This window comes from Anolis sagrei, chromosome 3, assembly GCF_037176765.1.
Source record: "Anolis sagrei isolate rAnoSag1 chromosome 3, rAnoSag1.mat, whole genome shotgun sequence".
Taxonomy (NCBI): Eukaryota; Metazoa; Chordata; class Lepidosauria; order Squamata; family Dactyloidae; genus Anolis; species Anolis sagrei.
Genome location: NC_090023.1, coordinates 92,067,868 through 92,641,407, shown reverse-complemented (window position 1 = coordinate 92,641,407; position 573,540 = coordinate 92,067,868). Strand labels below are relative to the sequence as shown.

Sequence of the window (573,540 nt, the reverse complement as noted above, 5' to 3'; positions counted from 1 at the left end):
TCCTTTGCTCCCTGTCCTACCAGAAAACTCCTCTCCTTTCAAAGACTGCAGTGGTTAGGTTGCTGTGCGTTTTCCGGGCTGCATGGCCATGTTCCTGAAGCATTCTCTCCTGATGTTTCGCCTGCATCTATGTCAGGCATCCTCAGAAGTTGTGAGGTCTGTTGGAAACTAGACAAGTGGGGTTCATCTATCTGTGGAATAATGTCCAGGGTGGGAGAAAGAACTCTTGTCTGCTGGAGGCAAGTGTGAATGTTGCAATTGACCACCTTGATTAGCATTGAATGGCCTGGATGTTTCAAGCTGAGGCTTCTTACTGCCTGGGGAATCCTTTGTTGGGAGGCGATTAGCTGGCCCTGATTGTTTCTTGTCTGGAATTCCTCTGTTTTATATAAACCTCACTTGCCTAGTTTCCAACAGACCCTTCAACCTCTGAGGAGGCCTGCCATAGATGTGGGCGAAACGTTGGGAGAGAATGCTTCTGAAACATAGTCATCCTGCCTGGAAACACACAGCTATCCAGCCGCTGTTTAAATGTTTCCAAGGAAGGAGTTTCCACCACACTGATGCAGAGAGTTTCACTGTTGAACAGCTCTTCTCGTCAGGAAGTTCTTCCTCATGTTCAGGTGGAATCTCCTTTCCTGTAAACTCGTCCTAGTTTCAAAGGCAGCCGAAAACAAGCCTGCTCCCTCTTCCTTATGAGACACCCAGTCACATATTTACACAAGCCTCATCGGGCTTAGCTTCCCAACCTTGGCTCCCTTTGGTTGCCCGTCCCTGGGCACAGTCTAATTCCAGGTGAGGTCTGACCAAAGCAGAATATGACTTCTCTCGATCTGCCTCCATGGCTTTCGGGGTTCCGAAATGCGACATTCAGATGGAGGGGGAGACACGCCGAGGAATTGGGGAAGGGACCTGTCAACTGGCCCTCGCTGCCGGGGAGGGTTTGTTGGGCGTGGCATACAACTATCTGCCTCGACAGAGAAAAGGCTGAGCAAGGGATGGCTTCAGGCGGGATCCTGGCCACGCCCCCTCGTGTTGCGCAATGGGGGGGGGGCGCGTGCTCTCCCTTCGCGTGTCAGGTTGGCCTCCCCGGTTGGGACTCATGGCGCGCAGGTTGGACAGGGCAGAACTCTGTTCAGAGGGTTCTGAATAGGTCATTAACTCGTTCAGGGTGCATTTAAGGACAGTGTAGAGCAGGCATGGGCAAACTTGGGCCCTCCAGGTGTTTTGGACTTCAACTCCCACCATTCCTCACAGCCGCTTATGCGGCTGAGGAGGAAAAGGAAAGGGCCTGAGGCTGTGAGGAATGGTGGGAGTTGAAGTCCAAAACACCTGGAGGGCCCAAGTTTGCCCATACCTGGGGTAGAGCCATATAATCCAGTTCAAAGCAGATTCTCTGATTTAAAATCTGGCTTCTATGGCAGTGTAGACCTGAAGGTTGGCAGTTCGAATCTGTGGGTCGGGTGAGCTCTCACTGTTAGCCCCAGCTCCTGCCAACCTAGCAGTTCAACAACGTACAAATGTGAGTAAATTAATAGGTTACACCTCAGCAAAATCCCCTGGGCAAACCCTTATGCCAGCAGGAATGAAGGTCGGAGGTTCGAATCCTCTGTCATCTCCAACTCCACAAGGATGGTTAAACATCAAAACATCCGGACATCCTCTGGGCAATGTCCTTGCAGACAGCCAATTTTCTCACACCAGAAGCGACTTGCAGTTTCTCAAGTTGCTCCTGACAAGAAAGGCAAACAGACGCTCCAAGCAATCATGCTAGCCATGTGACCAGGAGGTGCCTATGGACAATGCCGGCTTCTCGGCTTGGAAATGGAGATGAGCATCTCCCTCAGAGCCAGAGTTGAGCACCACCTCCAGAAGCCGGAGATGGAAATGGATGTCTTTGCCTTTGCCTTTGCCTTTGTAAATTTCTGTCTCATTGTATCAAGGCATTTGATGTTTGCTTTGTGTTGTATAAGGGAAAGGTTTTCCCCTGACATTAAGTCCAGTCATGCCCGACTCTGGGGGTTGGTGCTCATCTCCATTTCTAAGCTGAAGAGCCAGTGTTGTCCCTAGACACCTCCAAGGTCATGTGGCCAGCATGACTTGATAGTGTGCTGTTACCTTCCCACCATAGCAGTACTTATTTATTTACTCACATTTGCATGTTTTCGAATGGTTAGGTTGGCAGAAGCTGGGGCTAACAGTGGGAGCTCACCTCATTCCCTGGATTTGAACCTGTAATCTTTCGGTCAGCAAGTTCAGCAGCTTAGTGCTTTAACCCACTGTGCTACTGGGGGCTCCTTGTGTTTGTATATATACTGTAATCAACTCAGAGTCCCCTTGGGGGGATAGGGAGGAATATAAACAAAGTTCTTCCTCTTGTTGTTGTTGTTGTTGTTGTTAGAGCTGTACTTTTATAAGGTTTTGAGCCTTTTCTGCCAAAGAGTACTGGTGCCTTGTCAAACTTGAACTCCCAGGATTCCATAGCATTGAGCCTTTGTAGTTAAAGAGGTATCAAACTGCATCAGTTCTACTGTGTAGATCTTCTAGATCAGTGGTTCTCAACCTGGGGTCCCCAGATGTTTTTGGCCTTCAACTCCCAGAAATCCTAACAGCTGATAAACTGGCTGAGATTTCTGGGAGTTGTAGGCCAAAAGCATCTGGGGACCCCAGGTTGAGAACCACTGTTCTAGATGCACCCATGGATGACTACTAGCTAAGATAGTGACACTTATGCTTTCTGATGGTTCGTTGTAGGTAAGCTTTGTTTCGTGTCCTGAGGAGAGGCGGGTAAGAAATGAAATTATTATTATTATTAATGCACAGATTTTTAAACATTCTGTATAACATTACCTCAAAGCTATGTATATATGGCACAGAAATAAATTTCAGCTTTAAAGTTGGGTCCCAGAATTTCAAAATTTGAAAAAAATCCAAGTATTGTTTTTGACAAGAGATACTCAACCTGGAACTTGGAATGTAATACATTGTTTAGTTTATCAGGAGCAAAATTATCCCTCGGTTGCATTTGTGTTTTTTTCTTTTCATACAGTAATGCCCAATTTTGAAAGTGAAGCTTACCAGGAAGGCACGTTTGCCTAGAAATAAACCCACACTTACACACACACCAAACCAGATGTGTTCTGTGTGTGTGTGTGTCTGTGAGAGAGGGGGGGGGGAGAGGCTCTTCCATGCTAAAACATGATTCCCCAGGCAGCAATCAGCCAGGCTTTGAAGCTGCAAGGCCATTAAATGCTAATCAAGGTGACCAATTGCAACATCCACACTTGCTTCAATCAGATAAAAGTTCTTTCTCCCACCCTGGCTATTCCCTTGCCTAGTTTCCAATAGAATCCTCAATCTCTGAGGATGCCTGCCATAGATGTGGGTGAATCGTCAGGAGAGAATGCTTTTGGAACACGGCCATAAACCCACAGCAACCCAATGCACCTGGTTGACTTTCTTTCTTTCTTTCTTTTTTAAATTCAGATTTTAAAAAGAAATTTCTGGTATTCAAAATGTAGGTTTGGTGTGTTGTAGCTAAGTTATCATTCAAAACAAAACAAAATGTAGTGAAAAATCTACATTTTGCTACATTGTACACTAAAGCCTATGCAAAATAGATCTGTTGAATCTATCGTGCTTAACCAGGGTTATTGGTTGGGGTTTTTTTGCCTTTGCAAGTGGCAAAGTTTACTTTAAAAGAAAATGCATTTGTTCCGTACATCTATTTTTATTTTTTTGTAAACTTCTTTTTAAGACGTGAACACAACTGTTTCATGGTTAGTTATATTCACTCCAACATATGATACATATCAAATCCCTTGACACATTCCCTTCCTATTATGGGCTGCTTATAAATCCTGGGGCAGGCATTCTTCTGTGTAGGCTCTGTTGGATACTTTCCTTCCCTTGCTTACAACTACTGTATATGCAGTTAACTGACACGAACCAAGTCCAGAAATGTGCAGCATGCTTTCCCACTCCACTGAAATGAATGGGTAATATTCTTAAAAGGGGGGTAATTAAGAAATATATATTAATATAAACATCTTCACAGTAGGACTCTTTTCTCCTGACACAGGTCCAAACTGCTTGTGTAACGCTACTCATTGCAACGGAAATCCCACATGCCTTAGTCAAGTGTCTTCAAGTTCTACTCCTGAACTACTTGATATGTTGATAGATTTGGTTGATATGTCAATACATTTAAGCATTGTGTTGTTGGAGGCTTTCATGGCCAGAATCACTGAGTTGCTGTGAGTTTTCCGGGCTGTATGGCCATGTTCCAGAACCATTCTCTCCTGATGTTTTGCCCACATCTACGGCAGACATTCTCAGAGGTGGTGCGGTCTGTTGGAAACTAGGCAAGTGAGGTGTATAGAACTATGGAATGTCCAGGGTGGGAGAAAGAACTCTTCTCTGTTTGAGGCAAGTGTGAATGTTGCAATTGGCCACCTGGATTAGCTTTGAATGGCCTTGCAGCTTCAAAGCCTGGCTAGTTGCTGCCTGGGGGAATCCTTTGTTGGGAGGTGTTAACTGGCCCTGATTCTGGAATTCCCATTTTGTGAGTGTTCCTCTTTATTTACTGTCCTGATTTTAGAGATTTTAAATACTGGTAGCCAGATTTTGTTCATTTGCATGGTTTCCACCCTTTTGTTGAAATTGTTCACATGCTTGTGGACTTCAGTGGCTTCTCTGTGTAGTCTGACATGGTGGTTGTTAGAGTGGTCCAGCATTTCTGTGTTCTCAAATAATACACTGTGTCCAGGTTGGTTCATCAAATGCTCTGCTATGGCTGACTTCTCTGGTTGAATTAGTCTGGGGTGCTTTTTATGTTTCTTGATTCGTGTTTGGGCGCTGTGCTTGGTGGTCCCTATGTAGACTTGTCCACAGCTGCATGGTATACAGTAGACTCCTGCAGAAGTGAGAGGATTCCTCTTGTCCTTTGCTGAACATAGCATTTGGTGGATTTTCTTAGAGGGTCTGTAGATAGTTTGTATATTATGTTTCCTCATCAGCTTTCCTATGCGGTCAGTGGTTCCCTTGAGGTGTGGTAAGAACACTTTTTCTCTGAGTGGACCTTTGGCTTTACTCTTGTAGCATATTCTTGGTCTTGCAACTCTTCTGATGTCTGTTGTGGAGTATCCATTGGCCTGTAGAGCCAATTGCAACATTCACACTTGCTTCCAACAGACAAGAGTTCTTTCTCCCATCCTGGACATTCCACAGATATATAAACCCCACTTGTCCAGTTTCCAACAGACTTCTCAACTTCTGAGTCACACTTGTGAAGGGGGTAGGACTGAGAGCAGGGCCTCTCCAGCAGATCTTAAACCTCTAGTTGGCTCATAAAGGGAGATACATTCGGACAGATATGTTGGACCAGAACAGTTTAGGGCTTAATAGGCCAAAGCTAGCACTTTGAATTGAGCCTGGTAGCAAACTGGCAACCAGTGGAGCTGGCATAACAGGGGGGTTGACGAGCACCCACAGCTTTTGGTATCATGGAACCAAACACTAGCAGATACTAATGGTGCACTGTATGGCACCCTAGAACTATGTAACAAATTTGAAAAATGTTCTGTTCCTGGTTTGAAAGTATTATTTCCTATTTAATTGTGCGGTATTTACTTTGAAAATGCTCATTAAACTCCAGAAACTTCATTTTTGTGATTGCCACAAATTAAGTTGAATTGGTTAATTTAAAAACTATAGCAAAATGTGAAGGATGTCCCGTACAAACAAAGTTTTGCCGTTTAGTAAACATTTTCATGTTTTTATGATAGCACAAATTAGGAAGTGACATTCATAACCCAGGAACAAAAAATTGTGTTTCATTGTATAATTCAACTTAAACTGTCATGGCACACACTATTGAAGTTTGGTGAGGTACTTGAGAAAATTATCCCTGGCAGATAATTCTAAACATCCCTCTCTGCTTCATCTGTGGTTGACATTAGAAAAGAATGTGAAAACTCTCCAGTGGAGCAAAGGAGTGGGGATCACAGATTGTAACTCATTTCTTTGTTGGATGATAGGGCTTAACATCTGATCATTAGAAGCCATGTATTGGTGAGAGTGCCCTCACCCAATGAAGTGAAGTCGGCAGCTTTCCAAAGGAGAAGGCCATTTCGCCAGAGAAGTTTGTTAAGTTCCACTGACATTTCTCTTTGCTCATGTCTGCCTTGTATTTAATTTTCCCAGTTAAATTGTTTTCTGTGTTTGTTTACAATGACTACCACCCAGAGAATTTTAGTTTTGAAATGGCATACAAATATAGCAAATAATGATGTGTTGGAAAGAGGCTGGAGAACATTCAGCTCTTTCTAAGATGTCTGGTTTTGAAAGAACAGGAAGTGATCCTTCCCATGAGGATTTCTGGTTGCAAAAGCCTTTGCTGACAAGTCAGGAGGCCCCTAGTCTCAGTGGTCTTTTTGGTACTCAAAGATATAACTATGTTAGTCTGGAATATCAGTATGCAAAAGGATCTTATATCATCTTAGAGACCAACTGAGGAAGCCAAAGCTTGTACTACCAGCTTTGTTTTTTTTTTTCCGTTTCTAAAGTGCTACAACATCCCTTTATGTATTGGTCTCTTTAGTGTGCTGATAACCCATTCAGCACAAAACTATGTTTGGCACTGGTAAAGATAAACAATTATTGTCATCCAGATGATGTTGAACTACACCTCCCATCATTCCTCACCATAGCTTGTGCTGCCTACAGCAGGTGGGAGCCATCATCTCAAGAACATTTCTGTGGCATGTACTTCTCTTGTGGGGTATCTACATCTTTCATCACTACAGGAAGTTGTCCAATACCAGGTGCTGGGAGCAGACCCAAATGTAAGAGTATTGCCCCCAATCTTTTTCACTTCCTACCACCCCTCTCTGCCTTTTGGCAGATTGGAAAGGCTTGGGAGTAGTCTTGGTGCTCCCTTCTTCCCCAGCCCTTAGCTGCACACCCCCAGGAAAAGTGTAAAGAGTACATAAGGAACTTCCACTCCCAGTGTTTGGTTTGGGATTTGTTGGTGGGTTTTTGTTTTTGCAAAGCATTTAAAGCAAAAATACATGTTAAGATAAAGGCAATTTATAAAAAGTTGTGCTTAATTAAACTGTCCATTTTATGTGGGAGGTCCATTGAGACCTTAATCCAGATTTCAGGCCAGATTGACCTTTTGGGCTGAAAATTGCTCCTTCTGGCTGCAATTGCCCTGCGATGTGATATTTGCAGTAAATGGTATCATAGGGAAGTTATGAGGAGGATGTGGAAAATCTGCTACAGAAAGCAAACTGGATTTTCAGCAGGAACTCTGGCTCAGATTGGGAGCAGTTATTTGGGGAATGAGGAGGGCTCTCAAGGGGAAGCACTTAAAAGAATGATACTCGGTGACCTAGGAAGGCAGTGATTCCTTCCAGATTCCCCTCCAAGAGACAGGGATACCAGGGTGATAACTGGAAGATATGACAACTCTGATCCCTAAGTGGGAAGAGGGCTACTGCTAGGGAAGGAGACGTACCTAGATAAGAGAAAAGCAATTTGCCCACAATGGAAAAGAGAGACATAAATAACTGTAATGTACATGTTAATGTAGTGATTCTTAACTTCTAGATACTTTTTGATCTAAACTCATTGGAGCATCAGCCAGCATAGCTAATCGTCAGCTATTCTAGAAGCTAAAGTCCAAAGCAACCATAGCAATACTACTCTCTAGGAGTGGGGTTTACAGGCTCATTGCTCGCCCACCCCATGTGCCAGGGAATGGCACCATATTTCTACCCGTACCATTTTGGGTAGCATTCATTTAGATCAGTTCTTCCTAAGCTGTTTGATGCTAGGCAACAGTGAGAAGATTTCAGCTTGAATTAGGAAGAAAATCACTTTATCTTTATTTTTCCTGACCTATAACTGAAATCTAGGATCTCCTTCACTTATGAATGTATGTAATATAATACAGTAGGTATTCATTTCATATTACATTACAATTGCTACATATCTCAAAGAATGCTTAACCTTATTTATTTTGGAATTATTGTAGTTGTTAGACCTGACACTAGATCACACATGATCATAGTCTGGCTGTGTACAAAATATTGTGCAACATTCCATTTTTGAGTTTCATAAAAAGATCTGCTACTACATTTTGAGAAAGAGGTGCATTGATTTCACTTGACAGTCAAAGGGGTTCGTGGAACAAAACAGATTAAGAACCCCTTATATAGAAGATTAGGAAAGTTGTATCCTAGTATGATGGGGCAGGTATCATACACTACAATTGTTTCCTTTCTGAAAGCTGCGCAGGGAACAACAGAAGACAATAGGAGACTAGCAGGGGCCTATGAACCCCACTTTGAATAACAATAATCTAGAGCAGGGTTATTTGATCTTTTCCCACTTGTGACCCCTTTTCACCAATAATTTTTTATGGAACCCCAGGTATACCTGTAAATATAAAAGTGAAAATATGCATCCTCAAAGGCTCCTACATGGCTAGATGAATCTGGACTAAGCTTGGTACACATACTCTTAATTTTCTAGCTTCAAATACTTGTGAGTTTGGTATGTATACCAAGTTTAGTTCAGGAGACTTTGTGGTACAAACATACATACATGTATTCATAGATAGATAGATAGATAGATAGATAGATAGATAGATAGATAGATAGATAGATAGATGGAAGTAAACTGGGATTGTGGCGCAGCTGGCTGAGTGTCAGCTGCATTAAGATCACACTGACCAGAAGGTCATGAGTTCAAAGCCAGCCCGGCTCGGAGTGAGTGTCCGGCCAATTGTGTAGCTTGTTGTCGACCTTTGCAACCCAAAAGACAGTTGCATCTGTCAAGTAGGAAAATTAGGTACCACCTATGTGTGGGGAGGCTAATTAATTAATTTATGAGGCGATAAAAAGACTCCAGCAAAAAGCACTCCAGCAAAGCATGCGGGGAATGCGGAAGTACTTCATCAGTGTTGCAGATGGACAATGAAAGCGACAGCTCCCCTGGCGGCCAGAAAAAGTTAAATAGCCTCTGTGTATGTCTATATGTTGTATGTCTAATTGGCATTGAATGTTTACCATATATGTGTACACTGTAATCCGCCCTGAGTCCCCTGCGGGGTGAGAAGGGCGGAATATAAATGCTGTAAATAAATAAATAAATAAATAATTTTCATACTACTGGGATGTATGTGCTTGCTTGTTTTTACATGAAGAATTAAATATTGACTGATTATTTGATATTACAGGACATATAGCATTTTCAGTATTTTTTATGCCATGCTGGCATGCTTGGTTGGCAGCTGGAGCATTTGGAAAATGTACTTGCTAATTGGTTCAAGTAAAAAATCTAAAATAGCCACTAGATGGAAAGTTACACAATTTTTTCACAACACTTGAATTTGGTTTGGGGACTTTATATGGTGTTGGGACCCACAGTTTAAGAAGCTATGAAGATTCCTATCTTCAAGAAGGGGAAAAAAGACAACCCAAACAATTACCACCTGGTCAGCCACACATCAATACCAAGATTCTGGAAAAGACAATTAAGGAAGTGGTCTCCAAACACTTAGAAATGAATGATATCATCGCTAATTGTCAACATGGATTTGAACATCATCAGCAAATATTTTCTGGGGTTGGGAATCAGATCCAAAAACTAAATGCTTCTCACGTAGTATCCCAGTCCAATCCTTGGGTTCTCCATGATGCTGTGTTTAGGTGATTACTGGTTTTCTGGCTTTTTATCCATTTAAAATGGTTATAATGCCCCACTCAGTATTACTGGCAATAATAATGTTTAGCTAGTATATGTTGATATTTTGTTCCTATTCTATGCCCTATGCAGCACTGGGGAGTAGCCTCAAAATAACTTTTCTGAAACTGAATGTTGCCCTCATTCAGAAGGAGGCTCTCAAACATGTGCCAGACATTTGTGTGTCTTGTACAGAATTTCTGGTAGTGTACAATTCAGGGAAAACAGCTTTAGATAGTTATTCAGTCACTCCACTTCCTGTGGAGTGACTGAATACTATGAAGATAACCAGGCAGCTGCTGTTTCATGATTATGGGACACATAGCAATGATTGTATGCAGGATCAGATACAGTTTAGCTGACTATGACTTCCTTTTAACTGTTATAACAGAAAGAATTTATCATAATTTTATATATTTTATATATATATAAAATATAAATATTTATTAATATAAATATAAATCTAATATAAATATAAATAAATATAAATATATAAATATACAAATATATAAATATATAAATGTATATATTTTTCCTGCCTGAGAGTTAGGCTTTTTAAGGTGTAGGACTTGCAGCTGCAACCCATTTCTTTAAAAAATATCCATCCAGTTCTGTTTGTTTCATAACAAAACTAGCAATGCAAGCCTGTCAATGGTGGCTGTTACTTTAGTAGCATCCCCTGAGCCAGTGTTGTTCTAATGCAGTGGTTCTCAACCTGTGGGTCCCCAGATGTTTTTGCCTCCAACTCCCAGAAATCTTAACAGCTGGTAAATTCGCTGGGATTTCTGGGAGTTGTAGGCCAAAACACCTGGAGACCCACAGGTTGAAAACCACGGTTCTAATGGGACAACACACAAGCTTATGTTTTTGCACAATTGGCATAGTCTGTTCACCACACCATAGTTGCTTGTTACTAGAGAAGCCTACAGGAGTGACCTTTAGGCTTTTTTCCTTGTAAATGCATTCTGCTCTTACACAAAAGCACAAATGCTTTGGAGATAGCTATGTTGATCTATTATAGAACAATAAATAATAGAACAATATAATAGCTTGTCCTAATAAAACAACATATCTTTTGAAAGCCAATAGATTTTTGCTAGCTCAAGAGGAGAGTTGGCTATTATCTAGGGATTGGTCTAGTGTGGCTTCAGATTTCTAAGTAGGTGTCAATAAGGTAATAAAGATATGTAGCATGAGGTCAGCTCTTCAGTGAAGCCAAGAGATGTGCAACCTTCCAGACAATTTCTAGCATCACTAGCTAGCATAGCCAAATGTGAGGAATGCTGTGAGTTGCAACTCAACCACTATATGCCTGCATAATTCCCATTGTTCCTCTAAAATTTTGCTTCTTAATCTGTAGGTCCCTCCTTGGGAATGGGTGGGCACCTTTGGTATGTTCAGGGACCAATTTGGTAAACTGCCAATGCATTACACACACACGCGTGCACACACACACACGCACACACAGCATTAAAAATCTTTAGCAAACTGGAAGAAGCCATTCAAATATGTGTTTTTTCCCCCCAATGTTGAATGAAACTGTAATTCCTTTTATAATATCCAGGAAATATTGGTTAGCCAATTACACTGCATTATCCATGGTTTTCAAATAACTGTTTATGATTGTTCTGAGTACCTCCAAGTCTAATATAAGCAGGTGGCATTCTCTCATTTTCCCTGCAACATAATTGATTATTTGTCTCCAAAGGTTTAGCATCTTTTGTTTACTAGTTTCATCAAATACCATAGAATGTGCTGCAGAAATTAATCTTTCCAATGGTTTCTGTTCAACTTGTGGAAATGAGGATGATGCTGAAATAATAGAATTCCATAGTAACTGACAGGACCCAAGGGCTATATACTCCTTGGGAGGATTCCAGATAGGTCTATTATTACTGATCTTCCAGCGAGATAAAGATTTGTTTTCACAGATGTACTTTTCAGCAACCCATTGACGTTCGTTGTTGTTGGAAAGAGAAAATTAAAAACACTGAATACAGAAAAAGTGCCAGATGTAACATGACTTAAAGAATGGCAAGCCCTGTGTTGGACCTCTTTGGCAGCATGTAGCCGATGAGGCCAAGGCTAAATTAAAGAGATTTTTATTTTGGTGGGATGGAGTGGGGGCTATTTAGGGCTAGCTGACACTGAAGTTTGTTTCTAAAAAATGAAGTTATCCCAGCGGGACACAACGACCCTGACTCAACCTCACACTAGGGAAATCAGAGTTTATTTTTTTACACATGCTCTATAATTATGTATTACTACTATTAGTAAATTTCAGCACAGAAATGAGTATTTCTTGGGTTCTCCAGAATGCTTACGGCATTATTTTCTTTTGAAGAATATTGAGGAGAGGAGAAACAGTATCTTGTCACAAAAAGCAATAAAATAAAATAAATCTCTGGGGCTGAAATCTAAACTGGTTTGACTAATTGTTAGATTGTTTCTGGGTTTGTTTGTTTTTTTCCAACCTTGTACTAGAAAAAGGTAACATGTCACAAAGATGTGTCACAAAAATCTCCCCACAGTCATCCCACTGCAGTGTGTACAGAGTTTAGATAAATCCAGAATATATCTAAATGTTAAGACTCTGACATAGTCCAATGACCTCCAGATGGTCCACACATATAATACTCAATCATATTGATTTTTTCAAAGTTTTCTTTGCTGATCAAATTCAGTTGTGGAGGCTTTTGGCTGAGACCCTAAAGAGCTGTTGCAATTCAGAGATTATTTTGTACTATGGACAAAAAAGCAGCTTAATAAAAATGGCTTCCTGTATTCCTAACAGACAAACAAAATGTAAGGTCAGTACTTGGAATTTGACTTTTGAAAGGAACTTTACCTATTTTCTGACCACACAGCACAACATTTCTTGTCACATTTGTTACTATACTATTAGAAGACACAGGGAAATGCTCTGTTTCTTTGAAGTGCCCAGTTCAGATCTCACTCCTTACAAATTTTCAAGAAAAAGAAAAAGCTTCAGGGGAGGCCCTACTTTCAGTTCCACCTCCTTCGCAAGCTCAGCTGGTGGGGATGAGAGACAGGGCCTTTTCAGTGGTGGCCCCTCAGCTCTGGGACTCCCTCCCCAGTGAAATCAGGTCAGCCCCTCCCTCCTGGCCTTTAGAAAGAAACTTAAAACCTGGCTGTGGAACCAAGCATTCAGAGAGCAGCACAGTGCAATAGGCAGCTGAAATGTGATTGGAATGGCTAATGGATTACGATTTTGAGTCTTTGTACTTTTAACAGTTTATTTAGTGTACTGATTGTTATGGTTTTATTATTTTTATTGATTTAAATATATAATGTATATTGTATTTGTATGTTTATGTTTATTGTGACATTGAGTTATTGCCAATTTGGAAGCCACTCTAAGCCCCCTTCGAGATTGAGATAGAGCGGGTTAAAATGCAATAAATAAATAAATAAATAAGAAAGAAAGAAAGAAAGAAAGAAAGAAAGAAAGAAAACATAACAAAAATTACTTCCTAATTGTAGCACGAGACAGACTCACATATAACCCTTTCATAGCTCATCCTATTGTTAAAAATGAATCAGTATATGCACCCAAAAATGAATAGCAGACCTTTGTTCTATAACGCTGGTGGGAAAACATCCATGAACAGGATTAGACTCTGAGGAAGTAGTGCTGCGTGGTCAGAAATCAGAGGAAGGTGCATCAATAATTTTAAATATGCAAATAATATAGTACTATTAACAGAAAATATCAACATGTTGGAATGATTGCTGAAGAAAGGCAGATTTAAAAAGGAACGGTTCAAAGGCAGGTTTTCTATTGAACATTAAGAAAATAATTAAGACAAAATATTTACATTACTTTGAAGCAAATTATTAAGACATTGGCATTTCCCACATCTTGGTCAAGTCATTAATCAGAATAGAAACTGCAGTCAAGAAATCAAAAGATTAGGACTTGGAAAGGCAACTATGAAGGAACTAGACAAGGAATCTAATCCCATGAGCAGGGGTAAAGTCTGACTACTCCAACCAGAGAAATCAGCCATAGCAGAGCACCTGATGAACCAACCTGGACACAGCATTTTATTTGAGAACACAAAAATGCTGGACCACTCTCACAACCACCATGTCAGACTACACAGAGAAGCCATTGAAATCCACAAACATGTGGACAATTTCAACAGAAAGGAAGAAACCATGAAAATGAACAAAATCTGGCTACCAGTATTAAAAAAATTCTAAAATTAAAACAGCAGAGAGAAAAACAGGCAGGGACATCTAAGCACCTTTCATTAAGAGTTTGCTCCAGGCACAGTCAGCCCATTGTATGCTAATCAAGGTGGTCAGTTGAAAAGATTCACACCTAGCCCAACTTACAAAAGCCTTTTGTCTCACCCTGGTCAGTCCACAGATATATAAACCCCTTTTTTCCCAGCTCCAGCAGACCTCTGAGGAAGCCTGCCATAGATGCAGGCGAAACGTCAGGAGAAATGCCTCTAGAACATGGCCATATAGCCCGAAAAAACCCACAAGAACTGAGTGATTCTGGCCATGAAAGCCTTCGACAATACATAAAACTTGACTCTTTCAGCTAGGCATCAGAAAAGGAAATATCACTACTAAAAGTTTCACATATTAACATTAGTTTGTTGTTGTTCTTAACTAATACCAAGTGGTTTAGAGTTATGATGATGCCTAGCAAAAAGCACTTTTATACATTTCAGTTCCTCCTGGTCCCCTGTTAAAAGTAATTCTCTTTTTCCCTTCTTCTCCTCTCATAAGAAAACAATGCTTGAAACATGAACTGTGAAGGTTTCATATTAAAAAATAAACCCATTTCCCTCAGAAATAAATCCACAGCCCATGATAATAGGTTAAATATAAATTGTGCAAGTTTTAAAAAGCATATATGATATCATATGTATTCACACATGTGTGTGTTTGTCGATATGTTTAATAGTTTAGTAGGACCTTCAGAGCTTGGAAATTCAGGAACAGTTTCCAGCATCCCACAGCCTGTGTTGGCTAAAACCTGACCCAAGTTCAAAAGAGTAACTTTTCCCAGCATTAATAGCTCTTAGTAAGCAAAGACAGGAGGGGCCTGGGATATTCTAAGTGAAACTAAAGCAGACTGTCATCTGGAAGTTCTCACTCTTAACCTTTGCTTGGAAACATGAATGATGAGGAAAGAAGGAATGAGGCAAGAACTTAAGTCGGGGTCAGATATACCAATAAGGCGCAAAAATTATACAAAGTTAGGTTCTAACTACATGTCACATTAATAGTTTTGATTTGCAGCCATGCTCTATGTCCATCCCCACCCATGTGTTTAAACCGCAGCAAATTCCCATCAAGATAACAGTTCACAGATACAAGAGGATTAACTCTTCCCTTTCCTGCTGCAATCCTTGGGAAAGCATCACACTCTCATGTTCCAGATGAAATGGTCACAAACACACATACACAAAATCAGAGCAACAACCTGGTGTGACTACAAACTGTGGTATCAATATATAATTAGGCCCGTAATCCAGTTGGTTAATTTAAATCTATTTAGTGAAGAAAGCTGACAACAGATCAATTCTAAAAAAAAAAAAAAGCTGTGTGGCATGACATTTCCTTTAAAATTAATGTTGTTGTTGTTGTTGTTGTTGTTGTTGTGTGTTTTCATTATGACCCTAAGGTGAACCTATCACTTACTTGTCCAAAGTCACGCTGTGATTTTCCATGACCCAGCAGGGAATCCAACTCTGGCCTTCAGAGTTGTTGTCCAATGCTCAAACCACTACACCATTTCTGACTATTCCAACAGCTAGTCCTTTTACATGAAACATTGCATGCAAATACAGAATTTTACTTTCAGTTAAAATGGCCACAGGCAAAATGATAAAGAAAAGTTAATGAGTTAGGAAATATTACTAAAGCTTATAGCACCAATATCTGATGAAGGAATTTATACATGTGCTTCATTTTTCCCACTGAAATGTATGAGAGTTAAAATAAATATTTTACCTTGCAACATAGTAAAAATATTTGTCCAGTTTGTTATAGATACATATGACCTATCTTGTCATCCAATGACCACACAGTAGTCTCAATTTAAAGTTTTTATGAAATAAATTTTTATACATTTTTTCCAAGTGGAACTTTTCAAAGTATCACTATCTACACCTACTTGAGCAAACAAAAACTATTATTCTGTTTCCTCATAGATGATCATAGAATCATAGAATCATAGAATCATAGAATCAAAGAGTTGGAAGAGACCTCATGGGCCATCCAGTCCAACCCCCTGCCAAGAAGCAGGAATATTGCATTCAAATCACCCCTGACAGATGGCCATCCAGCCTCTGTTCAAAACCTTCCAAAGAAGGAGCTTCCACCACACTCCGGGGCAGAGAGTACCACTGCTGAACGGCTCTCACAGTCAGGAAGTTCTTCCTCATGTTCAGATGGAATCTCCTCTCTTGTAGTTTGAAGCCATTGTTCCGCGTCCTAGTCTCCGGGAAAGCAGAAAACAAGCTTGCTCCCTCCTCCCTGTGGCTTCCTCTCACATATTTATACATAGCTATCATATCCCCTCTCAGCCTTCTCTTCTTCAGGCTAAACATGCCCAGCTCCTTAAGCCGCTCCTCATAGGGCTTGTTCTCCAGACCTTTCACCATTCTAGTCGCTCTCCTCTGGACACATTCCAGCTTGTCAATATCTCTCTTGAGTTGTGGTGCCCAGAACTGGACACAATATTCCAGGTGTGGTCTAACCAAAGCAGAATAGAGGGGTAGCATTACTTCCCTAGATCTAGACACTATGCTCCTATTGATGCAGGCCAAAATCCCATTGGCTTTTTTTGCCGCCACATGACATTGTTGGCTCATGTTTAACTTGTTGTCCACGAGGACTCCAAGATCTTTTTCACACGTACTGCTCTCGAGCCAGGCATCCCCCATTCTGTATCTTTGCATTTCGTTTTTCCTGCCAAAGTGGAGTACCTTGCATTTGTCACTGTTGAACTTCATTTTGTTAGTTTTGGCCCATCTCTCTAATCTGTCAAGATCGTTTTGAATCCTGCTCCTGTCCTCTGGAGTATTGGCTATCCCTCCCAATTTGGTGTCATCTGCAAACTTGATGATCCTGCCTTCTAACCCTTCATCTAAGTCATTAATGAAGATGTTGAACAGGACCAGGCCCAGGACGGAACCCTGCGGCACTCCGCTCGTCACTTCTTTCCAGGATGAAGAGGAAGCATTGGTGAGCACCCTCTGGGTTCGTCCATTTAACCAATTACAGATCCACCTCACCGTAGTTTTGCCTAGCCCACATTGGACTAGTTTCCTTGCCAGGAGGTCATGGGGGACCTTGTCGAAAGCCTTACTGAAATCCAGGTACGCTACATCCACGGCATTCCCCGTATCTACCCCGCTTGTAACTCTATCGAAAAAAGAGATCAGATTAGTCTGGCATTACTTGTTTTTGATAAATCCATGTTGACTATTAGCAATGGCCGCATTTGTTTCTAAGTGTTTGCAGACCACTTCCTTAACAATCTTTTCCAGAATCTTGCCTGGTATTGACGTGAGGCTGACCGGACGGTAGTTGTTTGGGTCATCCTTTTTTCCCTTCTTGAAGATTGGGACCACATTGGCCCTCCTCCAATCTGCTGGAACTTCTCCTGTTCTCCAAGAACTCTCAAAGATGGTTGCCAATGGTTCCGAAATGACTTCCGCTAGTTCCTTCAATACTCTTAGGTGTAGTTGATCTGGCCCTGGGGACTTGAACTCATTTAGAGCAGCCAGGTATTCCTGTACGACTTGTTTCCCAATTTGGAGTTGGATGTCCTCAAATCCCTCATCCACTCCGTCTTGCTGAGGTTGAAGATAACTTTCTTTTTGTGAGAAGATTGAGGCAAAGAAGGTATTTAGTAGTTCTGCCTTTTCCCTATCCCCTGTCAGCATTGCCCCATCTTCTCCTCGAAGAGGCCCTATCGCCTCCTTGCTTTTCCTTTTTCTACTGACATAAGAAAAGAATCCCTTTTTATTGTTTTTAATGTCCCTGGCAAGCCTGAGCTCGTTTTGTGCTTTAGCCTTGCGGACCTTTTCCCTACAGGTGTTGGCTATTTGTTTGAATTCTTCTTTGGTGATTTCTCCCTTTTTCCAGTTCTTGTGCATGTCTCTTTTGTGTCTCAGCACAGTTAGAAGTTCTTTGGACATCCATTCTGGCTTCTTTGCACTTGTCCTATTTTTTCTTTTTGTTGGCACGGTTTGCAACTGCGCCTTGAGTATTTCACTCTTGAGAAACTCCCATCCATCCGTAACTCCCTTGTCTTTTAGTATCTGTGTCCACGGAATGCTGCTCAGTGTTTCCTTCATTTTTTGGAAATCAGCTCTCCTAAAGTCCAAAATGCGGGTTTGACTTGTCTTAGTTTCGGCCTTTCTTTGTACCTCAAATTGCAGGAGCACATGTTCACTTGCCCCTAAGGATCCTACCACTTCAACCACATCGATCAGGTCCTCCGCATTTGTTAGGATGAGATCAAGAGTAGCCAATCCCCTTGTTGCCTCTTCTACCTTCTGGACCATGAAATTGTCTGCAAGGCAAGCAAGGAATTTGTTGGACTTTGTACTCTTGGCCGCATTTGTTTTCCAGCAAATATCGGGATAGTTGAAATCGCCCATGACTACTACATCTCTTCTCTGTGCCTGTTTGGTCAAATGTTGGCAGAAGACTTCATCAAGTTCTTCCTCCTGGCTTGGAGGTCTGTAGTAGACTCCTACAACAAGATCTTTTTGAGTCCCAGTTCCCTTGATTCTTATCCAGATGCTTTCAAGCTGGTTTCTCGGATTGCTGTCATGCACTTCTTCTGCAGCATAAGAGTTTTTGACATATAAGGCTAGTCCGCCTCCTCTCCCCTTTGTTCGGTTTCTGTGATAGAGGTTATAGCCCTCGATGTCTACATTCCAGCGATAGGAGTCATCCCACCAGGTTTCAGTGATACCTATGATATCATATTTGTGGTGTTGTGCTAAAAGTTGGAGTTCGTCATGTTTATTTCCCATGCTCTGTGCATTAGTGTAAAGACATGTGAGCCCTTGAGATCTTCCCCTGAGCTGTTTAATTGGGATGATTGTGCTTTCGGTACTTGGTCCTTTTTGTGTTTGTGCAGCCCTCCGTTTAGCCTTCTGGCGGTTCCCTGACATTGTGGGTAAAGTAGTGTCCGTAAGGCTGTTGTCCCCCTCCCCCAGTGGGCCTAGTTTAAAGTGCGCCTAATGAGGTTTGTGAGTCTGTGAGCAAAAAGGTGTTTTCCTACTTGTGTGAGATGCACCCCATCCCTTGCCAGTAGGCCATCCTCCTGGAAAAGCAGGCCATGGTCAAGGAAGCCAAAGCGTTCCTCCTGAGACCATTTTCTAAGCCAGTTATTGACTTGTACTATTTTTCTGGCCCTTGTAGGACCGTGTTTTATGACTGGGAGGAGGGATGAAAAGACCACCTGTACATTACATTGCTTTAGCTTTGTTCCTAGAGCTCGAAAATCATTTGTGATCTTTTGAAAAGTATGCCTAGCAGTATCATTGGTTCCTACATGAATCAACATGAGGGGAGGACGGTGATGGGGTTTGAGGAGCCTGGTGAGCCTCTGAGTGATATGGTGTACTTTTGCCCCCGTTAGGCAGCATATTTCTCGAGCCATCCCATCCGGTCTGGAAATGACGGCTTCCGTTCCTCTAAGGAGGGAGTCGCCTACTACCAAGACCTGTTTACTTTCAGGATTGGCAGGGCCCCTTTTGCGTGCCTCCTGCCATTTCAGCACTTTTAACCCTTGTACCCCAGTGCGCCGGCCGAACCAGTTTTTAATAATGTTTTGATGTACTGCCATTGTCGTTATTTTGTTTACTGTTTGATTTGCTTAGCTATTGTGGTGCTATGTTATTTTGCTTATTGTTGATTTGCTTTGTTATTGTGATGCTATGTTCTCTATTGTATTGTGTTTTGAGGCTTCGGCCTGTGTAAGCCGCATCGAATCCTCCGGGAGATGCTAGCGGGGTACAAATAAAGTTAATAATAATAATAATAATAATAATAATAATAATAATAATAATAATAGTGTGTAGGTCCCCAGAAAAGTGATCCTGTTGTTGTGAATTGTGTAGGTGTAAAGTGTTGTCCTCCTCCTCGACATCCCCAGTGCATTCATCAAGGACAATCCATTGAAATTGATGATGATGATGATGATGATGATGAGTGACTTCAGGTAATTTCTTATTTATGGTGACCTTAAGATGAAGTTATCACAGTGGTTTCTTGGCAAAATTTGTTCAGAGAAGCTTAGCTTTTGCCTTACTCTGAGGCTGAGACTCCATCTACACTGTCATATAAAATCCAGATTATCTGCTTTGAACTGAATTGTATGGCAGAGTGGAAGGGGCCTGACAGGATGTGATTTATCCAAGATCACCCAGTGGATTTCCATGTTTGAGTAAGGATTTGAACCCTGGAATCCAGAGTCTTAGTCCAGTGCTAAAATCACTGAAGACCTAGGGATTTAAACATGACTAAATCCCAAGAGGAACTGGGATATTTGACGCATGGGAGCTTTCAATGGAGGGGCCTAAGCATGCCCCTCAGGTTAATCTAGGGGGTCACTGGGGTCTGGAAGAGGAGGATGGGGGTGTCACCCCACTCCTTCAGGCTGCAGGAGCCCGAAGAACCAGGATCGCTGTGGAGATGACCACCAGGTTTGCAGAAGTGGTCCCAGGAGTCAATCCCCACAGGACCCACACCTGGAAAAATCTGAACCTTACATTAAGGTCCAGATCTTTCCAGATGTTTAATTAATTTAGACTAAACTGGGAAATCTCAGTTTATTCTGGATTAATTCAGGTTTACCTGAAGTGTCATATGTCACAGATTGTGGGTTAAAGGTCAATCTGTCTGTATCTACACTGCTATATAATCCAAATTATCAAAACAGATCATCCACATCATCTACTTTGAACTGGATTATATGAGTATACACTGCCATATAATCCAGTTCAAAGCAGATAATCTATGATCAGATCCTGGAATACAGGGCAGTGTATATTCAGACGGAAAGGGGCCTTAGAGCCGTATCTAATGAAAAATGTAGAAATTTGAGAATTGATACTTTTGCTCATAACTAATTAACTGAGTTGCAAGCCAAAATTAATTAAGCAAAAGGGAAAACATCCACTCATGAGAAAGAAAACAAGAGCATGTGGATTGCTTTAATGGTACTATTCTGGCCCCTTGATGGACTGTCACCTTGTCGTGGTGAGGGGGCTTGCGTGTTCTGATGAACCTGTAGGCACAACAACTGGAGTTGTGCACTCCCAGGAGTGGCCACGGGTTCCAGACCAAGCACAGTCCGAAGATCCAAAGACCTCAATGGCGGAGCAGGTGGAGGATAACATGGTACATGTTACAACGGCTGTGAAGGTGGAGGAAGGCTGCAACAGATTGAGAAGCCACGGTCATTGTGTTAAACTACATCACCAGTGGAACCTCACTCTGTGAAGACTGTGTGTTGATCAGTTGTGCACTGACCTCCACACATTAAAAAAACCCACGCACAGGCGTCTTCCAAAGAAAATAAAAAAACAACAAACAAAGTCAACATCGACGCCAAAATACAACACTGCCTGAGCTCTGCAAGTGCAGCATTTTCCCAAATGAAGCAGAGAGTGTTTGAGGACCGGGACATCCGTAGAGATACCAAGGTGCTTGTCTATAAAGCTATTGTCCTCCCAACCCTGCTATATGCCTGTGAGACATGGACTGTCTACAGACGTCACATGCAACTCCTGGAACAATTCCATCAGCGCTGCCTCCGGAAAATCCTGCAAATCTCCTGGGAAGACAAGCGGACAAACGTCAGTGTGCTGGAAGAAGCAAAGACCACCAGCACTGAAGCGATGGTCCTCCAACATCAACTCCGCTGGGCCGGCCACGTTGTCCGGATGCCTGACCACCATCTCCCAAAGCAGTTGCTCTACTCTGAACTTAAAAACAGAAAACGGAATGTTGGTGGACAGGAAAAGAGATTTAAAAATGGCCTCAAAGCCAACCTTAAAAACTCCATAGACACTGAGAACTGGGAAGCCCTGGCCCTTGAGCGCTCCAGCTGGAGGTCATCTGTGACCAGCAGTGCTGCAGAATTCGAGGAGGCACGAGTGGAGGGTGAAAGAGAGAAACGTGCCAGGAGGAAGGCGCGTCAAGCCAACCCCGACCAGGACTGCCTTCCACCTGGAAACCAATGCCCACAGAGCAAGAATAGGGCTCCATAGCCACATGCGGACCCACAAGGAATCCCATAATGGAAGACCATCTTACTTGTCCAACGAGGGATCGCCTAAGTAAGTAAGTAAGTAAGTAACTATTCTGGCCATTCAGATCTTTGGATTTTAGACATTCAACAAATGTAATATCATCATTACATTTGTAACCAGTCAGTTATCTGGATCTGGTCTGGCCACACATATCAGCATGGCTGCTGAACAGGTAACTCTACAAACCAGGAATAGTCAACTGTGCTTTAATGACATCTAGACAACTTCTACTACAGACATTACATATATGTATAAAATGGTATGAGAGAGGTTAAGATATTACAGAATTTGAAATATAACTCTTTCTTAGGTAGAGAATCGAACCATAATGGGTAAGTAAAGTACAGTCATATGGTTGGTAAAAAGCTTCTGCTTTTATTCTTGGTAACATTGGATAGTTTAATATTTGATCTCTGTGCCTCTTCAATTGTCAGTTGCAGATGATGTGACTAAACACTTTGCCCTAATAAATTCAATCAAATTTCATAGTTAATTAAGCTCATTTCTCATGTTTAATTAAAACCCGGGGGGAAGAAAATTCAGAATAATTGCCTGCTTTTTATCTGCAATTGTCTTCATATCTTTCAATTGCAAAATTAAATTATACATGAATAATTATGTCCCATTAAAGCACAACTTCGTATAATAGTAACACCAATTGTAATTTTGATTCTTTATCACTTATATGAAGTTTGAAAAAATCTTCTGCAAAGATTACCCTAAATAGCAATTATCTATTTACAGATGAGCCTGTAATGTATTGAGAAAACAATTGAACTAAATGTTGCTGGACTGAACCTCTCATGATTCCTCCCCGTTGGCTATTCTTTGCATTGCAGACCAACAACTGGAGAGATGCATGATTCCCACTCCTGGTCTACATGCAGTAAATGTATCCAATTTTGAAACTGACTGTGTCAACAAAGTTGACACAAATTCCTGTTAAAGATGCTAATAAATATTTCTCGAAATTGATTTAGACAATAGGATGAAATAAAATTTAGGTGTTTGATTACACTATTTAACATGAGGTTTCTCCTGCATTATAAATATCCTTTCTTAATTGGTTCTACCATAAAAACATGGAAAAAGTGTATTAAAGTGCAAAACTTTGTTTTTGTGGGCCATCCCGTAGCACATTTTGCTATACTTTTTCAATGAATATCTTATCATGTCTCAACCAATTCAACATAGTTTGTAACAGGCACAAAAATGAAGTTTCTGGAGTATAACAACTAGTTTCAAAGTACATAACCACAATTAAACAGGAATAACACTTTCAAACCAGGACTAGATTCCCCCCCCCCATTTTTTTTGTTATATAGTGTTATCTATGCCTATATATGTTTGGATATATTCCATACTTGTCTACAGGCAAATGGACAGTACATGCACACATTCATTAGGATGTAGATTTTTGGCAATATCCTTGCTTGCAAGTATAATTGCTGTAGTTCTCCTCCTTCTATAGTCCCCCCCCCCCCCCCCGCAAATATTTCTCTCCACATTATTTCTCTGCAGGGCTTCACTGTTCAACTACTGGTAATCATTCCACAATTGCTCTATAATTCTTGGTTTTCCAGGTATCACGGAACTAATTTTTCAGCCAGGAAATAAAGAATGCTGATTATCCTATCTATCTATAGTATACAAATACACATTGTATGTATGCACACACAGAGATAAGACCCCCGCATCCACAGAAGATACATTCCCAGCTAAACAGTGGTTCCATGAAACCGTAGAAACCATTAAACCGTAGAAATCATTAAATTGCCTCTTCTGGTCCTAGCATACCATAGAGTAATACTGGAGGACCTAGAGATTCCTAGAAAACTATTCCCCTCTAAAGATTTGTTAGGTGATCTAACACAACTCTGTGGTAATTTCTGGTGAAAGAATACCATAGAATTGCCCGGAGGACCAAGATCATTTCTCCACAGGCATGGAGAAGTGGAACCATTGATACAGGCTCTGAAGTTATGGGTGTCTAATGATATTCACACACTATATATATGTATCTTTTGTGTTAATACATAATGACCAAAGTTAATTACTCAAAAGGGTATTGTTCCATTATCCAGGTGGAGGCCACTAGGGGGTGCTAAAGAGAGAAAGATAATAAATTTTCTGCAGGTGGAGCGTGGCTTGAAGGAGTAAAACTATTTCTCCTTGTTTTTCTGCCCCCCCCCCCCCAATGCCCCTGTTGTGGAAACAATCCTTGTTTATGATATAGGAGGATGAATAACCGGTAAAAACAGGGGAAATAGTTTTCCTCTTTCAAATCCCCCTTTAGTAAAATGGACTATCCTCCTCTCTCTAGAGCCCCCTAGTGGCCTTCGTCCAGAGTACCCTCAAAAGATATACAGTGTGTGCATGCACGTATGTACACATATGTGTGCATGTGCATATAGATGTATACATACACCCATGAACAGGCCTGTAGCGAGGGGGGGTAGGGGTTCAACCCCCCCCCCTGAAATTTTTCAGGTTAAAAAAAAACACCTGGTTTACTCATGAATTTTAACTGGTTAAACAAATCCCCATGCTAAGTCTATGAGACGCAAAAAACTAAGAGTCCCTCCAGAACTGCAAGCACTATCATCATCATCATCTTTAATTATTTATTAATCGCCCTCCATCCGAGATGCTCCAGGCGATTTACATAGCAGAAATTATACAAAATAAAACACATACATAGAAATATTAAAATTAACATGGGTCAAATGCTCTAGTAAAAAGCCAGGTCTTAAGTGCTAGGATAAAATGCCCTGAGTCACACGTGGCTCTCAAATAGGGAGGCAAGGAATTCCATAAGGCAGGGGCAGAAATAGAGAAGGCCCTGCGTCTGGTGCTTTCCAAGTGCACTTCTCTAGGACCCGGCATATAGAGCAAATCGCGTTGGGTTGGTCGTGGCGACCTCCGATGATGGTAGAAGGAGAGACGGTCTCTAAGATACAATGGATCCTGGCCACTATCTCAAGCAAATATTGACAATTTATTCACACTGTCATTACTTGCAGCAATAGCCGATGTAGCAAAACAACCAAGTTGGGGTGGGCGTGTTGAATGCTCTCATTAAGGAGGCCAGACTTGGTGGAGGTGGTTGACAGGGGTGGAGCTGCAGACTATTGAAGGCTGCTCTGCCCCCTGCTGTGCTCTTTGCTTCAGCATGAGCTAGGAGGCAGGTTTCAACTCCCACCCCTGAATTTTTCAACCCCCCCCCCGAAATTTTCAAAACTCCTCCCCCCCCCCGAAATTTTCAACCTTCCCCCCAAAAAATTCTAGCTACGGCCCTGCCCATGAATATCAAAATCATGGATTGACAATTCTTTTGACTAGTATGTCAATTTCTCAAGATAATGTTTATCCTCAAGGACAAGACAATTTATGAATAGTTATGCTTCACTAGCATAGGACTGCAGCATTAATGCATCCTTAAAATTAAAATTCATCCCATTTCCTCTTTGCTTCTTCAGCTCCTTCTATGTTGCGAGGGTAAGTCTAAGAATAGAAACTAATTTCACTCTATTTATAGTACTATCTTTAGTATCTCTTTTGGTGGTCCAACTTGGAACCAGTTTTTGTGTTTCCAAGTTGTTTTGGCTCAGTACAAAATCATTGTTATTCGGCACGTAACTTGAAAATGACCCTATGCGCATATATTTATAACTAAACCATTGCACGTGCAGGGCTTTCTTGCCAAAATGCTTTGCAAAACTAGCAAAACAATTTAATCAAAACACAGCAAACTTAGCATGTTGCACATGCAGTGTAAAGGTAGAACTGTTCTCATACTTACCTTGTAGTTTTATCATTCATGATACAAATTATTAAGGCCTTCCCATTTTCTTTTCAGCCATGAAAAGCCTTGGAAGAGTTCAGCTATAGCACAGATGATATAATCAGAGGAACCAGAAATGCTCTCAGATAATTTGGTGCCTGGAGCAAAAGATCCACATTCTGTTCTAAGTAATGCTTAAAGAAGAGTAATACTGTAAAGTGGTTAGAATATTGAACTAGCAACCAGGAGAGCTGCACTGAAAACTCAACACAACAATAAAGCTCCTTAAGTAACCTAAGTATACAAGATGAATTTGGACATGTCCTGTTTTCAGGACTCATCTATGAAGGAATTTAAACCTGAACCCAGCCTCTTCTACACTGCTATTAATTAATTAATTTATTTATTTATTTATTAATTTATTTATTTATTTATTTATTTATTGTGTCAGAAGCAAATTGAGAATACAGTTATAATGTATAGAAAAACCATAAAGAAAGTTAAAAACTTGTAAAAACCAGAAGCTGGTCACTTCGAGTGCCTCTGGTGTCACTGTAAGAAGGTTCTCCATTGTGCATGTGGCAGGGCATTTTAGGAAGTGGCCCGTGGTTTACTTTTCTCCACACCTGCAAATCATGGACTCTATTTTGTAGCCCCATTTCTTAAGGCTAGTTCTGAATCTTGTAATGCCAGAGTGCAGTCTGTTTAGTGCCTTCCGAGTCACCCAGTCTTCTCTGTGCCCAAGGGGTTGTTTCTCATCTGGTATCAGCCACTGACTGAGCTTCTGGGATTTAACCTGCCACTTTTGGTCTCTCACTTGCTGAGGTGTTCCTGCAAGTATCTCTGTAGATCTTAGCAAGCTGTTTCTTGATTTAAGGCATTGGCTTGCTGGCTGATAACTGAACAAAGGATGGGCCATATAAAATTCAGATTATCTGCTTTGAACTGGCAGTGCAGACTCATATAACCCAGTTCAAAGCAGATAATGTGGATTGTCTGCTTTGTAGCAATACCTGCCTGCAGCCAATACCTTGATCAAGCACCCTGTCCTGTCTTGCCCTTTTACCCACTCAGTGGTTAAAGGAAAGCGAACAGAATTCCCCTGTCCTGCCTCTGACTAGGTATTGGAAATAACAGAAGGGGTTTCCCTGCATACTGCTGGACTTCTCTGCTGGGAGTGGTAGTGGCAGTGGAATGGGGAAGGGACACTCAAGGCTATCTCCTAAGATGATAGCAAGAATTTACCCCCAAGCAATATAATTCCCAAATGGGAGGGCAAAGGGCACAATGGGGACACTCCCCAGATATTTCCAATCCAATGACTGGAGATAACATTGTTAGGGCTAGCAATGCAAGAAAGCCTTTCCAAGCATTGTTAGGTGTGCTTTGGGAAAAGTAATAAGTATCAGGATTTGTAAATTACACAGCATTTCTTTAAGTGATAACAGGATCAGTGTCTCAGGCTTAACCGTAGGTGTCATTGTAATTGGGGTGTGGTGGCTAGTGATGAGATTATAGTATATAGCTTGTAGTAACCCTGTGTTTGTAGGATGAGGATAATAATCAGGGATGTGGGTGCCATGTTGGAGGATTGTACAGAGAGAGTTTGTACATAATATGCTTATACTGCTGCAACTAAAGAGAAAAACCTTCTTTTTGGAAAGAACAACTTTGTTTGCATGTTGTTGTTCCTGGAGAAGACCACTACAACTACCTGAAGGTACCTGGAGCTAATAGAGTCCTTTCTGCTGTAACAGGGAATTTTATGACTGTATAGAACCTCTGACAGGGAGGCCACAGTCTGTGAACCAGACAGACCAAGATAGGCAAAGCTAAAGGAATACTCTTTTTCTGGTCTAAAGCCTTCTTGAGCTCAAAGAATTAGTCCCAACATACTTTGTTTCCTGCTATAACAAACTAAATTGGCAACCAACTGGCACAGAAAAATATTTACCTTATCTTGCCTCCTGACTGTGATCTGGGATCATACATAGACTTTCACTGTCCGTTAGCTCCAGACAGCTGTGATTTAGGAAAGAAAGGGCTGTTTGATATGTGGGCAAGTCAATATACGTGAGCAATATTTGTATAGGCTTGGAGCTTGATGGGTGTTACAGATATGGAAAACATGTATGCTGGGGGTTTTTTTTTTAATGTTGTGGTCTTAAAAGTAATGTTCCCCCAACTTTTGTTGTTTCTGCTTATACTTCAAGGCCAGGCACACACTAGTTACTATATTTGGAACTAGGGAAGATTTCTAGCTCAGGTCACAAGGGAGGTAGATTTGTTGCCTGGCCTGTTTGTTCTGTTTTTTACTTTGCTCTGCTGTGTGTGCATTGGCTTGCCACATATCTTCTTAGATGCTTGAAATCCAACAAATCCATTTATGTTTATTTCTCTACTACATATACACTTGCAAAGCAGAACCCTGTTGCATTGCATGCTACGTAAGGTGCTATTATTTCCCTTTATATTTGTCTTATTCTTTACTATGTGAACAACAGTATTCAACTCAAAGCTTTCACTGGAATGTTCACACAGCAAGCAGTTCCATGTGCATAAAGTAACCCATAAACCCAGTTTTGTTGTCTACTGATGTACAGGTAGCCCCCAAGTTACAAACATCCAACCTACAAATGACTCATAGTTACAAATGGCAGTGAGACAACAGGAAGTGAGATAAATCTACCTCCATGAAGGGAAATTAACTCCTGGAAGAGTTAACATGGGAAAAGGTGCCTCAACTGAAGCTTTATCACTAATCCTTGTTTCCACAACAAACCATTTTTTTCAAAATCCAATTATTACAGGGACAGAAAATGTGATGAAATCTTTTGAACAGGGGTATAGACAGAAAAATACAGGAGTGTTAAACCTTCCCTATGCTATCCAAAGCTAAAAAAATATCATTTTTTTGCTGGAGTTACACTTTAAAAATGTACCTGTTCCAACTTGCATACAAATTCAACTTAAGAACCAACCTACAGAACCTATCCTGTTTGTAACTTGGGGACTGCCTGTAAATGAAATATTCACAGAGAAAAAGTGAATAGCATAATGAAAATTGGGAGCTAGGTCCCCACATACGTTTGTTCACATTCTTGTTTAAAGCATCATACACTTTTAAACACCAACTGGATTCTTCTTTCAGATGTCTTCCAGGGTGCAAATTGCTTTCTGACTGTTCAGATAATCTGCTTGATCATGAGTGAAGATGTATATTTTCACTGTCACCACACATACTGGAGTTCTGCAGTCTTCTGCCATCTTTGGACTAGAACTAAACACTAGGCCTGGGTAACAACGGAAAAATTTGTTTCTAAAATCGATTCGTTTTTTGGGGTTTTTTGCGTTTCGATATTTAAAAGAATTCCGAAATTTTCCTTTTAAAAAGTTTGATATTTACGAAATTTCGTTAATATTAACGAATCAATTCGTTAAAATGGCGGACGCGGTTGCGCAACGTGAAAATAATAGTTTTAAATAATAGTTTTAACCTCGGAGAAGGAAAGAGGGGGGAAAGAGAGAGAGAGGAGGGGTGAGATCTCTATTCTGGTTTGACAATGCTTCTCAATAATAATAATAATAATAATAATAACAAACCACTTTCTGCCTTCGTGCTTGTAAGGCACAGTTAAAACACTACTGAAAGATGGCCATCCATTCTTAATAATAATAATAATAATAATAAATATAATAAATATAATAAATATAATAGTTTTAACCTGGAGAAGGAAAGAGGGGGGAAAGAGAGAGAGAGGAGGGGTGAGATCTCTATTCTGGTTTGACAATGCTTCTCAATAATAATAATAATAATAATAATAACAAACCACTTTCTGCCTTCGTGCATGTAAGGCACAGTCAAAGCACTACTGAAAGATGGCCATCCATTCTTAATAATAATAATAATAAATATAATAAATATAATAGTTTTAACCTGGAGAAGGAAAGAGGGGGGAAAGAGAGAGAGAGGAGGGGTGAGATCTCTATTCTGGTTTGACAATGCTTCCCAATAATAATAATAATAATAATAATAATAATAATAACAAACCACTTTCTGCCTTCGTGCTTGTAAGGCACAGTCAAAGCACTACTGAAAGATGGCCATCCATTCTTAATAATAATAATAATAATAATAATAATAATAATAATAATAAATATAATAGTTTTAACCTGGAGAAGGAAAGAGGGGGGGAAAGAGAGAGAGGAGGGGTGAGATCTCTATTCTGGTTTGACAATGCTTCTCAATAATAATAATAATAATAATAACAAACCACTTTCTGCCTTCGTGCTTGTAAGGCACAGTCAAAGCACTACTGAAAGATGGCCATCCATTCTTAATAATAATAATAATAATAATAATAATAATAATAAATATAATAGTTTTAACCTGGAGAAGGAAAGAGGGGGGGAAAGAGAGAGAGGAGGGGTGAGATCTCTATTCTGGTTTGACAATGCTTCTCAATAATAATAATAATAATAATAACAAACCACTTTCTGCCTTCGTGCTTGTAAGGCACAGTCAAAGCACTACTGAAAGATGGCCATCCATTCTTAATAATAATAATAATAATAAATATAATAAATATAATAGTTTTAACCTGGAGAAGGAAAGAGGGGGGAAAGAGAGAGAGAGGAGGGGTGAGATCTCTATTCTGGTTTGACAATGCTTCTCAATAATAATAATAATAATAATAATAACAAACCACTTTCTGCCTTCGTGCATGTAAGGCACAGTCAAAGCACTACTGAAAGATGGCCATCCATTTTTAATAATAATAATAATAATAATAATAATAAATATAATAAATATAATAGTTTTAACCTGGAGAAGGAAAGAGGGGGGAAAGAGAGAGAGAGGAGGGGTGAGATCTCTATTCTGGTTTGACAATGCTTCTCAATAATAATAATAATAATAATAATAATAACAAACCACTTTCTGCCTTCGTGCTTGTAAGGCACAGTCAAAGCACTACTGAAAGATGGCCATCCATTCTTAATAATAATAATAATAAATATAATAAATATAATAGTTTTAACCTGGAGAAGGAAAGAGGGGGGAAAGAGAGAGAGAGGAGGGGTGAGATCTCTATTCTGGTTTGACAATGCTTCTCAATAATAATAATAATAATAATAATAATAACAAACCACTTTCTGCCTTCGTGCTTGTAAGGCACAGTCAAAGCACTACTGAAAGATGGCCATCCATTCTTAATAATAATAATAATAATAATAATAATAATAATAATAAATATAATAAATATAATAGTTTTAACCTGGAGAAGGAAAGAGGGGGGAAAGAGAGAGAGGAGGGGTGAGATCTCTATTCTGGTTTGACAATGCTTCTCAATAATAATAATAATAATAATAACAAACCACTTTCTGCCTACGTGCATGTAAGGCACAGTCAAAGCACTACTGAAAGATGGCCATCCATTTTTAATAATAATAATAATAATAATAATAATAATAATAAATGTAATAAATATAATAGTTTTAACCTGGAGAAGGAAAGAGGGGGGAAAGAGAGAGAGAGGAGGGGTGAGATCTCTATTCTGGTTTGACAATGCTTCTCAATAATAATAATAATAATAATAATAATAACAAACCACTTTCTGCCTTCGTGCTTGTAAGGCACAGTCAAAGCACTACTGAAAGATGGCCATCCATTCTTAATAATAATAATAATAAATATAAATATAATAAATATAATCGTTTTAACCTGGAGAAGGAAAGAGGTTAGGCAGGCAACAGGCAGGTCTCTGAGTGCTGCACTGCTGTGTCTCTTTGCCCAATGCACGCAGGCCAGAGTGAGGAACGAGGTGAGGTGACGACAGGAGGAGAGGAGAATTTGATCCACTTAAGCAGAGGCCAGGGACCCGGAAGTGGGGTAAATGCCGACCGCTTGCAACCAGGGAGAGGGGAGGGAAACAACTATAAAACTTGCACCAGACATATGGAAATAATAACGAAACAATTACAAAACAATTACGAAATAGCTTTAAAAATTCGTTTCATTTTTTAGTTGCTCCTGAATGGTTTGTTATCGCTTCCTTATCAAGAAAAATAACGAATTATTAACGAATTACGAAATTAACAAACGAAACCGCCCAGCCCTACTAAACACAACTTCCAGACCTTGTACACAGACTTTTCACCCTCCTTTCCCTTTTGTTGTGTTCTATTCCTTTCCTTTCCCTACTACCTCTCTTCCTTTCTCCTCTTTACAGTTTGCTGTCTTCCCTGGTGAAAGAGTTCAAGTAACTCCAAAGATTGTAGCACAGTTCGTGCATATAAATAATAAAATATTAATTAACTGCACAGTTACCAATTAAATAATTGTGTGGCTTGTTTGGCAGATAAAATTAAACTGGAATAAAACATCTTGCATACATCTGTGGAGTTCTGGGGGCTTTGGACTTCAATACCCATCAGCCCCAAACAGCATGGTCAGAGGTTAAGAATGTTATGAGTTGTAGTTCAAAACATCTGCAGAGCACAAGCTCTGGAAAGCAGCAATAAATCCTGGCATATAGTTTAAGTGTCTGGAAACAGAAACGCTCAGATAAATATTTGTATATTTAGTGCGGCTTTGAAAAAACAGTTCAACTTCTATTGCAAAGCGACTTTCTTTTCATTGCCAGGTTTTAAAAGCAGCTTGCAATGTCTTGTAATCATGTCAAAGCCATGGCTAGAGAGCTGGTGTAATATACTTCTTGCCAATGTTGCAGTGCTATTATGTAGCAATAGTCTACTTTTCAACCCTTTCCAGTTAAGAACAACACCACGGTGTCTTGAAAGTGAGGCAATGGTGAGGATAAAGGGAAGGAGTTGCAGCTCTGCTACAATTGGTTTTGTACCATTATGGTATTCAGTTAGGGTATTAGTGTTAGCTTGCTCACTTCCACTTGTGAATTCTATTCCCAATACAACTATTAGATTGTTGTTGTGTGCACCTTCAAGTTGTTTCAGACTTATGTTTACTCAAAGGTTTTAACCTGTCATAAGTGGGTTAAAGCACTGAGCTGCTGAACTTGTTGATCGAAAGGTCGCAGGTTCGATTCCGGGGAGCGGCATGAGCTTCCGCTGTCAGCCCTAGCTTCTGCCAACCTAGCAGTTTGAAAACATGCAAATGTGAGTAGATCAATAGGTACCGCTCCGGCGAGAAGGTAACGGCACTCCATGCAGTCATGCCGGCCACATGACCTTGGAGGTGTCTACGGACAACGCTGGCTCTTCGGCTTAGAAATGGAGATGAGCACCACAGCCCAGAGTCAGACATGATTGGACTTAATGTCAGGGGACTACCTTTACCTTTACCTAAGGTTTTGTTGGCAACATTTTCAAACAGAGGTGTCTTCTGCAAACTATGAGGATGAGAGGATATGACTTGTCAATGGTCACTCAGTGGGTCTCTATGGCTGAGCAAAGATCTGAACCCCGATCTAGAGTCCCAACTCTCAAACCACTGCGCCTCACTGACTAGATAAATAAATTTAAAGGAGTATTTTTTTTGTTTAAAGATGAGCAAAAATGGGAGTCATCAAATAAATTGATGTAGATGCCCTTTTACTCAGACCATATCTAAAATATTTCTGTTAATTACCTTTAAGACTGTCCTTAGACTGACTCCCCTGTCCTTGCATCTGCCTTATTTCATCACTATCTCACAGCTTTTCCTCAATTCCTCCATCTCTATTTCCCTAAAGTTCCTTGTCCTGCAATGTAAAAGTGGTGTCTTTGTTCCCTGTTCTCTTGATGCTAGCTTACATCTCTCTTGCATACAATCAAGTTTTCAGTTCTCTCTTTTCTATTCCTTTAGCAAAATCAAGTTTCTCTACAAAGCCTTTGTCTTAAACTTTGAATTCTTTTGCCCAGCTGTGATCAGGTTCAAACACACGTAACTGCATCCATTCATATTTTCCCCATACCTCTTCTCTTTTTCATTTGTCTTCTTCATAATCACTTGTAGACTGTAAATCCCCTTGGATCAAAATATTTCTTCCAACAACTACAAGAAGAAGAATGTGGTAAAGTAATATATCCATTAATTATGGTTTATACTATAGTAACCATTACAGTTATTAAGTTCTACCATATCCACATTGCACAATTATAGCACTTTGGTAACACTTTAGCTGCCATGTGCTATAGAATCATAAGATTTGTAGTTTGATGAGGTACTAAAGAGTTATCTGCTATATGCTAGATTAGTGCAGTAGATCACTGCTTATGAAATTGGGTCCCGACTCCAAATGCTACTTCCTTAGCTCAGTGTCCTGAAAAATTTGGCAACAGCAAAAGTTTTCTGAAGGTCACCTAGTGGCTGTTTTAAACATTTACATGAATCTGTTAGTACAGTGTTTACAGCTGAAGATGCTTCAGTTGTACTTCACCAAAGGAAAATTAGCCTGCTTTAGTAAGTTTGTCAAATTTTTCAGGACCCCGAGCCTTGCAAATACTGATTTGTTACAAGTAAATGTTGGATTTTTTATATACCCCAATACCCGGAGTTGCCTAAAAATTTCTCAGGCCAAAAGGGGGTCCCAAATGAAAAAGTTTAAGAAGCCCTGTAGTAGACTGCTCTGAGTATGCAGTAGACTACAAATCCCATGATTCTACATGACCAAGCCATGGCAATTAAAGTGGTATCAAACTACTATCATTGTGCAATGTGAGTTAACCATGCTCTACTACTTTTGCCTTTCAATAGGAATATAATACTGAAATAACAATTGGAGCTATTTACAATGTAGATCTGCAGTATCCCTCAGTTTGTAACATCTGCTATCTGAGTAAAGTTGTTACAGAGACTGGACTGAAAGCTAGCAACCCTAAGTGAGTGTTACTTCAACCCCACTTGGTTATTGATTACAACATTTTATGACTTGAGAGTCATTGCCTGCCAAACTGATGTGCTATGCCTACAATGTGATAATGTCTACTGCTCATGTCCCACACACCATTTAAAATATGAATGATAATGGAATAAAGGGGATTATAGCCAGTTCTTAAGAGCTGGAATACACATTGCGTCTGCCTAGAACATACTCTCATTGCAAAAGAACACATCTATTGCCTCTCACAACAGGAAACATATTTCGACTGTTATCTGAGCTGGTATTAGTTACTTTCATATTGCTACAACGAAATCTGCTTAACCTGATTTTAAAATGAGAAATTTTGTTGAATAAACAATGCTTTCTTTCTTTTACCCGTACAATGTTTTCTAGAACAGGATATAGTCCAACAAAACTTTTGTTTTACTCCTTTTTAAAAAGGCAGACTGTTTTACGTGCTATGAAAACATGTCAAAATAGATTATCATTTTAAAACATACACTAATTAACTGTTATGGTTCACACACATTATAGGCAGGAGAGCACAGTTTTGGAATGACTATACCCCCTGGGAAAAAGGCAGGAAGATGGAAACAAAACAAGCAAGAGAGGTCTGAAATGGTGAATTTGTTGATGCCAATAGTGGAAACTGGGATACAGTAACTGACCTCAGCTTGTAGACATACAGATGTTATTGGGAGACAATGCATTTGCCAAAATTAGAAATCTCAAGTCTAGTCTGTGAGTATGTGTGTTCCATCTGATATTCACATCAACTGCCCATATTTCAGCTTACAGCTATCTCTATTATAAAATAAACCAATCTAGTAAAGGGAGTCATGACATTTTTTTACTAGGAAGACAACTGTCGAGGTTACATTTTATTGTATTGCTGATGCCTTTTTGTCATTGTGAATTATGGATGGCTGCCTGTTTTTAATTTATTAATACCCGTCATTCCACCAAATGAAAAAAAGTTCTCAAAATAGCCGACAAAGAGGACTAAAACAGACTTAATGAGAAAGCCTTTAAAATGGTCACAATAAGCAATAAGAGATTGCTGCTTGCCAATTTGGAATCTTAAATGGAAAAAAAGTTGAATTTAAAATGTCTTTAAATAACAAGTTGGTATTAGATAGGTTATTTCGTTCTTTAATTTTACTCTATATTTGTATGGTTATCCGAGCTTCCTCCCTCTCACTGCTGAAGCCACAGTGAAATATATGAAGAATATGAAGCTGCAAAAGAATAAGCAGCAGAAGGTATAGCTAAGGCTTAAATTGTCTGGGGATGGGAATTGTCTTGGATACTTATCAAATTACTGGATACATCCGCCTCACATTTGTTTTCCCCCCAAGCATTCTTGTTCCCTCCACCCCCAATTTGGGACAATCCAAGAGACCAGGCATTGTGCTGTGGAAAACTGGGTGCTTTTCAAAGCGAGCAGGGTGGAACCCAGATTTGACATAGGGGAGAACCATTTGCTGAGCCACCAAATGTAACAACAGCAAAGCTGAGTAGGCAAGTAGTCACACAATTCTTTGTCCTGGTAAATTCTGTTTTAAATAAACCATGAGTAATTGGTCGGGTGTTAAACAAGAATGAAGATTCAAACTGATGGGTGGAACTGTGGGTGAGGTTGTCCCAACATTTTCAACAAATGGGAGTTTACTTTAGTAAGGAAGCACTTCATTTCATTGTGTGTGCCAACTATGCCTGTTTCTTGAGAAACCAGATCTAGCCATGGTGGTACATGTCTGTCTGGATTACTGTAGCACACTCTACATGGGGCGGCTTCTAAAGAATGCTTGGTTCAGAAACCTGCAGCCAGGTCGCTCACTGGGGGTGGCTACAGGGAGCAGACAACCCCACTGTTGCAGCAGCTCCACTGGCTGCCAGTCCATTTCCAGGCACAATTTAAAGTGCTGGTTATGACTTTTAAAGCCCTAGATGGTTCAGGTCCAGGCTACTTGGCTGACCACATCCCATGTATGAACCTGCCCAGCCCCTGAGATCTTCAGGAGAGGCCCCTCTCTTGTCCCATCTCCATCTCAAACTGGGTTGGTGGGAAGGAGAGAACTGCCTTTCTCAGTGGCTGCCCCTGTACTCTGGAACTCCCTGTCCAGGGAAGCCAGAATGGCTCCCTTCTTGCTGTCCTTCCAACAGCAGGCTAAAACCTTTTTATTTAGACAGGCTTTTAAAAATGAAGGTGTTTAAAATCAATTCAGGGAGTGCTGCGGTTTTTAACTTTGAATTTGTTTCAATGATTGTTAACCGGGGATTTTAAAATATTATTTATATTTAATCCTGTTTGAATGTTCGTATATTTGTATATTTCTAAATGGCTGATACTTTTATGTTCAGCTGCCTTGAGCCCCCTTCAGGGGAGATAAAGCAGAGTATTTATTATCATCATCATCATCATCATCATCATCATCTTTATTTATTTCTACCCTTCCCTGCTATTTATGGTAAATAGATATTAAATATTAAATTAGATATTAAATTAGTGCATTTTTGATTTGTTGTTATGCTAACATGACAAAACGTTGAGTTATTCAGACTTCTGAATAACTCCAAAATCCAAAATCATTCACATGGGTAGCTAAGACCATTTCTGTGTTCTCAAATTTATATATCCAGGTTGGTCATCAGGTGCACTGTTAGAGCTGACTTCTCTGGTTGAAGTAGTCTGCAGTGCCTTTCATGTTCCTTGATTCGTTTGGGCGCTGTGCTTGGTGGTCCCTATGTAGACTTGTCCACAGCTGCATGGTATACGGTAGACTCCTGCAGAGGTGAGATCCCTCTTGTCCTTTGCTGAATGTAACATTTGTTGGATTTTCTTCGTGGGTCTGTAGATAGTTTGTAGGTTGTGTTTCCTTATCAGCTTCCCTATGTGGTCAGTGATTCCCTTGATGTATGGCAAGAATACTTTTCCTTCGACAATACATTGTTAGGGCAAATATAGTCAGTGATGGATAGAGGTTACTGACTCTCTTTGATAGGGTAGATATTCTGAAATATCTTACGATACTGATCAACGAAAAACTATTCAAGTTACTTTTACAAGTGGCCAGTAACAACCAGAGGAGGTTCATAATATTAAAAGACCTGAATATTCACAGAACTCTATAAAAAATAAAATAAAGCAATCATTATTGGCCCAGGACATAGTGAATCTGCACATATGACCAGGCACTGCACACTAATTCAAACCAGACAGACTCAAAAGGTTTTAAAAAGTCTCAGAGTTAGCTTGGCGAATCAGAACTTTCATTTGCCCTTTCTTAACAGTAAACAATGGGAATAAAAATACCTGAAGATAACATATGCATTGTGTATATAAAGATATAACACCAACAATGAAAGGAACAAATAAAATGAAAACTCCTTGTATTGTTGAAGGCTTTCATGGCTGGAATCACTGGGTTGTTGTAGAACATGGCCATATAGCCCGAAAAACCTACAAAAACCAGAAAACTCCTTGCCAGCTCACATTGTGAGACAATCCAAATGTATTGCATCTCCTGAAATGCTAACTGAAATTTATGCTACATTCTTACATCAGTACCAAAACTATGTGTAGCTGAAAATAACTGCCCTCAATTGCTATAAAAAGATACCTCAGGTTGGGGAAAATGATGCATTTCGTCTGAAACAACGCAATATATGAATGTCAGTGAACAAGTGTCTGGGAAAAGGCTTGGCAAATGGCATGCCATTTGCAAAGCAGTCCAATTAGTATTGAACATGCTATTAAATTTGTGTGTGTCTGTGTATTATCTATGAATAATAAGCAATGGAAAACTTTCAGCAATGATTTAGTCACAGCAGGTCATAAAGCTGAGGAACATGCTTTTCAATATTGATAAAATGCACAGCTGCCTAACACTTAGAGGCCTTGAAAGAGAAAGAATATTATCATCAGTGTATTTCAACTGGTAGAGGACTATATTGAACACAGTAAAGCATATGGTTGATCAGACATTTGTTTCTGTGCCTGCCTTTGCTGCACATAATAGTTAACCTTTCCATGTATACTGAATACTGAGCACAAAGTGTTTTGATTTTGATGCCTCTTAAAATGCTGCTAGATGCCTCCCATCCGCCTCCAGTTTTCCTTTTCATGCTGAAACAGATTAACACTGTTATCAACTTGCGCATGCGTGTGTGTGTGTATAAGTCTAGTGCCTCTCCCAGTGTGTAACAGGTTATTTCTAAACTAGTCAATACCCTAGCACTGCATCTGGAGCTTATAATTTTTCCAGTCTGTAACTTTGACGTTGTTGCTCTTGGATATTTTGATTCTCTTTTGGAATTTTTGCTATCTTAAGCAAGTGCATAATTTCACTTCCTCAGATTGACTCTAGATCCATAATGGAGAAAATGTGGATTTCAGAAACTTGGTCCAGATTTCTTCTTTCAATAAAATAACATTTTGATAGCCTAGATAACCAGATGTATCTTAAAATGGTTCTCTCCCCTTCTCTTTTGAATCAAATACAAAGAAAACAGTGGCAGCAACAAAAAGTCACCTGTGCAAGAGTGCTTACTAGAGTATTACTCGTTTCTAAACTCTGCTTTTCTCTTGTTTTTATTTCCTAAATTCTTCTGTCATATGTGCTACAGCCAGCTTCCAGTTTCTTTCAAAAACTTCATGGCTTTCAAGTTTAGGAATGTTGGCCACCTGTGTGTAATCCTAAAATTTATTCCTCCAATTTTTAATGCTTAGTGTTCTTTCACCTTTCCAATCTTTGGGAATTGTTATGTGTGCAGCTGCGCAAATTCCTCTTTCCGGCTGCTGTATTTTGTCTCTGAATTACCCTAATAGGCACATCCCTAGATTTTTAATTTTTTTTGTTGTGGATCATTTTATTTATTTCCTTAATATTTTTTTCCAATAAGCATGCAATAATTCGCAAAACCACCACACATGGAAGAAGGTCCCTTTCTTTATTTTACACCTCGAACAGAATCCTGATTGTAAATTATCTATTTTAGCTAGGAGAGCTGGGATTGTACAGCACCTGTAGAACATTTTAAATAAATTGTCTCTAATTGAAACCACTACTGTAAATTTGAAACCTTTGTTCCACAAGTATTCCCAATTATCACATGTAATAATTATATAGGCCAGAAAATAAAGTGCATATTTATGAAATTAATCACAGCTTGGATTTATACAGTAGGCACCAGCATGGCAGGCAAGTGACCCCAAAGGGAAGTGGATTTCAAGAGGGCAACTGTAAAGGCACCAGCAAGGTGAAGAGAAATAACTAGAAATCTGCTTGTGCAGATGTCGCACACCTATCTTGTGAATTTCTAAAATCTGCAATAACCGAACCTGTCAGGACATCGGCTGGGGGGGGGGGGGTATTTGCTGGGGCTGACAGCTCTGTGTTTGGATTTGCTTTCTGGTAGCATGCTTTTAAACCCACTTCTTTGTCCTGCATTATGAGGTTGTCTGGAAGAGCCTTAAGAGCAATCCTCACATTGGCGAGTGGTACTGACTGCCACTGACTCGTTTGCATCTTATTGAAGTTTGTTCTAAAACCAGAATCTGAATTAGGTGCTGGTTTGCTGAATAATGGCATTTAATAATCCTCTGTTCGTGTTTATAGACTCTGCATGGTATACAAATATCCACAAGGTGGGTTTTAAATTCAGGGGAAAAGATAAACAGTATTTCAGATCTTCACAATAATATCTACCTACTTTCATTTCTATAAAGATGAGAAAGCTTAATTTTGTGTTTTTTCAAGTAGCTATAACTTACCAAAACAGTCATCTTGCTTTTTATAAGGGTAAAGAAATAATCACAGAAAAACAAAAAAGCTGCTTCTGAGAAGTTAGGGCATTTCCCCTTTCCTAAACAGAAAACCTGAAGAGACTGTTATTCATTTTCAACAGTTTCATTGCTCCAGTAACCCATTCAGTTAGTCTGACCTCCAGCATTACAAAATAAATATTTCACGTTATTTTTTTTTAAAAAAACAAAAACAAAAGTACGGGTAGGTTATCAGGCCATCTAGTGGACAAGTAGGAAAACTGCCTTCTGTACTAGAAATTGCAAATTTGAATTCAGGAGTGATTTATCTTTGAATTGTTGTACCAATGATTTATCTATCTCGTGTATTATATTGTCATAGCAATGGATAGACAGAACTGTCTGGACTGTCTAAAAAAGAAAACAGATATTTCACCTAGGAAGATAGCACATGATGAAATAAATGGTTCAGAACTATGGATGTACAGCAGGCACCATGGAAACCTCCCAATCTGGCATCAGTCATGTCAGTTCTACATACCTGCTACTTCCAGCCTGCTAGCCTTTCAGATGAGCCAAGAACTATGTTGTAATGACACAGAGTGCATCTATTCTAGAATTAATGCAGTTTGACGATTTTCTAACAGCCCTGACTCAACACTATGGGATTCTCGGATTGTGGATTGGTGAACCACCAGCACTCTTTGTAGAGGCCAAAGACTTTGTAAAATAACAATTCTCATGATTCTAGAGCACTTATTCTCTGCCAAAGAGTGTCTCACCAAACTAAAGATTCTATGGCCCCATAGCATTGAGACATGGCTGTTAAAGTGGTGTCACAATGCATTAATTCTATAATGTAGATGCAGTCCTGGTCAATAATGGCCCAAGTCAGTCAGGCTGCAATGCTAAGCATACTTTCCTAGGATGAATGAATCCATAAGAGAACTAGTTTTTGCAAGAAACAGATTTATGATTGCTCCATAAAGTTCACACTTCTGCAGTAGTGACAAAAGTTACTCCAGCTGCTTTTAAATTATTGTATTGTTGGTTTTTATTCTTGTTTCACACACACACACACACATACATTGTGGTTTTAAACAATATTTTACGGTTTTCTTAACTCAGCTTGAGGCATGAAGAAAGGTATGCTTTCCATGTTTAAATGAATCAATGGTTACACTTTTAACAATGCAAGTATTTTCAAAGATGTAAATGAACTAATTCTCCCAAATAGTTTTTCTGACAGATTTGGCAACATTTCCATTTGGAAACTAATTCAGAAAAGCTATGCCACCTCTTCAACTACAGAAAAAGCATTTGCACCAATAATTAATTCCCAAATTATCCCAGGGTGCATCCATATTATAGAATTAATGCAGTCTGACACCACCTTCACTTCCATGGCCCAACAATACTACCGACAGTGGTGGTCAGACTGCATTAATTTAGATGCACCCCCAGTCTGCAAAGACAGGGGTCTTCATGGAATGCAGCTATGGGGGGGGGGGCGTTCACCTCCAAACAACGTATCCCCCCCCCATGAATTTTTCCATCAGATCCCTACTTCCCAAATTTCTAGAACTGCAGAGAGGGCAATGCGCAGCATGGGAAGATGCATTGTTCTCACCTAGAATGTTTGTATTTTAAAAATTCATATTCCTATGGTAGCTTTGCCTGCCCCTTTTCTTTGGATGCTTAAACTGTATTTCAAAATGCTCAATTGAGGTTTTAAGCTACTGCGCTGCTAGATATTTGGGGACTGAAGAAACATTTCATGGGATTCTAATGGGAAGAGGGGTTGGGAAGTGGGGTGTCCCAATTTTCCATATATAAAATAGATTTTAAAATAACCCATGTATGTTTGCTTAGTCAGTTTTTCCTTAGTGCTGAAAAAGCTGGCTTTTACAGAATTAAATTCAAGTTATAATAATAATAATAATAATAATAATAATACTTCATTTCTAGACTGCCCACTCTCCCGAAAGGGACTTAGGGAGGTTTACATACAGAGACAGGGAAACATTCTATGGCTTACAAAGTACAAACTACATCAGAAATAATACAAGATAATGAACAATAACAATAGTTAACTTATAACAAAAAATTAAATATTGAAATGGGAATTAGGTAGCAATAAACCAATTAGACAATAAAACTAAGACATAAATGTACATTAAACATATATAATTAAAAGCAGTTAAAATAAATTGCATTTGATATGGCTAACAGATGTTTATTAAAAATATATCATAGCCATCATACAGTGCAAATGGTTCACAGTGTTCAGGTGCTTCTCCTCTCCATACATTAAGGTGCATAAGTTGCTACTGACATCTTCCACTTGAACTCAGTTGACCTGTAAATTCAAATATCTGCTCAGCCCATGAACTACTGAACTTTGATTTGTGTCTTTTATCCCAGTAATTTTTTTTGTTTGGCTGGGTTTTTTCTTTACCCATAGTAAAGAAAGAAACCCAAGAAAAGTTCCAAAGTTGTCATAAGTTGACAAATGTGTTTAGGTAAAAGTCAGCTGTCTGTTATAAGAATGTATCACTTCGTGTCATTTGAAATGGGAACAGCATGTGCATTTTGGTAAATGAGTTTAAAAGATTGATTTCTTTCCCTGTCTTTTCTTTATACATTATATCAAATCGAACCAAAACAAAAAGATCATGTTCAGGGAGTTTTCCAGAAACCAACAGCATTATTTCTTTTGCTGATTTTTTCCTGGTCCTTAAAGTAATCTGAGTTTTGACTTTTTATTCAAGTTTGAGGTAGTTTCCCAACAGAAGATATTGTCCTGATTCTCAGAGGACAAAAACACTGCTGATTCTCACTCATGAATTTCTTTGGAATGGTTCCAGTAGATTTATGTAATGACCAAGCTTGTTGTGGAAGCAGGAACATTTTCCACAGAGATGGAAGAAATAGCCAGGTAGAAGAAACAATGGAAATCTAAACAAAGTATTGAAGTTAAAGCAGAGGATATCGGAGGTACTAAAAGATGGCAGGTGCTTATTACATGAAAAATAAAAGGATGGAAATGTAATGAAGGAAATGTAGACCTATTAAATTTCCCAGAAGAAAAATGAGTATCATAATCAAGAGAGCTGTTGTTTCGTAGTTTAAAACAGAAAAATATCAGACTCTAGGTTTATCAACAAATGATAACCAGCATCCGTTGATTTTTTCGACTGGTCTCACGAACGCCTCTTATAGTGCTGAGGCAACAGGGATGTTGGGAGGGAAGAGGCTGACTACCCATGAAAGATTACTACTACCACATCAGCTCTAGATGATTAAATATGGTTTTTTGTGGGCAAGCAGATGGTGACTAGTGGATCAGAAACTAGAGCAGAAACAATATTCTGTATCAGAAACTAGAGTTGAGGTAGTCTATCCAATGCAATTTTCTGAATCAGCACTCCAAATAACCAAACCAAATCTAAAGTTGACCAAAAACTTGATTCATAATCCTTTTGGTAATAACGTTGGAGAGTGGTCCCTGTTCAAGGGTCCCTGGTCAAAAAAAGCTTGGCAATCACGGATTTGGGCAGTAGTCAGGTTCATTGATTGAGGTTTATTTCAATCCAGACATTGCACATGATAGATCTGGCATTTATTCTCCTTCAGGAAAGGCCTGTTTCCACAGGAAAGTTTTCACTTCATTTCTGAACGATAGCAGGGAGGGAGCCATTCTTTAGGGAGTTCCAGAGCCGCAGGGCCACCACCCAAAAAGGCCCTCTCTCTTGTTCCCACCAATTGCATTTGGGACAATGGTGAGATCAAGAGTAGGGCCACTCCTGATCACCTCAGACCTCATGTGGGTTCATAGGAGGAGATGCGGCAGTTAAGTAGGCTGAGCACGAACAGTTTAAGGCTCTATAGGCTAATGCCTGCACCTTGAGAATTGCAGCAAGAAACAAATGGTAGCCAGTGCAATTGTTTTAAGGGGGGCAGGGGTAGTTTGAACCCTGTGAGCAATCTGGCTGCTGATTTTGGAACCAGCTGAAGTTTCCGAACACTCCCTGTAGTCATACCTGAGGGGTGAGGTTTTGTATAAATTTCATTTGTATAAATATAATTAATAACTATAAAATTGCAAACCTGAGGGGACTCATTTGATATTCTTTCACTTGCATAAATATAATGAATAAAAATACAATAATTGTTACATTGTAAACCTGAGGGAAGAGAACTGTTTTGTTTCTGGGTTGCTGTGAGTTTTCCGGGCTATATGACCATGTTCCAGAAGCATTCTTTCCTGACGTCTTGCCCACATCTAGGGCAGGCATCCTCAGTGATTGTGAGGTCTGTTGGAAACTAGGCAAATGAGGTTTATATATCTATGGAATATCAAGTGGGGCAACTGGCCACCTTGATTAGCACTGAATAGCCTTGCAGCTTCAAAGCCTTGGCTGCTTCCTGCCTGGGGGAATCCTTTGTTGGGAGGAGCTGTTAGTTTATTTATTTATTTAGTTGGCCTTGATTGATTCCTGTCTGGAGTTCCCGTTTTTTGAGTGTTGCTAATCAAGGTGGCCAATTGCATTCACACCTGCGTCAAGCAGACAAGAGTGTTTTTCCCCACCTGGGACATTATTCCACAGATATATAAACCCCACTTGTCTCCAACAGACCTCACAACTTCTGAGGATGCCAGTCATGGATGTGGGCAAAACGTCAGGTGAAAATGCTTCTGGAACATGGCCACACAGCCTGGAAAACTTTGCCATTCTGCCTCTTAAGTTTCCAAGGAAGGAGCTTCCACCACACTCTGAGGCAGAGAGTTCCACTGATGAACAGCTCTCATAGTCAGGAAGTTCTTCCTCATGTTCAGGTGGAATCTCCTTTTCTGTAAACTCGTCCTAGATTCAAGGGAAGCAGAAAACAAGTCTGCTCCCTCTTCTTTATGACAGCCTGTCACATATTTACACAAAACCTTCCAACATTAGATCACTTTGGTTGCCCCACTTGTCTATTTTCGAACAGACCTCACAACCTCTGAGGATGCCATAGATGTAGGCGAAATGTCAGGAGAGAATGCTTCAGCAACCCAGTGATTCCGGCCATGAAAGCCTTCGACAATGTATTTTGTTATTTATCTATTTTTTACTTGCATAAATAGAACTATTCAATTGTACAACCTGGGGGAAGGGAACAGCCTTGCTAACTCTTCGGCTTGCCTATAGAAATATCTCTAATAATGCTGGTAACCCTCGTGAGGCCTGCCTTCCACTCCCTCGGAGGCGGGCCTGGGCTTCTGCGTGGGCCTGCCTGCCTGCTTGCGTGAGCGCGCCTCCTTCCTTCCTCCCTTCCCTCCTTCCTTGGGCAGAGGCGGAGCCGGCGGGTCCCGCGTCGCGCCGTGCCCGGGCGTGGCCGCCTCCTTCGCTTTCGCCATGATGAACAAATGACCTCGCGGGGAATGAAATTTAAATTCCACAGAGGAGAGAGAGTGCTCTGCTTCGAGCCGGACCCCACCAAGGCCAAGGTGCTTTATGATGCCAAGGTGGGTGAGGAAGGCCGACCCACCCAACCAGACTGGGCCGCGCGAGCGAGGGAGGGAGGGAGGGGGCGCGCGCACTCCCTTCTGCTCGCTGGTTGGTTGGCTGCTAAAGAGCCTCGCGCCGCCCGCTCGTGCCCCTCCCTCCGTGCCCCTCCCTCCGTGCTCACCTCTTCTTCGCCAACTGCCGTTAGCGGAAGCGGCCTTCTTCCGGCGCTGAACTTCCGGTTATTGCCTCTTTCCCTCTCTCCCTTGTAGGCGAACGCGGATGTTTGCCTTTATGGTGGCCCTGCAGTCTTTGAAAGGGTTTTAAGGGTTGGCCGTCTTCTTTCATTCCTTTCCCATCCCTTCCTTTTCCCGTTCCAGACTTCTGGGTCTTTGGGAGGGGAACTATTTTATTAAGGATATTATTGTTTTGTTGTCGTTACAACCGAGGTGGCGGTGTCTCTGTTCTTTAGGACGAAAACAGTTCCCCAGGGCCCCCTTCCACATTGTCCGCTTTGAACTGGGGGGCCTTGATATCCCAGAATATCAAGACAGAAAACCCCACATTATCTGAGTGTGGACTCAGATAACCCCAGTTCAAAGCCGATATTGTGGGATTTTCTGCCTTGATATTCTGGGATATAGGGCTGTGTGGAAGGGCCCTGGGTTACATGGCAGTGTGGACTCAGGGCCCTTCCACACAGCCCTATATCCCAGAATATCAAGGCAGAAAACCCCACATTATCTGAGTGTGGACACAGATAACTCAGTTCAAAGCCGATATTGTGGGATTTTCTGCCTTGATATTCTGGGATATAGGGCTGTGTGGAAGGGCCTTGGATTACATGGCAGTGTGGACTCAGGGCCCTTCCACAAAGCCATATAACCCACAATATCGAGGCAGAAAACCCCACATTATCTGAGTGTGGACATAGATAACTCAGTTCAAAGCCGATATTGTAGGATTTTCTGCTTTGACATTCTGGGATATAGGGCTGTGTGGAAGGGCCCTGGGTTATATGGCAGTGGGGACTCAGGGCCCTTCCACGCAGCCCTATATCTCAGAATATCAAGGCAGAAAACCTCACATTATCTGAATGTGGACACAGATAACTCAGTTCAAAGCCGATATTGCGGGATTTTCTGCCTTGATATTCTGGGATATAGGCCTGTGTGGAAGGGCCCTGGGTTATATGGAAGTATGGACTCAGGGCCCTTCCACAATACTATATCTCAGAATATCAAGCCAGAAAAACCCACAATATCTGCTTTGAACTGGGTTATCTAAGGGCTTTTCCAGATGGATCCTTTATCCCAGGATCTGATCCCAGGTTTTTTATTTATCCCAGGTTATCTGACAGTGCGGACTCATATAATTGGATACTGGGATATAGGGCCTGTCTGGAAAGGCACAGAGTCTCCCTGCCATATATTCCAGTTCAAAGCAGAAAATTGTGGGATTTTATTCAGCTGTGTAGAAGGGGACTCAACTCAGTTCAAAGCAGATATTATGGATTAACGGTTATCTGCCATGATATCCAGTGAGGTAGCGGTGCCTCTGTTTTTCGGGAAGAAAACAGTACTCCAGAGCCCCTTCCACACAGTGCAGGAAATCCCACGTTATCGTCTTTGAACTGGGATATATGGCTGTGTGGACTCAGATAACCAACTTCAAAGCAGATATTGTGGATTATCCGCTATTGATATCCTGGGTTATATGGCTGTGTGGAACGGCCCCAGGTCGAATGTCCATTATCCTGAAATCCTCCAAATCTGTCCACACGTCTAACGGAGATTGCTCTCCTATATTTTAATCCACACAAACGTAGTTTCATGCGCAAAATTACAAAAAATGTTGCATGAAATTCCTTTCAGGTTGTGCATTTAGAGTTGGCGTCTCCCCTCCAAGATAATCTCATTTTGTATGTATATTCAAAAACAGGTGTGAAAAAAAAATCTGAAACACTTCTGGTCCCAAGCATTTCAGATAAGGGATACTCTATATAGCAGAGCTTTTTAAACATTTCACATTCATGACATGAGTCGTGTAACATGTTTTGATACAGTAATTTAGTTTTACTAGCAAACTGGAAGTTCAACTAACCTCTTATAAAAAATATGGACATACATAAATTGTAATGGGGACATAACATTTCTCATGCTAAGCCTTTCATTTATATATTTTTAAAATATATGATTTGTAAGATATTGCCTTCCACACAGCTGAATAAAATCCCACATTTTCTACTTTGAATTGGAATCTATGTCAGTGTGGACTTAGATAACCCAGTTCAAAGCAGATACTGTGAGATTTTCTGACTTGATATTCTGAGTTATATGGCTGTGTCGAAAGGCCCTGAGAGGCTTATTGTTATGTTTGCTTGACACACCTACATAGTCCAGCTGAGACACAGTTTGGAAAGCTCTGCTGAATAATGGCAACTATGTTTGACACTTTTGGGATGTGAAGGAGGAGACAGAAGAATGGGAGCCAAACAGGCAACATATATCCTTCTAATATTATTATTTGATGGATATCTAGAATTATCTGTGCCTTACCTTTAAAGGTAATGTTACATTGTGATAGGTGCATATGGATTATAATTTGGTACATGGGGCTAGGGAGAGTTTTTCCCGTGGCAGACACATAACTGACACAAATGAAAAACAAAACCAGCATTGGTGGGATGTGCATATTTGGTTTGAACATTTGTAAGGTCCTGCCCCAATATGTTTAAAATACAAGTTGTTTCTTATGGAAATGAAGTGGTTCACTTTTTCTCTGAGAAAGAATAATATGGTTTGAGTATCCCTTACTTCCTTAATCAAAATACATGGTACCATGGTAACAAAATTAATGTACATTGAACCATCAGAAAACAAATGTGCCACTGTCTCAGCCACCCATGTATATTTTGGGTTTTGGAATTCTGGATAAGGGATGTTCAAGCTATATGTGTAGTACTTCTTAAACTATCTGGTGTAGAGGGCCACCAGATTGTTTTTCACAGTGTCCAGTAGCAGCACAGTATGTACACCACTTTAATACAGCAGTTTATTTCCTGGAAACATGATGTGGACTACCAGTTTTAGTAGTACTGATTCAGAAAATCTGGGTGTGCCAGGGATTGGTGAAGTGTCATGGCTACACCTTCCCCCTTGGTATTAGTAAAAACCTGACATGTGTCAGGTAAATGCTAGCAGATGGCATGTATTTGTCATTTTCAAGTGTTGTGGGGAATTTTTGACAGCCTCCGAATTTCATGATTAGGACAAATGTGACAAGAACTTCCTCCTACTTCATAAGACACAATAGTACACCATGTAATAAGTTAGACCTCTTTTACACTGCCATATAACATCCAGATTATCTGCTTTGAACTAGATTATATGGCAGTGTAGACTCATTAAATCCAGAGCAAAGCAGAGAATGTGGATGCTTTGATAATTTAGATTATATCGCAGCGTAGAAGGGCCGTAGTTATCACTGGGAATATATTTACATGCTGGAACTAGCTTAATCTGCAGATCAGACTATTTTTAAAGTTACAAGAGTTGGTCAGGTGCTTTCATTTTTTGGTTCTCTGACAACTCCAATGACAATTTTGAAAGGCTTGTGATAAGTAAAGAGCCTCCCTCAAACATAATGTGTACTTTAAAGACAGCCACAGAACAACCTGCTACACATCCTTAAACACATTATCAGCCACCAAATATTTTGCTTCTAAATGTATTTAAAAAGAAGCAAATTCCAACGCTCCACCCAGTAGTATGTTAGTGATATGACAATTTTTTGTTTTTAAAAGTGTAGTACTGCCTATGTACTGTCCCATTTCTTTTCTAAAACATAAATACCACTTCTTCCAAATACAGAACTGCTCAAACCAAATATATTGATTAAAAAATAAAATTATTTTTATTACAAGCAGTATATGGTGCAAATGTAATAATTAGATAATTTTGAGTATTTATAGGATGAAACGTTTACCAAATCATGTACTATATAAATGTCTGATTTCAGGTTGTTGACATTATTATTGGAAAGGATGATAAAGGAAGAAAGATTCCAGAATATCTGATCCATTTTAATGGTTGGAACAGAAGGTGAGAACACATGTGCACATTGCACATAGTAATTCTTTTCATTCATGAAAATACTTTCAAAATGTGAAACATCCACATTCAGAGTGTGGAGTCTATGCACCTGTGATATCTGTGACCACAAGGCAGCAATTTTATATATCCACCTTAAATATAACTGTTATATTTATCACCCCAAATCTCCCACCTTTCAATTTTAGAGGATGGGTTCTAATATTTTGAGACAGAGACCAAGCTACTTATCTCAGCATCATCTGTAATTCTATACCCCTCTATCATCTTTGTCTTCACTTGCTTTTCCCTCTGAACTGAACAGTTCTCAAATGGTGTAATGTGTCATCAAAGAAGAGTTGCTTCAGACTTAACATGCTTTATTTTTTGTGGGTGTGTTTTTTTTAATACTTAGCTGGGACAGATGGGCAGCTGAAGATCATGTTCTTCGTGACACTGATGAGAACCGCAGATTACAGCGTAAATTGGCAAGGAAAGCAGTAGCTCGCATGTAAGGCTCAAATATCTCCATTGTAATAAATGATACTATTTGAAATACAAACTTAATGTACAAAACTAACTCAATCAATTATTAGCCTCCATTAAATACAGTTTTGAATAGTAGGTTAATGTTCATCCATAGTTAGAATTAGTAATTGAATTCAGGTTGATTATTGTTTTGATCTATAATTGTATCTTCTCTGTTAAAAGAAATTTATTGTACATACTGAGGTCCCTTCCAGACAGGCCCTATATCTCAGGATATGATCCCAGATTTTCTGCTTTAACCTGGATTATATGAGTCTGTATCACCAGATAATCTGGGATAAACAGAAAACCTGGGATCAGATCCTGGGATATAGAGCCGGTCTGGAAGGGCCCTCAGACATTTCCCTTTGTCTGCTGAACTTTTAGAATCTAGTGTCCCTATTATCATAAAATAGCCCAGGCCATATGTTGCCTTTGTAATGAAGGAAATGAATGGGAGTCCATGTTTGGAATTCTAGAAATAGGAGAGAGGTAGGCCTTATAATAGCTATTAGAACAATAATGGTGAATTAGAATTTCCGATAACTTCCCCCTTGCTCTTGTAAAAAGAGACACTGCTATCCTTTTCTAATCCTTTTTTATTTTGTTAGGTACAAATACTTTTAAAAGAATATTATGTTTGCTTGAAAACAGCCATCTTTGTCTTATTAGATGGGATTTTGTTTGATCCGTGATGAATAACATTTTAAAAAGATAGCTGCTTAGTTAGAATAGGTTGCAATCCTTGATCATGAGGCAAGCCAATAGTTTCTGAGACATATGGGAAATAGTTATTGGCCTGAACTATCCAAATGAGAATGAAGCCATGGTTTCCAAACCTGATGTCCAAAACTGTCACAAAGAAGAGCATGCTCATCTTGGTTATGTTTGAACCCCAGCAGCTGCTGGGTTCCTCTTATCTCAAGATTCAGGTTGCCATTGTTTTGACCACAAGGGTGAGAAGAGCTGTGATACTTTAAATATATAACAAAAGAATCTGTGGTTCACTAGTTTTGGCTTATTTGTGTATTCCTTCTCATGCTGTATTTTAATTAATTTAAGGAAGGATTTAAAAGCATTTAAAAAGATAGTAAGATTAATGTTGAACTTTGAAAAAATATTTTAGGAGAAGAAAAGGAAAGAAGGGGCGTCGGAGGTTGCCTGGTGTTGATTCTGTATTGAAAATCCTCCCCGCTGAAGAAAATGAGAAGACCAGTGTGAAGTGTAAGTTGTTCCTTACTTCACGTGCGTGGTGTGTTTGGGTATCAGAATGAGCCAGGATCCCACAGTGGTTGTATCTCCCCTTCAAACCTGGACTGCTTCTTCTCTCTACAAGTCTCAGAAACTAACTTTAAACACACCTTAGATTATTTATTGGGCTTGTAGGAATTAAAATAATCCATTGGGTTGCTGTAAGTTTTTCGGGCTGTATGACCATGTTCCAGAAGAATTCTCTCCTGACGTGTCTGCATTTATGGCAGGCATCCTCAGAGGTTGTGAGCCTTCAACAATACAATTTATATTTTAGAAGGCTAACTATTGCAGAATAGATTGAACACCTCAATATTCATTATTTATCATTGTTATTGGCAAGTATTAAGTATTGTATTTTATTTTTAGATGCTACCAGTTTTAGCTTATTCCATAGTTCATGTCTTCGATCAGTGAAGTCAGTAAGTGTGTGTTAGATGTCAAAAGTAACTCATTTTTTCTTCTACAGCTGTAAGTAGTAGTTCTTCTTCTGATGGCAGTGATGAAGACACAGATGAAGAAATAAGGAGTGAAGAAAGTGATACTGATTCGAAGACAGAAATGGTATGTTCATTCAAACTATTTTGACCCTCTTGGTGAAAAACAACTTCCTTCAAACAGTTATCAATCATTTCTGAGTACAAAGGGTGGATATACAGGGTTAGTCAAAATGCATAGGCCAATAAGCCATACAATTGAATGGCTTATTGGCCTATGCATTTTGACTAACCCTGTATTATAGATTTTCGTTCTAAATGTGAGGAACCTCCAGCCTGGTAAACTTGTGATGTTAATCTTATTGCAAGTTTTGGATTGGATACACTATAAAGCATGCCTATAGTAGACTAAATGGGACCAGTGAGAATGTAGTATTTTAATTTCTAAGTCGTAGTCTGATCTCAGTAGTCTAACATAAACCAAATCTGAATTCAACCCATTGTAAATTATTCGAAACAAATATTAACAAACTGTTATCATTACATGTGTATATTGATGTTATAGATGGAATGTTTGCCATTTGTCTGTGTTTGCCCTGCATTCAGGGACATAGGGTAGAATACAAATTAGGTGGTTGTTGTTGTTATTATTATTATTATTATTATTATTATTACAGAATACTTTCGTACACGAATATTCTGTTCTGTATAACATCATCTCGTAATACATGAGAAGAATGTAATTTTGTACATTTTTCTTGTAGAAAGACGAGCAAGAGACTCATACCAAAAGGGACATGGAAGAAAGAGCAATAAATATAGAAATTCCTGATATATTAAAAAAGAAGCTTGAAGAAGATTGTTACTATATTAACCGAAGAAAGAGGGTATGAATGACTTATATGAATGAAAATAGGTAGAAACATCTATGCTAAATTTTTGTATGCAGAAAAGAACACTCTAGTGTGATCATCTGCATGTCGACTCAAAAATAAGCACAATTGCATCCGTGGGTTTTGCTCCCAAGTAAGTCTCTGTAGGATTGCAGCTTTAGTTTTTACTAGAGGCAGAATACAAACTAGTGAAATAGTTCTAGATTGAAAATACATAGCTTGTTTCTTCTTTTGGTAATCAGTCAGGATACTTAAAGAATAAAAATAGTACATTATGAATAATCCTTGACCACTTTCCTCTTGGACAACATAGAAGAAAATAGAATGTAAAAAGTAGATTACTACATGGTCTTGTTTCTTGTAAGTAAGTTTGTTTTGCTGAGTCACATTATTTTTAGAGAAGTCATTTCTGAGGCAGAAGCTGCATAAATCAGAAATGGCCCAGCTATTTCATCATTGTATAGTTGGGAGCACACGTGAAGTGAACATTAAATAATGTAATGTGGTAGCTAGGTTTTGTGGGACATACTAGACTTGGAAACCAGACTCACTGAAAGTGAAACAGTGTACTTGTTCAACAAATAAGTGCAGTGAGCAATTGTTAACTGGGAAATGGGCCTTTTCATGTTTATTGTATTGTCTGCATGGCCTATAGTGCTTTCTATTTTTCCCCAATAGCATTCATTTTGTACAGTGTCCCCCTATAATATGCATAATAATGTGCATTGGTTGGAAATACATGTATTTTCCTATGGTAGTCAATATATGTACAGAATGACAGACATAAAAGGGATAGGTAGGTGAATGTCATATAGAATGTGTGCAAGACTCTATTTGTGAAATACAACCCTTCCGTTTAAAGTAAAATGAGTTTAAGAACAGGGAAGTCTATGATGTGCATTAGGTAGCTGCTGTCTACTGCTCCTCAAACAGTTGACTGGATTTCTGGTGCCTAACCTATTTTTATGTTGTTTTTTTTGCGTAAGCTTAAAACGTGTGTGTGAAAATATTGGTATTAAAAACAAAGAGCAGTCAGAAAATGAGTTTGGGTGATATTGCATAAAATCACTTCTTTAATTTGATACCTGATTGATTCTTTTATATAGCTGGTGAAACTGCCATGTCAGACAAACATAATAACCATTTTGGAATCCTATGTGAAGCATTTTGCCATTAATGCAGCTTTTTCAGCCAATGAAAGATCACGGCATCACCAAATGGCGTCACACACCAACGTGAATGTTCACTACATCCCGCCAGAAAAGAAGTAAGCTAGCGCTATTTCAGTTTTGTGCTTCTACAGCGACCATTTCAAATGAATGGCTAAATTTCCAAAGCAGCACATATTCACTTGCTGTTAATGAGCTTATAATTAGCCACTTGCCTATGATGATAAATACAAAGGTTAACTAATGCACTGTAGCAAATTTGTTGAGTAGTGAGATTATGGCTTTTTAGTTATCAGAAGAGCTATTAATAACTGCCTTGTTTAGTTTTTGAACAGGGAAAAGTCAGCTATTACAATTAAATTCTTCATTTGGATTATGACCTTGTCTTGGATGAAAGCCAGTGATCCAGCAGTTTATTGACGGAGTTTGGGGAATAAAAGCTTTTCCCACTCCCCCCGATGTATAGCTGCCTTTCAATACTGTTTAAGAATTCAATTATCATTTTATGTAACTAAGCACAAAGATTATTTTCACCTTGAGGAGAGGTGAGGAAACAGAAATGTGTTTAGTTGGATTGTAGAGGATTTAAACCCTCCCTGTATTATTTTGATTTGAAGGGATGTGTTAATGTGAAGGGTGGGAATGTTCTGGATTTTTATTAAGTGCAGCAGTAGTTTCAAATAGCATGAACCTTTTATAAGCACCCTAATTTCAGAACCACCACCAACAAAAACATGCACAAGATACAGTTGCATTTCTAAGACATGCCCCATTTTTACAAATGTTTATATAGGGGGAAAAGTGCATCTTACAATTGAAGAAATGCAGTAGTTCACAGAACTTTATTTTTATGATTCCTGGACTCCAGACCTTGAGATACCGTGTTCTTGGCAGATATTTTTCTCTTCAGAGTGTTTAGTTTGTCTTAGTTTCTGCTTGCATCCGTATCACTTCAGTATGTTTCTCCCTTTCCCCAATTAGATCTGTGATCATGTTATTGGTTTTTGTCTGTTATTCGTTTCCTTTGCATTGGGGATGGGGTTTTCCGAAGATCATACCATTATCATACAAAACCCACTTTTCATTGAATTCAGTCTTGATGATGATGACATTTAGCAGAGTCTATCAAAATTGTGGGTGCTTATTCATTTGAACAGCCAAATCCCATTAAATTTTGCACTATTTTGTAGAATAGTGTACACTGACTGTACAGAGCTGTTAAAACAGAATAACCTGTTTAGTTCTCCAAAAAGGAAATAAATCATCTACCTTGTAGAATACTATTAGTTAATTATAGAAAATATTTAATCATTTGTTTTACATCCTTATTTTTCTAGTGTTGAATTATGTAAAGAAATGGTGGATGGACTAAGAATAACTTTTGACTTCACACTTCCATTGATTCTATTGTATCCTTATGAACAAGCACAGTTTAAGAAGGTGACATCTTCCAAATATTTTCTTCCCATCAAAGAGAATGTAGCAAATTCCAACAGGTGGGTTTGGTGTTTTTAAAATACCTTCTCTTGAGCATATTTTCAATCATGTGCAAGGTTTTTAATCTTTAGGCTGAAACTTTGTTGTGCAATTATTCCTTTGGTGTCAAACATTCAGGCTAAGAAAAACTAGAAGGTAAAAAATTTGCTTTTTAAAAACTTGCATAATTAAGATTTTAATGTGGGTGCATGCACAATTCATAAATAAGTAACTTTTTACACATGTACAAGTTAACAAAGCCTCTGACTAAGAAGCTCCTTTTTACAAAGCCTTTTTTTTCACATCCAACCTTACTTTTCTCCATCTGCTCAATTTAGCTGGACATTTTGTTTTTGCCATGGACAGTATGATGAAAGAGAGCGGGAGAAACATAGACCTTTGTGTTGCATTGCAGAGCATTTCAGCAGAAAATAATGCAGTAAAACTAACCCCATTATAGCTACATGTTCTATAACAGGCAAAATAAATAGCAGTTGCTTCAATAATTTTACTGAGCACAACTGAGAAGGTCAGAAAGGAGCCTTTCTTACCAGTTATTCCCATGATAGATGAGTATGTTTGGCCCCCATGCTGTTTAACATACACACAAAATTGCTGGGAGAGGTTATCCGGAACTTTGGAGTATGGTGCCACCCATATGCAGATGACATCCAACTCTAGTTGTCCTGACCCTAAGCCAGTGCCTGTCATCATTAATGGTCTGGATGAGGGCAAGCAAATTGAAATTCAATCCAGGCAAGACAGAGGTACTCCTGGTCATTTTGAAGACAGATCAGGTAATAGAGATCCAGCCAATGCTGGATGAGGTCATGCTCCCCCTAAAGACACAGGCCCTTAGTTTGGGGGTCCTCCTGGACCCAGCACTGAACCTGAAGACCCAGGTGTCAGAGGTGGCCAGGAGGGCCTTTTGTGCATCAACTGCACCCATTCCTTGAGGAGACAGATCTGGCCACAGTGGTACATGCCTTACTTACATTCCATCTGGATTACTGTAATGCGCTCTACGTGGGGCTGCCTCTGAAGAGTGCTCGGAAACTTCACCTGGCCCAAAGATCTGCAGCCAGTTTGTTCACTGGGGCTGGTTACAGGGAGTAGACAACCCCCCATTGCAGCAGCTACACTAGCTGCCATTCCATTTCCGGGCACAATTCAAAGTGCTGGTTATGATCTTTAAAGCCCTAGACAGTACAGGTCCAGACTATTTGGCTACTACATCCCATTGTACAAACCTGAGATCTTCAGGAGAGGCCCTTCTCTCAGTCCTACCTCCATCTCAAGCTTGGTTGGTGGGAATGAGAGAGTTGGGTCTTCTCTTTCAGTGGCTATCCATCGACTCTGGAACTCCCTGCCCAGGGAAGCCAGAATGGCCCCCTTCCTGCTGTCCTTCTGATGCCAGGCTGTCCTTATTCAGGCACACTTTTAAAGAAGAAGGTTTTTAAGATCTAGTTAGGGGGTACTGTGGTTTTTAATTTTGAATATGTTTTAATAGATTTTAACTGATTTTTAAATACTGTTTATATTTAATTCTGTTTTAATGTTTGCATAATTGTATATTTTAAATTGCATACTAATGCCTTTATGTTAATCCACTTTGAGTCTCCTTCGGGAGAGTTAAAGTGGGGTATAAATATAACAATAACAACAACAAAAATGATAAGATAACACAAGAGTTGTGAAAAAAAAAAGAATCCTGGGATGTATTTTGGAAAAACTTTCAAATGGCATCTAGAAAATTCAAAATGTTTTAGTTTGCTTATGTAAGGCTCACTTGATGTGACTGTTTCTCTTCACATGTACCTATTGCTGATTTTGAATATAGCATTAGCTGGGTTATGTTGACCTACTCTCTTTTTGTGATGTGGGACCTATTCTTTTCATGCTATTTCTTCCTTTGGTACCATTTTTTTTTTGTTGAAGTAATGTGCGGGAACACACCCAGTTAATTAACTGAGGTACACCTGTATTACTCTCATACACTTCTTTCTTTTTGCCCTTCAGAAATCAAGAAGAGCTTTCCCCAAGCCCCCCTCTTCTGAATCCATCAACTCCACAGTCCACAGATAGTCTGCCTATGACAGTAGAACCTGTAACGCCTAAACGGCGAAAAACCGAGCCTGAAATACTGCATTCTCTAAGACGATCTACTCGTCACACATCCAACAGTGATAGATTGTCAGAAAGTAGTGCTTCTCCACAACCAAAACGACGGAATATTGATGCTCCTGCTTCAATGCCAAAATTGTTTTTGCATCTTGAAAAGAGTAGGTTGGGGTTAGGGGAAGGAGAAGATCTCTTTACAGGAAGGGGCAGATTATTTTTGTGAGCATTTCCCTGTTGGTCGTTTTTTAAAGAAATTGCATTAAGTGCAATGGCTTTTGGCTGTCCAATTCACTTTGTATATCACTGATGGAATAAGGGTAGGTTCTTGGGTGCCTAATCCCCCCCCCCCCCAAAAAAAAAGATAATAGCTATTTTTGAGCCTGAATGCATTCAGTTCAAACCTTCACTCATCAGCATTCCTTGCCCAAACAGATTTTTTAAATTGAGAACTGGAAGAGAAATAGGCTGGATCTCAATTTAAACCATGTGTGGAGTATATCAGCTGAAACTGATTACTTATCCTGTGGATTTCATTGTTAAATATAATTAAGTCTGCATCAGTCCCCATGTGGATTGTTTTTCATAGACTTTTGTTGTCTTTTAAGAAATCAAAATCAGCCACAAAATCTTAAAACATGTTTCTGGCTCTGTTGTGGCATCCCCTTCGTGTTTCCCTGCTTACATGTGTCAGCAGTAGAAAAGGAAGAGACTGTGGCAAGGCAACAACATAGTGATATTATAGCATTTTGTTTTATTAAATATCAGGAGAAATAGGGCTGCCTTTTTGGGCGGCAGCCAGACATCCTTGGTTATAGCTAATTCCAACTTAATTGCTTTGTAGAAGTACTTGGAAAGGAGCAGTGCTAGTCTTCAAACTGTATGGTAGGCAGCAAAACTAAAAACACTTGATAGTAGGTTGAATATGCTATATTGTACTGGGGAAGCATGTGCATATGAAGAGTTTTTCATTCCATGGGCATTGATATTATGGAGAATGAACATTGCGGAAAGGAGGTCACATAATAACTAAGATAGCAATTCTAAATATTTTTAAATAAACCAAAGGGCATGCTCTGCCCACTGCTCTGCTTTAATTTTATCAAATTATGTTATTTAAATATTACATAGTTGGAAAATGTGCTCTTTGTGAAGTTGCACTGTATTGTCATACAGTCTGCCATCCTAAATTGTTTCTAGAGTGTTTTCTTATTAACTACCTATTTTAAATGTGAAACTATTGTTATGGTTGACTATATCAGCAGTACACCTTGTTAATTTGTAGTTGTCTTCCTGATAGCACTGGCGTTGTTACCAGGAGAGCAGGTCTCACTAGGTGGCCCCGTTAGAAGTGTCTATAATGGTGTTTTTTTTTTTACAATTTTTTCAGCAGAAATCTATTATTTTTTTATAAATATAACCATAACATTTTTTCGTAAACAGTACAGGGAATTCCCCAAGTTACAAACACCTGACTTAAAAATGACTCAGTTAAGAACTGGGCACAGACAATATGAAGTGAGAGAAATTTACCTCTAGGAAGGGAATTTCATGCCTGTAAAAGAGTTCTAATGGAGAAAAAATGTTTCCACTGAACAATCCTTGTTTCCACAACAAGCCATTTTTTCCCCAAAATTCAGTTATCACAGGGACAGAAAGTGAAGTGCAATCTTCTGGACAGGGGCACAGACAGCAAAACAAACACCATAGGGGTATTAACCCTTCCCTGTGCTATCCAAACATTTTTGGCTAGAGTTACACTTCCAAAAGTACTTCTTCTTACTTACATACCAATTCAACTTAAGAACAAATATACAGAACCTGTTATGTTCATAACTTGGGGACTGTCTGTATGTACTTTTGAACCTTCTAATACACATGTGCTGAGCAGTTAATATTGCCCTTTTGCAGTGATGTTTTGAATCACATTGCTTTGTCTCTATGCATTACCAGCATGAACTGTTGTTTCCATTACTGCTGGTCTTTTATGGTCGCTGATTTTGTAATTAGATTTAGCGAAGTTTCATTTATGAATCACATTAGTACAAAACAAATTACTAAGAACTCTGAATAGTCTGGTATAGGAAAAAATCCCTGGGGTTGAAACCATGAGTTACTGCACCGAGTGACACCAACTCTAGTGATGCCACTACCTAATATGACTCTCAAGTGTATACATTTCATTTTACATCACTGTGAGAAGAAAGGATTGACATGTGTTTGAACATACTTTCTTTATTGACCACCTGATAGATGTCTGAAATAACTTAGGGGTTCCATTTTGTGATGTAGGATTTACCTGCTCTCTATAGAGAATAACTGTAAATGTCCAAATGGACTTGATGGTTACAGGCAGAGAAAAACTTTTCATAGCTGAGTAACAGGTCCTAGGCACAGTATATCAGTTAATATAATCCATTCATACTTTTTCTTTTGTAGAAACCCCTGTCCATAGTGGATCTTCATCGCCTATTACATTGACTCCTAGTAGAGAGGGTAGTGCAGTGTTCGCCGGCTTTGAGGGAAGACGGAACAATGAATTAAATGAGGTAAACTCTTGTAGTCGAAAAAAGTGGTATCCAGAGAGCTGTAAAGTTAGTTTTGGGAACAAAATATGTTTTTTAGATTCTGAAAATATCAGTCTCTCCCCCTCGTTGCATGACGCACTGCTGTTAGGAGCTATGGCAGAATATCAAGCCTTTTGAAGTGGAATGGAGGCTTGCCTATGTATCTTATGAGCTTCAGAAGCTGTTTTAGTCTTTGCTAAGATATGTAGAAGATAGCTGGAAATATTTAATAAGATTTCTAAGACAAATACATTACAGAACTGTTTGGCATCTTGCCTAGACAATCAGGTAACAATTTTGTTCCCATTTTATGTGATAAAAGTTGATTCTTCAGACTTTTTTCTGGACTATAGATAAATAAGAAGTGGAGATGAATTTTGGCTGGTCTTGTTTTATTGTGCTATATTAAATAACAAGCACTATGACATCACTTTAATGAGAACATGTAATGCAGCTGGTTTTTAGGTCAACAATCACCTATCTTAATTTTGAGGAATTCTATTTCATATTCAAAGCTGTTTTGAATTCTGAATGCATGTAGATCATGTAACCATTTCATAGTCTTTTAAGCATGAGCTCTGGAAATTGCTCTGGTTGAAAAGTGAAATAAATTGATGTAAGACTAATCTGGTTAACTATATAATTCCCAATAAAATATTGGCTGAATTTGTAACACGCTCTTAAATTGTTGCTATATTGTGTTATCTATAGGTTTTATCATGGAAACTTATGCCAGAAAATTATCCCCCCGAGGATCAGCCTCCACCACCTTCTTACATTTATGGGTCTCAGCATTTACTACGGATGTTTGGTAAATATAGTTTTGTTTTTGAACACTTAAAATGCCCTCCTTTGTGTTACCTCATGCAGTATGTTTGGTGTGTGCTCACTTGGAAGTAAATTGTTTAGTTTTTAACGTGTAAAGTGATGTGGATGATGATGGTTTTGCTTACGACTTAGTTGTGAGCCCTCCAACCTGAAACTGTGTGCTGTTGCCTGCAATAAACAAGACAAATAGTTGCTAATTCCAGTCCTTTATTGACTACGCAAAAACACAATGAAAATCGGGAGAGTGGGTAAGCCTGCCTCACCTCAGCATGACCAAAAAACAAAACAATGGCATAGATTTGTGCCATCAAAATGGAAATCATAAGAAAAGTGGAAACTAGTGAAAGGTGTTTGTCCATATATTTGGCAGAGAGATCGCAAAGAAGAAAAGGTGTTTAACTGTAACTATTTCTCTGAAACCTGTTAACTCATATAACACTCACATTTGTGTGAATTCACAGATAATCATTCAGAGAACCACAGTTACAGGTAAACTTTTTTTTAATACCTTTTCCTAAAGATGGTCACAATTCTGTCTATTTTGTGTTAATGTAAACAATTACTTTTTATAGCAAGGAAAGAAAACTACAAAATGCACTTTTTTTTTCTTTTACAGTAAAGCTCCCAGAAATACTTGGAAAGATGAGCTTTTCTGACAAAAACTTAAAAGTACTAGTAAAACATTTTGAATTGTTTCTAAGGTAAGATCATTGAAAACTTAACAAACCTATATACTAAAGTACGTAATCAATCTTACCAGTGTGAATTTACTATCAGTTCTATGTCATATGCACATGATATAGAACTGATATCTTATATAAAGTTAGTACTCTGCTATTGTTGTGTACCTTCAAGTTGTGAGTTTTCTTGGCAAAGTATATTCAAAGTATCTGTTCCTCTGAGGCTGAGAGAATGGGCCTTGACTAAGCTACCTGTTGAGTTTTCATGGCTAAGCAGTGATTTGGCCCTTCATTTCTGGAGCTGCTGTACAGTGCTAAAACCGTTACATCATGCTGGCTGTTTCCAGTACTTTGTAGTGCCTAAATCTTCCCAAATCTTAAACATCTAGACTTAACATTCACTAAACAATTTCTCATTCATTGCAGCATTCTCACAGTTGGCATGCAAGATTAATATTCATCATGTACGATTTCAAATTAGTCATTCTGTGGAATGTCATCATGGTAAAAGGAGTGATTTTGATTAGTCTTCTAATTGGAGTTTGCAATCCTGTGAGTAGGAAGCACTGATGAGGTGTAATTTAACATGCAGTAATAATGTATGAACACTAGTCTGTACTGGTGAGCAGTTAATGATGTGTCAGTGAATGAACTCCTTTGCGTTCAGATTTTTGAGGACTATATAATGGATTTATGTGAGGAAAAACTTATTTAATCATAAATTTGGAAATTAAAGTAGTTTCCTCAACATTCAAATGCAAGATGAGATGCATTTTTTAAGAAATGTATTTGTATTGTTTTTAAGGAGTGCTGCTTTTAAAGATACTTCAGTAGTTTCTAACAGGGACAGAACACTAGTAACATAGCCTTCAGAAGGTCTATTTTGAAGTAAGTCTTATTAAATTAAATGCAAACTAGTTCTATGTGTGTGCAGCCAAAATGGAATTTGAACATTCATCTTTTTCAGCTTTTGGTACATATTTTCTTTTCTTTTTCAGGTTCTTAGCAGAATACCATGATGACTTTTTCCCAGAAATTGCTTACGTCGCAGCCTGCGAGGCCTACTACAGCACAAAGAATCCACACGCCATCTATTGAAATTGTGGGTGCAGTAAATTGTACATATTCTGTGGTTGCTTCTTTATTGCTCTGCTTCAAGATCAGGAGGCGTTGAAATGTATCACTTCACCAGCATTGTCATTCATTTGACAAAAGAAAACCAGATTTCATTTCAGAGAGTGCTGACATTGCTTTCCAGTGCTACACATCCTTCACTGTTAAACAAAGTACTGCACTGTCTTCTGATGCATAGAACTGTGTACGAATAAAGTAAAAGGAATTAGGTGCATTAGAAACAGACTTCATGAGAAATAACCATCCAGTGTTCCACTTTAACATGAGCTTTTTCTTCAACATGGACTCCCAGCACATTGCCTGTATCTATTGCAGGAGTGGCATTCTACAAGTTCTCATTTGGGATTCATACTTCATTACATAAAGCTATTGTGACAAATGGATTTTCACAGAAGAATTAGCAACTGGTGTTTTAGTAAGGTTTCAGCTTCAGGATTCCTTGTGGGAAGGGTGACCTAGTGTTGGTTTGCTTTTTCCCACAGTAGGTGTGTGTTTAGCAGTGTCTGAATAGGATTTGACTGTTAATTCATCTCTTACGTGATTCCAATTGCTTTGGAGGGTTTTGAAAGCAATTGTTTAGAACAGGATGTACTTGTTGGCTTGAGAATGTCAAAATGAACATTCTTTGCCAAAAATGTAGCAAGAGGTCTCAGCACAAACAAATGACTGTTTACTGAACTGATGAGATATAGATTACCTTTTATTTGGGCTGGTTTGGGCTACTTTGTGTGTAGAAGTATAGACATAAGTATGCCTACTGTTTTAGTTAATACCATGGTAGCTCTGATGTGTAAATTAAATAACTTATAGTTATGTACTTTTGTGGCGGTAAAATAATTTGATTAATACAAGGATTGCTTTAAAATACTTGGTATATGAGCATGAACAACAACACTGTTACTTACATACATTGATCCCATAGTAGCATTAATCCCCTTCCCTTTTTTAATAGGGCATCTAATGGTCATCTCAGCCTATAAATGAAACAATTAATTTATATGCTGTTGAAGGCTTTCATGGCCGGAATTACTGGGTTGCTGTGAGTTTTCCGGGCTATATGGCCATGTTCCAGAAGCATTCTCAGGAGAGCCCGGAATAGAGCCCAGAAAACTCACAGCAACCCAATTAATTTATACAGAAACACCAGAATACTTAATTTCATAGAAATTCATTTTTATAGTAGTTCTGATTGGATTACAATTTAATGTTAAAATCTATCCTCCCCTCACCACAGTGAAACTTTCACTTTTAAAATTCACAGTCCATAGTAGGAGTTCAACTAACAACTGTTTTAGAGGCTGGGGGGAGGGCCTTCAAGAGTTGCCCCATGTCCACTCTTAGTATATATATCTTTATAAGTGTCACAGGACTTGTGAACATATGGAGAAAAATATCTCAGTTGCGGCTCACACGAGTGGCCATAGTAGTGTATCTTTAGGGGTTGAGTATCAAGAGAGAAATATGGGAGTCCATTATATAGTACGGCAAGTCCCTTGTATTAGTAGATTTTACATATTTGGTACTAACTCTGGGAGTGAATACATTGCTTCAATCATTTTTTTTCTGACCACAGTTTCTAAAACCATTTAGAATTGGTCTTAGATTTGAAGCTTCGAAATGAGTTGTTAACTTAGGTATAAAATACCAATTTGTGCAGAATGGTTAAATATTTATAAGTTACTTAATATAGTAGAATAAGGATGAATCCTAATTCTTAAATTCTTCAGTTGTATTTCAACACATTTTGTGTCATGTACTGTTTTGTTCCATTCAAACAATGCATAGAAATAAAAAGGGCTGGTAGTTGCACTGAAACATTTTTGTATGAATGAATTGTAAATAAAGCTGGCATGTTTGGAACAGTTTTTTCTGTGTAGTTTTGTGCATTGTAATATCCAAACTGTACACCCAATTGAGTACATCCCTAAAAGTCAGGTCCACCCATTATTAAAATGAGTGATGACTTGTCACCTGCTCAGACTCAGAATGCATGTCATCATGACCACAGTGGAAGTTTATACCTATCCGGAGGGAAACCTTACTGAAATAACATTTACAATTGTATAGATTTCTACTTAATTCATTTCCAGGGGAGTAGCATTGTCTGTTGCAGCAACTGATAGTGGTGTAACACAATAAGGATTTTAATGAATTACTTTGGTATACCTTTATTCTGCACAATAAGTAATGAAAACTTTTATACAGTGAATTTGCATGAAAAGCTGTCATTTATTTCTGTCATTTTATTTATTTATTTACAATATTTGTCCCCTGCCCTTCTCAGCCCTGAGGGGGGACTTAGAGTGGCTTTACACATCGACAATAATTCAGTGCCATAAAACCTACAATTAAATAAACATTTATGTTAAAAACACAGATTTAAAACATTAAATAATTACATCAAATTAAAATCACGTCCAAGATCGTAGACCAGAGCCAATCCAGTTGTCATTGCACAGTTTCTACATTCATTTATTGCATTGCAATTACTCTCCTAAAGCTTGGTCTCGTAGCCATGTTTTAACTTTCTTCCTGAAAGCAAAGAGGGAAGGAGCTGATTGAATATCACCGGGGAGGGAGTTTCATAGCCAAGAGGCCACCACTGAGAAAGCCCTGTCCCACGTCCCCACCAACCGCACCTACGAAGAAGGTGGAACCAAGAGCAGGGCCTCCCCAGACAATCTTAACCTCCTAGATGGTTCCTAGAAAGAGATACGTCCAGACAGGTAAACAGGGCCAGAACCTTTTAGAGCTTTATAGGATAAAGCCGGCACTTTGAATTGTGCTCAGTTGCAGATTGGCAGCCAGTGGAGCTAAAGTAACAGGGGAGTTGTCATCTATTTCTCCCATTTATAAATTAATTCTTCTGATATATATGTTACCATGATGTTTCAGAAGTGCAGAATGGCTTTAGGGGGTTAAAATATGAACAGACAGCAGGACAACAGCTATTATTAACTGAACAATTAGGGGTCAGCAGACAATAACATAGTAAATGTATTAATAATAATGTAAACCTAAATAGTCTTGTAGTTTGAGTAAAAGTATTAAGGCAAATTAAAAATGAAATTTCAAGAACCCATAGCTCCAAATATACCGGTATAAACAGAGGAAAACAACTTTTTGCCTTCAAGGTGTTTTGGACTAGAAAACCCTTGATTCCTAACCATTGTGGGTGTTAATATAGACATATTGAATATCAAGAGGGCATGAGGCTGCTTGCTTTCGCGTGGAAGGAAAGGAAGGAAGGAAAATTATGTAAAATATTTTTTTAAATTAGAGGAAAAGTTATAAGAAAAAGGGGAAAACAAAGTTTAATAGTACAGATTACTACTATTATAACAAGATGTTATTTTCTTCTGGATGAGGAAGTGTGGAGACTAGCTAATAGAAGCCTCTAGAACAGTGGTTCTCAGCCTTCCTAATGCCATGACCCCTTAATACAGTCCCCCATGTTGTGGTGACCCCCAACCATAACATTGTTTTTCTTGCTACTTCATAACAGTCATTTTACTACTGTTATAAATCATAATGTAAATTATGGACCAAACCAGGCAGAAATACCCAATGCACCCACATGTAAATGCTAGTGGGGTTGGGGGAGAATTGATGTTGTCATTTGGGAGTTGTAATTGCTGGGATTTATAGTTCACCTACAATCAAAGAGCATTCTAAACTCCACCAGCGATGGATTTGAACCTAATTTGCCACACAGAACCAACGGAAACACTGGAAGAGTTTGGTGGGTATTGACCTTGAGTTTGGGAATTGTAGTTCACCTATATCCAGAGAGCACTGTGGACTCACGCAATGTTGGATCTGGACCAAATTTGGCACAAATAATATATGCAAATGTGGAGCCTGGGGAAAATAGACCTTGACTTTTGGGAGTTGTAGTTGCTGGGATTTATAGTTCATTACAATCAAAGAACATTCTGAACTCCACCAACGATCGAATTGGCTCAAACTTCCCATATGGAATCCCCATGACCATCAGAAAATAGTGTTTTCTGGTGGTCTTTGGCGACCCCTCTGACACCCCTTCGCGACCCTCTCAGGGGTCCCGACCCCCAGGTTGAGAAACACTGCTCTAGAATAAGCAAATTACTTGCACAGACAAATTTGCCACACAGAACCAACGGAAACACTGGAAGAGTTTGGTGGGTATTGACCTTGAGTTTGGGAATTGTAGTTCACCTATATCCAGAGAGCACTGTGGACTCACGCAATGTTGGATCTGGACCAAATTTGGCACAAATAATATATGCAAATGTGGAGCCTGGGGAAAATAGACCTTGACTTTTGGGAGTTGTAGTTGCTGGGATTTATAGTTCATTACAATCAAAGAACATTCTGAACTCCACCAACGATCGAATTGGCTCAAACTTCCCATATGGAATCCCCATGACCATCAGAAAATAGTGTTTTCTGGTGGTCTTTGGCGACCCCTCTGACACCCCTTCGCGACCCTCTCAGGGGTCCCGACCCCCAGGTTGAGAAACACTGCTCTAGAATAAGCAAATTACTTGCACAGACAAACAATTCACCCAAAAGAACTAGCCCAACTTATCAGTAGATCAAAGTACTGTACCTTAATTTTTACCAAAAATGTTACCATCTCTGAATGGAATGGCAAAAGTCAAGAACTTAGTCCATTCTGGGAGAACCTAAAAGAAGGGCTGACCCCCCCCCCCTTTTCTTGGAAAAAGCAATTGATAATTTAACTGGGTTTTTCAATTCAGTATTCCAGAAAATATTTAGCTTTTGCCAACAACTTGATTACTTGAATCAAGCCAATTCAAGACAAACAGATGGCACAAATATTAGTTAATGGGGAGTTAATAAAACTATGTGAGATACAAAAAGGTATCTCACTCTCACTTATTTTGCTTTTTTTTTGTTTTGGAAGCTTTCTATAGCACTAAAAGAATATCAAAGATTTAATCAATTTCACTTTCTCAAAGATACACATATGCACATTGAAAACAGCAACTGTGGTCTGTCCATTTGGCACACGATGCCTGTTTGCTGACAAGAATATTTATTATTTATTTATTTACGACATTTATATGCCACCCTTCTCACCCCGAAGGGGATTCAGAGCAGCTTACAAGATATATATACATACAATATATTATATTATTAGCATATAGTACAATATCAGTATTATATATTACTATATTGTACTATACCATTATATTGTAATATTATTAGTAATATTGCATGTAATATAAAATATATAATTATAATATCATTATTAGTATTAGTATTATATTGTATTACACTATAATATTATAAATATATGTATATATATTATATTATTAGCATAGCACAGGAGACAAGGTGGAACTGTCTTCTGACCCCCTCTCTCTCCACTCTGGCCCAGAGCAGCAGTTGGTGCTGGGTGGAGGGGTCCCTAACTGATGACATAGGTCAGTTGGCAAGGGTTGAAGTAGCAGTGATGGGATTTAAAAAGAAATTTGCCCTTAAAAAAAAAAGAACTCTTTACCCATTAGGCAGCTGCAGGTGAGCCCGGCAGGTATACCCTTAAGCTAAGGAATGCACCACACCTTCTTCATTGCAAAGAAGATTGCATTTTATCTTTGTGATAACAACTATATCAAATGCATCCTAAAGTAAAGGTAAAAGTTTCCCCTGACATTAAGTCTAGTCATGTCCGACTTGGGTGTACGTGTGTGCTCATCTCCATTTCTTAAGCTGAAGATCCAGTGATGTCCATAGTCACCTCCAAGGTCATGTGCCCAGCTTAACTGCATGGAGCACTGTTATCTTCCCACAGAAATGGTACCTACTGATCTACTCACATTTGCATGTTTTCAAACTGCTAGGTCGGCAGAAGCTGGGGCTAACAGCAGGAGCTCACCCCACTCCCCGGATTTGAACCGCCAACCTTTCGGTCAGCAAGTTCAGCCGCTCAGCTTTTTAGCCTGCTACGCACCCGGGGGGCCCATAAATGCATCTTATTCTCTTACAAATCAATTGTCACCCTTTTGAACTTATGTTAAATAGTAGAAAACATATTATAAACAAGAATGTATTCCTCCTCCTGAGCAAAGATATATACACTGCAGTTCTGTGCTGTGTACTGAAATCTCCGTGTATGTTGTGAGACCCCTGAGGCTCTACCAAAGTCAGGGCACTGAAGAGCTACACTTAAAGATGGTGCTTAGAGTTTGATACAATTATCACAGAAAGACAAAAAATAAATAAATATGAAGATGCTGTAAAAATGAGTCATGGATAAATTATTTATCACACTGGTGATCTGTATGTCCATTAACAGCTAAAGGCTTTTTAAAAATAGAAATTACTCAAACTAACAGTCTTAGAGGAATTTTGTATCTCTAGAAGTAAATCTGTAGTCCCAGAAAGATCTCTGCAGTTGTATTAAAAAGTGTAGCTGCCTGTTATCCACAACCTTAAGAGTTTTTCTAGAATGCTAATAGTCTCCAAGTTTAGATGATTTAGTGGGGAAGTTGTGGTCCTTCAATTCCCCTTTGTCACAATACTTCATCAACATCTTGAGGGCCGCAAGTTTTCCAATAGCAGACATTCCAATAGTTGTCTGACTGAAGTGTTTGAACAGACAATGTAATAATCCAATATACCTAGGCTTTTAGTATTTTGTGTAGTCTGCTGTTACCGTCGTTGTCATCAAGTGTTATTATCTGGCTCTTTTCAGTATCCTCCTCGAGGCAGGGCACAACACAGTGAAAATACATAGATAAAGCATAAGACTATTAAAATACATATAATAAAATATACAGAGATCTAACACATTAAAATCATGCATATCAATAACATGTACCTTTTAAATTTCATAGTTTAAAATTGACTGGTTAGGCCTACATCACATAATCACCAACTTTCACTCTAGCTTTGGAAAACTGACTTTGCCCTCATTGCATTGCAAAAGGTAAACAAATTCCTTTCGTGCACTTTTTGCTGTTATTTAATGTCTTGCCATTCTTTTTCTTTATTAAGAATTTAGAATTAAAGTCTTTAGAAAAACTTTCTCCTCAGTTTGTAACATTTTGCAAGCACTTTTCAGAAAGCCCCAAGTTCCTAACCAATTTAATAAATTAATATTTTTTAAAAATGTTGCTCAACCTGAGCCACAAAGGTAAAGCCCGTGGCAAGGGGAGACTTTAAGGCCAACGTGAAAGAGGCTAGATGAGGCTTTGAGGGGATAGGATGATTCAAGACTTCTCGCTATATGTGACAAGGGGTGGAGGCACCTATAAATAGTAGAGGTGTGTGTGGTACCCATTTCTTCCGTTTCATCCGTTCTTTCATTCCTTTTGTTTCGAGTGGGAGCAAAAAATGGGAACCCTTCCCCTGGAATGAAAATAACCTCAGAATGAAAGAAAGTGAGAAGAGGTTGTTGCCTGCCTTTCAGCTGATGTGGTACTCCTCACACAACCTATGGAGAATTGCTCTCCGAGCCCTGCCTGTTGGGTCAATTGGAGAAGAAGAATGCTATCTGCCTCGCCTGCTGCCTACCTCAACTTACCTGCAGCCTCTCGTCTCTGCTGCAGATCGAGGGGAAAGCATCATAGGAGGAGTGGTATCTAACGTAACTCTGATGCTTTTAATCCACATTGTAATGAAGGATATAAGAACAAACCATGCCATTGCCAAAAATGATGGGAAGGGGAGGGGAATTCCCCCCATTGCTGCCAGTTAAAGAAAAAATGAAATGGTGGGGCTGAGCACTGAGTGTGTGTGATGTGTGGAGTATCTTTGACATCTGGCAGGAAGGAATGGTGCCCTGCTCTGCCTCCCTCCTCCTGCTGCTTCTGGAGAAGTTAGAGGGTGGGGCAGTGGGAGGAAAGAGGGAATGTTTTTAAGATTTCATTTATAGAAAGAAAAAAACATCCCTAAAAATCAAGGGATGACCCAAATGTTATAAATACTGGTGGGCTAAAAGTGGTAGATGTGCCCTCCACTTGTGCCAATTTTCACCCCTCTAGCTCTAAATCTGAGGGTAAGGGAAGCCCGGGAAAGCCCAACCATAGTGGCCAATGGGTTGAAAATTTTAATTTTTTTCAGATGACGAACAAAAACGCCCATTCAGAAAGGTGCCCATTTTCAGGAGGTGCTTGAAAACTAAAACAGGGGCCTTATGAAACAAACAGAGATAGTGATTCTATACATATGCACAAGTCTAATAAATAGGCTCTGCCCCTCACAATGCCCTTTTTTTCAACTTGCATAAAGGTGGTAAAAGCATTGGCTGTTGCCTGAAGTAACAGGATTGTTGTCGTTCATTCATTCTGTCGCTTCCGACTCTTTGTGACCTCATGGACCAGCCCACGCCAGAGCTCCCTGTTGACCGTCACCACCCCCAGCTCCTTCAAAGTCAAGCCAGTCACTTCAAGGATACCATCCATCCATCTTGTCCTTGGTCAGCCCCTTTTCCTTTTTCCTTCCATTTTCCCCAGCATAATTGTCTTCTCTGAGCCTTCATGTCTTCTCATTATGTAGTAATAACAGGATTAACTGAGGAAAATTCAGCCCAGTTTGGGTCTTTCCTCCTTTTAATCCTTCACCTGTCATTTAGCCTTTAATCCTTCACCTGTCACCCTCCTCTCTACCTAGAGACCTTTTGGGGGAGGGGGGGAGGAGGCGGATTTCATTCCACATGTCCCTTTTGTTTTACTTATCTATTTGTATCCCGACCTTCTCACTCACTCAGGAGACTCAGGGCAGCCCAGTTGTTCAGTTACCTGGGGTACTGGGGGTGAGGTGGCAGTAACCTCACCCCCAGTGCAATAGCACATTGGTTGAAAAAGTAATTTCATTTAATAACATATATGTTTGGATAAATGGATAGTAAAAGATTAAATTCTGAGGTCTACAGTACTGACAGCCAACTAAGAGAGAAACAAACAGAAAATAGGACAATTTGGACAGACTGGGCACAGCTGGAAATATACATCTGGGCTACAAATAAAGAATTGCCAAATAATGAAACCCAGGAAGAGAGCCAGAAAGCTGGTTGTTCTTTGTCCTTTCCAGGCACAATAAAATAATTGGAAAAGATAATGTCAATAAAAGCCTTGTGAACTCTATAAATAGAGAGAAAGCACCACAAGTCAAGGCTGGTCTGTACTTAACTGAGTGTGAAGCTGTTGACTGCATACAGTCTCTACAACTGAATACAATTGAAATAGTATTTTGGATTAAAAGCAAATATAAAATTACGTTTGTATGAAACACAGGACTTTTTCTTTGTTTTTTTGCTTTTTTGTTGTCTTAGGAAGAATACTGCATGTAAAACAATGATCAGAAAGTGAGAAATCAAGTTTTAATCTTTCGTGTATACAGGCAGTCCTCAAGTTACGAACAAGATGAGTTCTTTAGGATTGTTCTCACGTTGAATTTGTTTGTACAGGTATATTTTAAAGTCTAAATCCTTTCATTCTCATTTATCTATTTATCTATCTTTGGATAACATAGGGAAAGGTTAATGCTCCTGTAGTTTTTTTTGTTTTTGTTTTTTGTTTTTGCGGTTTGTGCCCCTGTTCAGAATATTTCACCCCACTTTCTGTCCTTGTGATAATTGGATTTTTAAAAAATTGGCTCGTTGTGGAAGAGTCATCTTTCCCCTATGATAACTCCTTCAGGAGTGAGTTCCCTTTCCTAGGGGTAGATTTCTCTCACTTCATATTGTCTCATCCCCGTTCTTAACTGTGGTCATTTGTAAGTCAAATGTTTGTAACTCGAGGACTGCCTGCATATGTATTTTGGGTTTATAACTAATAGATATATAAATCTTGATGGATAAAGCTGTTGTTGTTTAACTTCTGGTGAACTAGAGTGAACTCCAGAAGGGAAAACATTGCTTCAGTCTTTCACAGAAAAGGAACTGGGGTGAGAACCACATCTATTTTAATGTTTATTTTTACATTTGGTCTCTGCTTGCCAAGGTACCTGTGTGTTTTGCCTAAGGTTGGAGAAAAAAATCAAAGTAACAAATGGATTTAATGTTCGTGAAAGAGGAATAATCTGATATTGCTATATCTCCACTGTTCTTGGGGTAACCAAGCAACCTGTACGTCAACTGCTAGAACCAAAGAACTAGCCTTTCCCACCTCCTTTGAACATCTGTTTGTTTAAAAATTTTGTCGGTTGTAGAGATAGGGAGATCTCAAAAGCTTGCTTGCAATTTTGTTCATGTTGGACATTCCTAATTAAAATATTGCCTGAGCATTTGGGTTTTCTTATGGATCAACACAGTTTGATTTTGTTTATGCAATAGTTAAGTAGCTTGTAGTGTTAAACATGACTCACAGGAGTTGGAAGGAAAAGAAGTGGAAGTCATGTCAGATCCCTATTATATAATATATTGCAATGAAATGGGACCAGTGATTAGTGATGGGATCAATAATTTCAGTAGAATGAGGCTAAAGGATGGATGTTCCATTTTAATTTACACCTCTTCCAGTTTCTGTTTCAGGCATCAATGCAAATTTGATTCTTCTTTTTTTAAAAAAAATGGAAGAAGACCTAATTCTTTCCCAGATCCTCAAGCTATTAAATACCCCCCCCCCCCGCCGCCCTTGTAGGACAGCTCTGTGCCATCATCAACAATTAATCTAAGCAATTACTACATCATAATGTAGTAAACCTTGCTCCAAAGCACTGTTGCATCATCAGTGAGGGCAATCCAGGAAGAGGACAGCCTCCAGCAATGGTAAGAAGTCTTTCTCTGCATTTTTGGGAGGAAACAGGGTGAGGGGAGGCTTGGGAGACTGTGCCCATGCCCAGCTGTGCCTAACCAGCACCGGCAAGGCTGGGGCATTTGGTCAGCCCTACCACCAATGAGGCAGAGTTTAGCACCCACGTGTAGCCACAATTGGACTCATTTCTGTGTGGGTTCAAACCACATTATTATTAAAAAAATTATTTACTATATTTATATACTGCCTTTCTCACCCCGGGGGGGGGGGGGGGGTCAAGGCGGTTTACAGCATACTAATGGCAAAAATTCAATGTCAACATACATTTACAAAAATTCATCATAACTGAACACTAACATAAAACTATAAATTAAAATAATCAATGTATCATCGTGTGGTTGTGTAGAAGCACCTTAAGGCCAGATGTAATTGAGACATTTCTCAATCATGGCCCCAAATCCTTGGAACTCTCTTCCAATTTATATATGCTCTGTACCTTCAAAACTGGCATTTGGACAGAGCTGGAAAATTTTCTTTTTCAAGCTTGACTTTGATTGATTCTGACTGTTGGCAGAACACCTTTGTAAGTAATTTCTTGGCATCTTTTGTAACGTGACAAATGCATTTAATCTGTACTTTGTTTCTCACTGCTTCAACACATAGCTTTAGGAGGGATAGCTCCTGAAATACTTTAAATAAGAAACTGCAAGGCTAGATAGTTAGCCTGACGGGGCCCATTCAATACAGGTTTAATAGCTATGATTCCACATTCTTTCAAAGATGAAAAAAAAAATCCCTTGAGATATCTTTCTATATTACAACCTTTTATCTTTCCATATGTTCAATTTCAAAGAAAAATAATAATAAAAAGAAGATATCATGACTGAGAGCTATATGAAAAAGATACTATATGGCAGTAGTCAATAATATTATATTAAACTATAACACCAATGGAGGAAAGCAATAGTTGGATTCACTCGCATCCAACCTTCTGTTATAATAACTAAGCTGGAAGCCCTAGAATGATTTTAAATTTGCAGCAGTAGTGTAGACATATTTTTTTTTGTAAAAGTAGGCAATAGCTGAGTTATATGGTTCACTAAGAATTAGATCAGGTCCTAAGGCATCAGCATCATCTTTTGTTATGCTATCTCAGCTGTGCCTAATGTTGCTGAAGCCATATCCTGTCCATCTGGCTAGCATAAGGAATTATTTTGCATGGGGGGATGGAGAGGAGATAAGTAGCTTGAATATTGCTCTGAAAAATAGTTTTGCTCTCATTCTCTGTCTGTGTTTTATATGGTAAATGGAGAATTAAAATGTCTAAAAGTGATGGGATGGTTCCATTTTTTCAACCACTGGTGGGAGAATCTCTTGGAAGAAATTCTGTACAGAAAGGATCATGCAATAATCTTATTTTTCCCACCCTTGGCACCCAATGATGATGGTTTTTCCAACTCTTCAGAGCAAATGACTGCACTGGGGAGAGGAAACCAACCTTCAGCCTAAAAATCAAGTATACTTTGATAAATGCCCCATTTTTTCATGTCAGGAGCGACTTGAGAAACTGCAAGTTGCTTCTGGTGTGAGAGAATTGGCTGTCTGCAAGGACGTTGCCCAGGGGACGCCCAAATGTTTTGATGTTTTTCCATTCTTGTTGGAGGCTTCTCTCATGTCCCCGCATGGGGAGCTAGAGCTGACAGAGGGAGCTCATCCTGAATCAGATGGCTTCTTTGGCCAGAAGCCGTTCTCTTCATGGGAGATTTTGGCTTAACAATTATTGGATTTGGCTTTATAATTATTGTTTGAGCTAACCAGCAAAAAACTTCTCCATGGTACTCAATTTTATTACTCCACTTAGCTTCTGCCCCTCCAACAATATTCCATAGATGCTGAGCATGTCTAGTCCTCACTGGGATTTTTCTCACCTGCTTCTTTTTTCCCTCTGCCATTTTGTATGCAATAAAGACAAGGATTCAGAAATATAATATCTGGAAAGATACTGTAATTTATGGAGTAAAATAGGACTGGTTAGCAGAAAGCACCATGATAAAGTCACCCCAGTGCTCTATCATACTACACAATTATGTTATTTTACCGATTTAACTGCCATGCCTAGAACCTATGGAGTTTGGGGAGGAGTACTTTGTAATTGTAAGCCAAGGAGTGCTGCTACGAAAACATACAGATGTACAGAAATATACATCACAATATAATTTGTATAGGTCCATGTATTATTTTGCATGGGGGGACATTAGGGGACAAAGATGCCCAAACAGGTGTGTCAGTAAAAATTTCACTGGCAACAAAACAGTAGGGAAGAGACCCCCAGTGAGTCGATAGGCAGGTCTCGAAGTATTTATTGTGCTATGGGAGTATAGGATTGTAGAGTTCTACCTTCCAGTAAATACAGAAGAAAAATGAAAAACTGAGGACTCGCTGAGTACAAAGGTACATATTAGAGATGTGATGAGAAAAAATGGATTAAAACAGGAACAGCATGAGATGTTAAATAAATCAGAAGTAAAGGATGAGTAATGCGCGCCTAATCAGGAAATGGATATTTCATATCCACTTGCTTTTGGCTTTTTCATCCCTGTGGATAGTGGTTCTTTTACATACTTCTGAGGGATCTAATGTTTACAGCTTCGTATTACATGGTTTCCCCTCTGAAATGTGCTTATCTCTCAAGTAGGTACTCCCTTTGATAAAAAAAAATCTCACTGTATTTTATATCTACTTTTCCCAAGTGTAGAAGATTATGCTTTTTTACTCCTGCATTTTATCCTTACAACAATCATTTGACGAAGGTAAGACTGGTAGCCAATAATTAATTTCATATTTAGAGGAGTCTGTGGCAAATAATATTAAACTGGTTCAGGTTCTGATATAATTTTCCTTATAGTAAATGTACCAAGATACATTTTTGACACAAATGTCAGATGTGTTGACTGAGCTAGAACGACAATGCTAGATATAACAAACAAAAAATAGCAACAAAAGATGCATTCAACTTCAACATAATAAGACATATCACACAACCTATTAATCAACAGATTTCTGATCAACTTCCAACATGCCTCTTTTTCACTATGCTAGCTATGGATGTATTGTCGAAGGCTTTCATGGCCGGAATCACTGGGTTGTTGTAGGTTTTTTCAGGCTATATGGCCATGGTCTAGAGGCATTTTCTCCTGACGTTTCGCCTGCATCTATGGCAAGCATTCTCAGAGGTAGTGAGGTCTGTTGGAAGTAGGAAAATGGGTTTATATATCTGTGGATATATATCTGGGTTTATATCTGCGAATATACAAACCCATTTTCCTACTTCCAACAGACCTCACTACCTCTGAGAATGCTTGCCATAGATGCAGGCGAAATGTCAGGAGAAAATGCCTCTAGACCATGGCCATATAGCCCGAAAAAATCTACAACAACCTAACTATGGATGATGGGAATTCTAGTTCCCCTTTCCTGTCCTTAGCAGTTCCCCAACTTTGGGGTCAGTTTTCTGGTTGCCAGCATGCTTGCCTTTCCTTGGCTAATGTTTATGCTTCCCAGCAAGGATGTTGCACCCTTGAGACTGAATATGTACAGTCCTTCAGACCTTTCAGAACAGCTTCCTCAATCTCTGTTCCTCCATAAAATCTGGACTACAGTTTCCTATCATCCTTGACCATTGGTGAGGTTGGTGGGGGCTTATGCATAGTCCAGAACATCTGCAGAGTTTAGTTTCTAGAACACTCAATATAATTAGGGGCAGTACTAATTATGAGGGTTGAATGAAAAGTAATGCCTCCACCTTCGTAACTCCTCAACAGATGGCAGTACTGGTATGCTCTACAGTTCCATTTTGGTGGGAAGTGTAAGAATTGAACAGTTGTGTTATTAAAGTGCGAAGTATGGAACCTTTGCAGACGGTTGGTCAATGCGACTTAAGCAACATGAAGTCATTGAATTCTTGACAGCAGAAGGTGTCACCCCAAAGGAGATTCATCAGAGAATGCAAGCTGTTTATGGTGATTGTGTTGATGTGAGTACTGTGCGTCGTTGGGCGAGTAAGTTTAAAGATGTTGAGGTGGGAACATCTGACTTGCATGACAAAGAGTTGGATGTCCTGTGACAGCAACCACCGAATTTCACAAGCAAAAGGTTGACAGATTGATTAAGGACAATCGTCATATCACTCAGAGAGAAATTTCAAGCATAATCGGCATTTCACAAGAATCTCACTTTATCGCTTTGCTTGGCTATTGGAAGATCTGTGCACAATGGGTATCCAGGATGCTGATGCCTGAAATTAAAGCGCACAGACTTGAAATTTTCCAGGAACTCCTCTCGCATTACGAAAATGAAGATGCCTTTCTTCATTCAATTGTGACAGGAGACGAAACGTGGGTACAGCATTACAACGTGGAGATGAAGCGTCAGTCCATGGAATATCGACACAAAGACTTGTCCCAGAAAAAGAAATTCAAGACACAGCCCTCAGCTGGAAAAATCATGGCAACATTGATAATGGTTGGATCTAGATTTAGAGAAAACACATTGAAATAAATGAGTTCCGGCAGCATGGAGACCAGGATGCAATTTCTCACGTGGTTATGCAAATCCACTGGGTGATTTGGGGCAAATTACACACTTTCAGCCCCAGAAGGTTTAGTTCTAGTGTCACCATAAGTGAGAAACTTCTTGAAGGCACACAACAACAAACCAATTTTAAGTCCCATTGCTTTCAAGTGGCTTTCTCTAAATAAGCACACAAACCATCATTTTTTAAGAAAGCTAGCAGCATTTAGAGTATGGATCATAAAGAGGAGGGGAAAGGGGGGGGGGGTGGGATGAACTCACCAGCATTGATCTTATGACTATAACTGTATTGTTTGTTGGTGTTCTCTTGAGTAGATTAATTGAAATGTCAGAAAGCAACCAAAGTTGAGTTTGATTTTGAGTCAAACTGTATCCTTAGTTGACATTAGAGGTCTTTAGAAACATCTGTCTTGTTCTTCTGACTGTTTGCATATGATCACAGTGGAGCAGTGGTAGATTTTGAAGTGCAGGAGCTTCAAACAGTGGGGATGCTCAACACTGACAGGCAAGTGATTATTAATTTTGACTGCATGCGCATATGAATTTACAGAACAATGAAATCACAGAATACTTTGCAGCACCAGCACCTGTAGTAGTAATATAATCAATAGCTACTGAAAAAAGCAATGGCAAAATGATAAACAAAATATCCTCTTTCAAAATTGAGTAAATGAAAAATATAAATAACATATAAAACTAAGGGAAATATGTAAGATCCTACTAAATAAATGCAAAGCTCTGTATAATGTTTACTACTCATCAGCTCCTCTTTTGTACTATTTTTAACAGCAATATTGGAGGAGATAGGTTAGAAGATACAGAAATTCAGATAAAATATTATCAACAAAAAACACATATCTTGCTTTGTTCTTGCATACCTTTGAATCATTTCCAATTTACGGCAATCCTAAGGCAACTCTTTTGTGTGGGTTTTTTGGCAAGATATTTTTCAGAGGGGGTTTGCCTTTACCTTCCTCTGAGGCTGAGAGAGTGGGACATGCCCTTACTCAAAAATAACCAATAACCTCCGAGCATTTCACTGATGGAAACTGGGACATAATAATAATAATAATAATGATGATGATGATGATGATGATGATGATGATGATGATGATGAAAAGTCAACGACAGATCCCAAGTGTAGACTCTGCAAGGAAGTTCATCTACAATAGATCACATCCTCAGCTGTTGCAAGAAGATCACCCAGACAGACTACAAGCAGAGGCATAACACCATTGCTCAGATGATTTATTGGAACCTGTGCCACAAATACCATCTGCCTGCGACAAAGAACTGGTGGGATCACAAGCCGGAAAAAGTTACAGAAAATGAACACGTCAAACTCCTCTGGGACTTCTGAATTCAGACAGACAGAGTTCTGGAGCACAATACTCCTGGCCTCACAATCGTCTTAAAAAACAAAGTATGGATTGTCGATGTTGCAATCCCAGGTGACAGCAGAATTGAAGAGCTGACACGATATGAGGGTTTAAAGATCGAACTGCAAAGACTCTGGCACAATCCAGTCAAGGTGATCCCAGTGGTGATTGGCACACTGGGTGCAGTGCCTAAAGACCTTGGCCTGCGCTTAAGCACAATCGGCACTGACAAAATTACCAGCTGCAGAAGGCCACCTTACTGGGATCTGCACGCATTATTCACTGATACATCACACAGTCCTAGACACTTGGAAAGTGACCAATGTGTGATCCAATACAACAACCAGCAGAATGTCTGCTGTGGACTCATCTTGTTATGTTTCAAATAATAATAATACTTTATTTCTATCCTGCCCTATCTCCCAATGGGGACTCAGAGTGGCTCACAGCATACAGTGTGAAACATTAAATGCCGTAAAGTGTGACTGAAAACAAACAAACATAAATAAACTAATAACACATTAGGCATCAACAAAAGACAATAGTGAAACATTACAATGTTAGGCATCATACAGCTAAAATACACATTTAAATGAATAAGCATTTGAAAACAAAGCTTAGAAATTAAAACTAACAGGATGTAAATGTTTTTTAAAAAATTAGTAAAGCAACACCAGAATATGGTCAAAACGGCCAGTTAATAAAAAAGCAAAAGTTATTAATGAGGAACAACATAAGACTAGTAGTTTAAGCAGATAAATTCTGGAAATTATGCATTGAGTTTAGGAATGTGTCATAAAAGCAACAAAAAAGTCTAAAATGACCCAACAGGAAAGAACAAGATTTTGCTTCTCTCATGCTGAATAAAATTGTGTGTAAAATACTTTTGCGCCTTGAACTCATTTTGCAGCAATTGAAGCTGAAAGGGGAAAGTGGAAGGAGGAGGGAATAAACTGGAACATTTTAAAAGCAGCTGGAAAAGTAGATGTCAGGAGGGAGGGTGCGACTGATGGGGACAAGAGACAGGGCCTTCTCGGTGGTGGCCTCTCGGATGTGGAACTTTCTTCCCAGTGAGATTAGACCGGTCCCCTCCCTCCATACATTTAGGAAACAACTTAAAACATAGCTTTTCAAGCAAGCATTCGTGGAGTGAGAGGACGTAGTCAAGATAACCTTGAGATTGGTGCAATGTCCAATGTTTTATGTTTTATGTCTTTCAATGTCCGATGTTTTTACAATTCACTGGTTTTAATCTGTTTTTTTAAAATGCTATTTTGGTTATGTGATGCATTTTATATTTTGTGAGGCATTGAATGTTGCCATTACTTGTGAACCGCTTTGAGTCCCTCAGGGTGACAAAAGCAGTATATAAATTAATTGATTAATCAATTAAATAAATAAATAAACAAAGTAAGTAAGATACCAGAAGGATTAACTGCCAAACGGAGATACTTGCCCATTATGATGTACTGACTTTTTCCATTTAGTTTTTTCCCCTCTAGCACACAAAATAAAGAAAATGGCTGATGCAAGCTGGCTTCCTGCATTCTCTTACTGCAGAAGATAAAAACCTCTTTGGACAAATGACACAAATAAAGAATATAGATGTTTTCTGGGACCAAAGACAGCAGGGCAGTCTGCCTCCTAGTTTGGTCTCCAGTCAAGCCATCAAAACAGCGAATCAGAAAGAAGGCAGACTCCTTCCTTCTCTCATTCATTGTCAATCAACCTTGATTACAAATACTCATACAAACACAATGTATAATTAGAAATACCCTTCATGTGTTCAGTGCAGCTTACTCCCAAGTCAATATGCATAACAGATGTAAATTTTTAAAAATTCCTGGGAGGGCTCACTACATTTAATGTCTTAATTGTGTGCAAATTTGATAATTTATTATGCTTTTGACTGATGCTTTTGAAGAAGCGCAATTACACACGAATCGTAGAGGGTCAACTTTGCCTGATCATTGCAGGAGGTTTCTGTCCCCAGCCTAGGCTTGAGTTCCCTGCCCTATTGGTGATCATCTGTGTCTATAGTACAAATTGAAACGATCCTTTGAAGATGCCAGCCGCAGATGCAGGTGTAAAGTCAGGAGAAAATGCTGCTAGAACACAGCCATACAGTCCAGAAACCACATAACACCCCACTACAAACTGATATATTTGCAATTTTATCCTTGCATGCAAGGTGGAATGTCTAGCATAAGAAAAAAATCTACCCACTTTTAAGATCATTCATTTTTAAAGAAATAACTTGGAGAATGATACTGTGCAGAAATGCCTGTGGGATTTTTGGGGGCTACTGATATTATTTTTGTGAACAGAAAACATGTTTCATGTGCAATATTGTTTCCTGTGAAGTCATCATGTTTTATGCAGAAAACCTCAGGTAGAATAATTGCCCATAAGACTTCTTGGGGTGCGAATCATCTTGTTGCTGGTCTGTTCTTTTCTGTGGAGGATTTTCAGAATGTCAGAAAACCCATAATTTTACAACTCTGGGAATATTATTTCCATCCCTAGTGGACAGTATTTATTATATGCTGTGCATTACAAACACACCCCATAAAACAGAAGCGCATGGCGTAATACTCAGATGGGCTTGGAGCAGTGAGCTGACAGAGCAGAGTATAGCAGAAGGCATGCTGAATTTTAGCTTAAAGGAACTGAGGTGGTATTAGGAAAGGGAACCAATGAGTTATACACATGTCCCCAAAGTATATAATGACCATAACTTTCATTTCCCAGCAGAAGGGGAAAATACTTTCATTTTATTTATCTTATAGGCAACAAGTCAGTTAGCTGGCTAGTTTTTTCTCCACAAGCAATGGGCAGCTTGCATATCTATGTGTACACGTGTGTTCAATAAAATCAATGGGTTTTATTTCAATAGGCGGTCAGCACCCAATTCTTTACATTATAGCAGGGATACATCAGTATGCTTCTTGGAAAATATATTACGTCCCTTCCTGTACCTCTGAGGTTTGCAGATAAACTCAGCATAAATAGGGAAGTCTGACAACTGAAAAGTAGCAACTATGCAACCCTCCAGATATTAGACTCTCCCAGCATTCCTTGCCAGTGGCAATGCTGGTTAAGGCCAATGGGAGTTGCAGTCCAACATTTAAAGGGCTACATGATTCCCACCTGCAGTATAAGCTCTACTAATCAAATGGTCTTTTTGGAATGATGTTGAGAACTGTAATGTGCCATATGGAACACCATTGCAAATGTTGCGATGTTTTCCTCTTTTAGAGATTTTCAGCTCAGTATTTTTAAAGGTATGTTTTCAAGGAAAGGCAGAATGGATGAACCCAGAAATATATGTATATTTATGAGAAGGTTCATTTAGCAAGTGGCTGAAAATATTCAGAACTACAATAGACATTGCTGGTTTATGGTAAATGCAAAAGAAATACATTTCTTTTGCCTCTTTCCCTTTTCATCTTTAGCTACTGGACTGTGAAATTAAACACAATTTTGTCCTAGTAAGCACCTGGGTCAATTAAACTGTGTCTACCAAAACAAGTATGAGAGAGAGCTTGTATTTCAGTGCTTCTGGGAATAGAATTGAAAGCAGGAAAGCATAACCACCATGGTTCAGTGTTTTTTCACTGCATTTAACAAGATTGAAGAACGAGTTCCAGCCTCATTTTTGTCATACCTAGACACATGAACTTTCTTGAACATGGTTTGCTTACAGCCAAACATTAAAGTATCCATCACGCTATCCTTTAATATATATATTACTTATTGGACACATTTACATCCTGAGTTCAAGGCAACATCCATGGCCCTCCCTCTTTCCACTTTATTCTTGCAACAGTCCTGTGAAGTAGGCCAGGCCAACATAAACAAATAACTGATATCAAAAAAGCCACCAGTTTGGCAGCTATCATTGTACAAGTGGTGGTGATATGAACTACATCCACCTGCAGATGGATGTAGTTCACTTACTTCATACATTAGTATAGAATCTGTGTAAAAAATTAGACCTCGAAATAGGTGCATGGTTTGTATACTTATAAAACGAAAACTAGTTGAACCCATGGTTCATGTTTATGGTTGCATGAGCATTTCTTTCCCCAAAATAAGTGAATATTACTCAATTTGAGCACAATAAATACATCAGTGAGTGAATGAATACAAAGTAATTTTTTTAAGTGATTTCAGCTACCGCAAGAACCACGGATTTGGGGTCTGTTGTATCAAGCTCCCAAAATACTGAATGAGACACAGATTGGATGAAGGCAAAGAACAGAGGCTTTATTCACCTTGGCTGAAAGTGGCTGTCAGCTGAATCTGCACTTCAGCTAACAATTGCACTGTCATAAGTGCAAATGTGAACATACAGATTTATTTATAGCACATTGACTGCTATTCAAAAAAAAGAGACTTTGTTGATTGGTCCACATCAGTGATGATTACAATCTGCTCCTTGATAAGTCCAGGAGTACCATCCATTGATGCTGCTCATTGGCAGCAGTCGTGGCTTGAAATGCAGTAAACTGTCATTTTCAGAATTTGAAGTGTAGCAGTTGTTCTTGGCCCAGGGAAGGGGTGTGAGAGGAAGGGAGTGACTGGGTTGAAGGTAATGAGATTTGATAGCCTTGTTCCTGTCTAGCTGGAACAGGACAATGGGCTTTTGATTGACAATGCAATGACTGCTGAGGATATTGGCACTTTGAATGGGATCCCCAGCGAGGCATCCGATTTGGCAATAAGGAGAACACATTTCCTGGCATGAAATACAATAAATCTGGGGGGAGGGGGAGGGGGGAACCTCATGGCTAAGCTCATTATGTGTTGCATTGTGAAGAGATCGGGGAGGGGGGTTCCAAACCTAAATGTTGAAACATCTGCTGAGGTATGGGGCACATATGTAGTGCTTGCGCAACTTTTGGTTAGTTTCCCAAAACTGTGGGCTCAATTGCTGGCACCTATGGGACAGTGGGTTTCAGGGTTCATTTTGGGGCATGGTGTTTCAATAACAGATTGAGATCTACTGGCAGATCATTGCATGAAATGCAAGCCATTCTGATTCACAATAATCAAAGAATCATATTAACGAAATGCAGTAAGCATCCATCATCAACAGTAGTACATTGAAAAGCAGACACAAGATTGAATTTGGGCCTCTAAAGAGAATGTGTGCAGTTCAGTCCAGTACTAATTGAAAACTATGTTCATGTTCTAGTTCATTAAAGATCAACATCTCCCAAGAAATTATACATACAATAGGTTTTGACAGATTGAGGTGGTGAATGGTCAAGACCCTAATAAACTTCTAAACTTTAGTTCATGAGTAAGCAATTGGCCTCCAAATCGATTATTTCCATCATCACTAAAGCAAAATAAGTTTTTATAATTTTACAGAATGCATAAAATATTGCATAAATTTAAGGTTTCAACAAGTGAGCATTTGAGTGAGAAAAAAGCAGCATAATAAATGGATTTTAGATGAAGCTTTAAAAAAATCAATGCATTCAAAAGACTAGTGAAAATCAATGTCATAAAAAGGAAGAAAAGTGGCTATAATTGTCTTTGTTTCAGAAAAAGCTCCTTTCTGATTTTTGCACCCAAAGCATGCTAAGCTTTTGATAGATTAATTAAAAGCTGAAATGTGCTAATTATTATTCTTTCAATGTAGATCACGCTGCTCAATTTGCTTTTCAAATCACTTAGATCAATTTCATCCTGAAATTAAGTCAATGATGATTGACAAAATTGCCTTTTAAAACAGAAAAAATAAGAAATACATCCCTTTTAACTCTGAACTCTTCAGAGGAGTCTTTGGGTTTTAGGCACAGTCTTCTGTCTTTTCTTGTTCAACTGCCGTCCGTTGACTCTGATTTCTAAACCTGGAAGGGTCATGGGGTGTTTTGCTTTTCACTGTCATTCGTGACTCAGAGTTCTAAAAAACTGCTTTTTAGCCATACTGCCCTGAGGATTCTTGGAACTGTAATCCAAAAAGCAACTGTTCCGGGCCTTACAAAGACATAGCATACTACAGTATAATCCCCATATCTTCAGGGTATGTTTCTGAATTTACCAAGGAAACAGGAAACCACGTACAATAGTAAACCTTATCAAACTTCTGATGGAAGTTATCATGCTGGAGGACCTAGAAAATTCTCTTACAGGGCATATATTGTCAGAAAAAGGTAGGTGAAACCACAGAAACTTGCCCTGAAGAAACAGGGGCATCATACTGTGCTTCTTCTCTATAACTAAGCAGTTTCTCAGTCCAGCATCTTCTTTCTTCACCCTGCCCTCAAAATCTAATCCTGTTTGCATAATTTGAATTCTCTGGCAATACATTAATTTATAGTTGTATGGAAAAATTGGGAATGGGATCAAATAGAAAGTAAATCCTCCAATCCTTCTAAGGAAAGAAATTGCTTTATATAAAGCAGGAATACTTGCTTGCAACTGATTTCGTACTACATCAGTCATCCTCAAACTGTGGCTCTCTAGCTCTTTTGGACTCCAACTCCCAGAAGCCCTAGCCAGGTTGTTCAGTGGGAATTGGAGGCCCAAACAGCTGGAGGGATGCAGTTTGAGGATGCCCGTGTTAAGACATGCACCTTTAGCTATTCCATCTCTTGAAAGGCCCCCATGAACTGTTGAGGCCTAGTAGGTCATCCTGTTCAAGCTCATATTCAAAGCAGGAAGCTCAGAATCAGAACACTCAAAACAGCTGGCAGTAAAGACTTGAACATCTACAATGAGAAAGGGCCAATCTCTTACTTATGTAACTACAGAGCTGTGCTTAATGATAAGGAGTTTATTGATTTTCAGCCAAAATCTATCCTTCTTTAGCATAGGCTAATTGGATCTAGTCTAGTCCTCCAGGGCTGCATAATCATAATTGTGCTTTATTGATTGTTCTTCATGTATTTGAAGGGTAATGTCTAGGGTTACCAGTTCTCAAGAACTGGCCCAGAGTCTCCTGTTTTCATGGTCCTCTCTAGACAGGAGAGCGGGTTGCAAATTTTCCAGTTCTGGTGGACTTAGATTTGTTTCAGGCAATACAATAACACTGTATGCAAATTTGAGTTCAGGTAGAAGATCACAAGGTTGCTATAGTAGAAGAGGGTTCATGGCTTTGTTGCTACAACTTGCAAATACTCTCCAGGAGATCTATATCTTTGCTTAGTTAGCTTCTATCTGTACAGGCTCTGTTACCTGTACAGAGTGCAAGGAAGCTTTTTTCACTCTGACCTATTAGATGCTTAATAGCTGAAGGTGGATAAGATCAGATTTAATAACTGTCTCAAACCAAGGCCCAGGGTTCGTATGCGGCCCTCCAAGGTCATTTACCCAGCCCTCACTCAGGGTCAACCTAAGTCCGAAATGACTTGAAAGCACACAACAACAACAACAATCCTATCTCATCAGCCAAAACAAGCCCACACTTCCCACTGAAATACTAATAAGTTTATACTTGTTAAAATTGTTCTTCATTTTAATTATTGCATTGTTTGAAGTGTTTTTTTGCACTACAAATAAGATATGTGCAGTGTGCATAGGAATTCATTCATGTTTTTTTTTTTTTCAAATTATAATCCGGCCCTCCAACAGTCTGATGGACTGTGACCAGTCCCTCTGTTTAAAAAGTTGGAGGGCCCCTGGTCTAAAGGAAAGCTATGGTAATTATTGCAAGATCTAAGGTACAACATTAATATGAATTAATTGATATCTTTTGTTGCTACTAAGGGGTTGCAACGTACTTTATCTAAGTTGTTGTTTGTGCTATAACTTTAAGTTGCTGTAAGGTTCAAGGCTGTTTGTGCTACAGCTGTTTCAGTTAATTGAAGAGTTAATTGAGAGTGTTATTTTCATGTGTATAAAGATAGCTACTGTGTGTTTAGCCATTTGCCATTGTGCGTTTATGCTATTGTGCATCTATGCCTCTGTGCCGTTCTGCTTTGTGTAAGCCGGGGACTATGCTGCAGATGTCCTGTGAAGACACAGCCATGAGAAGAGGACAAGGATTCCTGCTTATCTCAGCTGAGTAGTGATATCTCTCAGAAGATATTGTTTCATGTTACTTTTGTGGAAACAGTAATCCTGCTACTTTGTTTTTGTATGCTGCTAATACTACAATATTTTCTTTTCTACTTTAAGCCGAAGTCTCGTGTGTTTTTCTTTTATGAGTAATTTCATCACACACACAGTTAACTGGGCTACAGTCAGTCTGCATGCTACTCATGCTAACGCATGACATCTTTGATTTTTGTTGTGCCATTAACTATTGAATTGTTGTTTAATGAAATATATAAGAATTAAAGGGGCAATAGGCATTCCTGGGCTAACTTTTCCAATTCCATGGAATGTGTTCATATCTGCTTTCTTTTACTGGCTGCAGAGGAAAGATTTTGTTAGGGGGGGATTAATAAGGTTACTGTAGCACAATGAGCAATTCTCCAAGTCTCCAGGAAAGGTCATGGTCACTTTAAAAACCCACTTTTATTTAGGGATGCTGACATTTAAAAGTTCCCCAGAAAGACATTTTATGTCCTACATTTTTATAATCCCTTCCATCCTACTGTATGTGGTTTAACTTCTTCATAGATATGCTAGGACATTCAGGATATATTAACGTGGCTTTTAGAACATTTCACGTTTCTGTGAAAAACACTGAGTGTATATACATTTACCACCATTCAGAAATCCAATTAGATTACATAAACATTTTTAAATGTTGTAAAGACTTTTAAAAAAGCTTTTGAAAGCTACTTATGAATAGTGGCAAAATCTTAACAAATTCACACGTGACTTGATGGACCTTGAACAAAATCTGTTAAAGCTTTTCTGTGGACCCAATTATTTGTGAAGTACAGTATACAGTATTTTTAAAGAAGCTATAGAGAACAAATGAACATAATTTACCCAATGTCAAATTCTTGTAGGTTTGTTTTTATGGAGAGGGAAAGCACATGCAACATAAATGGGCCGGCAGAACATTGGATAAGCAAAAATGTTGAATAATGAAGGATTATGGAAAACCCTTTTAAACATAAAACTATGTTATGATTTCACAAATTAAGCACCAAAACATCGTGTTTTATAACAAATCAACAAAAAAGTAGTTCAATACATGGTAACGTTATGTAGTAATTACTGTATTTATGAATTTAGCACCAAAACATTGTAATGCATTGAAACATCTGTGGATCTGGGCAGGAGGCAGACTGCATTGGATAATACAAAACATTGGATGAGCAAAGATTGGATAAGCAAACCTCTACTATACCTGTATTAACTAGGCCTGGGTAACAACGGAAAAATTTGTTTCTAAAATCGATTTGTATTTGGGGTTTTTTTTTGTTTTGATATTTAAAATAATTACAAAATTTTCCCTTAAAAAAGTTCGATATTTACGAAATTTCGTAAATGTGAAAAAAATTACAAAACATTAACGAATCGATTTCCGAAACAATAACGAATCGATTCGTTAATGGCGGACGCGACCGCGAAATACGCTAAAAAACCTCCAAAAACTTCTGAAGCTTCCCTCTCCCTCTGTTGTTGACTGTTGGTGTGATATTATAATTTTTTTTCACTAATTAAACAAAAAACTTGCCCCAGACATGCGGAAATAATAACGAAACGACCTCAGAACAATAACGAAACGAATACAATAACGAAATACGAAGCATTTACAAAACGTGTTTAAAAATTTGTTTTTTTAAAAAATTGCTCCAGAATGGTTTGTTATCGTTTTGTAATTGAAAAAATTAACGAATTATTAACGAATTATGAATTAACGAAACAAAACCGCCCAGCCCTAGTATTAACATGCATAATGAGATATTTTGGAGATAGGGCTGAAATCTAAACACAAAATAAATAGCTGGAAGGCAATTTTATACAATACTTTAATAATTTCTGCATGAAACAGAGTTTGTATCCACTGAACCACCAGAAAGCAAAGGCTGCCCATGTAGACAAGATCATATTTTGGAATATTTTGATTTTCAGATTTCCAAATAAGGGATAATCAGCCTGTCATATGTACTATCATAAAAGAAGTGTAGAATTAGACTAGAATTCTGTAAACCAGGGTTCAGATCCCTTCTCATCTACAAAACTCCAGTGTGTGGCCTTGAGCAAGTCATACCATTTCATGCTCAGATGAAAGCAATGCCAGTTCTCCCCTCCAAAGAAATCTTACCAAGAGAATCTTATGATAGGTTTATTTAAGGATTGCCATAAATTGGAAATAAAGAAACAATATGTTGGCTTAGTAATAGCTGCAGCATGTTTCAGAATTTGGAACTATGTTTAGAAAGACAGGTTTGAATATAGTATCATTCACTCTGAAATATGTCTTTCTTCATTATCTTGACTGATGCTTCTTTGAGGTATATTTTGATAACTCTATCCATCTCTCAGTGTTTTGCATACAGAGTGGGGAGAGTAAAAAAGATTTCACCAACTGCTGTCACATCCCCCACAGAGTTCCTTTCATGCAAAGGCTTAGCTATCTTCTTTTATGAGAAGGGGAATGTTCTAGACATGTAACAAAAATCCCCAGATATGTATAAAGTGATGCCCATGACAAGAATAGGGAGTTTGTTACATTCAGCAAACAGAGTGCATGCTTACCTTGTTTGAACTTATCGCTAAGAAAGAGGGAGACAATACTATCACTAAATTACAGGCAAACTGTAATCATATCATTCATTTTCATGTGCATAACTGTTATATGTCCATGTGTGCTAGGCAAACATATAGAATATATAGGCAGTCCCCAAGTTACAAACAAGATAGGTTCTGTTGGTTTGTTCTTAAGTTGAATTTGTATTCAAGTCAGAACAGGTGAATTTTGTAACCCCAGCCATATACATTCATCTGTCTGTCTGTGTGTCTGTCTGTAAGCTTTGGATAGCATAGGGAAGGGTGAACATGCCTGTGGTATTTGTTTTGCTGTCTGTGCCCCTGTTTAGAAGATTTCACCTCACTTTCACCTATGAGAATTGGATTTTGGGGAAAAATGGCTTGTTTTAGAAACAAGGTTTGTTGATAGAGCTTCAGTGGAGACACCTTTTCCCCATGGTAATTCATTCAGGAGTAAGTTTCCCTTCTGAGGGGTAGATTTATCTCACTTCCTTTAGTGTCACGATGCCAAGGCTCTGCCGTTATTTCCAGCAGAGGTGAATCAAACAAACACCCAGTTTGTATTAAACAATTTTAATACTGCAAAACATGATACATGACATTTAGTCTCACAGAGGTGAGACTAAGGGCCCTTCCACACAACTATATAACCCAGAATGTCAAGGCAGAAAACCCCACAATATCTGATTTGTACTGGGATATCTGAATCCACACTGCCATGTATTCCAGTTCAAAGCAGAAAATGTAGGATTTTATTCAGCTGTGTGGAAGGGGCCTAACTATAAGTCATTTGTAAGTCAGATGTTTGTTACTTGGGGTCTGCCTGTACATGTTTCTGCTTCCTCCTTCTTCTATATTCCCTGCATTTAAGAACGTATGCCTATAGACAACATTCAAATGTTTAAGTTTCAGCACTATTGTTCTCCTCGGTTTTATCCATTTTTTTCTAAGGTTTGTAGTAAATAATAAATAGAATTATTTTACTTAGGTCCTGCTGTAGGGCCACTTATTAGAATATTACGTATACTGTGACATCAGGGTGGTAAATCTATAAGTTGTTTACTAGGCTGGCATGCTGAGTTTTTAATAAGTTGACGGGCAACTTGAAAGCTCATATACATACACATATTTAAAGAACAGATTAATTCTCAGATGAGTTGAGCTCTGTTGGTGTCTTCCTGGAAAGGACACTCTTCAATGTTATAAAATTGACTTAGGAATAGTGGCTCAACTAGCAATATATATACACACGCGCGCACACACATACTTTATTTTCATTATCCCTGTGGTAAATTACTGTGGCTGAAGAGTCTTTCTTATCTGGCAGAAGTATTAGTCACTGGACCCTGGGTCCTTCCATTTACAGTTTCAGTCCCTTCAAGGATGCTAAAAGAAGGGCAGAAATCCTAAACTCTGCTAAATGACTGAGGGGAAAAGCAAACTTTATGGTTTATCAACATTCCCTTTAAGAAGCTCCACATTTTGATGTAGTTTACAAGCCTGAATGTCAGGTCTGAACCGCAGAAAGCCATACTTCTACAAAGGAGATGGGGTGGTTTCTTGTGGTTTCTGTCTGAGCCATTGATTTTGTAAAGCTCTCTAAAAGCACATGACCTCTTAAACGTATCTTGTTTCTAGATGGCAGAATAATGGAATATGATTGGTCTCCAAGCACTTATTGCTGGTCTTTTTTCCCAGTGTCTGTGTCACTGTCATGCTCACACACTTTCCTTAGCTATTTTTGTGTCTGCCTCCTTTCCCTGGTGAAGAACCTCAGCTGTTGTCCTTCTGAAAAAATACCAATAGCAAAGCTGCCTCTGGCTGGCTCAATGAAGAATATAGAGACAGTGGCTACATTTCTGTACCTCTAAAGATCATGGAGAGAGAGTTCCCTGGAGAAGAAATTCAGCAGACCCTTGGTCTTCCCTGGGACACCGACAAGGTCACAGAGGATGAAGAGAAGCAGCTTTGTCAGTGAGTAATAATATATCATTTTGCAAAGCTCCTTCATCATTTCTGCACAATGATATAATCGGTTTGAGCTCTATGTGGAGGCATAGAAAAATGGCATTTGGCCCTTTGACATTCAATGCAACTGCTGATTTGTATAGCTAGAGGTAATATTGTTGTGCACCAGCAAATACTTCTGTTTCTATGCAGGATGTATGATATATATTAAGTGTGAAGAAAAGTAAAGTTGAGTACTGCTAATTCATGCACTTGTATTGCAGTATGATATGACTCTCTCTTATTTCCCCCCCCCCCCCCAACCTATCAGCATAAGCTATATGCCTTCATTATTAGTCCAGAGGCAACTTGAAGACAATATAAAATTGTTTTATATTGATGTGTAAGGGATACTGTCTGTACGTTTTAAATATCCAGGATAACCTAATGTCATGTAATGCCAAAGTGAAGCTGAACGGTCAGCAAATTGTCAGAGTAATAATATCGGAATGTCAACTTTCCTTACCTTTTAATTGCATTTTTTGAAAAGATTAAATGTTATTAAAATTCCAAAAATCAAGAGAAATAGCTGATCTGGCTTTCAAATGGGTTAAATATTGAAAATGGCACTGTATTTATTTGTTCTACAAATACACACACACACACACACACACACACACACACACACTGATGGGTTTTTTTTAACCACAGCAGTAGAAATGAATGAAAATAATTTAAATAAAAAACAAATTAATAAAGAGGATGTAAAATATTTGCTCCTCTCATTTTGCTAACTGTTCTATTCGCCATAACTGTGGCATCTTCTCTTTGTTGCCAGCAGAAGTATAATGACATAAGGCAGAAGAACTAATTAAATGACTAATAAACAGTTTTAGGTTATATTGAAAAATAGCGCCATTTTATTTATTTATCTGTTCTTATCAGTATGACTTCCATTTTAGAGGGGCAATGCTTTTTCTCCAGGTTTCAGTCCAGACTTTAAAACAGTTATCCAAATATTATTTTGATGATAGGCAGCAGCTCAGTTAGCTCCTTTAAAATCTCATTCAAAATCTGGAGTGGGTTCAGTGCACCACTGACATGGACAGTACTGCCAGCTACTCCTTTTTTTCCCCATGCTTCTTCCAAAAACTCAATGGTAGATCTGTCAAAAATTCCCCCCTTTTCACCTACATATCTCTGAATATTTGTAGTCCAGAAAAATAACATTTCCAAGCTTCAAAAAAGCAATATTCCTGGCTTTCCTCTAGCACATTCTGTTAGGGTTCCTTGTTGTTTATTCATTCAGTTGCTTCCATCTCTTTGTGATTTCATGGACCAGCCCATGCCAGAGCTCCCTGTTGCCCATCACCACCATCAGCTCCTTCAAAGTCAAGCCAGTCACTTCAAAGATACCACCCATCCCTCTTGCCCTTGGATGGCCCTCTTTCTTTTTCCTTCAATTTTCCCCAACATTATTGTCTTCTCTAAGCTTTCCTGTCTACTCATGATGTGGTCAAAGTACTTCATCTTTGTCTCTAATACCCTTTCCTCCAATGAGCAGCTGGGCTTTATTTACTGAAATGTGGACTGGTTGGATCTTCTGTCAGTCCAAGGCACCCTTAAGGAAGTGTGATTGGTCCAAAACCACACATTCTGGGATTTTTGTCACAGCACACCAATTTAAAACTGGCCCGTCTTCCTCTAAGCCAGGTATTCTGTCTGCAACACCATCATTTGCTGAGATAGCATAATATTCAGGTTTCTACCCTTTCCATTAAAGAACTTCAGTTGCACTGCTTTCCCTTATCTGCTCTTCTAGAATTGGTTTTTAAATGAATGCTACAACCATGACTTCATCCTTAACCTTTTTTCTCCACTTGTCAGGAGGCTTTTCCACAAAGCTCCTCAGAAGACAGCCTTTCCACAATGCCACCTAAGTTCACACTGCCTTTTGCATGCTGCTCTTGCCAGGCAGCAGATGCATAGCAAGAATGCAGAATATATTTTTAAGAGCTGTTTGCCACTTGTTCAGCAGTGCCAGCCATACTCAAGGAAGACACAAAGGCACCAAGGCTGGAAAAGAGACAAATTACAAGATCCCCTAGCTCATTTGTCCAGAACAGGGAACTTCTGTAAGTTTTGCTAAGGCAGCAGTTTCTTTGGTCTCCAAGGGTCCATCTCCATTGGCAAATTTCCCATTCTCTTGCAGTGTTTCTATACTTGTGCATATGCAGACTGAGGAAATTGTCTGATGATTGCTGTAAAGGGATCACTTGGCCATTTCAGCAATGGCTGCTCCTTGGTAGAACAGTGGATGTTTTTGTTTTTGTCATCATCATCATCATCATCATCATCATCATCATCATCATAATCATCATCAATTTACTGCCACTAATGTGCATGATGATTTACAAGTAAACCCTCCCCCCCTCCAAAAAAAAAAACAATGGACTTTGCCAAAAGTGTACATATAAAAGCAGCTCCCAAGTTATGAGCAAGATAGCTTCTGTAGGTTTGTTTTTATGTTGAATTTGTAAGTCAGAACAGGTACATTTTTAAAGTGTAACTCCAGTCAGATAAATAGGAGGATAGATAAGCTTTGCATAGTATAGGAAAGGATTAACACCCATGTGATATTTCTTTTCCTGTCCTTGACCCTGTTGAGAAGATTTCACCTCAATTTCTGTCCCTGTTATAATTAGGTTTTGAAAAATGGGGCTAGTTATGGAAACAAGGATTGGTGATAAAGCTTCAGTTGAGACACCTTTTCCCTCTAATAACTCTTTTAGGAGTGAATTCCCTTTCTGGGGGTAGATTTCTCTCATTACTGGTTGTCTCACCCCCGTTCTTAACTATGAGTCATTTGTAAGTCAGATGTTTGTAACTTGGGGACTGCCTATACACAGAAAGGGAAGGAATGAATAACAAAGCTAAAGCACTTCACAGCAGCTATCCAAGGTTCTGAATCCCCCCCCCCCCCCCGCACTCATCACCCTGGTTAGAAGATAGAACTAAAACTAATAGCAGTTTCAATGCCACCAAGTCCCTCTTGGCATTTTAATACTGTTCTTCCTAGATAACAGGGACTCTGAATTTCATGCCAGTCTCCCTGAAGTCTAGCCCGTATTCATCTGTTGGAGGTCCAAGATTTAAGTCTAGTTCGTGGGCTGGGGTTAGGACTTTTAGTTCTGCTTAAAACCTGGAACTCCACTGACATGGGAAGACCCACCATCCTTGAATATATCCCTTTGGCTGTAATAATCAGATATTTTAACAGCCTTCAGAATAGAATAGAATAGAATAGAATAGAACAGAATAGAATAGCTTTTCACTGTGTTTTATAATAAAATTTAATTTATATCCCACCCTATCTCCCTGGGGGACTCAGGATGGATTCCAACAAACAGAAAGGCAAATGTTCAATGCCTCAGTAGCAGTAAATACTGTACAAATATGAAAACACAAGATAACCCACATAAAGAGCAACTTAAGCATAATAACATCTATAATTTAAATAAAACATAATCAATTGAAAATGATAACTAACATAGAGCTTAAACATAAAACATCCGACTTAATATATCAAAACAACACGAAGGTTCACAGGTGTGTGCATAGACTGTATGGCCAAAGTTGTTAAACGGGCTAATGTGATCTAACAAGGCCAGGGTGCATTTATACTATTTATACTAGTCTGGTACTAGTTTGTCTTCATCTAATCCTGCTTCTCTCCATATGCTTGTGAGCAAAGATAGGTATTCATCTGTTTTTTGAAGGAGAGAAGGAAGGGGGGCAGCTTAATTTCTTTAGGGAGTGAGTTCCAGAGGAGTAGGGCGGTCACAGAGAGAGTCCTCTCTCTTGTTCCCGCCAGCTGTGCTTGAGATGGGAGTGGGAACGAGAGCAGGGCCTCTTGATCCTGCAATATTTCGCTGTAAGAGCCTTTCACAGACTCACTATGGCATAAGATCAAAAACTTGCCCATGTTTAGTTAGATTTTACTGAGTCATGTGAGCCTTTCTACCCAACTACTCTATTCCCACATGCACCTCAGAAAACAGGGGACATAATGCTATGTTCCTCAGTGAAGATGGTGTCTCTTAATGTGCCATTTCCCTCACTTTATGTATCATGTAAAGCACCATTGGGATCATCAACTCAAAGAAGTTGAAAAACTCCCCAGATAATTAGTCTCTGAGGATGTACCAGTTTAGTAGGTTCTCTACCCAAATTTCTCAGCTGTTGAAGGCCGTTGGGATTCATCAAGGATTCATATCTCCATTGCAACCAAGACTACTATCAGAGGATAACTCTTTTTGCTCTACTAAAATATAGCTGGGAGAATCGGGAAGCTCTGGTTTCCCATTAGACTTCTCCTCAGATGCAACAGGCCGCTCTAACTAACTTGTCGAGAAATTAATATCAGCCCTGGTCAACATAGCCAAATGGAAGCTTCACAGGAGTTGCAGTTCAATAACATCTGGAAAGCCTGATATGCCACATCATTGTTAAGCAGCACCAAGTAATTCTAAATAAGGCAATATTACCCATGTCCTGGAATTCCCTTTTGCAGGAAACTGTCTTTCTTATTGTCTTTCCATTGCTGTTGTCTTTCTGTCAGAAAGCAAAAACCATTTTATTTTGGAAGGCATTTGGTTTTTAACTCATTGTAGGAGATGGAATTTTTCATGGAGGGTTTTTTTTATGTCTCAATATATTTTATATTATTCTTAACTTGTATTTGTTAAAAGGAATGTAGTCTAATTTTGTATTAATTGCTTTAGTTCTACTTTGTTTTAAAAGGTTTTAAGCTGCTATAAATTATGTGCAGAGGGAAATACAAATACAGTAAAAATAAAAGGAGAGTCTTAAATTTACAATAGATTGACTTGATTTCCTTTGTTTCCCCAGCCATGTGTTGACTGCTCTACCCTTTTCGGAATTCATTTTGAGACTATTCATGCTTGTATATCTCAGCTGGAGAATGTTGAATCCCAAAATGTATTGCTTGTGGCATATATATATATATATATATATATATATATATATATATATATGATTTGTATGCTTCCTTTCTCTACAAATAGGGATGCTATTCACCCTAGAGCAGAAAATGGGAGGACCATTATACAATATGAAAATAAAGTCACATTGGTTCAAAAGCCCAAACTAAGCATGGGTGACTAATATATTTTTTCTAATGAAAATCCCACTGCCTTACCTGTACTAGTAATATGTATATGTGTGTGTGTATGTGTGTGTATATATATATATATATATATATATATAGAGAGAGAGAGAGAGAGAGAGAGAGAGAGTGTTAACAAGTGGCAACAAATTATGTTTTATCCAGGGCTTATAAAATTACTTGGTACAGTTGGTACAGTTCCTAAAATCTACTAATCACATGGGATCATTAGTCCAAAAAAGTGTTTACTCTAGCCCTGGAGCACCTTTTCACCCAACACCACACAATGTTCAGGTATTTATTTATCGTGTCATCAGCAACCATTGTATTACAATTCCAACAGAGCAAAACAAACACAGAGATTAAAAAGAAAAAGAAAGAAAGAAAAAAAACCACACAGATTTTGTAAATTTGGTATTTGGTTAAATGTCCTTTGACCAGTATCTGGCCACTTGGAGTGCCTCTGGGGTTGCTGCAAGAAGGTCCTCCATTGTGCATGTGGCAGGGCTCAGGGTGCATTGCAGCAGGTGGTCAGTGGTTTGTTCTTCTCCGCACTCGCATGCCGAGGATTCCACCCTGTAGCCCCATTTCTTAAGATTGGCTCTGCATCTCGTGGTGCCAGAGCGCAATCTGTTCAGCGCCTTCCAAGTCGCCCAGTCTTCTGAGTGCCCAGGGGGGAGTCTCTCATCTGGTATCACCCATGAATTGAGGTGCTGGGTTTGGGCCTGCCCCTTTCGGACTCTCGCTTGCTGGGGTGTTCCAGCGAGTGTCTCTGTAGTTCTAAGAAAACTATGTCTTGATTTAAGTCGTTGACGTGCTGGCTGATACCCAAACAGGGGATGAGCTGGAGATGTCTCTGCCTTGGTCCTTTCACTATTGGCTGCTACTTCCCGGCGGATGTCAGGTGGTGCAATACCGGCTAAGCAGTGTAATTTCTCCAGTGGTGTGGGTCGCAGACACCCCATGATAATGCGGCATGTCTCATTAAGAGCCACATCCACTGTTTTAGTGTGATGAGATGTGTTCCACACTGGGCATGCATACTCAGCAGCAGAGTAGCATAGCGCAAGGGCAGATGTCTTCACTGTGTCTGGTTGTGATCCCCAGGTTGTACCAGTCAGCTTTCGTATGATGTTGTTTCTAGCGCCCACTTTTTGTTTGATGTTCAGGCAGTGCTTCTTGTAGGTCAGAGCACGGTCCAAAGTGACTCCCAGGTATTTGGGTGCGCTGCAATGCTCCAGTGGGATTCCTTCCCAGGTAATCCTCAGAGCTCGGGATGCTTGTCTGTTCTTAAGGTGAAAGGCGCATGTCTGTGTTTTAGATGGATTAGGGATCAGATGGTTTTCCCTGTAATAGGCAGTAAGAGCACCTAGAGCTTTGGAGAGCTTCTGTTCTACCATCTCACAGCTCCCTGCTTGAGCAGTAATGGCACGATCGTCAGCATAAATGAAACTCTCTGTCCCTTCTGGCAGTGGCTGGTAATTTGTGTAGATGTTGAACATGGATGGAGCAAGCACGCTCCCCTGAGGCAGGCCGTTCTTCTGTTTCCGCCATCTGCTTCTCTGGCCCTGGAACTCAACAAAGAAGCTCCTGTTTTGTAGCAGGTTTCCTATGAGGCGGGTGAGGTGGTAGTCCTTTGTGATATTATACATTTTTCTCAGGAGGAGGCGGTGGTTCACAGTATCATAGGCTGCTGACAAGTCTATGAAGACAGCTCCTGTGATCTGCTGCCTTTCAAAGCCATCTTCTATGTGCTGGGTCAGGTTCAGCACTTGCGATGTGCAGCTTTTGCCTTTTCTGAAGCCAGCTTGCTGTGGGATCAGACAGGGGTCTATATTTTCCATAATTCTATGCAAAATAAGTCTCTCCAGAACTTTGTAGAGGTGGCACAACAGGGAGATTGGTCTGTAGCTTTTTGGGTCATTACGGTCTTTGCCTGGCTTCAAGATGGCGATGACTCTTGCTTTCCTCCAGATTTTGGGGATCTGACAGGATGCAGTGCAGTTGTTCATCAGCTCCAGCAGCCAGCGCCTTGCTTTTGGACCAAAGTTCTTGATTTGTTCCATCCGTAGATCATCCAAGCCAGCTGCTTTGCCATTCTTACATTTGTTGAGAGCCATGTCCAATTCAGTAGATGTAAAGGGTTCATGGAGGTTGTTGTTCTCAATCTCTGGTTGTCTGGCTATTGGTTTCTTTCCTACTTTGGTGGCAAGGTTGGGTTTCCCATTCTTCAAGAGTTGGTGTGCTATCTGATCTGCCTTTATGTTGGCATGGGTATTAGTTTGTGAGGGATCGTTGCTCAGCCGTCTCAGCAGCCTCCACGCCTTCTGGCTGCTCCTGCCCATGTCGACCTCTGTGATCAACTTGATCCACTATTCTTTCTTGGCTTCAGAGATGGAAGACACAATGCTCTGCGCTGCCTGAAGAGTCTGCTCACTGAATGGGTCTTCGTTGTGGAGCCTGTAATAGTTTTCCAACAAGGCAGCTGTTTCAGAAGTAATGCCCTGGAGGTAGTGGGTTCTGCAGCCTCTCGGTATAGAGGCCCGTGAGCAGGTTTTCACTATTTCAATAAAATGTTCGTATTCCTCAGGGACTGGCGCGACCGATGTGATCATGTCGTCTAACATGTCTGAGAATTTAGTCCAATCTGCCTTTCTGAAGTTGTATCTTCATTTAAATCGAACTTCCTGAGGCCTTATTGTTGGGAACAGTTGGCATATTATTGGTCGGTGCTGTGGGTTTGGGATTGGTGGTCCCACTGATTTGGTGCATTGCTGTACGATGCTGTCGCTCACAAATAAGAGGTCTGGGTTATAACCTCGGTGCCATCTCCCGCTGTTGTAGGATGGTGGGAGCTTGCTATCATGGATGAGTGATAGTTTGTGCAGTTCAGACCAGGACAGGACAGCCTCTCCATTTCTGTCCTCTTGGGCATAGCCCCATACATGGCTATGGCTGTTGAAGTCACCAATTACTACCGCCCTTTGGTGCCTGTCAAAGTTCTCGGGGGAGGAGAAGCAGAAATCTTCATTTGGGGGCTTGTACACAGAGGTGATGGTGATGTTATTAAGCTCTACTGTTATAACCTCGATATTGTTTTCTTCAGTGTTGTGGGCACTGCTGACTTGGAGGCCTGGTTTGACAAAGACAGCACTTCCATACTGCGCATGTGGTCTTTCTGCTACTAGGATCATTCCTGGAACTTTGGGTCATTTCTGTCGTTCATCCCTGTGTGTTTCTTGGACACACAGCACGTCACATTTCTTATCTCGGCACAGTTCATAGAGCAGTTGTTCTTTGGCAGCTGACATTCCTTCGATGTTGATTGCGATTATTGTCATGGTTGGTCCTGAAAAGGACCGTTGGTTGTTTTGCTTCCTTGTTTGCATGCTTCAAGTCGTCTCCGGTTGCTTCTGGGTTGAGAGAATCGGCCGTCTACGAAGACGTTGCCTAGGGGACGCCCGGATGTCTTGCAATCCTGCGAGGAGGCTTCTCTCATGTCCCCCAATGAGAGGAGGCTTCTCTCATGTCCCCCAATGTTCAGGTAATCTGATAAATAAAAGTGTATTAATGAATAAGTATAAAAGGAAAAAAGCAAGTAAAAAAAGAAGCAACAAATGTACAAAAAGTAATTCCCAATGAGATCAAGAGTTCATCAGCTTTTGAACCAAGGCATCAAAAAGCAATCCACTGATTCCTGAGTTAACATAAAGCAAAAGAATACTTCAGCCGAGTATTGTTCAAAAGTTATATCCATAAACAAGAAAACAGGAACACAAGAAAGGCAAACCCCCCAAGAACATGAAGTCATAAACAGGAATCAAATCAAGAATCTTAAAATACAGGAACCAGGACTTTAGGATTAGAAACCAGGAGCTGTTTCCCCTTTCTACAATGTTGTTCCCATTAAAGACCTAAGAGCCCAGACATCACTTAAAAAGCCTCAATCCCTTCCATGACATCACTTCACATACACCTGCTTTTTCTCTCCTTATCTTTAAGCCTCTAAGTAAAATGAGTTTGTCTTTGCTTTACATTCTGCCTCCTAATTTATTGTTTATATGTTGGGTCAGATGATGGTTTTCTGTATTATATAGTTGTCTTTTTCTATTTTGTTTGCCACTTTGAGTCCCATTTGTGGGGGGAAAGTGAGAATAAAAGTAAATAAATAATAATAATAATTTCAAGGCAGCTTGATCTGGAAAAACCTTTGTTTCCCACATTCTCCTCTGAAGGCAACTCTGCCCTATTCTCGTGTGAACTGATATCACTGGTAATAGCCTGGAGATTCCAAAATATTTCCCTCCAGGAACCTGCTATCTTCCACAGACTTCTTGGAAATTACAGGTGGCAATCCATCATCCCCTTCCTCATCTTCTGAGCACTCAGAAAGCTCATCTGATGCTTGCCAGGCTACAACAAAAAGTAACTTTTCCCAAACTCTGGCTTACCTAATAGGGCAAATGGCAGCTTGTGAAAAAATTCTACACCAAAATTGCAAGTAGCAATTATTTGAACAAAACCAAACTGTAGCGTCACTGTTTGTGTACCAGTAGCCACATTCAGTCGAGCCCTAAAAACTCCACATATAATTTTAATTTTCAGATGACGTCTGTGTATGACCTTTCATTCTCTTCTGTATACCACACCATTCTTATTATTAGATTTAAAGGTTACAAATAAGACAACAATGAAATCTGGAGTCTTTCAGAGAAAGGATCGTGGTAAAATACTGATCCAAAGCCCATTAGTACACATTGTGGCATTTCCCGCAACTCAAGGATTTGATGTTGGGCAATGTAGCCAGCCTGAAAATTGCAATGTACTTATATTGCTTTCTTCATTTGTCCAAACATATACTAAAAAGTCCCTTTGAAGACAGTGATTACATTTTGACCTTTTAGAGCTTGCTCTGAGAGTAAAGATTTTTATCTCATGTTACAGATAATTGCTGACTGAATTTAATGCAATCCTCCCAAAGAGCAGGAACTGAAGAGCTAGGGATGTCTGAGATTTAATAGATCATTTATCTTGACTAGGAAGGCAACCTGAGCCCTCTCCCCATCACTATTTCTTACCTACCGGCAGCATCTATTGCTTCATACTCATTTCTTACTAACTTCACTAAAAGATTGTAATCCTGTGGGTATTTAACCCTTTCCCATTACAGTAGGAACACAACTTTAAATTATTTTCTTACCCCATGAATTCCAACATCCTCTCTGCCACCATTGTGGAAGATTTCAATTTACCCTGGATGGTACCAAGCTATTGACAAAACAGTGCATGGTAGCTCTGTATTCCTGTTGCTGAAATTTGGAGCCATTGTTTACATCCATGCCAATTTCAAAGCTGCATTGTACATTTAGTTCTGTGATCAGTATGTGACTCTGTGGGGTTATTATGTCCCATTGTAGTGCTGGAAGATTAATAATGTAACATCCAACATTTCAAAAATGACAACTAAGACACGTGCAGGATCAAGCAATATCAGAGTGGTTGAGATGGCAAAAGAAGGACACACAACCTGTGGGAAATACAGCAGTTTGAATTTTATCTTAGCATACACTGGAAGGCAAATTATCTTCTATCTTCTCTCACCCATGTTGAGGCAATTAAAGCTAACTAATTTTGAGTTTGTTTAAAGTTTCTAGTAATTGAAGTAAACAAAGCATGAAGGAGGAAAATGGATGACAGAGGAAAAACTGGGACATTTTAAAATCAGTTGAAAAAGTGGAATAACATAGGCTAAATCTGGATTCAAGTTCTTGCTAAATGAGGACAGTTAGAGAATATGTATCCCAAAAGACTGGCATAATTTCAGTGAGTATAAATAATAGTTTTGCCAGCCACTATTATTTTAAATGTATTATGTATATGCCAACCTCACCTTATTCCTAGAGAATAATTAAACCCCATAGAATGTCCCCCTGTACCTCCCAATGGATAAATCACTTAGGTTATCCTATTCCACCCTATGTCCTCTGTTTTTATCTTTGCACCTGGCCTAGCCCATCGTGATTAATTACTTGTTCCTAATTTTTATTTTATTTCATACCCAGTGTTATATCCCACTGTGTTAATTTCCTTTTACTGTTTGTATGTTAATGTTTTTATTGCTGTACTTTATTTTTATTTTTATTATTACTTGCTGTATGTATTTTATTTTTTTACTGTATTCATTGGGCTTGGTCTCCTATTAGCTGCCCCGAGTCCCAGAGGGGAGATGGTGGCGGGATATAAATAAAGTATAATAATAATAATAATAATAATAATAATAATAATAATAATAGAGAGCAGGCTTTGAGGCCAAAATTATAGATTTTGATACGACCCATGGATAAGTCAAGGGTCATTCTGTGGAGAGGAGAAAGCACCAACGCTGCTTCAGGGGGTTGGCTGCCCTGGCCACCACTGCCATTTCGCCATTTAGCCATTTAAAAAGGCCAGAAGTAGTAGAGAGTAGAGGGGGTCAGTGCTTCTTTAGGTTCTCCCAGAACAGACTAATCTCTGTGCTCAAATAAGGTAATTGTTCTTTTTTTAAAAAAAGATTTGAGGTAAAAGGCTGACATTGATCCATAGATAAGTCGACCCAGGCTTTTTGGGTTGAAATTAGTATATAGAGTATGCAATGCATCATTCATTGACCCTGAAAAGAAGGCCAATAGATATAGTAGTTGTCAATGCTAATTTATGTGTGTAGATAGATACGCTTAGAATTTAATTTAATTTAATTTAAATTGGACTGCCTAAGAGCATAGTTGAGAAGACTTTGATTAAGTGGCTAGTGTTCCTTGTCCGCCAGCAGCTCTGATTCTGAGGGTTAGCTACATGGTCCCTGATGCTCTTCGTTCTGAGGGTGTTTTTTCTTTAAATCAGTCTTTCATAATCTCAATCTAGCATAGCCAATAGTCAAGAATGATAGTAGACATAGTTATATGACAGCTGTAATCCTATCATGTCTGTAGAATTATCACAGGTAAAAACTGAAATAGACTCTCTGTGTATGTGTGTGTGTGAGAGAGAGAAAAAGTGGAGGGAGAAGACAAGGGAGGAAAGAGGGAGAAGTTGCTCAGCTTCTGTCATATCAGTTGGAAGGCTTTGCTTGAGAGATCCTGTATTATATTTCCCATTTTTCAACATGGTCCTGGAAAAGAGTGCTGTACTTTGATCATGTCATGAGATATGACTCACTAGAAAAGACAATAATGCTTGGTAAGGTAGAAGTCAGTAGGTAAAGAGGACAGGTTCACTCAAGGAGGCCACATCTCCAAGTCTACAAGACCTGAACAAGGCTGTTGTTAACAAGATGATTTGGAGTTCATCAGAACTCAAAGTTGACAGCAGTTAACAATTTTTCAACAAGGATCAAGGGCCTTTTGTTTTCAGTACCAAAAGTGCTTTAGAAAAGATTTTACATTTCAGGATTCCTGTAAACCTCTGTCAGAATCCGTGTGATGTAGGGGTTTGAGAGGTCAACAACCTGGCCGCAGATCTTTGCACTACTTGCTGTGTCCGAACTGTCTTCATAGACAACCCCACGTAGAGTGTATTGCATTAATCCATCCAAGATGTAACTAAGGCATGGACCACCATGGCCAGATCAGGTCTTAGCCCCTCTGAACCTGCCACGATTGTCTTCTTTGTTTCAAACTCTATTGTAATTCATCTCTCTCTCTTCTCTCTTTCTCTTTCCTTCTGATTTTTAAAATTTTGACTTGATTTATTTTTTCCATTTTAATTTTTTTTGTGTTCTTCTTTTCATCAGCAGGCATCTTTCCCCATAAATAATTTATCTCTGTCTGCAGAAGATGTCTCCCCTTGTGACAGCTGAATGCAAAACAAAGGTGCTGTTGGGTTGTGCTTTATATTCGAAAACCTATCAAGCCAGAAATGATTTCCTTCTCAAAGGGATACATGTGCAAGAGCACTGAACTATAGAAATGTGTACTCAAATAGTTCTTACCGCCTATTTCCATCCCCTTCCTGGATGAGATTTTTAAAAAATCCTGTAATGGACTTTCTTTGCAGATTTTTGTTAGGGGGGCCTTGTATTTAGATATCTTAACACAATCTCCTTGCAGTAGAAGTCAAGCTGATTGACTGGCCATTTAGAAGAAGGAGCATCCACAACTTTCCACAGCTCTTTGTTTCAAATAGACACAACAATATATATATATATATATATATATATATATATATATATATATATATGTGAATCCACTTAAATTAAGAGTTAGATTAGATTATTTCAACATTTCTTTAGAACAAGGATAGGCAACCAGGTAAGACCAGGGGCAGCATTAGCTCCCCAAGAAAACTTGGTGAGGCACAATCTTACCAACTCATTTCTTCCAAAATAAATAAATAAATAAATAAATAAATAAGACTTTGTCTCCAAATGTCTTCGGGGAGATATGGGGTTATTTTTATCTGCTTATGAAGTCTACCAGGGCCATCATGAAACTATTTTTTAACACCAGAAAGTGATCAGAAGTCAGTTTCTGTTTCATACAAGACTCTCTTGGTCTTAAATTTGCTTTGGAGGGGCAAACATGCTTTAGAGGGGTTTTTGAGACAATTCTTTTTTTAAAAAAAATCACAAAAATATGTTTTGAACCCTTGTGTGGTGGAGATACTTTCCAAACCCCAGAGTTCATTTTGGGGACTATAAAACAAACAAACAAAACCACCTCATGTGAGAGTGGGCTGCACTTTGCTTAGCGAGCTGTAAACTGCTTCATGAGAAAATATTTTCTAGATATACACATTGAGTGAAGTTCTAAGAAGACAATGTAGTCTTCTACAATAATGCATAAAAGAGGAAGAGATTTTATGGGATGAAAAGTCTGAATTATCCTTTCCCAGATTTTCCAGTGGGGATGAATGCCACCTGATTCCCACATCTGGTTTAGTTTAATGGTGAACAGTGGGGAAAATGCCCTGGCTCAATGGTTGAGCATACAAACTGAAGGTCTTATTCCTGATAGTTTCAGGTTGTTGTTGTTGTTCATTCGTTCAGTCGTCTCCGACTCTTCGTGACCTCATGGACCAGCCCACGCCAGAGCTCTGTCAGCCGTCACCACCCCCAGCTCCTTCAAGGTCAGTCCAGTCACTTCAAGGATGCCGTCCATCCATCTTGCCCTTGGTCGGCCCCTCTTCCTTTTGCCTTCCACTTTCCCCAGCATAATTGTCTTCTCCAGGCTTTGCTGTCTCCTCATGATGTGGCCAAAGTACTTCAACTTTGTCTCTAGTATCCTTCCCTCCAGTGAGCAGCCGGGCTTTATTTCCTGGAGGATGGACTGGTTGGATCTTCTCGCAGTCCAAGGCACTCTCAGAACTTTCCTCCAACACCACAGCTCAAAAGCATCGATCTTCCTTCGCTCAGCCTTCCCTAAGGTCCAGCTCTCACATCCGTAGGTTACTACAGGGAATACCATGGCTTTGATTAGGCGGATCTTTGTTGCCTGTCTGATGTCTCTACTCTTTACTATTTTATCGAGACTGGACATTGCTCTCCTCCCAAGAAGTAAGCGTCTTCTGATTTCCTGGCTACAGTCTGCATCTGCAGTAATCTTTGCACCTAGAAATACAAAGTCTGTCACGGCCTCCACATTTTCTCCCTCTATTTTCCAGTTGTCAATCATTCTTGTTGCCATAATCTTGGGTTTTTTTGATGTTTAGCTGCAACCCAGCTTTTGCACTTTCTTCTTTCACCTTGATTAGAAGGCTCCTCAGCTCCTCCTCGCTTTCGGCCATCAGAGTGGTGTCATCTGCATATCTGAGGTTGTTAATGTTTCTTCCAGCAATTTTCACCCCAGCTTTGCACTCATCAAGCCCCGCACATCGCATGATGTGTTCTGCATACAAGTTAAAAAGGTTGGGTGAGAGTATGCAGCCTTGCCGTACGCCTTTCCCAATCTTGAACCAGTCTGTTGTTCCGTGGTCAGTTCTTACTGTTGCGACTTGGTCCTTGTACAGATTCCTCAGGAGAGAGACAAGGTGGCTTGGGATGCCCATCCCACCAAGAACTTGCCACAATTTATTATGATCCACACAGTCAAAGGCTTTAGAGTAGTCAATGAAGCAGAAATAGATGTTTTTCTGAAACTCCCTGCCTTTCTCCATTATCCAGCGGATATTGGCAATCTGGTCTCTCGTTCCTCTGCCTTTTCTAAACCCAGCTTGAACATCTGGCAACTCTCGCTCCATGTATTGCTGGAGTCTTCCTTGCAGGATCTTGAGCATTACCTTACTGGCATGAGAAATAAGGGCCACTGTACGGAAGTTGGAGCAGTCTTTCTCATTTCCCTTTTTTGGTATGGGGATGTAAGTTGATTTTTTCCAGTCTGATGGCCATTCTTGTGTTTTCCATATTTGCTGGCATATGGCATGCATCACCTTGACAGCATCATCTTTTAAGATTTTAAACAGTTCAGCTGGGATCCCGTCGTCTCCTGCTGCCTTGTTGTTAGCAATGCTTCTTAAGGCCCATTCAACCTCACTCCTCAGGATGTCTGGTTCTAATTCATTCATCACACCGTCAAAGCTATCCTCGATATTGTTATCCTTCCTATACAGATCTTCTGTATAATCTCGCCACCTTCTCTTGATCTCTTCAGCTTCTGTTAGGTCCCTGCCATCTTTGTTTCTTATCATACCAATTTTTGCCTGAAATTTACCTCCAATGTTCCTAATTTTCTGGAAGAGGTCTCGTGTTCTTCCTATTCTGTTATCTTCGTCCACTTCCATGCATTGCTTGTTTAAAAATAGTTCCTTGTCTCTTCTGGCTAACCTCTGGAATTGCGCATTTAACTGGGCATATCTCCCCTTATCCCTGTTTCCTTTTGCTTTCCTCCTTTCTTGGGCTACTTCCAGTGTCTCAGCAGACAACCATTTTGCCTTCTTGGTTTTCTTTTTCTTTGGGACGTACTTTGTTGTCGCCTCCTGAACAATGTCGCGGACTTCTGTCCATAGTTCTTCTGGGACTCTGTTTACTAAATCTAGTCCTTCAAATCTGTTCTTCACTTCCACTGTATATTCGCTAGGAATGTTAGTGAGATCATATCTAACTGGTCTGCGTATTTTTCCTGATCTCTTTAGTTTTATTCTAAATTGAGCAATAAGAAGTTCGTGATCTGAGCTACAGTCAGCCCCAGGTCTTGTTTTCACCAACTGGATGGATGTCCGCCACCTTTGGCTGCAAAGGATGTAGTTAATCTAATTTCGGTGTTGACCATCTGGTGAAGTCCATGTATAAAGCCGTCTTTTAGGTTGTTGGAAGAGAGTGTTTGTTATACACAGCGAGTTTTCCTGGCAAAATTCTATCAGCCTGCGTCCTGCTTCATTTTGTTCTCCCAGACCATGCTTGCCTGTGATCCCAGTTGTCATTTGACTTCCCACCTTGGCATTCCAGTCTCCTGTAATGAAAATGTCTCTTTTTGGTGTATTATCCAGTAGGTCCTGCAGATCCTCATAGAACTGATCTACTTCTGCTTCTTCAGCAGCTGTGGTTGGGGCGTATATTTGGATCACTGTAATGTTGAAAGGCTTTCCTTGCACTCGAATTGAGATCATTCTGTCATTTTTTGGGTTGTATCCAAGCACTGCTTTAGCGAATTTCTTATTAATTATGAAGGCTACTCCATTTCTTCTATGTTCCTCTTGTCCACAGTAGTAGATCTGGTGGTCATCTGATGTGAAGTGGCCCATTCCAGTCCATTTCAGTTCGCTGACCCCCAGAATGTCTATCTTTAGTCTTGACATCTCACCAATAACAACATCCAATTTGCCCTGGCTCATAGATCTTACATTCCAGGTTCCTATGGTGTGTTGATCTTTAGAGCATTGGATTCGTCGTTCACCTCCAGTACCGTCGGCCGCTAGCCTTCCTTTCGGCTTTGAGCTAGCTGCGTCATCACATCTGGGGCTAGTTGAACTTATCCTCTGCTCCTCCCCAGTAGCATTTTGGCCATCTTCGGACCTGGGAGTCCCATCTTCCAATGGCATACCGACATATCTCTGGTTGTACTGGTCCATTTAGTTTTCTTGGCAAGGATACTGGGGTGGTTTGCCGTTGCCATCCCCAGGGATCACGCTTGGTCTGACCTCTCAGCCACGACCGTCCCGGTTTCGCTCATGACATCATTGAGGTGCTCAAGCTCCAGCGCCACAACAAGGCGGTGACCCTTTGCTGGAGTTTCAGGTAGCTCTGTGAAAAACATCTGTTTGAAATCCTGGAGAATAGGACAGATAATATGGAGTAAGATTATGTCTCATGCATCTGTCATATGTACTTTTTAAAACATTAAATGGGTTCTTTTATTCCAGTTTCAGTGAGACAGGTTGCATTAGGCACTTTCAGAGAAAGAAGTAGACACAGACTCCAGTACTGGATTTTATAATAATTATATTGGTTACATAGACAAAAGGGCATATTGCATCAACATTTACACATATATTAGAACATCCATCCATCCATTCATCAAGCATTCTTATCATTCTTCTTGTTGAAGATGATCAGCTTCTTGAGAGGAGGTGGTTGTTCATAATGGTGTTCAGAAATGGTGTTCAGTTGGTCTGACACACTTTTTGTGAGAGAAAGGGGTCCTTTTCTGTAGTATTTTCTGCTGATGTGGTTCCGAAAGTTGTAAATTACTGACAGACAGATCCCATCAGTTCCTGGACAGATGCTGATTTTGTTTAATTGTCTTTCCTTATCAAGGAGGCTTGTAAACATTTCTGTAAGGAGCCACAGTGTTGACTTCCTTACTTAAAAGAACCATTGTCTTTGGCAATGCAAACAAGTTGTTTTTTTCCACCAAGAGTTCATCAAGTCAGCAATGTCAACAGTTAGTCATTTGTCACAGGTATCATCAGCAATTTTTAATTACACTCCATGAGTTCTTCACCTCTTTCTTGTAGTTTTTCAGGCCTCATTCCTTAGGATGATAACTTCAGCCCAATTAGGCTGCAGTCATATGCCTTTCATACAATCTCACTCAAACTATACATCATATTTTATCATGACACATCTTCTCATTTCCCTATGTGCATGGAGGAGAAGATGTAACAAAAACCAATACTAAGGTCTGATTTTCATAAGGGAGAAATAATCCTGTAGTCTTAGCAACAGACAGGGAGAGGATGACTCATGATAAGAAGTGCAGGTTCAAAGAGATCAATGGCTGACACTCCTTTGTGCAGTTAAAGGCAAATGAACACTTCATATGGAACTTTTACTTTGAAACCCTCATTAGAAGCTCTTTGAAGAGTGGTGGATAGCCATTAGGAGATGGCCTTTTTGGTGGTTGTACCAACACTCAAAGATTCCACCAGAAAGTCTAGTAGCTAGTGTTTCCCAATGTTTTGCAAAATGTTACTATTTGCCTTTTATTGATATCTTTTCTTTAAATGTTACATTTATAGCAACTGGCTTCAGTATATTTCAATATATTCATTATGTTATGGTATTTTTAACACTCTAGTTGGGACTTCCTATCAAGATGATAGCACTGCATTGTGTGTGACCCTGCTGTTGAGAAAGACAGGCTGAGAAAGATATCATAGCTTGGAAACACCAGAAATGGCATACCTTCCAACTGTCACCATTTTAGGAGGGATAATCCTGATTAATCCATGAACTCTACATTGGTGTTTTTTTTTTTGGTTTTTTTTGTTTTTGTTTTTTTGTCTACAAACATCCTCCAGAGGAAGGTGTCAGCTGTCTTACTAGGGCTGAATCTCTTGAACAAATGATGATGCTGGATGCTAAGCAGAGTGCATTTACTTCTATTCTCTGGGATAGAAAGAGCTACAAAAACAGGCTATTTTCCAGTGTCATGCACTGTCCCATTCTCAGTGCTACTAATTCTGCATTACTGATCAGAAGATCATGGATATAATTGAAAAAAGAACACATTGTATAAAATAATAATTTACAGTGGCATGGCAGTTTTTAAAAACAGGAATTTGAGCTTGTCTCAAAAATAGTATTTTGCAAAATGGAGATTTTAAATTACATCTTGGGCCACTGAAAGGCCATGGTAACATATATGTTGGTGCAAGATCCACATGACACCTCTATTTAGCAGTACAGCATGAAACCTATCTATTCCAGTAAAAGCAGACTCCTTTTCCACGTACTTCTTCTCCCTACCCAAATGCCTTGAAAACCAACAGTTAGTCACACCAGCGTCTGTTTGGCTGTTGAAAGCAGAGAAGTGTGTTATGAAGCATCATCATTATCTTTATTAATATGTTGTTGGACTGCAACTTCCAGAAGTTCTCACCAATGTACTGTCAAAGGCTTTCTTGGCTGGAATCACTGGGTTGTTGTAGTTTTTTGGGGCTATATGGCTGTTGGGGTTCAGTCTGATCCTGATCTGTGTGAACAGGATTCTCCGATAGTTTTTCAAACTGAGCAAGATTTCCCTGACCCTGACAGTGGGGAATCTGTTGTTGATACAGAGCTCAGTGGGAATGAAAACGAAACCCAACAGTTAGAAGAGAATGTTTTGGAAGTTAGCCGTGATATCTCCCCACCTGGGCTAGATAATGAGCTCAGGAGAGAACAGATAGTGAGAGATAGATTTGTCTCCCAGTCTGTACGAAGGTCACAGCGGCTTCAGCAAAAAGAGACAGAAAAGTCAAGGGGCGTTTCTAAGAATAGCTTCTTTGGTTTAAGAGCATCCCTGCCGGGTGCTTCTTTAGGTCAAGCAACGTTTGGGACTGTGGCTGGTCTTGGCAGAATTCCTGTGTTCCATGGCCAGTAATCCCAGAGGCTTCTGTTTCCAAGTTCATGGTTAGTAAAAGGCTAACAGAATCTTGGTTATTGTTTTGTGGCTTTTGAAGTTTTACTCAAGTTCAGAGATTCTATTGACTCCTGTGTTTTTCTGTGTTTTTTTTTTTACTCTGCATTTACCTTTCTTTTGTAACCAATTTTTCATCAATAAACAAGGATTGCTTTTCCTACAGTCCAGAGTGGTGGATTTAATCTTATGGTCTTGTTTCTTGAACTGGGATGCAACAATGGCCATGTTCTAAAAGCATTCTCTCCTGATGTTTCGGCTGCATCTATGGCAAGCATCCTCAGAGGTTGTGAGGTCCTCGTGAGGTAGCCCGAGAAACCTACAACAACCCAGTTCTCACCAATGCCTATGTTGTTGAGGGCTGCTAAGAGTTGCAGTCCAACAGGACCTGGAGGGCTACACAGTTCCCTCCCTTGAACTCCACCCAAGCGCTTCCCTCATTGAGATGCACTGATTATGTGTCAAATTATTCCGGATTTTGAGCTTTTGTTCTACTTGTGTGGAGGACTCAATTCTGCCAGATCTGTGCATGAGTTTTCCGGTGGGGATTACAGCAGAAGTGTGAAAGCAAAAGTGTGGCACGCACACACCTCAGCTAGTGCTTCTCATGTCAGCGAAGGCTACTCTCAGAGGCTCCTCTTTTCTTTCATCGTCCTCTCTCTGATTTATTTCTTGGCATCTTTTCTTCCGACATATTCTTCAAAGCACACTGTATTTGTGGCTGTGTTCATGAAAGTAACTGGCTCAATGCTGAAATGAAATGTTTTAGCAGTACACCCCCACAATTTTTGAAAGCCGAGGTTCATTTTCATTAGTGACATTATGTAAGTCTTATTTCCATGCTGAATTTACAAAACATGTTTTTAAAGAAAATATATATTTCTCTTTATTTCTCTTATGGCCAAACCACAGTGCAAATGCAATATATTGTTAAAGAAGACATTGTTTTAAAATAGGTTTTCTTCCAGTTCTAATTTGAGCTTTTGAATGCTCTTAGATACATATTTTAAAGATTAAAGAAGTCTATTTGATATATCCACAAAGAAGGTCTCTTGAGCATTGTTCTTGAAACAAAACCTCAATTTTATTCTTCCATAATTTATCATAAGCTGTTTATACAAACTGTATATGCCTGTCTGGATTTGTGTGTGTGTGTCAGAAGCAACTTGAGAAACTGCAAGTCGCTTCTGGTGTGAGAGAATTGGCCATCTGCAAGGACGTTGCCCAGGGGACGCCCGGATATTTTACCATCCTTGTGGGAGGTTTTTCTCATGTCCCCGCATGGGGAGCTGGAGCTGATAGAGATCATCTGCGCTCCCCCCAGATTCGAATCTCGACCTCTCGGTCTTCAGTCCTGCCGGTACAAGGGTTTAACCCACTGTGCCACCAGGGGCTCTTCTGTCTGATGTTTACATTATAATTCTGTGCAGCCAAACAGGCAAGAAAATGAAAAGGAGGTGGTGGTGGGGGAGATCTTTAGATTTAAAATATTTTATGGTTTGCTATATATTTATACCAGGTGAGCATCATGCTCCTATAATCTCTACCCAGTGACCATACTGGCTGAATTTATTTGGAGCTATAGTCCAATAACATGCAGAAGTCCATAGATTCTTCAGCTTTGCTTTATAGTGTCTTCTCCATAGTGCCACAGTTTTGTATATCAGTAGAACAGAGTAATCCAAACCAATTGGGGTGATCTTCCTTCTCAATGAATCTTTTCCATGCAATTCCAATAACCTGTTTTGGAGGGCTGGGAAACCATTTTTGTGAGGTACTGGGACATCAAAAGAGAGTGCAGGGATTAGATGAGGTCTCATTAGCAAGTTTTTGACCTTCTTAGCTCCACCCTTTAGCTTCCTTCTAACTTAACTTCTCCTTATCCTTTCAATTTTAGTCATGTTGGGGCAACTTACTATGTATCTATATTAACTTTAGCAGTACTGCATCTCTGCCAAAACATTTCAATGACACACAAAACACATTTCAAACAATAGCAGATGATGGTTTCCATGTCAATGGGGTGTTTAACACAGAGAGATTTTAAGCCTAAATTTTAAAAGAGCAAATCAATGTGCTGAGCTCTAACTCCCCAAATAGGTTTTGCCATTTGAATAGCTCCTTTAATGTTGGGACTATAGCATAGAGCAAATTTCCTGTCTCACTGATATGGAAGTCATTAACAACCAGTGTTACCAAATTTTGGAACTACCCAAGATGATGTTGCAGGGATTCTCTCTATAATTAACCTCATCTTAATTTGAGAATCTTGAAATGCATTCTGCAAGCCTCCATCACACTGTATCTCCTGAAAACTGGGTTTCACAGTGTCATCAAATTATCTGTATTCAGTTTTCTTTGCACTTGAGCTGGTGGTGTGACTTGCAGAGTGCTATTTCAATAAACACACAACTAGCATAATTATAGCCTATTTCATTCAATAGTAACGAACCAGAGAAGATGTTTGAAGTCTCATTTTTCAGTCTATAAACCAGTCTCCCACTGACACATGGATCTATCCAAAATACACATCCTCTCTGCATCTCTTTCATTACTTTGTGATGCATAAAATTGCAGAAGGTAAAATGCAGAAAATTATGTTCTGGAAGAAAAAAGATAATCTGGTCACTATTAAGAGATGAATACCCACTCAATAAGAATCCCTTTCTTCTTGCCTTTCAAAGACAATTTAGTTGCTACATCATTATATCCCTGTACTTAAAAAAAAACCCCAAGAATGTTGAGTACAATATCAGGTTAGCATTTTTGTATTATCAGAGTCTTGGAACTAGAAGTCTGATAAATGTGTGCCAGAATTTGATTGTGGTTATTTGAGTATGAAGAGACCAGACTGAATGCAGAATTCAAGTATTTGAAAATGTACTCTTGATTTCTTGTAAATACAGGTGTGTATTGAGAAATTGTTTATACCTATTCGAAAATTGGAGTATCTTGCTACATGTAAATCAGTAACTTGCCAGTTTCAATTTACCTCATGTGCAGGGTACAGATGGGGTCCCAGAGCAGCCAGAAGCTAAGGGGCAGAGACAGCTATGGTGTTCAAAGATGAACTGGTATTGGGTTCTGGAATTGGGGGTGGTGGGGTAGATGAGATAGTTTGACTCTGATCAACTGACAAAGGGGATACGTGGCATGTGTGGTTTTTGACTACTCAGTTGCCCTTGCAAAGTTCCTTCACCTTCCTTCCTATACAGTTTAGGAGGTTGCTGCTGCTGCGGTCACCATTGTTGATATTGACTATCCAGTCAACTTCAAGCTTTGAACACTTCAAACCTTGCAAACTCAGGACTTTGGACTCCTTGAATAAATCAGTCTACCTGTAATGTGGTGTACCCCATTTTCTACAAGAGAGGAGATTCCATCTGAACATGAGGAAGAACTTCCTGACTGTGAGAGCCATTCAGCAGTGGAACTCTCTGCCCCGGAGTGTGGTGGAGGCTCCTTCTTTGGAAGCTTTTAAACAGAGGCTGGATGGTCATCTGTCAGGGGTGATTTGGATGCAATATTCCTGCTTCTTAGCAGGGGGTTGGACTGGATGGCCCATGAGGTCTCTTCCAACTCTTTGATTCTATGATTCTACTGTCTCCCACATTAACAAACATTATTGTCTATTCTAGCGAGTTATGTCATCTCATGATATGGTCAAAGTACAAAAGCCTCACTTTAATCATTTTAGTTTATAGGGAGATGTCAGGTTTGATTTGCTATTAGACCCATTCATTTGTCTTTTTGGTTGCCCATGTTACTACATCATGTCCATTGTTTAAGATTGCTGCTTTCTTTTTTTACTTATCTCTAACAGCAATAAGTCAACATGGCACACAGCAAAATGAAACCAATAAAATGTCCAAGTACCCTGTAAAGAAACTAAACAACACAAAACGCGTCCACCACATCAACAGATATGGGAAAATTCCAAGCAGTTCAATAAAATAATATGTGATATAACTCAGTGCTGACATGCAACAATTTTACTCCCTGGGATCTAGGATTGTTGGATATAGGAGAAACCTTCTATTGTAGATGACATGTTCTTGAGAGCATAATATGTAAATTGTTTATCATGTAGAAAGTTGGGGGTGGCAATTATTCTTCAAGTAAACATTTCAACTTACTGGAGAGATTTGTGAGGTTCCGTTTTTCTTTCTTGCCCTTTTGAGTATGAAAGATCAGCTAAGAGCTTGGAACAGATAGCCAGTCTTTCAGTCTCTGGAGAAAGATCTTATCTTTATACTGAAAGGATCAGAAACCCACAAACATCCTGCAACACTGGTACGTTTAATAATTCTTCAACCACAAAGTGCAAGGGTCCCATTGGAAATAATTAAACACGTTCTTTTTCTCCAAATTAAACAAGGTTCTGACTCATTCCCGTGCTGAAAATTAGTATTAAAAAGTCCCATAACTCCCAAATATAAAACAATGAAAATAACACATCTGTAATTCAGAACATCTTTCAGACCTATGATTCTCTTAAGAAGTTGACATCCAAGTCTCTTGTACCAAAGAGAGAAGATGCATTAAAATAACATTCACTTTTTTTTGTTTGAAACTAGCAATGTCAGTGGAACATATTTTTTCCCCATAAGAGCACTTATATTGTGAATATATTATCTAGGGATGGGTCAATGATCAGAATCCTGTCTGGTGCTATTTTTTGTTCCCTAATTACTATTTTGGGTCATGCCCTTTCTCTTTGGCCAAGCTGCTGCTGTTGTGTGCACTGGACATGTGGGGTGATTTTATCATAGACACAAAAACAGTATTCAGACCATGCCACTCAGCCACTAGTGGAGGATTATGATGTTACTAAGGACAAGTTAGGTATAGCAATAATTTAAGAAGCAAACATTGTCAAAGAGTGCTGAAAATAGTATGTGTGTCTTCAAAACACCTTTCAACGTATGGCAATCCCATGAATTTCATAGGGTTTCCTTAGGCAAGGGATACTCAGAAGTAGTCTGAAATAGAGCTTATAATACAGACATGTGAAAACTTCAGCCTTCCAGGTGTTTCGGACTTAAACTCTCAGAAATCTCAGCCAGCTTCTTGGCTGTTAGGAATTGTGGGAGATGAAGTCCAGAACACTTGGAGGGCTGAAGTTTGCCCATGCCTGTTATAATAGCTGGAATTCATTGGTGGTTCCCTGTCCAAGTACTAACCAGGGCTGACCATTAGGCCTGGGTAACAACGGAAAAATTTGTTTCTAAAATCGATTTGTATTTGGGGGGTTTTTTTGTTTCGATATTTAAAATAATTACAAAATTTTCCTTTTAAAAAGTTCGATATTTACGAAATTTCGTAAATGGTAAAAAATTAACGAATCGATTTCCGAAACAATAACGAATCGATTCGTTAATGGCGGACGCGACCGCAAAATACGCTAAAAAACCTCCAAAACCTTCTGAAGCTTCCCTCTCCCTCTGTTGTTGACTGTTGGTGTGATATTATAATTTTTTTTCACTAATTAAACCATAAAACTGGCCCAGACATGCGGAAATAATAACGAAACGACCTCAAAACAATAACGAAACGAATACAATATCGAAATACGAAGCATTTACAAAACGTTTTTGAAAATTCGTTTTTTTTAATAATTGCTCCAGAATGGTTCGTTATCATTTTGTAATTGAAAAAATTAACAAATTATTAATGAATTACGAATTAACGAAACGAAACCGCCCAGCCCTACTGACCATGCTTAGCTCCTAGGTTCAGATGGGAGTAGTACTTTCAGGGCATAGTAGGTAACTATTATATATTGATAAAATGATTATATGTGTAAATACATGTGAGGTAGGTCATGCTGAAGCAATATAACTGGTCCATGGTTATGCTACAAGTATTATGGGTAAGGGAACATTTGAAAATGGATCTTCCAACATTAGTTCCGTGCTCTAGCAAAGGATGAGATGTGATAATTTTCCATATGTTATAATTTTCTTAGAACAATGCTACTTTTAGGACCTCATCACATTGATGAGTTCCCACGTTCCAATTCACTGGCTTCTGTGGCAAATCAGCGGGGCAGCGGGACAATCCTGGTGCCCTATGACCTGCCTTGCCAGCAGCAACCCTCCCCCATCACATGTGAGGAAGAGTTACCAAGCAGCTTCCCATCACACTAGCCCCATTGTTCCTAATGCATGGGCAATACAGAGCAGGCTCCTGTGTTGTCAGCACAGCATCATGGGATGCTTTTGTCCCAGCTGAGCCATGGAGCCCCACCAGAAATGAGCCTGTGACATCTGATGGGTGGTGTAGGGCTCTGTTGCTCAACAGGGGTGAAAGGTCCTAGGACACTGAAATTTCTTTTTATGATGGGGTCCTTAGAGCAGCATGTCATCAGCTGCCAATCCCTGACTGGAATGAATCCAATTTGAAACCACTTTCACTGCCATAGCTCAATGCTATGGATTCATGAGAGTTGTAGTTTTACAAGTTCTTTAGTCTTCTCCATCAAATAATGCTGATGCCTCACCAAATTCCCCAAAATTCATAGTTTTGAGCCATAGCAATTAAATTGATTCATTCTACAGTGTGCTGCAACATGAGTCTTAATTGAACCAGCCTTTGTCTACTCCAGAACTGCGGTTAACAGCCTAGGAATTCACCCCAATCCAACAATCTGAAATACCCAAGTATTTTGTTTGCAGACTGTATAAATACAATAACATTATTTATATGGAAGTGGCATCCTCAAGGGGTGACTATTGTCTTTGTTGTGTTGTTTTTGCTTGCCTTCAAGTTGGCTAATGTATGGTTATCCTAAGGTCCTAAGGCTATTACTAGGTTTGCTTGACAAGATTTGTATTGGAGTGAGGTGCAGGTTGATTTGTCTTTGCCTTCCTTGGGAATTGAGAGAGAAGTGCTGTCAAATATAATGGTTTACGGGGAAGCTCAGTGTATTTCATGGCACATAGGAGATCTGCTAAACACAATTTATTGATAGCATATTTCTATTCTTTTTCTATGCTGCTCAGCTGCAACCTCACATTTTTTGAAAATAAACATTTTGGGGTGTTTTTATTATAATTCCGACACATAACCTACTTCTCTGGAGAGAATGTATCCTTTTCTGCAGGCAGGCATTTGGAGAAAGATAAGAGGGTCATTGCTGGGGAGGTTGTGGGTGGAAATTATTTTTGGGGGACTAGGTTTTTAAAAATGTATTATAATTGTATTTATGACATTTTAACAGCTTTTTAACCTAACAAACCTAAATAGGCACCTTCGGTGGCACAATGGGTTAAATCCTTGTGCCGGCAGGACTGACAACTGACAGGTTGGAAGTTCAAATCCAGGGAGAGGGTAGATGAGCTCCCTCTGTCAGCTCCAGCTTCCCATACGGGGACATGAGGGAAGCCTCCCACAAGGATGGTAAAACATCAAAACATCTGGGTATCCCTTGGGCAACGTCCTTGCAGACGGCCAATTCTCTCATACCAAAGCAATTTGCAGTTCCTCAAATTGTTCCTGACAGATAAAAAATGATCAAACTGTGTAAGGTGGCATATAAATAAAGTAAATAATAATAATAATAATTTAATAATAATTTATATAATAATAATTTAATAATAATTTAATGTGTCTTCTGAGAAACACATCTCTTCCAGGATCCCCCTAAGCTTTTCTGACATCCAATGAAGACTTGTCTCACTGAGAAGTGGCATTTTTAGGAGATGTATTTGAAAATATATGAAAAGTCAAAAGTTTTTCTAACCCTGTTCTCTATATTATGCTTAACAGAAAGCATGTCAAAAATAGCCTGAATACAAATACGTCAGCAATCACTACAGATAATGTCTGCCAAGGAATGTGAAAAGCAAGGTAGCAGTCAAGCACGTGACAGTCTCAATACATAGCTGTCAGGCTGCTTTCAGCTTAGTGAGTCACAAATTGTGCAGGCCTATTGTAAGATTTTTTAAAGAGTGGGATGGCATGGGAATCTGGGAAGCATGAGGCTCAGGCACGGCTTCGGAAGATTTCCAGATGGCACTGTATTTCATTTCTAAGATACCAGCTTCATCTTGTGTTTTCCTGCCTCCCTTCCACTGGGATTGCAATTTTTGTGCTAGAAATAAAAACAGAAATACTGCTGATGACACACTGTAGATAAAATTCTTTTAAAAGAAGAAAAGGGAAGTGTTTTTGTGCAGTTGAAAACGCTTTCTTCCATGACTATAGTATAATAATTTTGTCAGAAAACCACCTTATACTTAAGTAGGCCATTGGTACTTGAAGCTGAAATTTGACTGGCAAGGACTGTACAGAATTTCAGACAGGATTTCTAAATCCTGCCTAAAGTTACTAGTATTTTTTGGTGGTGCCCTGTTTAAATACCCACCTAGCATAGCCTCTGAAATCAGGTAGCATGAACCGTGTTGGTGGCAGGTGCATTCTTTATTCATATGTACATCCTTTGAAGATAACTCCATAATGTACTACTTCTGAGTTCCTTGTGCATTGCCACCACTCTGCCCCACAAACCTATCACTAAGAGCAAGTACAACCTACTTTGTTTAGTGCCTGGGGATGTTGTAGGAAGAGCATCCAAGAACCATGCAGCTACAATCAGAAAGAAAGAACAGCTGTTTCCCTTCTGCCAATATCTCCAACATATTGGCAGAAAAGCTGCTGAATGTTTCCTAGGTACCTTGTACTCTCCCCTGGCCAATGTTTTGTTTCAGAGGCACCAGCCATTTATAGAGGCTGTACATCTGTGCATCTTTTACTTGGAAATATTCAAGATTACTGAGATGTAAAGTCCATAGCCCCCAATAGCTGAATTGACTCAGCTTAATAATGAACAGAATTACTAACATATAAATCCTGTTTATTACAGCATGAAGCAAGCAGCTGACTGGATGTTTGACAAAATCTGTTGGATAATTTAGACAAATGACTTAATTTAAATCAGTATTCATTATTTTCATTCTGATTAGATTCAAGATCAAGAGAAATGCTGCCATTATGAATCAGGCAAAACCAATGTTTTATATTTGTATCCCATTGTATTCAAAAGTTCAAAGTAGTTTGTAAAAGCTAGACTTGTTGTTTCACTGACTGATATTTTTTAACCCCCCAATTAAGATATTGGTGAGATAAATTTATCTGGATAAGGAATCCTAAAGTTTGGATGTAGCAGTAGCTACTAGAAATACAAGGGTTATCCAGAAAGTAAGGTTATAAGGCACGTAGCTCTCATGGGGAATTTTAGTGGGGAAAGCCATATTGCGGGAAGCCAACAGAAGCTAACAAGCAGTGCCAGTGGCTCATCGATTGGTGTTGTGGTGAAGGCTACAGATGAGTGTTCTCATCCCGTTTCCCACCAAATGCGAAGTTCACACTGTAATACAATATCTAATTGTGTATTACACTTGTGTAATTTTTAAATGGATGTTTCAATAATTCATGTTTTAACTCTTTGATTATAACTGTAATTGTTTATTCATAATTTATGTGTTGGCATCAAATGGTTGCCTGTTGTGAAGCTGCCTTGTGTCCCCCTCTGGGGGATGAGAATATGTGAAATAAAGTAAGAAATAACAAGGGCATGAACACCGCTGCAATTCATTGTGAGAAAAATCATGGCATCGGTGTTTTGGGACAGAAAGGGGGTTCTGTTTGTTGATTTTGTTGATATGGGCAGGATAGAATATTTTGGGAAAGAGGTGAAACAATCAATGCTGCAAGATATTGTGAGACTATGTAGAAACTTCACAGAGCCACGGGATGCTGACGGTGGGAGTCTGTCTCCTTCATAACAATGCATGTCCGCACACTGCTCATGCAACACAAGAGTTGTTGACTTCACTTGGTTTTGATGTTTTAAGCCACCCCTCTCACAGTCCCGATCTCACATCCAGGGACTACCATCTGTTGTCTAAATTGAAGGAACACCTGGTGGAAAACACTTTTCTGACGACAACGAGGTGAAAATCAAAGTGACGAACTGGCTGAAAAAGGGGGGGGGGGAGGACTTCTATGACACAGGCATAAAAAAAAAAAACATCCCACAGATGACAAAATGTATTGAATTGAATGGTGATTATGTGGAAAAATAATGTAATACCTATGCTATAATCTATGTAAGTTTTATTAAAATATATTCATTCTTTGTATTTTTAAAACATCTTGTAACTTGACTTTCTGGATATTCCTTGTAACTGAAATTGTGTGGTAATTTGCCTTTTCACATGAAACAGATTTTTACTTACTTGTACATTTCAAGTGCTACAAAAAGAAAAGCTTTATATGGATCTCTTCAGAAGGATGGGCCATGCAGCTAAATTTCTGCATAAAATGCTTTCACTGTCATGCCAAATTTAATTAATCACACAGAAACACAAATTACCACACAATTTCAGCCCTTTGGAATGGGATGCCATTCAGAAACAACTTTTGACCAAGAGGAAGCAGTGGTCATCATGAACAAGTCAGATTATAGACAGAAGGATGAAAGGCAGCAGACTGCTCAACACCATATTCCACAAATTCCAGAGTAATTTTGCTCCAGGAGCTCTGAGAATGATTTGATTGCATTCAAAATAGAATGTATAGATGTTGACATAGAAGCTTCTATTAAACCATCTTGAATTTGTCTTTTGATAATCCAAGTAATTTATTGTATTTGAGATCTAATTGCAGCTCCTCCCTGAACATCCAGCCAAGAGGGATAAGGATCAAGATAGCAGGTTGTTCTCCTTACTTGCCCCATCAACTTGTTCACATCAACAGTACTCACATATTGAAACTGACACACCCACAGTTGCTGGACACCTCAATGTTGACGTCTGTTCTAATGACAGCATCTACGTTAGCTCTTATACAAGAGATTTTATCTGAAAAATGGTTGTTAAAGGTATCACAGTGAGCTACTAAAGGTTCTAGCAATGCATTTGGAAGGGAGGGTATCTGAGTTAAGCCTCTCGTGCTCTGAACAGCTCAGCTAGATGTGAATCCGCAGATGCAATGCATGCAGAGAAGGGAGCTTTTTTCATTGTGCATATTGCTACCTATAGGAACAGAAATGTCATTTATATTGCGTCTTGCTGCATAAAAGTTGAGTTTCCCACCATCTCTGTCCAAAAGTCTGTGCAGTTTTCCAGGGTCTCAAATAGAAACCTGACTAACATGATTTACCCCTCAGATGCTGGATGGGAATGAATGGTTAATCGAATATGTACCTTGATTAGTAACACATTTCCTTGGGCTCCACTCATCAATCAGCATGGAAAGTTGTTTCTACTCTACTTATATTTTCTGTTTGAAGTATTTTGTATCTTTGCTTTTGCATAACATTTATTTTTCATCAGAACTTGGGAACCTTAAGCTCAAGGGTCATACAATTGCTGAACCTGTAAATTAGCTACTTTAATTGTGGCCGTGACAGAATGGAGTTTCTCATAAAGTAGAAAGGGATACTTGCATGAAGGCCAGGGGGCATCTCACCACTCATCTGTGAGCTGTACCTCCCAGTGTTACAAATAGTTCCTTTCTTCTTGCTGTCCCCCTCAAATGCTGAAAGAAAGTTATATTGTGTCACTTTTTGTCACTATTTTGAAAGAAACTGAAGAAGAAAACTGAGCTATTGGGAGTAGCACAGAATCTTAGGCTGCTATCTCATAAGGAATGAAAATACCTCCACATGTTTTCACATGTTAGGGGGGCTTTCTGTGTGATTTTAATTCTAAAGTTGCCTGAAAATTCAAAAGAATTTGTTTGAAAAACCTTTGTGGGACTGATGGGGGCTTCAGAAGTCAGAAAAATAGTGGCCCAAGTTAACAATTGTAATAGTTTCCAAGCATTCATTTTAAATGGGCTTCTTATCTATACAGGCAGCCCTATATAGTTCTGTAGGTTTGTTCTTAAATTGAATTTGTTTGTAAGTTGGAACAGATACATGTTTAAGTGTAATTCCAGCTACACACACACACACACACACACACACTTTGGGTAATATAGGAAAGGGTTTACACCGCTGTGGTGTTTATTTTGCTGTCTGTGTTACTGTTCAGAAGATTCCATCTTACCTTCACTCCCTGTAATAACTGGATTTTGACATTTTTTTTGTGGAAATAAGAATTAGAGCAAAAGCTTCAATGGAGATGCCTTTTCAGGAGTGACTTTCCCTTCCTAGGGGTAGATTTCACCTACTTCCTGTTGACTGTTCTTAACTATGAGTCATTTGTAAATCAGATATTTGTAACTTGGGGACTGCCTGTATATAAGAATTGCCAAGCTATGCCTCAGCCTATGACTTTGCCATGGCGTTTTCATTATTTTAACTACATTAATATATATTTTCAGAGCTCCAGATTTTGAATGTCTAAACTCTTGGTTTGGACAGCTGTGATAGCAAAGCTTTCAACACAGTGCAACCTTCCTGTGTCTAAAAGTGTAGAATTGAAAAAAGACCAGGGTTCCCCCCCCCCCCACACACCATTTGCCCTTTTAAGCAAATAAGGAAACAATTAAAATCAATAGAAAATCAATTATGCAAACCATTTTTGTTAGTAACATATCCTGCTCCCCTCCTTTTGCTGGCCTGGCTGGGGACTGGAACATTTTTGTTTGTTTTTTAAATAAATTTTATTGTAATATGTGAGAAAACAACAACAACAACACCATGAAATCTTTGAAATCCAATACTCAAGATACAAGTATTATTTATCCTGTCCCGCTACCAATCCATTCCCACCCATGAACCACCACCCATGACTTCCAACATGACACCAAATGGAAGTAATATCTAACAAAAATTTGTCCTTATCACACTAATAAATCCCCTGTTTGGCTATTTCAAAATCTATTTTTGTCTTCTTTTTTAATTACCCAAAGGCCAGTCTCCATTTTCTAGTAAATTCATCTTTGTTTTCTTCTCTTATGCCATTGGAGATCTCGGCCATTTGGATATACTCTGCTGCTTTTATTCTCCAATCCTTAATAATCCCACTTCCAAAATCTTGCTATAATGATTCTCGCTGCCACATAACTTTATTGGCATATTTAGAACATCTTTGGATCCTGTAATCTCAAATCCTTTCCCAGTATTTCTAGGGACCACCTACTGATCTTCCAGTGCCAAAAAGTATAGAATGCAGACATTTCTTCAGGGGCTAAAAAGGTGTTTCTGAGATTGTGAGGAAATTAACACATGCCCCCCACCGCCCCATTTTAAAACAGTTATAATCCATTTAGACAATGCAAAGTGATAGAGTCCATTCCACAATGCAGGGGGAATTCCTGTCTGTGCCCATCACACTCCATAACGTAAACATTTAAAACAGTTTTTTTAAAGAGAGGGGGAGAAAACGATTTGAGATTGTCTCAGGAGCTTAGGATCCTTGATATTCCACTTCTAATGTATCAAAAACACATGGGATGGGAGCTGTCAGACTCGAATAGGATGACATGGGCAAATGGGCTATCCTGTGGGTAGTCTCCTAACCACCAGCGAGTCGTTGGTATTCTGCCATAATGCAGCCACTCAATCCTTTCTGGTATTTTTTTTCAAAAATTAAAAACTAAGAAATGTTGCAACTTTGTTTAGATCAATATTTTCCTTTGATATTTTCCTTTGCCTTTAATGTTAGAGTTCAATCCTTTACAATGTCAAAGTTATACAACTTTTTTTAAGGGGAGAGGCCTGGGAATCCACTTGCTTGTGGGGTAAGGATAGAAATGTATAGTGGGAAGCCAAAAACCCTTTCTTTATTCGATTGTTACAGGATTTGATTTCTAAATGTCTGTATATGTCTCTTTAATGTGCAACCCAATACTGTATTCAATGTGTAGCTTCCAACTTCCCCTCACAGGTTACATCAATATAATCACCAGCCAACTTTCAGAAATGTAACTTCAGTCCTGTAACTTGACATGAGACTTTAATATATCAGTTGAAACAAAGAAATGTTTATTTATGAATTCTTATGCACATGAGGCATATTTGTTACACAGTACTTTACTTCAGTTCCACTTGGATATTGTTACATCTGTCTTTTACTCTTGAGAATACATAAAACTGTTATTATATAATTTTCAGAACAGTTTAACTTATGTCAACTTGGTTAGGCAACTCCCTTCTCTTTTAAATATAATTCCTCCTCAGCTTTCAGACTGGATAACTTATATCTTATAGTCATTTTTTAATTAATAGTCTGACTGTAAACTTAGTCTCAAAGGATTCTCTATTTCTCAGTTCCACCTTGTGGATTTAGACTCAAATTAGTCTCTTTTTACTTCAGTACCACAACTGGAGGCACAACCTTATACAAGGATCTTCTCCCCTCTAGCTCCCAGACTAGATACCGACTCAAAGTGGTCCCTTTATTACTTCAGTATCACACTGAAGACTCAGACATAAACTAGGAACCCCTTCACTCTAGCTCCCCTGGAAAGAGACCGAATACTTTTCAAAATGTTCCCTTTTTTTCTCAGCTAGCTCCACCTCTTTTTCTTGCTAGCCACTCTAAAATGGATACATTTCTACTCTGGAGACTATGCAACCATGGTGACACATTGACCAATCAGATGTAGCAAACTCCTGCTGGCCTTGCCATAATATCCACATTAATATACATAGACAAACCTCCATTATAATTAGTTTTTCCGTTACATATAGTAACAGGTAAATCAACAAATTCAGACAACATGTGGTAATTTATTAATACAAAACATAGTGATTTGCAATGCTACAGGACTGAACACCATGCTAACCTCCCCCCCTCCCCCGCACACATACACAAATAGGATAAGGTCCCTAATCTATAGTTGCTACAACACCTCCCCACCATCTTCCAGGCCACAGAGTTGCTTAATATTGTTATCGGCTAATTTATGAAGTTTTATGGATGGGGCTGCTTAAAACCACACTTTATTGCTGTTTAGTATCCTTGTATGCTACTCAACTCGTACCCACGTCTTACAAACTTGTGGAAAACAGGATCAATCATAAAATGAATGAATAATAATAAGTTCTTCCTAAGCACTTTACAAAAGTTACAAATTACTAACATCATGATTTCATAAGGCTAAATTACTGGGGCCCTGGTATCTCTCATACACTGGATACCCTTTCAAAACCATTTAATTCTGTTTAATTACTGTCACTTAATGCCTACTACATCATGATGGATTGCAGGAACTCGTAACCAACCATGCATTTCTTAAAAGAGGGCACAGTCGCACTGGCTACCACCTCCTAAATTTTAGAAGAGCAAAAAAAAAAATCCTCAGGTAATTTTGTGAATAAAATGTATTCCATTGCAATACTAATGCTTATCAGCAGCAGTAATTAAAATTTGGTATCTTTCATAAGTATGGATGCTGAACTTTCACTAATAGTTCAGTATTTATGATAATAAAACACATAGTTTCACAAGCCAGATTGATTAAGCACTAATCTGGCAGATAACACAATCAACATCTATAATGTTTCTCATTTCATTAATGGCTGTCTCCCTGCTGATGTATTTTCAATTAGTGAGAAGGAAACATCTGACCCAGTATTCTGCCACTCTCCAGCTTGGCTTTTGTCCCAATTGGATAAGAGGGCTGCAATATTTCCACATAGGTATCATATTGTAGCAGCAATGAACCATGAGGTTTACTTCTCCATCTCTGATGAGCAAAAACTCTTCCAGGGAAATTTAACAACACACCTTTTGTGCAATTTTTTAATGGGATAGTGACATACATGTTTAACTCTCTTCCATTAAAATGAATGGGATGAAAATGTGTTTTGACTGAGTTTGAATGATGCAACTGACATCCATACTACTATTCAAAGAGTAGTGGAAGTAGCTTTTCAGAATTCAGTGTAATTGGCCAACTGAGGTGGACACAAGGATCAATGTTCACTCTTTCAAACCTTCTCCAACCTTGGTATATGAAAACAGAAAGCTAATTTTGATCCACCCAAAATATGTACATCACAAAGACAAATGGAGAAGAAAGAGAGAAGACAGAGCCAATAGAAAATATTTTAAAACAGTTGTTCTCTGTGTCTAAGTGAGTGGATTTTTAAACCTTAGTAATTGGATGTCATCTTTATTTCATCTACATTAGGAGTCTAATTATTATTTAATTAAAATAGAAATGATTTCAGTTACTTGCATGATCACTGAAAGGAAAATTCTTACTCTTTGAAGTATCATAATCTAATCATCTGTAAGGTATATTTGCCCAGTCACTATTAGGTTCTTACCAGCATAAGACACTAAAGGTTTTGTTGTTGTTGAATAACAAATCTTAATAAAAGCAAACCAACAGGAGAGGGGTAAATCATAAAGTTAATTTTAGGATTCCACGGTTTCCCATAATTTTGTCGAAATTACAACTTCCTATTTTATACACAACTAATACACATTTTGAAAAGTAATTCAGTAATAGAGTTAATCAAAAATAAATTCAGTATTCCAGTCAGGAAGGCCAGAGTCCTACTTGCAGGTTTTTATCAATGAGTTTATGTCAAATAGCATATATACACCTTCATGCCAGTATATTATTATTTACTGCTGGTTAAGTATACATCCTGCTGCTATAGCTGCCCTGTGAAATCTGTTATCCTGTTTTCCCCTACATCTGTTATCCTGTTTTCCCCTACAGTGGGCTACCATATGTCATCTCAGAGTCTGATGGCAATGTTCTCAAGTCAATGGGCCGTGAAATGGCAGAACTCCACAAAGACCCATATTTCAATATAGTAAATCACAACTGCTGTTTGGATTATTTAAAGATATGAAAGAAGGAGAGGAATAGCAGTTGTCTGCTTAATAATTCTGTACATTTCTTTATTACAGGTAAGATATTATGAAGATTTTAAGACCTTGGAACAGTGATTTTTAAATGTTCTGCCACCAGAAAATCTCTTTCTTATGAAAAGATCTTCTGGGGAATCACCTCACATGTAGTACCAAGAGAAAGAACATCTTCCAGGCCAAACTCAATTTTGGAGAAGTTCTTGGAGGTTCAAATTCGATTGTGGGCTGAGGGGCAAGCATATTTAATCTGAAGCTCTTACTACCAGTGAGCAAGGGCCCCTGCACGAGCTACAAAAGTCTGAGACTGGCCCAACAGGTGATGAGAGCAGAGTCCAGACCATTCAGTCATTCGATAGTCACCCTCTTCTAAGCTGTCTTGCGTTGCCACAGTGCTTCATGGCTTGCTGCAGCTTTGTCACAGGCTGTTGCAGCCCAGCCCGGCCCAGCCACCTACTTTTTCACCCAAACACCACACAAAAATAGTAAGTTTATTAACAAAAGAGTATATAATATAAAAAACAGTTTCAAAATACATCCATGAGATAGATTTCCAATAGCTTAACAAAAGCTATTCTGAACCAGAATTCCAAAAATCACTTAAGGCAAAAGCAAGAAACAGTAATCCAAGGTTTGTTACACTTAAACTAGAATTATATCCAAAAGCTTGGAAGCATGAACATGACAATAATCCAAAGGGTTGATACTTGAACTTGACTGTAATCCCCAAGGCTTGAAACTTGAATCAAGATTTGTAATCCAAACAGGAGACATGGAACTAAAACAGGAAAGCAGACCAGAACTCCTAACTCAGAGCTCCCAAGACAGGCAGCTTGACACACGAAAAATTAATGTTGATCTCTCCATTGAACATTGGCCCCAATTCCTTAAGAAGATACCCCCCTCCCTGCTCATGATATCACACTTTCTCGCACCTGAGTTTACTTTGTTTATCTTTCAGTCTTTGGAAACACTGGATTTTTCTCTGTGTCACATTATCTCTTGTGATCTGTAAATGCTGGGTTATCGGTAACCCTCCTGTCTCCTCCACATTCCTTTCAGAGAATCACTGCCTGTTTCCCTGACAACAGATCTACCCAAAACATTCCCATCATCTCAAAAAACACTTTCACTTCCCCCCACAGAAACACCAGGCTCAACCAGCAAATCCTCATCCTTATCCTCAGAGGCTTTACAGGCCTCAACACAGACCAACCCAGATAAGTGTCATTTCCTTTTGCCTCACTGCAGAGTGCAGGAAAAACAGAATGGTGGCACAGGCTTGTGTGGACAGTCGCTCAGTTCAAATTAGAACCAGTCCAGCTGTCCACACAACTCCATAGCATTCCCTGGAGTATTTACCAATTTCTCCAAATGTGAAATTAGCCCTAGTTATACATCAGAAGTCCCTGGATTATGTCTAGTGACTTCTGCTTTAATCAGGGTTTCTGGCTAGTGTAAATGAGTGGTAGCAGTCAATACTCTATAATTGTCCCAATATGGCAGAGACAGCCCGATTTAATCCTCTTTCACCCCAATGTTGCAGAGATTTTATAATATTCCAGTTTTTCTTTCCTTTTTCTGTTTCTCTCCTTTGCCCTTAGCTTTCCAACCATTGGTCTTCTTTGTTCATTTAGCATGCTCCTTCATTATTGTTGAGGGCATTCTCAGCTCTCCTGGTGTTCGGTATTTTTGTTCAGACTGAATTGAACAATCCACTGGATATATATATATATATATATATATACACACACACACACACACACACACACACACACTTTATTTATACCCCGCCACCATCTTCCCAATGGGGACTCTGGGCGGCTTACATGAGGCCAAGCCCAGAAATGCATTACAACAAAATAAAACCAAAACACAAAATAAACATCATAATAAAATAAATAAAACATAAGAATACAATAAAATAATGCAAGTAATAGATAAATCACAATCACAGTGAGCGGGCCATATGTACAAGGTAAAATGATAAAAACTCAACATGAGATAGAAATGAAACGCAAATAATTTTGAAGGAGAAACTCCTTGGAAAACGGAGTAATGGAGACAGACCTTCAAACAGGCAGGGGGAAGTACAGTGTGGGGACAGACATCATGGGGGAGCAAACCAAAAGCGCAGCGGAAAAGCCAGGTTTTGAGATCCTTCTTAAAGTATGCATATGTGTTCAAGAAAAATCTTTACAATTTTCTCCAGACAGACGACAACAGAAGGAGACAAAGGAGAGAGAGAGGGAAGTAAGGCTAATCCATCATCCTTGACAAAGTTCTAGTTTTCTTCTTCTTCTTCTCTACTCCTTTTTCCTTTCATTGCATGCCAGCACAAGGGCAGGAAATGTCTTTTACTGATTGTATGTTATAAGCTCTGGAAGCTTTTTTGGCTGATGATCAAAATTAAAAAAACACTTTAAATAAACAAATAAATAATCAAGTTAGTCTACTGATATCTGTGTGCATAGCTTAGCTACACAAGAATATTAGTATTGTTATATACCACCCAGTTGACTTCAGTTTATGGGGAACATATTATAGGGTTGTCTTGGCAAGATTTATTCTGAAGAACTTTGTCAATGCCTTCCACATTGTCCAAAGTCATAAAGTCATAGAGTTGAGACTGCAGGGGTCACCTAATCCAATCCAGTGACATGAAGGAATATGAAGCTGAAATACTTCTCAGATATGACCATCCATCCTCTTTTTAAAAAATTGCAAAATAGAAATAAAAAATAGTCCTTCTGACACAAATCTACTTGCTTATGTCTTGCTGCACTTTTTGGTGTTGTTAGACATATTCTATATTTCAGTTATATATATCTTTGTGTGCTTGTTTGTGTATTTAATGTATTTAATAAAATATTTTTAAAGGTTTTGCAGAGCAGAACACAGTTGCACTAGAATTATATTGGATTCTTTCACCTGCTCCACAACACTGAATTCATTTAGAGTAGTTAGAAGCTTCTTTGTCACTTCTTAACAATTCTGGGCTATAGCCCCTTACTGCACAATTTTTTCTGTTTTCAGCAGATACAACACTATTTCTCTTTTGAGATATGGCCAAGGATAGTATTACCTCTACCACACAGTTCATCTCTATTGGTTAGGATCAAATAGAAAATTACTGGTGCACATTTTCTGGAAATGAAATTGTCTGCAAGGTTAATGTAAATTTGTTAGACCTCAAATTTTCAGCAGGGTTGAACATCTAAGAAATATTAGGATGGTCATTTGTTTTCCTACGTAGGCCACAGTCATGTTCTATCACCCCTAGCTGCTACATTAAAATAGGTCTTCGTGAGTTTTATATCGTGGTGACTATTGGTTTGAAAATCACTTTTACTTTGATCTGCAACACAACACAATGAAAATCAAATAATTGCCAGTACCCTTTACACTTTGAGCATTGTTCAACTATATGGCAAGGTAGTTATGTCAGATCCCATCATGCAATTGATTAAAGAAAAGGCATCAAATCCCCGAGTTCACTCATTGCCCAAGCTGAATAGCTCCTTGATACGAAATCAAATGTATGAAGGTGGGTACTGTGTGTTTGCACAATGTCTGCATGCATAAGGAACAAATCACTGACTGCTTATGCTACTGTTTTTGCACCAGTGTGGTGCATAGGATTCCAAGTATGTGCTCACTTGCTATCAGTACTTAACACAATGCAACCCCTTCCTGTGATCACCACTTTCTTTCTCAAATGATCAGGAAAGAACTGACCAGTGGCAAAGTGGGAGTAGACATCTCTTTCCGTCCCTTTTCATGAGTGTTGATATTTGGAGGAGAGGTGGGATCATAGCCAGGGCCTTGATGGGCTGATCAAGGAGGTCAAGCAGGGTGGATAAAGCGTATGAGTCAAAACACCCCTATCATGGATTTATGGAACTGAGAGACTATAAACTCCTTCAGCAGAACAGAATTGAACAATCCAGTAGTTACTGCTAATCTGAGACACAATTCCCTGATAAATTCTATTGTAAATATCACTGAAATGAGTCAGAATGGCACAAAAGAAGTGTGCCTTATTTGTTTCAGCTGCACATACATTTAACCCCCTCCTCACACGCAAACAAACATGCATCCTGGTCTGTCCTTAGATTTTATTGGCACATAGGCAGAGTCCATTATTTGCAGCCACTTATGGAATCTGCCTGCAAACACAAGGAAGAGATAGCTATCTAGTTAACAGCCTGTCTGCATTAGTACGCTAACCACATTAGACACACATTCCTCAAATTCAGCATGGTTGACTTGCAGTGTACTATCCACATTTGGTAATAATCTGCATGTGCTATGGAAACAATCCATCTTGATTTTTAGTTTTGTCAGAACTGGCTGAAAGAAATGAAAAGGGGAGTGTTTGAAAGAGAGGAGTGAAAGATGGAACTAAAGAGCTGTGCTTGGAAGAAACCCAAAGATTTAAATATCAGTAAACTGTGTTGTCTGCTGTGAAAATAATATATAATGTTTGGTGAAATAGTTTGAATGTTTATCATAACCATTATAGGAAGAAGGTTATTTCTACAGTTATAGGAATAGAAAATATATTCATTGGATTCATATTTTCTTGTGAAAATATAACTCCCCAGGATAATGTGCATGTAGATTTTGTGAAGTCTGAGATTTCTAATACATTTTTGCAAACTAAAAATGCACACTATGGATATGGACAACTAGAATATGGCAACCCTAGAAGAGAGGAAGCCAGGGCTTTGGTGGGTGAGAACATTGGAACAGCATCAGAAGATATTGTTGCGTGAAATGAGGGAGATAAGGGCTGAGAGGGAAGACTGTGTTGGGAGAGGGAAAGAGCAGAAGGAAAAGAAGGGAGGATTAAGATTTTTCAAAGCCATTGGAGGCTGACACAGGTCGAGTCAGCTCTGGGATGAAAAAAAGCTCAGTGAGAAAGATATTTAAAAGCAGAGAGAGAAGAGAAATAACACTTAACTGTAGGTGGGATATTGTGTTTTAACACCAAGCAAAATTACTGGAAGAATAACAGACCATGGACTTAAATCATATTAGGAAATACTCCATTTCAGAGACTGAGAAGTGCATTTTAAACAGGTCCCCTCATATGATGTTTGCCCTATCCCAGAAATGGCTGTATGGTACATGGAAGGACAGGACATCTTATGTCATGTTTCACCTGTGCCAAAAAAACTGAAGGAACGGAACAAGCCCTGTCCAGTCTGCCGGCAGCCAATAGGAACTATTGTATTAACTTATTTTTTCTAACTAGTTAAAGAATCTCTATAGACTAATACAAAATATTTTGAAAGCTCCCTACTCCATCTGGATATGTCTGCAAAGTATTGCAGAAACTGATTATTTGCATTCTAATTGTGTTTTTTGAAATACTACAGTTTCTTCTGTTGCTGAAGTGCGTAAGTGACTAACAGATGTGGAGACTCACAACCTTTGAGGATGCCTGCCATAGATGCAAGTGAAACATCGGGGGAGAATGCTTCTAGAACATGGCCATATAGCCCGAAAAACCTACAACAATCCAGATGTGGAGGCTTTTGGTCCTTGACCTAGCACTATTTAACCCTATCTCTGCTGCTTTCTCCAAAACATCTTTAAATACAGAATATTGTTGTATTTCAACACAAAGACACAGAAGATTAACTTGTGAACCAAGAATATTGATGTGAAACATCATCTGCCTAGAGATATGTAAGAAATTATGTATTACTCAGCAGAAAAACTAGTTGTGACTGTAAATGTTCACATCAAGCTTGTCAAAAATATCAACAAGATCTTTAAAAAGAAGATCAATCTTGACACCAATCTTTCAGGAATAGCCTGGGGACAATGTTTTAGCTGACTGCATTCATCCCAACAATTATTTACCCTTGTATGACACAAGATAAGAGATTCTTCACAACAATAGGCTTGGTCAGTTTTAAACACCGACTTCCCACACAGGTTAACAATTTTGAACCATGGGTAGTCTCCATAATAGATAGGCAGCTGTTGAAATAAATACTATATTCATTCAATTAGGTTGGAAGGATGGGCATTATGAAAGCAACAGCAAGCCACAGAAACTGAGCCATAGAAAAAAGCTAGCTTGCCTGTTAAGCAGAATGCTGGAAAAGCCTTTTGGGAAATGAAGGGGCAGGCTGGCCTGTCTTGGCAGTGTCTCAAGAGGTAAGGCTGCCTGATTGTAATTATCTTCCCCAGTTAGTACGATGCGTATAACAGTTAGAAATGGTATTTGCCCCATGGCTCCGGATCACAGCTGTACATAGCAACCAGAATTGTTGAACAGAATTCCAGGTTGTATTTGCAACTTGTTCTGTAAAGTAAAAGACCTCACAGCTAAGTAAAAATGGCTCACCAAAGCAACAAGTTTCATAAATGCTCTGTTGGGTTGATAATTGAAAACTGGATGGCAGGAACAGGTATTAAAAGAGAAAATCTTATCCTAGGCTTATGAAAGGGAAAGCCACTGCAGAAGAACAAAACAGTATTGACTTATGCAAAAGGAGTACAAGTATTAAAAATGTCCCAAATGTGTTTTAAGAATATGAAATTATTTTGATTTGAAGGATGAAATAATTGATAAAATACTTCACATTAACAAGCAGGTTTATGGGGAAAGATCTGGGTCCTCCAGCTATCATGGCATAAGACTGCTGTCTTGGGGGACAAACTGGAAAATGCATATACAAAGTTCCTAAATTACAAGTGTTGCCAAACTGAAGTGGTAATCCACCTATTGAAACTAGTATACCAAAGTCCAGGCTCAATTCCCATGTGCTTTGGAAACGCAGCCCCACAGAGGCCATCTTCAGTGGGACTCTATGGGACTCCACTTCTTACGTGCATGGAAATGGAGCTCGGAATATAGAACTGCAAAAATCAGGAAAAGATGGGGAAAGGACAGGGAAACAACTTGGGATGGTTGGCCATCACAGAAGAAGAACCACAATGAGAGTGAATGTAGTCAGACAGTTACCTCCGCTCTTCCCTGCTTTCCTGCCACTCATACAATAAACGCCAAAATAATTATCAATGCAAAGAACATCCAGAAATGCATGTGGACTTCTAAAAATTTATATTGTTCCCAGTTGTAGAGCAAAACAGTGTGTTTAGAACAGTTTGTGAATATACCTAAACACCGTAAAGGCATCATATCCTGTCTGATCTTGGAAACTAAGCAAGGCCATCCCTGCTTAGTACTTGAATGGGTAATCCACTAATGCAAGGGTTCTCTTTTTAAGTAGAGGGCCAATTCACAGTTCCTCAGACTGTGGGGGGTGGACGGGGGTGGACAATAGTTTGAAATAGGCATGAACCAGTTCCTATGCACACTGCACATATCTTATTTGTAGCACAAAAATTATGAAAGAACATTAGAATATTTAAAATGAAGAACAATTTTAGCCAACATAAACTTACTCGTATTCAATGGGAAGTATGAACCTGTTTTTGGCTGATGAGGTGTTGTTGTTGTTCATTCGTTCAGTCGTCTCCGACTCTTCGTGACCTCATGGACCAGCCCACGCCAGAGCTCCCTGTCGGCCGTTACCACCCCCAGCTCCCTCAAGGTCAGTCCAGTCACTTCAAGGATGCCGTCCATCCATCTTGCCCTTGGTCGGCCCCTCTTCCTTTTGCCCTCCACTTTCCCCAGCATAATTGTCTTCTCTAGGCTTTCCTGTCTCCTCATGATGTGACCAAAGTACTTCAACTTTGTCTCTAGTATCTTTCCCTCCAGTGAGCAGTCGGGCTCTATTTCCTGGAGGATGGACTGGTTGGATCTTCTCGCAGTCCAAGGCACTCTCAGAACTTTCCTCCAACACCACAGCTCAAAAGCATCGATCTTCCTTCGCTCAGCCTTCCCTAAGGTCCAGCTCTCACATCCGTAGGTTACTACAGGGAATACCATGGCTTGGACTAGGCGGATCTTTGTTGCCAGTCTGATGTCTCTACTCTTTACTATTTTATCGAGATTGGACATTGCTCTCCTCCCAAGAAGTAAGCGTCTTCTGATTTCCTGGCCACAGTCTGCATCTGCAGTAATCTTTGCACCTAGAAATACAAAGTCTGTCACGGCCTCCACGGTTTCTCCCTCTATTTTCCAGTTGTCAATCATTCTTGTTGCCATAATCTTGGTTTTTTTGACGTTTAGCTGCAACCCGGCTTTTGCACTTTCTTCTTTCACCTTGATTAGAAGGCTCCTCAGCTCCTCCTCGCTTTCGGCCATCAGAGTGGTGTCATCTGCATATCTGAGGTTGTTAATGTTTCTTCCAGCAATTTTCACCCCAGCTTTGCATTCATTCAGCCCCGCACATCGCATGATGTGTTCTGCATACAAGTTAAAAAGGTTGGGTGAGAGGATGCAGCCTTGCCGTACGCCTTTCCCAATTTTGAACCAGTCTGTTGTTCCGTGGTCAGTTCTGACTGTTGCTACTTGGTCCTTGTACAGATTCCTCAGGATAGAGACAAGGTGGCTTGGGATGCCCATCCCTCCAAGAACTTGCCACAATTTATTATGATCCACACAGTCAAAGGCTTTAGAATAGTCAATGAAGCAGAAGTAGATGTTTTTCTGAAACTCCCTGCTTTTCTCCATTATCCAGCGGATATTGGCAATTTGGTCTCTCGTTCCTCTGCCTTTTCTAAACCCAGCTTGAACATCTGGCAACTCTCGCTCCATGTATTGCTGGAGTCTTCCTTGCAGGATCTTGAGCATTACCTTACTGGCATGAGAAATAAGGGCCACTGTACGAAAGTTTGAGCAGTCTTTCGCATTTCCCTTTTTTGGTATAGGGATATAAGTTGATTTTTTCCAGTCTGATGGCCATTAGTCAAGTCAATTAAGATCGTTGTTGTTGTGTGCCTTCAAGTCTAAAGTTTAGGGTGGGGAGCTGGTAAATGACCCTGGAAGAGTACACCCGGCTCATGGGCCTTAGTATGGGGACACCTGCACTAATAATTACCATACAGAAATATAGCTGTATGTTATCTTTCTGTGTAAGAAATTGGCAACCAATTTCTAGCCAAATAAAACCCCATGAAAATTATGGAGTCACTGTTAAATCCACAATTACTTGAAGTTACACACAAGGAGCAAACAAGACAAGCAGTTTTATACTTCATGCAAGTTAAGAATTCATTGAAGAAAGAAGAGAATTTAATCTGTGAATGATTCTATTTCAAGATATCTTGAGCAAGTTCTTATAATGTTCATTCACTGCACTTCATGAAGCATTGCACTGTACCCTGATCTGCTGTGGCACTTCCTTTGTTCCTTCATGTTTTTCTATCCCTATATGTAATGGAGGTCAGTACATGCATTGTGCTTGATTTGTAAGAACGAAAGCTTATTACGTTTTGTAACAAAGGCAATGGATTTTGAAGTGACTCAGGTTCCCCCCCCCCCCCCCCCCTCTAATTGCTATACTGGGATCATGTTGAATGGAAACCTTGTTTGGATGTTTTCGTGTCACTGTCCTGGTGAATCAGACAGGCTGACATTTTTCACAATATCTCACATTAATAATAAGAGAATCATGGGAAAGACCTTAGCCACCATGCCAGACAGCCAACTTTGCCACCTCCGCATGCTTATAAAATCGAGAGATTGTAGTGGGATTATAGCCACTAATAGCAACTCTGTGATTCAAGGTCAGATTGTAAATCCTTAATTCCCCACAAAGAGTCTGGTAAATCCCCAGAATTTAGAAGAAACTAGGAAAAAAATCACAGAATCTAAATTATCCACATGATAAAGGACACCTTGCAGAAATAAATAATTTCCTAATTTAGGTATGGAATCATACTTTTCCCATAAGCTGTTGTGTATACTGGAGTATGCATCTCTTTATTGAAATATACATATTTCAATAAAGAGATGCATACTCCAGTATACACAACAGCTCTACAGATACAGGCCTAGCTCTTCATGCCATTCCAGCTAAAATTCCAAATAAGAGGTAAAAACATTAGGAGTGTCTGTCTGCCTCTGATCATTTTCTTTCTTTCTTTTGCACATACAGTTGGTCCTTCACATTTGTAGCTCTAACTTTTATAGATTTCATTATTAGTAGGTTTGATTAATATGGTCTGCATAGAACAGTGTTTCTCATCCTTCCTAATGGTGTGACCCCTTAATACAATTCCTCATGTGGTGATCCCCAACCATAACATTATTTTGTTGCAGCTTTGTAAGTGTAATTTTGCTACTGTTATGAATCGTAATGTAAATATCTGATATGCAGGATGTATTTTCACTGGACCAAATTTGGCACAAATACCTGATACGCCCAAATTTGGTTGGGGGGGATTGATTTTATCATTTGGGAGTTGTAGTTGCTGGGATTTATAGTTCACCTACAATCAAAGACCATTCTGAACTCTACCAACGATGGAACTGAATCAAACTTGGCACACAGAATTCCCATGACCAACAGAAAATACTAGAAGGGTTTGGTGGGCATTGACCTTGAGTTTTGGAGTTGTAGTTCACCTACATCCAGAGAGCACTGTGGACTCGGTCAATGATGGATCTGGATCAACTTGGCACAAATAATCAATATGCCCAAATGTGAACACCGGTGGAGTTTGGGGAAAATAGGGCTTGGCATTTGGGGGTTGTTGTTCCTGGGATTTATAGTTCACCTACAATTAAAGAGCATTCTGAACCCCAACAATGATAGAATTGGGCAAAACTTCCCACACAGAACCTCATGACCAACAGAAAATCTGTGTTTTCTGATGTTCTTTGGCAACCCCTCTGACACCCCTCTCAGGACCCCCCCGCCCCTCAGGGGGCCCAATGCCCAGGTTGAGAAACACTGGTCTAGAACTCTCTAGGTCCTCCAATGCAGCTCCATGAAGATGCAAAATGACCACACACTTATCCCAGAGGACCTAGACATTCCTAGAGAGGTTTTCTTGGGTTTAAAAAAATAGACATCAGAATTCACAATGTCTCCACTTCTGCAAGGATCCTGCACCCCGAACCCAAGTGAATGTACTAACTATACATGAACACAACATTATTCTCTTCTGGGTGATTTCAGAATAATAAGCTAGCACATATTAAGAAGCAAAATAATTATTTATAAACTCAACAGGCCTCAGACTGCAGTTCAGAAAAACTGTTTTCTGTCTTTGTAGGTGGCAGATCAGTAAATTCTGACCATTTTCACTTTCAGATGTAGAATTCTTTATTCTCTCTACCATCTTCCTTATCTAGTGATCTGCTGCTGCATTTACACAGTTACTATACTATCAGGGTAGAGAGATGTCTTCCATATTATATTGATATTGATCTGTTTGGCAAGGAATATGGGTGAATCATGAGGCCCATTAAATGTATTATATTCCCCAGAATTGCTAACCCATTGGCTATCCTGGCAAGCTCACTGCAAAATCACCTGCAGGATTTAAAAAATACCACCGCTTTGCAGTTATTATTTTTCTTTTTACTAGTTTTTAAAATTGAAAGGAAGGTTGAGAGGAATGAGACAGATAATGGGCAAAATCACAAAGGAATTCCCCTAGACCAGACTTGAACTACCTGTGCCCCACCAGATTTTTAGGACTCCAACTCCCAGAAGATCTAGCCAGCTTGTCCAGTGATGTCAGGAATTCTGGAAGATGAAGTACAAAAGATCTTAAGGGCTACAGTTTGTGCAGGTCTGCCCTAGACTCTGTGCAGCTCCATGGGCTACAGGATTCCTGTTCTGCAAGTAAAACTGAACAGAAGCACTCAGATTTTCTTGGTAGCTATTCCCCCCAATTGCAAATAAATTAAAAATATTAAATAATTTATTAAAAATAAATTAATTAAAGGTGTCCCTGGTGGTGCAATGGGTTAAACCCTTGTGCCGGCAGGACTGAAGAACAACAGATCAGTGGTTCATATCCGAGGAGAGCATGGATGAGCTCAGCCCCAGCTCCCCATGTGGAGATGTGAGAGAAGCCACTCACAAGGATGGTAAAATATCAAAACATCAGAGCATCCCCTGGACAATGTCATTGCAGATGGCCAACTCTCTCACACCAGAAATGACTTGCAGTTTTTCAAATCACTCCTGACACACCAAAAAATTAAACATTGTCCTCATAACATAAGATTTACCATTTGTGATAAGAAATTTTAAACATACCCTAGCCTGTAGTGTAAGAACTGAGCTATTTTAATATTAGAGGATATGCTGGTAAAATTCTGTTTCTATAACAATAGGAGACATGCCTTGTTAACTAAACCAGCTTTTTGTACAGAGAGATATAAAAGCTTATGATTGACACATCATTTGCAGTCTAAGCCAAAACCATCCTGAAAAGCTTTGCTCATTATGACACATAGGGCTGCCTTATAGAAAGTTCAAGTGACAGAAATAATAGCTTACACAAGATAAAAGCCAAAGAGACTGTTGAAAGGAGACTGAAATATATATTGGGATGGACTGCTTCTCTTTCGATTTTCAAAGTGTTGGTGATGCTTACATATCAAACGTTAGTCTTCAAGCTATCGGGTAGACTGGAATCTATTCAGGACTGGCTCTACCATTCATCACAGTGGAGCAACTGACAACACTGCCAGTCCAGCGTTGCCGCTTGAGCTGTCCTTTTGTTTTGGAGGAGATTTATGCAGGCAGTATACACTGTCCTACATCCCTAAATTTGTGTGCTTTTCTACTTAAACCTTTACCAGTGCTGACATAAGTTTTAGCTGTCTCTTTATTCAGTTTCTCTGTTTTAGATGGTTTTGTGCATGCCAATCTTTTTTTGTTTTGTTTATGGACCTTTTCACACGGGGCTAAAATTGGTGGCATGTACCAATTTTTGCCCAGGTCACTCACAGAGCTGGCTGATTCCTACCAGATGACGCTTGCGCAGTTCTGTGGATGAAGCAGGGCAGAGCCAGTGCATGTCGCCACAACAACAACACAAGAGGCTTTCCGTGTTGCCATTGAATCAATGAGGGAAGCTGCACGCTACACACTTCCCTCCTATATAACCTCCCCTGGATATGGGCTATGCAGGGCATGGGGCGCTAGATTCTCCATGCCCCCCAATGAAGCGGAGCTCTGCCGATGGCCATGTGACATGATAACTGAATGACCCATTATATGAGCCATGCCATTTCTGGGTGACTTGCTGTACTGCAGCAAAGGGCACTTAAGCCCCGATCTAAACATATTAATAACTAAAAAGCCACTCTACCTGGCTGAAAAAAATACTTCGTAACAATCCAAATATGAACCTTTGTGAGTTTTGCTTTTGCACTGATAACACTTTCCTGACTTCACTATATACTCGGAACCACACATGTGACTGGGGAATTTACAAATAGATTTGTTGTTTCAAGTAATTTCTGACTTACGGTAACCCCAAGGCAAATTTATCATGGGGTTTTCTTTGCAAAATTTGTTTGGAAGGGGACTTACCGTACTTTTGCCTTCCTTGGAGACTGAGAGAGCGTGACTTGCCCAAAATCACTCAGTGTCTGTCTATGGCCAAACAGGACTTTCTTTGAACACTGTTTTCCAGAATCCCAGTCCAATGCTGTAACCATTATACCATGTTGGCTCTGACAAATAGATTATTTTGATATTCTCTTCTAGTATTTTAACATTGAAAAGTATTCAACTTCAGAACATGAGAATTTATGTCCAGTGGTTGCAACTCATTGAAATACGAACTGAACTTCCTAAGTGATTTCTATCATTAAACAGATGAGACAAATGCTTTATGTGGTGAGAAGTAACAGCTTTCCACTCTTGGAGAAGAAGCAGTGTTTCATATGCCCTGCTCTCTGCCCTCAAAACCTAATCAATGTGGTCAAGTATGATATTGAGCTGTTAGTTATCAAATAACACAACTGTGCCTATCAGACTCTGGAAATGAAATGGAAACTATACCACCATATTCTTTTTCTCAAAAGTATTTTGGCCCGGTCCTAATAAATTTCATGAATTTGTCCTATATGCTTCTAAAAGCAATTTAAATTTTTGGCCATTTTGTCCTTAAATCATCACATAGTTGTGGGTGATGGCTTGTGATTCTAGACCAGGGAACTTGGCATGATGCAGGACTTATTTCCAAGTCCTAGAACTGCCTTCTCTAGTAGTAGCCAGTGCCATTTTGAGGACAGTGATTTCTCTACCTGGTCCATCACCATTGTTCCTCCTCCAGCCAGCGCCCACCTTTCCACAATGGCTGCCTTTGACATTTATATATTGGGTCTCATGAAAGTGCAGCAAAAATGTGGTTTATTCTTGGTGTATTTTTGTTATAGATGTGAAAAGCTGCCTCCATGACTTATGTTCCATGTGCCAAAATAACTTCCCTGTTTTTAGGTCCTATAAGCCTTTATTTAAGGATGATCCATGGTTTTGTTTCACCATCCACCTCCATTTCTTTCCTTTTTTATCAATGAATTTTATTATTATTATTTCCAAAGTGTACTCATTATACATAATCATTGATATACCAAGCCACCAATCAACAGTAGTCAATTTACACTTTCCCATGTGTCCCATTTGAACAAAAACTTCCTGACCCTATATGGAGATAGTATCTTACAATAATTTGTCCTATCCAGATACACACACACACACACACTACAAAAAAGAATTCAAAAGTGACTTAATTGTACAACATAATCTTGATCTTCTTTCTGACCATGTATTTTTAATGATTCAATACTATTATAGACTGGTCTTTAAATATTCTACCTATATATTGTGCGAAAGGCTTCCAATTATTTTGAAAGTATTGCATTGTTTTATTTCTAAGAAGACAAGCTGGTTTATCAAATTCTGCAAAATTTAGCATTTTAGTTAACCATGCATTTACAGGTGGAAAAGTACTTTCCTTCCAATGTCTAGAACAAACTATTTGAGCAGCTGTTATAGCGTTTTGAAAGGAAACAATATTTTTCTTATTGATAATATTATTTACCAGTCCGAACAAAAATATTTTAGGTGAAAACAGTATGTTCAGTTGTAAAATTATTTGGGTTGTTCCTTTTACAGCTCTCCAATATGACAGGCCCATCACATGTGGAAAAGTCCCTTCTTTTCTCTAACATTTCCAACATGTATTGTCCATTTTTTGATTTTATTCATCTTGGTAAGTTTTAATGGCTTGTGAAACATTTTATAAAAGTTTTCTTTCAAATTGTTTGGTTTTGGACCTGTAAGACCTTTATGGAACATTATGGAAGACCTCCATTTCTTTCCTAATGCCACAAGTGGGGTGGATATTTCAAGACTGGGTGATGATGGGGAGGAAAACTGAGTCAAGAGTGAGAATGGGTTTAACTTGGACAAAATTATTTTGGGGATTAACTACCACAATTCCTTGGGCATCACAATTATACTTACTGGGGCATTCTGGGAATTGTTATCCTGAAAATTTTTTTTTCTAAGCTCTGAATGGAAATAAACTATGTAATGCTTATTGTTAGTTGAAGACTTGAGAGGATATCAAAGTTCAAATTGATACATTTCAGCATGTTGCCACTTGTTGAAACATATATTCCCATCAAGAAATAGGCATTAAAAATTCATAGCAAATGTTCTCAGGCAGAAAGAGATGTTTAAGATCAGCTGTCTGTATATACAGGAGTAAATGACTCAAACAGTATGTCCCTAAAATGCTGTTTTTATGACAGTGCAGAGATTAATTTGGATCCTCACCACATTACAGTTATGATATATAACTGCATTTGTTGCTTAAATCTGGCAATTGAAAAAAGGATAAATGTGAGCAAATTGATAATATTTCCCCTTGTTTGAAGGAAACTGCATAGTATTATAAATAGCAGGATGTGGTGATCATTTTTCCTCCTTGCCTCTTTCCTCTTAACGCATTTTGAAAAATAAAGATTAATGATAAGAGATTAAACAGGCTCACATTATGTGCCAAAGGGAATGGCATATGCATTAACATCCCATTGGGATCTGCAACTGTGACACTACAGAATTAATTTGCAATTCCTTTTCAATATGCTTGATTTTTCTTAACACCATGCCCTGCATACATTGCAATTTTTCCATGTGGTAGAATTGCAAAAGTGATCTAAAATACATAATCAAGATACTGGGAGTGTGAAATCTTATCTGCATGCTTCTGTTACCTTCATCAAGATTAAAAAGTAGGGCTCGCAGTCTTGATTGCAGTTATACTAACTGTTGAATTAGAAAAGCCCAACTTGATTGTTCTTTCTAATTTAAGTTTTTATCTCCCATTCATTTCATCATCATTTACTATATATCTTCTTAAATTGTAATGGAATGTAGGCTGAGCTGGGGGGGCACAGCATAAATCTAATGGGAGCTTCCATAATGTTGTACAGTACAGTTCACCAATCCACTGGGGATGTTGCTGTTGTTTATCTGTTCAGTCACTTCTGACTCTTTGTGACCTCATGGATGAGCCCACGCCAGAGCTCCCTGCCAGCTGTCACCAGCCCCAGCTCCTTCAGAGTCAAGTCAGTCACTTCAAGGATACCATCCATCCATCTTGCCCTTGGTCAGCCCGTCTTCCTTTTTCCTTCATTCCCCCTCAACATCATTGTCTTCTCTAAGCTTTCCTGTCTTCTCATGGTGTGGCCAAAGTACTTCATCTTTGCCTCTAATATCCTTCCCTCCAGTGAGCAGTCGGGCTTTATTTCCTGAAGTATGGACCGGTTGGATTTTCTCATGGTCCAAGGCACTCTTAGAATTTTCCTCCAGCACCACAGTTTAAAAGCATCTATCCTCCTTCACTCAGCCCCAGATTTCACTTGAATATGTGAAACAGTGAATAATAGCAAACTCTTATTTTCAATGGGATAAATGTTAGAAGTATTGAAAAAATATTGTAGTGAACAAGTGAAACAGTGGATGAGTGAAACTCCTGTATCGTTTCTGCTAATATGCATGCCATATTTTATAAGTTTTTTTATAACACAGGGCTGTATAAAGCACAGAACACAGCAGCTCGTGTATTAGGAGCAAATAAATGTAGAAAACATTTCCATGATGCACTGCAGAATTAACAAAATAATTAACAAAATTGACATGCATTTGTTGGGGCTGTTAGAAGCAAGCATGTTCTTCTTAAGTTTGTTTCTCTATTCTGTTTTCAATTAAGAGGCATAAAAATATTGATGGCAGTGTACTATGGAGGTAAGTATGTAGGAGGTGATGCATCATAAAATATTATCCCAAAGGTGCAAGGAACTGCCGGCGGCTCTGATGGAAAGTGTAATGGAGTGATATGATATATCTCTTCTTGGAAAGGTGCAGCTAATGAACTCTGATGTCAAAGCCATTCATGCTGAATTAGTCCCTTTCCCAGAGTGAACTCCAAAGGTAGATTTTAGCTGAAAAGTCTGCTTGTGATTTATGTATAGCTCTTTTTTTTTTTTTGGGGGGGGGGGTGACACCAATATTTAAGAATCACTTGGAAGGCCTCTTAAACCATCCAGTTTAATGTGAAATGCTTGAAACAGACTGAGAAGTTCTAGAATTGGAGGAAAGAAGCCATTAATAGACAGTACTTCAATTGGTTATAATGCCAGCAAACCATTGAGAGGAACTAAACTACTAAGCTGCAGCAATTTGATACCACTTTATTGGCCCTGTCTCCATTCTATGGAATGCTGGGATTTGTAGTTTGGTAAAGTATATCAAATTCTTTGTTGGAGACCTCTAAAGCCGTAATCATTCTAGGTGCAAGAACAAGTACAACTGTTCAGATATGTTAGGCTGTCTTACGATATTCAGTGATAACCCCCAGTAGCATAATGCGTTAAACCCTTGTTCTGACAGGACTGCTGACTGATAGGTTAGCAGTTTTAATCTGGGGAGAGCAGGTTGAGCTCTCTCTGTCAACTCCAGCTCCACATGTGGGGACATGAGAGAAGCCTCCCACAAGGATGGTAAAACATCAAACATACAGGTGTCCCCTGGGCAACATCCTTGCAGACAGCCAATTCTCTCACACCAGAAGCAACTTGCTGTTTCTCAAGTTGCTCCTGACAAAAAAAAAATACCATCAACTGAAGAATTAAGATGTAAAGCAAGTGTCCTTCTCAAGCCTCAGGGACAAGTCTGCTGTTGGAGAGAGTAGCATAACTGCTTCAGGCAATACATTCTAATAGTTCTAAAGTGCAGCCAATGATTAGTTCTTTAATTAAGCAATTTTGTATTTTTATTGTTAGAGTTGAGAAGAGGGGCTCATAGGCATTTCTGCTCCAGCTTGGTTAGTTTCAAGTACTATGGATATACCGTCAGCTCTCCACATTTGTTGATTCAGCTTTTGAGGATTTGATTATTTATGGATTTGATTTAAGTGTTCTCTCTAGGAGCCTCTAGATTCTATAATGCAACTCTAAGAACAACATCACACTAAGAATCCCTAGATCTTCTAGTGCAAATTGACCATACAATCATGCTGGAGAATCTAGAAATGTGTGGGAAAATGTTTTCTCAGATATAAAAATCTTATCCACATTTGTCCCCACTTTTATGGGGGCCCTGTGCCTTTAGCCCCAGTGGATGTAGAGGGCTGACTGCACTAATTGAAGGTTAGTTCCAACTTGAGCAGATATTTATTTATTTATTTATTTCAGTTATTTGTACCTTGCCCTTCTCTACCCCTGTAGGGGGACTCAGGGCAGCTTACAGCCAACAACGATTTGATGCCCCCTCATACAACATAATAAATACAATAATTACATGTAAATAAAAACATTCAATTAGTTAAAATTAAATACATCTAAAATAATACTGGCTGGTTAGCCTTATCTAGAACCGAAATTCTGCAACCAGCAACACAATCAGAAGCTTGCTCATAGTCCATTTTCCATAGCATTGTCATCATTGTCATTGTCATTCTGCAGCTGGTCCCACCACCACATGTCAAACTTCTGAAGGACTGGTCCCACCACCAAATGTCAAACTTCTTCCTGAAGGAGAGAACGGATGTAGTTGACCTAATTTCACTGGGGAGCGAGTTCCACAAACGCGGAGCCACCACCAAGAAGGGCCTTTCCCTCGTCCCCGCCAAACGTGTTTGTGACAGAGACAGGTTTGAGAGCAGAGACTCCCCCTGTTAGAGAGGAATTTGTTAGTCACCTACATGTAAACCCAGTTACTTTCAATAGTTCTTTTCCAGATGGGAATATAGTTGGATTTAGCTGTATGTACTTTGAAGGATGGAGCCCCGGTGGCGCAGTGGGTTAAAGCGCTGAGCTGCTGAGCTTCTGGACCGAAAGGTAGCAGGTTTGATTCCAGGGAGCGGCGTGAGCTTCCACTGTCAGCCCTAGCATCTGCCAACCTAGCAGTTCGAAAACATGCAAATGTGAGTAGATCAATAGGTACCGGGAATAGGCGGGAAGGTAACGGCGCTCCATGCAGTCATGCTGGCCACATGACCTTGGAAGTGTCTATGGGCAACGCCGGCTCTTCGGCTTAGAAATGGGAGATGAGCACCACACCCCAGAGTCAGACATGACTGGACTTAATGTCAGGGGACAATCTTTACCTACTACTTTGAAGGATGAGTGGCGGGGGACCCATTTATTGTTCTATCACAGGCAGCAAATTATCACGGGCTAGATCTATTCAGGTTTCTAATGATCCAGATTCTTTTCACTATCTTATGTCACATAGAATCATTGAAACTAGCATTCTGACTGCTAGGTTTTCTTTGCTTTTTAACACCTGTAACATTTGTCTGTTTGATTAAGTGTCAGGTCCCATGGTAACAGCTATACACTACAAGGCACAGGTTTCCTGCTGAGATATCCATGTGGCGTATGCAGCTAAATCAGATGTTAGGTCTGCAGACAAAACACAAAACTGTTACTGAGTCCCCTCGGGGAGAAAGGGCGGAATATAAATAAAGTTTCTTATTATTAGTATTACTCTCTCTCTTTTCACTCTGTCCCTCATCTTTCTTATTACAGTTTTCTCCAGCTCCAGCTCTGGTTTTGTGATATTTTCACAGGTGCTTATATCAAAGCTGGCAACCTGAATGGAGAGTCATTAAAAAAACTATGGCAATAGTCAACCACTGAATTCATTGGCTTGGGCCACACTGGAGGGCAGAAATGTGAAGCAGGCCAAACACTCAGCAGGGGAAAGGAATTTCACAGCAACTTAGTTTTTCCTTAAGATAAAATGCCAATCCTAAGAGGCCAGAGCAAATCTGGATCTTTCTAGAGACTTCACCACACTAGAGCAGGAGTCCTCAAATTGTGCTCCGCTGAGCCTCTGAGGCTCATTGGGTGATAGCGAGGAGCTCCACAGCACCATATTGCTTCTCACCTCCTCCTCTTGAGAAATGCTGGGAAATTAAAGTTTTGAGCTTCTGGAAACAGCAGCAGCAGCAGCAGCAACAAGCACCATCCTCCCGGGCACAACCCTCCTCGCTGCCCAGACCCTTTTCCTCACTACCCAGGCTCTCCCCCTGCTTTCTTTGCTGACAGTGAAGAGGAAGGGAGCTGATAGTGAAGAGGAAGGGGCTATTAGGCCCCCCTACCACCAGCCACTGTTTCCCCTCACAGCCCCATCCATTTATGCTTGTTGTTTGGTCATGCCCATTTCTACCTCAGAGGGGAGCCTCAGCTTCGAGAGAAACCATAGATGGAAGCCCTCTGCTCGCCTCACAAAGTAGGATCACTGCTAATAGCACCAACCTATGAAACAACAAATCTTTACAAATCCCACTAAAGGTTTCGGAGGCTGCTATTTTGATTTGTAAATGCTTCAGAAGACCCCTTTCCAATTAGCAATTCAGAGATTTATATTAATGAATCATGCAAATCTCCGGATCATAAAATAGATGTTTGAAGCTTTGCACACACTTCACTGGCAGAAGTATTCTACAGAGGTGTTCCTGCCCCACTCTGCAAAGCCAGTTGTACTATAGGAATTGGTGAATAGGAAGCAGTACTCTGGGGAAAACTAATTTACCTATACATAAAGCATAAAAATTAAACTTCTATAATATAATCACATTTATATTAAAATCCATTGATAAACAACATAATTTAAAAGCAGTTATTATTAATATGCCTAGAAAGTCAGAAATCCAGGAACCACCCACACAGAGAAATGAAGACAAGCACAAAAAGATTCAAAATAAAAAAAGATGAAGAAGAACCTCCCAGTTCACAAGGAGGAGTCTCATCTAAGGATATCTTGACAAGTAAGAGCCACAAAGTTAGGTTGGACTAGGTTTCAGTTTTATAAGGAGGACAGCTCTTCGCTGACCAGTGTTGGAGATAACACGATTTTAGGCTCTAAGGAATACTACTGCCAAAGTTGACCTGATGAAGCCAATGCAAGGTAGCACCACGCCCGTTAAATACTAGATGAGAGGATATTGACCCAAATAAAAAATGACCATCTTAACTAACTGGCAGAATCCAGGATAGGAAGATGATCATGCTAAGTTGATGTGTGCAATGAAATCCCTCACACTGCCAACTCACCCATGTAGATTTGGCCCTGATTTCAACTGCTGACCATACAGAAAAAAGATGGGTAATCGATGTCAGGTATAATTCAAAGGGATTTCCATCAAGGGCCTCACAAGGCTGATGTAATGAAATTATACAATTTTACATGAGGATTAATGAGGAAAATTTTATTTCTAAATTGCTGCATGAAATAGCCTCCAAAAGAGTTTTATGAACTATTGGGGCAAAATATGAAAAATCTCACTAAAACAAGTGTGCACAGTGCTCTAGATATCTAAGTGAGCAGAGCTAGGAAAATCTAGATTGCTTAAAATCAATAATTTGGGTGGGGAGAGTTTATTTCTGGATGGCTGAATAGGATTTGGAAATAAACTATTTTAAATGTCAGTTCTCCTCTGCCTGTGTTATGAAAACAAATGCTTCTGCATTTGTAAATCTCTTTTAGATGTAAACATCATTAGGTTGGCATGTCCAGTAGCAGTCAGCAGCAAGGTATGCAAGATGAATCAGGTTAGACTATGTGATATATTAAATGCATATTGTGTAACTGGAAGTATTTTTTTTTATTTACAAGTAAATATATGGAGGTCTGATCTGGACTGGAGCCTTTGTATTCCTCGCCATTTTTTAACCTAAATCCATATATTCCTTCAAAAATATGGGATTTTAAAAAAATTATGGAAATGGTTGCCAGTTCAGGATTGTCCCAGGTTCTGAGGTTTCTGGGCCAAAACATGAGATCTAAGGCTAACATAAGGTGTCTTGTTATTCATTCTTTCACGTAAGCATAGCACAATATTGTTATTTATTGATTTGCCATTTCTGTCATTCTGATTTGCTCTCAATGTCCCTTGCATGAAAAAATGATTCAAGACTGGTGAAGGGCTCAGATTTGTCCTATTGTGAGGTTAAATTGGATTACACCCCCACCCTACTCTCCACTATCATAGCACTTCTCAGCTCTTATATGTGATGCGGAAGACACAGATAATTATGTTTCTTCTTCCTTGCAGTACCTTTTCTTGGCTGTGACTCAGACCACTGCATCACAACCATGTCATGTTTGTCTTGAGAGTCTTGGAAACTGACAGTCACAGAGTGCATTTTCCATATCAATAGAGTTGCAAACCAGTACAGAATTCAAATTGCATGTTTGTGTTCAAGTTAGTAAATATATCTCTGCATTATTATAGCTGCCTTGGATGTGTGTGAGTTTCTACAGGAGATTATGAGCTGGAATAGATGTCTCATTGACATCTCTTCCAAGGCCCCTATTTATTTTTTTGAGGGGGGGGGGTATCTCACTCCTCTGCCCCCAAGTGCCTGGACACCCCTCATCATTTAAAAAAGAGACACAAGATGCCTGAAAAATAACCCAAAACAGCAATACTCTCCAACATTTCACAGACTAAAATCAGGACATATGTGGCATCTCACATGTAGTCAAGATGACAAAAGTTACTAATAATGAAGACCACAGAAGCTAGAAAAAGTTGCAGCCATTTGCTTTTGCCTGAATCTATTGGGAATGGAAGATCCTGTCCGTTCTCTCCACCTTTTTGCACTTTGAACTCAGTTTCCAGTGAATGAAGGAAGCTGAAGACAAAGCAGAGGGGATGGGAAAAGAGAGAGAAATTGGGACAATTTAAAAGCAGTTGAACTGATGGAACTGATGGAACAAGAGGGGATTAAACAATTTCAGAAAGTTGGAGAGTATGAGCACTGTCAAACTTCCCCCAAATACTACAGTTCACAATTTTCTATACCCCAAAGTCCCATCCAGATAGGCCTCAAATAAACCAAAATCCTGAATGGAAAATGTGGTGTGCTGGGGGCAAATGATCCTGCCCTGTCACTGTTACTTCTACAACAGGGACACACTTTCATCCAAATACATTAGTTTTTGTCTGATTACATGTAATTAATTGATGTCAGGTCTTAATGTTCTGATGTTAGGTGTTAATTTGATATTAGGATTTAATGTTACTTTTATATCTGGGGGTTTTTCTGGGATTTTATGTTAGTATTGTGTGTTTTCTGTAGGCATCGAATGTTTGCGATTGTTATGTTGGAATCCGCCCTAAACACCCTTGGGCTAATAGGGCAGAACACAAATAAAATTTTATTGATTCATTAATAATAATAATAATAATAATAATAATAATAATTTGATAAAAATTCACGAGGAATGCTTTTCACTTTGGGATGGGTTGAAGCCAAAAGAGTGGGACTTTAAAAATTGCCACCTTTATGATGATGGCAGTGATTATGATGAGGGGAAGGTGGAGAGGTCGTAAGAAGCTTAGAGGGGTAACTTAGTCCATGGTCTAGACCAGAAGTCCTCAAACTTTTTAAACAGAGGGCCAATCCCTCCAACTGTTTAAAAAACATAGCTTGACTATAGCTTTTTTAAAAAACATAAACAAATTCCTATGCATACTGCACATATCTTATTTGAAGTTCAGAAAAACATGAAAGAACACGACAATATTTAAAATGAAGAACAATTTTAATCAACATAAGCATACCAGTATTTCAGTGGGAAGTGTGGGTCTGCTTTTGGCTGATGAAATAGTCAAGTCAATTAGAATTGTTGTTGTGTGCATTCAAACCGTTTCAAACCTAGGGTGACATTAAGTCTAAAGTTTTGGGTGGGAGCCAAATAAATGGCCTTAGTTTGAAGACCTCTGGTCTAGACAATGGATTTAGTGTCTACCTACTAGAACCATGATACAGAACTTTTTTTCCCTTTTATATCTGGTAGCATAAATGTGCTGCAAGAAGTTACATTGGGTGAACACTCTTTAGGCAATGTTCCACCTGTACAGATATTAACATGAAGAATGAAAGGTTCTCTTTGGAAGCACAAAGGGTAAACAAGGGAGACAACCGATTTTCAAAAGTACTCAGCCACTAATTGCTCCTGTTCTTGATGGGAGCAGTTGGATGCTTGACCTACTTGAATAATCAGGGTGATTATGAAGGAGTACAGTCATAGATCCATCTTTGGGGATCTGCCATGGCTTATTGAGCAGCACTATCAATACACTTGCTTTGAAGAGAAGATCAGTTTAAACCGGCCTAAAGTCAAACAACTGCAAAGCTGCAAATTATTAGTGTTTCCATCTTTCTGTAGTTAGTTTTTTGTTGTTGTTTGCATCTGAGCTGATGGATACCCTTTCTCTAGCAAGTCAACAATCCTACTGCTCAGTGAATATCCTGGCAACTGTATGAGATTCTGTTATTACTCACGTTGGGAACTGTTGTATATGGTAATATCACATGGGCCTACCAAGCTCAAGTTTTATTGTTGTATTCTGTATAGAATAAATGCAACACATACAGTAATTAAATCATCAAAGACTACGCTGTAGCTGACTAGCATTGATTTGCTTATAATTTATATGTAGCAGTAATCAAAGAGAATAGCCCACAAGCTACTATTTTTATCTTTTCATTTATAGAACACTGAATGCTTACAAATTGCATTTCTTTTTTTTAAAAAAAAAAACCCCATACAATCTAATTTGCTTTATAATTGTCTCGGATGCTCATGGAACTAGAAGTCGGTAAAGTATGATGAGGCAAAGAGACCAGAGTTGCAGTTATGCATTTTTATCTAGTATCTAGTACCGTCAATCGGAAGGGACTGATGGGGAATGAATGAAACCAAATTCTGTTTTTGCCATGTTTGTTGCCTTTTCTACCAGCATAACTGGGTGAAAGCTTTGCTTAAACTAGTTTGAACAAGCACTGGAAGAGGCTTAAAATCAATAGCTTTCAAAACAGCAAGCAAGTGAAGTGCTTCCTAGATCACTATTGGGGGGGAGGGGGGAAGCCTAATGCTAATTCATGGACAGATATTTATAGTGTTATAACTGGAAGAGTTAAGGTTGTTTTTTGAAATGAAAGCATTGGATCAAACCTTAAATATCTCCTTGTTGCATCAGAAATGTAAATACAGCCACAGTTCATTCCCATATGAGAATCAGAACCTAATTACAGCATAAAGTAGAATGAAGGCAATTAGCAATTAGCCTGATTTCCTTGTCTGCCTGGGATGGGACACACTCAGAATAACACAGCTATTGCTGGTAAAAGTTAATTAGCTCTGCTGGCAAAATTATTTCTATTTTAAATACTGCTATAAGTTACTTAAAGAAATGTTACTCAAAGTGGTAATCTATGGATGAATGCTGGTCCCTGACCTTGGAACGTTTTCAGGAAAGAGGGAAAAATACTAATAGCTCATAGGCACAAATATGGTACCATTCCCAAGCGTTCTTGGGCAGAGGCCGGAGAGACTCCTGGTCTTCTACATTAGATAGCTTGATGTATAATGACCTAAAGGTTATTTTTAAATGTATGTTTATCTACAATATTATTCATTCATAGAATCATAGCGTTGGAAGAGACCTTGTGGGCCATCCAGTCCAACCACCTGTCAAGAAGCATTTATTTTATTTATATCCTGCTATTTCCCTGGAATAATTTATCACATTCATAACATGTGGGGAAGGTTGCAAATATTTCTTTTACTTTCCTGATCTGAAGCAGTTTCACCCAGCATCTATGTTGGAATTATAAACCAGGTTGATACTAATTTAGTTAAAACTGCTGTACCATATTTCTGGACCAGAGAGATACTCTCACCAAGTTTCAAATCCTGAGTAAAATTCCTTCAACAATAAAATGAATATGTGATTGATACATCAATAAGAGTGAACAAAACAGATAGGTGGAAAGCCTTTGAGTTTGTGACACGGGGTACACACATCCAAATGCATCATTGTGCTTGCTAGACCACATCTACACTGTCATGTTATGCAGTCTGAAATTGCATTAGTGTAGACTCATTATAATGTAGTTTAACTGCATTATATGAGACTGGATCTACATTGTCATATTATGCCATTTCAGTATGCATTATATGAATCTACACTGCCATATAATCCAGTTTAATGCAGTTAATCTGCATTCTGAAACTGAATTATACAGCAACTAAAACAATAAAAGGTCTGGAGAACAAGCCCTATGAGGAGCATCTTAAAGAGCTGGGTTTGTTTGGCCTGCAGAAGGAAAGGTTGAGAGGAGACATGATAGCCATGTATAAAGATGTGAAAGGATGTCATAAGGAAGAGGGAGCAGGCTTGTTTTCTGCTGCCCTGGAAACTAGGATTCAGAGCAATGGATTCAAATTACAGGAAAAGAGATTTCATCTGAACATGAAGAACTTCCTGACTGTAAGAGCTGTTCAGCAATGGAACTTTCTGCCTTGGAGTGTGGTAGAAGTTCCTTCCTTGGAAGCTTTTTAACAGAGGCTATTTGGTCATTTGTCAGGGGCACTGTCATTGTGCTTTTCCCGCATGGCAGGGGCTTGGACAAGATGGCCCATGTAGTCTTTTCCAACTCTAATATTCTATGATTCTTTGATATGCGGAGAGTAAGCATATTAAATGCACCTTCCCTTCTAAGGACTTTATCACACGAAGTGGGGAAACCAGCATTGAAGACAAGGTGGTTGTTATCTCACAGCAGTCTGTCTCCTACCCATGGTTAACTTCTTTCCTTCTATTGAAAGGGAAAACTCATCAGTAGCTACGAATCATGCAATGTTCCCCTTACCTTCTTGGTGCGATGGACCGTTCTGCTTCTGTGCTGGTATACTGGCACTCAGGTGAAGTCAAGGGCAGGATTTTCCTCCTCTCCCACTCTCCATCCTCCTCCTTGCCACCAGGGGCTCCACTGAGCAGTGAAAGACAGATTCAACCTTACTTTTGGCCAGTTGTCTTGCTAGCTGGGAGACTGTGGAGGCAGTAGTCTGCAAAAGCAACATTTTAAAGCTGTAAATAGGAATAGTACACCCGCCCTGTCTTACCAGGTGCCAAGAAGGCGGATTATCACAATTGGAAAGCTCTCGTTCTGAGCAGAGAAACTGGAAAGCCTTAATTATACTTGCTTGTGCAAAGTCTGTCCCTGGGAAAAATAGTCTTATGTTTTAAATTTATCTTCACACTAAATGAAAATGGTCTTTTATATGCCTTTGAAAACTATCAACAGAATGGCAGCACACATCGCTTAAAAGTAACCCTTCTAAAGACATCACTTTGTGAGGGAGTCCCAGAACCCCAATTCTGGCCATTTACTCTTTTGTCTGAAGCCAGCTTTGTTAGTGCCTGTTCTCAACTCTTGTGCTGTAATAATTGCTATTATGACACAGCTGTGAACCATTCAATCTTGCAATAAGCATGCTCAGTCATTGAAATAAAGTGTTTGACATTCAGCCTTGCAGTGCAACCACTTACTCATATGAATAAAAAAATACCATATAAAATAACTTGGTAGCAATTTTATTTCCAAGGTTTTCCATCTACTGTGGTCATTTCTTAAGAGCCTGCTTTTCAAACAAGCCCATTCATTAGAGGTGGTGACTGAGCAATTACACGTGTGAACCAGAGAAAGCATTTCAGCACTAATTCAACCACCTAGGAAATTGCCATCCATTAAAAACCTGTTCATCACCCAGACTGTATCTGAAATCTTAAAAATGTCTGCAAGGTATTTTGGGGTTGGGGTTGGGGTTGGGGTTGGGGTGGGGGTGGGAGAGAGATCAAAGTCTGGAATTCATTGATTTTTGTAAAAGTATAAATGCAAAGATGGGGAAAAATGGGGAGAGAAGGAAAGGAAATATAGACAATACATTGGATTAGAATGTGTGCTAGGCAAATAGATCAGTAAAATGCCTTAAGTGTGTGTGGAGAGAGAAGGGAAGGAAGGAAGGAAGGAAGGAAGGAAGGAAGGAAGGAAGGAAGGAAGGAAGGAAGGAAGAGGGGTATTCATTCTTAAACCAGGATAGGGGAGGAAACTGCCATCCACATCTTTTCAACTGAAACTTCCATCAGTCCTTTCAATTGGTTATGTTCAGAGGTCTATCCAGGGAACAACTGTACGCTTAACCCCCTGCTCTGAATATGTCATATTATTAATCAAAGATCACCCATGCATAATTTCTTCTAGGGACAACATCACATCTGGCCAGGGCTAATGGGATTTGTCCGCCAAATACATCTGGGAGACGACACTTGCTCACCTTTGAGTTAAAATGAAGTGGAACCTCACTTTAATGGTGTGAACTCTTGCTCTCAAACAAATTTCTGGGCTCCTACTATCACATTGCAAGTAGAGTACTGTCACATGCAGTACTCTACTTGCAATTTTACCACTACTTTCAATGACAACTGTAGTCTCCTTCACTCAATGTGCTGGAAATGGCTTTGAACTTCATATCCTAATGCAATTTGGGTTTGCTGAGTATTAATTTTTATTGTCTCTTATTAATTAGTCATTTAAAACTTACCTGGGACAATTTTTCATGCCACTTTCATAGCTAGAAGGCTTAGATCAATTATGTTTGTTAGGTACAAATCCAGATACCTTAAAACTTTGTGTGGCAGGTAAGTTCCACAATCTCACCATCTAGTATCATTTTGTTGTTGAAATACTGGTAGACAGGTTGGCATGGAGGGATAGACATTTCAAAGATAGAGAAACCATTTCTCGATCTGCACAAATAATATTAAGATCAAGGGAAGTATTGGATTTAGGTCTTCAGAGTCTTGATGTAAACAGTGAAAAACCTTTTCCAAAAGCCATATAATAGAGATCTGATGAAGATGGATGTGATAAAGATTTGCTGAGAGTATGGAAGTGCTGATGGTGCTAGGTCACAAAATAAGCCACATCTGCAAGGCCATGAGAGAAATGCAAGGCACACACAAAGTCCATATATCTATGCCTGATTCTACCCTCAATTTATGCCTAATTCTCGTGATATAATCCCTGTCCATGTAAGCCAAGGATAGGATGGTGGTAGAATGGGGCAATGCATGTGAGCATAATTTGTGCACATATGACATACTAGCACACCATACTGTGCATTTCTCTATATGTATGCCCAAATGTACTTTGATCATCAGCATCACATTTAATAGCATTAAAAGTCTATAGACAGTGATATAAAGTCACCCACCTGCCCTAGTTTGTGCATTTTCCCTCATTAATAACAGTTGTCATCATGTTGTTGTTCAGCTACACATGTCCCAGTTTTCATCTGTGACATGCAGCTCTGTAGATCTATTTAGGGTAATCAGTTGCATTTACATAAGTGTTGATTTACCATCCAGCTGAAAATCTTTTGGGCCTAGCAGTTGGACTTAGGTCCAGATCTGCCAAATTAGGTAGATATGATTTCTAGGTAATCTGTAGTAGCAATACTGCTCTTTGGTTTCTCGGTAGTTAAAATAGAAAGTCCAGGGACCACCACCTTCATTCCTTCTTCAATGCTGAGGCTCCAAGGCACACTGGTTTCTTTTCCTACCTGAGATTCATAGAATCATAGAATTGTAGTGTTGGATGATACTGCATGGGCCATCCAGTCCAACCCCTGCCATGCAGGAAAAGCACAAAGTATCCCTAAGAGATGGCCATTCAGCCTCTGTTTAAAAGACTCCAAGGAAGGACCTTTCACCACACTGGAAAGCTTTGGCCATGAAGAACCAGAAGAGAAAGAGAGTTAATAAGTAAGTGGAGAAGAAATGTAGTCACCATCAGACTTGAAGGGGGGGGGGGGGGAAGAACAGAATAGAGAAAGATGGCAACTGCTGCTACGGCTGAAAAATGTGTGTAGCAAGATATTGCTTTCTTCTGGTGACTGGGGAATTTCTCTTGATGGGTGGGAGTTTTGGAAGTTCTATAAAATGTAAAGTAAGAGGACAATGGCCTAACTATCCACTCTCCCCATTAGTTTTTTCCTTGGTCCTTGAGAAATGCCAGCTGGAAGGTGGGTGATGTAGCATCCACTCGCTTTCTGCCCTACTTGGCCTTCACTGGGTGTATTGGAAGTTTCTCCAGAACGTGCTTGGAGATTTTTTTTTTTTTTTACAGCAGAGTCATCTGAGCATCCACTCTCTTTCATGCCCATCTTTTAGAAGATGCTGGTAGAGGAGATAGCATATTTGTGGTGACTGATGGAAGATGCCGTGAGTTGAGAAGCTCATTAGACTACCAAACAACTCCTGGTGCCTTGGCAAATGATTTCATCATTCCTCTTCCAGAAGAAAAAAAAAACATAGGGGATTTTCTCATTCAATGAATGCCCAATGTACCACTGCCTTCATCTTACATATGGCAGGTATGTAAGTTTTTACATCACATCCAATTGCAAAGTGTTGCCAGAAAGGGGACTTTGAATAGTTCTCTTTTTAAAGGTCAAACTAGATGTATGAGCGAGTATAAAAGTTAAACTAGATGTATATGGGAATGTAATGGTCAAACTACATGTATTTGCAGATGTACTGGTATACTGTCTGTAATTTACTTTGATTACCCCCCCCCCCCCCGCTGCCACCGCTGCCCCCGCTGCCCCAGCCCCAAAATAAAGATTTCATCAGAGATACATGTTTCAGATATCAGAAACTTGACAAATTAAACTTGTACCTGCCTCTCAGTGACAAATCAAAACATGGTAAATACAAGGTAAGTAGGATGTTGAAAATCATTTCTGATAATGACCCAACTGTATCATCCTGTTTTACCTTTAGTATGCCTTCATTGGGAATTGACATTTTATTGTAGGAATGGAGAAATCTGTCAGCTTTGCTTTCTCTGGTATTTAAAAATACAAACCTCAAGCCCTTTCTATTTCAGCTATAAAGACATTGGGTTCCTGTGAGTTTTCTGGGCTATATGGCCATGTTCCAGAAGCATTCTCTCCTGATGTTTCACCCACACCTATGGCCAGGGCCGTAGCCAGAAAAATTTTTTGGGAGGGGTTGAAATTTTGGGGGGGGGGGGGTTGAAAATTTCGCAGTGGGAGAGTTGAAACCTGCCTCCTAGCTCATGCTGAAGCAAAGAGCACAGCAGGGAGCAGAGCAGCCTTCAATAGCCTGCAGCTCTGCCCTTGTCAACCACCTCCACCAAGTCTGGCCTCCTTAATGAGAGCATTCAACATCCCCTCTCCCCCCCAACTTGGTTGCTTCAGTACTGTTCTGTCGCGGGCTGGGCCTGTAAATAACTGTCTTTAGAATAGGATGTGCAACCTTTGCCCAGCGGGAAGCCAGGGGGCCTAAAGAGAAGTTCTCAGAGGTTTCCACCACAAACAGTCTTTAGATGGCTTGAGAAGTACAACAAAGTCTTTTATTAATGAACAGTCAAACAGAAACTTTTCTTGTCTTCAGTAAAGTTAAGCAAATTATTCCAAGCTTTTAGGCAACTGGTGAATTCCTAATCTTGCCTACGAAGGACAGGCAACTGTCTTCAATAACTTCTTCTTTAAAGGAAAATCCCCATTTTAACTTCTCCCAGGCTGACTGTAATCTAACACTTACTGTGATGGGCTCCGCTACCGGGTCGAACTGCGTCTTGAACGCCGAGTGGACCTACCAGCAAGGCAGTAGATGTTCTCCAGCTGGAGTTCTTTGGTCTTTAGGGCTGTTTTCTTGGAAATTCTTTGGAGACTCTTAAGACCTTTCTCCCCCGGAAGGCCTTAAGGGTTGAAGCTTTTGTACAGGGGAAGCTTGCACACATCCTATACATAAGCTTACCTTGCTGAGACTAACTAAAAATGCCTCCCTTCCCTTCCCAATTGCCCTGAGCAAGGGGCGGGACCAAAACTTAAGGATGATGGACAGGTGACTTGCCCTATGACTGCAACCAAAGAAGCCACCTATCTGCAGAGTCCCTGAAACCTAGGACTGCAAGCAAACATTTAATACAAAGCAAATAAAGTTGGAGCTCCTGGTACAGCTGTACCAGAACAACTACATCGGCTACTGCTGCAAGTAATGACAGTGTGAATGAATTGCTAACATTTGCTTGAGATAGTGCTTGCAGTTCTGGAGGGACTCTTGATTTTTTGCGTCTCATAGACTTAGCATGGGGATTTGGTTAACCAGTTAAAATTCATGAGTAAACCAGGTTTTTTTAAAAAAAAATCTGGAACATTTCGGGGGGGGGGTTGAACCCCTAAACTCCCCCCCTCTCGCTACGGGCCTGCCTATGGCAGGCATCCTCAGAGTTTGTGAGGTCTGTTAGAAACTAAGCAGGTGAGATATATATCTGTGAAATGTCCAAAGTGGGAGCAAGAACTCTTGTCTACTTGAAGCAGGTGTGAATGTTGCCTTCATCTTGATTAGTAGGGCTGTCCAACCACGGAAAAATTTGTTTCTAAACTCGATTCGTTTTTAGACGGTTTTTGCGTTTTGTTATTTAAAAGAATTCCGAATTTTTTCTTTAAAAAAGTTCGATATTTACGAAATTTCGGAAATCACGAAACAATTTCGAAACAATAACGAATCGATTCGTTAATGGCGGACGCGATTGCGCAATACGCTAAAAAAAACCCTCCAAATGGGACAGGGGGAACTTCTGAAGCTTCCCTCTCCCTCTGTTGTTGACTGTTGGTGTGATAATTTATTTTTTTATAAAACAAACAACAACTATAAAACTTGCACCAGACATACGGAAATAATAACGAAATAATAACGAAACAATTTCGAAACAATTTCGAAACAATAACGAAATAAAATTTAAAAATTCGTTTCGATTTTAAGTTGCTCCTAAATGGTTCAATATCGCTTCGTTATAAAAAAAACGAATTAATAACGAATTATGAAATTAACGAACGAAACCGCCCAGCCCTATTGATTAGTATTGAATGGTAACCTTGATTAGTATTGAATGGCCTTGCAGCTTAAAAGACTGACTGCTTCCTGCCTAGGGGGATCCTTTGTTACGAGCTGTTAGCTGGTCTTGATTGTCTGGAATTCCCCCTTTTTAGTGTTGCTCCTTATTTACTGTCCTTATTTTAGAGTTTTTTCATACTGGTAATCAGATTTTGTTCATTTTCAGGTTTTCCTCCTTTCTGTTGAAATTTTCCATATGCTTGTGGATTTCAGTGGCTTCTCTGTGTAGTCTTGACATGGTGGTTCTTAGAGTGCTCCAACATCTCTGTGTTCATTTATTAATTTTGATGTCTTTGTTATTTTTTTAAAAAAATGAACCAAATTAAATTCTTCACCATTGGCACTGGCTTAATTTAAAATTTAAAGCTATTTTCATTATGGTGTAGTTGTAATTTCATAGATTAAATTTCCAGCAGAAGAAAGAGCAGGCAACCCTGTGTTAGCACTTACATGCTTAAATATGCAGTTGAACTTTGGCATTCTCAGATTTGTAGGGTTTTTGTGAGTTTGCTGTCATTAATGAAATGTTGGTTTGTTTTTTTAGTTTGGGCAACTACACAGTCTCAACATCGCCCGAGAGGATGAATCCACTTTAAATCTGGTTTCTGCCTCCTACAGAAATCTGGGGGTTGTAGTTTAGTGAGGCTGTTAAAGGCTCCTCCCTAAACTACAACCCCAGAATTCTGCAAGAGGCAGAAACCGGATTCGAAGTGGATTCATTCTCTAGTGTGATGAGGTAATAGATAATAAAACTTAGGTAGATGAAGATGAAACAATCTTTGTCTCAGGGACTGTGACCACGGCCACACATGCTTTTGTGTTTTAGTGTGTGACATATTTCACATTTCTCACAACTTTTTGCATTTTTATAGTATTAAAAGTTAAACCTAGCAGCCTGGTTTTTCCAATATTTAATTTTGTTTTGAAAATAATCATGTTGTTTTCATTCTAAATACAAAAACATCTCTGAATTTGTGGACCTGTAAAATGAACTAAACAGCATTTTTGCACTTCAGTATCTTCCATAGAGTTTAAGAAAAATTCTTAATACATTTCAAAAGAAAACCTCAATTTCCCCATTTTATTATTTTGCAAAGGTGAAAATCTACCAACGCTCATATATTCTGAGACTGTAACTCCCATCATCTTTAAGAATTAGCTATGCTATCTATGACGGATGCAATTGTATTGTTGAAGGCTTTCATGGCTGGAATCACTGGGTGGTGGTGAGTTTTCTGGGCTGTATGGCCATGTTCCAGAAGCATCCTCTCCTGACATTTCATCTGCATCTATGGCAGGCATCCTCAGAGGTTGTGAGGTTTGTTGGAAACTAGGAAAAAGTAGTTGCAAAATGATGCAAATTGTCTGACAGATGGGGTAGTAGCCATTGCCTGCCTGTGATCTATGGATTTATTAGGGAGGCCAGTCTTTCGATATAACATTCCCACTTATATAAGGTTTCTAAGAACAAATTGTAAGTTCAGTTAAAATAAGTGGAATTTATTTCTATCACATTAAGGCTAATATCAGGCTTACATTCATAGAACAATTATCAGCCTGCTTTATTAAAGACACAGCTGGGTCAACTTGACCAGCTATACAATTTAAGAAAAGACGAGCACAAATAATTCTGCTACGAAGGACAGCAAGTAGAACAGTAATTAATAAAAGCCCTTTGATTTTATGTAAGAGACATGCACTTAACATTCTTTTTGTGTCCGGTCAAAGCTGTAAAATGTCCTGGTTGTATTTGGGTTAATTTCAAGGCAAGTTGCAAGGTTAAGCTTAAATGTTTTTAAAGTGAAAGATGTTTTAAATTGCTCTGTAGCATAGAGCCCTGAACGATTTTGCTTTTTTTGTTTGGTGCATTGATTCCTCATGTCTGTGATATTGACAGAAGCATGCAATGCGAGTGTGACACAATAGCTGCCCTATGCCTAGTGGGCATCAGTTATTTTTACTTTTAAGCTGCAAATACAATAGTAACAGTGTTGTGGTTGACTTCATTTGGAGAACTGAACTGGATAAAACAAGAAGATCTCAAATGTGAGATGTTTTCACTAAGAAGACTTTTCTAAAAAGTGCCCTCCGTTCCTTTAAGTACAATGGATGATGAGAAGCCATTGGGAGTATTTACCGTGATTCAGTGAGTATGATATGACTTTTGTGTTTCATATTTAAAAGCATGAATATTTAAATATTTAAATACTTTCAAGGCATTGATTCAAGGTGCCCACTCTGAGAGATTGGTTTAGCCTATATTATTGTCTTAAAACAAATATGTTTTTCACCTCAATTAAAATAAAATGTTGGATTGCATTAGAATGATTAGCTTAGGAATTCATTGTTTCCCTAATAAAATGAGAGCAATAGCACTTCCTTGGATCAAGAAATGTGTGAATAAGAAGTGCTTTTGAAGCCTCTTCTTATTTGGTGTTGTATTGAATTATGTACTTTGCAAAAGAGTTATGGGTTGTATTCTGTTTCACTCTCTGACAGTTAATAAATAGTCTAATCATAGATTGTTCTGTATCTGTACAATATTAAACATTGGTTTTTTTTTAAAGTACTGGATTGACCAGGGCATGTAGGGGAACATGACAGATTCTGGGCAGTTTAAAAGATAGGAGGCAATTGGTGTTCATTTCTTTATGATATGCACTGTCTCAAGTCACTTGCATTGTTATTTTAGGCCAAAAATTATAGATTTCAGCACTATATTTGATCCCTCAACTTTAGGAGAAGAAATAGAAATGTGGAAGATGGTCTGTTCAAACCCATTCAGTGCCAGGCTCATGGAGTTCTTTTTGAAGCAATCTGTGCAGTCCTTCCTTGATTTTCAGCCTGATCAGAGGAATGGAAATTACCAGTGAATGTATAATCAGATTTTTACTAAAGCATTCTCCACTATTCTTTTTCCAAAAAATGTGAACTCAGCTCTGCTGGAAGCCTCATATACCAGCTAGCCTCAAACATGCCACAGAAAATACTCCAGTAAGCATATTTTGATTGCTAAGATACCACGACTATTTTTTATGTCTCAACTATCTTTTTGAATTAACAGAGGGAAAAATATGGTAGTCACATCAAAACTATCCAATTCTTTTGGCAATATAGTAAAAATACATTTTACAGCTTGAAAACCTCATGTTATGATTCATGTTACAGACTGCCGTGCCAGCCTGATATATTGTTAGTTCATTTTAAGATTTTTGTGTGTGCCAGGAGTGACTTGAGAAACAGCAAGTCGCTTCTGGTGTGAGAGAACTGGCCATCTGCAAGAACGTTGCCCAAGGGATACCTGGATATTTTGATGTTTTACCATCCTTGTAGGAGGCTTCCCTCATGTCCCTGCACGGGGAGCTGGAACTGACAGAGGGAGCTCATCCACACTCTCCCCAGATTTGAACCTCTGACTGTGGGTCTTCAGTCCTGCTGGCACAAGGGTTTAACCCATACCGCCACTGGTAGCTCCTATTTTAAGATTACTTCAGTAGATTTGATGTATGAATCCTTTGAAAATTAACAAAATTACATAGTAGCAGCAGCGATAATATGTTTAGTAACAACAACAAAATCTAACAGATCATCTCATTGTTCAACAATTGGCTATGAGTTTAACAATCTGATGGCAAAAAAGCAAAATAAAACCTATAGACAAACTCACTTTAAAATCTCCCTGTGTGAAATAATTGCAATTATAGTGAAAAATCAGTGTGAAAGGTACAAATATTCATGTATACAGAATTTAGTAACATGTTCAGATAACTGTGTTAATTTTTAAAAAATCCATGGATTCTCTAGTTTTTCCAAATTATAACATATAGAATCGTAGAAACGTAGAGTAGGAAGAGACTTCATGGGCCATCCAGTCCAACCCCCTGCCAAGAAGCAGGAAAATTGCATTCAAAGCACCCCAACGTATGGTCATCCAGCCTCTGTTTAAAAGCCTCCAAAGAAGGAGCCTCCACCACATTCCGGGGCAGAGAGTTCCACTGCTGAACAGCTCTCACAGTCAGGAAGTTCTTCTTCATGTTCAGGAGGAATCTCCTTTCTTGTAGTTTGAAGCCATTGTTCTGCATCCTAGTTTCTAAGGCAGCAGAAAACATATAACTATATTCTGTTTATGAGACTTTTTTTTTGTATACACATCCAAGCAGCATCACATGAAGTATGATTGTATTCCTTATTGAGAGTATTTTTCTCTGAGAAAGCAGGATGTTCCAGGTTAATTCACATAGATATACTGATTTCCCTAGCAGAATCTCTAAATCAGGCATGGGCAAACTTTGGCCCTCCAGGTGTTTTGGACTTCAACTCCCACAATTCCTAACAGCAGGGGCTGGACTGGATGATCCGTGTGGTCTCTTCCAACCCTATGAGTCTATGAAGGCATACAAAGTAACTATCTGTTCTCATAAACTGCTATAGCTTTAGAAATGATATTCTATTATATTCCATTAAAAGCCCTCCCAAGTGAATTGTCAGTTCTGTTTGATTCACTGAATTATTATGATACTTTCACTGTTTATGTTTTTCTTCTGTCACAATTTCAAGCAACTTGCAATTATTGTGCATGGCAGTCACAGCACAGTAGAAGCAGAATTCCATTTTCTGGGGTGACATATTGCCTCAATATTAAATATAGTTTCTCTGTTTTCAGAGCTAGCAATAAGCTTATTCTACTATTTATATCCTGCATCTTTTATTTCTAGAAGTGTCAAGGAGCATCAAACTGATTTTCACATAAGCATGCATGAGATAGAACCCAATTGTATTCATGTCTACTCAGATATTCATTCAGTTTAGCTCAAAGAGGTTTACTTCCTGGTTTGTGTGTTCAAGATGGTAGCATTACAGAGATTTTTAAAAACCAGTTATCCATCTATTCTGCTAAACAATTGAAGAGCAACTTCAGCACATGAATAGAATGCTAAGTAATTTGGAAACAAGAATGAAAGTTCTATGGATCTGGCAGGGACAAGAATAGAAAAAAATCAGTCTTTTGAATGCCTTGCTGGATGGCATTTGCCAGAGACAAAATGTGGGAAATTCATCCTGCTTATATTTTGGCAGCCCTGAATATTATCAAATCTCTGGATGGCCTGGCTGAATTGGAAAATGGGGACACTGCATTCCAGGGTTTCCAGTTCTGCCCTCTAAGTTCATATCCATGAAGTCAAGCTGTGAGACCTTGGGTTAATACCATAGCTTTTAAAACTGGAATCCCACATGGTTCGGTTATGTCAATATCTATGAAACCACTGAAGTATTTGGAGCTTTGTAGCAAGATGTTGCTAATATACTGACAAAATTATTCTCCCTGTTGCACTGAGTTGGATGAGACCAAACAAGTGGAAGTGAAGTCCTGATCTTTATAGGATAGTGATGGGCAGTAGCACGTTTGCCTCAAGGACTGGAGTTCAACCTTATCCTAGGAGTTTTGCTGATCTTGTGCTTCCTTTTGTTAACCCTGTGCTTCTAGGTCAGCAGTACTCAACCTGAGGGTTGTGACCCCCACAGAGGTCCCCTGGCCATTTTGGAGGGGTCGCATCGCCATGTCATTGGCCCCGCCCCCTCCACCAGTGATGCCTCTATTCTCCATTTTTTGTCCATGACCAGGGTGGCACGAGCTAAGCGAGAGGCGTCGCGCAAGGCCAGGACGCCTGGTGGTGCCTCCCTTTCCTGGCTTGCGCTGCCTGCCAGGTCTGGCAAGCAGCAAAAGTCAGGTGAGGGAGGCTGCACCGCAACAACCTGGCCTCGCAGGAAACTTCTTGCCTAGCTTTCGCTGCTTGCCAGTCCCGGCAGGTGGCATGAGCCAGGCGAGGGGCTTCCTGCACAGCCTGGCCCGCAGGAAACCCCTCACCTGGCTCGCGCCGCCCATTGGGTCTGGCAAACAGCAAAAGTCAGATGAGGGGGGCACCACCGCATGGCCTGGCCTAATGCTGTGAGAGCCAGGCGAGGGGCTTTCTGTGAGGCCAGGCTGCATGGTGGTGCCTCCCTCACCTGGCTTTTGCCGCTTGCCATACCCAGCGGGTGGCGCGAGCCAGGCGAGGGGCTTCCCACGTAGCTTGGCTTCGCGGGAAGCCGCTCACCTGGCTTGTGCCACCTGCTGGGATTAAGATCGTTTGGGCAGGCCCTGCTCTTAGTCCCGCCTTCTTTGCAGGCACAATTGGTGGGAATGAGAGACAGGGCCTTCTCAGTGGTGGCCCCTCGGCTGTGGAACTCCCTCTCCAGCAACATTAGATCAGCCACTTCCCTCCTGGCCTTCAGAAGGAAAGGAAAAATGTGGCTTTGGGATCAAGCCTTCGGAGAATAGTTGCAATGCAATAATAGATATGGAATAGGTGCAATGACTATTGGAACGGTCCTGAATTATGATTATGGATGGCATGATTTTAATATTGAATGTAATGCTTTTAAGTGTTTAATGTGGATTTACATTTTAATGTAAATGTCATTAGAATTGTTTGTTGCTCTAAGGCAGTGTTCTCAACCTGTTGGTCCCCAGGTGTTTTGGCCTTCAGCTCCCTGAAATCCTAACAGTTGGTAAACTGGTTAGGATTTCTGGGAGTTGTAGGCCAAAACATCTGGGGATCCACAGGTTGAGAACAACTGCTCTAAGGCATTGAATAATTGCCTATATGTAAGCCACCTTGAGTCCCCTCCAGGGTTGAGAAAGGTGGGGCATAAATAGGGTAGATAAATAAATAAAAGTTCTATTAAGCATATTTCTGACAATCATGTCAGAAATATATGTCAAAAAAAGCCCAAACAATTTTGTTGAACATATTGTATCTAGTTTGAACTTCTCCTTATCTTCAGCTAGAGTTTCAGCTGTTACACTGCTACTATGCCAAACACTGAATCTATTACATCCCTGGATCAAAATTGTATATTGGATACAGACCCTAGTAGAAATCCAACAAATAACATGTAGAGCAACAAAGAGAGAATAAAGGAGATCATGGATTTGCTAATAGGGAAAAACTCCTCTTTGACGAAGACTATGGGAAAACCAAGAAGTATGGAAACCATGACTCGGCACTTTGTATGTTTTAATCTGTTTTACTGTATTTATATGTTTTAACTGTATATGTTTTAACAGTTTTATAATTTGATATGGTATGTTTATTGTTGTGCGTATGATGTGGCATTGTATTTTTGATATAGTTTTGTAAGCCGCGCTGAGTTCCCTTTGGGGTGAAGAAGGGCGGGTTATAAATATAGCAAATTAATAAATACATAAATGATATTGATTTCAGCCATACAAACCTAGGTAATAAATGACCTGAATTTCTGGAGAACCTATACATCAATTGCACTGAGCCCCATACTTTCCCTCAGCACTCTGTGTTCTCATTGTTGAGGGAGGACAAAAGAAATCAAAGCCTGCTGACCAATAAGGCTTCACATATGTTCTAGCGAGCTAGAACAAAAGTGCATTTTTGTTTTGGAAGATCTCTTTTCTGAGACAGGGCTTTTGGCATCAAAAAATAGAAAATACAACTTCAATGTCTACACTGTTGTATATTGTTACAATAGTTTATTTTTTCTTCTGCTGCTTTGGTAACATCTTCATTTTTTCTTGAAAGGATTGCTTACACTCTGATCTTAGGCAGGGATCTCATGGTGTCATTGAGTTAAGGAGAAAATTAGATTATTTGAGTTTGATGACATTATAATGGGCAAATAGAACCATCCCATTGCTCTCACTTTGAAAAGAGAACGGGAACAGAGATGCAGTCTTGTAAAATCAACAGTAACATTCCATTGAAACAAAATTATTATACATTATATAACTTAGTGTGACCACTTTACACAATCACAACATATGGTGTTTCTTGTCTCAGCAACACAGCATAGTAACAAATCTATTTTCTTAAATAAACTTTTTCAGCTTTATTTTTTACTTAAAGCAGGCCCCCATTTTAAAATATTTTATTAGCTACTTTTGTATCTTGGAAGTTGTTTGTTGCTTAAAGTTTGATCAAGCTGCAAAATAAAAAATAATGCAAGCATTTTTCTTGGGCAACTTTACTATCTTGGAAAGCTAAAGGCTGAAATCGTGCATTTTAACCAAACCGTAAGAAGTACCTTCCCCACCAGAGTCCTTCTATTCCATTCTCTTCTTGCTGCATCATTGTCATGACAGGTGCATGACTTTTTTGTAGGTCCACCCTTTAAAACAGAGGTATCCCAAGTGGGACCATAGGACACAGACAAGCTATACCTCATAGCCTCCAAGCTGTGATGATCATGGGCAAGGATGGTGGGATTCTTGAAGTTGTCCATCAAGAGACATAATCATGAGACAGCAGTACACCAATTACTGTTGAGGGTTTCACTGGACTTTGAATACAACAACATCTTCTTGAAATTAGCATTAATTTAATGCAGAGTTTAAGTTGCAGCCCTAATCACAAAGCACTACACTACAGATCATTGGTCTCTCCATAGCTCAGTGATAAGCATATTCTTTTAATTTTTTGCAGACACTGGGAGGTCTGACTTGGCCACGGTGGTCCACACTCTTGTTACATACCAAATAGATTACTGCAACGCACTCTATGTGGGGTTGCTTCTGAAGACTACTTGGAAGCTCCAGCTAGTCCAATGTTTGGCAGCCAGGCTGTTCACTGGGGTGAGGTACAGGAGCGCACAACTCCCCTGTTACGCCAGCTCCAGTGGCTGCCTATTAGCTTCTGAGCACAATTCAATGCTGGCTTTAGCCTAAAAAGCTCTAAACGATTTTGACCCAGTTTACCTGTCCGGTTGTATCTCCTTCTACAAACCACCAAGGATGTTAAGATCATCTGGGGAGGCCCTGCTCTCGGTCCCACCTCCTTCGCAGTCATGACTGGTGGGGACGAGAGACAGGGCCTTCTCCATGGTAGTCCCTCAGCTGTGGAACTCTCTCCCCAATAATATTATATCCACCCCCTCCTTCCTGACCTTTCAGAAAAAAACTCAAATCCTGGCTTTGGGATCAAGCATTTGTGCAATAAATGGATCAACTGGGAAAATAATGTTTTAGTGAACCGCAAGATTTGGATTATGTTTTGAACCGACAAACTGTTTTTAATTGAATGCTTATAATTGTTTTAACTGTGTTAATTGTAACTCTGTGTTTTAATGTATTGTTTTTTGGCATCTAATGACTGCCTGCTGTAAGCCGTCCTGAGTCCCAATTCGGAGGTGAGAAGGACAGGAGAGAAATGCCCAAAATAATAATAACAATAAATAAATAACTAGTTCTGCAGATGTTTCTGGGTATCTGTTCCCATAACTGATAATTATCAATAAATCCAGTGATGGAGGTATTATTGAAGTTACAGTTCAGAGACATCTGCTAGGTTACATTTGGCCAGATTCAGACCAGAGAATGTCCTGTTGACCTATCTGGTGATGGTGCCATTGCAGAAGTACTTAACAGCAAAAGACCAAGGCCCCATACAGCAGAATGAGCAGGAGGGTGTCCAAATGCAACAGGGCTTTGAATGAAATGAAGCAATATACACTTAAATCTAAAAAGAAAACCAGAAACAGAGTCTTAAATTACCTAAACTGCTCAGTTGGTGGTAGCAGGTGGTGTGATGTGTGGGAGTACAGAAAGTGTTTCTACTAAGAAGATACAATGCTAAACAATAAACAAATAGTCTGAGAGGGTATTCGAAAGTGTGAAGTGATGAGTTGGACAAGCCTGGGTAGCGCCTGTCAATCACAACTCATGGAATACTATGAAGTGGAGCAAATGAGGGACAAGGGTAAAAACCAGAAGCTTGTCTATACAATTATTAAATAGCACCAGTAAGAAACACCGATGGGGCCAAGTAGGTATATAAATAGAGCCAGTGAGGAAGAGGGGAATGGAGGAGGACTGAATAAATTTGAGGCAGCTGAGAATGTGGGAAGGATTCAAAGAGAAGTGCCAATTGTTTAAAACTAACATGTTACAAGTTACTGTGTGAGTAAGCAATGGAAATCTAGATTCCGCCTCCTGCTTTTTCTCTCTTACTGTTTTTATTTTTTACATCTCTGCCTAAATGTTTTAATTCAGTTTTGATAAGGAAGATTCACTCAAACATTACCGCACTGACTGAGCCTACTGATTAACATGTCCACTTTTTGGGTCACTTTGATGGCCAGGGTATCAGGTCCAGGGATGGATTTTAGAGGAAAGGAGCAAGGTGTGCGATAGGAGCCTAATGGTTAGAACTATGAGGTCAACTTGGATAGAGTTCAGTCACAGATAACTTAATTGCTTCAAAGGATGGATCTGGTGCATAGGGATTGAGGCTGGATCTACACTGCTCTATATCCCACAATCTGATCCCAGATTATCTGATTTGAAATGGATTATATGAGTTTACTCTGTCAGATAATCTGGGAACAGATCCTGGGATGTAGGGCAGTGTAGATCTAGCCTAAGTCCCTATGCACCAGAGTTGCCAGTTTATTCAGAGCAGCAATAGGGTAGGCTGGAGGCAGTTGCTGAATTGTTGATTTTTTTTGGAGTTCAAATCCCATGGCCCCGACTCCCACCATACACTGAGTTCACATAATGGGAGAAAAATATATATCAGTTCTAATCCGAACCCTTGGTATTCTTTAATTCTCTTTTGAAGCCACTGAAGCTAAAATGGTAAGTTTACATTGTTCACCAAGAGGCCCTTGTAAGATAAGAAAACCTGCCTCAGGTAAGGTATGAAGCATCGCATAGTATTCAAATATTTAACCATCAAACAGATATATTCTACAAGAGGATAAAAATCCTCTGTGGCTGTATTAATGTTCCCATGGATATCTCAAATCCCCATGAGGTTGAATTAACCCGCAGTTGTGCAATGACAGATGAGGTTAAATACTACTGTAGGAAAAGGAGATTTCTATGACATATATATATGGTTCACTCTTTGGGACAGGATTAATCTCTGTCAGTTTATGCTAGCTGACTAACTGATTTCTGGTCTGTGAACTGAGAACAGGATCCTGTCCTGCTTCTTTGAGCACCAGAGGGAAAGGCAGCTTTGCAAAATCAAAAACCAGCCATTGTTATATTCCATGAATATGTCTTTTACCTTTCAGACATTCTTGCTTTCTCCTTAAGGGATACCGAGATAATCTGTAAAGGGCAATTTAGTAGAATCTCAAGCCCGAGCAAAAGACACAAAGGAAAACCTCTGCCTTTAGTTTGAGTTTGGCCATACCATCCCAGCCTATTTTCACATTAAGTATAGGGATAAAATAGTTTTTGTAATCATGTGAAAAAATGATATGCAACATCATACCATTACCTCCCTGAAGTGAGGCAAAAAAAAAAAAAAAACTAAAAGAAGAGCAATAGTATCCAAAGCCTTAGGGAGTTGGGGCAAAGGCAGGAAAGATAATCATGGCCTGCTAAGTGCAGTTGATAAGCCAACACAGGGAGAGACCAGATTCAAAGAGGATTTTATATAGAGACAGTTCATTTTCATAGGAACTGGGAGGCCAAGAGAAATGGTGGATGGGAAGTGCAAGCCATTTAAACCCTCTCCCACCCACCACCCACCCCACCCGCTTACTCTTCCACTGACAATACTGTCATGCAACCTCAAACTAAACTGAGTAAAAGTCCCTTCAGAAACCTTATATGCCCTTGTATTCTTTTTCCTTCTTGGAGTGGATTGACTATATGCTCTCAACCACCCATTCTAGTCCCCAGACAGTTATAGCAGGGATGAACCCTGATTTCTATTGGATTATATATAGCTCCAGAATGACTAGAATATTGTTAGCAATCCAATCAAATGGTTGTATTTGCATGTTACAGTAAGTCAGAATTCTGCTTGTTAGGAATGAATGAACGTGTAGGTTCTCCTCCTGGTCACTTGCAGTTGAAACATGAAGAAGTTTAAAAGTTGTATAGTTCAGGAGTGGGCAACGTTCAGCCCATGGTGTCTGAATCCAGAGGGATCTCACTGTGAGGCTTACTTCCTATTCGCTTGCTAGTGCTGTGGTTTCTTTTCCTGCCATTTGAATCAATTAGGTTAAAGGTAAAGGTTTTCCCTGACAATAAGTCCAGTTGTGTCTGACTCTGGGGGTTGGTGCTTTTCTTAATTTCTAAGCCAAAGAGCCAGCATTGTCCATAGACACCTCCAAGGTCATGTGGCTGGCATGACTACATGGAGCGCCGTTACCTTGCTGCCAGAGCAGTGTTTATTGATCTACTCACATTTGCATGCTGTCGAACTGCTAGGCTGGCAGAAGCGGGAGCTTACCTCGCTCCCCGGATTCGAACCTGTGACCTTTCAGTCAGAAAGTACAGCAGCTCAGCGCTTTAACCCACTGCACCACCGGGGGCTCAAATCAATTACCTGAATGCAGTTATTGGTTTCAGCTAGATTAGTGGTTTCCAACCTTTTTTTTTTTTTTTTTTGGACCAGGAACCACTTTGACCAGAGATCACTCTCCAACAAGACTACCAAAAGGATTACGAATCAGTTTTTGGTCAACTTTAGATTCGGTTTGGTTATTTGTGGTTCTGATTCAGAAAATTGCATTGGCTCCAGTTTCCACATCAGCTCTAGTTCTGATACAGAACATATGCCATCCAGTAGTCACCATCTGCTCACCCACAGAAACCAATATTTAATAATCTAGAGCTAATGTGGTAGTAGTAATCTTTCGTGAGTAGTCAGCCTCTCCCATCCTGACATCCCCGTTGCCTCAGCACTATAAGAGGGTTTCACGAGACCAGTCGATCTCATTGCTGAGTGGTTTTGAGGCAACAGTGTAGTAATGGTGAGGCCTTGGACCATATTTTTTATTCCTGCAGACCACTGGTGGTCAACAGACTACATGCTGGGAAGCACTGAGCTAGATAATTCATTGAATCACTTGCTGAATTCAGCTCTTAAGTCAGTCCCTTTGCTTCAGTGGGTTTATTCTAGTTAAAACTGGTGATTGAGTTAAGGCAAATGAGGTGGGGGGGGGGGAGAGGTAGTGGATCACCATAATCTCCTTCTGTACTGTAATTTTCTGCCCCAAATCTTCCCCTACCTCACTGTTAAGTGGGAGAATTTGAAGACTAGTAGCATGATGTAGAGAAATGTGGATTTGAGGTAAATAATACTGTTTACCCAACCCCCAAATTTAATGTCATGATAACTCTGTACTTCATAATTTCAGGTGTCTGAAACTAAAAAAATCACCTTTATGAAAGGTGACATTCCCCATCTTGTTGAAGGTCTCAAACCTTGGGTTCATTGGCCTTCTTGGTGAAAGGCTTTATTAGAAGTACGTATCTACCCTAGAAGGACCATATTTGGTATCCAAAGAGTAGTGAAGCCTATTACAATTCTGCTGTTCCTAGGCAACACTCCAATTTGGAAAGTTACAATAAAAACCAATTTCACTTATTAGCAGCTAACCTTTTAAAGCTAATCCACTTCTAGGCTCCATGCCATCCAGGTGTGCTCAGTAAGGAAAGGTCCCTCTAATCCTTGATTGTAATTATAAATACCAGTTTATCTAGTTTTAGAGGCACACTTCTATTTCCAAAAACTATACTTTTATAGTATAGGAGACTTCTTCATTCAACGTTATCCCACAGGCGGAAGAGAAGTGGCGAGAAGCAGAAGGGAGAGGGGGAAAGCATCCTGAAGCGTGGCTTCTTCTGGCATTCCTCTGCTTCCTGCTGCTTTCTTCGGTCAGGAAACATAAAATACTCAACTCCTGAAAACTGAGTCTTCTTACTGTCTTTGCATGCTGGCAAGATGGATTCCCACAGGTGGCCACTGGAAGTAGCTATATGTCATGGGATGGTCTCTAGGGGACTCCGTTTTGCCAGTGTACAACGATGGTAAGAAAACAGGAGAAAGTTAAGGTAAAATGACATCCTTAGTTACAGATATTAATTAGCACTCTGGAATTTTAATCCAGTGTATGCTTGATTGGAATTCAGTTCAACTGGATTCAGTAGAATATCTAACTATATATTCTTAGTTGTATGTGACATGCAGTGTGGAAACTTGGAAGAGCATCGGATAGCCTACACACTTCCTATTTCGAATAATGAGTTGGCTGCAACAAAAGAGCAGCAACCAACAGGCATCTTCAAATTGTGGCCCTCAAGCTGTCCCCAACTCCAAGAAGCCCTAGCCAGCTTGTTCAATGGATAGGAATTCTGGGAGTTGGAAGCCCAGCAAGCAGGAGGGATGCAGTTTGTGAATCCCTGTTCTACAATATAAAATGGGAAGTTTTAGAACAGGAAAGAAAATGTTTGATTCTCTATATGTTGTTTGGTTCCATTTCATAGAAGCCTCAGACTTCAATCTCCAGAAGCCCCAAGTCATTGGTCATATATGCTAGGAACTCCCTTTCAGCATGATTGAGAGCCACTGGAATGATGCCTGCCTTAGAAAGTGCAAAAGATTCACCCAAAGGATGTTTCAATTGAATCTGTTGGGGAGACTATGAGTACTTTGTCCTGTGAATTGGGAAAATGGTGCCATTTAGTGTTCTGTCTCAGACAACAAAAGTCTCTATTTTGATGGCTGTTTATTGCTGCCTGCTCTCACATGGTTGCTTTGTAGCAGTTGTGTACACACACCATCATTAAAAACTAGATAAACGGAACTGTAATCTATTTGTGTTCTAGTTCTAAATACAAATCCAACCAACATTCTCACTTCCACTCTCACAATATCCAAAGCTTACCTAGCATATGAGCAGAGTTAGAAGACTTCAATCTCTATTAGTTCAATGTTTTCCTTCATTTCAAATATTGATGTTTAAAAGTAAAAACTATAGGGTTTGACACTGGCATAAACACCAGATTGTAGAAGGCTACTCTTTTGCCTTCTAGCTTTGGAGTATATATAAGGTGCCTTAACATGGGACAATAATACATCTTAAGAATATGTGGTTACTGACATAGTATCAGCACCAAAGGCTACTTCCGTTTGAATATAACAGAATTTATCTGGCATCATGGTCAAGACTCCTGGTTTTATATAGTCTGTTGCAGAGGTCAGGGCAATAAGAACTGGGACTTTAGCTGAGATCATACCTCGATCAGATACAATTTCAATAGGGTTCATTTATGGATAAAATATTTTTATGTCTTTTTCTTCATTTCTCATGACCTCCCATTTCCAGCTCTTTGGGAAAGGATAAAGGGCATGGTGAGTAATGGGAGACATCCGCTAAAAAGAATACTATTGAGATACAAAACTGACTAAAATCCAATAAGTAGAAAAATATAACGTATTATGTTCCTGGAATTTAATCTAACCGTGGGTCATGATGATGGTATGTCTTGGCAGTAAATGGTCAGCTGACCATTGACTTTGCTCCTCATTACCTGTAAATGTTTGACCTTGGGGTAGAACTCAAAGAGAAGGGGGGTGAATTATTGTTTTTTAAAAAAAGCTGTTCTCATCAGTTGCATCTTATTCTCTGTGTCCTTTGGGATGGATGGTGCATTTCATTCTACCATCCTCTACCCACAAGAATTGAATTACTGGAATAACAATCCACAAGAAAGTAAAGCTTTGCTATCAATATTAAATGTATATATTTCAACTAACTGATACTTTTGTCCTTCTTTATCCATGCTCCTCTCCCTCATAGTTCTAGTGTTACAGAGACTGCAGCAGTATAAAATCTTGGAAGCCCTGTATTTGTCAGTAGAGGCATCCATACTCTATAAATCCCACTGTTTATATCTTGACCCATTGTTAAGCTTGTTAGTTATAGGACTGTAAACAATATTGTAAAACAAAACCCATGGTGGTGTGACACCAGTGCCGCAGGGTTCTGTCCTGGGCCTGGTCTTGTTCAACATCTTTATTAATGACTTAGATGAAGGATTAGAAGGCATGATCATCAAGTTTGCACATGACACCAGATTGGGAAGGATAGCCAACACTCTGGAAGACAGAAGCAGAATTCAAAACAATTTTAACAGATTAGAGAGATGGGCCGACACTTAAAAAATGAAGTTCAACAGACAAATGCAAGATACTCCACGTAGGGAGAGAAAATGAACTGCAATGATACAGAATGTGGGACACCTGCCTCTACAGTAGTACATGTAAAAAAGATTTTGGAGTCCTTGTGGGTGGTGGTGTTCATTCGTTCAGTCGTTTCCGACTCTTCATGACCTCATGGACCAGCCCACGCCAGAGCTCCCTGTCAGCCATCACCACCACCAGCTCCTTCAAGGTCAATCCAGTCACTGCGGCAGCCTCAAGGAGGGCAATGCCGAGGCCCTCCTGGGCTTGTTGGTGCTGTGGCAGCCTTGAGGAGGGCAATGGCAAGGCCCTCCTGGACCTATTGCTGCCATGCCGACCTTGAGGAGGGCAATGGCGAGGCTCTCCTGGGCCTCTTGGTGTTTCAACAGCCTAGAGGTTACTGGTTATAATGCCCATGTAAATGAGCACAAAGCTTTAAATACCTGCTCAGCTATGGAAATCCACTTGGCGAGTTTCTCATCCTAAAAATAAGCCAATGGCAAACCTACTCTGAAGAAATCTTGTCAAGAATACCCTATGATAGTATCTATGTGTTGCAGTCACAGGAAAGGCAAACAACAACCCTTGAAGAATAAAAAAAGTCACATGTACTAGACTTTATGAATTCATGATAGCCTCCTAGCCATCCAAATATTTCAAGCAAACTGTGTTGATTTGGATTTTTCCTCCTTCCCACCTCCTTTTCTTTAAAGATATAGGTATATAAAATCTATTGAGTAGGAGAAAATGGATAAGTAGAGAAAAGTAAAGAAAAGGAACTGTGGGAGGAACATTATGTTTTTATACAGCAACTAGAAAATTACTAAAAGGAAAGACAATTGTAGTCTATTGAAAATGCTTTGTCTTGTGACTATCACTTGGTAGGAGAAAAGCAAGCGTTAGAGAAGTCTTCACAAAAATAAATTACAGTAGAACATGGAAGAAATGAATGAGTTAATTCATTATTTCCTGATCATAATATACTTTTGAAAAAAAATGAGTTATTTGACACTGGCATAGACACCTCCTCTTACTGGGAGGTGGGTCTTTTCTTCCTTGCTTGCCTCTGTTCTGGTATACAGATTTCCAGGCTTTACCAGCAATACGTGCTGGAAGTGCAAGTATTTATTAAGTTTTTTTCCTGGATAAAACTCCCCAAATATAAACAGGCATATACCCAGTACATTTGACACCCATTGTGGATCATTTTAGCACCTCTTACTCTTTACAACAAAATTAGTTAAGTAATAACAATGGCTAGAAAATGCAGACAGTAAAAGTTCTCTTTTGTTGAACTGTACATTCAGTTATGCCAGTATGAATGAATAAACTGTAACCCTGCACTTGTTCTTGCTTCCTCACCTTTATTTGATAGTTATTCTAAGCCTTTGCTATTTTTTGCTAGTCATATGATGTCATTTGCATATCTTTTTGGCCCCAATTCCCAAATCACCAAAATAGTGTATAGGTATGAGAGAGAGCAAGAGTGAGATCTATTCAGGCCCTGGGGAAGCTCTTACACCTGCAAATAAAGTCTGGGGCATATCAAATACAGTTAAGTCAAGTATCCTGCCCCTATAATGAATTCCACTTAAAGTATGAGGGAAATTGACCCCTATGGTCCCAGATGCATACAGCATGAACCAGGACCTGCTTGTACTCATGCTCAAGTTATTTAATTTGAGCTGTAATGATAGACATTTCTGGTGGGCCAGTGTGTTTAATGGGACACAGTATGATTGTCATAAAGGAGCACTTCTTTAGCAGCTAATTTAGCAAGTGGACTAAATAATGTATTGTCAAAGGCTTTCATGGCTGAAATCACTGGGTTGTTGTCCAGGGTGGGTGGGAGAAAGAATCCTTGTTTGTTGGAACTAGCTCCTTTTTCCCACCCTGGACATTCCACAGATATATAAACCCAATTTTCCTAGTTTCCAACAGACCTCACAACCTCTGAGGACACCTGCCATAGATGCAGGCAAAATGTCAGGAGAGAATGCTTCTAGAACATAACCATACAGCCCAAAAAACCTACAACAACCCACGAACTAAATAATCTTTTCCCAAGCATACCATACCTTCCAACATTTCACAGGGCTCTCATGCTTCTAAGCAACATTAGAGTGTGGTCTTTGCTACCAAGGCCAATCCAAAATATCTTGATGTCTAAAGCAAAGGAGTAACTTGCATCTGCTACATACACAATTGTGAATGGCATGATTTTAATAGTGATTTTAATGTTTATATGTTTAAATGTGCATCTTAACCCCATTTATTTTTTTTAACTTAAATGTATTTAATTATCTGTTGTCTAAAGGCATCAAATAGTTGCCTTATGTAAAGCCGCTTTGAGTCTCCTTTGGGGTAGAGAAAGGTGGGATGTTAATAGAATAAATAAATAAATGAATATATATACAAGGCAACTGGATTGACATTTACATCTTACTTCAACACTGTCAATGAGGCATACCTGAGCCGAGCAGTCTAGTTCTGGAGATGCAAGATATGGTCAGGGACTGCCATTGCTCTGCCATAGCAGAAAAGAAATATTGCCTCACTCTACAAAATGATAAGACTGGCCTTCTGGGCAAAGTTTTCAGTATAGCTGTCATTGTACTAAGAAAAATCTCAGTGAAGATTTTGTTTTAGCTTTTTGTACAAAGCTGTATTAACATTATTAGATAAACTATATAAGAGTTGGAAGATTTTATTGTTTAAAACCTTGAGAATTGGCTCAATAGTGCAGCATTTATTTTATTTTTGGGGTGGTTCAGTAGTTTGGAATTGATCACAGTGGTGGTCTTTTTCTATTGGACAGCTGGAATTTTCCCATTTATATTGCAGTAAAACTTTCATTCCTGTTCCTGATGGATTGCAGAATAAAACCATAAACCTATCATATCTCTACTGCAGAAGTGTATATAGTCCATTCCCAGGCCTAGGTCAGTGTAACACAGGGAAAAAGAGCAAATTATATCTCCTAAATCTTTTAAAAACATACTTTTTTGGGAAACTCTGTAGACATTTAGGATACAAGAATAAATTACGGTGAAGTTCAAGTATTGGACAAAATGGTTTTAAGATAGTCACGGGGCAGAAAAAATTATATATGATTTCAAGCATATCAGTATATAATTTCAGTTCCTGTCATTTGCCATTAACAAAGTGTGACTGCTCCTGCTAGTAGTTGTGGAATAGCATTGAATGAAGTGGAAGGAGCTATTCCTTTAATCTTTTTGATTAAACAGAAAACTATATATAAAATATATTCTCAAGAAGTCTATAAATAGCAAAAATAAGAGTCACAGCAAACTATACAGTTTATTATTTGGTTCAAACCAAAGAGATGGAAACTATCAGTAGGCCTGTTTTGCCAGTTTAGGTTGAGATCATTATTTTCTTTATGTCTTCTCTCATTTTCTTATTTATGAACCTTAAAGTTAATGGGAATAACAATATAAGGTAGACCTTTCCAATTTGGATCTTCTTATTTAAATTGGCTAAATTTTATGAAGTTTCCTGTTTTATGCATGGAGCTCTGTGGAGCAATCACATTTGGGCTTCTTGATTGATCCATAAATCAGAATGGGACATTTTGGCTGGTGTGGCTCCCAGGGAGCAAATGGACTGTGAAAAATGCCAAGACCACAATAACATCAAATTAGAAGCAGTCAATAATCCACATCTAGTTTTGAAATATGGATTTTTTAAAGTGTTGAACAATGCATGTCAGACCTTGATCATTTTGAAAGGTGAATTGCTGTTCCTGGAAGTTTCGTGGTGTCCTTCCACATTACACTATTAGAGCATTATGATTCCACTTTAACAGTTCTGCCCTATAGAATATGGGATTGGCAGTCTAGGAAGGGAGCATTTTGAATAGCCAGCCAAAGAGAGCTCTGATGTCTCTAACTAAATTACAAACCCAGGGATTCCACAGGATGCAGTCATGTCAGTTAACGTGGAATCAACACGCTATGACTACATCATGTGAAATAGCCCAGGGACAGGCAAGACAATCTTTTGCAAGAGAAAGAAGGGCAGTCCTGAAAGTCATGAAATTAGAGTTTTTGTGGCTTGAACTCCAGGACTTTCCAGGACTGCCACTCTTTCTCCTGCAAAAAGGTTAGTTGTGTATCCTTTTTGCCATATGCCGTATGGTTTTGCATTGGTGACTTAGGTTTGGAAAGTGTGTACTGGGATATCAAATTGTGCCCAAATGCTTCATATTTATGCCTGAGAATTCTCCAAACATCTCTTGCAAGTCCAAGTCTTTGAAGGTCATCTGTCACTGTTAATAGCAATGTCAATCATTGCTCTGTAAAAAGAAAATGGAAATATCCAATTATCCTGCTGTAAAGTGCTAGAACTTGAAGGATGTGATCATGCACTACTTAAGAGGTGCTGAGAGGTGACTTGTCAAAAAGGGAGAGTTGAATTCCATTTAGTTTTGAGGTTGTGTCAAGTGCATGATAAAATATTGTCTGTTTTCACAACATGCCCTTAAAAAGGGAAGAAGTCTAAGTCAAACATTTTCCCATTTGTTCAGATTATTCCACAGGATAGTACTCTATTAATAGCTCAGTTCTGATATTGTATTTTGATATTATTTTGTGTATGAAACAAGAGGCTATGAAGTAAATGCTGTACAAGAAACAAGGGTATAATTTTAACCCAAACATTTGTGGGAATCCTTTGTCAGCTTCCTGATACAATATCACATTTTCAAAAAATCAGAAAGTTGCAATTGTTATGCCTTATACAAATTTTTCATGTATATTGCATGCAAAAAAATAGAAGCCATTCTGACTCCTTCATCTTTTGTTTATTATTTTCTATTGCTATGAGCCATTTACCTTGAAAGCTAATATAAGAGTAAGTGGCTCCCAGTCAATAAGAACTCTGTTTTGTGTTTATCCAATCAAGCCTAGTGTTAGAACTCACTTCAGCTCCCTTGGCATGTGTTCCTTTTAGCTTAGTTACATAAGAGTTGCTCTTCTTCAGATTAGGAAGGAAAAAAATGGATAGAGAGAACACTAGTTCCAGGAATCAATAGACTAATGTGACCTGACTCCTGCTGCAATGTCAACCGTTACTATATCAAATGTTTTGTATTCCATTATTTGGAGAGAAAATAAATTAACCAGGCAGTCATTTCTTTCAGTGCTGTTTCTATTCATGATCTTTACTATAGGCTCCCCCCCCCCCCAAAAAAAAAGCATAGAAAAGCCATAAAACTCTCCTGCTCTGAAATGCTTACATTTCAGCAAACTACAATCTCTTTATGTTGATCCATGTAAAGACTTGGGGATTGTTAATTTTAAATTATAAGTCGACTCAAATGATCTTCTGGCAGGGGGGACCCTTCATTCAAACATCCCACCGCTTGCCAAATAAAAATGTAAAGAAAATGGGATTTATTCTAACAATCCCAATGCTGTACCACCAAATATGTGAAAGATTCATTACATAAATTCAATTAAGTGTTTGGAGGCTGCTGAGACTTTGCCACCAACACACTGAATTCTGAGGTAATGTTCTGTGGTCACTGGCTACCACCACACTTAAAAGGAATGTTTAGCTTTTGGTTTGGCAAGAGGTTTTAAGTAAGTTGGTCTGTGCTGGATTCGCACTCAGGGCACTAAACTCTGAGGTAAATAACACTGAGATTCTTTTAAAAGGTCGCTGCCACCATTCTTAAAATTCAGTTTCTCTAAACTACTATGGAACTATGTCACATAGAGGCACTCTTGAGACAGTTGTTGTTTAACAAAGAACAAAGTTGTTTATTTGTGAGAACTTCAACAATACAGACACTTAAACTTAACAGTTGCAATGATGAGTTGGAGCATATGGTTAATTTAAAAACAGTTCAAGGCTTAGTTTCAAAAACAACAACCCTCCATTCCCTCAGGAAACTAGCAGACTTCCCTCTGACTAGAACTCCTATAAATCCATACAGTCCTTTCCCCTTTGGATTTGTCTATTCTCTATTCTAGCTATTCTTCCTAATAGTTATCTATCTTTACTAATTGATCAACTCTTGGCTTCTCTGACTTCTCTTAACACTCGCAAAACCCAACTCTCTTCTTCACCACACAAACCCTGACTCCACTCTTCAAACACCAGAACCTGTCTGAGCTGTCGGATTTTAAAACACACCCTTACAGGCAATTTTTTTTCTGCACTCTAGCTAAGCTCTGCCCACTCAATTACAAAGCTTCTCCACATTTCCCTCCAGGCTGCTCCTAAGCTCCGCCCCCTCTAGGAAATGGGTACTCTAAGATGGTTGCCTCCTTGCACCATCTCATAAAATAGCTGCCGAAATTCTTGGGCCTACTTTCTGAGCTTTCCCTGGCCTAAAAAGTAAGCAATTCATCACAATCCACAGTCAGATCACTGTGGAGTCTCTGTTGTGGGAAAGTGAGGGACTTAAAGAAGCATTTCTAACCCACAAACCCAGCCTGTCTTTGTTGGTGTTGATATGATAATATTTTAATTTAGTTTAGGTATGATTTCAATTCTTGAGAAATTCCTGTTGCAGGAACTGATTTGACATGGATGGGAAGAGATCCAATTCTGGGCACTGCAACTGAAGGGAGATGTTGACAAGCTGGAATGTGTCCATAGGAGGGTGACTAGAATCATCAAGGGTCTGGAGAAGAAGCCCCATGAGGAGCAGCTTAGAGCTGGGCATGTTTAGCTTGCAGAAGAGAAGACTGAGAGGAGAAAAGATGGCCATGTATAAATATGTGAGGGGAAGTCATAGGGAGGAGGGAGCAAGCTTGTTTTCTGCTGCCCTGGAGACTAGGACACAGAAATATGGCTTCAAACTACAGGAAAGAAGATTCCACCTGAACATTAAGAAGAACTTCCTGACTCTGAAAGCTGATCAGCAGTGGAACTCTCTGCTCTGGAGTATGATAGAGGCTCCTTCTTTGGAGGCTTTTAAGCAGAGGCTGGGTGGCCATCTGTCATGGGTGCTTTGGATGTGATTTTCCTGCTTCTTGGCAGGGGATTGGACTGGATGGCTCACCATGTCTCTTCCAACTCTATTATTCTATCATTCTGTCCAGAATTAGATCCTACTGATTTGCTCGGAAAGTTAACCTGTGCTTTATCCTAATGAATTATGTTCCTAAAGTGGTTAATTTAATGTATATTAAATATATAAATATATATTAAATAAATATATTAAATATTTATTTGTCTGTATATGCTTGTTAGCAGCAGAGCTCAGAAAAAAAAATGTTTTCTGGACTACCTCTACAGAATCCCTAGCCAAAATGTATTGACTGAGTGATTCTGTGAGTTGTACTCCAAAGGTAACCTTTCTAAGCTCTAGTCATGACAACACCACTCATTCCACACTGAGCAAACATTTTGCCTTGCAATTTTAACCTATCACTTTCTATAAAGACATTTTCATTCTAAAAAGTCACTTCCCCTCCTTATATAATCTGCTTCACTTCTACTTTTCATCACAATTTTTTCTAGGTTCATTTCTTTTGGAGCAAGGAGAGAAAATAGGTCAGATTTTTCAAACAACTTGAAAATAAAGCTTCATGCAGTTACAAGAAGATGCTTAATACATCATTGTTCAAATTATGTATCATAACTCTTATAATTACTGTATAATACCCCACTGGGTCTTTAAGCAGGATACCATTGCTTCTGCCAGATACACCGGTCCCCTGCTTCTTGTAATCTCCCATGCACCCTAAATTCATGCATCCTCACAGCAAGCATTGGGGTTGCACAGAGAAGTCTCATTTGAGGAAGGGGGTTACAGATTCTGTCAGAAACAGTATGCTTCAGCTTAGGTGCCCAATTATGTCTTGATATTTTCAGAGAAGCGATGTCAGTTTGAGAGAGCTCTTTTTTGAGATATGGTATGAAGTCGAGTCATTCCATTGTATGCCATACCATCAGTATTATGTCACATGGAAGTAGAAGGCAACCCACTGAAGGGTTATTATCTTGTTTGACAGCACAGTTCTTCCAGACCTTTTTACTCATCACTATCAATGTTTGGAGCCAGCAGCAAACATCTGCTTCAGAGTCGGCATTCTGTTTGTTGACAAGCACAGCTAGACAGATAAAGTGCAGGCCTTTGCACTTGGGGGGTCAGTCCGCACAAAGTTATCTTTGTGCTCTGAGCATTCGATTTTATCATTTCTTCCAGTAAATTCCAAAAACTGAAATACTCCACATGGGTGGCTGAGATAATGACAACTTTGTTTTAACCTGGTTCAATAGACACACATTTTAGTTCATGAACAAAATTATTTAAAATGTCTGTAAGACTACATTCAAACCATGTGCATAATGTGTCCATAAAATATCAATGAATTTTATGTTTATATTCATGTCCTATCTCCAGGATATCTCATTATATACATAGAGGCAAATGCATGTATATAAAAATCTGTAAAAATCCAAAATCTAAAACTCTTCTGGTCTCAAGTATTTTGGATAGCAGATACTCAAGCTGCAGTTGAAGCCATTTAATGGTTATCCAACACTTTATTTTTAACCTGGCTCTTATAAACCAAGACCCGTAACCAAAAATACAGTATTCCAAATACCTAAGCCAATCCAAATCCTGTAGAAAGTAATGTTTCAATCTTTCCAATAATTAGAATTAATTTTAATTTTAGATACTCTGGTGCAGTGGTAATGGTGAAGGGATACCTTCCCTGCTCCTGTTGACAAAGCCAGATTAATGGGGCTGGAGTCTTGGGCAATTCTAAAAACAGTGCCTCCTTTGAGTAGATGTGTGAGAACTGTTGTTAGGACACCTACTTCATGTTTCAGCAGCTCAGACTTGACAGTGCTGCTGGGCCAAAAGGAGTCCTCCCTGGAACTAGTGTCAGCTGCTTTTGGGGCCCACCAGTGGGATGGCTCCTGACAGCCATCTGCTTGCGTCCTAGTTGGTCTAAACTGAGACTAGAGACTTAGAAACAATGAGACCCCTCTGTTAATTCATGCTATGGATGGCAAAAAAGGGTATCAATCCTTGTAGAGGGGGGGAAAAAAGAGATAGCTAAGCCCCCTCTCTTTTCAGTATCACACTACAAAGAAGCATGTAAGAAGTAAGTTGCATGGGGCCAGTAGCAAGGTGGAACCTCATCCATTGAGAGGCCTTGAACATTTGCTTTAATGGCACCATAGGTAATCTAGCCATCATCTTGTATATGCTTATCCAGTGAAACTTTAATGCATATATGTATGTGTGAAGAACCTGCTGTGATCAGATTGTAAGGTACATTGTGGGTAATATCAATTACATCCATTCCTATTTGGATGCTTCAGTTACAGGTGTATTTCCGAACAGGCCTGTTACTCCTTCCTGACCTATTATACATACAAACTGAGATGTAGACAGCATCCTTGGAGAGTTGAGATTGATTATGTTCCCTTTCTAAAATGATAAAGGATTCAAAGGAAGATCTGGAAAATGTAAATACACCTGTATTAAAGAGTGAATGCAAAAGAAACAGTTGTTTCTTGCCTTTGTCAGGAAACAGATAGGGAAAATAATATCATGTTCACTTTCCTGTATCAGCAGCATTCAGTTACTTCCTGAATACTTCTTGGTTTAGAGATGGAAGGTAGCATTTGGTGGTGGCAGCTTTGTAGTTTTCTCAAGGAACCTCTTTCCTATGAAGCACTCAGTGGTCATGTTGGCTGGATGAGCTCTTGGAGTTGTGGTCTGACAGCATGACCTTTCAAAACTGTCATCCTCAGTGGTTGTTTGTGTCTTGGTTTTTTGAAGTTCTGGTATTCTCTTCCTGAAGATATTCACACGTTTTCTTTATTTTTGCTTTTCAGTCAGTCACCACAACTTGAAAGCTTTGATCTAAATTAATTATCTGCTGTAAAAGTTTCAGCAACTCTCTCATTCTCTCTCTCTCTCTTTTTCAAATACTGGCCATTTTTAATCAATTGGTTATTTTAATTTTTCTTACTGTAAGCCATCTTGAGAATCATTGAGGGAAAGATGGGCAAGCATGGATTAAAGTGGCTGTGCCTACTTTACAATTCCCAAATGTGTGCACTTCTTTGATTTATTTTGTGAATTGTGGCATAGAAATAAAGTAGTGCAATAGGCAACAATGCACACACACACGTGCTTTATGTAAACTTATTTTAGCCCTTCAACTTGGTTGAGAATAACAGCCACATCTTCTTTATTTTTACTCAGTTGCTCAAGTAGCACTCCAAATGTTGATTGTAACAAAAACCCTGGTAGGATCATGAAGAGGAAGAATCAAGCTGAATTTTTCCTATTCACTTCAGCATTGAGTTGAGGGAAGCAATTGCAGTAACCGAAGATTTGATCATCTACCCATGTAGCTGTGAACATAAATAGGCAAATAAAGCAAAAACATATAATAGACTGTATCCTCTCCACCGATAGAAAGTTACAAAATGAACAATGTTGGAAGCCTAAAATCACGCTCCCCCCCCCCCCCCCCGGCTTATAAAAGCCATTGCTAGTTCATCAGCAGAGGGAATACAATTCAATGAGGCTGAAACAATGGCATTATCATTAACACAGCTCTTTTAATATTATGCCAATTCTGTATATATTAAAAAGGCTTTGTACATTTTGTGAAGAAAAATTAAAAGAACAGCAATTTGCATTCACACTCATGTGAGAAAATGAATTTGAACAGGGGCTCTGGGTGATGAAATGGTTTAATTATCTTCTATGTAGGTAGTCCTTTTCTATCACTATATCAGCCATGTGAATACAGATTGTATACTTCATATTTTCTTGCTCTCCCTTTTCTCATTGTCCTCGAGGCAGTATGTATGTCCTTAAAGCAGCCCTGTAAAGTAAGATAGGCTAAGAGATAATGATGGCCCATGAGTACTTCACTGAGTCTCAAGACTTAATGCTGGTTCAGTCTTATGGTCCCCGATCCATGCTCTGCATCCATTCACATACAATAGTGGTGATCCCTGGACTAGTACCAGTCCCTGAGACATTGACTGTTGGTCCTTGGCAAATTTTCAGGAGAAAAAGAAATTGTATTGTCGAAGGCTTTCATGGCCGGAGTCACTGGGTTGTTGTAGGTTTTTCGGGCTATATGGCCATGTTCTAGAAGTATTCTCTCCTGATGTTTCACCTGCATCTATGGCAGGCATCCTCAGAGGTTGTGAGGTCTGTTGGAAACTAGGAAAATTGGGTTTATATATCTGTGCAAAGTCCAGGGTGGGAGAAAGAACTCTTATCTGTTGGAGGCAAGTGTGAATATTTCAGTTGGCCACCTTGATTAACATTTGATGGACTGACAGTTTTTAAATGTGCCCTGTTACTACCTGGGGGAATTCTTTCTTGAGAGGTGATTAGCTGTTCCCGGTTGTTTCTTGTCTGGAGTTTTCCTGTGTTTGAGTTTTGTTTTTTATTTACTGTTATAATTTTCAGGTTTTGTAATACTGGTAGCCAGATTTAGTTCATTTTCATGGTTTCTTCCTTTCTGTTGAAATTGTCTGGATTTCAATGGATTCTCTGTATAGCCTGACATGGTGATTGTGCCCATTGCCGATAACAAGAAATTGTTATTGACAATGGACACAAATATGGCTGCATGTCCCTTGCAGATTTATTTCAAAGGACGAAACTGGCAAATCCACCTCTGTGTATTCCTTGCCTAAGAAAACTCTACTAAAATTCATGGGGTTGCACTTGCTGACAGAGAACTTGAAGGCACATATATTCATACACACAAATTGGCACATTGGAAAGAACTAACATCTGGGTGTCCCCTGGTCAATGTCCTTGCAGATGGTCAATTCTCTCACACCAGAAGCAACTTGCAGTTTTCCAAGTAGCTCCTGACATGAAACAAAGACTGGTGAATGCTACCAGTCTGTCCGCCCCCCTCCTTTTAGTGGCAGTTTTAAATTGCTTTGATCTGGAACAAATCTGCAATAACCCATCTTCCTTGCTATATTTTTACAATTTCAGAAATGGGGCAAAATAATAAACTCCCCATGGTTTCAACTTCTTTCCTAACAAGTTGCTACAGAAGAAAATGATAAGATAACAAGCTGTCACAAAAAAGAAAATTTACAAATGAAACTTGCAGGACTATTTTCTAACATTTACCCTTCTCTATTGGGTGAAGTGCTTGCTTTTGAAAATGAAGCACTGTATATATTTACTACTGTTCACTACGTCTACTTCTTTTCATTGGCAAAGACCTGAGCTTTCACTTTAAAAAGATGAAAGCATCTCTTGCACTCATTATTTAAGTGTTTGCATCCTAGCACAAAACAGTTGTGAAATCTAAGGTATAGATGACTCACACTTCAATGCATATCTTATTGATATTGAATATATTTTACAGGATTTTACCAAATGTTCAGTAAAACTTAATAACCTGTTCCTATTCCCTAAACACAGGCCAAAGTAAGCTTCAAATACACTCTGATTTAGGCTTTCATCTCTCTCTAATGTACCTTATGATCGATGGTTAAACTGGAATGCTCTTCTGCCACTAGATTAGGCTTTCAGAGTTTTCTTACCTCCTTTGATGCTGAAAGCTCACGGTCCTTTGATTAAAGGATGCAGTTCCTGAGATACTAGATTGCAATCACTAAACCAATTACTCAAGAATAATCTTGCTGATTTCAGTAGGATTTCTCAAGCACAGCCGATTCCTGGCATTACATACCTGGCCAATTTAATTCTTGTTGGCTTTCCCTCTTCCTGAATTTGAGCTCTTGCAAGTAAAAATATGCAGGACTGCTGTCTGTGCATTTAGAAAAGTGATAGTGCAGACTCGGGAAGAGGAATGAACAGGACAGATGCCTGGGCCATGGCTCCCTAACAAAACCACCCAGAACAACAATATTCACCATCATCATAAGCTATCACTTGTGGCCAAGTATGACTGCCTTTCAAGGGTAGAGTATTGGTAGTGGGTCCATAAGTTACTATAGAGACCTGTTCTGGATCTGTGTGCTTTTTCGCAGTGAGGACATTTCCAAGGCACCTTCCTCTTGGCACGTTTCTCCCTTTTGCCCTCTAGTTGTGCCTCTTCAAAATCCATAGCACTGTTGGTAAAAGCTGACCTCCAGTCAGAATGCTCAAGTGCCAGGGCACCCCTGTTCTCAATGTTTATTCCACATCTCTTCCCATCTACAAGGAGTCTGTGATGTCATTTTTACCATCAGATCTCAGTACCTTATGTAATTAAAGAGATGTGATTCACTAGAAAAGACTCTAATGCTTGGAAAGGTAGGAAAATGTGGGGAAAGAGACAGATTGCATTGCAGATAGGTAGATTCAACCAGGAAAGCAATGGTGCTGAGTCTGCAAGACCTGAATAGGGCTGTTAAAGATAGAGTGACTTGGAGGTCTTTCATTCCCTCCCTCCCTCCCACCCCTTCCTCTTCCTCTCCTGACTCTTCTTCCTCTTTTCTGTTGGATTTCTCTTTCTCAGAAATGCAGCAGATTCCTTATATATTTGTTGTGTTTGCCCACATTTAGAACTCTGGAAGGGGAAAAAGTGGTGGGTGTATATGTGGAGCAGCAAAATGGTTACCATGGAAAGGGTTAAGCATCTGTTCCCCATATTGTCCCCCTGTTTTTGTTTGTTCCCTCCTGAAGCTTTTGGTTAAATGGCAATGAAGAAATGTTACATGTATCTTTATGTCAGATTTAGTTTAGCTTTCAAGCAAAAGAAAAATCAAGATACCTGTCAAAGCAAAACTAGGCACATGCATCAATATATAGTGGGAATAAGGAGCAAAGTTTGCTCATACTAGATGGTAAGAAAATGTAATGGTAGAATATTTTGCTCCGTACTTTGAGTTGGCTTTCAGTTGCATTTAGCTTTCTTTGGTCTAACAGGCTGTGAACTCTCTTGCCATTGTTGCACCTTCCAAACATTGCACCTTCCAAACATGACTGAGTCGCTCTGTAATAAATTAATGTCGGCATCACTGCTCCACATCGTGACTGGCATCAGCTTGAAGCCTGGATGGAGCTACTGCTGCCGCTACCAGAACTGTGTTTTGTAAGCAGACACCCTTAAAACCTAAGGGGATGTACTTGACTGTTTCAGGACAAGGATTATCTTGCTCCATGGCTCTCTTCAGCCTGGCTAACCTAAAACAAAACACAGAGTGGCACATCTGCAGGGTTATTACATCCTCGTTCTTCTAATGACACAGGGAAGCGGTGAACCACTCCAGAACTGAAAGCCCAGACACATAGAGATTTCCGAAAGCAAATACGTAGCAGTCAAAAGCACATGAGAAAAATAAAATGCATTGATCACTTAGCTTAGTCTCAATCCACACAACAAAGACCTGACTGGAAAGGCCATGCCTTCTGATATCCAAAACATGAATTTTATTGGAAAATAGGACAGGATGCCATACTGCACAGAAGCGCTTCCATATGAGATTTCTTCTGAAATGATTTGAATATATAGATATCTGTAATTTACAACTGCTGATTTTATAGAATATAGGTATGCATTAATGCTGCTACAAACAACACCTATCTCTTATACATTAGATGTAGCAGTGCTGCACATATACCATATTACAAAATTATGGCTTGGTGATTTCACTTTAATAGTCATGGTTCCATATGAGTCTGGGGGAGGTGTGTGTGTGGGGGGGGGGGGGTTGTAGTGTAAGGAGGAGTATTTAGAATTCTCAGCTAGAGGGCGCTAGTGCCTTTGATCAAATTACAAACCCAAGAAATACATAGACTGGCCTATGACATTTAAAATGGAATAATGGCACTGCAGTTGTGTAGTGAGAAGAAGCCTCAGGTCAATGGGATGGTGAATCTATTCTGAGTTTTGTTTGAAATTTAAAGTCTATAGACATCTGCAACCAACTGTGAACAGTGAAAGATTTAGGGAGTTGTCCTCCAACAACACATTGAAACTCATATGCTTTTCATTCCTACTTGAATGTTACATATCTTTCAAGAAGATGGTGTTATTTAGGTGTTCATGCACAGTTGGAAGTTATTATCTTTTTACACATTTCTCCTTGCTTTTGGGGTCTTTCTTGCACCTCTTAATCAATGAAACTGCGACTATATACAAACACATACACATACCACAAATGAGACAGCAATGATCTTTTATTTGAAACAAACATTGCTTCCAATTAATGAGAATTTTCACTGCATGTTTTGGCAATCTCGCATATACAATTGTTAAGAAAGAAACATTCTGTTGCATGAGTCTCAGAATCTTTTGCACATGCTTCTGGTTTCCTATGACATGTCATTATAACCTTATTTGAAATGTCTCACATGGTGTTCTTCAGCGAACACACTTTCAATGTCAGTTCTTAGCAGTCTGTGGTAATAAAAGGTCAAATCTATTTGCTAGACGAACTCTTTCCCAGTATGCCATACCTAGAGATTATGCATATTGCAAGTTTATGAATTTCTTTGCACTACAGTGTTTGAGCAAACTCTGCATACCATAACAGTTACTCATTAAAGTCACACAGATAGTAAGGAGATCAAGAAATTTGCTTTCTTTTTTATTCCAAAGACCCACAACCTTAAAATATGATTATTCAGATGTGCATGGAATGGGTGGGGAGAAAACAAACCTGTAGAAGTCTTGAAATCTGCAGTCAGTTCAAGGGAGCTGTCCAGCAGTCAAACCAGAGCTGAGATCTACTGAGAATGGCTTCACAGGCCTCATTAGCATGCATTCACAATAACCTATAATTAGTACAGAAAATAAAATAAAATATTATATCTGTACTAACCTTTGTTCTACAAGAAGACATATTATTTCTTGTATGAAGGAATATGTGGGCTTCTTATTGGACCCTTGATGTTTAGCTTCCAAAAGTAAATTACAAGATGGTGTCCAATCTGTTGCCCCATAAAGAGAATCTGATTGGACTCTCAATTAAATCTTACTTTTAGTAGGGCTTTTTAAAGGAGTGTATAAATTTATTTCATTCTGCACAGAAAAATCTGGCTTAATGGTGCTTCGGTTCTACGTGGGTCAAAGTGAGAATAACAAGGGGAAGAGAGAATTTTAGCACAGACAGCTGGGTAATTACTATCACTGCTTTCATTTTCATGTACTGCCTGAAGCAATTGTCTCATTCTGTCTAAAGGTAATGCAGACTCTGCTTCTTTCAACTAGGATACCAAGCACCTTTCACACTACACTAAAACTGGTTGAGTATCCCATATCTGAAATTCTGAAATCCAAAATACTCCAGTCATTGTCCATGCAGGGGAATGAGATAGTGACACTTTTCTTTTGTGATGCTTTTTGTTTCATGCAATTATTAAAAATATTGTTTATAAAGTTACTTACAAGCTATGTTTATAAGGTGTCTATAAAGCAAATATGAATTTGGTATTCAGAATTGGGTCCCATCTCCAAAATCTCTCCTTGCATATTCCAAAATCTGAAAAATATCAAAAATATGGAATTTGTCTGGTCCTGAGCATTTCAAACAAAGAATACTTAACCTGTATAATGCTATGCTTCCACTTTACCTGGTATGGCTGCACCCTGTGGAATCCTGGGATTAGTAGTTTGAGATTTAAGATTCACAACCAGAGAGCCTCAGGAGATTACAAATCCCAGGATTCCATAGGCTGCAGTCATGGCAGTTTAAGTGGAATCATAGTACTACATTTGCCTAGTGAAAGTACCTCAGGATGAAAAACTAGACTTGTTAAAGGAGGTCCCATGTGCCAGCTATGGAGTTCACCTTTTGTTCAGGTTTACTATCACCTTTGTTCTTGGGATCTAGATAATCAGCAAAGGGTTTTTGCAGGATGAAAAAGCACCATGACATAAGGGAGATCTTGAACTCCACACATTTACCAAAGTATAAGGGTAAGGTACTCTTCATTGTGCTGCCCAAAAGCCTTATTACTGGAACTCAATTCCTCTAGTTTACAGTATATACACTTAGGTGTAATGGCCTCCCTTCTGAGAACTGGAAATCTTACTTTAGTGTTTTTCTATTCCTAGATTGTCTTATGGTTGTCCCCTTTATTCATCTGTCTATACTCATATGAGGGGCATTCATTAAAGATTTCCCCAACCCACTTCCTGTGGACTGAGAGCAATGAAACTTGGCATTGTTATTAGTCCTTCTCTACATAGGTCACACCTAGGGACACACATGTCTCCCATCTTTTTAAGCAACTGCAAACACCTCACTTGTAGAAGTCAACAGGTTGCTCCAAAAGCCATGTTGTGACTTCAGAAATCAGAGTCTCATCATCTGAGAAATGCTTCCCCTTAAAAAATAACTTCATTGTTGAAAAGAGGTGGAAGTCCAATGGTGTGAAGTCAGATGAATAAGGGGGATGTGGTAGAATTTCAAAGCCACAGGAGCATGCTTCCATTTGGGCAACATGTGAGCTGTGAATTGATGCACTGTCTTGCAGAAGGCGGGCACCTTTGGTGAGCATGCCATATCTCTTGGTTTTGATGGCCGCCTTCAATTTCCACAGCAGTGCCTCAGTGATCATGGTACCCTTTGCTAGTAAATCAATCAATACTACTCTGTGATGGTCCCAAAATACTGTGAACATGACCTTGCCTGCTGAGAGTTGGGCACGTGCCTTCTTTGAAGCCGGTGAGTCATGATGCCTACATTGCATTGACTGGACTTTAGTCTCAGTATCATAGTGATGGACCAAGCTTTCATCCTGTATGATAAGTCTGTTCAAAAAGTCCTCCTGGTTTCCATGACACATCATCAATAGAGCCTGAGAGCATTCAACTAGTTTCTTCTTCTGGAAAGGTATGAGCAGCTGGGGGACTCAACGGGCGGATACCTTATGCATGTGAAGATGCTTGGATGATTTTTTTCCATAGACCTCACTCTAATCTTTACATTTTGGGCTAGGTGGTGGATGGTTATGTGGCAATTTTCCAAAATGGTGACCTCCACTTGCTGGATAAAGTGTTCATCAATAGCAGAGTGGGATTGCCCTGGAATTGGAGCTGTTTCCTCTGAAGTCTGACCACATTTGAATTGACGATCCCAGTTCTTGACTACATCATATGATGGGGAATCATCACTATAAACCTCTTTCATCTCACCAAACGTCTCCTTTGGTGTGCCGCCTTTCAAGTAAATGAACTTTATGGCTGCTCTGTATTCCACTGGGTCCATTATCAAACTTCACACCACTCCAGCACCTGTAAAATCAAGACTGTTATCAGTTCTGAGTTGTAAATTGGTATGTAATCTATACAGACTTATATCATTACACATGTGCAGTTTCAGCATCCTGTGATACATAGAAATGGATCACGGGACATCTTTAATGAATGCCCCTTGTATCTTAATTGAATGACAGCTCTGATTTTGTACACTAAATATTGGAAAATACTCAAATCAGTACATATATCAAAACTTTTTTGACTGAATGTTTATATTATATCATTAAATAAGATTCAGCATGTATGTACTAATACCTTGAGCAAAAATTGTTATTGTTCTAATGACAACAAAGATAATTATTAAAATTATCATTAACAATTTTGAAAATAAAACATAGTAGTTCAATATTTTAGTCATGTGAAAACTGATTCCATTATAATATTTTAAAAGTTCATTGAGTCATCTGATAGTCTAGGGAATGGTATATTAAGTCATCATTTATATCTAGTGGCATTAACAAGTGATCTAAAATCACATGGATTTTAACTCTGCCGTTTGGGTCCTTGTCAAACCTAAGTTATGTCCAGCTATTCAACATTTTTCAATTAACATCTCTGTCACAAAAAAAGAAGAAATGCACACAAAGGTGTACTTAATAGTAACAAAATAAACAGCTTGTTTGTGAAAACGAGCTTTTAATTGCTTCAGTGGGACTAAAGCAATTTGGATGTTATGAAAAGTATTCATGTTCAAAGTGAGTTAATTAGTTTTCATCTGCTGTGGAGTCAAAAGTGCAATGAAAATTATCAAATACTTTCCTTGGCTTTCAAGATGGATGCTGAACAACAATAAAAACAGTTTGTTCAATTAGAATGGAATTTGGAGTTTCTGCCCCTTTGAAAATGAATGAGCTAAATACTTTTTACAGCATATTATGTAGTGTGCTGTGTCTGGCACCCTTGAATGACTGGCACATTTTCACCAAATGCCTTCTGGATTTTTCTTCTCTAGTCCATTTATAACATGACAGAAATTTAAAATGTATTTAAAATGATAAAATACTGAACAAGCATTATTCGCTGTAATACTTTTGTTATGCAATGATATCATGTAGCACCTTAGAGGCTAACGAAGAGAATAAAATTGGTAACATAAGCTTTCATTTGTTGTTTATTTGTTCAGTCGCTTCCAACTCTTCATGACATCATGGAACAGATCATGCCAGAGCTCTCTGTTGGCCATGGCCACCCACAGCAACTTCAAGGTCAAGCCAGTCACTTCAAGGATACCATCCATCCATCTTGCCCTTGGTCAGCGCCTCCTCCTTTTTCCTTCAATTTTACCCAGCATAATTGTCTTCTCCCCGCTTTCAAGTCTTCTCATTATATAGCCAAAGCACTTCATCTTTGCCTATAATATCCTTCCTTCCAGTAAGCAGTTGGGCTGTATTTCTTGGAGTATGGACTGGTTTGATCTTCTTGCAGTCCAAGGCACTCTCAGAATTTTCCTCCAATACCACAGTTCAAAAGCACCTTCCTTCCTTCACTCAGCCTTATGATCCAGCTCTCAAATCTATAAGTTACTACGGGAAATGCCGTTATTTTAACTATGTGGATCTTCATTGTCAGTGTGATGTCTTGACTCTTAACTATTTTATTTTCTCAAGTGCAAACCTGCAAAATATTCCAAACATGGCTGCCTTTGAAAACTTGTTGAGCTTTTGAGTTATTTCTGACTTATGGTGACCTCAAGGGATTTGTTCAGAGAGGATTTGCCATTGCTGTCTTCTGAGGCTGAGAGAGTGCTACTTGCTCACAGTCATGCAGTGGAGTTCTCCATGCCTGAATTGGGATTTCAGCTCTGTTCTCCAAAGTCACACTCCACTGCTCAAATTATTATTGCACACTGGCTCTCCCTATAACATGTGTAATTGTACACACATAGGTGTTACTTGCTGGTTTATATACTGCCTCCGGGTAGAAAATGTGTGACATTATCCCTGATGTAGAAGTAGCTCAGTTTTTAATCAGAATAGAAAGTAATTTTCTAGAGATAAATTATATTTTTAACAGCTTACCTGTATTATAAAGCATATTTCTGAAAAATAATACAATTATGTAAAACTGCAAAATATCACCAAAATATTTAAGTATTTTCTTCTTATTGTGTTTTGTTCGATTTCTGCCATCTATGATTATTCCTTCTTCTTTTGGGGGGTGGGGGGTGGGAGTGGAATTTGCACTGGGAATAGTATGAATAACTCCTGCACATAAATTAGTACTTCGTCCTGTTGATACACACAGCCCTATAACCCAGAATATCAAGACAGAAAATCCCACAATATCTGCTTTGAATTGGGTTATCTGAGTCCACACTCAGATAATGTGGGATTTTCTGCCTTGATATTCTGGGATATAGGACTGTGGGGAAGGGCCCACAGTGTATGAAATGACATAGCTAACCAAATTAACCCTCCTTCAAGAAAGTGGGTTTTAGCACACAAGGTCTTCTGCATTGTAATGAAATATTGTATTGCTTTATTGCTGTTGGTCTTGCTTTTGCTATATATCATGCGATTGAATCTTGAAATACTGTAAACTGCTTTGGGACTTTTGGAATGAAAAATCGTACAGCGATGTTTTGGTAAATAATGAATAAGCATTGAAAAAAGGATTGTGCAGTAATGTCATTCTCCTTTCATTCACAATCCTGTGAGAGGCACTTCTCTATGGTGAAATCACTTGCCCCGTGGCATTGTGTGCATAGAACAATTCATAAAACATTGCTGGGAATTTATGTGAATGATAGAGAGAGAAAAGGACTGATTGTGTAGATCTCAAACCTATTAGCGCTTTCCCCCTTGAGAATCTCCTTCATAAAACTACCAAATGCAAAAGGTGAAAGCACAAGTAGAAACTCCTAAGAATATATCTTCCTTCTCTGAATTGGACTGGCCTTAGAAGAAAGGAAATGTATACCAGAGGAAGGGGAATATTTGCATGAAAACAGGAGAATCTCTTTATACAAGATGGAAATGTGGGAATTCCCTTCTACAAAATATCAACAAATGCTGTGGAAGGAAGGGAAGCTGTTTTTGGCTGCCAGAATATTTATTTGTCTGCACAGTGTAAACATATGTCTATCTATACACACACATATTAACTATGATACCATAATCATTTTGAAGGGAAAAATATTTGTACTTAAGCTGATAAAGCTGAATATTTTCCTGGCATATGCCTTAGGTAATAATAGGTTCTGGTTCCATGGGTGTAATCAAATTTGTTTTCATTTGATTATAAATTTATTATGGAAAGAATGAAACGAGAAGTTTTTAAATCTTTAGTAGAAACCTTAAATTAAACACTATGCTTTGTAATTACAAGTGGTGTATTTATGAGATGAATGGTTGTTTCTTCTATGAGCTGTTCAGTGTTCTCACGAGGTAAATAGGCAGTCAATCATTCTCTTTATTGATTTGAAGGGAAGAATAGTATTAAACCAACAGCAAACTGGGCTTGTGTACAAACTGTTCCTAGTCATATTGTTACCTTCCTATATAATAATTAGGACCTGTCAGATCCTGTGAGGACACACTGTTCAGATTCTTGCTGAGATTGGACAGCCTTGCTTTAGAACATAAATGAAATTGCACAGCTTGTAGATTGCATAAAAATAACAAATATGCAGATAACATAAAACAAATTCAGGACAAAATTTCCCATGTGGTACACAAAATGGCTTTTTGCAATCCAGAAGGGATAGCTCATACTCTTCTAAATTGCACTGTTTTACCACTTTGAAGAAAACCTCTGAGAATTTCTCTGCCAGTGTTACCCTCCACTACTGCTGAGCAGAAGTTGCCACAATTCATAAAAAAATGGTCTAAGAGTAAAAAGCATTACTGCCTGATATAAATAATGTCATATAGGCATAGCTCTTATATAGTTCATTCAAAAATGATCAGAGGCTTTGTGAGCATAAGGCCCAAGTCACTTTATTGTATTGTAAGGCTTTCATGGCTTGAATCACTGGGTGGTTGTAGGTTTTTCGGGCTGTATGGCAATGTTCTAGAAGCATTATCTCCTGACATTTTGCCTGCATCTATGGCAGTCATCCTCAGAGGTTGTGAGGTCTTTATTCTTTATGAATATTATATAACATTTGTTTGATCTCTCTCGCTCCTTACTTGCAACAGCTGCTGATCAACTGATTTCCTTTCCAAATAGAAGTGGTGGGGTTAAGCATGATTTTTAAAAAAATGTGTAATAGAACCTGTAGTTTCCCCCTAGTTTTTCTGACTGCCAAAACACACCTTAACTTGAGAGAGCACTAAGGGGCATATATTCTTGCAGGAGCAGAAAAAAGTGAAGCAGTCTTATATGCCAAATCATTTCTGAGTATAAGCAGAATGTCATTCTATAACCAGCGAGAAAAATGCAGCCAGCTGGGCTTAGAGGCAAGAAGGAGTACCAGTACGCAGAGCTTTGGGAGCTGGCATTCAAGAAGACTGAGTAGAATAACATGCCAAAGCCATCTGTGGCTGCCATCCAGAGCACTATCCTTCCACTGCTCACAATAGCTTCAGGAAGTCGTTTATAATCATTAGTCTTTAAAAAGGACTTCAAAAACTCTGTCATTAAAAGGGAGCAGGCTTGGATATTGACCTTCTCCAAGGAACAAGACCTGGGGGGGGGGGGGGGGCTGAACAAGAGCTGGAGTGCTTGAGACTCTCAGAAGACTCCCAGGGACTCTTTTGAAGTGACCTGGACAAATTGGGACCACCAAGATTCCTATAGAGTCTCCTCAGAAATTCTCAGTCAGAGGAGCACTACAAAATACAACTTAGACAGTGATTGTAGGCGGGCAGTGTGGTGCAGTGGTTAGGCCAGGTCTGGCCAAACTTTTGCCCTCCGGGTATTTTGGACAGCTACCAGCTGTTATGTATTGTGGGAGTTGAAGTCCAAAACATCTGGAGAGGAAAAGTTTGCACATGCCTGGTTTAGACTATAGGAAATGCATGGGAAAATTTCTGCCCTCCCCTCAGACCCCCCCCCCCCCCGAATCAAACTCAGCCCCTCCCGAAACAAAATCCGGGCTACGGGCATGTTTTGCACCTTCAAGTCCTTTCGACCTATGGCGACCCAATAGTGACTCTATCCTAGGGAATCCCTGGGAAGAATTGTTCACAAGGGGTTGTGCCTTCGTACTCCTTTGAGGCAGAGTGTGATGTGCCCAAGGTTACCCAATATGTTTCCATGGCCAAGCAGAGATTCAAACTATGAGCTCCAGAGTCCTTGTCCTATAGTCTAATCCAGGCAAAAGCAAAGTTGGCCCCTCCAGATGTTTTGGACTTCAACTCCCACAATTCCTAACAGCCTCAGGCCCTTTCCTTTTCTCCCTCAGCTGCTTAAGGAAGAGGGCACCTCACACTCTGCCTCAAAGGAGTACGAAGGCACAACCCCTTGTGAACAATTCTTCCCAGGGATTCCCTAGGATAGGGTCACTATTGGGTCGCCATAGGTTGAAAGGACTTGAAGCTACAGAACAGGCCCGTAGCCCGGATTTTGTTTCGGGAGGGGCTGAGTTTGATTCCCTCGAGCTCCCCCCCCCCCCCCGGCTACATGCCTGGTACAGAAGATTGTTGGGGGAACTCTCTATGGGTTGCTAGCAGCCTGTGCTAAGCGGGCATAACAACTTTGCGAGGTCAGAACACCTTAGAGTCCCCGTTGAAGGATTTCCGACAATTTCTTTATTGTGTCAAAAGCAAGCTGAGGGTACAGTTAAAATGCCTTTAAAAACACAAAGATTTTAAAATCTTGGCATTATGCTAAATGTCCTTTGACCAGAAGCTGGCCAATGAGAATGGATGGGGAATGTTGGAAGGTCCTTTGACCAGAAGCTGGCCAATGAGAATGGATGGGGAATGTTGGAAGGTCCTTTGATCATAAGATGGCCAATGAGAATGGATGGGGAATGTTGGAAGGTCCTTTGACCATAAGATGGCCAATGAGAATGGATGGGGAATGTTGGAAGGTCCTTTGACCATAAGATGGCCAATGAGAATGGATGGGGAATGTTGGAAGATCCTTTCATCATAAGATGGCCAATGAGAATGGATGGGGAATGTTGGAAGGTCCTTTGACCATAAGATGGCCAATGAGAATGGATGGGGAATGTTGGAAGGTCCTTTGACCATAAGATGGCCAATGAGAATGGATGGGGAATGTTGGAAGGTCCTTTGACCATAAGATGGCCAATGAGAATGGATGGGGAATGTTGGAAGGTCCTTTGACCAGAAGCTGGCCAATGAGAATGGATGGGGAATGTTGGAAGGTCCTTTGATCATAAGATGGCCAATGAGAATGGATGGGGAATGTTGGAAGGTCCTTTGACCATAAGATGGCCAATGAGAATGGATGGGGAATGTTGGAAGGTCCTTTGATCATAAGATGGCCAATGAGAATGGATGGGGAATGTTGGAAGGTCCTTTGACCAGAAGCTGGCCAATGAGAATGGATGGGGAATGTTGGAAGGTCCTTTGACCATAAGATGGCCAATGATAATGGATAGGGAATGTTGGAAGGTCCTTTGACAATAAGATGATAATGGATGGGGAATGTTGGACGGTCCTTTGACAATAAGATGGCCAATGATAATGGATGAAGGATGTTAGAAGGTCCTTTGACCAGAAGCTGGCCAATGATAATGGATGGGGAATATTGGAAGATCCTTTGACCATAAGATGGCCAATGATAATGGATGGGGAATGTTGGAAGGTCCTTTAACTAGAATGTGGGCAATGATAATGGATAATGCAAGTCCTTGGATAATGGATAATGCAAGCTCCCTCCCTTCAAGCCAGAGGGTGAGAAAGAGGGCAGCTGCTGGGCGCACGAGGCCAGGGACAGGTTTCGCTGCTGCTGAGTTTCCATCCTCCAGGTCTCGTGGCCCCCTCGCGCCTTCCACTCCCCCCCCCTTTTTTGTGTGTGTGTACGAGGCTTGTCAGAGAAACCAAACGTCTCATGCCCCCCCCCCCCCGCGAGCCGCCTGTCGTTCTGCGCAGGCGCGGAAGCAACTTGCTCCCTTCTTCGCCCGGTAGGCACTTTGGGTCGCCCCGAATTGGCCCTGGCAGAGAGAGGGGGAGCGAGAGCGCGCACGCGCGCGGCCCTGAAACCAGGAGCCCTGGTAGGAGTCGTCGCTGCCTCTACTGTTGCCTCCTCCTCCTCCTCCTCCTCTCCACGCTCCAGGCTTCTCTTCCTCTCTCGCTCTCTCTCCCTCCCTTGGGGCCGCCGGGAGAGATGCTGCACGGCCAACAACTCGCCGGAGGGGGGTAGCAGCTCCCGTCCCCGCCAAGGCTTGCTGCTGCTGCTGCTGCTGCTTCTGCTGGGGAAAGGAAGAGAAGGAGAGCTGCCTTGCCATCCGCCTTCTCCCAGGCATGGAGCTGCTGGAGTGAGCGAGAGAAGGGCGAGCGAGGCAAGCGGGCAGAGCTCAGGCGGCTGCATGGATGGATGTGTTTAGCTTTGTCAAGATCGCCAAGCTTTCCGGGTAGGTCCATCGCCTCCCCATCCTCCTCTTGCTCCCTCGTCTTCACGGCATGTTTTGCTTTCAGGATTCTTGCAGGCTTTCCCTGGGGGTCTCTGGTGCCTCCTGGCGATGCTGGCGAAAGAGGGGCAACTAGGCAGGAGAGGAACCAGTGGCCCCGGTTCAACTTCCTGGCGAGTCCCGAGGGCTCGGCTTCTCCCCAGCCCTCCTTCCCCTTTCCCCTGGGTGGGCATCTAGATCTCCATCCCGAAGGGTGCTCCTGCCTCCTGGGGAAATGTGGCTCGGGATATGGTTGGGAACACTGGGATTCCTCTTGAGGATGAGTGCGCCTTGATCTTGCTGGAGTCCCTGGGGCTTTTGCTCCTCTAGTTCTTGGGTGGGTTGGGAAGAGCCAGCAGGGGCACCGAGGTGAAGCAAGCCTTCTTCTCCAAGGCCACCCTTGGACCATGGACTCAGTTGCACTGAACCCAGATGGGATGGGAAGGAGGATCTCTACACTCCACTGTAAAGGTTGTGTAGCCTTCGGAGACCCAGTTTGCTCCACTCACACCCTTCCATAGATGCTCAACTAGGATGGCGTTTCCAAGTTGGAGGTCGGGTTGCTTCAATTCTCCCTGACGCTGTGTCAGAAGTAGATCACGTTGCACAGGAGTATTTTTAGACAAGATGCGAAGCAATTGTCAGACTTTCAGTTCTGCTTGGCATTGGGGAGTTGGTTGTCTTGATCTCAGTTTAGCATTGCAAAATGCATCTTGCCAATTTTAGGAGAACTTGTGGTTCTGACATAGATAGTGTTTGTAAAAAAATGTTCCCTTCATTTCTCCCCCTTGGGGCTACCTGAATGCAAATTTCTTTTATATTATTTGTTACAGAAGATACTTCAATTAGAGAAGTTGGGCCTAAGGGTACACAGATATGTGAAGACACATCTAGACTGAAAAATATTTCATAGTACCTTAACAACAACAGTTTTTGGAGGAAATTGTTAAGGAAACCCAAATACATTTTCAATGATGTAAAAAAAGAGAGGCTTTTTGTTTAAAATAGTCATCCAACAGTAACTGCCTTGGACTGCACACAGAAATAGGTTGCATTGTCTGATGCATTGGTTGACATGCCATATTTACCACTGGCCTTTAAGCCATTCAGTGTTACTCACTGAAGTGGAATGCACTCCAAAAAGAGCATTCTTGTTGCAGAAGTGAAGCATGTATATGTACTGTATTATTTCAGGGTTTTACAGGTTGTGTAGGTGTCAGATTGACAAATGGTTCCTTTTATAGCACCGAGTGTGCTAAAGTTGGAAAGTGCTACAGGTGTGTAATCAGATATTGTCAAGGTCTATCTCCAGTAAAATTACAAAAATCAGCAAAGCAACACATTTGTCATTTCCTGGCTTCCAAATATTTCTTCCCAAGGATATCACCATTGACACTTCCGTTGAGTACACCTCCATGGAAAGCAGTTATAATGTATAGAGCCTGCTTGCCTTTTATATGTGAGATTTAACTGGTTCACCTCAGGATCTACTTTTATACCATATAATTCTTTTTAGGGTGAGTAGATCTATCAGATTTTAAGAGATACACTCATATGATGAGTAGCAGCCATCTTGTCTCTTCTTACCTTGTATTACAAAGTTACCTGACATTATTTCCTTTATAATTGTAAGAAAGGGCCCAGTAGATGATGTCAGTTTTGTGTTTTGGGATATAAGTTACAATTACTGCAATTATTGTCTGTGTAATGTGATACCTGCATGTCTCCAGACCCAAAATACATGTCTGCTGTAAGGTATACTACTGATGAGATCTTAGGAAACCATTAGGAGAAATATTACTATAAATGTGGTTCTCAAATGCATTTGTTATTAAATATATGGGATATTATGGCTCATCAAATGGATAACAGTGGCCAATATTGCATTAAGCTAAATTTAAATCTATGAAGAGTTGGTGAACACAAAGATATAGAAGAAAAAGTATGAATAAAATCTAAAGAAGTGGGGGAAACAGGTCCGATGCCACAGTGGGACCAATCGAACAGGTGGCAGAGGCAGAGGGTAGGGACTGGAGTGGGGAAATGGTTGAAAGTAGGCAAGGGGTCTATGAAAGGAGGACATGGGGCAGCAGTGATCCATGGAAAATGTCAATAGAACCAGTAGGCAATGGGAGATATGAACTGAGGTTTACATTTATCAATCAAGTGAGAAACAATCCATGTTTATGTCCATGTTTCCATATAGCAGCCTTTCTTGTGTTTGTAGAAGTGATTCCTATTTTGCATTGGACCCACTTTTTTGCTTCATTTGAAGACAGGTAAATATGTTATTTAAAGCAACATATGTAGTGCTGCCTTCCTTAAGGTTGTGGCTGTTAAAGGTTCTTATATATCTCAGCTATCATGGACAGTGTCTGTTTCAGATCTTTTTATTGTGTCAGAAGCGAATTGAGGCAAGTCACTTCTGGTGTGAGAGAATTGGCCATCTGCAAGGATGTTGCCCAGGAGACACTTCGATGTGTTACCGTTCTGTGGGAGGCTTCTGTCATGTCCCCACATGGGAAGAGGGGCCTGACAGACCCTGTCTTGCAGATTTGAACTGCTGACCTTCAGGTCAGCAGTTCAGCCGGCACAAGGGTTTAACCTATTGTGCCACCGCAACTTGTGTTTCGGATAAGCAGAAGGTACCCAACAATTATGAGGGAGCTTTATATGAACAATCTGTGTGGCTCCAGATATAAATATAGATTGACCTTTTAAAAAAAGCCAATTTCTTTCGGCCTGGAAATACAGTTTAACTGAGTAATCTAGAGAAGTACTGCTTCTGACATATTCTGATGATGCAAATTATTTAGAATCTGAACAGTTAATTTCAGTAGGACTTAATTGCAAGAAAGTTTGTTTAGGATTGTGATGTTCGTCCCAGAGTCTGTAATGCTCACAATCAAAATCTATTCAGAGGGCAATCTGAGCATAAAATAAATATATATTCTATAGTCAGTTTCCATGATGGATGTGAATTCAGCAACCTTTATGTGTTACATCCATAGTATTTTGATCATAGGTAGAGCTTTGGACATCTCAAAGCCAGAGGCCATCCTACCTTAGATATCCTGGTGGTTTTAGTTCAAAAAATGAATGTTTGTTTCATAGTTTGGATCACCTTAATTGCATATGACCAAGTCAGAGAACTGCTCTGTCTGGTTCAGGGTTGTTTGCAATGGTGACAGTTCTCCAGGATTTCAGGAAGGACTTGTTCTTAACCTGACTGAGAGCTTCCAGATACTTAGACTATGATATATATATATATATATAGATATATTTGCATTCAGAACACATGCATTACCACTGATATACAATAATAAATATTGTGGGGACGTGTATGGAATATGTGTATAAAGAACAGGCAATATTTTAAATAAATACATTCAAGCTATAGTTTTTTCCATAGTGAAAACATTGCCATGATAGTTTATTTTCTTTCTTATGTGAGCCAAGTGTTTCCTTTTTTGAAACAAGGGGATACTTTCATCAGTGAGCAATGTGAACATAACACTTCATTCATGCTTTAAGAGAACATGACACTTTGTTCAGTGAAACAAAGAAGTATATTTGGATGTGTGGTGTTTTCCTTTAAAGGAAGATTATTGGTAGATTTATAGATATCCACCTGAGTGCTTACAGCTTGAGTTTACAAATGAGTAGGTGCAATATGAATACAGGGGTGAGTTCAGGATTAGGTCTTGTTGAGCACTTTCTCTCAAGGTATTGTCTTCAAAGCCTTCATTCAGATATGGGCTCTGAGCCATTCCTACAATTAGGCAGAGTAATACCACTGCCATCAGTACAATCATGAAAAGACAGCAAATGGTTATTTACTTTGTTATAATGTATTGTCGAAGGCTTTCATGGCTGGAATCACTGGGTTGTTGTAGGTTTTTTCGGGCTATATGGCCATGGTCTAGAGGCATTCTCTCCTGACATTTCGCCTGCATCTATGGCAAGCATCCTCAGAGGTAGTGAGGTTTGTTATAGTTTGTTTTTCTGTCACAAGGGAGACTGAAGGGTGATTGTGGCTATTTCTGGCAATAATAACTTGCTGGTTTGATTACTGTACACTCAGATTTGAATGATTTGGGACTGTCATTTGCTTCATTTCAGGGGTCTAAATGCTTTAGGATTATGCTATCACAGATGAGGAAAGGCTTGGTGAGGTGTTGGATTCTCACTTCCACTGGCTGCATGTATTATGGCCTACATGAAATAGATGAGACATGAAAATGTATTTGGTTTGTCAAGTAAGCAATTCTCTGATAACAAAATTCCTATCACAGGCAGGAGAATCCAGAACCTAGAATTAATCCTGAAATGGTTTTGGGACAGGGTGATCTTTTAAAAATACATAGAGTTTTTAAAATCATGGAGCTAGAAGAGACCGCAACGGCCACCACGTTCAATTGTCATTCCTGGCAGAGCAGTGGTGGAAAGAAATGTAGGGTTTTTTTTCCTGTTAAAAAATTTCCTTACTCGACCCACAAATGAAATCTTTACTATAAATATGGCAAATACTAGAAAAATTACTTTTTATAACCCTGCTGTGGAAATAGCATTTATGCAGCCATTTCTGTGCAGACATGAGCTATGTGAGTTGTGCTGGAAGTCCTTAATACATATAATTCATTTCAGTATCCCGCTACCCACTAGCAGCTTTTAAATTTTTCCCATTATCTGTAATACTAGCAGTAGATAATAGAAAAAGGGAGGGTTTTTTGAAGGGGGACATTTTTGGTGATACAAATAAGGCCATAAAACACCATTTCTATAATAACACTACTATAGAAACACTGCTGTGTCTTCAGAAACAACTATTGATCCTGATAAAGGTATTGCTCATCATTATACTTTTATTCTCATGGAGCAACAGAGTCGGGTACATTTTTGAGGGTTTTTCTTTTTTTGTGTCAGAAGTGAATTGAAAATATTCTGCAAGTCACTTCTGATATGAGAGAATCAGCCATCTACAAAGCATTGCCCAGGAGACGCCAGGATGTGTTACCAACCTGTTGGAAGCTTCTCTCATGTCCTCGCATGAGAAGCTGGGGCTGACAGACAGGAGCTCACCCCATCTTGTGGAATTGAACCGCCAACCTTCAGATCTTTTCAGACTCAAGGGTTTAACCCAGTGCACCACCGCTGCTCCTATTTTTGAAGATATTCAGGAGGATACTAATTCTGTTGTAGGCAGAGATAAAGGTAAAGGTAAAGGTAGTCCTCTGACATTAAGTCCAGTCATGTCTGTCTCTGGGGTGTGGTGCTCATCTCTAAGCCGAAGAGCCGGCGTTGTCGGTAGACACCTCCAAGGTCACGTGGCCAGCATGACTGCATGAAGCATCATTACCTTCCCGCCGGAACGGTACCTATTGATCTACTCACATTTGCATGTTTTCGAACTGCTAGGTTGGCAGAAGCTAGGGCTGACAGTGGAAGCTCACGCCGCTCCTCGGAATCGAACCTGCGACCTTTTGATCAACAAGCTCAGCAGCTCAGTGCTTTAACCCACTGCGCCACCTGTAGGCAGAGATAGGTTGTCTGAAATCATAGAATCATAGAGTTGGAAGAGACCTCAATGGGCTATCCAGTCCAACCCCCTGCCAAGAAGCAAGAATATTGTATTCAAAGCACTCCTGACAGATGGCCATCCAGCCTCTGTTTAAAATCTTCCAAAGAAGGAGCCCCCACCACACTCAAGGGCAGAGAGTTCCACTGTTGAACAGCTCTCACAGTCAGGAAGTTCTTCCTAATGTTGTAGTTTAAAGCCATTGTTCCGCATCCTGGTCTCTAGGGCAGCAGAAAACAAGCTTGCTCCATTCTCCCTGTGACTTCCTCTCACATATTTATACATGGCTATCATGTCTCCTCTCAGCCTTCTCTTCTTCAGGCTAAACATACCCAGCTCTTTAAGCCGCTCCTCATAGGACTTGTTCTCCAAACCCTTGATCATTTTAGTCACCCTCCTCTGGACACTTTCCAGCTTGTCAATATCTCTCTTCAGTTGTGGTGCCCAGAATTGGACACAATATTCCAGGTGTGGTCTAACCAAGGCAGAATAGAGGGGTAGCATGACTTCCCTGGATGTAGACACTATACTCCTATTGATGCAGGCCAAAATCCCATTGGCTTTTTTTGCCGTCACATCACATTGTTGGCTCATGTTTAACTTGTTGTCCACAAGGACCCCAAGATCTACATCCACAGCGTTCCCCGCATCTACCCAGCTTGTAACTCTATCGAAAAAGAGATCAAATTAGTCTGGCATTACTTGTTTTTGATAAATCCGTGTTGACTATTAGCGATGACCGCATTTGTTTCTAAGTGTTTGCAGACCACTTCCTTAATAATATTTTCCATAATCTTGCCTGGTATCAACGTGAGGCTGACCAGATGGTAATTGTTTGAATCATCCTTTTTTCCCTTCTTGAAGATTGGGACCACATTGGCCCTCCTCCAGTCTGCTGGAACTTCTCCCGTTCTCCAAGAACTCTCAAATATGATTGCCAATGATTCTGAGATGACTCCCGCTAGTTCCTTCAATACTCTTGGGTGTAGTTGGTTTGGCCCTGGGGACTTGAACTCATTTAGAGCGGCCAGGTATTCCTGGACAATTTGTTTCCCAATTTGGGGTTGGATGTCCTCTAATCCCTCATCCACTCCATCTTGCTGAGGTTGATGATGACTTTCTTTTTGTGAGAAGACCGAGGCAAAGAAGGCATTAAGTAGTTCTGCCTTTTCCCTATCCTCTGTCAGCATTGCCCCATCTTCTCCTCGAAGAGGCCCTATTGCCTCCTTGTTCTTCCTTTTTCTACTGACATAAGAAAAGAAGCCCTTTTTATTTATTTTTAATGTCCCTGGTAAGCCTGAGCTCATTTTGTGCTTTAGCCTGGCAAACCTTTTTCCTACAGGAGTTGGCTATTTGTTTGAATTCTTCTTTGGTGATTTCTCCATTTTATTAAGAGACCACTTAGACATGACTTTTAAAAATCTGAGACAGTGTAATAAAATGATCACCCCAAACAGGCCCGTAGCCAGTATTTCGATTCGGGGGTGTGTGTTAGTTTTTTCAGGGGGGGTTGGGGGGGCTGAGTTTCGGGGGGGGGGGGGGCAAACCTTTTGTATCGTTACCCCAATACCCCCATGCATATGGGATATATTGAGTATGGTGATCAGATCATGATATGAATAAACATAACAGTTTAAATAATGCATCAGTAAGGCCTTTTTGCGAGTGGAGATGCAGCAATCCAGCAATCGGCAAAGTAAGGCCTTTTCGCGAACCACCATGAGAATTTGGGGGGGGGGGCTGAAGCCCCTCAACCCCCCCCCCCCGGCTACATGCCTGACCCCAAACTATAAAACTTTGTAAGTGTAGCACAGAATCCTATGTGTTTCACTGTTAATGTGCCTGTTTCATTCTCTCCTTTAAGAAAGCTGAAGATGTAAGACTAGATTCAACATGGTGCTAATGGAATGAAAACTCTGTTTGTGTAGTTCTGCTGATTTTACCCATTGTGCAAAGATACCATATGTTAACAATCACACATGGTCAGCATTGCATGACAAACTGTACATTATTGTTATATGTATTTATATTGCACTTTCTCTCTTTCAAAGGAAACTCAAAGTGAACTTACCTGAATTCTCCTCTTGCAATAACTTCAGGCACATTGGAACTTGTTTGAATGTAATGCCACTGTTGTATTTAGCCCATAGAATTTATAGGACAACAAAGTAACCTCATTTGTCATAAGTGTGTATGGGGATTGTGCAGTGTTGAAATGGATGCTATAAGAGAAACAATGTTGAGTCTTCTTTAATTAACTATCTCATCTACTCCCAGCCTGGCCTGTCCTTACACTGAAAGAGGATACCATATATTTTTGGGCAGTAATGTTTCATTGAGAATATTTCTGCTAACTTTGCATGCCATTTCACTCAAGCATGCTATGCAATCTGGATAATTTGACTTATTTGAGAAATAGCAAAAATAGCAAAAAGCTATTGCCTGGGTTCAGTTGAATTTTGTTCAGTGTTCAGTATATAATAGGAATGTGTTTGGTTCTATTTTGGAGCAATTTGTTCTGGTCTTATCGTTGTTAAATTGACCAAGGAGATATTAGCAGCAAGGGTCCTTTTCATTGCCTGTATCATGAAGGGACTTTTGAAAGCAGGTTTTCTTCTTTTATGCTATTTTAGGTTATTATGGTAACCCAGCCAATTGTAATTGAAGACTTAGCCTGAAATTATAAGTGGATTGTAGATATTATTGGGTCTGCAGAAAAGAATTGATATTCTATTGCATTCTTGACAATGTACTGAAATAGGGATTACAATGCAATATGTCATAATTTAGCATCTAAGTGTTAAAAGAAATAACATATTGGATATATGGATTAGGTAGCATCTCTTTTAATAAAGATACATTCATTATTCTCCTTGGTGAAAATTTGATACTATATATTAAATGAATGAATACCCAGGACCCCATTTGAAATGTACGAAATAGGGGAGGGATGCTCAAAACTAATAGCGCTGCTCTGTTTTTGCGATGTACCTTTCCTTTGGGTATGCTCACTTAGAACAAGTGGCATAGTTAATTAACAACTATCCTTCTCCTCTTCTCTATCCTCCTGGTCAACTACTGCAAATGAATCTGAGAGGAAGATAGAGACATTTCTTTGATAGATACCAATCCTAGAACACACTGCAGGTCCTTAGTAAATTTGGAACTATAAAGGGATGTCTCTCTTATCCATATGTGTGTATGTGTGTGCTGTGCACAATACAGTCCTTCCTTCATATCCAGTGATTGTGAATCTTTGGATTTTACCAGCCATGGCTTGAAAATATTTTTTAAAAAAATCAAAAGTGAAGCATTTTATGGGAGGGACACCATTTTATTGCACTATTATATAAAACGGGACTTGAGCATGAGGAGCTGGAACCAAAATCTAGTAGATACCAGGGGTCTACTGCAATCCCATATGGTTATAAAGGAAAAGGTTATCAAGGGTTAGGAGAAAAACATAAAATATGAGGTGTACAGTATGTATTCATTCCCACGTCATGATAACTATAGTGTAGTACAAGAGTGGGGCACTTCAGATCCTTTATATGTTGTTAAGCTTCATCTCCCATCAACCTAACCACATGGACAAAGCTCAGAGCTACTGAGAATTATAATACCACAACATCTAAAGATTTATTTATTTATTTATTTATTTACTTTGCTTCTATACCACTGTTCTCAGCCCGAAGGCGACTCACAGCGGTTCACAAGACACAGAACACAGCAGAATTCAAACACCAATATAAAACAGTTAATAACCTAATCTAATACACAATTAATACACAATTACTATGATAACCATTCACTAGCGTCTCGTCACTAAAAACATGATCCAGATTCGTCATCCATTGTTCCATTCCTAAGTCATTACCAGTCTTTGCACTAATTATTCGAACGCCTGCACAAATAACCAGGTCTTTACTTTTTTGCGGAAGACCATTAGAGATGGTGCTAATCTAATATCAGATTGCTCCCTCTTGGTTTAATGTAACTTACACAAAGGAGCAGGAACAAGCTGCAGTGAGCCTTAGGCTGGAGTGATATCCTGTTCCTTTCTTTTTTCTCCATTCAATCAAAGAAATGTGGGGATTGACTCTTGTCTCTGCCTGCCGGCCTTCTGTATTAGGAAACATTAGTTCATATTAGCTGCATTTTAGAAAAGGTCACGGGAGGGTTAATTTTGTTTTTGTTTTTTATGATAAAACACTGGGAATACCACAATCCAGTATAGCTATGTTTATGTCAGTTGGGTTTGTAGGCTAAGAAGGGAGCATACCATCTTCTTCCTTTTTTATTCATGGTTTCTGGAGCTACATTGTTTAAACCAGTGGTTCTTAACCTGTGGGTCATGGACCACCAGAGGGCTGTGAGAATGCAAATCTTGTCTGTGAGCCTCCTTCCTCTTTATTTATTTATTTAAATTATTTTATTTCCACTTATTTTGTGCCGCCTGCTACTCCTTCCCTATCACTGACCATGGCATATGTTCTGTATCAGAAACTAGAGCTGTTGTGGTCTGACCAATGCAATTTTCTGAAGCAGCATTCCAAACTGAATCTAAAGTTGACCAAAAACTGCTTTGTAACCTTTTTGGTACTAATATTGGAGAGTGATCCCTCGTAAAAAAAAAAAAGTTGGGAACCACTGGTTTAAACCAACTATGGTTAATCAGAATTACAGCTGTGGATAAGTTGAAAGCTGTGAGTAAAAAAAATATCTGTATAAAGCCTCTTATTTTCTTTGGGGCGGGGGAGATTGAAAGTAGCTGAGAAAGCTTGACATGGCTAATTCAAGCTATAATAGATGCTGGCTAGTTCCTTGAAGGTTCTAGTGGTTTCCTATAAATCTCTAAATTAATGGTTCTTAACCTGTGGGCCACCAGATGTGTTGGCCTTCAACTCCCAGAAATCCTAACAGCTGGTAAATTGGCTGAGATTTCTAGGAGTTGTAGACCAAAACACCTGGGGACCCACAAGTTGAGAACCACTGCTCAAAATGGTTAAGGGTCATTTTCTTCAAAAAGTGTTATTGGAATTTGTACCAATGTGATCTTCACACTCCAAATGACAGCTACACAACATTACAGCCATTTCTAGACTTCATTTTGTGTCCATGAATGTTCTTGGTTCTTTGATGGACAGTTGAATATTGTTATTGAATTATTGCTTGTTGGAATATCCTTTAGTGTTTCATCAACTTTATGTGGATCATCATAAGACACGGCTCATGAAAGGAATAATCTAACAGCTCATCCATTCTTTCTTCGTTTGTGGTTAATCTTTGAAACTGTGTTCCTTGTTTTTCTTCCCTTTGTTTGTTTGTTTATTTATTTAAAAACTTTATGTTCCACCCTTCTCACCCCAAAGAGAACTCAGGGCGGAGCACAGCATATATACGACAAGCATTCAATGCTGGGACAATAATTCATTATATGCATACATAAACATTAAAAACATTTATCTCAGCATTAAAATACACTGTTTAAAACCGCCTAGATCGTCTGCATAAAATCTAATTGGCCTGGTAACATTTCCTATCGCTGCTTTATTGCATTGTCCCTAAAGCTTGGTCCCATTTACCAACCTTCTGAAGGACTTTATAAGGTGGTATGGAGAAATGTTTTATTTCTTCGTGTATGTCATTTGGACATAAACTTTTATTATGAAAATGCTTCTTTTGTTTCTGTGATATATATTTACAGAAGTGGCTGTTTTCATTCTAAAAGTGGTTGGATATGCAAATAGTGAAGGAAAATGGTGCACTAAATGCTTATTATGTAGAAAGGAATTCGGTGATATTGACATGACTAGTCCACACAGTAAATGTTCCTTCATTATCTAATGATTTAGGAGGGGTAGAGTTGGATGCTCTATAAGCAGAGTGTTTCTTATTAAGCAGTAGGGATTTATGAGTTTCTCTTTCTGAAAGACCTGAGGGGAATCATTATATTGTTGACTGCAAAGGGAATTACTACAAGAGAATTCTGGTGTTTCAGCAACAGGCTAAATAAAGGAATGAAGAAAGGAAGAATGTTTCTCAGGTAAGAAATTTTTGTGACAAAAGAATAACAAGTGCCAATTCTGTTTCCTTTTTATAGTAATCTGTCAGATATGGTGAGGATCCTCTGCTCTCTTTGCAAGTAGTCAACTTCAAAAATGCGTGTAATAAAAGGGGGAGGGGTATATTTTTGAATATTCGATTTAAAAGATGGAACAAGAGAGAACAAAGACGTGTTTCAAGAGGAGGATTGTGTATTTGAATGGCTGTGGAGTAGGGATATGAATGCCATTAATTCCCACTTTTCTGTATGGAAATATTCTCTTTAGTCTTGGTAAAATTTATTTGGAGCTCTCTGCAAATGAGACTCCAGAGATGGTTGTGAATACATTAAAGCCATTTTGCAAGGAAACTGTAGATAAAAATTCAGTATCAGATATACTGTATGAAACTTTAATTGCACTTTTTATGAACAAATCAAAGTAGGACTAAGAAGGTATGAGTCACCAGTAAATGGAAAAGTTATTTTTGGGTTGACTTGGAATTTTGTGTGGTACTTTTTTCATAAATGGTTATTAAAACATTTTCTGTCACCCTTGTGCTAATCTGTAGCAATTTTTGATTGGTAACATTTCTTTTAAAAAATTAACTCACAAATAAGACGTAACCACAACATATCCATTTTAGCAAATGAACATACAGATATTAATAGATTTAAATACATATTTAATCATGGTTATATAAAGAAACATAAAAATTCTGGAGAAAATTCAATGAGCTGTTCGTATGGGACCTCCTGATTTGTCAGAGATATTTCATATATCAAAACATCTTCAAAAGATCTTTAAACAGCTATTTCAGCAAAAGCATCTTGTATTCATAAAAGTTTATGTGTTGCTTGTGAAATTGCTGTTCTATTTCATTGAGCAAATGATTCTTGAAAGATGAAACTGTTGCTAGAATGGAGGAATTGAGCAGTATCCCAGATAGAGTTCATAGCAGACATGCTTAGGTTCCCATGTTCAGCTCATGATGTGAAATTAAGCTCTGTCAGTCAGTGTCTGTTCAAAATGGACCAGTGGTATGACTTGGTGTGACTTAATTTGGTAAGTTCCCGTGAATCTGCAGTTCCTATTTCTCAAGCTCTTTCATAGTGGTATGTATCCTGTGTACAAGTGGGATGTGGCCTGCCCTCACGGTCGGTGCCAGTGGTAGATGGATTCAAAATCTGAACCACATGTACATCCTTACATGTGGATCATAAAACTAATCAACTGTTCTTTAAGCTGGTCCTAACTGTCCTATGTAAGTAGCTAAACATGGAGATAATTATGACACAGAATTATTATGCTTTGAACTATTATACAACTTTCAAGTACTTGTATTCATTTTCAGCTGTTGTTTGGCTTTGCATAACTGAAAAGGCTTTTTAAAACTTTTTTTTTACTTATCTGGAGACTGTGGTTATGAGGTATCACCTTTTTTCTTCTACAGCAGTATTTGCCACAAATGGCTCCCTGTTGTCCCATCTCTTGTGTGTGTTGATCACTTATTGGGACTCCATTTTGTGATGATATTTGAGGGCTTATTTTATGCTTTCAAAAGCAAATGCCTGAATCTGGTAAATATGTTTAAAGCCTGATTGACTATAATTCTTGTTATGTCTTCATGAATATGCAAGGTATATTATAATGTAGCTCAGGTTTTTAACAGTCATTTTAGAGGAACAACCATATCACATTTTAAAACTTTGAGCGAGCTTGGCTAGAAAGGCAATTCCTACTTCAAAGGCAATTCTCATATCCCAAAAAAGGATAATAAATATACTTTCTACTTTTTCTATAACAACTGTCCATCTTGGCTGGATGTATAGCAATAATGTTAATATATTCTATGAGAAATATGAATAACAAAAAGTGAATATTTTAAAACAAGTAATATAAATTTTAACCAATATAGTCCAGTTTTTGAGAGCATTCTCACATTCAGAATTTTCCAGTTGAATAGTTTTATGTCCAGCACCAGTTCTGATGAATCTTCTATGTGTGATCAACCCTCCTCCTCTTCCTTTTCTTTTATCACTATGCTAATTTCTTGTTAAAATGGAATGCACAATTGCAAAGTGAAAATGATGTCTAAAGTCAAGATTATGGTTTGTGTGGCGAATTATGCTTTAACTCATAGAACAGATTTCTGGAATGAGTTTCAAGGAAACAGGAGGGTGTGAGCAAAGTAGGTATGGAAAAGGTTTAGGAAGTTGTGGTTATTGAGAACATAACAGCAGACATCTACACTTGTGAATGTGGAAGTATGAGAAAGTGTTCTAATGTTAAAAAATCTGTAACCATGATGGCAGGTGATACTGCAATCAGGTACATAATATTTTGGAAGAATGGCCGTTGAACTTGATGACAAAGGTTAAGCCACTAGCATTAACTTGTCACTCACTGTTGAAAAACCAAGGTCTTCTGGCTGTGTATGTCCTGTATGTGTAAGGAAAATTAATATATGGTAAATAATTTGAAGTACTGTAAATGTGAAGGGTGCTATTTTTCACTGGTCAGATTAGCCATTATTTCTTCTTCAGTTCAATTCCTTGGTGAATTTAAATGTATTAATTGAATTCATGTCCAGTGATATCAAAGTAGTATACATGTCTCATCTCTTCTTCTTTTTTGATCCTTACAGCAAATTTAGGGAGCGAGGTGTTCTGCCATTAATTTAAAAGAATTCTTCAAAAAGCACATTGTTTAATCTCTTGTCTTGATTATTGTCTGTAGGTAGAAGGGTTGTGTGTTTGTTTCAAATGTCATCATTTGAAACAAACACATCATTTAATAGTTTTGACAAATGCAGCTCCATTTGTCAAAAGTATTCAAGGCCATTATTTTGATGTGATTGTATGTGTCAACATAATGTTACTGGCTGATTTTAAAGCTGTCAAAATGAGCAAGGAATGAATGGGTTCCTACTGTTGTACAATTATTGTACAAATTTTAACGTTTAAATGTCTTATTTATGAATTGTAGTAGTAAATATTATTGATTAGCCCTTAGGCCATATCACAATACCAAACCAAACAAAAAGGCTTGATAAAATTTGATTACATTCTATATTATTTATAAATTATACTAAAGTCCAGTACCTATTTATCTCAATGATTTTATCCTTTTGACCCCTTCCCCAATATTTCCATGAAAGAAGGTGTTATTTAAGTGTCTTGTGGCTTTGACAACACATTTAGGGGACATGGGTTGCATATACAGTAGTAGGTCTTTAGGGAACATGCCCTCAGTTCCATATTATAGCTGCCCTTCTTCTTGGTAGAATTACCATCCATCAATTCAGGTGGCCAGATCTTTAAACAATACTTCAGATTATGCAGTTCACAGAAAGGCCCCTGATAGTGAGCTGCATTTAGAATTGTGAATCCCAAACTAGCAGTCTGACAATACAGTGGTGTGTATTGTTTGTTTGTTTGTTTATATTATGTATTGACTAAAATATTGCTGTTTTGCCCTGTGTCCAAAATTGGGTTGGGGGTTGTGTTCAATTAACTTAAAAACATTTTAATTTAAGGAGCTAGGAAAACATCAAGAAAATAATTGCACAACACATAACAAATGGAAAATCTGGTGATCTTCATAATATGACAGGTAATATAGACAAATTATAGAACTTGCCTAAACGGCTACGTTTTGGCAATGAAACGAGTCCAAAATCAGCATCAGTTTAGCCTCCCTGGAGAAGATATTCAACATGCCACAGCTGAGAAGGCCCTCACACACATTTCCATCTAGCACATAAAATATTTGATTCAACACCTTGGCCAGTCTTAACAAAACATTCCCCTCAACAGAGAGGTGCACACCATTGGCCCTGTATAGATCTGGGTGGGGTTTGGAAACAAACACAGGAGTAGAGTCAGGTAATATCCTACCTGCATCCTTAATTCTTGGGCAGCAACATTTCACAAGTTATTCATAGCTGTCAATGGTTGTAATGGGGGTAAACTGTATGTTCTAGAATAAAAAAATGTTGCATTTTAATTGTTTGGAAAATGTGGTATCATCTCAACAGAAAGATATTATTGAAGGGAAACGCCCTGGACCTACAAAATCAACCAAACAATAAAACCCAGCAACAATTGCACTTCTATTGCTGCAGAAACAATGATTTAGAAAGACCTTGCAACTTATTCTCATGGTTCTTATAGTGGTACAAGCACACATTGCTTTTATTTCTTTCTTCATTGTTTTTTTCTAATACACTCATCTGCTTGCTTTTTTTCTACAGTGCCCTACTTTATTTGTCCTTTGTTCATTTTTTTAACCCACTCAAGCAGCTTTATTCTGTCAAATCCTCATATCAACCCTGTTGTGTAATCAAGATAGTCTGTTAGTTGATGGTGTCTGACTTGCTGCTCAAGACAGCATAAATTGGCAGTCTTGACTAGTTTTAATAATTATGCATGCTAAATAGTCTAGAACATAGGATGCTGGAATATGATTTAGTGACAATAATTTTTGTATCCTCTAGAATTTGTATTTGTGTTCTGGCTGTAAGAAGGTCAAGGTGAAAAATGATTTCTGCTTTATAAGTGTCCTTGGAATGAGTTCTGTTAGCAAAACAAATTCATAAAGGCTTGCTTGCCTAATTTCTTAGAGATGGACTCCATGTAATACTCCATGCAGTGCAGTTTACTCCAGTTTGATATAATGCAGTGGCAGAACCTGCATCTAGAAGAAGTAAAAAAAAGGGGGGCTGTGATGGGTTAAATCTTTGCGCTGCTGAACTGCTGACCTGAAGATTGGTAGTTTGAATACATGGGATGGGGTGAGCTCCTGCTGTTAGTCCTAGCTCCTGCCAACCTAGCAGTCTGAAGACATGCAAATGTGAGTAGATAAATAGGTACTGCTTCAGTGGTAAAGGCATAAAATGCTACAAGCAGTCATGTCAGACACATGACCAGGAGGTGACAACATAGGCTCCTCGGCTTGGAAAGGGAGAGCAGTCCCTCCCCCAGAGCCAGAGATGAACATTGCCTCCAAAGCCAGAAATGAAAAGAGAAGCCTTTGCCTTTGCATTTGTGTGTCTCATTGCATTGTAACAAGTATTGAATGTTTGCCGGCATCTGTTTATACTGTAATCCACTCTGAGTCCCCACGGGGAGAAGGGCAAAATATAAATAAAGTATTATTATTATTATTATGAAAGTGAGCAGGGGATGGATGTTTATGCATTACCTTTTTTAAAACTTATTTTTAACTAAAATGGGCTCCCCATCTGCTCTGTGCTGTACAAATTCAGAAAGCAACCAAGAGCACAATTTTTATTACAAGGGAAAAAAGAATGATGCGATATGCATCAGAACCTTTTTCCTGCTGTTTGCAGCTCAATTTATCAAAACATTTCTATTTGGAAGCTTTAGGAAAACAGGAACCTCAGGAAAAACCTATGTGATTGAGTATAAGGGCCTGAATCTAACTAATAAATGTGTTACGCTCTAATAGAAATGAACATATAGAGTTTGTATAAAGGATACAGCATAGTTCTTCATTATGCACCCAGTTGCATGTGTGCCTATCTGTTTGAGTTATCATAGGTAATGTTTTCACTCATTAAGCATCACATTGGACCTAGATCCGACAACTCTGGAATCCACTTGGTTAGAGAAGACTGCTAATATAATGTAGTAGAAAAAAATATGTCACAAGCAGTATATTGATATTTTAAATTAACAAAGTTTAGTAGCAGTAACACAGCTTCGTTAAATATATTTTATCAGGACAGTATACATACAACTTCCATGCCATTTTTTCTTTTCTTTGTCAAATATTATTAAACAGGTGGAAAGTACACCTTAACATTTTCACGTCAAAACAATTACTTATATATGTGACCAATTGAGATTATTTATTTATAAAATATGTAGAGAAAGAAAGATTCCTAGAATAACCGCACTAGTGAATTTCCTTTCCTTCTATAGGAGATCTGAGATACCAAAATAAGCCTTTAGACTGGATTTGCCAAATATATTTTGCTGTATATATCAGTTGGTAGGGCTAGCATATTATGGTGTGTTAACCTGCCTGAGGATAACTGGTTAGCATAAGTGTTTGGGGCAGGATATATGGTGCCCACAGCTCTGCCATCCAACAGAGAGGAATAGCTTGTAGAATCAGGAAGAATGACCGTTAAGGCTCCTATCATCATCCTCATCATCCTTTGCCTAACATTGTTTTTTATCTATTCACTGGCCAGGCCCCATTAACACAGTCATCCTTGCTGTGGCAAAAGTTTCATGCCATATCAGGTAAAACATAATTTTATGCACAAACTTTTCTGTATTTTGTTATGTAGGACAATTGTCTTGAGATTGGGCTTTATTTTATAGGAATCTATTTCAACATAAGCATTCTCTTTTCACCCAATTTCTTTTCAGTTATTTACTAAATGTGCTTTCCTTCTGGAAAATGTACGTATTTAGCATTTTCACAGAGTAATATGTCACTCTCTCTCTTCCTTTGCCTGCCACATGAATGCAGTAATAGCGGAAACATTTTTCCTGATAAACTGGAAAAGATAAGAAACTTCCACATTTACAACAGGACAAGGACAGAAAAATACCTCTGATTCTGCATCTGAGGTGCTATAAAGTACATAGCTGTCAAAATATGTGACAGTTTTTACCAAAGAACTTGAAAAGATTATAAGGCTGGAAAACATAGCTTTCTGAAAATAGACTTCTAGTGAAGCATATCATCCTAATTGAAAAGGAAGAAGCTGAGCAACTCCTGCCCTCTAGCTTTTTGATGTTGGAGTCAGTGATGATAATGAATCTGTGCTCACAGCTTATTGAAGGCATGTTTAAAACATGGCAGTAAACTAATTACTTAAGTTTTTAATAGACAATGTATGCAATCTATTTCTGCTTTTAGGGGCTTTTTAATAGCTCCCAAAAACAGAAATAGATACTAAAGTCCTCAATTGTGTCAGAATTTTAATACACAAATCAATAAACTGAAAGTCACCAATGGATCTCAGGCATATTGTATTTTTTTTAACCTGGTGATTAGCAGCATGTTTTGAAGGGTCACTACAAGAAGAGCTAGTGAGTGATAGTTTTCAAGTCAAGGGTTGAAACGAATATATATTTCTGTTACTCAAGTCCATTTTAATACAGTAATTATGTTTCGTATCTCCAGATTGAATCTTTGATATTCATGGCTGTTTTTTTTTTTTTTTTGGTTTTTTTACTATTAGAAGGCAATTTTGTACCCATGTGTCTGGGAGCTCCTTTTGGATAATTATAAGTTTAGAAGCTTGGAGTTTTGGGAAACATAATATAGACTTATCAAATACTGAAAATATGTAGGCCTTTGTTGCCTACTGGTCAACTCTGAGAGTCCTTCCACACAAGCAGTTATTTCAGATCATAATGTGGCTTATAAAGAGCCTGCCTACTTTAGAGCAACTACATCTACACTGACCATATAATCCAGTTTCTGAATGCAGATTATCTGCTTTAAATTGGGTTATATGAGTCTGCATTACCATATAATCCACATTCAGAAACTGGATTATATGGCAGTATAAGATTATAAGGGGACCTAAGGCATGGCTCAAATCAGCTTCAAGCTGCAAAGGAGTCCACACAGAGTCCATGCTGAAGGAAGAATATTTTCTGAGCAACTTGACTTTGAGCTAGCTTCAAGACAGATTTTAGTACCTGTGTAGATAGGGCCTGGCAAGTTGTTTCCATCCTAGGGTTTTCTTCTAAAGATTATTCACAGGAAATTTGCAATTGCCTTTCTCTAAGAGTCTGATAGTTTGACTTGTTCAAGGGAATTCAAAAGGTTTCCATAGCTGAGTGAGGATCTTGAGCCTAGTTTCCCAGAATCCTAGATCAAAATCCAAACTTTATATCACATTGGTTCAAAAACCACATTACAAGTTCTTTATTACTGCACAATTCCTTCCCACACCAAATGTTTTATCCTGCTGAAGGTATATCTCCCAAGATTCCCCAATATCTGCCATACTCTTGCTAAGCCAATAGAGCTGAATCAGCCACTTGCTGCAGGGGTAAGAGTTCCTCCGCATGCATGTATGGGAACAGAGGGGAAATTTGTTGAAATAAAGTTGGGTTTTTATACTCAACTGGACCAGTGAATACCTGTTGAGAGTTTTCAATATTAAAAAATACTTATATAAAACTTTAGTGAAGTGTTAAGACATTCATATAAATTCTGGTGCTGCAGCTATGGATTATTTAAAAGCATGAAGGCAGAGTGCTTCTTTCATTTCCTTTCAATTATTTTTAATTGGACTGTTAGTATCCCTATGTTTCTGTTCTTTGCTCCTATGCTTCGCATTGCATGTTTACACGGGAAAAACAGAGATGAGTAAAAGAATTAACAGCTATATGCAACAGATTGAAATTTGCTTAGGTGGATAGTGAACCTTACAGTGGATTCAGATGAATCTCTTTCCTCAGGTCAGGTTTTCCAATGAGAACCTTAGTTGGAACTTTGCAGTATCAGACTACCCCCAGTTAGATTATCCAGGGATGTTCTTTGTGGGAGACAAATATGAAGTAAGATTCAAAGACTGGATACAATCAGGAATATTCCTCCAAAGATACTGATAAAATAGCAACAGTAGAAAATATCAAAACATTATTTTAACCTGCTTCCCTTCTGCAATCCTCTCAAACATTTCTTTAGAATTGGAAATTAAAAGTCCCTTCTACAATGATTGTTTAAAATTTCTGAAGTATCTGGTTTTTAGTAATCACCTCAGTCAGCTATAAGGAAAATACCAGAAGGTGAATATCTGAAACAAACACATATTTTCAGTACTTCAGTCTGAATTGTGCATCGCACTGAACAGGTGTCCAAGTCCAACAAATACGTTGGGGGAGGCATTGTTATTAAGAAATTGTAACACTGTCTAGTCCAGTGAATCCAGTGTTAACATGTTAGATCTACTATCTACTATCATGTAGATATCGCTTTTTGAGGGTTCCAGTGACCAAGACATACATTTTCCCCAACTCCCATAACTATATTTAACAGTTTTTAAAATATCAGTACAGTATTTCCTCACTTATCGCAGGTGTTAAGTTCCAGGACCACCAGCGAAAAGTGAAAATCTGCGAAATAGCAACACTATATTTATTTTAATATTTATACATTTTTAGTAGTTATACAATATTTTAAGTCTTTATGAACCCTCCCTACACACTTATACACTACATAACCCTCTTTGAACGTGTTGTTCATGTAATCCTCGGCTCCAGCTTTATCCTCAGAGGCAGTCTCTCTATACAGACAAATGCTCTTATAGCTCTTCTGAAATTTATCAAACCAGCCCTTTCTGGCAGTAAATTTGCCTGATTTGGTAGGAGAACTAGTCGTGTTGATGGTCGAGTACCACAAAAACCCGCAAAACAGCCAAAATACCATGATAAATATTTAACATTAATATTTATTTTTAAAACTGCAAAACAGTGAGTCCACTAAAAGCGAACCGTGAAGTAGCGAGGGATTACTGTACTATGTTTCGGGTTCCTCACACCTTCTAAAACTTCTTTCTTATATATAAAAGTTGCTTTCAGAGAATTCAGTTGTGATTAGTAAACGTGATATCCAACATTCCTGCTGGTTCCAGATGGCTTAGGAATAATTGATAGTAGCGCTAAACCCCAGGTGGTGTAAGAGAATTAACAGGGTCATACTTTTCACATTGTTAAAATACCAAATAATTCTGTGGCACATTAAAAGACTAAAAATATATTATGGCATAAGCTCTGATGGGCTATATCTCAGGTTGCAGGATGGTGATGGGTACTTAGATTGATTTTATCCTGTGTTGCAACCCAGTTCCTGTTTACTGTAAGTCTGTTATTATTTAAATGTCCTTGTGGGTGGCTCCCTAAAACTTGTATGAAAATATCTTGTGATAGGTTGGCTCCTTCCTTACAACTTCCCCATTCTTTTCAGGAATGGTCAAACACCCTTCCATGCTTCACTGAGCAATGTTCGCGTTTTCCCACAACTACATTTAACAGTTTTTATACACACACACACACACACACACACACACACATATATATCAGTAACTTTTCCTCAAGAAGGTAAAGACTTTGGGAACAGATTTCACTTGCTATGGGAAGGCTCCTTAACTGGATGATACTGCCTTTTTATTGGAGTATTGTTAAATTAATCTTTAAGACTTTTACTTTATATATTTAATTATGTTTGTGCACCTTGATTTCTGTCCAAGGATGAAAAATACATTTAATAAATAGGAGAAGAAAACTTAAATGGCAAAATTAGAAATGTACTAAAGTTTCTAAGTCTGAAGGATGGCCATCATTGAATCTCTATAAAACAACATCTATTTTGCACCTCAGGAATAGTTATTTGTGCTCCTAATAAATGTTGACTTTGATAGTTTACAACATTTAACCTATCTTTCTTTCAGATATGTATTTGTTGATCCATTGATTAATTTTTAAGTATACATGTATACAGTAGAAGTGTCCCTGATGCAATTCAACATAAGCCACCCATTAGATGAAATGCAACAATGCTGCAGAGACCTCATTTCTCAGTAATTCTATCCATATCCTTGAACCCCAAGGTAGGTCACATGAATATTGGCCACTTGGAATGGTGTAGAGGGATATCAGCTCTGTGGCATCCATATGCTGGGTAAGGCTGATCTGGGGTAACAGAGCAAGGCCACCTTTATGTGGCCTTGCCCCACTTTACTAAAGTTGGGAGAAAGCCTGAATTCTGCCACAGAATTTGGATTATCCCTGATTTAGTGCTGTGGGACATGGGGTATCAGTTCCCCCCTTCTGTATCAGACAGTCTCCAGCCACAACATGGGTCCTACCTGTCCACCTTCACATGGGGTGATCTCAGTTCAGGTGATGGGGAATTCTGGGAAGGGAGGGGGAGGGTAAGAGAGATTTTGCCTCCTTCCTTTTTCCTGGCACTCCCAGTTGCCCCAGTCAAGGTTACAAAACATAAAGGCAGACCAGTAGCATCTGTATCACTGCTGGAGACTGCTGCAACATGGAGAGTGGGCAGGAACAGGAAGAGTGGCTTGCCCAGCAGCACCAAGCTGCATTCGGAACCACATAGTATTGGATAAACCCCCTTTCCGTCAGCAAGACGAAGCATTTTGGATGCTTTGTCTTGGATGCTTTGTCTAAGTGGGCTTATCCAAAATTAAGTACAAAAGAACTTCATACTTCATCCTTCCCCCCTCAAATAATGCTTTAGCAGAATGGGAAATGCAATGAGGTGACAGGTTGCATTTCATCAATATGAGAAATATAGATTTCTCTCTTTCTCTGTGGAGTTTGTGTATACATTTACTTGGGAAGGTATGCCTGTGACCCAAAGCATCTGGTACTATATAACTTTTTTAAGTTTTGAAAAAGGATTATGAGGGCTCTATATGAGTTAATTGACATGAATTAATTTCAAATCCATTGTCATTAATGTCCAGTGTTGCTAAGCATGAAACTTTGCAGCAAGAGAACATTGCGAGGACATTGCCTCATTTCGCTGCTGTTTGTCCTGGAACAGATAAGACATTGCTTTATGTGATTTGACCAGATATCCTGATACTTTTTCTACAGCAATTTGCAATTAGGCATAATAACGTCAGCAAATACATTTAGTTCTTATGAAGATTTATTGTAGTAAAGCCCTGTAAGATTAAAAGCAATGATGAATTGCCTCCTGTCTTGAGGCTAGCATATTCAGTACCTGTTCCATCACATATAAATGTGATTAAATTATTTTAGAGCAGAAGCACAGGAAGGGGGGAAGAGAGAATCCCAAGCTTCACAAATTTGGCTTTGTGGATTGCTGAATTTTTTTTGTTCCAAATCATCTTGGGGTAGTTGGAAAGTAAGTAGTGTCCCAATAAAGAGTACCTAGTTGTTTTCTTCAGTGAGATAGTTCAAATGGCTTCTGATTCTTTTCAAATGCCATGTGTACTTGTTCCAAGTCAAATGCTGTTTCTTTTCCACAGATTCTGCCTGGGCCATTTATCTTCCCCCAACCTATGTCTTAGATATTAATCAAATTATGAATCCATTTGTGAAAACAATAACTCTTTTAGCTTAAGAATTACAGTGACTTGAGAGTCAGTGAGATGTATTGGTTTGATTGTTAGACTGAGGAACATCAGCACCAGTGGTCCCCAACCTTTGGTCTTCCAGTTGTTTTAAACTTCAACTCCCAGAAATCCCAGCCAGCTTACCAGCTGTTAGGAATTGTGGTAGCTGAAATCCAAAACACCTGGAGGACCAAAGGTTGGGAACCACTGATCTATGCTGACCATATAGTCTGGTTTGTGGTGGCTACAACATGCACATTACCAATGGATGCTGTAGTGTTAATTGAAGCCAGTAAAGTGCATTAAGACAAAGGTCAGGGAAAGTCCAAGTTAAGCCTCTTAATGCACATTGTATGGTGATATCAGCTCCACAGTATGCAAACTGCTTTATAGACACCTGTCTGCACTGGAACACTTTGTAAAAAATTGAATGCAGGGGTGGGGAGCAGTTACGAAAAACACTTTCAGGCCACAGTGGGCTAGCAGGGATCTAACTGACCACATGATGATGATGATGATGATGATGATTATTATTATTATTATTATTATTATTTATATCCTGCTTTTTCTCTCCATATGGAGACTCAAAGCAGCTCACAACTAAAAGCATTTCAGTACAACTTAAAATATACAAATATTAAAAGAGTATTAGACAACATTAATATTAAAATAATCCAGGGAGTTCTAGAGTCATGAAGCACCCACTAAGAAGGCCTGATCTCTTGTTCCCACTTGCTGAGCTTGAGATGGAGGTGGGACCGAGACAATGACCTCTCCTGAAGATCTCGGCCTGGGCAGGTTTGTACATGGGGATGCAGCTGGCCAAATAGCACTTTTGATGTTTGATTACCTCCACTGCTGTCACTTTTTCCTTTCTTTAATCCCCTGCCTTATATGGCTCCAGAGCATTGGTGTAATTTTTTTCTGGAAATAACTCTATTTAGTCTAAAATAAATCACTCTAAGCAAGCCAGATACAAAAATGTCTGCAGTTATGACTTCAATTAAAGATGCCACTTTAGCTGTTATTGTCTTCCACTTGCAAAGTGGCAGCTTAAGAGGAAAGCCACAACAGATCTTTTGAGTCAGTTGGCCTTTTTCTGCTTCAGGGGAGAAGTTTTAGAGACCCCATTGAGAAAATAAGGACAATAATAAATGGGAAAATATTGGAAGGAAAGGGGTTAAGCTTCATTACAGGCTGTTGAGAGCAGCCTCTTTTTCTTTGTATTTTTTGTAAAGCAAAAACCCTTTCAAATAAAAGAAACCCTTCCACACATGACTAAAGAACCATATAACACCATTAAAATCCACATAAAGCCATATAAAACCATGAAGTATCTCATTTGACTCTTATATGTTTCTGTAGGCCTGGCAAATATTGCTGTTCAGAACATAAATCCTACAACAATGGTAAATGCTGTTTGAAGTACAAGAGAAAATCATTGTCTACATAGTTTTGCTGATTTTTCTTTTTTTTTTGGTCATGTCAGGAGTAACTTGAGAAACTTGCAGTATTTCTGATGGTGATTTGTGATGAGGGGTGAGCAAAGTAGAAGGTACTGAGTGGGAACATAGGATGCTTCCTTCCAAATATTATTTTGCTTTCTTGGGGCCCTTCCAGATAGGCCCAAAATGCGGTATCTGTTTCAGTTCTACCTGAGGTGTTCACAGAGGCATCCCTAGGTAATTTTCAACAGTAAGCAAACATTACTTTGCCCCCCCCCCCCCACCAATCACTGATATATATTTTCTGTTCATCGTGGGAGTTCTGTGTGCCATATTTGGTTAAATTCCATCATTGGTGGAGTTCAGAATGCTCTTTGATTGTAGGTGAACTATACATCTCAGTAACTACAACTCGCATATGTCAAGGTCTATTTTCCCCCAAGAGCGCCTCAAGAGCACCCCTGGGCAAAATCAACTATACTGCAAATGCTTACTTTGCGTAATGGGTTGAGCCGCCCCTGGGCGTCCAAATAATGCCTTGGGTAAAACCAAATTCATCCAGAGAAAATTGGGATTTTCCAGATTAGTGAAACATCTTGAAAGATCCTAACCTTAAGCTAAGGTTTGGATCTTTGCAGGCAAGGGCCCTGGGGCATCAATCCCCACAGTGATCCCATTTTTTTGATACCACTGTCCGAATATCATAATTGGAGAAAGGTTTATATAAATAACATTGTCCACACTGTTAAAATTTTTCAATTATTTATCTAGAGATGCATATTCCTATGCTGTGGTTTTGTCCTGAAAGCTGTTTAAAGAATGCTGTATCTTTAAATCAATGACTTTTAGAAACATCAACACCATAGAAGTAATAATTATGGCCTTACTTCTGGATATCTAGTCATTACAATGACACTTGCTTTTGTTTTGGAACAAGAAAAATGTAAATTAGCTTAAGATTGCAGATGTTGTTGAGATTGTCATACTAATCAGACTCTTAAATTACTACTTTAGGGTCTTTCTTTTGTGCATGCTGAGGAAGGGACATTCAAAATGCGTAAAGATGTTCAAACAACTTTCAAGCTAAAGAACTAGAAATTACAGAATGCTCCCAATAATGACTCTTGGCCTATGTAAACCATGAAGTAATAGCATTTTCCTGCAACTATCACATATTTTGTTATTTGTGAGGAGTTAATGGTGAAGAGGATAAAGAAAGACACACATATACACAAAAGATTTAGTAGTGAATTTTCCATAACATTCTATTAGATAGATAGATAGATAGATAGATAGATAGATAGATAGATAGATAGATAGATAGATAATATTTTGGTCCTAAAGTACTCTGCACACATTGGTCACCTTAGATTTTATGTAGAGATGTGAAAGCATGAAGGGAAGATCTAGGGGGAAAATGACCCCTCTTTCCATTTTCCCTCAAAGATTTTTTCTTGAAAAAATGAGGAAAAATGGATTAAAGGACATTTTATTTTAGAATTATTACAGTATTTTAACATTGTATTAATATAATAAATGTTCTCTTATTTCTAAAATCAATGTAACAGCCAGTTTTCTGTAAGACATTGGTTTGTTTACAACAGCAAAAATAATCCAGATGCAAACAAAAGTATTTCCCCCGGATTCATTAATTTGTGTCACGCTGCTAGCAATAAAGTGATCCAAAATTCTCCTGCTATCAGCACAATTCTCCTGCCTGAATTCAAGATGGTACCCCACCATATTGTCCCCTTCTTCCCGAACATCCACCACCTTCCTGATAAAGTACCTTCCTGGACCCCTGTTGGCTCTGTGATCACTTGTTCTGGTTCTGGGAAGTATTTTGTCAGGAAGACACTTTGGCATCAGAATAATCAGTAATGGGTTTTTCAAGTGATGTTGCCAGTGGGTTTTGATCAGCCATGACAGCAGCCTCAGGAACAACTTCCCACATATTGCTTGGGACTGAAGCCACTGCTTTCCTCCTGGCAAAACACCTCCCCCAAATACTGCCCAATTTACCTCCCCCCCCCCTTCCCCACCAAAAAACCTTGATCACATATGTCTAGTACCTTGTTATTTATTTATTTACTTATTTACAGTATTTATATTCCGCCCTTCTCACCCCTCGGGGGACTCAGGGCAGATTACAATGTACACATACATGGCAAACATTCAATGCCATAGACACATAACATATATAGACAAATACACAGAGGCTATTTAACATTCCAGCTTTCATGAGGGTATTCTGGCCACCAGGGGAGCTGTCGCTTCACCGTCCATTTGTGACACGGATGAAGTACTTCTTCATTCTTTGCACTCTTGCTGGAGATTTTAATGGCATCGTAAATTAGTTAAATTGGACTCCCCACATAAGCAGTACCTAAATTTCCTACTTGACAGATCCAAATGTCTTTCGGGCTACAAAGATTGGATGTTGTGGAGGCTTATTATGTCTTTAACACTGGGACCTTCTTTTTAGCAACATGTGTTTAGATTTTGCCAGTTAGGTCATCCCCTCCCAACTTCATAGATGTTTTATATATAGTGCAACTCTTCCCTCTATGATAAGAAGTTGCTTGGGTAGTGTGCTCTTTTCTCTGAAGAAGAGACAACAACATTTCGATAATATTTGATTTTATTTACCAATATGTAATGTGTAATGTTAGTGTAAGACTTATAAAGATAAATAGCAGCATATGCTTGCTCCTCATAGTGTTTTCACAATGCAGGTAAGGTTTCCAAACTTCTTGAAATATTTTTTGCATACTGTAGTCCAGGGGTCCCCAGACTACGGCCCGTGGGCCGTATGCGGCCCGCCGAGGGCATTTCTCTGACCCGCCTGGCCTGGCCTGGCCACGCCCACCCGGCGCCGCTCCGGCCTTCTCAGGAACCCTCTGATCTGGCTGTTCTGGTCTCCAAGGAGGCAGGTAAACTACAACTCCAAAGCCTTTTGTAGTTTACCTGCCTCCTTGGAGACCAGAGCGGCCGGAGCAGAGGGTTCCTGCGAAGGCCGGAGCGGCGCCGGGTGGGCGGGGCCAGGGAACGCTGGTGTTCTCTGGCCACGTCCACCCGGCACCGCTCCGCCCATCGCGGGAACCCTCTGCTCCGGCCGCTCTGGTCTCCAAGGAGGCAGGTAAACTACAAAAGGCTTTGGAGTTGTAGTTTATCTGCCTCCTTGGAGACCAGAGCGGCCGGAGCAGAGGGTTCCTGCGAAGGCCGGAGCGGCGCCAGGTCGGCGTGGCCAGCGGCGCCGAGTGGGCGTGGCCAGGGAACACTGCCGTTCTCTGGCCACGCCCACCCGGCGCCGCTCCGACCATCGCGGGAACCCTCTGCTCCGGCCGCTCTGGTCTCCAAGGAGGCAGGTAAACTACAACTCCAAAACCAAATGACACTGCCCACCAAACCCTTCCAGTATTTTCCGTTGGTCATGGGAGAACTGTGTGCCAAGTTTGGTTCAATTCCACCGTTGATGGGGTTCAGAATGCTCTTTGATTGTAGGTGAACTATAAATCCCAGCAACTACAACTCTCAAACGTCAAGATTCTACTTCCCCCATACTCCACAAGTGTTCACATTTGGGCATATGGAATATCAGTGCCAAGTTTGGTCCAGATCTATCATTGAGTCCACAGTGATTGATGGAGGCAGGTGAACTACAACTCCAAAACCAAAGGACACTGCCCACCAAACCCTTCCAGTATTTTCTGTTGGTCATGGGAGAACTGTGTGCCAAGTTTGGTTCAATTCCATCATTGGTGGGGTTCAGAATGCTCTGTGATTGTAGGTGAACTATAAATCCCAGCAACTACAACTCCCAAATGTCAAGATTCTATTTTCCCCCAAACTCCACCAGTGTTCACATTTGGGCATATTGAGTATTTGTGCCAAGTTTGATCCCGATCCATCATTGTTTGTGTCCACAATGATCTCTGAATGTAGGTGAACTACAACTCCCAAACCCAAGGTCAATGCCCACCAAACCCTTCCAGTATTTTCTGTTGGTCATGGGAGAAATGTGTGCCAAGTTTGGTTCAATTCCATCGTTGGTGGGGTTCATAATACTCTTTGATTGTAGGTGAACTATAAATCCCAGCAACTACAACTCCCAAATGACAAAATAATTTTTTTTTGAGTGAAGGACATACATTGGGTTGTTAGGTGTCTTGTCTCTAAAATTGGTGTCAATTTGTCCAGTGGTTTTTGAGTTCTGTTAATCCCACAAACAAACATTACATTTTTATTTATATAGAAGTGTGGGTCTTTGTTTTTTGATTTTGGGGGGGGGGGTTGCACTGAAAATAATATATGTGCAGAGTGCATAGGAATTCATTCATGTTTTTTTTTTCAAATTATAATACGGCCCCCCAACAGTTTGCGGGACTGTGACCCGGCCCTCTGTTCAAAAAGTTTGGGGACCCCTGCTGTAGTCAGTCATTTGTTTAGGTGGCCAGCCTGTATCCAGCACAGAATCATGTCCAAGGGTGTGAATTAAAAATAAGTTATGATATGTATGCCTGATGACTCATAAGCAATACTTGCACTTGAATATCTCTTGCAAGAAGATATACACTTTCCTTATCTTAATAGATCTTCTGTACATTTGAAGCTGTTCACACTAGGATTTTTGTAAACAACCTGAATTGTAGATGCATTTTATGCCATTAATTCAAATGAAAAGGAAGTTATAACATCAAAGGAACACTACCATGATGTGTATGGATTCTTTTCATTACTCTTAAGAGTTTTGTTGATGCTGGTTGATTGTAGGAATTTATTTTACCAGTAGCAGGCATTTGAACAAAAGGTTTTCACTTATTTTGGGGAAGCATTTGGTTAGGACATGATCATGATGAGTTCCTTTGTATTTATTTCATGTGGTTATGCCAACGAAGTGCTAACAGAAAGTTAGAAGTATTTTTGCCTCTTGTTTTCTTTCTCTTTCTCTTTGAAGGCTTACTGTTTCTATTTTTCTCTGTTACTAAAACAAATATTTAATGAAATATACTAATTCTTATATACAGTATTTTATTTATTTATCATGTCAGGAGCAACCAGAAAGTTTTTAACAAAACAAACAAACAAACAGACAGACAAAACACAAAGTTTGCAAGCTTGGTAGTTGATTAAATGTCCTTTGACCAGTATCTGGTCACTTGGAGTGCCTCTGGTGTTGCCGCAAGGAGGTCCTCCATTATGCATGTAGCAGGGCTCAGGTTGCATTGCAGCAGGTGGTCAGCGGTTTGCTCTTCTCCACACTCGCATGTCGTGGATTCAACTTTGTAGCCCCATTTCTTAAGATTGGCTCTGCATTTCATGGTGCCAGAGCGCAGTCTGTTCAGTGCCTTCCAAGTCGCCCAGTTTTCTGTGTGCCCAGGGGGGAGTCTCTCATTTGGTATCAACCATTGATTGAGGTTCTGGGTTTGAGCCTGCCACTTTTAGACTCTCCCTTGCTGAGGTGTTCCAGCAAGTGTCTCTGTAGATCTTAGAAAACTATTTCTTGATTTAAGTCATTGACGTGCTGATTGATAACCAAACAGGTGATGGGCTGGAGATGTCACTGCCTTGGTCCTTTCACTATTGGCTGCTACTTCTCAGAGGATGTCAGGTGGTGCAATACCGGCTAAGCAGTGTAATTTCTCCAGTGGTGTAGGACGCAGACACCCCATGATAATGCACCGACCAATAGTATGCCAACTGTTTCCAACTATAAGGCCCCAGGAAGTTCGATTTAAACAAAGATTCAACTTCAGAAAGGCAGATTGGACTAAATCCTCAGACATGTTAGATGACATTATCATATCGGTCACGCCAATCCCTGAGGAATACGAGCACTTCATCGAAATAGTGAAAACCTGCTCACGGGCCTCTATACCGAGAGGCTGCAGAAGCAACTACCTTAAGGGCATTACTCCTGAAACAGCTGCCTTGTTGGAAAACTATTACAGGCTCCACAACGAAGACCCATTTAGTGAGCAAACCCTTCAGGCAGCACAGAGCATTGTGTCCTCCATCTCTGAAGCCAAGAAAGAACAGTGGATCAAGCTGATCACAGAGGTCAACATGGGCAGGAGCAGCCAGAAGGCATGGAGGCTGCTAAGACGGCTGAGAATGACCCCTCACAAACGAATACCCATGCCAACATAAAGGCAGATCACATAGCACACCAACTCTTGAAGAATGGGAAACCCAACCTTGCCACCAAAGTAGGAAAGAAACCAATAGCCAGACAACCAGAGATTGAGAACAACAACTTTCATGAACCCTTTTACATCTACTGAATTGGACATGGCTCTCAATAAATGTAAAAATGGCAAAGCAGCTGGCCTGGGTGATCTACGGATGGAACAGTTATGTACATTATACAATATATTATATACATTATACAATATATTATATGAATAAGGTTTCAAAAATGATGTACACCTAATGGAAGGTAGACATAGAGAAATTCAGCAGTTGTCCAAAAGCCACTGAAAGCATTCCAAATTGTGATAATTTGTTTTTCCTGACCCACTCCTAGCTTCAGAATCTCCCAAAAAACTTAAAAAAAGAAAAAAGATGACAGATACATTGCCAACATGGCATTCAAAACATTGTAGTACAGCCTGCTAGGTAGGTGTAGGGTGCGGAATCCACCTTCTTCCTGTGCAATTGCCGACTCTTGTATTGTTTACATAATAGTAACCAATTTTATTCTGTTTTAGTATACATTTTATATATTTTCAGTTCTATTACTTTTTAGTTCTGAGCCATTTTGGGTTCCAGTCATAGGAAAAAATGTGGTATAAACAACAATAACAATACCAGGAACACCATCTGAGACAGTTATCGTTATCTCTCAGGTCCCTTCCACACAGCTGAATAAAATCCCACATTATCTGCTTTGAACTGATAATGTATGGCAGTGTGGACTCAAATATTCCATTTCAAAGCAGATATTATGGGATTTTCTGCTGTGATATTCTGGGTTATATGGCTGTGTGGAAGGGCCCTTGGAGGGAAAGCAGAGAGTAAATAAACAGATAATACTGATTACAAATAAGTGTCAGAGTACAGTAGTCTTTCTTTTAAAATGTAGGCAAGGGTCAGAATTTTAGTATTATGGCTAGGATATACAAATAAACTGAGTGATTTATATTGTACGATAAACCAATATATTGTTTTTTTCATTATTAAGTTTTGATTGAAATACTAATTTAAGGCACTTTAAAATAGGCAAATATTAAACTGGATTCTTAAAAAGGTATTCAGTGCTTTTGTGTATTCACAATTGCAAAATTGTGATTTCCTTCCACAATAATGATAGCAATATTGGCCTTGATCATTTCATGAGTCCCAACTAAATTAGTTCCATTGAATCAAGACAATTTACATAAGTATTGACTCACCATTTAATATTTGGTGAAGTATAGCTGCTCTAGATTAAAGTACCATTGAATTCAAGCCAGAATTTATTGCTAGCTTTTCAAAATAGCAATAAGACATAACAGGACATGCAAAGTTGAACATTGGGAAGTAGCTATTTACACGTTTGGTTTGTAATACCAAATGCAAGTATTGATTTCAATCAAACTAGCATGTGTTTCCTCTAAAATTAACATGTTTTTCATATTTATAATATCAGTGATGCACGTGTTTCTGTCTTTAGAAATACTTTTTTTGGGTAAATTCTTCAGTCAATATAAAATGAAAACAGTTTCAACCTTCAAATAGGAGACATCCCTTAAAATAAGTAAAGGCTTGATCTGCACTGCCATATAATGCAGTGTTGAACTGCATTATATGACAATATATTGGAACTGTATTATATGGCAATGTAGATCCAGCCTAAAACAAGAGAAAGTGAAAAACCTAGTGACAGAAAAGCTTAATGTAATTAAACAAGTTATACTAAAATTGTAAAAAGTGCAATATAATTTTAATACAAGACAGCAGTGTAAACCCACACCCACCCCATATTAAACATTCCTTGCAACCATAGATTTCACCAAGCACTTCAAATGACTGATATGATTATTGTTTTATACCAGCTGCTATTGCTGTATTTTACTGATTTTAACCAGGGTTTTTTTGTGAAGTGAGATATTTATGTCGGCTGTCATTGTTTTATGTTATTGTTTTTGCAATTTTTGTATTTTATATGCTTGCTTTGTAAGCCACCCTGAGTCTCTCTGGAAGATGATGACGGGGTATAAAGTTTATTATTATTATTTATTGAATACGTATTTGAAAAAAGTGCTTTGCCTCCCAGTGAAAAGAGAGCCTCAAGAGGGCCTCTTGTGAAAGGATTTGCTTAAGGCCCTTCCAGACAGGCCCTATATCCTAGGATCTGATCCCAGGTCTTCTACTTTTAAACTGTATTATATGAGTCCCCACTGCCAGATAATCTGGGATAAACAGAAAACCTGGGATCAGATCCTGGGATATAGGGACCTGTGTGACCACTTTGAATTTGTGAGGACTATTGAGTAACACACCAGTATATTAACAGGAATGGGCCATGTCTGCTTCACCCAGAAAGGATACACCTCCTTCCATGTCCTTTCATCATCCTCGGTTTGAAGACCCCCACCTCCAGCTGTAGAGACAATATATCTGCAAAATTGTCCCCTGCATCTCTAAGGCATGGGGCCATGGCTGCAAAAAACAGGTTGGCGTGGGGAGTGGAAGACATACAGAAGGGTGGCGGACCATACTCGTACCCTACTGGGTCACATGTACACTAGAAAGACATGAAAAAATTCTTATGCCATCTCCAAATTTCTTATATGGTGCATGTAGCATGGAAATGGCAGTAAAACCGAGATCATGAGCCTTTTGTTAGTTGTTGCACCAGCATGAAAATGTTAAATAATTTTCTTTTGTATGGACAATGATGTGGATTTTCCTATTTTAAAATAATAATAATAATAATAATAATAATAATAATAATACAATTTTCACATATTTCAAATTAGTCATGAGCTGAACTGCAAAGTTAAAATTAATTATAGCTGAATTTACATATTAAATTTTACTTTATGTACAAGGAGAATGGTGCAGTAAAAATACATCAAAGTTGATGCAGGTTGGGATGTGATTTTTCTTACATAAAAATTTGTGATGTTCCTTTAGATATAGTATTTTCTCTGAGAACAGTAATGAGTTATTTATCCTGTTACTTGTCTGCAGGAGTTTGTATGCTTTAATCTGCATTTGCTTAGATTCTGCCAAATTGCCTTTTATTTTCTGTGCCAGCCTGTCTTCTTTTTCTCAACAATTCTTCATCTTCTTTGAAGGACCAAAGGGGAAAGAGAGAGAAATCTTAGCCATCTGTATTGGCATTTTGTTTCATGCATGATCAATTTTTAACTATTAACGTCTGTGGATCATCTGGATTTTGTGAATGAAAAACAACATGTGTGTATTTGCTGAAATGATATGGATGTAGAGGCATTGGCAGGGTTGTTCAGGAAAGTTTGGTTTGTTAATCTAAAGCTTTAAATCTAAGTACATAAAGAGCTGACAAACTGTTTTAGATTAATTTAATCTGTTTACCCAGGTTTTTCCCATTTGTAATTAGAAAACTGAGGGATGAAAATAGTGAAGGCGCATTTTCTAGTTTGGGATAAATGACATTTTTTCCCATTCATGCTGATGCATTATGTGATTTAGTAATGACTTATTAGAATGCCATCAACTGCAGTATTATATTATAAATTGATTTTTAACCAAGATTCTTCCAGTGATAGAATTAATTTATAGTGAATGTATGCATGCCATATGGATTAAACTATATTTAAGTTAAATTTGTAATTATAGTAAGATGTTGATGCAAGAAATCGGGATTGTCACTTCAAAGTTAGATAGGTCATTTGGAGCTATTTAGGGGAATGAATTAGCATTTACTTGGGAATTACACCCAAATCTTGATTTGCACATGTGACACAAAAAGTACTTTCACAAGTCTCAATAAACACAAAGGAAATGCACCAGAAATCCTGAAATGATTCCATTCATTGTAAAGGTATAACCTATATAGGGCCTACATACTCTAAGGCACCAGGTCCTGTCTGATCTTGGCAGTTAAGCATAATCAGCTCGATTAGTACTTGGATACCAGGTTCTGTAGGCTGTATTTCAAAGGAAGTACCTGGGAAAAGAACTTCTGAGTATCCCATGCCTTAAAGGACTTAATCAGGACGTCTTCAGGCTCCATTTCCATGCAGTTGGGAAACAGAGCTCAACAGCAGTCTCACAGAAGCCTGACATGTGATGGGAGCCCAAAGCCTGTTGTTAGGAGTTACCCGACTCCAAGCACCAGGATGTGGGAGAAAGTGGGAGAAAGACAGGAAAAGGCACAATAAGCACGTGGGATAGCTGGACTTCGCAGAAGATGGGGAAAGATGGGATGGAATAGGGTAAGATGATTCCCTCTGCTTTCCCCCACTTTCCCCCTGCCTATCCGATGATGTCCTAAGAAACCCCTATTAAATTAATGGGGTTGCTATTTCTGGAAGAGTAGCAGCTCCTGCATAGTCCACCAGGAATGAGATAGCTTTGTCATAAAGGACTTTCCTATTGACTTTCTTTTCTGGTTGCTCAGCTATCCCAAAATTGTTTTGGACAGATAACATTGTCTCATTCAATCAGGTTTAATTAAGCATATTTACATGGATAGTTTAACATAGGATGGGTGAGAACCAACACTGTCGTTTCCATATGATGCATGGGACAAGGACTCTTGTGGTTTTGCTCCATGTTTGTCCACACATGTCCTTGAATGAGGGCTCACCATTTTTAACTGGAAGGAATGGTTAAGGCAGGCAGGTGATGGAACATGAAAGGGTATATAGGCAGACAACACAATGGCATAAAACCTTGACTGGTTTTACTCCCAACCAATGCAGTATCACAGTATGGACATGTTATACATCTCTCTTCCATGAGGACAATCCTGTCCACCCACTGAAGAATCCAGGCTGGTAAACTTGTTTATGAAAACTCTTAGCCCAAAACCTCTCCAACCATTGTTAAGAGTACAGTTTTTAAATTTCTCATCTGAATAAATCCTTAGATTCTGGAATTATGTGTTCTTTGATATATTTTAGAAGCAGTTTTCGTCTCTTAGTTCTAACCTTTTCACAGTGCACTGCGCATGTGCATATGCAGATAGTTGGCCTATCAGTTGGTTTGTGTCTTCTTAAATGTGCATTATTTAGGTTTATGTGTATATTGTAGGATTGTTGGCTCTTTACAGCATTTTATCAGTCCCGATGTTGTTGGTATGCATCGTTGTCTTAAGATTCTTTTTGAATAGTGTTTTACTGGTCCAAGGATACCATAAAGAAACAAATTTGACTTGATTATGTGAGAAGATTATATCAATATTGTATGTGAGCGGATGCAGTTGGGCAACATTTGGGAGCACATATGTATTTGTAAAACACTGCATTAAAATGATCTTGATACTACGACATTAACATGGCTTCTTTGCACAGTTTCTTTTTAACTTGTATGCAGCTGTAACATGGCTGAGGAAGGAGATGTAAACTGGTACAGTGACAAAAAGGTCATGCCTCGTTTTTGGATTTTTAAAAGAACAATTACTAGATAAATGGAAAGTCTGGAAAATATGAAAAGAGCAAGTCTGTCATTATTAATTTGTCTAGGTGAGACTGAAGTTTTTTCATAGAAACTACATGTACTGCCCTTTGAATGAGTGAGAAAGGGATCTGGACTTTCATTATTGCCACCTTTTAAAATGACATGTTTTATTATTTTCGTTATAAGAATATGACAGGTTCATTCTTAATGATCCTATATAAGAAACTCTAGGAGACTTGTCAGCTGCAGAACAAACATCCCTTTAAATAAATAAGAACAATGGGGAAGGGAAAAATATACTCATCCCTCACTGTCAGCCCTCCTGTCTGTCAGTTTTCTCACTCCTTCTTTTCACAGTGTAGCAAGTTGCAAAGGAAAGGAAGACTTGATAGCATTGAGGACTTGTTAGGTCATAGGCTCTCCCTAAAGTCCAGATTTTCTGAATTTTAGAGAACATTCCAAAACTCGTCTGCAACTCTTGAAGTCACGGTTTTAAAAAACTATCCAGAATTATTCTAGATTCCAATATTTTAAAGCCATTTTCTAGATTTATAGGAACTGAAATATGCTGCCATTTTTCTGATCAATTATTTTATGACAAATAAGACTAGCATCTCTTTACAATGTGTTTAGCCAATAAATAAGGTATTTTATATATATGCCACTATGGCAAGAAGAATCCTGGTTGTGATCAATTGTGTAAAGGGGTTAAATATTCTAATCAAGCAGCAAAGACAATAATGGCTTGTAGAAACAAACTATTCAAAAGACTTTATTGTAGGAGGTCTACAATGTTACTTAATGGTCAACAGTGTTACAATGATACTCGGGGTGCTAATCTAACTGACAGAGGACTGGTGGGAATAGGCAAATATCCTCAAGGGAGGAGAAGCAGAGAGCCATTAGAGGTCTCTGAAAGTGTTTATTTTAAACTTTATAATAATTAAGCAATTGGGGAAAGAGAGAAATCTGGTGGTATTAAAAAAAACTATCGCCATTATGCACTGGTGCTTATTGTGCATATTAATCCCATGCTTTGGCCCTGTCTGAAAGCACCCTGAGTTCAGTCCAAGGGTAGCTAATCCAGCGGGAAGAGGGGATGTGGATGTTATGTGTTAACTCGGGTGGGCCAATATTTGGAGAGAACAAACCCACATTGTTGCAACCTACTCTCTACCTCTGTTATGTCTTCTTCCCACATCCCTCCACCTTAACTTTGTTTCCCTCTTGTACTGCCTTCGTCTGACTGCTATTTAAAGCAGAATTGCACTTCATTAGTTGATTTAGAGGGCAGGCAGACAGCAGCACAAAAAGAAGCAGGTGGTGTGAGGGCAAAAAGAAGGGCAGTACAATTGCATTAAGGCGCCAAAGTTTATGTGCATATGGCTTCTATACTAGGGCTGGGCGGTTTCGTTTCGTTAATTCATAATTCGTTAATAATTCGTTAATTTTTTCAATTACAAAACGATAACGAACCATTCTGGAGCAATTATTAAAAAACGAATTTTCAAAAACGTTTTGTAAATGCTTCGTATTTTGATACTGTATTCGTTTCGTTATTGTTTTGAGGTCGTTTCGTTATTATTTCCGCATGTCTGGGCCAGTTTTATGGTTTAATTAGTGAAAAAAATTATAATATCACACCAACAGTCAACAACAGAGGGAGAGGGAAGCTTCAGAAGGTTTTGGAGGTTTTTTAGCGTATTTCGCGGTCGCGTCTGCCATTAACGAATCGATTCGTTATTGTTTCGGAAATCGATTCGTTAATTTTTTACCATTTATGAAATTTCGTAAATATTGAACTTTTTAAAAGGAAAATTTTGTAATTATTTTAAATATCGAAACAAAAAAAAAACCCAAATACAAATCGATTTTAGAAACAAATTTTTCCATTGTTACCCAGGCCTATTCTATACAGCCAATTGGGGGAAAAGAGGGGGAGGAAGTTGGAAGCACAGTTATGGGTACGAAAGAAAAGCAACAACATGAGATGTGACAAGGGAGTGGATGGAGGGTGAGGGGTGGATGAGGTGGAGTGTGTTTTGTAAAGGAGAAGTCATTATGAAGGAATGAAGTGAAGAAAGGGAAGTTGACAGGTATAGTGGTAGGTTGTAAGCAGCAGGAGAGGCATACATGAGATGGAGAAGAGTGCAGCAGAGCGTTTTGTAGTTGCTCAGTCTGAAGTAAATAGAGTGTGAGGTGGAGTAACAGAGTATAAATAGGGAGGGAGGTATGATAGTGGCATGATGTAAGTAATGGGGAAGAAGAATTTCTTTAAGAATATTTTTGTTTTCATGATTTGCTTTTTGTTCAGTTTCCAATCTCAATAGATTACCTTATAGAATCTTCTGATGCATCAATATATTGCGCTATTAATGGTTGTGTCAATAATGGCCAGCTGTACAGGTCCCAAGGCAGCAAACCAGGCATGAGTCATCACATTCCCATGACCACAATTTATTCTCGGGAAGAGGTCTTTAAGTTCAAACTCAGAATTTGTTATTCACCAAACACATTTCCCAGTGAAGCAAAAGAAAATCACCTCTCTCTGTCTAGAGAGCATTATTCCAGAAACCTTGCAGGTCACCTCTGTGATCTGTAGTAAACTTTATACAGGCAGCAATATTGTTTATACAAAGCTGTTATGCTCATCCCATAAACAGCAGTATTGTTTGCCTGATTGGTAAGTCATGAACACACACATTAGCTGAGGCAAGATTGGCCTGCAGACACTTGGACTCTGAGGTTCTTTGTAACTTAATGGGTGATATGGCAGGTTTATTTATATTTAAGTGTACTTACATTGTTTTAATTTGCATTGTTTTATATTTATTGTGAGATGTCTTGAATCCCTATAGTTAGAGAAAAGCAGGATAAAAATAAAGTAAATAAATAAGTAAACAAATAAATAGTTGTTGGTGATTTTTTTATAGATTGTATAGAGGGTTCATGTCTGATAGCGTTTAATTTAAAATATATGTCTATTTGTGTATGTTTTCCCAAAAATCTTCATATGTTGTTCTTAGAAGGCTTTAAAATGAGCTTTAAAAATCAGCCGGCAGAACCCATATTATGAAAGGTCTGGAAGCAGTGTGCATGACATGTGTGTGTGATGTTTTTGTTCTTTAAACCTAAGCAGTGAGTGACCCAAATAGGAAAAAAGGAAGAAGGGAGGCAAACTTTACATTATATGTTGGTGTTAATTTGCCTGCTTTGTGTGGTAAAGTCCTTGGTGTCTGCAGGGATTAATACTGACTTGTTGGGTGCTTGAAGTAGCTGTAATTGTTTCCATTTGTTCAACCTTCAATCTGGAAATTGCAGGTAATAGTAGAGGCATGAAATAATGTGTTAGGTGTCCAGTGATTCCGACCATGAAAGCCTTCAACAACACAGTTGTTAGGTTGATTTTAGTTTTGTGAATCTCATCAGGAAAGCAAGTGGAATCAAACTTTCTTTTACAGAAATACACTGATTACATATGGATTTCCTGCCTGTTTCAGACAGCGTGTGTTCTCCCAAAATATTTTGTGAATTTGAATGAAGGAGCAGTTAGTTATAAGACAAGACAAATCCTGAAGTCCAACAGAAAAGGTTATGCTGGAGTGTGTGTGTGTGCGCGCGCGTTTGTGTAAACTTTCACTACAGGATTAAAGGCTTACATAATACATTTCATATTATTTCCAATATTTTCCTGAAGACAAATATTTGAATTCAACATACAGCATTTTAATCGTCTCAGTCTCTGTGCTAAGTTAATGTGTCAAAACAAATATATTATTCTTTATTCTGATAGGTTGTATTTAAATATCAGTTATTTCCTAAATAAGACTGACAAGAAAGATTGCTTAGAGAGTAAATGTACAGCATGAATTGGAGTCCAAGTGCTAATGTTTTGCTGAGCTAATGTCTTATTATATAACATCATTATGACTCTGCATATCGTTGCAATTACTGAGCAGTTCTAAAAGCTGTGTGATGTTGCTAATCTCCAATAGATTATTAGGGCACAGAGCAGTTAAGAGATTTTTTTTAATCTTGGAAGAAGAACCAATTTTGTTTTTATCAAAGGGATTTGTTTGCATCTCCTGAGGCTATAACATACAGCTCTCGGAATTTTTAGGGGGGGGGGGGTTATTATACTCTATATTGAGCTCTGAGGCTTTGCCACTGGTGACTTGTGGACTGCAATGTGTATGTGTGTGTGTGCATGTACACTTTTTCCTGAAATGGAAGGCTATCCCTCATGTTCAGTCAATACATTATCCTGCTTTATTCCTGGTTCATGAAGAGCTTACAACAGATTAATTAAAAATATATTGTTAAAATCCATAAAATACAAAAGTTAAAATGAGAGGAAAGAATAAAAAAATAAAACTCAGATATCACACCAGACCAATAATGATTACGGTTGAGCACAGGAGATGGGCCTTATATAGTCAATAATCAAGAACATATCTAAGCAGAATTTTTTTTACTTATTTGCAAAAATAAAGAAGGGTGCCAATCTCATTTCTTCATAAAAGGCGGTTCCAGAGCCTGGGAATAGTCACTAAAAAGACCCTCTCTTGTGCTCTCACCCAGGGCCGTAGCCAGAAAAAAATTTCGGGGAGGGTTGACAATTTCGGGGGGGGGGAGGGGTGAAACCTGCCTCCTAGCTCACACTGAAGCAAAGAGTACAGCAGGGGGCAGAGCAACCTTCAATAGCCTGCAGCTCCACCCCTGTCAACCACCTCCAGCAAATCTGGCCTCCTTAATGAGAGCATTCAACACACAAACCCCCAACTTGGTTGCTTCACTACATCAGGTATTGCTGCAAGTAATGACATTGTGAATAAATTGTCAATATTTGCCTGAGATAGTGCTTGCAGTTCTGGAGGGACTCTTAATTTTTTGCATCTCATAGACTTAGCATGGGGATTTGGTTAACCAGTTAAAATTCATGAGTAAACCAGGTTTTTTAAAAAAATCTGAAACATTTCGGGGGGGGGATTGAACCCCTAAAACCACCCCCTCGCTACAGGCCTGCTCCCACCAGATGTATCTGTGAGGGTTGTGGAAAAGAGTAATGTTCCTCCCCAGCTGAGACCAAAGAATGGGCTACTTTGTAAGGAAAATATATATATTCCTTCACATATTAATAGGGCCAAAGCTGTAAATGGCATTAGGATTACTCTTCTACTTCTAATAACATATTGATATTTCCTCTGCAGATGCTTAAGGTTACATCATGAGTATATGCAACTGTTCTACAATGTAAAGTATACTCATTTGTATGATGTACAAACTAGATATAATAAATTAGAGCTACTAACTTCAGAGCAGACCGAAAAATGGAGGGCATAGATGTAAAAAGAAGAAAGGGAAGACTTCAAAGCTACATGAAGACAATATGACAGTTCTGCTTAGCAGCTGAATGGATTCAAAACAGATTTGAAGGGATGCCTCCTGAGAAAGAATAAAAGTACATGAAATATATCCATCTAATCAAGCATTTCTGTGCAGTTCCAGTTCTTTATTTATTGCTACCAGTGCTTCAACAGTGTATTTATTTTCTTGGCACACATGGCAGATGCTAAGGGACTGTTGATATTCTGCCATTGCATTGCATTCAGTTCCATTCTACACAATCACATATGACTCAGTTGCTAAAAGTCATAATAAAAGTCAGAGTAACAGATTTGTTACTTACATTAGGTTCAAACAGCTATGTGTAAGTATGAGACCAGAAATGTATAATAAAGCAAAGAGAGAAGGGATATTTTGGAATGTAAGCATTTTCATATTGCACAGATTGTCTCTGAACATTTCTGTATGCCTCGTTTTTCCTTTTAGGCTAAACTGTTTCCTTATACCCTTTTGATTCCTGAGCTACTAATAAGTAGCATGAACAAAATTGTCTTGGTGCCTTGATTCTTTAGAAAATTTTTGCTACAAAAGGGCAAAGTACTGGCAATCACAGCTAAATCCTCTGTTATGTGACAGTTGTAAGGGGAAAAAGTCATCTAATGTTTACCATGATTTATGTTTATTTGGAACTGGTCTTCCTTTTTAAAAGTTAGGTTTTTGGTCATTAAGAAATAATTTAGTTTTCTCAACTGAAGCCTCCTCCTAATTAAGGTATGGGACATGAATACCTATTTAAACTTTGTTGACTAATGCAGAACTACAAATATTGGAGAATTGGCTGTTAGACATAATGGCATATAAGTGATGAGTAATTCAATAACTTCAGCAAAACCATGTATGCCAAGATACATCTTAATTTTAAAACAACAAAGATCTTGAGTTGCTGTGAGTTTTCTGGGCTGTATGGCAATGTTCCAGAAGCATTCTCTCCTGGTGTTTCACCCACATCTATGTCAGGCATCCTCAGAGGTTGTGAGCTCTGTTGGAAACTAGGTAAATGGGTTTTATGTATCTATGGAATGTCCAGGGAGAAAGAACTCTTGTCTGCTTGAGACAAGTGTGAATGTTGCAATTGGCCACAAAGATCTTGTTCATATGCCAAATCAAACTACTGTTTTACATGCTGTTGGGCTACATTACCTCACAGTAGAACCATTATGATTTTTCAAAATTGTCATTTCAAAAGTGGACTTCACAGGGAGAACCAATAGTTCAGAAAAGCAAAGTTATGGGCCATTCTAAATGAAGTCAAGAAAATTAGTACAGCAAACAACTCTGAATACAACTACTGTAATCTCATTTGTTTTTGGGAGCTAACCAGAACTTTGTTATTTGTTGTAGGAAGGCCATCTGGGACTTGCAGGTGTTCCCAGGTAGGGCTAGTAACAGCTAGGGTTGTTTGAAACGCTAGTTAACTGCTACCAATCAGATTTGAAAATATTGGAGTAGCTGGAACAGTGATCTCTGGATTAGTTTATGAAAACCTCCCATATTATTAAATTCAGACATCCAAAAGCAACAGTAATGAGAAACTGGTGACCAAACAGGCTGATTTTTGCCTATAGCAGGCTCTTGTCCATTGTGACCCTTTTGCTTATTTCCCAATACAACTTGATGAAAAAAGGGCAAAAGGACGTCTTTGTCTTTAGTTATGGCAGCTTGCTTGATTTCTATCCTTGTTGGCTCTTCTCCCACATAATATGGAAAATGTGTGAGCAGCCTAAGAGGCTACAGATTGCCCTTTTCTCAGTCTGCTACATTTTCAGGCTAGAAATGTCAGTAAAGCCAGCCTTGCCCAGTATGAAAGAACAACCAAGCAGAAAATGTGAAAATGTGGTTGTGGGGAGGCAGGGAAAGGTTGAGAGTGAAAGAGAGTTGGTCCACATTATTTCTCTGAAGCGAGAGACAGTGGTGCTAGTGGTGATTTGAAAGGTGAGGGAAAATGAGGAGTGATTCTGTTCTTGCCAAATGTTTACTCTTTCAAATAGGGAATCTGGTAGAAAAAAAGAGTTTTCCATTGACTAGAATGTTATTCAAAGGAAGATTAGAAGCCTGTTTATGGCTATAGGTCAGTGTGGAATTCTGTTTACTACTGGTGACTGGTGGCTTCATTATAAGTGAACCCAGTCTGGGTTTCAATTCAAAATATCAAAGGTGATACAAAACCTTGAATGGACTAACCCCAGAATGGATTTGTTTTCTTACTAAAATGAATACTACCCACTGCACTTTTTAGTTCCTCTGCCCCTCTCAGTATTAGAAGGGTCAGTGCTACAAGCATTGCTTTCTATGCAATGAGATGAGAGAGGTCCACTTCTGTCAAACATTTGGGGCTGAAATCCAGGAATGATGGGCAGAACTTTCCCCCAGTCCTTGTGTAAGTAACATTGGTTTGAGTTCTACTTTCATGAATAGAATGAATCTTCCAGGATTTGTTTTGATGATGATTTTCCTGTTTCAATATCTTCCTTCTTGATGTCCTCAAACTCTTGTCATGACATATCTGCATCAGCTTACTTCATGAAACCATATCCTATAATAATGGCCACAGTATGATTCAAGGTTAGTAATGGAGGGGAAAATGTGACGTATTCAAGATGACTAGGGTGAAAACTCTGAGCATTAAAAAAATGATGACAAATCTTATAATAAACTTGCAGGGTTTTTTTTTTTTTTGGCAGCAAATATCTTTACAATATTGACTGTAGACTGTGACATGGGTCTGTGTCACAGTTTGAAAAAGTTACTTACTTAGACCTAAATCTAATTGTTGGTCCCAACCATTCCATTAAGGAGATTTTCAAGAATGTAAGCTTTCCAGCTAACTGTTGATTTTATGCCTCAGGCTACAGTGTAGTCCAAAAAAGGATCCTTTCTAGACTCGGGAATATAAAGCCATGCTGAGTAATTTGTAATGTTAGAATTCACTGATATATAAGCAGCATATATGCAGCAAAATGGTATGAAGTAGTGCTGATGTGAATCTGAGTTTTGAACCATGTAAGCATCAGGTAATGTCTAGAAATAACCTAATGTGTTGCATGCCTAAATAGTAAAGACCTTCTAGTGAAGCAGATCAACCTTTACTAGAGACCTGTATGGCCATTACGTACTGCATAGCACCTTAACTATGGTGTTGCAAAGTGACTTTTGGCGAACAACATCAATCAACCCACTTACCACTAAGCAACTGCTGGGATTGATGGGTGAGGGAGGGGTCTCTTCCACTGTCAATAGAGAAGCAGCTGCCTGAATTCTCCATTCCTTCCCATGAACAATCTCCAATGGGAAACTCAGAAAAAGGACCCCTGTTGCAAGTGCTGGAAATCTCTTGTGGTTTGTGGGGAGTGGATGTACATCAGGCAACTATTTTTAGAGAAGGAACTTTCATCAATCCCACTGGCTGCATACCAATAAGTGAGGTTTAGGGGACTTTGATGGGAGATATATAGTCCTTAAACTATCAGTATGTCACAACTGCATTTTTGGTTGAAGTCAGATATTTTGTCTTCTAGGATATACTAATAAATAAATTATGTGAAAGATAAATGCATGGAATATCATTTTTACATGTACAATAAATATATTTGTTGCATTCTCCCCTGCTCCTCCTCCCAATTTCTGTTTTTTTAATGGACTCTTAGACAAGATACATATTTGGAAGAAAAAAGAGTATTTTAATTCATACCAAAGGCTCACCCTCGCTACTGTAAACTATTCAAAGAAGAGAACAGTAAACCTGTCCCATTCATTGTGAAATATTGTTTGTTTTATGGATATGTCTCTGTTTAAAGCTATGTTTTCACATTAAATGTATTCATATCTTATTTTCAAATGGACAGGCATGGCATGCTGCACTGTAGAAATACTGATAATACATTCATCAGGTTTTAGTTCAGTTCAGGGTTATTTGATTCTTGTTTTATAGAACCTGTCTAACAGTTTAAGATACTTGTATGGACTGAATTATAGTGTCTGTAATAGTTTTAAAGTGTTGTATTGAGTTTATACATAATTTAACTTGGTTTTTATTGAATGCAAGTTAACTTTATAAAACAGTGTAATAGGTACACAGATGAAAAATTGACACAATGAAGCAAGTTATTCCACAATAATGATTCTTTTAGAGCCATAGACTTTGAATAATAATGTCATGAATATTTCTTGATGCGGCCTACTTTTCCCATATTGCACTAAATGGTAATAATGAGATTCCCCTAGAAATCTGATGGTCCACACCATATATCATTCACACAGTTTCTAGTGTAAACTGAAATGGAAGAAAAGTGGATGGAAGCTTTAATTTGACAGGAAGTATTGACGTTTCAATATACCTTTGTATAGAGAAAATAAATGTATACACTAGGTTCTTGTGGGTTTTTTCGGGCTATATGGCCATGTTCTAGAGGCATTTCTCCTGACGTTTCGCCTGCATCTATGGCAAGCATCCTCAATACATTAAATGTATACAGTATAACAAAGAGCAATGTGCATTTCTGAAGATCTTCAGTTGTCCTCAACTTTCCAATTCTGGAGTAGGTGTCCCATGTGCCTGCCATTTGAAAAATGGAAAGCTAAGTTAAGTGTGACGTGGATGGCCACAGCTATTTGCTATATAATCCATCTTTTTGCCTTAGTCTCATCATAATATCACCAGCCGTTGACATGGTGTGTGATTGACATTAGGACTTCATAAGGCTTCATATCTATTCCAACTCTGTTCTACATGTGGATAGGTGCATCAAAAATTCCAGTTGTAAACATGCTGTGGCATGGTAATTTTTCCCAGAGGTGATTGGCATTAGGACTTCATAAGGCTTCATATCTATTCCAACTCTCTGCTACATGTGAATAGGTGTATCAAAAATGTGCCAGTTGTAAACATGCTGTGGCATGGTAATTTTTCCCAGAGGTCGGTTGCTATGACTCCTAGAGTTGCTCTGTGAATCCAGAATTTTCAGGTTTAATTAATTTAATGTAAGCATTTTTGGTTTTTCCTTTTGCTCTGAATGTGGTTCTTCATTTTTCTCCATTCAGTGGATACTATTCTTACAAAGAGATCTACTTGTTATTTCTTTGGATCTAAAGGAAGCTGTTCCCTGTTCCATTTTTGGGATAAAATGATGAAAGAGTTCTAGACACTTAATTATTTAGATTTTTACCCCACTTTCCTCAATATGATCATGACAGGTGACAGCATTGTCAAAACTGAAAGTAACTTTGAAAAAAAAAACCCTCATAGCATACAGCATTAAAAAGAAGTCTTCAATTGCAAGATATGTTTTCCCCCAAAGGAAAGTGTTAAAGATGTTTCTGAAAGTTCCTTGCTTTTAAACTCACTTGCATTTTAAGGGAATCTCATACTGTGGAACTTCTCTGTAATAAATGCTCTTGAAGTGAATGCAGGTTGTTCAGTATCAGTAGTTGACAACTTGTTTCCCAACAGTGGGTCCACGAAAAAGCACTTTCCTAAAAATTTTAAAATGCAGACAGTTCTTTCAGGCAGAATGGATCCAGAATGTATAGGACTTTTAATCCTTCTTAGGTATGGACTTAAATAATACTTTGAATTCTGTCAGAAGCAGATTGATAGCCAGTGAAGCTGTTTCAACAAGGGTGTTTTTATTCTGTATGACCATTTGCAGTCAGAAGACTGGCTGGAGCATTTTAGACCTGTTGAAGTTTTTGAATGGTTTCCAAAGGCAGCCCCATGTAGAGTGTTCCAGATTTGATGTTTATCATTCTTCTTTGTACAAAAAAGGAGAACAGATTTCTCATAGTTCGGTATGAATGAATTATTTCTCCACCCTGTCCAAATTAAAATTATAAAGGAATTGGATATCAGGTAGCATTGGGTTCCCAGCAGCATAGACACTCCACCAATCTTATTATCAGCAAGAAATGATAAGCCAGGACCTGTTTTCCTACCTGGAAATCACAAACGTCTTACTATGGAAAAGATAGCCTCATTTGCTGGTTAGGATTCCCCGGTGGCGCAGTGGGTTAAATCCTTGTGCTGGCAGGACTGGTTTACCAAAAGGGTGGCGGTTCGAATCCAAAGAGCAGAGTAAGCTCTTGTCTGTCAAGCTCTAGCTTTTCATGTGGGGACATGAGAGAATCCTCCCACAGGATGGTAAAACATCAACCATCTGGGTGTCCCCTGGGCAACGTCCTTGCAGATGGCCAATTATCTCACACCAGAAGCCACTTGCAGTTTCTCTCGTTGCATCTGATATGAAAAAAAATTCTGGTTGGTGTAAGTCAAGTGTCCCTCAAAGGTTAAGCTTTGAGGGACAGGGAAAGTAATAGCGGAAGGGCCATAAGAGAGAAGTGGAAACAGCAGGCTCAGTCCAAGTGAAAGGATGGTATGATGAAAATAAAAAGAGGTTGCATTTTTTAAAAGGAAAAAAAATATACTTTTTGAGGTTTTGCAAATTTAAAAAATGCTTTTCACATACCAATTGATGTGTCATTGAGATTATCTTGTACCCCTTTCTATGGAATATTATAGAAGGTTCTTTTTTAAATATAGGGAAATACTCAATAGTTCAGCTGAAGTTTAAAATGGTACAAGATTCTTAGGCAAAAGTATTTTTATCAAGAATTTACAAAGTCCTTAACTGATGTTATATGAATGAGAGTATTATTTTGGCTTATTTCTTTTTTTAGAAAAAGAAGCACCTGACTTTAGCAGAGTGGAAGAAAATTGCTTATAATACTAATGTGAAAATATGCTAATTTATATTTGTGGAACCATATGTGTTTTAATGCTTCGCATACTTGCTTTGAAACACAACCATAGAACATGGAACATGGATAGAGGCTTTATATGCATGCACTGAACAGACACTGACCTATAGTCCCATGTGTGCATTTAGCCCATTTATGAATGTTTTAAAACTGCAAGCATCTAACTAACATAACTGCACCTGGCTTTTCTAAATACATTTTAGTAGAGCTTGGGAAACTTAGGATCTTTTTGACTACAGCTACAAGAATCCTGCAAGTAGCATGACTTCTCAAAAAGTTATAGAGACTAATGAAAATGGGGAAAAATACAACAAGCAATTTAACAAGGGAATTACCTCTTGTGATCACAATAAGTTAAGTCAGTATGTTATTTTTTAAATAGTGTAACAAGAGCTAGAAACAAATTACCATTCAAAAGCAGTTTCCTAAGTCTGTTCAAATCTTAACACTAAACATACAAAGGTCTTTTGTGGAACCTATATTTCTGGAAACGTTGGGATATCAGGGCTTTTGAATGCATGTCCAAAACTTTGTTCTAAACTTTGTGTGTGTGTGTTAATGCTCCAGAAATCTATTAGACTATATTTTAGCTATGCAACCCACATATTGTAATTGGCTTCATAGGAGTTTTTTAGTTCAATTTTAATAAACAGCACTAACATTTCCAAAATACCTCCGATATGCCATTAAGCTTGAGAACTCTGATAATGGATGAAAATTATGCTTGTTAATCTAACTCATCAATGTCATTGTATTCTACCAAGTGAACTCTTAGTTAATACACTCTTGAATAGAATGATGCAGGGTTTGTAGTAGATACTTTAAAATGATGGTTGCTGGATGTGCAGCCAGAGTACGAAATACACTTTGGTGCATCAATAAAGAAAGAGGTGATATTACCAAGTCACTACAGCATCAGCAAGTTGCTCCCCTGTGCATTTGTGAAGGGCAATGCAGTACCTATTGATATGAGAACATTTGTGCTGGGTGATTTATTCTTAATAGTAGAAGCATAACCTAGATTTATGCAGGGTGTTTGAATCAATGAAGAGTAGACCATGTCACTTTCATTGCCCCATAAATGAAATGGGAGAGATGAGCATACTGAAAGTAGAATCCAAATGGCCAAGATTAAATATTTAATAAGATAAATTTTCATCTTCTCAGGTTTTGAATTTAAAGAAGAGGCATAGTCACAATAATGGGTTGGCACATGTAGAGCAGGGGCAGGGGATTCAGCTATTTTTTTTTCATGGTGTCTTTCAAAATGTTGCTTGTAGATCTTGTTCTCTGTTAAATGAAGGTTACTTGTATACTGCTATTATAAGTGATTTCAAATGGATTAGTCTACACAGTCCCAGACAGAGCTGATTTTCCAATAGCATACCGATACAGTTGTTATTAATGCAGTGCCCATTAAATTTGCTATGTATCATCTTACTAAATTTCATGTACAAGCTGGATTATTCCTGTGACTAATTGCTTGGCTGTATTTTAGCCCACGTTTGGAAGAATTACCATACCATTGACTGATACCTTCCTGAATATGCTAGTCATAAATTATTTGTTAGCAGTAATACAGCAGTTTTGTATAATACCGCAACTCTTTACAACATAAGCGGAGAGGTGGAATTCAAAATTGTTTGTGTAGAAAAAAACTGGAAGAATCTGTGCTTCAGGCAAAAACACAATTTGGTCTATTTGTTGCAGGCATGATACGATCTTGGGGTCTTGAGGGTATGGAGGTGGAGTGAACCAGCCACAACCTGAAGAGTCACACAAATACTCCTATACTAGTTATTTTATTAACCTCATCACACTAGAGAATGAATCCTGGTTGCTGCCTCCTGCAGAATTCTGGGGTTTGTAGTTTAGGGAGGAGCCTTTAACAGCCTCACTAAACTACAAACCCCAGAATTCTGCAGGAGGCAGAAACCAGATTTAAAATGGATTCATTCTCTAGTGCAATGGTCCTCAAACTTTTTAGAGGGCCAGGTCAAAGTCCCTCAAACTGTTGGAGGGCTGGATTATAATTTGAAAACAACATGAATGAATTCCAACGCACACTGCACATATCTTTTTTGTAGTGCAAGAACACCTAAAAACAACACAATAATTAAAATGAAGAACAATTTTAACAAATAAAAACATATTAGTATTTCAGTGAGAAGCATAGGCCTGCTTTTGGCTGATGATATAGGATTGTTGTAGTTATTGTTGTTGTTGTTGTTGTTGTTGTTGTTGTTGTTGTGTGCTTTCAAGTTGTTTCAGACTTAGGTTGACCCTGAGCGAGGGCTGGAGGGTACGGAGGACCGTATCCGGCCCCTGGGCCTTAGTTTGAGCACCCCTGCTCTAGTGTGATGAAGTAATAAGAAAAAAATGGGAGGGGGGGGGGCTAAATTGTTCAAGCTATTTTCAGTTTGTAGAAAAGTTTCAGATTTAGTCTTGAGACTCTTAAATGAAACCAATGTGAATGTACTTCAATAACATCACCTTAATATATCCTTTGCGAACGTGTTGCTTTTCAAGTGACATTCAGCTAGGTTATGAATATACTTAAGCACTGAATTGTTTTCTAACAGTTGCTTCTATCCAGCAGTTCATATTAATTGCATGGCTTACAGCTGCCATGCGTCATTTTAATAAGAACCAAATGTTGCAAGAAATCGTATCCAAAATTAGTAACATGATTAAAATGGAAAACAAATTTCTTGCTGGAATGTTCAATAGAAAAAAAATCTTTGGCATTAAAACTACCTGATTCATATCTGTATGCAGGGATGGTTAGTTCTGAACATTTGCTGAGTCTGTCCATTTGAACCTATTTTGCATATCAAGCAATATCTATGCTGAAAATGCAAAAACTATCTTTGGGAATGTGTTTTAAATCCAGTGCAGTTGACAGGCAACTTAAAAGCAGATACGCATACATACATCTTGACCATAATATGAAGTGGTCAATATTGTTTTTATTAATGATAATATTCTTTATATGTGTTCATTTGATTTAACAAGATTTCTAGCATGGTGATTGCTCTTCAACAAACAAAGGGCAAATGGTAAATAAAATAAAAGGCAACAACAACCACCCCTTACCTCTGCCTCCACCTCCTTTTCCTCTCCTCTTAGCCCCTTCCACACAGCTGTAAAAAATCCACATTGAACAGGATTATATGGCTGTGTGCACTCAGATAACCCAGTTCAAAGCAGATATTGTGGATTATCTACCTTGGTATTCGGGTTATATGGCTGTGTAGAAGGGCCCTTAAACACCAGAAGTCCAGAAAAACCTCAAAGCAATGCTGATAGAAAAAGTAAATATATGTGGTACAGTCTTCATAACAGAGGATATGGGTTCATGTTTGTGGGCTGCCTCTTTTCTTCATGTATGACTGGGTGCACTTGATAATTTCTAGCACTTCTCGGAAAACTAAATGATTACTGTTAAGGACAGAAATGTTCTCAGCGCAATTCTAAATTAGAATTATAAATGAGGACACATCACTTGCTCAGAATATTGAACTTTGAATTCATACTCAAATATGTATGTTTCTCTTTCTCTTTGCCTGCTTTGATAGATGCCCCGTTATTTAAAAATATCTATGTACCCAGTCCTTGTAAACATATTTTGCATTATTAGTTATTTACACTGAAATGGATGTTTGAAAACAATGTCATTCCACGAAAGACGGTTTCAAGCCATATCTCCTGATAACCTCCAAATTTTATCAAATAGGAACATGTTCATACACATTTTTGCAGGTAGTAAGAACTGCTAAGAAAATGGAGACTTCCCATTTGCCTTGTGGCTGATGGTTAGCTCATGAATATGTAACATAATGCATCATCCGAAAGTGTATCAGACTAGATCCTGTAAGATCTTGTTTTTGTACTTATTGGTAAGGAGTTTTAGTGATTGTACTCTCAACCATTTCCTCAACTCGTAAGTCAATTTTTTCTAATGTCTTTTATGATTTATCCAATTTATATCTATTTCTTCAGATCTAGGAATATGAATATATAGGATAACCTTGCTTAAGAAAATGGCAGCAGTTTCATCCCTCCCAGTAATGTATTATGAGTGTTGCCTGTAATAATACGTTGCAGTATATATTTACCACAGTTTGACAAACTTACTTTAGGGACTCAGTCAATCTGACAATTGGTCATACTAGCATGGGAGTTATTATTCAATAAATGTAACTTTCCTGAGATTTATTCCTTACCTCCTTCTGTTAAAGCTTCCTGACAACAAATTATTCCCTAACTAAGACACTCTCAGTTAATTTTGTTTCCAACTGATAGATAACATCCTATGGCGACAGAGCACATTCAATTCTCATTGGGGTATTTCTGATGGGGTTGCCTCCTTAAGTTTTATTTTCATCTCTCTCCCTTGCAAACCTCAAGCATTCTGGTTCCTTTCTCTTATATCTCAGGGCCCATCCACAGAAGGCTCCTCACATGGGAGCTCCCACGGTTTTACATGAAGCATCAAAACAATGTCTCCAATAAAACCGAATTCATTCCTGAAAGACCTGGGGCTAATGGAGTATGGGCACTGTGGGGACAAACCCTTCAGTAGTCCTGGGACTACCAAGGGGTCAGTCCACATAGCCCAGTTCACTTCTTTGGCCCGGTGGGCCTGGAGAAGCAAAGAGAAAACCCACCCCTCCCCAAATCCCCCCTAAAACCTTTATAATAAAAGAAGAACTTACCCAGCTGCCATTATGCCTTACGGCATGGTTTTTGGAACATACCAATATAGTGCTTAGAGGTGGGGGGGGGGGCAAATTGCTCTTGGCTCCCATCTCTGTTTTTTAGCACTACATTGGTATGTTCCAAAAATCACGGTGAAATGCATAATGGCAGCTGAGTAAGTTATTTTCTATTTTAAGGCCGGGGGGGGGGGGGCACTGGATGTCTTGGTGTTCGGGTGTTTCCCCCTGGGGAAAGTGCATGATTTAGGGAGAGGTGTGCACTGAAGTAGGTTTTTTAAAATCTTCTTTGACACAGATTAAAGTGCTGTCTGGAAGCGGCCTCAGTTATCCCATTTGTCTCCTAGGAAGCATATACCTATTGAGTTGAATTCTCAGATGTTTGTAGACCAGTGGTTTCAATTTCTACTTCCTCATGTATTCGGATGTGTAGCTCCTGATCTATCCAGCATGATGAATGATAAAAAATGTGGGAATTTCAATCCAGTCAACATCAGAAAACTCACAGGTTGGGAACTGCTGGTATAAACCACTTGCTGCACTGTGCCTTATATTTCAAGATGATGGGAAAGTTTTGTTTCTCCCAGTCTTTTTACTTTTCTTCAGACACCCCTTGGGAACATAAAAATGCTGCAAGCACATATGGCTTCTCCTTTTCCTTTTTCCCAAGGCAATTATAAAAGAGAGACTTGCCATCCATGTGATCTACTTTTGTGTTACAATAATACAGAATTCAAACTATTTATATATTTTTAAATTATTATTATTATTATTATTATTATTATTATTATTATTAGATCTTTTGGAGCTTCTGTCCAATATTCAGGAGGAAAAATTATGCTGCAGCTATGAATGCATCAAACCCTCATTTTCTCAGCCCAGTTTTAAGTGAAAATGCCTATGGGAGACATGCATCAAAATCTTCCCAAATCTTTATGATGCTTTCTCAGTTTGGCCATCTGGTTTCTGCAAGGCTATGAAGGTCTAATTAATAACTTTCGTCCATGTGGAGGTGTCAATCACACAGAGCAATATTTTCTGGTCCATCTCCAAATGAATGACTAGGTTCTGGGTAGTTCTCCCACACTGTGCCTTGTTCTTGTTGCAGCTAGCTACGGAGCGGCTGTGAATATAGCAGAGAGGGGAAATGGAAGTGATTCATCTTGTTCTCTTTGTGATGTTCAAAATGAAATGAAATTCATCTTGTGCCACAAACATCTATATCCATAGCTTAAAGGAGAAACAAACAGACCACAACATCACTACAGACGTAGAAAGGGATATTTAAATCGGCTTCATATGCAATGGCAAACAGTTAGAATTTGCTTACAAATATGTAACCAGACATACCATTTACAGACACATTGTGTTCTCATTATAGAGCTGTAAGGCACCCTATTAAATTTGCATACTAAGAATACAATTTGCCAGATGTGTTTCATCCACCAGAATTCTGTTCAGCTGCTGCACACACAAACACACACAGAGATAAATACTCCTCCTTCCAAATAGTGATATACTGGACTACTCTCCCCCCTATAATTAATTAGTGTTCCTTGGTGGTTCAGGAAAAATATATAACTGCTCAGGCAAGGAAACAGACTTTCTGCAACTTGAAACTGAATATAGATGGATCATACATATGGATTAGATGAAGATAGCTCTCGTAATAAGCTCCAGAATGACCAGAGCCTTTGAGCCCTTCCAGATAGGCCCAAATAGCAAAAGGAACCGGGATTTAAAATCCCAATTCCTTTCCTGATTTAGGCCACACATAGGTTTTCAGGGGGGGGGGGGGCTACATGGGGTTGACCCAGGAGGACATTTAGCTAGCCCTAGCCCCCTCGTTTTCCCTTTATATTTACCAGAGAGACATTGGCTGCATCCTCAGGCCCCTTGTAGAAAGCTTCTGATGCATGACATGTCAGAAGCTATCTCTGAGGTGCCTGAGGATATAGCCAGCCCCCTCCCGTAAGTTTACAGGGAAAATGCTGGGAGGGGAGGGTTGCAGTAACATGCTCCTTCGGGCTCTTAGAACCTAAGGAATCAGGATGGCAATGGGGATTGACCCTCAGGACTGCAGAAGGTGGTCTCGAGAGTCAATCCCCATAGGCCCACACCTGGAAAGATCTGGACCTTGTAGTACTGTATGGATCTTTTCAGGTGATTTTTTAATCCTGAGTAAACTGGGAAAACCCAGTTTACTCCAGATTAATCTGGATTAACCTGAGGCACTGTTCAGTCACCTCAGGTTAATCTGCAACCCCTCACGGGTTTTGGGTTTGTGTGGAACAGCCCTCTAATACCTTAGGAATCCTATCTCATCATATCCATCTACTACCACATTCGGATGCATCAGGTGCTTATACAAGCACATCTTGCTCATTTTGGGGATAGTAAGATTCAGACTTTATAACAATACACAGAATTTTGTGGGTAGTAGATGGATATGCTTTGTTTTTCCTGTTCTTCATCTTGTGTGTGACATGCTTAGAGCCTCTCTACAGGGAACACTGGCTACTCTCTCTTAAATAACCATTATTTTCTCACAAAGCAGCTTTCACTGGCTTCATTAGGTCAGTCTTGGAGAGGAGCACAAACATTATTTATCAGACCACCAAAAATCTAAATAAAAACTCAATTTCTTCAGCAACAACCTAGCCTTTATATTGAAGTTGTATTACAGTATACGCAGTCTAATAAAAAGGAACTGCTATTCCCTTTGACTGAGGGTGCTGCCAGACAGCCTCATAATCTGGGACAAATAAGTGGCACAAAAAAAAACCCCACGGTACCTGACAGCAAGTCCAAAGTCAGTAGTGATCTTAATGCAGCTGACTCCTAGCAAGCTGTGCCACAGTCCCGATGCTGCTGCTGTTGTTGTTATACCATTTTTCTCTCACAAAGAAACACAAAGCATTGGACAGTGGTAAAAACAATATACAATTTAAAACCTAAACATGAATAAGTGAGGAAGTAGGCAGACAACCGTTATAACTATTAATTTCTGGTTCAGATATATGGTTAATGGCTGTTAAACAAGTAATGATGCTTCAATCCTCTTCAAACCAGGGCTTCATATCCCTGTAAAGCTTTTTTTTTTTTAATTGGCTAATGACCCTTCAGTAATTGTTGGCATAATTCCTATGAATAATGTGGGCATAATCATTGTCATCAGTTGATATACCAAATGTAATACAGAATTTGACTTGCTGGCAAATCTACAAAATCTAGGCCTATTTTTACAATTCTGGATATCTTAAATATATATACATGTAATCTATTATGATACCAATGAATTAAGAGATCTTCTATTGATCTGCCTATTCTGAAATTAAAACAAATCTTCCATCTGTCAGGAAAGAATAGTTATATGCCATCATAGGAGGGAGCTTCTGCCCAGTACCCAAAACATCTGTTGGACTCATTATAATGATTTGAAATGATTAACACATTGAGTTTTTGTAGCCTAATGACAATTTGTAAGCTATCACACAAATAGAAAAAAATCTGAGAAGATATTTCTATTATTATCTTGGGAACTGATTTTTAAAAAGTTTTTATTAAATCCTGATAGCTTCTATTAGAAGTCTTAAGAATGCAAGTATGTAACTGGATACTTCCTCAATTGTGATAGTAATAGTATGATTTGATGTACATGTTAGAAGAGAATAATTTTGTTGTAGAAACCTTGCATAGTTTCAAATGAGGCTCATCTTGGATGGATCTACACTAAAGAATTAATGCAGTTTGACACCATGTTATCCATGGAATCATGGAAACATGGATGTTGTATTTTGTTAAGGCAGGAGCACTATTTACAACTCACAGTATTCCATAGTGTTGCATCACGGTAATTAAAGCGGTGTCAAAGTGCATTGACTCTACAATTTTGGGAAAAGCTCTTGGATTTGGCTGGTATCTATAGTACTGATCTTACATTATTTCTAAGGTCCAGATAATGCTCTGTTCCCATTTCATGAGGGTGCTTTTGTTGTTCCAGAAGAGACAGAGCTTCCCCACTGGAGGCAACATGAGTGAGGGTTTGCCCTTTCCAGATTTCATCGAGACTGAGCATTCTTGTCAAAATGGAATGATTCTTGGGAGAAATGTACAAGAGAAATGACTGGTGGTTTTGCCAGCAAGATTCTACAGTGACTTTTACAAGTAATTAGAGGTGTAATATAAAACTCAGTGTGACATTGAATCATAACACTCCTTATGTGATCAGAAAATATTTTGAAATAAAAATATTTTGATGAAAAGAAAAATACATATCTTAAGTAGCTAGAATTATTGATTCCACTAAAACTATATGCTGTGATAGAACAGCATATAGAAATAGGCTGTGATAATTAATTAAATTAAAGCAGAGTCAAATCTCAGTAGGTCTGCTGTGGAGTAAATGACTTATTGGTTCTAGTGTGAGTCAGAGCTCTCTTTGCATCAAAATAGAAAACAGTTTCTTTGGATTCTAATACTGGGAAAGGATGTAATTAATAGAGAATAGAAATTTAAAGGACCTGAAATCTGACAAGGCATCTTGTCAAATTGCTGGAAATACAATGGCTTGCTAGCAGGAAGAGGTAGAAGGCTTAAGGACAGTAACTGAACTGGGAGTAGTTTATGTATACAGTAGAAATACTGGAATCACAAAACAAACATTCTTGGCAAATTCTGTTAAGAGTCCTGGAAAGTGGTACGTGTGCTTTGAAGCAGGTGTGAATGGTATAGAGTGCTATCAGCAAAAATTCACAACCTCTGCTCAGTTGAGCAAAGATGTTTTGTTGTGCCTGAATTGAAGAACAAGCTATATTTATAGGTGAATCACTGGTCGGTGTCTTCTACTACTAGCAGCAAACTTAGAGTCTGAAAGGCAAGGAATCCGGCACATAAAGTTCTTTTCAGTCTATTTGCTAATGTCTCCTATAATATGTTACCTTAGGTGACCACTCTCTGTCTAATGGTAGGCAGGTCTTGAACCTGCTCAATAAGATTGTTGAATAAATAAATATCAGTTTTTCTAGGAGATGTATGATGTCAGCACTCTTTTCCCAAAAGAATGTTGCATATATATTCTGTTTGACCAGATTAAAATACACTTTGAAACTTGCCTAATTAGTAAAATAATGTAGACTAGCTTTTGTCATACCTGCCAAATTTCAGGATGTCTCCCATGAATTTTAAATCTGATAGAGGCAACCGATTTAAATGACTTCAAGTTAATTCAGTTTGTTTTACCTAGCCTTTCATTAAGTATGTGGAGAAGTTAGCATGTTTGAAACCAAAAACTGTCAGCACTGCAAAGCAGGAAGATATGCACATTGCTCTCTTATTTGCTCTGCCTTAATTCATTCTCTGTCATATGTAATGACTTGCTATTGATGCATTCTTTGAATATTAAAATTGCCTTTGCATTCACTTGAAATATTTTGTTTCCCAGCAGTTTTAGCTGATGGAGGAAGTCTCTTTGGACAGCATAAAATTGCAGGATTAATAGTAATACATTAATTCCAAATGAACAAACATCAGTTTTAATATGTGTGTTTGTGTTTCCTATGTGGATTGATACTGTAGTATATGTAAATGTAATTGGGTTGATAGACTAAATTTAGTATTAGGGTTTAGAATATTTGTGTCTTTAGATTACAAATCCCATAACTGCCAAACTAGTATGGCAATCAGGTTCTGTAAGCTTAGTCTGTAGTCTGTTGTAGGTGGATCATGCATTGTTCCTTGACTTTGACCAACATATCCTTGCCTTTAATGGATTAGGCTGCACATCAGTATGACACTTTGAGTCAACAAAAAAAGAGAACAATAAATATGACTAAGAAGTCCCATGTTCAAATCCACTCTTTCCATTTTACAGTTGGCTTCAATTACATGTAGTGATCCTGGGTGGTGTATATGTGCCAAAATGGCAGAATATGCAATGTTTTGTGCTTACACAATTACGACAAAAAATTATTTTCACTGAGCAGCCATGGATTAATTAGCATTTGTCAATATAACCTACAATATCACCTTCCCTTCCTAGAGGTAGGTTTCTCTCACTTTCTGTTGTCTCACCCCATTCTTAACTATGAGTCATTTGTAAGTCAGATGTTTGTAAGTTGGGAACTGCCTGTATTGTGAAATTGAAGTTAATAATAAATAAATCCAAAGTCCAGTCATCCTGCTCTAAAATGTTTCTGGTCAAACAGGGGTGGTGGGAACCCTATTTTCTTCATCCCATTAAGCCAACAGCAATATGTTCTAGAGAATCTGACAACATCAATGGACATCAATATTTTGTCCAAACACAGAGATTAATGGTAAAGTCAGGTCAGTTGAGAACTGAGTGAGATTAGTGCTGTTCTTAGCTTTTCCCTGCTTCTGACTTCCATGAATTTCTGTCTTAGTTGATTTCACTGGTAAGGAGCCAGTTGCCAGATAATCAGTCCATTAATAATACTTTGAATTAGGTTGGAGATCTGTCTTTGGGTCTCCTGTCTTACGTTTTTGTGAAAATCAACCACAATGGGTTGGTGGGTTCAGATCAGTGTACCATCCTGAAGAAATATGGTTGAATTTCGCCACGCACCCAATGTTCATGGTATTATTTACCCCATCTTGTCTCCTGCACTGTGAATATAATATAATAAAATATAAATACATATAATATTGATAATATTATAATGTAATACAATATTCTACTACTAATAATAATATGATATTATAATTATATATTTTATATTAAATGTATTACTAATAATATTACAGTATAATGTTATAATACAATATAATATATAATATTGTGCTATGATAATAATATAATATATTTTATTTACTTTTTACTTGTAAGCCGCTCTGAGTCACCTTCGGGGTGAGAAGGGCGGCATATAAATGTCGTAAATAAATAATATAAATAATAAAAATAATGACTTTTCTTTGTGGTACAAATAGCAGATTGAAACATGATGGACTAATATTCATAGGGAAAACAGTACAGGGGAAAGTGTCAAGTGCTCTTCCTCCTTTGTGGATTGTTGTTTCTCAAATTGGGAAAGGCACAACATTCCTTTTGAGAAATACAAAGGATCTGACAATGGATCTTTATTGTTTCATCTCCCATCATCTTTTCATTTATTCATAATCTGCCAAAGATATCACATACCATTGTGTTTTGTAATATAGATTAATATTCAAACAATCTGTTTATTGTGCTTATTTCCCAACTATTTCAACACACTTCCCAACCACAGTACCGGTAATCACAAATGTGGTATGTCCTTACTTTTCTGGAGTTCTCTTGTGATGCTACAACTGAAGATGCTTGCCATAGATGCAGGCGAAACGTCAGGAGAGAATGCCTTTAGAACATGGCCATATAGCCCGAAAAAACCTACAACAACCCAACTTCTAAATTCTTCATACAAATTATACTGGCTGCTTTCTTTTATGAGGTAGTAATTTATCATGGAACTCAATGAACTCAATGTACCCTAGGATCTCTGCTGGAATGACTGTCTGCTATGAATAATGACAGGTGTCAGGATTTAAGTACTAAGTCTAATTTAAAGATTGGGAGATAGCACACTGCCCAGAGCACTAAGCTTGTGTGCCCTGCATACAATTCAGTGTGTTTAACAGCCCCCTATTTTTAAAAGTAGACTTTCTTCAAATAATGCTTCCAAGCCCATTAAAGTATTTTCCTGTTCTTCATATTCTTTGCGCACATATGATTTTTAAATGGAGCTCCAAATTTATTTTGGTGCATACAGGCAGTCCTCAAGTTATGAACAAGATAGATTCTATATGGTTTGATCTTAAGTTAAATTTGTATTTAAGTCAGAACAGGAATATTTCTTAAGTGTAACTGCAGAGATAGAAAGATATCTTTGGATAGCATAGGGAAGGATTAACACCCCTTTGGTGTTTGTTTTGCTGTCTGTGCTCCTGTTTAGAAGAGTTCACTTCACTTTCTTTTCCTGTAAGAATTGGATTTTGAAAATTTTGGTTGGTTATCGATAAAAGGATTGCTGAGAAAACGTCAGTGGGGACACCTTTTCCCCATAATTAATTAAATTAATTAATTATTCTGTCAATTAATAATGAACTAATTAAATTAAATATCTAAAACATCTAAAACAATTACATTGTAAGTTATATTAGTGACAAATATTATTCTAGGTAGTGGTATTACTCTTTGGTACTTAAATGATCAAACACAAATTCTATTTTAGTTTTCTTCAGTTACAGTAAATAGTTATGTTTGTTTCTTTTTCTTAGTAGACAGACAAGTGATCTAATTTTTGTAGACACTTAATTTCTAACCTGGCAAGAAATGTTTACCATAAATGTAGGTGAAACCAGAGTTAGAACTGTATGTTTTCCACTCAAATACCCAGCACCCTCCATATCTAATTAAAATTAATGCTCTGTTGCCATTTCACCATTTCATCTTGATTGCCTGAGCAAGCCATGGACATGTCTTGTCATAATAGAACGGTTCTCCCTGATGAAGTGTGATCACATAAAGATAGATGCAATTCAAAAACAATGTATCATTACGTATATTGGTAAAAATAAATGGTCTGTAGGTTACATTTAATGTTTAGTTCAGTTCTACCTCTTTTCTGCACTAGTGTCCTTCTTAGATTGTTTTATAATTCAAATTGGATAATATAGCCTCATCCTTCAAAACAGGACATGTTGTTGAAATGTCCCATTTAGTTCACTGGGAGCTGTACTGGTTAATTGCTTTTGAAGGCTGAATATAAATCATCCAGATAAGGCTGCCACTTATTTTCTGCTGACTCTTTCTAACAACTATACAGGAAGAAATTCAAGAGGAGCAACTTAAAGTTAAAGATGGGAAAGGATTTGATTTGGGCCTACAACATACCAATATAATTTTGAAATATGGACTAAAAAGCGGTCAGAACATACCCTTTCGGTCAGATAGTTCTCTAAATTATGAGGTTTAATTCTCAGCTGAAAAACTAGCTGCAGAAATGTTTATATTATAAAAAGCTCCATTCAGAAATGCAACAATGTACATATAAAGATTGGGCACAAGATGGATGTATACTTAGAAGTGGAAGAAAACAGAAATGCCATCACAAGATGAATGAATAATGAACATATTTGAACTGACATAGATATTTGAACTATCTATTTTAATAAGAAAAAAATCATTAGATACATTTTTGAAAAATTGTAACCTTTTGCAACTTTTTTTGGAAGAAAGAGGTGGTGATATTTGTGGATTTGGAAATATAGTCTTTTAATTCTTTAAATGAGAGGTAGAAGCGGGGTAGCAATGGAAATTGACCAAGGTCACCCAGTAGGGTTCATGACCAAGCAAGGATTCAATTAGTAGTCTCCATAGTCTGATGCTCAGACCACTACTCCACACTGGTTCCTGTATAGATGTTTTCCCAGAAAAATGGCCACAAAAAATGTATATTTTATATTAAGGGAAGTTGCATACAAAAATGCATATATTAGGTTAAAGTGCAAAGTGTTGATATCCTCCGTAGGTGGCTCTAAGACTTTACACTGCAATCTTGTTCTAAGTCATGTTTACTATCAATAAACTAGTACTGAACCTCCAGAAAAAAATACTTTGTATATATTCCAGACTTGTTAGTCAGAAAATCCTATGTTTGAATGTGTTAATGGCTGATTGGGTTTATTTATATATTGCATTGATTAGTTGTGAAGTCTTTTGTTTTCTCTTAACTCACTACGAGGAAAACTTACAATTTGGGACTGAATTCTGTTTGAAACTGTTTGCTGTTTGCGTGGTGCAGCATGCTCTCATAGAACAGTGACAGCAGTAGCCTTGACATCAGCTTTCAAAATAAATTCCAATGAGCCAGCAAAGAAACTGAATGCTTGAGGAAAATATGGGATTGGAAAGTCAGCAAGAATAATGTCTTTGAAATAGAAAGACCTGTTTAAAAGGAATTGCAAATTAGATGGTTCATTCAACTAGATGGGTAAATACTATCAAAGTAGCACAACATACTTACTAGTGGCATTTGTCATAGTCAAGCAGCATACAGTAGTTTACAAACAACCAATATACTGGGGTGGGCAGCTTGTCACCCTACAGATGTTGGATTTTTAGCTGATGATAGAAGCTGCAGTCAACAGCATTTGGAACATTTCCCCACACATTCTAGTGCAGGGCTTGTGCTTTAGGGAAGGGTTTGTAGTTTAGAGAAGTCCTGGGCCTAATTAAATTAAAAACCCTAGAATTCTGCAGGAAGCAGCCACAGAATTCAAAGTGGGATCCACACTCTATACCAGGTATGGGCAAACTTTGGCCCTCCAGGTGTTTTGGACTTCAACTGTTAGGAATTGTGGGAGTTGAAGTTCTAAACACCTGGAGGGCTGAAATTTGCCCATGCTTACTCTATACCTTCTCTTTAAAATGTAGTGTGATAATCTCCTAAAAGAATGAAGATTTGAGTACCTAGACTGCACAGGGGAAAAGGAAAACTGAAAGATCAAGGCTTCATGTGTTGAACAAGGAATAAAAGTGTATGTGTTACACACACATATGTACATACACAAGTTATTGTAGCCACACCTATTCCCTATGCATTAGATCTAGTGATAAAACTAAGAACTTTATATACATAATTGAAGTGGATCTAGTAGGGATCCTATTGGCATCACTATCCGCAGAAGAGAGAGAAGGTGGTAGTGTGATGACCAGGATGGGCTCATATCATCCAGTTTAACATGTATTCATACTCTACACCACATCTCTTTATTGGTCTGGGGCCTTGCACCTCCCCTTCAAAATCAGATCCTTGCCCCCAAAATATATGACCCCCCCCCCCAATTCTGAAGTTGAAGAAAACAACCCCATCCATCATTTCTGATATGATTCTCAATCTGAGTTCACAGGTGCTTTGGCCTACAACTCCCAGAAATCCCAGCCAGTTTAGCAGCTGTTAGGATTTCTGGGAGTTGAAGGCCAAAATATCTGGAGACCCACAGGTTGAGAACCACTGCCCTACAGGATTCATATCATATAGCGATCCTTTGTTGATGATGCTAAACTAAAACTACCAATGCCTTACTGGGATACTAGTGAAACCTTGTCTTGCATTACAATTATAGAACCTACTATGAGTCTAAAAAGAGCATTGTGTTTTATTTAGACATGTCTTCTGGTCTGAACAGCACTGAAAAATTGATTCTTACAGAAGAAAACTTCAAAGCTACCTGCTCTTTATAGCATACCCTGTGCAGAAGAGATGACAGAATGTATATTATGATTTATTGATGTAATAGAAGACTTTAAAGAGTAAGGCGTAGTAGACAAACTGGCTCAAGGGATCTAACATAAAACTAGCTGGTGTAAGTGCACCAGAGCATTTTAAAGATAGATTTGTGAGATGTTATATAATTCTAGCTGGTTTTAAGAGAAATACCAGTCCAGATAAGTATTGTAATTATGGTGATGTGTTTCTGTATTGTCCAACCAAAGTACTGAGTGGGGCTGGAGGTATGAATTTTTTTAGCCAAATAGCCAAAAGAGAAATAATGGTAATAACTGGTGACCTTAACTAACTTCATATCCTTATATGGAATGGGGAAAAGAGCTAGAATTGCATATAGAAACTTAATTGATTCCAAAGATAGAGGGGGCTTAGTGTTTCCAGACTTTATTTGTTATTATGAAGCCACATGCTCTAGCTGGCTAAAGGAGTGGTTAGAGTAGAACATTGAGCTTTACTCAGCTAAGAGAGATATAATTTAATGTTTGGATGGCATGCGTATTTATGGTATGAGAAAGATAAAGACAATAGACTTCAGTAGACACCCCATAAGAGCTATATGATATGAGATTTGGAAGGTGGGGATGGAACAAAAAAAAACCCTCTATGGCTGCGTCCTTTGGAAGCAGCATTAAATCCAACATTTAATAAGGAAAAAAGAACCTTTAAAAAAACCTGGAAATTAAGACAGAGAAAAGAGTTGGGGATAAAATATTGGTTTTGTTATTATCAGTTACATGATAGAATGACATATCTGTATTATGTGCATTTGGGCGGCGGGGGGGGGGGGGGTATTTATTTTGCATTCTGTATGTCACTTATACACAGTAAAAACTGTTATTAAAAACTAACTTCATATACATGAGGTAAATGCAAATTTCGCTAACTGCTACATTTAAAAAATCCTCCTTACTCTCCTATCAGTGATTCAATAGACAAGCCCCCACATTGGCAGTCTTTAGGAGGAGCTTGAAAACATGGCTGTTCCAATGTGCCTTCCCTGAATAAAGGAAACAATCTCCGGCAAATACTCTGAGAAGCACTTTAATTACCCGTTGGGATGTTCTTACCTTGATTTAAAACCCTCCCAATAGATACACCCTCTGCTCATGTCCAGCATCTATTTTTAAAGTTTTTAACTATTACATCTGGCCCAGTCATAGTTTTTTAAATTCTTGTGTGTTATTGTCTACTTGTGATTTATATTGATTGTACTGTTTATTTTGGTTATTGTTGTTGTTTTAATATTGCTTGTTGTTTTGATGTGTTTTTGGGCTTTGCCTCATGTAAGCCGCTTGGGGAGATGGTAGCGGAGTATAAATAAAGTTTTATTATTATTATTATTATTATTATTATTATTATTAATCATAATAAAGTATTATTATTATTATTATGTTACTCAATAAAATCATCACATTTAATGTACTTGCTTGATTTTGCCCTCTTTTTTAATGTTTATTCTATATTGAATACTTTTTCCCTTCTACCTACATATCTAAAGTATTGTTAATGTATCTTTGTTGATCTTTTTCTAGATTTGATATAGAGATGTTTGCTTTTAATGTCATTCTTTTTCTGGCTGACAGTGTGTTCTGCCTGAAGCAACTTCCGCAGAAAATCAGGGTAACTAACAAAGGGTAAAGTAGAAGGACATAGTAACATATTTAATGTCAAACTATAGTTATGTCTAGAAAAGGGAAACCATATGTTTGTTGCTAGATATAGCGTCAAGAGCGTAAAAATATGTTTCAATAAGTCTTTAAAACATATTCTCACGCTGCAGTCTTCATACCAGGGATAAGTACCATTCAATACTATAGAATTATGTCTGAATAAAAATGCATAGGGGGTCATTTTCAATAGTTGTTTTGAGCACTTGACAAATATGCCGACCTTCACTGGATTTTGCAGTTTGCCTGCTTGCTCTTAGAGTATTTTGAGTGACTTTTGCTTTCCTTGTTATCATATATCAATATTGCTATAACAGCCCTTATTTGTCAATATGCACATATTTTGCTATTTTTAATTTGATAATTGGTATGAGTATATTTTGATAATTCATATAAGCATACAAAATTAATGCAGTAGATTTTGTTTTGTAAATTAGCTTGTTTGTTGCATGAAAATTGAAACTGAACTTTGCAAGTAAAAATAGAGTATCTACAGTTTCTTTTGAAATTGCAATACAGTTCATATTTTGCTTTTCTGTTGCTGTTGCCGTTGCTGTTCATACATACATTCTGTCTAAGTATGTTCCTGAGCACCTTAGCTTTTGCATCTGAAAAAGCAAGTCCAATCGACATGGGCCATATATGCTGGAGAGGGTGAGAAGTCATTCCATAGCAATTACATAGGACACAACTTCCCCCAACACAGGGCAAAGCCACATAGTGCATTTTTACCCCGTGTTAGGAAAAATTGGGGGGTTGTGGTGTAAACTAGCCCTGTTGTTCACATGGTCCAGTGCTACCATCATACTTTCCCTGTGTTCTTTGTCATGGGAAAAAATGGGATGGTTCATTGCAATGGCCATGGAGCTCCGGAAAGGTATTTGGTATTGCTCAGTGCCTTTATAAACGTTACAAAGGTGGCTATGTGATTTGGAGAAAAGAAAAATGCCTCCCCTTCTTTTCTCACTCCCTTCCTCATGTGCTCCATGCTGACATTCAGCAAAAACACTGAGTAACAGGCAGGAACTCCCTGAAGCTCCATGAGTGCTCCTATAGCAGTGAAAAATGGCTAATGTAAGTTGACTGATCAGTGAGACCAAACTGAGTTTGGTTTAACTGGACAGTGAGGTTCTCTGTTGCTGCTGCTGACACAGTTCAGGAGTAGGGTGGCATAAATATGGTAGCAAATTCTGGGGAACACTTGAAGCCGCAATTCTTCAAACCAGCCCAATGTTGTGATCTGTGTAGATGGGGCCACAGACTTAGTCTGAGAAAGTTCATGCTACCAACTTCCTCTCTTTAAGGCAGTCCTGCACAACCCGTGGCCTTCCAGTTGTTCTGGGCTTCAGCTCCCAGAATTCTTGAGCATTAGGCAAACTGGCTAGGACTTCTTGGAGTTGGAAGCCCAAACACCTGGAGGGGGCAGGCCTGCTCTAAGATGCTATAAGGTCCATTTTCATGTTGATACCCTCCACCCTTTGTCCTCTTAACTACATTTGGATGTTGCTTGGCTATAACATTTCTGGCTTCTATCTGTGAAAAGTTAAGAAAGTATATATCAGCTTCTATAAAGCTGAGCCCACAGGCCTGCCAGGGACTGAGTCTGCTGTGCTTGCTGTGAAGGGGCAATAAAGATCTCCAGCCTGCTCCCAGGACTCCTTGTGAGTAGACAGCAGCCCAGGCCTCCTCCAGTGGGGTGTGACTCAGCAACTGCAAGGAGGCCTCTACTTCTATAAAGCTGAGCCCACAGGCCTGCCAGGGACTGAGTCTGCTGTGCTTGATGTGAAGGACCAGTGCTAACCATCTCGCCATCTGAGATGCCCGTCATCGCGTCTTCCATCTCCACTCCTGGAAGGACTAGCATTGACCATCCCACCATCTGAACTTGCTGCCATCCGACTGTCCATCTCCATTTCCAGTTAAGACTGGCGATAGAGTTTTCCCCCTTGGAGCCTGCACTGGTTGAGGAGCTCCTTTGGACTGGTGACCACCTACTTCAGCCGGTGGGGTTGCCTGCAGCAGCTAGAGGCCAACTGGGTGAGCTGCAATACCTACGACGACTGGTGGTGCTGTACTATTGGGGCTGTGACAGTGTGCTCCATCTGCAGTTAAGAACTTCTTGTGCAGTCCTCCAGGGCCCCCCAATGTGCGGTGGCGGCTGCGGGCTTGCTATCCATCCTGGCTTGGTTGTGGTGTAATTGTGAAGCTGCTTTTTTATTGCTTACTGTTTGTTTGAGACCAGTTGCCAGTTGCCAACTGTCATTATAGACACCCTTGGCTTGCCAAGGGTCAGTTGCCCTTCTATCCACCCAACAAACAGGAATATATTCCAACCTCCAGTAGTACAGCCGTACTCCATCCTGGGCAGTGGCTCTAGGGAGGTTATTGTGTGTTTGGTGCTACTGTTCCACCTATGCGCAGAGAAGACTGTCAACAGCTGCAGATTGACTGAAGGCATCAGTAGAGGAACTATACGGCTCCCTCCTGGAGCCCGAGGTCCTGCTGCGAATATCTCTCAAGCTACTGTGATTTGCACCTGGCACTTTTTCCTATGCCCCTACTTAATGTCAATTACACTGCCAATCTGCCGATTTCTTGCCAATAAGAATTGCACTGTGTAGGAATACCTCTGTAGTCTAATCCCCCATTGCACTGTTATGAAAGATGACTTGTTAGCACTCCAGCACTTTAATTAACGGTGAGATCTCTGTTAGTTACTAATGTCAATGGTGCGATTGTGCGGTCACTTTAATTTTGCATTTGCACTTTACATCGTGTATTATATAATCACTCCCAACAATGGTCGAATGGCCGGGGAAAATTGGAGATGGTTTTATAAGGCAGAGGAATTGAACTACAATAATGGCGGAAATGATGGTTTAACAACTGCCAGGGCTATTGACATATCATATAACAGCGCACTAGTGAAGTACCAGGATGTGGAGAATGATAGAGGGGGGAGGGAGGGAGGGAGTTCCGGTGCTTGGGGGCCCCCATCGAGGTGATGATGGGGAGGGGGAGATACGGGAAAGGGAGAGTTAAAAAACCAATTTGGCCAATTCGTGAGCAAACCTTAAGAAAAATTCCAAAATGTCCTCCCGACATGGTAAACTTGGGTTCCAAGGTAGACGGTCCTCCCGGATTAAAGGTGGTGCTGTTGAACGCCAGGTCTGTCAATGGTAACGGACAAAGTCGCTTTGATCCGTGCGGGCTTTGACACCACATTAACTGCAGTCTCTGAGGATGTAACTCAAGCATCTGCTTGTCCAGTTTTGTTGGATTCGTTTCGATCTGTTCAACTCGACGAGGTCATCAGGGTTCTGGGAGAGGCGAGGCCCACCACATGCATCCTAGACCCCTGCCCTTCCTGGCTGGTAAAAGAAGCCAGAGGGGGTTTGGCAGAGTGGGTAAAGGTGGTGGTTAATGCCTCCCTTCGTGAAGGCAAGATTCCAGCCAGCTTAAAACAAGCTGTCATCAAACCGCTGTTGAAAAAAACCATCATTAGACCCCACTCAATTCGTCAACTTTCAGCCAGTCTCCAATCTCCCCTACTTGGGCAAAGTCCTGGAACGTGTGGTGGCCTCGCAACTCCAGGAATCCCTGGTGGACTATCTAGATCCGTCACAGTCTGGCTTTAGGCCGGGACATGGTACTGAGACAGCCTTGGTCGCCTTAGTTGATGATCTGCGCCGGGAACTGGACAGGGGGAGTGTGTCCCTGTTGGTTCTGCTGGACCTCTCTTCGGCCTTTGATACCATCAACCACGGTATCCTTCTGGGACACCTCGCGGGAATGGGTCTTGGGGGTACTGCCTTGCAGTGGCTCCGGTCCTTTCTCGAGAGTTGCTCCCAGAAGGTGTCACTAGGGGACTCCTGCTCGACTCCTCGGCCATTGCACTGTGGAGTCCCGCAGGGCTCAATACTGTCCCCTATGTTGTTTAACATATACATGAAGCCGTTGGGAGAGATCATCCGCAGTTTTGGGGTGCGATGTCATCTGTACGCAGATGATGTCCAACTCTATCACTCTTTTCCACCTGCCACTAAGGAGGCTGTTCAGGTCATGAACCGGTGCTTGGCCGCTGTCATGGACTGGATGAGGGACAACAGATTGAAACTAAATCCAGACAAGACAGAGGTACTCCTGGTCAGTCGTAAGACCGAACAGGGTACGGTGTTGCAGCCTGTGCTGCACGGGGTCACACTCCCCCTAAAAGCACAGGTACACAGTCTGGGAGTTTTCCTGGATTCATCGCTGAGCCTGGAACCCCAGGTTTCAGCGGTGGTCAGGGGAGCATTCGCACAATTAAAACTTGTGCGCCAGCTGCGTCCGTACCTTGGGAGGGCTGACTTGGCCACGGTAGTACACGCTTTGGTTACATCCCGCTTAGATCACTGCAACGCTCTCTATGTGGGGTTGCCTCTGAAGACTGCCCGGAAGCTGCAGCAAGTACAACGCGCGGCAGCCAGATTACTAACGGGTGCGGGGTACAGGGAGCACACCACTCCGCTGTTACTCGAACTCCACTGGCTGCCGATTAGCTTCCGAGCACAATTCAAAGTGCTGGTGTTAACCTATAAAGCCCTAAACGACTCCGGCCCTGTTTACCTCTCTGAACGTATTCTCCCCTACGAACCATCAAGACCACTAAGATCGTCTGGAGGGGACCTGCTCTCGGTCCCTCCGCCTGCACAAGCACGGCTGGTGGGGACGAGGGACAGGGCCTTCTCGATGGTGGCCCCTCGACTTTGGAACTCCCTGCCATTAGAGATCAGAACTGCCCCTTCCCTCATGATGTTCAGGAAACTAACAAAGACCTGGTTGTGGAACGCGGCATTTGACAACTGATTTAATTCTTTGCCCACATGAAAGGAGGATGATGAATGGGATTGTGATGGTGTCGGATGATTTGGCTCTTTTAACTGGGATGATAATGTTTTAATGTGTATGGTGCTGATATTTTAATCGTGTAATGAAGTGGCATTGTGTTGTTATTGTATATTTTTTGTATGTTAACACATGTTGTGAACCTGTCCGAATCCCTCTTTGAAGGTGAGAGGGTCGGTATATAAAACCTCGAAATAAATAAATAAAAATAAATATAGGTGAGATTTTCTACTTTCAGAAATAACTAACTTTTTACAGATGTAAACCTGATATTTTCCTATAGCAACAAACAAAGCCATCCATCCAATTTAAATAACTGTCCCATATAAATCTGTATCATGCAGAGAGAAAGAAAACACATTTATTTTCACAAAATTGAAACAAACTAGAAATTGGAACAATTGATTTCTTAAATAAAGACAATTACATTCCAGCTCTTGATTCAAATTTTCAATATGTTTTCACTACAATTTTGATCATGTTCACAGTAATGAACAATTTTTGAGCTTGAGCAAGAACTCATCAATCAAAAAGAAAACTGATTTAGTTGTGATTAAATATCACTATCTACACCACACACATTTAGTTGTCTAAAAAGTAAAATGTCTCCTGATGTGTAAATTTTAAATAGGAAAAACAGTAAATATTATTCATTTAGAATCTTATTATAGTTGTTTGATAAAATGGATTGTGAATGGATTTCTGAAAATACTGTTGTGTGCTTATAGGAAATATGGTTTTAGGGAGTTTCTCACTTAATAGAGGGCAAATGAAGGGAAAAATATAACATTCAAAATGGATTGCAGCTGTGTTGAAATGCCAGCTTCATGTTTCATTTGTTCACAATGCCCCATCTTTCCTCCTTCTTGACTTCTGCTTTCTTTGGGCACATCAGCTGTCTTGTGCTTCATTTGAAGCAGTACATAATATCCCTGATTCTTCCCTTTGATTCTCGACACCTCTGTTCCATTCCCAGCCTTGCTTTGCTAGCCCATGTAACTGTGGTCTTTAGATCTGGATTTTACTTTCCCTTCCTGGTATTCTTTGGGGAATGGGGCTTTTGAAGGTTCTCTCTCTCACTTACTTGATCCCTCTTTCTCTGATGGAAAATTAAAATAAATGTACTAGCTTACTTCCCATTCCTCTTAGCTTCTATATAATGCATCTCTGACCTGAGCTAATGAAATGGTTCAGGAGAAGCAGAAGTGGGCAGAGACATATGACATTTGTCATTGTTGGGGGGGTTTTGGGGAGGGGGGGCTGGAATGGAATCTATAATTTGAATGCTGAACCATTTCTGGGATCTCTGTCATTTCAGTATTGCTCTCTCAACCCTCCAAAAAGAAAGAGAGAAAAGAATTCAGAACTTCATAAGCATTTGGGGAACAGATCATGTTGCATAAGTATCTGTTACACACTTGGGATAAGACTAAAATTTTCTGAAAACAGTGGCTGCTAATAGTTGAAATACACATTAAGAAAACCAGTAAGACATAAAAGACTTATTTGTCTCTTATATAGTAATTGGAAATACATTTAAATAGGTTATGAAAAATTACCTCCTTGGGTATGTGGTAAGTGTTTGTGTCATGAAAATATCATTGCCAATTTCGTCTATGTGGATTTAATATGATGTGTGCATATGAATGGAAGAATTAATGATGTATGGATGGAGTTAATTTTGGAAACACCAGTAAAAGACCAAAGCCTGCAATGGCTAACTACCTGCTTACTGGACTGAAATTAAAAGTTGCTTATAAGAACTGAAAAGTAAACTGATAAGAACTGGGACAGTGATAACAGACATGTTTACAATTTTAAGAAGGAAGTCAACACAAGGCTAACACCAATCAAGAAGAATCAACATCTGGCCAGAAAACTGAGATGGAACCAGGATTGAAGACGTCTATCATTAATTTTCATCTTTGGGATCATATCAGCAGAATATTCGTATAAAAGACTCAATGTAACCATTCTCAAACTCTGACAGACCTGAGGAGTCTGGTTCACCTGCCATGCTTTGCTCCATGGGAAGGAGAGAGATGGTGTATTCAGAGAGTGGCATATTTGCAAGGGAGCAGTCTGGTCATTTTGGGGCTTCTTTCTCAAGGGAAGAGGAAGAAGTGTGCTTTTGGAGTCTTGGATTTTGTGCAGGGAGTCAGGTTCTGCTGTATGGAAAACAAGAGATCTGGTCCTTTGCATTGGTCTTAGGGAAGGAGAAGTTTTGAAGTTATGGAAGTTTTGGAAGTTTTGGAACTGTGCATTGACAGGCTGCAGAAAGCAGAGTCTGGCCTAACAGGTGCTTCCCCAAGGAGGGAGAAAACAATATGGTAATATTCGGATACATGAGGATGAATACATGTACATGTTTGTGAATGCTGAGTGAAAATGTAACTCCCCTTTGTTTGTTTGTTAGCCATGTAATTGAAAATCCTATGTAGTTGCATAGAAACTGTATGTCTGTATGTCCAATGTCATTTTTTGTCTAAATGTTTTTCAGTAATCTGATATGTACTCTCACACACTGGAAATTGCAATAAAAAGAACCTATGTTTTGGAGTTATTGAAAAGTGATTCATGACAAATTGGTGATGAAAGTGGGATATTCCTTTCCAGTGTGGGAAAAGTTATTCATAACATTTGCATTGCGAGGAAGAGATGGGAAGGCTATAATTTAATAGCAACTAACCTAATTCATATGCCATCTTTTGCTGAATGAAATCTGTACATTTATCCCAGATTCCTTTTCCTTGTCTAAAGTAGAATAGACTTGGGAAGGAATTTATTCATCTTGCAGCAGAAGAGCCAAAGCCCAGAAAAAGAGTAAATGTTTTGTAATCAGAGAGTCCCTGAAAAAAAAACTGCCTGTAATCCTAGAGAATTGGGTTGTAAGTTTTTCAGGCTGCATGGCCATGTTCCAGAATTGCTTTCACTATAGATTGGAATGGGCTAGATGAGCCAATAGAATAATTCAGTATATACTTATACTGGCCTTAGATTAAAACAAGAATTTACTATAGAAGATGTACTTTGCTCTTTTAAACCTCGTACAGGCAGATCCCAAGTTATAAACAAGATAGGTTCTGTAGGTTCTAGCCCCCTTCACATTAATAGACAAGTTTCAGACAGTTTCAAACTTATGTTGCAGGAGAAGCTGAGAAGCTTGGGGTTTACACCTCAAAACTTTAAAATACTTGGATATAACAATACCTGCAAGAGCATCTGGGGGAAATGGGCAAATACCCAGAAATTAAAAACAATATGATTTTGTTCAGTCCAGCAAGTTACTTAACAAAGACAGAGATCCCCAAATTTAGGAGATCCTTCACTCTAGTCAGATTCAATGTGTTACCATCAGCATTACTGCAGGATAGTTTTACAGGCATCCCCTACCATGGGTATGTATGTGGCATGGAGAAAGTGGAAACTGCCAGGCATGTCCTTTTACAATGTAATTTCTATAAGGATATTCAATCTGTTTTTATTACTCCCATTGTACAAAAGATCCCTGGCATTGGGTTGTTGTAGGTTTTTTCGGGCTGTATGGCCATGGTCTAGAGGCATTCTCTCCTGATGTTTCGCCTGCATCTATGGCAAGCATCCTCAGAGGTAGTGAGGTGTGTTGGAAGTAGGAAGTAGGAAAGTAGGAAGTAGTTTTTGGCATTATTTAAAACATCCTATGGATGACAGGAACCCATCACTTATTAAGTGGCTAAGTTTTGTGTGGCAGCTTATAAAAATAAGAAAGTAGTTTGTGGATGATTTTAGTGGATAAAGTTTTAGCTTACTCATTCTGTTACCCATGACTTTCTGCTTTTAATGTTGTGACTTAATGTCACTTTAAAATGTTTTAATGTTTTATAGTTTTAAACTTTTGGTCTGTGACCGTAACAGTAAACTTATTCATTTGTTCTGTAGATTTGGTATTAAGTTGAATTTGTATGTAGGTACATTTTAACATGTAACTCCAACCACACACACACACATATACACACACACACATTTTGGATGGCATAGGAAAAGGTTAACATCCCTGTGATGTTTGTTTTGCTGTCTGTACTCCTGTTCAGAAGATTTTACCTCACTTTCTGTCTCCGTGAGAATTGGATTTTGAAACATTTGACTTGTGGAATGAAGGATTGGTGATGAAGCTTCAGTAGAGATAGCTTTTACTCATGATAACTCTTTCGGGAATGAATTTCCCTTCCTAGAGGTAGATTTTTCTCATTTCCTGTTGTCTCACCCTCATTCTTAAATATGAGTAGTTTGTAAGTCAGATGTTTGTAAATCGGGGACTGCCTGTACAGGCAAAGGATCCAGCACAGCATTCTCTAATGACTGTTGCAAGGACACAGAGGATATTGCTATGATAGGAAAATCACAGCAGTGAAAGGGAATGGAAAAGAAGGCACCCAAAAGAACAGCATAACTATTTTGCTCAACTGCATCACTCATGGCCTTAGGCTAAGAGAGAGTCACACTCATGTGTCACTGTTAGTTCTTCCTCTGTGGCTGTTACATTTGGCAAGTAAACATAGTGTTTGCAATTCCTAACCTTGTTGGAAGACATTTATTTTAGCCTGTGAACTACATAATTGCCTGGCGGTAATGTACAGTTTACGTGCTGGGAAATATCACCGTTTCTGTGATTCTGTATCTTACTTTATCAGTGTTCTAAAATAAGATGCCACTATTTATCTTTGGTGATTTGCTTCAAAGTCATGTCCTTAAAAGTTTGTCAGCCTTGAATAGAAAATCATTTTCTACTAAGCTTTGCCTAGCAGCAAAAGAACAAAGTAAGACAGAAAAAGTTTGGTGCTCTTTCAAAGTGCATTTTTGCACATCTTACTTCAACAAAAGGATGCAGACTTGGAAAGGTTTTTACCCCCTAGTGTTAGTAGCAAATGGGGCCAAAACTGAGGAAGCGGTTCCAACCAGTGTCATTCCTTCCTTTTCACTGGAATTTTTTTTTTGGGGGGGGGGGGGCATTTCTTTCATTATCCATGTTACACATCTTTGTCATTAGCAACAGTGAATATGTATTAACATCTGAATCTATATAAATAAAAATGTAATGTTTGTTTGTGGGATTAACAGAACTCAAAAACCAGTGGGCAAATTGACACCAAATTTGGACAGCATACTCCTAACAACCCAATGTATGTCCTTCACTCAGTTTTTTTTATTTTGTTATTTGAGATTTGTAGTTATTGGGATTTATAGTTCACCTACAATCAAAGAGCATTCTGAACTCCACCAATGATGGATTTGAACCAAAGGTGACTCCCATGACCAACAGAAAAGACTAGAAGGGTTTGGTGGGCATTGACCTTGAGTTTGGAAGTTGTAGTTCACTTACACCCAGAGACCACTGTGGACTCAAACAATGATGGATCTGGACCAAACTTGGCACAAATATTCCATATACCCAAATATGAACACAGATGGAGTTTGGGGGAAATAGACCTTGACATTTGGGAGTTGTAGTTACTGGGATTTATAGTTCACCTACAATCAAAGAGCATTCTGAAACCCACAAACGACAGAATTGGGGCAGATTTCCCACACAGAATCCCCATGACCAACAGAAAATATTTAAGGCCATCCAGTCCAACTATCTTCACCAGGGCAAGAAAATCTAATCAAACCCCTCCTGACAAAGAGCCATCCAGCCATAGATATAGATAGATATATATGATTCACACGCACACACAGATATATAATAGATTTGAAAGGACAATGATATGTTGCATATTCCAGAGTAGGCAAACCAGACACTCTCCACATCAATACTGACAAAGACACAACAAGAAATACTGTTTACTCACAAATATAAAGAAATTACATAGATTAGAAACCATTATTTTATTTTCCAGATCACCAGACTGGGCCACAGCAATGCGTGGCAGGGGATGGCTAGTTGTATATAAATAACAATTGTGTCAAATTATATGATTTAAAAACCCAAAAATATGTACTATTTTTTCAATCCTGAATTTAAAGTTAATAGTTTGTCACCATTAAAAACATAGATTATAGGTCTGCACCATGCAAAGCCTTATCTTTTCCTGGAAGGCATTATGGCTGAAAAGAGGTCTCCTGCTGGAGGAGATGGGTAGAATAGCAATGCTTCCTAATCTCCCCTTTAGCCCCAGGCCACCTCTATGCTGCTATAGAGGTTCTCTGTATCCTCCACAACAGTTTTGCAGGATATTGCAGTGGTGACTTCAGGAAGAAAGAGGAATTACAAAATAGCAGGTTGTTGCTACTTCCCTCAGTACAAGCAGAACTCTGTTGTGCCATGACCAGGTCCCTTGGCCTTGCAGCCAACTGACAGTACATAACAAACTAGCAATTCATATTGATGTTATATTCAGTCTTCCATTCAAGTTTAGCTCCCATTAATATACATGAAATCATATTTCATGTTTTGGAGTATTTATATAATGGTATTTTAAACTTATTGTTTCTGGGTCCATTTTAGAAATATCCATTTGGTGAACAATAATTAAGAACAAAATTAGAGGGCAGTCTCTCTTTGGGTTGTTGTAAGATTTTTGGGCTGCATGGCCATGTTCCAGAAGTATTCTCTCCTGGTGTTTCACCTGCATTTATGGGGTGAGGTCTGTTGGAAAGTAGAAAAATGGGGTTTTATATATCTGTGAATTGTCCAGGGTGGGAGAAAACTTCAGGAGAGAATGCTTCTGGAACATGGCCATAAAGCCTGAAAACTTACAACAAACCAGTAATTCCAGCCATGAAAGCCTTCGACAATACATTCAATCTCTCTTTGTTAGTAAGAAAGCAACAGTTTCAGGTGTCTCAAATACAGAGTCACAGCTGGCAAAAATCAGAAGCTCTCCATTTATTTCCTACTATTCCCAACTTCAAGTTTCCTCCACTCCCCTTGGCTGGGGTCGACGGTGAAGTCACAGTATTTTCCGACCACCTCCTGTGTATCTCCTTAACATGTCCCCCCCCCCAACAAACATATATATTATATATCGTATATACTAAAAATGGCAGCAAAGCCCCTCCTAAATTATGTCAGTTAATATTCATTAACTACTTGTGCATGCGTATTGAACATTTAAAGTGTTATTTTAGTAAAGCAGTGGTTCCTTTCCTGTATTAAGGCAGACTTTCAAGGCTACACAACAAACTTTGTTTTTCTTCAGCACAAAGCTTTTATCCTATCACAATCCATAATTAGATCAGCATTTACAAGGTCACATTTCTCATCTTTCTTTTCCCCATGACCACAATATTTACATTAGGTTTAAAAGTAGTTGCTCCTCATCCCAGTATGTAGCAAAAATATTCCCAGTAAACATAATGCATGCTTGTTATTTTAATGATTTTCCTGTAAAATAATATGACCACTTTCACATAACAAAATAAGCCATGATTGGTATCAAACATAGTTTATTTTTAACCCATCAGTTGAAGAGCAGACAATTAAAAAATCATTTATAGTAGTCCTCATTTGTGCACTTCATTCTTTTTGTCAGCTTTTGTTTCAAGGGAGTCAGTTGTAGAAACGAGTCAGGGACATGCCATTTTTGAAGGTTGGTAAACCAGAATTCGTAAACCTGCAAAACAAAAATGTGGGTTCTGATTTTAATTTGTGCCCATGAAACAGATTAGCTGAAACAGATTTACACATCACAGCAAATCCAATTTAAACCATTATGCCTTATCTTGTTATGATCTGGAAATATGGTAATTGTCTATCTCATCTTTCTTCAGATATATATATTATATATATTCATTTTTTCACTTAATTATGTAATCTGTAAACGTCTGAAAACTGCTTTAATTTTTCATAGTTTGATAATAAAATGTATTTGTAATTCAATAATAAAAGCAAATGTATTAGTATAACTATAACAGAGAAAGATTTGAAATTATGTAATGAAAAACAAAATGTTGCCTTTTTGCTGTGAAAATATTTCCTGGTATCTTATTATCTCTGTCTGAGCTAATCTGCTTAATAATCCCCTTGTTTATCTTATCTCATAAATTTAAAGTACATATCTGTATGTATTTTTTAATTTGAACTTCCTGAATGTTGTAATTTAATGCTATTTCCCCTGTTCATGAGATTCCATTACTCAAAAATTGTTAATCTTCTTTTGTTTTTGAATTGTATCATATGTTATTGTCTTTAAGAGACTTTTCATGTGTATTATTTCATGAGTAGTGAGTCGCAGGCTCTTCCCAGGCCTGCCGTCCTACTTGTGGTGCAGTATGAAATTTTGTCATATTAAATGGGACATCAGAGTATGTGATATTGAGTGAATTGTATCCACAATGTTTTGAAAATTGGTATAGGATTGACTTAGCAAATAAAAAGTTTAAGGACCAGAGAAATGGAGCTAAGATTCAGTATGCAGGAAGAAATATTGTGCCATTTGCAATTTAAATTAAAAGATAATTATTTTATAGCAAATCAAATGTAGCAGATATATGTGCGTCTAAAATTAGCCATGGATTAAATTGTCTCCTGCTACTAAAGGAAACACAAATGGAGATTAATTGAGCTACTTAACATGATGTACGAATCTGAAAATCAAATGATGTTGAAAAAAAAGGTTTGCTGTGATGTAAAATTACGTAAAAAGACAGTTTCCTTTAGGTAACTTCATGATTGCCTTCTATTCTTTAATGACTTATCAACACTTCCCATTGTAGCTATTTCTATGTTAATTTTGAAACATAATTTTAAGCATTCCATACCCTGAGTTTCAGTTCACTTCCTCTGGGAGATTTCTGCATATCAAACATCATAATATCTTCGGGAGATAGTCTGCTCATATTTAAAGCTGTGGCTGGGAATGAAAACTCATATGGCCTAGAAGAAACCCGATTCAAACATTTTATAATGGTTAACTCCTTCAAGATCTCTACTTAATCTTTAAGCAAAACCAGCCTTGTGTGTAGTCTGGAAAATGCTTAGTAAAATGATTGTAACATTGTCACGGGAATAGCTATGTTACTTTCTTACAGCAAAACAACACGCTAAGGACAAACCAATTTTATTTAATATAAACTCTCATGAAATGGGCTGTGGTCAAGAAAACCCTAAGTCAAGTAAAACTTGTTAATATTTATACAATACCACAGAACTCTCGTGGTTTAGCAAAACTGGTTGAAATTAACTTTATGTTCACTGACTTCTTTGAGGCAAACATTTTTTTTTGGTCTACAGCCTAATCCATAAATTAGTCCCAATCTGTGTAGATCCATTGAATTTATAAGTATTTCTTAAATCAGCACGTATGCAGTTTCCACTGATTCAAGGAGTCTACTAAAATTGAGATAAACAATTAAATGTAGGACTTTATAACATGAAACTACAGTTCCACTACAATAGCAGTATAATTGATAACTGCTACATACCACGTTAAGCAGTTTTGATACCCTGTTTCCCTTAAAATAAGACATCTCCTGAAAATTAGACATAGTAGAGGTTTTGTTGAATTGCCAAATATAAGGCCTCCTCCGAAAGTAAGACCTAGCAAAGTTTTTGTTTGGAAGCATGCCCCCCCTGGTGGCCGGAAGCTGCAATAGGAACTGCTGTGGGAGATCATTACAGTATCCAGGCAGTATATGGGAGCCAGGCACTTTACAGCCCCCCACTTTTTTTTTTTGCTCCGTGTGTAAGGGCCAGTATATTTATTATATACTGACAACTACTGTACAGTATATATTTAGTGTTCATTTTTTTGTTCAACAATAAATGTGTATCCTTCATGGAAAAATGAGACATCCCCTGAAAATAAGACCTAGTGCATCTTTGGGAGCAAAGATTAATATAAGACACTGTCTTATTTTCAGCGAAACAGTACAGATTTAAAAGTCCACAATTATACATCTGCACAACCTTATAACCCTGTTATTATGATTATGATTCAAATGCAACTCTAGTATTTAAAAACAAAAATGGCAAATAGAAATATAATATACATAATAAAAGGAAAATAGACAGATTGGGAATAGCAGGGGAATAGGAAGGAAATCACATTCCCTGATGTCACTTTATTGCTGTCATCGCAGCGAAAGGGATCCATTGTGATAAGGTGGCAGTACAGCTGCAAGCTGATTTGCCTACTTCATGCAATAAAGTCATTAGTGTCTCCAAGTGAATGATCTCATAATTGTGCAGGAACTTCATGTTTCTGATGTAACTGCCAAACTGGGGAAGCATCTTTCTGAGTAATAATTTCACTAAGAGTCTACTGTTTAGAAAGAGATGTTCATGGTTTCATGTCAAATCACCACATGATTGCATTAGTAAATAAGATTCGGAGTGGCAACCTTAACATCTCTAATTTATTATCACTTTAATAAATAAGTAAGAATCTGGTTGCTGCTTGAAAAGAATATTTAAATAAAACCTATTTTTTTTTTACAATTTGTCATGAAATTTTCCAGGTCCATTCGCTGGAGAATTCTGGGAAATGTAACCTAAAGAAGTATATCCATGTTCTGAGCTTTCTTGTCTTGCAGATATAACTCTAATGTGTTTTGATAATGTGTGCCATAATAAGGTTTAATATAATAAAAGGGTAAAGGCAAAACTCAGTTTAAATAACACATTTCTTCATGATGGAAGATATATAGTAATAATATTATGATGCATGGAATTCATAATTAGCATTTTAAATTACACATTTATAATCTGATTGCCAGATGTGCTTGATCTTTCTGCTCCATATGAATACTTAAAACTACACTACAACATGTTGTCATATAAATTACAACTATCTTCGGGGTTGCATATTTAACATATCCATTTTGGCTATGCTAATTTTTAACTGTAATCATCGTACATTGTTTATCTTTAAAGAAAACCAAGCCAGCATCTCCTAGAGACTTTTATTAATTTTTATAATGTATGCATTGGCATATTATATTATCAAATCTTAGAAAACACATGTATGTATATTTGTATTCCTTTAAGGCATCTTAACACAACCCCATGAATTTCTTAGGGCTTTCTTAGGCAATGACTACTCAGGTTTATTCTACAGACAAATGTTCTGCTTTATATATATATAGGGAGGTATGTTTTTATTATGCATATAGCATAACACTGTATCACCAATAGATCATCCACATTACAGATTTATAGCAATTTGACACCAATTTCCCACGGCTCAATCCTGAAGAATCTTGGGGATGTAGCTTTTTGTGAGACCAGAGCTCTCTGGCAGAGAAGGGTAAATATCTCATAAAACTGCAAGTCCCAGATTCCCATATCATTGAACCATAGCAGTTAATGTGATGTTAAACTGCTATAATTTTGCAGTGTGGAACCATACTTTTTTCTGTGTCAGGAGTGACTTGAGAAACTGTAAGTTGCTTCTTGTGTGAGAGAATTGGCTGTCTGCAAGGACATTGCCCAGGGGACACCTGGGTGTTTTACCATCCTTGTGGGAGGCTTCTCTCATGTCCCCGCATGGGGAGCTGGAGCTGACAGAGGGAGCTCATCCACACTCTCCCCAGATTTGAACCTCCACCTGTCAGTCATCAGTCCTGCTGGCACAAGGGTTTAACCCATTGCACCACTGGGGGCTCCTGGATATCAGCTTTTCAGCTTGCTTCTGTTGAGTCATCAATATGTCACAATCAGACTGCCAACAAGCAGCCTGAAATTCTTACGGCTCATGTTTTGTTCACATATAATTACTCGTCTGTCTATACTTATATGATATAGTTTCCCTTATGTCCCTTTACTGGCTACTGGCTCTTTCAGTTGCATCAGAAAAGCGACCTTTGTGACCAAGGAGGGGGTGAGATCTAGAAGTTATAAGCCATAAAGAAAGTTTTCTGAGCTCTTGTTTCCAACATTCCGTGGACACAGATACTAAAAGACAAGGGAGCTACGGATGGATGGGAACTTCTCAAGAGTGAAATACTCAAGGCGCAATTGCAAACCGTGCCAACAAAGAGAAAAAATAGGACAAGTGCAAAGAAGCCAGAATGGATGTCCAAAGAACTTCTAACTGTGCTAAGACACAAAAGAGACATGCACAAGAAGTGGAAAAAGGGAGAAATCACCAAAGAAGAATTCAAACAAATGGCCAACACCTGTAGGGAAAAGGTCCGCAAAGCTAAAGCAAAAAACGAGCTCAGACTTGCCAGGGACATTAAAAACAATAAAAAGGGCTTCTATTCTTATGTCAGTAGAAAAAGGAAAAACAAGGAGGCGATAGGACCTCTTCGAGGAGAAGATGGGGCAATGCTGACAGGGGATAGGGAAAAGGCAGAACTACTTAATGCCTTCTTTGCCTCGGTCTTCTCACAAAAAGAGAGTCTTCAACCTCAGCAAGATGGAGTGGATGAGGGATTGGAGGACATCCAACCCCAAATTGGGAAAGAAGTCGTCCAGGAATACCTGGCCGCTCTTAATGAGTTCAAGTCCCCAGGACCAGATCAACTACACCCAAGAGTATTGAAGGAACTAGCGGAAGTCATTTCGGAACCATTGGCAATCATCTTTGAGAGTTCTTGGAGAACGGGAGAAGTTCCAGCAGATTGGAGGAGGGCCAATGTGGTCCCAATCTTCAAGAAGGGAAAAAAGGACGACCCAAACAACTACCGTCCGGTCAGCCTCACGTCGATACCGGGCAAGATTCTGGAAAAGATTGTTAAGGAAGTGGTCTGCAAACACTTAGAAACAAATGCAGTCATCGCTAATAGTCAACATGGATTTATCAAAAACAAGTCATGCCAGACTAATCTGATCTCTTTCTTCGATAGAGCTACAAGCTGGGTAGATGCGGGGAATGCCGTGGATGTAGCGTACCTGGATTTCAGTAAGGCCTTCGACAAGGTCCCCCATGACCTTCTGGCAAGGAAACTAGTCCAATGTGGGCTAGGCAAAACTACGGTGAGGTGGATCTGTAATTGGTTAAGTGGACGAACACAGAGAGTGCTCACTAATGCTTCCTCTTCATCTTGGAAAGAAGTGACGAGCGGAGTGCCGCAGGGTTCCGTCCTGGGCCCGGTCCTGTTCAACATCTTTATTAATGACTTAGATGAAGGGCTAGAAGGCATGATCATCAAGTTTGCAGACGACACCAAATTGGGAGGGATAGCCAATAGTCCAGAGGACAGGAGCAGAATTCAAAACGATCTTGACAGATTAGAGAGATGGGCCAAAACTAACAAAATGAAGTTCAACAGTGACAAATGCAAGATACTCCACTTTGGCAGAAAAAATGAGATGCAAAGATACAGAATGGGGGACGCCTGGCTCGAGAGCAGTACGTGTGAAAAAGATCTTGGAGTCCTCGTGGACAACAAGTTAAACATGAGCCAACAATGTGATGTGGCGGCAAAAAAAGCCAATGGGATTTTGGCCTGCATCAATAGGAGCATAGTGTCTAGATCTAAGGAAGTAATGCTACCCCTCTATTCTGCTTTGGTTAGACCACATCTGGAATATTGTGTCCAATTCTGGGCACCACAATTCAAGAGAGATATTGACAAGCTGGAAAGTGTCCAGAGGAAGGCGACTAAAATGATCAAGGGTCTGGAGAACAAGCCCTATGAGGAGCGGCTTAGGGAACTGGGCATGTTTAGCCTGAAGAAGAGAAGGCTGAGAGGAGATATGATAGCCATGTATAAATATGTGAGAGGAAGCCACAGGGAGGAGGGAGCTAGCTTGTTTTCTGCTTCCTTGGAGACTAGGACACGGAACAATGGCTTCAAACTACAAGAAAGGAGATTCCATCTGAACATTAGGAAGAACTTCCTGACTGTGAGAGCCGTTCAGCAGTGGAACTCTCTGCCCCGGAGTGTGGTGGAGGCTCCTTCTTTGGAAGCTTTTAAACAGAGGCTGGATGGCCATCTGTCAGGGGTGATTTGAATGCAATATTCCTGCTTCCTGGCAGGGGGTTGGACTGGATGGCCCATGAGGTCTCTTCCAACTCTTTGATTCTATGATTCTATGATTCTATGATTCTACATGACTTGTTTCAGCCTCCATCTTCCTCTTCAAGTCACAGAGACTTTCAAATGATTTGTCCTGATCCAGGTGTTTCACAAGACATCAGTGAAACCCCTTTGTAAGAGTTTTTAAACTACTCCTTATGGTGATACAGGTTCTCACATTACTATTCTAATCTACCCAACACACATCAAATATTGGTTCAGAAAGAAACTATACACCTCAACTTTTGTCTCTGTAGTAATAATACAGAAAGACACACATACAGATACATACATACATCAATCATTAAACAGTAGTGTCAGTGTTTGACGCTACTGTGTGCAATACATCTAAGTCTCTAGAGAAGAAAACTGTCATTCTGAATGCAGCAATAACAATACTCCAATACATGTGCATGACAGCAAAGAGCCAAATACTTGACTTGTGACACAACTACTAGCATCACAATGATGCCTCCAATGTGAATATATGGTGTTATAGCCATGGAAATCGATGTCAGCAGCACGTACATGATTCACTCACACACATACACTCGTTTCAACTGGATGTACAGTAGGTATGGATTTTTTTTTGAAAAAAATCCATACCTTTTTTTTTGTAGGATACAAATTTTTAAATGTCAAGTATTTGATTATTTTTCAGATGACAGACTATCAATTTCATAAAATTATTGCATATCATCAATTTGGTTTTTTTGGTTTTGCATTTTATCATTTTTTTTCATATACATCATCAAGATATTACTTCTATTTGTAAATGAGGATAAAAATATATGCATTACATTCTTGGGACCGAGCTCCCCCCCCCCCCCCCTATCTCTGGTTTCATGTAATAATCTGTTGACTGTAATAAAGGCTAATGTTTTTGTTTTTGTTGTAGTATATTTGTTGTGATAGAGAGAGATCAAATCTGTAGAAAGGCTTTATGAAGCCATGATGTTAAACAGCCCTGCAGAATCTCTGCTGTATATTTGGTGGTGTCTCTGTGTGTTCATCTCTTACTGCATGACTGGAGAGGTTCATTACCGACAAAGTACTGTTGAATTGTTAGCTATTAAAGCAAATATCCTATAATGCATTGTGTAATAAAATGCAACATTTGTCATTTTTTTCTAGAACAAAAATATAGAGAATATTTTGCAGTCCACACACAAAGGATCCCAGGATGTTTACTCCAAAATATTTATTTTATTTTATATTATTCTATTCACATTCTGGGGCACTCCTGGTGATGCAGCGGGTTAAATGCTGAGCTGCTGAACTTGCTGACTGAAAGGTCAGCTGTTCGAATCCAGGGAGAAGGGTGAGATCCCGCTGTTAGCCCCAGTTTCTGCCAAACTAGCAGTTTGAAAACACACAAATGTGAGTAGATCAGTAGGTACCCCTCCAGTGGGAAGGTAATTCAAACATACTGAAAATTATAAAACTGCATTCTCATCAAAGATATAGGCCAAATGTCAACAAAAATGCCTTCTGGAAGGAGTAAAGAGAGGGAGCCAATCCAACCTCCCATGGGAGATACCATTGAGAAATCTCTCAGTCTTACAATGTATAAGGCAAGATTTTGATATCCACCGGAGTCCTTGGACCAAACCACAGTGAATACCAAGGGCCCACTGTATATGCAAGACAATCCTGTGTTTTCCATAGCTGGTTTATTTGGAAGGAAAGGGGAAACACATTGTATGTATGTATGTATGTATGTGTGTGTATATATATATATATATATATATATATATATATATAAACAAAATGGTATACTGGAATGCCCAAATCCCCACTGTTTGAGGGGATTTTCAAAACCCATGTAAGTCTACTTACATTCCTGTAAACATACCACTTTGTTTATATATTGTCCTTTTCCTATCTAGTGAATCCAAAGACTATAAATGCTGATAGGAAATCAAAACAGAACCGATAGCTACCAATTAGAATGTAAGTAGTCATGTGTGTACAACGACAACCTTTTCAAACCTATGTCAATTTGGGGATTGTAGTATATCTATTATCTGTATGTTGCTGTGTTTCTTATGTAGTGAATTAAAACATCATAACACCTGATGAAGACATTGCGAAACAAGGGAAACAACCCGGAAGACCTTGTTGTGTGTCACTGTCACTGATGCTGTTTATGGAAGAAGATCTTTCGACAACATAGAAAGTGTTATTTTGTGCCACTGTGCCTGACATTGTTTAACTGTTAGTTTGGAAGATCTAGTTTCAATGTGTTGACAAAGCATTGATAAATCATGTGTCACTGTCTCTGATGTTGTTTATGGAAGAAGATCTTTTGACAATATAGAAAGTGTTATTTTGTGTCACTGTGCCTGACATAGTTTAATTGTTATTTTGGAAGCTCTAGTTTCACTGTGTTGACAAAGTACTGAAAAATTATCTTCTATTTATAAACAGTCTTTAATTAATCATGTGAATGTTCTCATGTTACATTCAATGTAGAAATTCTTGGAACATAGAAATTGTGATTTGCAATCTACAGTTTTTGTAATTGTTGTTATAGATATCTGTGCATGTTACACTTACAACTTTTAGAGCTGGCCACATGAACTGGGATGTTCATTCTGCTCTGTTAAATGATTCATTATATGAAATGTATTTACTTTTATGCAGTATAATGCTCGTCAGTGTTTTTGAGCTAATTATATGGGCTACTTGTCATTAGAGATGCATAATTCTTAAATACTAAATAAGACTATATAAGGCTCATTTGGAGTCCCTCTGGAACATTTGTCTGCTTTGGACTCTGAGATCAAGCTGGGAGACTCCATGTCAAACTGACCTAGAGGCATTTCATGATGCATTCATTCTCCTTGACATAGATGTGTGCCATAGACTATTTTGTTCAAGACTTGGTTACTAAATGCAACTGAAAGAGCTCAGACGCTACTATTGACATCTTTGTTACAAAAGTAGCTACTGGTAACCAAACAGTTACATCTAAAGTGACAAACCTGTTATAATTTTTGGTCCCTCTTGTAATGTTCAGATGCTTTAATGCAATGGTTCCCAACATTTTTAGAACAAGGGGCAACTTGACCAGGGACCACTCTCCAACATTAGTACCAAAAGTATTATAAATCAGTTTTTGGTCAACTTTAGATTTGATGTGGTTATTTGGGGATGCTGATTCAGAAAATTGCATTGGCTAAACCACATCAGCTCTTGTTTCTGATACAGAACATATGCCACCTATTAGTTATGGACTATATTTTAGTTCTTGTGAACTTCTGGTGGTCCACGGACCACAGGTTGGGAATCACTGCTTCAGTGGAATCAAATTCATCTGACAATTACAATGGATGAAACATTTACAAATTGTATCTCCCAGACATCAGGAGCCAGCAGGTTCAAGCAAGGCAGGGGCTAAAGGTAAAACTATACTGGTATGACTTACATTTCCTCATACTACAATTCTTATTTATCCCACCATCCATTGCTAGTACTATTTACCACCAAATTGCTGTCATGAGATAGAATTAGGACATTTAAACTAGAAAACATGCCAGCTTTTGAAGTTGTAAGAAATTGCATTTGGCAGAAACGATTTTCTCCTATCATATTGATCATGGGCCTCAACTAAAGCAACCCTTTTCTCTCACTTTGTGCTTTTCCCTTTGGCTCATCTTTCAAAAAATAATTTTGAGAGGGAATGGGATGTCTCTTCCAAAAGTAGAGTCCAGAATCTACTCTTTCTTGCCTGTTCTCTTTAGGCCTTTCTGATCATCCATTGGATGGCAATGATGACCACTAATGTACATGGCTGCCTATTTTAGAGGAAATTATCCTATGTTACTTCTGAATGAAACTGTTCATCAGCACAAGCTTTATTTACATAATTATATGTAGAAGAAACCTTTAATGTAAGCAGAAAGCTGTGTAAAAAGAAAAAACAAAATCTACTTTGTGCAACGTGCTGTTATTTTCATATTGGGCATTTAGTATTCCAGCATTTACTAACTGCTTGTTTATATCAATGAGATATATAAAAAAGTATAAGTTTGAATTCTTTGGAGAGTGAAATTTCAGGTTTCCTACCTCCTGTAAAATGCATTTAGATCTATGCAATTTTGTAGTTTAGCCATAATGATTTGGATCATAGGAAACTTAAGTGGATTATTACAAAGAGGGATGAAAAAAGAAGCCCTGGGAATAAATAGGAGATACGCAACAGAGCAATACACAGGAAAGTAGGGCAATATGTTCATTGGTGCATGTCCAAAGCAGATCTCCTTTGTGCTTTACTGAAGCATAGTGCTCCAATTGTGATAAAGGGCTCTAATGGAGGACAAAATGCATGCAATATATAATTTGTGTTAAATGGTTTTGTTGTTTTACACCTCATAATGACTTCTGATAACTGTCACCTGTATTATAGTGCTGAAAGAGCCTTCCTGGTAAGTCAGAAGTATTTAAATGAGTTCCAACATGGTTTAATACCCAATCACAAGGGCCCACCCATCAGTCTGCATTTGTGCAGCTTCTCATCCAGCATGAGAAATAGCATAATCTTCATTAAGACTTCTTGGTTAGAACAGGATTTTTGTGTGGCTGGAGGAACATTTTAGGTCACTGAAATGAATACCTGGCAATGATAGCCTTCACACACTTCCAATTGTAAAGGATTGTCGAAACAACTTACATTTAAAATGATCATCAAAAGAATGCACTTGTGAAATAACTGTGAAGAGCTTCTTGGTAGTCATGGCATCTTTGAAGAAGATCTTATGCCTGAATTGAAAACACAAAATATTACTAGCAACTAGTCAAAGTAGTATATTTTCAATAAGCAGCAGACCCAGTGGAGTTGCATTTTTCCCTTTACTTATTTTTCATGGAGCCAAGCACCGTAGAAGAAGATTACTTTTATTTATTTTATGTTTAGTATATTAAATGAAGGTACATTAGAGAACTTAAAGTAATTTCTGTTCTTCCGGGCTTTATTTTAACCTTCAGGAACGTGCTATAATTACTGGCAGCTGGTGGCTTCGATATCAGAAGTGTAGTGAATCCAGTGGGTTTCATCTCAACTTGAAAGTAACTTTTAAGATGTTGCACCTGGGGGGGGGGGGCAGTGTTCAGCACCTTGGATAGTTCCTTAAAGTTTAAACGAAAGCCAAATCAGGATAGATTCACTGCCTCATTGAAATGGAAGTAGCCACCTGGCACTAGTTATGTGGGCCTTTGTTATCTGGTGTGGTTTAATTCCAGAAGCCCTGTGGATAGAAAAATCCATGGATGTTCAAGTCCTATCATATACAATGGTTTAATAAAATAGAAAAATGACAAGGTTTGCTTTTAGATTTTTTTTTTTTTGGTGGGTGGAGGAAAATTTTCACACTGTTTCACACTGTTGAATCTGTGGGTGCAAAATCCGTGGATATGAAGGGCTCTATTTATTATAAAGAGCATTTCAAAAAGATGTAGTGTTGGTCGTTCACTTGTTCTTGCATTAGTTTTAGTGTTCCCAAAATGAATAGAATTTGTGAGTTTGACTTTTGAGGATTTGATTATTTGCAGATTTGATTGAAATGTTTTCTCTAGGAATCTCTCAGTTCTCTGGAATTTGGCTATAGAGTCACACTGGAGAACCTAGAGATCCCTAGAAAGGAAGCCTCTCTGGGAATCTCCAGGTCTTCCAGTGCAATTATGTTGTCGGCTTTCAGTAGAAGTTGATTGTAGAATTGTGCTGGAGAATCCACAAATTCCTGAAGAGGTGTTCTCTCAGGTTAAAATATGGCATTTATTTTTTATTTATGTGTTTTCACTTTCATGGGGGTCCTATGCTCCTAAACCCAACAAATGTAAGCAGGTGATTATAGTTGAAAATGTTTATGGAAAAGTTGTGGTTGGTCCCTATTTTATAGAACAAATAAGGAGATTATAGCAAAGTTGTCCCCATAAATGTGAAAAAGCATGACACAGAAAAAGAGATTTGAAAATTTAAAAACATAGTGCAAAAAGAGGCTTTTGCAATTCATGTTTTGTAGAAGGTTTCCTTTTTCTCTCATATTGCCCTTGTAGTTTTTTGATGTCTTCAGAAGACATTTTGTCTTCTAAAGAACAAAATGCTTGTCAGAATTATGATGAGTATAGGCCATAATTCTAGAATTTTGTTGCCTTTCATTGAACCAGTGCAATGCCTCAGGCTTTCTCATTGGTGCCTTGAGTTTCCAAGTCGCATTGGTAAGCTCCCCAAATGTTCTGCTGTTTCTGTTTTTCTCTCTCACCGTCTTTCTCCGAAAACCTGGCAGTGGGCTATATTGTTATATATCAGTATGCGGAGAAGAGTTATATATCAGGTGTGCAACTAAATATATACAGTCAGATACATGTAGGGATTATGCCTAAAAGACCAATGCTTATGATGCATCTTATTATATTTACTTTCCAGTGAACAGTCATAAAACAAAGTATGCTAAATGCTTGTGAATACAGCATATATTATGGCAAATAGTTGTCTTCCATCAATTTGGAGACAGTCAATTTTTAATAATCTTTAAACATATATTATTTAATTCTAGGTCATATATCACCTATATCTTTTTACATTGCAATTCAAAAAAACATTTCCTTGCAAGTGAAGCCTTCCACATAAGTTATGGTGATGTTAATAACAGTAGGCTTCAGATTTGAATCCCAAAAACATATTCACACTGCTGAGAAAATTCCATAAATCTGCCCAAAGGACCACAGTTTATTGTCTAGGTTTCTGGGTATAAAAGTATAAAGTCTGTTTTCCAGAATCACAGCACTCCTGTTTGTTTGTGATCAAATGAATGCACTATGGATGAGCATACTCTTAGAGCAATGTATTGATCCCTGTATGTAGTTTAAACTGGTCTGGCTCACAGAATGCTAATTATATGCCTTTGGGATATAGAAAAGGAGGCCAGGATAGTTTGAACTTCCATAACACATTCCTGTGATAAGAAGAGTGAAATAAAGTGAGGAGGGGGCATTGTGTTCAACTAAATATGATTAATCTATTGGTGTCTACCTCACTTTGGTGGACCTATGAATGCTGAAGTTCAGGACAAAATTATATTTGACTGAAAAGTCTTGAGGCAGAAGGCTTGGCAACCTTAATTTCTTTTTAAAAAAAATGTCATGTACAATGCAAGTACTGAAACTGGATAATAACTAGTCAGGCATGTTTTTTCCCCAGCACAATAGACTTTTATTTTAGCATATCATAAATATTCATGTACTTCCTCATTTTCTGAAGTTGTACCTTGCATGATGAATAATAGATTGCCTTTCAGTCTAAATGAACCCCTGCTTGGTCATTTTGGTGGTGGTAAAATGGTCAAAACAGACATTTTACATTTAGCATTGTACTATGAAGGACTTAACATGATTTCTACCCTCTGGGTTTTATTCTAATTGAGCCAAGGAAGAAAGCTTCAATTTGGCAAATAAAATGGCTGCTTAAGAGCCAAATAAGTTCTTGCTCCCAAAAGGAAGTGGCTTTAAATATGAAACACTGCCCAAGGTTTGTTCAGTTCTCCCCAGTATATTGAATTATGGAACCATCCACAAAATAGTTCTGTTTAGTGCCCACCTCCTCCATGTACTAAACAGTCTCCTAAAAAAATACATATAGTTTGAATCTCAACACTGTGATTCAAACTACAAAAAGTAATTGCCTATAGTTCCCTTCACATTCTATACAATCCTTCATAAGCAAAGCTATGTGTGGTAGACCGGTTTGGGACCTGGCTACCTGCGTGACCGCATCTCCATTTATGAACCCACGCATTCTCTTCATTCATCTGGAGAGGCCTTGCTTGTGATCCCACCTGCGTCGCAGGCGTGTCTGGTGGGGGTGAGGGACAGGGCCTTTTCTGTGGTGGCCCACCCTCCCCAAGGACATCAGACAAGCCCCTACACTGGCAATCTTTAGGAAGAGTTTGAAGACCTGGCTGTTCCGGTGTGCCTTTCCAGAATAGGAAACTCCAGCAATATGTCCCAGAAGCACTTTATCAGAGATTGTCTGCACATTTCACTTACCCTAAAATCCTATATTTCACCTGTCATACTCAGCACTTTTTAATCTGTACCCATTACATTCGGCCCGACCCTAGTTTTATTGTGTTATGATGTATTGTTTTATTGTTTATTGTTTACTGTTATTGCTTGATGTTTTAATTTGCTTTGTAATGTTATGTGTATTGCTATGCAGTTGTTTTTATTGAGGCCTTGGCCTTTGTAAGCCGCATCAAGTCCTTCGGGAGATGTTAGCGGGGTACAAATAAAGTTAATAATAATAATATAGTTGCAGCAGATTTTATGGAGACTCAACCTTGAAACTTAAACCCCCCCCCCCACCCCCTGTTTAAGGAGCTCCATTGGCTGCTGTTAATTTTCTGATCCCAATTCAAGGTGCAGGTTCTGACCTACAAAGCCCTGAACGGTTTGGGACCCACCTACCTGCGTGACAGCATTTCTGTGTACAAACCCACGCAATCTCTTCGTTCATCTGGGGAGGCCCTGCTCTCGCTCCCACCTCCCTCGCAGGTGCGATTGGTGGGGACGAGGGAGAAGGCCTTCTACATGGTTGCCCTTCAACTCTGGAACTCTGGAACTCACTCCCCAAGGATCTCATACAAGCCCCCACAATGGCACTCTTTAGGAGGAACCTGAAAACGTGGCTGTTCCAGTGTGCCTTCCCTGAATAAAGGAAACAATCCCCTGCAAACACTCTGAGAAGCACAGATATGGCTGTCAGTGGCTGTCAGTGGACAAAAGTCCTCCTATGATGAGCTTTCCTTCACAGAAACATGGAACGTTATAGCTATGTATGTTTTCATTCTCACTAGTCTTCAAGTCATGCATTGACACACATGACAAACAAATGGTCTTATAGTATTTTTGTTAAGTATTTGCATCACAGAAGAAGTAAAATTCATCCAGCTGTTCACTAGAATTAGATTTTGCAAGTTGAAAATATTGTGTGAATATTACATTACAATGACAGAATACCAACGAATCAGACTTGCATTAATATAAAATGAGGTATTTAATCCAACCTGCTTCTATTCAAGAAAAGTCTATTTATTAAAACTGGCATTAGCAGCATTACTTGATGCAATTTAGAAGTGGTAGTAATTGCTATTAAACCCGCAAATACATTGTTAGAGTTGAATTATACTCAAAACATTCTTTTAACAGCTATACAGAAATTGCATTTTGTTTCTCACTCCCTCAAAATTAATGACCATTACTTTAAAACTTTACAGTCAGCTCAGTACAAAATGTTCTGTTTTGTACAGAGACAATCCAGCAGTTACAGGAAATCAAACATTATATTCAGTTCAAATAAAAAGAAAGGAAAAATTCAGTGACCTCCTAATGAGATATTTAAGAGGAAAAATTGAAGCCATTCATAACCTTCAATAATATGTTAACAAATTAGCTTTCCCACGGATATGCCAAAACTGTTGAGTACTACTCAGCTCATATACCATGGTTCTTGGAGAACAAAGAGTTGTTAATGTGTTCCTATATCTAAACTTAACAGTGGAGTAGGCATTTTGCCCTGAGTTTGTATGCAGGTTCAAGACAGCCCCCAACTCTCCCCAAGACATCCATTTTCAACTCCCCCCAAGACATCCTAGCAAATAAAAAATTTGAAATAAAAACTTCATCTTCTGAAATCTATAGGTCAAATATTCCAAATGTTTCTTTTATAGCCAAATTCTATTGACCACTTAAATGGGTCAACAGGATTTTGCTATAAAATTTAAATGATCAATATGAAAAGGGGAGGACCTTCACGAGCTGCTCTTTAAGTGCCAATAGAAAATGTGGGCTTCAGTTTTCAAATTCATCCTTTAGCAGAATAGGTTGAATGAAATTTTAGCCAAAAAGGGTTGGAAATAGCAACCTCCCAAGCCTCCATTAAGTCCAAGCGTCCATTAATCTATATTGTATGTACATTTTGGTTTACCAGTTTTCTTTTAGACCTCTATGGTGGTGGATGCAGTTTGTCTCCTTTCAGACTTCAGTGAGTACAATTATACAGTTTGGACTATATCTATATGCTTAAAGACATTGGACTATGGACTACTATGCTGAACATGTACAAGAAGTTTGTTAGTAAACCTGAGATGTTACTTTTAAAGAAGACTACTTTGTTTTTGCATCTTGAGTGCATGTTTTAAATAAGAGGGTTTTAAGGAAGAGTAGATAGGCAACTTCAACTTCAAAGAAACTCTGCTAAGCAAATATATATTTATAGCAGCATGTCCTTATCCATGGCAGTTTAAAGACATGGTTAACAGCTGAGTTGTCTGCGTGTCATTACACGAATGCTTGTGAATATCACTTGTTCAAAGGGTTCACTGCTAACACGGTCACGCTTTTCTTGACTAGTGGTTTTCAAAAGGTGCTCTCCACATGTTCATGGAGATTCACATTTGGCAAACAGATGTGACATCATTTTTACCTTTTCAATAAAGTTATGGTGCAGTTCATTCCAATAGGTTATGGAATTTCCACTAAAATGATTCGGCAGGTAAGCATTAAAAATGAAAATAATACTGTATCAATTAACTCTGGTTACAAATTTGCCATTCAAATGTCTGTTTTAAAAATGTGTTTTTCTGGAAGTAATATTGTTCTGCCAATAAACATTATACATTGTTGTCATTATATAATATTATATAAATTGTATCCAGTTTTAATAATGGCCAAAGGTTCTGTGAAGTGTACTAAATCTTGTTTTCATATTGAAATTTTGTTTTCAAAGAACAAATCTCAAGTTGATCTTTCAACACAACAGTAAATATAAAGCATGGATCAACTTGTGAAGCCAAATTTGATATTTATTTGCATGTCAAACTATTTAACTTGTGGGATGAAAAAAAAGCATGACTTACACCATGGCTTTGGGGATTCACTTCCCAAGCATACAGATTTGACCTATTACTGCTCCTGAATAAGCAAACTACAAGACTGAATGTTTACTAAACTATGGGATTTCAAAAATAGAATAGGCAATATAGCTAGCTAATAAGCAAACCTTAACTGCAATTTCCTTTTCATTATAACCTAAATGGTCATTAAATTTGCTCATCACTATTAAAGAGGTGAAGAGTGGACTAAGAAAGTGATGTGGTTGATTTGAGCCAACAAAGCACTTAAACAGCAACTTGTTCTGTTACAGATCTTCTGCATGATTAAGTCTATGACCTCCCTGTCTTGGATCACAGAATACAATTTGTTAGTTAATCTGCAATGCAACACTGTGTCATATGCTCAAAGGTTTTGAAAACCCATACCAACTATCCAGTCAATAGCAGATCGTCCTCTTGATTAATGGCTCTCCACAGTTTAGACCTTGGGTAGAAAACAAGTCTGCTGTTGGCACGAACTAAATAAAAGTAAATTCTTTTTGTATTATGTAGGATATCTGGGGGGAATGTTGAGGGAATAGGTTTATCTTTAAAAGTGTAATTATGAAAATTTGACATGAAAAATGAATGAAAATAATAGATGAAAGGTGTGAAGCACCTAATATCAACATTCACTAGGCATATAATTAATATAAGTTGGCTATATTTCCAAAATACTTGGGGGGTTTTGTAAATGGCAAAAGCATAATGAGATTGGCCATCAGATAAATTCCACATAGCAGTGACAGAAAATAAAACAAAACATTCATTTGAGATTAGTTTAAGTAGCAGTTTACATTAAGACTGATTTTGAACAATATCATCACACAAGGGCCATTCCAGACAGGCCCAAAATGTGTGACCTGTCTCACTTTTTATCTGAGGCATTGAAATGATGCCTCAGGTAAAAGTGATTTAATGTATTTCCTCGGTTTACTCCACATTAATTAAACACCTCTAAAGATGTGTAACTCAAGCTAAGGTTTTGATCTTTAGATGTGAGGGCCCTGTGGAGACTGATTTCTGGAACTGCTTCCACAGTCCTGGGGGTTAGTTTCCACAGCCATTACACTTCTCCAGGCTCCGAAAAGCCAGGAGGTGTGGGATGGTACTGACCCCCTCCCCTCTAACCCCCCACTTGGCCCTAAAATTTACCAGAGAGAGACATCAACTAGCAGTGCAGGCCTCTCTCTACAGTCCTCTTGGCATGAGAAAAGGGTGCTTCAGGGGGCAAGGATTTCCCTCCTCCCGCCTCTTGACACATCATTTTCTTGTGCCAGGTGAACTGTAGTGAAAGGCCTGCGCTATTGGAAGGCACCTCAGGTAAATTTTGGGATCCAAATAGGAATTGACCTGGGATACCATCTAGCCACCCCTCCTAGGAAAGCCTGGGATTTGAGTGAGCGGTGGAGACTACAACCCGAAAATAAGTGGGTTGCTTTAACTCGCGTCCTCTTGGGTTTTAGTATCATGTAGAAGGGCCCTAGCTCAAATGCTGTAGCATAAGTGAAAGCTTCTGTTCTGCAGACTCAAAGCAATATCTGTTTTTTATTATAACATTATATATTATCCAACATTTCACAGATAAAAGCCAGCACACATGTGGCCAATTGAGATCAGAGTGTTGTCAAGATGGCAAAGTTTATTCTAAAGGAAGCAGAGGCAAGTTAAGAGGGGTTACACCAATTTGTTTTTGCTTGTGTCTATCGGGAAGGGCAAGATCCCTGACTCTCCTGTTCAGTCATCCTGCTGAGTTAATAGAGTGCATATTGTATTTGCATTTTGAACTCACTTTTCAGTGGTTTTAGTTGGCAGATGACAAAATATGAAAGTTGGATGAGAAGAGAGAAGGTGGGGCATTTTAAAAACAGCTGAAAAGCGGGCACAACAGAGAATTAATTGGAACTTTTTCTGTCAAATCAGAACAGCTGGAGGACTTGACAATATTAGTGATCTCTTATAGATTGGGACAGAAAGACTAGGTAAACAGTGAATGTAGACAGTCTTCCCCAGACACACAGAATGGTCTACTAGAGCACGTTTCACATATAACAGTTCTCAAACTAGAATATCCAGTGGAGTTCTGCCAGGTTCACCATTGTCTTCTGGGAGCAATTCGTTAGGTTTAGACCTAGGGAGATCCTATCTGTTCTTGGAAGCTAAGCAGCAAATGCCTTGTTCTGTAGGTTCTATTTCAGAAGAAGGAGCTGGAAAAATCAAGTCTGTTCCTTGTCTTAAGAAAACCTTATAAAATTCATGGAGCAATGATACATTGACAGACATCTTGAAGGTGCCTTCACACAAACACATTTTGTGTACTTCCTAAGAGTGTCTACTTAGCACCATAATGTTTGAGTTTTGCTGTGACCTGGAACATATATGTTCTTTAAAAACATTCAATATTGAAATTCATAACTTCAGCATTCACACATCATCTCCAAAGGCCTTGCATTCCTCAGAATGCATTATTTGGAAACAGTTAAGGTAGTATTATCTTCCATAATTGACCCATAACTTTTCTAATTGCTTTTACTTTGCAGTTATATTTAGTTTAAAAGCTATTACAGTTGTAATGTTGTGTCCCAGTAGTTTGTTGCTGTAATATTCATTGGGATTTGTTAGGAAACACACTAGTTATTTCATCCTGGATCCTGGATCGGCAGTATACAAAATACCCTACAAATGGCTGAAACTCACTCTTTTCAAGTAGCCTCTTTCCCAGTCATTGATTTATCTACAGTAAAATGTAAGCCTATGAGATGGAAAATAAGTCTTTTCAGTATTTGTTTTGTATATAAAGTCAGTGTTGCTTTTTAAAACACAAGAGAGAAAACGGGACACAGAAAATTAATTTTAATAGCTTGAAAGATAGCTACTGAATATTAATACAAGGGCCAAGTTAGATAGTAGATAGCATCTAAGATAAAATATTAAGAAAAATATTGTACCTTGTGTTAGGATAAATGCTTTGCTTTTCAAAAAGACAACGATCTCTTTCACTCATATTATAAAACCATAACTCTCCTCTCATTAATGCATGTGTATTAAGGATGCAAAATATAATTGGTTTAATCAGAAGATGGCTAGAATTAGATTAATTAAAAATGATGATTGCAATGAGAGTAAATTTCATGCAACAGGAGGTTAAATAGAAGAATTCACATTTATTTTGGGGTTTTGTTTGTTCCAATTGTTTTTATTATTTTTGAAAATGAATTTGAAAAACACACTAAAGATGTACTTGCCTTCCGACAAGTGACTGGATCAAAAACTGGGCTTGTTCTGCAAAAGAAAAAGTTTCTGGTTTTGCTACACCTTAGTATGTTCTAGAGCAGTGGTTCCCAACCTCTGATCCTCCAGGTGTTTTGGACTTCAACTCCCAGCTTAGCACCTGTTAGGAATTGTGGGAGCTGAAGTTCAAAACACCCGGAGGATCAAAAGTTGGGAACCACTGTTCTGGAGCAATAGATAATCTATTGGAGCTACTTTTTGTACATCCTAGAGAGCTGCAGGAAAGAAGTGAGTGGAAAACATTACATTACAGTGGTGATGCAGTGCTTGCACCATGTCAGATTTAGGAGAATTAATAGCAGACATGGTTTATTAAAGAGTATTTCTTCAAGGTCTTAAAAAGGGAAATGTATTGATGTATTTGTTGGTTGATTAATTAATTAGGCAACAGGTAACAGGAATGTGATATTTTGAACTGCTTCATAATCTTATGTCCAGTATTTGCATGGTTTTTGTGAGAAACTAAAATCATGAGAAACAAGTGAAGGAGGTTAATTCAAAATTTCTCCAGGAACTAATGAGGAAACACAGTATCAACATTTTACAGCTGTTGAAATCATATTCTGCTTCTGTGAACCATTCAATCTTGCTAGCATAAATTCAGGATAAGATTTATATCATGTTAAAATTGAATAGCAGTATTCCAGTGACTATATATAACAGTAAAAATGTTTCATTTCAGCAAATATGGAATTTACATGAAACAAGGTTACGTAGGGATGATTGTTTTGCTGAATAAATTCATATAATGAAAGATTTCAAAATACATTATTGAAAATTGTAAGGTGAAGCCTATGAACAACTGCATGGTGTGCTCACTATATAGCCAGCTATAGCTATAATCAAATATCTGAATGGATCCCATGTAGAAGTTGCTAACCTGTTTCCTGTTGCTCCTCAGACAAGAACACATACTAATTGATTCAAATTGTGAGAAAATATATTCCACCAAAATTTTAAGAGTAGATTGCCTAGAGAGCAGGGGACTCATAATCTTTGGAGGTCTTTAAATTGAAGTTGGATGAGCATCTCTCATTAGTTTGGCTAGATGCCTCTTGCGAATCCTTCAGACTCTGAATTAAGTGTCCATAAATCCCATAATGTTGATGATAATGAGACTATAATGATCAGATTGTCATATAGGGCAAAATCTAATTTCTAGCTCAATCACACTGAAAGACCCATTGAACCAAATACAGAATGGGAAATCAATATTAATATGAATCCTGTTGATTCAATGTTCTAATATAGTTGGAATGAAAAACTAGTTCTAAAAACTAGTGTATAGCTTTCCTTCTGAAAATTATGAATACATATTTAAATACAATGCATTCTGCTATTTTTAAAGAAACCTGATACACAACAAGCCTAAATAAGAGATCCTGTGTGGTTTAGTGACTTGAGTATTGCGCTAGTACTCCAGGAGACCTACAGGCACTTCCAGACAGGCCCAAAACGCAGGACCCGTCATGCTTTTACCAAAAGATGTCTCAGGTAAAAGTGAATTAATCAGAAGAAAACTGAAATTTCCCAGTTTGCTCCACATTAATAGGACATCTGAAAAGATCTGTACCTTAAGTTAAGGTCTGGATCTTTCCAGGTGTGCGCCCTGTGGGGATGGACTCCTGATACTGCTTCCACAATCCTGAGGGTCCATCCCACTGTCATCCTGGTCCTTCAGGCTCCTGGGGCCCAAAGGAGCAGGAGGGCACCCCATCCCCCCAAGCCTCCATTCCCCCCACCCAAAAAAATTACCCAAGGGGCCTGCCAGCAGCGCAGACCCCTCTGATTACTCCTAATGCACTAAAATGATGTACCAGGAGGTGTGTGTGTATGTGTGGGGGGTGAATCCCCCCCCCCCCAAAATCATTTTGTGTGTGCCATGAGCACTCTGCCAGAAATCCCCTCGGGTTTTTTGAGGGGGAAATGGGAGGCTGAAGGGGGGCTGGATGCACCCCTAGTTAACTTTTGGTTGATCCGGGATGGCATTTAGCCTCCCCTCAAGGGAAAGCCCGGTTTTGCATGAGAGGTAGGGACACAAACCTGGGAGGAAGTGGGTTAAAATAACCCACTTCCTCCCAGGTTTCTGCCCTGTCTGGAAGGGCTCTCCATCTCTAGTTGGTCATAGAAACCCACTGGTCCCCTTGGGTATGTCACACACTCATCCTCAGAGGAAAGCAAGGATGAACTCCCTCTGAAGAAACTTGCAGAGAAAACCATAATAGGTTTATTTGCAGATCACCAGAAGGCAGACATTATTTAAAAGGACAGAACAAAGATGGAAAGCTGTACAGAATGAAAAAAAAAACAATTCTTTTAACACACAGTGTAAAATCTGTTTGGGGATTCTATTTTTAACAAATGAGTACATACAGAAAGAATAAAGCAAGCCCACTGTAAAGATATAAATGATCTTCCTATCCCCTCCCCATGCTCAGATGTATTTTGAAAGCAACTGCAGCATCATAAGAAGCTTTTATCTAACCAACAGTTAAATTTGGAAGAAATATAACATGTGCCTAAAAGAAATAGGAGAGCAAGCCATCTGCTGTAAGCAGATGTGAAGTTTTGTGTCAAAAAATGTAATTTACAAATGCTTGTTTCCTTGCTTGTGAAAGAAAATCAGAAATATAACCTGAAACAGAGTTGCTACTAGCTTTCAGGTAACATTTAAAACACATCAGTTGTATAATGTCTGTGTTAGGCCTACATTAAAAAAAAGAGTCTGCAACAATTATGCTCTAAGCCATAATTATTGATTGGATGGATGGATGTTAGCCTCCTGACTTTTTCCATGATGTTGAATATGTGGTTACCCAAAGGCATGCTGATGAATGGACATTGATTTGCTTAACTTTATTATTTTAGAAAAAACCTCTGCAAGAACATAAATAGATAATGGCAAAAAACATGAATATTGTCACTGCATCATTCCAGATTTGGAGCAGAGGGTATGAGGAGAAATAAATGGATTGGGCTAATAGACTAGTCATTTTAGCAATGGCAGTGCAGCCATTTGAGAAATTTAAAAGTGGCTTGAGGGATTTGAACACCAAGCAGAAATCAAATCCAGTGGAGCTATGTGATAAAGAACAACTAGCAGGTTGTTGGCATATTATATAGAGGCCATGTCCTTGCTGTGACCCAGAACTCATTAGAAGTCCCCAGTGAATCATATTATGGATTTGACTGAACTTCGTATACTTCTGCGAGTGTGATTTCAGATAGCGTGTTTCACTAGGAAAATGTACTGATATTAATTTTAAATCTGAGCATTATATAATACAGAAAGATTATTCATTTTTATTATTGTATTTCTTATTACTTTATTGGGAAAACTTGGAAAAAGTACACAGATAGGAGCTTTTCTTAACTCTTTTGTCTAACTTAAGAGTTAAGGCTTAGAATTTTAGCCTTCTAGGTCTACTGATACAATCCATGCAAGCTGGGTTTAAGTGTTTGTGGTTATACCTAATTACAGGAATATTTTTTATTAAAATTAATAATTTTTTCACTGAAGCATTTCACAAAAATTTGGTGCCACCTCCTCTGAGAGTCTCACCCAGTGCAGTTTACACTCACACATCCCCCTTCGCGTGCCTTGAAGGGTTGTTCTTATAAGTGGCCACTGGATTTCTTATGGGTTATATGAAGTGTGCAGACTGATTTAAACAACTTAGCTTCTGTCTTGAGTCTCTCTCTGTTCTTGGCCAAATATGAACTTTCATGAATTCTTCCAATCTTCTTTCTGTTTGGTCTGCTTCCAAAGGACTCAGTTCTGAGAACCAAAGCAATTAAATTAGAGAGCCTGATGTACCCTGAACACTTACAAGCAACTGAAACTTTGGTAGAGTAATGCAATGATCAACTTAATTGATGAAGCTGCCAGACCAAAGTTAAATGGAAATTCTAGCAAAAATAATAGTATGTTGTTACTGAAGGCTCCCATAATCTGATTACTGGTGGCACTGAACAGGGGTAAAAACTGTATCTAGTGTCTGGTGTTAATTTATTATTATATCTTTTGAAGGCGTGTGATACAGGAGAAAATGACAGTGAATGTTGGTTTTTCAACATACCTGCCAGAATTTCATAGATGAAAATTTGGACATGTGTGGCAAGCAGGGCCGTAGCCAGAAAAAAATTTCGGGGAGGGTTGACAATTTTGGCCGGGGGGGGGGGGTTGAAAATTTCAGGGGGGGGGTTGAAACCTGCCTCCTAGCTCATGCTGAAGCAAAGAGCACAGCAGGGGGCAAAGCAACCCTCAATAGCCTGCAGCTCCACCCCTGTCAACCACCTCCACCAAGTCTGGCCTCCTTAATGAGAGCATTCAACACCCCTTCCCCACCCAACTTGGTTGCTTCACTACATCGGCTATTGCTGCAAGTAATGACAGTGTGAATAAATTGTCAATATTTGCTTGAGATAGTGCTTACAGTTCTGGAGGGACTCTTAATTTTTTGCATCTCATAGACTTAGCATGGGGATTTGGTTAACCAGTTAAAATTCATGGGTAAACCAGTTTTTTTTTAAAATCTGAAACATTTCGGGGGGGGGGGTTGAACCCCTAAAGCCACCCCCTCGCTACAGGCCTGGTGGCAAGCAATATTAATGTGTTGTCAAGATGACAAAATATTTTGCAGAGGAAAAAGACATGAGCTAAGAGAGGCTGCTGCAAATAGTTTTTGCCTGAGTTTTTAGAGAAGGACAAGATTTTATCATTATACTTCTCTTCATCAACCTACACTGTGTTAACGGAGTGTAAATTCCTTTTCCATTTTAAATTCTATTTTGAAGTAAGCTGAGGATAAAGGGGGAAAGTGGGAAGAGGGTAGAGAAACTGTGAGATTTAAAAAGCAGTAAAAATGAGATGACATAGGGTTAACTGGAACTGTCCCTGCCAAAATTGGGACTGTTGGAAGGTATGTATGTATCTGGTAGAAGCACAATGGATAACCTGATAGTGTATACTCATTGTTGTGATCAATCCCTATAAAGACAGGTATCTGTCAATACAGAACATTTTAAAAATAGCACATTTCCTCAAATCTAATGAGCATCTTTTTTGGCTAAATTCCACCACCAAAATTGAGATGCACATAGTTTAATAATATTAACAACAACAACAACTATGATGTTGAGTTGATTACCCACCTTTCACTGCAGGTCAAAATAAAATACCATGAAAAGACATACAACAGGAAATACAGGGTTAAAATCCACTGATGAAATGCAGATTAAAATTGACAACTTAAAATTGACAGGGTAGGTCTGTCAGAAAAGATGGATTTTCATTGTGTCTTAAATTCCGACACCAGATCTAGCTGTCAGATCTTTTCTGGCAGGTCATTCCACAGTCTTGGGGCAGCTGGTGAAAAAGTCCTCTGAGTAACAGTTGCCAGTTTGGTTCTGGCTGGCTGAAGTAGATGCCCCCCAAAGGACCTAACTGTGCATGGTGGATCCGCGCATGTAAACCATGCTATGCAATTACGAGATCCTGGCTGGGTAACAAAGAAGGGAGAGGCCGTTGTGGCCATAAAACAGTTGGTGGAAGCCAAAAGCAGCCTTGGACAGGTTGGTGAGAAGTTGTGGCCCTGGTGGAAAGCCAGCTGCCCATCAGCCTTTGAGCAGCCACCACTGCCTAACCTTTGGCAGCTTATTCTTTTTCTTTTTCTTTTGTAATGTGCACCTTCAAAATTTGATGGCGCATTATACTCGAGTAAATATGGTATGTCTGTCTTGCTCTGTTGTTTACTCTGTAATAAATACTTTGGATCCATTATATCAGAAAAATCATCTGCTCCCATATGTGTCTACCTGAAATGAGAGATCTTCACTAGAAACCATGTTGCATACCTGCTACCCAGAAAGGCTAAATTAGTGAGGACTCATGATAAAACATTTTTTGCAGTACCTCCCTGACTATGAAACTTCCTTCCAGGGAAGTCAAATTAATTCTGTCCTTTGGTGTTTCTGGCAAGCAGATGAGACTACTGTATTTCACTGCATAATAGTCACATTTCTCCCCTTTTGGAGAGAGGGGCTGTGACTATTATGTGGTGGCAACTATTATGTGGTGAAAAGTGGGGCTATTTCCCTTTCAGGAACTGTCATGGTGAAATCCACATGCGTGCAAGTGAGCATATATACATGTATGCATGTCTTTTTACAAGTATTGTGTAATTTATAAGACACATTACTTCCTGCATGAAATGGTCCCTAACCATTGAGCTCACTGGGCTGCTCCACCTTCTTGTCACATGGCCAGGGGAGGTGAAGGGATGGCCACACATCAGTCATCTGGGTTCATATAATGAAGACATCCTTCGGGATTTACTCAGAATCCTTCAAACATCTTGGAGGATAAAACATTGTTAATCTAATTTTAGTTCTGGAAAAGTAGCTGGATGTTGTTACTGTCAGCAGTCCTGAGTAGGGGTTGAATGGGGTGGGATGTAGAAGATAGGTGAATTTCTTTTGCAGGGAGAGAAAAATGGAGAATAGCTCCATGTGGAAGAAACATTGCATTAGATCAGTGTTTCTCAAATTCTGCTCCTCCAGATGTTTTTGACTTCAGCTCCCACAATTTCCTAACAGATGATAAGATGGCTGGGATTTCTGGAAGCTGAAGTCCAAAACACCTGGAGGAGCACAGTTTGAGAAACACTGCATTAGATGATATAGAATCGCAGCAATTATTTAATAATTCTGTAGCAGGAGTACAATTCCTTACACATTTTTAGAGGTAAATCCCACTGAATTCTAGGTGGCTTATTCAAATTTATTTTTATCTCAAATAAGGTGAAGAAGTGGGCAGAAAGAATAAGAGTAAAATACTGTTGTACTTTATTGTGGAAATTTCAAGCAACAGAATTGGTACTTTGTACTGCAATAAATGCCGTATAAAACATTATATTTTTCTCTGAATTGCTGGTAGATTGGATTAAGTAGGACTATAAACATAAAACACTCAGAATAAGAAGTCACATAGCATGGTCCATTTCTTTACAATACAAATAAGGGGATATATTTCATTACAACGAGAGGTGGGTTCTAATGAAAATAAGTCAGAAGCAGTTAGCTGAAAAATTATAACACAGAAATTAATTCAATGTGCATATCAGTGAATATGGGTCTCTCTTTTTGTAATGACTAGGGCTGATCCATAAATGCAAGATACTTCGTTTTGAATATCTCCTCCTTGCCTTCTCCCTCCTCTTTTTTATGCCTCACAATACAGTAACTGTACTAACAGAATATTACCTGACATGTCTGCATTCTAACAAAATAGTAAGTTGTTCTCAAAATATCCCTTCTAGAGTAATAATTATCATTATCTGCTTTTATTAAGAAAACTTAGGACACATCTACAATTACCATTTAATGTAGCTTCAAGCTGACTTCAGACAGTGTTGGCTACAAAACGTATGCCTCCAATGCCTGCTGAAGCAGAAATTAAGGCCAATGAAGTGCATTAAAGATAGTTGGGAAAAGTCTGACTTAATGTGCTTCAGTAAACCACAAATGTAAACTGCCTCACACAATGGAATCAACTCCACAGAATGCAAAGCATTTCATAGACACCTGCCTGTGCTGGAGCTCTGCACTTATCACAGAGAGCCACACTGCTAGATTTCTGGGTTCCTAAGGAAAACTATACTCAAGGCCTCAATTTTAACAACTGAAAGTGGCAGCGCATCACTTCCAATTGTCTTTCTGGCTGTTTTTTGGGTGCAGGAAGGTTGACTGCTTCAGGTTTGGGAAATGGCAGCATATAGGTTTTTCACCTATAATTTGTTTTATTTTCAACTAGAAAAAAATTATCAGCAAAAAAAATGGCAGAGTGCTAGCACTTTTAGTTATGTCTGCATTAAATGATATAATAGTTGTTTTATTATATCATTTGCACAGCTTAGGCTCGTGCGCCAGCTGCGCCCGTACCTTGGGAAGTCTGACTTGGCCACGGTGGTACACGCTCTGGTCACATCCCGCCTCGACTACTGCAACGCTCTCTACGTGGGGCTGCCCTTGAAGACGGCCCGGAAGCTTCAGCTAGTCCAGCGCGCAGCAGCCATGTTACTAACAGGAGCGGGACGCAGGGAGCACACAACACCCTTGTTGTTCCAGCTCCACTGGCTGCCGATCTGCTACCGGGCCCAATTTAAGGTGCTGGTGTTGGCCTACAAAGCCCTAAACGGTTCCGGCCCAAAATACCTTTCGGACCGCATCTTGGCCTATGAGCCCACGAGGGCCTTGAGATCGTCTGGGGAGACCCTTCTCTCGATCCCACCTGCCTCACAGGCACGTCTGGCGGGGACGAGAGAGAGGGCCTTCTCGGTGGTGGCCCCCCGGCTGTGGAACACTCTCCCTGTTGACATCAGACAGGCGCCCTCCCTTATGTCTTTCCGTAAGAGCCTAAAAACATGGCTATTTGAGAAGGCATTTAATTGAGTGCTACAAAAATTGGTAATGACGACCGGAACGGAATATGGATTACGAGATTGGTTATGATTCTACTATGAGACGGAGCGGATTGTTTAGTATAATTATATTATTGTGGTATTAGTGATATGTTGATATTTTGTTATGGTTTTATTGTAAACTGTCTTTTTATATGTTGTACACCGCCGTGAGTCGCCCTAGGGCTGAGAACGGCGGTCAACAAATGCAGCAAATAAATAAATAAATAAATAATCTTGTATTACTATAGAGACTAACAGAGTATATGAAGTTGGTAGTGTAAGGGTCCATCTACAATCCAGAGTAAAGTAGTTTGTAGTTTGGGGAGACACCAGCACTCTTTGATCGAGAAGATTGAAAACCTTGTATAATTATAATTCCTGTGATTCCATAACATTGGTCCATACCAGTTAAAGTGGTGTCAAATTGCATTAATTCTACAATGTTTTTGTGCCTTCAATATGACTCATTGGTATTGCGAATAGCGGGTTTCAATCAGGTCCAATGCAGAAGACACAATAACATTGCACACAGGCAAGAGGAAAAAGAACAGAATAACTTCACTCTTATCAGCAGAGTTAAAATATAAACTTGCAGTGTTGCTCACAAAAACAAACAGTGCAACAAACTTACATAGTCCTTGTAAGCAATACAGAATAAGGCTTCTTCATCTTCATCCAAATGAGAGAGCAGTACAAATGGTTGAGCAAAATGCCTGAGCAAAGGCTCCTCAGAGCAAAAGCTAACTGTATTCTATATAGTTATACCCCACCGAGTGTGGTCCAAACTTACTTGCTGACCTACATTAGGAGCTGCACACAATGACCAGCAGTATAAGGTTTTCTTTAACACACACAAACACACACACACACACACACACTTGATCCTGTTATGGCTTACTGTAACAAGTGGGGCTCCCAAGGTTTGCACTGCACATAGTGATTTGCACTCAGTCAATTTGGCAAAAGGGAGAGAAGAAAAGGGAGTGATGAATTTTCTCCTTCCTAGCCCCTCCCAACCTGTGTGTTCTTCCTCATTAAGCACATCTAATCTTAACCACAGTATGATGTTGCTTGGCCACACCTGTCTCAGTGTCAAATGATATGGTGTCACGGCCTTCAGCATGATTAACTTTCTTACAGATCTATAGAAAAGGCCACTTGGGTACCAGAGCACATTCTGTCTATGAGAACTGCAGTGCTTACTAATTTTTTATTTCACTTTCATCCTGTTTCTCCTCCATAGATCCACAGCACTGTAGATGGGGTCAGAAGGTTATTTCCAACACAGGAATGATCAGATCTGGACTTTTTTTTCTTTGTAAAATCTTTTGTGGATTCTAGAATTGTTTTTTGGCATTGGAACATGTATCTGTTTCCTTGTGCTTTTGGGGTTTTTGAAATAACAAGCATGCATCACAGGATCCATCCATGCTCCTCTGTGTATTTTCATTTACAGCTGTGGAGAAGGTTGTGTGGTCTTCCTGACGTTGTTGGACTACATGTTTTGTCAGCATTGGCTAGGCTTGCTGGATGATATAGTTGAACAACATCTAGAGGAATGTTCAATTTTCTGATTTAACAATGGGAAAGAAGCCAGTGTGTGTTCTGATGAATGTACGTAAGCTCTCCTCTGATATTAGGTATTATGGGTTTTTAAAAATTTGGATCATATAAGTAGGGTTTGACATGACCACATTTCCTCATGAGAAAATTTAAAAAAATAACAAGACAACAAAGGTGACATATACATTATATATCCAATTTAGCCAAGAAAGAAAGAAAGAAACTTCCATATATATTGGCCCCCTTCTGGCATCACCTATTGTTTATACCTTATTAGTAAGGTTGTAATCCCCTACTTGTATCCATCCTTTTCCATTATTTTCCTCTTCCCTCTTCCCTCTCCCATTTACTTCCCTCCCTCCAGGAGCAGTCATACATTTCATTTATCATTCATTCTGTTTGCTGGTTCATAAGCCTAGCCTGGTTCAATTCCTTTTTTTTTTTCTGTTGCCCTTTACCTTGGCTATCAGTTCTTCCAATTTCCCTTCCCACTTCCCTCTGGTGTATCCATTGATATATTTATTTTTCCTTTCCAAAATATAATCTTGAAGCATATACCAATTTTTTTTGTATCTCATTTTTATGCTCTTTCCATCCCAGGATGATCATAGCTTGTGCTGCAGCTAACATATATTTTGTTGCCTCTGCCCAATCTTTATGGTCACTTTTCCTTCCAGTTTCATGGTAAAAAGCTGATTCTTGTTCAACTTGTTCAACCCTATTTTTTGCCCTAATAATCAGTTTTTATGGTGGTGGAGGAAGAGTAGAACCGTTCAGAGGGCAATTCCCTACCCAGAGAAGTTGGACTGGCACTATATCTTTTAAGCTTCCACCATGCAGCTAAAAACACTGCTGTTCTGCATAGCATCCAATGATTAAAAGTACTGTTTTAATGATTTCAAAAGTGGATCCTAGAATTATTATTAGAGTGCTTTTAGGATTTTGAATAGTGTATTAATATGTTTTTTAAAATATGTTTATCTTAGCAGTGTTTTAATTAACTTTTATGTGTTCATTGACCTGAGAGATGATACAGAAATACTTAGATTCATAGAATTGGAAGAGACCTCATGGGCCATCCAATCCAACACCCTGCCAAGAAGCAGGGAAATCGCATTCAAAGCACCCCTGATAGATGGCCATTTACTTAAAATAAATAATAAAACGTTTCTCCCTATGTCCACTCATTGTAACCATACCAAATATTTAAAGGGGTAAAACATTAGCACAACCTGTAGATGCATCACATTTGAATACCATTAGAACCATCTTCAAAAGCAAAGGGTATTGTAATTTCCAGAATACCTATTTGCATTATAATATATATGAAAAGTTCAGTATTCTGTCTTTATAGTAGCTGTCTTGAGAGAGATATGGACTCCTTGCCAGGCACCGTAGTATGTGCTAGGAAAGTGAAAGAGAGCCTTGTAATGAAATCTCATTGGAGATGCAGAGAGTATGTTTCAGCATTAGGCATTCTCCTCATGTTTCACATAAATGCATCCCGGCCTCATGAGAGGAAGAGCAGTGCATTTGCACTGGCTCATTCAATTTGAATGTTGGATAAGAGGAGCATCTTAAGCAAGCAGGGAACAACTTGGTTACGTCTATCTTTCTAATGCAGTTATATATTTATATTTTTTTAAAGAGAGGTTTGACTGTCACTGACTTACCTAACAATTTTATTGGATGCTTATATGTTGATCTTTTGTGCACCTGATGAAGTGAAGGCATCTTCAAGGCATCGTTGGCAAGATTACAGATTGCTGCATAGCACAGGTCTGGACAAAATTAAACCATTGCATTCATCATAATTGCATTCATCATAATGTCACCTGTTGTAGCCTTCTCTGCAATAGATAGTGCTGCCTCAGAAGGCATAAAAGATACAAATGTCTTTATAGATTTTTCTTTTCCTTTTCCATGAAATTGCTTCTTAAAATTGCAATAGCATTGCAGCTCTCATCTCCCTCTGTATGTGTCTCTCTGTCTCTGTTTTCCTCCCCACTTAATGCTGAAATGAAATGGAACTATAAATGAGGCTTGCCTAGCCTACTAGAAAGCAATATTTATGGACAAAATCCTGCTTTGGAGTCATAGTTTGCTGTGGTTAAGTATCCACAACCCAGGGACTTCAGTGTACTTCACATTTTTTCCATATTGCACAGAATGCTTTGCTGAAATGAAATCGGAGATTTTCTTGCTGAAACGGGGGGAGAGATATCATCTTGAATGTTTAGTGGATATTTTTAGGAAGAGTATTAACTTGACTGAGTAAATAAAGCAGAATGTTAGAGAAGAATGAAAAGCTTAAACTTAATACTCCGCATAGCTTTCAGGCACATCTGTGTTGCAAACCCAGCTTGAAATGTTGTAGCTGTATAATGGGAGAGTATGCTATTCTTTGGAAGTGACTGCACATTTGAGATATATGAGGTGCTTTCTTTCCCTTCTTAAACTCTAGCCGCTATAAATTAGTAAAGAAGCATTAAGTTGCTGCATTGTATTGTGGGACACTGTTTGTCTGATACCAAGGAGGAAAGGTGGGCTTTAGGGCGATAAATGAATTCCTGATTTTTTTAATTCTAATCTAGTTGACTTTTTCTGAAACTGGAGTACTAAAAACTGAATTTCTGAAAGTTAACAGGGTATATGTGGCTAAATATAAGAGCACATATACATGTGGCTGCTGATGCACTTTTTTAATGAGCAGTATGCGCCTTGCAGTAAGAACACCAAGAACCACTTTACCTAACAAAACATATACATAATTGTGTAGTAGCAAACTTGATATAATTGATATTAGAGCAAATATTTTACATGTTCTCTGGGTCTGTGTTCACCCTAAACATACATTACACTCACATACACAGTAAATCTCTTGAAAAAAAATCATAATTTGACCATAGAAATATGTTTCATTTACACTGGGAATGGAAACTTGGATTAGGTTACAGTTATCTTTATATTTTAAAGTTTATTTGCATCTCTCACTTTCTCACAAGAACTCTGCAGAATCCTTATGTTCATTTAAAAAGAGTGCTATTTCAGTGTTAATGTTGCATTATACCTATGATACTAATATTAAATATTTCAACCAAGATTTGTGATCTAACAAGGCATGCAGGAATACTAAGCACTTCTCTTGTGAGAATGAGATATTTTTCTGGAGTTCCAAAGATTTGCAACAAACTTATAAAATACTTCTGTAGCTGTGTTGCTATTTCTGGTGCTTTAGTTTGTTGTGAATGAGATGGCTCATATTCCAATAAGATCCAATAAGAAACGAGGGAGAGAGCAAAAGGGAGTGACAAGTTGTCAGGCAATAAATTAGTGTGAAGGATTGCATTGGTTCCCCCCATTTGTCAAATGTTCTCGTTTGTGTTTTTTCATTTTCTTCCAGTGTGGTGCAGACAGGCTCTTTAAAATTCTTCTAGTTGTTTGTGGGGAAAGAAATAGAAGAGCCTGTAAATTCTTCCAGGCAATTAAGACCTTCTGGGATGTAAGGGAATCTCGTGTTCTTGTATCTCATTCATGTGGCGGGATTGTGGTGCAGCTGGCTGAGTGTCAGCCGCATTAAAATCACTCTGACCAAAAGGTCATGAGTTCAAAGCCAGCCCGGGTTGGAGTGGGTTTCCAACCAATTGTGTAGCCTGTTGTCGACCTTTGCAACCCCTAAAGACAGTTGCATCTGTCAAATAGGAAAATTAGGTACCACCTTAAAGTGTGGGGAGGCTAAATTAACTAATTTATGAGGCCATAAAAAAGACTCCAGCAAAGCACTCCAGCAAAAAAGCATGCAGGGAATGCGGAAGTACTTCATCAGTGTCGCAGATGGACAATGAAAGCGACAGCTCCCCTGGCGGCCAGAAAAAGTTAAATAGCCTCTGTGTATGTCTGCATATGTTGTATGTCAAAAATTGGCATTGAATGTTTGCCATATATGTGTACACTGTAATCCGCCCTGAGTCCCCTGCAGAGTGAGAAGGGCAGAATATAAATGCTGTAAATAAATAAATAAAATAAATATTTTAGTACATGTAAATGGTCAGGTTGACATGTTGTAAAGTATGTAACAGGTACCATTCCAAAGCTGCTTTCTTTTACAAATTATATTAACTCTTTATCAATTTAGAATGATACGATGAATTTAGTAAAGCATTCTCAATTACAGTAGAGTAGATGGTCAGTTAACTAGGACTCAAGCAACCAGAATTTAAAAGCAACCAGGAAAAAAATATATGAAGAATCAATACTTCATTTTTAAAAAGCTGTTTTTATATATAATACAGTACATCTGTTACATTAAAATTGTCTCTATTTGCTATTTATTACTATATTTCAATATTAATATCGCATCAATACAGACTTATCATTTGAGGTTTAGTATTAGTTTGGCCTGTATTTAATAGTAACCCTCAAGAAACCAGAAGCTACATTTATCTCGTTTCTTTCAATCCCCATGGTTGCTGGGTCAACCAAGAATGAACTGTATCACAATGAAAATAAATCACTGACCCATTTTCCCTACCAAAACTTATATACTTTACAAATGTTTACACTTGCCTGAATTGTGCCCTTTACAATTTGCAAAATGTGTAGATGGCAATGATAATATTGATAATATTGTTACCATGCCCTGAACAAATGTAATGGGAGTTCAATTCTTGCCTTTTCCCTGAACCTTTTCCCTGAATCAGCTTCTTAATGCCATTCTAACCTTTGAAGTGCTGCTCGACCTCCTTTTCCGCACTCTGTATTCCATGATGGTTACCTGTTTCCTGTTGTGACTTCATTAATGCTGTTCAAACATTATAGAAACTGAAATATGTCTTTTTAAAGTAACTATCATTTTTCACTATGCTATGCTAATAATGCTATTTCTCCCTATTGAAATATTTTTTCCCATTTTCAGCTATGATGATGGAAAGCTGTTGACACAACTAATATTTTTAATGAATCATTTTATCCAGCTCTTCTGAATTTACATTGATGGCCAACCATGAAACAACAACCCAGACACAAAGACTAATAAGAGCCACTTTATTTGACCTCAATGATATTTATGTTAGTTCTGCCTCAATGAGAAAAAGGATTGAGGAGCAGCCTAAAGATGTTGGCCGTGATAGTAGTGGTAGTGGTTATGGCAACAGCAGAAGAAAGGGGAAATGAAAAAAGTGAAAACCCAGACAATAATATTAAGTTGTTCTTTTTATAATGATAACTTGGAATGAAAATTGTCCTGTTCCAAAAAAGATTCCCTCTACTGGCCTTTGTAAAGGAAAGAGGAGCCTGATGGCATTGCAGCAGTGTATGTAGGGTAGTCATGATTAATGTTCTCCATCTGCTTTAGAAAAATCAAATGGATGTTGCCAGGTGACAGTTGAAGAAGAAGCCTGCAAGAGAGGTCTTTCATTAGACACACTGGAACAGCCATTTCCCATCTCTCTCTGTTGCAGAATTTTGGAAGCACTAGCAGTCATTCTCTTATAATAAAACTTATCAAAATGCTTTACATAAACACATAATTCACAAAGGCCTGTTAGTTGGAACTATAAATAAATGTTCTGTTAAAAGGAACGATTGTGTTTCTTTATTTTATAGTAAGCATTGCACCTTATATGCAGTCATATTCTTTGGTAGCCTTTGTTACACATTACATGCAGTATTGTGCAGGACTCCAGCATGAACAGATTTTTTTCTCCAGCTTCCACTCACACTAATATTTGAGTCCTTAAGACACTGCAGGGCTGCAGTTTGAGATTGCCCTAGGCAGAAGATGAAAGAAACAGTCTTGTTTATGCCTTAGCTTACAGCATGCTCCTATCCATGGTGTATGATGGATAGGCAGGGATAGGATGACTTCTAAATATTCTGGTGTAACACTGCTGCTGTGACTGAAGTAGTCGTTAACACCAGCAGTTCCCTTTTCATTGAGTTTAATGTTGATTTCACATGAAAAGAGAAATTCACACTGGCAGTGTTGTGCTGTATACTGTGGCAACTTGTGTCAGTGAAGCAGTGAATCTACAATGAGTTTAAATCTAAACTATGAAACCCCTACCCAGATTGATAAGGCTGTCTCCAAAATAGATTTAGCACTGGGATAGCTCCTTTAAACTTTAGAATAAAATCAGATGAGAACCTCCACTCCGGTGACCTGGAAGCCACCAGCTGTCCCTAGCTGTACAGTTGAGTCCCCCATATATTATCAATGATGGGAGTGGTTGTCCTATAGCTTTGGCCCCTAGCATAACTATCAAAGAATTATTGTAAGCCTCCTTTCTGTACCTGTGACTAGGTAATTCCTCTGTAAACTTGTCACTGGATTTTCAAAGTTCCCATTTAGGATTCTTTCATGACCATAGTACTATCCTTTGTAAAGAAAACAAATGTGCACATATGTACCAGTACCACTGTTATGCATAGTGCTTTTTTCTCTCTGAAATCTCAGGCATGACAGCGTGATTTGGACCTTGCTATTTGGAAGCCTAGATGCTCTTGAAGGGGTGGGGGACACTACAGGATGCATATAATAAGACACCCTTTGTCATTTAATTATGCCTTACATGTAGAAGACGTCTGCATGTGCTGGCCAGGGAGATATCATAATGCTGCCATAGCATGTTGATTGATAAAATCCACTCATGAGAAATCTGTCTCAGGGAGAGAAAGAGAGACAGAGACTGGTGGTGGTGGTGTTGCTTCATTTGCTACCCCACAACTATATTTGTTTTGCTGATTTAGCATATGATTGGCTCAATGACCATCAATATAATGAGAACACAGGATTATCCACATTAGTAACTATGATCCACATTTAAATAGATGCAATTATTTTCTTTTGGTTTGGAAGATGAGAGTTTTTAACTCATAAATTGGAACTAAGTGGAAATGAAATAAGGGATTAATAGGCAGCAATTATGTAAACACTTACTTAGGAGTAAGTCTCTCATTGAGCATTACACTGCTGGTACTTTATCTAATTGTGTGATCATATTGACAAAAATCTTTTAGTCACTAATGGTACTTATTTATGTCTTCTAAAAATGTCTACAGCTTTCATTTTAAAAACTCCTTTGTTAAATAGTGTAATAAGATTAAATATGTAAGATTAAACATGTAAGATTAAATATGTAAGATTAAACATGTAAAATTCTTGAGAGTAATTGTGCTGCATAAAATAATCAATAAAATGTTGGTAGCATAAATTATCAACCTAGTAATTCAAATAATTCCTTGGGAAAGTTTATCATGCTCAAGATTGGGCAGGCATAGTATTGCTGATGTCAGGACCATGGACAGCTCCATGTGGAAGACACTTCAGGATTAGGCCAGGCAATCCAGGAACCTCAGGGTTTCTCCAGGATGATCTGCTGCTGACTAATGGGCTGTATCTGGACAGAAAACATGCTTTTAGATTGCAACTTTCATAATCCTTAAAATGCTGGCTAAAGCTAGTGAGATGAATTGATCGGTAACCTTCAAGAGGACCAAAGCAGTCCATCTCAGTCTGGACACACTGAGTATAAATAAAACTCTTTCTCCTTTTGATCTTCTTGGGAGTTCAAATAACAGTGCTCTATAATGTGCTTGTGTATTGTTGTAACACAATGTGTTTTGCTCTGGATCATTGCAAGAGTGAATGAGGGGGTTACTGTGGGATTTTGGTTGTGACGGGAGGACAGAGGACAGCAGAATAACTCGTCGCGCCTCCCTCTCCATTGGTCTCCTCCTGTGAATAAATGTCTACAGAGGTCATTTTTCTGAATATCCCATTTTAGGCATCTTTAGAAACCCAGTTATTTCTGACTCCTGAAGTTTCTACCAAGAGAGGAAAAATAAAGATCCAGAGTCATAGCATTGGCCTAAGTGTAGAAGGACAGTACAGAGAAATGTCATGGAAACATCTCAAGAGAAGGCATTTTAAATCTGGGTGTATCTGGCAGCATTTTGCCACTTCTCTTCCATAGATGTAACCAGTTACATTTTGAAGCTTAAGCTAATACATATAGTCACATAGTCAAATCAGTGTGTCTTTGCTACAAAGCTTTATGTTGAAGGGTAATTACAAATATTTGTTGTAGTCCCTCCACTTCCATGGGTACTAGGGGTGCAGTGTTTCCCACAAAGATGAAAGAATGCAGACAAAATCCCAGGTTTTTTTAAAGGACCCTGAAGAACATGTACATAATATATTAATCCCTCTAACTAAAATGGGCTTAACTAGGAATAAACAGTGAGCATCTTCATGGGGCATGATAATGCCGATTGTAAGTAAAGAAATAGAAAATCCATGACATGTACGCAAGTGAGTGGATGAATAAATGCAAAGTTTGGGGGGGGGGAAATAAACATATAGTATATTGTCTTATTTTCCATAGGAAAATTATGCAATTTGTATTCTTGAATTAATTTAAAATTATATTTATTTTGAACATGGGATTTGTACCACTATAATAGCCATTGTAGAATATATAATGGTTAACATAATGAAGGCACCTCATTGAGAAATAGGTTGGAATAATTTGTTATGAAGACAAATGGAGCTGGCAGTACTTTGTGTTCAAAACTGTCCTTGAAGCTCTCAGCTCTTGCATAGAAAACTACCTATGCCTCATCCAATGGACAGAATAAGGATGAGATGATATTGCTGTAAAAACAACAGTTAATCACTATGTTCTGTTCCATTTCCAAGGACTCAATGACAGATTAAATTTTAGAAAATTATAACAACACATCCTAGTAACAAGAGTGGACAATTATTACTTTGCTGAAGCTGAGAAGGTGACAGAGTGGCTGTAAAATGCTGTGAACCAATGAACTATCAAAGCTCTCAGGCTAGGAATAAATGCAGCCTTTTGTATCATGATTGTTGAAGCAGGAAAAGGATGAGAAAGATGGGAAGACCAGGGTGGTAATGTCACCATGCAGATACACATAACATGTGTGGAGGTGAGTATGTGCTATGAGTATTAGCCATCCACCTGACTCTTTTTAGTTCTGGCTCCTATCTGTCTTCTGTATTTTTCATTGCTGGATTTGCTGTATACTCTTGGCCTACTGGGTTTAAGCCTACTGGGTAATGCAGGGATGGGTGCAGTTATGTGTTAGGTGTAGTTTTAAGTCAATTTTGTCACCTTTGATTGGCAGATAAATGTGAGTACATCTAGGATATTCTAGATGGATTCCATGAGGTTACTTTGCAGTGATTCTCAAGATTTTTTGGGACCAATGGATAGCAGAGATATCACCTTTGAGATCAGCTTACTTCACTCACTGAGGAGTTGAAGTTCTATGGTGGAAGATATGTGGATGGGTCCTGGAGACCGCCATTTTTCCAAACCTAAGATGGAATTTCCCCTTCATTATGTGAACAGTGTTATATGTAGGGTATCTAGACAGATTCCCCATGGCAATTCAAGTCTGTATTAATAGTATAACCCTAAGACATTACAACACTATTTTCCTACAGTGCAGAATAGTAGCAACTTACTGTCATGGTAATGGGTGGTTTTGCACAGCAATTGGTGTCACCTGATGACAACATCTTGACTGTGCAAAGCCGCATTTCCAGATGGGCAGCATAATTCTACCCTCCTGCTATGTTGTTTCCCCTTTATGGATTTTTGGGTTTGGGGGGGGGGTGAAAAGCACTTTGCAATTGCCAGGAAGAAACAATTAAAGAAAAAGAATTATAGCGAGGAGAGCATAGCAGATAACACCACAGAGGTGCATGGACTCATTCCCCAAGATAAGCCATGGAACTGTGGCTTTATGCATCATTTGTGGCTTCATCATGTGGAGGTGGCATACTGGCAATACATATCACATGATACTGTGTGCTATTGTGCTGATTGGCCACCTCTATGTGATAAAATCCCTAGTTAAACCAAGCCACATATGTGTCATCTTGTTATTGCTACCTGTTATAAAAATTCTGCTTGCTGCTGTAAATATGACGGACAGCTTTCCAGGGACAGCTTACATGGAATATGATTAGAATGTTTAATAGTCATTGAAAATCTTGTGTGCAGTTTGTTATATTGATTTGCTATAACTTATTACTGTCTGGGAGAAGTAAAGTGCAATTGTTGTTGATGTTTTACAGTTTATATTTAAGCCCTACATGGAGGCAGAGTGCTATGCATGATGAATATGCAAGGTTTCAGCACTCAGGTACAGAGGCATAAAATATACCATTTATTGGGATTGGGAATTGACCAGTAAAGTTGAGTAGATAATTATAGATTGCTGTCAAAGTTTGTATATAAATTTTCAAAGTTTACTGCCACTATCCATTGGCAACTGCAATGTGTAATATGCATAGTTGTTGAAACACTACAAACATATTGTTTAAAAATTGGTAAGAGGGCATTCTGAAAGATGAATGATTATATGAAAGAAAGTAGACTTTAGTTATATATTGCTGGACTACTGCTTCATGCTTTCCTATGAAATACTGTGAGGCAATTTGAATTATTATAATTGGCAGAAATAATTCAGTTATCAGATTAGTATACCTGTATTTACATATCTGAATGTCTGAGGGAGAGGAAAACATTTTGAAAAATCACTGAGCAGGATGTGTTGAAAATAATATCTACCCTGATATTTTTTTAATGCACTTCGATATTAAGACTAACTCTCAATTCCAAAATCAAAGAACTTGAGTGCAATACTTGGAAGCCTGAAGATATTTTTTTACAGCGTAGTGTTTTTACACACAGAGAACACTGATGTATTGGGAGCAAAATAACTATGACAAATAAAGAAAATGGACTATAAAATGTCACAATATAAATAACAGGACATTCCAACAGCACCTAAAGAATGCTACAGCAAGTGAGAAATAAATAGCAAGCAAAGTGAAAACCAATAGGAAAAGACTAAGGACCTTATCTTATGGTGTTTGCAAGTGCTTTATTGGGCTGTTTCCAATGGGATTCCACGACATTTCTGTCTTTCTATAGGCTTACCTCTTGAACCCATTGGAAATGCAGCTGCTACCCAACCAAAAGAAAACTGGGATGGCAGTCATCTTCAGCACTCTGTAGCACATTCAAATCATCCCCGTTTGTTGTGGAATGGGTTCCATCATCTTCTCCCACCTCCATTTCATCCCTTTCCCAAATGACATGTGCAATGAGGGTGGGGCCGAGGGGATGTGGCCAGCTGAAACAGAAGGAACAACCATTGAATGTGCGATACTGGTAATCGTGTGGTCTTTATTTACAGGCAGGAAGGAACGGAATGTGTGTGAAGACCAGAGTATTGAAACCATCTGATTAACAAACAATTTACACACTGAACATGATGGGATGGTTATTCTGGAAGAAAAATAAAAGAAAACTAGAGAGGTTGGTGGGGATGGGAAGAATAGACAAAATGAAGGAAAGGCAGAATGGACAGTCTATCCAGAGCTATTTGGGAAAGTATTTATTTATTTCTTATTTATTTCTGGTACTTCTACCCTGCCCTTCTCAACCCCCCCCCCCCCCCGAGGGGGCACTCAGGGCGGCTTACACAAAGGCACGATTTGATGCCTACACAAGATATGCATACATACAAAACAGCAGTTAAAACCAAGTACTAGAACTTTGGTACTAAACCAACCATCACAGTTGTGACACATAAAAAAACACCTAGTCTCTGCTATAATAAGACACTCATTTCACAGACGATCCCAGTAATTGTTCTCTCCATTGCTCAATAGTAAAAACATGAGGAGACTTTAAATATCAGAGGATCAACTTCTTGGCTGCCAAAGAATTTCAGGGAACTCATAAAGTACCATATATCAGAAGTGTTCATATGGATAAAACATTTCAAAGTGTTTTTGGAGACTAGCCTTACTGTTCCAAATCTATATACAGTTAACAGGAAAGGAGGAACAGTATGGTAAGTTCACCACTCCTTTTTTGCATTACTGTTGGCAAATATGTGTGAAGGGTGATCTTTAGTGCTAAAAGAAATCAGTGTTCTGAATTATATGCAAGCTCTCTATCTAAGAGAGTTACATATCATAGCCACAAGAGTAAGCAGGGCTCTTCTCTCCTTTTCAGTATCTACATACCCATATTATAAACATGTATATAGGACTTCTATCTCTGCCAGATTGCAGTCCAGATTTCTCAGTCAGATTCTATTCCTGGTTGCACATATCAGATACATTTATCAGAACAGAAGACAAAATGCTGGGATTCGTTGTCAGTACACACAAACATTTTTGGAATTTTGCAATCTAAATGAGGAGAAATGCCTACTCCCATTTACTATCTTTGTGCTATATATTTTTAAAAGGATTAAAATTAAAGCAAATAATAAATTAAGTCCTATTCCCAAGGGACCCATTTAAAATATAATTATGTAATTGTGCAGGTTTTTTTTTAAAAGAGATAACTATATTTATAGTTTTCAAACCAAGAATTGCATTGTACACTATTTTCTAATTTTAAAACATTGTGGAATATATTTCCATTCTGTTCATTTATTCACTTATTCAATCAATCATTGATTCATTATTCATTTGTTTAGAGCTATATGCTCAAAATCTATTCTGACATCACAAAATGCAAATATCCTGTCAAATTTTAAGAAAAAGGAAGCAAGTGGGTTTCGAATGGATTACAGCAGACATGGGAAAATACAGATGTAGGACTACTTTTCAAATTGGTCAAATCTTTTTTTAAAAAAATCAATAAAATATTAAACTATATCTTCAGTTTACATATTATGAAGGTCAACTAAATTTCCAACCCAGTGTATCCCTGCTTACTATTAATTGTAATTATTTAGTTATTTTTAGCCATCCTTCCTACCTTCCTTTCCTATAGCTGTAGGACCATTAACTTTAAGGTGTGTCCACTGTTACTCCTTTTCTTCCCTGGAATGAATAAAGTAAAGAGAAAGACTCATTATACACCACCTGTACTGATATGCTCTTGGGAGGGCAGGCATGGGCAGTGCCAACCTTCCCTCCCTCTCCCCTGTTTTACCCCAAAATAGCAGTGGAGGACAAATCCCCCCCCCCCCAATTCTCCAAAGCTCCACCATATCCTTTCTGAGCTACATGGAGCTACATGGAAGCCTTCTGCATCAGTAAACACACTGTATCTGATTTTTTGGGGTGCAACAGCTGGCAGAGAAGGAAGGGTGGCACTGGTATCTCACTTCCCCAGACTTCCTGAGCCCTGGGAGTGGGGAGCAGATCCAGACCTTTGCTGGTATTTCTTCTTTAATCTGGAATAAACCTGTGTTAACAGATTTATCCCAGATTAAATCACACTAGCCTTAGCTTGGATGCTCCAGGCTAATGCACCACTGTGTTATCTGTCTGTGAAGATGGGCCCACTGAAATCTGAGCCCATTCAGCTTTTCCACCAGTGTTGAGATGGACAGAGGTGGTTCTAATTTGGCTTAGAAAAATTGCTGCACACACTCAATATCATCAAGGGAATGGAGGGAGGGGGGAGGCAAAGAGCAAAGAAGAGAGAATAAGCAATAGTTTTGATTTGTCTTGTGGATGGGGGTAGGGGCAAAAACTGAGAAGGAGAAAGCCTCAGGCTGAGGTTAGTGGTAGAGAGTGGAAAGGGCGATAGAGGAAAAATAGAGACTCCAGAGAAAGCACAGTGGATTGAGTTGCAAGGACTAATCCTGTCACTCAGAAGCTGCAAATCAAAACCTTTCACCCACTGCTAGTGCATTTTACATTAAAAATAAACACTTAACAATGTATTAAAATGTTTTTAAATCATAATAAAACCATTAATTCTTTCTTCTTTCTATACTCACAGATGTGAGCTTCATTTAGAAGTGTATTGCTGATTTCTTCCATGGAGGGTTATGAAAAACGCCACATTTTTCCTATCCTTGAATTAGAGAATGGATTAGGGGGAGCCTACTCATCTCTAAATCTACCTGAGCACCACAATTTTAAAAGAAAACCTATAGAAGAAGTATGGTAGTTGCAAAATTAATTTATTGGCTGAAATATTACCTTTGTTTGAGAAGAACAGCACATGCAAAAAGCAGGGATGTATTTGATTTAGAATGCAACATGGATGTTGATTTAGCTTCAACTAACAGCTAGGATGTCACATCTTTTCCAACTTTACCATTTTTTGGATTATAATTTCTGTGATTTTTACACCTCTTCAATCCCTGGAACATATTTCGCATTCACACAGAAGCCTTTGCCCTTTCTCTTCAGCATTTCCTCGAGCATGCCATATTTTCTAAAATGACTGCACACTTTTTCTGATGTACTAGTTATTAAATATGTTATTGCTCTAGAGAGGAACATATTGAATCATGAGTGCATTTTATGTGCCCTATGATGGTTTAAATATGTTACAGCGTTCTGAATGGGAATAACTTTTCTTCTGTTTTTGCAAACATGAGTTAATCATTCTCACAGCAAATCTTTAATTAAAGCACAACACCTGCATAGTAATTATGTCATTTCCTGTTTAGGATTTCTATTTCAAGTAATCTCTTATGATAATTCCAATTTGCATCTTTATATAGCTTAATGCTGTACATAATAAATGCTATGTAGTTAATTGCCCAGTATCAGTTGGGCCTTTGGCCCATTTTTAGTGACTTAGACCCTTTCCACACATCTCTATAAAATCCCACATTATCTGCTTTGAACTCGATTATACGGCAGGATAGACTCAGATAACCCAGGTCTAAGCAGATATTCCTGATTATAATTGTGTTGATCGGGCTTGGCCCCATGTAAGCCGACCCGAGTTCCTTATGGGAGATGGAGGTGAGGTACAAAAATAAGGTTATTAAACTTATTATTATTATTATTATTATTATTATTATTATTATTTGCCTTGATATTCTGGGTTATATGGCTGTGTGGGAGGGCACTTAGCTGGGTATTTCAGAATTAAAAACAGTTCAAAATTTGTATTTTAAAGAGACAAATGTATTGCCATGTGTCACATTCTTATTTCTTTCTCCAATAATATATAGTACTGGATTTTGTATAGAACTTGGTTTTCTGAGTAAGAAATGTGAACAAAAGATTGGGCAAAGCAGTCCTATTTTCCCACCATGCAAATACTCGATTTATACACAGCAGTGGTTTTCAACCTGTAGCCCCCAGATGTTCTGGCCTGCAACTCCTAGAAATCCTAACAGCTGGTAAACTGGCTGGGATTTCTGGGAGTTGTAGGCCAAAACAAAACACTTGGGGGACCCACAGGTTGAGAACTGCTGATATAGAGTATCCAGGGATAATACTGTATTGTTGAGTAGTTGCTAAGAACCAGAGCTAAAATCCCATCCTTGGTGGATAAAGTTGTGGATTTAGAGTAAGGGAGGTCCTTGCTGCTCTTCCTGGTATTGAAGACTGTTAGGATGTTCATGCTACCTCTCCATCCAAAAGAAGTTGTGTTGTATTCTTCAGATTTAGGGGACTGTAGACTAAAAAACCTAATAGAACCATGGTTTACCATGGCTCAGTGGAGTTGATGACCATTAGGTCCTTTTAATTGGAGAAGCTCTCCTCACTAGAGATGGGACTATGATTTGGATAGAAACCCAACTTCATTCAAGGTTCATTCTAGGCTAACTTTTCATACAGAGGCCTATGTTATCTGCTTTAGCAGAAGAAATGAATACAATGAAGGAAGAAAGCATCTAGAAGTTTAAATATTGAGGACTACTGTTGACATAGAATGAGTTATCTCACATTGAGGAATAAGCAATTAAATATATATCTGATGTGACATAATAAAAATCTTGAGTGTAGATGTGGAGTAGATGTGTAGGCCAAGTTGGCATCTGGGTTTATAGTAGGAGCTTGTCTCTGTATTTGTGTCTGTATTTTGTGTTGTTGCATTTCCATAATCATTTAATGTTGGGAGCAGAATGGCCAGAATTATTTTCCAAAATTGGTTGTAACCCATTGATGGTGTGTTTGAGTAGTCTCAACTTGAAGCTATAGTAGCGTTCTGTCACTTTTTTTTATCATTCTTGTATTATATATTTTTTCTGCATGACAGTTTTATCTAATTGTTTTTCTCCCTGGTCACATTGGATAAGTGTGGTAGTTTGAGAGATGCCTGTTGAAAATCCATGAATTTTGAGTCTCTTATATGTCTGAGCAAATGAGGATGTATCAGAGGTCTTGGCTGTAAATAACGGTTTTGATAATGTGTTCTGGATGGAAACTAGAAGCAGGTGCATAAATATAGTTGTCAGTGGGCATTTGATATACTGTAGTAGGGTGCTTAGGAATCTATTATGGAAAGGTCTTCTTTCTGTACTTTTATTAATTCAGGAGAAATTTCTGAAAGTTCTTAAAATTATGAATTGCTATGTTTAATAGAGACACTAAAATTCTTTCTAAGAATAACCTTTTTTTCCTCATATTTTATACACAAGATCCTTTGTTCTCATATAATTGCGCATTTAAGAGCTCTTGGTTAATAGAGAGAAGCGCAAGTTAGGGTAATTATATATAGCAAAATTTACTGTTCTTGTTATCTTCTAAAATAACTGTGGTTAGAAGAGCATGCAAGTCTAAACATTTATTTATTTAAATATGCATTGTTGTTGTTCTTGTTGTGAGTTCAATATAAAGTGCTGAGATACATAGGAATTTTTAACTTGGAGTGTATTTTAAAATTAGTTTTTAGCTGCCTTTTGTTAGCCTTCTTTTCCCTTGTGGTGAAAGCAGTGTCTAAATGTTTTCACAAATAAATGAAAAATGTGGAAAAATTAACATTTCCTCATTTTATGTTCTTGTAGGCATGTAAAACAATGCTAAGAGTCAAATAATGTGCAAATAAGGCAAAGGTGAGGGTTGAACAGCAAAGGATCACCGCCTTGTCGGGGCGCTGGAGCTTGAGCACCTCAATGATGTCATGAGCGAAACCGTGAAGGGACACCCAAGACGGGACGGTTGTGGCAGAGAGGTCAGACCAAGCGTGATCCCTGGGGAAGGCAATGGCAAACCACTCCAGTATCCTTGCCAAGAAAACTAAATGGACCAGTACAACCAGAGATATGTCGGTATGCCATTGGAAGATGGGACTCCCAGGTCGGAAGATGGCCAAAATGCTACTGGGGAGGAGCAGAGGATAAGTTCAACTAGCCCCAGATGTGATGACGCAGCTAGCTCAAAGCCGAAAGGAAGGCTAGCGGCCGACGGTACTGGAGGCGAACGACGAATCCGATGTTCTAAAGATCAACACACCATAGGAACCTGGAATGTAAGATCTATGAGCCAGGGCAAATTGGATGTTGTTATTGGTGAGATGTCAAGACTAAAGATAGACATTCTGGGGGTCAGCGAACTGAAATGGACTGGAATGGGCCACTTCACATCAGATGACCACCAGATCTACTACTGCGGGCAAGAGGAACATCGAAGAAATGGAGTAGCCTTCATAATTAATAAGAAATTCGCTAAAGCGGTGCTTGGATACAACCCAAAAAATGACAGAATGATCTCAATTCGAGTGCAAGGAAAGCCTTTCAACATCACAGTGATCCAAATATACGCCCCAACCACAGCTGCTGAAGAAACAGAAGTAGATCAGTTCTATGAGGATCTGCAGGACCTACTGGATAATACACCAAAAAGAGACATTATTTTCATTACAGGAGACTGGAATGCCAAGGTGGGAAGTCAAATGACAACTGGGATCACAGGCAAGCATGGTCTGGGAGAACAAAATGAAGCGGGACGCAGGCTGATAGAATTTTGCCAGGAAAACTCGCTGTGTATAACGAATACTCTCTTCCAACAACCTAAAAGACGGCTTTATACATGGACCTCACCAGACGGTCAACACCGAAATCAGATTGACTACATCCTTTGCAGCCAAAGGTGGCGGACATCCATCCAGTCGGTGAAAACAAGACCTGGGGCTGACTGTAGCTCAGATCACGAACTTCTTATTGCCCAATTTAGAATAAAACTAAAGAGATCAGGGAAAATACACAGACCAGTTAGATATGATCTCACTAACATTCCTAGCGAATATACAGTGGAAGTGAAGAACAGATTTGAAGGACTAGATTTAGTAAACAGAGTCCCAGAAGAACTATGGACAGAAGTCCGCGACATTGTTCAGGAGGCGGCAACAAAGTACGTCCCAAAGAAAAAGAAAACCAAGAAGGCAAAATGGTTGTCTGCTGAGACACTGGAAGTAGCCCAAGAAAGGAGGAAAGCAAAAGGAAACAGTGAAAAGGGGAGATATGCCCAGTTAAATGCGCAATTCCAGAGGTTAGCCAGAAGAGATAAGGAACTATTTTTAAATAAGCAATGCATGGAAGTGGAAGAAGACAACAGAATAGGAAGGACAAGAGACCTCTTCCAGAAAATTAGAAACATTGGAGGTAAATTTCAGGCAAAAATTGGTATGATAAGAAACAAAGATGGCAGGGACCTAACAGAAGCTGAAGAGATCAAGAGAAGGTGGCGAGACTATACAGAAGATCTGTATAGGAAGGATAATAATATCGAGGATAGCTTTGACGGTGTGGTGAATGAATTAGAACCAGACATCCTGAGGAGTGTGGTTGAATGGGCCTTAAGAAGCATTGCTAACAACAAGGCAGCAGGAGATGATGGGATCCCAGCTGAACTGTTTAAAATCTTAAAAGATGATGCTGTCAAGGTGATGCATGCCATTTGCCAGCAAATATGGAAAACACAAGAATGGCCATCAGACTGGAAAAAATCAACTTATATCCCCATACCAAAAAAGGGAAATGCGAAAGACTGCTCAAACTTCCGTACAGTGGCCCTTATTTCTCATGCCAGTAAGGTAATGCTCAAGATCCTGCAAGGAAGACTCCAGCAATACATGGAGCGAGAGTTGCCAGATGTTCAAGCTGGGTTTAGAAAAGGCAGAGGAACGAGAGACCAGATTGCCAATATCCGCTGGATAATGGAGAAAGGCAGGGAGTTTCAGAAAAACATCTACTTCTGCTTCATTGACTACTCTAAAGCCTTTGACTGTGTGGATCATAATAAATTGTGGCAAGTTCTTGGTAGGATGGGCATACCAAGCCACCTTGTCTCTCTCCTGAGGAATCTGTACAAGGACCAAGTAGCAACAGTCAGGACTGACCACGGAACAACAGACTGGTTCAATATTGGGAAAGGCGTACGGCAAGGCTGCATCCTCTCACCCAACCTTTTTAACTTGTATGCAGAACACATCATGCGATGTGCGGAGCTGGATGAATGCAAAGCTGGGGTGAAAATTGCTGGAAGAAACATTAACAACCTCAGATATGCAGATGACACCACTCGATGGCCGAAAGCGAGGAGGAGCTGAGGAGCCTTCTAATCAAGGTGAAAGAAGAAAGTGCAACAGCCGGGTTGCAGCTAAACGTCAAAAAAACCAAGATTATGGCAACAAGAATGATTGACAACTGGAAAATAGAGGGAGAAAATGTGGAGGCCATGACAGACTTTGTATTTCTAGGTGCAAAGATTACTGCAGATGCAGACTGTGGCCAGGAAATCAGAAGACGCTTACTTCTTGGGAGGAGAGCAATGTCCAGTCTCGATAAAATAGTGAAGAGTAGAGACATCAGACTGGCAACAAAGATCCGCCTAGTCAAAGCCATGGTATTCCCTGTAGTCACCTACGGATGTGAGAGCTGGACCTTAGGGAAGGCTGAGCGAAGGAAGATCGATGCTTTTGAGCTGTGGTGTTGGAGGAAAGTGCTGAGAGTACCTTGGACTGCGAGAAGATCCAACCAGTCCATCCTCCAGGAAATAAAGCCCGACTGCTCACTGGAGGGAAAGATACTAGAGACAAAGTTGAAGTACTTTGGCCACATCATGAGGAGACAGGAAAGCCTAGAGAAGACAATTATGCTGGGGAAAGTGGAAGGCAAAAGGAAGAGGGGCCGACCAAGGGCAAGATGGATGGATGGCATCCTTGAAGTGACTGGACTGACCTTGAGGGAGCTGGGGGTGGTGACGGCCGACAGGGAGCTCTGGCGTAGGCTGGTCCATGAGGTCACGAAGAGTCGGAGACGACTGAACGAATGAACAACGAGGGTTGAACTTCAGACTTGAAATTTACTGCTTTGGGCCCAGTTCTCTTTTTCTCTCTTATGCTCATCCCTCTCTCAAGGCCCTTCTACACAGTCATATAACCCAGAATATCAAGGCAGAAAATCCCATAATATCTGCTTTGAACTGCGAGTGTGGAGAAGAGCAAACCACAGACCACCTATTACAATGCAGTCTGAGCCCTGCCACATTCACAATGGAGGGCCTTCTTTTAGCAACCCAGAGGCACTCCAAGTGACCAGCTACTGCTCAAAGGACATTTAGTATGATGCCAAGGTTTTTTCTCCCAGTTCTTGAATGGGTAGGGTTTTTCTACTTCCTCTTTCTCAATGAACCATGCACAAAGGTCACCAAGTTCTCTTCCCACCTGCATTCTAGAGATAATAATAACTCTGATACATTTTTTCCCTGGGCTGACAATAAGACCCTGATTTCATGCCTTTTCAGCTCAGTAAAGCTCTTTCCTGAAATGTGTGAACAAATCAGAGGATAAAGAGAACTGAATTCTCACACAGTATAATGTGATGGTTTTGTTTTATTTTTTAAAATCTATTTAGAAATCACTATAGAAGAAGAGGGCTGTTTAAAGGGAAAGTTGGCCTGGGAAGGGAGAGGGCATTTCATTTCAACATATTTAAATGCTATAGCCAATATATCATTACTGCAAAGCCTATACCCTGAGCACTAATTTATGTACAGGACACAAAACTATGCTGCTAATTGCTATTGACTGCTGTGACCTCTGTTGCAGACAAAATAGTTGATCTTTTTGTTGTCATTCCCTGGATGGAGTTGAGCAAAGATGTATTGTGTTTGTATTTCTCTCTCTTTCTCAATTTCTGTGTTGTTTCTACAAATGGGCTTCATGTTCATGTGAGTCCAATTATTTAAGCAAATAGGTTATTCATCTCACACTTTAATTTCATTCAAAATGAAAAATAATCTTACAAATTTTCCAATTTAATAGGCTTTTAGCTACCAAAACTGGTGGGCATAGATTTTATTGAACTAGACCTCATTTATTTTTGCTAATGGGGGAAAAATTCTCTTAATGTGAAAATACACAACCAATTTATGCAAAGCTACTGTTTGTTTCACCTGCTGTTATGGTTGCATCCCTGTGTTATTTTCTAACTGAATGCCTTAGAGCTATTTTAAAAGCAAGGACATAACGTGTGGCTTGAGAGCTGCATATTGAACATAGCCAACCCAGTTTGATATATACTGCTTTTCAAATTCCTTTTTCTTTCAACTGTAAACCACAAAAAGTCAATATATTTCAGAATGTTTGATTTTTGTTTCATGACAGAAGAGGTAATCTTTTAGACAGATATGGGAATAAATGCCACAAATAACAGGAATGTAGTATAAATTAACTTTATTGTTCTATTTCAATATATATGCAAAAATAAAGTAGTGGAAGACCAAAGAAGATAGCTGCATAGGTTAGTACAGTTTTTTAGAATTACCTAAGAAAATGTTGGCTACAACAAAAGACCAACACCTTTATTTCCAAAATTCTTGAAGGATGAACCTAAATGGGGGGAAAATTGGAATAAAAGAAAGGGAAGATTGCAAAATTGTAGGATAGTGATGTAGTGAAAGGAAGAGCAATAGAAAAAATAGAAGAGCTCTCACAAGAAACTACCATCAGCAAGACAGTGGGACTTTTTTAACAGGCTGCTTTGAAATCTGAGGTTACCATTTTTGTAATGGGCATCAGCCATAGACAAAACCACTAGTAAGGCTACTACAAAGATCTCAGAGTTTGACACATAAAAGGAGAGGTGATTACTAAATACTTTGGCTCCAAAGCCATTTAAGACTTTAAAAATAAAAAAATGACATATAGTAATATCACAAAGAGTAGCTGTAGCATGAGTCCAGGTATGGGTGCTGCTCAGCAGTGTTTGTTCTGACACTAAATGAATTGATTCAATGTCAACAAATACTTAAAACAGTTGCAATTAAGTTGTAATGACATGTATATGTTGTAATGTTTTTGTCATCATAAGATTAATGAGAAAATTGTTTGTCACAGTGGCAGGATAGCTATTTGAATGATCTCCTGGCTTTATTTTGTTTGGATTTTTGTTACTTTCCTTTAACACCTTAGCCAATACAGCATATTTTCAAATCAACTCTATATAAAAATGAAGATCTCACAATTTGTGAAAGCTGTTTATATCACCTCACTTCCTCACTCTTCACATTGTAATTATTTCTCACATCAATTTCAATGTGAAGTCCATAAAGTTGTCTGTTGCAAAAATAACTGTTCACTCGCAAAATATTTTTTGATTTATTTCAACTAAGAAGAGGAGATATGACCCCAAACTTGGCTGCCTTGCACAGCAATATTGTGCTTGCTTTTAGGTAACTGATTAGTAAAGTAATGGATGTTATCAGTAATCATATTTGTTTTTTCTGAACTGAATTCAAACTTTTTTGAAGTAAAGTGCATGTATGTAAACAAATGCACTGGAGGTGATTTTGAATAAGTTTTCAAAAATGTGAGAAATAGATTATTAATACACACTACAGGAAACATTACCAGTAACCAATACCAATATTTCCACTTGGTATTTTTCTTGCATACATGTAGGCTTTATTTTACAGTGTAACAAAGCCCCCGGTGGTGCAATGGGTTGAACACTTGTGTCGGCAGGACTGCTGACTGTCAGGTCAGCGGTTTGAATCCGGGGAGAGTGGGTTGAGCTCCCTCTGTCAGCTCCAGCTCACCATGCAAGGACATGAGAGAAACCTCCACAAGGATGGTAAAACATCAAACATCCGGGTGTCCCCTGGGCAATGTCTTTGCAGACGGCTAATTCTCTCACACCAGAAGTGAATTGCAGTTTCTCAAGTTGCTCCTGACATGAAAAAAGTGTAACAGATCCCTCTCCAGGTGGCCCATGGTTCCAAGCCTTTCTGCTCCTGTCACTCACCTTGCTCCCTGGCTTCTCTTAATCCCTCCCTGGATTGGGTACTTGGACCCCAACGCAGCTCCTACATGGATTGGTGGAGGTGTTGTTCTGTGGTTTCAGAGTGGTAACATAACTCAACAGGTACAACCAACACAGTTATTAAAAACAATAAACAAATTGGTTAAACATTAACCCTGAACTCTACTCCTTAATCATTCACATAACTCCTTAAATAACCCTGGCACTAACCTGGTTTTAACCTTCTCCACTCTTCATTCCTGCTCTGCTGGATTCAGTGGCATTTTTTTCAGTGACATGCATGCCATTCTGCTTTTAACCTGATTTTACTTTAACAGTATTTTTAGTTTAGTAAATTCCATTTTTCTTTTTAGAAATCTGCAATTTTTTTAAAAAAAAAATCCATAAACAGTACCCTAAGTGTTTTCTATTACTCTGCAAAATTATTAGGTTTGGAAATGTCAGCCTGTTATGTCAAATAAGAAGCATTATTCTAGTTATAAGTACCATGGCCTCAGAACAACTCCATCAGAAATACCTTCCATTTTTCTTTCAAAATGCCAAAAACAACAACTGAGGCAACTGATAGCCTTTATATGAAGGGTTGTGTAATATAAGGGTAGTGTCAGACAAAGATGGGATAATCTGGAACACATCTCTGATTGTTTATGAAGCTCCCTGAGTGACTTGACAAGTCACCAATCTACCAGATAAATAATAAAAGTCCTTGAAACATTTACAATTGATTATGTATTTCACATCATTTTTTGTGTTGGTATCTCATATCTCCAAGCAACAAGGACTCCAGGGCTTCAAGCATTCCCCAGGAGGTCAATAGAGGGTTTAAGACATTTTTGTGACACAAGATTTATTTATACCCAAATGCAGGTTCACAGCAGGTTCCAAGCGATACTGCTCCCCTTCCTGATTTCAAGTAGCATCTTTGAATCCTAATGATGCCTCCAGAGCTTCATCTCTGATCTTTGATTCCCTCTTTGATCTTGTCTGAGTATTTCTCAACTGGAACTTGCTCAGAATGTCTGTACTTTTTATATAACACTCAGCACACGCATTTGGAGAGATCATGGTTAAAGAGACATCAGAAGTTTGCTTGCCATTAAGAGCCATTGGTCCAAAAACACCTCTTAGGATGCCTGCCATAGATGCAGACAAAATGTCAGGAGAGAATGCTTCTAGAACATGGCCATACAGCCCAAAAAACCTGTAACAACCCCATGATTCTGGCAATGAAAGCCTTCGACAATACATCCCAGAAGTACTGGGCCACACCATTGCTGTCTTCCCAATAATCCTTCATTGCTTTGTCTAACGCGTGTCAACCTCAGTTGAAAGGTCAAGGATGATAGGAATCCATTATGTCTGGTGGGCACCCAGTTGATGAAGGCTGCTGGAAATGATCTTGAAAAAGTCAATTAGATCATTCAAAACTTTCCTGCAATACAATGCTAATCAGCTTTTCACTTTGGAAGGGGGCCTCAAATTTACTTTGGGGGCAAGTGGTACTCAATGTCAGTGTTCTGTTTTCCCCGAGGCCCTTTTTAGTCTCAGAGCTACTTAGCCAATGTCAATTAGAGCAGTTGTACAACCATGTGTCCCAGATCAGTACTACTCAATGTGGTGACCTGTAGAGTCCTGCTAGTTGAAGTGTTATTGGTTGCTATTCTGCAGTGAGCTTCCAGGAAAGAAAAAAGAAGTGATTACTGGGACTGTGGCGCAGCTGGCTGGGTGTCAGCTGCATTAAAATCACTACTGACCACTACTGGTCATGAGTTCGAAGCCAGCCCAGGTCAGAGTGAGCTTCCGGCCAATTTGTGTAGTTTGTTGTCAACCTTTGCAACCCAAAAGACAGTTGCATCTGTCAAGTAGGAAATTTAGGTACCACCAATGTGTGGGGAGGCTAATTTAACAAATTTACGAGGCCATAAAAAAATCTCCAGCAAAAAGCATGCGGGGAATGCGGAAAGTACTTTATCAGTGTCACAGATGGACGGTGAAGTGACAGCTCCCCTGGTGGCCAGAAAATTGGAATGTTAAATAGCCTCTGACTGTCTGCATATATGTGTTGTGTGTCTATGGCATTGAATGTTTACCATGTATGTGTACATTGTAATCCGCCCTGAGTCCCCTGTGGGGTGAGAAGGGCAGAATATAAATACTGTAAATAAATAAATACATACATAAAATATCAGCTACTGGCACAAATATAGGGCCACTACCTGATACATTGGGGGCTATCTATGCTGATATCCTATGTCAAGGTGTAGAGATAAGCAAGCAGTTGATCTATTAGCAAGAGTAATGCTGCGGATCATGACATCAGGCTGGCCAAATGTATCAGGAAGGGTACCAAAGCACAGCAAAAAGGAGGGAAGTGGGTAAGTTTGGGGTTACGTGACTTATGAAAATGCATCCTGGGCTAAAATTCTTGACCGCCATAGCCTATATGCTGACTTTCTGTGACTGGAGTCAGATGAAGTCTGACGTGGTTCTCACTTATATTCTTGTGTTTAATTTTAAATTATTGTTCCACGGGGTGCAGTCAAACTTACAAGACATTCAAAATCTTCTGTCCAAAGCTTTAGACATCAAGTACTGCAGCCACCAGTACTGTGGTCCAATTAGAAAGGTTCTAGGCAATTTCACTTAGAAGTATAAGATGCTTCCATTAATGAATACGACATATAGCGCTCTTCAGGAAAGAACTCAGAGAAATAATCTTGGTTTAATTTGATTGAAGACTCTGTTAGTATTTACAGAAATTCTCCCCCTCCCCACTGAGTGTTTGATTAATAATGTTAGTTTGAAGCTAATGGCATCATTACATTAAATTTCTAGCCAAGCCATTTATATTCGGAAGGAAGACTGTCATCTTTTATCTTGACTCCACAAGCTAAATTACATTTTGCATAAGCAGGGGTCTTCTGCATGAATTTGAAATGTCATAACTTCTTAAAAATACAAAAACAATGCTGTATGACAATGAGTGATTCTTTTCTAATGAATATCCTCACTTTGCTATTGACCTCAGCATGGCCTATAAGGAAGGGCTGACATTCCTAAAGACTCCATTTAATATATGAAAACCCGGCTAGTGGTAGAACATAGCGAAGATACTTTTCACAGAAACTTACAGAGTTGCTTTTAAAACAACAATGAAATGTATGGATTATACTACTCAGTAAAAGGAATTTTAACCAAAACTTAATAAGAGGAGTTTTATCAAGCCATTAAGGAGCCATTAGTGTGCATAGATATGAGTCTCTAATGTTCATTGGGCCAAGTGTTTTTAAAAAAACGAGAGGAAGGAAGATGTTTGGACCTCAAAATATGGTTATGAGCCACAGAATTTAAAATTAAACTATATCTCAATGTAGAGAATGCAAGCTTTTTGAGTCAATGGCAGGAAACACATGATGTCAGACAACTATGGCCAAAGTGAAGACAAAATGGTAGTTCTCCACTTTTGGTATCTGCTCAGATATCGGATAGCTGTTGGCTGGACATCTTGGAACTGAAGTCCAAAACATCTGGAAGACTATTAATCTATGTGAGACTCTTGACAGCCACTGCCAATCTGGGTAAATATTACTGAGGCAGATGTGCTAGTGGTTTAATTTATAATAAGGCATCATCCTGTGTTTTTCTTATGTTCCACAATGGATATTGACTTCATATTGTTTTCGTTTTTTTTGTTGACTGCAATCTCTGATTACTTGACTAAGCCAAGATAAGAAAAATCTTGTCTTTTTTCAAGTTATGTAAACCATCTGGGGTCATTATTTTTGTTTTCTTACATTTTCTTCTTTTAGTAACTGTTCTAAGTCTTCCATTTTATGCTGGAAGTATGGTTTCATTTGCTCATCTTAAATGTTGATGTTCCTTCCTTATATTTTCATAACTTCTTCCTCCAAATTTAATTCTGCATTACATATCATATATTCAGAGCATAAATTAATCAGATAAGCTGATAAAATGCAGCCTTGCCTGGCCTCCTGACCTCTGTTTCTCCATATTCCATCCTGACAGTAGTCTCTTGTCCTCAGTACAGATTACACATCAGGAGAACCAAAGGTGTGGCATACCTATTTCTTTAAGCACAACCCATAGTTTTATTATTTATATGATCAAAAGATATAATCTATAAGGCTGATTTTCTTCTGAAATTCTTGGATATACTCCATTATCCAGAGTGTGTTTGCAATATGACCCCTAGTGTCTCTTACTTTCCAGACATTAGCTTGAACATCTGGCATTTCTCATTCCATATACTACAAAAGCCATTCTTGTAGAATTTTGAGCACCCCTTTGCTTTCATGGGAGACTAATGCAGTGGTGCTATGGCTAATGCAATCCCCAGTTTTCTTTTCTTGCAGATTGAAATATATTTTGTTTCCACTCTGCGGGCCATTTTGTTTTCTGAATTTGTTAGCAGATTTTAGTTAAAACTTGAATAGGTTCTATTTTTGTAGCATGAAGCAATATATTGAAATGCCATCTGTTCCTGGTGATTTATTTCTCCCAAGTATTTTCAGTGAAGCTTCCACGTCATTTCCTAAAAATTGTAGGTTCATCTTCAAATTGTTCTTTGAATGAATCTGTCATCATTTTATCTTTTTTAGATAGTTCTTCAAGTGTATTGTTTCCATCATCTTTTATTTTTATTTGGTCATGCATTGCTGTTGTTATAATTGTTATTGGTATAATTAATTTTTATCCCACTTTATCTCACTAAAAGAGAGACTCAAAGTGACTCACAATAAAATTAATATAATTTAAAAGCTAAAAATATACAAGCATTAAAATAGAATTAAATATTAACAATATTTAAAAATAAACAAGTTAAACTCTTTAAACCAATTGAAAACCTATTCATCTAGCTAAAACCATCCCCTGACTCAATCTTAAAAATATTCTTCTTTAAAAGCCTGTCTGAATAAAAAGGTTTTAGCCTTCTGCTGGAAGGACAGCAGGGAGGAGGCCATTATGGCTTCCCAGGGAAGAAGGGAGTTCCAGAGCCGAGGGGCAGCCACCAAGAGAGAAGGCCCACTCTCTCGTTCCCAGCAACCTTGTTTGAGGTGGGGCTTTCCTGAAGATCTCTGGGCCCAGGCAGGCTTAAACAAAGAGGGGCAGTAAGTCAAATAGTCTGGAACTGTGCCAAATAGGACTTTAAAGGTCATAACAGGCACTTTGAATGGTGCCCAGAAACAAACTGGCAGCTAGTGGTGTTGCTGCAACAGCGGTATTGTCCACTCCCTGTAGCCAGACCCAGTTAACACTCTGACAACAGCTCTTTGAACCAGATGAAGTTTCAAAACACTCTTCAAAGGCAGCCACACATAAAGTGTATTACAGTAATCCAAATGAGGTGTAACTAAGGTATCATAGGATGCTCATGGTTAAAGACATCCAGAAGGGGTTACTGGTGCTGCCTTGTACACAGTACTAATGTGTTACCTATGGTGGCACTACCATTGTCTTTGAGGCATCCAAAGCTAATTTCATGGCACCCATACTGCTGCTGCCCAGTAGCTGCTTAGTCCTTTTCATCTGGCTACTCAGCCAAAGGCTGTCTGACACGAGATACCCTAATTGCAGCACTACTATCATCAGTATTGCATTTTGCTTCACAGGAACAATCCCACCACTATAGCACATATAGCTCTATATTACTCCTGGTCTGTGACCATAATAGTAAAATTCATTCATTCTTCTACAGATACAAAATTACCTAGTGTTCCCATCAAAAGATTTTATTTTAAAAATAAAATCCAATTATTAGTACTCTGGGTGTAATGTTTTGCATATATTCAACAAAATGTAATTTAAACTTCACAAATTGACAAGCCTGCGGCATTACTAGACCTGTATCTGAGCAATTGCTGTCACAGAAAGAATAAATTTAACTGAATCCTTAAACTTGAATGTAACCAAGCAATGTCAGTGTATGATATACCAATATGCCTATTTTGTCTCTTTTTTCATGAGACATATTGAATAGTATGTTTCACATACTATTCAATATGTATGTGCAACATTACTTGCACTACATAGCAATATTTTAATAAAAGCTACCCATTTGATGGTGTCCACTGTCCAGACTGATCTAAAGTTAGAGCACTCAATTCCTCCCTATCTTGGGAATCTAGGGGGTTTGGCTTTTTTCCCCAACATGGGAGTCTGCGGAGTTTCCTTTCCCTCCCATCATGAGAATCGGGGGATCCTTCCTTCCATTCTCATTTTGAGAATCTTAAGGGGGGTGTCTCTCTTCATCTTGGGAGTATGGAGGGCCTCTCCTTTCCCACCCTCTCCATCCTGTTAAGTCTGTCACAGGAAGAGAGGCATAGAGACTAGAGTGGATTCTTCCTTTCCTCTTTCATCTGTTTTCCCTCCTGACTTGGGTGTTCCACTTGTGCCTCATACTCCTCCCTTCCTCAATGCCTCAAGGCATATCTGCTCATGAAGGCACTGGCCATGAAAGTTTATTTCCCTTTGAATTCTTTGTGCAGAGGAAGAGATATAGCTTAAAAAACCCCAAATAATTTTAAAATACATTTATGATTTATGATCAGCAAATGCTTGATTTGTATGTGTATTTTATATATCTCGGGTCATATTTACATTTCTCAGACAAAATGGGAGCATGAATTGAAAAATTTAAGAAGCTCCAGTCTACACCACTGCTTTTTTTCAAACAGTGGGTCCTGACCCCAAATGAGGTCTCTTAGCTCATGGTTGGGGTCCCGAAAAATTTGGCAACAGTAAAAGTTTTCTGAATGACACCTAGTGGCTGTTTTAGGCATTTGCACAAATCTGTTGTGCAGTATTTGCAGTTGGACAAAAGCGGTTGCAAATGGAAAAGTTTAAGAAGCCCTGATCTAGACCAGTGTCCCCAACCCAGTCATTTTCAGATGTCCTGGATTGCAATTCTCATCATCCCCAGCATCTATCTCCTGTTTTGGTACATCTATATAAAAAGAAATACTCCTCCTTGCCTATGTGCTTCCTTGCCTCTGCAGAAGATGCATCAGCTGTACTTCATAAAAAGGAAAATCAGCCTGTTTACCAAGCCTTGCAAATAATGGTTTGTTATCAATAAATGACTGATTTACCCCTTGTGGTACAGCGGGTTAAACTGCTGAGCTGCTGACTGAAAGGTTGGCAGTTTGAATCCCGGGAGCAGGGTAAGTTCCCGCTATTAGACCCAGCTTCTGCCAACCTAGCAGTTTGACACATGCACATGACCTTGGAGGTGTCTATGGACAACACTGGCTATTCAGTTTAGAAATGGAGATGAGCACCACTCCCAGAGTCAGACATGACTAAATGTCAGAGAAAAAATTTACCTTTTATATACCCGTGCTCACAAAAAAAAAAAGGGGGGGGGCCTAAAGGGGTCCTAAGTGGAAAAGTTTAGGAAGTCCTGGTATAATCAATGGTTTATAAGTCTTCTTATTTCAGGTAAGCTTTGCTTGACCTACAAGTTTTTCAGATGTCTGAAGGGTTTTTATACATCTTCTGATTGTTTCTTTATTCTCTGATCTGTTTTGGTTTTTAGGTTTTCTGTTATCACCCAAATTTTAACTACCACCCAAATTTTCCTTAGGTTCTATCATACAGTTTAATTTGGATGCATTTTCATTTCTCAGATTCAGCTCTCTGGCACTATGCATTGTTCACATTTCATATGAATTTACTCACTGTAGCATGGGCATGGAAATTAGAAGGGAGGAAATGTTGGAATGCTTCGTTGATGGGTTTAAATGCCCTAATTTTAGCAACTATATTTCACAACTTCCACTAAGTCTTTTGATATTGATACTTCGAGAGGAATAGCACAAGGAAATTTCCATTCATCTGTTTGTAATAATGAGACTGCATTATTCCTATTTGACTGTTCGTCATTTTCATCTGCTGTGACACATAGTTGCCACTTTGCAATTTTGCAGTACAAGCAATTGTAATGGCTTCATATTTGTCTCCAGAACACTATTCATGATGCCCATTTTGAGATCTAAAGCTCGAAGACTTACAGTGAAATTAGATTTTTGAACTGGTAACTCAAGATTTTTCTGAATGGCTGAAAACTGGTGCAAGAAGCAGGAAGCTGGTGAGGAAGGAAAGTGTGGGAGAAAAGCTGTAGTTGTAGGAGGAGTTAAGCACCCTTCCATATTCCTTGTTGCGAATTTGGATTTCAAGATTTGGTCCTTTACTGAGTATCTTGTTCTACCCAAAGATATTTCTTCCCCCTTTATATCTCAGCACAAACACTTAGGTCAGTTGAGGATGCTCAGCTCCTTATACTGCCAGTTTGCCAAGTAATTAACACATTGCTAACATAAATTAGCACATATACTGAGGCATTCTCAATGGCAACCCTAAAATCTTGAAAAGTCACTGCCTCAGACATGTGAAGAATCAAAACACCTGATATTTTCCTATGTATTAGGAAAATACAATACACTTGCTTGATAATATTTTATTATTTTGTTTTTATTTCAAATATTTGATATATTTTTCTTTAATGAAATATTTTCTTTGCAAAATTTGAGCTAGCTAAGTTCATAACCTATCCACGTGATGTAAAATAGCTTGTGATGCCTTTCAAGTGTTCTGTAAAGAGAATCTTATCTGGGCAACATTGGACTACTCATACCATGCAGTTTATATAGGCATTTAGCAGCTACTTCTACTCTGGTTGAACTGCAACCTAGTATATTATTTAAGAATTGACAATATCCACAAATGAGATAGTATAATATTTTTAGGTGATTATCCCAATTGAGCTGTATAAGACCATGAAAAGTGATTCTGACTACTTCCTCAAAAAGATTTTGTTTTTTGTATTTTTGACATATTAGTAGCAAAACATGTTGTCTTTTGATGACTCTCATGCCCTTGAGAACTGTGGAAGTAGCATTTTAGTAGTCTCCAGGTCAAAGACTAAATTTTTAAATTGTGCTCTCTCCACAGTAGGCAGTTAGCTCCACCCCCTTTTTTGCCTGGAGGCCTACGTCGCTATGGCAATGCAGCCAAACAAATGGCTATATTTCAAACTGGCCTGCTTGCACTATATATCACTCAATAAAACCTTTTTAAAAACTCGTATAAATTAAGTAATTCATTACAAGCTGTTTTTTAGATCTCTCACTAAGCTTTTCTAGAATGGTAGCCTCAAGCAGTCTTCATATTTCAGTTGCCCCACTAAGCCATATTGCCATTAACCTTTGTACTATTATGGATTTTTAAGAGTGACAGGAGTAGAGATAATGTCATAGTAAATCTGTTCTTTCCAGAAAGTTTACTCTGGAGCCTGCCTTCAAACTGGATTCCAATCCACTAGATTTTGCTATGAAAAACATATCAGAAATGTGGAGCTACAGTTTTCAGGTTCAATACATTTGTCGCAGAGTTGAGGGAGCCAACTAACCCTAGTTAGACATCCTCCTTGTTGAAGCTCTTCTCTCATCTGCATCCTGCCTCGCAGCTAATTATTCCGTGTGAGTCACTGCTTGGGGAATGTTTCTTGGTTGCAAGAAAGCAAGCCTAGAGGCCTGACTCATCCAGAAATAAAAGCATACTGCATCTTTACAATGAGAAAGAGTAAATGATTCAGTCACACCTAATCCAAAGACGAGGCCAAATTCCATGACAATATTATAGAATTAAAGAACGCAGCAGTCCATAATGCAGAGATGCAACCCAACTGTGGGTAAGTTTTTATCAGGTGGGCCACCGGAATCGCCATGCATTGTGGTGAATCCAGCGGTGCCAGCCTGGGGGCATGGATAGCCTATCGCCACACACTCCACATTGCCTGGCTCCTCCCCCCCACACACCACCTCATCTCATAAGGAAAAGCATCCACCACCCGGCTCCCTCCTGTTGATCCAATGCAGCATGGGAAGTTTCCCATGTTACCGCAGCAGCAGTATGTGCCAGTTCCTTTATAGTTTTACGGGGGAGCCACATTGCAAGTAGCCCTACATCATGGGATGGGAGCCAGTTGGCTCCGTTGTAAAACTAGAACTGGACTGGCACATGCTGCCAAAAAGTACCCTGTCTGATGATGTCGTAAGTCTTTCAGTTACTGAATAGCAGCTTTCTATTGCCATGCAATTTGTTAAGAAGTTATTCTGAGCTGCTTTTTAGCTCTCAATGAATGTATTATATTTACACATGTATATGTTTTTAATAAATGACAAAAGTTAGCTAGGAAACACTTAGTCAACAAATCCACAGGTCAATGTTAAATGCACTCTGTGCCATTTTAATACTGGCTTACTGTGTAAACCTCATGAGACTTGGCAGTCTCTCTGCAAGCTTCATGAGCCTTACATGGTCAGCCCCTATAAAATGGCCACTCCATTTCAAGTGCCCAAAATGGCAGGGAGCAGAAAGTTTATACAGAAAAACATTATTTAAAATGACCACTGCTGCTCTTCTCCACCTGAAGTACCCAAAACAGTGGGCATGCCACATTCATTGGACTTCCCCACATTGCTTTGATTGCTGTTCTGGTTAAAACATTGAGGAAGGATGGACAACTAATGGAAGGAGGGAGGACTGCCTTTTTTTCTTTGGTTTAGGTAGGAAATTGGGTCGAAGTGCTGCTTCCATGTCCTGCCTTAGGAAAGGTCTCTTGTCACTGCATTTGTACTGGGTCCATAATAGCTCTTCTCTCCCCCTTTCCCATGCCTTACAAACTTATGTAAACTGCTGGATAAAGTGAAGGTTGATCATATTATACTAGAGATGCTTTAATGTTTGGCTTTCAGAGAAGCAGTAAATACAGCTCATGGACAACTGTGGTGCTGATGGACTTCATGGAATTGGTGGTGTAAAATAAGAATTACAACTTCATCTGTTCTGTTGTAATTGGATTAACTCCATTTGACAGTAGCCAACACCTTACCTAAGGCCTCTACTGTTTTGCTGTACTCTACATTTGTGCTTTGTTGTAACCACAGAAATGCTGTAACCACAATATTAAGTGCTGAGGGCCAACAACCAAATGTTGTGGCTACAATGCCAGATCCCAAGAACATATTCATAAACAATAAAAAGATCTCTGTCTGCATTATGTGTAGGTCACATTGACCTTGGATGAGTCTTATCAAAACATTTGAGGTGCCAATAATTTCAGATAAGGGATGCTCAGCTCTTATAAGAAGTCAATAAAGACTTCTCTTCTGCTATTTATTTACTATATTTCTACCCCGCTCTATTTTACCCTGGAGGAGACTCAGATCAGCTTCCAATTTTGGCAACTATTCAGTACCACATTATAACACAAACCATACAAATACAGAATACATTAAACTTTAAAATCAAAATAAAACCTATAAATACAATTAAAACTATTAAAACACGGCACCCAATCCTGTAATCATTGTCCAAGCTGCTTCGTTTATGTCAGTTGCATAGATGTATATTGCACTGTGTCTCTTCCCTGGGGCTAGTGTCTCCAGGCTGTGTATAATTTTATATGCTCTTCTATTACCCACCCCTTCCCCACCGAATTTTCCCTAGGCATTTTATTCCATATTGATAGTGGTCATAGCAATACAATATACTGATTCCAAAATGTTTTAAAACAGTAGAGAGTCTGAGTTTTACATTCTTGTACATACATTTGCTGGTAACCTCAATGGTAAGTGGCAGGAATCTGTTTCTAATTCCAAAATGTCATAAAACCTGTTTAAAATCTATTTTTATTCTTCAAATATGTAGATTTTTTACTTACTTACTTAGGCGATCCCTCATTGTCTGAGTAAGATTATAGTTTTTTTTTCTTACTTACTTAGGTGATCCCTCTGAGTAAGATTAGCTGAGTAAGATTGTCCCCCAAGGTCAGTGTACTGGCGATGGGTACGTATTCTTGACCTGCATGTTCTCCCGCAGTGAGGGCATGGGTTTCCAGGTGGAAGGCGGTCCCGGTTGGGATTGGCTTGACGCACCTTCCTCTTGGCACATTTCTCTCTTTCACCCTGTATTTGTGCCTCTTCAAATTCTATAGCACTGCTGGTCACAGCTGACCTCCAGCTGGAGTGCTCAAGGGCCAGGGCTTCCAAGTTCTCAGTGTCTATGCCAGAGTTTTTAAAGCTGACTTTGAGCCCATCTTTTAATCTCTTTTCCTGCCCACCAACATTCTGCTTTCCATTCTTGAGTTTGGAGCAGAGCAACTGCTTTAGGAGATGGTGGTCGGGCATCCGGACAACGTGGCCGGTCCAGCAGAGTTGATGATGAAGGACCATCGCTTCAGTGCTGGTGGTCTTTTCTTCTTCCAGCATGCTGGCATTTGTTCACCTGTCTTCCCAAGAGATTTGCAAGATTTTTCAGAAGCAGCGCTGATGGAATCGTTCCAGGAGTTGCATGTGACGTCTGTAGATAGTCCATGTTTCTACCTTAGACCAGTATATACTGGCCTTTGTCACTGAAGGGTATTCCACACCTGTCTTTTATATATTTAACCTTGACATAGTCCCATTCCACATTTTTAAAAGTCATGGGATGCTCATTTTTGGCTAAGTGGCAACCTCAGGTGTGACTACCAGCAGTCACTGCTGGTCACATCAAATGCTGCTGACTGCTGCACCAGAGCAATTGAAGGAGGGAGTGGGAAGCATCAATCCAGCCCTGTACTCCATTCTGGATAAGCACCAATGTATGTGGTCTGTTTAGATGGGCCCAATGACTCATCCAAAAAATCTTGAGATTTTCAGAGATTCTGAAATATTCACTAGCTTTGAATGTGGATATCAGTGTACATCACTGCCAGCTGATCAGGTGGATCTATTCCACTCTTGAGTGTGGTTATTTATGACTGAGCAGAAAGCTTCCACAGTACCCTGTTCTAGAAACAAGCTCTTTTGGCTCCTTACCAGAGGTTTATATGCCATCTTGCTACTGCTACATTACTCACCTCCTACCACATTTTATGATCAGCCATAAAAGTTATGACAATTGCACACCACAAAATTAATAATGTTCATAATAAAAACAGGCTATTCTTTTAAATGTTTATAAAAGGTCAGAGTACAGTCTTTAGCTAGATACTGATTGCTATAACATAAACTCTCTTTACAATTTCCGCCCCGAAGGTGAAAATCATTAACAGTTTTCAAGGGAGGTAAAAAGAGGAACTATGTATGATTTAGAGCGATAGCTAGAATAATATCAAAATTCTATAAAATGAACATTATATTATCTTAGAAACTCTATTCAGTAAGAAGAAAGCTGTTTAAAAGCAGCATACAGCCCCATAACCTATGAAATCAGATATGCTTTTATTCTTGTAATAAATATGGGTGCTTAACAATAAAACCTAATGTAGTTTAGCCTCTAAGTCATGTTAGAAGAAAAGAAAAAATAACCTTAAAAGCATACTGTGCATTTCAGTCTATGGGAGTCAACATAAGGGCCCCCTCATACTCTTTTCAGTAGAGAGTTTTATCTGTCTGGTTTCCTCTCAATTGTACCTGCATGGTACACAGTCTGGCACATTATATTTTGGGGAGCATTTAACATATCTGGAGTGAAGAGTGGAGTGAAAATGCCTTTCCTCTTAGATAAAAACTGCTAGCAGAATGCCTTCAGCAAATAGAACAAGAAAAGACACTCTGAACTATAAAGAGTAAGATAAATAGACCTGACTTTGAACACATAAAGCTGCCTCATGAGCCCACTGCTCCTATCTTCTGAATGATTTCAGGTCCCCAAAGTAAGGAATGGGGAGATTTCAATCCATGTGCCCTTTGAAACCTGCAAGTGACCCCCCCCCCCAACCTCCAGACCTCCCCCTTAAATTTTATTTTTTCAGAGTATTTTTTAAAACTCTACCCACAATCTATGACCATTTGGGTTACCTTTGTTTTAGTAGTTGTTTCCTTTCAAGACAATTCTGATTTATGGTGATGTGTACATGAATCTGTAACAAAATATGTTGATAGGAGTTTGTCATTGCCTTCCAATGAGGTGGAGAGATTATGAGTTGCCCATAATCACCCAGTGTGTTTTCATGGTTGAGCAGGGATTTGAATGTTGGTTTCTCATAATCCTTATCCAGCACTCAAATCACTACACCACATTAACTCACTTTGGATTTCCTTACCCTAATCCCATAATTCCTCAAATCTCAGGGAAACTAGAAAGCCTTTAATATCAGCTATTCCTCAGCCAAATATTGAAACTGGAAATGATACATCAGAAGTAACTCTGCACAGTCCACAGGATGTGGGTGTGAGAAGGAGTAGTCCCTGCCTCCTTTGCAGTTGTTTGCTGCTAGTGTACAGCGAGAGGAAGAATCAGATTCAGGAAGTTCTTGGGGGCCTCATTCCACTGGTGGGTTCAGTAAAATGGGTAGATGGGTCACATATTACTGTTCTTATTGCAGTGAGTAATAGTTTATTCTACAAAATATGGGAAACGTAGTAATGGAATGGTGGGTAAGGTGGCACAGACATAAGGGAATTTCAGAGGACTGGACTGGGACATGGTATGAAACAGATTCTGACTTAGGTGCTGAGATTCCTGATCTCTGGTTCTTCTTCTGCCTGAAACATTATTTAGGGTTATTCATGCCATCATCTCAAGTATGCAAACCTCTGATGTCAGTTTCTTGGATTAAATGAAGTACAGTAGATGCTTATCCAACCTTCGCTCATCCAACTTTCTGTATTATCCAGTGCAGTCTGCCCGGATCCACAGCTGTGTCAATACATTACGATGTTTTGGTGCTAAATTCGTAAATACAGTAATTACTACATAATGTTACAGTGTATTGAACTGCTTTTTCTGTCGATTTGTTGTAAAACATGATGTTTTGGTGCTTAATTTGTCTGCAATGCCAGAAATACAGTTCAATGGTGTAACATTAGAACATGTTGACCATTTCTGCTACCATGGCAGCCACCTCTCCACAAAAGTCAACATTGACACTGAAATACAACACAACCTGAGCTCTGCAAGTGTGGCATTTTTCCAAATGAAGCAGAGAGTGTTTGAGGACTGGGACATCCGTGCTTGTTTATAAAGCTATCATCCTCCCAAGCCTGCTATATACCTGCAAAACGTGGACTATTTACAGACATCATATGCAACTCCTGGAACGATTCCATCAGTGTTGCCTCCAAAAAATCCTGCAAATCTCTTGGGAAGACAGGAAGACAAATGTCCACATGCTGGAAGAAGCAAATACCACCAGTATTGAAGCGATGGTCCTCAGCCATCAACTCTGCTGGACCGGCCACATTGTCTGAATGCCTGATTACTGTCTCCCAAAGCAGTTACTACAGTTACTACTCCAAATGCATGAATGGAAAATGAAGTGTTAGAGGACAGGAAAAGAGATTGAAAGATGGACTCAAAGCCAACCTTAAAAAGTGTGACATTGACACCAAAAACTGGGAAGCCCTGTTCTAGCTGGAGATCAGCTGTGACTAGCAGTGCTGTAGAACTTTAGGCACAAATGGAGGGCGAAAGAGAGCAACATGCCAAGAGGAAGACATGTCAAGCCAACCCCAACCGGGACCGCCTTCCATCTGGAAACGAATGCCCTCACTGCGGGAGAATATGCAGGTCAAGAATAGGGCTCCACTGTCACCTACATACCCACCACTAGGACACCGCATTTGGACAATCTTACTTGGACAATGAGGGATTGCCTAAGCTAAGCTGAAAAATCATAATGTAATTTTGATGTTTAATAGGCTTTTCCTTAATTCCTCCTTATTATCCATCATTTTTGCTTATCCAACATTCTGCCGGCCCTTTTATGTTGCATTAGCGAGACTCTACTGTACCACATACTAGCAAGGAGAGATTAGAAACTATAAAGGAAAAAGGAAAAGGTGTAAATGATAACTAGAGGCCTTATGTTTTCCTTCCAATGTCCCATCTTGTCTCTGAAAAATGGTGGAATGGTGGGTGTTAAAGGATCAATCAGGACTGTTCCTGCCAGGTCAGGATGGCTGGAGATAAGGAAACAAGGATAAGGCAAACAGGGTCATACCTTGGTATTGTGCAGTGCTCAAAACATACAGGGGAGTGGACTAATAACACTTTATTCTCCACATTATTACCCAGATTAATTTGGCAGGGTTTGTTTTGCCTTGTCAACATGAGCACAGCAAGAACAAAAGTGGGAATCTCTTATTGAGACTTTGGGTGCTACCTATATTATTTGGGAGCTCAAGGAGGAAAAGAATAATCTTGAAATGAGCTTTTGTATTTCCCTGTACTTGTGGCACACTGCATTGAGTTTTGAGTCTTTCCTCCTAAACATGTGCAGAATATTTATTACTTTCTTGGATGGCACTACAGATAGAGATAACATTACAAAGGCTCTCTTTTTTTTCTTTTCGACTAGTTTGCATTTGATGCAATGACCTACATTCAACTTAAAAGTAAAGCAGAAAAACCTTGATGAAATGGCTGCTTTCACAGCTTGTTTTCCAGTTCATTTTTGCCAAGGTATTAAGCCTGACAAAAATGGAATCCAGTGGCATATTAGGGATAATCTTTACCTCTGCTCTCCACACCCCCACCCCAACTTCAAATGGAGAGAAAGCTCAGTCAAGAATAACCATTCAATCTGAAAATATGCCAATCAAGAGGTACATACATCATAAAGAGCCAGAAATCTTGCACTTATAGAAGAAACCAAGCTATGGATTTCCTTTTAAAATGCAAACTAGTTGTGTGAGGAAGAAACAACCAGTTATATTAAAATGTGTGCTGCTTGATCACTAGTTGAACATATAATCATAATGTGTTCTCAATTGAAATTTGGACACATTTCAATGATCTATATATCAAGGAAAATAACCCATATTATGGGATGGTAGCTAGAGGAGTATATGCTGCATAGGTTTGCTCCAGTGGTAATTACAGTATTATAAAGCAAACCTTTACATGCTTTAATGGAAACCAATTTATTTTTCCCTAACAGGAATCAGTAAATAGGAATTAGGCAGCATATAAATGAGACATGCTAATTTTCTCTGTAACCCATCAGAAATCCACAATTTGAGAATGTATAAGCAACTAAGTATGAGAACACCTGTTAAAATCCTCCAACTGGCAAGGATTCCATGGTTGAGAGAGAAAATGATGCAATTGTCAGTGCTTCTGGCCACAAGAAGAAATCATTTCTGAGTTAAACATGCCTTGCACAGAGACATTTGTATGGACTTGTTTGGGCTTTTTGCAAATGAGAAAAATGCATAGCTATTAATAGAAAGGATACAGTGGACAGATTTTAAAAATTGTCTATGCACATGATTCTCATATTAATTTACACATTTTGGGGGAGAGGGGATACATCTTTTCTTCTTATTCTTTTTTATTGAAATATATCACCAAATTTTTACATACCCTTCTTTCATATATATATATATATATATATATATATATATATATTGTTGTTTACACACATTTTAATTTAAAGTATATTTCATCTTTCTATTCTGAGTTTTCAATCAAATTGCAACTCAATATGAATACGTTAAAATTATAATATCAAAATAAAATCAATATTAAAAGCATGTAACAAGTATAAATAAAAAACAACACTTTGTAACATGAGTTTCGTCCCTAGGTTATAAATATCATTTCCTAATTGGTTCTATCATAAAAACATGGGGAAAGCTTATTAAACTGCTAAAACTTTGTTTTTGAGGGACTTTCTGCAGCACATTTTGTTACAGTTTTTCAATGAATATCTCATAGAGTCTCAACTAATTTAACGTAGTCTGTGGCAGCCATAAAAATAATTTTTTTAGAGTATACCAACTACTTTCAAAGTAAGTACCGCACAAACAGGAATAACACTTTTCATCCAGAAGTAGAGTTTTTTGTTACATACATTATGTATTCTATGAGATTTGTGTTCCACACTTCCAATATCAAGATTAAAGTTGGTGTATATGCATTTACTTAAACAATTTAGTTCTCTTTTCAGCTGAGCAGTTCCAAGCATGATCTTTGTTATTGTGTGCATTCAAGTCCTTTCCGGCTCATGGCAACCTTAAGACAACCTTATTATGGGGTTTTCTTGCCAATAATTGTTCAGAGGGTATTGTCCTTGCCTTCCTGTGATGCTAAAAAAGTGTGACTTGTCTAAGATTACTCCGTGAATTTCCATGACTGAGCAGAAATTTGAACTTTGGTCTCCAGAGTCCTAATCCAACAGATAAGAAAAGAAAAGCAAAATAGGACCCCGTTGTTGAGTGTAAAAACTACTAAAAAGGAAAAAAATTGAGAGGGGAAAGAAAACTCAGAGACCAGTTGTCAGACTGATGTATGAGAGGAATTTCATTGCAGCATTTGAGTGAGTGAGAGCCTAAAGTGTTGTGACATCATCCTACAGGTTGTGTGAACATGAGGAAACGACTGCAATGAAATATTTGTTTTCTTGGCTGAGGATGTCGTGACATATAGCTTCAAGTGCAAACCTTTTGCCTTTCTGGAAGAGAAGGTGTAATGGCTTGAGACTAATGCTGAAAAGAATAGAGTAAACTCTCCTGGAATGGCAACCGATGAGAACATGCCAATGTATTTCAGATGTTTCGGACTTCAGCTCACAGTTGACCACACTGGCAGAAGCTTCTGAGAGTTGAAATCCAAAACATCTGGAGGACAAAAGGTTGGGAGCCTCTGTTCTAGGAAGAAAGACAATTCAGTGCAGAAATCAAGACATTTGAAATAGCATGATACAAAGAAGCAAAACTACAATGTTGTGAGTTTGATCTATGCAGTCTGTTTCACACTCACTTTTTGATCAGTGGTTATTTGACACAGAAACCATGGGTGTGACTGTGGATGGAAGGAAGCTTGATTACTTAATTGACTTGGTTCAAAGTCTAAATGCGAACGCAAACCTTTTAAACCAGATTGGATGGTATAGACCACAATGGGAGAAACTGGATTCTCAGACACCACCCAGTCAGCAGAAATTTGATTTCTGCAACTCATAAGTCCAAACACATTTCCCATTGCTTCATAAAGTTCTAGATTCGATAGTTCTTAAACAAACCACAGCTTTTACACTTTTATTCATTGTGCCCATGATTTATTTGTATTAGTACTCTGAAAGACTGACATCAAAGACATACATGAATTAGTTTTACAGTCATTTGGTAAGTAGAAAAAATAGTTTTCTGAAGAGAACTTCTGAAGTGAAGTTAATTGGCTATTCTTTTAACAAAAACTCTTTCACATTTTTATGTTGTTATTTCAGAATCTAATGCTCAGTTCTTATTACAAGTGAGAATATAGAGAGTCGGAAGTGATATACATTTGCCAAAAATGTTGAATGTCATATACTAGTCTTGTTCTAGTTTGTAAAACTCATTAAAATGTGAAAAACCTTCCTCAGTGATCGAATATGTTCCCTGTTTTCTCAATTAAAAACAAACAAACAGTTCCATGGTTTCATTCAGGATGTTTAATCATCAAATGATTCTTGAGAGGTGGGTGTTAGTACAATTAACATTTTCAAAAGACTCTAATTTGCAGATATAATTGAAGAGTGTTATTTTATAGTCTTGACTATTCCTCCCGAATACCTTAGCCCCTCAACTTTTTTAGAGAGATTGAGCAGTATCTGCCACATGACTGCTTTGGGTCTCAATTAAGGGAGGAGGGCAGTTGTCATCATCATCATCACCATCATACCTAATCTGCTAAAACTAACATGCTGTCCTCAGGCTCATGATGGAAGATACTACCTGTGATGGCGTGCCGGGAAGGTCTGATGAGAAAACTATACGTGTCCGGCCATTTCCCCAGTGACCATCGATATGCCCCGATATCGATATGAAGTACATCGATATATGTACTTCAATACCTCCAAAATAAAATTCTACAGATGAAACTTAATTCAACCAATTAAGTTTACTGAATAATCAAGGTAAATCAAAACAAGGTATACAAAAGTGTAGTTTGATTCTTGATGGTATAGAATCAGAATAGTAATGAACAGGTATAACTGAGATAAATATAGATAACAGGAGGCTATGAGATATAATGGTGGTATGTGCTCTATATTCTTTGGGCAAATACTTTCTAATCTATGAGGCAAATACGTATGAATTCTATGGCATACACAGCTATCAACTATGGCATGTGCATCTATATTCTTTGGGCAAATACGTGCTAAGGATTGCCTGTTCCAGACCACAAGCCAGACCAGATACTTTCTGGCTAACTATTACAAGCTATGTCCAAGAAGAATGGAATAAAAAGTCCTTCCACCAGGCTCTGGGCCAGAATGGGCTGAATCAACAGAGCTCGGCCTCTAGGGGGATCCTAAGCTCCTACTCTAAAACTTAGCAGAATGGAACAGTCCACCTCCAGGGAGCAAACAGAGGGGTAAAAACTAGGCCGAGACTTCACACCACCCATTACCATTTCCACTGACAATCCAGTCAGCATCACTCAGTGACATACAGTGCCATCTTGTTCTTTGCTTCAGGCAACAAAGCATACTGGGCTGCATAAATATGTTCTTTCCTCCCTTGGTATCTCCTTCATCTGGACAACCCTTGATTGCCAAAAGGGTATCCATGTGTTAATTGGGTATGTAAGGACTTGCCTCCTAACACTGTATGTATTGAAACATTGCCTGGCAATAAATCCTGTTAGCAGTGCTTGTTTCACAAATAACTACACTCTATGCTTTGGGGATTATGATGATACTATGGTGTAGTTCCAGGTCTTCAAGCAGATGCCCTGGAATTCTAGACTGGTTATTAATTTTTCATTTAGTTATAGTAATGTATTATTAACGCTGGCTTCTGCCTCCACAGTCTTAGATTTTGAAGGTGAGTTCAGCAGGAAGGAAAGAACACAGCATGCTTTGGACTGTGAAAATGTTTCTTGTACAGATGCAGGAAAGGAAAATCTGGCTGAAAGTAAAGACGCAACAAAGAAATAATTATGTTCTTGTTGATTTAATAAAAGAGAATGATAGAGTTTTGTAAAAAAAATGCCTTTAATTTCAGTTAGGATATAAGTTACTAGCTGTCTCCTGCCACGCGTTGCTGTGGCCCAGTCTGGTGATCTGGAAAATAAAGTAATGAGAAAGTGTTGGTTTCTAATATATGTAATTTCTTTATGCTTGTGGGTAAACAGTATTTCTTGCTGTTTCTTTGTCAGTGTTGATGTGGAGATTGTCTGGTTTGCCTACTCTGGAAGATGCAACATGTAATTGTCCTTTCAAATCTATGATACTATGTGTGTGTGTGTGTGTGTGTGTGTGTGTGAATCATATCTATCTATATCTATGGCTGGATAGCTCTTTGTCAGGAGGGCTTTGATTACATTTTCTTGCCCTGGTGAAGTTGGATTGAATGGCCTTAAATATTTTCTGTTGGTCATGGGGGTTCTGTGTGGGAAGTTTGCCCCAATTCTGTCCTTCATGGGGTTCAAAATGCTCTTTGATTGTAGGTGAACTGTGAATCCCAGTGACTACAACTCCCAAATGTCAAGGTCTGTTTCCCCCAAACTCCATCTGTGTTCATATTCGGGCGTATGGAGTGCTTGTGCCAAGTTTGGTCCAGATTCATCATTGTTTGAGTCCACAGTGCTCTCTGAATGTAGGTGAACCAAAACTCCCAAACTCAAGGTCAATGTCCACCAAACCTTTCCAGTATTTTCTGTTGGTCATGGGGGTTCTGTGTGGGAAGTTTGCCCAATTCTGTCCTTCATGGAGTTCAGAATGCTCTTTGATTGTAGGTGAACTATAAATCCCAGCAACTACAACTCCCAAATGACAAAATCATAATTTTTGAGTGATGGTCACTTCTTGTGTTGTGCGACATTTTGTTGCCAAATTTGGTGTGATTTCATTCATTGGTTCTTTTGTTTTTAAGGTACTCATTACGCACAGAGCATTTATATATATATAGATATTAGGGCTGGGCGATTTCGTTCGTTAATTTCGTAATTCGTTATTAATTCGTTTTTTTTTATAACGAAGCGATATTGAACCATTCAGGAGCAACTAAAAAACGAAACGAATTTTTCAATTCGTTTCGTAATTGTTTCGAAATCGTTTTGAAATCGTTTCGAAATCGTTTCGAAATCGTTTCGTTATTATTTCCGCATGTCTGGTGCAAGTTTTAGGGTTGCTGTTTGTTTTCTCAGTGAAAAAAATATATAATTATCGCACCAACAGTCAACAACAGAGGGAGAGGGAAGCTTCAGAAGTTCCCCCTGTCCCATTTGGAGGTTTTTTTAGCGTATTGCGCGATCGCGTCCGCCATTAACGAATCGATTCGTTATTGTTTCGTTATTGTTTCGTAATTTCCAAAATTTCGTAAATTTTGAACTTTTTTAAAGGAAAATTTCGGAATTCTTTTAAAAATCGAAATGCAAAACCCCCCTAAAAAACGAATCGAGTTTAGAAACAAATTTTTCCGTGGTTGCCCAGCCCTAATAGATATCAATAAGTATGGGCATCTTTAAAATATTACATATTGAGATGTTTGAAAATTAGCATTGGAATGTGAAGGATTCACACAATATCTTGTAAAGTGCTGTTGCTGTTGATGTTGTATAATATTTTTGGTCTCATTTATTTCAAGCTACATAGTACAGTGGTGATAGCAAAGGGAGCAAACCAGGTCCCCAACCTAACACACAAATTACATTCTGAGTAGCTCTGAAAATAAGGAACCATATTTCTATTACTTCACTCAGTTATTTTCTTCATGAACATTTTCTCCAGTTCGAATATTCCTGTGGAACATGTCTTTGGCTTGTAAAAACATAGTTCCATCCACCTGTATAACATTGCTTCTGTATCCCTCTTTACCATTTCATCTTTCTACAAAAGTCAAGTCCAGAAGGTTGATTCCATTTTCTGCAGGAAACAAGGGAGAACCTCTAAATATGCAGAATGCCAACTGAGAACCAGAAAATGAAAAAGTTTTAATATATATAATAAATATACTGTGAAAAAGAATAAAGAATGCAGAACAATAGAACCCTTTAGGCCAAGGGTTCTCAAACCTTTTCACCTGTGGAGCCCTTTTTGAATCAAACGTTTCCCATGGAGCCATAAGAAATGTTTATATATTATATTACCGTATATACTTGAGTATAAGCCAACCTGAATATAAGCTGAGGCACCTCATTTTTACCACACACAAAAAACTGGGAAAACGTATTGACTCAAGCATAAGCTGAAGGTGGGAAATACAGCAGCTACTGGTAATTTTCAAAATAAAAATACATATTAATAAAATTACATTAATTGAGGCATCAGTAGATTAAATGTTTTTGAATATTTACATAAAACTGTAGACAAGATAAGACTTTCCAACTCCTATTAAACCATTTTTCTAACCTTCTTGACTCCAGCAAAGGATCACCGCCTTGTCGGGGCGCTGGAGCTTGAGCACCTCAATGATGTCATGAGCGAAACCGTGAAGGGACACCCAAGACGGGACGGTTGTGGCAGAGAGGTCAGACCAAGCGTGATCCCTGGGGAAGGCAATGGCAAACCACTCCAGTATCCTTGCCAAGAAAACTAAATGGACCAGTACAACCAGAGATATGTCGGTATGCCATTGGAAGATGGGACTCCCAGGTCGGAAGATGGCCAAAATGCTACTGGGGAGGAGCAGAGGATAAGTTCAACTAGCCCCAGATGTGATGACGCAGCTAGCTCAAAGCCGAAAGGAAGGCTAGCGGCCGACGGTACTGGAGGCGAACGACGAATCCGATGCTCTAAAGATCAACACACCATAGGAACCTGGAATGTAAGATCTATGAGCCAGGGCAAATTGGATGTTGTTATTGGTGAGATGTCAAGACTAAAGATAGACATTCTGGGGGTCAGCGAACTGAAATGGACTGGAATGGGCCACTTCACATCAGATGACCACCAGATCTACTACTGCGGACAAGAGGAACATCGAAGAAATGGAGTAGCCTTCATAATTAATAAGAAATTCGCTAAAGCGGTGCTTGGATACAACCCAAAAAATGACAGAATGATCTCAATTCGAGTGCAAGGAAAGCCTTTCAACATCACAGTGATCCAAATATACGCCCCAACCACAGCTGCTGAAGAAGCAGAAGTAGATCAGTTCTATGAGGATCTGCAGGACCTACTGGATAATACACCAAAAAGAGACATTATTTTCATTACAGGAGACTGGAATGCCAAGGTGGGAAGTCAAGTGACAACTGGGATCACAGGCAAGCATGGTCTGGGAGAACAAAATGAAGCGGGACGCAGGTTGATAGAATTCTGCCAGGAAAACTCGCTGTGTATAACGAATACTCTCTTCCAACAACCTAAAAGACGGCTTTATACATGGACCTCACCAGACGGTCAGCACCGAAATCAGATTGACTACATCCTTTGCAGCCAGAGGTGGCGGACATCCATCCAGTTGGTGAAAACAAGACCTGGGGCTGACTGTAGCTCAGATCACGAACTTCTTATTGCCCAATTTAGAATAAAACTAAAGAGATCAGGGAAAATACACAGACCAGTTAGATATGATCTCACTAACATTCCTAGCGAATATACAGTGGAAGTGAAGAACAGATTTGAAGGACTAGATTTAGTAAACAGAGTCCCAGAAGAACTATGGACAGAAGTCCGCGACATTGTTCAGGAGGCGGCAACAAAGTACGTTCCAAAGAAAAAGAAAACCAAGAAGGCAAAATGGCTGTCTGCTGAGACACTGGAAGTAGCCCAAGAAAGGAGGAAAGCAAAAGGAAACAGTGAAAAGGGGAGATATGCCCAGTTAAATGCGCAATTCCAGAGGTTAGCCAGAAGAGATAAGGAACTATTTTTAAATAAGCAATGCATGGAAGTGGAAGAAGACAACAGAATAGGAAGGACAAGAGACCTCTTCCAGAAAATTAGAAACATTGGAGGTAAATTTCAGGCAAAAATTGGTATGATAAGAAACAAAGATGGCAGGGACCTAACAGAAGCTGAAGAGATCAAGAGAAGGTGGCGAGACTATACAGAAGATCTGTATAGGAAGGATAATAATATCGAGGATAGCTTTGATGGTGTGGTGAATGAATTAGAACCAGACATCCTGAGGAGTGAGGTTGAATGGGCCTTAAGAAGCATTGCTAACAACAAGGCAGCAGGAGATGATGGGATCCCAGCTGAACTGTTTAAAATCTTAAAAGATGATGCTGTCAAGGTGATGCATGCCATTTGCCAGCAAATATGGAAAACACAAGAATGGCCATCAGACTGGAAAAAATCAACTTATATCCCCATACCAAAAAAGGGAAATGCGAAAGACTGCTCCAACTTCCGTACAGTGGCCCTTATTTCTCATGCCAGTAAGGTAATGCTCAAGATCCTGCAAGGAAGACTTCAGCAATACATGGAGCGAGAGTTGCCAGATGTTCAAGCTGGGTTTAGAAAAGGCAGAGGAACGAGAGACCAGATTGCCAATATCCGCTGGATAATGGAGAAAGGCAGGGAGTTTCAGAAAAACATCTACTTCTGCTTCATTGACTATTCTAAAGCCTTTGACTGTGTGGATCATAATAAATTGTGGCAAGTTCTCAGTGGGATGGGCATACCAAGCCACCTTGTCTCTCTCCTGAGGAATCTGTACAAGGACCAAGTAGCAACAGTCAGAACTGACCACGGAACAACAGACTGGTTCAAGATTGGGAAAGGCGTCCGGCAAGGCTGCATACTCTCACCCAACCTTTTTAACTTGTATGCAGAACACATCATGCGATGTGCGGGCCTGGATGAATGCAAAGCTGGGGTGAAAATTGCTGGAAGAAACATTAACAACCTCAGATATGCAGATGACACCACTCTGATGGCCGAAAGCGAGGAGGAGCTGAGGAGCCTTCTAATCAAGGTGAAAGAAGAAAGCGCAAAAGCCGGGTTGCAGCTAAACGTCAAAAAAACCAAGATTATGGCAACAAGAATGATTGACAACTGGAAAATAGAGGGAGAAACCGTGGAGGCCGTGACAGACTTTGTATTTCTAGGTGCAAAGATTACTGCAGATGCAGACTGTGGCCAGGAAATCAGAAGACGCTTACTTCTTGGGAGGAGAGCAATGTCCAGTCTCGATAAAATAGTGAAGAGTAGAGACATCAGACTGGCAACAAAGATCCGCCTAGTCAAAGCCATGGTATTCCCTGTAGTCACCTACGGATGTGAGAGCTGGACCTTAGGGAAGGCTGAGCGAAGGAAGATAGATGCTTTTGAGCTGTGGTGTTGGAGGAAAGTGCTGAGAGTGCCTTGGACTGCGAGAAGATCCAACCAGTCCATCCTCCAGGAAATAAAGCCTGACTGCTCACTGGAGGGAAAGATACTAGAGACAAAGTTGAAGTACTTTGGCCACATCATGAGGAGACAGGAAAGCCTAGAGAAGACAATCATGCTGGGGAAAGTGGAAGGCAAAAGGAAGAGGGGCCGACCAAGGGCAAGATGGATGGATGGCATCCTTGAAGTGACTGGACTGACCTTGAAGGAGCTGGGGGTGGTAACGGCCGACAGGGAGCTCTGGCGTAGGCTGGTCCATGAGGTCACGAAGAGTCGGAGACGACTAAACGAATGAACAACAACAAAACCTTCTTGAATGTAAATGTGCTAATGTATCCTTCCAATAATCACCATAGTTTATTTTAACTATACATTTGGGGGGAAATGCTGTGTGTATATGAATAAGGAAAAGTGGGAAAGACTGGTGCCTAAAGAGGAGGAGGAGAAGGTGTGTTCTGTGCTGAGAGCGGAGGAGAGGAAGGTGCATGCTGCAAGAGAGAGGAGGAGGAGAAGGAAAGCTGGGTTGCTGTGTGAAGGTCCTGGCAGGAAGGGTAGGACTGAAAGATAGATAGATAGATAGATAGATAGATAGATAGATAGATAGATAGATAGATAGATAGATAGATAGATCGATCTCAGGCATTGGCAGACTTTCTGACACATTGTGTTTTGAAATTTGCCAGATGGGCTGGGACAGTGTCAGATGGATAGAGAATTTGTGTGAACTAACTTTAAAAAATCCTGAACAAATTCCTATTGCACATATTTCATTTGTAGTGCAAAAGAAAGAATAATGCAATATTTAAAATGAAGAACAATGTTAACCAACATAAACTTAACAGTATTTCAGTGAAAGTCCCCCAGGGCCCATCCAGTCCAACTCCCTTCTGCCATGCATGAAAAGTCCCCTAGTAGATAGCCACCCAGCCTTTTTCAATAATAATAATAATAATAATAATAATAATAATAATAATAATAATAACAATAAAAAGAAGAAGAAGAAGAAGAAGAAGAAGAAGAAGAAGAAGAAGAAGAGGAGGAGTTTGCAATAATAATAATAATAATAATAATAATAATAACAACAACAGCAACAACAACAACAATTACAGAGTTTTGGAGCATAAAACTCCTGACCTCACAATCGTGTTAAAAAACGAAGTATGGATCATCGATGTCGCAATCCCAGGTTACAGCAGGATTGCAGAGAAACAACTGGAAAAGCTGACACGATATGAGGATTTAAAAAAACGAACTGCAAAGACTCTAGCACAAACCAGTAAAGGTGGTCTCAGTGGTGATTGACACACTGGGTGCAGTGCCTAAAGTCCTTGGCCTGTACTTAAACACAATTGGCGCTGACAAAATTACCATCTGCCAGCTGCACAAGGCCACCTTACTGGGATCTGCATGCATTATTCGCCGATACATCACACAGTCCTAGACACTTGGGAAGTGTCCGACATGTGATCCAATTCAACAGCCAGCAGAGTGTCTGCTGTGGACTCAACTTGTGATAATAATAATAATAATAATAATAATAATAATAATAATAATAGCACAAACCCCATGGGCCATCCAGTTCAGCTCCCTTCCACCATGCAGGAAAAGCACGAAGCACCCCTTGAGCAGTGGGAGAGAAATGAGATTTTGGAAGCCAGGAATAAAAGGGGTAAAGGATCTGAGTGGTGAGGGTGGCAAGGAAAAAGGCTTTTGGCAGCAAGGGAGGCAGTGGGGAAAGGCTTTTGGCGTCAAGGGAGGCGGGGGATGATCAGGAAAGAGGAGGGAAAGCTTGGAAGGGGAGGAGGAGGGCAGTGTGGAGCCACTCAGTATGCTTCACAGAGCTCCAAAGGCTCCATGGATCACACTTTGAGAACCTCTGCTTTTGACAATACAGTATAGCTGAATTTGATAACTTGCATTCAAGCAAATTACAACTGTATAAAAATCAATGACACTAATCAGAATGCATACAACCATTATAAAAAGAGCAGCCTCAATGTTCCCATGTGAGCTTTCAAGCATGGGTATTTTTTTGCTTCATTTGTGAATTATATCCTTGGAGTCTAGTATATTCTGTCTCTGATATTGTGACAATTTTAGAAAATTTAATTTTCATCAAGTCAGGGATCAAGACTCATTGAAATGGCTTCATATTCCTAGAAATAGTTATAATTGATGTCTTCATTTCAGCTCTTCAGTGGTACACAGCTTGTGGATTATATTTTGCTTATTTGTCCTATTCACTTGGATGTTTGAATAGACATGATATTTATATGAATCCAGCTTTCATTATGGGATTCCATATAAAATCCATTTATATGAATCCAGCTTTCATTACAGGATCTTGGGACTATTTACCAGTGCCAAAACAGCTCCTTATTATAATTGTTATCTAGCTATATACATTCTTATAAGTGTCATTCATTGTCTACATATGTTAAATGCATTTTGCTTGTATATGGCCTTATAACTTATGGTGTTCAGCATATTGCATTACCTGTAGGTTTCTGTTGTTCCGTATCGCATACTTTTTCACACTAGTAGTTACTATCTTATTAACACTTGTTTAATTATCTGTTGCAACCCCTCTTTCTATCTCCAAGCCATTACACAAACTACAGTATTGAACAAATACTTTCACAATTCATGATGGTTTTATTATGCTGGGTTTTACTATTCATTTATATTAGTGTGGCTTGCATTAATTACTCTACTAAACTTACACTCATGTTACCAGGACATTCGGCCATTAGCAGAATCACACCTCTTCTTGTCCTTTTTCTTCTAGCATTATATTGAATAACAACTCTGTATTACACTTTACTGTCCAGATTTGTACGTTTTTGCTTTTAGTATCTAATGCTCACCTATAGACTTCTGTTGGTCGCTTCTGTGGAATCCTCGACATGCAAGTGTGGAGAAGAGCAAACCAGTGACCGCCTGCTGCAAGGCAACCTGAGCCCTGCCACATGCACAATGGAGGACCTTCTTGCAGCAACACCAGAAGCACTCCAAGTGGCCAGATACTGGTCAAAGGACATTTAACCAACTACCAAACTCACAAGTTTTGTATTTTGTCTGTTTGTTTGCTTTGTTCTGTTAGAAATGTAATATAATGGACTGGTTGCTCTGACACGACAAATAAATAAATAGACTTCTGTGATTTGAATCTATGCTTTGCAGCTCTTGGCTTACTCTTCTTGGTATTTTCTATTACAGTGTGAATTATGCCATTTTTCATGTTTATATTTCATCCTTTAAAACTGGCTCAGTGTGTAGTGTGTGTGAGTCTCTTATGTAGCTAAGGTAGTGGAATGATAAAAAAATATTTTGAGCAGTTGTGTTATATTATTTGCTATTTGCACTCACTATGGCACACCATATTGCTTATTGTTTGATAATGATAGTCATAAATAGTGTTTTCCAAGATGTGCTCTGCAGAGCCCTGGGGGCTCCATGAATCACAGTGAGAGGCTCCACAGAGGGGGATGTCCCCCCATATACAAAGCTTGTGACCTGGGGAGCCCCACTGCACATGAAGCCTGCAAGGCCCCGGCATGGTTAGCCCTGCTGCCTACAAAGCCCTGATCTGTATGGCTCATGGGATTGTTCTTATTGTTGTTGAGAATCCCTGGTCTAGAAGACTAGATGGTTAGGACTTGCATGTGCAGGGAGCATTAGATCTGTTATTTTATTTATTTGTGACAGGTGTTATTGATATGCCATACTGATGTTTTGGCATTCCGTGAATTTGTAGGGTTAATGGAAATGAAAATCACAGTTTAGAATGCAAAAACGTAAACTTCAGAGCAGAAGGGAAGACCAAACTATATAATGAAGATGAAAGATTCCTGTAATCAAACATTAATTGTGAACATAAGTAATGATTGAAGAGGAGAGCTGATCCAGCTGCTGAATTATCTTCATGAGCATGCAAATATGCCAAGTAATTCTTCAGAAACACTTTTCATTTGCCATACTTACTTCTGGCATGAAACGCTAGCTGAGTATCTCTGAAAGGGTATGTGTTGTGGGGAGTAGATGTTACACAGGGAATAATTCCTCCCTCCCCCACTCTCTATCCAATGCCCCGTTTTAATACAATGCATGATCCAGGATTGAGGCAGACATGGGTTTGAAAACCATTTTTTTACAATCATGTTTAACCATGATGTGCAAGAGTACATGATTTGTTAACTGAGTCTACTCAAATGTCGTACTGAATGATACTACAGAAGAAGGCTGATTTTCACATTTTTATTTAGGTTTATTGCAACCTTTAAGGTGTTATCACTACTCAGTGTTTTGGCCAAGACAGGTGTGGAAATATGTCTGCTGCCTCAGTCAATAGCAAAATTTCATGAGCAAAACAAATCCACAAAAGCACTGTGCAATTCTAAGTTGCAGTTTCAACCAGGCAAAGAAAAGAACAATTATAACCATTATTATATGGAAATGAACTTGAAAAGCAAACTGAAATGTTATGAATATAGATATGTAACAAGGGCATATGTTATGAATACAGATATGTAACAAGGGCATATGATAGTCATAAATAGTGTTTTCCAAGATGTAGACTGCAGAGAATTATGGAGTCAAATTGGGATGCTGTCATCTATTTTCTTAAAAATGTGTTTATTGCAATTTATATTTCTGAACTTGTAGATTTTACATTCGCATGCGGATACTTAAATTTTGTTTACATAGTGTGTATCATTTTCATTAACATTAATATTCGATTTATATCTGATTTAGCAAATGTTCCAAGTCAAGATGGAGTAGGGAGAATTATAATCTATCAGTAGTATTTTATTTTTTTTAAAATTCAAAGTCCTAAACACAGGCAGTCCCCAAGTAAGGAACAAGATACCTTCTTTAAATTTGTCTTAAGCTTAATTTGTATGCAAGTCAGAACAGGTACATTTTAAGTTTAACTCCAGCCATATCTATCTATCTGTGTGTCTGTGTGTCTGACTCTCTCTCTCTCTCTCTATGTTTGGATAGCATAGGGAAGGGATAACACCCTGTGGCATTTGTTTTGCCGTCTGCCCTCCTGTTCTGCAGATTTCACCTCACTTTCTGTCCCTGTGGTAACTGGATTTTGAAAAATGTGGCTTGTTATGGAAACAAAGATTTGTGATAAAGCTTCAGTGGAGACACCCTCCCCCCCACTCCCCGATAACTCTTTCTAGAATGAATTCCCTTCCTGGGATCAAATTTCTCTCACTTTCTCACCCCCATTCTTAACTTAACTATGAGTAATTCTAAGTTAGTTGTTCGTAACTCGAGGACTGCCTGTATTTTGTCATAGCAACGATACATGGCCACAACCATGTGATCCTAAATTAGACTTTTTTATGAACCTACCCAACACCATTTGATGTCAGAAATTAAGCAGGTTAGTACTTGGATGGAAGCCTTCCTGAAAATATGAGAAATCTCAAGATAGGATTAAGAAAGAATAATGCATGAAACTCTGTAGAACCATTCTTGCTGGGTGTTTCTAATATTGATAATTCTGGGCTAGATAGAACACTGGCCTGGTTCAATATAAGACAGCTAGCTCTCTGTGCTCCAATGTTCCTAAACCTTGAATTATTAGACAGAAGAATAATGAGCAATGTTCCTTTCTCATCATCAAAAATGAATTACTGGGTTCGGAATTCTTAGAATTAAAGACATTGATGCATTCAAGGATTTCCATAAAAGGAAAACAGTACATTGTTTCCAAAGAAATCAGTGTCTACCCATCTATGCTTTAAGTGATGGTGGGGATGGGGGGTAGTGACGATTCACTTGTAAGAACTGCTGGCTGTTTGTAGAAGGTTCTACATTTTAAACTTAATTAAACTGATTTCCCCCCTGCATAAACTGCACTCTGGAATTAGCATAAGAGTAATTATGCTGTCCTGTGGGCTGAGAATGCTCAAATCACTTTCAGTTATGACCACTCTCTTTATATGTAAGAAGAATAATACAGTCCATAGCAATATTTGTTTTCAGTCTGAAATATGGCAATAATACTACAAGCCTACGTGGCAGGATATATTAAGTATCACTGTTATAATGCACTAGAGTAGTTTCAGACACTCAAAAATCATGTTTTGCGTGCTAAAGGGATTAATAATACTTAGCATTTATATAATGCTTTTTCAGTGTTTGAAGAGTTCTGTGAACATTTATCTCAGTAAATTAGCAAGTAAATAAACAGTCCAGGTTCACATCAGGGGGGCAGAAGCAATCAGTGGAAGCTCCTAACTCCACAGCATTGATTCCCTTCATAAGCACAATTATTTTGTTTAAATCAAAATCACTGCAGGAGAGTATCAGAGATGGCAGTCAATTCTGAAGTCCTTCACAGGTTCGTTCTTTCTTTCTTTCTTTCTTTCTTTCTGAAAAGTCCCTTTTATGTGTTCTGGCTCTTCTTCTTCTGTCCTGCCTTATATATTTTCCCTATTTGGCTGACGATCAGGAGCTTCTGAAACACTATACATTCACTTGGGAAGTTACATTTTCTGCATTCTACTCCAGCATTATTTTAATGCTACAGGGGTGATCAGAACAAACTATGTTGCTGTGTTGGGTCAAATGAAGTAATTAGTGTGATGCTTTTTTTTCTTTCAGCCTGGAAATAAAGCATATCATGTACTGAACCCCTCACCCCTTTGTAATTTTTCTACATTATTAGTATGCCATTCTATAAACCATCAAAAAGTGGTGCCAATAATTTGGTTCAGTTGTGAAACGTTTAGTAAGGGCTGGTGTGGTTTCTTCTTAAGTTTATTTTAGCAATTCAGTAGTGCCAACTTTCCTTGCAGGCACTTTTGGATAAAATGCTTTGACTTTGGGAAAATAAAGTACTTCATCCATTCTCTTTCTCCAGAGAGTCCTAAGAACAGTAGATCTGGGAGGTAGTCTGTGAATCAACAAATTAAGGAAGATTTGACTTTACGGTGGTATTGAGTATTGTCTGGTGCAGTAGCACTCAGCCATTGACCCCTCGAGTATTTATGATACCACCTTCCAGAAGTCCTGGCCATCATGGCTAGTTGTCTGGTTTTCTGGGAATTTTCTTGTCAGACTTAAAGTATTCAAATCATGACATTTCTACATAAAATTAATAAGTACCTATTGCAAAGCTGCTATGACTAGCTTTCTACATATAAATTCCTTGTCACTTCCCCTTTATTGACATTTTGCAATATACCCTTTTAATGGAAGTCTATATTTCATTCTTCAAGGAATATCTGTCAACTCTGAGAGAAAAACAAAAATTACTAAAATGTGAGGAACTCTGAAATTCACTTTGTAGCCTGCTGAGTATGATGCAGGACACAGCATGGCAAAAATTACCATACTGTTTGTTGTTCTTTCTTTACAAAGTGTCCTGTGTGTGACCATGTTAAACCCATCTGCATTTGAAATTGTCCTTTTGTACATGATGCTAGCAATACAACATTTAAAAGGCACATTTTAAGCGTACATGTTTATTTTTTCCTCTGCAGTGTAGCTTTTATCTTTTATTTCTTCTTTCACTCATAAACAATTTCATCTGCAAACACCAACACTTGCAATAACCACAAATAATTAGATTTGTGTTATAGACCTGAAAATGACAGAATATAATTAGGATCAAACCTGAATATTATGTTTAGAAAATATAATATATCTAAGTAACAACTGATTGTTCTGAATGGCCACAATAATGTTTTCTATCATTGCTTCTTTCTTTGCCTTGTTTCTGTGGATGTCATCCCATTGGATTGTTTCACGTTCTTCTTTTGCTTTAAACACTAGCAATTTATAGGAGATTTAATTTTAACTTTTTTAAAAGCAAAGAATTGGAGAATATTGAACTTCACAAGATTTCCTGTTGGTACCCTAAACCATGGATAATATTGAACCCTATAGGTTGACTATAGTTAGGCTGAGTGCATACTATAGAATCATATTGAAGGGTCTAAAGAATCCCACAAACATTTCCAGGAGGACGACGCTTTTTTGAAGCATGAATAAGTGAAACTGAATATAGAAACCATGAATACGGGATCATACGCTTTTTCTTTCTTTCAGATGTTATCATAAACTCCTTAAGCTAGAGGCCCATTTACACCAGTCCAATGAGTTGGTTTGGGAGTGAATGAACTCTGTGTTGTCTGCATGATACATTAGGTCCATTCACTTTTTACACAGCCTTGTCCCACATTTTAAAAAGTCACGGGAAACTCTGGAGCTTCCATGAAGCTCTAGAGTTCACCTGAAGTTTGCACCAGTGTAAACAGTTGGGCCACTTCCTGTTTGGAAGTGGTTATAGCTATTCAGGCAGACATCCTGCTTTCCCCAGGTTAAGGCAATCTGGGGAAAATAATGGCTCTTGCCTTAGCCTGGCAATCTGACCTTAACAGCAACCACCAAGCACAAAACACTCAGTGCCTGTAGTAATGCTTACTGTGGCAACTACGCAATCAGAGACAGAAGGGAGAAAAGAGAGATAAATTCATCCGGTTCCACTTTTCCCTCTCTCATGCCCCTTCATTTCTCCAGCTATTATCACTACACATCTCAAATGGCAATCACTGCTAGTTTCTTGCCCAGTGGTTGCCGTTAAGGTATATCAACAATGGAAAGGTGAGGTGTTGGTCCATCTAGTCACTGGTCATTCTAAAATTTGTTCTTTCAACAACTCACAGAAAATGCTGCTGCTCACTGAGTAGATTCCTCCACTGAGTAAAAAGGTTCAAAGAAGTGCCCTTCTCTCCTCTAACCCTTTCCCTCCAGAAGAAGACAGTTCCTGCTGAATAGGGCACTGGCCCTCTAACAGCCTGATGCAGGATTTGGTATAATGGAAGTTCCAGAAAGATACCCCTTACTTGGCCATAAAATGCTTTCATTAAATTCGGTACTGTGCCAAGATAATTTGTCTGTACTGCAGTGTTGCTCTCCATGGTGCTGAAATGTAATGCAAAATCTCAGATGTTACACAATGCTCTACTATGGATCAAGAACATTTCCAAGAACTGTCTCACACCTTGCTTTTGTTACTCTGAGATAAACCTAGGAAAGGTGAATAAAATCCCCAAAGAACTAGAGATAAAGTAATTAGGTGTGTGAGAAAGATAAAATCATAATGTCTTGCCAACAGTCTTACATTTTAAGTATTCTGTACTTTTAAACAGATAGATTACAACAAAAGAAATAAGATAAATAGTATGAGGAGCCCAAAACTCTGCACTAGAAATATCAAATATAATCCAAATTAATAAGTTGAGTTTTGAAATGATATTTGAACTATGTGTAGAAAGAACTAAATGCAAAATAGCTTCTATACAGTTTAAATGCACAAGAAAATGAAGACAGGCAAAACTATAGAGTAATGACTTTACCCTTTAGATTTGTGTCCTTTCTACATGAAAATAATGCTTTCAACTGAAGATAGTGCTGCAAAAGTGTATAGGGATGAAGTACATAATATGATGATGGTTTTCAAATACTGTAAGTTATGAAAGGGAAAAGAGAGTGTTTTGTGAGTAGTAAGTTCAGTCCCAGGGTGTCTTGAATTATCCCCTATTTTTAATGTAGGTCATTCAAATGCATTGAACCTTCTGGGGAATTACATGAGAAATGTTACTAATGTGTTTAGTTTATTGTTTGTAAGAGCACTGCAAATATTGACATATAACACAGAGTTATGTTGTACACTTTTTTGCCATATTTTTAGTGGCATACTGTGGTGTTCAAATGATTGCTTACAAAGAAGATTATAACATAATCCTGCTACTGTTTAAATCTAGTGAGGGAAAAGCTAAAGCCAAAGCAAAAGCCTGTGAAATAACTAATAATTAGATAGGTGTAGAATGGAGACAAATAATCTCAGTGATTCAATTATTTATGTCTCAGTCATTTGTGTCAGGTTTTTTTTTTTAAGTTTAGCAATATGTGACAGAAAAATGAGTCCAGTGCAACCCTGTAGTTTATGTCTCTTTCTCTTCTTCTTTTCTACATTCAGCAATTCATCATTAAAATGGGAGTGCAGTTTAAATTTTATCAAATATATATTTAGAAGCTTCCTGGAAGTGGGTCAACAACAATTATAAATCTCTTCCCCCTTCCTTTTGAAACAAAAAGTATTCCTTTGTGAAATTCTGTTCATATGGTGTGCACATGTTGATCTAATGGGATGAATCTATTAATGAATTATTCATCCTTATTCTTCAGGAAATGGTCTAAGATGACTAATACTTGGCAAGCACAAACACACTGAGTAAGACATCAACTAGGAAAGAAGTTGTGTGGCCCTTCATTTGTTTGTATTCTGTATCTGCAAACCAAAGTTAGGACTAAGTCTCATGATAGGGTTAAAACATAAGAATGCTTTAACTCTCAAATATCGAGAGCACATGTATAGTAGTTGAAGAATTGTGTCTGCTATTTCTTCTTTCAGTTGACAATGCCTGAACCAGGCAAGCATTTATCAACCTTATGAAAAGGTCTTCTACCATCCTGACACATAATGACAGAATGGGGTGGAAGCTGGGTCCTAATCCCAGCAGGATTTCTCCTAGCATGGAGGAACCCAGTGCATTTGCATTGGTGAGCATAACAAAAATGAAGGTCTCCAGTGAGAAAAAGACCATTAAGAAGTTTGCATCCTAAGGCTTTCAATGGCAAAAGAAGTAAAATCTGAATCAGATTTTTAAAAGTTATAAAAATTTCATCATATTTATTTTACTGTTCCTGTCTGTTGAGTATTTCTTATCTGAATCTTATCTGGGAATTTTTCTTTTGAAATATCTGTATTTGCATGCACATGAATAATGAGATGGGACTGAAATCTGAACACAGAATTCTTTCATGTTTCAAATATACTTCATACACATAGTCTGAAGATAATGTTATACATGGTTTTCCTAATTTTGTGTATGAGTTTGTTTACATTGAATCATCAGAAAGCAAACGTGCCACTAACGCAGTCACTCACGTGACCAATTCCAGATTTTGGAGTATTTTGGATTTTTGACTTCTGGATACAAAATTCTCAACCTGTATTTGTTTTTATGTTAAATAACTACTTGTATATCTCATGAAATATTTCCAATTTTTCCTGTATATTATGCAATACAAACAGTTCCCAAATTATGAACAAGATAGGTTCTGTAGGTGTCTTTTTAAGTTGAATTTGCATGTACAGTAAGTCAGAATAGGTACATTCCAAACAGGCCCTATATCCCAGGATCTGATCCCAGGTTTTCTGCTTTAAACTTCCAGATAATCTGGGATAAACAGAAAACCTGGGATTCGATCCTGGGATATAGAGCCTGTCTGGAAGGCCCTAAGTGTAACTCCAGCCATGTGTGTATGCTTGTGCGTGTGCATGTATGTTTTGGATAGTTTCTTTTGCCATCTGTGCCCATTTAGAGAATTTCACTTCACTTTCTGTCCCTGTGATAACTGGAATTTGAAAAAAAATGGCTTTTGTATAAAGCTTTAGACCATTTTCCCATGATAACTCTTTCAGGAGTGAATTTCTCTTCCAGGACATAGATTCCTCTTATTTCCTGTTGTCTTGCCCTGTTCGTAACTATGAGTGGTTTGTAAGTTGGATGTTTGTAACTCAAGGACTGTCTGTATACAGAATGGTGGTTTGATATAGCAATATAGATCCATTCCTATTGTTTTCATACTGATTCTTATGGCTTTGGTAACATTTAGCTTCTTGTTTAAAATTACATGCTGGTAGAGCATTTTTGTTTTTTTTATATTACTCTTAACCATAAAGTATGCTCAAGTTATTATGACTTTGTTTATAAATGTTGAATTGACTTGTGAGAGTTATTATTGGATTAAATGGATCATGCTTATTTGTATGACAATGTATTTCTTTTGTTTTTAGCCACAGGACCAAGTCTTCAGGCTGGCCTCCTCCTTCAGGATCCTGGACGTTGAACCAGGGCTCTTCCTATGGATGGGAGATGACGGCAAACAGAGATGGGAGAGACTACTTCATCAAGTATGTTAACTGAATTTTTGATGAACTATATATAGACACTACAAAGTAGAGGTCCAGCTCAAGCATGAATGCATAATGGATTCAAATGGTTAATCACTCAGAACCAAAAGATTGTAAATTTAAAATTAAATGTATATAATGTTTCAGATCATATAATAATAATAATAATAATAATAATAATAATAATAATTTATTTATACCGCACTACCATCTCCCCAAGGGACTCAGGGCAGCTTACATGAGGCCAAGCCCAACAACACATCATTAAAACAACAAAGCAATAAGCAAACAAAGCAATACAATTAATATAACTCACATATAGACAAAACACACAAAAAAATTTAAAAGTTTAAAAACCATGGCTGGGCCAGATGTAATAGTTTAAAATTTTAAAAATAAACACTGGCCATGAACAGAGGTAGGATGCATATATGCAGAAGGGTTTTAAAGGAAATGTAGGGAGAGCAACCCAACGGGTAGTTAAAGTGCTTCTGGGGACATTTTGCAGGGAATTGTTTCCTTTATTCAGTACTATAGACTTCTACTCATCCAGGTTTTATTTCCTTGCAGCTGGTTTCACAGATGCAACTTGCATATCATTTCAGTCATAGAAACAATTGTGGTAATGAATATAAATAAAGTGGAATTCTTCCCCTCCAAACTGGAAGCCATTCCAGTGGTGGCTACCTCCTTCTGCTTGGTGAACATTAGGCAACAGTGGGAGTTAGTGGCTTAAATTTACTTTTAGCACACTAGATCATCTGTATCCATGGATTCTGTATCCATGGATTCCACAGCATGGAAATATTTCCCCAAAAATCAAACCTTTATTTTGCCATTATATATAGGAGATGCCATTGTACTATGACACTGTGTATATAAGCACAGATTTTTGTATCCTTAGGGAGTCTTGGGACCAAATCCCAGCCACTACCAAGGGACCGCTGTAACTTGTGAAAAGAAAATCGAGGTCTGAATGTTTTCAGTTGTCTGGTGAATGTGTCCTGTTTACTGTCTGGCATAATACATTAACTTCAAAAGAACTATCTAGACAAAATAATTCACTAGCTTGTTTGGAGTCAAGTGTTTTGCAATAAATGTACAAGGCTAAACTTGTGGTGGTGACTCTCTACAATTACTGTTACTGCAGAACATTTTTATTTATATGTTACCAAGGCAAACACACAAACATGTTTTTGAAAGGTTTGCTATATTGGAATGTCCCCACTGTTTAATCGATGTATGGCTGTCTCTCTGTGTTTTGTATCATCACTTTTTCAAGGCTTCTGTTCCTCTTAGGTCTTAGACCTAACTCTTCTTCTACTCTCTTATGCTTACCTAGGACCAAGCATTTTATGGTTCCAATTCCAATGGTCCCGTTACTAAGTTTCACTTGTCTAATTCCCTAGGTGAAATCTCAGCCCTGGTTCAAAATGTGTCATGTGAACAGAAAGACTAGGACGACAAAGATTTTTTTGGGACTCTCTTATGATCTGATACTCTGCAGACTACAATACAAACCAGTATACTCAAATTACAAAAAATATAATCTATGTAAACATTAGGAAGGATGATACCTGTTTATGGCAAAAGTGTTCACAATGCCTGGAAATGATAGAGGGCACAGGCCTGACTACCAATTTCTATATCTTCATCTCATTCCCCGTTATTCTATTCCAAAGAGTTGTCAATGTTTCTGAATAGCATTAATGAGGGAATTAGAAACAATTGCTCTCCCACAGTCAGTCTATCAGGGGGACCCTCTTATCAATCTAGTCAGTGGATCAAAAGTACAATACAACCCCTATGTATGTGGGACATACATTCCCGGACTTTGCAGGATATATGAAACCATGGATAAAGGTGTGCCATCTTATTATCAATAAGAGAACTGGTGGAGTTACCAAGAAGAGGGTGTAACTTGTACAGAAGGCAATAGGTGAATAAGTAAAACCACAATGGGTTGTTGTAGGTTTTTCGGGCTATATGGCCATGTTCTAGAGGAATTCTCTCTAGAACATGGCTATATATTCCAAAAAAACCTACAACAACCCAGTGATTCTGGCGCTGAAAGCCTTTGAAGATGAAACCGCAATATTGACTCTGTGGATACGAGGTCATAATGTACTTGCATGCAGAAAAAATAGCTTGCAAAGGCACTGGTATAGCTCTAAACCAATGTACACATTGGTTTGTGACCAATATTAGTAATGTATACAATTGTGAAATTTGAAATTAAAACTTTGCCACCTGCATGCCAAAGTATATGTAGAAAAATTATAGATACTGTGATTTTGAAACACAGCAGTGTTGCAGTTTTCCCATTGTTCTGCACTGGGGCTCCCAGTGACGGGTTTTCAGTTTGCTGTATGGCCCAAAGGACTGGTTTGCAATAAAGCAGTGCATTTGTTCTAATGTTTCTTTTCACTCTTTAGTGCCTTCTTCTTGGTGTTCCTTTGGGCACATTGAAGGAAACCATGCAATAATCCAATGTTCATGGGAATGAGCTTTGTTTTGTTATTGCAGATATAATTCTCATATTGCTTTCTTTAAGCTCTAGGCAAGCCAAACCCCGTCATTTATATAAATAATGACATGCCACTGGTAGGTTCTGCTCTCTAGCAGCTAATAACACAAACAGTGTGCACCGCTAAAGCTTACAAACATATGCATCAGTTTATGCTCTAAAATCAATAATGAACAAATGAGAAGGTCGAGATCATTTCTAGCAAGGCTCCTACTAATTCTGATATGGTATGTATTCTGTAGGTTTATGAATCTCTTCCTTTTCCTAGAATAGGGGTCATTTTTTGTTTTAATACAGAGTTTTCCTTAGTTTTTGACTTGCCCTCAGAGTTAGAAGTTCCCATAAGTGTTAATTATAATAAGACAGAATATTCTAAAGTCTTCATCTATTTATTTATTTATTTATTTATTTATTATGGTCGCTTATACCCCGCCCTTCTCACCCCGGGGGGGGGGGGGGACTCAGGGCGGCTTACACAAGCAAGGCACAGTTCAGTGCCCGCATTACATGACAACAAAAACACAACATTAGTTAACGACTAATCTATTGTATTTTGGAGGAGTCATTTTATAGAAAGAAGGATGACCTGCATTATATTCAAACTTGGTTTTTCCACTGCAAATACTATATACATTTTAGGTAGTAAAAAATGTGCATGGTCACTAAATTGCCTGATCAACATGGAAGCTAATATTATACTTTAATCAATGAACTGCTATTAGAATGTTAAATTTAATTAGAATGGGTGGCTCTTCCTCTCACTTACTCAAAAAGGCAAAAAATGCTGAAGAAGGAAACGTATTAGGATCGGGGATATTATTATTATTATTATTATTATTATTATTATTATCATCATCATCATCATCATTAGAAACACAACAAAATGAGTCCATAGCACACACTCTGCTGGCTGTTGAATTGGATCACCCGTCGGACACTTCCCAAGTGTCTAGGACTGTGTGATGTATCGGCGAATAATGCGTGCAGATCCCAGTAAGGTGGCCTTCTGCAGCTGGTAGATGGTAATTTTGTCAGTACCGATTGCGTTTCAGTGCAGGCCAAGGTATTTAGGCACTGCACCCAGTGTGCCGATCACTACTGGGACCACCTTTACTGGCTTGTGCCATAGTCTTTGAAGTTCGATCTTTAAATCCTCATATCGTGTCAGCTTATTTCTTATCTGCCTCTCCTCACAGTTTGAGGTAGGCTACAACATTGCTAAAGTACATAATCAAAATGCATAATCATTTGAAAATGCTCCATTAAATACACATATTAAAACATAAAATACATATTAAAATACGCAAAACAAAAAATAGATGTAGAATTGAAGTTTAAAATTCGTCATTAAAACCGACTGAGTAGGCCTGCTGGAAGAGATAGGTTTTCACTTGTGTCTTAAATTGTGACAGCTGATCTAGCTGTTGAAGCTCTTCTGACAGGTCATTCCACAGTAATGGGGTGGCCAATTAAAAGGTCATCTGGGTGAAAGTGGCCAGTCTGGGTTCTGGCTGGTTGAAGTAGACACCGCCGCCGCCCCCCGGCCCTCCCGCCGCCCCCAGGAGAACATCAGTGTTCAGGGAGGTGATCCTGTAGGTAACCTGAGCCCAAATTATGTAGGGCTTTAATGGCCAATAACAACACCTTGTGCTTTGCCTAGAATCTAATTGGTAGCCAGTGGAGTGACTCTAGAATAGGTGCAATTTGCTCACTCCTGTGTGTTGTATTTTTTGAGACAACTGGAGTTTCTGAACTTGGCACAAAGGTAGCCCAATGTGAAGCACATTACAGAAGTCCAACCTTGAGATTACCAGCATGTGCACTGCCATCTTTAGGTCCTGCCGTATCAGCCAAAGCTGATAGCAAGCACTCTATCACATCTACTTGGGCTGACATTTGGAGAAACGGATACAAGAGCACTCCCAAACTGCGAACACAGTCTTTCAGAGGGAGTGTTTTTACACTTAGATTCAGTTTCAATCATATGGATATGTCACAAGAGAGTAGTACCCAGCAGGAGAATAACTGCAAAGCAGGGGAGGAGCTGAGATTGTCATGTTGCTTAGATCTTCCCTATTTCCTATGTGTCTTTGGAAGGCAGGTGTTTTGTAATTGTTTTTAATTCTCCACCTTCATGATTTATTCTGTTTGTTGTTGGGTTTTGGTTTTTTTGTTATATGGTCCATAAGGAAAGAACTATAATTCTTTTGTGTTGTGCCTCTCATCTTTGTAGATCACAATTCGTGAAGAGAACAGACTGTGTTTTAGTGGTGCAGAAAATTTTTCTACATATTCTCAGAAACAGTAAAATCACTTCTATTACAGAATTATCCACCTTCATTCATTGATTTCACATTTTCTTTACCTTCAGTAATCAAGACATTTAGAAGGCCAAATGTTGCCAAGAATAGGGTAGACTGGAAGAGATGAGGGAGATAGCTACATATCAGTGACAAAACTTAATTTAAGAAATTGTAAGAATACAATCCATATATTAGGCCTTATGTAAGATGAGAAGCCATAGTTTCCTAAGCTGAGGATTTCCAGATATGTTGAAATTCCACCATCTTCAGGCTTTATAGTTCATCTGTGGAAAAATACAAGCTTGAGGAAAGCCAACTTTAAAATTACTAAAAGACCTCTTTAGTGTCCCAGTACACATTTGCAAATTACCCAAATTGAGTAATTGCTGCATGGATCCTTTTGGACATAATTTAGACTTGGCAGCATTAAGGAAGGAGAAAAACTTGGAAAGTTTTGTCCCACGTCATTATTTTATGGGGGGACTCTTGGCATCACTTGAGGACATTATGCTCATAGGAACCTGCAGACAGAAACTTCCTACAGTTACCTTAGTGATTTAAATGGATGTTTATGTGTGTAGAATTTAGACAGAAACTGTATTAGCGCATCCAGTTGAAGTGCTGAGCAAATTGTTGCCTGCTGTACTTCTTCATCAAATTATAATTGAATTGCTTACAGAGGCAAATTCAACAAAAACAGTTTGTGGTTTGATTGTGATATGGACCAGATGGAGTCACGTAAAGAGTTTGTGAGTTTGCGGCTGCCTTCAAACTTCTTGTCAGCTCATGGCAACACTATTATTTTTCATTGGATGTTATTAGGCAAGGAAAAATCAGAGGTGATTTTACTATTTCCTTCCTCTGAAATATAGCCTACAGCACCTGCTATTCATTTGTGGTCTCCCATCCAAGCTCTAACCTGAGTTCACCCTGCTTAACCTCCAAGATCCAATGGGATCTGGTGCTTGGGCCCAGAAGGAAATGAAATGCTCTCCTTTCATCCTAAATGACACTGCCCAGACCTTGGAAGAGGAAAAGAAGAGGCAATATCATCTGAATATGATAATCCCCTCCCACATTTCCATGCTCTTTTCTTTTTGCATCATGTCTTAATTAGGTTGGAAAACGGTTTTGTTAGACTTTTACTTGTAAAGTGTCATGTTCAGAGATAGTATTATAATTCATCATCTACATTATCATCCATGTCTGTAAATCCCATCTTGAAAGAATGTGACAACCTATCTATCCTGGTATCAATGCCAAAAAAACTTCGGAGAGAAACTGGACTACTTCTCATACCACACATTAAACTCAGACCCTCTTTCATTCTAATTCTGTGCAAAAAAATAATGATGATGAGTAGTCAAATTGGAAAGAGATGGGGAAGATTAGTCATACCCTAATAAAGAATCAATTGGGTAGTCACCAGGGGGAGATGGGTGATCACTTTTGCAAAGCCAGCGTTTGGATTTGTTGAATGTTGTCCTGTAGCATTGTTTGTTAATATTGAGCAGGAAATGTTAATCTTAGAAATACGTGTCCCAGAACTTTTCAGTCCTCAACCACAGCAGTTACGCTTGGTTTGTGATGTTGTAGTTTGACCACAACTCTGGAGACGACCGGGGATTGAATCCTCACTTGACCATGGAAACCCACTTGATGTACCTGGCAAATCATAGACTTTCAGCTTCAGAAAACCCTGTGCACAGAAGAATTTCTCTAAGCTGTGGCATGTTCCAGAGCTTTATGTCTTTATCAAACCTCACCAGCCACCTTTGCATATGAAAGAAATGTCTTTACTTAAATATACCTCTACTTATGTTGTCTGTCTTGTCATTGTATTACTGGCATTGAATGTTTGCCATATATGTATTCTGTGATCTGCTCTGAGTCCCCCTTGGGGTGAGAAGGGCAGAATATAAATACAGTAAATATAATGTACCGATCTATCAAAATGCAAATAGAATCTACATTTGTACCAGTTATGCTAGTAATGTTCAGCCAAGCCTTTCATGGAAGCAAGCCTCTGGGGCTGTTAAAGGACTACCTCAAAGGGGATTACACACTCTCATATAACTCACCTCAAACTGGAATGAAAACACGTGCCCAAGCCAGGGTGTGGGGGGAATCTTGTTTCCTTCACCTTGTCTCTACTGGCCCAACAGACTTCGACCCCATCTACACTGCCATATAAGGCAGCTTCATAATCAGCTTTAACTGCATTGAACTGCATTGCATGACAATGTCGACTATGATGCAGTTCAATAATGCAGTAAAATTGCATTATGAAACTGGATTATATGGCAGTGTAGATGGGGGTCTTAGAAGGAGATACGAATAATGGTAATGGGTTGAGAACTGAGATGGGAATTGTTTGTATTCCTGTATAACCATCTCCTTCAATTTTCCTAATGGAGCAAAACATTCCAAATGTTTTGCCTGTGGAACAGTCTGCTGTGGTGAAAGTTAACTATGCCAACATAATTTCTAATTTTTCCGATACAGCTTGAATTAGTTAGTGTATTAGTCTCTACTCAAAGATGCCTTATACAAGCTCCCCTAAAAGTTTTGTTTGCATATATAAACATCATTGTAATGAATTTGTGCTTGTATAAACTTGAATAATAAGATGGGGTAATAGGGCAATGAAAACGCATCCCAGTATGATGATGTGTCTGGACTTTAAAGGAGGTATCCAAGATGTTGGGCTTATTTGGAGAATAATACCTTGCACCTTGAATAGCTTCTTTAAAGTTCACATGAAAACCTAGTGTGGATTCATCACATCACTAACTAACAGGGAAACTACCCCTGCTTTGTTGTACACAACACTGCTGTACACAGTGCTGGATTTACCATTGTGTTTCTGTGTGCTTAAGCACAGGTCCCTTTTGACTATGGGGCCCATATTCCTGCCAAAAAGAATATTTTAAGATGGATTTTGCTTATATGGAGCAGTTCTAAATTTGAAGGCATTGTATTTCGAAGTTATTCCAGGCATAATGATAGAGTGATAGTCTATGAGAGTGTGCCATAAAGCATGCAGTGTAAGTCTGTGAGGTGACATGCAGTGTAAGTCTGTGAGGGTCCAAGTGAGGAGCTTCATAACTTAACTAGCGCAGGGCCTCATTTGTCCTAAATCTGACACTTGTTGTACAGTATACACCAGGGGTCCTCAAACTTTTTAAACAGAGGACCAGGTGGCAGTCCCTTAAACTGTTGGAGGGCCGGGTTATAATTTGAAAAAAGCATGAATGAATTCCTATGCACACTGCACATATCTTATTTGTAGTGCAAAAAACACTGAAAAACAATACAATAATTAAAATTAAGAACAATTTTAACAAATGTAAACTTATCAGTAATTCAGTGGGAAGTGTGGGCCTGCTTCTAGCTGATGAGATAGGATTGTTGTTGTTGTTGTTGTTGTGTGTTTTCAAGTTGTTTCAGACTTAAGTTGACCCTGAGCGAGGGCCGGGTAAATGACCTTAGAAGGCCGTATCCAGCCCCTGTGCCTTAGTTTGAGGACCCCTGGTATACACTATTGAATCTTGATATAGTCATTCATATGACACAAAACTTCCATGTTGTCAGTTGTGGAACTTTTTAATGTGATGAGCAGCCATGCTGGTTTAGGATTCCTGGGAGCTATAACCCAAAAGTAACATTTCCAAGCTCTGTGCAAGATACAGATAAAGATGAGCAGCTCAGATTGTTATTAGTAGTGTCCGTCACTGAAGTAAGTGCTTCATTCATTTAAAGACCTTATTAGAAATTACTTTATAGTGGGTTATTAAGACCTCAGTGTACAGCTTTTCAATTCAGTTTTGCCATAGCAACAGAAATTAAGCATGCAGAGAAAGAAACCAGCTGACGGTGAAAAGTGTGTTTAAGAATGTTTTTAGTAGGAGCTTGAATTGAGCAGTTTCATACAAAATTAGAAGGACTGAAATATTTGTTCTGGACTTCAGAGAATTTCTTTCTGCCAGAAGAAGTAATTAGCTGAAAATACACACAGGAGCAGGGGAGACAGGTGTCAAGAGTAGCACTTCCTCAAGTGACACAATCAGATTTCTAAAGCTAGGTCTGTGTTGAATTTTAGAATAGAGTTAACTCACACTCTAAAAATATTTACTCCTTAATGTTGTGTATAAGAACAATGACACCTTGGATGAATATACGTGCATATAAAGCTTACATATACTTTAAATATGCTGCATATTGGTATATATTTCCATTCAGGTCACTGAAAACAATTTGAAATGTGAGGCAATTTTCCTGCAGCTCTGCTAAACAGTATTAGCTTGTAACCACTCCATGTATGTGGCATAACATTTAAATAGCTCTTCACTCATATGCAAATGTCAACATTTACATGCCACGCAACATTAATGTCTCTTGGACCTAAGGCCATGCCACGAGGATTCTCACTGTCCAGAAAACGTACTTTTCCTGGCATTGGCCATGCCTTACTCTTTTACAAATGGCTACCCTCTAAGTGCAATGCATTGGCTAAGTAGCACAAGCAATTCAGAATGGTACTAACAGTCAGATGTTTGTTGCTTTGAAGTCAGGGCTTTTGGAAGGAGCCCTTCTTCTCACTTGCATGTTCCTCTCTGCCTCCTGCTTCCTTTCCTCCTGCTACCATCACTGTTTCGCTTAAACTATGTAAGTGCTAGATGAAAAGAATATTTATAAATATTCGAATCCTAGATGAAAGGGGGATTTCCTGATTGTCAGAAAGCTTGACAAGTAGTATCCTGAATATGTAAGCATCTTTGTAATGTTCTATTTATTCTGAACACAAAAATGCATGAGGTTTTTTTTTGGGGGGGGGGATGGGTTGGAGAGGAAGGATTTTTTGACACTGCATTGTATGTCAGTGTAGATTCCTATAGTACAATTAAATGCAGTTATACATAAATACATACATACATGCAGAGTCTACACTGACTGTAAAATGCAGTTTCAAACTACAGGGGTTTTTTTTTTTCGTTTCAGGAGTGACTTGAGAAACTGTAAGTTGCTTCTTGTGTGAGAGAATTGGCTGTCTGCAAGGACATTGCCCAGGGGATGCCTGGATATTTTGATGTTTTATCATCCTTGTGGGAGGCTTCTCTCATGTCTCCTCATTGGGAGCTGAAGCTGACAGAGGGAGCTCATCCATGCTCTCCCTGGATGTGAACCTCCGACCTGTCGGTCTTTAGTCTGCTTGCATAATGGTTTAACCCATTGCACCACAGGGGCTCCAAACTGCAAGTGACAGTGTTAGTCAGGCCAGTGATGGGATATACATTGATTTGTTATCTCACTTCTGTCACCACAATGCACTTTGAACTTTGAAGGCACTATTCAAGGCATGTGTTCAGATTCAGCACCTAGGGAAGCTCTTTTAAAGGTTGGGATAAGACCCACAAAGGGATTCACTACTGCCACCAGCAGGTTGGTGATGAAAGTATGGCAGTGATGGTAGAAGGCAAGGACTATATAGCAGCAGCTGTTCAGGGGGATATTACTCTGAATTTCCAAATGTGCCTTGATCTAAGACATGAAACATCCTCATCTAGGGAGAGCAGCTGGGCATGAGGAGTCCGGGGGAGGAACACTTTGCCAGCTGCAGAATGGGTGGGTAAACAGCTTGCTATGATGCATTATGTATGGCATAGCAATAGACGGCTCAGCCTGGAGGTAGAAAGCTCAGGGATGACACAGATAAACCTTGTCTTTAAAGTAGCATTCTTTCTTTCTTTTTGTTTTTCATTTCTTTTTTTGTGATTGGGATGTGGTTCGCTATGCTTGGACCTTGACTGTTTTGTCCTGAGGTTCAAATTTCATTAAAATATTGTAAGAATTCGGAGTGGGGTATTGCTAATGTTGTTTCTTTTTCACAGGATTGCTGGACAAATGTTACATAACATTCATGTTTAGTTTAAATAACTGCATCTCTTTTGTTATTCTGGAATTTTACTGATCTGCCGCTAGTAATCTTACAAAATGTACTATATTAAACACCTCCACGAAAGGAGGTCTTTAGTTTACATAAGGTAATAGCCAATGCACATTTGGCCCAATGGGTTTGTTCAGTAATATGCTGTAGTCAGTGAATACTTTGAAAAATTGCTTTGGCATCAGATACACTATAAATAGTAGTTACTAAACAAAGTGAGTTAAAATATGATGGATGACAGTTCTGCCAAAAATCCATTTCGCCACCATCAGAACGCAGCTGTAGAAATGTAGTTTTTCATTTATTAATGGAAAGAAATGGTCAAGAAAAAAGCCTAGCAAATCTCTTTCAAGAAAAAAATGTACACCTGCAATCTTGTTAAAGTAAAAGCTCTAAAATGGGCTATAAATGTATGGGCAAGAAATGCATTGCATCAGCAATATTTTTATTTTATTGGCATGTTGGAAGCTTACACAACTGAACAAATAAGAATGGAAATAACAAGTTATTTAACTTATTCAGGCTTGTGTGTTGTCATCTTCTTCCTATCCAGATAAAATAATTGCTGACACGTGGATTTTGGCCTACATAATTAAGTGCTGTAATTTTGCTGTTGTTGCTTTTTTGAAATCTGTTGTACATACCTGTCTTGGTGGAGTTTGTTAAAGCAGGTACCCCACTTCTGGAACAGATAGTACTTGAAGCTGATGTGTCTATGAAAACTCCCCATCTAGAATGAAAAATGGGAGGATGCTGCAGTAGATCAGATACTTTATTATATGGAGGGGAAACATTTAATTTTGAATCTTGGCCTTTTTAAAGTACCTTAAGGAGCAAAAAGCATTATAACTGGATCCCATCTGAGTTTTTCATAAGCTTTATATAGTTTCACTAGCTGTACCCACCAAGCGTTGCTGTAGTCAACCTTCCCTCCCTCTTTCTCTCTTCCTTTCTTTCTCTCCTTCCTTCCTTTCCTCTTTCCTTCCTTCCTGCCTTCCCTTTTTTCTTTCATTCTCTCCTTCCTTCCTTCCTTCCTTCCTTCCTTCCTTCCTTCCTTCCTTCCTTCCTTCCTTCTCTTCCTCTTCCTCTTCCTCTTCCTCTTCCCTTCCTCCCTTTTCTTTCCCTTCCTCTTCTTCCCTTTCTTCCTTCTCTCCCTATTCTTGGACTTCAACTCCCAGCAGTCCTCCTGATCAATCAGTTACCAACCTATCTATCTCTATCTAATCTATCTATCTTATCTATCTGGAGGATTTCTGGGAGTTGCAGTCCAGGAACAGGAAATTGGAAATGTGCAGGGATTAGGAGGTTCTCAGAGAAATCCAAGGAGAAGAAAGCTTGCAGCTTGGAACAAGTTTTTGGAAGTGCAGCGTAATAGATAAACACAGTACTATGAAAAAGTCGACATGGAACGGCTTAAAATGATGCTAATGGAAAATGTGTTTAACTGGAGGACATCGGTGATTATAGTTTTAACTGTTTTTATATGGATTTTATTGTGTTATGTTTTTAATGGTATTTCTGACTGTTGTGGCATCCAATTGTTGCCAATTTTGTAAGCCACCTTGAGTAACCTTTGGGCTGAGAAAGACAGGATAGAAATATTGTAAATACATAAATAAATAAATAAATCTTCTGTGGAGACCCCTTTTCCCCGTGATAACTCTTCCATGAGTGAATTTCTCTTCTGAGGGTTAGATTTCTCTCACTTTCTGTTGTCTTACGTCTGTTCTTAGCTATGAGTTGTTTGCAGCAAACTTGGAGATTGGTGGTAATTGTTTTGTATATTCATTGACGTGTCTGATGGACATTTGTAGGCACATCTACAAGAGAGTCTTTAGTGCGTTATAGACACAATCTGGAAAGGTTGCTTTTTAGGCCTTGTTGGTACTTACTTACTTAGGCGATCCCTCGTTGGACGAGTAAGATGGTCTTCCATCATGGGTTTCCTTGTGGGTCCGCATGTGGCTGTGGAGCCCTATTCTTGCTCTGCATCTTCTTCCGCAGTGAGGGCATTGGTTTCCAGGTGGAAGGCGGTCCCGGTCGGGGTTGGCTTGATGCGCCTTCCTCCTGGCACGTTTCTCTCTTTCACCCTCCACTCGTGCCTCCTCGAATTCTGCAGCACTGCTGGTCACAGCTGACCTCCAACTGGAGCGCTCAAGGGCCAGGGCCTCCCAGTTCTCAGTGTCTATGCCAGAGTTTTTAAGGTTGGCTTTGAGCCCATCTTTAAATCTCTTTTCCTGTCCACCAACATTCCGTTTTCCGTTCTTGAGTTCGGAGTAGAGCAACTGCTTTGGGAGACGGTGGTCAGGCATCCGGACAACGTGGCCTGTCCAGCGGAGTTGATGTTGGAGGACCATCGCTTCAATGCTGGTGGTCTTTGCTTCCTCCAGCACGCTGACGTTTGTCCGCTTGTCTTCCCAGGAGATTTGCAGGATTTTCCGGAGGCAGCGCTGATGGAATCGTTCCAGGAGCTGCATGTGACGTCTGTAGACAGTCCACGTCTCACAGGCATATAGCAGGGTTGGGAGGACAATAGCTTTATAGACAAGCACCTTAGTATCCCTACGGATGTCCCGGTCCTCAAACACTCTCTGCTTCATTCGGGAAAATGCTGCACTTGCAGAGCTCAGGCGGTGTTGTATTTCGGCGTCGATGTTGACTTTGGTGGAGAGGTGGCTGCCAAGGTAGCGGAAATGGTCGACATTTTCTAATGTTACACCATTAAGCTGTATCTCTGGCATTGGAGAGGGGACGGCTGGTGACTGCTGGAACAGCACTTTGGTTTTCTCGATGTTCAGTGACAGGCCAAGCTTTGTGTATGCTTCTGCAAAGGTGTTGAGAGTGGCTTGTAGATCTTCTTCTGTATGCGCACAGACGACATTGTCATCAGCATACTGGAGTTCTATAACAGATGTTGTTGTGACCTTGGTTTTGGCTTTCAGTCTGCTGAGGTTAAATAGCTTGCCGTCTGTCCGATAGATGATTTCCACTCCGGTGGGAAGCTTCCCATCAACAAGGTGAAGTATCATGGCGATGAAGATGGAGAATAAAGTTGGGGCAATAACACATCCCTGTTTGACACCCGATTCCACCTTAAAAGGGTCACTTTGGGAGCCATTGCTGTCCAAGACTGTTGCCATCATGTCATCGTGGAGGAGCCGCAGGATGTTCACAAATTTGCTTGGGCACCCGATTTTTTGGAGGATGGTCCAGAGAGCGCTGCGATTCACTGTGTCGAATGCCTTTGCAAGGTCGATGAATGCCATGTACAGAGGTTGGTTTTGTTCCCTGCATTTTTCTTGGAGCTGTCGTGCAGTGAAGATCATGTCCACAGTTCCTCTGGAGGGGCGGAAGCCGTTCTGGGATTCTGGGAGGGTGTCTTCTGAGAGGGGCAGAAGGCGGTTTGCAAGGATTCTTGCGAGGATTTTTCCAGCTGAGGTTAGAAGGGAGATACCTCGATAGTTTCCGCAGTCTGTTCTTTCCCCTTTTTTGAAGAGGGTGATGATGGTGGCATCCCTGAAGTCTGCTGGGATTTTCTCGGTCACCCACACTATTTCTATGAGCTGGTGGAGTTGGTGTGTCAGCGCAGGTCCTCCCTCTTTAAAGATTTCAGCAGGGATCCCATCCGGTCCGCTGGCTTTGTTGTTCTTTTGTTGGCTGATGGCATTGCTGACTTCTTCCAAACTAGGCAGTGCTGCAAGCTCATCCCTGGTTTGTTGTTGCGGGATTTGTGAGAGGACCTCCTCGGCCACACTGGAGCTGCGGTTTAGGAGGCTTTGGTAGTGTTCTTTCCAACGTAGTGCAATTGACTTTTGGTCCTTCAGGAGTTTGGTTCCGTCTGATGAGCGTAGAGGCTGTATGCCATGGTTTCTTGGCCCATAGATGACCTTTGTGGCTTTGAAAAATCCTTGAGCATTATGGGTATCTGCCAGGTGTTGGATTTCTTCAGCCTTCTTTGTCCACCAGATGTTCTTGAGTTCTCTTGTCCTTCTTTGGACCTCAGCTTTTGCACTGGCGTAGATCTTTTTCTTAGCAGCACAGTTGATGTCTCTCTGCCATGTTTGGAAGGCTTTCCTTTTCTTGTCGATTAGCTGTTGGATCTCGATGTCATTTTCGTCAAACCAGTCTTGATGTTTCTTGGCTTAGTATCCAATAGTTTCTTCGCAGGCTTGGATGATGGAGGTCTTCAGTTTGTTCCAATGTTCCTCAACATTTTCGGGGTGCTCTGTGGGGAGATGGTCCTTGAGTGCTGTTTGGAGATGGGCTCGCCTGGAGGGCTCCTGAAGGGCTTGGGTGTTCATTTTGCGCCTTGTCTTTCTTCCTTGGAGTCTGCGCTTGGGGGCAATCTTGATAGCCATCGTGGATCGGATTAGCCTGTGGTCGGTCCAGCAGTCATCAGCACCTGTCATAGGCCTTGTTGGTATGGAAACAGTGAAGCTTAAAGTCCAGAAAATAACTTCCCTGAAGTCTGTTTTTGCTTTTTGTTGTTATTTTTTGCTCCACTAAACAGCACAAGCTCCATATTATTTCTTTGGAAAGTCCAATCAAAGGATTCTTTCGCTATCATAGACAACTTCCCATTGGTGGTCTGAAAGGGGCAACCTGGAAAGAGACACAACATGTGTCTGCTCCAGAAGCATGCCAAGGAACCAAAAAAGGAGAAAGGGACAATACTGTAATGAAGGACAATTTCCTCATAATATTGTCGGCTGTTTTGTTATGATACCCTGACTGAAACTGCATTAAGAATTCACAAGCCCTGCAAATACTATCTTAAAATTGGCTTTGAAGATGTGTCTGAGCTCCATGATTTATTCTGTAAACAAGCAACTCTTCAATATGCAATCATAAAAATAATCACAGGTCTCTGCATATGATGTTGAGATCGCTCTTTCATCCAGCATTTATTATGGGATCCTTTATATATATATTTGAATACTGCCAACAATTGTGGCGGAAAAGAGGACTGCTAACAATTGTGGCAGAAGCTGTTCTAGTTCTGGCTGTCTGTTCTCAGTCCAGGGCTCAAAATGATCTAATTTAACAGACTGTAGAGGCAGTGGCACACAGTTCAGATATAACCTGTTTGTTCCTTTATGTACAGAGGAACAGAGATGAATAGCTAATTTTGCTGCAGAGAATTTGCCTGCTATGAATCACAAATACTCCTTTGCTTTGTGACTCTAAGGGCATGATCAAAATGTTGCAGCGCAATCTCATACGACAGAAGGGATGTATTGTTCTTCCTCCTGTTCACTTTGCCCTGCTCCTCCAGCTCCCAGGCAAGGAGCGGGGTTGAGAGAAAAAGAAGCATTTGCATCATGATTTAGGAAAGAAATGTCGTGCTTCCAGTCTGACTAATACAGTTCTCTTTTCACCTGAAATTTACATTGGCATTGTTGAAATGGCCTGAAGTATCAGAGAGGGAAGAGCAAAGCCATTGAAGTAAGCCAGGAGCACCAGATTTATATGCATGACACTTCTGTCCACACTAAAAACACATCTCACTAGGAGAAAAACACATATTCACCTGTGTTTGAGGTATAGAAGTCACCTTTGATATTGATGTATGCAAGTTGGCACCCAGAACATGCATTTGCTTACCATCATCTGAGCCTCAGATTTGGGAGTCAGTATTCACGAAGCGACAGCATATTGCAACAGATCTGCAGCTGTAGTGTTCTTCATATCCAGCAAGATTTTAAATTTTGCTGTTCACTGGTTGTCTTGAAAATCACCTGTGCAATTGTATGAGTACACAATTTTGTTAAGAGCCAGCTGGGGAAAGAAAGAAAGTTAGACGAAGGATCAAGAATAATAACATCTTTACATGCAAGAAGCATTCCTAAGAGATTACTTTTAAAATATAGATATATGCCCATTCCACTGAATCAAAGAAGAAAATATGTAAATACTATGTGTCTCTATCAGGCATGGGGATGGAGCGAGACTAATTGATCTAAGCTCCCCAAGAACAGATATGGTAGAGATTTGTCAACATCATTAATAAAATTCCAAATTGCAAATGCTTTTTTGTTGTTGTTAGCTTAAGAGTGAATTATCTGAAACTATATATCTGAAGACCAGAGTTTGAACTCTCTCTCTCAGGCATTGAAAGCCACTGGATTACATTGAGCAAGACATACTCTCTCAGCCTCAGTGGAAGGTACTCCCTCAAGATAAATGTTTATAGGGTATAGGGTTACAGACTGTGTTGGATGGGGTCGCACTCCCCTTGAAGACACAGGTTTGCAGTCTGGGTGTGACCCTGGACTCATCGCTGAGCCTAGAACCCCAGGTTTCGGCGGTGACCAGGGGAGCATTCGCACAGTTAAAACTCGTGCGCCAGCTGCGACCGTACCTTGGGAAGTTTGACTTGGCCACGGTAGTCCACGCTCTGGTTACATCCCGCTTAGACTACTGCAACGCTCTCTACGTGGGGTTGCCCTTGAAGACTGCTCAGAAGCCTCAAATGGTCCAACGCTCGGCAGCCAGGCTACTAACAGGAGCGGCACTCAGGGAGCACACCACTCCTCTGTTGCGCCAGCTCCACTGGCTGCCAATATGCTACCGGGCACAATTCAAGGTGCTGGCTTTAGCCTATAAAGCCCTAAACGGTTCTGGCTCTACTTACCTCTCCGAACGCATCTTCTCCTATGAACCGACTAGGACGTTAAGATCGTCTGGGGAGGCCCTGCTCTCGGTCCCGCCCGCATCTCAGGCGCGGTTGGCGGGGACGAGAGACAGGGCCTTCTTGGTGGTGGCCCCTCGGCTGTGGAACACCCTACCTGTGGACATCAGACAGGCCCCTTCACTGCTGGCATTTCGGAGGAAGGTCAAGACTTGGCTTTACGAACAAGCGTTTGGCTAAATAGTGCAATGAAACACAGTAAGATGGTACAACTGAACATAGGAACTGGTATAACGGATTATGATTGCGGATTCTGATTCTGATTTGTTTGTTGAGGCGCACGTTTTTGATAATGATTGTTTTTTGACTTGATATGTTTTGTATAATGTGTTTTTAACTGCCTTTTGATGCTGTTGTGTTAACCCTTTACTATGTAAACCGCCTTGAGTCGCCATTTCGGCTGAGAAAGGCGGTATAGAAGTAAAGCAAATAAATAAATACATATTTTTATTGGTTATAATAGATTATTTACAATAGGGTAAAATAGTATTGGGGAAAGTGGGGAAGGGAAGAAAGTGTCAAAAAGGGTAGGGAAGGGAGGGAAGGAAAGGACTGAGAGTCTTCCAGTCTTTTTCATTGTGGTATGTTTATTATCCTTATTTTGAACTTCTTGTTTTCTACTTGCTCATTTCATCTTTCTATTAAGTAAGCCCATTTTTCTTTTTTGTTTCTTTTACTGTATTATTATTTTTATATTTTCTTGTTTCAAATATTCTTTATTAGGTAGCCAATCCCTTGGCTTCTTAGGTTTTCCTTGGTATTTTGCTATAAACTGAGTTAATTTGTCCATGTTCGTAATTCCATTACTTTTATTAACCATTGTTCTGTCAAAGATTTTTTTTTTACTCTCCAATTTCTCATGCAAACTATTCTGGTGGCTGTTACTAAATAGTTAAAAAGTATATTTTTATTCCTCTCCATATCAATATCAATTATTCCCAATAGAAAATGTTCCGGTTTCAGTTGAACTTGTATGTCCAATATTTTCTGTATTTTTCTTGTATTACTCTCCAATATTTCTACATGTGCTAGAAAGTACCTACTTGGGATTGACACTACCAACATTTATTTTGTAGATTTTTTAACATTCGGCAAGTTTTTAGGGAGTTATATACCGTTAGTACATCAAGACAAATTTTGGTGGGTTTTTTTTTTGTAGTTTAGTGTAAATTTTTATTGTGTTATATGAAGAAACAAAAAATACATTCTTAAAAATTCAACAATCAAGATATACATATTTTTCCCGAGTCCCACCACCTCTCCCTTCCCACCCGTGAACCCCCATGACTACCAACTCAGCACCATATGGAAGTAGCATCTAATTAACTCTATCCTTATCATTGCATTCATAAATTCCTTGTACCACTATTTCAAAATCTATTTTGTCTTTTTTTTAAGTATCCAAATGCAAGCCTCTATTTTCTAAAAAACTCTTCATTGTTTTTTACACTTAAGCCATTGGGGAGCTTGGCCATTTGCATATATTCAACTAATTTTCTTCTCCGGTCCTTAATGAGTAGTTCTTTTTTCCCCTTCCATAACTTTGCTATGGTAATTCTCACAGCCATAAAACTATATTGGTAATTTTTTTTTACATAATCTGTACTAATTCTCTCTTGAAAGAAGCCCAGTAGACATCTTTCTGGGTTTTGCTTGAACCTTTTAGAAATCATTTTATTACTTTCTTTCATCACTTTTTTCCAAAGAAAGGAAAAGGAAAAAAAAGACCTCCATACACATCCACCAAGCATGGAAAAATGTGCCTTTCTGCACTTTACATCTTCAGCATTGTCCCCCGTGTGTTTTGTCAATTTTGTCCCTTAATTCAGGTGTTATGTAACTTCTATAGAACATTTTATACTTGTTTTCTCAAATGGACCTCAATTTAAAAAATTTAATTCCTTTATTCCATAGGTATTCTCAGTTATCCAAATCTATATTTTACCTAAGTCTCTAGCCCAGGAAATGATTAGTGTTTTAATTTGGTTATCTTCCAGGTTATACTCTAGAATATATTTGTATAACTTGGAGATCAGTCCTTGGAGATCAATTTCCTTTCTCCAAAATATTTTCCAACTTGGATTTCCTTTTGGGGAACCCAATTTAATATCCTTTCTAAATATATCCTGTAGTTGATAATACCTAAACCAGTCATTTAGCTTTAGCTCTTCTCTTCCCTTTAATTTCCATTGCCTTTTTTCTTCCATTAAATATTCCCCTTATGTTCTCAATTCCTCATTATGAGACACTTAGCAGCAAAAAATGCACTAAGGTTTATGGGACTGTGGTGGAACAATGCAGCCCAGCAAAGTTCCTTGGAAGACCAAAGTGACCCCCTCACACTGAACAGTTGCATCCCTGATGTAGACCTTCAAAGATCCTGATGTGATCATATGGCACCCACTGAAATCAATCACCATGACTCTTTTAATTTGAGGGTGATTTGCCTTACATATGGCTGCCAAAGTAATGTATCCAAAAGCCTTGTGTGTCTTCAAGTAGTTTTTGCCTTGTGGTGACTAAGGTGAAACTATCACAGGGATTTCTTGACAAGATTTGTCCAGGGATTTTTTTGCCTTTGCTTTCTTCTCTGGCTGAGAGAAAGGTCATTCAATGGGATTTCATGGCTGAGTGGAAATTTGAATAGCAGTGCAATTCTCAAACCACCTCACCATGCTGGTGGCTACCCATTTTATTTATTTTAATAGCATTATTTTAATCATTAACTTTTTTTTAATAAAATAGTGTTTGGTAACTAAAAAAAACACAGACTTTGAGGTGCCATAAGGCCATCCCCCACCTTTTAAAGGCTTTCTAAATTCACTAAGCAGAATGTGGATTTGACATTGGTCCATATCAAATGTGAATTACCTGACACATTTTCTTCTAAACTGGAATATACAGGGAGACATCTCAGTTTAATTGGGAATTAATACATTATTTAACTTTCTGAAGTATGTTATATAAGTTAATCAACTCAAATATTCTTCAAAATGTTAATTTTATTAGAGCTGCTCTCTCAGTTATGCTATTCATTGTGTCTAAATTTCACTGTACAGTTGAGAAATCTCCATACGATTATACATTGAAGTGCATATCTTAACAGAATTAACTGAATGCTTTATTAAGGTCAGCCTGTCTTCTTAATACTGCAGGAGATCCTAGTAGAATATGCAGTAATTATTGGAGTTGCCACAGTCATAGGAGAATTAATGCAGTCTAGGATTTCCTATGTTCTGGATTACTGTAATGTGCTCTATGTGGGACTGCCTCTGAAGAGTGCTCGGAAACTTCAGCTGGTCCAAAGAGCGGCAGCCAGTTTGCTCACTGGGGCTGACTACACAGAGCGGACAACCCTCCTGTTGCACAAGCTCCATTGGCTGCCAGTCTGTTAGTGGGCACAATTCAAAGTGCTGGTTATGACCTATACAGCCCTAGACGGTTTAGGTCCAAACTTTTTGTCTGACCGCATCCCCTTGTACGAACCTGCCTGGGCCCTGAGATCTTCAGAAGAGGCCCTTCTCTTGGTCCCACCTCCATCTCAAGCTCAGTTGGTGGAAACGAGAGACCGGGCCTTCTCTGTCTGTGGCTGCCCCTCAACTCTGGAACTCCCTTCTTCCCTGGGAAGCCCTCTATGCTGGCCTTCCGGCGGTAGGCTAAAACCTTTTTATTTAAAGATATAAATATTATTATTATTATTATTATTATTATTATGTTTTGAAATTTGGTTCTATGTCAAATGGAATATAATAAAATATTTATTTCTGACTTTAAGAAACATGGAAAAAAAGAAGTATAAGACAGTTATTGTTTGCCAGTGTACTCTTATATACTTTCATGTTTTCATTCTGGAAGTAGTTGAAAAAAAAAAAAAGCCCTCTCACATATACAGAGAAAAAGCGAAATAATGGTTAAAAAATCCTATTGGCTTTTCTAGAATAGAAAATTGAAAAAATGTAAATATCAAATTTCAAATGTCACATTACCATACTTCCAATGCAATTACTTAAAGCAGAGCTTGGAAATGTTACTTTCTCCCCCTATATGGCCACTTCCTGGGCCTGGGGATCCTGTGATTAAAAGAATAAGTTTTCCAACCTCAGCTTTGAAGTAAATGCTGTGGAGGGATAGATTTATTTGATGTGATGATAATAAACAATGTATGGGTAATGGCTGGCAATATGAAAGCCTCGGATTTGTGGGATCTGTTTTATGTCTTACTAGAGCCATAAAATCCACCAGCTGGAGCCAGGTGCAAAATAACAGGGGTGGGTAACTGCATGGGACTATGGGCCAATTCCCCCTCCAAATAATATCAACAGGTCACACATCCACTGTAGATAGTAGGCCTGTTTGATCAAGAAAAAATTTGTTTCTAAAATCGATTCTTAATTGGGGTGTTTTTTTGTTTCGATATTTAAAATATTTACAAAACTTTCCAAAAAAATGTTTTGTTATTTACGAAATTTCGTAAATATTTACAAAACATTTTAGAACAAATTTTTTCTTGATCAAACAGGCCTAAAAGATAGAGATGTAGGGCAAATAGACATATGTTTGTGTGCTGGGGAGGGACTGGGCTGGCATGGCTGCAAATCCTGTTTCTTGCCATGGGAAAGGCAAATTGCTTCTGCTGCAGTGGCCCATCCAAGGCCCAGAGAAGAGGCCTGCCTTCCTGGCTCTCTCCCTGCGAGGCCCGGCCAGCCTTGCTTCCCCTCCCATTTGCGCCAAGCCCTTCCCTCCTCACCTTCTCCTTCTTCAGCTTGTAGGGCCTGTGGCCCCGCGCTCGGCCTTTCTCTCGTCTCTCGCCCGCTTCTCCTCCTCCTCCTCCTCGCCGATCGGATGGCGCGCGCGCTCCTGCGCCCTCTTCCTCCTCCTCCTCCTCCCGAGTCCCGGCACTTCCTGCAACACAGCTGGGAGAAGGAGGAGGAGGAAGAGGGCGCAGGAGCGCGCGCGCCATCCGATCGGCTCCGGCTGCTGCGCCCTCCTCCTCCTCCTCCTCCTCCCAGCTGTGTTGCAGGAAGTGCCGGGACTCGGGAGGAGGAGGAGGAGGAAGAGGGCGCAGCAGCCGAAGCCGATCGGATGGCGCGCGCGCTCCTGCGCCCTCTTCCTCCTCCTCCTTCTCCCAGCTGTGTTGCAGGAAGTGCCAGGAGGAGGAGGAGGAGGAAGAGGGCGCAGGAGCGCGCGCGCCATCCGATCGGCTCCGGCTGCTGCGCCCTCTTCCTCCTCCTCCTCCCGAGTCCCGGCACTTCCTGCAACACAGCTGGGAGGAGGAGGAGGAGGAGGGCGCAGCAGCCGGGCACCAGCAGCACAGCAGCCTCCATCCCATTAACGAGCGGAGCTTCAGCTCGTAAAAAAAATGGGGCTGCTGTTTCGATATTTTTAAACCCTTCCGGGTTTGAAAATATGTTTTGAAATCGCGTCGGATATGCAAAAATAACGATTTTATAACGAATTAACGAATTAACGAACTAAAACTGACAGGCCTAGTAGATAGATATCCCTGTTTTCCTCTACAATCTTCTCAAAATGGCAACTGGAAGTGGACACACATCCAGGTCACACATCCACTGTAGATAGATATCCCTGCTTTCCTCTACAGTCTTCTCAAAATGGCAACTGCAAGTGGGCAAAACAGAGGTATTATAAGATAGTATAAGACTTTGGAGAACTTGTGAGGATAGGTGGAGTGTTTTCATGCATTGGCAAGGTTCATATGTGATTTGGGAGCAAAAATAGCTTTAAATGGCACTGAAATTTAATACACACACACAAACACAAAAAGGAGATTGAGGAATTAGAGGGGGGTGTCAGGGGTCACAAAAGTGGGGCCCACGTGGAACTCATTATGCCCACCCCAGGGTTAAAGAAGATGATTTTGCTGAGCAGCTGATATGCACACAAGTTTGTTGTCAGCACAAAAATAACCCTTCCATGAAACAAATCCATTCTTGTTTCCCACTAAAGTTGCTTAATTGAAGTAGTCTGATTAGGGCAAAGAAGTAATGTTGTTATTGTTAAACTTAAAGAAGTGTGAGTCAGAAACTTCACAGAGGTGATGCAAATCTACTGCAAATAAACTCAAATGTCTCCAGTAAATACTGATGTGTCTTCACCAACTAGAGATTCACCAGTAGTTCCTGATCTACAGACCGTGCCAAATCTTTGGTTGTAAATGTGCACCCAAATACACCCTCCAGATTATTGGTCTTCATTTATTAGGGAAATCACTGGATAGACTTATTTAACTAATTCTCCCCTTTCTCCAAGGAAATAGAACAGTGGCTTCTCATAGGGTTACCTTACTGAGAAAATATCTAACAAGCTCCTTGAGCACAATAATATTTCTGTAATTTTTTGTTTTGTTTTCATGCATCTTTGTGATTAATATTCGTTTGAATATTAATCACAAAGAAACTGAGCTTTTTAAAAAAGATTATAGTCTCATTTACTGGGTTTTTAAAAAGTTGATAGCACTATATTAGAATTTTCCTCTCTTCATTCTGAGCTTTACTATTTTAAACATTAATATTGAATTGACTCCAAGCACACTGTTAAAGCATTCAGATGTCATGCTGCTGATTTAGTGCTTTCACACGTCTACTACCATGTATGTTTTTTATATACTGCTTTTTTATTCAGTTATTGTTATGGAATATAGTGGGTTTCTACCTTTATTATTGTAAAGGAAGGAAGTTAAAAAACTTCAGGTGGAAGCACATTGGGCTTGTATATGCTGACCTAGACTGGATATAAGCAGATGGATTGGATTCATTCCCCTTAGAATGAAACCTGTCAATGACGCAACTAACAAGAATTGTTCATTCCAGTTTAGTATAGACCCTTTCAACCTCAATTAATTTACCACGTGTTGGCCCACTTTATCTTATTTTATCTTGCAAGCTGCATTTCACTAGACTCAGCTATAGGATTCACTAATGCATTTTTATGAGATGAAAAACACACTTAGTTCAGTTTCTTTCTTATGAATAAGGTTATTGACCAGTATTATAACCAATATAGGTAAAGGTAAAGGTTTCACCTGACATTAAGTCTAGTCGAGTCTAAGCCAAAGAGCCGGTGTTGTCCATAGAAACCGGTGTTGTCCAAGGTCATGTGGCCTGCATGATTGCATGGAGTGATGGTGACGGGATATATTACTATTATTAGTATTAGTATTAGTATTAGTATTAGTATTACCTTCCTGCAGAAAATCTACTTACATCTGCATGTTTTCTAACTGCTAGGTTGGCAGAAGCTGGGCCTAACAGCAGGAGCTCACCCCACTCCCCGGATTCGAACTGCCAATCTTTCAGTCAGCAAGTTCAGTAGCCCAGCAGTTTAACTCGCTGTGCCACCAGGGGGCCCATAGCCAATATAAATATATACAAATAAGAATGTGAATAGAGCAGATTTCAAAAGAATAATAGTGTTAGACTTTAGGTTGGTTGACATGGTCACAAATCAAGAAGTATTGCACATAGGTGTGGCATTGTACTCACACTACACGAGCAATAAAAGATGTAACCTGAGCATACCCAGTAGGCCTTCAATGTCAAAGGGCAAGGGCATTCAATGTGCTGTGTCATTTGTATTTATTGTTCTTTTGTACAGTGATGACAAAACAACATCTCCACGGCCAACCCTCTCTCTCCTTTCCAAATATACCATCAGCCACATTGAGCAATTGACTCATGTTCTACTATTGACCCCAGCAGGAAGTCCAAAACGCCTGGAAGGCTGAAGTTTTCCCATGCTGGCTCTGGACTTTGTTGGATCTTGAAACAGACTATCGGCTTCTCTGGGGTTATTCCCTGCTGTTGTTGCCTCTCAATTGGATTCTGTGGCTTGGACTCAGACTAGTCGTTAACCTCCTGTTTGTAAACATGGTCTAGGCTTTTGACACCAACTTCTTCAATTGTGAGAAATTTTTGTCCAACCTCAAGATGCTCAGCTCACACATTATCCAACCCTTTCTAATCTAGTCTTTTTGAGATGTGCTTTCCCACTGAGTATGTAATTAAAACTAAACTGTGGTCCCTCACTATCATGACTATGTCCCCCTCAACCCCCTTACTACAAAAGACATAATGCAGACATCCACATTGGTTTAATCAGTTTTAGATTTCCCCACCTAGTTAAAGGCTCTGTATCACAGATAGGCAACTACTACCTGCCTGAAGGCTAGTTTTCTGCTCAAGAGCAATATTGATATTTTCTGATGTCAGTTTATTAATGAGAGACCTGCAAGAGTCCCAGTTATCAACTGCCCTGCTTGGATCTTGCAAATTCAGGGTCACAGATTCCTTGATTAAATCAATCCACCTATAACATGTGGTATTTTCATATTGATTACTACTATTCCAGTGCACCAATATCCAAAATATTGACAGCCTCAACAATAATCTTTCTTTCAGTCTGATTTTGGAGGCTCCTTCTTTGGAGGCTTTTAAACAGAGGCTGGATGGCCATCTGTCGGGGGTGCTTTGAATGTGATTTTCCTGCTTTTTGGCAGGGGATTGGACTGGGTGGCCCACAGGGTCTCTACCAACTCTATGATTCTATGATTTGCTCCAGGATCCATTGTTTTCATTTATCTGGATTTGGATGTTTATTTCATGCCATATGAAGAAGAATGGTAGCCTCAGGAAAGTTTTCTATGTGGTTTTTAAAGAGATCATTTGTGAAATGAAAAAGCTCATTTTATTAAAAACAAGCAGAACTTTTTTCTCCTTTCTAATTACATTTCTACCATATGCTCATCCAGATGGCTTTGACTTATAGGGTGCTATAAAATGACCTTATTTTAGAAGATTTAATCACTGAAGAAGCTTATGGAGAAATAGAATTGACACATTGTCAGAGAAGAAAATAGGTAGCTCTCCTGAGAATGATTTACCTTATGTTAATGTACAGTGTAATGGTCTTTACCTTCTGTTTACAAATATGATCATTTTGAAAACCAAGGGCCCAGGACACCTGATGTTTGAAGCCTGGTAACTGAAAATATCCTTTTTCCAATTCATCTGAAAGAAATCTATCTGGGTATTCTCTATGCAGCATTTTGAGAAATAGCACACTATAGCCATTAAAAGTGTAGAGATTGTTAAAAGTGTTTTCTTCACTGTGTATTGTCTTGCTGTTTGATATCCAGACAAAATGAAAACAAAATGAAAATGAATGTATTATTATTCTTGACTTTAAAAAACCCCCTATGGAATCAATGGGATTTAGGTACACTTTGACTTACCATTCAAAAATTGATTGAGTCGATATACTCTAGTACAGAACAAACTAACAGAATTCTGACCAACATGTATAATTGTGATTGCCTTTAGGTAGCTGTCTTCCATTTCCCTGGAAATAGTGCATAAGAACTTTCTAAATTTTCTAAAATTATGGAATCCTTCTAATACATTACTATTTTCTTGCTATGAAAGATAACGTTTCTTCCAATAGAATTTGATTTTTCTATGTTCTTTGAATGTTACATTCAATGTGAATTGCATTGTAATGTTAACTTCAGTGTATTTATATTATGTCAAACTACATTTCACTGGGAAATCATGGATTTTCTTGGATTAAATCATCTCCTTAACAATCAAAATGCCTTACAAAGTACAGTATTGATTATCTATTAAGTAACAAGATAAGAACACATTTTTACTTTTAGTCTAATTGGATCCTTCTTTAGATTAGGGTTTATTTGCTTTAAAAACAACAACAACGCAGTCCCTATACTCATGTATGTGATATTCTTAAAAACTCCAAGCTGTGTACCAATCAGTATTCAGAATTCAGCTATTAGCACTGAATATGAGCACAAGACATTGATACAGCCCATGTGGGCTAAAAAGTTTAACCTTCTCTGTATTAGCACTGTGTTGTGCCCAGTGGAGTATTCCTACAATCTGCCCTTAAAATAAAGGATTTATAGTGTTGTTATGGCAACATGGGACCCAGAGATTTGAAGTCTGGGAAGGGGTGTTTTAAATTTCTGTCCAGAGAGCTCTAATATATCAACAAACTACAAAGCCCGGGAGTCTTTGATTTTGTTTTCTAAGGCTTTTAGAAAAAATCCGCAACTGGTTTTTCTAGGCAAGATTTGTTCGGAGAAGACTTGCTCTTGTCTTCTTCTGAAACTGAGAGAATATGCCTTGCTCAAGGTCACCCAGTGAGTTTCCCTGGATGAGCAGGGATTCAGACTCTCCCAGAGTCCTAACACCTTATCACATTGAGAAATTTCCCTGTCATAGGACACTTCAGCCTCTTTTCAAGCATGGAGAGGCACTGAGCTCAACACAAGAGGTAAACTACTTCCAGCCTTCATGCATAGCCCTCCTTGGTTGTAAAGAGGCAGAAGTGTCCTGAAAAAAGGGAACTCTGGCAATTGACTTCATCATGTTGAGAGATTTCTCCCTCGTAGGACACTTCAGGCTCTTTTCAAGCCTGGAGAGGCATGGAGCTTATCACATGTTCTGGGGTTGAAAAGGGGAAGAAATGTCCTGAAAAGAGGGAATTCTGAACATGGGCCAGCAATCGTGTTCAGAGCATCTAGCTCTTATTGTGCTTTACTCCCTTAGTTCCAGCTGAAAAACAGGTGAGATGGGAATCATCAAAGTTTCCTGTCCTTTCTTTGCCCAACCATCAGCAGTCTTTCGTATCATATGGGGTTTGGGGCAGAACAATTTGATTCAATGGAAATAAATGGTTTTAACTTGAAGCACAGTCTTTTGTATCACATGGGTTTGGTGTAGAACAATATTATTCCATGGAAAGTAATGGTTTTAACCTAGAGCACTGTCTCTTGTATCATATGGGGTTTGATGCAGAACAATATTATTTAACTGATGTCAGTCTCCATTGATGGAAGGGGCTTTGGGCAGGGCAAGGCTTTCGAATATTGTTGTTTCTCCTGATGGCCAAAAGCGAGGAGGAGCCGAGGAGCCTTCTAATCAAGGAGAAAGAAGAAAGTGCAAAAGCTGGTTGCAGCTAAACATAAAAAAAACCAAGATTATGGCAACAAGAATGATTGACAACTGGGAAATAGAGGGAGAAAACATGGAGGCAGTGACAGACTTTGTATTTCTAGGTGCAACGATTACTGCAGACGCAGACTGCAGCCAGGAAATCAGGAGACACTTCTTGGGAGGAGAGCAATGTCCAATATCGATAAAATAGTGAAAAGTAGAGACAACACACTGGCAATGAAGATCCGCATAGTTAAAGCAATGGTATTCCCCATAGTCGCCTACGGATGTTAGAGCTGGACCTTAGGGAAGGCTGAGTAAAGGAAGATAGATGCTTTTGAACTGTGGTGTTGGAGGAAAGTTCTGAGAGTGCCTTGGACCGCGAGAAGATCCAACCAGTCCATACTTCAGGAAATAAAGTCTAATTGCTCATTGGAGGGAAGGATAGTAGAGGCAAAGATGAAGTACTGTACTTTGGCCACATCATGAGAAGAAAGAAAAGCTTAGAGAAGACAATTATGCTGGGGAAAATGGAAGGAAAAAGGAAGAGGGAGCAACCAAGGGCAAGATGGATGGATGGCATCCTTGAAGTAACTGGATTGACCTTGAAGGAGCTGAGGGTGGTGACAGCTGACAGGGAGCTCTGGCGTGGGCTGGTACATGAGGTCATGAAGAGTCGGAAACGACTGAACAAATGAACAACAGCAACCTGATTGGGAAAAAAGTAATACTGGCCGTGTGATGAATGTAAGATTAATGTGTTGCTAGCTCTTAGGTCTCCACATATGAATGTCATGGGGAGGCAGAACTCAAAACAGGACTGCTGATGATATAAGAGGGGATATTCTCTATGTTAAAAGGATGGTCCTAGCACTGGAACAACTACACTATGCTCACACACACACACACCTCCACCTCCCACTGTAGTATTACAACTAGAGTTCAGCTTTTATTGCAATGTTATGAAGTCTATAATATATAAGCCTGGGAACTAAATAAACATTGTTTGAAATTAATAGCCCATGAACCTTAATGGTCCAAGAAGCCCTTTAAACTCAATGGTATCTCAATATTTAGTTATTCACTAAAAGTGTAACTTCAGTTATAAAAAGTTAATTATAATATCAATAATTTCCAAGCACAATTCAACATTTTTATTCTTTTATTCTAAATTGGTTTGGGCCATAATGTTAAAAAAAACTTTTTCATATGAACATTATAATTTCTCACCATTGTCATTTACCTGTTAATTACCCATCACCTAGACAAGATAGGTTGACTGACACAGGAAACCTTTTCTGCAGGAGCCTCTGAATTATGGAGTATGACCCCCTTCTCAAGGGGGTTATACTAGGCTGTCTTTATTATGCTTCTACAAATGACAAAAACTATTGTTTCATCCAACATTTCATGGTTTTTTTCCCTTACACTTTTCTATGTTATTGCCCTGAATGCTCCAGGTACTGAGTATGCTTTGCTAAAAGGTATTCTCTTTATTTGCTGTTGTTATTTGGTATCAAGTCAACTTTGATTATAGTGACCTTTGGATGAGATATCTCCAAGAGCTCATGTTATCTATTGCCCTCCTCAGATTGTGCAATCTCATGCAATGGCTTCTTTGATTGAATCAATCCATTCGTAATGCAGTTTTCTTCTTTTCCCACTGCTTTCCCTTTATTTATTTATTTTTCCCCACTGAGTCAGGTTGAAAGCATGGCAATGTCAGGTTAGTCATCTTGGCTTCTAGGGAGAGTTCAAGGCTTTACTATTTGCTCTAGGAATCATCCATTAGGGTTTTTTTTAGTAATACATGTCATCAATTGAACTTACCCACAGCATCACATTTTGATATTATTCCTGTCAGTTTTCATCAATTTTGAACTTGCATACTATAGAATGAAATCAAAAATACTGTGGTATTCATTCTGATATGGGGATTTAATTATATATCTTTAAACTTAAGTACCTGTGTAGTTCCCTCATAGCTGCCCGTCTGAATCTTGGGTTTTTTCCCCTCCATTTCTTGACTACAGTTGCCATATCCTCAGCACTTTCTCGTTAAAACAACTTTACTAGCAACCACTTTGTTTCTGGGAACACTGCTAAATGGTCGTTATGACCTATGAAGTCCTATATCCCTTGGATCTAGATCAGGGGTTCTCAAACTTTTAAAGCTGCAGAGACCTTTTTGAAGGAAAAGTTTCTTGTGGCGCCCCTAGAAATATTTGGACACAGGGGCTGGATTGTATTTTAAAATTGGCAGATGCATTGAGAATGTTTGTATGAACTAATTGGAAAAAATGAACAAATTCCTATGCACAGTGAATATATCTTGTTTCTAGTGCAAAAGAAAGAAAGAACAATTCAATATTTAAAACAAAGACCAGTTTTAATCAACATAAACTTAACAGTATTTCAGTGGAAGACCCAGGGGCCATCCAGCCTTTGCAATAATAATAATAATAATAATAATAATAATAATAATAATAATAATAATAGGAGCAATCCCAGGGGCCACCCAGTCCAACCTCCTTCTGCCTTGCAGAACAAGCACAGTCAAAGCAGTGGGGGGGGGGGGAGCTGTAGGCCACACTAGCAGTAGAGAGACCCCTTAGGTTGCAACAGGGAGACCCTGTAGGCCTCACCGGTGGCAACAGGGCTCCACAGGCCTCATGCTTCCTAAACAGGAGGAAGTGGAGGACATGGGCCCAGTGGAGCCCTGACTGCTTCACAGAATCCTTAGGGCTCCACGGAGCCCAGCTTGAGAACCTCTGGTCCAGATAATTTGAAAGACTCCTGATATGAACCTGCCATAGCTTAATGATCTTCAGGGGAATGCTTTATCTTGATCTTTCCACCATCATCGACAAGGACATGAAACAAATAGAGCATTCTTAACAAGGACATGAAACAGAGCATTCTTAATGGCTGAACCAACTCTGTTGAACTCTATTCCACAGGTGGCTAAGTTCGTCTTCTACCTGCTCTCCTTTTACTGACAGACAGAGACCTTTTAATATGTAATTCTCAGGGATTCTTTGTGTTGGGGTGGTGTGCTTCATCTATTTCTATTTTTCACTTTTATTTCCTTTTAAAATAATGTTACACTGGTTGAAATAAGGTGTTTTCAGTTTTTTAAAGTTATTGTTAGGTTTCTACCAATTTTATCTGTAAGCCACCTTAAGTCCCATTTCTGGAGAAAGGCAGGATATAAATTAATAGAATAAATAGATATGTAAAACAATGTGACTTTCAAACTGCAGGATGCCCAGTCAAATAAAACTGGAAAATCTATATAAACTGATTTTCTAATGATCAAAGCAGTATGCAATCTTTAAAGTGAGGAGCTAAAATGAAATCATAAAGCAAAATTTTAAAAATCTGCCATTAATTTATTGTTGTGTTACTCTTGCCTATGTGTGTTACCCTTAAGAGATGATATAAGCTCACATTGTTAATGTTTCTTTTTCCCCATCTAGTCACATGACACAGTCCGCCACTTTTGATGACCCACGAATAGATACCTGCCAAATCACACCTCCAGCCCCTCGGAAAGTGGAAATGCGGAGAGATCCAGTGCTGGGATTTGGTTTTGTGGCTGGCAGTGAAAAACCTGTGGTGGTCCGCTCAGTAACACCAGGTATGATCTCTCCTTATGCCTTATTCTGATTTTATGGCCCAAGGAAAGAACAATTTGATATTTAGCTACCTATTTATAAAACATCTTGGAGTTCCAAGACCTGTTAATTAGATTTCCCTGGTTGAACTGTTTCCATCTATAGAACTGGGCAGGCGTAATCATCTTCTCACCTGCAGCCTCTGTGAACCTCCAGAACCTACTCCAGTGGAGATAAGAAACTTCCTAAAGCTAGTTGATACTCAGGGCTGTGAGGAGATGGGGACATGGGGAACATTTTGCTCTAATGGTCCAGCCCTGCTACATTTATTGAGTTTAATGGCTGTTACTGTGATAATTAATACTGTCAGATGGTTGAGGTCCTTCAGTGGAAAACATTTGTAACATTCTACCATGCTAGAACTTCAAAATGTTTCCTCTTCCAGTAGGACTCACTTTACCCTACACTTCCACTCCACTGCCATGTAGTGCCCAGTTGAAAGCAGGAGGAGGCAGCAGAATATTATCTGGCTATGTGATTATAGCCAGATATGCAGCAATGATGTAATTTTCCAGGACCTCTGCAGGAACGTGAGATGGTGCCAAAAGGTGTGTTCGGGCCATTCTACACTGGTCAAGGACAGTGGGTTGCTAGGGAAAAGTAGAATCCTAACTTTGACAGTGATCCCCTCATTTTAAAAAGCCTGCACAAGAGCACACTAATGGTATGACATCTGTACGTACTGCTACTTAGTCTCATCACTATCACAGATTGGCAGTACCCTTTAACTAAATGGCAGGTGATAGGCTGCCAGAGCAATGGGACAAGCTTACACAGTGGTGGAGGTAGGACTGGGCTTTTGAGTAGAAATATGAACCTCTGCAGACATGTTCTTTCATGTATTCAAGTTCCTTCCAATTTATGGCAACCCTTTGGCAAACGTTTCATGGGGTTTTCTGCGAATAAGAGTTTGAGAATAAGATGACCACCAAAGGGTAATAGGCATAGGGTAAATGGACTCAATAGTAGTACATCAACTTTCTGGCCCACTGGAGCTAAGACTAGTTACAATGGCTTCTTCCTTCCTATTTTATGATTATTTAATAGTCAGGCATGTAACAGATACTAAATTTATTACACTGGGCAACACACATTTGGGTACCTCATTTTCAGCCCTGTTTTTGGTATATTTGACCTGCTGATTCCAAAAATGTTTTCCCCTATCAACTCTGGTTTTTGAGATACAGGACATATGCCATCTGCCAGTCACCATCTGCTTGGCCATAGAAAACCATGATGACCATATCTAAGAAACCAGCTGATGCAGTCTAGTCTATCCATCCAATATAATTTTCTGAATCAACACCCCACATAACCCCAGGGACAGGCCTAAAAACCAAGACACTAAGAAAGTTTTTTGTGCTGTGTTCTTTTTAAATTTCAAATACGATCCTTTTCTAAGTAAACATGACTATGCTTCCTGATGGAGTCTGGAAATTGTAGTCTCAAAAATATATATCTTTTAAACCTTTTTCTAAAGACTGAAGGACAGACAAGTACAGTTCATGGAAGGAACAAGGCTAGATGGGTACTTACAGTTGAGTGAAGCTTTTCTAAAGCTGGAGTTCAGTTGTGTGCCACTAGGCAATTACAGGAGCCTGAAGCAGGAACTTGAAACCACTCCTGGATCTATTATGCAATGATGTGACACTGTACAACAACGTATGTATAACCGGTTCTCAAATATTGTGTATTTTCAGGGGGTCCTTCTGAAGGAAAACTTATACCAGGAGATCAAATCATAATGATTAATGATGAGCCAGTCAACACTGCTCCAAGGGAGAGAGTCATTGACCTTGTCAGGTAGTTGCTATTTATTTTGCTTTTTAATTTAATCCTAAACACAATTGTTAGTCATAGCTCAGGTAGACCCCTAAAACAATGGGAGCTTGGTAAGTGAACACTTCCATGTGTTCAATTGATTCGTTTTAAATGTGCTTGCTCAAGTGGGTACTGATGATTAGATTTAGGCTCTAGCATTTTATCCTATCCAATGCTAAATCTCAAAAAACCACTTAACTATTGCATCCAGCATTTTATTGCTCATTTGTCCTTGTTCTGTTTTATATATTTTGAAATTAGGCTACCAAAGTTAAATTTTGCTGTTATTGAATACATCACTATGTTTGATTAAAATACATTGCTCTATATGCTTCATGACTGAACACAACAATATGTCAGAAGTAGCATCAATAAAACTTTTAGTTTATGTAGTAGTAGAAAATAAGAAATATGGTTATTTGTGGCATTTGGAGATCTATTTCTTCCCTTCTCCTGTAGCTGCTGTGAAAAGCAAGAATTATATATAACTTAACAGCCTGACTGTGGCAAACCTGAAAACTGCCAATCTGAACAAATTACTGGTGAAAAAATTGACAGGTGACAAGTACGGAATTAATAAGCACATAGATGTGCTCATGGATCAGAATTGGCTTAGCGCACACAAGGATGTAATAAGGAGAGGGCTCTGGCAATTGAGAACAAATAAAAGAAGCTTCAGCCAGCATGAAACACTAGTGAAAAAGAAGAACTTTGTAGTGCATGGGCTTCCCATTTGAAATCTCTTAGTCCTATCAGGGCTGTCACATTTTTCTTTCCATTCACTGGAAATAAGGAGGTTGTTTCTTTTTCTTTTTCAAAAAAATGAAGGGAGAGATCCTGAGTAGTTTTTTCTAGATATTTATTTATGTACATCATGAAACAATGGAAAATATACTAGCCAGTTTATATTCCAGGAAATAATGCCCGACTGATCACTGGAGGGAAGGACATTAGAGGCAAAAATGAAGTACTTTGGTCACTTAATGAGAAGACAGGAAAACTTGGAGAAGACAATGATACTGGGAAATATGGAAAAAGGAAGAGGGGCCGACCAAGGGCAAGATGGGTGGATGGTATCCTTGAAGTGACTGGCTTGACCTTGAAGGGGCTAGGGGTGGTGATGGCCCACAGGAAGCTCTGGCGTGGGCTCGTCCATGAGGTCATGAAGAGTCGGAAGCGACTGAACAAATAAACAACGAACATGCTAACTGCCACTTGTTCCTATCATTATGGTGATGTGTAGGGTAAATAAAGGATAGCTCATAGCTCTTTGAAACTCTCATGAATAAGCTATGCATTTTCAGGACTGATTCTGTATATCCTCCTTTGGTCTCAGTTTAGTCAGTCAATTGTAAATAGATCTGTAAGCAGTGCTGAATTCTTGGGGGAATTCTCTGACGGTGATGTACTTAGTGTGGAATCCTACCTTTTCTTTTGCGTGTATGTCTGCCGCTGGGACTTTGACAGCAGTAGTCTTTTCTTTAATGAGTTTCAGTGAGCTGTATTAAAGTTACATAATACTTCATTCCACATAAACAGCTTACTATCATCTCAATAGGGACATCTGGAATGATTAGGAAAAGTACTGTACAATCACTGTATTATAGAAAAAAGCAACCCACTGTGCCAAGGTACTACATTATCCCTTCTGAGCAGCAAGTCAAATCAGGATTGTATTTGGTTCAGGTGTTTTCCTTTTCAGAATCATGCCCCTATCTACTTGCATTCAATAAAAATTACACCATTTTTATTGTTCTTCTCTAAAATTATTCAACTTTATTTTCGATGATTCATTACTCTATGTGTCTATTTTTCCCATACCAACTCAATGGCATTTCCAAAATATACCCATAACATAATAACATCCATTCTGTACACATACAATCTGTAAACCTTTTAAAATATAGCACTGAATGAGATACAGATACAGGTTGTAACAAAGTAAGAAATGCATTCACTCCCACCACCACTAGTTCTTGCTCCAGTTCCCCCATATACAACCCTTCCACTTCCCATACTCTGTTGTCTCCACAAGGAGGATATAGGACAAGAAACAAAGCCACCTGAGATAAACATTTAGATATAAGGCTAAGGAAAGATAAGGTGAGGAGGCAGGGTGGGTTAAAAAGTGAGCAACATTCCCCGTCTTATCAGGTTTAACTATACGGATTAGCACCATTATATTATGCCTGTCCTAAGCCTAAAAGGGGCTAGAATAAAATGTATAATCTCATTATCTTGGCAACTATCCTAGTCCACCATTGATTTCAAAATATCTGAAAAGCAAATCATGGTATATATTCCTGCCTTATATGTCAAGGTATGGTATTTTAAGGTAGAGTCTGAAACAAATATCTGAAATAATAATAATAATAATAATAATAATAATAATAATATCTGAAATAAACAATAATAAATAAGTCTGAAACTATAGATAACAGCAAGTCCTATTGAAATGAAAGACGTCTGGACCAAGAATACTATAGAGTCAGACTGGAGGATCGAGAAAATGCCTAGAGAGAACATATTTTATTGATGTCGACAAATGAAACAATGGATACCAGTCTAATCCAACTTTGGCATTAAAATAAAGTGCTCATCAAATAGGCATTAAAATATAATTAGAAACAAGTTTTATAAACTGAAAAATTAAACAAAAATGATATTAAAATAATTAAATAGTCAACTCCATTAAAATAATCACAGTCACAAAACATCAAAATACTTCTTCCTTGCCTGCTTTCTTCAATTATATACAATACCTGTACTGCTTACACAGTCTCTCACGTATCCTCCTTCTTCTGCTGCCAAGCTGATCCCAATACGTCAGTAAATGCACCAACATCAGAATAAACACATATTTTAAATAAAATTGTCGAATAGTAAAAGGTTGTGTATAAGAAGCAGACAGGCTTATCTGCATAACTAACTTGGAATCAAGTCCCACTGTAGAGTATTTGGCTTTCTGGGGAAATCGAGCCGGTGTTTTTGGTGCAAAGAGGGAAAACCCCATGAAGCTATAAAAATACACACAATTCAACCAATTTGCAATTCATAGAAAACATTGTGTCTATCCATGCTAAAGTAACCAAGAAATAGGGCAAATATGACACATAAGACTGTTAGACAACTATAAATGCACTAACACTCTGCCACAGATGGATATTACCATATGGTTGTTACTTATGTATTTCACTGCCCAATCATTATGGAATGTGTAGATGGGTGTAGGGGAGAATAGAGTCAGTTATACTACATTTAGATGACGTTTTCATTTATCGGCTTTGTAGTATTACAATATAAGGCTACACTTCTACACTGCCATATAAAGTCCAGATTATCTGCTTTGAACTGGATTGTATGGCAGTGTAGAAGGGGGCTGAGTATTTGCAGAGCTTGGAAGAGTTACTTTTGAGGGTTTCAAGTCCCAGAATGCCCAGTGGTTATTGGTGGCTGAAAGATTCTACAACCTGAAATCTAAAACAAGCAAGACAAAAAACCCTGCAGGGCTGCACCATGCTAGACTTTTTGAATAGGCAGTTTGTCTCCTGATTTGGACAAGAACTTTGAAAGAAGCAGAATCACAGTTCTTGTTGGAATCCTAAAACTGCTCAGATTATGAAGTTAAAAGATCAGGAGACTACCTCATACATGAATCAAAATAATGAACTGTTGTTTTTTTCACATCTCTAATTTTACTTGACCCCTGCTATGCTGACCACCCTTAATTAGAGGACTGATTGCCTTTCGAAGGCTGGTTGCTCAGGGAGTGTGATATATGTATTACAGCTTGAGGCAGCGATACATAGACACTCATTATATCTAGTATTTGGTGAAACCTTTCCTCCTGTATTATTCGCAACTGAGTTTTTTAAGCAAAGAAATTGACCCAGAAATCATTATTTTTAAAAAGAAAAGCCTGGTTCTATCTGTATTTGTGAGATTGACTTGGTGCTGGGAAAAGGAGAGAAAAAGCCTTCCTTTATGAGTACTGAAATCCGAAGAGGTTGTGTATTTTAAGTGTAGTTTTTACCATATAATTAAAATAGACTGAATGGGAGTAACATGCTGATCAAATGGCCAAGGTCTGTCTAAAGAACCAGCTGTGTGGCTACATAGCAGTAGCTGCCTTCTGGTGCCTTAAAGTTAATTACAGTTCAGTCAGGAATTAGTGGTCATATATGGTTTTGTTTTTTATCCCTTTGTGCATGGTGTATTCCTTCTGTTCTGGACTTACTATAAAGTAATAGTGACCGAATCACAGGAGGTTTTCCTAAATTATAGTCCAATTCTAGTTTTAGCTTCTAGAATCTTGCAGTCTGGAACAGGAGTGGGCAACTGCCACCCTTTCCCCCAGAAGAACTTAGCCACAGACTACACATAGAAAGCCCAAGTACCGCAGTTTTCTCTTATAGAAGATTACATCACTTTATGCTACATTTTGAGAAATACTTAGGGGTAGCACAGGTTTCTGAGGTTCTTATAGGGGATCCTTTACATCTTTTGTGATGGTGAGGAAAAAATTACTCTGAAATTGTGCCATTTATTTTTTTAAATGGAGGATGTGCAGGTACAGTGAGCAGTTCAGAAGCCATAAAAATGAAGTGCAGGGGCTTTATACAGCATGTTGATCACAATATGCCCATCTATGCTTTAACCTGTGTCTCTATATTAACACATTTGCCTGTTGAACAAGTTGTGTTGTCTATTCCATCTTTGTAATGGCTTTGGATAGTGTTGACTGTAGTAAATAAAGGGACGTCCATCCGTAGCCCCTTCCACACAGCTGAATAAAATCCCACATTATCTGCTTTGAACTGGAATATATAGCAATGTGGACTCAACCCAGTTCAAAACAAATATTGTGAGATTTTCTGCCTTGATATTCTGGTTTATGCAACTGTGTGGAAGGGCTCCAAAACTATTGACATTTCTACCTAAAGAGTTGCCTCTTTATTGAACTTTCTATAGAGCCTTTAGCCGCTGGGTGGGGAATCATGAGGTCCTGCTGATGCTGATGAGTTATAGTTCCCATTATGGCAAGACAACATAGCTGATGGTGATGAGTGCTAGGAATTGTAGCCCAACAATATGTGGAAGGCTTCAATAATCCCATCCTTGTTTTAGCTGTTTGGAAATGCTATTTCGAAAGATGGTGTACGGGTATGAAGTGCAATATATATATATATATATATATATATATATATATATATATATCCACATACACACACACAATGCTAACACATCAGCTTTCAAAAGTGTGTGTGTGTGTGTGTGTGTAAATAGTAGGATGTAAATCAAAAATTCCTCTCTCTCAAAAAATATACTAAAATATGTTTTCCCAGTAACATAATCTATTGTAGCTGCTGCATTGCCTCCTATGCTCAACCAAATTTGTACATGTTTACCTAGTTTGCCACTCAATCTTCTTATTTGAAAAGTTAAGTTCTGAGAAAACTGAACATGATCTTCTTGGGACATTTGTTGACCTGCAGTAATTAAGAGTTCAGCAGGAAAACAACCAAGCAGTACAAATAACTAAGTAAAAAACTGTGGAGAAAAACAGCATCAATCTCGTCAATAATTACTTTCTTTGGCCCATTGTTTGACTCACATAACAGGAATACCAGATTAAAAATGTAATATTTTAGCATAGCAGGCCGTAGATGTTTTCTGTTGTGCTTTTCATTCTTCCATTGAAAAATTTTCCATGAGTGTAAATTTATTTCCACTTATATATTTTACCATGGCCCAATGGAGTTAGAGCTATGAGCAATCCCATTTCATACACTGTTTATCAGTAAGAGAGGCTAAAGGTTAGAAGAGGTACACATTCATTCCAAGGACAGAAAATAGAACAAGAACAGGGAGTGATAAAAACTGCAATGAATAGGTGCAGGCAGACTTCAGGATTCCAGAACTGGGAACTTTCAACAACCAGAGCCAAGTACATAATAGTGGCTTATGACTCAGGGTGCATCTTCATTGGCATTTTATTGGAGCAGCGGGGGGGGGGGGGGGGGGCTGGTTCTTTCTATTATAGCTGCTACTGATTGAATACTGGAAGTGCAGTTTTCTTGAAACTAAAGAAAAAGGGGTCTCTCTGAAACTGATTTACTGTCCTAAGCGACTTTCTCATTAAACAGTATTCCACAAAATATATTGCAATTGCTAACATGACATCTCAATTCCTCATTTGCTGCCGGGTTCATTCCATACACACAAGAAAAATGAGTTAAATCCCTCCAAAACAAATTGCCACATTTTAAACATATATCCCAATGGTTCTTTCCTTTGTTTCCTCACATAGCCCAGAATCTGTGTTTTAATCAGTACCATGAATTCATTTGACAGTAATTGTGCTTCTTGCACAGCACATGAGACTTCAAGTGGGGTGAAAAGGCTGTTATTTCTTTTGTCTGCATAAAATTCTTTGAAAACTTTAAAATACTGGAGGGTACTAGAGTGACCTTAAATACACTGGTTTGTGTTTAGGTTCTTTTCACTAGAATATAGCTTGCACATTTATAACTATTCAGTAAGGGGCAATGAAGCAAGTATAAGAAATGGCATACTTTGAGAAAATTGATAAAGGCTTTCTCAAACAAAAACTAAAGGACTTTAAAAATTGAATGCATTTTGAAGTACATGATTATAGCCTATAGCATCTCTAGTAAGGGTACACTATGAACTATAAGTTATGCAATTGCATTGTTCCTTTGAGAGACTGCTTCCATCAATAATGTACTGCAAGGACAGGATACCCTCTTTTCCTTGCCAGCAAGCCCTTCAAGACCAGATTTTTAAAGGAAAAGACAGACCAGAGAAAGGCAGTCCTCCCTTGCCAATGTTCAGGCATCAATATAGGTTTTGGTTTTAGGCCTGCACTTATCTTGGATATCCCAAGTTATCATAAACCACATTTGCTTCTAGGCTAGTTTTTTGCATATAAATTTCTGAGTAAACTACAATGTGAACAAACAATAATCTTACTGTGCAGGTAATAAAATCTGGAAAAGCTGCTAAAGAGGCCTCAATTGGGCTGTTTTAACAATCTCTTAGGGCCTTATCACATTGGAATATAATCTGTTTATATCAGTATGCATCCAATATTTTTTTAGGATTGCATACTGTATTGAGACGGGATGCATACTCTCCTCATCACACCTGATTATTACAATTCTAATTCTAATTATTATTATTATTATTATTATTATTATTATTTATTTGTACCTCACCACCATCTCCCCAAAGGGACGCGGGGTGGCTAACATGAGGCTGTGATGAATTCCCTACTTTTTTAGGCCAGGGAAAGCCCAGGAGGTAAGCCCAGGAGGTAAGCCCAGGAAGTTCAGCAGCCATTTTAAGGAGATGGTGCAAGGAGGCAGCCATCTTAGAGCACCCAGTTCCTAGAGGGGGCAGAGCTTAGGAGCAAGCTAGAGGGAATGTGGGAAGCTGTGTAATATTGGCTGGGAGAGAGTGGGCGGAGCATAGCTGGAGGGAAGAGGGAAAAAAGCCTTGAAGGAGGTGCGTTTTAAAATCTGTCAGCTCAGTTACGGTTTGATGATTGAAGAGTCAGGGACTGGTGTCTGAAGAGTTAGGTTTTGGGAGTGTTTGAAGAGGAGGAGTTAGTGAAGCCAGGAGTTGGTCAGTTAGTATAGATAGATAGCTATTAGGGAAAATAGCTAGTCTAGAGAATGGCCAGATCCAAAGGAAAGGACTGTCTGGAGTTTAAGGAAGTCTAGTCAGAGGGAAGTGTGCTAGATTGTGAGGGAATGAAGAATTGTTTTGAAACTAAACCTTGAACCGTTCTTTGAAGAAACCATACGCTTTTACTCATTACTGCAATTGTTACGCTTAAGTACCCGTATTGTTAAAGTCTCTCAAATAAACAACATTGTTATTTGTCAAGTGTGCCTCTCTGCGACACAGTTCCATAGCAGTATAAAACAACTGAGTTTTAAGAAAAGGTGGCAGCATTTATTTAAAAAGAATCTCAGTGTTATTTACCTCAGAGTACAGAGCCCTGAGCATGAATCCAGCACAACACAGTTTACTTAAAGCCTCTTGCCAAACCAGAAGCTTAATAATCCTTAAGGTGTGGTGGTTGCCAATGATTACAGAACTTTACCTCAGAAAATAGTGTGTTGGTGGCAAAGATCAGCAGCCTCCAAATACTTAATTGAATTTATTTAATAATCTCATTACTTATTGGTGGTTCAGCGTTGGAATTGTTAGACTAAATCCCATTCTTTTTACATTTTGGTGACATACTGGTGGGATCGCTTTACATTTTTGGTGAGGCAGCAGTGAGATCTCCAAACAAAGGGGGATCCTCACAGCCTGATAGAGATCCCCAGATCACATTATATTTTTGGTGAGCAGCATTTGGGATCGTGTAAACAATTCTTTACAATTGGTGGATCAGCGGTGTGATAGTTTAACACCCCCAAATCCTTTACAGATGCCAAGCCCAAGAAATTACAATAAGGCAAAATAAAAATGCATACAAAACAGATGATAACACCAAATAAAAATGCTTAACAAAAACATAATAATGCAATAAAATAACATAATAAAAAAGGTATAAAATAATAGAAGAATTAAACAAGGGCAAGCTGGGCCAAATGTGAAGGGTAAAAGTTGTAATGGAATCCATGTCCGACTCTCGGGGGGGGGGGGTTGTACTCATCTCCATTTCTAAGCCGAAGAGCTGGCATTGTCTATAGACACCTCTAAGTTCATGTGGCGGCATGAATGCATGGAGCGCTGTTACCTTCCCGCCAAAGCAGTATCTATTGATCTACTCACATTTGCAGGTTTTCAAACTGCTAGGTTGGGTGAAACTGGGGCTAACAGTGAGAGCTCACCCCACTTCCCAGATTCGAACTGCCAATCTTTTAGTCAGCAAGTTCAGCAGCTGTGCCACCAGAGCCCATAGTATTTCAAAAAACAAGATTAGAATTCCATCTGCAAATAATCTGTATCTGCGGCGTTTTGCAGATGGATTCCAATGGAATATTTTACTGGATGGGGCAAACGTCATGTGATGGGACCCAAATCATCTCAAACAGTCTCAGAAACTGAGTATTTTCTAATGTGATAAGGTCCTTAGGCTGTATCTACACTGCCATATGATTCATTATATGGGTCCGCACCAGGCATGGGCAAACCTTGGCCCTCCAAGTGTTTTGGACTTCAACTCCCACAATTTCTAACAGCCGGTGCACCTGCAGGGCCAAAGTTTGTCAATGCCTGGTCTACACTGACTATATACTGCAATTCTAAACTGCATCCTATGGCAGTTTAGATTCAGCCTTAACTTCAACTGCAAACAGGGAGATCCTATCTTAGAGATTCTAAACTTGAAGAAGTGTGATTTGTGTCATGATGCACTAGAAAATGATTTTCCAAGGACCCGGTTCTTCCAGCATTAAGTAAAGCAACATGATTCACCCTAAAGTGGACTTTGGTGGCTTCCACATCTAAGGTAACCTAGATGCCGAGAACACAGAAACTTTCCTAAGATATTAAACACAATCTGCCACCATAGGAGTCTAAGCCTTCATAGTGGATACATGCAATAACAACTCTGAACTGCTTCTGTTTTACTGCTCCCCCCACCCGCAGTTTACGGAGCAATGCCACTTTTGATCTGTTTATACTACTAACAACATCCAAAAATGACCATAACATTATTGCTCTCTTTCGCTTAATGCTATTTTAACACCTTTGCCTGAAGAAGAAGCCTCTGGAACTTTGAAAGCCCACATGGTATATTGAGTTTGGTTTGGTTTGGTTTGCCCCATAAAAATATCATGATGGATTTTGTATTTTATTACACCTTGTGTCTTTCACAAATACCTCTGAAATGGTAACTTAGTTGTATAGTTTGTAAATTACTATCAAATGTAAAATAGGACTGTGTTTATAGCAAAATATATGTATGATTTAAAAGAAAAAATTCAGTAACCTTAGGTTAGATGGTTTTCCAAAAAAAAAATAAAAAAGGAAAAGGGAATGGTTTAATTAGTAAAATGAGAGAGGAAAAGAACGATCAGTGTGCCATTTGCTCAAGGCAAGAAGCATGTTCCCTACATCATTTGGGAGATGCTATAAGGAATAGCTGAAATTAACCACAAAAGAGCTAATTACAGGAACAGAAGAAAAAAGCCTGGTGGTCAGGTTGCAAGGAAAGCCAATGGCTGCATGGGGCATTTCAGTGCAAAGGAAGAGATACTCAGTTAGTATGCTCCCCATATTCCTGGTTATTGAGGTTGGTTTGATAAACTTTTACGATATTTTTATACTTTGTGTTCTTAATTGTTTTAATTAGATTGTTTATGTTATATTATATGTTACTATGTTTTTAACCATATTTTAGCTGATAAATTTTGTTATATGCTGGTCTTGGTCCCAATGTAAGCCACCCCGAGTCCTTTTGGGGAGATGGTGGTGGGGTATAAAAATAAAGTTGTTGTTGTTGTTGTTGTTGTTGTTGTTGTTCTTGTTCTTGTTCTTGTTGTTGTTACCTTCTTCAAGGAACCAAGCATGAGGGAGTTCAAGGCTTAGAAGAAGTATCAAAATGTGTGCTTTGTGCTATTGGGCTGCGCTATCTCCCTTCCTGCCCTTTTGGAATGGCAAAGCTCAGGCTTGCTCACCCTTACACCTATAGATTATCCTAGTGGTGCACAGAGTCCCTGTGGACCTACCATATTAATTGGTAAGTTTAGAAGCTTCAAGTAGTCCAGTGGGTAGGAGCGAGATTGCTCACCAGAGCAGCATAGAGGAAGCATACAACCCCCTCCCCCCCCCCCCCCGCTACGTCGGCTCTACTGGCTGCCAGTCTGCTATCGAGCACAATTCAAACAGCTGGCTTTACCCAATAAAACCCTAAATGGTTCTGCCCCTGCTTACCTGTCTTAACATATCTCCCTCTATGAACCAATTAGAGAGTTAAGACCTGCAGGGGAGGCCCTGCTCTTGAGCCCATCCCCCTCCCTCACAAGTGCAACTGTTGGAGACGAGAGACAGGGCCTTCTCAGTGGTGCCTCCTTGGCTATGAAACTCCTTTTCAACTGACATTAGACTGGCCTCCTTCCTTGTGGTCTTCAGGAAAAAGCTAAAGACCTGGCTTTGGAACCAGGCATTCAGGGAGTATTGCAATATGGAATTTGACTGAAATGTAGCAGCACAAAAAACTATGGGATTAGGCACTATGTTTTAATCAGTTTTATTGTTTTTCTATGTATTATTTGTTTTTATTGCTGAATGTGTTGTATTTGTGTATTTATATTTGTAATGCGGCATTTAATTTTGCCATATCTGTAAGCCGCTTTGAGTCCCCTCTGGGATGAGAAGAGAGAGGTAGAAATATTTGCTGGCATCTGACACTCACTGTCTTAGACCCCTTCCACACAGCTCAATAAAATCCCCCATTTTCTGCTTTAAGATGGAATATATGACTGTGGCATTCAGAAGAAGATCTGCAAGCCACTCTAAACACCTTTGCAGAAGCATACGAGAACCTCGGCCTGTCATTGAACATTGAAAAAACCAAAGTGCTGTTCCAGCAGTCACTAGCCATCCCCTCCCCAATGCCAGAGATACAGCTTAATGGTGTAACATTAGAAAATGTTGATCATTTCCGCTACCTTGGCAGCCAGCTCTCCACCAAAGTCAACATCGACACCAAAATACAACACCGCCTGAGCTTTGCGAGCGCAGCATTTTTCCGAATGAAGCAGAGAGTGTTTGAGGACCGGGACATCCGTAGGGATACCAAGGTGCTTGTCTATAAAGCTATTGTCCTCCCAACCCTGCTATATGCCTGCGAAACGTGGACTGTCTACAGACGTCACATGCAACTCCTGGAACGATTCCATCAGCGCTGCCTCCGGAAAATCCTGCAAATCTCTTGGGAAGACAGGCGGACAAACGTCAGCGTGCTGGAAGAAGCAAAGACCACCAGCATTGAAGCGATGGTCCTCCGCCACCAACTCCACTGGACCGGCCACCGTCTCCCAAAGCAGTTGCTCTTCTCCGAACTCAAGAACGGAAAACAGAATGTTGGTGGACAGGAAAAGAGATTTAAAGATGGGCTCAAAGCCAACCTTAAAAACTCTGGCATAGACACTGAGAACTGGGAAGCCCTGGCTCTTGACTGCTCCAGCTGGAGGTCAGCTGTGACCAGCAGTGCTGCAGAATTTGAGGAGGCACAAATGGAGGGCAAAAGGGAGAAGCATGCCAAGAGGAAGGCGCATCAAGCCAACCCCGACCGAGACCGCCTTCCACCTGGAAACCAATGCCCTCACTGCGGAAGAAGATGCAGAGCAAGAATAGGGCTCCACAGCCACATACAGACCCACAAGAATGTTGGAAGACAATCATCCTCGGAAAACGAGGGATCGCCTAATGGAAATGGCGGTCAGTAGTTCCCTTGATGTATGGTAGGAACACTTTTCCTCTGGATGGATCTTTGTCTTGACTCTCGTGGCTTGTTCTCGGTCTTGCAGCTCTTGATGTCTGAGGTGGGGTATCCATTGGCCTGTAAAGCCCAGTTTAGGTGGTTCAGTTCATCTTGGAGGAGGTGGGGTTCGCAGATTCTTTTTGCACAGTCTTTTTGCACGGACAATTTCAACAGAAAGGAGGAAACCATGAAAATGAACAAAATCTGGCTACCAGTATTAAAAACTCTAAAATTACAACAGCTAAACAACAGAGAGGAAACAATCTGGGACATCTAATCACCTCTCAACAAAAGATTGCCCCAGACACTGCCAGGCCATCAAATGCTAATTAAGGTGGTCAGTTGAAACATTCACACCTAGCTCCAGCAGACAAGAGTCCTTTGTCCCACCCTGGTCACTCCACAGATATATAAACCCTTTTTCCTAGTTCCAACAGACCTCAATACCTCTGGGGATGCTTGCCATAGATGCAGGTGAAACGTCAGGAGAGAATGCCTCTAGAACATGGCCATATAGCCCGAAAACTACAACAACCCAGTGATTCCAGCCATGAAAGCCTTCGACAATACATTATGCTCTTATGGTTTATGAATAAAATATTATGACCTAAACTAAAGCCCACACATTTCCTTCCACACATTCTGTCCCCCATATTTCAGGTTGGATCTACATTGCCATGTAATCCAGTTTCAGAATGCAGATTAACTGTTTTGAACTGGATTATATGATTGTGTACTAACTGTGTATTAGATTAGGTTATTAACTGTTTTTATATTGGTGCATTGAATTTTGCTGTGTCCTGTGTCTTGTGAACCGCTGTGAGTCGCCTCCGGGCTGAGAACAGCGGTATAGAAGTAAAGTAAAGTAAATAAATAAATAAATAAATAAAATATAACCCAGATCAATGTAGTTAATTCGCATTCAGAAACTGGATTATATAGCAGTGAAGATGGGTCCTAAATCATAAGTTAAAAAAAGGAAATGTTTGGCACAATGTAATCCATATTCAGCATCCTCACAACTCTTCAAAAGGGCTCTACAAATTACAGAATGTAGTGTGGGCAAGAAAATGCTGGACTCCATATTGATTTACCTTCTATTAATTTGACTCAATATTACTGAGAGAACACTAGGAAACATGTAAATAGTAGCAGATATTTGTTGCTGACATTACTTACAACTGAAGTAGTTTATCTTAACTGGCTTGTACATTTGATTGACTATATTATAAAAGTGAGGAACCAAAATGTTTTTTCCCCCTTTTAATAGAGTATTGTCGGTTGCCATACAGAAAGCAGAGATCCAGCCTTTGTTAGAGTCCTCCTTCTTCCATTCAGTTAACCTTTGGGTCATTTGGGAATTCCTCTTAGCTTCTTTGATCCAGGTCTTCATTCTTTAAAGGAGCTTCAGGGATGTATAAAACTTTGCAAAATTTCTAGCAGACCATAAAAGGGGATTTTCAATTTGACACCTAAAAATACTCAATTTTTTCTCCTGAAACAATCCCCTTGTCTCCTAGCTGTTTTATTTTCTTTTTCTTTTATAATGAGGCAGATGCTGTCAAACTATAAAATGGAAACTTACACAGAGATTCTGACTTCAGAATAGATAGTTGTCAAAACATGAAGGCCCAATCTTGAGTTCGAAAAGGATTATGAGATGGCAGAAGAGTATATAAGGATATACATAAGGAATACAGCACGCAGACACATAACTATTTACTTATATGACTAGGAGTGTTTTAACACTTCATCCCCATAACATTAAATCATAACTCCTTCCTAAATGGCCCAGGGGGGACAAGAATAGGCTATTGTACCAGTTACATAAAAGTATAGAAAATCAACATGCCTACAGTGATATCCTGTCTACACAAGGCATTTTCTCTTAATCTTGGGACCTCGGACAACTGGCATGTACAACTTGCATGTAAAATTATTGTATTATACCCCTTCAACTACCAGACGTTTGCATCTGTCACTTCTGCCAGTTTTCCCCAGCCATTTTATTCATTCATTTTAATATCTCACCTTTCTTCCAAGCTTGCAAAAGGTTCAAACAAAACACAACCAAATTGAGGCTATAACAGTTAAAAAATTAATTAGATTTCCAATTGAAACACCTATACTTAAAAAACTGTATAAACTCATAAAACATTACTATGAAGATAAATATTCAACCCATAAAACCCATTAGAGAAACCTGTGTGAATAACTAATTGATTGACAAATACCTGTTTAAATAAATAAATGTATTTGCTATTAGCAAAATGAGAGTAGAGAAGGAACCAGTCTAACTTCCTGCAAGCAACTGTATTGGGAAGGCTTTCTCTTCTGTCATCATCAGGTAGGTCTGTGACAATAATGAGATCATTATTGTCACAGATACTCTCTCAAAAGACTTATATGGGGTTAAGCTGGACCTGAGCCACACAGGGCGAAATAAACCATTAACAGTACTTTGATTGAACTGTTCCCATAAAAGAGTCAGTAACAAATGAAGCTGTTTCAGCAAGGAAGTTATTTTCTCCATATAACCAGCTGTGGTCAAGATTCTTGTCACTATATTTTGGACACAACAAAGTTTTAGAACAATATCTAAATGCTGCCTACCTAAAAAGGTAAAAAGGTTAAGGTTTCCCCTGACGTTATGTCTAGTCATGGCTGACTCTAGAGGATGGTGCTCATCTTCATTTCTAAGCTGAAGAGCCGGCATTGTCTGTAGACACCTTCAAGGTCATGTGGCCAGCATGACTGCATGCAGTGCCGTTACCTTCTCGTCAAGGCAGTACCTATTGATTTACTCACATTTGGAGTTTTTCAAACTGCTAGGTTGGCAGAAGATGGACCTAACAGCAAGTTCAGCAGTTCAGCGGTTTAATCCGCTGCACCACCAGGGGGACCCCTACCTAGAAAAGGGGGTGTAATCAAGGCTATCATAGCAAAATACGAGTAGTTCCAGAATTGGGTGTAACTAGTGCATTAACTTTAATAGTCCAAATTAACTCTTCACCAATGTCAGAAACGTGAACATCCAGAATCAGGGCTGAGTCCAGAAGCAGAACCAAGCCATGAATCTGAGCCTTCGGGGTCTAATAAGCACATTTATCACAGACTAGGAATAGTAAGACTATCTGAACATATTTTTGTATTTTGATAAACCCTGATGAGAAGATAATCAGAGTAATTATAATCTTTGCATTTTGGGACTTATCTTGGTTGTTTTGTGCAGAAAAACCTGGTCATGCCACAGATATATAAATCATTTTGCCTAGTTCCAACAGACCTCACTACCTCTGAGGATGCTTGCCAAAGTGCAGGCGAAACGTCAGGAGAGAATGCCTCTAGACCATGGCCATGCAGCCCGAAAAAACCTACAACAACCCAAAAATAGAAATATGATTGTTGCATGCAGGAAATATTTCTTGTTCAGAAAATGATGTTTTCTGGGCAAAATAACCATGAATTTTGCACAGAAAAAAATACTGAATTATAAATACTATTCAGAAAATGAATGGTTCAGAAGAACATTACTGAGAAGAAGAAAATTGCTGAAATAACATCCCAAGTACAAGCCAAATCCCTGTTCCCTGTTCTTCCTTTAACTGACTAGGAGCTCATCTGTCATGTACAAAATGTTTTGGTCTCTTGTTTAGTTTCTTTAACTTTATAGATTAGAAATTGTTTCAGCTATATTGGCCTACATTCCTAGAAATGACACATTAGATCAGGGGTCCTCAAACTAAGGCCCGGGGGCCGGATACGGCCCTCCAAGGTCATTTACCCGGCCCTTGCTCAGGGTCAACCTAAGTCTGAAACGACTTGAAAGTACACAACAACAACAACAATCCCATCTCACCAGCCAAAAGCAAGTCCACACTTCCCATTGAAATACTAATAAGTTTATATTTGTTAAAATTGTTCTTCATTTTAATTATTGTATTGCATTTGTGTTTTTTGCACTACAAGATATGATATGTGCAGTGTGCATAGCAATTGATTCATGTTTTTTTCAAATTACAATCCGGCCCTCCAACAGTTTGAGGGACTGTGACCTGGGCCTTGGTTTTTAAAAGTTTGTGGACCCCTGCATTAGATCATAAGTGTTGACTGGCCACTCAGCAATTGATTGAGTGGAACTACTTGAACTGCGACCAACTGAGCGTGGTTCTACACAAGCATATAATGCAGCTCTGATCAGTATGAAAACTACTGGTGTGGAGTTGCATTGTGTACTTCGTTGAGTACACAAAGAATACACAAAAATGCTGCCAACATGTTTGTGGCCCTACAGCCCAGTCATGATGAAATTGGTTTCAGCATGTCTGGGAACCAGGCAGAATTCTAACCCCCAGCATGTTGCACACCAAAGCTGTAGTAGGCACCTTTGAACCCGCAAACACACCAATGTTCTTTAATAAGCAAAGCAGTTTATTGAAGATTAATATAGCAATAGTAAAAAAGGTAAAAAAAGCATTCAAATAGGAAATAAGAAAATGTCCATGAAACAATCCATAAAGCAATGTAATGATATTCAAGCAAAATCTAAGTCAGGAAATAGAATATTTCCAAAATCCAAATGACCAAGTCCACAGGAAAATAGTCTTTCAGTCCAAAAGGTTGCAAAGACCAAAGACCCTTGAAGAAACAGGAGCAAACTTGAAACAAACAATCCAAATGCAGGAGCTTGAAATCAGGATACAACAACTTACAAAAATCTCAGCATGAACATGGAAATGAAACAAGATTAAACATGAATCTCAGCATGAACAAGAAGGCATGGAGCAGGCATGAAAACTAAACGTTGGACTCACTGAAGAGTATAGATTCACAGGCCCTATATTTATTCAGAAAGCCATAGCAAAAGCATTCAATTTCCCTTGGGAAACCTCTCCCTGACCCCTTTTTTCTCTTAATCTTGCTGAGCACCTCCTCCCTAAATCCAGGTAGCGATCCTGATAAATTTGCCCTCAGTGGTTCACATATCTTGAGCTCTGCCAGCTCCTAAAATCCAGTTTATAGCAAAATAGTACATTTATAGAGAAGAATATGGGATCAATAAGATTGAAATAAAGAAATGCATAGTTCTACAGTCTGTTTGATACCCTTTAAACTACAGCAGACAAATTCATCTGATTTGTTTTATCTGTCTATGAATTGCAATGCTCTTCTCTCAAGGAAGGAATGTTTTCTTCTCACAGATTATGACTGCAGTGTCAAAATAATGAATTTCAGCTTTCAAAAGCAGTAGCTTTCAAAAGCAGTAGTAGATAATCTGAACTGACGTTCAGGGTTGTTGTTGTTGTACCTAAACTACTTAGTTGCCATTTTTGAGTTATATGTAGTATGTTTTGTGTTTGCCTTGTTTATTTTATTGTTATTGAGTTATTTTTTGACAGTGTCTGCATTTTTTATTATTATTTGTTCCTTTTTTCTTTATTGTAAGCCTCTCCGAGACCCATCGGGGGGAGAGAGTGGGATATAAATAAAGATTCATTATTATTATTATTATTATTATTATTATTTGCTTATATTTAATTAAAGCTTTCCAATTAAATCATGCTGTGATCAGCACACATTACACATATGTAGAAAAGAAAAAGCAACATATTTGCAAAGTTTGAGAAAAAGTATATTCCATAAAGATAAAGTCATATTACATCTGGGCCCCCAGAAGCTACACAATGCCCAGGAAGATCTCATGAGAAAGAGAGAATAGTAACAATACCCCTTATTTTTACAAGGAAAAAATAGAGTAGGTGAAACTGTAGATACACTAATCCTTCTTGTTTTATTCCTACAAATCAGTATAAAAATATTCTTCTTTATGAGTAGCATATGATGTACAGATATACTGATGCTATTGGCAACCAACCAAAAAAATCTCTCAGTAAACAGAAACCTTATAAAATTGCTCTCCAGCTATTCTTTTTTCCATTGCTTACAAATATTTCAAGCTTGAAAAGGGAAGATTTAATAGACAGTATTTGTCAAAAACTCTTCTTGTATCCCATTCTCATAGAAATTTAGTTTTACAATTTTCTTCTGACCTATTCATAGCATTCTAGTCTAAACTGAAAAATATCATATGTTGGAAGCCCTCTTATAGTTATCAACAGCACAGATAAGAATGAATAATATACACGATTATAAATATATGCTATACAATTGGTTTCTATATTGTTCCAAAAGATGTACAAACTAGCAGTGGAAACATGAAACGTTATTGCTAGATTACAGCCCCTAGACTTGCCACCACCTTGAAAGCTTAAATAGCTCAATCACAATAGTATTCTCATCAATAGTCCATAATATTTCCTATATAAAACACACTCTCTAATTACTTTGACTGAAGTGACAGCAAATAACAACATATGGTTGAAAAACAAACATTGTGTGTGTGTGTGTTTTTTTGTTTTGTTTGCCTGGTTCTCCACATCTGTGAAAAGGAAAATCCTGGAATTATCAATAATAATAACAACAACAACAACAACAACAACAACAACAACAACAACAACTTTATTCTTATATCCCACCACCATCTCCCTGAAGGGACTCAGGGCGGCTTACAGATGGCACAAAGTACCTAAAAACAAACATGAAAGTGAACACAATATAAAATACAATAAAATAAAACACATGCACGTATAAAAACCTCAATTCAGACTCAATCAACAAGGCCAACTTGTAAGGAGACAACTGTGAGTACAGCTATAATGGACATTTATGAACATTATGTTTCTGAATTTCTCGTAAAAGCTTCTTTAGTGTTGATATATGGATCCAGCTCATTACTAGACTCGTGAACTCCAGATTCCTTGTTGGTACTTGGCATGAGTAGGATAACTGTTAGTATTTTAGACAGGGATTCAGGAAAGCAGTGTTTGCATTTTCTATTCCAATTGATCTACATAATGTTTCACTTAAATTAGGAGATCAGATAGAAAATGTATCCCTGTTCAGAAAAAGCAGGAAAATGAAGATCAATATATGTAGCAAAAGGTGGATAGAAGGGAGTAACAACCGTGATAAATTTATAGTGAGGGAAGGGTGGCATATAATTCATGTTTGATTTGGTTCTTGAACACTGAATATTGTTACATGTTTCCAACAGATACATTCCTTTACTTAATCTCATGACCCTTCTTCTTCGTCATGTACATGTATGTGAAGGTCGGGCTGGATGGCCCACATGGTCTCTTCCAACTCTATGATTCTATGATAGACACACTCACATAGGCCCCTTCTACATTGCCATATAGTTCAGATTATCAAAGCAGATAATCCACATTATCTGCTTTGGACTGAATTATAAGAGTCTACACTGCCATATAATCCAGTTCAAAGCAGATAATCCGGATTGTATATGGCAGTGTAGAAGGAGCCACACACCACGAGTAGCACTTTTTGCTCTGTAAAAGATGGAATAGACTAAACATGTTTGTGTCAAAAAGTAACAACTGATATCAAGATTAAGTTCTAAGTAAACTCAAAAGAAGAGGGCTTTATTGTAATAACTACAGTGTGTAAAATTTTAACATGTCAAAATTTGTTTCTTTGTTCAAAGCATCAAGACTGGATATTTCTTATTTTATGTATTTTTCAAATACTGGTTTCACTTTTTGCCACTTTTCACTTTTCTTCTTTGAACAGAGATTGCTGAGGAGTACAGAGTTTGAGATAACTAGGTTAGCAAATGAATAGGAACAGAATGAGGTTCATTCAAGGCTGTTACCATAATCTCTAGCTACATAATTTCATTTCTTGTTTTGCCCTTAACTTTTCATCTAATGCCTGGAAGGTCAGATTTGCTTTATGCTGCTGAAGGGACTTACATATGTTATGGGTGAGCTTCACCAAACGGCTTATACAAGAAGTGAGAGCGCTTGCATAAAAATACAGTAAGCTTTTGCTTTGTTTTCCATTTGCTTACAGATGACAATAATTATATATTTAAAAAGCACAATACTATTTTTGCATTATATTTGTATTATGAAATAGTCTCTGAGGTTGGGTGTCACCCCTCTAATCTTTTTCCGGAGTATTTATCCATCAAGACTTCCTATTTTTTTTACACATTTACTTCTTTTTCAGTAGGAGCCTTTACTCATTGCATATGATTTTGTTTATATCACCAGTGCTATTTATTGAATTAAATTTTCCTTCTTTGCTAATGTCTCAAGCTCTCTATCATCAGTGATATGATTCAAACTTGGCTATTCCATTGCCATTCCATTCAAGAGCATTCCTTCTAAGACTTTCTACACTAAATAAATAACAAGTAGGGAAACCTTGGCCCACAAGTTCACAGACAAAGTCAATGAGAAATTCTTTATTAAAACATCCATGCTTCATGTAGTCTGAAATGGTTATTACTTAGTAATGCTGCCTTGACCTTTGCAGTGTTCTGTAATTTGATCCTTCTGTTCACCTTTCTATTCCACGTTTCCTGCATGTCAAGTACCTGTATGAAGGGAATAGGACTTCACAGTGGGTTGCACTGTAAATGTCAAGTACGTGACAGTGAAAATCCCATCCTTTTGTACTATGTCTACTTCCTCAGACTTAATCTACGAAGACATAGTTCTCTTAGTCTCAAAGGTGCTATGAGATACTTTTGCACACTGGTATTTCAGATTAAAACAGCTATGTCTTTGGGTGCATCTACACTGTAGACTTAATGCAGTTTTGCACCACTATAACTGCCATGACACAATGCTATGGAATCATAGGAACTGTAGTTTTGCAAGGTCTTGAGTCTCCTCAGCCAAGTAGTGCTTGTGCCTCATCAATCTAGACCCAGGATTCCATCACATTGAGCCATGGCAGTCAAAGTAGTGTCCATTACATTAATTCTATAGTGTAGACACGCCCTTTGAATTCCTACAAAATTTACTTCCAATTTCCCTTTAAACTAATTTTAATTCTTGAAAAATAAAGAAAATCTTGACATTGGTACTTTTGTTTGCACAAAAAGTATTAATCCATTCATTAGTTAGACAAAGAGCATAGTAATGAAGAAACTGTAACAAACCGGTGCTTGGCAGCTGTGACAGTCTGGATGAGGGCAAACTAATTGAACTTGAATCCAGACAAGACAGAGGCACTCCTGGTCAGTCATAAGGCCGAACAGGGTATAGGGTTACAGCCTGTGTTGGACGGGGTTACACTCCCCCTGAAGATACATGTTTGTAGCTTGGGAGTCCTCCTGGATTCATTGCTGAACCTGGGATCCCAGGTTTTGGCAGTGGCTAGGGGCACATTCACACAATTAAAACTTGTGCGCCAGTTGCATCCGTACCTTGGGAAGTCAGACGTGGCCATGGTAGTCCACGTTCTGGCTACACCCCTAATAGACTGTTGCAACGTGCTGTAAATGTGGTTGCCTTTGAAGACTGTCCAGAAGCTTCAAATGGTCGAATGGACGGCAGCCAGATTGCTCATCAGAGCAGCATACAGAGAGCATAGCTCCATTGGCTGCCAGTCTGCTACCGAGCACAATTCAAAGTGCTGGCTTTAGCATATAAAGTCCTAAACCAGGGGTCTACAAACTTTTTAAGCAGAGGGCCAGGTCACAATCCCTCAAACTGTTGGAGGGCCAGATTATAATTTGAAAAATAAAACATGAATTCCTGTGCATGCTGCACATATCTTATTTGTAGTGTAATAAACACTTAAAAACAATACAATAATTAAAATGAGGAACAATGTTAACAAATATAAACATATTAGTATTTCAATGGGAAATGTGGGCCTGCTTTTGGCTGATGAGATAGGATTGTTGTTGTTGTTATGTGCTTTCAAGTCGTTTCAGACTTAGGTTGACTCTGAGTGAGGGCCGGGTAAATGACCTTGGAGGGCCGCATCTGGCCCCCGGGCCTTAGTTTGAGGACTCCTGCCCTAAACAGTTCAGGCCCAGTTTACCTGTCTGAATTTATCTCCCTGTATGAACCATCTCAGAGTTTAAGATCATCTGGGCGAGGCCCTGATCTAAAGCCACCTTGAGTTCCCTCCGGGGTTGAGAAAGGCGAGGTGGAAATGTTGTAAATAAATAAATAAAATGACAGCAGTTATACTGAATATTGTTTCTTTTGGTGATATTAAAGTGTGTGCAGGGAGGATTTTTCTGCAAGAATATCAGTGACGATTCAAAGATTATTTGTTCTAGGAACTATTTTTATATATTTCCAGTGGTCCATAGTATCAATAAAACCTTCCTCTAGCATCATGTTTTGAATTATCTATTTTTCCTGTCAGCTTTCTTTCTTCTTTAGCTTTTATATTAGTATACAGATATTAGAAGTATCAGGATATGGATGATCAAGATTTTCTAGTTAATGTTTACAGTTGATGATTACCTCTTTCAGTTGTGTTGATAGCTAATCAAACTTGAATGCCAATGTCAACCCCATGAATTTCAGAGTTTTCTCATGCTACTATTATACACATATTTTTTTCTTGCCACAGGCAGGCATGATGTTTGTCATAGAACCCAATTGGAGACATTGTTTTTAAAAACAAAAACAAAAAAAACCTAAAATAAGGTGCTCCATAGCCCTAAATAAGTAAGGTTGCTTTCCATTTGAACAAGTGGTCACAGTAACAAAACATAGTCACTGCTTCACTACCATTATAACTACCACAAACCCCATTGTTTGAATATCATTATTCATAGATATGCACTTCCTGGCTTTATTTCTCATCAATTCTTTCTGCATCTGAACCTTTTGGTGTGGCTGAAAAGGCATGGGAGAGATAGAGGTCATCCTATCTAAAGTCCCTGAGGGTGGGAATGGAGAAAAGGGAGCTACATTCAGCTGCTACTGCAATAGTTTCCTGACATGCTATAGATTTTCACAGAAATGCTACAGGCTCCATGGGATGCAGAGATCAATAGACTTTTAAGAGCAGTCATGCAAGTTTTATATCTGGAACTATTCACCAGGAATCCTGGTTGTTTTACTTGGATTATTCATGAAGGATTTTTTTCTATTCATTCAGCCTAATGCTGTGGTGGTGACTTATTTTGTTTTTCCCATGAACAAGGCCAGCATTCAAATTAGTTTCACTTCTCTCAACCTGGCAATGCATCTCAGAAGTAGACAATTAATTGCATTGAAAATTAGACAAACCAACAAAAAACATAGTTCATCACCTTCAAGTGACAACTAATCTCTCCTCAACTGATCAAAAGAAAAACAGCACATCAATGTTAAGACAAATAGTCGCTTTGAGAGGGTTACCTGGCAAATCAATGTGCATTTAGCAATATGTTACTGAAACTCTTGATGATATAAACACCTTTTGAAAAATCTTGATTAATGCAACATAGATTTTATGGCCTCTGCACTTTTCTGATTCAGCATTTCAGAACAACAGTGTCTAACATGTTTCATTTAAGTATAAATAGATCTAATGAATAAAAAAACACCCTTTTTATTCTGAGGGAAATTTGAAAGAGATTGAAAGGTTGACTCTATCCTTGTGTAACCCAAAAACCAGAAAGATAACTGAATACATCATAGCAAATTTCAATTCATTTATAAAGAATACACATAGCCAATTATTTTGGAAGAATCAAGTCATACTTGTATTTTTTACAACTGCTAATAGATTTGGCACCCACATGGCAGGAGCTTCCTGCTCTTTTCCAACTCCTGGGCAAACTACATGGGCTTCTTGGGAAGAAAAGCCCCATCTCCTATGCCAAAATATGGTAATCCATTGCTATGTTTTGTCCCAAGCTTGCCAAACAAATCCATGTTATGCCAGGGAACACCTATTTGATGTATTAAATACATGTTTTACTCCGAATTGCATGTGAAAAATACATGTTTTGTCTATATTTCTCAGAGCTAACACAGAAAGTATGGTAAATATTAATATACCTTTAAACGGATATATATTTAAACATCCAAGCATCTAATTGGTCTACATATGTGTCTTCCATACTTTAACAGTGTGTTCATATATATTGTTTGCAGTTGTTAAATACAGTTTCTTTCCAGGAAATTGTCTATGAATATATAGCATCTGTGCTGACTTTGGAAAAAGTGAGTGGCATAAATGTGGAGCTACACATAATAGGTCTGAAATCCATTAGCCTTAGTAACATCAAAAAGGATCTTCATTTTTATATTTGGTTTGATGTTTTGTTTTGACATTCAAAGCCATAACTAGGGTTATATCAGATTGTTGTCCATTGGTTTAGATAGAAGATGGATGACAGGAATTGAATGATACATGAAAATATTGTATAGTAAGAAATGTTTAACCTTACCAATTTTGTTTGTTGCTAGATTCTCCTCTGTATTTCTCATGCATTACCACATTTCATCTCTCTTTCCTGTGTCTTTTTATTTACTGGTGGGAGTGACAGTCAATAATGAATGGTGTCACAGAACTGTTGGCTATGCAAGATCATATATAAGAACAAAGAACATCAATCCAGGTTGAATCCTTCCAATATCAGTAGTCTGTATGGGCATCTACCATCTCATTTCAGAGAAGTTCCCGAAAAATCACTAAAAGGGGAGGTGCTGTGTACATCTCCCTTTAGACAGAAATGTTTCTGAAAAGGACAACTTTTTCATTCAGCCTTCCCCCTCAATACTGCATTGTTGTAATAAAACACTGATAAAAAAATCCTAATTCTGTCCATTGAACAGAAAATGTAACTCTGGAATAAAAAATGAATTACCACTGTCGTGTTCTTTCTTTACAGGAGTTGCAAAGAATCAATCCTCCTTACTGTTATTCAGCCTTACCCTGTAAGTAGTTATTATGTTTTTTGGAAATAGTTTCCTAGCAACATTTACTGCCTTTGTCTGCCTTTTCCCGCACTGTGCCTCTTCCTTATCTGCATAACTAATGGTAAAAGTGAAGCACACACTGTGTCTCTGAGAATAAATGTGATGATAATATACCACTCTAGACAGGGATGCTACAATGAATGTGCTATCTAAATAAATATGGATATCTTCCAACATGTATGAAGCCTATTTCTTGGGGAGAGAACGAGCAGGCTGAGCTCGTCTTGAAAACATTTCAGAAGCTTGTTAAACAATCTTTGTTTTGTCGTGTTGTTGTTAGCTTCATTTCCTAAATTGCTATATCTTATATAGGAAAACTTCTATTATATTTTTTCCTACACTACCTTTTAATTTTTGTTAAAGGCTGCTGCTGGAGCTGCCTGTCTAAATAATCTGTTACTAACTAGACACTCACTTGAGTTTCAGTGAATGATAAGGTAAAATTAATACTGGGGATGGGTTTTAAATGTGCTATAGAAGATTTTATTTATTCGAATTATCTAATTTAATATTTAAAAGACCAGCTCTGCTATGAGGGGCAAGGGCGCTTCCAGACATATTAAACCCATTTTGGAGCAGGTTTAAGAAACCTGCTCTGACGTGAGTTTAAGTCCCCGCAACCCAAGCAGAAAAATGGCTTTCCTGTGGGTTGTCCCCATTGCAGAGTGGTAACTATTGTGCTACAATGGGGCAACCCCAAAAACCCCTCTAAATGCCTTAAAAATAAAAAAAACCTTACCAGGTCAATATTAGACATCTCTGGGGCTTCCTGGAATGTACCATTGATTCGCGAGGAGGCGGGGGGCAGGAGCAATCCCCCCTCTTGTGCTTCCTGGCAGATCATTGGTTTTATTTATTTTTAAGTCTTGGGAGGTGGGAAGGAGGGCACCATCTTGCATATTTGGGCTGCAGGAGCCCAAAACGCGCAAGATGGATGTGGGGACTGATCCCTGGGTAGTCACAAGACTATCCAGGGGTCAGTAGCCACAGGGCCCATAGCCTATTAGGGCTGGGCCTTTCAGCAAGATCCAGATCTAATGGGCAATCTAATTAGTTTGGGATAAAGTTTTCTTGCTTTGTCTTGGATTCATTCACTTTTACCGGAGGCATCGTTTGGATGCCTCTGATAAAAATGCAAGAGCTCTTCCATTTTGGGCCCTGACTGGATGGGCCCTGAGTGAGATAGTTGCTTCAGGCCCTTGAGTGCTAACCAGTGGAGTGCAGCATTCCCTTCTGCTGTCACCCATGCAGTTCTGGGCAGCAACTATTATAAGAAACTTGAAAAAGTTTGCTTCTTGTAGGAGAAAACAGGGACAAAACCAGTGCTGGTTACCACCCCATCACCAGAGCAGCTCAAAAAGAGGTGAAGAGAAGAGATGACATATTTCTTAGTCATTTGCAAAAGCTTTCCTCTCCAAAACTCTGTCTTGGAGTGGTCATTAGAGTCAAAACCTCATGAGAAATTTGATCTGGGAAATCACATGTGCCTTAACCTAGTTTATATAGTTGGTCACCTCTCCTATAGCCTTAGCTTTGATGACCCCTCAGAGCCAGAGGGTTTTGGTAAGCCAAATTCTATAAACAATTGAGAAGTGTCCAAGCTTTTGGGACAGGGCAATGAAGTGACAATGGGAAAGATGACAGGGTCAATTGGATTTGATGCGGATGTTTTAAATTGTGTTATTTTAAATGGTGTATTTTAATATTTAGATTAATGTTTTTAATGTTTATGTATTGTATCCAGGCATTGAATGTTTGCCATGTATATGATGTACTCCGCTCTGAGTCCCCTTCGGGGTGAGAAGGGCGGAATATAAGTGTTTTAAATAAATAAATGAATGAATTTGCAACCCCCCTCCCCTCGGCTGTCTCTTTCAGCTGTTTTGTCAGTTGGTAGGAATGCCAACACTTTCTCTACCTCATCAGTCAGTGGCAGGGTTGGAGATGCTACCATTGTGACCATTGATGGCTTGTGGGGATTTTCCAGTATGACAAAAATTATTGGTTGGCTATCTGTTGCCAGCATGAAGGAACATACAAGAAAAGTGGGAGGATGAAAGCAAGGGGAGAGGTTCCTGCCACTTTACAATGTTTATTGCTGAAAGTGTGAACACTGAAAGTAAATAATAACATTTTGAGCAAAGATAGTGTATTGACAGTTGAGTCTCAGGCACACTCAAAGATGCTCTGTTGCTGCTTACTGTGGAGTAAGACCTTGGATTTGTCCTCTCTTTCCCTTTAGCCTTATTTATACATATCATTCTTCTAGCAGATCATTTATGTTCATATTTATTTATATGGAATATTACCTACACTGTGCGACAAAATTTTAACTTTCTTTGGTATAAGGAAGGGAAGGAAAGAATCTGATCCGGATCTCAGAAATTATATTATGCAGACTTCTACTAAATAGGAAATTGTCCTTCATGCTTGGCCAGCTCCCTATTTAAATGGTAATGGTGTATTCTTCTGTTCTTTCCCTATGTACCTAAAGCCACCATCAGAAAATACATTGCCAAATTATTTTGCTTGTACAGATCTGATTGATGTCTGAAGTCTTTATCTTTCAGTACATCTTGTCCCCTTTTGCTATAACCCAAATCATTTAAATAATCACTAAGACTAAAAAGGGAGATCTGTTAAAATGTGCAGGTTAACATGTGACACATAAAATACTGTGTGCATAATAGTTTCAAGAAGTTCATCCCATATTTAGTAGCTTGAACCTGAAGCGTATTGTTCCATTGTTGTGTATAGCAGGAAAGGAAGCAAATATATTATATACAGCCTGCAGTGAAGCTGTGTGTTTCTTGAGAAATAGCTAAATTCAATCAGAAAGATAAATGTTATAAATTTTATTCTTGCTCTAAGGCCAGACTACTTCTAATTAAATGGCATTTATTTTCTATACACATTCATTCTCCTGAGAGGTAGAATGCGGAAGCAATAACTGGATGTGTACTCAAAATGAACTGTTATTTGATTTAAAAAGCAGAATTACATTCTTAAAAACTGCGAGTATAAGCAAACTGAACTAGCTGTTTGAGCTCTCAGAAGCTGCCTCAAGGTGTATATAGTACCCGCAGCAATCCACCCTGCTGACAGTAGTAGACACTGACAGCATTACCAACGACCAGCTAACTATCTGTGTTACAGATACCTGTGCTACAGATATCAGTCAATGTTTAAAATGTTCTTGTTTTTTGTACCAGGTTTTCCCACTGGTTTCCACAAACAGGGTCACCTAGTCTTCATTGTATAGCCAAGCAAAATAGGACATTCAAAAAGGATGTGTAGGGTTTTCTGGCAGCTTGTCTCAATAAGAAGCTAATAAATTCGATAACATGCAAATATGAGTAGATCAATAGGTACCACTTTAGTGGGAAGGTAACAGCGCTCCATGTAGTCATGCTGGCCACATGACCTTGGAGGTGTCTACTGATAACGCTGGCTCTTCAGCCTAGAAAAAGAGATGAGCACCAACCCACAGAGTTGGACATGACTGGGCTTAATGTCAGGGGTAAACTTTTACCTTTACCCTTTACCTTTGTAATTGGATCAAACATAGATGGTAGGAGTGGTATTTGTACAGCCATTCAGACTATGTCAAACGACAGCTCTCAACAGTCCTTGCCAGCCCAGCCAATATGGAGGAATATTAGGAATCACAGTCCAGCAAGCTCAACATCCTTCTCATCTCTGATACAGAATAATAAAAAGGGTCGTTTTTGTTTTGTTATTTAAATCAGTTTCTCAGACCACTTTTGTTCTCCTTTGTTCACTTTTGTTTTCAAAGTATAGGAATGTATACGTTAATTATGATTTCTCCAATAGAGTTGGGTTTGTCAAAATATCTCCTGAAAAAATGTTGCTTATTTTGCTAGGCATGTTTTTCGGAGCTTGGGAAGTTGCTTAATGAAGAATAGATAGAACAATATGCTGAAGGCATCCAGAACATCATCTTATCATTGTTCAATTATGATGGCATCACCAGGGCATCATTATTCCTTCTTCTTTAAAACAACTTTGCAAGCATTGAAAAATGTTTTTCTCCCCTGTTGAAGAAGATGTTTTTCCTGCATTGACTTGTAGTGTATTTACGCATCACTAAGAAGTTATCTGGATGAAACTAACACTATTAATGAATTATGGTACTTTGCTTGCCTGCTGAGCATAATTCATTTTGTGTTGTCCAGATTAGTTTTGCTTAAGCTCATTCATTTTCAGTTTAATTATAACCAAAGCCAAACACACTTCTTTTGTATTTCCTGTCAATCTAATAAATCTTCCCAGGTTAATTTGAATGTCATCTGTTCTGATAAGAAAAGAGTTTAGGAGCTAAATCACTTCAAGTTCTTTCAAGTTTTACTTTTTTTGGAAGTTTATTTGAATTACCATTGAAAACAGTTTGTTTCATGAATGAGTTATCATTGCAATGGAGTCTTTTAATAGATTTCAGTATATTTTCAATTTAAGGTGCAGGTGCTTACCTACAAAGCCCTGAACGGTTTGGGACCAGCCTACCTGTGTGACCGCATCTCCGTCTACGAACCCACGCACTCACTTCGTTCATCTGGAGAGGCCCTGCTCGTGATCCCACCTGTGTCGCAAGCGCGTTTGGTGGGGACACGGGACAGGGCCTTTTCCGTGGTGGCCCCCCGACTCTGGAACACCCTCCCCAAAGATCTTAGACAGGCCCCTACATTGGCAGTCTTTAGAAAGAACTTGAAGACCTGGCTGTTCCGATGTGCCTTCCCTGAATAGGAAATCTCCAATACCAAGTCCCATAAGCACTTTATTCGAATTATGATTGCCACACACTGCACACTGCACTTGCCCTATAAGCCTTACATATTACCTGTCACATCAGCACTTATTTATTTATTTATTTATTTATTTACTTTACTTGTATACCGCAGTTTCTCAGCCCAACAGGCGACTCAACGCAGTTTACAACAAGGATAAAAAACAATCAACAATATACAATTTAAAACCATAAAAGCATAATATACACTTTTAATCCTGTACCCTTTACTCTGGCCCGGCCCAGTTTTACTGCGTTTTGGTGTATTGTTTATTGTTCGTTGTTTTGTTGTTTTAATATTGCTTTAACTGTCTTTAATTTTGCTTTAAGTGTATTGTTATGTTGTGTACTGAGGCCTTGGCCTTTGTAAGCTGTATCGAGTCCTTCGGGAGATGCTAGCGGGGTACAAATAAAGTTTAATAATAATAATAATAATAATAATAATAATAATTGTGCTGTTATGCTGTGTATTCAAGTGTCATGAATTAATTTTCAACTGTGGACTTTATAAGTTGTCATTCTATATCTCTATTTCATTTAGAAAGGTATCTTGCTGTAAATAAATCAGTCTTCCTTCCCTTTAAAGTGCCTAGCATTATATTACTTTATTACAGTCAACAGAACACCAATGAGCACCAATGGGCCAGCAGTATAAACACAATCAAAATCAAATTGGTAAATATAAAATACTGTATTAGATACAGTTAAAATAGCCAGGTTGAAACATTTTGCCACTTGTAGGGTGAGCTATTTGTCAGAAACCTGAAGCAGGACAACCATAAGAGACTCGGGGAGCATCCGGGGAAGTGTTGTGTGATAAGATATAATCAATCTTCCCTGGCCCCCTGATAAAAACTACAGCGGAAAACTACATGAGATATGGTTTCAATTTCGTGATTATCACAGGGGCAGCATCTCTTGTTCAGTGGCATTTTGTTAAATCTGCCAGTTAATAGATTAGAGGAAAGGACATTAAACCTTGTCAAGGAAAAGGCCTCTCTGTATTTTAGAATAGTTGAGCTATCTAGGTAAGGCATTCCATCCTGTAAGGAGGGGAAAGATAAACGCAGAGACCGACGGGAGCAGGGTTGACTTGGAGCTCCTTGGAGCTTTTGATTAGTGTCCATTAACATAAGTTTAGTAATTGTTTTGGCCCCTTCTAGGTCCATGGATAAAAAACAGGAGGAAGATAAGGCTATCAAGGTGATTTTACGCTCAACTGGCTTCCTCCAAGGCGACTTTTAACCATTGAAAATTTGTCTTGGACACCTTGGTGGTAGGCAAGAGAGGAGCCAAATGCAAATAGATTAAATCCAAGAAATTATAAATTTCTTGGATTTACTCTATAAATTTGCGTATTTATAATATCTACCTGTTCAATTCTTGCCTCTCCTATGGCCCATGTGAACCTAATCATCCTCTTAACATAAACCAAGACTTTTGTTTTTGAGTAATGAATTGTTAGGAGATTATTGATGCAGTACTCATAGAAGCTGCTCAGTAATCTCCTGAGACCCAATCAAGTCTGGAAAGTCTGTATGGCGTCTTCAGCATAACGGACAATGGAATTTTTTTGTTGAGTCAGTCTTTGGTGGATTGGCAGGTAAAAAGCTATACCTGTCTCTGCATATGTACACATGTATACATACCTCTTACAACTGTATTGCCACTTTGTGGAGAAGCACAAAAAATGAAAGGATCTTACATTCTGATTTGGGATTGAGAAGTACAAATTAGGTTGATTCACTTAAAGGAATAAATCATTTAGCATTCCTCTTCAGTGCCTTTATGGTTGTTCTGTATTTAAAGGTTATGTGTGATAAACATATAGTTATACACACTTCTGCCCTTTCAAGAACTCAAGGCTAATTTTCTGGCTCCAAGCCTCCAGACATCAGAAATGTTTCCTAAAAAAACAAGCACTAACCTCAGTTCAGTCTACATTAGTTCTAACTTACTGTTATGAAACAAAAAACAAAGATGAATATGCCAATGCCACAGTAAGAAAATAAGGTTTTGTTCAGGGTAGCAGGTCAAAGAGCTGAGATCTGTCCAAAGAATTGGTCTGCTGTGTCTCTTAACAACATTGGCTGCTGCCACCTCCATGTGTGTGTTTGCCTCTCCTCTTGCACATATCTTCCTTTTGTTTTTCTGAGTGTATCCTTTTCTTTGGGAGTGGTTTACTTCAGCAATTCTCTTCCATCCTTCACAGTCAAATCCTGCCATCTCCACCAAAAAAATGTGGGTTTTTTTCCTGCATTTTTTCAAGACTATAAGTGACCGCTTTTATGTTTGAAATGGCTAGCCAATGCACACACCTCTGTTTTACTTTAATGTAAAGTTACACTCCCGGAGGATTCTTAATGTAATGTGCCCAGGTGGAAAATACTTGAAGCTGGGTAAGCTGAAAAGGTGGGGGGGGGGGCTCCTTGGGGGACAAGTTGTTTCTCTTGTTGAGTTCACCTCCCAGGCCCTGCCCTAGAAATGAATCGGTGATGGTTCTAGTTTGTGCTCCCAAACTGGGAGTGTTACCACTCTACCATTTGGACTAACACAGTAACTTGAAGAAATGATCCTGATCTTTCTGTTTACATACTACTCAGTACCAATGCAATACCATAAATTAGTTAGCTCTTACTGAAAATTAAATTGACACTAAAACTGGTTATCTGCCTTTCCAAGATCCTGTTGTTAAAACAAATACTGGAAATCATAGCAATCTTAGTGCCATGTTTAGACACCTGTATTGTAAGAGTTTATCCTGATAAATAGCACTATGAAAGGAATGGGGAATAAATTGGATAAAATCAATCAATGAAATAAAACATCTAAAGATTAAAGAAATACAATGGAAAATACTGACAAAATGGTATAGAACTCCCAACTAATAACTGGCCCTACTCACAGTGCTGGATACACATTGGATTTGGTTTTCTTCCAGGGATGGGGGGGGTGGTATAGAGGAGCCGACCACCACTCCGTTGCCATGGACCGACCTCTACCTGATCAGGTTTAGGCTTACTGCGCCCACTAACCTCCGCAGGGGTGGAGGACCCATTAAGATGATCCGCCCAGGAGGCTTATGGATCTTGATGGATTCCTAATGGCTCTTTTGGAGTTTCCCGCCACCTCGGTAGGTGATTCCGTCGATGCTCTGGTCACTCTTTGGAACTGGGAGATGGCTAGGGCAATCGACACAATTGCTCCAGAATGGCCCCTCTCATGTAGCCAAGCTAAACCAGCTCCCTGGTTCAATGAACAGTTGGCAGCAATGAAGTGAAGGAAGAGGAGCCTAGAGTGCATTTGGTGTTTGGACCCAAGCAGGCCAAATCAAACATGGCTTGATACCCTATTAATGGCATATGATGCAGCAATAAAGGCCATAAAGAAATCTTTCTTTGCGGCTAATATTGCATCCACAAAGAACTGTCCGGCAGAGCTGTTTCGAGTTGCCAGAGGTCTATTAAATCCCACCATTCCGGATGGGAACCCTGACAACTCAGCAGCCCGCTGTGAAGCATTTGCTTGGTTTTTTGCAGACAAAGTCACTTTGATCTGTTCTGACCTAGACACCATGTTAACGGCAGTCTCTGAAGATGTAACACGAGCACCTGCTTGTCCGATTGTAATGGATTCATTTCAGTTGGTGAAACCCAAGGATGTGGACAAGATACTTGGAGGAATGAGGCCGACCACATGCATCCTAGACCCCTGCCCATCCTGGCTTCTAAAGGAGGCCAGAGAGGGATTGGCCGTGTGGGTGAAGGTGGTGGTTAATGCCTCCCTCCAGGAAGGCAATATTCCTGCGAGCTTGAAACAAGCTATAATAAAACTGCTGTTGAAGAAACCATCACTTGACCCCACTCAATTCATCAACTATCGGCCTATTTCTAATCTCCCCTTTTTGGGCAAAGTCTCTGAAGATGTAACACGAGCACCTGCTTGTCCTATTTTAATGGGTTCATTTCAGTTGGTGAAACCCGAGAATGTGGACAAGTCCACTAGAGACTGGAACGTGTGGTTGCCTCACAACTTCAGGTATTCTTGAAAGACACAGATTATCTGGATCCAGCACAGTCTGGCTTTAGACCGGGACATGGAACTGAGGCAGCCTTGGTCGCCTTAATTGATGATCTACGCCAGGAGCTAGACAAGGGGAGTGTGTCGCTGTGGGTTCTGCTGGACCTCTCAGCGGCCTTTGATACCATGGTATCCTTCTGAGGCGCCTCGCAGAAATGGGACTTGGAGGTACCGCTCTGCAGTGGCTCCAGTCCTTCCTGGAGGGTCGGTCTCAGAAGGTGTTACTGGGTGACACCTGTTCGACTCCACAACTGTTGTCTTGTGGGGTTCCTCAGGGCTCAATACTGTCTTCCATGTTGTTTAACATGTACATGAAGCCACTGGGGGAGATTATCCGGGGTTTCGGGGTGCGGTGACATCTGTACGCGGATGACGTCCAACTCTGTCACTCCTTCCCACCCTCTACTAAGGAGGCTGTTCAGGTCCTGAACCGGTGCTTGGCCGCTGTGACGATCTGGATGAGGGCTAACAAATTGAAACTGAATCCAGTCAAGACAGAGGTACTCCTGGTCAGTCGCAAGGCCAAACAGGGCATAGGGTTACAGCCTGTGTTAGACTGCCCCTGAAGACGCAGGTTCGCAGCTTGGGTGTGATCCTGGATTCATCACTGAGCCTGAAAACCCAGGTTTTGGCGGTGACCAGGGGAGCATTTGCAGAGTTAAAACTTGTGCGCCAGCTGTGCCCGTACCTTGGGAAGTCTGACTTGGCCACGGTAGTCCACGCTCTGGTTACATTCCATATAGACTACTGCAACATGCTCTACGTGGGGTTGCCTTTGAAGATGGTCCGGAAGCTTCAACTAGTCCAACGTACGGCAGCCAGGTTGCTAACAGGAGCAGCTGTCAGGGAGCATACAACCCCCTGTTGCACCAGCTCCACTGGCTGCCGGTTTGCTACCAGGCACAATTCAAAGTGCTGACCTTGGCCTATCAAGCCCTAAACAGTTCTGGCCCAACTTACCTGTCTGAACACATCTCATCTTATGAACTTTAAGTCCGAACGCATCCCTTCTTACGATCTTAAAGTCCTCTTAGGACTTTAAGATCATCTGGGGAGGCCCTGCTCTTGGTTCCACCTTCATCACAATTACGTTTGGCGGGGATGAGAGACAAGGTCTTCTCAGTGGTGGCCCCTTAGCTATGGAATACCCTTCCTAGGGAGATCAGATCAGCTCCCTCCCTCTTAACGTTTCGGAGGCAAGTTAAAAAATGGTTGTTTGAGCAAGCGTTTACAAATGCAGAGTAGTCAATGTATAGGAAATCGAATGACTTGACGATGGAACTGGACAATGCTTGATAATAAGAAGGCACTAATGATGTTGTTTTTATTGCTCTTGTGGTGTTTTATACTGTTTTTAATGTTTTAATCTGTATTGTGATTTTATGTGTACTGATTTGTTGGAAACCGCCTTGAGTTGCTGATTGGCTGAGAAAGGCTGTATACAAATACAGTAAATAAATACATAAATAAATAATAGAGGTTTCAAACATTTTTATTCTTAATTCTTATTGGTTTAATTTTGTTTTCCAGTATACTGATTTTTGTGTTTGTAAACTTAACTGTTTGTATTTTGTGGCTGTTAATGTATAATGAATATAAAGTAGTAATGTAATATAGAGACACATGTAACATAAATATCTAAGAACACATTTTATTTCTACAGATATCTTTTATAGCAGGCTCATTGTCAGTTAATAAGAACTGCATTGATACTGAATTCTGAAGAACATTTTTCTCTGATATTTTAAGCATTAAATTGAATGTGAATTTTATTTTATATAAGTAAATATGAATGCATACTGTTATCTTCACACACAATTGTAGTGGCAAATAATATAATACAGTGACAGTTTTGGCCACAGACTGAACTGACATGATGTGGTGAATTTTGTAGGTGCATATATGTATAGATGGCATATAGATGACCTAATTGTCTGCTTCAGAACATTAAGAGCTCTGGCTCTACACAAAGAATGAATGCAGCTTGACACCACTTTAACTGCTATGGCTCAATGCTATGGAATTCTGGAATGTGTAGTTTGGTGAAGAATAAGCTCTATTTGGCAGAGAAGTCTAAAGACCTTGTAAAGCTAACATTCCCGTAAAGCTAACATTCCCATGAGCCCATAGCATTGAGCCATGCCAGTTAGTGGTATCAAACTGCATTCGTTCTGCAGTGTAGGTGTTACCCATAGATACTGATTCTGACAAACCTTCTGTTGCTAGTATTATTTTGACTTGCATACTCTTCATATTTAACAGATCAAAACCCATATGGCCAAACAATTTCAAAGTGTCATCAGAGTAACAAAGAACTAGGATCTAGGAGAGGCCACAGTGGTTTGCTTTTGCTTAAACCTAGTAGGAAGGGCACGATTCAGCCCCTGCTCTCCTCTCTTTCATTATACAAATAATAATACTAGACCACTTTTTGATGGTGAGAGATTTATAAGACAGGTTGGCAAGGTTAATGCTTTTAGTGCATTAGATAGTTTGGAATAATGACACTTGACTCTTTTGGGATGTTTCATTTGGCTTTCCACATTCATGCTATCATCAGCAATTTGCCTCCAAACTTGGAGTCATCACTGGTCAACACAAAACTGATTTTTACTGACTTTGGTTATAGCAAGTTGTTAATGCTTTTCTTCTTTCTGTTTTAAAATAATAGAGTACTAATTATACTGATTTTATTATAGACTCTTATCGTACAGACTACATAAATACTCTACATTTCCTGACAAATGCATTGCAGTAACATAAATGCCTCCTGCTTAAGGTCATTAACTGAAAAATAATGTCTTCTAAATGGCTAAAAATAAATGCTTTTGTAACAAATGAACTGGCCAATCCAGGAACCATTAATCACTATTACATTCATATTACAAATATAAGACATTAAAATGGAAATTGTTTCCACTGATCAATTTGGGTTTTATATATTCTGTTTAGACATCTGAACTGTAACAATTATTTTAAAATGTGGCCTTCATAAAAGAAAGCTCATCTCCTTAACTTTTAAAATATGAAAAGGCCAATCATCAACATTAAGTGATTTTGCAATCCAAAACAGCATTTCAGTACTTCCTATCATCAGTGAGGAAATTTTGAATGACTAATTTCACCTTTAGAGTGAGATAGAATGAGATTGCCGAAGCAGATGCAATGAACTTAAATCACTAAATATGATCACAAATTGGTACTGTACCATATCTATAGTCATCATTAAAAAGTCAAGACATTATTTATGAAACGTCAATGGAATAGAATTACACCAAAAGAAATATGTCTTACCAAAGGTGAAAAAAATTATGTTCGACTTGGATATTTTGGCTGTTATTTAACTTACTGAAATTACTGTGTTTTAACTAATGTTTTATATTGTTTATTGTCTAATCTATTTTGTTTTGTTATGTTTTCACTTTTTACTGATTTGTCATTATATTGTATATATTATTTATTGTATTTATCCATGCTGTAAGCCACCACAAGTCCTTTCGGGGGGGATGGGGGGGGATATAAATAAAGATTATTATTATTATTATTATTATTATTATTATTATTATTATTATCTGATTAGCAGCTACATACTAGTCTGTAAAAGCATATTTTAGAAGGATTTTTTTAAGTTTTGTGAGATTATTTAGTTGTTTATTTATTTATTGGCTGCATTTATATCCCGCCCTTCTCACCCTGAAAGGAACTCAGGGCGGCTCAACAAAGGCACAATTTGATGCCATGAGTACATAAAAATCAACATATACTTTAAAATCACATAATTAAAACATATCAACTTGGATCTATTATTTAACATCACACAATCCAGAAGCATATTCCAGGAGCCATTCTGGTTGTCACTTGCATTATTCGTTATTGCACTGAGAGATCACTGCAACTGGGAATCATTGTGCAAAGGCTTGTTCCCACAATCATGTCTTCACTTTCTTCCTGAAGGTCGGGAGGGAAGGTCTGTTCTAATTGAAATGACAAATATAGAATCAGCAAATGAAAATCTATAGGACCAGAAGGAAATACTGGAACAGATTGTTCTGGAACTCTGGAATCAAGCTCAAACTGAGATCAGTGACATTGTTACAGTCATGTTTCAGGGAAAGAAGGCATTCCATAGGAATATGAATACATGTTCTTTGTTAGGTTGTTCTGGCTGGTAAACTAAGGCTTGCTCCCTCCTATGTGATGATCTTAGCAAGTGTGGGGGGAAGGGAAGACATGGGTTTTAAAGTATGTTCAGCAAGAAAAGAAAAGCACAAGGAACTCCACATTCAAATTTTGGGAAGATGAATCAACCAGGATAGTAGCACCCTGGTGAGCCTTATGTGAAACTCAAGCTGAGGAATCATTGAAGCAAGAATGATTTTTTTTTGCTTAATTACAGATAAACCCAGGCTGATTATTGGGAAAAAAAATCACCATTATATTGGTTGTTACTGTAATTCTACATCCCACAAGCAATGTCTTCCCATTTAAAAGTGTCTAATCTGCTTCAGCAACCATTGATTCAAGATCAGAGAAGGTTGCAGATTCTCTAGGATTAGTCACTGTAGGACAATAAAAACATGTTCTTCAAACTACAGGCATGTGGACAAAGCTGGGCTTCTTTTGAAGGTGCTAGGAGACACCTGAAACCAATCCCCATTCTTTATCCACAGCCTTGTCTCCTAAAGGTAAAGACAAGCATGGAGCATCTGTTTCATGGCCATCCAGGTCCTACTGGCTTATTTGGTCCACTGGGATTATAAGTTGTAATGCAGCTCTGTGAACATTATCTGGACTGTAGCACAGTACTAATCAGTGTGTTGTTGTAGGTTTTTTGGCCTGTGTGGCCATGTTCTAGAAGCATTCTCTCCTGACGTTTCGCCTGCATCTATGGCAGGCATCCTCAGATCTCACAACCTCTGAGATGCCTGCCACAAAATGCAGACAAAACATCAGGAGAGAATGCTTCTAGAACATGGCCATGCAGCCCAAAAAACCTACAACAACCCAGTGATTCCGGCCATGAATGCCTTTGACAATACATAGCACCAGTTAGGCCAATACCTACTTCAGCCTGATTGCTACTCACCATTGGTAGACAAATTAAAACACTAATTTAAGTCCCCTTCACAGGTTTAACTGAAAATGATAAATATCTCACTTCTTCCAAATAGATGCATGAATTCTTACCATTCTGACCATTATGGCCCAGCCTAGAATGAAGAAGTACCTTGGTCATCATATGTGATCCATTGGAGGAGCAGAATAAAAATTCTACTCCCTCAGTGAAATTTTCTTTCATTTTCCAGATTCATAGCATCCCAGTGACTTAAAACTCAAGCATTTAGAAAAGGTATCCAAAGAAAAGGGGCAAAGAGAGTTACCAATGAGGTGCTAACATATCAAATATAAGAATTCAAGGTTTGAACAGTTTTCAGTGTCCCACTTTTTACAGTGCTAGTACTTGGGATATTGAAAGAAAAATGCATTTGAGGAGCTGAATTCTTACGAAGAGTTCAATTCCCTCAGTTTGCAACCTTGCCATAGCTACACATTACAAATGCACCAATGAAACATATCAGAAAGTCATGTAGATGCACCCCTACTTTAATTGAGACATAAGAATAACAAAAAGAAATGTGGTTGACAGACTATATCTCACTTTTATCTGCTATATGATATTGAGTCTATGAAATAGTTGTTGAAAAATGCCACAGGAACACCTTATGAAGTGCAATGCAGGAAAATGTCACAAAGAGCAAGAGGGAGACTGAGATGTTCATCTCTGCCTTCTGAACTTGGATGAAATACAGTAGGCTCTTGGTATCCACTGGGGCTTGGTTGCAGGGTCCTGCCCCCCCTCCCCCACATCTTCCAATAGCAGAACCCATGCATGCTACATACCATGGTGTAGTAAAATGTCTCCCTTTAATAAAATGGCTTAATCAAGGTTTGCTTTCTGGAAAGGTTTTTTTAAGGGGGGGGGGGAGAGGTTTAAAATTGTAGATGGTTGAAACTGTGGGTATGGAAGGCCAAATGTGCATAGTTTAAAATATAGGACTGCAAGTATCCTTTATGCTTTTGACATATAATGCTAATATATGCTTAAAATAATTACATGAAAATGACAAGCAAGATTCCCTATTTTAATTAATGGATGCTAACATCGGAATCAGAGACTTAAGGAATGCAGCTGTAGTATTCACAATGTAAGAACAAAAAGTTTGATGTACTTGGGTCTGTAATCGAATAATTTAAGTTCCAATAACCTTAAAACATTTCTGGTATTAATAATGTATTTAATACAGAGAAACCATGGTGCTATTTTGACAACAGCCATATTGTATTCATTAGCAAAAAAAACCCCTGACAGAATATGGTGACCTGTCCAGTCAGTCAGATGAAGGTTGCAACTTGGTATTTCTCTTTGTGTTATTTTAGTGTCTCTATAAAGGATCTAAAACTCTGACCATTAAAGAAAAACAGCTTGTTTTCTGACATGTTTGAACTACAGTTTTCTAAACAAGACAAAAATGTCATACATGATGCTAATTATACATTCTGCCATTCATTGTGTCACTGATTTTCACTGATTTTAGAAAAATATTAATTAATCCCCATGCATACTTTTTCTTGAATGGTTAGTTTTACGGTTAATGCAAAGAAATCAGTATTTATCATGAGAAGAGATTAAGAGTTAAAGCACCAATCATACAACCTGTACCTTTTCCTCCCTTTCTCTCTAGTCTCCTAAATCGGCATTTATTAGCGCTGCAAAAAAGGCCAGATTGAAGTCCAATCCTGTCAAAGTGCGTTTTTCAGAAGAAGTCATTATTAATGGCCAGGTTTCAGTGAGTACAATGAGAAATATTTTCTTACCGGTATAAAATTCTTCCTTGATTTCGGTGTAGAGCTTTAAATGGACAAAACAGTATGGTTGGGTACATTACTTAGATTGCTTACATTAGAAGGAAGTAATCGGTGAACCCATGGAAGATGCAAATAACTCTTAAAAAATGAAACCATAGTTAACAAGGATTGTTTAACTATATGGTTTGTGTAGTCCTTTCAATCATTTGGAGAGTATCCCTCCATGATATGTAAATTAATCATACAAACTGATTTTAAAATATTCTGCCTTATGAGAATTAAAATTACCAGAATCCCCAACAGAATTGTCAGTGGATTCTGGCAGTCGTGGTCAAGAAAAATAAACTTTTTGCAAGCTCCGTTTCTTCTGTAATTGTTTTCAGAGATCTTGATTTTGAAAAGACTGTTTTTCAGACAAGCGGATGTGAGGGAGAATGGTTGAACCAGCCCTAGGCGATGTTTATGAGTTTTTCAAAAAGGCCACTGAGAGATGGGAACATACTGCATGCACATGTGGACCATGCTATGAATCCCCATGAGGAAGAAGGTGTTGCACTAGTAACAGTCTTGTTCCCTGAGATGTTTTAATAATTTAAAGAAACCTGTTATGAAACCAAGGACACAATGAAATCTTTGGTTCTTGGGAAAGTAAACAACATCTCAAGATGAATATTTCATAGACTTCTCCTACTAACACAGGAGCAGTGAAATGTTTTACTTTAAAACAGTCTAGCTTTGTTTTGGAGTTTAGTCTTTGGTTTCATTGGATTTCATCTTCCAAATCATGGCCTTGCTCCTTGCCTGTGAAGACCAAACAAAAAATACTTAGATTTGATTTTATTTTCTGCCATTCTTTTTTCTCAATGAGAAAACACATACCTTGGAACACATACTTTCCATTGTTGGTTTTATATAATTTTTTCTGAAAGAAATGTTTCACAATCATTTCCATGGTGACATTAAATTTAGCTTAGCATTCTATCTTTTGGCAGCAGTAAGCAAGGAATGCACAGTGAGAAAAACAAGTGTGCAAGTTTCAGAAGGATTTATGCAGTCCTTGGATATTTTTCATTTGAAGAACACATAAATAAAAAGTTTCTTACATTTATCACATTGCAAAGAAGATAGTGACAGATAAGCCATTTAAAAATCTGAAGCTGGACCTTTCGTTCTCATTTTGTAGCCTAATGAGTAATCAGTGTTAGATTTTTGACATTTGAAGCTGCACAACAGTTCAAACATCATTTTTCTCTGAGAAGGGCACCAAAACCAGCTCAGTGTTGGGATTAAAATATAATAAATGGTTTTGCTTTGTGGGATCAAATGCTCTTGATTTCAGATGTCAGAAGGCTACTGTAGCTCTTTTCATGTGAATCAGAAATTTAGACTAATATTTAGCTAATCCAACATCATTATTCTTTTAACAGGAAACAGTAAAAGATAATTCACTTCTTTTCATGCCAAACGTACTGAAGGTATATCTTGAAAATGGGCAAACCAAATCATTTCGTTTTGATTGCAGTACATCAATAAAGGTAAGTTCACTGCTAAAAAATGGTATAGATCACTTGAAGAGTCCATATAAAGATATTTTCATGAAAGGGCTGTTCAACTTCTTTGTCGTGTAACTTGCATGCACAGGTCCCAGGGCAAACTGTTTTCATTCTCATAAAATCTGATGTAGTGCTTTATTAGTGATTCAGAACTACACGATGATCATTGTAATGATCATAACTTAATTAAAATTAAATGGACCCAAGAAATTACAATAGGCTGCCAAAAAGGCAGCCTAGTTTGCCAGCAAAATGCAAATCCAAATTCAAGGTATTGGTCGCTAATTAAACAACATGAAAATTATTCAATAGCAGGAGCAATATGTATGTTAGGGCTATACCACTCATTGATTCCTTCAGTTTTGTAAAATATTTTACTGATTAACGAGGTGTGTTTGTTAATGTGAGTAGACAGGTGAGAAAGAACAACAGTTTGGACATATCCAGATAACCTACTAGTCAATATTGCACACTGTGTTTTTGTAGTCTACACAAAGGTACACCACCATAATGTAATGCAGCATTTCTGCACGTCAAAAAAGCCCATTACATTGTCATACTCCCGTGCAAAGTAAGTAGAGTAGAGGTTCATAGCTGCAGTTCCCCCAATGGCGCAATGGGTTAAACCCCTGTGCCAGCAGGACTGCTGACCGAAAGGAAACCGGAGCTTCCATCTGTCAGCTCCAGTTTCTCATGCGGGTACATGAGAAAAGCCTCCTACAGGATGGTAAAACATCCTAGGGCATCCCCTAGGCAACATCCTTGCAGACAGCTAATTCTCTCACACCAGAAGTGACTTGCAGTTTCTCAAGTTGCTCCTGACACAAATAAAAACCCCACTAAGTACCAATCCAAGCTACAGTCCCAAACATTGATGGAATTGCAACACTATTAGAAGCTTAGCTTTTAGAAGAAACTACAAGAAACCTGAAGAGGTCTTTCCTCTTGTCCCAAACGGTCTCCTCTTGTAATGTAGACTTTGATGGAAAGGGCAGAGACATTTTTGAGCACACTGTGCTGGGACTGAGAGTTTTGCACAGATTTCTGCATTTGGCTGCCATTATGCCTCATGACATAGAGTCTAGGTCCTGCTCAGCAATGTCTTTATTGATACATTCCTAGCATGAATTAAAACTAAATAGGTATGTATCGACCTAAGGAGACCCCATAAACTTCATAGAGTCCTCTTAAGCAAGGAATACTCAGAAATGATTTTCCACTTCTTGCCTCTGAAATATAGCCCACAACACCTGGTGGCCTATGGGGCCACGGTGGCACAATGGGTTAAACCTTTGTGCCCACTGAACTGCTGACCTGAAGGTTGGTGGTTCGAATCCATGAGACAGAGTAAGCTCCCATCTATCATCCCCAGATTCCAATGCAAGAACACTTCCACAGGATGGTAACACATCCGGGCATCCCCTGGGCAATGTCCTTGCAGACGGCCAATTCTCTCACACCAGAAGCAACTTTCAGTATATTCTCAATTCACCTTTGATACGATTTAAAAAAACTGGTGGCCTTCAGTTATTAGATGGGATCTCATGGTTTTCGAGTATTTAGTACAAGTTATAAAATACAAATAAGTCAATTGATTGATTCAATATCTCCTAATATAGAGCTTTCCCTCCAGTTCTCCTCATGCATATCATCTCTGTTCTCATGATTAATTGTTAGTGTTGTAATTATTTTTTCATTCATCTTATACCATATCTGTGTATTTCTGGCTAATTGCATAAGTAAATAAGTATGAAAGGGACACATATGTATACATATATATCACATATCTTTGGGTTTTTTAAAAGAAATCAGTCAAAAATATATGAAGTATCTGCGTTTTTATAATGAATTAAATACTTTAAACTGAAAGCTTGTTTGTTCATACCTTCCAGTAAATCTCACAGAACTCATTGAGGCTTACATCTAGGTGGACATCCCTCTGGTATGGGAGTGTCTTGCAAATGTTTAATGCTTTCATCTCTTCAGAGTAAAAATGAGTTTGTGAAATGACATTCTTATATTCACCGTTAACTATGTATCTCCTTCTAGCAGCAAATTCCCTAAACTTGAAGTAATTGCTAAAGGTTGATAATGACCTAAACATTCGTCAGAGAGAAACAGTCTTTATGGATGCATAGTCAATTCTGAATAAAATTTAAACTGCATTAAGACAAATTGTCATTTAATTGTCATTTTAGAAAGAGTAACTCTTAACTGAAAGTTAGAGGTTGGTATGGAAGATTATTCCAGAAAATCTACTCAAATCTTTTCTGATACAAAACAAAGATATTGCTGTTTTTTAAAAGTTCTTTTAGAAAACTCACAATTTATAATGATTAGTGACCAGGGTTTTGGGTGAAATGGGGTCAGAATGATATTTATGGATATACAATCATAAAGGTGAACTTAAACTACATTATAATATTAATACAACACAATGGTGTCACAACATGGCACCATCATTCAGAATGTTTGTGTCTGCCTACTACCATATAATGACATTTCATTAAAGGCAGTGAGCAATACAATGATGTGGTATTGTTGTAAGTAAGATATTATGAGGCGGAGGAGGGAGCTAGGAAACAAAGAATGGCAATGCGCCTATGTCTTGTAGAATTTTCTGCTCTGTTCAGTGTGTGTGAGAAAAGCCCTAATTTAGCAGCAGAAAGATGTAATGGAAAACTTATATTTTGACAGTAGATACTTGAAAATTAACATTGAAATGTCACTGCAAATATTGGCACTAATCCAATAAAAATTATTTTGACTAAATGACATTGAGCTGAATTTCATTGTGTGCCCTATTGAAACTATGGAAGAAATCAAACAGAACTGATTTAAATTCCTGTTGCTTTGAGTTAGCCTCGCAGAGTTCAGTAGGGCTTATTGTCAAATAAGTGGGTTTGTAAGACTATCTTAGGATGTAAAAGGCTGCATTTTCATATTCACTTCACAGTAGACCAGTGGTTCTCAACCTGGGGTCCCCAGATGTTTTTGGCCTTCAACTCCCCGAAATCCTAACAGCTGGTAAACAGGCTGGGATTTCTGGGAGTTGTAGGCCAAAAACATCTGGGGACCCCAGGTTGAGAACCATTGCAGTTGACCTAAGTAAGATTTAGAGTAGACATACACATAATTGTGTTCGGGTCTCAAACTGTCTTGGGGTCATTATCTGAGGATGAATTCAGTAAGGATACACTATCAAGATAAAAGAAGGAAAACACATGGTTGAAAGAAAAAAAGAATGACGTGTGGCTATCTTGTGAATACTTGTGCATTCAGTCATAGTATTTAGTGGCACATACACTGGGAATTAAAGTCACAAAGTTGTAGGTTCTGATTGCAGGTTTCTGTCATTTTATTTCCCTTTAAATCTTCTGTTTTCAAGGATGTCATTTTAACACTTCAAGAAAAGCTGTCAATAAAGTGTATTGAACACTTTTCCCTGATGCTGGAGCAGAAAACCGAAGGGTCTGGAACCAAACTTCTCTTGCTACATGAACAGGAGACTCTAACTCAGGTTGGTGTAACATTATTGTGCTGTCGCACGCTGGGCCTGTACATCAGACTGTAGACAGCACATAAATTCTGTGTGCCCAACGGGACGCCGGGGCAGCCTCAGATTAAAGTGGATTTCCTTAAAACACAGAGTCTTTAGATTGCTTAAAGGTTCAACAATGTTCTTTATTAAGGAAAACAAACAGGTACTTTAAAGCTTTCTTAACAGTCTATAGGCTCTTTCAATCTTGTCCACAGGGAACAGGCACTATCTTCATGACTGGTATTTTGACTAATGGGGAAATCCTTAACTACTAATCTGAGCAGTCTGTCTTTGCCTCTGTTGGCGTGGAGCCCCTGCACCCGGTACCAACTGCATCTGGCATCTGCGAGTGACCCTTACCAAGTAGAGCTTTGTAGACTTCCAAGGGAAAAGGAGTTCAGGTTTCGGTGATGGCTGGCTGAAGTCCCTCCGCAAAGGAGCTGTAAGGCTGTATGATCCTCGGCCAAGCTGTGGGCTGTATATCTCCCCGGCCAAGCTGTAGGCTGTATATCTCCCTGGCCAAGCCGTAGAAAACGAAGCTTTCTACAGGAGCTCTTGGTATTATGTCCTACATGGAAAGCTTCTCTGTGTGGACTGAACTCAAAAAGGCTCCTATTCCTTCCAAAAACCCAAAAAGGGGGCGGGGCCAGGGAATCTAACTATAATTGACAGGTGGCTTGCCCTATGATTGCAGCCAAAAGAAGCCACCTATCTTCGGAGTCCCTGAAACTTGGGACTATGACAAACATTAAATGCGAAGCAAACAAAATTGGAGCTCCTGGAACAGCTGTTCCAGAACAATTATAGCTATAACAAGGTACTGGTTTTAGCTTCAATATTTTAGGGAATTCAAGTTTAAGAAGCTCAGATTGGTTTCATAATACTTAAAATGGAAAGCATTTGTCCTTGATAGTCAAAAGTTAAGAGCCTGACATTTATCTCATGCTGGCAGAAAGCAAGCAGAGCATCATGCTGGGCAAGAGTGTTAGGCATTCACATCTTCTCCATATTATGGGTGGGTGGTAGAGGTGCAGAGTATGTATGAATCCTCTGTTTTGTGTCCTTCTGGTAAAAGTTATTTGCTTTTTCATTGTTTTTGTATTTCCAGTAGTAAGCAATCTCTCTTCCGCTCATTCAAAGAAAAGCTTTTGCCTGGTTGTTTCATTAATACCACAATCCATCCATTTCTACTGTGATATATGATGATGCAGAAAACACTGCTGGGTGACTTCATTTATTAGATCATTAAGGAAGATTAAGCTTATTCGAGAAGCAGCACAGTGGGATTCTTAGAAGCACTCCATTCTGGCCTAATAATACTGTTGCATTAAAATCAATTGTTGTTTTCTTTGTTCGAGAGGACACTCTCTTACATATTTCTGCATTTGTGTGATCTTTTGTCTCTTGAGAATTTAAAAAGTACTTATTAGAGGAAGGAGAAGAAATGCATTATGAACTAGGAAACTATATAATGAACATTGGCCAGAAATAGCATGGCTGTTGTTTGAAAAGGCTGGACAACAATGCTAACAATGCTTGGTATTGATCAGAGCATACCAAGTTGAGTATAATTACACCACTAGATTCAGTAAAACCAATTCAAGCACAAAGCTTTGGCTTTTGGGTATCTCCTTGCCAGTGAGCTTATTACTATCTTTGGCAATGCCAGCACAGCATGAGAGTTTAGCTCCGTAACTTCTCTCATTCATTTCCTTTCCCTTTTTCACACTGCTCATTAGGGGTGTGCATTTCAAGAAAATTTCTCCCCAAATTTCATGCTGATTTCTAACATAACACCCCCATCCATTTTCCAGGAACTTTCATTTTTCAGAATAGGCAATATTGCATGTATTATTATTATTATTATTATTATTATTATTATTATTAACTTTATTTGTACCCCGCTAGCATCTCCCGAAGGACTCAATGCGGCTTACGAAGGCCAAGGCCTCAAAACACAACATAAACACAATATAACACCTAAAGCAAATTAAAAACAGTTAAAGCAGCATTAAACAACAAGCAATAAACAAAACATCGAGACACTATAAAACTGGGCCCGGCCAGAGTAATGGGTACAAGAATTAAAAGTGCTGATGTGACAGGTAATATGTAAGGCTTATAGGGCAAGTGCAGTGTGCGGTGTGCAGCAATCTTAGATCTAATAAAGTGCTTCTGGGACTTGTTATTGGGGATTCCTATTCTGGAAAGGCACATCGGAACAGCCAGGTCTTCAAGTTCTTTCTAAAGACTGCCAATGTAGGGGCCTGTCTAAGATCTTTGGGGAGGGTGTTCCAGAGTCAGGGGGCCACCACGGAAAAGGCCCTGTCTCGCGTCCCCACCAAACGCGCCTGCGACGCAGGTGGAATCACGAGCAGGGCCTCTCCAGATGAACGAAGAGAGCGTGTGGGTTCATAAATGGAGATGCGGTCACGCAGGTAGGATGGTCCCAAACCGTTTTGAGATGGCAGCTGGATTTTCAAGAGCGATATGACCATAAACAGCGATGGGGAGGCTTCACGCACTCCCCTTTCCATCATTTTTAATGCTATTGGGACAAAAGTGGTCACACTAGGAGAACACATTTACTACTTCAAGACCCTCAAATTTCATAATGTTTTGGTCATCCCACTATTTTTAGTGATTTTTTTAAAAGTTCCATGAAATAAAATATCCTTTTAAAAATGCAAAAGCTTCTCCTCCTTTCCTCTGGAATGTCTCCACAGGGAAGAGAAGCAGGGGCAGGGCAGAGAGAGTGAGTCAGTGAGTCAAAGACATAATCATTACAAACAACTTCCAAGGGCACTGTTAATTTTTTGTTTGTTTTTAATAAGTTTTTAGGGTGAGAAAGGCTGCTACTGCTAGACTGGTGCAGTGGGGCAAGGAGAAGCCACCTGAGGGTACACTCACACACACAAGCCAGATGAACTTGGACAGCAGGGGTACACAAGCCCAAACAGGTAGACAGAGGAGGGAAAGAAATGAGAGAGTCAAAGAGGTAAAGGAGAACGGCTTTTTTAAAAAAAATTAAATATATGTTTTGTGAGATAAAAAAAGGTGCAGGGCAGAGTACAGGCAGCAAGATAGATAGGTAGGTAGGTAGGTAGGACTGGGGAAGGATGGAAAATCAATTTTCCCGTAGGGACTCAATGAAGGGCGGATCGAGACAGGTCTTTATCCCAGAAGAATCCGTGTTTTAAAAACGCGGATCTTACTGGGGGCCTGTTCATACACACCCCAGAAAGTGCACGCTTTCTGAGGTGGGTGTCCAGATGCTCTTGCGGGACTGGCCCACAAGAACATCTGGAGGCCCTACCCCCCCACCCACCCTGAAACCCCCAGACACCTTTGAAAAGTAAAATAAACTTACCCGGCCTCCAGTACACTCTTGGAGCAGCTGTCCCGGCGCATAGAAATGATGCACCAGGAGAGTGGGGGGAGCGATTTTCCTCCTCCACCCCCCACCCGCCGGTGTCCGCAGTCCAGACCCCAGAAATAGTGGATTTATCCCACACCTTCCAAGAACTAATTAATTCACTACAAACCAGGGTTTTCCTGATTTGTAGTAAACTAATTCAGCACTGTCCAGAACGTTGTCTGGACAGCTCCTTCTTTATTACAGGAGTTACCACAATAAAGGTACTGTCTGGATGGGCCTGAAATCAGGCTATCCCCTGACCCTTCCCTTCCCTTTACCACCCCACCTCAAAGTTAAGACTTAAAGAAACACCCCATAAAAGCCCTTTTAAAAAAGCCAATGCATGCCCACCCTTCTCTGCTCTTTAGCAAAATAGGGGGGGAAAGGGGGACCAATATTAAGGAAAAGTATTGGAGCAAAAAGAACAATCCAAATGAGAGAGATACAACAAATGTACAGCTAAGCAGCAGCAAAGCAGAGCACTGAAACAAGCAACCTCTCTCACACAGCCAAGATGCCACGGGAAAATCGTGGTTGGCTCAGACAGTAGGCTCCTCTGCACACCACTCAGTTGCCGAATGAAAGTAAAACCAGACAGTTTTGGCAGCCATGTGATTGGTCATAAATGAAAAAAGGTCATTGCGCCCATGCCGTTATGACTGAAATAGCAAACAAAAACGACAAATCAGTGTGCAGCCCTACTGCTCACCATCTTCTCTATAGATTGAAGCAAAGAGGATTTTAATGTTGCTTCTTAGAACTAGTAGAGGAGAATAGAGTGATGAGATAAAGAAATGAATATCAAGGAAGTACAATCACATGGCAATATCCCTGATCTTAAAAGTATAGGTACGCATCTGGGTAGAAACATAAATGTTTACTGTAGATATATACACTCCTGATGTTTTTATATATACTGGTTAAATTTATTTGGTAAACAATTTATTGGTAAAGATGTGTGTCACCTCTTAATATTTTTTGTTTTCCTGCACTTGGTGTATTTCTATATTTAAAAACATTTTAATCCCCCTCCCCCCTGAGAGTTTATTAGCAAATTGAAAATCGCCTTAATTATTTGGATGGGTACATTACTTGTACCTTTTCTAACTGACTTTTGCACTTAATGCAATCTCTTGATTGGAGATAAGAGGTCTTCGCCAAAAAAAAAAAAAAAAAACCCTGATTGAATTGATTTGGGAATCACAGGCTTTTTCTCCCAACTGCTGTTGATATTTTCAAGTAAGTTTTCCCCCATTATGTCATTATAAAAGCACATCCCACAAGAATGCCTAGATGGAAAGAATGAGCTATGACAGAATATTTCATAAAGTAACACAATTCTGTAAAGCAAAACAATGTTTACACTGCAGTGAATGAATTTTAAGTTTATGTTATATAACGGGTGGTATGAGACCATTTTCTCACATTATTCTGGCAACTCACTCGGTGTGTATGTGTGTGTGAATGTTTGCTTAATTTGTAAAGCACGAGAAGTGTTGTGTGTCCTCTATAAGTCTGATTCAGCTCCAGGGAGATTTGAGGTAAGATCCTGGTATGACAGATCAGGTAGATCAAAGAGACCATAAGGGGCACTTGAGGACAGGTGGCATGCAGCAAGGAATCAAAGGGAAGAAACAGAAGTGAATTGGTCTTTCTTACTCTCTTTGTATTTTCTTTAGTTTATTAATTCTCTCAACATTCTACTATGGCAACTGTTGATCTCCAAAAATGATGGGTGTTTCCATGAATCAGTCAAACCCCATTGAGAGCACGGGTGGCTCTGTGATGAAAGTTCAGGTTTCACAGGGCCCTCAGAATCTGGGAAAAGCCAATGTTGTATAGTTGTTTGAGCATTGTACTAATACTCTAGAGGCCAGGGTTCAATGCCCTGTTGGGCATGGAAACTCAGTGGGTGACCTTGAGCCAGTCACACATTTTCAGGCCCAGAAAATCACATTCATCTTAGGGTCACAATAAATTAGAAACAACTTGAAGGCATACAATGACAATAAGCCCACCTGTAAACTGAAAGGATATTCAGGGGCTGATCTCTGGTTTTGATCTGTGATGCATGGTAGGGGGTTTGACTGAATGGCCCTTGGGGTCTCTTCCAACTCTATGATTCTATGATTGTATTATGCTTCTGGATGCATCTGTTATTTAATGGAGCCATATCCTGGGATGTTATCCATAAAGGAGACGAGGACCATAGTGAAGAGAAAGTAGGCCCTGATGTTGACAGTGAGGATTACAATGACGATGGTGCTTATTATCACTGTAATTATTAATTTCTACCCCATTTCTCCCACTAATGAGACACAAAGACAGTTAACAATGTATTTAAAACACTCCAAAAGTATAAATAAAAGTATAGATTTAAGGACAATTTATAAACAACAAAAACAAAAAACATTACAAATACTGAAATGCATTAAGACTATTTGCAGATCTTAAAAACAACATTGCACTGCGTTACAATCCTAACCCAGTTTATAAAAGCCTGATTATAAAAATATTTTGACTTGGGCTTAAAATCAGTAGCACAAAAGTGGGAACATTAGCTAAGAAAACTGCAAAGGAAGGAATATTTATGGCCATTTTGTCCACGGTTTATGTGCTTTGTCGGAATAGGTGCATTATATGTCATTCTGTGTTGTAACACAAATGTTCCGCTCTTCCAGGTGACCCAGAGGCCAAGCTCCCATAAGATGAGATGTCTCTTCAGAATCAGTTTTGTCCCAAAGGATCCCATTGACCTTTTACGAAGGGATGCAGTTGCCTTTGAATACCTATATGTACAGGTAATTTATTATTATTTGCCATTAAATTGGCTTTTGCTGATGGTGATCGTATGCATGAGAGATATCTAAGTGCCACAGACATCAATAGCATGGCTCACTCAGGCCATGGCTTCCTTGATTACATCAATCTACCTGTAATATGGTCTTCCTCATTTCCTTCTGCTTTCAGTTATACTGCCAATTATATTCTTTTCCAGTGAGTCATCTTGTGATATGTCCAAAGTATGGCAGCTAGAGTTCCTAGTTGGAAATTGGCAATGGCACTGCCACAAGGTGGTGAAAAATCTTCCTAGTACAGTGACAGAGCTGTTCAGTGCAGGAGGCCACTCTGACACACTATTATGCAATAGAAAGTTGCAGATTCCCGCATTAGTAAGGCAATGAATGTGCTCTGTGTTTTAATCCAAAATTTAACGGAACTCTTCAAAGCGGAACAGCTGGCACATTATAGCTTCTTTAAAGCTCAAACTAAAACCTGGAGTGTGTCATGAAAGACTCCAGGTGACACTGAAAACAACAACGTTTATGGACATTTCTGATTTTCATCATGAGCAATGGGGCTCCCAACCCCAGATATATATTTTTTATCTCTAGGTTAAACTATGAGAGAATCCCACTCCATTTCTCCTTTTAGGGAGATGGGGCAGGATAGAAATACAGATTATTATGATGAAGCACAGTAATTCAGGAAGTTTAGGAATGAGCTAGATCTCTGCAATCTGCACATGCTTCAGTCTCCAGCAACCTCTATAAGAGAAAGTGGGAGAAAGTTGCTAGCAGGCCCATAGCCAGGATTTTGTTTTGGGGGGGGGGCTGAGTTTGGTTCGGGGGGGCTGAGTCTGGGTGAAAGAGGGTCTACCCTAGCAAACCTTTTGTATCGTTACCCCAATATCCCCATGCATATGGGATATATTGAGCATGGTGATCAGATCATGATATGAATAAACATAACAGTTTAAATAATGCACCAGTAAGGCCTTCTCGCGGACCACCATGAGAATTTCGGGGGGGGGGGCTGAAGCCCCCTAAGCCCCCCCCCCCCCCGGCTACAATGCTTGGTTGCTAGTACTCTGTTTGACATATCATGAACGGAGCTCTTTGCTTCTCATATATACTCATCATTCCTCTTTACTCTTGGCTAAGACTTTGAGTTCTAGCTAATTAACTGGCAAGAGCTACAGAAGAGACAAGGCAAAACAATCCATTTGTCTTTCATTCACTAGGCGAGAGATGGATAACCTTTTATCCTCCTGCATTTCAGTTCCCATCATTACTGCTGCTATTATTATAGATTTAAAAGTAGTGACCTCTTTCCAGTTCCTTGCATTGACTAGGCTGGATTGGGATGATTGGAGTCATATCCAAAACATCAAAGTTTTTCAATCCTACCAGTCCTGTTTTATGTGGCAGGACTGGTAGGACTGGGAAACTTGTAAGGCTGTTCTAAGTCCCTCTTGGGGTGAGAAGGGTGGGGTATAATAAATAAATAAATAATATCATCCCTTGGTAATTGATCAAGCAGCACTGTTCTTGGGAAAGAAAATGTGACATGGAAAGTTAGATCTTTCTTTCCTAATCCCAGGGCCCTTTCAAACTCCATGGCATGATGATTCCACTAACTGCCATGGCTGTATCCTATGGAAACTTGAGGGTTTGTAATCTGGTGAGTCATCAGAGCTTTCTGGCTGATAATTCTAATTTCCCTCTCTCTAAACTCCATAGGATGTTGCCATAGCTATTGAAGTAGAATCACAGTGCTATAATTGCCTAGTCTGAAAGGGCTGCTGGAGCATGATAGGGATTCTCACCTGCTGTGGATGACACTCCAGTTAAAATACCCCCAGCAGTCTGTGTATGAGAGAAAATGAGGTTGTATTCTAATATCATCAATTTAGCAGCCGTAGTCTTACATATAAAGCCAAGTTAATATCGGTATTTTTTCACTTTGTGATCTTTGGGGATTCATGGATGGCTTCACTGGCAGTCCCACTTCTTGTTAATTATAACCTTGTCTTTTAGAGAAGAATTAACTATAATGTGATGTTTATGTCTAAAATCAGAGATTCTTGAGCCTGATACTCCCTCTGCTGGTTCTTTGACAGAGTTGTAATGATGTGGTTCAGGAAAGGTTCGGTCCTGAACTCAAATACGACATTGCACTGAGGCTGGCTGCATTACAAATGTATATTGCTACTGTGACCACAAAACATACGCAGAAAATCTCTCTCAAATACATTGAGTAAGTATGGAATATAATTGCCATAATATCGGGGGTTGTTAAAATATTATAACTCTACTGATATCAACATTTATTTTGGTAATGAACTGAATTATCAATGATCAGTAAGACTCAATACTTCTAATGACTTATTCAGGGGAAAAAAACTCTCATAAGACCAGTAGTTTTTTTAGGAAACAGCCTGAGTAATTGAATTAAATCATGAGTATGTACCTGGGGATTGATTGCTAATTTATGTTGGGACAATACTATTTCATTCACTTCTGTGGTATAGTAGGAACTAGTGAATCATCATCACTGACTCATCTACACATTCCCCAAACTGTCTTCTCATTCCCTCCATTTTAACCCAACACACATATTCCAGGCCCTTCTAGACAGGCCCTGTATCTCGGGAGTTGATCTCAGGTTTTCTGCTTTAAACTGTATTATATGAGTCCGCACTGCCAGATAATCTGGGATAAACAGAAAATCTGGGATCAGATCCTTGGATATAGGGCCTGTCTGGAAGGAGACATACACACAACTATGATTTAAACTTGCATGATATTTTGGAAGAAGAGAGAGAAAGGCACCGCAATGGTCAGAGAATGTGACCTTACCTTAGTACTGGAACTACAGCTCCATCACAGCTTCCTATTTACTGTTTTATTAACCTTTGCTGTTAAAGTCACACCATTGCTTGTCCTCCACTCTGCTTGCAAGGTCACTCACAAATCAAAACAGTAAATCTGCCATTAAAAGTCAGAACAGGTAAAGTTAAAAGAATGTGCTGTCTGCCAGGCAAGCCTCCACAACAACATAGCAGTAAATACTGTATTTGTATTGTTGTACAAACTCAGGTTTTACAATGAGTTCCCATTAGGGAGCTGTTCCTGACAATGTAAACTTGAAAGCCTCAAAGAGAAGAATTTATAAGGCTGTGCTTGGATCACATAGTCCTGCAGTTGTGGATGGTAACGTCCAGCAGCCTGAGCTAACACAGCCAGAGGAAAGGAATGCTAGAAGCTATAGTTCAGCAACAACTGAAAAAATGCATTATTCTGATCCCCACTTCAAAAAAAAAGATCTGTGAAAAGTTGGAGGGTAAAAGTAACACCTCTCTCAAAGCTTTAGATTATTCTTCCCTGACAATAGGAGACATGATATTGAGGACCCTCTACACAGCCATATAACCTAGAATATCAAGGCAAATAACCCACAATATCTGCCTTGAACTGGATTATCTGAGTCCGCACTGCCATATAACCCAGTTCAATGTGAATTTTATACAGCTGGGTGGAAGAGGGTTGGGGCTTCTTGCAAAAGGAGAAGGGAAACTTTCTGCCCATGAAATGTCTTAAATTAAATTATCTTAATTTGGGCCAAGTTCTCCTTCCCACAAGAACACATGACCTTGATTATCCTAAGATACTTGGAGAGCAGAGCATGAACTATTCCATCTACCAACTTCCTTAAGCTAATTTAGGAAGCAAGGCACAGTTCTAATGCTGTCACACATAGGGATGTGATAAACATGTCCTTCTGTTTCCACTCAGCTCATACTCTATACCCAAAGAAACACCATAGATGTTCAAAGGAAGTCCTCTCCACTCATAATAATAATAATAATAATAATAATAATAATAATAATAATCTTTATTTGTACCCCGCCACCATCTCCACAAAGGGACTTGGGGTGACTCACTGAAGTACTCCAAATGCCACATGCAGATACCAATACACAAGTATAAATACAATGACATAAGTATAATACTGGAGCCTCCGGTGGCACAGTGGGTTAAACCCTTGTGCCGGCAGGACTGAAGACCGACGGGTCGCAGATTAGAATCCGGGGAGAGCGCAGATGAGCTCCCTCTATTAGCTCCAGCTCCTCATGCGGGGACATGAGAGAAGCCTCCCACAAGGATGGTAAAACATCAAAAACATCCGGGCATCCCCTGGGCAACATCCTTGCAGACGGCCAATTCTCTCACACCACAAGCAATTTCTCAAGTCGCTCCTGACATGAACAAAAAAAGTATAATAGGGCATAAAAATCTCATTAATAAAATTATAAAAATTTGCAAATTATAACATTCCTAAAATGCAATGGAATCTGCCGGTCAGCTATCTGTTGTAACAATCAATCAAGGTGCGGGCCAGAGCCGGGGAGCCACCACCGAGAAGGCCCTCTTTCCTCCCCGCCAACCGTGCTTGAGATAGTGGTGGGACTGAGAGAAGGGCCTCCCTAGAAGATCTTAATGCCCATGCCAGTTCATAGAAGGAGATGCGGTCTCGAAGATAGGTTGAACCCGAAGCGTTTAGGGCTTTATTGGTCATCACTTGCACTTAGAACTGGGCCTGCAAACTTATTAGGAGCTAGTGGAGCTGCTTTAAAAAGGGGGTGGTATGCTCCCTAAAGCTCACCCCAGTTAATAATCTCACGATTCCCTGGGTGTTAGCTTACAACCATCATGGCCACCCTGCTGCCCTGTAAAAACAGTACACAATGTGAATCTAGCATGCTTTCTCCCAGCTTTTACAGTAGAATTTCAAAGACTTACCAGTTCCACTGCTGCTCTTTTGAAGAGTTTACACACAGAGTTGTTGTAGGTTTTTTCAGGCTCTATGGCCATGTTCTAGAGGCATTCTCTCCTGACGTTTTGCCTGCATCTATGGCAAGCATACTCAGAGGTAGTGAGACCTCACTGACTCTGAGGATGCTTGCCATAGATGCAGGCGAAACGTCAGGAGAGAATGCCTCTAGAACATGGCCATAGAGCCTCAAAAATCTACAACAACCCAATGATTCCGACCATGAAAGCCTTCAACAATAGTTTAGACACAGTTTTTAAATATTGCATATACACTATCAAATTAATGACATGTGCCACCACTTTAACTGACATGGCTTAATGCTCTGGAATCATAGAAGATGTAGGTTTAGAAGGCCTTTAGCATTCTCTGCCAAAGAGTACTGGTGCCTCATTAAACTACAAATCCCAGGGTTCCACAGCATTTATTCATGCCAGTTTAAAGCCATGTCAAACTGCATTAACTCAACAGTGAAAATGTACCATAAGTGTGCAAAATGTACTGCAACCCGCTGCCAAAAAAAATGAGAAAGAGAAATGGTGGGAGGGATTGATTACGGAAAGATTTGGAGATAGTACAAACTGGGATAGTGTTCTGCAAAAGGAGAGCTACAATGTCTTTGTTGGAAACTGAATCTCTTTGATAGATGCCATGTAATTTCTCTTATGGCATGTAGTGTTTCAAATGTGTCTTTGTTAAATTACAGAGCATATGGTGTTTTATGTATATAAAACACCTGTGGTGTTTTTTAACTTTATTATTAAATTTTGTTTTACAATATTAAAAGCATAATGCAGAGCTATTATTTCATTTGGACAATCTACTCCATCATGGTCTTTTTATTAAATATGCTTTGATTTTAAGAAATCTTGCTCCAAATTTTCTTGTGATTTGTTAGAAGGCCTTCATACATTATTAAATCCAAAACCTGAGATGGAAGTGGAGATACAACATTTTCTATTACTATTTCTCACTTTGCCATTGAGTTTTCATTAATTTTTCAGCTACAAAAGCCTAACAAGGTCTACCCAGAAGAAAGAATCTGTCTTCATTTTCCCAGGATCTTGCTATTTTAGTTTGACCAACTCCAATTAGTATTCAGGCCAAATCTTTATCTGACAATTCTATATTTCCCTCATCAAAATTTATATTTTGAAGTGTGTGTGTGTGTCTGTAGAGCCTTATTGCTGATTTAACTAGGATACAGTTTTGTATCCATACTTTCACAGCAGAAGATCCCCACATGTCACAAGGCATCTATATCCCTGCATATAGACGCCTCAGGAGCTACTTGAGAAACTGCGAGTCGCTTCTGATGTGAGTGAATTGGCTGTCTGCAAGGACGTTGCCCAGGGGATGCCTGGATGTTTTACCATCCTGTGGGGGGCTTCTCTCATGTTCCCATATGAGAAGCTGGAACTGACAGGTGGAAGTTCACCCCGCTCCCCGGATTCAAACCACCGACCTTTCGGTTAGTCTTGCAGACACAAAAGTTTAACCCATTGTGCCACCAGGGGCTTCTATTTTGTATGATTGAATGGGTGCTAAATGTCATATCTGAACTGCGTTAAATTCTTGTTCAAGGCAGAAAATTGATGGAGTGGTCCAAAATTTTCTCCAGTTCCCATCTGAAATACACTTTTTGACCTTTGCTTCCAAATTAACATTTCTCCTCTTTGTGTCCCAAATGAATAGTTTGTAATAATGTCCTATAGTTTTGAGAGAATTATTTACACATGTAGTTTCATGTGTAATTTAAGCTCTCAGTTACTGTATCCCCAAAATCTGTGCAAAGGCAGTAACTCGGGCAATATGATAATATGTCCAGTTAGGCTAATAATGAGAATTCTAAGACTATGAACAAAATATTGACCCAAAATCATTTCAGTGCTACCCAGTTGAGGCTTGATTGACAAATGGCAGCCAAACATGGCTGTGGGCACTTGAAAGGGAATTGAAATGTAGATAATTTGTTTGTAGGAGATGTTTCCTACATGATATAACTAATTTTGTGTTAATACCACCACAATTCCTCCCCTCTCCCTCCACCCCAGTTCAAATTGCAAAATATTCTGCATTGCCTAGACCAGGGCTCTTACACGTTTTCCACTCTTAAACCCTTTCTGCCCGAGAAATTTTTATGTGACCCCAGGTATCTAGGTGTATATAATAGGTATAAAAAACAACCATTTAGTGATAATAAATCAGCAGTTACACGTCTTGTTAAACAGGCTGGTTTTTCTTTTCATGGAATACAGCTGAAGCATTTTCTGTAGAGTCCACTATAAACACTACATGTTGTTGCGAACAGCTTTGTGTAACTAAGTGGCATACAGAAAACCTTTCTTGTTGCAAAATGTTTTGTGGCCCCAACATTGAAATAAGGGGATCCCATCTGGGATCTGGAACCATAGTTTAAGATGCAGTCGTATAGAGAACCATTATCTGCTGCCCTCTCACTTCAACTGCACAGCTTTGGTTTGGATCATTCACCCATATTGATGCCCGCTGTGTGTGTGAGCTTAGATCAGCTGTTGTATTTATGTTGCAACCACAATTTTCAGTTTTACATCACATGACAAAATCCACATTATTGCTTTTCATCAGGGAAATTTGTTTTTTACCATGATTTTTCTGTGGAATAGAGTTTGCCATGTCCACAAGAACAAAGGAAATTTGCCCCTAATGGCCTTCACCGTGTAACTGTGTCTTGTGAACTCTGGTTAGTCTAGGTAATTGTCTGAGAAATGTGAAATTAAAGGCCTGCCTTCTATTGCAGGAAAGAATGGGGACTGGAGACTTTTCTTCCATCTGCTGTACTGCAGAGCATGAAAGAAAAGAACATAAAGAAAGCTCTTTCACACCTTGTCAAAGCAAATCAAAACCTAGTTCCTCCAGGTAAAAAGGTAATGCATTTGCATCTTAATAGAACTATATTTTCATAATCAGAAGAGCTGCATCTGAAGGAAGGTATTTTAAATAAGTCTTTTAGGAGGGAAAACTGCTGTACTGTACATTGCAGTGTGCTTATTGTCATGTTTCAAAAACAATTAAAGAGAATTGATTTAGCCAAATCATTCTTTTATCTTGAGGATGGTTGGAATTTCTAGTAAATCACAAGGGCATGACTATTTCTCCCTACCAGAATTCATTTGGCTTCTGCATTTCATAAGAAAATAGTTTAAAATTGCTTTCCCTGCTCTGACTTGTATTAACTTGAGCGCCTACTACAGCTGAATATTTTTCTCATCATGCAGTCCATTGATTTTTCTCACACTAAAGAGCAAAGTATCTTGATAAATAATTCGCCATGAATGGACGTATGCCCTGGGTTCTTGAGATTTGTATCAAATGGGTCCTATTTGTAATTTCCTTCAGATGCTCTGACCTAGTTCAGTGGAAGCCAATTGATTTTTAGTTCCACCAGTTGAAGAGATAAGCACATACTGTACTTAAATCTCTCCTACTGAAATTGTTGGGGACTTGAAAAAGCATTAATTTGGTCACATCTTGTGTTATATTTTGAAGACCCAGTCTGTTAAAAAATGGGAATGAAAAATAAGAGAGAACATAGCAAGTTTATTCTTTACATCAGCAGGTCCAATGTTAGCACTTGATATTGTTTAGCAAATGCTGTCACCTTGTTTGTTCCCACAGATGATGCTATATAGAATCATAGGATTGGAAGAGACTACAAGGGCCATTCAGTCCAATCCCTACCATATGGGAATACACAATGAAAGCACCCCTGACAGATGGCTATCTAGCCTTTGTTTTGGAACCTCCAAAGAAGGAGATTCCATCACACTCTGAAGCAGCATATTTTATTTATTTATTATTTATTTATTACAGGTTCTTATACCCCGCCCTTCTCACCCCGGGGGGGACTCAGGGCGGCTTACAAAAGCGAGGCACCATTTGATGCCCGCGTCACAAAACAATCAATACAGAATTATTACAAATTCATAGTTAACAATTCATACATAATACCAATAAAATCAATAAAAACCCCATACAAACCCAATTCATCCCCCCACATGGTCAGCGTTCACTAACTCATAGATCTCATTCTCAATTCCACTTCTTCAATCCTGCTGGTCGTATTCATCTGATTTAATTGCCAGATTGCCCGAAGGCCTGGTCCCAAAGCCACGTCTTCACCCTCCTCCTGAAGGAGAGGAGGGATGATGATGTCCTGATTTCCCCCGGGAGTGAGTTCCACAGGTGAGGGGCCACCACTGAGAAAGCCCTGCTCCTCGTCCCCACCAGCCTCACTTGTGAGAGTGGTGGAGTCGAGAGCAGTGCCTCCCCAGCTGATCTCAAACTCCGGGGTGGGACGTAAAGGGAGATACGTTCGGACAGATACACTGGACCGGAACCATACAGGGTTTTGTAGGTCAAAACCAGCACCTTGAATTGTGCTCGGAACTGCACCGGCAGCCAGTGGAGCTGGCACAACAGGGGGGTGGTGTGCTCCCTGTATGTCGCTCCGGTGAGCAATCTGGCTGCCGCTCGCTGGACTAGTTGAAGTTTCCGAACCGTCTTCAAGGGCAACCCCACGTAGAGCGCGTTGCAGTAGTCTATTCGGGATGTGACAAGAGCGTGGACCACTGTGGCCAGATCAGACTTCCCAAGGTACGGGCGCAACTGGTGCACAAGTTTTAATTGCGCAAAAGCTCTCCCGGCCACCGCTGAGACCTGGGGTTCCAGGCTCAGTGGTGAGTCCAGGATCACTCCCAAGCTGCGAACCTGCGTCTTCAGGGGGAGCGTAACCCCATCCAACACAGGCTGTAACCCTATACCCTGTTCGGCCTTCCGACTGACCAATAGGACCTCTGTCTTGTCTGGATTCAGTTTCAATTTGTTAGCTCTCATCCAGTCCGACACAGCAGCTAGACACCGGTTCAAGGTCTGGACAGCCTCCTTGGTGACAGGTGAGAAGGAGTGACAGATCTGGACATCATCTGTGTAGAGATAACATCTCAATCCGAAACTCCGAATGATCTCTCCCAGCGGCTTCATGTAGATGTTAAACAACATTGGGGACAGAATCGAACCCTGTGGGACTCCACACGACAACGGTTGTGGGGCCGAACAGGTGTCACCCAGTAACACCTTCTGGGACCGTCCCTCAAGAAATGACTGGAGCCACTGCAAGGCAGTACCCCCAAGACCCATGTCCATGAGGCGTCCCAGAAGGATACCGTGATCGACGGTATCGAAGGCCGCTGAGAGGTCCAGCAGAACCAACAGGGACACACTCCCCCTGTCTAGTTCCCTGCGCAGATCATCTACCACGGCGACCAAGGCTGTTTCCGTCCCATGTCCCGGTCTAAAGCCAGACTGTGCTGGATCAAGATAATCAGTGTCTACCAGGAATCCCTGGAGTTGAGTTGCCACCACACGTTCCAGGACTTTGCCCAAATAGGGGAGATTGGAAACTGGCCGATAGTTGTCTAATTGAGTGGGGTCCAGTGATGGTTTCTTCAACAGCGGTTTGATAATAGAACCTCTCCAAGGATCCTGTCCACATCCTCAAGCTGAACCAATTGAAATGAATCCAACAAAACCTGACAAGCAGATGCTCTCGTCACATTCTCAGAGACTGCAGGTAAAGTGGCGTCGAAATCCGACCGAATCCGCACAATTTTATCCGCGAAGAATCGAGCAAACGCTTCACAGCGAGCTCCAGAGCTGTCAGGGATCTCACTTTTCGGCGGGTTTAAAAGACCCCTGACAACTCGAAAGAGCTCAGCTGGACGATTTTTCGCAGATGCAATGTTGGCAGCAAAGGATGTTTTTTGTGCTGCCGCTATTGCCACATCGTAGGACCTTAGAAAGGCATTCAGATGTGTTTGGGCTGATTTAGTCGGCTTCCTGCGCCACACGCGATCTAGCCACCTTTTCTTTCGCTTCATTGCTGCCAGCTCCTCAGTAAACCAAGAGGCTGGATTAGCTCGGTTACTCGAAAGGGGGCGTTCCGGAGCGATTGCCCTAGTCATCTCGATGTTCCAATGAGAGACCAAGGCATCGACAGAGTCGCCAGTCAAGGAGGTGGGAAATTCCCCAAGAGCCGTCAGGAAACCATTTGGATCCATAAGCCTCTTGGGGCGGACCATTCTAATGGGTCCACCACCCCTGCGGAGGTTAGGAGGTACAGTAAGTCTAAACCTAATCAGGTAGTGATCGGTCCATGACAATGGAGCGATGGTCAGCTCCTCCGCCCCGACACTATCACCCATCCCTGAGTGAAGACCAAATCTAGTGTGTGTCCGGCAGTATGGGTGGGACCAGATACTAATTGGGACAGGCCCATGGTTGTCATGGCAGCCATAAAGTCCTGAGCCGCTCCTGAAAGAGAGGTCTCGGCATGGACATTGAAATCCCCCAGGACCAAAAGCCGCTGGGAGCTCAACGCCATGTCCAAGACCACTCCTGCTAGCTCAGGTAGGGAGACTGTCGTGCAGCGGGGTGGTCGGTACGCTAACAGAATCCCTATCCTGTCCCGGTCACCTAACCTAAAGCCGGCACACTCGAATGATGATGATTGTGGGATGGGGCACCTGATCAGGGGAATACAAACCTTATAGACTACTGCCACTCCTCCTCCCCGCCCTCCGGGTCTTGGCTGGTGCTGCACAGAGTAACCTGGCGGGCATAGTTGGGAGAGATTCACCCCTCACCCCTCGTCCAACCAGGTCTCTGTTATACATGCCAGGTCGGCTTGTTCCTCCTGGATTAGATCTCGAATAATGGAGGTTTTTCCATTTACCGACCTGGCGTTGAACAGCACCATCCTCAACCCAGAGGGGCCACCATCCTGACATCTCAGCTGTATCTTGTCGGGAGTATTTTTTGGAATTGCCAATATATTCCTATTATTTTCAGGCCGAATCGTTTGTATGGGTGTAGTATGAGTGATCTTTGGGATTGCCAATGTTCTATTGTGAATTTTGGGCCGAATTTGCTTTCGTGTTGAATCCTTGTTGTATTTTGGATTTGCCAGATTATTATGATAGTTTTTGGACCGAATTAAATAATTTGTTCTCCCTTTCCCGTATCTCCCTCTACCAGTCACCACCCCTATGGCAGCCCCCGCACCCGTAGAACCCCCCACCCCGGGGGGATTTCCTCCATACTCCTCGCTTGCCGTATCACTTGTTAATGCATAGTAACAGACATGATTGTGATTATATATCTCTAGACCCTGAGAATCCCCCCCCCCTCATTACTTCGTACTCCTTCCAGCGTGCTGGGGGTCATAAAGTGCATTTGTGCATTACTAGCGGGGGGGAATATCAGCAGTAACAAAAATGGCAAGATTGATGACATCAATAAATTGCTGGAAGTACACAATCTGAATCTAAGAAGTACACAATTTAAATCTAGGGTTAAACTAGAGACTCAAGTCTGTCCAAAGTGCTATAGTGCCAACAGCAAATTTAGTGGTTCGGGACCAGTTGGTAACTTCTGGCAAGACCAGGTGGGCTAAAGTGCAGGATTAAAGTGCTATATTAAAGTGCTGGATGTTTTCTATGTCTCAAGATCTAATAATACCATAGAGTCTCAATTGCTGGACTAAAGTGCTTGATAGTTCAATAACCCAGAGTCAGAGCCCACATGAGGTTCCCAATGTCATTCTGCTAGGACGGGCAGTTTGAAACATAGGGCCAAGTTTCTGGGGCCCGTGGACAACGAGCCGGCACCCCTTGGCCTGGTCCTCAGTTCTTCCTGACCGTTCAAGTGAAGGCTGGTAGAGCTTGGTGGGAATTGCGGGCGGTGATTCCGAGGAGACTGTTTTTAGCAGCAATGTGGAATGATGTTATTGCACCTCCTGCCAGAGAGGGCGGTGTTGCAAAGGATAACAGAGTTTGTGTTGCTATGAATTCTAAGTAGCAAGCAGCTGAACGCTGAACTTCTATGGTGTAGGCCTTCTGGTTGTTACTTAGGCCCACTCTGATGGAATTAGTGATGTTATTCCGGATGACAGTGGTTATAATAAAAAGGATCCCACAATATTGGATGGCCGGTCTTAGTTGTTCTGGGTGGAGGAGGGCGGTTGTTGAATGGCGCCGCTGAGAGCGTCAAGGAGCGAGGGCCGGAGGTGTCGGTAGAATGAGGACGGCTGCCGATATACGGGCGACGCCGGATGCTCCAGTTGGTGATGGAAGCGGCGTTGCTGAAAAATGCCGAAAAGCACAGTCTGAAAGCGCTGTTGGTGGAAACAGGCGGCTGCCGATGAAGATGGCGCCGCCGGAGGTGCCCAGGAGCACCGCCCAGAGCGCCGCAGAGATTCACCGGGCGCCGGTGGAGGAGGCCGCCTCCACTCCTGCCAACGGCAGGGGACCAGCACGATGGAAGACCAGCCCCTCCCGAGCCCGGGAAGGCGGCCGCCGACGAAAATGGTGCCGCCGGAGGGACGCCGAACCGCCGGAGCCGCAGGCAGTGGAGCGCCAGCCGGGACCAGGCCGAGAGGAAGCTGCGCGCCGGCCCCGCGCGTCGGTCGCGCCGCCTCAACGGCGGACGTGGTGATGGTCCGGATCACGATCTGCCCCTCTCCCGACGGCCCGGTGGCCGGGCGGCGAGGCGCCAGCGGTGGAGCACCCAGCATATTCCATTGCCAGTTTTTTTAAAAACCCTTGAATGTAGCTCATCTGGCCTTGAAGACTAGAATTCATTTAGAATCTATAAGTCCTCCTATAGCAGCTCTTTATTTATTCTTGATGGCTTGCTATAATTGGATTAGTGGCTTGGTGTGATGACTCCTGGACTGTCTGATGACCTTGCTCCTGTTTCTCCTTTAATCTTTCTGAACCTGGGAGTGATTTAAACTGGGTTGACTATCCTGTGGCACTTGGGTCACTTACTGATTGTAGCACAGGTCAATTATGGAGCAGGCAATGGTGAGGAGAGGTTGCCATGGACAAAGAAAATAAGTACTAGGTAAATTGGCCATAATGCCTAGTCTCATCCATTTTTTCATGCAGTAAACACATAGTTAATCCAAATTGTTTTCTACCAGTTTTAGTGCTGCTGCAGGTAGAGTATAAAAGTCACCTGAAGAAAGCAAATGTGGTTTTAATTCAAAGAGCTCAAAATAACTACTGACTTTGTGGGATTCTCTCAGGAATGACTCATTTGTTGAATTTACTACGCTCTTGTTGCTATTCTCCTTAGCCTAAGTAACCCAATTCTAATTTAGCTGCTTGAGGCTCACTGCATCTTATCTTTATAATCAATGTATTGGTTTTGGTCTTATTTTTCAGCTATCGGCTCTTCAGGCCAAGGTTCACTATCTCAAGTTTCTCAGTGATCTACGACTATATGGAGGCCGTGTATTCAAAGCAACACTACTAGTATGCTTTCTGTATATCATTCTTATTTTCTTCAAATGGCTAATTAATGGAATAATTAATTGCAGAACAATTAATGTTGAGGCAAATCTTGTAATAGTTCTAACTTGAAGGAGTCCCATAGTATTATAGTTGCCATCCATTAATTTTTGTTTTTCAGGTATTGTTGGACTGTAAATATGATCATCTGTCATCACTATCTGTATTGTCCTGGCTCTCAACTACAATATGTCTGTTTATGTCTTAGTATTATATATAACCTCATGAAGAGGAAGAAGTAAATATTTTCTGTCATAAAAAATGCATGCTACTCATAGAGTCAATGTGATGAAATACTCAGAGATAGTTTATCTAATTCCTTCCTCTGAAATATAGTTTATACCACGTGGTATGCATTGGTAGCCTCCCATCCAAATATTAGCTTCCAAGATCATACAAGATCGGATCCCTTTAGCGTATTAGATTTGATACACTGGAGTAACATGATAGCAGTGATAAACCTTACCCACAACCAGGTCTATATGACTAATGTATTTTAAAGATTATATGCATTGCATACATAAAGATCTCCCTCCCTCTCTACCTCCCTCTCTCTCTGTCCCCTCCCTCCCTCTGTCTTTCTTGTTTCAGCAGGGAGAAAAGCGTTCTGAGGTGACACTGTTAGTGGGACCACGCTATGGCATCAGCCATGTAATAAACACCAAAACTAACCTGGTGGCCCTTCTGGCAGATTTCAGCCATGTGAACAGAATCGAGATGTTTACAGAAGATGAAACAATTGTTAGGGTTGAGCTTCATGTACTAGATGTAAAAGTAAGTTGCATATTAATTGTTAAGTGTTTAACTCCTGTCAAATAAAAGCCATGGTCTCCATGTTAGATAGCAGTGGTATCAGTGTCTCTGATAATCTGTATACTATAAAAGTTTATCAGATATGTAAGAAACTATCATTTATCCTATTTATGTTTCTGAAACTCATGAAAATCCCATTGAACCTAATGTGATTTGCTTCTGAATAAATTTGCTTAAGGTCATGCTGTCTGTTTAATTATATTCAGAATATTTGCTTACTGTGATGTTATGTTTCCAAAATATTTTAGGCTTTGTGTATCTAAGACTTCCTGATGTAATAACTTTGCATTTTTATTTCACAGCCAATCACTTTGCTGATGGAGTCATCAGATGCCATGAATCTTGCCTGTTTAACAGCTGGATACTATAGACTTCTAGTTGATTCCAGACGCTCAATATTTAACATGGCCAGCAAGAAAAATGGTGGAAATGGCCGTGAAACAGGTAACAGGATATATAAATACAGTCAACCTGCTTCTAAGTAAATGGGTCCCAATAGCACAATCTAAGCAATCTGTGGTCAAGGTTACACCCCACAAATAAACAAAGAATTGAGGAAGGGAGCCTGAAAACAAAAAAGAAATTAAAGTAACATATTCCTATCAGTCTCACATTTCCCTCCAGCCCATGATCAAACTGTTGTAGCTGAGTTGTCTGGATCTCATTCCAAATTCAACTGGAGCAAAATGTTTACTGATCCAAAAGTATAGATCAAGATGGTTTTGATTTCTCACTATGCCATTACTGAAATCATCTATAAAGTATAAAGAATCAAAGAAGAAGCAGCTAGGAAAATACAGTTGTTAAAACTGTATTTCAAAGTTATATACATGAAGCCGCTGGAGGAGATCATCCGGAGTTTTGGGGTGTGGTGTCATCTGTATGCAGATGATGTCCAACTCTGTCACTCCTTCCCACCCGCTACTAAGGAGGCTGTCCAGGTCCTGAACCGGTGCTTGGCCGCTGTGACGATCTGGAGAGGGCGAACAAATTGAAATTGAATCCAGACAAGACAGAGGTACTCCTGGTCAGTCACAAGACTGAACAGGGCATAGGGTTACAGCCTGTGTTGGATGGGGTTACACTCCCCCTGAAGACGCAGGTTCACAGCTTGGGTGTGATCCTGGACTCATCGCTGAGCCTAAAACCTCAGGTCTCGGCGGTGACCAGGGGAGCATTTGCACAGTTAAAACTTGTGTGCCAGCTGCGCCTGTACCTTGGGAAGTCTGACTTGGCCACGGTAGTCCACGCTCTAGTTACATCTCGTATAGACTACTGCAATGCTCTCTATGTGGGGTTGCCTTTGAAGACGGTCCGGAAGCTTCAATTAGTCCAATGAACGGCAGCCAGGCTGTTAACACTCAGGGAGCATACAACCCCCTTGTTGCGCCAGCTCCACTGGCTGCTAGTTTGCCCAATTCAAAGTGCTGGCTTTGGTCTATAAAGCCCTAAATGGTTTTGGCCCAACTTACCTGTCCCAACGTATCTCCCCTTACAAACCACTGAAGACTTTAAGATCATCTGGGGAGGCCCTGCTCTCGGTCCCTCCTTCGTCAGAAGAACGTTTGGTGGAGACAAGAGACAGGGCCTTCTCAGTGGTGGCCCCTCAGCTATGGAATGCCTTCCCTAGGGAGATCAGATCTGCTCCCTCCCCTTGACGTTTCGGAGGCAAGTTAAAACATGGCTATTCGAGCAAGCGTTTGCAAGTACAGAGTAGCGAATATAGGAAATCAAATGACCTGACAATGGAATTGGACAATGCTTGAGAATAATGAGATGCTGATGATGTTGCTTTTATTGCTTTTGTGATGTCTTATACTGTTTAATGTTTTGTTTTTTTATCTATTGTGTTTTATGTATACTGAGTTTTTGGAAACCGCCTTGAGTCACCAATTGGTTGAGAAAGGCGGTATACAAATACAGTAAATAAATAAATAATAAATAATAGAATACTTTATATGAGTGTTTAGGAATAACATATTGTTTATTCTGAAGTATCCCAAATAATATAAACCAAATTAATGATTTGCCTTCCCTTCTTCCCATGTACTAACTTTCAGGAACTGAAATGAAAGGGAGGCATATTCTTCATGGCTCTGAGTGGAACTGCGTGGCAAAAACTACTACCTTCCCAGCAGAGGGAGAACAGGAAGCCCACATGTTTGTAGACTCTAAACAGAACACAGTGGATGTCTCGGATAGCACCTTGTGTTCAAAGGAACACAGGCACTTGTACATAGAGAACATTTATGGGTCTAGTGGGCATGATCAGCAGCTGGCCAAACAAACTGACTCCATGGAGGCAGAAGACAGCCGAAATGTGAGTGAGCAATCTGTGCTGTCATACTCAGGACTGGAATTGAACAAGAAAACACAGGGGTCTCCAAGAGCAGCAAAAGTATCTTTTATATTTGGAGATCACAGTTTGGATGGTATTAATCCCCAAACTCTCGGCTATGAAAGACTATTGGATGAAAGTCCAGAAGCTTTAGAGAAGCAAAGAGCTCTTTATATAAGCCATGCCAATGACATTAAGGGCTTGGAGTTGTCCCCAGATGCTGAAAGCATTCAGTTTGCTGCTAATACTGTTTATTCGGGCTTACATGATAGCAAAATATTTGGAGCTGCAGAAGGTATTGAAGAGCCGTTGCTGCATGATATTTGTTATTCTGAGAACACAGATGATGCTGAGGATGAAGATGAAGCAAGCTGTGAGGAAGACATCATGGTGGGAGAAATCAATAGACCTGCTCTTCTAAGCCTTTCAGGTTCTAGTGATGACATCATAGATTTGACATCCCTCCCACCGCCAGAAGGTGATGATAATGAAGACGACTTCCTCTTGCATTCTCTAAACATGGCCATTGCTGCTCCTCCACCTGGGTTCAGAGATAGCTCTGATGAGGAAGATTCTCAGAATCACACATTACAGTACAGAGAAGACAAGGACGAAACTGAAAACCTAGGAAGTGGGGATATTCCAGTGTCACTTATAGATGCTGTCCCAACTAATACCGAAGGAAAGGGAGAAAAGGGGCTTGATGATGCTGTGGTCTCTACTCTCCAAGCCCTGGAGGCCTTGGCTGCTTCTGAGGAGCAACAGACAAATGATAATTCAGGTTCTTTCACTACTGTTACCTTTATTCATTGAAATACATCATACCATTTCATCCATTTTCATCACTAGCATTTTCACTATTAGACATTTTTGGAATCATTTTGTTATGATTATTATTATTACCATTATCATTTTGCCATCATCAGACATACCCATATGTTAAGTTGCCTTTCTTGGAAACTATGCAATATGTGAATCCGTATTCTTGAACCATTTCTAAGCTTACAAAGCTCATTTTCTTATTACAGTGCCTGACAAGGTTTCATTAACTGGTTTCATTAATGTTTTGTGGCATACAGGTGTAGCCATCATGAGAGCATATAGCCCTGAATCATCGTCAGATTCTGGCAATGAGACTAACTCTTCTGAAATGACTGAAAGTTCTGAATTGGCTGCAGCACAGAAACTGACTGAAAATGCCACACGTATGTTTTTGGCAACTAATGATGGTTACCAGCCCCTTGGGGAGCCACACTCTGAATTCTCTGTCTCGAAGAGTCAGGCTGGGGGTTTGCTAATGAAATCCTTACAATCATCAGGAAATCAGCAAGTTATGGATCTCCAGTCAAAAGTTGTGCCTTCAAAGCAGATTCTCCAATCAGACAACATGGAGATGGAACCAGAAACCATGGAAACCAAATCTGTTACTGAGTATTTTAGCAAACTGCACATGGGTTCTGCAGTATATTCTTGCACTACTAAACGGAAGAATAAGGTGAATGATGGGGAAGGAAAAGGAACCCCCGAAAGCACTGCTGTTGTAAAAAAACAGCAGGGGGTTAAAAAAACAGAAACTGATGAGCAAAAGGGTAAAGCCAGTACGCTCTCTTCCAAGGAGAGTCAACGCATAAGCACTTTTAATGTGGAGAGAACTGCTTTTCGCAGGGATGGCCAAAGATGGTATGCTACTTCAGATGAGGAAGCAGTAGAGAAACCAAATTCAGAAGGGATGAATGGAAAGACAGTTTCCAGAGTTCCAAGTCTTGGGAAAACTGAAGTGGACTGTAAAGATGAAACACATCCTGAAACTGACCACAGCAGTATTTTGGGACGTGGGCCAGATGAACACTTTGTGTCTGATGTGACCACACACTCTTCTCCCAAAGAGCAAAATGACTCTGAAGATGCCGATTTGTCTGTGGATGATCATCACCTCTCAAAGCTCCCAGAAGTGGAGCAGGGTGTCACTAGATTGTGTGAGTACCATTTAGCTAAGCGCATGTCATCCTTGCAGAGCGAAGGGCATTTCTCCCTGCAGAGCTCTCAGTGCTCTTCAGTCGATGCAGGATGTAGCACAGGCAGCAGCAGCACATGCGGGACCCCAATCGAATCTCCTCTTTGTACTTCTGACGCTAAGCACATGATGCCTGACTCCTCAGGGAAAGGCATCAATTATATGTCTGCCGATGAAAGAGCTGCCATGCTTCCCAACCATGGAGCGACATACAAAGATCTGCATCAGCAGCCCGAAACTGTGTGCCACAGAATGAATGTGCCTGTTATGCATTCTGCAGTCAATTCTGCTGATCCCCTATTTGGCACTTTGAGAGATGGATGTCACAGGATTCCCAAGATTAAAGAAACTACAGGTATGGCAGCACCAACACATTCATCTGGGTATGCAGAATAGAAATGAGTGTCACCTAAAACCATTTAAATGAACGGAATGACTGTAGATATGACTATATGGGCACAGGCTCTGTGACAACAAATGCAGAATTATGGGCAGGAAAATGGCAGGGTATACATGTATTAAGGGGTAATTCATGTAGGATGCCCATATGCATTAATGTTGATGCCTGTGGGTAGACTTTATTATTCCCATGACCCTCCTCCAAAAAGGTATCCAATATATATTTTATCTTTTGAGCCCTCCACTCTGTATCTTTATCTGTACATTAAAGAAAAGCATATTTTGCCCTTTCCATTACATACATGTTGGCTGTCTCTAAATGAGTAAATATAGTCTCATCCAAAAAACGTAAGTGCTTGAGCATGTAGCTAACAATGTGATAACAATATCATTAAATATGAGAGAAAATGCTTCTTTCCTTCAGACATTCTGTAGTTCTATAACATGTTCTTCAAGGTTGCAGTATGCAGTTTGCCTTGTTTAAGGGCAAGCTGTGATTTTTCAACATGTTTCCAGGAAAAAGCCAAAGGAATGGGACAAAGCTTTGAGTACAGAGAAATATGACAAACTAGCAATGGCATTAGGAAGGAAAATATTAATTTTCCCTCTTATGGAATTCTTAAAGGCAACAATCTTGGCTAAGTATAATATCCTACTGGATCATAAATAGGAGAGTTAAGCATTCTAATTATGTGCTCATGTCTTTTCTGCTGCATGTAAAAAATTTAATATCACACTAATGTATGTCTGATTTTACTCATAGTACAGTTAATTGACTGAAACAGAGAAAATATTTGTAGTATAATCAACCATAAAACACATGGTTGATGGCAGCCTTCCCAGGGCCCTCCTATCTTCCCCACAACCAATGCTTCATTGGCTATGAATATTAGGAACTATAGTTCAATAGATATAGAAGACACTGAGCTGGAAAAAGCTGGTCTTTAGGATGATGGATGCACAACTGCCACAAAGCACTGGTAAAATACGAGGGAGAGAGTCAGTGTTTCCACCTAACAGTACGTATTGTTAACCTATGATGACTGCTAAGAAACCGCTGCAGTCGTCGTTATGCATGTCACCATTTCAGAAACTGCTCTCGGGCACAAATGAGTCTTATGGAGAGAATGAATGGGTTCACTCCCCCCATTTGGCAGCACAATGAAATGATGAGGTGAGATTTTTCTCCCCAGATTCATATTCCACTTGGAAAGAAATTTAAATTTGAAAACAAGATGCATGTGCGAGAAAGCACAGTAGTTGGATACTTAATCCAGGCCCTGGTCTTTGAGTGCAGTGCTTAACTGAAACAAAAACACAAAACAAACCTCTGGTTTTGAATCCTTATGTATTCAGTGCATGTTTGTTCTGCATTAACATTGGCACCTCTTTTTTTCTAAGCTTTAACAGCTGTGCTCCTCTCCATGCTATACTTGTTGAACTTGACTTTGTGGAGAATGTTTAATTTCAGCCTTTTTATGAAGAGTATACCCAGATTTGCACATTTATTTATATCTGAAATGGAGAGAAATTTTGAACATTACAAAAATATGGGGGAAAAGTGGAACCAACAGGTTTTTCAATTTTTATTGCAGTCACATGAATTAAGTCAGTCTTTGTTCTAAAAACTTTACATGACTGATTTAACATGTTTTGTTTAACCATCTGAATATTTCCTGAAACACCATGATTGTAAAGGTAAAGGTTTCCCCTTGACATTAAGTCTAGTCATGTCCAACTGAGGGATGGTGCTCATCTCCATTTCTAAGCTGAAGAGCGGGCATTGTCCGTAGATGCCTCCAAGGTCATGTGGATGGAGTACAAGGTCATGACTGCATGGAGTACCGTTGCCTTCCTGCCGAGGTGGTACCTATTGATCTACTCAAATTTGCATGTTTTTGAACTGCTAGGTTGGCAGAAGCTGAGGCTAACAGTGGGAGTGCATCCCGCCCACTAGATTCAAACCACCGATCTTTCGATCAACAAGTTCACCCGCTTATATGCTGCTGTTAAATCTCTGGGCCTAATAACCTAAAAATATGTGTTTTTATAGTCTTTTTTAAAGTAATGCATTAAGATTGAAATGCTCAGTCACTTCAAGCCTTTCTGAGATGTGTAATTTCTCTCTCTGTTCTTCTACTACCCCTAGTGTAGCTTTTACAGAACCTGTGACTGGAAGACAAGGAGGCATGCCTTCAGCTTTTCCTAAACAGCCCAGTGCTGAATCCATCAAGCTATCATCCCACATTCACTCTGAATCAAAGGTGCCAAGTCAAAACCAAGACTCTTTTGATGTTCCCAAAGTCAACCAGTCAGGTGGGGTAGCTGTTAGTTTATGGCCATATGATGTGATGGGAGGAAGCCTCAGAATGCCACACAATAGAAAGGTTCTACGACGTAGCAGCAGTGTCATTGCAGCCACAACAGGAATCGAGGTGTTTCTTGAGAAGAAGAAAGCCACTGTGAGTGTGATGTGCACTGGACCAGGTGACTCAAAATCTGAAAAGAAAGGCGAACTTCCTCTGGGCAAAGTGCTTTCAAAAAGTTATTCCCAGAGCTCTATGAATGTCAGTGTGAGCAGTAAAAGATCTTCCATCTTCAACACCATTCAGAAGGAGCCCAAGCAGTACAGAACACTGCCCTTGAGAAAACTAGATGCCAGCAACTGGAAATGCCACGGTCCCTTTAGCTATTGTTTTCTAAAGAGGGGAGATGCTGATGAAGATGATGATGAAGTTGAACACAGAGACAGCACCCAGCTCTCATGCCTCTATCATCCTGAAACGCAGCACACCGTAGCAGAACTTTCTACCCAATCCACATCCACTGGGCATGAAACGGAAGGCATTGGGGTCCCTGGAAGTGGAGAAAAGAACCCACACACAAAAGGCAGTCTTCAAGAAGAGGAGGTTAAAAATGTTGTGAATCTCAGTGACATGTCCTTTGATGCATGGATCGCAAGACTCAATGTAATGAAGGAGAAGAATTATACAGTGCCTGATGGATTTCTTGCAGCACAAAAGGATGCCAATGAGTTGCTCTGTTTGGTCCGATCTTGTGTGGGAAAGAGGGAGGATCATCCAGAAACATATGACCTTAAACTTTCTCAGTACAAACAACTGTTGTCTGTAGAATCAAGACAGCTGGGAAGTGCCTGCAGGAAAATGGCCATGGCTGAAACAAGCCCTGAGGAAATGCTTCTAGCTATGACTTCTAGCTTTCAAGTACTCTGTTGCTTAACAGAAGCCTGCATGCGTTTAGTTAAAATCATGAACTCTGAAACACAGCAGGAGGAAATTGTAGCGAAAATAGATGAGGTTTTAATAAACTACATTTGTCTTCTAAAGGCCGCAGAAGCAGTGACTGGCAAGTCCTCCGGTGACTCTAGCATTAAACTCTTGGCTCGTCATTCGACTACCATGGCCACTATTGTAAGCACACTAACACGTTCTCTTAAAACACTTTTAAATAAATAAACAGAAGTCACTTCATAATTTACCTTTGCAAAGCCATACATTTAAAAAAGAAAAACTTTTATTTACTTCTATGTGTTATGAACTAATGTTGACAGATACAACTCTCTCTGTCTATTTTGTTATTTTATATAAAATAGGAATGAGGCTTTTAAAAAACTCTATAAAACTGATAAATGTCTAGCCAGTTCTATCCTCTGTTTCCTTTATTTGAGAGCAAGAGAAAGAGATACTGTACAAGAGCCTTTGGACAATTTGGCTTTTTCGTGGTCAAATCTACAGGGGTATTATTACACTTCTAAAGACTGCAGTGCTACAGGAATTACATCCTTTTCTTCTCCAGGTTTATACTTGGAAACCCTACAATCAATGGCTGGAAAAAAATAAGAAATGGAATCATGTTGTATATAACAATATTTAATGTTTGAATTATAATTTTTAATAGCAAAATACATTTTAAACCCCAGAGACTATTATAACTTATTAGAGATTATATATATATATATAAATATAAATATATATATATACATACACAATAAATTAATCTTTTGTTCATATCACTTGCCTAATCCATCTGTTCTTCTCTTTTATTTCTTTCCTGTATTTTTGCCCCAAAAAAAACCTTTTCAAAGCAGCTCACAAAGGGTAAAACTATAAAGCCCTATATGGTTCTGGCCCAACTTACATGTTTGAATACATCTCCCCATATGAACCATCTAGGGCCTTAAGCTCATCTAGGGAGGCCCTGCTCTCGTTACTGCCTTCGTCACAAGTAGTATGGAGGGGATGAGAGACAGGGCCTTCTTGATGGTGGCCCCTCGGCTGTGGAACACTCTCCCTATAAATATTAGATCAGCCACCTCCCTTTTAACATTCCTGAAAAAAGTCAAGATGTGGCTTTTTGAACAAGTGTTTGCAAATGTAGAGTAACTGACACAGGAAAATGGAACAACTAGACAATGGGTCCAGACAACATTTTTAACAAGGAGACACTATGAATTTATATTTTATTGATTTGTTTAGTTTTGTTATATGTTATGTTTTTAATTGCATTTATGACATTGTAAGTATTGAATTTTGCCCTGTTAACCGCATTGAGTCACCTACGGGCTGAGAAAGGCAGTATACAAATATAGTAAATAAATAAATAAATAAATAAAACAAATACACATTTCTAACAATAAAATGCATAATAACAAATATTTAACATAGGAATGGGAATAAAAGGAGCTGAAATCAAAATATGTCCTTCAGCTGATGAAAAATCAAATAAAACCCCAAATGTTAGAAAACAGAAGAAAAAACAACTCCCATACCGGTTGTCTAGCCTTTAAAAAGGCACCTGAATGCAGCTCTCTTCCCCACTGACTGCTTTTTATGTGTTCAAGCCAGAAGAACTTGGCATACAACACTGTTATACCACAATTGTGCTGTATCCATTCTTTGTTTGGAGCATATTGCACAACATAACTCTCCTGGTGCTGAACTGTGACACATTACTATTGATTTGTCTGGAAATGGATTACCCCTTCCCCATAAACTTTTTATGGCCCCCTATCCCACTATGCCAGTGGTTCCCAGCCTTTTTTTGACCAGGGCCCACTCTCTCAACATTAGAAACAAAAGGGTTACCAATCAGTTTTTGGTCAACCTTAGATTTGGTTTGGGGTGCTGATTCAGAAAACTGCATTAGATAGACCACATCAGCTCTAGTTTCTGATATAGAACATATGACATGGTCATTGACAAGGAATGAGTAGCAGGTGGCATGAAAGAAACGGAAATGATTTTTTAAAAATAAAATAAAATTAAGGAGGCTCACAGACCAGATTTTCATCCTCATGGCTCACTGGTGCTCCGCGGTCCACAGGTTAAGAACCACTACACTATGGTATCGCAACCACTTTTAATTTTGCTTCATTGGGCGCATAGTGGCTCTGTCAAAGTTTCATTATTCCTCCCCTGAGGATTCCCTGCAGATCTCTAACAGCAAACTACCTATGGTGATTGAACTGGGAGGAAACCAGGATTCTCAGGAGTTCCCAAAGAAATTGCTATGCATCTATAAACACACACAAGTAGTGCAACGGTGCAATTCCAATGTATCAGGTGTAGCAAATGTAATCCTACTAAAGATTAATGTCCAGAGAAGTCATAGGGTCTGGAAAAAGTTTAAAGAGTAAGATACAAAAGTAGAAGTAGTCAAGCGCTATCTTGCAGGAAAAAGCACAGAGAAAATACTTCTGGAAGTGCCAGGATGTTTGTCCATCTTCCCAACCTGGACAAGGATTGGTTCCATAAGAGCATCAACTTTCAAACTGCATTTTATGGTACTTTAGATGGGGCCTTTGCCATACATATTTTACCTCAAGCCCCTTCTACACTGCCCTACATCCCAGGATCTGATCTCAGATTATCTATTTATCCCAGATTATCTTTCAGTGGAGACTCATATAATCTGGTTTAAATATGATAATCTGGGATCAGATCCTGGGATATAGGGCAGTGTAGAAGGGGCCTCAGTGAAGCAAATCTTGACCATTGCTAGTGTTAAGAAATGTGCCTTCTTCACATTGATTCACGACTGCACAGAAGCAGCTGGAGCTGTTTAATTTGATCTACACGAAGTTGCAAATAGCCAGCAGATATGGGCCCGCAGATGAGATCTTGCTTTGAAATAAAAGTGAGGGTCTTTAATGCTTTCAGTCTTGTGAATGCTCATGTTTTAAAAAGTTTCTGTAACTAATTGGTACTATTTTTGCTAAACTAGATAGCCTATAATTTTGGTGTGTTACCTTGTTCCATTGAATCTCACAAAGTAAGGAAAAAATATAGAAAACTTATGGGTCTGTTATATTCAGGTCACGTGTTCCAAGCAAAGTTCAAAACTAAAGGTGTGTCTACACTGTATAATTAATGCAGTTGACATCACTTTAATTGCCAGGGCTTAATCATGGGAGCTAAAATTTTACACTGTCTTTATCCTGTTCTGCCAAAGAGTACTAGTTCCTCACCAAACTACAACTTCTTGGATCCCATGGCAATAAAAATGGTGTTGAACTGTCTTTATTCAACTGCATAAATGCACCCTAAGTCAAGACTATGGATAACTTCCAGGGCAACCATGGCTAGTGGAACTTTCCTTCCTGTTGCAACTATAGAGGGGCATTGTCTCAGCAGTGAGCACAAGCCTGGGGCCAGCTGTCAAACTCTGTACTGCAATTTGCCACTTTCTTCCTAGACAAGGTAATCCTCTGTGGTTTTAAACAATAGAGATATCCATCAGCTTCTTTGATGGTGGACAATGGCATATTATTGCAGATATATGTTCAGAATCCAAATATACAGCAACATCATCCAGGAGACTATAGGAAAACTTATTAGAGATTCTTCCCTAAATCAAATTTGGAATGCCCATAGTAGGAAAATATGTCGACAAAGATGGGATACGAACTCACGCGTGCAGAGCACAATGGATTAGCAGTCCATTGCCTTAACCACTCGGCCACCTCGTCAAGACTATTCCATTCCCTAAATGGAATAGTCTGCCCTTTGTCATCTTCTGAGATCTCTTCCACACAGCTGTATAAAATCCACATTGAACTGGATTATATGACACTGTGGACTCAGATAATCCAGTTGAAAGCAGATATTGTGGGATATCTGCCTTGATATTCTGGGTTATATGGCTGTGTGGAAGGGCCCAGAGTTTCCTGTAGGGTATTATGTGTCCAGGGGATAGGGGACACAGCAGAATGTATTGTGGTGTGTAAAATTGTGTCAACTGTGCCTTATTCAAGGTAAAATTTATGGTTGATCAACTGATGCTTATGAAATAGGTCTGGCCTGGTTTTATATTGCTGTATTATTGAGCTCTTTAATTCTATTCTGCTTTTCTTCCAAAGAGATCAAGGAAATATAGTTTCACTCTTTTAGCCTGAGAATAACTGAGGCCCCTCCCACACTGCTGTATAAAATCTGGATTATCTGCTTTGAACTGGATTATATGGCAGTGTAGATTCATATAATCCAGTTCGAAGCAGATAATGTGTAATATTGCTTTGATAAAATAATAGCTATTATTATGCAATTAATAGAGCCTGGCTATTTATCACAAAATGGGAGTATTCCTAAAATATAGAAAAAGAAATTATCCTTGGGAGTGCTGTGGATCCATTCCTAGCCTAGTTTTATTCCCTAAACATTCCTTATCTGTTGAGTTTGGCATTGGAACTCATGCAGACGTGGGGTAAGTGCAGTTGGCTACATCTTTCACTGCCTTGGCTTCATCCTATCAAATCCTGCTATAGGAATCTTCTAACAGAGAATTGTAAGTATCTCACCCAAGTCTTATCATAAGATTCTGTAGAATAGTCATAAATTTACTGTGGTACTGAAACTGATATAACAGGTATATGTTGTACTCTGATGATAGTACAAGGACATTGTGAGTGGACACAGAACTTCATTTCAGTGGGCTGAAATCAAAGCCAGAATCTGAGTTCTCTATTTTAGTTGCCTGAAATGCCTTATCAGCAATGAATACAGCTCTATTTTCTTCAGCAGTCCAATATAAAGCAACTACCAAGGGGCAATCTTAAATGATACCAAAAAGCACTTACGAAAGACCAGTAATAGTAGTCAACATGAACAATATCATTATCTTAGAGTGCATGTACACTGTAAAATTAATGCATTTTGACAACACTTTAATTAACATGATTTAATGCTATGGAATCATGGAAATTGTAGCCTTACAATTTATTTAGTCTTCTCTGCCATATAGATGTAGTCCCTCACCAAACTCATGACTCCATAGCATCGAGTATTTGCAGTTTAGTAAAGGTAAAGGTAAAGTTTTTCCCCTGACATTAAGTCCAGTTGGTCCAACTCTGGGGATTGGTGCTCATCTCCATTTCTAAGCCGAAGAGCCAACGTTGTCCGTAGACACCTCCAAGGTCATGTGGCTGGCATGATTGCATGACTGCATGGAACATCATTTGCAGTTTAAAAGGTGTCAAACTGCATTAATTCTATAATGTAGATGCACCCATAGACTGTTACATCAATTATAGGGGAAAAATAGAGAAACTTGGGAAACATCTCTTCTAAGCAGTGGAAAGCTTTCGGGAAAAGAAGGTCATAAACACTTGTTTTCATGTTGTTCTTGTTGTTGTTGCATTGTTAAATCAGTTACATTTTATCACACGGCATCCCAATAGGTTCCCTGAACAGCTTTCAGAAATCAAAAACAGGCAATTCCAACCTATAGACTATCTGCCCAAAAAACCCAACACAAAAGAAGAAAAAGAAGAAGTGTGTGTGTGTGTGTGTGTGTGTGTGTACACACACACATTCATTAACTTTAGAAAGAAATGGATGAGCTGGTTTTCTGATTTTTGTCTTTTATTTTTAATTGTTTTTGAAGTGTTTTAATTCTATTGATTGTGTGTGTGTGTGTGTGTGTGTGAGAGAGAGAGAGAGAGAGAGAGAGGAGTGACTTGAGAAACTGCAAGTTGCTTCTGATGTGAGAGAATTGGCCTTCTGCAAGGTCTTTGCCCATGAGTCGCCTGGATGTTTTATCCTATGGGAGGCTTCTCTCATGTCCTCACATAAGAAGCCAGAGCTGACAGACGGGAGCTCACTCCACTCCCCGGATTTGAACCATCGACCTTTCAGTCAGCAGTCCTGCCGGCGCAAGGGTTTAACCCATTGTGCCACTGGGGGCTATGGATAATTTAACTGAATTTTAATAGTAACTTTCTACATGTTTTTACTTATATTTTTGTAAAGCCTTTTAACTGTATCTGTTATGATTTAAATACAATACCTTCAGTCTCAGCATTGGGGAAAAGGGGGGGGGGTAAAATGAAGATGATGGTGACAATGACAATTTCAGCTTCAGCCATTGTATCCAGATTGAGTAAGTCGCCATAGGAAAAGAAAGACCAGGCAGAAGAACCCTTTGTCTGTCTTTTGATCTCTAACCTGATCAGGAAAAGCACATGGATGGGAAAGTCCTGCTTTCAAACTCTTAAAACTACTAGCACATGTGACCTTTCTGGTGGATTTTGCTCCCATTTCTGTATAAGCATGATGCCAGCCCAGAGATTTTTTGGTTTCTGTGTGGCATTGACAGGGGCGGCTCGTCCATTACGCGATGTAAGCGGTTGCAGAACACTTTTGTTTGCCAAGGCCGCAGAGGCGCCTCTGTAAATGCCCCTTGACCACCACTTGAGCGCCCCCTCAGCTCACAACAGCCCTAGCAGTCCGGGGGGAGCCTCGGCTTTCTTGCCTCGCTGCCAGGCGATCCTTTTCCCAAAGGGGCCGGGCGCTTGAGCCTCACCTAGCCCCTCTCGTTTCTGCTCCACCCGGCCACCGGGTGCGCAAGCAGAGCCGGCGCTCAATCGTTCTCCGCGTTCGATCCCTTCCCCATGACCGGCTCCCTTTCCAATCCCCCGGCACTCCACCCGCCTCCTCTCCTCTCCCCAATCCGCGGGTGGGCCAAGGGGCGGAGCCGCCACGCCTGGCCCGCTTCAGGTCCGGAGGCGTGTCTGAAGACCCCAGCGTGCGCACCAAAAGTCGCCTCTTCTCTTGACTTTCTCTTCAGCCATCGGGGCCAAGAGAGAGAGAGAGCCCCTCCAGCTGGAGGTATCTCCCACCTTCGCTCCCTCCTTTGTTTTTGCGCCTACCTTCAGGAAAGGTGGGGATCACCTCTGTCTCTGTCTCTGTCTCTCTCTCTCTTGGTCCCAATGGCTGAGGAGAAAGTCAGGAGAAGAGGTGAGTTTTGGTGCACACGCTGGGGTTTTCAGGCACATCTCCGGACCCAAAGCAGGCCAGGCAAGGGAGCAAGTGTGGCAAGTGTAGTTACTGGGATGTATAGTTCACCTACAATCAAAGAGCATTCTGAACTCCACCAATGATGGAATTGAACCAAATATGGCACACAGAACTCCCGCGACGAACAGAAAATATATATCAATTATTGGTTGGGGGGGGGGGGTGCCAAAATACTGTTTGCTTACCGTTGAAAATTACCTAGGGCCGCCTCTGGGCATTGATGGGCTGTTTCCCTGTGCTACAAACATGCCCGGAGAAAGAGCTTCTCAGTTTGCTTCCTTTTGAACTTATCGTCACAGTGTCCATTAAATCTTTGTAACAGAATATTCAAGTCCATAACGGATACCTTATTAGAAATTGGGCTGATAGATTCTAACGAAGATATATGCACAATCCACTCTTATGATCTTTAGATATTATATCTATTGACAATTACGATAGCCAAAGAGCCAATTCATACTACATGGGTTAACCCACTGCTCAGAATCCATTAAACTGGGGCCCCTTTTATACTGCCATATAATCCAGATTATCAAAGCAGATAATGTACATTATTTGCTTTGAACTGAATTATATGAGTCTACACCAGACATGGGCAAACTTCAGCCCGCCAGTTGTTTTGGACTTCAACTCCCACAATTCCTAACAGCCGGTATATATGCCAGTACATAAGAGCTTTATTTTTTCATAGTCGTTTGTAATATCTAGATAAACATTTAGACAAAGGCTAGATCAATTCCACCTCAACTCTCCTGGGAGTGAGAAGTGTATTCTGTAAATGTATGGTTGCTAAGAAATTTGGATATCGACTGACATTTTCCTTGTTGTCTTGCTATTATTTCAAAACAGGAAAAATTCAATGTGTTTGAAAGTAATGGCATGTAGCACAAAGCATGAAATGAAAAACAAGAATTCAATTACCTGGAAGTCTGCATTTGACTGATCATGCTGATATCTTCTATCAGGATTGCGCATAGCCATTTGGTGAATGCATTTGTACAAAGAGAGATTTTTTTTCATGGAATGTGCCTAGGCTGTGGTTTTTCCCTCTCCTCCATAGATTATACACAGTTCTGATATTATATATTATATATATTATATATATTAGTAAAGGTAAAGGTTTTCCCCTGACATTGTCCAGTCATGTCCGACTATGGGGGTTGGTGCTCGTCTCCATTTCTAAGCTGAAGAGCCGCCGTTGTCCGTAGACACCTCCAAGGTCATGTGGCCGGCATGACTGCATAAAGTGCTGTTGCCTTCCTGCCGGAGCAGTACTTATAGATCTACTCACATTTACATGTTTTCGAACTGCTAGGTTGACAGAAGCTGGGGCTGACAGCGAATATATTAAACATCATTAAATTTCTTTTATGATACTGAGATTTATGCTGGCTTTAATGTTTTACATTTTGTGCTGGAAATTCAGATTTTTTAGTGGAGAGGATATGACCAGGAAGGGCATGATAACATGAAATTACGCTTCCTGGGGACAGAGGGACATCCCTTGCTCTCACTGTATGGGTGGGGTTCTCCTTTGCAGAAACGAATCAGCCTCAAATTCAAAACAGAGTATTTGCTGCACAACACAGAAGATGGATATTAGCAGATCGCTTTTTAAAGAGATTAAGCAAATGTATGGATTGAATGACAGCAACAATGTTAGTTTTAAAAAATGGAATGTCAAGATTCTGGACCCTCTGTGGGTGCATCTAAGGGCCCTTCTACACAGCCATATAATCCAGATTATCAAATTAGATAATCCACATTATCTGCTTTGAACTGGATTATATGAGTCTACACTGCCATATAATCCAGTTGAAAGCAGATAATCTAGATTTTATATTGCAGTGTATAAGGGGCCACAGTTGTAGATTCAATACAGTTTGACACCACGTTAACTGACATAGGCCAATGATATGGAATGCTGAAATTTTAGTTTGATGAAGTGCCAGCACTCTTCAGCAGAGGCCCCATCTACACTGCCATATAATTCAGTTTAAAGAACATTATAATCATCAATATAGAGTCATATAATGCAAACTGAATGACATTGAACGAGATTATATGGCTCTATACTGCCATATAATCCAGTTCAATGCATTAAATCTGAATTCTGAAACTGGATTATATGGCAGTATAAACGGAGCCAGAAAAGGCTAAAGACCTTGTAAAACTACATATCCCATAGTTCTATAGCATAGAGCAATTGTGGTTATAGTGGTGTCAAACTGCATTAATTATACAACTTAGATGCACCAATATCGGTAGTTCTCAACCTCTGGGTCCCCAGGTGTTTTGGCCTACAACTCCCAGAAATCCCAGCCAGTTTACCAGCTGTTAGGATTTCTGGGAGTTGAAGACCAAAACATCTGGGAACCCACAGGTTGAGAACCACTGACCTATATCTTCTTGCTGGAGAATGACAATAGGGTGCTGCTTTCCTGGTTGGCCTTTGTGAGAAATAGGATGGTCAACCTTTGTGTAAAGCAGCAGGCCTCTTAGTGTGCTCCACATTACTCATAAGTCTTTCAAGTGTACAGGGAGACTATAGCTTATCGCATTATTTCAAAAACCTGATACATTAGCACATTAGTTGGCCATTGCTTTTATATATAAGAAATTACTTTTTCATTAAATTTTCTTTAAAACGTTAGTTTTCTTTACGAAATGTTAACCACTAAAAATATCAAAATGGTTGGAAAAGCTTCTTCAACTGTATTTTGTGATAAATAACCAAACTTCAATTGTTATGCCAAATCAGAATGGACAAAATCCTGCTGGTGACACATGCACGTGTATGCGTCTCTTTTTTTAGTCTTAGGCAAGGAGGCATTTACTATTACCTTGTGCAGTATCCAAACGCTTCCTATCAAGCGCATAAATCAAATCTGGGAAAATTACCACAGTCATTTCCTGGCCAGAAATGGAAATTCATGAGACAGTATCCACCCGAGATGGACTTCTGCAACAGACGAAAGAAATATGTAATGCTTCCGAGTCAACAGCAGGTTGCTGGAAATCTGGAAAAGCAACTGTATTTCTCTGTACCTGGCTCAACAAATGCCACAGGGCCTCCCTCTAGTTGCCTCTCTCACCAGTAAATGCCCATAGCTATGCTCCTGGGTAAGATTACTTGTAACATGTTCATTCTAAGCTCTGGAAGCAGCTGTAAACACAGCCCAGGGATCAAAGAAGTGGTGCAGTGCTTTATGTGGAAACAAGAAAGCTAATCATGGGAATAAGTAGTTTGTTTCCTCTTTCTCCCTCATATTTTGGGAGACATGTTTTTTTAAAGTATGGCAAACAGAATAGAAATATTGCTAACCTAAAACTGCAGACTTTCAGAAGAATCTTTTTTGGGGTTTTTTTTTTTGTGTGTGTCAGAAGCAACTTGAGAAAATTGTGCTGTCGCACGCTGGGTCTGTGCATAAGACTGTAGACAGGACATAAATTCTGTGTGCCCAACGGGACGCCGGGGCTGCCTCAGATTAAAGTCCCTTGGACCTCCCCAAAACAAAGTCTTTAGATTGCTTAAAGGTTCAACAAAGTTCTTTATTAATGAACACAAACAGATACTTTCAAGCTTTCTTAACAGTCTATTGGCTCTTGCAATCTTGTTCACTGGGAACAGGCACTATCTTCTTAACTGTAATTAACTAATGGGGAAATCCTTAACTTCTAATCTGGGCAGTCTGTACTTGCCTCTGTTGGCGTGGAGCCCCTGCACCCGGTACCAACTGCGTCCGGCTTCCGCGAGCGACCCTTACCAAGCAGAGCTTTGTAGACTTCCAGGGGAAAAGAAGGAGTTCAGGTTTCAGTGATGGCTGGCTGAAGTCCTTCAGCAAAGGAGCTGTAAGGCTGTAAAATCCTCAGCCAAGCTGTGGGGCCTTTTCTCCCCAGCCAAGCTGTAGGCTGTATATCTCCCCGGCCAAGCCATAGAAGACGAAGCTTTCTACAGGAGCTCTTGGTATTATGTGCTGCAGGAAAAGCTTCTCTGTGTGGACAGAACCAAAAAAGGCTCCTATTCCCTCCAAAAACCCAAAAAGAGGGCGGGACCAGGGAACCTAACTATAATTGACAGGTGGCTTACCTTATGATTGCAGCCAAAAGAAGCCACCTATCTGCAGAGTCCCTGAAACTTAGGACTATAACAAACATTAAATGCAAAGTAAACAAAATTGGAGCTCCTGGTAAAGCTGTACCTGCACAAAAATGTAAGTCACTTCTGGTTTGGCCATCTGCAAGGACGTTGCCCGGAGATGCCCTGATGTTTGATGTTTTACATGCTGTGGAAGGCTTCTCTCATGTACCTACATGGGAAGCTAGAGCTAAGACGGGAGCTCACCCCGCTCCCCAGATTTGAACTGCCAACCTGTTGGTTGTGCCAAAGGTACACAGTGATTTGGGTTGGTATTAGAGAGGAGGAATGAGACTTTACCTCAATGTTAAAGTACCGATTAAACTAATCGTCATGCAGTAAATACATTTAATTTAAATCCATCTGAATACACAAATGCATTGATAGCACCGTCATACAATTTCTCTGTGCTACTGTTTTTCCTGTGCAGTTTACCTATAAGACCAGCTTCACACTCTTAAGTAATGGTGTGTGGTGCCTCTTGGGAGAACCTGCCAAGAGTGTGGCATCAGAAAGTGACTGTTCTTTTCCCTTGATAAAAGCACTCCTTTAAAACCCCGCTACCATAATAGCTGATCTGTTTCCTGTTTTTATGGAGCAATTTCAATCCCTTCAATGGGATTGCGGAACAGCTGATGCCAGTTTCTCATAGGCTATTGCAAAGCAGGAGACCATATGCCGGAACTGACAGTTATAAAACATGGATTTTGATGCTGACTGGAAGTGTCCCAAAGCCTTACTGATTCAATTTGATTGCTATATAGACCTGTAACTGGCTCCCAAATCTACAGCATAAATGCACCCTTCATTTTCAAGGTAAGTGTAAAATATTCTCCCAGCCTAGAATATTCCCCAACAGTGCAAAGGTGCCTGAAGTGTCACTGGAGGCTCTAGAATTCTTTTCCCCTAACGCTATGTGACAAAGGGGCCTACAGTCAGTCTTTAGCCAGCAATAGTTTCCGGAACAGTGTTCGCTCAAAGGAAATTCTGGAAATTAATGTAACCTCCAGTTTTAGTTTGTTTAGTATTTTCATATATATAGGTATAGGTATAGATAGATACACAAACGCACACACATTAGAGGGGAAAAATATTATTCAAAATCTTGTTCACCTACTCAAAATCTGTTACAATATATAATAGACTCTCAGTTAACCAGCACGCATAAGGATTGGTAGTTTCTGGTTGCTTGAAACTTACTATTAAAAATAGGCCTCATACCATACCATACCATACCATACCATACCATACCATACCATACACTCTGTATTGACTTGATACTAACACTGAAATACAGTGATTAAAAGCAAATAAATTCAAGTTTAATGTAACATGGTTTTGCTGTATTGCACATGTATTTTAATTTTTATTTACAGTATTATTCCTTTAATTTTTTTGGTCAGTTGCTTGAGAGCTCTGGTTGCTTACATTCTGGTTAACAGAGGGCCCTTCCACATAGCCATATAATCTAGAATATTAAGGCAGAAAATCCCACAATATCTGCTTTGGGTTATCTGAGTCCACACTGGCACATATTCCAGTTCAAAGCTGATGTGGGATTTTATTCAGCTGTGTGGAAGGGGCCAGAGAGACTACTGCATTTCCAAACCCAGTTATTGAAATGTTAAGTGAATTCCTTCACAAATTAGTTTTGTAAGCATGAGGATCTCTTTAACAATAGGCATTTTGGAACTGTGTAGAATTGAATTCACATGAGAAGCATACGACTCCAAGCTGCCATTCAACAAGTAGTAGGAAAGATAAGTCAAGCGTAGGGCATCAAATTCCCGACATGCATGAATCTAGGCGTTCCATTTTGTTCCTTTTTATATCAAGCTCTAAGCATTAGTGTCAAGCTAGTCATTTGTTTTGCAAAATTACAGCAAAACATGCAGTGATACTTCATTAGTGACTATGACAACTTTTTTCAAAGCACTAAAAATGAGAGTCAATCCTGGTTGGAGACTAAACAAAATATGTAATTTGACCAAGAGATTTGAGATTAGTGCTTTATCTATTATAGTTTATGGAGTTGTGTAAAATATAGAGAAGCACATAATGAGGCCATTTGTTAAAGAGCAAAATGTCTGGGTAAGTAAAGGTATTGTGTTGTAAGTTACTGCATACTTGAACATTACCATTTAACACATCTAACTGAGATCATTGTCATGAAACTCTTGACCTATCTTTGTTTCTTTCAAGGTAAGATTTTTCATAAACATGTTTCCAACTACAAGGAATATGTAACACTATCTTGGGTAAAGCATCTATCCTGTCCCCATTCATTAGGAAGGAAATCTATGCTGTCTTTCTGGCTTTCAGGAAAGGATGCATAGGACTGAGAAACTAGTTTGCAGCAAGTTTCAAATGCCAAACATATTCCAGAAGAATTCTTGCATGGTCTACGCAGCTTTGTTTCGTATGCTTCTGTGAATACTTCAGACTCAGAGACATTTTTTCAACATTTCACTCTGACTTGTTTATAAAGATTACATTAATGACCTCAAACATGATTAAGAAATTAAATGTTTTTTTTTTTGTAAAATGATATGATGATTCAGCTGTATTTGAGAAACTAAGATCCATCCAACAAGAATGATTGACAACTGGGAAATAGAGGGAGAAAATGTGGAGGCCGTGACAGACTTTGTATTTCTAGGTGCAAAGATTACTGCAGATGCAGACTGTGGCCAGGAAATCAGAAGACGCTTACTTCTTGGGAGGAGAGCAATGTCCAGTCTCGATAAAATAGTAAAGAGTAGAGACATCAAACTGGCAACAAAGATCCGCCTAGTCAAAGCCATGGTATTCCCTGTAGTAACCTACGGATGTGAGAGCTGGACCTTAGGGAAGGCTGAGCGAAGGAAGATCGATGCTTTTGAGCTGTGGTGCTGGAGGAAAGTTCTGAGAGTGCCTTGGACTGCGAGAAGATCCAACCACTCCATCCTCCAGGAAATAAAGCCCGACTGCTCACTGGAGGGAAGGATACTAGAGACAAAGTTGAAGTACTTTGGCCACATCATGAGGAGAGAGGAAAGCCTAGAGAAGACAATTATGCTGGGGAAAGTGGAAGGCAAAAGGAAGTGGGGCTGACCAAGGGCAAGATGGATGGATGGCATCCTTGAAGTGACTGGACTGACCTTGAAGGAGCTGGGGGTAGTGACGGCCGACAGGGAGCTCTGGCGTGGACTGGTCCATGAGGTCACGAAGAGTCGGAGACGACTGAACGAATGAACAACAACAAGATCCATCCACACTGGTTTTTCAAAAAGCACTTGACGTTTCTGATCATTTAGGTCAGTTTGGAACTGGTTTCGGAGAAACCGTTTTCACTGAGCGGATGATTAGATTGGCATGCTTGGAACAGATCTGAGGCCAGGAAAGTGATTCCGTTAACTACAGAAGGTGGCCTCAAACTGCTATGTGTGTGTGTTTTTTTCCATTTCCCAGAGAGTTGCATATTTATAGAGTGCTTTGAATTCTGCAGAGCTGATTTCGCCGTGTAATGTGCTTTAGATTTGGGGCTTGCTGGTGTGCATTGAGAAGCTTAACTCAGATCCCCCCCCCCCCCAACTGTGTTTAATGCACTTTACTGGCCTCAAGTTCATGCTGCAGCACACTTTGGCAGTATCCATTTTGTAGCCGCTACAGTTTGAAGTTGGCTTCAAGCTGCATTAAATAGTCAGTATAGATATGTGCTATGATGTGTCCCATCTTTTGAATAGGAAATAACCCTTTGGAAAACCAGAATAACCTTTTGGAGAAAAGTGGCATTCACCACCATTTGAAAACCATAACCTTTTGTAAAAGTATGATCTTCCATAGAAGAGACAAAAACTCATTAGGGTAAAATCTTCTCTTCAGTGATATATAACCACATGGACTTATGCAAGGCAATATGCCTTTTCAGTTGTTAGACTGATAACCTGTTTGTCCCTGATCTGATAGGAACAGAGATATGCAAATGCACAAAATATAGTTCATCAGAAGTGTTCTTTTCAGTGCCCAAAAAATCTATTCTCCCATAAAACATATTATTTCTATATCATGCCCTCAAGACAGAAAAATAAAGTAGACTTCATTAAAAGTAACATATTTGGTGTACTCACAACCTTCATGTATTCAGCTAACATGTACATAACTTGTGAATCCAGCGTACAGTTACATAACTTGTGAATCCAGTTACAGTTAGGTAACTGGATTCAAACAGGTTTGAAGTAGTTTCTCTGTGAAGATAACACAGGGCATCTTTCTTATAATCAACAGCAGTAGCATGAGTTTGCTCTTAACGGTCCAAAGTTTCATGGCATGTCTGTTTTCTAAAATGGAGTCTCAGATTTCAGCAGTCCCAGATCTGATCATGTGGTCTGCAGTCCCTCCTACAACCTCAAGAAACATAGAGTAAAGGGAAAGCTGCATACCAAAGCATACATACAATACAGGAAGCAAAGAGAATCATATACAAACAAATGACTAGTGGAGGCTTGAAGAAGGTTGCTATTTCCAACCAAAACCTTTATGAGTCTATGAACAAGCAACAAAACACGCAAAAAGAAAAGAAAAGCTGGACATGTTTGAAGTCTCAAAACTAAAATGGATATACTGTACTTAAGCAACCAATGAAGACATTAAACGCTGTGACATCAGATAAGCTACAAATCAGGATGGCCAGAGAAGGCTGAATTTTATCAGTAATCTAACTCATTTCTGCCAGATTCAAGACTAGCTGTAATATTTGAGAAGCACTGATTGATGGCATCTTGTATTATGCATGAACGGCTGTGGGGAACTTGTGGGCTGCTAACTCTTGTTGGACTTCAACTCCCAACAGGCTTAGTCAGGGATCCTAATTGATCAAAATTCCTACCCATCTTCAATAGCCTACATATAATGAAGGTATGTCCTTCACTGCTTCACCAATTGTATTGAATTGGGAGAAAAATTCAATGTGCATGGTTTTATTGAGGAGACGGGGCTAGTCCCACATCAAAAGATGAATGCCTTAAGAAGACCCTTATTGCTTTGGTCTTCCTGACATGGCCCGGCACTAGTTTTCCCCACCATTAACTGTCAATGAGGTAGAGTATGGGCAGGAAAATGCACACCGTTGTGATATAAAAAGAACCGTATCAGTTATAACAGAAGTCATGCATATCAGTGGAACATAACAATGTAGGCTGGAATCCTGTTATGTCCAATCAAGCTTCTAAATAAAATGCACCACCAGTCTTCTCTGATTAATTCATTAATATTAATAAGTAATTTTAGGCAATGGTTTGGTGTTCAGGTATGATTATGATAGTGTTGATGACAATGAATTGAATCATTTAAATTATTAAAGTATTATAATGGGAATGTATGAATTAACTTATTTCCCTCTTTCTTCCAAATGTTATGATCCCTAATGAGCAACTTTAAATGAATAGTTGATGCACTTTATGGTTTTATATTTTGAGTTAAGTCTTGATGGTCCACAACAACAAAAGATATTTGAAAGGTTGAGAACTGTTACACTCCCTATACTGCCTGGGAGTGTAGTGGAGTCTCTTTTTCTGGAGGTTGAGTTGGCCATCTGTCAGGAGTGCTTTGATTGTGTATTCCTGCATGGCAGGGGGTTGGACCAGATTACTTTTGTGATCTGATATAGCATGAAGGAATGTAGATATCAAAAACTGACCCGTGGAGTAAGATTAAGGTTTGCTTTCTTCAAGGAAGCAGTTGCAACAAACTATTTACTCAAATGTGATGTGCATCATTTTTGGCCAAATAACGTCACAGAAATTAGGCTGCACATTAGATATGATAGTGCATTAGATTAAACTGCAAATTTGAAAAACACCACTGATCATAAAAGCAGAGCTGAAAAGTAAGTTCTAGGGCCCTTCTACAAAGGCCTTAAATTGTGGAATAAACCAGGATATAAAAGGAGGGGGGAGGGGGGCTACATGACGTTTGCCGAAAATGTTTATATGGAATTGAGAGGGGGAAAAACAAAGCGACAATTAATTTTTAATTTATTGAGTTAAAAACAACGTATTCTAAATTTAAACATATTTTGAACACAAAGTGAAAACAGAAATAGCTCAATGTAATTTTTGGAATCAACACATAATAAAAACAGCTAACGTTGAAAATATTTACACTCCTTTAAACATTAAAAAGGTGTTCTTCAGGCAGAAGTTCCTCAAGAGATATAGATGACCCACAATGGGGACAGGATTCAGTGTCACTGCTACTGGTGGATTGCTTCAGAGTGGCCATAATTATAGGATGACCTGTATTGGGCCTAATCCAAAATTTCTCACTGAGAATAAAGAATAAACTTGTTAGCTGCAATCCTGAAGTAGAAATCCCCACATAGATGGCAAAACAATGTTCTGCTCATATGGAAGAACAGACAGATGAAAATCATCGGGAAATTAATACTGTCATTGACCAATACTGAATACATATTCCATAAAAGTGGGATAAGAATGATGAAACCAGAAAGTAAATTGAGAGCTTCCCTAACCAAGAAAAAAGTAAGCAACACATTTTTTGTCTTCCTTTGAGGAAAAGGTTCCACAAGGTAAATGACATGAAAGCTAGAGCTAAGGATACTACAATATTGCTAAAGACATCAAGTCCTGTGCAATGAAAATTTCCTTTGGGAGGGACCAATGTTCATCCAGGAACTCCAGGCACTCTGTCTCGATGGGCTTGGCTTCCAGTCCCTCAAAGCAGATTCCCCAGATCCCGACCCAGATCTTGCCAGCGTCGATGCCAGGCATGGGAAGCCACACTCTCCATTCATCCACTCCCATGGCAGTCAGGCACAGGACCCAATCAATGACCGCAAGAACGAAGCCAATGAAACGGATGTAGGCCAGTTGGATGAGACGAGGTGCAGGTGGAAAGTCGCCTTCAGCCAAGCCTAATTTCCACCTTAGCCACTTCTCCATGCTGAGAAATCTGCGGATAATGAAACAAGGTTTACTATTTATGGAGTTATGCACGTGCCCATTCTCTCACATGGGAACCTCCCCTGAGTTTGGGAAACATTGTGATACATAGCGAAACCCTTCTACTGGTTCGAAAAAAACTTTTTCTGTGACAAAGGGCCTCATGCCCAACTTGACCCACAGAAATGGATAACCTGCTGTAACACATGTCAAGATTAATTCCCTCTGTTGACTTTTGTCTGTTGCCAGGAATGGACTGGATGAGGGCAGAGAAATCGAGGTGTTATGCAGACAACACAGGAGTGCTCCAGGTCAGTCACAAGGCAGACCTGGGAATAGGGATCTGGCCTGTGCATGCTGGGATTCAACCAGGGGATAGATATCAACAAAGAATGGCTTCTCCCACTCTTTCAAATAAGCTTCTGACCTGAAACATAAGACTCGAATATGGCTGGTGATCTCTGAAGCAGGAGACCAGAATATGGTTCAGGCTCTTTGAGACGCAAGCGCTGAACCTGGGTTGCGATCAATCCAAGATGCACCTGAACAACAGACCGGCAGTGGTGATTTTTGAACAGGGTGCCGTGGAAACCGCTCTTTTGAGTTCTGAAACCATTTAGAATGTTGTCAATAACTGAAAACTTAAGATCAAAATATCAAAGGCAGATTCTGCCCTGGACATTGGGGCCTTTGCAGGGGTGGGGGCTCCTGGTCCCCAGTTACTTGGGAGTTGTATTTGCCTACCATTGGACATCAACTCTAACAGTGGACCAATGTATTTTCTTCAAAATAGGAAGCAACTCAACAGTCCCATGAGGCTACTAGTTCAATTTACATTAAAAGATGTAATCACACAACAATAACTGCAGGTTTCCTTTTTTAAAATGTGTAACATCTTCAACTCTCCACTGAACATAACAGTAGGTATTGTAGTTGTGTCAGTTGTAAAGGTGTTCTCAGGGGTTATCCCAAGGCACTACAAGGAGGAGACGTCAATTACTCCAAGCATTTGAATAACATTGTGGGTGTTCAGCTTGCATAGTGTCCCGAAAGAATGAAGACAAATAGAAGTTACCAGCATCTTTTTATGTTGGAGGCAATATAAAAAGATATGCCTCGCGGACATTACACGGTCGTTGGTATGTGGAATGTGGGGAAATAAATGCACACATCACTCCCAATGCTGAAATGCAATGCTTAGTTTATTTCCTTTAGTCAAGCATGCTGATTTATCCATAAGTAAAAATCTAAGAAACAAAAAGAAATCTGTTTTTTTTCCCCACTCAGGATGAAACTTGACAATCGGAATAATCAGAAAGATTGTTTTTCACTGTACGAAAAAAGGTTGAAAATTTGCAGTGATCATCTATAAATGCCAAATGTCATTACCACCGAATTCTCTTCCTTACAAAGTGAAGAGAGAGCTATTTTCAGAATTACTGGCAGAGGAAGGGAGAAACCCTCTTCCCAAGAACCTGCCAACAAAATCAATTAGAAAAACAAAATATCAAGGATCGGGGGGAAAGTATAAAATACATGATAGTCACCACCCAAGCAACTGTAGCCTCTGGTTTGAAAGAGCATAGAAAGTGGGAAGTTAAAAAATGGTTCAAATACCTAGCAGACTACATGCTTCAGGATTACATCCTTGAAAGGAGAACCAAATACACATTAGGCTGAATTAAGAAGAACCGGGATCTGAAATCGGAAAGATTGATAGATAAAGGAAAAGGAAAATATAAAGAACTGAACCATTCTCTCTTCACGATTGATCAATTAAAATAATATCTGAATGGAGGAAAGTACTGTTCCCAGAGGGTGGGGGAGGGGTGTAATATCGATAGACACTGGACCCTTCCACAAAAGTGGGAGATAAGGCTGGAATCGGCAAGGTTAAGAATATTAAGAGAACAACATTCAATATGTATTTTGTAACGGTGGCTAATTTTGACACTATTCTACCTGTGTTTACAATAAAAACGTATTTTAAAAGTTGAAAAACAAAACAAGGAAATAAACGCGAAAGGCAATATGAATGTGGTACTTCACATTCTGAGAAGTGTTAAATACAATTAGACATTGATTTCCACATTACTACCGTAAGAACTATATGAGTTAATTCAAAGTACTGCATACGCACTAAAGTTACATTTAAGGCTTAAATACACAAATGAAACGATTACAACAGTGTATCTGTAGGTGTGTGCATATATATCAATATATCTGTGTTTGTGTATGAAAGAGGAAAGTTTGCACCTGACCAAAGTAACAACAATAAAAAGGTTATTTTAAAATGGCTATATTGACAGGGAAGAATCAAAGGATTGCAAGGTAATGTGGAAGCTTTGACTTAAAAGTGTTATACACATCATAAGTTAACAATATGAAAACATGTCAGAAGTCTTGTGAACAGTATTAGACATTAGGAGCCACTAGGGTGACCAGGATCTGAAGGAATTGGATGCCAGAGGAGTGTATAAGAATAAATTAGCACGATTTGTGGTGATTACATGCTGTGAAGTCAACTTTGACTTATGGTGATGCTATGAATGAGATCCCCAAGAGTCCGGGCTTCCTTGAAATACTAAATGAAGGAGTTCCTCTTTGAAAAGGAAAAATTTAGAGGTATTAAGGAAAGATCGGAGGAAAGATTAGTTGAATATAACAATACACACCTATCTTGGTTTGACAGAATAGCCTTAGTTAAAATGAAAATCCTACCAAAAGTAAATGTTATATTTAGAATGATACCCCTCAAAATTTCCAAAATTGAACTGAATAAATGGCAGCAAACAACAAACAAATTTTGTAAAAATGTGGAAAAGAATAGAATAAATAAATGCTACTGGTAGGTAAAGATAAAGGTTTTCCCCTGACATTAAGTCCAGTTGTGTCTGACTCTGGGAGTTGGTGCTCATCTCCATTTTTAAGCCGAAGAGCTGGCATTGTCTGTAGACATCTCTCCAAGGTCATGTGGTCAGCATAACTGCATGTAGCACTGTTATCTTCTTGCCGGAGCGGTACCTATTGATCTACTCACATTTGCATGTTTTTGAACTGCTAGGTTGGCAGAAGCTGAGGCAGACAGCGGAAGCTCATGCTGCTACCCGGATTCAAACCTGCGACCTTTCGGTTAGCAAGTTTAGCAGCTCAGGGGTATAACCCACTGCGCCACCGGGGCCCCCATAATGCTACTGGTACAAACCACAAAAAGGAAGAGGATTAGGACTACCCAAAATTAAAAATTATTATGAAGTAAACCAATTGAGACATGTGGTAGAAAGGATGTTAAACAAAACTGATACAGATTGGATGGAAATAAATACTAAAGGTATAAAAATGAGTTTAGAAAATATATTTTTAAGGAATACTCAAAAAAGGAAATTAATCAAATGAGAAATGTACCATTAAAACATATACTACTAATGAAATCCATCCACCTGGAATTGCTCTCTCCCCCTTATGAGTCAGGACTTTCTTCTAAGTAGATTGACCTAGGACAGCACAGTAAGCCCGCTTGTGAAATCCTTGTTTAAGACATTGTTGTCTTGAGCGGGTCACAAACTTTTGGCCTTGAGTCACACTCTCTCAGCCTCAAAGGAAGGTGCAAACAATCCTCCCTTTGAAATAAAGTCTTTTCAGACTGTAGCCTTTGTGCCAGTCACTCTCTCTTGACCTTGAGTCCCACTCTCTCAGCCTCAGACGAAGGCGCAGGCAGTCCTGCGAGGGATTTGTGTCACCCCCTCCCCTCTCTTTAAAAAACTTGAATACCCTGATGGATTCCTTGACTTACGTGGAAGCCCTTGTCATGGCCGCCCTTCAGGGCCTTTATCTGCCTCTCTCTAGAGTAGGAATGGGCAAACTTGGGGCCTCCATGTGTTTTGGACTTCAACTCCCACAATTCCTAATTGCCTCAGGCCCTTTCCTTTCCCCGCTTAAGTGGCTGAGGGGGAAAAGGAAGGGGCATGAGGCTGTTGGGAATGCTGGGAGTTGAAGTCCAAAATACATGGAGGGCCCAAGTTTGCCTATGCCAGGTGCATAGCCAATTACTCTTATTTTCCAAGGGTTCATCTACACTGTAGAATTGATACAGTTTGACACCACTTTAACTACAATGGCTGAATGCGATGGAATCATGGGAGTTGTAGTTTTACAAGCCCCCTCCCCCTCTTTTGAGTCCCAGAATCTCATAATATTGAGCCATGGCATTTAAAGTGGTATCAAAATGCATCAATTCTACAGTGTAGATGGGTGCACTCATGGAGGGTCATGTGCCCTTCCCACCTACACTGTAGAATAATGGAAGGACCATTTCATTGTTGGCTGCTACTTCCCAACGGATGTCAGGTGGTGCAATACTATAATACTATAAATACTATAATAAATACTATAGTAAATACTACAATAAAAAGGATGAGAGGCCGACCAAGGGCAAGATGGATGGATGGTATCCTTGATGATGACCAACAGGGAGCTCTATCATGGGCTGGTCCATGAAGTCACGAAGAGTCGGAAACGACTGAATGAATGAACAACAACAACTATAATTTCTCCAGTAGTGTAGGGCATAGACATCCTGTGATAATGCGGCATGTCTCATTAAGAGCCACATCCACTCTTTTTAGTGTGGTGAGATGTGGTCCACACTGGGCATGAGTAGCAAAGCACAAGGGTAGATGTCTTTACTATGAGAGAAGGGCACATGAGAGAAGCCTCCCTGCAGGATTTGCAACACATTCAGGCATCCCCTGGGCAACGTCTTTGTAGACGGCTGATTCTCTCACACCAGAAGTGACCAAAAGCGACTTGCAGCATGGCAGTGTAGAAAGGGCCTAAGATACATTCTCACACAGGAAAAGTGCATAGGTTTGGCCTGCATTGCCTGCACAGTGGTTGTGTAACCCTATCCTATAGTGTTTTCCTATAATCTTCTCCAGTTCCATCCTGCTGCAGCCGACAATAAAGGAGCAAGAGTTTGGAGATGTGGAAAGCACAAAACTCACTGTATAAGTACAGGTTGCTTACCTGTGGCTGCATTTCTTCGAGTGGTTATCTGTGAATTCACGCAACTGGGTATTCTGCGCCTGCACAGAGCATTTTGTGGAGTCTACTACGTAGAACCACTAGGTGGAGAAAATTGGGGGGTAACCCCGCTCACCATCACAAGGCTGTATAAGGCCCGGTCACTACCAAAATCCCAATCTTACCAAGAATACACTATGATAGGGTTTCCATTAGTCAAAAATGACTTGAAGGCCCATGGGTTTCCATGTGAGGTCACTTGGGGTCCCATGTGAGACCAGGAAATTAATTCAAAGGTTCTTCTAGCATGAAAAGGCTGCGTTTTTTGGATTGTACGGCCATGTTCCAGAAGCATTCTTTTCAGATGTTTTGCCCACATCTATGGCAGGCATCCTCAGTCGTTGTCAAGCCTGTTGGAAACAAGGCAAGTGGGGTTTGTATATCTGTGGAAGGTCCAGGGTGGGAGAAAGAACTCTTGTCTGTTGGAGGCAAGTGTGAAAGTTGCCATTGGCCAGCTTGATTAACATTGAATAGCCTTGCAGCTTCAAAACCTGGCTGTTTTCTACCCGAGGGAATCCTTTGTTGGGAGGTGTAAACTGGCCCTGATTGTTTTCTGTCTGGAATTCACCTGTTTTCTGAGTGTTGCTCTTAATTTTCTGTCCTGAATATAAAATGACTTCTAACTTTCTTGTAGGCTCTGACAGGCGACGTATTCATAGAATCATAAAATGATAGAGAGAGGGCCTTTTCGGTGGTGGCCCCTCGACTCTGGAACTCACTCCCTAAAGACATCAGACAGGCTCCAACTCTGGAAGTCTTCAGGAGGAGCTTGAAGACGTGGCTGTTCCAGTGTGCCTTCCCGGAATAATGATCTCATAGCACTTTGTCCTCCAAAGCACTTTACATTTCTGCTCATATGCCCTTCCACAAACACCACTATCACCTTTTTGTCCATGTCCCAGCATTACTTCCCATTTTAACCTTACATTTGGCCTTCCCACTGTTTTTAATTGTGTGTGGTCTTATTGATAATGTTGTATATTTTATTGTCTATGTTTTTTTTTTAGTTGCTTGTATTGTTGTGTTTGGGCTCGGCCTCATGTAACCCGCACTGAGTCCCTTGGGGAGATGGTAGTGGGGTACAAATAAAGTGTTGTTGTTGTTGTTGTTGTTGTTGTTATTTATTTATTTATTTATTTATTTCTGCATTTGTAGACCGCCGTTCTCAGCCCTAGGGCGACTCACGGCAGTGTACAACATATAAAAACAAATTACAATATAAGCAATATCACAGACAACAATAACAACATCACAGTCAATAATACAATTACACTAAATCATTCGCGACGTCTCATCATAGAATCACAATCCAATCTCGTTATCCATGTTCCGTTCCAATCGTCATTGCCAATTGTTGTAGCACTAGTCAAACGCCTTCTCACACAACCACGTCTTTAGCCTCTTGCGGAATGTTATCAGGGAGGGCGCCTGTCTGATGTCTACAGGGAGAGTGTTCCACAGCCGGGGGGGCCACCACTAATAATATTATTATTATTAGAGTTGGAAGAGACCTCGTAGGCCATCCAGTCCAACTCCCTGCCAAGAAGGAGGTAAATTGCATTCAAAGCACCCCTGACAGATGGCCATCCAGCCTCTGTTTAAAAGCTTCCAAAGAAGGAACCTCCACCACACTCTGGAGCAGGAAATTCTTCTCTCTGAGTTGTTGTAGGTTTTTCCGGGCTATATGGCCATGTTCTGGAGGCAATTTTTCTCCTGACGTTTCGCCTGCATCTATGGCAAGCATCCTCAGAGGTAGTGAGGTCTGTTGGAAGTAGGAAAAATGGGTTTATATATCTGTGGAATGACCAGGGTGAGACAAAGGACTTTTGTTTGCTGGGGCTAGATGTGAATGTTTCAGCTGATCACCTTGATTAGCATTCAATGGCTTGGAAGTGCCTGGGGGGAATCTTTTGTTGAGGGTGATTTCATGTGCCTGTTTGTTTCCCCTCTGTTGTTTTGCTGTTGTAATTTTTGAGTTTTTTAATGCTGGTAGCCAGATTCTGTTCATTTTCATGGTTTCTTCCTTTCTGTTCTTCTCTCTCTTTAAAATTACGTTGCTTCTATAAGATCTATCAAACTCAAACTTAGTCATTTGCTGTTGTTATGATTATGATTTTGCAAAAAGCCCTTAAACTAGGGAACTTTCAAAGTGAACTTGAAGGTACTGAACAAAAAAAAAGAAGGTTGCGTCACTCTTTTAATATTTTTCACCTCCACGCCTCTATGGTCCCCTCTAGGAGGCAGTTTCAAGCCCCTCCCCTTTGGTGACGTCACGGCTCCGCCCCGGCCGAACCTCTGGATCCTGGAGGAAGAGGTCCTTCCCGATGTGGCGGGGAGAGGGCGTGGCCTGGGGCGGAGGGGGCGTGGCCTCCGGCATTGACTTGCCTGCGCGCTCTCTCCCTTTCTCTCTCTCTCTCTCTCTCTCTGGGGCCTTCCTCCTCCTCCTCCTCTTCTTCTCCTCCCCAGCTCAGCTCAGGCCAGGCTCCGCGTCCCTCGCCTCCGCCATGCCCAACATCGTGCTTTTCAGCGGCAGCTCGCACCAGGACCTCTCCCAGCGCGTGGCAGACCGGCTGGGGCTGGATCTGGGCAAAGTCGTGACCAAGAAGTTCAGCAACCAGGAGACCAGGTGAGGAGGAGGCAGGGCAAGCCGAGCAGGAGCCTCCAAACCCCCTCCCCTCTCCCTCTCTCTCCCCTAAAGGAGGGTTTTTTTAGGGAAGGCCACGTGACCCTCCAGGAGGGCACCCCTCGATACTGCATTTTGATACCACTTTAAATGCCGTGGCTCAATGTTAAGAGATCCTGGGACTCAAAAGAGGAGGGGGGTGGGTGGCTTGTAAAACTACAACTCCCATGTTTCAATTGCATTCAGCCTTTGTAGTAGTTAAAGTGGTGTGGTGGAGGCTCCTTCTTTAGAGGCTTTTAAACAGAGGCAGGATGGCCATCTGTTGGGAGTGCTTTGAATGCAGTTTTCCTGCTTCTTGGCAGAGGGTTGGACTGGATGGCCCATGAGGTCTCTTCCAACTCTAGGATTCTATGGTGTCAAACTGTACCAATTCTACAGTGTAGATGCACCCTTGGAAAGTAAGTGTGATTGGCTCTACACCTGGCATGGGCAAACTTGGGCCCTCCAAGTGTTTTGGACTTCAACTCCCACAATTCCTAACTGCCTCAGGCCCTTTCCTTTTCCAGCTAAGCGGCTGAGGGGGAAAAGGAAGGGGCCTGAGGCAGTTAGGAATTGTGGGAGTTGCAGTCCAAAACACTTGGAGGGCCCAAGTTTGCCCATACCTGCTCTATACTGTAAACATGAATGCAGCTTGACACCACTTTAACTGCATTCCTCAAAGATATGGGCTCCTGGGATTTGTAGTTTGGTGAGACATCATTCCTGTACAGAGAGAGCGATTATTATTGTTATTGCTATTATTATTGTTATTATTATTATTGTTGTTATTATTATTATTATTATTTGAAACGCAACAAGATGAGTACACTTCCCAAGTATCTAGGAGTATGTTATGTATTTATTTATTTTATTTACCACATGTTTATCCCACCTTTCTCAGCCCGAAGGCAACTCTTGTATCAGTGAATAATGCATGCAGATACCAGTAGGGTGGCCTTTTGCAGATGGTAATTTTGTCAACGCCGATTGTGTTTAAGTGCAGGCCCAGGTCTTTAGGCACTGCACCCAGTATGCCAATCACCACTAGAACCACCTTGACTCATATTATTATTATTATTATTATTATTGACACAAAAGCACAGTTGTCACAGCAAACGAGGTCTATATGCTGGATTTTGTATCACAAAAGCACAAGTCGGACACTTCCCAAGCGTCTAGGACTGTGTGATGTATTTTTGAATGATGCGCGCAGATCCAAGTAAGGTGGCCATTATTATTATTTCTATTATTGGAAGTGCAACAAGATTAGTACATAGCAAACAAGATCACTCTGCTGGCTGTTGTATTGGATCACACTTATTATTATTATTATTATTGTATGCCGCTTATTCTCTCTTAAGAGAAACTCAAAGCAGCCGACAGCCCTAAAAGCAATACAATATAAAACTTAGGAAAATTGAGTGCTAAAATAGAATTAAACCAGGCATGATTTAAAAACAAATTTAGAACCAACTTTGAGTGAACAACACTCAAAAACAGGGGAACTCCAGACAAGAAGCAATCAGGGACAGCTAATCACCTTTCAACAAAGGATTCCCCCAGGCAGTAAGAAGCCACACCTTGAAACTGCTAGGCCATTAAATGCTAATCAAGGTGGCCAATTGAAACATTCACATTTACCTCCAACAGATGGTTCTTTCTCCCACCCTGGACATTCAGCAGATATGTAAACTCTTTTTTCCTAGTTTCCAGCAGGACTCACAACCTCTTAGGATACCTGCCATAGATGCAGGTGAAACGTCAGGAGAGAGTGCTTCTGGAACATAGTCATACAGCCTGGAAAACTTACAACAACCAATCTTAGAGTCTTTAAAAATCTATTTAAAATACATAAAACTCTCCTTGTTGGGAAACAAAACCCTGACAACTCCCCAGATTCCTTATTATTGATCCATGACAACAAAAGTGGTCTTAAACAGCGTTTATTCTACAATAGAGAACTCTTGGTGGCAAGTGTGTTGGTTGCTGTTGTGTATGTATTTTCAATTTGTTTCTGACTTTAGTGGCAAGATTAATTCAGAAGGGTTTTGCCTTTCTCTTCCTACTGAGGCTGAGAGTGTGTCCCTCCTTTTGAGCCAACTGCTGCCTTCTCTGTATACTCCCTCCTGCAAAGGACAGTCCCCTGTGTGTGTAAAAGTGTGTGTGCAAAGGGAGCATGAGGTGCAGGGAAAAGTTTCCCTCTGTAGCTGCAATTATTTTTTCCTGTTTGTGTGATAAGATAGTTAAAACCACCAAACAGTCAGGAATTCTTGCCTGGATGTTCAGCAAGTACAGGCTGCTTTTATAAACCTGCATAAAAAGCTTTATTCGGAATCCCAAAATCGAGTGGCTGAGACAGTAACACCTTTGCTTTCTGATGACTTGATAGATACAAACTTTGCTTCAGGCACAAAATTATTCAAGATATTGCATATTAGATTGCCTTCAGGCTATGTTTATAAGGTGTATATGAAACATACATGAAGCACGTGTTTAAATCTGGGTCACATCTCCAAGGTATCTCATTGCATAAACTATTTTGTATGTACCATATAACCCATGTATAACTGCAAACCTTATATTTTGACTATACTTGGACAGGATACTTACTATAGACTAGAACTAAAGGACCTAGAAAGGCTCACCAACACTTCTGGAGAAAGGTGTGTGTGTGTATTTATATATTTGGAGCATCGGTAACCATGGATATTGAATCCAGGGATAAAGGAGTTGTACTATATCTCTAAAACCTTGGTTTTGTCAATTAGCCAAAACCTAGAATAATTGGAGCCCCAGTGGCACAGTGGGTTAAACTGCTGATCTGCTGAACTGACTGAAAGGTCAGCAGTTCAGATCTGTGGAGTGGGGTGGGCTCCTGCTGTTAGCCCCAGCTTCTGCCAACCTAGCAGTTTGAAAAGATGTAAATATGAGTAGATCAATAGGTACCGCTCTGGCAGGAAGGTAACAGCATTCCATGCAGTCATGCCAGCCATATGACCTTGGAGGCATCTACGGACAATGCCGGCTCTTCGCCTTAGAAATGGAGTTGAGCACCACCCCCAAGAGTCAGACATGATTAGACTTACTGTCAAGGGAAAATCTTTATTAGAATAATTGGTTCGATCACCAGGAGACCTGGATTCAGATTCCTACATAGCTCTAGAAATCCACTGCATGATGTTAGACACCTCTCAGCCTTAAGAAAAGACAGTGACCGACTTCCTCAAAATAATTTATGTCAAGAAAACCTTGAGACAAGGTCACCATAAGTCAGGCTTGACTTGAAGGCACAAGAGAATAACATGATCGTGAAGGTGATTTACTCGAAGCGAGGTCCATACTTTGCACCTTTGGTGTCCTGAAACTCTGAATTTTCCCCAAACATGGAAACCTGACTGCATAATTTGTGATGAGTTAACAACACCTTTGTGTTCATTTCTGGTTGTCATTCATTGCAGAGCCTCCAAATATCTTTGTCCGTGAACCCTCTGAAAGCTCTATTATGCCATTTCCCCAACACTTGAAAAGAATCATATTTTGCAGTTGTAGAAAATGTCAGCTGGATCTTTGTTCAGCTTATGATCATTTTGTGAGTTTGGATAAGATAGGAGTGTGCATTTTTACAGGTTCTGGGAGCATCCCTTTCCACCTGCCAGGCTGCACTGGCACATTTTGGCATGCCTGAATTGATGCTGGCTAGGATTATAGGATACGGAAGGGGAAAAGGAATCAAGCGTTTCCTTTGGCTTGATGTTACTACAAAGCTTCACGGTCTGATCTTTCTTAGGAACTCTTGTTAAACTACTCTATTTTTTATAATTCATCTCCAAGACCTAAGGAAAAAGACATTCCTGTATATTTGTAAAATCACAAAGGACACCCTTCTGTACTTGAGGCAAGCCAGATCATACAAGCAGGAACATTTCCAGTGCTGTACATAGGAAGAAAAATGTTATTAAAAACGACATTCAAGAAAACATCCTTTTGGGCTGCCATTTTGGCTTTTATTTTTCTTGGATTTTGGGGAAAGTTTGGGTGGTAGGAAACAAATTATTGGATTTTCAGACAGTTTTGGTGACCATGGACAATTTTTTTTTGGGGGGGGGGAGCTACCCCTCAGTAAAATGTGACTTCAGGAGTCACATTTAAGAATCCCTAAACTTTGGGTGCAGCCCATGAATTGTATCTTTAGAGCTGGGATTAATTACCTTTAACCATTCATATGTTTTGTTTTTCGGCTCCCATTTTTCTATTTGTTGAGGGATTCTGGAAGCTGAAATCCAAAACAACAGGAAACCGGATATATTCTTCATGTCAGCGTAGATGTCTTGCCTGTCACTTGACTCTGCTGGCTAGGTTTGATGTGTGTTGCCATTCAGTAACATCTCTTAACCCTGAATGCATTAAAAACAAATATAATCTCACAAACAATCAGAAATATGAAGAAAAGTGAGCAATTGGTGATCATGTGAACAATGTGAAATCTATGGAGGATTTCTAAGGTAAAGGTAAATGTTTTCCCCTGGCATTAAGTCCAGTTGTGTCCGACTCTGGGGGTTGGTGCTCATCTCCATTTCTAAGCCAAAGAGCTGGTGTTGTCCATAGATATCTCCAAGGTCATGTAGCCAGCATGACTGCATGGAGTGCCGTTACCTTCCTATCGGAGCGGTACCTATTGATCTACTCACATTTGCATGTTTTCGAACTGCTAGGTTGACAGAAGCTGGGGCTAACAGCGGAAACTCACGCTGCTCCCCGGATTTGAGCCTGCAACCTTTCAGTCAACAAGTTTAACAGCTCAGCGGTTAACCCACTGCACCACCAGGATTTCCATATAGGTTCATATCCTTCCAGTTTTTCCCTTGCTTTTAATGCTAAGAGAACACCATGAATGCACAGGAAAATGAACTTATAAAATGATTTTGTTGTTCTGGATTGTTTTTACATAGGTAACCTTGATATTGGAGGCACTTGCATTTCTGAATTTAGTCATACTTGTTCAGAAGTAAGGCCTGTTGATTTCAAGTCTGTGTGCTTAGCCTTTCAGCTTTCAGCTATCCTAGATTGACTTGGAGGGCAATAGCACTATTATTTGTATCTGCTTCCTCTAATTTTCTAGCATGTGACCTTCCTGGGAGCTTAGAATATGCACTCTGTGTACTAATCGCCTCCGCTTCACATGTGTAATCAAAAGGAGCTTATTACTATGTTTCCCGAAACATAAAACTCACCAGTGAAAGTGACTCCAATTGTTAAGACAGTGGTTGCAAAAACCAACCAAGAACAGGTTAGGACAAAAATTGCAATAATTGATGTAAAGCATACTAGAGCACTCTGGTTTTTTAATTAGTTTATAAGGACGGTTTCTCTGTTCTATTCAGGCAGCTAGTTCTTCCTCTCAAAATCTCAATCCTGTTTGCCATTAAATCACAGCTGGAAAGAGATCCCAAGGGCCATCCAGTCCAACCCCAAAGCACCCCCGACAGATGGCCATCCACCCACTGCTTAAAAATCTCTAAAGAAAGAGACTCTGGCACACTCTGAGGCACCATCTTCCAATGCCAAACAGTAATTATTGATGTCAGGAAGTTTTTCATAATGTTTAGATGGAATCTTTCCCCCCCCCCTGCAATTTGAATCCACTGCTCTGTGGCCATCAGAGCAGCAGAAAACAAGTTTGCCCACTCTTCAGTGTGACATCTTTTCAAATCAGAGTTTCTCAAACTGTGCTGCTCTTGGTATTTTGGACTTCATCTCCCACTATTTTTAACATCTGGTAAGCTGGCAGGGATTTCTGAGAGCTGAAGTCCAAAACACCTGGAGCAGCACAGTTTGAGAAACACTTTCAGATATTTAAACCTGGCTTTCATGTCCCCTCTCAGCCTTCTTTTCTTCAAGCTAAACATAACCATCTCCCTCATTTATTCCTCAGAGGACTTGGTTTCCAAACCTTTGATCATTTTGGCTGCCCTTCTCTGGACACTTGTCAGTATCTTTCTTGAATTGTGGTGCCCAGAGCTGGACACCGTTTTATTCCAGGTGAGGTCTGACCAAAGCAGAATAGAGTGGGACTATGGCATCCCTTGATCCAACATAATACTCCTATTGGTGCAGACTAGATTAACACTGACTTTTTAGCTGCTGCATCACACTGTTGAATCATATTCAGCTTGCAGTCTACTAAGATTCCTAGATCCCTTTCACACACATTGTTCTCAAACCAGATGTCACATAGCTTATATCTGTGCCTTTTTATTGCTATATGACTTGATGACGTTTCTTTTTTCTGATTGGCTGTTTAACAAAAATATTTACTCACCATTATATAAAACAAGTTTATGTGCTGCTTATGGCACATGTTATAGGTTCTAACACACTTGGCTGGTTATCTGCAAAAGCAGCATCCCATGCTTGCTAGTCTTTTATTTTTAATGGGCTAATTCCAAAGTTATGGGATCAAGCATTAGGTCAGTGGAGTTTTCCATCCCTCTGCTTGCAATCTTTCAGATTTTCAGTGGTAAATTTCCTTGCCCTGTGGAAAACATCAGGAAGCTACAAGGGTATTCATTTTGCCTCTGGCAGAAGAGGACTTTAGACTCTGTGGGGTAGATTAAGCTGAGAGATAATAATTTAGTGAGTACTTGATATAGTTTCCATACCCAAAAATGTTATCCCATAGCTCTGCAATACCTCTTTCAATCACTACTTCCCAGTTTTTCTTCTGCCGCCAAAACTGTTTAGCACTCCCAATTTACTTAAATATTTCCATCACCTTGAAAAATATTTGACTCAGATTACTTTAATCTGACTCCACATCAACATTTTATATTGAATCATCCCTCCTATGCCCTGAGTTTTTGCTTTTGTTGTGCATCCATATTTTATATGCTTTTAGTTCATTGGTCTGTTCATCTAATATAATCATATACTAATTAAGACTTGCTGCAATGGTAAAATAGTTGCTTTAGGGAATGGCGTAATTTCTGTTGGTATCCAACCCTTCTTTGAAAGAGATCACAGTGATTCTTTTTGGCCTAACAATACTGTGGTATAGGTTAGTCTTGAGAGATAGTAACTTAGTGAATACTTAGTGAGGTGTCCCTGGTGGTGCAATGAGTTAAACCCTTGTGCCGGCAGGACTGCTGACTGAAAGGTCGATGGTTCGAATCTGGGGAGCACGGGGAGTTCCTGTATGTCAGCTCCAGCTTCTCATGCGGGGACATGAGAGAAGGTTCCCACAGGATAGTAAAACATCCAGGCATTCCCTGGGCAACATCCTTGCAGACTGCCAATTCTCTCACACCTGAAGCAACTTGCAGTTTCTCAAGTTGCTCCTAACAAGAAAAAAGTGAGTACTTGATATAGTTCCATATCCAAACACTTTAGCGGTTTTGCTGGTTTAACATTGTTTGTTTGGTCAGTCCAGAGGAAATACTTGACCGATGAATAAAAATTGAAACACTGCTGGTAGATTATTATGATGGCTGCAGTTTTATCTTTGGTTATTTCACAGGTTGCAAACATGTTTTCTTTATTCCCAGATGCACAGATGTAGTGGTGCATATACTAATAGATGTTTTCATATTGCCTTTCAAAAGCCATGTCTGTGTTTATTGCGATGGGTGTAAGAGAGAAAGTGACAGAAATAATATTAGATTACAGTCTTAAATTATGGGTGGAAAAATCAATACTTGAGTAGTTCAAAGAAAATTAGCCTCTTTTATGATTAATTTTTTTTATTTAGATACATTAAAACAAAACCTGCATGCAAACATACAAAAATAAAACATCATCACCAATAAAAGATTAAAAATAATTTTTTGAATGATACTACTACATCTTAAAGATCAAAATAACCAATAACTACAAACTACAAATAATCTATGCTATCTAATCTAAGGGCTTTGCATTCTCACTGGCTTTTTGGACTAGAAATGTGTTATTATGTGAGACACGTATCAATCGTCTCTTTTATTAAATGGGTGTAGATAACAGAATATAACCTCCAAATAGAGAATATGAAATTAGCCTCTTTCCTGTAGTAAGCAAGTTAGGAACTTTACGATCTCATTTAACATCATTACCGCAGCTTCCCTGGCTGCGTTTGTTCAGCTATTGTTGAAGCACCGTTTGTAGAGTTTGCAATGTGGGTTCAATGTGATGCAGTAATAGAAGTGAACAATTAACTATATGGCTCAATATTAAAATTCTGGTAATCTCCCAGGAAAATCCAAAGCCCTTTCACACAAGCCTGGTGGCGACATTGATAAGCCTTGCTCCGAGGGTCAACAAACCCTTGTTCTCTTGGACCAGCTTAGGGGGCAAGCTCCAGAGTCAATAGCCTGGCCGGCCCTTTTAAGTTGGTCTCTCCCCAAACTGCATGCAGACTGTTTATATGCAAGCATGCTAATACAACCCTTAACAAATCCACTGCTGTGGCATGTGGAGGCAGTTTTAAAAGGGCAGGGGTGTTGAGGTGAGCGTGTATTGTTTCAGTGGGAAATCTTAACATAATTTCTCATGTGGCACATTTTTTAAAAATATGCACAGTAAAGTCCTTATATATTGCTTTGTAAATATTAATAAATTATGTTCTATAGTTGGCCCACGCATTAGGTCACAAATCTGTTTCTGGACACTCCATGTCATATAGTATTGTGTGGAATCTGGTACCTGTTTTTTTTATTACATACTGTATTTATGAATTTAGCACCAAAACATAGCAATGTATTGAAACAGCTGTGGATCCGGGTGGGAGGCAGACTGCATTGGATAATACAGAACGTTGGATGAGTGAAGGTTGGATAAGTAAGACTCTACTGTACTTGAAATAAACAGTATTTTGGCCTTCTCAATGTATACCATGGTAAAATGCACGGGGGTGGGGTTGTGGGGGATAGCAGTAACTAAAGAAGTCTTTCCCCTTCTACCAGGGGTCTAGAGAGGACACTTTTCTAGGTCCTTCTCCGCAATATTGTGAGTTCAAAGCATTTCATGCATAACTGAATCTTTTTAACAAGCTCACATAATTAGCAGATCTTCTGTACTGATATTCCTTCATAAAAATGTATACATATATTCTCAGGGTTTAGGACCATCACGGAAATGAAAACCATACATTTTTAAAAAATATATATTTTTAACCTGAAAGAATACCTCTTTAGGAATTACTTGGTTCTTCAGCTCAACTTGTGGTTGTCTTCCACTGAAAGTTGAACATAGATTTGCACTGAAGGAATCAAAGATTTGTAGAGAGAACATTTTAATCAAATCTGCAAAAGTCAAAATCCGCAATTATGAAGGGCAAACTGACTACAGGAGTGGGAATCTTATGGTCCTCTAGGTTAATATTTGGATTATAGTTCCCAACACTCACTTGCATGCCAACTGCACCCATTTTGGTGAAGTCTAGACGTGGCCACAGTGGGATATCTTTTGGTTAAATTAAGATTGGGCTACAGTGAATGTTTACGTGGCTGATTTTGAGGAGTTCTCAAAAGCCTCTGTTAGCTTAGAAAGTAGTGGTTAGGAACATGTCTGTGCAAGTATTTAATATCCATGTAGAAAATATGTCATGTTTATGCTTCCAAGCACAGTCCAAAGTGATGGGGGTTATCTGTATATTTTATGTTGGCTTCAGAATATCTTGAAAACCACTTCTTATATAGGTAAAGGTTTCCCCTGACATTGAGTCTAGTCATGTCCAACTCTAGGGGTTGGTGCCCATCTCCATTTCTAAGCCGAAGAGCCAGCGTGTCCATAGACATGTCCAAGGTCATGTGGCCAGCATGACTGCATGGAGTGCTGTTAACTTCCCGCAGAAGCGGTACCTATCGATCTACTCATATTTGCATATTTTTGAACTGCTAGGTTGGCAGAAGCTGGGCCTAACAGCAGGAGCTCATCCCGAGCTGCCAACCTTTCAGTCATCAAGTTGAGCAGCTCAGTGGTTTAACCTGTTGCACTACCAGGCGGTCTCTTATATAAATGTGTCTAAACCCAAATGTGTCGTGGAGAGACCTTATTTACATCCCCTATAGGTGAATGTAAAGTTTTGTGGGTTTACATCCTAGTGGTTGAACATTTACTCATAATTTGTTCATCTGAACCTCTCTTTCTCTAGTTGTGAGATCCTGTAACTTTGTTCAAGTTATTATGCAATCATGTCCTACTTACAAAGTTAACGATTTTAAAATGCTTTATTATTAACTTTGATATTTTAAGATGACTTTGATTATATGCCCTGCTACCCTGGCTCTTGTGGGTTTTATTAGTTTAATTATTGTTAAGGTATTCTCTGAAGGTTGTTGCCCTCTTTGAACATAGCTGTTTGTTTATTTTGGACAGCTATGTTACAAACATGGGAATTAATGCTTTTAATTAACTTCCCCATGATACCTGTTGAGTATCCCTTATCTAGAAATCTGAAATCATCCAAAATTTGTGAAAGTATGTCTGTAATTGTGACATATTTGCATTCTGATGGTCCACTGTATACAAATGGTGATTTATGTGCAAAATTATTTAAAAATATTGTAAATTGTATAAATATTGTATAAAATTACTCTCCGGCAATGTTTATAAAGTGTATATAAATAAATGTTGTGTTTAGAATTGGGTCCAGACTTCCAAGATAACCCCATAATGTGCATATATGGCAAATACAGGTATCTCAAAATCAAACAATTCTGGTTCCAAGAATTCCAGATAAGAGATACTCAGCTTAAATTGTATATTTTCCATACTACTTTCACTTGCTCTTCTTCTGTCCATTTTCCAATGATTTTGTTCTGTTTGCTTTCTTTCTTCTTCTTTTCCACTCTCAATACCTGTTCTAATAACTACATGTATTTCTGCCACATCTTCCATTTGAACTTGACTTGAGGAAATAAACCTGTACAGAAGATAAGCTGAGATGAGGTGTGCCATATAGCCAGGCGAGCAGTCTGTTGTCTTGAGTTCACAATTTAAAACAACACATGCAGTTAAAGGGAAAAGCCAGCAGTTCTCTTCCTTAGTAACCTCCTCAGTCTAACAGAAAGCAAGGTCACGTATAAGTCATGGCTGGCTGGATTTTCTACTTTCAACAGCTAAGTGGCAATTACGGTACATTCAATTATGGTGCAATGTTAAATATGAAAGCTGGATATTCTTATGGCACAGGAGAAAACACTCTGTCATTTTTCGATTTGATTTGAAAAATGACAGAGTGTTTTCTCCTGTGCCATAAGAATATCCAGCTTCCAGCCTTCTAGCTCAAGCAGTATTCCTGCAGCTGTATGTCTTCTTTTGTTGAGCCAAAGGAATACTTACCAGTAGCCTAACCCAACACCCAACTGCCCCCAAGTAGGAGCACTTAGCGAATGGTTCTGGTGTACGCTAGACATACATAGGATCAGACCACAGGTCAAACCCTTCTCTCATAGTACAAAGTCAATTAACATTGGAGTTTGCATTTTGAAAAGTCATTGTGTTGTACGTCACTTCATTTGCTATGTTCTGAGAGTCCTGATAAATTGCATAAAACAAATACAGATGTCCTAATGGGAGAAGATCTCTTTTGATTGCCCTTGCACCTGTCTCGTGACCTTGTTTAAACTTGGGGGATGGAGGAGAACTTTGATGGTTAATTAGTAATTTTGCCCTTGATATGCAACTGGAATAAAATGTTGTAACTGTATAACTGATGCAAGCTCTTGGATTAATCGGGCAATAGTTTAAGCTCTTTTAAAATCATTGACTTGTAGTAAAAACAAACAAACATGGGTTTAAGATTCATTTTGGGTCTTGTTCACTTAATTGTGCCTGAATTGTAAAAAGTGAACCAGTCTTGTATGTTCTGCCAAACCCACTTTATACATTTGTACTCGTGAAGAAAATGGAACAATTATGGATGTGACAATCAAGTTTAGTATATTGGCTCGGTGATCAGGGCCACAATTCATTGTTCAATGCGTACTTTATTGCAAATGTATCTGTGCTATAATGTGTGGAATACATCAAATAGACCATGAGGCAAGAGGAATAAAGGTACTTAGAATTGGATTAAGTAGTTTTCTGAAAAATAACAAATGTTTAATACCATATTTTCTGGCGTATAAGATGACTGGCCGTATAAGACAACTGCCAACTTTTCCAGTTAGAATATAGAGTTTGGGATATACTCACCGTATAAGACTACCCCTGTTCCAATGCACACCAATTTTTTTTAAAGTATCAGATTCGATTTCAATATGGTAATTTTCCTATTACTTACCTCCTTCTCTGCCTCTCAGATCTTGCACATGTGCACCTGCACTGCTTCACTACAATCCTCGGGAGTGAGATCTGAGAGGCAGAGAAGGAGGGATGGTAATAGGATACAAAGGCGGGCCAGACGGGTGAAAGAGGCCTGTTTTTCTGGGCACAGTGCCGTACTAACTCTCTTTTCCATACCCTGGGCGTCTCGGACTCCTGCAGCTTGCTCCACCCTTCACTTACAATTTCCTGGTTAGGCGTCCCCTCACCTCGTCATCAGGACCACGTAAAGTCACTAGTGGATTTTCTTCTACCATGCTTTTACAGCGCCGCCCTTGCTGCTTTCATGTGGTCGCTGCATATGGCGGGGGTTGTGGCCACAGCCGTTTTTGAGCTCCCTCCACCATATGTGCCAACTGCAGATTCTCCAGTCCAGCTTGGAAGTTTTAGCACCCACCCGGTATATAAGATGACTCCCAAGTTTTGAGAAGATTTGGGTTAAAAAGTAGTCTTATTTGCCATAAAATACAGTAATCATTTGCTCATAACCAGAAACACTGGAGAAGTATACAAAGTGTGTCATCATGTCTGTGAAGTGCGAAGTTCAGATGAGCAACCCATTATCTGGTAAATCCTAATGTTTTTCTATAGTCTTGCACCGCAGCCTTATAACCGTCTTATAATTTATGTTCTTTGCCAATGGTATATGGAAGATAGCCAGATGGCATTGTATAACTTGTGTTATCCAATGCATAGGAGTTCATTTAGTCCCAAAAGATCTTTGTTCATCAGGTCAGAAGTGTTTGTAATTCATTACCATCTCCTTGATCCATACCTTCAAGACTCAACACTAGTAGAACGATACTAGTAGGGTCATAGAATCATAGAGTTGGAAGAGACCTTCTGTGCCATCCAGTCTAACCCCCTGCCAAGAAGCATGAAATATGCATTCAAAGAACAGCTTCAATTCATAGAAATTGCAATTGTCTTTTCAAAACAACGGGGGCATTTGTCAAATGTGGGATTCATGAAGTAGTAGAGTGTTGTCAAAAGAAGTATGTGACTATATAACATTTAAAAGGAGTAGACTAAGAAGGGATATAAGCATCAGAAAGAGTGGGAAGTGCAAAGCTTTTGTTTTTGTTTGTATATGTGTGTGTTGGTTTTGTCTTTGTTTTGTTATTTTAATAGTTATGTTCTTGTAGATAGTATATGGTTGTTTCATTTTTAGGTTTATATATCTAAAATTCACTTGTGTGTTTTGTTTTGTTTTCCCCTTCAAATTACTTTTGGGCACCACATCAAAACGGAAAAGAAAACGTTAGCCTTTAATAGATGTGCAGACAATAACCTCTTGGCTTCTGGAATGAATGTTCTTGTGAAGTCCTTGAAAAGAATGAATTATGTTATTAAACATTTGAAGTAGTTTGGTTAAAGCTAAGTGTTAAGCAGCTCCTCTAAAAGCTTAGCTATTATGCCTCCCTCTTTCTTTCAGTGTTGAGATTGGTGAAAGCGTAAGAGGGGAAGATGTGTACATTATCCAGAGTGGTTGTGGCGAAATCAATGACAACTTGATGGAACTTCTCATCATGATCAATGCTTGCAAGATTGCCTCATCCTCCCGTGTTACTGCAGTAATACCATGTTTTCCGTATGCCAGGCAAGATAAGAAAGATAAGGTAGGTAAAGATTGGTTACGTTTCGTCATCACAACAGAATGATTTTTCTCCTGCATTTTGCCAAATTATGAAATTACTTTAGATCAGTGGTTCTCAACCTGTAGCTCCCCAGATGTTTTGGCCTTCAACTCCCAGAAATCCTAACAGCTGGTAAACTGGCTGGGATTTCTAGGAGTTGTAGGCCAAAACACCTGGGAACCCACAGGTTGAGAACGACTGCTTTAGACTATAACAAACTAGAGTAAGTTAAAGATACACTCCTAAGAATTTTTAGTTAGAAGCACAGTTTTCCTAAAATAAATAGAATTGGCTTTCAAAGAATTTCCCCCTGTAAATGGTTGATCCTTTTTGGTGCAATCATTAATTTCACTGTCTTACCCTGAATCTTTGAATCATAAAGTTTTCCACATTCCAAAACATCCAGAAAGGGTTTTTTTGATTTGCAGACCAATGCAGCTCGATTCTGAAAATATGTTAATGGAAATTGCCCTATGTTTCAGTTCTGAGGCCATACATTTTTCCTTTTTTTATTCTATATGCGAAGGAAAGGAAGCTTTGACAAGAAATGCTTCAGCTCATTTTTTGTGTTTCCAATGCAGCAGTGGCTACTGTTGACACTTTGCATCACCTTCAATGAAACTAACAGGTTTGGATGATCTCAGCCATGCTTGCAAAACCAAAACTTGTTTACCTTCTACTTGTCTCCTTAGTGCAGCTAGGCTGAAGAGGTCACTATGAGCTACACCAGTGGTTCTCAACCTGTGGGTTCCCAGATGTTTTGGCCTACAACTCCTAGAAATCCCAGCCAGTTTATCAGCTGTTAGGATTTCTGGGAGTTGAAGGCCAAAACATTTGGGGACCCACAGGTTGAGAAGCACTGCGCTACACCATAATTTTGAACAATACTGAAGACTTAAAATACAGCATGTTTCAAAATAATGTACCCAATTTCAACACAATATATTTCACGATGGCAACATGCCACAATTACACGTAAAGTAGCGAAGTAGCGAGTACTCAAGGTTTACTAACCATTTCAAGCCAAAAGGAAATCTAAAAAATAGCTCTGCAAATGGAGAATGTGTCATTAGGACTTCTATTGCACATTGCCATGTTGTGGATAAGTGAGGCTAGGAACTGTTTGTGCGCTGGGCATCTAATGGTCATCATTTGAAACTTAAGCCTCACCATTTCAATGGGTAAGGGTTTCTTTCATGGGCAATTTGCGGTTGATGAGAGATAGGAATTTCAAATTGAGTCCATCTTTTTGAAACACCCTGTAATTCTTACATTTCTCCATCACCACCCTAAAAAAAACAAACCACGAGGGAGTTGAGCATATTCTCCTCTCGCTGAAAGGTATCCCTGTATTTAGAGAAAAACATGCAAATCCTATCCCTAAGGACAGTGAGGTTAATTTTTGGCTAAGCTGTTTGATCGCAGGTTGTTTTCAGGGAACAGAAGGAGTGGCAGATTCACCCAATGGGATGAAGCTGGACAGAGTGCTCCCTTAGTCTCCAAAGCAACCACAGAGGGGAAAGGGTTGCTGGCTCCGAGGCAATGCTTTGTTTGCTATGCTCTCTGAACCAAAGTTCCCCCTCCAACAGTTGCTTTGGCTATGGAAGAAAGCTTGGTGCCCTCTAAAGCCACCATGTGTTGGAGAAAGCAGTGTTTGAAACTTAAACGTTTACAGGTACATGAAATAAAATATTGACTCTAAAGCTATTAATACAAGGCGCAAAGGGATTTTTATCTTGGGAAATATATTCCTAGTACACAGCCGCACAAATTTTTTTTCTGTAGAAGTAACCCTTGCTGCCTGATGCTTTTTACTTAGCCAGAACAATAGATGTCCCTGAAAAATAGTCAGTTCTGTTCTGAAATGTGGGGAAGATTTTTCTCTTTCCCTACACTGCCACATAGCCCTTGAAATCGAACATTGCATCTGCTTAGCATTTGGTATAAGAGTAACTATGGTGAGGCAGAAGCTGAGTAAGTATATACTTCAAATGCAATGAGGAAAAAACTTTTTGATACATATGTGAGATGCCAATGTAATACAGAATGCACTAAAAAGCATATTCCTATCTCCAACATATGTATTTATTAAGATCACAGTATTGAAAAGCAATAATGTATATTCATGTCAATGATAGTTTTGTTTCAAATCAACAATAAAAGCATGCCAGTTTCTAGTAAAGCTTTCTCTGCTATATCTTCTATCCTTTGATTATTTAATTCAATCCCTTAATTTTGCCAAGCAACATACTGTATGAAAACTGTTCTTCAGTTGTGTTTCATTATTTGGCTACCACAGTTTTTGCAGATGTCACATAACAGCTAAAGTTTGATACTCTTTCAGGGGATATTCGAATAAATTAATCTTTTGACTGAGTAATTTTTCATTCTGTTTTTGAACTATCATATAATGCAATTTGAAACTATATTATGTGGCCAGTGCAGATTAATATAATGCAGTATGCATTCTATGAGTCTATTATATGAGTCCATACTGTCCAGTATAGATTTGTATAATATATTATTCATTGTATGAGTCTATACTGACCGTATAATGCAGTTTGAAACTGCATTATATGGCAGTGTAGATAGGGCCCAAGATGGTAGGCCAGCTTCTTCTGCAAGGGATCTGCATATGATTTTTTCATGATATCTGGAACCCTTCCCTGAAAATACTGTACAGTACATAGTCAAAATATCCCTCCTGTCTCATTTTCTACTCTGTGAAGCTGAAAGGAAGACTCACATGTTGGAGCACAAACTGTTATTTAGTCTTATTCTTTGTGCTACTGAAGCATATCTTTCTATTGGGAAAGAAGTTGACTCGTTTCTCTGGGGAGAGAAACACAGCCGGGCTTCAGGCACTTCTCTCTGCAGAGGAAAGAGATGGACTCATTCCTTAGTAGACAGAAATTCAGCCACCCTTTTCTTCACAGAGGAAACAGACTCCTTTCTTGATGGAAAGATGTGAAGACTGTATATCAACATACTAAAAATCCCACTTTAAATATTCTTTACTGTGATAAGATGGTAACATTTTGACAGTATGCCCTTATAATCATAGAGTTGGAAGAAACCTCGTAGGCCATCCAGTCCAACCGCCTGTCAAGAAGCAGGAAAATTGCATTCAAAGCACCCCTGACAGATGACCATCCAGCCTCTGTTTATATTAGTATTTTTTAAATGAATATATTCTATTCTTTGAAGTACCATTCACATTCAGGGTGCTAAATAAATTACATAATTAAACTTTAATTTTTTTATTTACATATCTTATTAATTAGAGGCACTGAGGACGTTCTAATCTTCTCCTTAATCCTACAAATCCTGTGCAATATCCTTCTTTCAATACATCAATAAATCTTAATATTTAATGGCTAACCCATTCTGTTTGCAGTACTAAATTTTTCAGTATGCTTAAAAGCAGTCGAATGGGGATTTGGATTAATTGAAAATAATTTTTAAACTTCTCCTGTTCTTGCAGATAAGAGAAGGATTTGCACATTTATTAATTTATTTTTGTTGTGTTTTCCTATATAGGACCAAGGTAGATGGGTAAGTGGTACCTTGCAGCTATCTTGATCACAAATGTACCATGGCTTACAAGTTTCTGGCACACTCCTTTTGATCGCAGCTTCAGTCTCACTGCATGCTATTTAATTACAATTGGGAAAATTATATCTTCATAAAGGAAAACATGATTTTTTTGCTATTACACATAAATTAGTATTTTTGGCAGTGTGACGAATTCTATATTAATATCAGACCTTTTCCAGTGTAAATAAAAAATAGAGTTTCTTTGAATAACTACAACTCCACTAAACTAGGATTGCTATTATTAATATATTGAGTATATAGGTATTGTTTATAGTTTATGTCAAAAAACGTGGTAGACAAATACACAACAAATGCTGAATAAATTTGCGTAAAATTCTTGGGAAAAAATTTGACATTTTTCATAGTGTGGCTTTTTAAATATTCATATCATGAAAAAGAAGATTTATTGTTCATGTTACATAACAGAGTTGTGATTAATAGCTTAATTGCATGCTTAATAACTTTAACATTAAAGTATCATTTGCAAGAAAATAAAATTGTGTCTCGTTAGATATGTATATCGTAAACAATCTGTACTAGTTTTGATTAAGGCATCAAGATGTGATTTCTCGTAGTGCTTTTAGATTGGTCCATTTATTGCCTCCCATATAATGTTTTAGATTGATTTTAACCTAATGTTTTTATTCAATGTGTAATTGTGTTGTTGCCTTTTTTGTTTGTTGCGGCCATGAGTCCTCCCTCGGGAGTTGAGAAGGACGGGATATAAATGTTTGAAATAAATAAATAAATAATATGCATTTTATTAAAAAAAATAAAAATAATCCAAGGTGGTTCATTTGTTAGCCCATTATGTCAGAATATTCCATCTGAGGACTTTGCAGACACTCTTTTGGTTTGGTGTGGTATGTTATGTTATATACTAGTTCTTTGAGATAAGTAATAATCTGGGAGGTGTATGAAATATATGTAGGACTAATTCCCATCAGGACTGTGTTTATGCTGGATAAGTGTGTGTTTTTTTTCACCAGTGTGTTGCAATTATAGACATGTTATTCTTCAGAGTAAATAAGTTGTGTATCAAAGTCTTGAGTGCTTTACCTATACTGTTTGCTCACTGTAGATTTTTTAATATATCTCTGTAAATGTCAGCGTACTAGCATCTTGGAAGGGAGAACTCTTTGATTTGCAGTAAGCTTTAATGACTATTTTTTCTTCCTTGTGGATGTTCAGCTAAGAAATGTAGATGGTGTCTAGCTAAGGAATATGGAACTGAATTCTAGCCAGTCTTCCCGTTATTTTGGTTGTGAAATAGGTAGAGCTTCCCGTGAGCCAAAAGTAGCTTCTTTAACTGTTCCCATTCTAACAGAGACTCTCTCTGTAGTCATCCTGCTGTTGCAGAGTTTCAAAGCAGCATGGATGTTCAGGGAGTGTAAAATCTTGAAATAAATAAGATGGTGCTTTTGCATGGAGTAGCTGCTGGTTCTGTTTTCTGCTCTTGTTGAGATCGGCAGTGTAAGGTGTATGCTGAACTTTGCCTCCTGACTGCTGATGTAACCACATAACTAGTGAGCAGTATGACTGTTCTTTGACTGTCATGTTGCCATGCCATGTTTATTTTTATTTTTACTCAGCAGTATTTCAGACAATGAATTGTGTGGCACTTCAGCTGTATCAATCTGTGCTTGAGAGATTATGCAGTTGTGCTGTGTACACAACCAAAGTCTGGGTGCTTCACCGGTAATGTTTGCTCACTGTCAGAACTGAAAAATTGTATAGAACATTCAGCCCTCCACTTTTGCAGATTTGATTATTCACAGATTTGATTAAAATGTTCTCTAGAAATCTATAGGTCCCCCAGTCCAATTATGTGGCCAATGTCTAGTAGAAGATGATCATAGAATTGTGCTGGAGGACCTAAAGATTCCTGGAGAGGTGTTTTCACAGGTTAAAAAAGAGGGTTTTTACATTTTTATGATTTTTCACTTTTGTCTGAGTCCAGTACTCCTAACCCTAGAGCAGTGGTTCTCAACCTATGCCCCCCCAGGTATTTTGGTCTACCAGCTGATAGGATTTCTGGGAGTTGAAGGCCAAAACATCTGGGAACCCACAGATTGAGAACCACTGCCATAGTGAATGCTGACTAGAGGGCTGACTGTGAAATTAAGGGAAGTTGTAAAGCAGCAATGATGGGTGGATTATGTGGTGTATATCATTTGTAATCATAATTTAGGTAAAACAAGTTGCTTTTTGCTTCCAAATCTGAATATGAACAATCATTCTTTATTTTAAATGTTAAAAGCAGTACAAAACTAATTAGTTAAGATTTCTAATTAATAAACAAGAACAATAGAATTTCTTTATGAAATGAACCCCAAACCACCACTGCTAATGAGAAGTGTTGCAAGCTGAACAGTGATTTCTTCCATAGTCGTCTTCACCAGCCACTTTCGTGATTCTATATAATGTTTTTTTCTGTATGCCTTCTTTTCTCTTCCCTTGCAGTTCCTTTTCTGCCTCTTATCTACAGTTACTCTTCTCTTTCTAGCTGTGAATTTATTCTTCTCATCTCAGAACATATTATTACTTCACAGGATTGGGTTTTGCAAGTGTTTAGGGGTCATATATCTGATCTCTTACATAAAACAGGATTAAATCATCAACAAGTTGACAACTTTGAACATTTGATCCTGATTGCAACCCTTGCATTTTCAAGGAGTTTTAAGTATATTGGTATATTGTTTAACAAACATTCCAGCTCCAAGAACCATTCTTGTAGATGTGTTGTGCATTGTACTGCCAAAACTTGCATTGACCTGAATGTGAAGATATGGAAACTATTTTACTAATCTCAAGTTAGAATTGGGTTCGAGATAAAACCATTTATGCTTATTGAGAAATCTATTGTCACTATTGATCCTAAATTTTAAATGAAATACTAACACATTTAAATGGTCTGAAATGTGGTTGATTTTTCTAAGTCTTTCTACTTCTTAGTATCATTCTGAAAGCAATGCTGCAATTATTTAACAACTGGCTGTCAGAACATAGCCAGACACTTCTGTGATCTTGCTTGATCCTCATGAGGCATAAAGTGATTGCATAGCGCAGTGGTTCTCAACCTATGGGTCCCCAGGTGTTTCGGCCTACAACTCCCAGAAATCCCAGCTAGTTTACCAGCTGTTAGGATATCTGGGAGTTGAAGGCCAAAACATCTGGGGACCCACAGGTTGAGAACCACTGGCATAGCAGGTTTCATTGGCCTTCCTCTAAATAGCTGTGTAACTCAGCCCAGTGTTAGGTCTGCATATGGACCTTCTATATGATCCCAAACTATAGGAGGTTACAGAAATGTTGCAGTACTATGCAAAAAAGGAATGTAACCTATTCATGAGTTAACCAGTTTTTTCGTTATCTGGCACATTTGGGGAGGTTGAACCCTTAAACCCGCCCCCCAACTACAGTCCTGCCTCCAGTATTAGTATGCCTTTGAATACCAGTTGCTGAGATGATGCTCATATGAAACTGGCAGGCTTCCTATAGACCACAATTGGAAAAGAATAATGGAAAAGATAGGCTTTGGGTTTGATCTACAAGGTTTCTAAGTAGCCATGGAGAAGTGTATGTTAGAAAGCACCAAGTTAAACCATTTTTGGTGTTGCCCAGCTGTTACATAGAGGCTAAGCTAATTTTTTTATTGACTTTCAATTGCATGTTGTAAGGTGCTTTGAGAATCCGTTCTCAAAAGATGGGATAAAATATCTTTTAAATAAGCATCCTAGGGCATTCTGGGTAGGTACACAATGTGTGTCCACCGTTTCTGCCATACTTTGAATGCTATATCTGTCTTTGCCCTTTAATCTTTTCTCTAACTAAAGTGTAACAGCATACTTACCTTTTTCCTTCCCATAGAAATAAGAATTTTAACTGTAACTGAGAAAATGTCTTCCAGTGGGGCTTTTTTATATCAGAAAAAACAAACATTAAAGAAAGTGCTTTCAAAGTTAGAGGGGGAGCATTCTTCATACTACCTTCTGCCTCCTTTCATATCTAGGACACACAGAAAAATGTTGCAGTGTTGTGTTCATCTTCACATTTCTGACCAGCCAAGTCATGTTAAAGTTACTCCCTTTAACGCCATCCTGCAATAAAACAGTTGGGATAATTAGATGTTATTAGCCTGTATTAACATCACAAGAATATCAATTTCAAAGGAATCTCCTTAGGGTTTTTTTTCTTGACTATCTTTTGCATGTTTGAAAACCTTGGAGTTCCCCTCAGCCTGTTGCTCCCTTCTCAGTGGTTCTCAACCTGTGGGTCCCCAGATGTTTTGGCTCTCAACTCCCAGAAATCCTAACCGCTGGTAAACTGGCTGGGATGTCTGGGAATTGTAGGCCAAAACACCTGGGGACCCACAGGTTGAGAACCAACGTCTTAGGTGATGTCTTCTTTGGACTCACACTCAGAGAATGGGTTCGCCATTAGTAGAGAAGGTCTCAGGAATCTCTCCCTTTCTGCTAGGCTCAGATTTTTTAGCAACAGAAAGGGAGATCCTGGGAACCATTTAATGCTAGAAGAAAAGGGGGGGGGGGGGAATGAAAAATAGGAGACAGCTGCTGCCTAGAGCTACTAACACTAAACATACTCTTGAGGAATATACAGTTCATGGTTTATAAGCCTTATAACGATTCAGAACAATGTTTTGTTGGCAAGTGCATTGCAAAACTTATACGAGCGTTTGTAATGTTTAGATATGATAATGAGCAGAATAATTGATTGCTGCCAATATCACTTGAACAGAGAAGTCTTAAACCTAATTTTCTACATTCATAAAACTGCTATTTTTTCCCCCTCTTCAGAGCCGCGCTCCCATTTCTGCAAAGCTGGTTGCCAATATGTTATCAGTGGCTGGAGCAGACCATATTATCACCATGGATTTGCATGCATCCCAGATACAGGTAATTAGGGGTTCTTTCCCATTCCTCATCTGCTCTGTGCATACTCATTTATCTTCACTTTCTGTATTTGAAACACTACCACAGCTGTTTTAATTATGCTAACATTTGCATCCTGCCTTTCTAAGCAGAAAGCCAAATCAGGGTGATTTCAAAAAATGGAAAGCAATTTAAGAAAGAAATATTACATGTGAGAAAATAAAAATTCACAAACATATCATTCAGAGGCTCTGTGTGTGTGTATACATACATACATACATACATACATACACACGCATGCATGCGTATGTCCATGTCTGCTAAGAACCAACATAGAAGCAGACAGTATGTGTTAAAGGAAGCTCACTGTGAAGGTTGTTATTAGAAATGAAAAATGATACTTTTGGGGAGGACTATAACTACCAGATTTGCCTGCTACTCCTGGAATTTCCTTTTCCATTTTTATTCTGGGAATTGTAGTCTAAATCTATTTTTCCAGCCTCTACTCTACCATAGAAATTGACCTTTCTCTTCTTTGCAACCAACCAAACATCTTGTTATCAAGTTGATGCTTAAGACAGAAAACGAACTAAACGAGAGTGGGCTGATAATACTGATCCTATGTTGTTTTAAAGTCTTGTTTAACTCAGCAATTAAAATTGAACCCAGAATCCAAATCTGCAACCCAAGAAGATAATATAATTATTATGGGATGAAAATTGTGGCCAGCCCCTTCCAGTGTCTGACTGAGGTTTTAAGATTCTCTTCAATATCATGCTGGATTAAGATTGCATTACAAATCTTGCCTAGCTTCACAAAAATTGAAGAAAGATATTGTATTATTTATTTCTCCTGAAATTCCATATTAAGACATTTTAAATATGCAAGCATTTTGTCCTATCTCCTATAAGAATTGTTGACTTTAAATCAGTGACAGCATACAGATTTAGGGTGTTTTTTTTTCAAAGCCAAAAAAGACAACTGGGTTTTTTGCTTCTATGAGGACCATAATCTTAAAATCAAATCATGCAAAGAAGATCTGAGATAGATGTATCAATTACAGCTGTTTTCATCCCGTATAGACTACTGCAACACGCTCTATGTGGGGTTGCCTTTGAAGATTGTTCGGAAGCTTCTATTTATCCAACGGGCAGCAGCCAGGTTGATAACTGGAGCGGCGTACAGAGAGGACACCCCTCCTGTTGCACCAGCTACACTGGCTGCCAGACTGCTACCGAGCACAATTCAAAGTGCTGGCTTTAGCCTATAAAGCCCTAAACGGCTCCAATCCAGCTTACCTGTCTGAACATATCTCCCCCTATGAACCACCTCGGAGATTAAAATCTTCTGGGGAGGCCCTGCTTTCTGTCCCAACTTTCTCACAAGCATGATTGGTGGGGGATGAGAGACAGGGCCTTCTCAGTGGTGGCTCCTCAGCTATGGAACTCCCTCCCCAGCAATATTAGATCAGTTCTCTCCCCCTGAGCCTTCAGAAGAAAAGTAAAAACTTGGCTTTGGGATCAGGCTTTTGGAGAAGAGTGCAGTGCAATAAAAGATTTGGAATATGTGCAATGACTATGAAACGGCTTGGACTACGATTATGGATGGAGGCATTTTAATATGGAATGGAATGTTTTTAAATGCTCAATACATATGAATTTTAATTTAATTTTAATGTTATTGGAATTGTATGTGTTTTAAGGCACTGAATAATTGCCTATATATAAGCCACCTTGAGTTACCTTCAGGGTGGAGAAAGGCGGGATATAAATAGAGTAAATAAATAAATAAATACCATAGTTTATTCTGAGGAATTACTGAACACCCTCACAATCTGAACAAACTTGTGTGCAACAAGTTAGATATTTCACTTTATATCTGGGAGAAGGGTTTCACATGTGGTTAGGGGATGCCATTCTTGGTATGGCATACTTCTGTCTGTTGCATACTCTCTGATCTGGAGTCAGGCAGACATTAGATTGGGATTAGCAGGTAATTCTCCATGTGATTTGCAGGTCTTCAGAAAGAACATCCAAACTGCAGTGGCGTAAGAATCATGAAAGCCATTTTATCCTCTTCAATTAGATTGCAGAAAGCAGAAAGAGGGGTGGGGGTGATGCAAATAGCCTATTCTTGAATTAAGCAAAAGACCTAGACGGAATATTTCCTTTCTGCCTAATTTCTGTGGCAATTAATGGTCTACCTGAAAGAGCTCAGTGATACGGCAAATTATGTGTTGTCTCTCAATGTGTTCTTCCCATCTGTAGGGTTTCTTTGATATCCCAGTGGACAATCTTTATGCAGAACCAGCCGTGTTGCAGTGGATCAAAGAAAATATTCCTGACTGGAGGAACTGTGTCATTGTCTCACCTGATGCAGGTGGAGCTAAAAGGTAGAAACATGGTTTTCAGCAAGTACAGCAGAATTTGACTACTTGACAGGTGCAAGGAAGCTTTATCTGCACATGGGCTCTTGTGTTTTGAAAAATAGTCAGCCTCAAAAAGTTTCCCAGCCATCTCAGAAAGCTCTGTGCACCCAAATTACAATTATTTTCTTTCCTCCCTTTGTTTTGTCCTTATGAGTTGAGTACCTATGAATGGAGAGATTTTCCTTCCTTGCTTCTTACAGCTCACCTGCTGTGTTCTTCATGATTCATTGTGTTTATCTCCAAGTCTCCCTCTTAAGCTCAGTATTCTTCCCTGTTAAAATATGAAAAATATATCAGTGTGCATTCTGCAATTTAGATGAGAAATAATTCGACTGATTTTTGTGAACTGTTGCATTTTTTTTCAACCAAAAGGAGTCAGAATACTGCAGGAAGAAAAGGAGTCATGGACTCAAGATATATACTGTCTTATGAAATATGGTGCAGGCTAAAGGTTACCACTTCTGAAGATTCAAGTTGATGCTGGCTGCTGTATTTTCCAGCAGGACACTTACTACTAAGTGTGTTGCACTCTCCTGATCTGTATAAGGGGAAATTGAGCTTTTAACAAAGAGAAGAAATCATTGCTCTACGTCTAACAGTTCCTTTCCCTGAGTGGTTCAAGTTTGCTAAGATAAGCCACAAGAGGTCACTCTTTCTTTTTAGAAAATAAATACCGAAATAAATTCACATAAAGGATCATCAATTAAACAAAGGAGAAAACATTAATTAAAAATCTTGTCCACTCATTTCAGTTGAGGATTTTCTAGTTTTGGAATAAACTAAACTATTCATTCATTGTAACATAGAACATTAAAAAAATAAGACCTAGCACACAAGTTTTAAGACACTTTTACAAATTGGAGAGGACTACTGGTAAATTGATAGGTGGGCATCCTATGTACATAATAGGTGTGATAAAGTTATGGTGTGCCCTCCAATATTTTACAAATTGCTGCATTTTCCACCCTTGGCTTATACTTGAGTCAATACTGTTTCCCAGTTTTTTGTGGTAAAAATATGTGCCTCCGCTTATATTCAGGTCGGCTTATACTCGAGTATATACAGTAGTAGTAGAAATCACTCTCAAGTTGCCTGATGAGGACTTGCCTGTGTTACTACTGTGACATAGAGCCCGTCTTTAAGCTGCTACATCACCAAAAAGATCTCTAGATGGGGCTTTATTTTTAGGTCTGACTTGAATGTTAAGAGCCTTGACAGATAACTTGTGGCAATGTTTCCACATAGCAGTAGCTCCATGGAGTTGTGACAGGTGAGATCTTCTCACCACATGGTGCACGTTCTTGTAATGCAGGGTGACATATGTTTCCCTAAAGGCTGCAATCTAGTCACTGAAAATGGCTTTTAAATCATGCCATGTAAAAGAAAAGGGACCTCATAGAATCAACATTTAAACATTTAAATTAGAAATGAGCAACAACAGTAGGTCTAAGGGCCAAAGAAATGCCAAAAATTCCACCACCATGTTTTTGGATGTTTACACTCCCCATGGGGAAAGGATACTTTGCCCACTTCTGCTTTAAATGCATTTTAAGAAACTAGTAAATCCAAGCTATCAAGGTTACGTTGTATTTAGTCAAGCAGATAGATCTGAAATGTTTCACACATAAGGACTTTGCTCTTTTTAACCCAGTTGTCAATGACTCAACTAGTGCTATTACATGTCATACAAAATTTGGGTCCAATAGCTATCTGTTATTTTGAATTTTTAAGCTACCTTTTCCTCCCATGCATTGCAGAGTTACTTCAATTGCTGACCGACTTAATGTTGAGTTTGCCCTGATTCACAAAGAGAGGAAGAAAGCCAATGAGGTAGACCGGATGGTCTTGGTTGGGGATGTGACGGATCGTGTGGCAATCCTTGTGGATGATATGGCAGACACTTGTGGCACAGTTTGCCATGCAGCAGACAAGTGAGTAAATACTGAAGAAGCTAGCATTCCTGTGAGAGGTGATAAAGAAGATCAAACCAATTGGATAGCTGGAAGATTTTTTAATTAAGGGTAATATGTGGGTTTAAAGTGACTGCAGCATGCTGAGGAGGCCACACTCAGGCATCTGGGATACTTGGGGATGGCACCTTTTCTAACGTAAATAAATAAATTGGCAATTGAAGGAGGAATTCGAGTGTTTATATTTTTCTGTTCCAAGGCACAGCAAGCACTGTTTCATAGTTAAATAATTGAGGGTCTCATCACTTTGTGGGAGCTCTCAAGAAGCTGAAGAACATATATGTGGGTTTGGTGGAATGGATGCAGGCCATGTTCACTCTTGCTTTAGGGAAAGAAAAAACATTATGAGCAGAGCCATTCCCTCAGGTATGGCTTTCCCAGCATTCATGAATTATGAATTATCATTTAATAAAATAACGATGAAACCTTTGTAAAATGAAACATACCTACATTATAGATCCATTTTGATTTGCCAAGTTATCATTTTACTTGTCTGAGGAGACAGCTGTGAAGAGTCACCACAAATTGTGACTCAGAGACCAGAGTCTCGAAATACAATGTCATGAGTCCCCCTTCGGGGGGAGCAGGGTGGGGTATAAATTTAGGAAATAAATAAACGTGGTCTTGATAAAATCTGGAGATTGTGAGTGTCCTTCTCTCACAATCTCTATATTAAATAGTTGTTCCAAGTGTACTCAGATGATGCCATGCTCTGGAAATAGAGTGCAGAAGGGAAATACATTTCCCACTGGCCATATTTGTGCTTGATTGAACACACTTGGCAAGTTCTGTTCAGAGCTTTGCAAAAGGTCTTTGGATTACGGCCACAAGAATTCCCAGTGTAGCATAACCAGTTGTGCTAACTAGCGGGTTATGGGCATTGTAGTCCAAAAGTAAATTCAGTAAGCTGTGACTTTATTCACAATGTCTTATCATTACGTGCCTTCAAGTCACGTTCAACTTACATTTTCAACTTACAAGAATTATTCAGAGGAAGGGGGTTGCAGTTGCCTACCACTTAAAGAGAATGACTTCCCCAAGTTCGTCCATTGCATTTCCATTGATGAGTCAGAATTCAAACCTTGGTCTCCTTAGACCAGCATTCAAACCACACAAGCTGCCCTGCAGCACTAAGGATTCATGGGGAAATGAAGTATTCATTAGGCTGTCTTGTTTGCTAGGCATGAATGCTCCTATTGTACTCACACTTTTTATTTCCTTCACAAAGGTAATTTTTTTCTCCCCTCTGATAGAAACTGCCAGGTAGTTCCACTGATATTGATAGAAATGTTTTTCTTGTGTTCTGTTTTATAGGCTGGTCACTGCAGGAGCAACTAAAGTATATGCTATCCTCACTCATGGGATTTTCTCTGGGCCTGCTATTTCTCGGATCAATAATGCTGCATTTGAAGCAGTAGTCGTAACTAACACAATTCCACAGGAAGAGAAAATGAAACATTGTCCCAAGATTCAGGTACAGTGCTCTTTTACTTTGGTAGCCATTCTTCTTCTGCTGTTCAGTTGGCCCTCTGTACCCACAGGCTCTGTATCCACTGATTCAAACAACCACTACTCCTATATATTTGGAGAGTGATTGCAAAACATGACCCATGATTTTGCTTCACGAAAATTATTCTGATTTGAGGGTAAGTCCTGCTGTTGAATTCCACCATTTCCCAGGTCCTCAGTCTTCTTTCCAGCACTTGTTTGAGTTGTTTTATCATTTTATATAAGGGATGCCATTTTACTATGCCATTCTATCTAATGAGACTTGAGTATCTACAGATTTTGATATCCATAAAGGCGCTCTGGAACCAAACCCCAAACCAAGAGCACAGTGCATATAGGAACTTACACTTATATGCGCTTCACAAGCTGCAGGGAAAAGCTACAGATGGTCATGGTTTTTTGGGCTTGTTAAAATGTATTGAATCAAAAATTGTGGGATAATATTTTGCAAAAATTAGAAAGCTTTAAGAAAGTACTTACAGCCAAGTTATCATATTTCAAATACTTACAAGTATTTTAATGAACACTATTTTCCAAAGAAGTTTGGAACTTCTTTGCAAAAATTACTTTAGAGCTATTTTAAGCAAACCTTTAGAAATCCTTATTTGAAAAAATAGCCTGTGATATACTACTGCAGAATATAACATTAATATGCCTGTTCAAAGCTCGTTTCCTAGTTAATTAAAGGTGTTGAGAATGCCTTTTTGCACAATTTCTCAGTTTCATATTTTCAGAATCCAGGAATTTGTTATAGCTGGCCAAGTTAAAGTGCAAAGGCACCACAATATCACATTTGGGAATTACTGCTTGGGTACATAAATTCCATTAGGTTCTCAGCTATTTCCCAGCAACATTCAGATATAGGAATCTGCTTTTTGCACATTTCATAAAAGAAAATCAAAAGTATGAGTGATGCATTTTTTCTTACCACATTAGTCAAAACACAAATTAATGATGATTTTGAAAACTTTTGCTGTAGCTTGTGATTACTGAAACTAGTACAAACTGCAAGTTCAAAAACTACACAGGTAAATGTTATTATGTACATCTATTTCATAATATTTATAATACTTTTTGTAAAAAAAATGTGCATGCAATAATATTTATGCCATATGTGTTGTGGCTCTCAAACATTTGATCTAAAGAAAGCAGACTGCTAACTGGATGGTTTGATCATGTACATGTAGCAGGCTTGTGTAAATTGGTTCAGTGAAATATGGTGGGTCCTTGGTATCCACTGATGTTTTGTTCCAGAACTACCTCATAGAAACCAAAATATGGATACTCAAGACTCATTACATACAGTGATGTAGTATAATGGTGACCCTTACATAAAATTGCAAAATCAATGTTGCTTTTTGTAACATTGATTTTCAATCTGTAGATAGAGGAATATATGGATGGAGAATTCTGTTTTCAAAGTATTAGGAAAATGCATTTCCGGAGCCCTCTGGTGGCTCAAAATGACTCATTGCATTGAAGTGCTCTTTTTATTTATTTATTTTTTAATGTTTGTTTGTTTTCTCCTATGGCAGGGGTTGTCAAACATGAATTTAATAAGATATACAATAAGCTTCAAATGTTTGAGAGCCACAACACATATGGCATAAATATTGTTGCATGCACATTTTTTTACAAAAAGTATTATAAATATTATGAAATAGATGCACATAATAACATTTACCTGTGTAGTTTTTGAACTTGCAGTTTGTACTAGTTTCAGTAATCACAAGCTACAGCAAAAGTTTTCAAAATCATCATTAATTTGTGTTTTGACTAATGTGGTAAGAAAAAATGCAAATTTCCATTTCATTTGATTGCCTAAAGTAAAAGGAATAAAACCAGTATTTTTTGATGATATAAATATTTGACTTAAAGAAATTAGAGACATGGACGAATTGACATTTTTAATGAGAAGAAATACCGGGAAACCGCTAAAGAGAACAGATTGGACTTCTTTTTATGATTATGAAAAGAAATTTAGATAAATATAGAGGATAAGAATAGACAAGAGTAGAAGAAGTTGACGGAAAAGATCCTGATGTTGGAGTGGAAGTCATTTTAGAATAGTTTAGGTTAGTTTAGTCTTTTTTAGTTTAGTTTTTTTTTTAGTTTTTTTTCCCTTTTTCCTACTTTTCTATCTTCTTCTTATTGTTCCCCCTCTTTCGTTGTCTTGTTTTATAAAATATTTAATAAAAATCATTAAAAAAATATTTGACTTAATAACTAACTTGTCAAAAATGGACAAAAATGTGTAAATTGATCATAATATGTGCTAATCCAAAATTTATTTCATCCCTGATTCGAATTTAGCATTAAAATTGGGGTTTAATTTCTTAAATATTGTAGATTTTTTCTTTTCATGTCAGAAGCAATTTGAGAAACTGCAAGTCACTTCTGGTGTGAGAGAACCCGTTGTCTGCAAGGATGTTGCCCAGGGGACTCCCGGATGATGGATGTTTTACCATCCTGTGGTAGGCCTCTCGCATGAGAAGCTGGAGTTTGACAGACGGGAGCTTACCCCGCTCCCAAAAAAGGAGCTCAGCCAACATATTCCCTCAATCTGCATGTTATTTGTCAGAGAACTGCATGTAGCTCAGAACATCTCTTTTCCAACTCCGTAGTACAACCTTACTTAAGCCTTCCAAAGCTTAATTGAGAAGTTTTTGTATACTGTAAATATTTTTTAAAGGGGCTGACCCAGTTTTGTGTAGGAGAGCTGTGCTTTCCCAGTTTCTTCTTGCTTGTGGCTATTTCGCTGTTTTCCTATAAAACAGTGAATCCCTTTTCATATGAGGCTTAATTTTGATTTTATTTCATACGTTACTGGTCCCCTCAGGGAGACAGGATAGAAAATAGATATCACAACAACAACAACAACAATAAGTGATGTATCGGTGAATAATGTGTGCAGAGCCCTACTGGGATCTGCACGCATTATTTGTCGATACATCACATAGTCCTAGACACTTGGGAAGTGTCCAGTGTGTGATCCAATACAACAACCAGCATAGTGATCTTGTTTGCTGTGTACTAATCTTGTTGTGTTTCATATAATAATAATAATAATAATAATAATAATAATAATAATAATAATAATAATTAGCAACAAACCAGGCTGAGGAAGGTGTGGATAAGAGATATATATAAGTGTTTCCCTTTTCTTTCTAGGTTATTGATATTTCTATGATTCTTGCCGAGGCCATCCGAAGAACGCACAATGGCGAATCTGTGTCCTACCTGTTCAGTCATGTCCCGCTATAACTCCAATGAAAGCTGTGGCGTGCGGGATTCAGTACCGCTATACCAAAAAACAGATTTTATTTTCAGGATAGCGAATGTCTGTGACAGCTTCATGTTGACTATATGCACATTCCTTCTTCTGTTATGGGCAATAACTAAAACGGGCAAGAGAGTACTATTTTTGAAAGCCAAAGTTAGCTCGGAAGTATAACCCGAATAGGGGTTTGCTTGCCGAAAGTTATGGAACCTCAGAAATAATGTAATTTTATATTGATTTGCAGACTTTAAAGATTTAAATGGCTTATGTATGTTCCTTTTTGAAGAAATTAGTGTCTGCCATAAGCAAGCTAGCGTTCTCTGGTAATTGTCTTAGCCCTTCTGGAAAGTGACCCCGGAACAGAGATTAACTGTTCCCGGACCACTGAAGAATCTCCTCTTTCAGTGTTCCTTTTAATAGATAGGACCCTTGGATGCATTTACACTGTAGAATTAATACAGATTGAGACCACTTTAGCTGTCATGGCTCAATGCTATGGAAATATGGGATTTGTAGTTTAGTGAGGTACACTTTGGTAGAGGAGGGTAAAGGCTTTGTAAAGCTACAACTTCCATGATGCCATAGCATTGATCCATGGCAGTTAAAGTGGTGTCAAACCAGATTTAATCCTGTAGGTTTTAGCTGCTGAAGGAGAGCTCTATAGGATGTTATAGGAGAGACTTCAGTGGGGATGTTTTATGTAGTCTGAGGATTCTGCCATAATCTGAGTGTTGTAATCTGCAAAGACCAAATGAAAGAGGCCTTAAGACTCCAATTTATTTTAAAGCTAATCTTTTTCCCTTGATTTTAGTAAAAGATAAAAGGGATCAATTATAATCCATCATAATCATCCATGTTTGATGGTGCCTATGTGTTAGAGAATTCTGGTTACTAAAAGGTACTTCCACTACCTTCCCTATTTTCTGCTAATGAGGTTGGGCTCCTTTTAAAAGTATCTTCTGTGCCATGTTTTCCTTGTGTGAAAAAGCAGCATGTTTTTTTAAAAAAACAAAACCAAAATTCCCACAAGACCACGTGTATTCTCAACATCTCCCCATCTGCAGGGGAACTGAAACAATCCTATAAATAAATTTTGTTGTATACATTTGAAGAGTCTACTCTTTGCAAAAGCAATTGCTTAACATTTGCTAATTGAGCTGTTCTGACTGGTGCCTTTTCACAAGAATAAAATCCATTTAAATAAAAGTGCATTAATTCTACAGTGTAGATGCACCCCTCCTTATCTGCCCCCCCCCCCCCAAAGTGTGATGTAGCAGTCCTCAATGTTGTTTCTGTCTTCTTTGCCATCTAAGTTGGTCCAGCTGAAACATTTTGTTACTATGAGAAAAACTAAGTCTTTTTAAAAAATCAAGAAAGATTTTCTCATTATTGTGTTTTAAGTTTCTCAATAAACTCAGCATTGTTCTTCAGGCTGGTTGTGGTGTCTAGCTTTTGTATTGACTGGAGTCCTTCAGTTATATATTCCTGCATGGTGGAAGACTGGGTTAAATAGCCCTTGGGATCCCTTCCAAACCTAAGATCCTATGATGGGCAAGCCCAGAAAACCTTTTAATGGCAGACCTATATGCTCATAAAAGCCTTGAGTTGATATAAAGGTATGAAATTATTTATAAAGATATGCATGGGTATCTTTAGACATGTTTTGGCCTCAGAATCAACTTGGGACGAGAGCATGGGAATATGGCAGACATAGGCAGACTTGGGGCCGTATTGTGGGCCTGGGTGAGAGGGCAGGCAGGCACAGGCTGGGTGGGATGGGCCCGGAGGGGAAGAGCCTGGGAAAGCACAGGGCAGGGCCCAGGTCATCCTCAGCTTGTCCTCCTGGCATAAGGATAGGGCTGCTCACCCCATCCTTATGTCAGGAGGAGAACGAGACATATGACAGCTGTCCAGATTCTCCTCCGTGATCTTTCTCCCCTGATCTTTGGGCTGTCCGATCTTGTGGGCTTGGATTATGCCAGGAGGAGGCCAAGGTAGGCTGAGGGCTCTCAGCTTCTACATGCCTTCCTTGGGCCATCCTCTCAGCATAAGGATGGGATGCTCACACCGTCCTTAAACTGGGAGAAAGGCAAGACATGTAGCGTCTGATAGCGCTCCCCCATCCTTTCTGCATAAGGATGCGGCGGAGCACAATGATCTTATGCCAAATGGATAGGGAAATTAGGAGGGCCTGAGGTAAACACCCAGGGGGCCACATCCGGCTCCCAGGCCTGCAATATGGGAATGTGTCATTTTATGTTTGTGGGAGCAAAGATTTTTTTTCCCATTACTAGGGAATTTTAGCAGTGTTGATAAACACGTCCAAACTTTTTCAATAGTAATGCAGGACCATTTTCCTCCCGCTGTCCTTCCCACCATTTCTTGGCTATATGGATTGGCACAGTTAGTTGTCTGTCATTCAAAGTAACTCTGCTGATCCAAGTGGCATTTTTGCCTTCAGTTAAGTTTCGTTTCACTGTGAATTGAAACTCAAGTGCTTTTGAACAGTTGACAACCCTCACGGTCAGATGTGGGTGGGGGTAAGAGAGGAGAGGAATACAGTCTTGCAAAGCATCGTGTGAGAAGAAGCACATGCTCCAAGATCTCCCTGACTTTCACTGGGTGCTGTTGGGTTTCATTAATGTTGGACCGGCCAAAAGATGGATCAAGTCTCTAAGCTTTTTGCACCCTAAAAATCAAATTGGTTTGATTTAGAATTCAGTGGCAGAATCAAATCTGGAAATATTGGCAAGACAAAATATTCCTAGACTATCAAAATTAAAGGGTGCAAGATTACAGAACCCAAGGTTTGCATATTAATTTGAAGGAGAACCACACCTCGGGGTGAGAAAAGCAGTATATAAATGCTGCAAATAAATAAATTAATCTACATCAGCCAGTACCTTTAAGACCACCCCGAATCTGCACTTACTTTAATTCTCTAGCGTTCTACAAGGTTAGGGGTTCTCAATCACTTCAATTCACTTTGAACTTTAAATCCCCTTATCTATACTTATTTTGAAAGTAGTTGTTATACTCCAGAAACTGCATTTTTGTGGCTGCCACAAACTATGTTGAATTAGTTGAGACTTACGAGATATTAATAGAAAACCTATAGCAACATGTGCTGCAGGATGTCCCACAAAAACAAAGTTTTTGCAGTTTAATCCCGGTTTTCCAATTAGGAAATATAATTGATAACCCAGGAGCAAAAATTATGTTACTTAGCGTAATTTGTTATAATGTGCTTTTGTTAGTGTTTGCTAATTTTCAATTGTAGGATTGCACAGAAACATATTAAATGGGCTAATTAGATATATATTTAAGAAGGATTGATGTTTGAGTATGCAATTTTATCTACCAAGCATTCAACCAGTAAATAGTGCAATAAGAATAATGGACTAGTGGAACTGACAATTGGAAGGCCTTGGACTACAATCTGGATTACATTATTTTAATTGATGTTTTAATAATTAATGTTTAATTGTATGGTTTTAATTGTATTTGTTTATTTTTTTATCTTGATATGTATTGGCATTAAATTGCTGCCTGCTGTAAGGTTGCCTTGAGTCCCCTTTTAGGGTGAGAAGGGCAGGATATAAATATGTGAAATAATTAAATACCACAAATCGTTACATTACTTTAATCCTCACTGGCCTTAAGAGACTCGAAAAGGAAACTCATTGTTTTATATAAAAGTACAAAATTTCTTAAAATTCTTTAATAGTAAATTTTGTTTTCTAATACCAACAACTATGAAGTAGAGGTGGGAAATCACATGCCTCCCTAGATGTTTTAAAACTCCAAGTCCCAGTAGATTGAACATAGGCAATGAGAATAGCTGGAAGCTGGAATCCAACAAAATGAATGGCTGCATGATGCTCACCTCTGCTATAAAGCCTTCTTTAATGCTTTGAACAAGTTATTTTCCCTCAATCTATGTATACAGATCCCTTTGCTAGCATAAGATACTGATGCTACACATTAGATTAGGAGTTACGAGTTTCACAGGTATTTAAAGAGATCCAACTGCATCTGAAATGTGTTGTGGAAAGGGGAAAATATTTTTATGAAAAATAAATATTAAAATTGGCACACATGTAGTTTCCCACTTTAAGTGGAAAATGTATCTAAAACTATGATATTTTGAAAGGGCACATAAGTTTTCTAACTTGATGAAAACTAGTTGTAGCTGTACTAAGCAAGCTGAGCACGGCTTTGAGGACACAAGAATTTTTACTCTGCTTTAAAAAACGATTGGCGCAAGTTATTTTTAACTGGGGAATAAGAAAAACGGTTGAGGAAGTGAGTACTGATGACAGCTGCCATGCTACTGATTTCATAAGTCATATCTTCAGTAGAAGACAGCACGTGACAGGATCAGACAAGAGAACTCTCCTGTTTTGTATGTTCTCTCACAGACTTGACCTGAGGTTTTAAGTTGACTTTTCATTGCTATCGACATCTAAAGCAGTTCTTCCCAGGGACAAGACATCTTTCCGCTTCAAAGAAATGTCTAAAATGGTAGGTTCAACTTTTAATTGTAATCTTGAAAGCCTTTTCTTTTTATCACTGACGTGATATGCAAGATGGACTTGCCAGAATTCATCATTCTGTTGTTCAAGTCCATTTCTGTCTATGCCATTTTGTGAAGACATTTCCCCTAAATTATTAATCTATCTGAAGAATAAAAGATTGATGTGCATGTTTCCTTACCTAGAAAATGGGGTTGTTTTTTGTTGTTGTTTTTTTGTTATTATAGCTCACAAAACCACATTGTTTCATCTTTGGAGAGAGGTCCCATGAAATGTTGCAGTGTGTTTAGGATGGGAGGCTTCATCAAATATGGACACCAAGGGAATGCAAAGGACTGGGCTCAAAGGGAAGATTTCTGAACCCAAGACTTTGCTTGTTTGACTGCATACAAATATGAGTTACTAGGAGAGGTGGCATCTTTCTGAGATGGCTGCTTATATACTAAAAGAAAGGTGCAGCAATGCAGACATTGTCATAGCTGCTATATTTATGTAGGGTTTTCTTTGCAGCTTTTCACAACTTCACCGGCACATTAAATAGGAATTTTAGTTGTTTTTATGGAGTTTCAGAACTTCATAGGTAAAATAAATGGCTGCTTTTATTTATGGAAGCCCTCAACCTCCATAAAAGACAGGTCTTGTGCTTGTGTAGTCAACCATTCAGATCAGAGAAATGCAGCCAAATGTTTTGTTTGATACATAACAGTCCTCTTCCTTTGCCTCTTTGCCCTATCGAGAGCCCCATGACATTCTTTCTACTTCTTTTGGCCCTTGCTCTTGCAACTCTATGTTATTCAGACCTGATTTCCTGAAGCTTCAACTTTTTCTCGCATATTATTTATTTATTTATTTATTTATTCCCCATATTTCTATCCTGCCCTATCTCACCCCAAGGGGAGGACTCAGAGTAACTTAGAACTTGGCACAATTTGATGCCACATCAAATATAACAAATTATAAATGCATTAAATATTAAATCATTACATATAAAACAATACATATAAATACAATTTAAACAGGATTTAAACCAATGATTAAAACAACCATATAGTCTGTAATCAGCCCATGAGTCATTCCAGTTATAGTCACATTGATTCCTAGCTGTCTATTGCATGGTAGCTAGTCTCCAAATGCCTGGTTTCAAAGCCAGGATTTTACTTTTTTTCTAAATGTTAAGAGGGAGGAGGCTCATCCCACATCACTAGGAAGAGTTCCACAGTTGAGGGGTCACCACTGAGGAGGCCCTGTCTCTTGTCCCCATCAGCCACACCTGGGAAGGAGGTGGGACTGAGAGCAAGGCCTCCCCAGAAGATGTTAACGTCTGTCCTGATTCATGGGGGAGATGCGTTTGGATAAGTAAGCTGGGCCAGATTCATTCATAGATTGGCTGGGGGGGGGGGGGGGCAAAAAGAATTATCTTGTGCTTTTAACAATGCAGTTTGGAAAATATAGGAAGTAATGTTTTCCTGTGCAATAAAGACACAAACCTTTTAGACTAGGATTTAAAACTGCACTCTTTTTTTTTAGAGGAAATAGGTATTTATGTCTTTGTTAAGTGATCTTTTTGTGGTTCTACCTAATATCAGTTGCTATTATCTTTTAACAGCTGTGGAACTGTTTAGGTGGACCCTTTCTCGGGTACTACATAACCCATTGCCCTACTCCACCCCCCTTCCATCAACTGCACCATCTGTGGATCTTCCCTATAATCAGATTCCAAGAATTCAACTTCTCTGGATCCCCAAATATTTTGGGTACTTCAGGATGAAACCTTTATTGTGCAATTACCTTGACTCAAATTTGAATAAGTAGGCACCAGTTGAACAAGCATAGTGGTGCTAGTATGAGTATTCAACTGGGAGACCAGGGTTCAAATCCTTCATCAGTTATGGAAACCCATTGGGTCAGCAAGGGTATGTCATCCTCTCTCAGCCGTAGAGAAAAGTAATGGTAAATCTACTTGGAAGCAATCTTGACAAGAATATTACAATAGAAGGTCGAGTTGACCTGAGAGCATGCAGCAACAGTAAGAAGATATATATGCATCACTGACTTCTATTTGTAAATGCCAGCTGAGATTACATAGCTTCTTCCTTTTTTATTTTTTCTTTTGTAAGCAGAGTTGGTAGGGAGCATCCAAATTATCTTCTCTGTTGAAGCATTAGGTGGAAGAGACCTCTTCTATCATTTGACTAGTAGCTATGGCCACTGCTTTTGATGTCAGACCTATGGAGTGCTGGGTGGTATGGAATTAATATGCCATGCCTTTGTTTCCCTAATTCTGTATTAACATCTTCATGGTACTAAAACTAGATTCTTACCTTAGTTCAATAGGTCTGGGTGCTGTCACACTTGATGCACTGGTGCAGAAAATGTGGCTTCCACCACCTTTATCCAACAAGTAGTCGTAGAATAGTGGGATAGAATAGTGCTATACCCCCCACCCCCAACTGTCCCAATTTTTCAGGACAGTCCTAATTATTCCTCTGTCATTTCACTTTTTCAGCTACTTTCAAAATACTGTAGAGCAGTAATTCCCAACATTTGGTCCTCCAGGTGTTTTGGACTTCAGCTCTGGGAAATCCCAGACAATGTACCAGCTGTTAGGAATTGTGGGAGTCGAAGTCCAAAATACCTGGAGGACCAAAGGTTGAAACCACTTCTGTAGACTGTTCTCTTTTGCAGAATTAGAATACAGGGCCCCTATGAAACTTGTGTACAAAAACTGCTCTTTTTAACCTCAGAGAACATTTCTTCAGAAATCTCTAGGTCCTCCAGTGAGTCACTATAGTTATCTTTTCATGGAAGTTGGAGGACCTAAAAGTGTCTACAGAAGTGTTCTCTCTAGGAAGCTCTAGATCTTCCAACACAAGCCTAAGGTCAGTCTCTACTGGAAGTTGACCATAAAGTCATATTGATCTAGATTTTCCTAGAGAGAACATGTTAATCAAATTAACAAGTAATCAAATCCATAGTAGTTAAACCTACAAATGTGGAAGGTTGGCTGTATCCCAGTTTATTTTCTCTCTCTTCTCCTCCCACTTTTGCACATTGAGTTCAAAAGTATTTTGTGTTCAATTAATTCAGCAGCAGAGAAGAGAGGAGAGGCAGAATCTTGACCTCATCATTTGGATCAAACCAAAGTAAACTACTGTCTTTCCTAGATTTTGTGTTCTTCCTTCTTAATGTTTGACACCTTGATCACACTGTGACATTGTTGGGTCATATGTATCCTAATTATTAGCAGATCGTCATCTGGGTTTTTTTAATGACAATATAAGAGGCTCTCCACTTTTGTGAGGGTTCAGGGTACCACTCTCCTGCAAAAGTGAAAAAACTACGAATACTTCATGTGGTGGTAGGAAATGGGGCACCGCCCCCATGGAAGAGGAGGGACCAGAAGCCCATAGACTTAGTTCCTCTTCCTGTGTTCCGCATTTTCCCATTCCCCTGGCATTTTGCCTGGGTGGAACAGAGATTTGTGGAGCACAGAGAAAGGAGCTGCATCTGTCAGGTAACTGAAACAGTGGAAAGCCAGCTCCTCTTACCTGTGTGCTACAAGTCTCTGTTTCACCTGGGAAAGGAAGCTCGTAGCATGCACACCTTCCAAGCAGTACTTTTGCTCACCAACTACAGGAGGTAGTGGGTTTCTAACTCATTAGTCATGAAAACTATGAGTATGAAACCCACAAAAGTGAATTTCTGACTGTACTTTAAATTATAAACAAGGTTAGAGCACCCTGTGATTTATTTACAAAGTGATTTTCAGAACCTATTTAAAAAGTGATTACAAGAGATGCAATTAATCGTTTGAGATGATGTAGCAAAAAGCAGCCAAGGTAGTGTGGATGGACTCAGGATGGCAAAAGCCTTCTTGAAGACATATATAGTCTAAGACACTACTTTTTCTACCTGCCCTAAATTATGTGATAGCTTCTGTTGCCCTTTTGAGTTCCTGATTGGCCCTCTATTACAGTATGATGCTAGGTTACAACTATGATAGGAAGTTCTTCAGCCAAACTTACAATCTATAACTAAACATTTGTAATACTGAATTTTTAAAAATGTAATTTATTCAGACTCTACACATTTTTCTTTCCCTCTAGGCAATTTATGCTTGGCACACTATAAGAAGATTGGTTCTCTTCATGATCCAGTTGGTTTTTTTCACGACCTCATTATTGCCAATGATGACTCCAGCCATCTGGTATCCTAAAACCTTGCCCTGCATTGTGAATAACAACCAAGGTTATGTAACTGTGGATTGTAGTGAGAAGCACCTCAGAGAATTTCCAGATGACATTCCTTCTGAAGTCACCAACCTGTCACTTACCATTAATGACATCCACAACATTGACCCAAGCAACTTTGAGAAATTTAAAAACCTTCAGGAGATAGATTTCAGGTGCAACTGTTTGCCTCCAAAGTTGGGACCTCAAGATCATGTGTGCAACACGAAGCTGAAAATTGAAACTCACAGCTTTGCAAACATTTTACAATTGAAATCACTGTATTTGGATGGAAATCAGCTTTCAGCAATCCCGCGAGGTTTACCTCCTAATTTACTTCTTCTGAGTCTTGAAGTAAACAACATTTTTTCCATCCATGGAGATGACTTTATAGAACTTAGGAAGTTGGAAAGTCTCTTCCTGGGGAAGAACTGCTACTATCGCAATGCTTGCAATACTTCCTTTTTCATTAACGAAACAGCTTTTCGCCACCTTAGAGCATTAAGATTGTTGTCCTTGAAGGCTAATAACATATCATCTGTTCCAAAGAACCTGCCTTCCACCCTTACAGAATTGTACCTTTATAACAATGACATTCGCAATATCTCAGAGCATGATCTAAGTGGTCTTCACAACTTGGAAACACTCGATTTAAGTGGCAATTGCCCCCGGTGTCATAATGCTCCCTATAATTGCACAGAATGCCCCAACAAAACAAGTATTGTAATTCATCCCAACGCCTTTGACTCCTTGAAGCAATTAAAAATCCTACGGCTCCACAGCACCTCCCTTCATGAAGTGAAGAGTCAGTGGTTTTATCATACTAAAAAATTGGAGGTGCTGGATCTTTCTCAAAATTACTTGGCTAATGAAATTGAGAAGGCCGACTTTCTAAACTACCTTCCCAACCTAATAAGCCTGGATCTGTCTTTTAATTTTGAGTTGCGAGAATACCGTTCACATTTACGCCTATCAAAAACATTTTCTAATCTTGCTAATCTGCAAACCTTGAGACTCAGAGGGTTTGTTTTCAAAGAACTAGATGGATCCACGATAAATAATTTAATTCCTCTCAAAAATCTGAATGTGTTGGATTTTGGAACTAATTTTATCAGGAATGTTAACCTTACTCTGTTTAAAAAGCTTCCAGCTCTTAACTTTATAAACCTTGCCTTCAACAAAATATCTCTCTTTTCAAATGATGCCAATGGTAGATTTTATTCTGGCCCGAAACCATCACCAGATCGGTATTACAGATTTTTGCTTCAAGATATGCACTATTTCATGTATGATGAATATAGTCGAAGTTGCAAATCTAAAAACAAAGAGGTGTCATATTCTTTCCCTTTTACCACTGAAGCTGCTTGCAGAAATTATGGAAAAACACTGGATTTAAGCAGAAACAACATCTTTTTCATCACAGCCTCTGATTTCCAACAACTCACTGATCTTAAATGTCTCAATTTGTCTAGTAATGCTATGAGTCAAACATTAAATGGAACTGAATTCAAATATCTACCACACCTGAAATACTTGGATTTTTCTGACAATAGGGTTGATTTGCTATATCCAAATGCTTTTGAAGGCTTGCGAGAACTGGAAATTCTAAACCTTAGTGATAACAGTCATTATTTTAAGGCAGAAGGCATCACTCATATGTTGGGTTTTACCAAGAATTTGACAAAGTTGACAACATTGATAATGAATGGGAATGAGATTTCTACGTCAACTGAAAAAGGAATGGAAAGTAATTCACTCAAAACACTGGAATTTAGAAGGAATCATTTAGATGTTTTATGGAAAGAAGATTACTATTCATTCTTTAAGAACCTGACCAAGTTGGAGCATCTTGATATTTCAGAGAACTCTCTCACTTTTCTGCCTGTTAATGTATTTGATGGTCTTCCTTCAGAGCTCACGGAACTGAGACTGGCCAGTAACAACATGAAGAGTTTTCGCTGGGACAAACTTCAGGTTTTGGAAAAACTGGAAGTCTTGGATCTTAGCAACAACCAACTGACTACTGTTCCTCGTGAACTAAGCAACTGCTCAAAGACTCTTCGAAAATTCATACTGCAAAACAATAACATTAAAAAACTGACTGATAACTTTCTTCAAAATGCAGTCACCCTGAAATATTTAGACCTCAGTTTTAATAAGATCAAAACACTCAAAAACTCCAGCTTCCCAAAGGATGTTATTGACAATTTGGATACACTACTTCTACATGGTAATCCATTCAAATGTAATTGTGATCTTGTGTGGTTTGTCTGGTGGGTCAACCAGACAAACGTGACTATTCCTTTTCTGGCAACTGATGTGACTTGTACAGGCCCAGGGACATGGAAAGGGAGAAGTGTGGTTTACTTAGATTTGGAGACCTGTGAACTAGACTTCTCTCAGATCTTGTACTTAGCATCTGTCTCAGCCATCATGTTTCTGATGATAATCACCACAATAAGCCAGCTGTACTTTTGGGATATGTGGTATTTATACCATTTTTTTGCTGCCAGTTTAAAAGGATATAAACGTTTGTTTTCATCTGATATCGTGTATGATGCATTTATTGCTTATGATAAGAGAGATGAAGCTGTGTCTGAATGGGTCCTAAAAGAACTAGTTGAAAAACTGGAAGATCAAAGAGAGAAGCAATTCAACTTATGCTTGGAAGAAAGGGACTGGCTACCAGGGGAACCGGTTCTGACCAATCTTTCTGAGAGTATACAAGTGAGCAGAAAAACTGTATTTGTGTTAACAAACAAGTACATTGCAAGTGGCAATTTCCGCATGGCCTTTTACCTGGCACACCAGCGCCTCATGGATGAAAAGGTTGATGTCATTGTTTTAATATTTCTCGAGAAGGTTTTGCAAATGTCAAAGTGCCTTCGTCTCCGGAAGATACTGTGCAGTCAATCTGTCCTTGAATGGCCCACCAATCCTCGGTCACAGTGTTATTTCTGGCATTGTCTGAGAAATTCATTGACAGCAAACCATGAAACGAGCTATAGTAAGCTTTTTAAAGAAATTGTATAACTTGGTCCCATTGGAAATAAAAGCTTGGTAATATAAGTCACATTTGAAAGAAGGTGAATTTTACTCTCTGTGCTGAAGAAATTTTAAGCTATTGGTGGAGTTGTAGAAATTAGTTATAGCCATTCACTACCCATTGAACTCTTCTCCTGTGTGGTCATGTGTTCTGCTTTCCAGAGTTGTCCTCTACGAGCTACTTGCTCTAAGTTTAAAGATAAAGCACCTTAAGAAAGGACAACAGACTAGTCCTTGAAGCTACCCATTTAGTCCATGGACAGTAGGCACAAAAGTCATTGGCTACAGTCTCACCTGTCATAATGAGAGGCATTGCTCACCCCAATATATAGCACTTGGATCTTTTTATAGACACCAGGATCAGGATCTAGACTTAAACTCTATCAGGTATAGTGATTTTCTGGAGGACTATTAATGTCCAGAAATTGTTCATGTCTCATATATTTTTCTCTCTGTCTCATGTGGGAATTTAATGCTTTTGCATTCTTCGCTGTTTGATCAAATCCTGCCCCAGGAATGGCTTCTTTTGGAGAAATGGAATATGTGATTGTTAAACAGTAGAAAAATCCTTTAACACTATTAAAAATGTCTTACTTATGTTTTGAATACTGTGGTACTATTTTTTAATAAACTTTTTTTTATTAACCCTGAATCTTAATCTTCCTGGTGGCCAGGTTTTTTCCCATTGCTTCCTACTACTCGTGGGAATATGAAATGGAAATATCTGCTTCTTTATTTTTCTTAGGATACATCCATGCTGATTGAAAAGTCATGTTTTTTTAATTTCATATTGGATTTAACTAACTGACCTAGGAAGCTGCATTAATGATAATGATGATGATAATGATGACAATATATCGCTTTTTTCTCTTAAAGAAACGTAAAGTGGTGTTCTGAGAAAATAAAATGTGGATGGATCACTAGTCTGTTAGCATCTTTACAAATTTATAATGCAGTGGTTCTCAACCTGTGGGTCCCCAGATGTTTTGGCCTTCAACTCCCAGAAATCCTAACAGCTGGTAAACTGGCTGGGATTTCTGGGAGTTGTAGACCAACATACCTGGGGATTCACAGGTTGAGGACCACTGGAATGGCTCTGTTTCCTACATCCCAATTTTGCTTTACATTCATTCTTGAACTTTTTCTACTTCTCCTGTTTTTTCTGTCTTGATCCAGATCAAAAACACAGCTTCTATAATAGAAAATATATCTTTTAATTGCAATCACTTTGTAAGTAAAGAAAAAGTCTTTCCTAGGATTATCATTTTACTCCATAATGGGAGGCAGAAATAATGTATTTCGGATCAGTGATGTTCAAGGACACTTTACAAGCGAGGCCCTCAGCGTCCACTGGAGATCTGCCTAGGATTTCTCTGCCTCTTTTAAAATCCGGATTTTAATTAGTTTTTACTCCAGTCCATTTACAAAGAGAATTCATTTGAATGCTCACCTACTTCTTGAAAGCACTGAACTTGTCAGGTTGACCTTTAAATGGGCATTTATACAGAATATTACACCCTGTTTATATGCCTCTTGAAACTTGCTCCATTTATACATGCTAAAGGAATATTAAATCTGTATGACATTATGGGAGTCTGTGAATGAACTTCTCATTAATGTTATTCTTGGAGAAGGCAGAGAAAATATGTGGGAGACTAGGGAAAGAGCAAATTGTTGGAAAATAAAATCTAGGTATCCTTGTTAATTTGACCATTGAGCATTTTAAAAAGAAAAGAAGTGGTAAAAACAATCTGGGTCAAATCTGCTTTTAACCAACCCCTTCCATCTTTGTTAGATTTCAAGATCAATAGCTTTCAATTTCCTCAGGCATGTATCCAATTTTAACTCGAATCTGCAACATAAAATTGCTATATTATTTCCTTTATTTATTTGTCCTCTTCTGTCAATCAGAATTTCATTCTTTTTGTGTCTATTTGCATTTCTTTCTCTTTCTGTTTTTTTCTGTTCTCCTGTACTTTTCATATATATCTCAAAAATATATTAACCAGAACTGAATAAGATAATCTGGCCAAACCCAATTTGGTTTGGTTTATGACCCACTTTGTGGTACAACAACCAATTAGTCTTGCAACCAATATGACTAATCAAAGATGGACTTTGGTCATTTCTGTTTTTTGTGCTGCACTTTAATTTTCAAAAAATGCAGTGGTTTATCTTAATGTATTTTTAATCAGATTTCGTGTAAGTTTTAATTCCTGGGTAATTCTAAATCTAGTAACGAAGATCATACTTCTCATCCTCATCTACATCAAACATGAAACTAGCTGCTTCCTGTTGTTATAGGCCCAGTTGGAGGAAGTTTAGTTACCATCTGTGTTGTGTGATTTTAACAATGGTCCTATCTTCCGCTTTCTACAGACCAAGTGCCAGATTCCACTGGCACAATATCTGTGTTATGAAATCGTGATCCTGTGCATTCCCACAACAGCAGCATTCTAAAATACAAAAACTCTGCTAGGCATGACTATGAAGAAAACCAGGGGCACACCAAGCATTGGCTGGCCCCACCCTTGGATATAGTAAGGCAATATAGTGTCCCCTCACTTATTTTGGGTGTTATGTTCCAGGACCACCCATGAAAAGTGAAAATCCGTGAAGTAGGGATGCTATATTTATTTTAATATTTATGCATTATTTTAGTAGTTATACACTATGTTAAGTCTTTATAAACCCTCCCCACACACTTATACACAACATAAACATCCTTGAACATGTTGTTCACGTAATCCTCAAAGGTGAGCACCCCCCCCTCCCCCAAGTCGGACATGACTGGACTTAATGTCAGGGGAAAACCTTTTCCTTTATCTTAGAAACAAAATCCTTCAGTCACATTAGTTGAACAGTAACTTTTAGAAAGCGCTCCACTTCCATTGGGTGTATATAAGAAGCGTTTGTGTGTGCGTGCGTGCGTGCGCACTCTAGCCCTCACGCTCCTTTACCCACCTCTGCTGCAAGTCCACCCAATATACGCCTCCGGAGCCACTTTCTGGGCTGTGGTAGCACAGTAGGCCACACTTTGTGACCAGCAGGCCTTCCTCGCCGCACCTCAGGCCCAGCCCACACACTTTCTGAGGCCCGTTGGCCTCAGGAAGGAAAAACCACAAAACAGCGAGTCCGCAAAAAGCAAACCACGAAGTAGAAAGGGATTACTGCAGTCTGAGTCACAAGATTCTGGGAAGCATTGGTGGCAGTCAAGCATTTCCCCTTTGTCACTTTCTTTCTGTTAGATGACAGTGATATGTGCAAGATGGTTTTCCTTGCACCCTCAAAACTAATCTATTAAACCACAGGGCCAATGGAACATGCAACCTCATTGTCAGTGTTGAAATAGAATTGAACATCTGCGGAGGTCGGTGAAAAAATCTTGACTTATTCAGTCCACATCGAATGGCAGTGATCTAGAACAGGGAGCAAAAATAGATAGTTTCCAGTAGATTTTGTACCTAATGTTTAGGTGGATTTTTTTCTCCTGCAATTTGAATCCATTGCTCTATGTTCTAGCCACCAGAGCAGCAGGATCAAGCTTGTCCCCTCCTCAATGTGACATCCTTTGAAATATTTAAACATGGCTATAATGTCCCCTCTCGACCTTTTCTTCTTCAAGCTAAACATACCTCTTTAAGCTGCTCTTTCTGGGGCTCGGCTTCAAAACCTTTGATCATTTTGGTTACCCTCTTCTGCACACGTTCCAACCTGTCAAAATATCCCTCCTGAACTGTAATGCCTAGAACTGAACACAGTATTCCAGATGATGTCTGACCAAAACAGAAGAGAGATGGGACCTCTTTGCATGTTCCCTAGGGCCATGCCGTTTTGCTGGCAGTTGCAGTTTTTAATATCCAAACTACAGTTTCCTCCCCATAGTGGAAGAAGAAGCACCTTTTGGCACTTCCACCCTCCTTTGGGAGGAATGTGGGTGGAGCCTGCCATGTGTCATGTGATGGCGCATGGCAGGGCCCATCCTTGCAGCGCAAAAAAGCACAAAATAGACAAAAATGCCCCGTGTGAAGAGGTAGCAAGACATTTACAAAGGTATTGAATAGCACTAGGCTTAAGACAGAGCCTGTTGTCCAGACTTTTTACCATTCCCTTCCACCTTCCTGAAATAGTCTTATACCATACATGAAATAATTATTCTAATCTCAGCTGGTTGATGTGGGGAACAATGCATTCTCTTGATCTACAATTAAAATGTGTGTTAATGTACATGTGAATGTAAAGTGTGATTTGACCATGACAGTTTCAGTTTTGGTAAACCCCAATACATATTTTAATACTGTACTAACATTTCAGTTGCCTACTGCTCCCTCAAAATTCATTAGACTTTTACATCTAGTTAGGAACATATTAGCAATAAAAAGGTATGGTGCCATTTTTGTTTTTTTGTTTTGTTTTTTCCTCGCCTTCTCTTGCCATAGGATCCAAGGCCCATAAATATAAAATAATTTTACATAACCAGTAAATGTAAGCCCAAGGAATATTTTATGTATTTCTTTAGGCATTAAGACGCAGTCAACCAAAATGTGCAAATATCAGCTGTGCATTGTTGATTTCACAGACTACTTCCCTATCTCTATTGGAAGAGAGTGTGACATACGCAACTATGAATTTTCAGTTATTGAGCACATATAGCTTGGTATTTTTCCATTACATGGCAGTGGGTCTTGAGGCAAGATAATCTCAAATGCTTGGTCTGAAAATTAATTTGGTAATGTTGACCATTAGAGCAGGTGGGTGGATTCATTGTCATTAAAACGAAATAATCTAATTGCTCTTTTTTGGGTTTAAAAAGTCCGTGATTTACACACTATGCCACAAAGGCAATCACTGTTGAACCCTAGTGGCGTTTTTAAAAACTTTTTCAAAAGTTCATTTTAAAGTTGCCTTCAAAATGTGCACTTTCCATATGTGTAGAACTACAAATGATCTGGAATGACAGGGTTTCTTTTACAAGACGTCCAGAGTTTGTAAGATTTGGGGAAGTTATCGTAAAAGATAGGAGGCATGTTTCTAACATTTTGGAAGATACTTGACACCTGTCCCAAAGAGCCAGGGACTCTGACCAAAGCAGAATGAAAGTAAGACCGCTGGTGCTTAGCATCTAAAATGAGAAATAAATGTGGGCCTTGAACATCAGGGCACCCAGTAACTCCCAGTGCTACCATCAAAAAAAGTGCCCAAAATGGAGAATTGTGTTCCCATAATTCAACAGGGGCACTATTCTCTATTTTCAGACTATGTCAGGGACATGGGACAGAGGTGAAAATGGGAATGTGTAGATTGAACAGATTTAAGTAAAAAGGTTTCCCCTTGACATTAAGTCTAGTTGTGTCCGAAGGGGGGGGGGGTGCTCATCTCCATTTCTAAGCCAAAGAGCCAGCGTTGTCCATAGACACTGCCAAGGTCATGTGGTCAGCTGCTACTTTCCTGTAGGAGTGGTACTCACACTTGTATGTTTTCCAACTGCTAGGTTGGCAGAAGCTGGGCCTAACAATGGGAGCTCACCCTGCTCCCTGGATTTGAACCACCAACCTTTCAATCAGCAAGTTCAACAGCTCAGCGGTTTAACCTGCTGCACCTCTAGGGAACTGAATAGATCGAAGGGGGTGGGGAAATGAGGCAGGAACCCTGACTGGATGCCCACAATAATTTAAGAGGTGGAAGGACCACTTTACTGGACTCTCTAGAAAAATCCAGCAGAAGTTGTTTAACTTCCAGTTTGGGCAAGGGCCTCAGATGTGACCATACCAGGAGGGAGAACAAATCTTTAATTAGTAAAAAAGAGGGAAAGAGTAAAAGAGGGGAGAGGTAGAAAGAAGGGAAAGAAAACATTAGGAGTAAAGTAGGAGAATAAGGGCCAAGGGGACGTGAAGTTGTTGGCAAAGAAAGGATAGCATGAAGATCAAAAAGAGAGAAGGAAAAAAGGGAAAGAAAAAATAGGTGAGGGGTGAAAGAGGAGACAAGGAAAGAGATGAGAAAGGGGAGGAGAAGGGGAGTTGAAGAATAGATGGCGAGTGGGAGATTGAAATGGGGAGGGTGAAGAAACACCCTGTGGATGAAGAGAAAAAGAGGACAAACTGGAGCTGGAGTTGGAAGACATAAAAGCAGCAAAAGGGCAAAGAGCCTGGGGAAGAAAAGGACAATAGAGACAGCATAAAACTAAATCTTCTCATGTAATGCCCCACATTTTTCACATTGCTCACTGCTTTCCCCTCCTGAATTAAATGGCACCCAAAGCAAAGGTTAATATTGTGAGGCAATACTGGGCACCTCTAATCTCATACCTGGAAGTGAATTTCCCAAAATAATAGGATTGCTTGCTTTCTGAAATCTAGTGAAAGCAAGAATATGTGACATCAGCTGTTAGTACTTCATTTAGTTTAGATTTTTGGAGGTCCTTCCTCTTTCTTTAGCCATGAACATGTTGACATATTGTGGGGTACTGCCAAGAGCAGCAGCTGACCAGAATGGAATGAAAATAAACAAAGGATTTTTAGTGGCTTGCTGTAAGTTTTTCGGGCTGTATGGCCATGTTCCAGAAGCATTCTCTCCTGATATTTCACCTGCATCTATGGCAGGTATTCTCAGAGGGCCTCACAACCACTGAAGATGCCTGCCATAGATGCAGGCGAAATGTCAGGAGAGAATGCTTCTGGAACATGGTCATACAGCCTGAAGAACTTAGTGATACCATGAAAGCCTTCGACACAAAAGATTTTTATCTCACTAGGGATTCTAATCAGCTCAGTAATACAAGGAAATCAGTATCACCACCACAGTGTTGTTCTTTAATAGGCTCTTAGATAATTTCTTCTATTTGCATTTCTACTCTTATCTGACCACACTGGTTATTTTCTCCCACCCACAAGAGTTTCCCTGGTGATATAGCTCAGTCTCTTGTGAGCCGAGTAGGACAATAGCTGTATGTACTCATCTGTTTAACTATGGCAGGGTGTCTCAACTGCTGTGTTAAAGATATCATTTAGAAAATGATTGGTTAGTACTTTTTACATTTCTATTCCATCACCTCACTGACTGCATTCCTCACACAACCATTCACTGAACCATGTGTTTAATCAGGCAAACTACCCACAAATGCCCAACAAAATTTATATAAGCTTATAAGGTGTCACAAAACCCTTTACTGCAATCAGGAAATGTTATATTTATGGTCACTAATTAACTGTGTATTGCTTGAAGTGAAAAAATTCCCTGCTCTAACAAAACCCACCTTACAATTTCAATTTATTTACCAAAAATGATTTTGTGATTAAATATAAATGGTTTAAAAATAAAGCTGGGACCCTGTTGCAGCATAAGGCAATATGTACGTTGGAAATAGCAACCTACTTCACGCCTCTACTAGTAATTTGTTTGCATAAGATTCTGTTTTGCTTAGTGTATTGTATATGTATATTTTGGTATGCAGCTTTCTTTCACTTTTTACTATGTTTCCTGAGAAGTTGTGGGAGGGGCTGCAGGCTACATGATCAGCTCTGGGACTCCATTTTTAGAGGACAGACTCCATTAGATTCTCAGAATGTAAAGATGTTGATGTTGATTTTAAGAAAGATGCCCTGGGCTATCTGCACAGAGAAACCACTTCAAACCTATCTGTAACTGGACTGACAAGTTATGTACCTGTATGCTGAATACATGAAGGCTGTGAATAAACCAGGTATATTATTTTTGACGAAGTCTACTTTATTTTTGTCTCTTAAGAGCATGATATAGAAACTAGATATTTTATGGGAGATTTGTTTTGGAGCAACTGAAATAACACTTCTGAAGATCTGTTATATATTGTGTGCATTGGCATAATTTTTGTTCCTAATAGTTCAAAGAGATAACCAGGTATATCAGTCTGACAGCTAAGAAACCTAATTTGCCTTGCATGACTACTAGTGGATATGTACCACTAAAGAGAAGATTGACTCAAATTAGTTTTTCGCTCTTCATAGGAATATCACACTTTACAAAAAGGTTACGATTTTCCAAATGATGTGAATGGCAATTAATCTTCAAAAGATCACATGTCCAAAAGGCCTTGGAGATTCTGGATTTCCAAAAAGTTATGATCTCAAAGGTCATCCTTTCCTCCAAGAGGTTATGCTTTTCCAAATGAGCATTCATATTAATGCTTCTGTAATATTACTTGGTAATAGCAAAACAACTGCATCGACTTGGTGATGAGCTTTCCCTGTAATTATTATTATTTGTTGATGGATTTAAAACACTTCATATCAAATACACCACTTCCTGTTTAAATGTAATGAAGTTGTCTATGACACCAAAATGTTTTTATTTTGATTCTTCCTGTCTTCATCCCACAATATTGTTATTCTTCCTTGTAAAAAGAAAAAAGAGCTCCACTGGCTGCCGTTTATTTTCCGAGCCCAATTTACCTACAAAGCCCTGAACGGTTTGGGACCAGCCTACCTGCGTGATCGCATCTCCGTCTACGAACCCACTTGTTCACTTCGTTCAGCTGGAGAGGCCCTGCTCGTGATCCCGCCTGCGTTGCAAGCGCGGTTGGCAGGGACACGAGACAGGGCCTTTTCTGTGGTGACCCCCCGACTCTGGAACACCCTCCCCAAAGATCTTAGACAGGCCCCTACATTGGCAGTCTTCTGAAAGAACTTGAAGACCTGGCTGTTCTGATGTGCCTTCCCAGAATAGGAAATCTCCAATATCAAGTCCCAGAAGCACTTTATTAGAACTAAGATTGCCGCACACTGCACACTGCACTTGCCCTATAATCCTTACATATCACCTGTCACATCAGCACTTTTAATCCTGTACCCTTTACTCTGGCCCGGCCCAGTTTTATTGTGTTTTGGTGTATTGTTTATTGCTTGTTGTTTTGTTGTTTAATATTGCTTTAATTGTTTTTAACTTGCTTTAGGTTTGTATTGTTATGTTGTGTATTGAGGCCTTGGCCTTTGTAAGCCGCATCGAGTCCTTCGGGAGATGCTAGCGGGGTACAAATAAAGATAATAATAATAATAATAATAATAATAATAATAATAATAATAATCCTCTCACCTCTGCAGGAGTCTACCGTGTACCATGCAGCTGTGGACAAGTCTACATAGGGACCACCAAACGCAGCGCCCAGACACGCATCAAGGAACATGAAAGGCACTGCAAACTACTCCAACCAGAGAAATCAGCCATAGCAGAGCACCTGATGAACCAACCTGGACACAGCATTTTATTTGAGAACACAGAAGTGCTGGACCACTCTCACAACCACCATGTCAGACTACACAGAGAAGCCATTGAAATCCACAAGCATGTGGACAATTTCAACAGAAAGGAAGAAACCATGAACATGAACAAAATCTGGCTACCAGTATTAAAAAACTCAAAAATTACAGCAGCAAAACAACAGAGGGGAAACAAACAGGCACATGAAATCACTCTCAACAAAAGATTCCCCCAGGCGCTTCCACGCCATTGAATGCAAATCAAGGTGATCAGCTGAAACATTCACAGCTAGCCCCAGCAAACAAAAGTCCTTTGTCTCACCCTGGTCATTCCACAGATATATAAACCCATTTTTCCTAGTTCCAACAGACCTCATTACCTCTGAGGATGCTTGCAATAGATGCAGGCGAAACGTCAGGAGAAAAATTGCCTCCAGAACATGGCCATATAGCCCTGAAAAACCTACAACAAACCAATAATAATAAAATCGAGACACACAGTTTTCTTTTAAGCTGGCCTAACTACCAACCAATTTGGTAAATACAAAATAAGTGACAGAAGACTGCAATAAGGAATTCTTTGAAAAATGAAAGTTCTCCCTCATACTATAAATGCCTATTTGGGGATCAAGTTAAAGAGGTTCACACAGTGCTCAAACTTTAAAAGCTTTACTGTGTTCGGTATTACTTAACTATAACCAGTATGTGAGTTGATCATGCTTTGCTCTGCAGAGGGCAGCAGATCATCGCTCCTGAAATTGGATTTCTCCTGTCTACTTCCTGTATTGGTTTGTCTCCTTTTTTAAATTGCTGTGTGCATGTGTTCAGCTCAACCAGAATATTCAATGATATTGAAGCATTGGGAAAGGAAAAAAAGATCTGCCTGAAACAGAAAGTGAAAACTCTCAAATGATTGCCATTTCAATAATAAACATGAATCAATTCAGCAATGGAAAGTGATCAAACCCTGTCTTCTTCTTATATGACAAACCCTGCGCTTTCTTTCTCAGTGGGAGTTCAAAAAGACAAGATACATTCTAACTGTTATCTTATCTATTCCTCCCTCCTCCCTGTGTCCAATATCACGAAGTTGGGTCTAAAATATGTTAAGAGTTGCCAAGATTTGAATTTTGCAGTTCAGTTGGAGGTCAGTCACCAAGAGTCCTGTCACAGAAAGAAATGTTTGTGAAGAGAAGCTCTATGCAAACAGGAAACTCACAAGGGACGTGACAATTGAGGAAGGAAGAGACCTGCTCTTATCCTCCCCAAAGTGTGTTGAGTGATGACTGCATAAGGCTACAGTCAGGGCCAGAACATTGTACACGAAATACATATTATCATTTATTCCCATTCTAATATACACACACACACACACAAATATGTGTGTGTGTGTGTGTGTAATCTTCATACAATGCCATTGGGGCTAAATCCAGATAAAAATGAAAGCACAAAATCCTAAATACTTTTGCCAGTCTCAGTTTTAGAAAACACATTGTATCAATAGGCTCTCAGTAGGTCAACATATTGTATTGGTTCAATTCAGGTGGACACATGTCAGTGTGCTGGAAGAATCAAAGACCACCAGCATTGAAGCGATGGTCCTCCACCATCAACTCCGCTGGACCAGCTACATTGTCCAGATGCCCGACTACCGTCTCCCAAAGCAGTTGCCCTACTCCGAACTCAAGAAATGAAAACGGAATGTTGTTGGGCAGGAAAAGAGATTTAAAGATGGGCTCAAGGCCAACCTTAAAAACTCTGGCTTAGACACTGAGAACTGGGAAGCCCTGGCCCTTGAGCACTCTAGCTGGAGGTCAGCTGTGACCAGCAGTGCTGCAGAATTTGAAGAGGCACGAATGAAGGCCAAAAGAGAGAAACGTGCCAAGAGGAAGACGCGTCAAGCCAACCCCAACCGAGACCGCCTTCCACCTGGAAACCAATGCCCTCACTGCGGGAGACGATGCAGATCAAGAATAGGGCTCCACAGTCACCTACGGATCCACCAGAACATTGATCCTGGATGACTATCGTACTCGGCAACGAGGGATTGCCTAAGTCTGGTAGGAGTAACAGCTAAACCAATATTTAGAATAGGACTTCCAAAACCCCACAAAGTTACATGTTAAAACAAAGAAAGTAAAAAGAGGGGGAATGAAAAGATGCTGTTCATTGAGGTTCTGGTTGAATTCCAGCTTGCAATATAGTATCCAATGGTAATTCAGGAAGCAGTTCACAGAGTATTTTGGTAAAGCAATGAAGGGTGAGACCCCACACGCTACAATTCTAGCAGCACCGAAACACATATACAGCCAAGCATGTTACAATATAACAATGTTACACTATAAAAATCAATATATTAGCAAGCCTTTCATGACTCTCAAAAAATGCTGCCTCTGTCTACCCAGAGGTAGGCTAGCCCTGTGCTGTTCAAAGGGGCTTACTGGCATGTATTATAGTCAAGTATATTACACTATACAGGCCCCCTGGTGGCACAGCAGGTTAAACTGCTACGCTGCTAAACTCGCTGACCGAAAAGATGGCAGTTCAAGTCCAGGGAGCGTTGTGAGCTCTCACTGCTAGGCATCTTTTCGAACTGCTAGGTTGGAAGAAGCTGTGCCTAACAGTGAGAGCTCACCCCGCTCCCCAGGAAGGTAACAGCGCTCTCTGCAGTCATGCTGACCACCTGTTCCTGGAGGTGTCTATGGACAATGCCGGCTCTTTGGCTTAGAAATGGAGATGAGCACTACCCCCCGGAGTGGGACACAACTAGACTTAATGTCAGGGGAAACCTTTGCATTATATTACACTATGTAATAAAATTTGAAAATGTTTCTATTACTGGTTTGGAAGTGTTATTTCCAGTTTAATTGTGCAGGACTTATTTATTTATTTACTACATTTATATACTGCCCCTCTCAGCCCACAGGCGACTTACTTTACTTACTTACTTTGAATGTAGTTGTTATACTCCAGAAACTTCGTTTTTGTGGCTGCCACAAACTATGTTGAATTGGTTAAAACTCAATGATATATTCATTGAAAATCTATAACAAAATGTGCTGCAGGATGCAGTTTTTGTAGTCTGACAACCCTTTTCCATGCTTTTATGATAGAACGAATTAGGAAATGACATTCATAACCCAGGAACAAAATGTGTTACATATTGTTATTAACACTGAAAGCATAGACTCCACCACCTCTATTATAGGAAGATGGATTTTCCTGCAGGAGAAATTGGCATTTTTCCTCTTTTCAACATGGACATGGACATTCATTAATAAATGGAACACACATTCCTCGTATTGACTGTGTTTAGGCATATCATTAACAGCCCAAGTTGCCCTTAGTTTGTGACCTTGTGCAAGTCACCAAGTGACTCAGCTTAGTTCCTTACTGATAAAATTGGAACAATTGAGAGCTTTTGTTCCTTTCTTTAAACTAATTGTGACAAATTCGATCTGCTTTCAAGGGATATGTTGCTAGACCCGTCAATTTAATCCAAGCTCGGAAACAAATTAAATTCATAGTATGCACTATGATTATGGAGACCAGGGGTTGAATGTCCATTTAGCCATAGAAACCCACTGAGTGGCCTTGGATAAGTCACAGTCCCTTAAAAAAAGGGCAAAGGCAACTCCCTCTTGCACACACCTTCAACAAATCTTGTCTAGAAAATTCTGTGACAGGGTCATGCACACAAGAACAACTACTAAATGATGGAGTGATAAGAGAACATACATGGTCTCTTGAGTTGATGGACAAACCTAAACTGTCAAGAGAAAATTACTCTGATGGGAGGGAAATCCTCACCATATAACATGCATGGGCAAACTTGGGTCTTCCAGGTGTTTCTTACTTCAACTCCCACAATTCCTGAGGGTGAAAAGGAAGTGGCCCGAGGCTGTTAGGAATTGTGGGAGTTGAAGTCCAAAACACCTGGAAGACCCAAGTTTGCCCATGCATGTTATATGGTGAGGATTTCCCTCCCATCAGAGTAATTTTCTCTTGACAGTTTAGGTTTGTCCATCAACTCAAGAGACCATGTATGTTCTCTTGTCACTCCATCATTTAGTAATTGTTCCTGTGGAAGACCCACATTTGCCCATGCATGCCGTATAGAGATGATGCCATTATTTTTTTTTCTTTGCAAATACCAAAAATTCTTAGCCTCATATGATAAAACACCCCAATGTTATTACCCTTATACTGCAAAATGAATTTCAGAAAAAAAGCATCTCTCTTAAAGCTTTCTAGAATAAATGGTGGCTGTTGTTAAGATTTTGAGCCCTTACTTTTAGATTGTGTCCTTAGGTAGCACAATTATTTCAGGTCTCACTTTCAACCTAACCATACATTTTTAGATCTAATATGTGGCAGCACAGGATTCCAAGAAAATGAACCACATGGGGATCTGTCCTTTGAAAGCAACTGCACGCAGCTTGTTTCCAAAGCAGTTCTGGAAAGAAGAATGCCATGTGTAGGATGCCTTCGTGAGAGGCAAATGCCATCACTGTGAGGTTGGGTAAGGGGCAGCTTTGTAACAAAATGTGCTGCGCTGCTTTGTCAGCATTGCTGCGTGACAGTTCTTCTATTGCTTGCAACCGCCTGCATATCTCTGAAGAACTTGCTGTTTCTGAGTAGGTGGATGTGTGTTTGAGGCCTCCCGGCTCTTGGCAAGATTTGCTTCCTGGACCTTTTTCTCCCTCTTTCGTAGGGAAACAACATTTGAAACAACAGCTTTGAACAGTGAAGGGGATGCAAGGCTATGCTTCGTTTCGAGCTCCTTTTCCAAAAGGGGTTTTCCTCAACCCTCTGAATAAGCCTTTCCTTCCTACGACTTGTCCAGGAAAGCTACTCGTATATCCTGAAACTGATGCAGAATCCATGTTATCTTTGCAAAGAAATGGGGCTAACCACAGCAAAGACAATGGTTTATTCATCTCCTTGAATGTCTTCACTTTGTCAACAGTGACTATTGACACTGGATTTGCCTGAAAAATCTAATTAGCTCTGTTTACAATCTAGAGATGGAAAGAGGGTGTTCTATTCAGTTTCATGTGGAAAGTCAGGTCCTCTTGTATGCATTGTCACAAGATGTTTGTGACAATGAATTCACTATCTGTATCTGCAGCAGAAACAGGAAGGATTTGTGTGAGCGCGAATTCTGCTTCTCAGGTGATCACTGATATTCACAGGAGGGTGGGGACATGCCAGTCATCATCCCTGTGACCACAAGAGAAGGCTGATGGCTCTTCAAATGCCTGTTTGTTTCTTGCCTAGTTATGGGTTTCTTTGCTTTTTTTTTTTTTACTAAAAGCCTTGCATATTTATAAAACCATTAGAGGAAGTTAAAGAATTAATGCAGTGTACTGTGCTTTCTGTATAGTAAAAATGGGTGAGGATGATGGAGACTGACATCCAATTAACTTGGAGAGCACAACGTTAGAAATGGCTAGCCCAAAGGATCATCCAGTCCAAGCTCTCCAGAACAGGCTCTTCTAACACTGACCACTGACACAGCATTTTTCTCCTTGCATGAATAAAGCAGATTTTTAGCGAAATTTGTTATGGAACTAACTTGTTCTTGCAGGTAAAGGTTTTCCCCTGACATTAAGGAAGACATTAAGGAATACTGTAACTTGATGTAAAGAAAAGACAAACGTAAAGGTAAAGGTTTTCCCCTGACATTAAGTCCAGTTGTGTCTGACTCTGGGGGGTTGGTGCTCATCTCCATTTCTAAGTCAAAGAGGCAGTGTTGTCCGTAGACACCTCCAAGGTCATGTGGCCAGGATGACTGCATGGAGCACTGTTACCTTCCCGACAAAGCGGTACCTATTGATTTACTCACATTTGCATGTTTTCAAACTGCTAGGTTGGTAGAAGAAGCAATCTGCATTGCTTGTTCTTGCAACGCTGATGTATTTCTTGATTCTCTATTGTGAATCAGCCCCCAGCAAGTTAAACATGTGTAGCTTCTTGTCCTAAATTTTCCCATATTGATTTACCATGACTCAATACACATCTTGTGATGTGCTATGCTCGCATTAACCGTATTTAGATCATAACACTAAATCAAGGTTTAGCCAGGATTATAGAAACAATCCGAAACAAGTGGCCCAGCATCACTTTCACAGATATTGTGAACTGCTTGCTTACAACATATTCTATTTGGAAAAGGGAAATCTTTGGAGAGATAAAGCGGGGTATAATAATAATAATAATAATAATAATAATAATAATAATAATAATCTTGAGATACATTTCAAAGTTTTTAAGGCATTGCGCATTTTCAAAAAATCAATCTCTGTTCCTTGGTCATTATTCAAAAGTAGTCCTATGTGATTTAATGACCACTGATTATATTTCAGAATATAGGATGCTTTCTCACCATTGATCCAACACTGTGCATTTGCTCTCTAATTATCAGATAAGAGATATTTTCCATGGCAATGATGGTGGTGATGGGGATAGAACCAGGGGTACTTTGCATGTGAAGCATCTGCTTAACTGCTGGAATATGGCTCAAACCATTCAGCAACATTCAAAACATGCTCATAGGAAAAAGAAAAATGTCTTATATTTGCTACATACTATTAGGTCATTGGGTTGCCATAAGTCAAAGCCAATGTGACAGCAAATACCAATAGCTAGATGACACTATTTGTCACATCCAGCCTGGTATTCTCAACACTGATTGACAGCCGTTTTCCAAAATGCCATTCACAGAAGTTTCAAGTAATTATTTGCCTGAACTTTTTAACTGAAGACACCAGGAATAACTCTGAACAATATGCTGCACTCTTAATAGAAGGTGATATTTAACATTCCCATGTAAGTTGTTTAAAAATGCCTCAAAATTGTCTCAGAAATCATGGCAACAATCCTGAAGGGCAGATCTCTATTATTCTTAAATCATTTGTTTAGTCACAGTTAAGTTATTTGTTTAGTCACAGTTAACCATTTGCAGTGGGTTAAACCTTTGAGTTGGCAGGACTGAAGACAGGTCGCAGGTTCGAATCCAGAGAGAGTGCGGATGAGCTCTCTCTGTCAGCTCCGCTCCCCATGCAGGGACATGAGAGAAGCCTCCCATAAGGATGGTAAAACATCAAACATCCAGGCATCCCCTGGGCAACATCCTTGCAGACAGCCAATTCTCTCACCCCAGAAGCGACTTACAGTTTCTCAAGTCGCTCCTAACATGAAAAAAAAGTTAGCCTACCAAGAGATGTGACAGTCCAGGAACAACAACACAAAAAAATCAGGTGAAATGTCCCATTTTTTTCTTTTTTGAGTTTTAAAAAATCAGCAAGAGGAAAGTGCTTTTTCTCTACTAAGCCTTCTCATGTCTAATCCTGTTCCAACAAATTAAACCTTTGCAAATAAACACACTTTAAACCATGAAGACTTTTCACAATGGAAAAATTATAACTAGGATTTGCCTCCTTTACTTTACACAGTAAACAACAGACAAATCATAATTACTTAGTAGCTGGCACTTTAAAAATAATGCTTTGTTGTTTCTCTTCCTACGCTGGCCAAAAGGGAAACAAAAGTTGAAACAAAACCAGACAAGACAGGTTGACTTCCCCTTCCCGCATCTCCCGCTTTTGCAAGCTGCGAGAAAGTGCCTCTCCTTTCCCACTTTCACCAAGCCTGATCATTTATCAAGCATTATCTAATTTTAGAATCACTCAATTCACAGAGATGTCATTACTGCCATCTTTTTTTACAGCTTTTGTCTAGACGTGTCAGCATTTCCCCTGGTGTGTGTCTGTGTTTTAATCAACTCTATGGATGGCAGTAAGTCAACAAGTGATGCTCTTTTTCATCACTCCCATTGGTCAGGTAAGCTGGGACTGACGCTAAGTAAAGCAGGGCAGGGGGTCATTGCCTGCCCCCTTACTAAAAAATTTCACCTATTTATTGTAGTGATTCAAGCTGCTATTAAAGGCATAGTTACAGTGCCTGGTGCAAAAGTTGAAACCGAGCTTTACTGTACAAGATTCATTTACACATTTATTTTACATGATGCCTTTCTTAGGGGAGCTGAACAGCAAAATAATTCTATAAGGAAAGACAAGACCCTTGTCATTATTACAGTACAAAACACCATGACCCCAATTTATTGAAAATTGTGTACAAGCATTCCCTGAGCTATAAGCATCTGACTTACAAAAGACTCACAAGTTAAGCACAGTGGTGAGACAAGAGGAAGTGAGTGAACAGAAGCTGTTCCTGAAACCTCATCAGATGGGTAACTTTGCTCGTCGTATGCTACTTGTTCTCATCTTTTCGCATGGAGCCCATAATAATATTAATAATAATAATAATTATTATTATTATAATTATTATAATAATAACTAGCAGTCTCCTGCCACGCGTTGCTGTGGCCCACTCTGGTGGTCATGGGGGTTCTGTGTGGGAGGTTTGTCCCAATTCTATCGTCAGTGGGGTTCAGAATGCTCTGTGATTGTAGGTGAACTATAAATCCCGGCAACTACAACTCACAATTGTTGAGATTTTCCCCAAACTCCACCAGTGTTCACATTTGGGCATATTGAGTATTTGTGCCAAGTTTGGTCCGGATCCATCATTGTTTGAGTCCACAGTGATCTCTGGATGTAGGTGAACTACAACTCCAAAACCAAAGGAAACTGCCCACCAAATCCTTCCAGTATTTTCTGTTGGCCATGGAAAAACTGTGTGCCAAGTTTGGTTCAATTCCATTGTTGATGGGGTTCAGAATGCTCTTTGCTTATAGGTGAACTATAAATCCCAGCAACTACAACTCCCAAATGACAAAATCATATTTTTTTTTTAGTGATGGTCACTCCTTGTGTTGTGAGATGTTTTGTTGCCAAATTTGGTGTGATTTCGTTCATTGGTTCTTTTGTTTTTAGGGTACTCATTACGCACAGAACATTTTTATATATATAGATGATAATAATAATAATAATAATAATAATAATACTTTATTTATTTCCTACCCTATCTCCCCATGAGGACTCGGGATGGTCCACAGCAACAGCGGCAAACATTCAATGCCATAAAGTGCAAACAGAAATAAAACAATCATAAATCAAATAAAGTATATTAAACAACAACATCAAACAATAGTGAGACATTTAAAAAATTACACTTGTGCTTCCAGCTGAGCTCCATGCCTAAAGAGGAGAGCCTTAGAATGTAAAACATCCCTATTAAAGCATCTCCACTGGTTGCTCATAAGTTGCCAGGTCCAATTCAAGGTGTAGGTTATGCCCTACAAAGCCCTAACGGTTCAGGCCCACCTATCTCTGCAATCACATCTCCCCCTGTGAATCAGCACGGACTCTAAGATCTGCTGGGGAGGCCCTCTTTTCGCTCCTGCTACTGTCACAAGAATGACTGGGGACGAGGGAGAGGGCCTTCTTGGTGGTGCCCCCTCTCCCGACTCTGGAACAACCTCCCCAAAGAGATAAGACAAGCCCTGTCACTGTCCTCCTTCCGTGGGGACCTGAAAACTTGGTGGCTCCAGCAGGCCTTTGGAAATGATTAGCCCCATGGCCTCGCCTGGCCATCAGCTAGGACCCTGCTCTGTACTTTATCCATTTTCCCTGCCATATTCTACTTGGCCAGGAAATCAGAAGACGCTTACTTCTTGGGAGGAGAGCAAATGTCCAGTCTTGATAAAATAGTAAAGAGTAGAGACATCAGACTGGCAACAAAGATCCGCCTAGTCAAAGCCATGGTATTCCCTATAGTAACATACAGATGTGAGAGCTGGACCTTAGGGAAGGCTGAGCGAAGGAAGATCGATGCTTTTGAGCTGTGGTGCTGGAGGAAAGTGCTGAGAGTGCCTTGGACTGCGAGAAGATCCAACCACCCCATCCTCCAGGAAATAAAGCCCGACTGCTCATTGGAGGGAAGGATACTAGAGACAAAGTTGAAGTACTTTGGCCACATCATGGGGAGACAGCAAAGCCTAGAGAAGACAATTATGCTGGGGAAAGTGGAAGGCAAAAGGAAGAGGGGCCGACCAAGGACAAGATGGATGGATGGCATCCTTGAAGTGACTGGACTGACCTTGAAGGAGCTGGGGGTGGTAACGGCCGACAGGGAGCTCTGGCGTGGACTGGTCCATGAGGTCACGAAGAGTCGGAGACGACTGAACGAATGAACAACAACAACATTCTACTTGGTTGTACTTGCCCTTGCCCAGCCCTCACATAGCTGACTAGGTTCCCTTTGTAATCCTGGCCATTGGTACTCGAATTCCTGTTTGGTGAAGTAAAACTGAAGCTGGTTTTTGAATGTTTGTGAGTGCATTTTATGATTTATGTCTATGTTTTATAATGTTTATTTTGTATAGTTTTTTGTGTCATTTGGCAATTGAATGTTTTGCCCTATGCTGGAAACCACCCTGAGTCGTCTCGGGGAGATGGGGTGGTATACAAATAAAGTTTTATTTATATATTGATAACAATTGGGTGGGGGAGGCTGGGCAGCAGATGCTTCCCCTATGAGATGTGGTCCCAGGTAAGTTGGGCAATGCTGGGAGTGGGGTGATGGGTGCCCCCCGACGGGACCCCATTGATTTGCCACAATGCGTGGCGAATCCATTAAGATAGAATTTCTCAAACT

The 573,540-nt window shown here is 39.3% G+C and overlaps 4 protein-coding genes, 1 non-coding gene and 1 pseudogene across 16 annotated transcripts; 4 read left to right on the top strand and 2 right to left on the bottom strand.

Moving 5' to 3' along the window:
- Positions 1-45,779: 45,779 nt before the first annotated feature.
- MSL3 (MSL complex subunit 3) lies at positions 45,780-64,988 on the top strand. Of its 6 annotated transcripts, XR_010909674.1 has the most exons (15): positions 45,780-45,976; positions 49,977-50,059; positions 50,463-50,558; positions 51,702-51,799; positions 52,296-52,390; positions 53,028-53,150; positions 54,263-54,423; positions 55,663-55,821; positions 57,821-58,083; positions 60,359-60,468; positions 61,198-61,297; positions 61,776-61,803; positions 61,931-62,015; positions 62,421-62,546; positions 62,993-63,082. XR_010909674.1 is itself a non-coding variant. In XM_060769953.2 (14 exons), the coding sequence occupies exons 1-13, from the start codon at positions 45,878-45,880 to the stop codon at positions 61,968-61,970; spliced, it is 1,455 nt and encodes a 484-aa protein (XP_060625936.2). In that variant the 5' UTR covers positions 45,780-45,877; the 3' UTR covers positions 61,971-62,015; positions 62,993-63,079. The 6 variants fall into 6 exon arrangements, 4 of the variants coding, with proteins under 4 accessions (XP_060625936.2, XP_060625935.2, XP_060625938.2 ...); XR_010909673.1 differs by lacking the exon at positions 61,776-61,803; XM_060769953.2 differs by lacking the exon at positions 62,421-62,546 and having other exon boundaries at positions 62,993-63,079.
- Positions 64,989-92,242: 27,254 nt separating this feature from the next.
- Positions 92,243-484,793, top strand: FRMPD4 (FERM and PDZ domain containing 4). Of its 6 annotated transcripts, none has more exons than XM_067466806.1 (17): positions 92,243-92,406; positions 374,963-375,079; positions 406,997-407,157; positions 408,895-408,997; positions 434,209-434,254; positions 449,924-450,028; positions 451,475-451,582; positions 454,989-455,120; positions 461,241-461,360; positions 463,463-463,599; positions 468,956-469,082; positions 475,443-475,532; positions 476,160-476,342; positions 476,684-476,825; positions 478,442-479,500; positions 479,799-481,088; positions 483,287-484,793. In XM_067466806.1, the coding sequence occupies exons 1-17, from the start codon at positions 92,309-92,311 to the stop codon at positions 484,606-484,608; spliced, it is 5,340 nt and encodes a 1,779-aa protein (XP_067322907.1). In that variant the 5' UTR covers positions 92,243-92,308; the 3' UTR covers positions 484,609-484,793. The 6 variants fall into 6 exon arrangements, with proteins under 6 accessions (XP_067322907.1, XP_060625941.2, XP_060625942.2 ...); XM_060769958.2 differs by lacking the exon at positions 92,243-92,406 and adding an exon at positions 164,335-164,511; XM_060769959.2 differs by lacking the exon at positions 92,243-92,406 and adding an exon at positions 203,595-204,061 and having other exon boundaries at positions 476,163-476,342.
- Positions 484,794-488,038: 3,245 nt separating this feature from the next.
- TRNAS-GCU (transfer RNA serine (anticodon GCU)) lies at positions 488,039-488,120 on the bottom strand. The gene has a single exon. It is a non-coding gene; the product is annotated as a tRNA-Ser (tRNA).
- A 13,610-nt stretch (positions 488,121-501,730) lies between these two features.
- Positions 501,731-502,524, bottom strand: LOC137096564 (claudin-34-like; annotated as a pseudogene).
- A 7,471-nt stretch (positions 502,525-509,995) lies between these two features.
- PRPS2 (phosphoribosyl pyrophosphate synthetase 2) lies at positions 509,996-543,308 on the top strand. Of its 2 annotated transcripts, XM_060769964.2 has the most exons (8): positions 509,996-510,232; positions 524,001-524,184; positions 527,743-527,757; positions 532,617-532,715; positions 534,959-535,083; positions 536,877-537,050; positions 538,404-538,563; positions 541,770-543,308. In XM_060769964.2, exons 1-8 carry the CDS (start codon positions 510,111-510,113, stop codon positions 541,860-541,862), a joined length of 972 nt encoding a protein of 323 aa, XP_060625947.1. In that variant the 5' UTR covers positions 509,996-510,110; the 3' UTR covers positions 541,863-543,308. The 2 variants fall into 2 exon arrangements, with proteins under 2 accessions (XP_060625947.1, XP_060625948.1); XM_060769965.2 differs by lacking the exon at positions 527,743-527,757.
- An 88-nt stretch (positions 543,309-543,396) lies between these two features.
- TLR7 (toll like receptor 7) lies at positions 543,397-554,332 on the top strand. The gene is made up of 3 exons (XM_060769962.2): positions 543,397-543,494; positions 546,300-546,402; positions 550,520-554,332. The coding sequence occupies exons 2-3, from the start codon at positions 546,391-546,393 to the stop codon at positions 553,673-553,675; spliced, it is 3,168 nt and encodes a 1,055-aa protein (XP_060625945.2). The 5' UTR covers positions 543,397-543,494; positions 546,300-546,390; the 3' UTR covers positions 553,676-554,332.
- Positions 554,333-573,540: the final 19,208 nt, after the last annotated feature.

Bases quoted from the DNA above. Each gene is read 5' to 3' on its own strand.
- MSL3 (XM_060769955.2), top strand. From the start codon at position 45,878: ATGACCTCGCGGGGAATGAAATTTAAATTCCACAGAGGAGAGAGAGTG. The intron at 50,559-51,701 runs GTAAGGCTCAAA...AAAATATTTTAG, and splicing joins AGGAAAGCAGTAGCTCGCAT to GAGAAGAAAAGGAAAGAAGG. The intron at 54,424-55,662 runs GTAAGCTAGCGC...TTATTTTTCTAG, and splicing joins TACATCCCGCCAGAAAAGAA to TGTTGAATTATGTAAAGAAA.
- FRMPD4 (XM_067466806.1), top strand. From the start codon at position 92,309: ATGGAGAGAGAGTTCCCTGGAGAAGAAATTCAGCAGACCCTTGGTCTT. The intron at 450,029-451,474 runs GTGAGTACAATG...TTCTTTTAACAG, and splicing joins TTATTAATGGCCAGGTTTCA to GAAACAGTAAAAGATAATTC. The intron at 469,083-475,442 runs GTAATGCATTTG...CTTATTTTTCAG, and splicing joins TAGTTCCTCCAGGTAAAAAG to CTATCGGCTCTTCAGGCCAA.
- PRPS2 (XM_060769964.2), top strand. From the start codon at position 510,111: ATGCCCAACATCGTGCTTTTCAGCGGCAGCTCGCACCAGGACCTCTCC. The intron at 532,716-534,958 runs GTAATTAGGGGT...TCCCATCTGTAG, and splicing joins TGCATGCATCCCAGATACAG to GGTTTCTTTGATATCCCAGT. The intron at 537,051-538,403 runs GTGAGTAAATAC...TCTGTTTTATAG, and splicing joins GTTTGCCATGCAGCAGACAA to GCTGGTCACTGCAGGAGCAA.